General features: G+C 39.2%; 5 protein-coding genes across 8 annotated transcripts; 3 read left to right on the top strand and 2 right to left on the bottom strand.

Moving 5' to 3' along the window:
• Positions 1-1813: 1813 nt before the first annotated feature.
• On the bottom strand, positions 1814-28778 carry LOC308617837 (cell cycle control protein 50C-like; the record flags this gene model as incomplete). The annotated part of the gene is made up of 7 exons (XM_081235236.1): positions 1814-2242; positions 5228-5437; positions 11363-11503; positions 18301-18388; positions 19664-19765; positions 24780-24890; positions 28587-28778. 7 exons carry the CDS (start codon positions 28776-28778, stop codon positions 2052-2054), a joined length of 1035 nt encoding a protein of 344 aa, XP_081091362.1. The 3' UTR covers positions 1814-2051.
• Positions 28779-31420: 2642 nt separating this feature from the next.
• On the bottom strand, positions 31421-427936 carry CMSS1 (cms1 ribosomal small subunit homolog). Of its 3 annotated transcripts, XM_081235233.1 has the most exons (11): positions 427767-427936; positions 108363-108521; positions 73900-73988; positions 51849-51920; positions 49668-49797; positions 45780-45839; positions 44138-44240; positions 40578-40638; positions 40036-40123; positions 34333-34421; positions 31421-32025 (listed from the first exon to the last, which is right to left on the bottom strand). In XM_081235233.1, the coding sequence occupies exons 1-11, from the start codon at positions 427828-427830 to the stop codon at positions 31942-31944; spliced, it is 999 nt and encodes a 332-aa protein (XP_081091359.1). In that variant the 5' UTR covers positions 427831-427936; the 3' UTR covers positions 31421-31941. The 3 variants fall into 3 exon arrangements, with proteins under 3 accessions (XP_081091359.1, XP_081091360.1, XP_081091361.1); XM_081235234.1 differs by lacking the exon at positions 108363-108521; XM_081235235.1 differs by lacking the exons at positions 108363-108521; positions 427767-427936 and adding an exon at positions 302991-303052.
• Positions 71062-72014, top strand: LOC308617813 (lysine-rich coiled-coil protein 1-like). Its single transcript, XM_081235197.1, has one exon. It carries the CDS (start codon positions 71297-71299, stop codon positions 71951-71953), a length of 657 nt encoding a protein of 218 aa, XP_081091323.1. The 5' UTR covers positions 71062-71296; the 3' UTR covers positions 71954-72014.
• LOC308617838 (filamin A-interacting protein 1-like) lies at positions 277707-308235 on the top strand. 2 transcript variants are annotated; one of them, XM_081235237.1, is made up of 5 exons: positions 277707-277946; positions 298380-298623; positions 299365-299538; positions 306080-306258; positions 308032-308235. In XM_081235237.1, exons 2-5 carry the CDS (start codon positions 298381-298383, stop codon positions 308162-308164), a joined length of 729 nt encoding a protein of 242 aa, XP_081091363.1. In that variant the 5' UTR covers positions 277707-277946; position 298380; the 3' UTR covers positions 308165-308235. The 2 variants fall into 2 exon arrangements, with proteins under 2 accessions (XP_081091363.1, XP_081091364.1); XM_081235238.1 differs by lacking the exon at positions 277707-277946 and having other exon boundaries at positions 298009-298623.
• FILIP1L (filamin A interacting protein 1 like) lies at positions 371083-402299 on the top strand. The gene is made up of 2 exons (XM_081235231.1): positions 371083-371216; positions 399158-402299. Exon 2 carries the CDS (start codon positions 399273-399275, stop codon positions 401952-401954), a length of 2682 nt encoding a protein of 893 aa, XP_081091357.1. The 5' UTR covers positions 371083-371216; positions 399158-399272; the 3' UTR covers positions 401955-402299.
• Positions 427937-441278: the final 13342 nt, after the last annotated feature.

Here is a 441278-nt window from a genome sequence, read left to right as displayed (position 1 = left end):
AGTCCCTTTCTTTTTCTCTTCTTCTTCTGGAACCCCTATAATTCGAATGTTGGTGTGTTTAATGTTGTCCCAGAGGTCTCTGAGACTGTCCTCTGTTCTTTTCATTCTTTTTTCTTTATTTTGCTCTGCAGCAGTTATTCCACTATTTTATCTTCCACCTCACTTATCCATTCTTCTGCCTCAGTTATTCTGCTATTGATCCCATCTAGAGTATTTTTTATTTCATTTATTGTGTTTTTAATCGATGCTTGATTCATCTTTAGTTCTTCTAGGTCCTTGTTAACTGTTTCTTGCATTTCGTCTATTCTATTTCCAAGATTTTGGATCTTGGAAATAGAATCTTGGATCATCTTTACTATCATTATTCTGAATTCTTTTTCAGGTAGACTGCCTATTACCTCTTCATTTGTTAGGTCTGGTGGGTTTTTATCTTGCGCCTTCTCCTGCTGTGTGTTTTTCTGTCTTCTCATTTTGCTTATCTTACTGTGTTTGGGGTCTCCTTTTTGCAGGCTGCAGGTTCGTAGTTCCCGTTGTTTTTGGTGTCTGTCCCCAGTGGCTAAGATTGGTTTAGTGGGTTGTGTAGGCTTCCTGGTGGAGGGGACTAGTGCCTGTGTTCTGGTGGATGAGGCTGGATCTTGTCTTTCTGGTGGGCAGGTCCACGTCTGGTGGTGTGTTTTGGGGTGTCTGCGGACTTTTTATGATTTTAGGCAGCCTCTCTGCTAATGGGTGGCATTGTGTTCCTGTCTTGCTAGTTGTTTGGCATAGGGTGTCCAGCACTGTAGCTTGCTGGTCATTGAGTGAAGCTGGGTGCTGGTGTTGAGATGGAGATCTCTGGAAGATTTTCGCCGTTTGATATTACGTGGAGCTGGGAGGTCTCTTGTGGACCTGTGTCCTGAAGTTGGCTCTCCCACCTCAGAGGCACAGCACTGACTCCTGGCTCCTCAATTTGGGATGATTTGTTGTCTATTCATGTATTCCACAGATGCAGGGTACATCAAGTTGATTGTGGAGCTTTAATCCGCTGCTTCTGAGGCTGCTGGGAGAGATTTCCCTTTCTCTTCTTTGTTCCCACAGCTCCCGGGTCTCAGCTTTGGATTTGGCCCCGCCTCTGAGTGTAGGTCGCCGGAGGGCATCTGTTTTTCGCTCAGACAGGACAGGGTTAAAGGAGCAGCCGCTTTGGGGACTCTGGCTCACTCAGGCCGGGGGGGGGGGAGGGAGGGGCACGGAGTGCGGGGTGAGCCTGTAGCGGCAGTGGCCGGTGTGACGTTGCACCAGCCCGAGGCTCGCCGTGCGTTCTCCCAGGGAAGCTGTCCTGGATCCCAGGACCCCGGCAGTGATGGGCTGCACAAGCTCCCGGAAGGGCGGCGTGGACAGTGACCTGCGCTCGCACACAGGCCTCTTGCCGGCGGCAGCAGCAGCCCCAGCATCCCACGCCTGTCTCTGGGCTCCGCGCTTTCAGCCGCGGCTCGGGCCCGTCTGTGGGGCTCCTTTAAGCAGCACTCTTAATCCCCTCTCCTCGCGCACCAGGAAACCAAGAGGGAAGAAATAGTCTCTTGCCTCTTCGGCAGCTCCAGAGTTTTCCCGGACTCCCTCCCAGCTAGCTGTGGCGCATTAGCCCCCTTCAGGCTGAGTTCTCGCCGCCAGCCCCAGTCCTCTCCCTGCGCTCTGACTGAAGCCCGAGCCTCAGCTTCCAGCGCCGCCCGCCCCAGCGGGCGAGCAGACAAGCCTCTCGGGCTGGTGAGTGCCGGTCAGCACCGATCCTCTGTGCGGGAATCTCTCCGCTTTGCCCTTCCCAGGTACGTGGGGAGTTTCTTGCCTTTTGGGAGGTCTGAGGTCTTCTGCCAGCGTTCAGTAGGTGTTCTGTAGGAGTTGTTCCTTCTTCTTTTTCTTTTTCTTCACTCTGAAACTCTCATTATTTATCTATCTGGGATTGAACTTGGTCAGTCAATCCAGTTCCCCTTGATGAAATATCCCAGTCATTTTGAGATCTTTGGCTCCATTACTTCACCGTCCATTTCTGTGTTTTCTGCTCTTCTTTTTAACGTCTGACTTTACTGCTGGAGGAAGAGCATTTTCCTTTCTTTCAGCCTCAAGTGAACTGCCAACATGGAAAAGAAGGCTAACCAGGTCACAGCTCCTGTCACCATGTAGGCAAGACCTAAGAAAAGGCTACTGCCTCCACTCCATGTCAGGGTGGAAAGAACAACCGCTTTTTCTCCTTGGAACCTGTTTACAGGAAAGTCTAAGAAAAGAAAACCTGTTAAGGATCTGTCTCAGCACTTCTCAGCTCTACCACTACATATCCTAAATACATTAGGTTGAACTATACATATATATATATATATATATATATATATATATATATATACACACACACACACACACATATATATACACACACACATATATATACACACACACACACACACACATATATATTTTTTGGCTGTGCTTTTCATCACATGGGATCTTAGTTCCCTGACCAGGGATCGAACGTGCGATGAAAGCACAGAGGCCTAACCACTGGACTGCCAGGGAAGTCCTGAACCGTATAATACTGCTGGTTTTGTTGGTAAAAAATGGTTGACTATTCAATTTCATATAGTCTAATCCTTACCAAGCAGTATGTTGTATTTTGCTGGAATGAAATTAAGTAAAAACAAGTCTTCCCTCTAAATAGTTGTAATCTATGAAAGAAGTTCTGACACAGATAGATCTGAATGACTTATAGACAACTCACTAGTGAACAAATATAGTTAATTTCTAAACCCAAGGAAATGAAAAGACTACAGATAGGTTTTGCAGCAAACCTAAATTTGCGTTTAAGGATCAGAATACCCAGGGTAGGCTAAAGTCCTTCACAGGCTAAGGTATGAATTCCTACCTCTTGGAAAATTCTTCAAGAGGAGTGAAGAGCAAAAAAAGTAGTGAGATAGATGGCAAAACGTTTTTGGTGGGAAAACTAAAGGTGGTGCGTTCATTTGGGTTTTGAAAAGGTCAGCATCCCTCACTGCTGGGGAGAAAGTGTTTGAACTGGCTCTGCTATTGTTAGCATTTGAATGATGTCATTTTGATCATGCATGTGGCCTGAGGTTTTTAAACATCTGGTGCCTTTTGTAAACCAAACTAATAAACAAATAAAGGCTTCTCATAGCAACAGCATTTCCCAGCAAAGCTCTTAAAAGGCCTCAGATCACTTGGCAACATACTATTTAAAGGCACAAACTTGTTAGGAAAGCTAGTTCTCTTTCTTTTCCATCAAAATTCCTCACTGTCACCGGGTCCTTGGGTGCCATCTCAACTCGACTGACTGACTGTTCCATTAAGAGGGTCTTTTCCTCACACAGCAGGTCTTTTCTCCCTTAGAAGTGGTAGCATTTTCTGCAGCTCAGGCTTAGTTCTCCTTGCATACTAGCCAGGCAGTGAGGCTGGACAGATAATACTCACACTAGGGTTCAACACAGGTGGTACAAGCATAGGACTCAAGTTCTGGACTGAGGTTTTTTGCTAAAGATTTAGATTTGAGAGTTATCAGCATTAAAATACGACTGTGAACGAAGATGCCCAAGGAAGGCATGTTTCAAGCAGAGAGATAGTGTCTCCTTTGTTCGGAGCATGGACTCTGTCTTCTCCTCAACCCTAAACTCACTGAAATGCATTATGAGGGCAGCAGTACATGATGGGCTTTTTTCCTGTGTCTTGATTGCTACCATAACTGCCTTACTTGTAAGGGCAATCACAGGAAAAAGTTGATGGGAACAGAAGGTCCAACTTGACAGACTATTGCCAAGAAACTTTCAATCTCAAATTTTCTAGGAGGGAGAGAGAGGGGTTGCTGAAATCCTATTCAGAAGGTAATATTCTATGGCTTACTCTTTGATCTGTACATACAATGCTGTATAAGACAGAGCAATTTCTGGTTTTCCTTTTCATAGACTAGAATTAGGGACCATGCTAAAGGAATGTCTGAAGGCAAACCATACTCCTGGTCAGTAAACAAAAGGAGGCAATAAGTTGAGAGGTAGGGATGGTGTCACATCAGTGGGGGTATCTCTGCCCAAGGAATGTCCCCACTCCCCTGTCAGAGTGGAGACATTTGTGCTTTGCTCTAGAACAGAAAAGAAGAAAAGATGGAGCGTTGAACTGAAACACACCTTGTTATTCACTGACCCAAGAATCTCTCAGTCAAGCTCCTTGAGAGGTAAAGAAACAAATGAGGTAGACAGTTTGGTGTTCAGATCCTCTAGCCTGCTGGGGGGCCCCGTGAAAAGCTCCTAGCCGGTAGCCCTGAGATGCTACGGGGTTGCTGATGCCTAATCAGGCTGACGTCTCAAAGCTGTGTACAAGTCCTGGAAAGACCTGCCTCTGAGAGAATTCTGCCTCAGGGAGAATCAGAAAGAGACTTCAAAACTAAGTCTGAAGATCAGAGTTAGTAAAATTGTGTTTAAATATATAATTTTTAAAAGATAGTGTTTGGTGTCATTTTGAAGTTAAGTCCTTTTTGTTCTTAAGTCAAGAGTTACATTTGTATTTTTAAATTAAGTGAAAACATTTCAGAATCTCATATTAAAGTATGTCTCCTAATGTGGACCGTATGTCCATAACCAAAGCACTGGCTCCTGCTAGCTGGCTTCGTACCTAATAGAGGAAGAACACAGCATCCTCACTGCAGAGCTTGTAGCACGGCTCATGTGGGTTGGATGAACGGAACCTGCCCTTGAATCCAGGGCTCCCTTGGTCTATGCTACTTTTGCCTAAAATAAAAGGTTCTACAATCTCTCTCAGTTTTCATTGTTTTTAGTCCATATTCCAAATTTACTTCTTAGTAAACCTCTCTCTCTTTGTTTCCAGGGTCCTCCATGTCATCCCATCCTATACGGCAGGCTTCTCCTCATTGTTTTACATCTCTAGGCCCAGTGTTACTTAATCTTTCTTCAGGGACAGAAATAGCCCTTCCCTCCTTATCCATACCTACTTACCTGATACTGCTATTGACTGTTGTTCCTTTAAAAACAACAACACACATTTAGTTATATATAAAGTGGAGACAAACTATATGGTGATGGAGTGACAGTACTGCCTATAAGATAAATATATATTTCTTTTACATATATATAGATTCGATTGGTGAATAGAAAGGTATAGAATAAAATAGTTCAACAACTAGTATCCAGATGGACACTGATTTTCCTTCATCCCCAGAAAGAAAATTGGAATAAAAGGATACTGTAGGTTATGTTGAAACTATAACTACCAGCAGGCAAGCCTTCAGTAAAATGCTCTATTCGATGGAGCCGGCGGTACAGTTTTTTGAAAGTGGGAAATGCGGCTGTCCTCATCCACACAATGAAGTCGTCATTGATGAAGCCATTGTTTGCTGGATCCTCTTCATCTAGTTCATAGGCAGGCTTAGGCCAGTTCGGAGGCTTTGTGGTTCCTGTGGAAAGTTAACAATGGATGTGGTTGAGTAAAATCATCTACCACCTTTAGTTTTTCTTAAAATGTAGAGAATGAAACAACTTCCGTATTCTTGAGGAAAGAGGAATCAAAATTACAAAATTTTTTAAAAAAGTATGTGTGTGTAAGCTACCTGAGTATACAACCATTAAAAATAATGGTTATGGGCTACCCTGATGGCGCAGTGGTTAAGAATCCGCCTGCCAATGCAGGGAACACGGGTTCAAGCCCTGGTCCGGGAAGATCCCACATGCCACGGAGCAACTAAGCCTGTGTGCCACAACTACTGAGCCTGCGCTCTAGATCCGCGAGCCACAACTGCTGAGCCTGCGTGCCGCAACTACTGAAGCCCGCATGCCTAGAGCCCGTGCTCCACAAGAGAAGCCACCGCAACAAGAAGCCCGCACACCACAATGAAGAGTAGACCCTGCTCGCCACAGCTACAGAAAGCCCACGTGCAGCAATGAAGACCCAAACAGCCAAAAATAAATAATTAATTAAAAATAAATGGTTATAAGGACTCTAAGGAAATGTGGGGGGAAATGCTGATGATATTGTCATAGGGTTAAAAGAAGCAGAATATCATATGTATATTATGTATTCAAATATATAAAATGTATAATAAAGCATTGAAAAAATAGATACAGCAAAATTATAATAGTGGTGTTATTCAGTGATAGCATCATGGGGAATGTCTATTTTCTTTAACATCATTAGTAATGTAAAGAAAGCAAATTAAAACAAGATACCATTTCACCTAAAAATAGGTTTATGTTTAAAGAAAAAAAGAATGACAACCATTGATGAGGCAGTGGAAATGGGAACTCTTGTACAGAGCAGATAGATGTGTGGATTAACCACATTTTTGGCAATCTAGGAACATGCAGCAAAAGATTGAGGACTTCCCTGGTGGTCCAGTGGGTAAGACTCCATGCTGCCAATGCAGGGGGCCCGGGTTTGATCCCTGGTCAGGGAACTAGATCCCTCATGCACGTCACAACTAAGAGTTCACATGCCACAACTAAGGAGTCCGCATGCTGCAATGAAGAGCCCGCATGCCACAATGAAGATCCTGCGTGCCACAACTAAGATCCGGTGCAGCCAAAATAAATAAATAAATATTTAAAAAAAAGATTGAATATATTTTGCATCCATTTTGTCTCAGAAATTCTCCTCCTAGGACTACATTCTAAGGAAATGATTATGGAAGTGCATGAAGATCGTGTTGCATGGATACTCCCTGCAGACCTGTACCTAAGAGCTCGAAGTTGGAAGCAAGGAAGAACTTGTAGAAGGGAGAAGGTGGAGAACAGAGGTGTTGCAAACCTGTTCTAAAGCCAGGAAGCCTGGTAGGTCTGGGTGCTGTGCTGTAGGAATGCTGGGAGCACCAGGTGAAGTCTGTTGAGTTTACTCTCATCCTCATACTTCCCACTTTACCGCCCTGGGCATGGCTGTCTCTCCCACTCAGCAACAGACTCTTGAGTTCAGTGTCTTCCTCATCATTTTTTCACTGGCATTTAGTCTAGTGCCTGGCACATGGTAGGTGTTCAATCAATGCTTGATAAAGGGATGAGCGATTCCAATGAAAGCTGACAGAAGCTGATAATAAACAGCATTTTGAATTTTAAAATAATCAACAAGAGGAAGTTGTCCAGTGAACTTTTTACTTCCATAAAACTGGTTCTACTATCTGTACGAAACCATTCTTTCTCACCTCTGACCACTGACTATTTTCTCCTAAAAGAAACCCAGTCTTATTTTCTCAGCATGGGCTGTAGTGCTTATAAAAGCATGTGCTAAGTTTGGCTGGATTAATCTGAAATATGTTGGTATACTTATACTTCCTCTGGAAATAATCCTTTGCTGGAAAAACTTTCTCTCCAAAAACTGTGGCAATGTTGGCCCTTCCCAAGAATTCGATCGCTATTGCTAGAAGAATATTGATTGAAATCAAAATTGCCTTTGGTACCTGCATGTGAACCTCACCCTCTCTCTACTTCAGCCAGAGTGCATGCTCAAGTCAATGTGTCCTATAGGCCAGTGATATCCAAGTTACCCAGGGAGTGAAAAATGCAGGTTCAAGCATGCCTTTCCGTATCAACCCCTAATCCTACCCCATCCCATGTCTCCAGAGAGTATGAGAAGCATGGTGTAAGAAGCATCAACTTCTCTCACTTTCCAAGTTCAGCTGGGTCCTTGGTATTCATCCATTCACTCAACAATAAGTATTTGATTGCTCACTTATATCAAGCACCAGGGATATAGCACGAGATCTAATCCCTTTCCTCAAGGGGTTCACATACTAAAGTGGGGATGACAAGTATTCAAATAGATAATTATAATAAAACATGGTAACTCTTACAATAGAAGTAAGAAAGAGTAGGAGTAGGAGATAAGAGAAAGCCAAGGATGCTTTGTGTTATATGCTTGTGGTTATGGTAAGACAAAACAATAGCATATTGCCAAGTTCCTTTCAAAAACTGGGAATTTAATTACAGATACAGTGACCATACATGCCAGTTTGCCTGAGACAGTCCCAGGTTATGTCTGTTGTCCATTATCTCAACTGATTTAGCACTTATCCCAAGCAAATAATGTACATATAATTTCATCCTTTCAGCCATGGTCTTAGCTAGTAGTGAGAGATATCCATGTATAGTGAACAGAGTGCTTACTTTAATTAATGAAAGATAACCAGTGGCCCTTCATAGCAAAACATAACATATCCCTGTGACCCCTGCCACAGTTTGACAGTACAGCCCGTTAGGCCACAGCCTCTGTTTTGGCCTGTGAGACATGTGGAGCCGCCAGGCTGCAAGTCAGTGGGGTTGGTGGGAGATGTGGGATATTACAGATTATGTTATAGGCACAAGATGTAGTGTGAAAAATAGATGCTGAGCAGTCTTGCTGAGAGTAGTTTGAACTCTCTTGCAACAGTGTTATCTATTATATGGTGTAAAAATATAACTACCTTATTGTTTGGTATCAGTTTTTTATTTGCTAATAAATCCTTTTGGCTGTGAAGAGCTAAAACAAGGAACATACATGTTTAATGAAAAATTAAGCACAGTTTTTTTTAAGAAAGTTGATGAATGTGATACTTGCAATGTTGGTTGACATATACCCCCCACCATGGGAACCGTCATGACATCAATGACCATGGTAAAAATCAAAAGACATAAATTGCTGAAGAACATCAGAATCTACTTCAAAAGTTTGCACTTATTTCTAAAAGCAATTACACTCCAATAAAGATGTGGGAAAAAAAAGAGTGTATTCAAAGACAGAGCTTTACCTCAAGGAGCTACAGAAAGTCCACTTCTATACCATTATGTCAGCATGACTTTTCATTTAAATCAAATGAGTTTCCTTCTAGTTTCACTTTTTTACTATTTTTTTTATAATCAAAGGAAAACTTTAATGTTTTGGCTCTATGAGCACAAAAAGAACCTCGTAAACAGTTAAATGAAGCAGTTTTAAATCAATGTCTTCAGATGTATTCATCCATCTGAATACATTGGTTTGATTTTTTTTTATTTGATTCTTCATGGAATCGAGGCAAAGCTTTTCAATATTCAATAGTGGAAGATAAAACTGACATGATTATAAATATTACTATAAATTCAGTTAAAAAATTCAACAATCAAGTGTAAATATTTTGGGTTTTTTTTTCTTTTTTTTTTGCGGTACGCGGGCCACTGTTGCAGCCTCTCCCGCTGCGGAGCACAGGCTCAGCAGCCATGGCTCACGGGCCCAGCCACCCCGCGGCATGTGGGATCTTCCCAGACCAGGGCACGAACCCGTGTCCCCTGCATCGGCAGGCGGACTCTCAACCACTGCACCACTAGGGAAGCCCAATATTTTGGTTTTATAGTGATAACATAAATGCAAATTTGGTGGAGCACAACATCAGAGTAAAGATAATTTTCTTAGTAAATTGAGAAATTTATGGAGAAATGGGCTTAAAATTGGTTGTGTAACATATATAATTAACAACGGTATCCAAACAAGCTACAATATTTTGTTAATCAAAAAAAGAGCTGTAGTTGTGCAAATTTAAATATTTTCATACATTCACAGAGGAAATGAACTGCAAAATTTTTACAATGACAAACATGTTAAAGAAATGCTTCAGCATGAGAATACATGTGGTCTGTCTTTGCTACAAATCATCAACCAAAATTTTAGAAATGTTTGAGCCTTCAAAGAACTGTTTTCTATATCAAATTATATGTCCTACAATGATCCTGAACTTTTTCTTGGTAAATAAGCCCTCTAAGTTTTTGTGGAATTTTATTCAAAATAGTTGTAAAGTTTTAGACTATTCTACACATGGAATGCCACAAACCTTAGTTTTTGAGGATATAGTTAATTGTAATTATTGAAAATCAAGTTTGCAAACAAGAAAATATTGAAATTTACCCCTATAAAAGCAAGGGAACAATTGAACATATTATATAATGAGAGTTCAAAACGTGTACAAGATTTAATTTTTAAATTCTATAATTGTGCTTTGAAATATCTCAATTTATGTGAAAACTATTTTCATGGAGCTCCTATTTTAATTGGATAAAATTTTCTTCTCGATGAGAATTAAATGATATCCATGAAATCTAAGATTTCATAGCATCTAAATTTAGTAAAACATTCAAAAAAATCATAGAAAAATTGCGAAGTCAAAAAAGGACCTTGCCTGTAAATATATTTGGGCTCCAGGCATGTGGGCCTCAGCAGTTGCAATATACGGGCTCAGTAGTTGTGGCTTGCAGGCTCTAGATCTCAGGCTCAGTAGTTGTGGCACACGGACCTAGCTGCTCCACGGCACGTGGGATCCTCCTGGACCAGGGATAGAACCTGTGTCCCTTGCACTGGCAGGTGGATTCTTAACCACTGCACCACCAGGGAAGTCCTAGATATTTTCTCAGTTAAAAAAAAGTTACAGTCAAAAGAGAAGAATCAATTAAGGGTGCAACAATCTGAAACTGATTAACCACAAAATGCACTTCAAAAAAAGAGTGCAGGGCTTCCCTGGTGGCGCAGTGGTTGAGAGTCCGCCTGCATGATGCAGGGGACGCAGGTTCGTGCTCCGGTCCGGGAAGATCCCACATGCCATGGAGTGGCTGGGCCCGTGAGCCATGGCCACTGAGCCTGTGCTCCGCAACGGGAGAGGCCACAACAGTGAGAGGCCCACGTACCGCAAAAAAAAAAAAAAAAAAAAAAAAAGAGTGCAGACAATTTTGTGAAAAAATTAAAAATATTTTAACAAAATATTTTTAAAAATACAAAAACCCAAATTTTTCATTAGAAAAATACAGGTGCATGAAATAAAGACAGATATGGCCAAGAAACTGATTAAAGTGTGTGACTCTGTATCCAGAATAATTATTCTGTTTATGTTATCTTTTAGCATTTAGATAATATTTAAAGTATTTTTTTAAGTTGGTTTAATGTACAGATATATTATTTTAATTTTTGACATAATTTCATTTTTAAAACAGTTTGTAATAGAATTCTTTTATATGCCCATCAATGTGGTAATGTCAATTTACTGATCAATAAATAAAACTTTCGAATTAATATATAACTTTAGTTATTCTAGGGACCCCTTTCACTCTCAAAAGTGCACTAGTTTGAACAGTAAATTAATGATCACATAATTATAGATGAAGGAACAAGTTTCTTAGAACATTGCCTTTTCCTAATGGTAAACTGGAAGGAACTGGGGTACCAATCATTTCACGTTTCTGACAGGTATGTGATGGAGGTGCCCACAGGTAGGAAATATTATAACCAAAAGGTAGTCAGCAAAGAAGTAAACAAGGTGGAATCATAAACATGCCCCCACACATCAAAGCCAAAGTTTCTATAAAGAGAGGAGAATATTGAGCTAATGTATGGATCTTACCTGCAAATGCACTAGAAAGATTTTGGAAACTTGGATTCTGAAACTTGACATACTTGTCTGTCCACCATGTAATTCCACTCCTTATCATTGGTACTTTGATATGGATAGATGAATTAAGGTTGTAAGAAAGAATAATGGTGTCTGTAGGGAAATTAAAAACGGTGTTAGATTCAAGTAAGCATTTTTTGCCACACTTGGAAGTGCACAACCAGACACAGCTGAAAAAGCAGGGTTTGAGTAGACTCTCCACATGCCTACATGGCATAGATGCTGGAATCAGAAGACTATTCTTTCTCTTGCTAAGGTCCCAATTATTGAAAAATACTCTTAGACTCCATTTGACTCATGTTTCCTAACTACTTCAAATCTCTGGTAAGGGAGAACTTCTTTGCAAATGAAATATCATAAATCAGTGGATAATGTAGACAAACAGTATTTTAAAAACTGCCACTCATCCTACACCCAGTGGGACCCACCCACGATTAGGGGTCCAGCAGCAATGTGGGAGACCCTGGGGGAGATGGTGGGAGAGGAGCGTGAAGGAACGGAAGGGAATGCGGCCAGTGCTTTCCCTGTCCACTTAAGCACCTGGGAGCCTATTGGGCTCCTGGGCCTAATCCTCTGCCCTCGGAGCCTCCCTCCTGCAGCGCAGAGCCAAAGCCTTGCCTCCAAGGCCCCCACCCAGGGCTCTACCTCCAAACTCCTAACGCCACACTCCAGAGGCCCTCCTCTCCACGTGCTGCAGCTACCCTTTCCCGCAGGTCCTAAGCAGAGGCCCTGCCCCACGCTTGAACGTCACCCCCCTCCCGCCTAGGTTCCACCCCACCCTAAACTCCGCCCCTGCCTAAGTTCCAACCGCCTAAACTCTGACCCCGTAGCCAAGGCTTTTTTTTTTTTTTGCGGTACTCGGGCCTCTCACTGTTGTAGCCTCTCCCGTATCGGAGCACAGGCTCCCGACGTGCAGGCTCAGCAGCCATGGCTCACGGGCCCAGCCACTCCGCGGCATGTGGGATCCTCCTGGACCGGGGAACGAACCCGCGTCCCCTGCATTGGCAGGCGGACTCTCAACCACTGTGCCACCAGGGAAGCCCAAGGCTTTTTTTTTTTTCTTTTCTTTTCTTTTTTCCTCTTTCAGATTGGGGTGCTGTTTTACCTTGGTGATTCATTGTTGTTGACCCTTTTATATTTTTATTTTTCCTAATAAATCTTTTATTTTTCTAATTTTATTTTATTCTTTATACTTTGTTAGTGATCTCTCCTTTTGGCTTGTCGCCCCCCCCACCCCCACCTTTTTTTTTTTTCTTTTTTCTGGTGTACTTTTATTTTACCTTGTTGCAATTGTTTCAATTATAGTTTTATTTTTCCTAATATATTTTTCATCTTTCTAATTTTATTTTGTTTTCTATTCTTTGATATTGTACTGCTCCTTTTTTTTCTTTCTTTCTTCCTTTTTTTTTTTTTTACTGTGCCAAAAAGCTTGCGGGATCTTGGTTCCCAGGCCAGAGGTCAGACAACGAGCTCCTGTGGTGGGAGCTCCAAGTCCAAACCACTGGAATAACAGAGAACCTCAGACCCCAGGGAATATCAATCGGAGTGAGGCCTCCCAAAGGTCCTCATCTCAGCACCAAGACCCAGCTCTATCCAAATGCCTGCAGACTCCAGTGCTGGACGTCTCAGGCCAAACAACCAGTAAGACAGGAATACAGCACCACCCACCAAAAAGAAAAGACAAAAAAATACGTTACAGACACAGGAGCAAGGTAAAAACCTACAAGATCAAATAAATGAAGATGAAAGAGGCAACCTACCTGAAAAAGAATTCAGAGTAATGATAGTAGGATGATCCAAAATCTTGGAAACAGAATGGAGAAAAAACAACAAACATTTAACAAGGATCTAGAAGAACTAAAGAGCAAACAAACAGTGATGAACAACACAATTACTGAAATTAAAAATACTCTAGAAGGAATCAATAACAGAATATCTGAGGCAGAAGAACAGATAAGTGAGCTGGAAGATAAAATGGTGGAAAAGACTGCCAGGGAGCAGAATAAAGAAAAAAGAATGAAAAGAATTGAGGACAGTCTCAGAGACCTCTGAGACAACATTAAATGCACCAACATTCAAATTATAGGGGCCCCAGAAGAAGAGAAAAAGAAAGGGTCTGAGAAAATATTTGAAGAAATTATAGTCGAAAACTTCCCTAACATGGGAAGGAAAATAGTCAGTCAAGTCCAGGAAGCACAGAGAGTACCATAAAGGATAACCCCAAAGAGAAACACACTGAGACACATATTAATCAAAGTATCAAAAATTAAATGCAAAGAAAAAATATTAAAAGCAACAAGGGAAAACAACAGATAACATACAAGGGAATCCCCATAAGGTTAACAGCTGGTCTTTCAGCAGAAACTCTGCAAGCCAGAAGGGAGTGGCAGGACATATTTAAACTGATGAAAGGGAAAAACTTAAAACCAACATTATTCTACCCAGCAAGGATTTCATTCAGATTCGATGGAGAAATTAAAACCTTTACAGATAAGCAAAAGTTAAGAGAATTCAGCACCACTAAACCAGCTTTACAACAAATGCTAAAGGAACTTCTCTAGGCAGGAAGCACAAGAGAAGGAAAAGGCCTACAAATACAAACCCAAAACAATTAAGAAATGGTATCAGGAACATACATATTGATAATTACCTTCAGTGTAACTGGATTAAATGCCCCAGCCAAGAAGACATAGATTGGCTGAATCAATACAGAAACAAGACCCGTACATATGCTGTTGACAAGAGACCCACTTCAGACCTAGGGACACATACAGACTGAAAGTGAGGGGATGGAAAAAGATACTCCATGCAAATGGAAATCAAAAGAAAGCTGGAGTAGCAATTCTCATATCAGACAAAATAGACTTTAAAAAAAAGACTATTATAAGAGACAAAGAAGGACACTACATAATGATAAAGGGATCAATCCAAGAATATATAACAATTGTAAATATTTATGCACCCAACATAGGAACACCTCAATACATAAGGCAAATGCTAATAGCCATAAAGGGGAAATTGACAGTAACACAGTAAGTGTGGGGGACTTTAACACCCCACTGTCACCAATGGACAGATCATCCAAAATGAAAATACATAAGGAAACACAAGCTTTAAATGACACATTCAACAAGATGGATTTAATTGATATTTATAGGACATTCCATCCAAAAACAACAGAATACACTTTCTTCTCAAGTGCTCATGGAACATTCTCCAGGATAGACCATATCTTGGGTCACAAATCAAGCCTTGGTAAATTTAAGAAAACTGAAATCGTGTCAAGTATCTTTTCTGACCAAAATGTTATGAGACTAGGTATCAATTACAGGAAAAAAACTGTAAAAAATACAAACACATGGAGGCTAAACAATCTACTACTAAATAACCAAGAGATCATTGAAGAAATCAAAGAGGAAATCAAAAAATACCTAGAAACAAATGACAATGAAAACGCTACGACCCAAAACCTATGGGATGCAGCAAAATCAGTTCTAAGAGGGAAGTTTAGAGCAATACAAGCCTACCTCAAGAAACAAGAAACATCTCAAATAAACAACCTAACCTTACACCTAAAGCAATTAGAGAAAGAAGAAGAACAACAAAAAACCCCCAAAGTTAGCAGAAGGAAAGAAATCATAAAGATCAGATCAGAAATAAATGAAAAAGAAATGAAGGAAACAATAGTAAAGATCAATAAAACTAAAAGCTGGTTCTTTGAGAAAATAAACAAAATTGATAAACCATTAGCCAGACTCATCAAGCAAAAAAGGGAGAAGACTCACATGCACAGAATTAGAAATGAAAAAGGGGAAGTAACAAGTGACACTACAGAAATACAAAGGATCATGAGAGATTACTACAAGCAACTATATGCCAATTAAAATGGATAACCTGGAAGAAATGGACAAATTCTTTGAAAAGCACACCTTCTTAGATTGAGCCAGGAAGAAATAGAAAATATAAACAGACCAATCACAAGCACTGAAATTAAAACTGTGATAAAAAATCTTCCAACAAACAAAAGCCCAGGACCAGATGGCTTCACAGGCGAATTCTATCAAACATTTAGAGAAGAGCTAACACCTATCCTTCTCAAACTCTTCCAAAATATAGCAGAGGGAGGAACACACCTAAACTCATTCTACGTGGCCACCATCACCCTGATACCAAAACCAGACAAAGATGTCACAAAAAAAGAAAACTACAGGCCAATATCTCTGATGAACATAGATGCAAAAATCCTCAATAAAATACTAGCAAACAGAATCCAACAGCACATTAAAAGGATCATACACCATGATCAAGTGGAGTTTATCCCAGGAATGCAAGGATTCTTCAATAAATGCAAATCAATCAATGTGATACACCATATTAACAAATTGAAGAAGGAAAACCATATGATCAACTTAATAGATGCAGAAAAAGCTTTTGACAAAACTCAACACCGATTTATGATAAAAACTCTCCAGAAAGTGGGCATAGAGGAACCTATCTCAACATAATAAAGGCCATATATGACAAACCCACAGCCAGCATCATCCTCAATGGTGAAAAACTGAAACCATTTCCACTAAGATCAGGAACAAGACAAGGTTGCCCACTCTCACCACTATTATTCAACATAGTTTTGGAAGTTTTAGCCACAACAAGCAGAGAAGAAAAAGAAAGGGAATCCAAATCAGAAAAGAAGTAAAACTGTCACTGTTTGCAGGTGACATGATACTATACATAGAGAATCCTAAAGAAGCTACCAGAAAACTACTAGAGCTAATCAATGAATTTGGTAGAGTAGCAGGATACAAAATTAATGCACAGAAATCTCTTGCATTCCTATACACTAAGGATGAAAAATCTGTAAGGGAAATTAAGGAAACACTCCCATTTACCACTGCAAAAAAACGAATAAAACCTAGGAATAAACCTACCTAAGGAGACAAAAGACCTGTATGCAGAAAACTCTAAGACACTGATGAAAGAAATTAAAGATGACACAGACAGATGGAGAGATATACCATGTTCTTGGATTGGAAGAATCAACACTGTGAAAATGACTATACTACCCAAAGCAATCTACAGATTCAATTCAATCCCTATCAAACTACCAATGGCATTTTCCACAGAATTAGAACAAAAAATTTCAAAATTTGTATGGAAACATAAAGGACCCCAAATAGCCAAAGCAATCTTGAGAAAGAAAAATGGAGCTGGAGGAATCGGGCTCCCGGACTTCAGACTATACTACAAAGCTACAGTAATCAAGACAGTATGGTACTGGCACAAAAACAGAAATATAGATCAATGGAACAGGATAGAAAGCCCAGAGATAAACCTATGCACATAGGGTCACCTTATCTTTGATAAAGTAGGCAAGAATATACAATGGAGAAAAGACAGCCTCTTCAATAAGTAGTGTTGGGAAAACTGGACAGCTACATGTAAAAGAATGAAATTAGAACACTCCTTAACACCATACACAAAAATAAACTCAAAATGGATTAGAGACCTAAATGTAAGGACAGGCACTATAAAACTCTTAGAGGAAAATATAGGCAGAAGACTCTTTGACATAAATCACAGCAAGATCCTTTTTGCCCCACCTCCTAGAGAAATGGAAATAAAAACAAACAAATGCGACCTATGAAACTTAATAGCTTTTGAACAGCAACGGAAACCATAAATAAGATGAAAAGACAACCCTCAGAATGGGAGAAAGTATTTGCAAATGAAGCAACTGACAAAGGATTAATCTCCAAAATATACAAGCAGCTCATGTCGCTTAATATCAAAAAAACCAAACAACCCAATCCAAAAATGCGCAGAAGACCTAAATAGACATTTCTGCAAAGAAGATATACAGATTGCCAACAAACACATGAAAGGATGCTCAACATCACTAATTATTAGAGAAATGCAAATCAAAACTACAATGAGGTATCATCTCACACCAGTCAGAATGGCCATCATCAAAAAATCTACAAACAATAAATGCTGGAGAGGGTGTGGAGAAAAGGGAACCCTCTTGCACTGTTGGTGGGATTGTAAATCAGTACAGCCACTATGGAGAACAGTATGGAGGCTCCTTAAAAAACTAAATATAGAAGTATCATGTGACCCAGCAATCTCACTACTGGGCATATACACTGAGAAAACCATAATTCAAAAAGAGTCACGTACCACAATGTTCATTGCAGCACTATTTACAATAGCCAGGACATGGAAGCAACCTAAGTGTCCATCGACAGATGAATGGATAAAGAAGATGCGGCACATATATATACAATGGAATATTACTCAGCCATAAATAGAATGAAATTGAGTTATTTGTAGTGAGTTGGATGGACCTAGAGTCTGTCATACAGAGTGAAGTAAGTCAGAAAGAGAAAAACAAATACCGTATGCTAACACATATATATGGAATCTAAAAAAAAAAAAAAAAAGGTTCTGATGACCCTAGGGGCAGGACAGGAATAAAGACACAGACATAGATAATGGACTTCAGGATATGGCGAGGGGGAAGGGTAAGCTGGGATGAAGTGAGAGAGCGGCATGGACATATATACACTACCAAATGTAAAATAGATAGCTAGTGGGAAGCAGCTGCATGGCACAGGGTGTTCAGCTCAGTGCTTAACGACCACGTAGAGGGGTGGGATAAGGAGGGTGGGAAGGAGATGCAAGACAGAGGGGATATGGGGATATACGTATGCATATAGTTGATTCACTTTGTTTTACAGCAGAAACTAACACAACACTGTAAAGCAATTACACTCCAATAAAGATGTTAAAAAAAATAAACTGCCACTCAGCTGCAGGAGTAATCTTCTGGATATTTAGATTGTTACACACTCATGAAAGGGAAGATGATGGAGATAGGAAAAGACACCTACCATTGAACATGCTATTGGCAATAGCACCACAAGGAGCGATGGGGATCCCATTGTGGGAGGTTTTGAATGGAGCACAGTTTCTAACATCCTGGATGAGAAATGATACAGGAATAAGTGTTTTTGGTAAAATCTCTTAAAATGCTGGAAGTGAAAATACTGGCAAGTGTAAATCAACCCATGCTGATCCACTGGCACAGATCGAGATTATGGGCTGCTACCTGCTGTTCCCAGGCTGCTGGCTGAACTAGACTAGAAAATTTTTGTGTTTTGGAGGTATGTATGTATGTACGTGCACGTGTGTGTAGTTTCTTTCCTCATTAACAGTACATAGCATACCAAATATGTCTACAGGAAGAAATTTTACTTTGCTTGCTGTGCTAAATACCACACTAAGCCCACAATGGAATATTTTTTAAAAGGTTTTTCTTATTAGAGTGTAACTTATATTCTAAAAAGTACATAAATTGTGATTCTACAGTTGAATGACTTATCACAGGGAAATCCACCCACCTAAACTACAAGAATACATTTTAAAAAGAGTGGCTGCTAAAAACCATTTGGTTATCCCTTTTATATAATGCCTGTATAGAAAAGGTTTCCTTCTAGCTTTTCTTGCCAGCATGCTCAATATCATTTACCAAGAGTTAAATTTTGTAACCTTAGGTCTGAAAGAATATTCATTAAACCAAAGGCCTTTATTCAATCAAGTAGAGCCCAGTTTCCTTAAACTAGGTTGATTGAAGCCCCCAGTTATAAAAAGGACAATGGTGGATATAGAGTGAGCTAGGCTGAGACCAATCACTCAAGGTTACTATCAAAATGGTTGGTGCATCCATCAACTAAAATGGGCAACTTTAAAGATAACTACAGAAATTAAGTATGAGAAAATATTATTGAAATCTAATTGATGTGTCAGTCATTCAAAGAAGCAAAAAACTCTGTTTGAAGCAGCTCCAGTATGCCATCAACTTTATTAAGAGAAACATAAATCCTGAATTGTGGTTGACAGGTACTTGAAGATTTGCCCTTCTGACACATTCATTATTACCAAGACTTGGGCAGTCCAATATGTATCTGGTTTTAATAGAAAATGCTGTCAAATAAAAAAATGGTTGGTGCATGAAAGGATAAACATCTAATTGGACAAGATTCACATCCCTGCTCTGAAGAGGGAAAGTGCTCCTTCTCAATAGCAGTTATCCTGAATACTCAGCCCCTTCAGTTCATGCAAGAATGAAATGAGCATTTCTGTCTTGTAAAAACTTAGCTTTTGAGTTTATTTTCCATACTGTCTTTTAGACTGAAAGATCCATCTGGCTTAAAAAAAAAAAAGAGTATTATACCAAATTAAATAAAGCCTTACCTTTACATCTGTACCCACCAGTTGGCTATTACTTCTGGATAGAATATATCGATAGAGGTTCTGATAGAAGCCATACAATTTGTAGTACATATAAATATTACCCTGTAGAGTAGAACAGCAAGATGTAAGAAGAGAGAAAAATAAACTGAAATATTAATAAACACGGACAGGAGTTTTAAAATATAAGAAGTAGTACCAAAAAGTATTGATGTGAACTGAAAGCTTCTTTATATCAGATAGAAACCCAAGAAATTATTTTTAAAAATCAGTGTTGGAAAATCCTGGTGTACACAAAATTATTTAAATGACTACATAACTTATTTTTAATGTTTTTGTAAGGGCTACCACATTCCTGCCTTGAAAAAATTTTATAACTAGGCTTTGTATTCTCAATATATAAAATTTGATTTTACAAATATTTCCCAGCAATACTAGGAAAGATGCTTTGCCTAGGGGTTGTGATAAGCATCAAATTCACATGGTCTCAAAGCAAATCCATGAAACACAATTTAAAATTGGAGCCACTGAGCATGTTTAGGCGCATGTTCACAATTGCCCATGTGAAAGACATAAGCCCAGCTCCTTGGTGTCCAGCTCCAGTGTTGTCTTTTTATCACTAGGATCTAGCACAGTACTGTGGCATATTATACTTGGTTAAGAAATGGTGAACTATTTGTTATGGACAAAAAGATGGAATAGTTCACTGATCTAGAAGAAAGGTGGTTTTCACCTTAGCAGTAAGTAGCCTTGTGGCCATGAGAGATGGGCCTTTTCATGGATTTTGCTGAATGAGGCTGCCCAATCACAGGCTACCATTGTGCTTCTACATTCATGGTGAAATACCAAGGCCCTAAAACTTCTCCTTTTTTTTTTTGTTTAATTTGTATTTATTTATTTTTGGCTGCATTGGGTCTTCATTACTGTGTGAGGGCTTTTCTCTAGTTGCAGGGGCTACTCTTCGTTGTGGTGCGCAGCCTTCTCATTGCGGTGGCTTCTCTTGTTGCAGAGCACAGGCTCTAGAAGCGTGGGCTTCAGTAGTTGTGGCACGTGGGCTCAGTAGTTGTGGCTCACGGGCTCTAGAGCGCAGGCTCAGTAGTTGTGGCGCACGGGCTTAGTTGCTCCGCGGCTTGTGGGATCTTCCCAGACCATGGCTCAAACCCGTGTCCCCTGCATTGGCAGGCGGATTCTTAACCACTGCGCCACCAGGGAAGCCCCCTAGAACTTCTCCAAGTGGGCTTGATACAGATTTTACTAACAGCACATATGATGCAAATGTAAATGTCTAAGGTAGCTATTTATAATTAATATTCTACCTACCTCCAAAATAATGAAGGTATGCATCTAAAAATATGAAGGCCTAAATTTTATTAAGTGCCTCCCATATGTCAGGTGCTATGTTCAGTGCTAGAAATACAAAAGTATTACTTTACAGTTCCCTGAGTCAACTGATTCTTTTATGCTATGCAAATTTGGCCTCGCCCTAAGGACCTTTAAGAGGATGAGTATGGAAGACGGGAGCTGGTACTCAGGTTAGGCTGAAAATAAGGGTCATGGTAAGTGTGACCAGTAACAGAAAACAACAAAGGCTGAAGAGCTTAGTCCCTGGTAAGAGAAAAGCCTCTGGAACACTGAGAAAGGGAGATGCTGGGCCCTAAGAGGTGGGCTGGAACATCATAAACAGAGAGCATGGATGTGAAGGTGAACAAGCCAGGCATAGCAGGAATGACAGATTATATTTCCTCACCAAAGGAGGGAACCTCTACTGATGACCCATAACTACAGAAAATATGAAATCCATGGAATGGAACTTACCATACATTTTCTTGGAAGCTAAAAAGAGCATTCTACTTACCCAAAGTTATATACTCATATAAACATGACAAAATAAATAGAGAACACTCACATGCTGGGGACAGAAGTGTTTTAATAAACTTTTTTCAATAATTCTTTGTCCAAGATTTTACAAGTCCTCCAAGATCATCATCTTTTTGATTAGTCCTAGAGGCACAATGCACTTTATAGTGTTTCTTTTCTTCCATGGTACTTGGTGCATGATTCCTAGTTTAAGGCAGAGAGCCTTGCGTGGATGTGTCATCTAGCGTGTGTAATGTGTGTGAACTTGTGGGCAGAAGGCTCTGTGCTTGCCCTGAGTAGTTTGGTTAGATTTTTATGAGAAAGCCTTTGCCTCAAAGGAATGGTTAGCAGCTGGTAACACTTATTTGCCTTTAGGATTTCAAAGGATGCAGACAGATGGGAACTTGAAGCCCTTTAAGGTTTTATCTTTTGAATTTTTTTTCTTCAAAATTTTAAGCACCCTGTGTCCCCCAAGAAGTAACCAATCCTGCTGACACCTTGATTTCAGACTTCTGATTTCTAGAATTGTGAGAAAATAAATATCTAATGTTTAAAGAAAAAAAAAGCAACACTAACTTTTACTTTGGGGGGACAGCATGGTGAGTTGAAGAAGGCAAGAAAGTACACAATTGTAGAGAACTAGAATTTTGACCTTTAACAAAAGAGCACAGATATAAAACTTCCCTCACTGGACTTTATATAGATATCACTTACAACTCAAGTACAACTCAGTAATATTCTCATAATTTACATCAGACTTACTCACAAAAATGATTAGAGATACAGATGTATTCAGAATATGACCGATGCCAACATGCTTTCATCTGGGATCAAGGGGGAGATAGGAAAGGGACACATAAAACCAAAGCTTCCTAAAGCATAAAGCAATATAATTTATCACTTTATCTTTTTTTCCATTCATTTAAAATTTCAGCAAACATTTTCTAAGCATCTACCACGTAAAATATACTGTGCTATGCCCCTGTGAAGGAAGCAAAGATTCTTATGTTCATTCAATAAACATTAATTGGGCAACTACAGGGTGTCAGGCATAGTTATAGGTGCTTGGGATACAATAGTGAGAGACAGACAATAAACAATACATATAATAAACTGTTCATTTATATAGTAAGTTGGAAGGTGATAAGTACTATGGAAAAAATGGAAATTACAGTAAGGTAATAAGAATCAGGAGTGAGGTGTGAGGTGAGCAGACAGGATGAAGTATGAAATAGGATGGCTAGTGTAAGTCTGATTAGGTGATGGCTGAGCCAAACAGGACCTGAAGGCAGCAGGGGAGTTAGCCGAGTGGATGTTAGTTAGGTACAGAGAAGAAGAGAATGTCTGACTTGTTTGAGGAATGAGGAGGCCAGTGTGGTCAGAGAGGGGGTGGGGAAGAGAATGGAGAGAGGAAGTTAGGAGGAAGTAAGAAGCCAGATCACATAGGCCTTGTAAGGACTTAGGCTTTTTCACTGAGTAGAAAGAGAAGCCATTGCAGGCATTTTCTGAGCAAAGGAATAACACGATATGACTTATACTTTAAAACGCTCACTCTGGCTGCTCTATTGAGACATGGATACAACAGGGAGACCTGATAGGAGGCTACTATAGAAATCCAGGTGAGAGGTGAGGGTGGCATGGAGCTGGGTAGTAGCAGCAGAGGTGGGCAGAGGTGAGCAGACTCTGGATATATTTTGAATGTAGAACCAATAGGATGGATTGGATGCAAGGTGTGAAAGAACGAAAGGAGTCAAGAATGACCCCTGGGCTTTTAGCCTGAGCACCAGAAGGACAGAGTTCTTTTCAACTGAGATTGTCTGTGGGTGGAATAGGGTTTTTCTGGAGATGGGCGTAGAGTGAGTAAGGGGAAGAAGTGGATATTAGTTCAGTTTTAGAAACATTAAGCTGAGATAGAAAACAGAGCATTGGTAATCGATAGCATTTAAACCTATGAGGTAGATGATGTTTCCAAGGAGGTGAGTGCATACGGAGAGGAGATGAAGACTGAAGGCCATGACTAAAGCCCTGCAGATCTCCACATAAAGAGTTTGGAGAGGGCTTCCCTGGTGGCGCAGTGGTTGAGAGTCCACCTGCCGATGCAGGGGACACGGGTTCGTGCCCCGGTCCGGGAAGATCCCACATGCTGCGGAGCGGCTGGGCCCGTGAGCCATGGCCACTGAGCCTGCGCGTCCGGAGCCTGTGCTCCGCAACGGGAGAGGCCACAACAGTGAGAGGCCAGCGTACCGCCAAAAAAAAAAAAAAAAAAAAAGAGTTTGGAGAAAATAGGAGGAGCGTAATCGAGGGGTGGATGTGGCTGCTGTGCTCTGAGGTCATCCTATGTTTGCACCAAGGCCATGCTTCCCATTGCTGCTCCCAGACAACAGCTCAGCAACAGGGATACTGAGGCAAGGACTCTCTGTTGGGGTTGCTGAAACTTTCTTAAGAATACCCTGCAGTCTAAGACCTTTCTTCCCTCCTCCCCATCTCTCTACCCTTTTCTCCCTCTGTCCCTCCTTCCTTCCTACTCTGCTTCCCTCTCCTTCCCAGGGGTCAGAGCTGTGCTGTGGTCTGACAGCTCTCCCAGCCTCCTCCAGCTTCCTCCATATTTTCCCTCACAGGCAGTTCCCCCAGTAAATCTCTGGCATATCTAATCCTGTCTTGGCATCTGCTTCTCAGAGGACCTGGACTAACACGAGACTTTAATCAGCCCCAAAGCAGGGATGTCTCTTAATATTTCTTTGGCATTTCTCACAGTGCCTGACAGCCAGGCCAAGAGTCGCCTTACGGATTAGGCAACTGTATGTGTGGAATGACTAGGAGGGGAGGACGCAAGGAGAGTCCCAGGTGTGTGACCTTTGACACTAACTCACTGTGTGACCTTGGCCAAGTCACTTAACCTCTCAACCCATTAATCTTCTCACTGTAAAATGAGTGGTTCGATTCAGCGATTTCTATGGTCCCCTCCTGTGTTGACATTTGGCATAGAACCTGTTTGATTGATGTTAAGAATTGTTACAAAGCTGGGTGGGTAAAGAATCCGGAAATTTAGACACAAGGAGAAGAATGAAATTCCAAAGAAAGAAAACGGGGTGGGGGGGAGAGTCGAACATGAACCTCCATACTTTATAAGATCCCCGCCCTGCGCTACTTCTTGTATTTTCAGTGTTGGAAAGCATTTGGTGGAGCTCGTGAATTTACTGCCGCACGTTAAATAGGAGCAGAGCGGCGTCTAGCCAACTGAAGGCTCTTGACTCTCACTTACCTTCATTGTCTCTGGAAGGAAAAAGGCAATGGAGCAGTTGCATTCTTTGTCAAAATGAGCGGCATTTTCCCGCAGTTTTGCACAATTTGCACATTTTTCTGTGTAATTAATCTGTGTCAGGCAGGGAAAATAGTAATTATTAATTAAAAAGGGATGTGAGTACATATCTTAAAATTAAAGTCCTGAGTCCATCAAAGTCTCCAAGCTTTCTAGGTCAAGGGCGTGCTATCTGGGACATGAACCAAGGGCAGCTCTGCGGATGTGTGGGACAAGTGGGTCTCCTGACAGCCTTTCATTTTGGGACCCAGCTGCATTTTGCCACTTACCTGGAGTTCAGGGTTTCTACTACATATTTATGTAACCTGCTGTGATGAAGCCTTATACCTCCATCATAAAAAGTTACCATTAGGAAAATATTAGTCAGTGACTCATGAGAACTGGGCCTGCAGCCTGAGTCTAATCAGCGTTATGGGAAAGTCACTTCACTGTTTTTCCATTTTATTGTATGGAAAATATTTATACTAGTGAATTATTCTACATGGTATCTAGAGGAAGTTTTTAAAAATGACCAAACAGAAAAAAGAAGTGTTTCCAAAATGTAGTTATCGATGTATGTGAAGCAATTGTTTTTAATTGTTATATTGTTTTTAAAAGTTAAGTTCTGTGCAAAATGGTATAAGTGGACTCTTTAAAAAAGGATAGTGTGTCCCGAATGGGCAAATCCTGTGAGCTCTGGCTCAAGGACTCAGTTATGTGAAGACGGAGCTGGAAGGAGAGTGGGGAAGGGGGGCTCAGAGAGAGGCCACGAGGCTGTGCATTTCCCTTCCGCTCCAGGAAACACTCATCTCAGGCTCCCAGGGGTGGTTGTGAGGTCCTGCTGGTCGCTGCTGCTTTTTCCTCACTGTGTTGAGGAGTCATTAGAAAAGTCTGGGAATGGGAAAGGAACAGGGAAGCAAGGGACTGGCTTTCTCTTCAGTAAATTGCCAATGGGATTTTAGATTCTTTGGGAGAGAAGAGTAACAAGAAAGAAAGAAGGAATTTTCAATGCTTGCAAAGCCACTGGGTGTTTGGAAGTCAAAGAGGTAAAGTGTGGATACTAAATTAAAGATTAGCCAAAAGGTTACTTAATTGTACTTAGATGCTTATATTTACTTAAATCATTCTTTAAGTATGCAGCATGACTTGAACTATTATTTTTAAAAATACTGATGCCTTTTCTGTTAGTGACACTGCATTCTAATTTTTTAAAAGCATTAAAGAACAGGGCTGTACCTAATTGAGACCTATCAATAGCACACTGAACTGTGACTGAGGAAATGGGTGCTAGTTCAGCCAGTCTCTGATCCTGAGTTCCAGGGCCCACATTTTGTTCATCAGCATCATTTTGGCTAGCAATTAATTGATTTGTGAGGTCATTTTAGTAGTATACACACTACTCCATGGATTCTTGAGAGAGTTCTATCAATGCCGAATTAGAAAAAAATGTCTTTCATGATCAAGTAATTTTTGAGTAGATGATATCCAAGGTGTTTTCTAGCTCTAAACATTTTATGAGGGAAACATGTCTTTGATCTACTGTCTACTCTTGCTGCTCAAACCTATATCTCTAAAATGACAGCAAAGATCATAGTCTGGGCCTCATAGAATTTTGGAAAGGCAGGAATTATCATTCTTGCTTAAAGTAAACTGCAAAAAGGGCACTTTCTCGTTGTGCCCCAGGCCTAAGTGAGAAGAGGAAAGCCAGCTCCGAGCTCTTCTACTAGGGGTGTATTGACCACACTGGCCTGGGATACACCTTATACATCCTGATACAACCTGATACTCAGGATCAGAGACTGGCTGAACTAGCACCCGTTTCCTCGGTCACAGTTCAGTGTGCTATTGATAGGTCTCAATTAGCTACAGCCCTGTTCTTTAATGCTTTTAAAAAATTAGAAAGCAGTGTCACTAACAGAAAAGGCATCAGTATTTTTAAAAATAATAGTTCAAGTCTTGCTGCATACTTAAAGAATGATTTAAGTAAATATAAGCATCTAAGTACATTCATCTTACCACCCATTACAACAAAACACTTCCATGTGCAAAAGAGCATTGGCCTCTATGGGTGGTTTCTGATTTTCCTGTATAAAAGCAAAGTGTTAGAAACAGTCCTCTCTGAAGTGGCTTAAAAGAAAAGTCAATTGGAAAATCCCCTTAACATCAAGATAATATCATTCTGTTGAAAGTTGTTTGCAGAATGGCCTTAGCCAACCATGGAGTGAGGTTCTCCTCACATGGCTAAGGTGACATCATTCAGCAATTGCTATCTCTTAATGGAGGCTGCACTTCAAAGAGGGTGGGGATGGGTGCCCAGAAGGGAGGAAGCTGGAAGGACATGGGAAGGGGAGGGGAAGAACCAGAAAGAAAGGGGTTGGTGAAGGAGAAAATCGAACAGTAAACAGGAAGAACTTTATGGAAATGAATATCAACCTTGTAAGCCAATTACTTTGCTATCGCCTTCAACAAGGCAAGTTTACTTCCCTCCTGCCATTTTGCCTTTTTCACTTGGTGGGGCCTGGTGGTTTACATTACCACACTGGAGGACTCAAGAGGACTTAGGGGCACCTGCCAGGAGCTGGGGGGTGGGGCACAGAAAATTTCAGTGGAAAGCCAAGAGAGCAGTGTGTGTTGGTAGGAGGAGTGGGACCTGAAATGCAATTTTCTTCTTTGAAGTCCTCGCTATTTGCCGTAATCCGTTCTTTCAGTAAGTGTGTGCCTATTATGCACTGGCGACGTGCAAGGAAGGGGTTGTGGATATGGCAAACACGCCAGCCGTGGCTGAGCTCTCTGTTCTTAGCACACACTACCTTACTCACTCTATCGTTAGCTCATTGAGGATGGAGTTCAACTCTTACAAACCTTACTCATCTACACACCCAGAAGAACTCTGAGCACCTTCAGACACTCATGAACGTTAAATCAGGGTTGACAGACTTGGCCTTCATGGTAATTTTGCCACTAGCCTATGTGGGGAGAGGGAATGGGTGAGCTTTCCATGGCTGCCTTCAGAGTGGAGGTCATACAGTCTGGGATATCACATAACCTGCTCAGAGATTATTTGCATGAAACATGTACTTAATTTATTAGACCAAATACGGGCATGGCCTCAGACAAGATCTGAGCTCCCCCTCCCCAGACCAGCTACTGGGCTTCTCATCCTCCAACAGCTTGTTGTCAAATCGGCAAAAGGCTTGTAACTGAGGGGTTCACTGCTCAACTTGCACTTTTCTCACTCTGAGTAGAACTTGGTTTATTTTGCTAAGTATCCTTTAGAGGCCAGAAAGATTTGTGTTCTTGCCTTTCCTGGATTAAAGCGATGATCTCAGATGGAATTTATTTGCAAAGGGAAAGACACAATGCTTGAAAGTGGGGCAAAATTAAGACCTACATCTTTGGCTCTTCGCTCTTTTTTTCAATATGATTCACGGGTCCCTGGCAGTCATTTGGTCTTGCCTCTCCTCCCGCCTCTACCAGTCACTTGCTCGGTACTCTGCCAGCATAAAAAGCTCCTGACTTTGCCAGGCCCCTGTAAACAAATGCGGCTGAACTGACCAGTGTGAGAGTGATTGTCCTCAAGAGGGAGAAGGGATGAACAAAGCCACCACATAGAGGCTCTTTCACCATCTGCACCTGCCTGCTGAAAAAGGGATGCTCCAGTCTCATCTACTTCCCTGTTGCGGGGCTGGGTTCTCAAACTGACCACTCATTATAGTCCCAAAGCTGAAAATTCTTAGAAATTGCATCAAAAAAGTGAGATGGGACACACACCTCTACTTCCTTGATGGTCTTTGCAGACAACAGAAGGATGACGCCCACTCCAAGGCAGAACACGCCTGTGGCAAAAAAGCCGGAGAGGATTTTGTTGGCTGAGAGCTGTAGCCTGTAGGCGGGCAACTGCTGCTGCTTCACTGCACTGTTGTCTGGCAATCTGGACTGGCAGTCCTGGGATTTCCTCTTCATTGTGGTTCTGCGGGTGATCCAGATATACTTTTGAGGCATTTATAACATTACTGCTCAGAGTAATACCACATAATGGTAATATTGAGAATTACGTGCATCTTCCTTTGCACTCGCAAAGTCTTTCTGCTTCCTGGAATTATTTCTTAACCGGACCCGATATTATTTCTTAACCAGACCCGATTTCCACAGCTCCCTTCAATCAGCCATTGTTGGGTATGTTTTACGTAGGCTCAAAAAGCTTGTTGTGCTAACTACCATGCCTAGGAGGAACAGTCCCCAGCAGGCCTGTATAAACCAACATCTGGCAACATTAGAAAGCAGTTACAACGGGCTATTTCTGGGACGTGGTGGCTAATTCAAGGCAACCCTTCCTGAAAGGGGGAAAATGGATTTATCCTTAAGAACTTGCCCAAATCCTTCAAGATTAATACAGATAATAGAAGTGAGTGCTGTCAGCTTTTCCCAAATGTGGTTGTCCCTTAACACGAATATAAACTAAGTTGGGAAAATGCTCTCAGATTACAGCTAACTTTGCTCTTTGTGATAATGAGGAAGGGAGAAGCAAACAGGGATTGCAGAACACAGATGACTAATCTCAGTAGTTTCCAATTTTTTCATCCATAAGAAAGGCTCTGGCAGAAAGTGTAAATGAAAAACATCTCCTCCTAACCTTTCCTCAAGCACGCGCTTTGAAGTAGCCCAAATGATGCAAGAGAAAGGAAGAGCAAAATAGATAATCATTTAAATGTTCAATATTGCAATATGGTATTATTGGTTTTTTTTCACTTATTAGAAATCCACTAACATCATTTTCATTACGCTATTAATAATTACTTCCTCTTCAAGATGCATTTAAGATGTAGAATTAGGATTTTAAAAAAATTAGGTAGCATGTGAGTTTCTAATTTTCTTTTTTCTATTAACATTCGGCAGAGAAGCCATATGTTGGACTATTTTTGTATTAAAGAAGACAATGACTTTGGCAAATCTGCCTAGTTTAAAAGAATACAAAACAAATGCAATTACTTACAATGGGAGGTTTCCAATTCAGAGTCAAAGCTTTCCCTTGCAAAACTGGAAAAAAAGCAGAACACCAATGGGGACTTTTCAGCAAGTCATTTGAATCTGGCTTGGAGGTGGTGACGAGTATGGCTGTTGGTATCAGACAGATCTGTGTGAGAAGACGGCAGTGAACACTCCTAGTTCACATCTACTATTTGTTTTACTAAATAAGCATGGTCAAGAACTTGAGTTTAAAAGGCAGTAACAGCCTGTGAGATTAGCTTATGTGTGCAGAGTTGGCCTACAAAATATCAGGTATGTTTGCATTCTAGGTACTTGTTCCAACATTGGGTGTGATTATAGTACACATGTAACACCTATCAGAAGGGTCATTACAGTAACAAATCAAGAACAGTAATTCTTAGGCTTTTTAAAAACAACAAAACCAACCTAACCAAAATCCCAAACTAAAAGGTGCTTCACAGGAGTATATTAGGGTTTTCCGGAGAAACAGAACCAATAGATCTAAATGTATATATAGATCTATCATAAAGAATTGGCTCACGTGATTACGGAGGAGGCTGGCAAGTCCAAAATCTGCAGAGCTGATGTTCCTCCAGTTTGAGTTTGAAGGTCAAAAGCTGCCGAAGAACCAGGAAGAGCTGATGTCACAGTTTGAAGGTCATCAGGCAGGAAGAGCCGATATTTCAGTTGGAAGGCAGAATTCTCTCTTACTTGGGGGAGGGTCAGCCCCCAAAGGGCTAAGTTTAGCTATAGCTTGAATGACTTCTCATGCTGTGGTGGCTTTCTTTCTTTTTCCTTTAACTTGTTGAGCTTGAGCCAGAGTCCTGCAGGATGGAACGTGTTCCCCTATCCTTTGAATCCCCGTGTGTGGCTTCTAGCCACAGAGGTGCACAAATAGCAAGTCGCTGGTGTGTGGAAGCATATGATTTGCCGGAGTGTGATGTGCTACGCTGCTGGACTCCTTTAACATTTCACAATATTTGAATGTGGAACTTCATATACCAGTAGTGGCATCTGTTTGCTTTATTATCTCGTTTGTTATATAGGCCCGACTCCCCAAATAGATAACCATGGTGTCCTGAAGCGAATATAGGAGATCTGAGTTTGACTTCTGCTTCTGCTACTTAAAGTAGTGTGTGTCCTTTCTGAGATTCAGTTTAATCATCTATAAAATACAAAGATGTTTCCTCCAGAACTATTTTAATGATTAACTGTGACAGACTATATATATTCTTCTTAGGAACCTAAGGAGAATGACAACTATATGCAATGTGGGATCCTTCACTGGATCCTGGAATAGAAAAAGGACATCAGTGGAAAAACTGGTATAATCCAAATAAAGTCTATAGTTTAGTTAATTGTATTGTACCCATGTTGATTTCTCAGTTTTGGTAACTGTACCCATGTTGATTTCTTAGTTTTGATAACTGTACTGTACAATTTTGATAACTGTGTTAACAGTTTTGATAACTACTTAGTTTTGATAACTGTACTATACCTTAACATTGGGGGATGCTAGGGGAAGGGAATATGGAAATTCTTTATACTATTTTTGCAACTATTCTGTAAGTGTGAAATTATCTCAAAACAAAGAATTAAATAAATGAATAAGACAGTTGTAGTTATATTGTTGTCTTTTATTTGTTTACAAAGTGCCACATATCCTTGCAGCTCTTTCCACCAGTAGTACCACTGCCACCCTTCACACTGGGACTAGGCATCACAGTTTCAAATCTGTTCCACACATACCATCTCATGAAATCCTCAGCAATCCTGCAAGATAGTATTCCCATTTCACAGTTGATGAAACAGGCTCAGAGAGGGAAGGGGCTTGCCTGAGGCTGCCCAGATGCTCTTTCCCTCTCTTGTACAGTCACATCAGAAGCCAGTTGGTGAAAGAAAAACTCAGTCTGCTTAACAAAAATCACACACAAGCCAGTGATACTTTATTATACAAGGGAGTTGGCAAAGGACAGATTCAGTTTTGTAAAAGAATCCCCACCTAAGATTCCCAGTGATCCATCTGGTGATACAATCAACTTAATAAAACAATAGCTGATATTTACCAACTGCTTGCAATGGGCCAGAGCCATGCAAATCCCACCATGAAAACAGGAATTTTCATTAGGACCCAGACTTAGAAAAGGCCCAGCTTCAAAGATTCTGACTTGCATAGGCTGAGGACTCCCATTTCCAGAATTTCAAAAACCTCCTTTCTTATCTAAGTGAGAGAAAAGAAAAAAAAAGTTTAAGATCAAGAAAAGATGGTCTTGGTGAATAAATTCAACCATCTGGAGTCCCTGGTATTTATGCAGCTGTTATGGTCAGAATCAGGAAGAGCAAAACCTGCATTTTATTCAGAGTTGAAATATTTACGTAAGTAAAGGAAGTGGTACTATATAAGACATCAATTTCATTAAGATGTCCTTTTGTTTGTACAGCATTCAACATAAAATCACATAGAAAAATCTTTTTCAAGATATCCAAAGTGTGCCTATAGACTATACACAATATTTTAATGCAGGATAACTGTTAATAATGACATCATCACAATAAAAATAAGTATGGGTTAAAATGGGTTTTTTGAATACTATATCTCCCTCATTATTATAATTAGAAAACTAGTGATGGTTTACTCAGGTTTAACATTATAACTGAAATAATCAAATATGACCTCATGTCCCTGACATCAAGTTGGTTAAATTAGTTTTAAAAAACCAGTCAGGGGGGCTTCCCTGGTGGCGCAGTGGTTGAGAGTCCGCCTGCCGATGCAGGGGACACGGGTTTGTGCCCCGGTCTGGGAGGATCCCACATGCCACGGAGCGGCTGGGCCCGTGAGCCATGGCCGCTGAGCCTGCGCTCCGCAGCGGGAGAGGCCACAACAGTGAGAGGCCCGCGTACCGCAAAAAAAAAAAAACCAAAAAACAAAAAACCAGTCAGGGGACTTCCCTGGTGGTGCAGTGGTTAAGAATCCGCCTGCTAATCCAGGGACATGGGTTCGAGCCCTGGTCTGGGAAGATCCCACATGTCACGGATCAACTGGGCCCATGCGCCACAACTACTGAGCCTGCACTCTAGAGCCCGCAAGCCACAACTACTGAGCATTTGTGCCACAACTACTTTAGCCCGTGCACCTAGAGCCCGTGCTCCACAAGAGAAGCCACCGCAATGAGTAGCCCACACACCGCAACAAAGAGTAGCCCCCCGCTCGCCGCAACTAGAGAAAGCCTGCAGGCAGCAATGAAGACCCAACGCAGCCAAAAATAAATAAATTAAAAAAAAAAAAAACAGTTCAGGAGACTGTGTGTGTGTGTGTGTGTGTGTGTGTGTGTGTGTGTGTGTGTGTGTAGGGAAGTGAGAAAATGGTTTTTAGCTTAACTCGCCAGTCAATTATAATCAGGTTTGGTCATTCTGAGGATATAGTTTTATATAGTAAATTAATTCATTCAACATGTTTGGAGGAATGATTGCAAGCTTCTTTGATAGTTACTGCCGTGATTTATTTCTGGTTGGTGACTCTCAACCACTGCGCCACCAGGGAAGCCCTTTAATTATTTTTTAAAATCTATTTTTGGCTGCATTGGGTCTTTGTTGCTGCATGTGGGCTTTCTCCAGTTGCGGCCAGCGGGGGTACTCTTCGTTGTGGTGCACGGGCTTCTCATTGTGGTGGCTTCTCTTGTTGTGGAGAACGGGCTCTAGGAGCGCGGGCTTCCATAGTTGCAGCATGAGGGCTCAGTAGTTATAGCACGCGGGCCCTAGAGCGCGTGGGCTTCAGTAGTTGTGGTGCACGGGCTCGAGAGCGCAGGCTCAGTAGTTGTGGTGCACGGGCTTAGTTGCTCCGTGGCATGTGGGATCTTCCCAGACCAGGGCTTGAACCCGTGTCCCCTGCACTGGCAGGCAGATTCTCAACCACTGTGCCATCAGGGAAGTCCCTCAATTTTTCACATTATGATGATAATGGATTACTTTCATAAATATATAATGAGCTAATGCTGTTCCTATTCAGTATTCAATTGGTTTTAATCTATTGAGACATCAAAAAAATTTCCCCACTCCCCAAAACCAAAATAGCCCTCTAATTTAAGTAAGTGGGTTTTTGGGTACATGGAGATGCAGGCAATGAGGCAAGTTTGTGCTCCCCCACCTCCAAGTACATTTATAAGGATAAAAAGGCAAAGACGATTGTTGTCTCTAAAACAAGGCACAGGGAAATATGCCAAGTCCTCTAGATCTTCCTGTTTCTCAAAGATGCAGTATAGATGTGGTCCCCAGTGGGGCAGAGGACACTGGTCATTTAATGAAGAAAAGAAGCTGATTCCTATAAAACACATGGAAAGGATACAGTTATGTGTAAGGGGCGAGATGGCCTCTATAATTGTAGTTACTTCAGAGTTAAAAGAAATCATTTCAAAGGCCAGAATGTGCTGGTTCCCCATGTCAAAGACTTTACTGCTGTGTTTGAACTCAAGTTCAGATTGGAAAAAAAAAAAGATTAAAGGCAATTGCTGGATTGCTAGTTACATGGTACCTCGGGAATGTCCATCATCCTTCTCAACTTCTGATCTCTCCAATTCCAGTCAAAAACCAGAAACTTTAAGGGGTTCAAATTAAGGCCACCTGAAAGAGACAGGGAGAGAGTTGCTACATTAAAGAACTTATGACATAAGCTTATTAAAATGATTTTTTATTCCTCTGGTTGCTTTTTTGCCTCATTTGCTCTTCTCTCCTCCAGCAACTAATCTCTGCACGTTAAGTGCTGTCCCTGTCTGATGGAAAACAAATGCAGCACTCAGAGACTTACTCTCCTTACAGTCTTATCACTGATTCTCAGGGAAGCAGGGAAGCTGCTCTTGCTAAGCTCGTGAAATGCTCAAGTTCTGGCAAAGAATCAATCCCAAGCCTCCATTTCATGAAGCCCCAGAGGGTAAAGTGTCATTCCCGACAGGGATTTGATAAGACATATCCTGCAGTTTGGGATAGTGACCCTTCAGAGGAGTTGAGTCCAATAGAGTCTGCATGACTCTGAAGAGGTGAGTCGGCAGAAGGACAAGGACAGGGTTGGGAGGTTAACTTCAGGCAAAAAAGAAAGTTAAGATGAATGGGCTCTATTCAAAGCCCGCTATCCTTTGAGGAGACTGGTAAACCACTTAAGGACTCATTCCTGCTGTCTTCCTGTGTATCTAGAGACAATTATGGAGTGTGGGGCTGGAGGGGACCTCAGGGGTTGTCTGTTCCTCAGAGGTCTCAGAGTTGGGCAGTTGGTTTTTCCCACTCCACACGTTCTGCCCACTGCCCCAAGCTATCACACCTGGAAACATAATGAAGCCTTCCTTTAACCTGCAGCACTTCCCCTCAATATTGGTTATTTCAATAATTTCCCCTCTGCCCTAAAGACTTTTTCATGCTTCTTATAACTACGATGCCTCTTATTTAGAACTCTCTCTGTAATTAAAAATGATGGAAATTAAGAAAGACAATGGGTTGATAGTGTTCCCTTAAAAATAACTGACTGCTGGGCTTCCCTGGTGGCGCAGTGGTTGACAGTCCGCCTGCCAATGCAGGGGACACGGGTTCGTGCCCCGGTCCGGGAAGATCCCACATGCCACAGAGCGGCTGGGCCCGTGAGCCATGGCCGCTGAGCCTGCGCGTCCGGAGCCTGTGCTCCGCAACGGAAGAGACCACAACAGTGAGAGGCCCGCGTACTGCAAAAAATCCCAAAAAACCCAAAAAAACAAAACAAAAAAAATAATTGACTGCTGATGGGACAGCAAATAGGTACAGGCTCTCTGGAAGGCAACTGGACATTATATAATAGGAGCTTTAAAATGCTTACTGTTTGATAAAATAATTCTCCTTCTCTGACATATCCCAATAAAACACCAGAAACTTACGCATAGTTACTTATAAAGATGATCACTGTGTATTACTTATAATAGCAAAACAAATTAGAAACAACCCAAATATCCTACCATAATAGAATTGCTAAACACCAATATAACTTGGGGTCAATAACCAAAATATATAAAGAACTCGTACAACTCAAGGGCAAAAAAACAAATGACTTGATTTAAAAATGGGTGCAGGAACTGAATATACAGTTTTTCCAAAGGAGACATCCAAATGGCCAATAAGTACATGAAAAGGAGCTCAACATCACTAATCATCAGGGAAACACAAATCAAAACCACAATGAGCTATCGCCTCATGCCTGTTAGAATGACTGTTATCAAAAAGACAGGAGATAACAAGTACAGGCAAGGTTGTGGAGAAAAAGGAACTGTGTACTGCTGGTGGGATTGTAAATTTGTTCAGTCATTATGGAAAACAGTATAGAGGTTTCTCTAAAAATTAAAAATAGAACTACCCTATGACCCAGCAACTCCACTTCTGGGTATACATACAAAGGAAATGAAATCACTGTCTTGAAAAGGTATCTGTACCTCCCATGTTCACTGCTACATTAATTCCAAAAGCCAAGATTTGGAAACAACCTCAGTGTCCATTGACAAATGAATATATAAAGAATATGTCACACACACACACACACACACACAACAATATTATTCAGCCATAAAAAAGAAGAAAATCCTGCCACTTGTGACAACATGGAGGGACCTTGACAGCATTATACTAAGTGAAATAAGTCAGATAGAGAAAGACAAATACTGTATGATCTTACATATATGTGGAATCTAAAAAAAACCCCCAAAACAAAAATGAACTCATAGGGCTTCCCTGGTGGCGCAGTGGTTGAGAGTTCGCCTGCCGATGCAGAGGACGCGGGTTCGTGCCCCGGTCTGGGAGGATCCCACGTGCCACGGAGCAGCTGGGCCTGTGAGCCATGGATGCTGAGCCTGTGCATCCAGAGCCTGTGCTCCACAACGGGAGAGGCCACAACAGTGAGAGGCCTGCGTATCACAAAAAAAAAAAAAAAAAAAAAAAAAAATGAACTCATAGGTACAGAGAATAGATTGGTGCTGGGTGCCAGAGGTAAGAGGTGGGGGAAATAGATGAAGGTGGTCAAAAGGTAAAAACTTCCAGTTATAAGATAAATAAGTGCTGGGGATGTAAAGTACAGCATGGTGAGTATAGTTAACAATACTGAACTGCATATGTGAAAGTTGCTAAGAGAGTAGATCCTAAAAGTTCTCATGACAAGAAGAAAAATTGTAACGATATGAAGTGACTGATGTTAACTAAACGTACTGTAGTAATCACTTTACACATCACATATACCAAATCATGTTGTACACCTTGGCCAATACAATGTTATATGTCAATTATATCTCAACAAAACTGGAAAAAAACTCAATAGAATATTATGCAGCCGTTAAAAATGAAAAATTAAAACTATTTCATGACAAGCCAAGTTCTCATGAGATATATTAAGTAGAGAAGACAGGTTATAAAGTTATGATATGCTGTATGATCTCCATTTATAAAAAATATAGATAAATGCTTAGAAAAAAGACTGAAAGGAAATATATTTAATATTAAGTAACAAGACATTACCTCTAAAGTGACTTATTTTCTTTTCTGTACCTTTTTGCATTTTACAAAGGCTCTTATAATTAGAAAATCCCTTTCCTTATTAAATAAAACAATACAATTCTGTCTGTAAGTGTACTGATCCCAGTGTTATGGAATATCTTTTGATGTTTGGAAACTCTCCTTAATATATCATATATATAAACATGTTAAGTCATAAACAGCTACATAAAATGAGTTATGTGCCATTTGTCTTGCTTTGTTAGACTTTCAGTTTTTGGAGTGCTGGAATTGTTCTCTTTAAACACTTTGTATGTAGCCTAACATCTGTAGTCAATGAATATTAAACCATTCATCCAATCAGAATCAGAAGTTATTTTCATTAGTATTTTAAGTAAATCAATAGCTCCTTAAATGATTTTTCCACTCCTTAGATGAAATAAGCTTTCACAGTGAGTTTTCACAACTCTGTAGAAATATAATTTCAACAATCTGGACAACTTCGTTTTCTCTCTCTCTCTCTCTTTTAAATATTAAATATGGAGAAGAGTGGCCCTGTTGCCTGGGGGACCTGGCGACATATACAAAACATGTGGAATCCAGGAAGGGGAGAGGTGAGTCTTTGGCTAAGAGCCGTGGGAGAAGGTGGGCACATCCCTGGCCTCTCCAGCTGCCCAGCCAATCTCTCCCACCTCTGCGTCTCATAGATGGACTATGAGCACCTCTCATCTGCTCCTTCGCTTTCAACAACCTCCTAGGGCCACAGGACAAAAATCCAGCCAATCATTGTGCAAGGGCCTTCCTCCAAAATCTGACTGTCTTTCCAACTGAAGCACAGGCTACCACAGCCCACGAAGTCTCCAACCAAGAAAGGTGGTCTCTTTAATAAAAGTAATAACTGTATTTGTTGAGTTCTTAAGGTGTAACACTCACTGTGTTTAGCTTTTTATTGGCATAACAATCCTTTGAGGTAGGTGCTATTACTATCTCTGTCATTCAGATAAAGAAAGTTTTAGAAAGGTTAAGAAACTTGCCAAGTCACAGAGCTGGTAAGCTGCTGGACCTGGGATTTGCATCCATAGATTTGAGTCTGTAATAGGGGCTCTTAACCTCAACACGTATTGACTACTTATTGTCTCCTTTGGATATACCCCATGTATCTGCCTGCTTGCTTTTTTTTTTTTTTTTTGCTGTACGCGGGCCTCTCACTGTTGTGGCCTCTCCCGTTGCAGAGCACAGGCTCCAGACACGCAGGCTCAGCGGCCATGGCTCACGGGCCCAGCCGCTCCGTGGCATGTGGGACCTTCCCGGACCGGGGCACGAACCCGCATCCCCTGCATCAGCAGGCTGACTCTCAACTACTGCGCCACCAGGGAAGCCCTGCCTGCCTGCTTTTGATTCATCTGTTGTCCCATTCCTGAATGCTTTTCTCACATCTCCATACTTTGAAGATCCTATTTTAATCCTACCCATACTTCAAAGATCAGTTAAAGATCCTTTCCTCTGTAAAGCCTTCCCTGCAGATTCAGCCACCATAACAATCTCTCCCTCATTTCAACTCCTATAGGACTTAGAAGTGCTTGTTTGGACCTTGGCATTTACTGCCTCATGTCGTCAGTCTCATCCTATGCACATTTATCTCTTCAACTGGATCAGGAGCTCCTGGAGGGGGAAAGGCTCTGGAACCAGGAAGGCCTAGAATGAGAGATCTTGGGAGGGGCTACATGACCCTCCAAGATTCAGTTTTCTCTTGTAAGAAATACGAATGCTAGCCTGCAAGGATGCTATGAGTACTAAATGAGATATGTGAGGGTGTCTAGCACAGCACTGAGTACAAGTAGGAACTCAAAAAATATTTGTTTCCCTTCCTTGCCTGGGGCCACTAAGTTTGCTACTTCCTTGTAATTGCACAGACCTCTGCATATAGTGGGTTCACTTACCCAACGTTTTCACCTGGAAAGAAACACTAGTATTTTTAGCTCTTGTTTGCTTCCTTGCAAATGACCATCTCTATACTGAGATACTATATTGATGAATACATTACTTTTAGATACATAAAAATCCAGGAATAGCTCCAGGCAGTTATAAAATAAAGTTGTTAAACAAGTAATTTGGAAATGAGTATTTAAAAGAAATCTTTAATCTGTCTGGCAGGTAGAACATGTACTAAGATCATCAGCAGGTCAGCAGGTTTTTAGGCTACTGGCTTTGAGAAAGTCAACAAACTATAAAAACCCACCGGTGGATGCTGTCTGGAATACTTTCTGGGTAAAGCACTAAAAGAGAAACACATTTGTGGGAAGTGTTCTAGAATGCTTGTATTTCATCCATAGAAACTGCATTTTTGTTTCAACTTATCTTCTATACCAGCCCTCAATTGGAATGGGAGTCTTGGGGAGCCGAGACTCAATTAAGTGAGAGGGAAATATTCAGCACATTCAGCTATACAAATTCCAGAGGCTGCAAATCGGTGGAATAGATTGTGGACCCACTAAACTGCTTAAAGCAACCGGAATTTGAATGTATTTAGATGGGCATAGGTACCGCAGTTTGCCACAGTCCTTATCATTCCCTATTGTACTACACCTGCTGGCTGGCTTTAGAGACTAAAGGCTAAGTTTCCAACTCCTGAATTAACACAGAGGTCTGATTTCACTACATCACACATGTGGTTTCCCAAACTCACATGGGGGTTAGGCAAACACTCAGCTCTGAGTAGGAGTATCACTACCTCTTTTCATACCTTGTTTAATGAGTTCTTTAATCCTCCCTGGAGTTCCTACACCCAGGTGTACCACACGCTTCTCCAGCAATTTTACCTGCTCCTGGACCTATTCCAAAATGGAAGAGAACAAAGAAAAGAAGAGTCATTGGAAAGTTCAATCATAGTCCAATTTAGAGAATTTAATCTAAAAGCTAAGAAAGTAAAAAAGCAAATGGGGCTACTCTTGTTTAGGGTCAACTTCCAGGGCAAAGAAGGTTAACATCAAGACAGAAGAGCATCTCCCTGGAAAACTGGTTAAGTCTCCAAAGAGTCCAGGGCTCAAACCTCAGCTTCTGTACGGAAACCTCAGAGCACAGAGGAGTAGTGACTATTGTGGGAGCAGAGGCAGGGAACGCAAAGAAAATTGGAACGGTCGTTCAGTATGTTACAAAAGGAAGGCACCAAAGAACACGCTTCCTAAGGAGATACGGAAAAGAGGCTGAAGTGAAACAACTGAGGTCTGGAAGTGGCCCTTAAGGATCACTTCCACCCCCGACTAGGAACCACAGGACCTTGCTTACCTTTATATGTTTTGCGAATAATTTCATGACTTTGCTGTCTCCTCTGAATGCGGTCATTGACCTGATGAAAACCAATAGATTTACGCAGAAGAAAAATCACTCATTCAGGGCCATGTGGACCACTTATTACATCTTAAGTATTACACCATATTTTTTCAAAATAATATGCACATTTATGTGTGTCTATATGTACATATGTATGTGGATAGATATGCACACACAAAATTCTGATTTTCAGGTTAGTCCATCTCTGGAATGAAAGTGGGGTGGCCTTTAATCAGGCATGCATCTGGGTTGGCTTCTAAATCTCAGGCACACGGTTCACTTTACTTAGGTTTCCTTGATTATTGAAACATGTGGATTTGCCCTTCACTTGTGTTAAAATGAAAACCACAGTCCCAAAATGGTGTCACTCATGCTTAAAGCCCATGATACCGAAACCCAGATTTAATACTTCATCTAACTGCAGTTTCAACTTTTCTGAGAAACGTAATCTTAATCAACCAGTCTGGAATCTCTGGTCAAGCACCAGTAAGGTAATTAGTCCTGTGGGCCCTTTCCATACCAGAGAGGAACATAAAACCCTTGCCATTTCCTTCCCCCACAAAAGATGTCCTGGCCTAAAAAGTAGTCTTTCTTTTCTTTTGTTAATGGCTCCATTGCTCCACCCTTTTTCCTTTTTTTTCTGGCTGCACTGTGCAGCATGTGGGATCTTAGTTCCCAACCAGGGATTGAACCCGTGCCCCCTGCATTGGGAGCGCAGAGTCTTAACCACTGGACTGCCAGGGAAGTCCCTCCACCCTTTCTCCTATTAAAAACTTTCATTTTGCACAACCCCTCGGAGTGCCCTAGTTGCTGGCTGGGTGTTGCCTGATTCATGAATCGTTGAGTTAAGCCAATGTGATCTTCAAATTTACTTGGTTGAATTTTGTTTTTTAACATCTGTAATACAAAAGTTCTGTATTTTAGGTCCCTGGCAGAGAATTTATCTTCAAACTCTGCAGTATAGTTCTCATAAAAAATTTGTTTGTGAGAAGTATCTTAGCAGTGATGTCAGCCTGTGCTCTACAGAGCCCAAGGGCATGTACGAAGGTCTGTGTGTGGCTGCCCTGCGGGGACAGGGATAAGCTAGCAGGGAGAAGCAGGAGGGCTTATGTCCTGCATTCAGAGCAGCCCCCCTACTTTTATGGACTTTGCAGAGTGAGCTTATCTGTAAAATCTTATATGTGGAAATGCTTCGGGTATAAATGGGTATAAAAGAACAATCTTCTAGTTGATGTTTGGGAATAGAATATGGGAATACTGCTCGGAATATTACTTTCCTTTATATATCATTAATATACTTGAGAAATATTACCGACCAGTAGGAATAAATGAATTTACAAAATAGTGACTCGTGCTACACACGTTCTGTTGCACTTGAGTCTGTACTTACACATGAGCTTTCTCCATGGCGAGGTTAACTAAGAAGACAATTTAGGGGACATATTTAACATAACTCATGGTTCTCAAGAGAACAGATATTCTTACAAAAGTTAGAATTATTCAATATTAGCCTTTATGAATAGGGTTTGTTATGCCTGCTCAGAAATCACCTTCTGCAAATCACCTAACCTTGAAATGGATCATAATATTACTGAAGACATAAAGAAACACTGAGAATTGGCAAATGAAGTATGACAACATAGTCCTTCTTTGCCCATCAGAAAGGCATTTATGTTCAGTAAAAACTCAAATCAATGTGACAACTTGTTTTTAAGAGGCCACCTCCAGGCCACCTTCTTTGCCATTAGTGTTTGAATCTGAAATGAGTTCTGTGGGTAGTCTTTAAAACACTGACATGTCAATGTGAATTCTTATGATTTCAGAACCAGCAGTTCAGAACCAGTCTGCCCAGAAGCAGTTGGATTCTTGAAGATCAATTATGTTTGGAGCAGAAATAGTTAAAAGAAACACTTTCGTTTTACTGAAAGGGTGTGTGATACAATTTAACGTGTGTGCCTAGCAGAAAGGATCTGAAGGACGATTAACAGAGCTTAAAAAACGACTTTTCTAAATTCATGGTCAGATTAGCTCCTTTAGAAAAATAGATGCTAAATAACTACCGAGAGTCTACTTTGCACATTAATCTATTTGGTCAAGTTCCTTTTTCTTTAGGACTTGGATTATCTTGTTTGGTCTCTGGTCAAAGCCCGGTGCAGAGCCTGGCCCTGGGAGAGGGTGAGTCCCAGGAAATCCCATTTTACTCTGACAGCTCTTCTCTGAAAGCTGAACGCTACTACGGATCCAGTGGAAGCCTTTTTGTTTATTCTACAAAAGCTACAGTAAATGAAAAGGTATGTGAAGGCACTTAGTAAAGCACCGACAAATTGTCTTTAAAACATAATTTTTACATATAAATTTTTGGTCCACTTGGCATTTATCTCGGTATAAGGAGTGAGATACGGAACCCAGCTTACTTTTTTTAGATGGCTACCCAGTTGTTCCAATACCAATTATTAAATAATCCATCTTCCCCTACTGATTTTTCACTTTTGCCATATCCTGTACTTTCATATGCATATGGGTCTATTTCTGAACTTTCAGCTCTGTTCCACTGTTTTGATCTGTCTGTCACACGTGTGCCAGTTCCATACTCTTTTAATTATTGAGACTTTGTAATATGTTTTTTTTAAAAAAACAATCTGATAGATACTATAGGCATAGTATCCTCACTAGCATTCTTTTTTAGAATTTTGCCAGTTATTTTTTCTTCTGTATTTTCTCATATGAACACAGAACTAGTTTATCTAGTTTAAAAAACAATTCTATAGGAGTTTCATTGGGAATCTGTGAAATTTGTAGATTATTCTAGGTAAAACAGACATCTTTACATTGAATATTCCTATTCAACAATATGGTACTCCTTTCTGTTTAAGATCTGCTTCATCCCTTATGTAATATTTTCTTCATCTAAATTTTGGCTAGTTTTTTCCTTGGTGTTCTATTTTTTCTTGTTACCATTTTAAATTAGATCTTTTCTTTCATTTATTTCTCCAACTGGTTATTGCTTGTATGATCTCCCTGTTTTACCCTTGCGTGTTCTCCACACAGAAGCCAAAGTGATCCTTTAGAATGATTATTCAGATCATGTGACTTCTCTGCTCAAAATCCTCCAATGGCACCCCATGTCAGGGCCTTTTGTACCTACTGTCCCCTCTGCCTGAAACACTTTTCTTCCAGATATCTGCTTGGCATTCTCATTCACTTTGTTCAAGTCTCTGCTCATATGTCAATCTCCTAAGAGGCTTTCTGTGACTACCCTTTTAAAAGTAGCCCCCATCTTTTTCTATCCATTTGCCATGCTTTATTTTTTTCCTACATAACTTATCACTACTTGACATTATAATGCATATTTATTTGTTTATTGTCTGCCTCCCTTACTGGAAAGTAGGTTCCATGAGAGAGGGGACTCTGTATATTTTGTTCATTGCTGCTCTCCAGCATATGGAACTTGTCAGCTTGGCCCATATCAGTTACTCAGAAAACAGTTACGAAATGGAACAGGTGAAGCTTCCAACCTAATGAGCTCCAGGGCTCGGATAGCAGAGCCACAGATAATCAGCATCAGGACCGATTTCTTCTCACTGTGGTTTTTCCGAAGTTTCACCCACTTAGGGCAGACTGAAAAAAGACAATGAGAAAAATATTACCCTAAATATAGCAAAATAAGGCCTCCAAAGTTGAATATCCCCCAATTACTTCCTTGTTATTACTTAAGTAAAATAAAATATGAGCACTGTTTAGATTCTATTCTCTGGTTATTCTAGATATTAAACTAAAATGAAATATCATTAACTTACACCACAAAACATATAATATGCCAAGTAGCTAAATGTGACCAGTTTTAGGACTAAGTTTGTACAAAAAAAGAAAAGGAAAATTTAAAAAGTTTGTAATAATACATTTTCTATATTTTAATTTATGTTTGTTGCTTAAAGGCAGTGTTGACTAAATGGGAAAAGAACTGATTTAAAAGTGCTACATTTTAGGGACTTCCCTGGTGGTACAGTGGTTAAGAATCCGCCTGCCAATGCAGGGGACACAGGTTCGAGCCCCGGTCTGGGAAGATTCCACATGCCGCGGAGCAACTAAGCCCGTGCGCCACAACTACTGAGCCTGCTCTCTAGAGCCCGCGAGCCACAACTATTGAGCTCATGTGCCACAACTATGGAAGCCCAGGTGCCTAGAGTCCGTGCTCTGCAACAAAGAGAAGCCATCACAATGAGAAGCCCGCACACCACAACGAAGAGTAGCCCCCGCTCACGCAGCTAGAGAAAGCCTGAGCGCAGCAACAAAGACCCAACGCAGCCAAAAATAAATAAATAAATAGATAAATAAATAATGCTACATTTTAAAGGGACACTCAGCATAAGATATAAAATGGAAATGATATTAAAATAGCAAACATTTATTAAACACTGACACTGTGCTATGCACTTTACATAACTTTTTTAGTTCTCATAATCCATTGAGATTGATTCCATTATTACCTACATTTACATTTGCTGAATTTGAGGCTAAGAAAGGTTTATGAACTCAAGCTGAGTGTCATCAGAATTGGTTAGAATTTGAAAAAAGAATGTTAAATCACCATCTCTAAACTATTTCACTGTTGGTCACAATAAATGACTACTTAGCATGAATAATCTAGTTATTACTGCCTACATTCAATCGAAAAGATCAAATTAGATTGTCTGTGCAATAGCCATGGTCTGAATTCTGAACATGGGAACAGAATTTCAGAACCTCAGAGATGGGTTCAAGATCACACAGTCCAACTTCCTTGTCTTTCAGATAACAAAATAGAGTCCTGGAGGAGTCCTCAGTGACTTGTGCCAAGTCAAATAGCAAATTGATGGGGTACCTGCAAATAGAACACTGAGAATTCTCTGGATTCCAGGAGCAATACTTCTAATGTGTTATAAAACAAAAACAAGACCAAAACCCAAATCCCCAATACCAGAGAAAAACAAGAATAAATTCAAATAAATAAAAATTAATATCAAGATGGACCTAAAAAACCTTCATTTAAAATCCATTTAAGATGGAAACTTGATTTTAAATGATGTTTTAAGTTTTTATTTTAAAGAGGTAGGCCTAATGTTTTAATGGAAATAATAAAACTTGATGAATAATTTTTTAAAAAATGAGTTTACTCACTTTCTTTTAGATATGATGAAAGACTGTGAGTCAAATCATTGACCTTGAGGAAGCAGGAGTCTAGAAATATGAGAAACATGCTTTGTAGAAGATTTTGCAAACACACACATACTCAAAATAGATTACATGTGAAAGGTGTATTCTTAAATAGGTTGTACAACATTAATGAATTGGGGACTCATATTTTAAAGTTGTCTAGCATTTAAAACAACAGCAGCAGCAACAATAAGTAAACTTTAAACTGTCCATCATTTCTTAGAGTAGTGAAATAGAAGCTTGTATCATTCAACGACTAATGAAGCATCTTTATTTTCAAATCCATGGAATAGGCAATATACAAAGGCAAAGCTGAAACAGCTAACAAATCTATGTGGAGATGCTCAAACTCGTCATCATAGAAATGCAAATTAATACAAAATGAGATAACACTTTGCACACACTTTAGAATGGCAACTGTTAGAAAGATGTATATACCAAGTGTTGCTGAGAATGTAGGATGATGGAAACTCTTTGTGAACTGTAGGTGGAGGTGTAAAGTGGTATCGCTATCCTGGATGGTAGTAAAATTAAGGTGTTTATACCCTATGACCCCAGGATTACATTCCTGAGTAAATAATGGAAAGAAATTCTTGTGTAGTCTGTAAAGAGACATACTCAAGTATATTCATACTAGCATTATTTGTAATACTGGGGAACTAGAAGCAACCTAAAGGTCCATATAGGAGAAAATGGATGAGCAATATGTGGTCGATGAAATCATTGGAATACTGTGTAGCACTTTAGAAGCAATGAAGTAGATGTACTTAAAGCTATACAGGTATCTTGAAAAAGTGTTAAGTGAGGAAAGAAACAGAATGAGAGGTTCAGCACATCATTTAAATAAGTTGTAAAATGTATCCACACGCAACAATATGATATATTTTACAAGAACATATGCATATTTATAAAGGTATAGTAACACATTATGCCTATGGAGAAAGGAATTTGGAGTGTGGATGAGGAAAAGCGGGAAGAATGCATCAAAATACAACATTAACATAACACAGCACAACAACACAATGAAAGAATGGAACGGGCTACAATAAAACATAGGAGCCTTGCTCAACCAACAATGATCATGGTCTAGCAATTACGTAGTATTATTAACTCTGTACCTAAGATGTATAAAAAAGCAACATCATGTTTAATGATGTTAAATTCAGTATAATTCAGTATAATTCAGTATAGCAGAAAAAGTCTGTCTATAAACATAGCAGAGTGTTAGGGAGTAAACTATTACTAAATTAAATGAAACTTATGCTGTGCCCCAGCATATATAACTCACAATATGTGAGTAACCAACTTCAAAGATGTTTCCCCCATACTGTTGTTGAGCCTTTGATGGTCTTGAAAACTGTAACCTCCCAAGCCTGGATATGACCAGACTCACCTGGAGAACTTTACAAAAAATACAGATTCCTGGAATGGACTCCCCCCTTGCTCAATGAGTCAGAATTCCTTGGGGCTGGGCCTGGGAATTTGCTTTTTAAGTTCCTGGGTGATTCAGTTGCGGCTAGCTTACAGGCATTTAGCACTGATCTAAACCACACTGCAGCTCTCAGGAGGACAGCTGAGTTAGCTCTAAGTGATTCCTGCCTCAAAACTCTAATTAAGTTCCCATGTGTATGACATTAACAATGTACATGTACAGTATTAATTGAAAAGACATGTTGCTGCCCTACAGACACAAACAACTTCAAACCACAACCAAGTTAGACACTCAGCAAACTAAATAGGAACAATATTTTATTACTTATATCCATCTTGTATTTATGCCCCTTCCTGAGACTGTTCCAGATAGCCCATGGCGTGCCCCTCCTCTCAAATAACAGAGACCTCCTCTGTGTCCTTGGTCCTGACAGTGTAGTGATGGGCGTTTTCTCTAAAACCTTCCTATGATGGCTTTGTTCACTGTGGCTCAGAATGGCCTAATTTCTTAACTGAAAATGAAAACCTGTTCCTTTTGGCTATAGCAGTATTTTTAACATATTTTAAACATTTTCCCCTCAGCCAACCATGACCACACATTCTTGCCTAACTATATTACTGCACTCTAATGATGGTATAATATAATGTAAACTCACTATGGAACTCAAATGACTCCTTAAAGGCTTTTTCTTCTGACTTTTGACTCTCTACAATTCTAGCAAATTACAATGTTCCATGAGGTTACAGAGTAGCAGTGGTCCCATAATCTTACAAGTCCTTCTTGAGGTGAAGGTAAACTCTAACAAAGAACTAGAAGGGAAAATTGACCACTGAGTCAGAGTAAAATCAAACTTCAGTTAAATATTGAAGAGGCTTTGTTATAATACCTGGTTCCTGAGGATAGAAGAGCCAGGACCTAGCTCTCCTCCTGAGGAACTGCTGTGCTGAGGAGAGTGGTTTCTAACTGCTGTTGGGCTTTCTGATCTCAGCAAGTAGAAAACTCCAGAACTCGCTCATGTGGAAATGAGTTCCTTCAATTCCCTAAAGAGTATTCCTTTTGGAAAAGGAACAGACAGGGGTACTGATGTCTCCAACCCAACGTGCATTTAAAACACACACACACACACACACACACACACACACACACATATCAGTTTATAAAAGAATTATAACAATTCAGGGTATGGGATGTTTTTCAGCTTCTCAAGCCTCTAGAAAGCATAAAGTTGTAATGGAAAAAGGAAATCAAGCTACCCTTGACTTTTTCCAAAAGCAGTGTTAGATATCTCTAGTAGTCTATATATAGAGAGCTCATCTGAAGCAGTGGTGCCCAAACCCTCTGAGGTTTGATTTTACGACACCTTTTCTTCAATCTCTGTGCAAAAGAGTTACAAGTTATATCATTATTTTGAAATTAATTAAAATTGGTTTTTAAAATAATTTTCCAATATCTTTTAACTTAATTATAAATATCTAAGGCAGTAGATATCAAATGATAGTAGGCTTAAGAATCACACAGGGGGTTTCCCTGGTGGTGCAGTGGTTGAGAGTCCGCCTGCCAATGCAGGGGACATGGGTTCGTGCCCCGGTCCGGGAAGATCCCACATGCCGCGGAGCGGCTGGGCCCGTGAGCCATGGCCGCTGAGCCTGCGCGTCCGGAGCCTGTGCTCCACAACGGGAGAGGCCACAACAGTGAGAGGTCCGCATACCGCAAAAAAAAAGAATCACACAGGGCTTCCCTGGTGGTGCAGTGGTTGAGGGTCCGCCTGCCGATGCAGGGGACACGGGTTCATGCCCCGGTCCGGGAAGATCCCACATGCTGCAGAGCAGCTGGGCCCGTGAGCCATGGCCGCTGAGCCTGCACGTCCGGAGCCTGTGCTCCCCGGCGGGACAGGCCACAGCAGTGAGAGGCCCGCGTACAAAATAATAATAATAATAATAATCACACAGGGTGAGGTGTCAGCCTTGCTAAAAATGCAGAATTTTGTCCCTATCTTTAGATGGTTTACTTGAAAAAAGTCTTGACTGGGACCCAAAATACTACCCTAAAAGCAAAACCATGACTAGATATCCATGATAAGGGCAACAACAAAACTAAGATGCTATTAAAGCTAAAGTTCTTATCTATAAAGGATGAGTAAAATTAATTATCTATACTTTTGAATGTGTGCTTTATCTTTTTTTAATTTAACTTCTATCCTCATTAAAATTCTTATTTATTGAAGAATGTGTCCCAAAAAATGCACACCCAATACCTTTTGAATAAAAATTACACATCTTTCTTTTAGACTGAACGAATACCAGTTAGCATCTGAATGAAGAAATCATCCAACAGTTAAAGCTATTAGGTTGAGGAAAGGAGTACTAGCATGTGGAAATATATTAATTAGAAGGAATAACAACAAGGAAGCCTGGCTGTACCTGGTAGGGTTAGTTCTTCTAATTCAATCACTGAGCGGTTGCTGCTGTAATAGTCCTTCATCAGCTTCTGTAGGTCTTCAGGTGTCCCTGGTTTTGGCTCTGATTTTGCAAGAACATCAGTAATTTTCTTCTGATGAGAACGAAGTAAAAATGGGAAGACAGACTTTAGGATGGCATTTGGCTTAGGATGATTCCTCTGGCATTTAAACTAAGTAGATTCTGTGATAGCCAAGTGTGAATGGGAGTTCTAATAAACACACTCGAGAAAACTTAAAAGATACTTCTTGGACATAACTACTGCTTTGAAAAATGAATGGATGATCTAAAAGACTCCTTGTAACTCTTGGTCTCTGCTAGGAGAACTAAAAATTTTGCAGGAGTCTATAATAGGGTACTATTTTCTGTTAAAAGTCAATAAATCTTGTTGCTTGTGGAAACCTCCTTTTAAGCCTCAGAAAATGTGTATTCCTGGGAGAGGAGAATTTTGAGAATTTCCTGTGTAACCTGGTTCTTAAGGCACTGAGTTTCAGTTTGGATTTCTGGGATTAAAGTAAGAGTTGCAGGACTAATCTCAGCAAAGGAGGACACTAAATACGGGCACTTGAGACCCTCAATTCTCAAGTCTTGGGAGAGACATCTTGAATTGGCCCTATGGAAAGCAGAACAGGAAATACTTTACATCTATTTTGATTTGGCCTTATTTGTGTAGCATTTACTGAATGCCTGCAATGTACTAGGAATGCACAATTGTTCATTTAACTTTCATCATAAACTTCCCTTCTTATTTCTTCCTAGTATTTCACCAAAAATCCAGAAAGAGCCCTTCCTTGCCTCCTACCCCAGCTTTCCCCCCTCCTTCCATACTATCTTCCTTTTTATACCACTGCCAAGAAAGTTCTGTCAAATGAATTAACTTTAAAAGAACACGTCATCCGTGGGCACATTTTAGCATGACCTCAGCCAAGGCTAAACTAGCTAGCTGGAGTTCTGACCTTGAACCCCAAGAACTTAACACTCCTGAAGGCCATTAGTGTACAAACTATCAAAGAGAAGTTAAAGTCATTTCTTTAAGGACTTGCCAAAACTCAGCCAATTTGGCATTTCCCATCCTCCTATTTGGCCATGTGCAGGCAAGGAAAACATATGCACACACACTCTCAGTTTTCTAAAAGCTTGCTGTTAAGTAATTGGTTTGAGTCCATCTTCTTTCCTCTAATCCCAATCGCATTTCCTCTGCTGACTACAGCAGTAGACCCTTCTTGGCAGGGAGAGAATTACACTGCTGTTTTCACAACTGTGGTGGAAGGTCAAAGCTAACCACACTTTTGGGCTTCCCTGGTGGTGCAGTGGTTAAGAATCCACCTGCCAATGCAGGGGACACAGGTTCGAACCCTGGTCCACGAAGATCCCACATGCTGTGGAGCAACTAAGCCCGTGTGCCACAACTACTGAGCCTGCGCTCTAGAGCCCACGTGCCACAAATACTGAAGCCCGCGTGCCCAGAGCCCGTGCTCGAAAGCCCGCACACAGCAACGAACACCCAATGCAGCCAAAAATAAATAAATTAATTAATTAAAAAAAAAAAAGCTAACCACACTTTCTTCAAGGCTGAGCCATAAGAAAGTTTGTATAGGAGGAACAGAGTTTTCCATATGTTCACAGGCAAGTCTTAAAACGCAAGGGGAGCCTTTTGCTTTAAATTATGGTTCGAAATTAGAGTCAGAAATGCCTTATACTTACACTACTTTCATCTGCTTATTATTCTCTTTTTATTAATACTTTAAGACATAAGGTTTTTTAAAAATGAAATGGGTAAGAAAAGAAGGTTGGTAAATTTCTTTTCTTAGACAGAGCCAGAGGGACCAGAAGGCAGGAGAGCTCTGGGCCCCTTCTAGAATTAGAAACCCGTCTGACTTCTGACCACAGTGAAAACACAGGGTGGGTGACAAAGATGTCTGGTAATCCACAAGACTGAAATAGGAATTAGAAGAATTTATTTTTAGCTCCAACAGAAACACTTATTACTAGTGACCTTAGGAAAGTCACCAAACCTCAATGAATTTTACAATTTTTGCATATCTAAAGTGGGGATTACAATAATTGCCTCATCAAAGTACACTATATAACAATGTGACAGAAACCAAGTGGGTCCGTACCATTATAAAAAATCATTAATATTACCTTCTTCCTCTTCCTGGTCTTGGTGGCATCTTCATTTGTTTCCTTTGGTTGTATCAAGAAACATTCTTTAGGCTATAAAGAAATGTAAATGAGAAAACTTTCATCTTAGCATGATGAGGTGTCAACTAATGGTATGAATCCCAAAGTATCAATATCTACTGTCATGCATGTATTCTTCAGAGTATCTTGGTAATATGGACAAAGAAATGTTGGAAAATCCACTGAAGGCTATTATGCAGGGGCCGAGCTGAGAGAATTTGTAAAAGTGAGAAAGTGCAGATGACTCAAGACTGGAAAATCTTTGAACAAAGGTCAAAATGTGTGAGTAAGTGTATATATGTGTTTGAGGTGGTGGTACAGGGTATTAAAGATGGAAGACAGTGGCTAGGTTTGGAAAATACAGGCAGAAAGAGATGTGATTAAAATTAAGATGTAGTAAAGAAGTCTGACTAGAATGACTGGTGTTTCCAGGAACTAGCAATGTGTGAGTCTGTATTTCCAAGTCACTGACTTATCATTTTGTTATCCATTCCTTTCCTCTTCTCAAATAGGCACAGAAAATCTGAAGTAGGATATATTTACTTATATTTTTATAAAACCAGCTGCACCAAATGTCTTATCTATAGTGACTACAAAATGAATGTTTCTGCTTATGGTCTGACAAAAGCCTCAACACCATGGCATCCTGAGTAATTGATTTTGCCTGTTGCCTTGACCCCTGGAGTACCCTATATAGTTTAGTGCTATTTTTACCCTAAGGGTTTGTTTTTTGTTTTGTTTTAGTGTAGAAAAACAGGAAATTTGGACTAAGACCCTGATTTATAAAATAGAATGCTTCAGATTCCATATTTATTAATCATAGGCAGTTATATAAAATGTTTCCTGTATTAGATCTTTTATGCAACATTTTCAAACAAGTTGCCAAGTAAGACATAAAATATAAGTGAAAACTTATTCTGAGTTTTTTCTTGATTAAGTTTCCATTCCAACTAGAGAGTACTCAGTTTAAGCTGGTAAACTACTAACTAAAGCAATCTTGACTCTACTGGCTTTGTTTAAAATGATTACAGATGAAGCTTCCTATTAAAGTTTCCAGATAGCCTGCAGATTAAGAATGCCTATGGCCTGAATCCAGAGAGATATAATGCTATGTAATTTCTTCAAGATATGGGGCCAGGACCAGCAGTTTCTAGACTCTGTTTCAGTTATAGAGAAGTAGATTCAAAAGGCTCAGGATTAAAGTAATATGGGAATCTTGAAATTTCAGCTGCTTCTCAGTTAAAAGAAAAAACCTGCAAAGTACAATTGCATCATAGCTAAAGAAAACAGATATTAGGACCTCTCTTATTTAGAAAGTTAAGCTGTCTTGTGGATGCAGATACACGCTAATTTGATGCCAATTAGAAACTGGGCCAAGGCCACTAATATGTCACAGAAGCTGCCAGACAGTCATAAGAGTCCAATTACAGATCAAGCCAACATCAGCTCATGCTGCTATGGCAAAGGCCTGGATACAATTAGTATCTCCTTAGATTCCTCAAGGCATACTTCAGTATCTTGTCCCCATTATGAAGGTGTTGGGGGGAAGCAGATGTAGAACCTGTTTCATTTTCTTATTTAGCAAATGGGGGTGCTCTCTAAGAGTATGTTCAATGTGCGGGGTTTGTATTTATGCCAGGTTTACAAAGCCAATTAAACATGACACAAATTAAATGTGGAAATGAGCTCAGTTATAAGGATATGGACTCTCCAATTCTGGAAGAAAAAATAAAAACACAATTCTGAATCATGCAAAGGAATAAAGAAACATGCTTGACAACTGCTTTTGTCAAGATCCTGTAACAGGTTTACATGCTAGGTTCAAATTCTTACATCATCTTAAAGGAAATGCAGTATGATATTTGTTTTCTGGGAGCAGTCACTTTAGCTGGTTGCAGTAGGGTGCTAATGAAGAAGCAAGTTTATGGGGTCAATTTCCATATAAGTGAGACTACTTTATGAAGAAATACAAAGCCCATAGTGTTGAAAATTCCTAAACATTGCCAGCTGCCTTACAAATGCTGATGTTTACCCTCAGAGAGACTAGGTAAGATGAGGAAGACTCAGGGTAGGCCAACTAACCATTTCTAGAAACTGATTCCAACAGTATCTGACTTTGGCAGTTAATAAGTAATGTCATTTCTTTATGCAGTGATTTTTAAATATGTACCCTGAGTATGAAGTTAAAGATTTAGAAGAATCACACTTGCCCAAAAATATACCAAAAAAAACTTATTAAGCTTTCAGTGAAGCAATTAATTGGGGCATGTTTTCAATTCCTTAAAGTGTCAAAAATTATATCCTTTTAGAATGAGTCTTCTGGTTTTAACCATGGCAAATCATTTTCAAAACGCTACTAAAATGAAAATAAAGGAGGGACTTCCCTGGTGGCGCAGTGGTTAAGACTCCATGCTCCCAATGCAGGGGGCCCAGGTTCTATCCCTGGTTGGGGAACTAGATCTCACATGCATGCTGCAACTAACAGTTCACATGTCTCTACTAAGGAGCCCGTGAGCTGCAACTAAGGAGCCCATCTGCTGCAACTAAGACCCAGCACAACTAAATAAATATTAAAAAAAAAAATTGAAAATAAAGGAAACTGAAAAAGATATGTCTATAAGGACCAAGAAACCAGGAGAAAGGACAACAGTAGTGGGAGAGATTTCAACAACTTTTTGGAAAATGGAAAGGGTTGGAACTGGATGGAAGCTATTTAGCATAGGGAGAGAGACATCTAGCACCTGGGTTTCTAGAGAGGCGGATGCTAACGATAAGTGTGTCTGTTTCACCTGTTGGACTCTGAAAAGGTTCAGCAGTGGGTGGCACAAGGTACTACAGAGGGGAAAGGGTTTGAAAGAAAGGACTGGTTGAAACTTTACATTTAAAATGATTAGCCTCCCTCGTATCTTCTGCCCAGGTAGCCAAGCAACTATCCCATTACTGCTTCCTCTCATCTTGTTCTTCCTAACAGAAGACTGGAGATTTATGCTCTGGAGAGAATAAGAAGACCAAGAAGTCTAGCACAAGGGAGGCAGGGTAGAGGTTGAGGCTCATTTCCTTTTCCTGTCCCTGTTTCAGGATATTTCAAGAGAGGCTTATATAGTGTAGGCAGAACACTACTGAATTCTTCTCTGGAAAAATAAAATGGTCTAAGAGAAATGCCACAAGAGAGTGACATTTGGGGGTTCCATAGTAAATGTCCAGCTTTGTTATCATATCACCCTATCAAGAGGTCCACTAATTAACAAGCCCCACTTATGCACAAAAGTTTTCCATTAACTTTTTAGTGTGTCTCTCTTTAATATGAATAGACAGCTAAGGTTCATCAGACATTTAGGAAAGTCTCCAACGTCATAGCAAATAAACAAAAAAAAAAAAAAGAAAAAAGAACATGGAGGAAACAGAGACTGTACTTCAAAACAATTACAATTAATATTCTCAGAGAGATGAGGGAAGAATTTTCAGCCATGAAACAAGATGCTATAAAATGAGGATGCTATAAAAAAGGAAAAAAAATCAAAAAACATTTAAACCTGAAAACAAATAAGAAAGTTGGGGGACTTCCTTGGTGGCACAGTGGTTAAAGAATCTGCCTGCCAATGCAGAGGACATGGGTTTGATCTCTGGTTGGGAAGATCCCACATGCTGCGGAGCAACTAAGCCCATGAGCCACAACTACTGAGCCTGCACACTGCAACTACTGAAGCCAGCGCGCTCTAGGGCCCGCGTGCCGCAACTACTGAGCCCACGTGCTGCAACTACTGAAGCCTGCGCACCTAAAGCCTGTGCTCCACAACAAGAGAAGCCACTGCAATGAGAAGCCTGTGCACTGCAACAAAGAGTAGTCCCTACTTGCCACAACTAGAGAAAGCTCTTGCACACCAATGAAGACCCAATGCAGCAAAAAATTAAAATAATTAAAATAAAAATTAAAATAATTAAAATAAAAATTAAAGAAAGTTGCAATAAAAATGTAGGAGGAAGGCTTGAAGATAAAGTAGAAAAAATCTCCCAGAAAGATGAAAAAATGATAAGAAAAACATGGTAGGAAAATTAGAGAATCAGCCCAAGAGAATCAACATGCCAATAAAAGGTATTATAGAAAGTAAGAGTCATATAAAACAGCGGGAAAGAAGTGATAAAAAAATGTATGAAAAACTTCCAGAACTGAAGGAAATTTTCTAGAACATGAAACTCCAAATTGAAAGCCCATTAAATATACAGTACAATGGATAAGAAAAATAACCATGCTAAGGAAAATCACTGTGAAATTGCAGAACATCCTGGACAAACAAAAGATTGTAAAAACTTATGAAAAGAAAAACAGTAACATACAAAATACAAAAGGTCAAAGAAAAGAATGGTGGCAGAACGTGCAACAGCAGTAATGGATGCTTGAACTCAGTAGAACAAAGCCTTCAAAATTATGGGGAAAATTTATTTGCAAATTACATTTTTTTTCAAATTAGATTTTTATACCCAGCAAAATTATCAATCAAGTTAAGAGGAAATTTTTCAGATTTCAAACATTCTCAGATATTTAAGATCTCAAAAAATTTACTTCCTACCCACAGATACTCAAGGCTCTATTACAGCACAGTAAAGGACTAAATCAAGAAAAAGGATGACATAGGATTCAGTAAGTAGGGAGACCAATCCGGGAGACTACTGAAGGGGCAGTAAAGAGAAGTCTCAGTTGTTCAGCAGGCCTAGAGAATAACCAATTCAGAGTGGAATAAAAGTGTGGAGATCTGTAGGAAAGAACAATAACTGATCTATTTGAGCATATGGAAAATATTGTCCATGGGCATGTGGAAGAGATGTTGGAACATATGGGAGCAATTAACAGTAGGAACATAGCAAGCTAGGCAAGTGAAGAAATGAGGTAATTGTTCATACCATAAAAATAAAGAGTTGTATAAGAAAGGAGGGATGATTATAGCTTCTCTTTTTCTCAGCACTGAACAGTGTTTCCATGGTCATAATAATGAAAGAGTGACAACTGTTTTAACCAAAATATAATATTGTATCAGCAGAGGAAGTAGCAGTTGGAGAGGCAACAGGGCATAGGTGAGAGGACTATGTCCTCCTATGCTACCTTGGGAAGATAATGTCAGAGAGTGGTAAATCAAGAAACTGCAGTATAAAATATAAGGTAGCAAGTAAGAAAAACAGCTAAAGACTGATGGTGGTTGCCGCTGAGGAAAGACCTAGATGAGTAGGGAAGGGGACTGCTGCTTTTCCACTAAAAACTTTTAATAGTGTTTGATTATTACTTTGGTAAAAATAAAAAAATGTAAATTGTCATTTTATAACAAAAACAAGCATGTTCGTTGTAAAAATAAAAACAACTTAGAACTGCCTTTTGGGTTTGGCCAAAAGTTATTCAATACACACTCACCGAAATGTCTAAAATTAAAAGACAGATAACTCCAAAAGTTGACAAAAATATAAAGCAAGCAAAACTCTCATACACTGATAGTGGGAGTGGAAAAAAGGCATAATTATTTTTGAAAAAAGTCTAGCAGTTTTTATAAAACTAAACATGATTCAGCAATTCTATTCCTATGTGTTTACTCAAGAGAAATAAAAATATATGCTAAAAAAAAGGCTTGTATATGATTGTTGATTGTAGATTTATTCATAATAGACCCTAACAGGAAACAGCCACAGGTATCCATCAACAGAAGAATGGATAAATAAACTATGATATATTTATATGGTTGAATATTACTTAGTGTTATGGACTGAATTGTGTTCCCCATAATTCATATGCTAAAGCCCTAACCCCCCGTGTGACTATATTTGGAGATAGGGTCTTTGAAGAGGTAATTAAGGTTAAATGAGGTCATAAGGATGGAGTCCTGATCCAATAGGACTGGTGTCCTTATATGAGGAGGAAGAGACACTAGGAATGTGCATGCACAGAGAAAGACCATATGAGGACACAGTGAGAAGGCAACCATCTACAAACCAAGGGGAAAAGCATCAGGAGAAACTAAACCTGACAACACCCTGATTTTGGACTTCCAGCCTCCAGAACCGTGAGAAATAAATTGCTGATGTTTATACCACCCAGTCTGTGCTACTTTATTATGGCAGTCTTAGCAGACTAATATACTCAGCAAAACTAAACAAAAAACAAAAAACAAAAACAAACAAAAAGAACCACTGTCATCAACATGGATGAATCTAAATAATATTGTGCTGAATAAAAGAAGTCTTGAACAAAAGAGCATACCCTGTATGATTTCATTTACATGAAATCCTAGAAAAAGCAAAACAAATTTTGGGGGAAAAAACATCAGAACAGTGGTTGCCTCAGGGGCAAGGAGTTTGGAATGGTGATTAACAGGGAGGTGGCATGAAAGGATTCTGGGGTGATGGTAATGTTCTGTATCCTGTAGGGGTTTGTGTTACGGAGTTATATGAATTTGTCAAAACTCATTGAATGGTACATTTGACATTTGTGTATTTTATTGTATGTTAACTTTACCTTACAAGGAAAAAGAAAAGAACTTTAAAGTAAATATTGAGCTTTTAAAAATAATATGCAAAAAAAAAAAAAAAAAAAAAGAGTTAAAAATAATATGCAACGACTGAAAGCGCGGAGCCCAGTGACAGGCGTGGGACGCTGGGGCTGCTGCTGCCGCCGCCAAGAAGCCTGTGTGCGAGCGCAGGTCACTGTCCACACCGCCCTTCCGGGAGCCTGTGCAGCCCGCCACTGCTGGGGTCCCGGGATCCAGGGGCGGCTTCCCTGGGAGAACGCACGGCGCGCCTCAGGCTCGTGCAACGTCACGCCGACCTCTGCCGCTGCAGGCTCGCCCCGCACTCCGTGCCCCTCCCTCCTGCCCGGCCTAAGTAAACCAGAGTCCCCGAAGAGGCTGCTCCTTTAACCCTGTCCTGTCTGAGCGAAGAACAGATGCCCTCCGGCGACCTACACGCAGAGGCGGGGCCAAATCCAAAGCTGAGACCCAGGAGCTGTGAGAACAAAGAAGAGAAAGGGAAACCTCTCCCAGCAGCCTCAAGCAGCGGATTAAAGCTCCACAATCAACTTGATGTACCCTGCATCTGTGGAATACATGAATAGACAACAAATCATCCCAAATTGAGGAGCCAGGAGTCAGTGCTGTGCCTCTGAGGTGGGAGAGCCAACTTCAGGACACAGGTCCACAAGAGACCTCCCAGCTTCACATAATATCAAACGGCGAAAATCTTCCAGAGATCTCCATCTCAACACCACCACCCAGCTTCACTCAACGACCAGAAAGCTACAGTGCTGGACACCCTATGTCAAACAACTAGCAAGACAGGAACACAACGCCACCCATTAGCAGAGAGGTGGCCTAAAATCATAAAAAGTCCGCAGACACCCCAAAACACACCACCAGACGTGGACCTGCCCACCAGAAAGACAAGATCCAGCCTCATCCACCAGAACACAGGCACTAGTCCCCTCCACCAGGAAGCCTACACAACCCACTAAACCAACCTTAGCCACTGGGGACAGACACCAAAAACAACGGGAACTACGAACCTGCAGCCTGCAAAAAGGAGACCCCAAACACAGTAACATAAGCAAAATGAGAAGACAGAAAAACACACAGCAGGAGAAGGAGCAAGATAAAAACCCACCAGACCTAACAAATGAAGAGGTAATGGCAGTCTACCTGAAAAAGAATTCAGAATAATGATGGTAAAGATGATCCAAGATTCTATTTCCCAGATCCAAAATCTTGGAAATAGAATAGACGAAATGCAAGAAACAGTTAACAAGGACCTAGAAGAACTAAAGATGAATCAAGCATCGATTAAAAACACAATAAATGAAATAAAAAATACTCTAGGTGGGATCAATAGCAGAATAACTGAGGCAGAAGAACGGATAAGTGAGGTGGAAGATAAAATAGTGGAAATAACTGCTGCAGAGCAAAATAAAGAAAAAAAGAATGAAAAGAACAGAGGACAGTCTCAGAGACCTCTGGGGCAACATTAAATGCACCAACATTCGAATTATAGGGGTTCCAGAAGAAGAAGAGAAAAAGAAAGGGACTGAGAAAATATTTGAAGAGATTATAGTTGACAACTTCCCTAATATGGGAAAGGAAATAGTTAATCAAGTCCAGGAGGCACAGAGAGTCCCATACAGAATAAATCCAAGGAGAAATACGCCAAGACACATATTAATCAAACTGTCAAAAATTAAACACAAAGAAATCATATTAAAAGCAGCAAGGGAAAAACAACAAATAACACACAAGGGAATCCCCATCAGGATAACAGCTGATCTCTCAGCAGAAACTCTACAAGCCAGAAGGGAGTGGCAGGACATAATTAAAGTGATGAAGGAGAAAAACCTGCAACCAAGATTACTCTACCCAGCAAGGATCTCGTTCAGATTTGATGGAGAAATTAAAATGTTTACAGACAAGCAAAAGCTGCGAGAGTTCAGCACCACCAAACCAGCTTTACAACAAATGCTAAAGGAACTTCTCTAGGCGAGAAACACAACAGAAGGAAAAGACCTACAATAACGAACCCAAAACAATTAAGAAAATGGGAATAGGAACATACATATCAATAATTACCTTAAATGTAAATGGATTAAATGCTCCCACCGAAAGACACAGATTGGCTGAATGGATACAAAAACAAGACCCATATATATGCTGTCTACAAGAGACCCACTTCAGACCTAGAGACACATACAGACTGAAAGTAAGGGGATGGAAAAAGATATTCCATGCAAATGGAAACCAAAAGAAAGCTGGAGTAGCAATTCTCATATCAGACAAAATAGACTTTAAAATAAAGACTACTAGAAGAGACAAAGAAGGACACTACATAATGATCAAGGGATCGATCCAAGAAGAAGATATAACAATTGTAAATATTTATGCACCGAACATAGGAGCACCTCAATACATAAGGCAAATACTAACAGCCATAAAAGGGGAAATCGACAGTAACACAATCATAGTAGGGGACTTTAACACCTCACTTTCACCAATGGACAGATCATCCAAAATGAAAATAAATAAGGAAACACAAGCTTTAAATGATACATTAAACAAGATGGACTTAATTGATATTTATAGGACATTCCACCCAAAAACAACAGAATACACATTTTTCTCAAGTGCTCATGGAACATTCTCCAGGAGAGATCATATCTTGGGTCACAAATCAAGCCTTGGTAAATTTAAGAAAATTGAAATTGTATCAGGTATCTTTTCCGACCACAATGCTATGAGACTAGATATCAATTACAGGAAAAGAGCTGTAAAAAATACAAACACATGGAGGCTAAACAATACACTACTTAATAACAAAGTGATCACTGAAGAAATCAAAGGGGAAATTAAAAAATACCTAGAAACAAATGACAATGGAGACACGATGACCCAAAACCTATGGGATGCAGCAAAAGCAGTTCTAAGAGGGAAGTTTATAGCAATACAATCCCACCTTAAGAAACAGGAAACATCTCGAATAAACAACCTAACCTTGCACCTAAAGCAATTAGAGAAAGAAGAACAAAAACGTCCCAAAGTTAGCAGAAGGAAAGAAATCATAAAAATCAGATCAGAAATAAATGAAAAAGAAACGAAGGAAACGATAGCAAAGATCAATAAAACTAAGAGCTGGTTCTTTGAGAAGATAAACAAAATTGACAAACCATTAGCCAGCCTCATCAAGAAAAAAAGGGAGGAGACTCAAATCAATAGAATTAGAAATGAAAAAGGAGAAGTAACAACTGACACTGCAGAAATACAAAAGATCATGAGAGATTACTACAAGCAACTCTATGCCAATAAAATGGACAACCTGAAAGAAATGGACAAATTCTTAGAAATGCACAACCTGCCAAGATTGAATCAGGAAGAAATAGAAAATATGAACAGACCAATCACAAGCACTGAAATTGAAACTGTGATAAAAAATCTTCCAACAAACAAAAGCCCAGGACCAGATGGCTTCACAGGTGAATTCTATCAAGCATTTAGAGAAGAGCTAACACCCATCCTTCTCAAACTCTTTCAAAATATAGCAGAGGGAGGAACACTCCCAAACTCATTCTACAAGGCCACCATCACCTTGATACCAAAACCAAACAAGGATGTCACAAAGAAAGAAAACTACAGGCCAATATCACTGATGAACATAGATGCAAAAATCCTCAACAAAATACTAGCAAACAGAATCCAACAGCACATTAAAAGGATCATACACCATGATCAAGTGGGGTTTATTCCAGGAATGCAAGGATTCTTAAATATACGCAAATCAATCAACGTGATACACCACATTAACAAATTGAAGAAGAAAAACCATATGATCATCTCAATAGATGCAGAGAAAGTTTTCGACAAAATTCAACACTCATTTATGAGAAAAACCCTGCAGAAAGTAGGCATAGAGGGAACTTTCCTCAACATAATAAAGGCCATATATGACAAACCCACAGCCAGCATCGTCCTCAATGGTGAAAAACTGAAACCATTTCCACAAAGATCAGGAACGAGACAAGGTTGCCCACTCTCACCACTCTTATTCAACATAGTTTTGGAAGTTTTAGCCACAGCAATCAGAGAAGAAAAGGAAATAAAAGGAATCCAAATTGGAAAAAAAGAAGTAAAGCTGTCACTGTTTGCAGATGACATGATACTATACATAGAGAATCCTAAAGATGCTACCAGAAAACTAATAGAGCTAATCAATGAATTTGGTAAAGTTGCAGGATACAAATTTAATGCACAGAAATCTCTGGCATTCCTATATACTAATGATGAAAAATCTGAAAGTGAAATCAAGGAAACACTCCCATTTACCATTGCAACAAAAAGAATAAAATATCTAGGAATAAACCCACCTAAGGAGACAAAAGACCTGTATGCAGAAAATTGTAAGACACTGATGAAAGAAATTAAAGATGATACAAATAGATGGAGAGATGTACCATGTTCTTGGATTGGAATAATGAACATTGTGAAAATGACTCTACTACCCAAAGCAATCTACAGATTCAATGCAGTCCCTATCAAACTACCACTGGCATTTTTCACAGAACTAGAGCAAAAAATTTCACAATTTGTATGGAAACACAAAAGACCCCGAATAGGCAAAGCAATCTTGAGAACGAAAAATGGAGCTGGAGGAATCAGGCTCCCTGACTTCAGACTATACTACAAAGCTACAGTAATCAAGACAGTATGGTACTGGCACAAAAACAGAAAGATAGATCAATGGAACAGGATAGAAAGCCCAGAGATAAACCCACGCACATATGGTCACCTTATCTTTGATAAAGGAGGCAGGAATGTACAGTGGAGAAAGGACAGCCTCTTCAATAAGTGGTGCTGGGAAAACTGGATAGGGACATGTAAAAGTATGAGATTAGATCACTCCCTAACACCATACACAAAAATAAGCTCAAAATGGATTAAAGACCTAAATGTAAGGCCAGACACTATCAAACTCTTAGAGGAAAACATAGGCAGAACACTCTATGACATAAATCACAGCAAGATCCTTTTTGACCCACCTCCTAGAGAAATGGAAATAGAGACAAAAATAAACACATGGGACCTAATGAAACTTAAAAGCTTTTGCACAGCAAAGGAAACCATAAACAAGACCAAAAGACAACCCTCAGAATGGAAGAAAATATTTGTAAATGAAGCAACTGACAAAGGATTAATCTCCAAAATTTATAAGCAGCTCATGCAGCTCAATAACAAAAAAACAAACAACCCAATCCAAAAATGGGCAGAAGACCTAAATAGACATTTCTCAACAGAAGATATACAGACTGCCAACAAACACATGAAAGGATGCTCAACATCTTTGCTCATTAGAGAAATGCAAATCAAAACTACAATGAGATATCATCTCACACCAGTCAGAATGGCCATCATCAAAAAATCTAGAAACAATAAATGCTGGACAGGGTGTGGAAAAAAAGGAACACTCTTGCACTGCTGGTGGAAATGTGAATTGGTACAGCCACTATGGAGAACGGTATGGAGGTTCCTTAAAAAACTACAAATAGAGCTACCATATGACCCAGCAATCCCACTACTGGGCATATACCCTGAGAAAACCATAATTCAAAAAGAGACATGTACCAAAATGTTCATAGCAGCCCTATTTACAATAGCCCGGAGATGGAAACAACCTAAGTGTCCATCATCGGATGAATGGGTAAAGAAGATGTGGCACATATATACAATGGAATATTATTCAGCCATAAAAAGAAATGAAATTGAGCTATTTGTAATGAGGTGGATGGACCTAGAGTCTGTCATACAGAGTGAAGTAAGTCAGAAAGAGAAAGACAAATACTGTATGCTGACACATATATATGGAATTTAAGAAAAAAAATGTCATGAAGAACATAGAGGTAAGACAGGAATAAAGACACAGACCTACTAGAGAATGGACTTGAGGATATGGGGAGGGGGAAGGGTAAGCTGTGACAAAGTGAAAGAGCGGCATGGACATATATACACTACCAAACGTAAGGTAGATAGCTAGTGGGAAGCAGCCGCATGGCACAGGGAGATCAGCTCGGTGCTTTGTGACCACCTGGAGGGGTGGTATAGGGAGGGTGGGAGGGAGACGCAAAAGGGAGGGGATATGGGAACATATGTATATGTATAACTGATTAAATTTGTTATAAAGCGGAAAAAAAAGTTTCTTCAGATCTTTTATAAAAAGGGGCATAATGTACACACAGATAAAACAATAAAATGCTTATAAAAAAATAATATGCATGCTGAAGCATCAGAGGGGAGTGTACTGATTTTGCAAATTACTTTGAAATGTGTCAAAAATAAGGTGATTGCTAGATGGATAGTGCCTGAACACACTGTTCAAAAATTTTGGACACAGTCACAGTTACATAAGAAATCCTTAAAGGGAATTCCCTGGTGGTCCAGTGGTTAGGACTCCATGCTTTCACTGCTGAGGGTCCGGGTTTGATACCTGGTCAGGGAACTAGGATCCCGCAAGCCCCGCAGTGCAGCCAAATTAAAAAGAAAAAACAAAAGTCTTTAAGGAAATTAAAGGTGTGCCTCGCAGATTCTCTCAAACGTGAGTCTAGGAAGCTTAAGGGGTCTTATCTTGTAATTGTCTCAGCTGAAGCCCAAGGTACAGAAGGGTTTATCTGGAAAACATTGTGGGTGTGACTTCTGCCTAATAGAGTAAATCCCCAGATGAATCATAGGAGAGCCACATAATTCTTTTTTTTTAATTAATTAATTAATTTAATTAATTTATTATTTTTGGCTGCATTGGGTCTTCATGGCTGCATGCAGGCTTTCTCTAGTTGCAGTGAGCAGGGGCTACTCTTCGTTGCGGTGCGCAGGCTTCTCATTGCAGTGACTTCTCTTGTTGCAGAGCATGGGCTCTAGGCATGCAGGCTTCAGTAGCTGTGGCATGCATGCTCAGCAGTTGTGGCTTGTGGGCTCTAGAGTGCAGGCTCAGTAGTTGTGGCGCATAGGCTTAGCTGCTCTGCGGCATGTGGGATCATCATGGACCAGGGCTCGAACCCGTGTTCCCAGTATTGGCAGGCGAATTTTTAACCACTGCGTCACCAGGGAAGCCCCCACACAATTCTTAAAGGAGTTATATATTCAGAAGCTGAGAGGGTCAGAGAGGAACCCTCAGAATTCTATTGTCAAGAAGCAAGCTGAAAGAGCTGCTTAGTTGCAAACACATGTTACCTTTCATTTAAAAAAAAAAGGGAGGATGACTCAGAGGACAGAACAAGAACCCAAAGAGCAGTGCCAAGAACCATAAGACCCTGGGCCTTAAGACTTAATCAAGAAACTCCTAACACTTTCTGAATGTTGTGGACCAATGACTCTTTGTTACTCCTATTTGAATAGAAATGCCTATAGAGGTTACCCAATGCTTGCCTCACTGCTTGGTGTTGGGTACGTAGGGGTGAGATAACTTGTCTCTTTAGTTTCATAGGTTGAGAAGAAATACACTCAAAGAGTTATACTTAAAGGTCTAAACCCGAGGAACCTCAACTGCACCTGGACCTGATCTAGACAATGAAATTCTGGACACCAAGCTCATGCTGTAACGTCATAAGATTTTTGCAAACCTTGGGAGGGGCAAATATATCCTGCATATGGGAGGGATGTAAGTCACTGGGGGCCAGAGGGCAGACTGTGGTAGCCAGATTACAGGATAGAACCAGTGATCACTATCTCCTGGTATTCATCCCCTCCTCTTGAATGTGTACCAGATTTACTGATCTGCTTCTAAAAGAATATGGCAGAAGTGATGTGATGTCAGTTCTGAGATTAGGTTATAAAAAGACTGTCGTTTCTCTCTTAGAGGAAAACATAGGCAGAACACTCTTTGACATAAATCACAGCAAGATTCTTTTTGACCCACCTCCTAGAGAAATGGAAATAAAAACAAAAATAAACAAATGGGACCTAACGAAATGTAAAAGCTTTTGAACAGCAAAGGAAACCATAAACAAGATGAAAAGACAACCCTCAGAATGGGAGAAAATATTTGCAAACGAAGCAACTGACAAAGGATTAATCTCCAGAATATACAAACAGCTCATGCAGCTCAATACCAAAAAAGCAAACAACCCAATCCAAAAATGGGCAGAAGATCTAAATAGACACTTCTCCAAAGAAGATATACAGATTGTCAAAAACACATGAAAGGATGCTCAACACCACTAATCATTAGAGAAATGCAAATCAAAACTACAGTGAGGTATCACCTTGCACCAGTCAGAATGGCCATCATCAAAAAATCTACAAACAATAAATGCTGGAGAAAAGGAAACTCTCTTGCACTGTTGGTGGGAATGTAAATTGATACAGCCACTATGGAGAACAGTATGGAGGTTCCTTAAAAAACTAAAAACAGAATTACCATATGACCCAGCAATCCCACTACTGGCCATATACCCAGAGAAAACCATAATATAAAAAGACACATGCACCCTAATGTTCATTGAAGCACTATTTACAATAGCCAGGGCATGGAAGCAACCTACGTGTCCATCGACAGATGAATGGATAAAGAAGATGTGGCACATATATACAATGGAATATTACTCAGCCATAAAAAGAAACGAAATTGAGTTATTTGTAGCGTGGTGGATGGATCTAGAGACTGTCATACAGAGTGAAGGAAGTCAGAAAGAAAAACAAATACCATATGCTAACACATATATATGGAATCTAAAAAAAAAAAAGGGTTCTGAAGAACCTAGGGGCAGGACAGGAATAAAGACGTAGACGTAGAGAATGGACTTGAGGACACAGGGAGGGGGAAGGGTAAGCTGGGACGAAGTGAGAGAGTGGCATGGACATATATACACTACCAAATGTAAATAGATAGCTAGTGGGAAGCAGCCACATAGCAAGGGGAGATCAGCTCAGTGCTTTGTGAACACCTAGAGGGGTGGGATAGGGAAGGTGGGAAGGAGACGCACGAGGGAGGGGCTATGGGGATATATGTATACATATAGCTGATTTACTTTGTTATACATTAGAAACTAACACACCATTGTAAAGCAATTATACTCTAATAAAGATGTTAAAAAAAAAAAAAGACTGGTTTCGGTCTTGAGTGCTCATTAGTTCCCTCTTGGGTCACTCACATGGCCTGAAGGAAGCCATGGGCAATGTTGTGAGGCATCCCTGTGGAGAGGCTCACATGATGAGGGACTGAGGCCTGCCAACAGCCACCTGAATGAACTTCAAGAAGGGCTCCTCATGGTGGAACCCCTAACGTCCAGCTTACAACTTGACTGACAACTGACGAGAGATGTAGAGCCAGAGAGACTGAACTTAGCCATGCCTGTGAGGTAACAGAAACTGAGATAAGGAATCTTTTCTGTTTTAAGCTACTAACTTTGGGGGTAATTTGTTATACAATAATAGATTAATAGAAAGCGAAGCAGAATTGAGAAACCAGCATGGAAAGGAGGAAGGTAAATCAGGACACAGTTCTCTTTTCTCTTAATCAAGAATAATCTTGAAGAGTAGGAGAGATATGAAATGATCAATGTGAACATAAAGAATTAGTAAGAAAATACAGTAGTGAGAGAGGTAAGTAAGGAGGGAAAGGGATAAGTACTCTTGCTGAAGATTCTTTTATGATCCATGGAGATAAACAAAAGGCTAGCTTAAGAAGAAAAGAAGTCCAGTGTTGTCTCTGAGGGGGAGAGGATGGGTCATGGAACCATTAAAAGGCTACTGACATCATGGAGGCATCAATGAAAATTCACGAAATCCCTCATAAGGGATTATATTCTGGGAACCATAATTACAAAGTCACTAGGGCTGGCTCTGAAATGAGTGATGTTGAGGAGGGAAGAGAGTGATGCAATCTCTAGGAGTAGGGGAATTCATCATTTATTTTGGAAGCAGTATTTGGAAAAAAAAAAAAACTACTGGCAAATCTTTATACTCACATTATTAAGGAGGCCAAGGATGATTGTTTAGATGTGAAATGGTTGCTAGAGATGATGTAGTTGCAAGGGTAGAAAACTTGTATAAAGTTATAAACCTGCTGCTTGAAATACTGGACAGATGGGAGGTGTGGACTCCGTAATAAAAATGTGAGGCCCAGCTATGGCAAAGGAGGGAACACCATCTAATTGGACAGACACTCTCACCTGGTGATATGCATATTACAGCTAGCAGCATAATGCCAGGCAGTTCCTATGCAAGCATTAAAAAACAAAACAAACAAACAAACAAAAAAACCCTTCAAGAACAGCAAACTAAGCAAATTTGAAAAAAATTCAAAACTTAAATATAGTAAACAGTTATTTCTTTTCTTTTTCTTTTTTTTTGATCCAAGAAAAATATATGATTACTATTTTTTTTTTTTTCTGTGTTATGCGGGCCTCTCACTGCTGTGGCCTCTGCCCTTGCGGAGCACAGGCTCCAGACGCGCAGGCTCAGCGGCCATGCTCACGGGCCCAGCCGCTCCGCAGCATGTGGGATCCCCCTGGACCAGAGCACGAACCCATGTCCCCTGCATCGGCAGGCAGACTCTCAACCACTGCGCCACCAGGGAAGTCCTACGATTACTATTAAAAAACAAATACTTGGTCACATGTGCCAAATGAATCATGTGCCTGTGGCTGTGCTAGGTACCACAGTGAACACAAAAGAAACCCTGGCCCCTGAGGTGCTTATGGGCTAGTTGGAAATGCAACCTCTATGTGCATAAACAACTAGAGAAGGACTCAAGAAAGGACAGTCAGCCTGACAAAAAGGCCGTCCTTGGGGTGGTGAGATGAGTTCCAGAGGGAGAAGAGCAGCGGGAGACAGGATGAGGAGGCCACAGAGGAGCCCAAGGGACTGTGTGGTATTCAGGCTGGAGGAGAAGAGACTCCCAGGTCTAATGTCAAGGTGGGGGACCCTTCAAGGAGGGGCTGAAGGAGGGACAATGGTCACGGGGCTCCAAAAGGCATCTGCGGGCAGTAGTGTCAGGGAGCCAATGGCTCACAGCTGGGACACAAAGGGTTGAGATGGGAAGAGGGGTAAGAAAGCTGGGATACCAGTCTAGTCATCCATTATTCCTTTTCACAAATGAGTGCCAGTTCGGGGAAGGTTCTGTGCCAGATGCAGTGGAGATGCACAGATGTGTACAGCATGGTAGGGAGACCAGAGAGGTAGATGGATAACACTCAAATAAGGCAGAGGGGCACAAGGAGATTCTTGTGTGAATTCTCTGGCCAAGGCAATGAGGATAGGCTTGTAGAGAGTGATAAGGGCACTGTGTCTACCTAGGACTTTGATTTTTTTTAAAATTTATATTTATTTATTTATTGGCCACTTGGCATGCAGGATCTTAGTTCCCGGACCAGGGATTGAACCAGTGTCCCCTGCAGTGGAAGCGTGGAGCCCTAACCACTGGACTGCCAGGGAGTTCCCAGGACTTTGTTTCCTTACAGCAATTTGTTAGTGAAAGAAATTAGAGCAAGATGAAGGTGGTTAAAACGAGCAGTAAAATCTCTGGTGATTTTTTTTTTCCCTTGGCATAAAATAGCAATGGCATGCGACCAAGAAATTACTTGATGGCATGGTAAATCCAATTTTCCCAAGTTGAATGAGGAAGGACAGGTGGAAAGGGAAATGGAAGCAGTGTCATCCTCAGGGCGTGGCTTAAAGACAGTCAAGTGGGGCTTCCCTGGTGGCGCAGTGGTTGAGAGTCCGCCTTCTGATGCAGGGCACACGGGTTCATGCCCCGGTCCGGGAGGATCCCACATGCCGCGGAGTGGCTGGGCCTGTGAGCCATGGCCGCTGTGCCTGCGCGTCCGGAGACTGTGCTCTGCAATGGGAGAGGCCACAACAGTGAGAGGCCCGCGTATCGCAAAAAAAAAAAAAAAAAAAGACAGTCAAGTGGGTCATCACTCCTGGTACCCATCTCTCTGAGTTTCAGGTTCTTCGTAAAATGGGGTCCCCCCTACTTCGCAGGGCAGCTGTGACGATTGAGTCATGGTGCCTTACACAGTGCCTGTGGTGAGTGTTCAATAAATCGTCTTATTATTGTTGAAACCAGGGCTGCTGAAAGATAGGTGAATGCTCATGGAAATTAAGAATGTATTTAACTTTCTCTTCCTCAACCTTTCTCCTTTCTTCCTGTGGTTCCCTGCCATTTATCTAACTTGACGGTTGTGGGAAAAGAAGACTCAAGTTGGAAGGAGGTAAAAAACAGGTGGAAATTCAGCAAGGCGAACGCTCCGCCAATAAAAAGTCTAAAGGTGCAGGCTTGGGTGAGTTTATTAATGCAGATTTATTCTTTCACCAAAGAGTCCAGAAAAAGTGAGGAACAATCAAAAATAAAATCAAGGGAGAAAGTAATAAAAAAGAAAGCCAGTGGGCTACAAAGAATATTTGGAGCAAGCGCAGTAGTGCGCCTTATGGCGGCGGTGCCGTCCAGTCGGCCGCTGGTGATGGCGGCCACTTCCCCTCGGAAGTCCGGTCTCCGCCTCCTGCTCCCACCCTGCTTGCTCGGCGGAGGCAGCGGTGGTCCCTGCCTCTCCGCCTCCTCCACCTCGGCCTGTCCACTGGTGGGCGGCGTTGGCGCGGAGGGGGCCCCTGCCTCAGAGAAGGTACCACATTGAATGAGCAAAGACTGAACTTTTTACAGATACCTTTTGTAAAAGGAGTAGTGCCATAATTTGAAACACAATGGATTTCACATTATGAGGTGAATGGGAGCGGAGTATTGGACAAAAATAGATTTTTTAGTCTCGGCATCATGGTTTTTAGCTCCTCAGTTGTTGCACAGTCCCACTATTTGGGGAAAGTTCATGCTAAAAAACTGAAGCAATCAATGGGTGAATATGATCAAATTTCTCCACCAAGTTCTCAACCTGTTAAGGAGAACCCCTTGTCAACCTAATGAAGCATTCAAAGACATGTGACTCTTTTCAAGATGAACTTGAAGATTACATCAAAGTGCAGAAAGCCAGAGGCTTAGAGCCAAAGACTTGTTTCAGAAAGATGAGAGAGGATTATTTGGAAACCTGTGGGTGCAAAGAAGAGGTTGATTTTAGACCCAGGTGTAGAATGTTTGATCAAAGACTCCTTTGTGAAACCGTCCAGACCTACCCAAGACCACGCAGTATTTCGCAAACACTGGAAGAGCGGTTACCTCAGTGGCTAGCGGCGCATGACAGCAGGCTGAGACTGGACTCCCTGAGCTGCTGTCAATTCACCAGAGACTGTTTCTCAGGAAAACCAGTACCCCTGAGCTTCAGTCAGCAAGAGTATAACTGTAGCTCATACAGTGTAGAATCTGGAGGTATTTACAGGCACCTCTCCTCAGAAAACAGTACCAGTGCCCATCAAGCTAGTTATAAACAGATACATCAGAAGAGAAAAAGGCTCCCAGAGAAAGGCTGGGAAAAACAAGAGGAGGAGTGGCCCAAGCATAAGAGGAAGAAAGCTTGTGAAGAAATAGATTTAGACAAATACAAGAGCATCCAAAGAAACAAAACAGAGGTTGAAACAGTCAGTACAGAAAAGCTTAAGAACCGAAAGGAGAAAAAAAGCTGAGATGTAGCCTCTAAGAAAGAGGAACATAAGCGTAGTAAAGAGAAAAAGGAACAAGGCAAAGAAAGGAAGAAGAGGAGATGCTTTGGGACCAGTCCCTCCTTGGATTTTGAAGCTCTCGCATTGGTTCTCCTGATGTTAAACTGAAAAAAGAGTTGAGGAGCTTGGTTTTACGATGTTCCTATCGCTCTTTTCATGTGAGCAGGTACAAAGGCTAAGTGAACAGAAAACATTTAGTGTGCTTGCTCTCCAACATGGAAATTAATTTTCCTCTTTTCTAAAATCATTACTACATTTTTCTTATACATAATGTAATTTCCCTAAATGAGAGTGGCTCTGCTTTAATTCATCAAATTGCTATGATGGTGGAAGTATTTTTCCCTTGGGATGTCATTTATTTTAAATTGGAGGATTAATAGCCTTTACAGAATCTATTTCTTGATTGGGTTTTAGTTTGGGGTGGGTGTTTTTATATTCATTAGTTTTCTCTGTGAAGCAGTTTAGATTGATTGTTTTTCCTTTGTTAGATCTAACTTGCAGTATATTTTCCATATTGGAAAGTGGAAAATGACATACATTACAATAAGCTTAAGTTACATACAGTTTTAAGCGTTTCAAGGAGTCTTGATACAAAATCAGTTTATATTCTGGAAATGTTTATAATATAATAAAGTTCTAATTTCTACAAAAAAAAAAAGAATATCTGGAAACAAGTTCTGCAAGTAGGCACTGATTAGAGGCGGAGGTCAAAGAAGGCATGTCTATGGTATGGTCAGTGGAGTTAAGTGAGGTAAAATCAAACCCCATCTTGGTGAAATAAATTGAAAAGCTACAGATGTTAACCTGTAGGTCTTAGAAAGAATGGTTCAAACTAAAACTGATACAGGGCCTTGGAGTTAAATATTTAATGGCTAGAGAGAAAACCAAGACTAGATTATACATTAAATACGTATATCTTTCTGCATTCCCCACCTCACAAAGAAAAAATAATGAATAAAATAAAAGACTTGAAGTATATTTTACTATAAGAATTATCACTTCAGTGCTGACTCTTTGCCAACCACAGTTCAAAGAACTTAACAAGTGTTAATCATTTAATCCTCACCGTAACCCTGTGAAGAAAATACACATATTATCACCACTTTACCAATATGGAGACTGAGGCACAGAGAGTTTAACTTGCCCAAGGAGTCATAGCTTGTAGCTAACCAAATGCTAAACTGCTTCCCACAATTATCCTGAGCCTGGTCACAAACTTTGGGTCACAAAACTCTAGTGCAATGTGTTTAGGGCCACCTACAATAAGAATAAGGCCACATATTGTTACTATGAAGAAGATGGTAACTTTGGACTGACAGTTAGATAGTCCTTTAAAAAAATCACACATGGTTACCAATTAGGTCTCAGGAACAATAATGTAAGAAAGGTGCCAATGGATGTGAGTGGCCAGCAAGAAGATTAAAAAGGCAATAAAAGGGCCTAAGTCCAGGGAGCAAAGTTTATCAAATGGCCACTTGTGGTAATACGAAGGTAGCAAATCTTCAATAAGAATTCACACAACAGACATGATGCTAGATAGACATGAGGCCCTGGGAGCCTGCTCACAGCATGTCTTGGTACTGTAATAATGCATTGGTGTGGGGGCAATCTTGCATATCTATGCTATTTGTCTTCTCCTAGGAACTATACCCAAAAGAATAAAACTGGGTCTTTGGTAAAAATGTAATACAAGAATCTAAGATATCAGTATTGTAAAAAAAATATTAGGGGGAAAAATAGACCTTGCTGGTTTGTAATTAATGAGGCATGGCTCTTTCAAAGGCAGAGAAGGTAAAAGCTTCCCTCAAATCCCACCAATAACTGGTATTGGAGCACACAGAATGCTGTAGAGGGGTAGAAGAGGCTGATTTCAGAGCCAACAGCTGTGACTCTCCCACAGTGACTGTAACCTGTTGGGTTTTCTTTGACAGGGCAGGAACTGGAGCTCTCTCCTGCTGTGTCATTGCTGTGTCTCCTCCTCCTTCACCATCTGATGCTTCTAGAAAACATAAAGGTTAAAAATGAGAAAAGCACCTCTCTCTTTCTTTCTTCCATTGCTAGTGTAATCTTGGTACCATCTTTTTAGAAGGTTCTATCCCTTGACTCATTAATTTCACCTCTAAGAAGCTGAATTTAAGAAAATGATCCAAAATGAAGACAGAGATTTAAGAACCAAGGTGGCAGTGTGATTTATAAACTGCAAAAATGAAGATTATTCAGATGTCTAAATTTGAGAATGTTTAATTATGGAACACTCATGCTGATTTTACAGATATTAAACTCCCCATTTTCAGATAAGAAAGTTGCTGCTTAGAGGGATGAAGTAATTTGCCCCAGGTCACACACCTGGGAACCCTATTTGAGTCCAAAGTCTTCCCCACAAGTGATACTGCCTGCACTGAGAACCAGCCAGCTCTTGACGCCTGTGTGCTGGCTCCAGGGGTAATGTTAAGAGAGTGTGACAGAAGGACTATAGATCATGAGAAATTCTTATTTTGAATTTATAAAATCTTTCAACACTGGAATAAGTAAATTCTTACTCTAAGAACCAGGAAAAATAGAAGCTTTAATAATTTTTCTGTTAAAATGCTCTTCTAAAGAAACATGGCAACCATAAGTTTCTTACTTCCCATAATGCCATACTGTCTTCCAGATTTTAGTGGTTGTTTTCTTTGAACACATTTTTGAATCTTTGAAAGGCTTTACTCACTCCCTTTGAGTTTTTTGGTATATCTCAAAGCCCCAAATGTGAATTTGTGAGTAATATTGGTCAGAATTCATATTTAGGTACAAATTAACTAGTTTGGTAGTCCTGAGCTTTTAAATGTTTACATACTATGATGGTTAATTTTATGTGTCAACTTGATTGGGCCACAAGGTGCCCAGATATTTGGTCAAACATTATTCTGGATGTTTCTGTGTAGGTGTTTTTGGTTGAGATTAACATTTGAATGGGTAGACTGAATAAAGCAGATTTCCCTCCTTAATATGGGTGGCACTCATCCAATCAGATACGGCTGGAATAGAACTAAAAGCATGAAAGAAGAAGTAACAACTGACACTGCAGAAATACAGAGGATCATGAGAGATTACTACAAGCAGCTATATGTCAATAAAATGGACAACCTGAAAGAAATGGACAAATTCTTAGAAAAGCACAGCATTCCAAGACTGAACCAGGGAGAAACAGAAACATAAACAGACCAATCACAAGCACTGAAATTGAAACTGTGATTAAAAATCTTCCCACAAACAAAAGCCCAGGACCAGATGGCTTCACAGGCAAATTCGATCAAACATTTAGAGAAGAGCTAACACCTATCCTTCTCAAACTCTTCCAAAATATAGCAGAGAGAGGAATACTCCCAAACTCATTCTATGAGGCCACCATCACCCTGATACCAAAACCAGACAAAGATGTCACAAAAAAGAAAACTACAGGCCAATATCCCTAATGAACATAAACGCAAAAATCCTCAACAAAATACTAGCAATTCGAATCCAACAATACATTAAAAGGTTCATACACCATGATCAAGTGGGGTTTATCCCAGGAATGCAAGGATTTTTCAATATCCTCAAATCAATCAGTGTGATGCACCACATCAACAAACTGAAGGATAAAAACCACATGATCATCTCAATAGATGCGGAAAAGCTTCTGACAAAATTCAACACCGATTTATGATAGAAACTCTCCAGAAAGTGGGCATAGAGGGAAACTACCTCAACATAATAAAGGCCATATACGACAAACCCACAGCAAACATCATTCTCAATGGTGAAAAACTGAAAGCATTTCCTCTAAGATGAGGAATAAGACAAGGATGTCCACTCTCACCACTATTATTCAACATAGTTTTGGAAGTTTTAGCCACAACAAGCAGAGAAGAAAAAGAAATAAAAGGAATCCAAATCAGAAAAGAAGAAGTAAAACTGTCACTGTTTGCAGATGACAATGACAGTATACATAGAGAATCCTAAAGATTCTACCAGAAAACTACTAGAGCTAATCAATGAACTTGGTAAAGTAGCAGGATACAAAATTAATGCACAGAAATCCCTTGCATTCCTATACACTAACAATGAAAGATCAGAAAGAGAAATTAAGGAAACACTCCCATTTACTATTTCAACAAAAGGAATAAAATACCTAGGAATAAACCTACCTAAGGGGCAAAAAACCTGTATGCGGAAAACTATGACACTGATTAAAGAAATCAAAGACGATACAAACAGATGGAAAGATATACCATGTTCATGGATTGAAATAATCAACATCATGAAAATGACTATACTACCCAAAGCAATCTACAGAATCAATGCAATCCCTGTCAAATTACCAATGGCATTTTTCACAGAACTAGAACAAAAAATTTTACAATTTGTATGGAAACACAAAAGACCATGAATAGCCAAAGCTATCTTGAGAAAGGAAAATGGACCTGGAGGGATCAGGCTCCCAGACTTCAGACTATACTACAAAGCTACAGTAATCAAGACAGTGTGGTACTGGCACAAAAACAGAAATATAGATCAATGGAAGAGGATAGAAAGCCCGGAGATAAACCCACACACATATGGTCACCTTATCTTTGACAAAGGAGGCAAGAATATACAATGGAGAAAAGACAGTCTCTTCAATAAGTGGTGCTGGGAAAACTGGACAGCCACATGTAAAAGAATGAAATTAGAACACTCTCTAACATCATACACAAAAATAAACTCAAAATGGATTAAAGACCTAACTGTAAGGCCAGATACTATAAAACTCTTAGAGGAAAACAGAGGCAGAACACTCTATGACATAAATCACAGCAAGATCCTTTTTGACCCACCTTCTAGAGAAATGGAAATGAAATAAAAAATAAACAAATGGGACCTAATGAAACTTAAAAGCTTTTGAACAGCAATGGAAACCATAAATAAGATGAAAAGACAACCCTCAGAGTGGGAGAAAGTATTTGCAAACAAAGCAACTGACAAAGGATTAATCTCCAAAATATATAAGCAGCTCATGCAGCTTAATATCAAAAAACAAGCAACCCAATCCAAAAATGGGCAGAAGACCTAAATAGACATTTCTCCAAAGAAGATATACAGATTGCCAACAAACACATGAAAAGATGCTCAACATCACTAATCATTAGAGAAATGCAAATCAAAACTACAATGAGGTATCACCTCACACTAGTCAGAATGGCCATCATCAAACAATCTACAAACAATAAATGCTGGAGAGGGTGTGGACAAAAGGGAACCCTCCTGCACTGTTGGTGGGAATCTAAATTGATACAGCCACTATGGAGAACAGTATGGAGGTTCCTTAAAAAACTAAAAATAGAACTACCATATGACCCAGCAATCCCACTACTGGGCATATACCCTGAGAAAACCATAATTCAAAGAGTCATGTACCCCAATGTTCACTGCAGCACTATTTACAATAGCCAGGAGATGGAAGCAACCTAAATGTCCATTGACAGATGAATGGATAAAGAAGATGTGGCACGTATATACCATGGAATATTACTCATCCACAGAAAGGAACGAAATTGAGTTATTTCTAATGAGGTGGATGGACCTAGAGTCTGTCATACAGAGTGAAGTAAGTCAGAAAGAGAAAAACAAACACCGGATGCCAACACACATATATGGAGCCTAAAAAACGGTACTGATGAACCTAGTGGCAGGGCAGGAATAAAGACACAGACGTATAGAATGAACTTGAGGACACAGAGGGGGAATGGGAAGCTGGGATGAAGTGAGAGAGTGGCATGGCCATATATACACTACCAAATGTAAAACAGATAGCTAGTAGGAAGCAGCTGCATAGCACAGGGAGATCAGCTCCATACTTTGTGATGACCTAGAGGGCTGGGAAAGGGAGGGTGGGAGGGAGGCTCACGAGGGAGGGGATATGGGGATATATGTGTACATATAGGTGATTCACTTTGTTCTATAGCAGAAACTAACACAACATTGTAAAGCAATTATACTCCCATAAAGATATTAAAAAAAGAAAGAAGTAAAAGCATGACCTCCCCTGATTAAGATAATTTTTTCTGCCTTTGTGCTTTAACTGAAACATTGGCTCTTCCTGGATATGGAGCCTGCCAGCCTTCAAGCTGGAATTACACCACCAGCTCTCCTGGTTCTCAAGCCTTCTGACTAGGATTGGAACTAGACAATCGGCTCTCCTGGGTCTCCAGCTTGTCAGTCTATCCTGCAGATCTTTGGACTTGACAGTCTCCATAATTGCATGAGCCAATTCCTTTATATATACACACATAGATACACAGAGAGAGAGAGACAGAGAGAGAGAGCACGTGATAAATATAGATAGATATATAGATATCTATTCTGTTGCTTCTGTTTTTCTGGAGAACCCTGATTAATACCCCTACTTTTAACTGTGTAGCATGAAAAAAAAGGACTCTACCCAATGAAGTAGCAGGTAGAAGATTAACAGGGCTTTTTATTTATTTTTAAAATTTATTTATTTATTTATTTTTGGCTGCATTGGGTCTTCATTGCTGCACACAGGCTTTCTCCAGTTGTGGCGAGCAGGCAGTACTCCTCCTTGCAGTGCGCGGGCTTCTCGCTGCAGTTGCTTCTCTTGTTGCGGAGCACAGGCTCTAGGCACGCGGGCTTCAGTAGTTGTGGCTCACGGGCTCTAGAGCGTGGGCTCAGCAGTTGTGGTCCATGGGCTTAGTTGCTCCGCAGCATGTGGGATCTTCCCAGACCAGGGCTCAAACCCGTGTCCCCTGTATTGGCAGGCGGATTCTCAACCACTGCGCCACCAGCGAAGTCCCTAACAGGGATTTTTAAATGAAGGACTAAGTTGGCATTAAAAGTATTTATAGTGCTGCTTCTGGGAAGAGAGTAGTAGTAGTCATATTTTCCTTTATTCCTCCTGCGAAGCACAGCTAAAAGTCCTGACCATTATATATAAAACAAACATAGGAGATCTCTGAAAGGTGGAGAGAAGAAGTCAGACATACTAGGGACTTTGGGGCCCAAGGAACAACACAGCGGTGAGCTCCCTGGGTTTTCTTTTTGCTTTATTATCTCAGACTTGTAGCTAAAGAAGCTAGTAACTTGGAAATGCCAGTGAGAGCAGACAGAAAAGCCCCAACAAATGTCTGCTCTGTTTAACAAAATGACCAGGAAAACAAGAGCCTAGCAAGACTGAAAACCTTTAGATAATAACTACTTGACTTCAGCCAAACACAACAGAAAAACTGTTTTCTTTGCTGCCTACACCAGCAAAGGCTGAGTGGGGAACCTAGACTTCCACCTTTGTCAGGCTGTAATGAGGCACCCCAACTCCTCCTCCACCTTCCATCAGGGTGGTGTCAAGGTGATCAAGTAGGGACTGAACCCCTGAAGAGACTTTCATCCCTGAAGGGTGGTAACAGACCCCTGTTCTCTATCAACACCACCAGTGCAGTAGCAATGGAGAATACACTGTGAGCCTGGATGTCCACCTCCTCCTGGTAGTAATGAAGGGCACCTTTCCTTCCCCACTAGGGTCAGAGGAACCCTAGTAGAGAATCAGGACTTTACATACTGCCCAATGAGGCCAACACCCACACTAGTGCTTTAGCAAGCACTAAAGGAGCTATACAAAGAGATGTACTCAAAAATACTACAATAAATCAAAACAGAATTCTAAAAATGTTCAAGTAACCCACAGGAAGGCAGGAAAGATAAACAAGAAATAGCAAATAAACAGAAAAGACAAAATGGCATATTTGAATCCCAACATATCAACAATTACATTAATGTAAATTATCTAAACATACCAATTTAAAGACAGAGATTGGGACTTCCCTGGTGGCGCAGTGGTTAAGAATCTGCCTACCAATGCAGGGGACACGAGTTCGATCCCTGGTCTGGGAAGATCCTACATGCCGCGGAGCAACTAAGCCCGTGCGCCACAACTACTGAAACTGCACTCTAGAGTCCACGAGCCATAACTACTGAGCCCATGTGCCACAACTACTGAAGCCCGTGCACCTAAAGCCTGTGCTCCGCAACAAAAGAAGCCACCACAATGAGAAGCCAGCGCATTGCAATGAAGAGTGGTCCCTGCTCGCCGCATCTAGAAAAAGCCCGTATGCAGCAAAAAAGACCCGATGCAGCCAAACATAAATAAATAAAATAAATATATTTATATTAAAAAAAAGACAGAGATTGACAAAGTGGATTAAAAAAATGACCTAACTGTATGCTGTTTACAAGAAACTTACCTCAAATATGATAATATAGCTAAAAGCAAAATGATGGCTGAAATATAACATGTAAATATTGATAAAAAAGCAGGAGTTATATTAATATATTATACTCTATTAATTATATTATATGATTAATTATATTATAAATTATATTATATTATATTTGATATTAATATCAGATAAAGGATGAATTAGTTGTTTCTTTAGTCTGTGTGTGATGCTTTTTGGTTCCAAAAAAGAAAACTGCTTTTCTGAAGTAAGGATGCTAGTACTGTGATTTCCATTAAGAGAGTATTAAAAGAACAGTAATGGGGACCCAACCTAACCAGCCTGGCTCCAGCATCTAGATTTCTCTAGAACTGCTGGCATTTGAGGAAGTTAAGCTAGGCCTGTGCCACTCAGTCCCAGTGGCTGATTTTCAGCCCATGGAGTGGAGTCACCAAGACTGTGCCACCTTATTTTCAACTCCTTGAGGGTCTACTTTAAAAAAAAAAAAAAAAAAGGATACCACCAGATGGGATTGGTTGAATTCTTACAGGAGTGGAGTCAAGTACACTGTTCTTTTTCAACCCCAGGCAAAAAGAGCAAAAAGCTAAAATTAAAAGTTGCACGTATCTTTCTCTTTCCTTCAATCCCTGACTTCGTCCTCTTTATGAAAAGTATCAGAAATACAATTTCTCAGCAATTTCCTTAAGCTTCTAAGTATTTACTTGCATGAATTCCTTCTAGGCTCTAGGGAGAATACTGGCAATGGATCATACAGTTAATTTTTCTTAAAAAATCTGCAAAAGAAAGACATATGGTGATTAAAATAAATACAATAGACCACTGTCTATTTCTACTTAGAATTCACCTCTGTCCCTATCTCCTAGTGAGTAGTGTTGGAGCTGAAGTGAGCATTTTGGGGATCCAGTTAGAGGGAGCTGGTTGGACAGACATTGAGCTTGAGTTTAATGAGATATTATAAGGTTCATAATCATAAAGTCTATAGTTAAATTATTGCTAGCTCTCCTACTGTAGGAATACTTCCAGGAATATTCTTACCACCCCATGCCAACTCACCAGACATCTGACACAAAGTGTACAGGGCTAGAGGTTGTGGACTGTGACACAAACACACCTGTAGCTTCCTTCCTTAGAAATACGTGGGAAGTGGAGGAGAAAGCAGCTTTGGGATGAATGAAACCAGAAATTAGTCAGTGGGAAGTTCTTCCAATCATCAAAAATGTAAAACTGTAAGCAGAAAATTAGGTTCCCATTTTGTCTATTCAAAATGGCAAGTCTCTCCTATAGGAATACAGTAGATGCTGTATTTTACAGTTAAAAAAAAACTTTTTTTTCTTATCTGATAGGGATGAGTAAAATAAAACTTTTCAGAATTCCTGTGTTTATAACAGTACTGTTGTGATTTCTTATTTAAAATAATTTCTTTCATACCTAGTTTTGTATCAGTAATTTTGTATTCTTTTTCTAAGAGAGGGTCCCCCAAATTACATAAGATTTAGGCCTCACAAAAACCTAGATCTGCCCTGGCTATAGACCTGCTTAACTCTCCTATAGTTCTCACAGTTTCTCAACAGAATAAACTACTGAAACCCATAACCTGGTAAGTTTCAAAAGCACGATGCTAAGCAAAAGAAGCCAGAATCAAGAGGCTATATAATGTGTGATTCCACTTATTTAACACCCTGGAGAAGGCAAAACTATAGGGATAAAAAAACAGATCAGTAGTTACTGGGGACTGGAGATGGGAAACTTCTGGGGATTGTTGGCAATGTTCTATAACTTTATTGTGGTGGTGGTTACACAACTGTATGCTTTAGTAAAACTTCACAGAACCATACTCAAAAAGGGGTTAATTTTACTATGTAAGTTATTTACTATATAAACTATTCCTCAGTAAGCCTGACTTAAAAAAAAAAAGATAGAAGCTAACTTTCATCAAACAATTTGTTAACACTTGCCCAATGTCACACAACTAATAGGCAGAACTGGGATTTGAACCTCAAATATTCTAATGTTGGAGTCCACAATCTTAACCTCCACACTACCCTTGCATGAGAAGATGCTGCTTATAGCTAAATGATGTTTCCTTCTATTCTGTTTGCTAAGAGGTTTGTTTATTGTTTTATTTTAAAACCACTAATAGGTGTTAAATTTAATGCAATGCCTTTTGTTTTTGCATTTACTGAGATGATTATATGGGTTTCTCCTATAATCTGTTAATGCGGCCAACTGTGAAAATAGGTTGTCTAATGTTAAGCCATTCTTGCTATTCCCAGGATAAATCCCAATTGGTCATGACTTATTTCTTTTTTAATAATGTTGGTTTTTATTTTGGTTACCATTTTATTTAGATATTTATTTACATAATTTTCCTTTCTAGTATCGTCCTTGTCTGGTTTAGGTATTGAGGTTCTATTAGCTTCATAAAAGAGTTGGGAAATGTCTCCTCATTTTCTGTCCTCTGAAATAGTTGTATACGAATAGTTAAGATGATCTGTTTCTTGATATTTGGTAAAATCTGTTAGTAAAAGAAGCAGAGCATAGTATTCTTTTTGTGGGTATGTTTTAACAAATGCTTCAATTTCTAACAGTTATATGATTATTCGGGTTTTTCTATTTTTAACTCAATTTTGGTAAGTATTATTTTTCTAGGTAATTGGCTGTTTTATTTAAATTTCTCAAATTTATTGGAGAGGTGTGATCATTATATGTAGCTATGTCTTCTTTTTCTTTTCTCCCACTTTTTATTTGTACCTTTTTTTTCTTGTTCTGTCTTGGAGAGGCCTTTCCTTAAAACAACAACAACAACTAGGTTCTGTATTATAGATGCTTTCTATTGCTTCTTTGGTTTCTAGTACACTAATTAACATTCTTTACTTTCTTTAGGTATACTCTATTGAGTTCTTAATTTTTGTAGTTGGATATTTAGCCCATTAAGTTTTTCTCTTTCTGATGTAAGCATTAAGGATATATATTTTCTTAACACTTTATAACAACTGAATACCACACATTTTAATATTATAGCATTTTCATTATCATTTAATTCTAAATATTTTTAAAGACTCTATAATGACTTTTCTTTGACTGATGAGTTATTTAGAGGTGTACTGTTAAATTCTCAAACAGATTTTTTAAAGTTACCTTTTTTTATATTGTGGTTAGAAAAATGGGCTGCAAATCAATTGTTTGATATTTGTTAAGACTTGCTTTATTTTCTAGCACAGGGATCATCATACTTTTTAGGTTTTTAGGGCCACACGGTAAATAAGTGTAGGGTTTGCGGAGCAATAAGGTCTCTGTCAGTAATTACTGGATTCTACTGTTGTGCAAAAGCAACCTTAAGACAATATGTAAATGATTGGGTGTGGCTGCTTCCCATAAACTTTGTTTACAGAAACACATCCTGGCTGGATTTGGTCCATGGGTCATGGTTTGCCAGCTCCTGACCTAGTACATAACTATTTATTTACTGATTGATTTTTATAGAAAATAGTTGACATAGAATATCATGTTAGTTTCAGGTGTACTACCTAGTAATTTGACATTTGGATACATTACAAAATCATCACCACAGTTAGTCTAGTAACCATCTGTCCCCATACATAATCAATTAAAAAAAATTTTTTTTTTGGACTAGAATGTGCAGTATCTAATTGTTAGGTGCATAGTTCTACACATGATTACAGATAAACTTAATTATGTTTTTCAAATCTGCTATAGGTTTATGAATTTTTATGTTTTATCTATCAATAATTGACATATATATTAACATCTTCTACTCTTATTTTGAATTTCTCCATGTTTTCCAGTAATTCTGTCAGTTTTTGTTTACACATCTCATAGGTATGTTAGGTGCATGCAAGTTTGGAACTGTTACAACTTCCTATTGGTTGATTGTTCCTTTTATCATCATGTAGTGACACAGTTTCAAAAATCCATCTTGTTGTAGAGAACAAACGTATGGACACCAAGGTGGGGAAAGTGGTGGGGGGAGGGGTGGTGGGATGAATTGGGAGATTGGGATTGATATGTATACACTGATGCATATAAAATGGATGACTAATAAGAACCTGTTGTATAAAAAATAAATAAAATAAAATTAAAAAAAATTCATCTTGTTGGGACTTCCCTGGTGGCGCAGTGGTTGGGAATCCACCTGCCAATGCAGGCGACACGGGTTCAATCCCTGGTCCGAGAAGATCCCACGTGCCGTGGAGCAACTAAGCCCGTGCACCACAGCTACTGAGCCTGCCCTCTAGAGCCCGCAAGCCACAACTACTGAAGCCCGCAATCCACAACTACTGAAGCTTGTGCGCCTAGAGCCCGTGCTCCTCAACAAGAGAAGCCACCACAATGAGAAGCCTGCGCACCGCAACGAAGAGTAGCCCCTGCTGGCCGCAACTAGAAAAAGCCCGTGCGCAGCAACCAAGACCCAATGCAGCCAAAAATAAATAAATAAATAAATAAATAAAATCTATTTAAAAAATCCATCTTGTTTAATTTAGTTCAATTTCACTTATTTGGGGAGGGGTATTCTATATTTCTAGAGGCGGCCAGCTGTTCTCTGGGAAATCTAACTATACACACTGAAAACTAATGTTGGAGACACAGCTGTACTTCAACAGTCTAAAGTGTTTTGCTAAAATTACTCATCCGTAGAAACCAGAATGTTTTATTTGGCCAGGAGAAGCAGGGCTGGGAACTACTCTTCAAGAACCATGTTCCCAGCTCATTAAAGGACTCCTACCAGCATCACTGAGAAAGAACACAATTCCCACATCCATAGAGCAGGACCCTGTGAAAAGTGAACTCAGTGAAGGCCCTAAGGCCATGCCAGCAAAACAACACAGGGCAGGGGGAGGGGAGAGCAGAGGAAGGGAGAGGAGGGGAGAAACAGTGAGAAGTGTAGCCAGTGAAAGAAAAAGAAAGGCTCTCAATTCTGGCTCCACTTGTACTAACAGTGCGCATGCAGTGAAGGAAGCTCCATCCTTTACTGCTTCTGCACACTTTTCAAAATAATTACTACAGGTATGCCATGACCAAAAAATAAGGGCTTACAAACAATTAGACCATGCCAGAAAAGAATCATACATCTGTAAGTGTACCTCTCATTTATTCCTACTGTTCATAATGCCTGCTCTCCCTTTATCTTTGTCATCTCTCCTTTTCTATCAAAATCTTAGTCCCATCCTCCAAAATTCAGCACAAGTTTCCCCCTCTGTAAAGATCTCCCAAAGGTAGAGACAAGACTATCTTAGGACTATAATCTAGCAAATAGCTGCAACTTTCACTGAGAAAAGAAGATGCTGAGAAAAGGGGAACAGGATCTAGTGTACAAATGAAGAATTATGTGATCGGCAGCAGCAGGAACAGTAAACCCAAGGCCATGTCTATCGTGCCCAATCCAGTGCACCCGGTTGTATTGAGGGGGCTGCTCAGAGAAGCCTTGGCAGGCTCAACCTTTAGTCTCCTAGCCTTTTCTGGCCACACAGTCCCTGCTCTGGGTACAGGGACACTGGACCACTCAAAGTCTTCTGTAGCCTTGTGGTGGGTCATCAGGGTTTACATTAGCATGGCATATGCCTCTCTGATTTTGTTTCAGTTTTCTTAGGTACCATCTTTTCCTTTTTGCTTTTTCACTCTCATAGGCAGCAAGAAACTGGGCATGATCTACCTTTTCCATCTCTCAGGGTCCTTAACATGTCCTCTCCCTCTCTCTCCGAAAGATTTGACAAAACAAATGTTTCTGCATGTAAGTCCCCTGTGAGTTAGTTCTTGCCATCAGAAGTCTTCCTGTCATTCTGAACTGGAATGGAGAATGGGGATAGGGTGGGGGTGGGGGACCCTTTTCCCATTGAATTTTGCTGTTTTTAGTGGCAACTGCTACAGCCTGGTCTACATTCCAGTAATGCTCCTATTTTCATAGCTGAAGATGTCCCTAGCAACAGATCCAGACTTTGTTTATAAAATATGTTTCCAGTTCCCACAGGAAACTTTAAAGTTAGAAAATTTGGAATAAGATGGCACAACTCTGAACTGTTGTCACTTTATGGGTCCTAAAACTCTGAAAGAAAGTAAAGCACTACGGCCAATAACATTGTCTCAAAAATACATGACTAAAGAAAAATGTTTCACCTTCTATCTGTGGGGATCTTAAATGTACACAATTTGTTGCCAGTAACATGTCAGCAGTTGTAATGTATAGAAATATCTAATCACTATGTTGCATACCAGGACCTAACATAGTGTTGTAGGTTAATTATACTTCAAAAGCAAACAAACTCATAGAAAAAGAGATCAGATTTGTGGAGACCTGAAGCAGGGCGTGGGGGGAGAGAGAACTGGATGAAGGTCCTCAAAAGGTACGAACTTCCAGTTATAATAAGCAAGTATTAGGGATGCAATGCACAGCACTAGTAATATAATGAACACCACTGTATGTTATCTAGGAAAGTTGTTAAGAGAATAAATCCTAAGAGCTCTCATCACACGGAAAAAATATTGTCTCTCTTTTTCTTTTAGTTTATATCTATATGAGATAATGGATGCTCACTAAACTTAATTGTGTTAATCATTTCATGATGTATGTAAGTCAAATCAGTATGCTGTACACCTTAAACTTACACAGAGCTGTAATGGGGGTCCTCATCTCCTCCCCTCTGCCTGGAAGAGGTGTGGACGTGACCCATCTTTAGCCAAGAGGACCTGAGCTGTGTTCTGATAGCAGAAAACGTTTACTATCTTCATGAACACTGTTGGTCTCACGTGATACTTGTGACAGATTTTTCCAGTCTCCAAGTCACCACCCTGGATATAACTACTTGCCTCATGTTGCTCTGGTCTGCATGATAATAAAGACCTTATTATTTAAAAAAATTAGATCTCAATAAAACTGGAAGAAAGAAAAACACAAATAGAATAGCTAAATAGCAAAACAAACAAAAACATACATAGGACAGGCCCCTGAGGAACCACCCACATTGGGTTAAAGCACCCAAAGCCATAGGAGTCCGACCTCTCCTGTGAACGCTCACACTTAAGCCTGGCTGCGGTGACAGTTAAAAAAAAGGACTTTTAATGCTAAAACTGAGGGTGCCAGAGGACTTGTTCTATCTTTAAGGTACAAAAATGTAATGGAGATCATGCAAATATCAGAGGACAGCTTTGCAGGCAGAATAGTTGCCTGCTGGCTATCTGTCCAGAATAAGGCATTTTTTCCTTTTATCCTATTTTATTTTTAGCTTAAGGCAAAAAAAAAGGTAACTCAGCTTGGGCAACAGGACCTCAACTTTAGTCTTGAGAGTTAGAGCTTCACCCTTCTTCCTTTCTAGTTTATTTTAAATGTTGGAACATTTACATATTTCAGGGCAGTTTTCAAACTATGAGTAATTTCAATTTAACCTTTTCTGGTCAATCTTTGTAGTTGGAGTTAGGTGAATAGGGCCATGGATGCTGGCAGTGGCATTTTGGGTCTTATTAGAATTGTTATGTTTATTGGATGAGAGTACTTGTTACATTTGGAAGCACTGCTATATAAATTCTCCATTCCTGGAACAGAAACTAATAACAATGTTAATAACTTTTACATAGTCCTTATTTTGAGTAAGGCAGTGTTCTAAATGCTCTACACATAGTAACTCATTTAATTCGCATGTCAGTCTTACCAGATGGGTACTGTTACTATAAGCTCTGTTTTACAGAGGTGGACATGGAAGCACTTGCCCAAGGTTAACGAGAGAGTGCATCAGGATTTGGACCTAGGCAGTTTTGATTCAGTTTGCTCTTAACCATTATGCAATACTGCCCCTCTAACTTAGAAAACTAGGTGGCTCTCAGGTGGTACTAATCATTAAGCTAGGTACTGGAATCCACAGGGCTTGGTATGTAGAGCCCAGTTTAACAATAATGTATGTTCTTACATTTGAATAACACTCATCTAACTGGGGCAGAAGCTGTTGCATGTGGTGAATAGCTCCCCTCCTCCAAAACAGACAAACAAACAAACAAACATATCCAATTAGTCCAAATATCTCCCCCACCACCCCTGCCTCCATCTTATATTTTAGCTGGGGAGAAAATATATCCTGGTTTGGCTAGGCTAGTCCTGGTTTATGCTTGTCATTCCCACATCCCATCTGATTTAGTATCTGTCTTATTGCAGGGATCCTTTAATACGTTAATATGCATTACTACCGTCCAAGTGTGAGAATGGAAATGAGATCACCCTCAGGTTTATTTGACCCCTGAACTCTGCTCTTTGCAGCACAACTGTTAACAGCTCCCAGAACAGCACTCTGTGCACACCTTTTGGGAAGTGCCAGTATAGAGGAGCGACAAAGGAAGTCCTAGAAGTCTTAGATTCTAGTTCCAACTTTTGTGATCTTGGGCAGATCATTTACTTTATGCCACAGTCTTCCTATTTGTGGAATGATGAAGTCAGACTTCTATGATTTATGATTTTCTGGTTCAGGCCAATTTCTATTAAGAATGCAGTATACCCTGGACAAGTCAAAATTTCCAGAGTGACGTGAAATGTTGAAGTACAGAGGTATAGGGTAACATTAAAAAAAAATAGGTGAACATGGCCCGTTATATGAGTATGTGAGTTACGTCATGTCCCCTGAACAGAAATTTCATAAGGAAAAGGCCTATGAGGCTGCAGTTAGACCTGCTACCCACTCACTCTTGTTATAAAGTGTGAGCCCAAGGAAGAGAAATGTTACAATGGAAAAGCACACTGTTTCTGTTGTGACTGCCCTATAGTCTTCACAGAGACTTCAACTACCTATTACATTACTTAATGTATGCCTTTAATGTGCATCTTGTGAGTTGTTAAAGGTGGGTGTAATGTTCACATGCCCTGCTTCAGAATGCTTAACTTTCTTGCCAGGCTTGTCAGTGGAAAACCCAGATCTTAACTGCCTTTTTGTGTAGCTTAGGAAAAGGTACTTTATTGCTTTATCTTTAAAGTTTCCTGCTGTTAAACTAGGCTTAAGGATATTAACCAATCAACTAATTACCAGCTACATAGGAAATACACAGAGAGCGGTTTGTGTTTGGAATGATCTTCAAGAACTGTAACTCTGAGGTCTTACATGATAGAGTGGGATAAAGCTGAGATCTAACAGTCTAAAGGGGTAAATAACTAAGAGACTGAAACAAAAATTTGGCACTACCATAAAAAGATGGTCTCACTATAATAAGAGATATATTCTTAAAATTTTGATACAGTTACTTCTACCTTTTGTTCTCTCTCTGTGTATATGAGTATATGTATGTGTATATACGCATACATATCTGGAAGTACATGTCATATACAAATACTTCATCTTTTAATACCATATCATGAGTATTTTCCCATGTCAGTAGTCTTGAAAAACATTTTTAATGGCTATGTGACAAACTGGTGTTTGCCTACACTATATTTAATTTGTTCTTCTATCATTACTTAGATTACTTCTAAAAGTTGCCTTTGTAAATTTATTGTCATAGCTTTATAAATTTCATGCATTTCTGATTAGAACAGAATTCTAGAAGAGAAATTATACTGTAAGAAGGTATGTGTGTTTTTTAAGGGTTTTAACAACTTCTAAACTGTTTTTCAGATGGTTTGGGGTCAATTTTAAAATCATCAACATGTATAAAAACACCTGTTTCATCACACTACAGCAAATACTGAATTTTTAAACATTGCTAAGAGGCAAGAATGATACTGCATTTTAAGTTGCATTCATTTGATATGACCAAGAGTAAATATTTTGGTTTTTATTAGCTTGTGTATTTCTCATATGAATAGAATGTCTTAACCTTTGTTTATTTGTCAAGAAGGGTTTTAATGTTTTCTTACCAATTTGTATAAATCTTTTAATACTAAGCTTAATTTAAGAAGTTGTTTTATCTTTTAATTTTTAAAATTATATTTGGGGCTTCCCTGGTGGCGCGGTGGTTGAGAGTCCTCCTGCCGATGCAGGGGACACGGGTTCGTGTCCCGGTCCGGGAAGATCCCACATGCTGCAGAGCGGCTAGGCCCGTGAGCCATGGCCGCTGAGCCTTCGTGTCCGGAGCCTGTGCTCCGCAACGGGAGAGGCCACAACAGTGAGAGGCCCGCGTATCGCAAAAAAAAAAAAAAAAATTATATTTGACCTAGAGATGTTTTAAATTGTAATGAGATCGAATATATCACCTTTTCTCATTGCAGTTATGCTTTGCAAAGTTCACCCTACTCTTAAGTAGATACTTTTATCTAGTTTAAAAAATTGATCTTTCTTTTTTTAAAAGCATTTAACTTAAATCCTATAGAGTAGATTTTTTTGTATGGTATAAAGTAAAGCTCTAACTTTATTATCTTTTCAAATATTTAATCAGTTGTCCTAACATCTTGCTGAAGGATTCTTCTCTCCCACATTATCTTATTATAGCACTTTCATTTAATCAAAACACAAATCATACATATGCTCAGGTCTGGTTCCACTGATCTGCCTGTGAGTCTTCTACGGGTACCATACCATCATTTATTTTAAAAAACATACTGAACTTTCTTTTTTATTTTCTAAATGGCTATCACATTGGGGTGCAGGAAGTAACAAAAGAGGGAATGCCAGATTCAGGCCAACACCTTTGAGAGAGGTAGAAAGGGCCAGGGATGGATGGAGGTCAGTAAGGATGCTGGGACAGAAGTTAAGCTGTTTCTCTCCAGAATCTCACATCACACCTTTGTCATTCAATAGCTGTTTGGCTTTGGGTAAGTTAATTCACCTTTCTGTGCCATGATTTCCTTATATGTAAAATGAGGCTGTTAAGAGGTTAAGTGAGTTAGTGTGAAACTCTTAGAACAATGCACAGCTCATGGCAAACATTATTATCAGTTAGTTATTTGAAGTTATCTTCCACTTCCATCATGTCGCTGAAATTACTCTTCTAAGGACATCAATGATTCCTTAATTGTCAACTGGGACAGAGATTAAAATTACAGGCTCTCTAGAATCAGGCTGTCTGGATTAGAATAATACCTCTGCCATTTAATGCTGTGTGACCTTGGCAAAGTTACTTGGTCTTTCTGTGCCTTAATTTCTTCATCTATAAAATGGGAATATTAATAGTGCCAACCTTATAGGGTATTACATGGAGTCTTGACATAATAAATGTAAATTGCTTAGCACACTGTCTACCACATAAGTAAATTCTCAGGAAATGTTCCTTATAACCATCATCTTACCTGACTGCCTTGGGGCACTTGACACTGATGTTGACCCTCAACTTTTTGATACGCTCTCCTCCTTTGTGTTCTGGCTTACTATGGTTCTCAACCCATCACTTCATGCACTCTCTTCTTTTACCTAACCTGTAAAATGCTGGCATTCTCCGAGGTGTCCTCCACTTACCCTATTCTTTGGTGACCATACACTTTCCTGGTGTTCCTTCTTCTAAGCCAGGAGTTGGCAAAATTTTTATTAGAGGACCAGATAGATAATACTTTAGGCTTGTGGACCCTACAATCTCTGTCACAACTACACATTGAATCATGAAAGCATTCACTGAAAATATGTAAATGAGCAGGCATGGTTATGTTACAACAAAACGTTGTACACAAAAACAGCCAGTCAGAAAATGGGCCATAGTTTTCCAACTCTTCCTCTAGGTAGTTGTTACAGCTCAGGTATCCCTGGATTAGACTACTCATCACATTGTATCTGTCCTCCCTTCTGGACTGTGGGCTACCTGACAGCCTTGTGTCCTTCCATCCCTGCATGTTCTGCATGTAGCAGAAAATCTTGCAGATATATTAAATCAACATCTGCAGAAACACTGAATGAGTTGAGCATATAATATCAATCTTAACAGTTAAAAACTTTGTTGTGCTGTAAGGAAGAAGGCATTTCTTCCATATGACCCCTTCAGTAGCTCCCAAAACAAACTATAGAGAAGACCTCATGGCCTGTATAACACACTGAAATGCCTAGTATAATTAATCTTTCTTTCCCAAATGTGAAAAGGAAATTCAGGTCCAGGAAATTCACAATTTCAAGGACCAAGTAATATCGCAGGCATCAAAATAGAGCTGTCCAGCATGATCTATAAAACAGGACGCACTTTATAGGAATTGAGAAACAGGTGTTTCCCCATTTCTGTTTTAAAAAGGGGAATAGGCTACAGGGCTTAGAGGTATATGCTAAGCATATGGAAAAAATTTATTTGCTTAAAGAAATGTGACATGGAGCTGGCAAAGGGCTCAGTTTGTAAGAGATAATGTCCTGGTGGGTGAAATTAATAGGCTAAGAAGGATATATACAGAGTCATTTCAGCATTGTGATTAATGAAAAAGGAAACACCAATAAACACTGAAGGGAAAAAAAGAAAAGTAAAGTTGAAGCTGGCAAGAACTGAATATGCTCTAGGGAAGACACTAGCTTCAAGAACCAAATATCACTTGCAATAATAATGACTTAGTAAAATAAATTTAGATAAAGATGACACTAGTTTAGGGGAAAATATGGAAACCAAAACTTGAGTCACAAGTAACAGTGTGAATATTGAGTTTCTCTAAAAACAGCTAGAGAATACTTACAGACCTAAGAGTACCTGGAAAATATATTAAAGTCTCTAGGGAAGAATTTTAGACTTCTGGAATATCTTTAGAATAGGTAATAGACAAAGAAGCATGTTTTAACTTTTTCCTTTTAATTTCCATGTTTAAACTTAACCAGTAATAATATTTTTAGTATAATTAAACATTTGCTGAACTCCTTTTATGGGAGATTACTCATTTTGTGTGACTCAACATATTCTCTCAAGTGGCAATTACCAGGCAGCACTCTTTAGAATTTTGTAAAATTATAAGGTCATTATTGTTGTGAAAAAAGGACCTAAGATTTTCTTAAAAAGAAACTCAGTCAATGTTGATTTTCTTCAGTTTTCTACTTCCTCCTGCCTCTTAAGAATTATGGGAGGATTCATTATGTGGCTACATGGACATTAATTCATTCATCCTTCAAATATTTAATGAGCACCTACTATGTACCAGGTACTGTGGTAAGCACAGAGGAGGCAAGATGAATAATATACGATCCTTACTCTGAAAAGCTGACAATATAGTGAGAACAACAGACATGTGTATAAGCAATTAAAATGCAATGTGATGCTATAGTGATAGAGAACAGACACAAAGTGGTCAGGGACTTGGGGTGGGGGGAGGGTGGGACTATAAAGGGCACACTAGGGAATTTTCTAAGGTGACAGGACTGTTTGCATATTGATTGTGGTGGTGGTCATACACATCTGTAAGTGTGTTAAAATTCATAGACCTGCATGTCAAAAGAAAAAAAAGGATAATTTTACTGTACAACAATTTAAAAAATAAAATGAAAAACAATGTGATGATGCCCAACAACAGGAGAACAGATAAATAAACACTGGTATATTCATATGACGGAACACCACTGAGCAATAAAAGGAATGGACCACTGATAAATGCAACAATATGGATGAGTCTCAAAAACACGACAGAAAGCTGAGTGAAAGAAGCAGGATACAACAAAATACAGCCTGTATGATTCCATTTATATGAAATCTAGAGTAGGCAACATTAACATAGGACGACAGAAATCAGATCAGTGGTGGCTTCTGTATGGGAGGGTGAGGGTGGGGTAGGGAGTGACTGGGAAGGTAACTCAGGGAACTTTCAGGTGTGATTGAAATGCTCTAGGTCAAAACTGATCGAACTTAAGATTTGAGTACCTCAATATATGTAAATTATATACCTCAATAAATAATATGCATTTAAGCTATCTTGGCTTGTCTTTCACAACACAGAATTTCTAACTGTGTTTAAAGTTGTAAAAAAAAATATTAACCTCTCTACCACATGCTACCATTTTCTTTTTAAGTTAAATTAGAATTTCTTTTGTTTTCTTAATGAAATAAACATAATATCCAATAATAAATCTCATGACAAATATAATTAAAATGCAAGTGCAGAGTATGCAGCTGTCGGGGGACAAGGAGGCCAGAACTCTGCATTCTGTTGGGGTGAGGGTCTGTTACCAGGGAAGGCATTCAGAAAGAAGTGAATCTCATTGGGATGCTGAAGAAAGAGTAGGCGTTCAATGCAAAGACCAGGAAAGGAATGGCTTTCCAGAACAACATGTGCAAAGTCATGGATGCGAGAGGGCTGGGGCATGTCCTTCTGGGTGAGGTGCACACAGGGGAAATGAAGCTGTAAAGGAGGGCTGGGCCCAGACTGTAAAGATCACCCCTTTCCCTCCCCAACCCTCCAGTGCACCAGTGCTAAGGACTTTATGTGGACAGTTTAATTTAATCACAACCATCTCCATTTTTTCAGAGCTGGGGCTTGCAAGGTGCAGGGCCTCACCCAGGTCCCTTGCCCATTAAGCATTCCCACACAGACAGCTCAGGCTTTCACTCTCATCCTCAACGGTGTGCTGCCTCCTCTTTGCCATGCTGAGGAGTCTGGCCTTGATTATGATGCTGATGGGACCTAATGGAAGCTTTTGATTGTCCACAATCTGCTTTAAAGAGATAACTGGGCTCTGACAAGAATGGATCAGTTGAATTGTGGTTCTCAGTCCTTTCTTCCTGCCTCAATTCCCTTGAGAACTATTTTTAATATCATTAGTAATGATGGCTAAGCAGTGATCGTCAAAGGCTGTCTCCATGCCCACCCCATCCTCATTCTACAACTACTCCCCCTGCCAAGAGGTTCTAATTTTAGGATTGGGTCGGCAACTAGGTGATCGTTCTATAAGTCTCTAAGTGGGAGATGGTATACCCTTGGGATCCCCAAATCTAAATGTGAACATGTATGGAGTGGAGGGGCTGGTACTGGGGAATTTTGTACAGATGCCTGAGATCCTGAGGTAAGTGGATTTGCTGATCAGCTAGTTGCCAGGTCTTGGTGATGATCCAGATTTCCTGGCCCCTGGACCACCTGAGGTATGGAACTCTGTCAGGCCTGGACGTTTTACAGACATCCTCGAAAAGAGGACATTGCCTCTGTGGTGCTCTAAGGATTATGGTTCTCTGCTAGAGGGGACCACAAGAAGGCTCTCAGAAGAACCCAGGCCCTGATCTCAGGACAGACACTTCCTAGGAAGTTCCATCTACTGAACAGAGATTAAGATTGAGCAAAGGGCTTGGCATTGGCATTGGAGAGTTGCCTTAATTGATAATGGATTTAAAATAATCACAACAAAGCAGCGCAGAGCTCTGTAACCTATCGAGTATATTCACATTCATTATCTAAAAATGATTTTGAGTCCCCCTAAAATGCTGGAGGCCAGATGAGGAAACTGAGGCTTAGGAAGATTAAATTGTTGACACTTGCATAGTTCGCCCGCCTGCCTGTTTTTCCCCCCTTATTTCTCTCCCTCCCTTTCTGCCCAACTTCCTTCCTTCAGTTTTAAAAAATATCTAGCTATTAGAGTTAACTATGGGCCATCTTATTCTAGAAAGGATTTAAGGCAGCTTACAAGGTGACACACACACAAAAAAGATAGTATAAATTAAAAGTGGAGTGAATATGAAAGAAAAATAAGAATTAGAACTTAAATCAATCCAAGAGTTACACTAAAGATGTTATAATGACCTATATATTTGCTATTGATGGGGCAATTTTGCAAATTGGACTCTAAGTTTCTAGTTGCCAATGTGAAAAAAGGAAACCTTATCACTATTCAGAGTGGCCACTGGCTAAAAACAATAATAGCAACAAAAACAAAACAATCAATTCCTCAGGAGAAGTATGATTTTGGGTTCTTAATAATTACAACGCAAGTCAAAATGCACAGCAACTTCCTTTGATAACCTAACAGCTTTGAACTAGGCCTAAAAGGTAATTCTGGTTTTTACACAAGAGAAATTACCATGTCATGTTTTAAAGAACATGAAAAGTAGACTACCTCTCTGAACTCCTGCAGCAAATACCATTTACAGAAACCAAAGCGGATGAGACCCAGTGAACTCATTAGTTGTTGAAACAGTTTCAGGACCAAGGGAGACAGGCAGGGTGACTATTTCTGCATTTGCTACAGGGGAAGAAACAAAAACCCACCTACGATGCTACAGGAATAAATAGGTCTTCATGGAGATATTTCATCTTATTTTGTAAATTGTTTTAACTTCATGATTAGGACTTGGTGGCAAATATTACGCAATCTTTTTACATCTTATGTTTCTAATGATGACTATTCCGGAGTGCCACTTTCTATGTTGTACATCTTGCTGCCTTCAGGCCCCAGGGCCAGCATTTATTTATGTTGGCTATTGTATACTTTCTTCACTCAACCCTCCAGTTTCCCTTACTTTTATGCCAAGGAATGAGCACAGAGTTTTTCCTTTTTATAATTTATATATGCAGAAAATACATCCAAGTCAGGAATGCCCCTTTCATCCACAGGAAGAATCTGGGGCTACCTGACTCATCGACACAACAAGCCCAGAAACAGAAAAAGCAATCTGGCTGAAATGCAAAAATGAGTGGAAACTTTTAAGCCAGTATACAGCTAAGGTGCTACATCATATGAAATTAATTCTCTGAGGTCAACAATTAGAATCAGGTTACAGCCCATACATAATTCTGCCTGCTAATTACGTGACCCAATATTTGTTTCATTGAGCGAGATGCCCAGCCATGACTCCCAAGTGTGGGCTTGGGGGCAGAGGGAAGGGAGCAGCCAGCCAGAGAAATAGCCACCCCTTTCTTTTACAAACAGACATGTATCCCAGGTCCCCAACTGAGACAATTTTCCTACCTTTCTAAGTGAGAGGTCAGATGTGTCGTGCTCCTCCCTTTCCAGCAAAATGAGGCATTTGAGATCATGGAGCTCTTTAGTAAAGTGCATAAGATGCTTGAAGAAGCTGAGTGTGTTCTGTCATGAGAACCTGGAGGTGAGATGGTAACAAAACCACCTTTTGTATGGGAAAGAGGAGGAAGCCAGGCAGGAATAGAGTGGCTGGAATGGTGTAGGTATGCATCTTTGGACTTGTGAAGACGTATATCCCCCCAATAAAGACATTCAGAGTGGCAATAAGAAGGAATGCCACTTGCCATATGGAAATGTTGGATGAATGAGAGTACCATGAACAGGAATCACTAAAATACAGGGAATAAATGAGGACAACAGCCCTCACTTAAATGAGGTGTCAAGCAGTGCGCGAGGGGTTGGTGGGGCTGCAGAACAGCAGACACTGGATCTGTAAGCTGGGACCTCCCATGTGAGACTCACCAGTAATAGAAATAACCGCGTCAGCAGATGCTATCACCCTACGGTGAGTGACTGCTCTGTGCCAGGCACCGCACCAAGAGCTTTACGTCTATGACCTCGCTGAGGAGTGCTGCTCCCTCCCTTCCCACACAGCTCCCAGGTGGTCCTTTGCCATTTGAGGACATTTTTCCCCTTATGGGATGTCCTTGATGTCCAAACAAGTTAACGGCACCTGAATAACAAAGCTGGGTGCTGAGGATTGTGAGGATGGGGAGGCATCTACCCCATGACTGGTTTGCTGCTGGCCCTGAATCACGAGGCTGCTGAGAGGGTTAGGGTCACCAGCTGTGTGACCTGGGGGGCGATGGGAAGGTGTGACCTCCCCAACCTCTTGCTTTCTCCCATCGTTCTTATTTCTGCCCCAAAATCGACACATGGTGAAAGAAAAGAAGGGAAAGACTGATGCCTATAGCTGAAGTGTGCAGTTTAATGGCCAGAAACCAGACTTGTCTCATGTAATCAAATCATCATAGTGTTGGTGACAGAGTAAAGACAGTTGAAAAAACAGTTACTATTCCAACTCCCAATTTTCAAGTTATTGTTGGGGCTGAAATTTCTCTCACCTCAAGAGTTTTTATTCTGGAAATTATCCAAAGCACACTTTTGAGCCATATTCGGGTAACTGAAACATGAAAAAAATAGCCATGTTTCTCAGCCATATTAAACTCTAACCAGATGCTCTTAAAAAACTTTTTGCATGTATACAGCATCTTTTATTTTAGAGGAGAGTCATTTTACTTGCCCTGAATTATATCCACTGTAGACTGAAAATACTAACCTCTTTAAGAGCCACAGTAACCCACTGATGCATACAATCTCCAGAGAGGAAGCAAAGAGGACCCCATCGGCCTTTCTCATTCTCCCTCTCTACTCACACCGCTGATCTGATCCAAGTCAGATCAATTTAACAAACATTTACTGAATACTTTCTGCATACCAGGAACAAAGCTGAAGAACGTGGAAAGTTGGCATGAATTTAACCAACTCGCAAAGTGAAAATGACATGTAGGATTCCTGTAAGAAGTATTAGGGCCAGGACCCTACCTGAATAGCTCACCTGACTGTTTGGCTCACCTAAAAGACAGTGCTTCTGGCACCTTTTCTTCTATTAACCAGTAGGCAAAGAGAGAAACATCTTGGGAATTTGGAGGAAAAGCAGTGTGGAGAAAAGCTATGACAGACCGACCATGAATTCTCAGGTCACCACCCTGAGGAAAACCCCAGAGCATGACCCAGCAGTACCTGGCTTGGTCCCCCACTAACCACTTTGACTCCTTCCATTCTCTACGTGAATGCCAGAAAGACCTTTTAAACATGTAAATAAACTATATAAACTTCCAGGTTAAAACTCCATAGCAGTTTGCTTTTATACTTAGAATTACACCTGTACTCCCTACCACAAACCAAAGGCCCTGCCATGACTGGGCCTCCACTTACCCCTTCAGCCTCCCCTGTTCTCCTCCTTGGCCCACTATACCCCAGGCACACTGACCTCCTGCGGTTCCTAGAAGATGCCACCCCGCTTCTTGCCTCAGAGCATTTATGTTTATTGTTCTCACACCTGGACCGCTCTTCCTGGTCTAGCTCCTTCACAATACTCAGGTTCAGCTTAAATGTCACCTTTTCAGAGGTCTCCTCTGACATCCAAAGTGGGCCCTCCCCTCCCTCTCCATTCTCTGCCATGATTTTCTCTTACTTCCTACCATAGCTATATCACAAGTTATAATTAACTGATTTATTTGTTAACTTTTAATTTATTTGATCCCTCCCATAGATTTAAAATTCCAAGATGGCAGGAACCAACAGCATCTGTTTTTTTGTCATATCTTCAGTGTTCACGATAGTCTCTGGACACAGCAGAAAGGCAATAAATAATTGTTGGATGGATGAATAAAGTGAACATAATTGCAAATAGTAAATTAAAAAAAAACAGTAGAAGTGGGTCAGCTTTTTATTTTATGTTTTTGCTACCATAAATACTATTATACTACTGTAAATCTTGGATTTCTCTTTGAGGTTTTTCATGTATTCATTTTAACCAGGACCACCCTGACTGAACTTAAAAGGCTAAAAGAATGGAGACCTAACTTATGGCTACAATTAGAAAGTTTCAGAATGATTGCTTTATAACACCGGGTTTGGCATATAATACATTTTAAATAAGGGAGGATTAGTCCTTTCTTATTTAAAGATATTTGTGGTTGAAAGCAGAGCTGCTATTATGTATGTAGCACAGTGTTTCTCAAGAAAAATTACAAAAGAACCTTAAAGTCAAGCACCAGAACACTAAGAATGGAGATTATACGATGTATTCCTGGAAAGCTATTGTGAAGCTGGTCTGAGTGGAACATCCTTGTCACCCGGCCATTTGGCTCTGGCTTAGGATGCCAAACAATGGAGTTGCATGGAAACTCAGAAGTACCCTGGGTACGAGGCCTTGCTCCCCACCCCTGCCCAGGGGCTAAAAATTAAGATCTGGAGTCTTCAGACTGTGTTCTGTCTGGTTCTTTGGCCCGTAAGAACCATGACTGGTCTGACCACACCAGAAAGGGAGGCCTAGAGTCATCTTCCTGCCTAGGGATGCTTCTGGGGGGCCCGGAGTGAGCCCTGGCTACTGGTTTACTGGATGCAGAGGAGCCTTTCTCTGATCACGTCCTGACTTGCTCAGCCCTTAGGATCAATCGTTCTCCTTGGTTTCCTCAGTGTATTTACTTTTTCTGCTGGGACTACAGCTGCTCAGGACCCAGTTTATTTGGACGGGGTTCAGCTTCCTTGTATGATTCTTGTCTTTCCATGTCTCCTGCTCCACATTCCCTAACTGCTGCTTGGGTTCTGGCCCCAACTCAGGCAGCTCACTTGGAATCACACTGTAGCCCCCTACCCAGATTCTCCCTACAGGGCTGAAATACCCCCTTACATTTGTAAGGCTGTAATGTATGCTGCTGGTCCCCATGCTGGGGCAGACTCACCCATTCCTCATCCCCACCCCACAGAGGTCCTAGCATCCTTCATCAGTAAAGTGCATAGAGGTGACACTAGTAGCCCCCTCAGGTCACAGGGATAGCCTTGCTTAAACCCAGGGATGACTTTGGGGAATCTGGGATATAGTGGCTTCCTTAAGGCTTTATGTCAAGTAGAGGGCACCCAGTGGTGTGAAATTTAAACCTGAGTTACACAATTTTCATGAATAAAACATGAGGCTAAAGTTAGATGAGCACTGAGTTTCTTCTCAGGAGAAACATACCAGAGTCCCACAAAGAGGCTTTCTGGTTCCAAATCCTGAAGGTTTCCCACTATACCTCCCTGACTATAATTTTTCTGCTAAAATGCTTCTGGTGGCTCCCCACTGTCTATGGAATACAGTTATAACATCTGGCATCAAAGCATCAAGGCTCTTAACATCTTGGACCCAAATAAAAATTCCACTTTACCTAAGACAAAGCTGGACACCATACCCCTGTCCTTCGGGCATGGGAGCAGCTTGTCACTGCCGAGCCCATCATGTGCTCTCGTGCCAGCGTGCCTGTGCTCACATGGTGCCCTCTGCTGAGAATGCTCTCCTTTACCCTTCCCCTGGCAGAAACCTACTCCTCCTCCCCCAAGGCATCCAGTTCAAATATTTCCACATCTACCGCCACCCCATGCAACCTCTCTGCCCTGCAGTTCACTTAGACTCAGACAGCACTATGTTTAGCCCTGTGTTATAATGCATAGAGCATTACAATTAGAATTTTGACGTGTGCCTCTCCTACTAGATTCTGAGTTTTGCAATGGTACATTGTGGGCACTCAGTAAATATCTGTTGAAGTGAACTGAAAATTGTGTGCTTATACCTGTATACCTGTCCTTTAGGCTATTAAAGACAAAAGTTACTAAGGCAAGATTTGAGCTGAAAAATTAAACAAGCTTTCTGCTGATATAACATGTCTTTATAAGATGTGTCATTAGAAAGGAAAACAAGATTAGAATGAAACAACATTTTAAAGAGAAGAAGGGCTGATAGGGGAGAAATACTTCTAACTCATGTATTTTCCTGTTCATAAAGGAACTTTCTAGCCAAGAAGAAAACATTGGTCCAATTTGAGATGCTGCTGGAATTATTCCTTCTCTCCTTTTTTCTCTAGTTTTGGGAGAACTAGTACCCATTTGGAAAAGTAATAGAGATGCAAAAGTGAAGAGAGCTATGCAGTGATATATACCAACATGGCTACAGAGTGATGATATAGCTATGCTAAGAGAAAAGCATTACATAATGACATCAAAATAGGACACTTGAGGAATGTCTTAGAGCTAAAACAGCTGTCACCTGGTATTTTGGCATTCTTGAAGTATATGAAGAAATAGCTCCTGGAAACCGAAAAGTACAAATCATTTGTAACAACAAGATTCCGAAGTCAAAAATATGTTTTCCTCATCTTTTTAAAAAAGTTAACCTGGCGACTTCCCTGGTGGTCCAGTGGTAAAGAATCTGCCTTCCAATGCAGGGGACGTGGGTTCGATTCCTGCTCAGGGAACTAAGATCCCACATGCCACACGGCAGCTAAGCCTGTGCACCACAACTACTGAGCTTGCATACCTCAACTAGAGCCTGCGTGCCACAAACTACAGAGCCCACGCGTGCCACAACTACAGAGCCCATGTGCCCTAGAGCCTGCATGCCACAACTAGAGAAGAGAAAACCCGTATGCCACAACTAGAGAGAAGGCTGCGTGCTGCAACAAAGAGTACGTGCGCCACAACCAAAGATCCCGCATGCCTCAAAGAAGATCCCGCATGCTGCAACTAAGACCCGATGCAGCCAAAAATAAATAAATAAATAAAATCTTTAAAAATAAATAAATAAAAAGTTAACCTGTTAGCATCATTTTCACTTTAGAAAAATGTGAAACCCTAAAATATGTATAATTCCAAAACATTGCCCACAGGTTGGTTTCAAAAGAAGAGAGAGTCACCCCTCATTATACCAGGTTTTCCTAAACAGACCTGTTTTACTGGGAGATACTTTTCTATTTTGTGGCTTATCCACACTTCTTTTTAAAAAATTTTTTATCAGAGTATAGTGATTTACAATGTTGTGTTAGTTTCAGGTGCACAGCAAAGTGAATCAGTTATACGTATTATCCAGACTTCTTAATTTTATGTATAAGTCACTAATCCCACCCTTAGGGAAGATGAAGGAGAGGATAATATGTGAAGTTTAAATCTGTCAATTTTGCTGCTGGTAAATGTCTGTTAGGAAAAAGTTTAAAAGCCTGGAATTTAAAAGTGACTGATAGGTTTAATATGTGTGCTTTTTTCTTTCTTGACCTTCCGGCTCATTGAGATGCTGTTTTAAAGTTGCTTTACTCTAGGGTTGCTTCTTTCCTCTGTCCACTTGGTGAAAGTGGTTGGTGATGCTTCCTCCATACAATACATATTTATTGTGCTCTGACTGTGTGCTTAGGTCTGGGGCTACAGTGTTGGAAGGTGCACTCTGCTCTAGGAACTCCCAGTCTACTGGGGGAGAGACAAGTATGTTGGCAGTTGCTATTAAAGTGGGACTGAGGGTAAGGTGCAGTTAAGCTCTGGGTGCCTTGGGAGTACCAAGGAGGAACATAATCCACGTGGGGTGGGGAGAGGACAGTGGGAAGGATGGGTCTGGAATGTGAGTCAGGAAAAAGTGAGGCATGCCCAGGAACACTGTCTGTGATATCCTGTGAGCCAGCTCTGCTACTGAGACTCCTGTATTTCTTTTCACAATTCACAGAAATAAACAAACAAAAAATGACAGTTTTAAATGAGTTTCAACCTCACTATATTTTTAAGAACTGATACTGATACATCTCTCAACACCTTGCAGACATCTGCATGATAACTATTAGTAAGAGTTGAGCAAAAGGCTTAGAGTTAGGTTTTCCTGGATCATTTTCAAGTCATCAATTGACAGACTCACAGAATATTAGTGCTTAAATAGAACCAAGATATCTTTCAGTGCAAAACCTTCACAGAGGAGGAAATTAAAGCTCAGGGTCAGTGAAAAAATAACCACTAGAAGATTAGGAATATTTTTTCCCTGCTATTTGCCTTCTTCACTTGGTTGCTTGGTCACCTGTAAGTAGGTGGAAAATGACCCTTTAGAGAATCTGTTCTGCTTATGTACACGTACTCATAGTTCCATCAGCTGTCTGTTCTACTACAGAAATACAATTCAACCCAGCTTTCCTCTCTTTCCTCCCCTGAAGATATCCATTTGCAGTAGACACTGTGACAGGAAGGCTATAGGAAGGGGAGAGAATGCCTATCCTTGGGGCTCAGTTTTTGAAATTTATTTGACAGACTAATATTAATCCCATGGATCCAAAGAAATTTTAATCATGATGAAATTTATGATAATTATATTTTAGGATATACACAAGCAGAGACAGTTATGTTAGTTCTGGAAAAGAGGCCCAGTGGATACTGTGCAAATGGAAAATTAAGAATTATTAAAACAACAAATGGATATCATCTCATACAGTTGTTTATATTTCAAAAGTCTATATTATTAGTATAATTTTAAGCGAAAAGCTGTTCTTTAACCCTTTCAAAGCTGACTGAACAAAAAGTGAAAAGTCTGATTTAGGCCCATTGTGGTATGTCAGAATCTCTTCAATATGCCACGTGAAAAGGGGAAGTTTAATAAGAAATTTACTTCTCTGTATTCATAAATAAAATATTATAGCAATACTGTCTAACAGAGATATAATACAAGGCACCTATGTAATGTTACATTTTCTAGTAGTCTCATTAAAAAGTAAAAATAAATGGTAAAAATAACTTTTTAAAATTGTGGTAAAATATAAATAATATAAAACTTACCACCTTAGCCATTTTTGAGTGTATAATTCAGTAGAATTAAGTACATACATTCACACTATTGTGCAACCATCATCATTATCCATCTCCAGAATTTTTGTATCACCCCAAACATAAATTCTATACCCATGAAACAATAACTTCCTATTCTCCCTCCCCCCAGCCCTTGGTAACCTTATTCTACTTTCTGTCTCTATGAATCTCACTATTCTAGGTACCTTATACAAGTGGAATCAGACATTATTCATTCTTTTGTGACTGGCTTATTTCGCTTAGCATTTGTCTTCAAGGTTCATCCATGTTGCAGCATATATCAGATTTCCATTCCTTTTTAAAGGTTGAATAATGTTCCATTGTAGGTATATACTACATTTTGCTTATCTACTCATCTGTTGTTGGACATTTGAGTTGTTTCCACCTTTTGGCTACTGTGAAGGTTAAAAATAATTTTAATGTATTTTATTTAACTCAATATATCCAAAGTATGAATATTTCAATATGTAGTTAATATAAAAATAATTAATGAGATACCTTATTTTTTTTTGTAATAAGTCCCTGATATTCAATGTTTATTTCATAATTATAGCACATCTCAACTTGGATTAGCCAAATTTCTTGTACTAACTAGCCACATTTAGCTAGCAGTTAATACAGGAGAGTTTGCAGTCAAGATTCGGTAAATCATGACTCCTCCTGGAATATATCATAGTGGATAATTCTACTTTATTGGTTCTCATACAGCCCAAGTGTTTAGAACTGGGGCTCTGGAGTCAGACCAATCTAAATTCAAATTTCAGTTCTCTCACTAATTAGCTTAATGATAGAAAGGTTGCTTAGTATTTCCAAATGTCAGTTCCTTTATCTGTAAAGTGGAGAAAAAATACAATTTCTCCCATAGGGTTTTTGTGTGAATTAACATTAGGTAACATGCGGCTTCCCTGGTGGTCCAGTGGTTTAGAATCTGCCTTTCAATACAGGGGATGTGGGTTTGATCCCTGGTCAGGGACCTAAGATCCCACATCTGTTGCGGCAACTAAGCCCGTGAGCCACAACTACTGAGCCCGCATGCTCTGGAGCCCGCTTGCCACAACTAGAGAAGCCCACATGCCTGCAACTAGAGAAGCCCACGTGCCTGCAACTAGAGAAGCCCGCATGCTGCAGCAAAGAACACCCACACGCCACAACGAAGACCAAGCACAGCCAAAAAAAAGAGTAACACAAAGTGCTTAACATAGTGCTGCCACAAAGTGTTACTAATAAGTAGTAAGTTTAATAAAAATAATCCACTAGATAATATATTCACAAAGGCAAGTACCATGTCTGTCTTTTAATGTGCCTGACACATAGTGGGCACTCAATTAATTAAGTGAATAAATATATGAACTCTTCCTTCAGTCGTTATAAACTTTAACTGGTTTCCATGACATCTTTGCAGAAGTAGCATAATGATTTGCCATGAAGATACAGATGGCTTGAGGTACAGAAAGAGTATGAGATTCTTATCTTCTTCTTTTTACCTTCCTTTTCATGAAAAAAAAAACATTATTTCTTTTCCCTCTCCTTGAGGGAGTAGGGTTGATGAGGCTGAAAAGACTGTAAAGGTGGTGGAAGCAGCCGGCAAGGTGGGAAGACTGGTTACACACAGAGGCAATGAGCAAATTAGTAAATGCTTTGAGGATAACAGAAACCAAGTTATCCTCACTGTTGGGGGAGGGACTTACAAACATGGAAAGGGTAAAAGCTAGAATGCTCCATGGTGTTAGATCAGAACTGGAGCTATCAATTTGATCTCCCTGGTATTTGATAGAGATAGAGCAACAGATATGGCTGTGAGTGTGTGTCTATTTCCTAGCTCTTTTGGCTGAGAGGGCCTAGAGGCAATGAGCACACCCTTGTCCAGTGAGCACACCCAATGCCCAGATCTTGGTTTCCATATACTATTTTCCACAATGGACCCAGGTCACCTTGAAGATGTGGATAATTCCAGGGCTGGGTAGAGAAAGTACAAGATGTACATGGAACATTTTCTTGTGCCAGAAAGTAAGAAAGTACTCAGAAAATGATGAGGACCTGTCAAAAGGACACAAGAGCCAGCTGGAGGAACTTCCACTTGCCAAATCTGGGATCATCTGGGCATCAAAATAAATAATGATATTAATGGAGTATAAGCCTCTGAATAAAATAGGAATCCGTAACTGCATACTGATATAAATAAATACAAAAATAAATAGGGGAGAAGGGAAAGCTCTGCCCTACAGTAGAAAGTTTACTTAGGAACAATATATTTATTTACATAGTCTCAAATTACCTTCCCAGAAAAATATTTATTAATTGCAAAGGGAAAAACTATAACTTTACAGTGGAATTATCTGGCATATACCACCTTAACAAAGTGGGGCTGGTATGGACCAACTCCATTTATGTGTCTCCTCATATGATTAACTAAGAATAATACAACATTGCTTCTGTGATACTCCTGCCAAAAAATGCACAAACTCAGTTTCATAATAAGGAAACATCACACCAATCTAAGGTGAGGAACATTTTACAAAATGTACCCTTCAAAAATGTCAAGTCACAAAAGACAAGGAAAGACTGAAGAACTGTTCAAGATTAAAGGAGAGCCATGACAACTAAATGCTCTACATATAATCCTGGACCAAAAGAAAAAACAAATTTTCCCCCGACAAACGATATTATTGAGACATTTGGTGAAAAGTTGAATGGGAACTATGGATTAGAAAGTAATACTGTATCAGTATTAATTTACTGTATTTGATAGTAATACTATAGTTATGTAGAAAAGTGTACTTGCTTTTAGGATAATAACACTGAAGCATATAAGTCGATTCAGAAAAATATATACACACACCTATATAAACAAAAGGTGGTGGTTGGGAAGAGGGAGACTGGAGGAAAAAAGGTGGAGGGGAAAGGAAGGAGGGAGGGAGAAAGCAAATGTGGTAAAATGCTAAAAATTGGAGAACCTGGGTGAAGAGTATAAAGGAGTTCTTTATTATTCATGTATATTTTCTGTAAGTTTGAAATTATTTAATGATAATAGCTAAAAATAAAGAGGATAGGTTTCGGTGTGACCCAGATCCAAGTCTGAATTCCAAGTCTGATATTTATCATCCATGAGACTCTAGGGAAGTTATTTAATTATTCTGAGCTTTGGTTTTCTTATTTGATCACCAATACAGGACTAACTTAAAGGGATGCTGTGAGGATTAAATAAAATAATGCACAGATTGAGCACCTGGCTGGTGATGGGTCTGCCTGGTAGAGGACCTGATACCTAACTGGTGAGGCAGTACATAACTTGCTGAAGAAATGAACACGCTCCTTCCTCCTGCCCCTCCCCCTCTGATCAGAATAAGTGATACCACTTAGAGAAAATTAGATTCTTCAATTTTAGTAATGTAAAGTATAAGTTTTTCTTAACACCTGAATAATATAAAACAAAAGTGTTCAGTAATCATAATAAATACCATCATACATTTGAATGTTGCTCTGAAGTTTCCTCAGCACTTTGCACTCATGTCTCATGTGACACTGAATGGAACAGGCAGGCATTCAAGTTAAAGTTCAACACAGCGTTAATAATAGCGAATTTCTGCAGTGCCTTGGGTTATGACTGTCAAAGAAGAGGGCATGCTCTTGTTACCTAAACCTTGAAGGAAGCTTGCATCAGTTATTGGCTACAGGGTACAAAATGAGGTGCAGTCTAATGTCCACTGGGTCATCTGTTCTTAAGATGCTGGCACTGCTGTTTGTTTGTGGTTCACCGTGTATCTGGGGCAGTGACAAGGCAGAGAAGGGGACCCAGGTTGTGCCTGGGAGGTTTCTTCTCTCGGCCAAGATGTGCACATGAATTTGAAATTATCCAAGAGGGTAGTTTCAGAGTTGCCTGCCAAAGAGTGCTGTCTCCTAATCTGGAGAGCAGCTGCTGGGCACAGGCATGCCAACATACACACAAACACATACACACAGACACACTCGTGGAGCCTATACCTGCCTCTACTTGTCTGCTCTGGGCAGATGGCTCCTGGCTTTTGGGTCGCCTCATCCAGCAGCTCAGTATGGTTAGACCCTTTCTTCCGTGGAGACTGGCAAGCTGTGGGGTGAGGGATCCTGCAAGGTCGCCTGTCTTCAGAGTATGAAGGACACTGCCTGGAGAGGGAGGAGGGTTATATTTAGTGTTTGGGCCCAGTCAGTGTTGGGCTCCCCACTGCCTCTCCTCTGCGGAACTCTCAGTGGCCCCTGGTTGCAAGCTCTCCTTGGCTTTGAAGCCTGCAAAACAAAAACTGAGAGGGTGTCCAAAAAAAAAAAGAAGAAAACGTTGTTGGTCCCTGGATGCCACTATTGGATTTTGGTGGGGATGAGAAGAGAGGACCACTGGGTGTGATCAAGCAAAGGCACCTGCACGGTAAGGTAAGTGTCCCTATTGCTACTGAGAAGAGGCTTTGGGGATGTTTCTGTGTTATCCAACAACCAGGAACTGCCAACACTGCTCTCCAGGAGCAAGAGCTTCTGGGCATTATGCAGAGGAATAGAGTAAATCTCAGGTGTGATTAAGGGCTTATGAAGGATGATGACTTTTAGGCTAATATGAGTAACAGCTGCTTGCAAAATAGAGGAACTATCCTGACAGTAGGTATGTTTTGATAAACTGGTAGGTATGAAAGAAGACCAAAATAAAATCTGAAATTGTTATCCTCTTTAGAGTAAGACAACTGGTCAAAAATTTTTAAAAAATGGTTTGGGCATATGACTTTCCTTGTTAATAGCTTGATTTTGTAAACTGATGTAAATGATTAATACATAATTTCAAAATCATCAAAAATGTGATAACAATGGAGAAGTATACTGGATAGGCTAGACAGGAGAGGAGGAATTCTCTTTTCATGGAAAGACAGAAGAAACCAGCATCTTAAAATGGCAACTAGAAGTATTCTTTTTTCTTTACTTTTTGTTCATGTTTCTTTGATGCTAAGATTTGATGAATGAGGGCCAGAAAACAGAAGCACATTTTTGAGGTAGGGTTTTGGAAGGTCTTGGAAGACACCTATAACCCCAAAGAACATGATTGGATATCTATGGCACAACAAATCTCAGTGTCAATGGGAAATAATGCCAGATTGCTGCCAAATGATACCAGAGAAAGTTCTGCTTGCTGTACTTGCTCAGTGGGAGTATTAGTCAATGTTTAGGGTGAATGCATAGTTTTGAGTACAGATCCCCATTCAAGAGAGATACGTGTTCAGCTAAATTTCTTGTGACATATTCAATCACATATCAACTGATGATCACATATCTTCAATATCTATGCAAGTCTCAGGAAGAACTGCAAGAAAAGCAATACATATACTGCTTAGCTACATTCACCATGTTTCATGTGTGTATTAGGTTTGTAGTAAGGGAGAGCAGGGGGTAGCGTATTACTGGAGAGAGCTCTTCCAAACTATGACAATGTTCCTCTAGCTGCAGCTAAAAATGCTTTTCCTATGGTGACACATTCCAATATATCAATCTTCTATCCCTCAAAACCAAATATTCCAGGTAAATATATCTCTACAGTTATCAGTTGATGCTATTATGAAACTCACATTATACTTAATTAAAAATCAGCATAGGGCTTCCATGGTGGTGCAGTGGTTGAGAATCTGCCTGCCAATGCAGGGGACACGGGTTCAAGCCCTGGTCTGGGAAGATCCCACATGCCGCAGAGCAACTAACCCCGTGAGCCACAACTACTGAGCCTGCGCGTCTGGAGCCTGTGCTCCGCAAAAAGAGAGGCCGCGATAGTGAGAGGCCCGTGCACCGCGATGAAGAGTGGCCCCTGCTTGCTGCAACAAGAGAAAGCCCTCGCACAGAAACGAAGACCCAACACAGCCAAAAAAAAAATTCAGCATAAACACTTCAAGAACTCTTTGCTATTGAAAAATAGCAGCAATAATATTCATGGGCTATTTCTACTTCTTTAAGACAAATATGTAGGGCAATTAAGACAGGTCTACTCTTGGAAGAGTTTTTTCAGGTAATTTCCCAAAGCAATGTAGAGTTTGGGTTCTTATGATAACCAATGCAAAAATACTCTGTAAAAATTCTGCGATGAAGGAAAGTATTGATTATAAGCAAAGAAGTGCCAAAAAATTTTTAGCTTCTGTTAAAGTTCATATGTAGTTGTCTTTTTTGCTTAAACTTTTTTGTTATTGAAGTAAAAAATTTGTTAGCCAAGAATTGGTCTCAGGTAGTGGCACTGCCATTGGAGATGGAGATACTTTATTGTGGCTTCAAAATGACGATCCATTTGCCTATTGTATGAGACAGATGTTGCAATGTGCCAAGAGTTTGGCAGGTCCAGGAACAGGGAAAAACAAAAGTAAAGGGCCCTGTATTCTTCAGAATAGAGTCCATGTTATTCCTTGTCTTAACGTAAAGGAAAATTTTCATTACTACTGAAATACATGCCTCACCTCTTCAGTATGTTACATTAAAAAATATTTAAAGAAAAAAATGTTAGTTGCTTTTATTTGCCTTAGGACAGAACTAGTGGCCACCAGCATTTAATAGCCATTCATACTGAGCACAGAATAACTTTTTTTTGTTTCATTATAATTAGGTAGAACACTTCTATAGTAAAAGGGCTTAAATTAGTTTGCTCATTTATTCATTCATTCAACAAACGCTTAGAGTGCCTACTATGTGCTGGGTTACCGGGGATACAGCAGTGAGTGGGGCAAACGTGGTTTCTACATGCTCTGAGTGTAGAAATCTTCACGGAGGGGCTGATTATTAGTGATTTGAACCTTTATATTGTTCATGTTGTTTACCATGGTATTTTCAACTTTATTTCTAATTAAAAGATCAGAAAAAAATTTTTCCTACTTAAAATAGTTTATTTAGTGTCTGCAAGATAGGGGGACAATTCCAGGGACCAAATAATCAAATAATAGGATTGGAATATACATTTTAGTGCAAATACTTGAGTCTTCTTTAGGGGACGCTGACATTTCTGTTCTAAATACAGATGTCAAACAATAGGTTCACATACTGATAGTTTGCTTCTTCAGAATTGGGTCGGACAAGAAGTCCCTAAGGAGGACATTAGAGCAAAATTTGTATTATAGCCTCATAGCTATCTGGGTCTCAAATCTGACGAAAGTTCAAGATGTTTCTGTCTAATCTGTCTGACCGGAGGCTACAACTAAAAGAGCAGAATACCGTGTTTCTCATCTTGGTTGAGGAAACTTTGTACAATGGCACCAATCTTAACAACAGTGTCATTTTACACCTAGGAGGTGTCCTACATTGTTTACAGAATTCGAATATCCGTTACTCACTTGATCCTAAGGTGACCCGGCATGATAGGAAAGGCAGGTATTATTCCCTGTTCAGCAGATGGAAAAACTAAGTTTTAGACCTTTAAGGGACCAGCCCAGCTAATGTTCTCTCTAATGCACAGTCTCATTAAGTAATTTCTCAAATGAAGGACTAGAAAAATTCTGAGCTTTCAACATAAGTACTCACAGTTTGGACTACTGTTTGAAGGTGGGAGCAGCCAACTGGGAACTGACGATAGGAGAGTTTCAGGCCTCCCCACACCCTATCCTCTTCCTGCCTCCGTTCCCTTCTACATACACACCCTACAGGTCTTTCCTCGGGTCCTCAAAAATATCAGTTTAGTTTCTAAAAGAGATATAAGCTACTGCTTTTTTCTTCTTTTTAGGAAGGGAACGGGATAGTATAATAGTACACTCACCTACATGTGAATGCAAATGGAATTTTAAACTGCTGGTTAGTACCAAAAGCCTGGCAACATAAAAAGCTGTCAAATCAGATTAGACCAATTGTCCACCCAGCCCAGATCCTGCTGGGCTGGAAGCATAAGTGGGCCCTTGGGAGAAGCAATTTATCGTGGGTAAGAGAAAATATCACAGGAAAAAATTTTATATGGGGGAAAATGGTAACCTGAGAGCTATATCAACTGAGATATATCTGTTAACTGAGAGCTATATCAAGATAGGCAGAGCTGAACAGACCAGTCTTGAGTAAGTGAAGAAGGTCTTCCTGGTGGATTTTAAGAGTAAACTGATCTGCTGGCAACTGAGATACTGAAGGCAACAGTGTGTAGGGTACCACTCATAGCTAGTACTGTCTGTTACTACTAGCTATGATCAATCGAATGCACTTTATTTCTTCCTTACATTTTTTCCTGGAATTTGTTTTGTGCCTATTTAAGGTTTATGGTAATTGTTTGGAGGCTTTTAGCTACTTTTCTCTCAGGGCTTGGAAAGAATGTCTTAGATCTCCCTGACAGATCTAGGGCCGATCCTTTGACTAGGAAAGTAGAATTCAGGGGAGGATAGGAGTGTGGATAAAGCAGAGGCTGCTTCTGGGCTTCTTCTAGGAGCTGCTGCTCCAGGCCCTGAAACAGAAAGAGACAGAGGCAGCTGCCTCTGAGCCATGGTATTAAACTGCCAGGTTGTGTCTAGGGACACCAGCTCCTTAGTTTTCAGCTGCTCCAAACATCTTCACGCGTAGCTATTTTAAGAACCTTTGCATTTGATCAGGGAGCATGTGGGGTTAAGCCTTGTGTTTTCCATTTCAGTTTTAGATCCTAAGCAGATGCAGTTAGTAGTTCAGAATTTAAATTAGTGTATTTCCCCCCAACCAGTGCAAAAATAACTTCATACTGGGGAGAAAAATCATGGAATCGAGATGGAGATTTGTTTCTTAAATAAAATTAAAACAATTTAGAACTTGGATTTTTTTAAAAATCACTAATATTTCCCATCACAATTCTTATTTGGCAAATTTTGGCTAAAAGTATGAAAGAATAAATAAAATCATTTGGCTGGAGTCAGGATAATACATAACTATTTGTGCTAGTGCCCATTAATCTAACCCTATATTCTACTTATTATGCTTGGAATATTGCTGACAAGAACACCTTTGTATATTAGGGACATTTAGGATTGTCTGATGATAGCAAATGGTGATTTACCACTTGAACTTCGACAATCAGAGAAAGGTATCCTCTAAGATACCTCACCACCCTCCCTGAAGAGATAGAGTTGAAAAGAATGAAGGCAACATAAAACAAAAAATTCTTTCTTTTAAAAATCTTTTAAGCTAAGTATCTGTAAATTCCTCTAAAATTTATACAGGTCTTCCTTGGTCTGTTGAAATTCTGTATCTCTAATAGTCCACCACACATCTATGAATCTGAACCAGAGTTGCCCAATCTCTTAGTTTAAAAGATACATTTGTACTCTTCAGGAGATTCAACAAAGCAGAAGTGCTGGAATCTGCTGCTTGGATCCAGTTCTGGAAAAATAAAGGAGGTATGGTAACCAATTGTCCAGGTGCACCTGGGACTGAGGGATTTCCCAGGCTTCAGGACTTTCAGTGCTAAAATCAGGACTGTCCTGGGAAAACCAGGGTAGTGGGTCACCCTAAATGGAGAACACATACCTGAAATGATCAAATTATAGAGGCTTATTGCTGTAGAGGACTGGGGTATAGAAATCAAGTGCCCCAATTCTCAGTCTGGTGCGCTGTATACATGGCAGACTCCTTGTTTAGGGAGATGGGGGGAGAAGTTTGGTCACAAGATTCATCTGTTTATGGAGTTTCACCCTTCCTAACACAAGAGGAGACCTGAAGGCACAATAACAAAGTGTCATCTGGAAGCTTGGGAAGTTCAAGTTTCCCAATGAATTGGCCCAGCTTCCCAGGAAAACAACCAAAACCAAGACTCCAAGATTATTCAGGTATTCCATAGTTATATCTTTTGTTTAAGATTTTACAAGAGCAACATATATGTGCTCACACATATTCAAGGGGAAATAGTGCACAAAGCATACAAGTCCGCCGAACCACTAGAACAGAGTAAGAACAGAATAAGGGCTGTCTGAACTGAATACACCAATATCAGACAAAATCCCAGTTAGAACTAAACCACTAAATGGATGTATTCATTATCATAGATTTTCAGTGAAAAAAAAATAAAGAAATTTTAGGGTACTAAAATAAACAAAGGAAAAAGAATCCTTAGAAAATAACTGATATGGTCTGCTCCTCTCATTTCACAGATGAAGAATTGAAGCCTGAGGAAGTTTTCCCAAGGTCTTAGAACTAGTTAGTGGCAGAGAAATATGCCTATTTTTCTAAGATAGCTAAAAATGATCAACCTACAGAAATTCAACTCTCTACTCTTGTGTAACAATGCCTATCAAAATTGCACTAATGTAAAAAGCCACCAGGCAAAAAAAACACGCAGAAAACTTCAAGTAGCTGCCTCCAAATATACATAGTTGCTTGATAAATATACAATTACAAGGGAATATCAGCTGATTTTAGTAACAGAGACATTATTGCATGTTCAATATCTGTCAAAACCAACAGGCACCACTGCCGACCCACCACAGCCTATACTCAATATGGGAGGGTATCACAAAAGAAGATGACTCAGGCCATATTTGGAAGGAGCATATACTTGTCCATTTATTTACTTACTTTTGTAACAAGCAAATGCCAGGCAACCCAATTTTGATCTCAGAATTATATAGTAAAATCTAGATAAGGAGTCATGCCGAACCACTAGAACAGAGTGAGGGCTCTCTGAATATATCAATATCAAACAAAATCCCAGTTAGTACTAAACCAGTAAATGGATGTACTCATTATCATAATGCATAATGCTTAAGAGCATGCATTTTTCCAGATGGCATCATGGGTTTTAATTCTAATTCTGTGTGGTCTTCAAAAAGTTACTTAACCTCTCAAAGTTTAAGTTTCCTCAGTCATAAAATGGAGATAATAATTGTACTTGCGTTTTGGGGAACAACAAATGAGAAATATAAAGGGTTAAGTACAGTTAGTGGCAAATAATAAGTGCTCAGTAATCAGGAGATATTATTATCATTATTAATAATACAGAAAACTCCCACCATGGTGTTATAGATTGAGTCTAACAAAATTCAGTCTTGAAAGTGTGGTATGTCAGGTCTTTCTGAGAAGCTGATAAATGTTACAAGACCCAGGATACACACAGACACAAAATTTGGATCCCTTGGACTAAATTAAGAAGTCTTGGGCTAGAAATGTCACCTAGAAACCAAGGGAACTGGCATTTGAATGATGTGTTTTCTTTGGGACCCTAAGAACCACTGCTTTAGACACTATATGCCCCCAGACAGGTGTGAGTTTAAAATGCCAAATTTTGTGGTTTGGGCTTAAAAAAAATTCCAGAAAGTTGATTATTAAAGGTAAACCACAAATTTCTTTGACCTATGTTAAATTAAGTAGGAATATCCTTTTCCCTTCCTTGAGATTCTCTAGCCATAAGCAAGTCACTATTACTCTTTTTTTTTTGCAATTCTTTTGCTCTCTCCTCCCATAAAATTTAGATCGTGTAATGGAAGTTCCATCAAAATGTGATAATTTATGGGCCCACAGCCCAGAGGATTTTGAGGAGACAATGAAATTCCTAATGTGTGCAAATTATTCCAGAATGGGAAATGACTCTTCCTGTGTACCAGTAATTATTTATGTAACAGTACCTTGGGAGAATGTTAATGGTAGAGCATTAAATTACTCCTTTTAAAACAAGGCACTTCCACAGGGTTTTATATCTTCTTTCCTAATTTGGAAAGACAGCATTTGTACACACAAAATAGCAAGTTTTACTATTTTACTGTTAAGTGGTTAGGTCAGGTTTCAGACAGACTGTCCTGATGCATTAATACCTGCCAATTGTGTGGAAGGAAAGCTCCAGTTCAAACCATGACAGAGTTGTGGATCCATCACTATTAAAGTAAGCAAAGTAACCAGCAAATTCCAATAACAAAAAAGTGCCAAAAGAGGCCATAATGCCTACTGAAGGGAGAAAAACTTTAATTTACCTCAAATTCACATGCACTTAGTAATTTCCCCAGATGGCATCATAAAACTGCAATCATGACCAAAATAATCTAAGTTATTTCAGCACGTAATTCTATTATTATGTTCCCATCCACATCTGGATAGTTCATTTGTAAAAGGCAATTTCAGTTGAGAAAAGAACTCAAAAAGTTCAGCTAGGTCTAGTGGAACTAATCTGTATATAAACAAGGAATTTTTTTTAAGCAGTATGGAAGAAAATAAAGATTTTTCACCTGTACTTGCAGCACTAAAACAGTAGTTCAGTGTGAACTGGTAGCTACAAATTTACTTCTCTTGGCTCTGTCACAAAATCTATAAGAACTTAATGCTTTCAGGGTTAGATCAGATACACGTTAGTGGCAAAATGCCCATCACCATTTTAGTGGGGCTTTTGCATTTCAATCCATTGCCCTAGTGACCAGAAAACATTTTCCCTGGTGTTTCCTTTAGCATATTTCTGCTATCTTATTAATTTTCAGCAGTTTTTTTAAACAGCAAAATAACCTCTGGTATTTAAAAATTTCCAAAAATGGGAAAACATACTATAGGGATCAGAGTATCAGCCTGGGATTAGTGGAACAGCCAGTCAAACACAACTTGAGTGAATCAGACGGCATTTAACTCATCTAAAGGATTCCAAAGGGAGTTCGCATTCCCAGCAGGAAGGTGAGCAACATGCCCTAGCACAGGGTAGGGTACAACTTCTGAATCTAAAACTCTCACAAGGACACACAGTTACAGAAGATGATGCCCATGCATGAAGGCAGACCTTTTTTTTTTTTTTTTAACTAAGTGATCATTCTCTAGGTCTCAACTGTTCTTTGGGTAAAAAGCCAAAGTAGGGCTTCTTGGAACAATCCTCCACCAGTTAGCTCTAGATCCTCTGCCACTGTTTCTCACTATCTCCACCAGAGTCCTTGCCCCAGAGGTCCTACTGTACCATGCTTAATCCTGAGATTAATAAATCTGTCCAGATGGGAGGATTGTTGCAACAGATCCAGATTAGCAGATTTGCAGAATGGGTGCAGCCTAGACTGGCCTGGAGGAGGAATGAGATTCCACAAAGTCAGACATCATCAATAAGTGTACATCTCTGGTGATATTCTGCAGTCTGGAAGCATGCACTTCTGCTTGTAATGGTATCCTGACTGTCCCGACTTGTTTCTGTGTCCTTATGATGAATCAATCTCTTCTGATTTACTGAGGAGGTGTTTAGGTCTGATTGTTCCATTAACCCCAGCCTATCACTGACAGTAATTTCATATTTCCTGCATATCTTATGCCTAGCACACATAGATGGGTTATGGTTTTTTTTTTTTTTTTTTTTTTTCTGTATGCAGGCCTCTCACTGTTGTGGCCTCTCCCGTCGCGGAGCACAGGCTCCGGACACGCAGGCCCAGCGGCCATGGCTCAGCAGCCATGGCTCATGGGCCCAGCCGCTCTGCGGCATGTGGGATCTTCCCGGACCAGGGAACGAACCCGTGTCCCCTGCATCGGCAGGCGGACTCTCAACCACTATGCCACCAGGGAAGCCCTGGATGTGTTATTTAATTGAAACCATAGGAAGTATATTCTGACTGCCTGGGTTTCTAGACTCCCAAGCACAACTCTGTTCACACCAATAAATGAGTCTGATGGCGAGAAGCAACGTGAAAACAAATGACTTCCAAGATGAGTTTTATGTGAGAAAGAGCCAGAAGAGGAAGCTCACTGATTAAAAAGGGTTTTGTTTGTGGAGAAGTGGGTGGTGAGAACAATAGTTAAGTATGGGCTTCTGCAAAGGTAACTAATCTGAAACATCTCCTGGGATTGTACCATCTTGACCTAGCAGTTGTTTTTCTTTCCTACTTTCCAAACTACCTCTGTGTAAAGGATTAATGACCTTCCCCCAGCCCATTAACTCAGACCATCATTAATCTCCAGGAAATACCTTGTCAGTATTGCTTAAAGGATACATGAGAAATGCTTTGTTTTACATTAAAAATGGTTAATTGTACAGCTCTTTAACTACCCTTTTCAATGATTACTGAGTCTTCTTGGAATTCCCTTTGCCCCAGAATTTGTTAATATTTTACTCACAGTCTTACTTGTAAGCTGTGAAGTTAAATAGAAATTGCAATTGATCCAAAAGAAAGGCCTTCCTGGAGGGTAAACTGAGTTTTCAAAAACACATGTAGAAAAGGATGTTACTAAACTAAATTCCTGTAATTCATATGTGTTTTATGTACTTGGAAACTGAACGTTGCCAACCCCAAATCTACATTATTGGTCAGCTCCAATTATGCGCTATTTCAATTTTAATCTTTGGTTGGAGAATACATTATCTACTAAATCAGCTTTGTAAAAAGTCTAGGAAGATTGATATAGGCATAAATATTTGTGTACTTAGAGGAATGTTTATGAGACTTAAACAATACTTGTTAAATGTTCTTGTGGACATGCCAAGAAAAGGCTAAAAGAGTAATAGCTATAGCCAATTATAGCAGGAAAAAAACTCATACATGAGGTTTCCTATAAACATAAATTATCTCATGAGGAAAAAGTTAGGTAAAGGCAGATATTTTAATAGAAATATTAGAGTGAAAGCACAGGTGAGGTTTTGGCTGTGACAGAGAGAAGTGTTGACAGAAGCAGAGAACATGGAAGGGAAGAAACAAGGATGCCAGAGGCTGGGCAGTGAACTAGCTATGCTAAAAACGGTGGCTCAGTCTCTGAGGTAAGGGAAAAATAATAGAAGTGATTGTTTTCATCCTCAGTTTTCCTGAACTTCTCTTCCACTTGAGGAGAGTTAGCAAGCTGAGGGCATTGATGTAAATCACCAAAGCAACAGGGCCAAACTCACTGCCATTCCTGAAAAGTGGGAAGAGGCCCTCAACGCAGGCCTTGGTCAGCCAGCTCTGCACTAGATTCTTCTTTGCCTTGGTCACTGGCCTCTGGGTCTTGAGAAGACTGGCCTCTGCTCCAAGCCATTGTTCTTTAAACAAAGTTGTGAACCGCTAACAGTTTTGTTTAAAAGTGTATAAAATGGAAACTACATTGCTACATCTCTCTGGAATATCTCAAACAAAATGTGGATCAAATTTCTTGTTAAAAAAAGAAGTTCAGAGATCCTGAATAAACAAAGACAGCCAATGTAGTTAACGGGCTTTGTGTGACCGCAGCTATGTCATCTTGGTCTTCTGTCTCTTGCTTTGGGCAGAGGTCAGGGTGGGCCATTCAGCGAAGGGGCCTCCAACCAGTCCAGAAGGTCAGAAGCTGCCTGAGCCAGCTTCTATGCAGCGCCCCCCCTGAAACTTGGCAGGACTGGTGGTGGGATGGGCAGAGAGGCTACCTTCACTGGAGCCTGCCCTCTCCTACCCAGACACAAACAGACAGCAGTGATCTTCATGGCAGGGAAGTGAGAAGGCAGCTCTCTGCAGAGGATGACTGGGAGCCCCAATTTGGTGACTTGGCCTCTGGGCCTATAAGCAAATAAGGGGTACAAATGGACATTTCTACTAATTGAAAACCTCTGCGTTAATGCAGCTGATTAAACAAACTGTGGGAATCTTGGCAGGGTCCTGCTCATGGCTTTTATTAACAGGGGCTGATCTTTATGTAAAGATCATTGATAATGCCTTGAACACACAGGGTACAAAGATGCTTTTCTTTAGGGTAGACGAGACAGGTCCATTTTAGTGCAACAATTTGTTATCTGGACAAACATGCTTATTGCAAAGCCAGGCAGGGCAAACCCAAATGTTTTCCTGTTTAAATTTTCCAGGGGACATTTTGTAATAGCCACTGGAAGTGACCATTCTAGAACTCCTAAGAACAGTCCATGCCGGCAGCCAACATGCATCTCCCCATCCCAACTTTGGTCCTTCACTGCTTATGCCTCCTTTTTGCTCGACACTCAGAATGATTGCTGTTACCTGCCCGATCAGTACTTCCAACTTTCCAAGGAAGGTCAGATTCAAGATTTGAGGAAAAAAACCCTAAAGACTCTAGATCTTTAGTTACACAGAGGGACTCATGCTTAGAGTAGATTTTGCAAACATTAAAATGGCTATCCTGTCACTGATTTGGTTCCCTGTCAATACCTGCGTAGCATTTCCCAAAGGAGCAACAGCAGCCTTCAGAAAGGAGCTGCTCTGCTCAGGACTCAGGGTTCCACATGTGTCTTTCTGGCTGGCTCTCCCTGTTCCCTCTGCTCTTGCCGTTCTAAGCTTCTGCCATCTCCATGGTCTAAGTGGGCCCCTCTTAAAGGGCCACTTACTCTGCTTATACAGTGAGATTTCTAATCACCAGCTGCTTTTTGAAGACTCCTAGCCTAGGGTCACAGAGTGCACAGGAATATAGAAAGGAATCTACAAAGGTCGGGGAAGGTATTTCACAAAATATAGATCTATGCACCCTGGTCAGTTGGTTGGCTCCATTTTTATAGCACTTAGCATCCCGAACCTCAACCACACACATTTTCCTCCTCCACTGGCACCTGCACCACCATGAGCAGAAGGCATTACATCGCTTTTTCCTTTGAACTACCCTTGCCAATCAGCTCTGCCCTGACAGAGCTTGGACGTAGATGGAAAGGCTATTTTTGATGAGAGGGCTTAGCAACATTCCCTAAAGAGAAAATCTCTCTCCTACACACTCAAAGCATTATAGAACACTTCTTATATGATTTAGTCCCTGATCCCAGAAAAAGGAGAAAGCTGGCTTTGCGAAGTGTCATCTTTGGTGGCCAAGTAAAGAGCTAACAAATTCAGAGGAATCACTGTGTCCTGGGGTTCGTTCTTTCAGTCGAACACTGAGTAGCTACTGAATGCAAAGCACTGTGGGGGGTAGAATTACCAGTTTGGTAGAAGTAGAAAAAACCTAAAAACTATAAAACAGTGTAGAATATGAAAAATGTCACAACAGAGGTACAGATAAAGTGCTGGCATGATTCAAGGGAAAAAGAAAACCTTCCACCTGTGAAGAAGCAGAAAGATCCAATCTCTTCTGCAAGCATTCTATGCAAAGCGCAGGCTTTAAAGGCTACTTCCACTTCTCTTTCCTTATTATCCCCTTTCTGCGGGCATTTCTTTATTCTCTCACTGGCCCAACCCCTCCTGTGATGAACTGGATCAGACGGCACATGTGTTGCTTTGAAGGGCATATTTATTTTTACCGCAATCAAGAATTCCAGCAGAAGCACTTAACTGAAAGCAAGGTTGTGAGAGTCATAACTTTCCTTCAGTTACTTACTCATCCTCTGCCTTTTCTTTGCTTCTTCTAACCTGATCTCCCTCACCTGAGGCCACTCTTACCTGGCTGCAGAGCTGGACTGCTACTGCCCTCAAGTATCAAAGCTTGCTTCCAGAAAAGTCTCTGGTCCTGGCCTGTGCCCACAGTCAACGTACTACCTTTCTTCAAGGGGCATGGGGAATTGCAGTTTCAGATGTAGCATTCACTGTCCCCTAGTAAAGGAAAGTAGGACATTTAGCTGTGCCAGGATGGTGAGGAAGGAAAAAATATTTTCTTCCCCAGAATCTGTTAAAAAGCTGTCTTGGACAGTAACTGGTAACTGCCACCTGGGCGAGGCTGATACATGTGTTTGCTTTTCACCATAGTCTAATGAAAATTCCAGCTTGCACCACACAGCTCCAGAGGTCCCCAAGTACAAAGTGGCCAAGGCACCCCAAATCTGATTGGCTCCCACCCTTCATGCAAGTGAGAGGTCATCCCACAGTTTCTTCTCTGCTTTCCATTATCTGGGCTAAAAGACTGACCACTGACACTCAGGAAGCTAAGCCTCTTCAGACTACCCCACCAGGAGCAGAAGAGTCAGGAAAGGCTGACCCTCTTCGCTAATAGCCTGGGAGAATTCTCTTCAAAGACATCAGATCACCTTCACAACAGCGCTCCCCCGGGACCTGCAGCAAGGCAATCACTAACCTCACTAGGCCTCAACTCTGCCAGAGGTCTCAGTGACTGCAGTCCTCAGAGCCCTGGCATTTTCAGCCCCCAGCAAAAATGCAAGCATCTCCGGCCAATACTCCGCTCATCTGCTGTATTTTCATTCCCGTATGACTCTGATTCCTCCCTCGGATTCTTCCCTTCTCTGATTTCCCTCCAAATCCCTCCCATGGTGTTCTCTGAATCTTTCTGAAGACATGTGGAGTAGTACAAAAGCACAGCTTTGCAGTCAGGCAAATGTGGCTTCAGAGATTCTAATGTGGACTTGTTGTGTGACCCTAAATGATGCACGTGGGCTCTTTGTACCTTATGCCCTTACTTGTAAAATCCAGATGACAGTAATTAGTTTGTAGCATCCTATGAGGACTAAATGTATAAAACAACCAAGTACAGTACCTGGCACATCCTAGGTGCTCAATAAATGACAGCTATTGCTATTATTGGAAGCCCCACATGCTTACCCTTCTCACATACTCTTTTTTTTTTTTTTTTTTTTCCTTTCGGTCCGCGGGCCCTTCACCGTTGTGGCCTCTCCCGCCGCGGAGCACAGGCTCCGGACGCGCAGGCTCAGCGGCCATGGCTCACGGGCCCAGCCGCTCCGCGGCCTGTGGGATCTTCCCGGACCGGGGCACAAACCCGTGTCCCCTGCATCGGCAGGCGGACGCTCTACCACTGTGCCACCAGGGAAGCCCCACTCTCACTACTCTTCTTCCCTCCTCCTGTTCCACCTGTTGTCTAGCTCTTCCCCCAGGACTTATACCCTTTCAGCCCCTCAAGAGAAGTCTGTTCATACTCCCATAGCCCAAGCCCTAAGCCTGGCTCCACAGTGCTGCTTCCAGGCCATTCCTTGCCATTTTCATATCACCAGCTATCCCCCTCCCTGGAGGCTCATGTCATCTGCTCATGCCACACTTGTCCAATCCCCAGTTCTGCCACCTACTGACTTTTCGTCATCATTCCACCTATTTAATAAGGACTTTGGCAACTGGGTCAAACTTTTTTCCTCTTAATTCCCTCCCTATTGTGGGTAGCCTCAACTTGAACATAGATGATCTTTACAACCGTGTGTCTTCAGAGTTTCTCAACTCTAAAAGCAGTTTGCACATTCCATCTCAGCAATCCAGTTCCACAGCTATACCTGGAATGTTCTACCTCTGCACACCTATGATGCTTTACTGTACTTAAGTGGTTCCCAGGTCTGTCTCTCCTTGGTGAACTGTTAGTTCCTCACCAATAGAGATCACATCTTATTTGATTATTTTATCCTTATCCTTAGGACAGTGTCTGGTACACAGTAGGTATTTAATAAATATTTATGGAATGAATAACATGGTATATTTGTACAGTTTTTTAGAGCTTATGATATGCTTCTCTATCCAGTATCTTATTTGATTACAGCTTTAGGAAGGTAGAAACATTATACAATTCCCCTGTATAAATATGGAAATGAGGCTTAGAAGAACTAATGACTTTCTCAAGGTTACATGGTTAGACCACAACAAATACCTCTATATCACCTAGAGGCCAGCTGGGGCTTTTCCTACTATCTCAGCAATAAGAATAGCCCTGTTCTTCCTTGCTTTCCTTACCCTGTGTATTTGTTTCTTTTGAAAACTTCAGAGAAAATTTGGAAAGATGATAGCTTATTCATCTTGTTTACATATGAATAGTTCTGAGAGGAATGTGCATCTCTGTGCTCCCGACAGTCTCCTGCCTTCAAACTGTACATTAAACTCTCGGGATATTCTTAAAAGAATTATGTAATGTTATATTTCATTGCCCCAGTGTGAACACTAACATGATAAATGTTCAGTCTATTACCAACATTATGTAGATTTCAAAACTAGAAAATACAGAAACCCAAACTTGCATTCTCTGCTTAATTCAATGCTGGATTTAAGCTTCCTGATAAAGCCCACAAAATGACAACTCAAAACTCCTCTGGGTTACCAATGAAAAATGATCATTGGCAGAAATTTGAAAACTCTCTTTTAATATATAAAGATGAGCTCTGCAATTGGCAAAGTGAAAACGCTTCCTGAACCACTCTACGCCACATCCCATACACAGCTGAATCCAATAAGTTCTTAACTGAAATCTGATTTACAGTCCCAAACTGTGAAGTATCTGGTTTCAGGTAGTGAATGAAAAGTCTTACTTATCTGGGTCATTTGCTATCTTTAAAGTGTTTTCCTAGTTTAAGGAAGCCATTTTTTAAACAGGGATTATAGCTAACGGCTTCTTTTCACGGTAGGTTTCCACTCCTGTATATGGCAATGATTTTTATGAAATTCAGCCTTCCTTAGGAAGGTACTGCTGTGCCAGACACTGAGAGGGATACAAAATATGTACAGTACTTGCACACTGAAAACTACAAAATGCTGATTAAAGACATCAAAGATCTAAATAAATAGAGATACATACTGTGTTCACAGATTGGGATACTTAACAGAGCAAATATGTCAATTTGCCCCACTTGATACACAGGTTTAATGCAATTCCGACCAAAATTTCTGACTTTTTTTTTTGTAGATATAGACCAGATAATTCTAAAATTTACATGGGAAGGTAAAGAAAGTAGAAAGCTAAAACAATATTGAATGAGAAGAAAAAGGTGGGAGGTATCAGTGTACCTAATTTCAAGATTTATATAGCTACAGTAATCAAGACTGTGTGTATTGGTGGAGGGATAGACACATAGATCAATGGAACAGAACAGGGAATCCAGAAATAGACTCATGTAAATATGCCTTTTTTTTGCGGTACTCGGGCCTTTCACTGTTGTGGCCTCTCCCGCTGCGGAGCACAGCCTCCGGACGCACAGGCCCAGTGGGCATGGCTCACGGGCCCAGCCGCTCCATGGCGTGTGGGATCCTCCCGGACCGGGGCACGAACCCATGTCCCCTGTATCGGCAGGCGGACTCTCAACCACTGTGCCACCAGGGAAGCCCACCTGAGTGATTTTTGACAAAGGTGTAAAAGCAATTCAACAACAACAAGAAAAAAAAGATAAGCCTTTTCAACAAATGGTCTTGGAGCAATGGGACATCCAGAGGAAAAAAAATGAACCTCAACCTAAGTCTACCACCTTACACAAAAAATTAATCAAAATGGATCATGGACTTAAAACATACATCTGTAAAACTCTTAGGAAAAACAATAAGAGAAAATCTTTGGGATCTAGGACTAGGCAAAGAGTTCCTACCCTTGATACCAAAAGCACAGTCTATAAAAGCAAACATGGATACATCAGATTTAATCAAAATGAAAAACTTCTGCTCTGTGAAAAACCCCTTTTAGAGGATGAAAAGAATCTTGAGATTCAAAAAAAAAATTTGCAAACTTCACATATAACAAAGGACCACTGTCTAGAATATATAAAGAATCCTCATAATTTAACAGTAAAAAACCATACAATCCAATTAGAAAATGGGTAAAAGACATGAACAGACATTTCATCAAAGTGGATAGACAGATGGCAAATAGGCACATGAAAAGATATTCTACATCATTAACCTTTAGGGAAATGCAAATTAAAACCAGAATGAGGTATCACTACACATCAATCAGAATGGCTAAAATTAAAAAATAGTGACAACAACAAATGCTGGTGAGGAGTCAGAGAAACTAGATCACTCCCATTGCTGGTGTGAATGTAAATTGGTATAGCCACTCCAGAAAACAGTTTGGCAGTTTCTTAAAACTGAAATATGGCCCAGCAATTGTACTTCTGGGCATTTATCCCAGAGAAATGAAAACTTAGGTTCACACTACAAGTTATACACAAACGTTTATGGCAGCTTCATTTGCAACAGTCAAAAACTGGAAACAATGCAAATGTCCTTTAAAGGTGAGTAGTACGGTTATACCCGCGCCATAGAATATTACTTGGCAAATAAAAGGAACAAACTATCTAGACACACAACAACCTAGATAAATCTCCAGAAGATTATGCTGGGTGGAAAAGTCAATCTCAAAAGGTTATATACTGTATGATTCCATTTATATAACATTCTTGAAATAAAATTATAGAAATGGAGAAGAGAATACTGGTTGCTAGGATTTAAGGAGGTGGTGAAGGTGGGAGGGAAGTGGTTGTAGCTATAAAAGGTCATCATCCTTGTAGTGAAAGAAATGTTCCGTATGTTGATTGCATCAATGTTGACATCCTGGTTGTGATGCTGTACTACAGTTTTGCAAGATACTACCATTGAGGGAAACTGAGTAGAGGACACATGGGATTTCTCCATATCACTCTTATAATTGCATGTGAATCTACAATTATCTCAGAGTCAGGAATTTAACTAAAAAAATCAAAAGTATATATTTTGTTTTTTACATAAAAAAATGAGAAGATATGTATCAGAATCTTTACCCGTAGCTAGTAGTGAATCAGTGACTTTTATTTTCTTCTCTTGGATTATCTGACTTCTTCTACAATAAACATTCATTGTTTTGATAATTAAAAAATTAAGGAAGACATTGGCTATAAGCACAGAACTCAACTTTAATAACCTAAGCTGTCAAACTCGGAATACCTGGTAATATGTTAGGCCAGGGGTCCCTGTCTTGATTTTGAGATTTTAAAGGGTCTAGTTTAAAATGAGCTATCTTTTCTTTTTAAATTTCACATTTCAATTTTTTCAATTCAGCATTCTATTTCTTCAGTTATCCAGTCTAATCTATTAAGGTACTTATGAAATTGCACAGATTCCCAATTTATGGTATCTTTAGCATTAGGCTGTATCCATACATAGAGAAAATTATGTGTATCTAGGAGAATAAAACATTTATGGGTAGCCAAACTAAATGGAATTTGACCAGAAAGTTCCAGTAGTTATACTTGGAGTGAGTCTGTCTCAGGAGAAGAGTGACACTGTGATTCTAATACTGAGGTAACATTTTTCTAATACTTAGTGGATTAATTCTAAAAGGTGCTGAAATGCAGGCAGATAAGTCCTGAGGAGAAGATAGGAACTCAAAGTAAGTAGGCATAATTCTTTCTGAAGGAGGAGCCTAAGAATAATAATAATAGTTATAATAACTTACTTTTGCTCAGGGCTTATTAGATACCAGGAAATGTTCTAAGAGATTAACATTTAGGGACTCATTTAATCAACTAGTCGTCTTCATACTGAGGTACTCGGCAAGCAAATATTTTACAAGATGTGCACATACAAGGGCATTTTAAGGAAATTAGTCTCCAGATCTTAACTTTCATTTGTACTTTACTTTTTAACTGCTTGAGAATCCACCTTGCATTCATATCAGTCCTTTCTCTTTACTAAAAGGCAAACTCCTCATCTAAGACAAATATTATCGTTCATTGCCTTGGACCCCACTGTCTTTGGAGTACACAAACTTCCTGGAATCTAAAACATGTTGTGATTAGCAAGAGTCCTGTCTTGCTCACATTCATTTTTATTAAGTGTAAAGCTTAGTCAATATTGAGATGTTCTGAATTCTTAACAACAACCAGAGTAGAATAGGTGAAGGATGTGGATTCTTTCACGTTATGTGTATGTTTTCTGAGAATGATAAATTACTCAAATACAGATCTAAAAACATATGAATACCTTTTTTCATTTCTTTCCTTTTTTTTTTTAGTTACTTGGCAAGGTAGGTCAAACTTAATTTTTCACATCGTGCTAACTATTTCAGCCACACCAATTCTCATCTTATTTCATGTTATACTCCTTTCTACGTCTTACCAAAAATATGCTTTGAAACCTATGATGAAAAGTTTTAGATTTCAACTTGAAAATGTGTGGGGATGTATACAGTTTTTCTTAATTATTTTGGAAGTACATTTTTCAAAACCTCTATTCATAACAACCTTATGAGGTACATATTAATATCTTCATCCTCATTTTACAGATGTGGCCCAAATGAAGCCCAGAGAGGTTGAGCAACTTGCCCTAGAATACACAGTTATTAAAGAGTTAAGATTCTAACTGGAGGAATCTGGCCCCAGAATCTGAGCTCTTAACCACCACACATACTATCTTCAGAGTTTCAATTAATATTTACTCAGGACTGACATGGAATCAGAACTATGTACCTCTGATTTATGACAGGAGATACCGAAAAAAGACTCTGTCTTAAGGAAATGTTGGAAAATGTCCACAAGGAGAAGTTTAGTTTGTACCTAATGATACTGGTAGAATATTGTTAGTTTTCCAATATTACTTTTATTCTCTTCCAGAGACAGTAGAAACAGGAATTTGGGATACTCAAGTGAGTTCAAATACAAGGATTATCTGGAAAATTGAGCAGCCAGTATGTTTTTCAAACATGTCAGGCTCTTAAATCAGAACATGTTTATACTTCTAGTGACAGAATAACTTATGATGTTTACTACTTGGGAATATGGAAGAGGTTATACACTGCTAAGTATCTTTAAAACTGGATGCTCTTTCCTTGTTTCGTAATTTCCCACACTGTGTTTCTTCCCTTACAAAACATGAGATCTTTCCAATCAAATTCCACAGAGTTCATTTATTAAAGCATTTTGTTTTAAGGGAAGCGGACACACATGGACGGACACACACACACACACACCCCTTTTAAAGACAGGATTCTGAGAATGGCATTTTCTAAATGACCATGGGTTAAAATTACTTGTAAGCCCAAGTTGCTTTGCAAATGTTTAACCTCTACACTAAGTTCAAGTTTTCTTAAAATATACTTTAGACTACATGGGATGGAATGAAGCAGGCCAGTCTGGGGAGGGTTGGAGACACCACATTCCCAGGGTAAGGGTGACCTATCACACTGGCACACCCGCAAAGAGCCTCTCAGGGAGTGGCGGTGAGACAACTTGTGCGGTTCCTTTAGAGAAGTTTTCCTCAGCATTCAGGTGGGCTAATGATGTAGATCTCATTCTCTGCTTTCACAAAACTCATGCTCCTGTTTATATTAGCCAGGACCTGGAAGCAACCTAAGTGTCCATTGACAGAGGAATGGTTAAAGATGTGGCACATATATACAATGGAATATTACTCAGCCATAAAAAGAAATGAAATTGAGTTATTTGTAGTGAGGTGGATGGACCCAGAGTCTGTCATACAGAATGAAGTAACTCAGAAAGAGAAAAACAAATACCATATGCTAACACATATGTACGGAACCTAAAAAAAAAAATGGTTCTGATGAACCTAGGGGCAGGACAGGAATAAAGACACAGACATAGAGAATGGACTTGAGGACACGGGGAGGGGGAAGGGTAAGCTGGGACGAAGTGAGAGAGTAGCAGTGACATATACACACTACCAAATGTAAAATCGATAGCTAGTGGGAAGCAGCCGCATAGCACAGGGAGATCAGCCTGGTGCTTTGTGACCACCTAGAGGGGTGGGATAGGGAGGGTGGGAGGGAGACACAAGAGGGAGGGGATATGGGGATATATGTATACGTACAGCTGACTCACTTTGTTATACAGCGAAACTAACACAACATTGTAAAGAAATTATATTCCAGTAAAGATATTAAAAAAAAAAAAGAATAGAAAAAGACCCCAAAAACCCCAGGCTCAGGGTGAGGCAGGGAAGGAAATGGGAAATGCTAGAGAGAATATGAGTGCAACTCCCAAATGGTCTGCTGTGGCTTTGAAAAGGCTGAGATTGGTAACACAGGGAAATGGGATCCTGGAACAGCTTTACAACCAACGGTCCAGAGGCCCTGGGCAAGTCACCTATCTGTAGGGCCTGTCTTGCTCTCAAAGTCTATGACTCAGAAAATCTGAGGTGGAACTCTTTCCTCTAAATTTATTAGAAAACGTTACAAGGTAGAGAAATAATCTCTTCCCTCAAAAACCACTATCAGCATGACAGAATCTCATGCTTGCATTCTCAGCAGCACTTTTCCAAAAGGTGTTTTCAATTATTTTCAGTGAGCTAATGTTCCCCTGACTATCTTAAAGTCTTAGAAGAGCAGGACAATTATATTTGAATCTTGAAGAAAATGAGCAAACAGCTGTACAGTGGACCTAGGCGGACATAGACACCTGGGGCTGGACTGGAAGTGGTCCTCACAGACTGCTTCCCAGTCTTGGGAGCCACCACTCTGGAGCAAGCCCTCCATGAAAGGAGCTCAAATGGGGCAACCACAATGACAAACCAGAGCAGAAAGAGCTTTGAGAAAATGTGAGGGTCTTCTGTGGCCACATGCACCTGTAGTTCTATCACGAGAAACACTGGCTGGCTTTGGGGTGGGTGTCGGGTAGGGAAGACGGTGCGCGACTTCCAAACTCCTTGAACTTTGTTAGAACCAGGAGACCTTAGAGATCATTGATTCTAATTCCTACTTTTCACAGTCGAGGAAATATACAATTAAGGACTAGCTGACTTGCTCTAGGTCAGCTAACCAGTTAGTTTGTAGGTGGCAAAATGGAGACTAGAATCCAGCTGTTTCTACTGCACATGCCACTTAAAAAGCCTGTCCAATTCTTCCTGTTATGCACTGAGCATCTTCTCCAGATTACTAAGGAACAACGAAATCTTACTTTATACAAATGAAACTGATATTTATACTCTACATATTACTTCCATAGGGAGGTATTTTTCCCATAAAAGGTAAGATATCAAGAATATGATTCAGTCATAGAAGACCATCTAAAGAATCATAATGAAGAATGCTTAATTCCACTCTGTTAAACTAAAGCATAATTATTTTAGAAATGTTTCCTGCTTCATATGCTTTTTGGTTGACATAATGCTTTGACCTACAGGTGAATGCGGAAAAATCTTTATATCTCCATCTCCTCTTTAAGGCTTTTAATTAGGTTATTTCATTTTTGTATAAAGTTAGTATACTAAAAAGACTTAATTTTTGAGAAATTAGCCATTATTAAGTAGGAAAGAATTGGAAAGTCATGTAAATTTCTTGGATGGTTTCGCTTGTGGACATGCATGCAGTAGTATGAGGAAAATGCAACTGAAGCCCAGTAAGTAAAATAATTCCTGTAGGGCAAGTGTCGTCAGAATATTGGAAAGCAAATCAATAAAATGACTAAGTTTCTTCAAGCCATTGTAAACAACGGCTAGATATTGGAATGTATTAACAAAGTAACTATGTCTAGAGACTGTTTTTTTAAAAAAAAAGGAACAAAGAGTGTCCCTCATCATCCAGATATTCAAAGGGTTAAATCACAACCCACTGCAGTTGCCCACCAACAGGGTAGTGCACCCCAGAAGGGAATTTAGGATGGAAAAAACAGGATAAGGCATTCAGTGCTTTGAATAAATGGGCCCACAGATAGTTGAGATGCATACCTCAGGAAGAACTTCAATGACCCCAGATTTTTGCATCTTCCCATACAAAGAAAAGCACTAAAATCATCAACCTGAGATATCTGTTCTTTGTGAACAGCAGTAATCTTTTACCAAGATACATGCTCGACTACATGTTTTTCCTAGCCAGAAAAATTCATATACATACTGCGGCTCCTCCCCTACTTCTTTGGAACAGTTTACTCTGAGCTACTGAGTGGCTACCTCCCAGGCTACAGTCCTCAGTAAGACCCTGAATAAAACTTAAACTCACAACTATCATGCTGTGTGTTTTTCTTTAAGTTGACAAAACATAATATTAATTATGTCAGACAAATTTTTAATCTGGGATGCTTTACTGGCAGAAAATGGATAAAATGGTTCTTGCTGTGCTTTCTAATACTGATGCTTTGCAGAGCAGAATGGCTACAAAACAAAAACAAAACCCAACCAACTAATCAAGCAAAATAAAGCCCCCCAAAACACTGACAATACCAAGTGCTGGTGAGGATGTGAAGCAATTGGAATTCTCATACACTGTGGGAATACAAAATAGTACAGTCCCTTTGGAAAACACTAGGAAGTTCCTTATAAAATGTTAAACGTACACTTACAATAAAATACAGTAATCTTACTCCTAGAGAAACATCCCAGAGAAATAAAAGTTACGTTTACTTAAAAACCTGTTCATGGACACTTACAGTGAGTTTGTTCATAATTACTCCAAACAGGAAGCAACCCAAATGTTCTTCAGCTGGTAAGTGGATAAGAAAACTGTGGTATGTCTATATAATGGAATATTACACAGTGGCAAAATGGAACAAACCACTGGTATACACAACAACCTGGGTGAATCTCAAGTACGTTACGCTAAGTGAAAGAAATCAGATGAAAAATGTTATTATTCTATTCACATGACATCCAGGAAAAGGTGAAATTAGAGGAAAAAACAAACTGGTTGCCAAGGGTTGAGAGTAGGGGTAAGGGTTGATTTAAAAAGCCAGCAAGAGGGAATTTCTTGGGGTGATGAAAGTGTTCTGTAGTTTGATTGTGGCGGTGGTTACATCACTGTATGCATTCGTCTGTATCACAGAACTATACACAAGAATGTGAAAAAATGGGTTACCCATTGCTGTCAACTCTCCGGTGATTTTTATTAAATATTTTAAGAGGTTCTACACTAAATGGTTGTAATGACCCATAGGAATAGACATCATATTTTAGACTGTAGCCTGCTGGGTAACACATCAAAATTTTTTTCAAAAATTTTTTAAATTGAAAAAAAAGTACTTAGTGTGTCAACTAGGGGTCAGGTACTGTTATTAAGTGGTAAAAATACAGACATGAATAGGATTTGTTTTGGGCCTTGTACAGTGTACAAATGGGCAAGCTGAGTCAATCGTATTTCTCTGTAGCAGCACTTGCAATGAGACAATCAATGTTGTTGGTATCCAAACAAGCAGAGGCAACTTTGTGGCTTTTCCGTTCCTTTCATCTGTGGTGCCAACGATGACTCTGAACTGTTCTGCTAATCAGCACAACAGGTTAACTATGTGAGACTGAATAAAACATAGCAGCCTGGGGCAGGTTAAAGATTTCCTATTACTGCCAGTAAAGAAATGCAACTATGCTATGTGCTTTATGCAATGCAGGTTTGCTGCAGAAAGGTATACATGTTTATTTCATTAAGTTATTTTATTACCTGGGGGAACCAAATGTCAAGTTTAGCTCTCTAACACGAATCATATTTTATCCAAATGCAGATGTACTTTTGAACTATGGCAGCCATTTAATTAACTCGTCTAATGACTAAACTCATGACCTTCTATATTAAATGTAGTGATCTTTATGCCAAAGAATCTAACCTGGAGCTAAGTTATCCATTAAAATTCAACTTGGTAGTATGTTACCCTTCACGAAAAAGTAACCTCCTCTGTTCCTGCTAGTGGAGGTCTCCAGAGAAACACGGAATGAATAAAAGACATATGTAATTTCTTTTATTTGGCCGCTTAGGAAGGGCGTCATCAACACATACAGCTCTGATTCTCAGGTGACAGACAAAAATGACAGAACACTGAGGTGGCTGAAGAATACTTCAGAAACATTTCAATTGGAGGAAAGGTACTTAATTTCCTCATGAGAGCTGGAAAGCCTATGTATGAGGATGTTATTTGCTTGCATCTTAGGGCTGTGCTGACACGCAGGATGGAAGAGGACCATAGAGGGGCCTTGGTGGTAAGAGAGGAAGGAATAGGAACATTTTTGCTTCTGAGACAAAAGGGGAAAGAAACTTTGGATTGACATACAGTTTTGAGAAATTATAAATGCCTAGAAAAAGCATAGCCCCTAATGGGCAACATATATATAAAAAAGACTGCAAAAATGACTGAGTAAAACTCAGTCATTTTTCCCTAAGTGAGGAAATGTAGTAAGAAATGAATTCTTAAAGAGAACTCATGACATCATCCATCTTGGTGTGAAATACTTTCATTAATTTATAGTCACATCAAGTACTACAATAAGCTGTCCCCAAATATCAATGTTCTCTTCAGGCACACAGTTATCAACTCTGCCTGCACAGTAGAATCACCTTAAACACTTAAAAAAATTCTGTGATTCTAATTCCATTGATCACGGTTGTGTCCAAGCACCAACAGTTTTAAAAGTTCCTCTTGTGATTCAATTGAGTAGTCAGGGCTATGAACTGCTTTAGGGGATATGACTTGGTTATTAGGAGGATCAGCTGAGACTTTCAACCATACATACATATTTAAAAGGGTGCCATAATTCAACAAACTTGACAGAAAAATCTGAAGCTAAAGAAATGGGCAGGGAATAAACTTCTACATTATGAAATAATTCCTGGATTCATTCTTTAAAAGTGGTCCTTCATACAGTGGCTATTTTATAATTCACTAACTTGACGCTAAGCTGGGGTTAATTGATGGGGATAGGTGTTTTAGCAGCCATATTCCAGCTAGGCTAGCAAAAGAGAAGATATAGCACCTATGAAATGATAATATCAGCCAACTGAAAACTATGATTTGATTTATAAATATTCTGTTTTCATCTGACTTTTTAGGAATACAGCTAAGTGGAAAAAGTGAGGTCTACCTGTATATCCATATGCTTGTGCTTATATATGTGATGATTTCTCTAACTTATGATTTTTATAATCAAATCCCTTGCAAATATAGAGTAAAACCACAGAAGTTCTTGTTTATAAAGCTTCCCTGAATAGACACAGCCGCCATAAGGTTTTTATTTCCCATAATATCATATTGTCTTCCAGTTTTTAGTGGATGCCCCCTTTAAACAAACCTTTGAATCTTTGAAAAACCTTTACTAATTCTCTGAGTTTTCTCAGAGAATCCTATGTATACATCTCAAAGTGAACGCAAAATGTGAATCTGCAAGCAACCTTGATAAGAATTCATATTTAGGACCAAATTAACCAGGTAGGTTGACCTGAGCTTATCAATGACAGCATACTTTAAAGAGTGTAGCATGAAAAACAAATCTCTACCCAATGGGATGGTGAGAAATAGTGGGTGGGAAAGTAACAGGGCCTTTTAAAAACGAGCCATTCAAAAGGTTGGCATTAAAAATATTTATGCAAGTGCCTGAGATAAAAATAGGAGTTTTGGGTACACATGCAGAATCTGGAAGCCCAGACACAAAGTGAATGAGGTGGGTCTCACGTTCCAAAGTTTTCCTTTAAACCTGAGCACCTTTCTGTTGGCATGAGGTAACTAGAATCTTCATGCAAGCATTATTATTATTACTTTATGAGAGGAAGGAGTAACACAAATTACCTATGACAGTGAAATGAACCTTGTAAACCAGCTGTCAACTTCACAATACATAATTTTTATAATTATGCTCATAACCTTAATACTTTTGTTCAAAAAGCTACTGTAGATCATCTATGGCAAGAATCAAAGAAATGGTGATTAAAACTTTTTTTGTAAAGTTGAAAACAGAACTTAGTTAAGGCCGATTATTCTAGTATCTTTTTAAAATGTGACAGTAAATGAAGACCTCATATTACAAAGGAGATAAAGAAGCATGTTTCTAAGCAAATAATATTTTCTTCTTGGTAAAAATCATTTCCTTTTTATGGCATCAGAGACAACAACCATCAAAGCAGGCAGGAAAAAAAATGTCTCAATGATTACGACAGTCTAAAACAATGGTTAGCAAATTTTGGTGTGCACCAGAATCACCCAGAGCGCTTGCTAAAATACAGATTTCTGGGTCTCACCCCGAGTTTCTGGGGTTGGGCCAGAAATGTCCATTTCTAACAAGCTCCCAGGTGATGCTAATGCTGCTGCTGCAGGCAGCATACTTTGATCACTGCTCATCTACAATAATCCTTGTGCAATTAACTAGTTGGTAAAGATTAAAAAAAAAAAAAAGTAGCTACAGGTTCAAGAACTCCTGAGATTCAGTAAAAATCCTTTCCTCGGAAAATTTTCTAGACAACTTTGACCGTGGGCACTGACTGCCAGCATGTCTGACCCTGAACAATAAAACCCACACATAATTTTATTTAGAGATTTAAACTGCTGCTAAAGAATTGTGATTTCATAAATGTAGCCAGTCAAATGTATACATTCTAAATTACTAGATTAAACTTGAACTTTTCTAAACATTAAATAAAACCACAGGGCAAGAGTTCTCCATTTCTTCTTCTTTCAAAACCACAGGCAAGCCAATTCTATAGACTGTGGAATGTACGATAGGTCATTCTCACAAAATAAACCCCAAGGGGTGAATTATCTCTTCAAACTAGGTGGTGTCTTAAGTCAACAAGGGTTAAGTCTTTGAATATCATGCTGACAAGCAGATTTTGTGACATTTATGGACCTCACAGAAATAGAAACATGTAACAATAAATTTAAGCAAGGGTATAAAAAAATGGGTGTGTTTGTGTGGTGTCTATAAAGAAAATTTGCTGGAGTTTGACTATAACTGAAAAGTGGCTACCCTGAGGGACTCTGTTTCCCAGAGCTGCATTCTTCTGACCAGAAACATGGATGCCATGTTGCTGTTAAGTGCTCTCATAGCTGGCTCATGTTTCACCCAGATTTTACAGGCCATCTTCTCCAAGACGTTTCTGGAAATGAATAATGTTTTACTGACAGAAGAGAATAAAAACCATTAACTAATTACCAGCCTTAAGCGGTATTAATGAATGAGTTTTCTCATCTATAATGATATAATTTTTTTCCCCTCCCTAACAGTACGGCAGAGTTCCTTTAAGTGTCTGCTTTACTGTATTTGTAAATTCTTGCCCATGAGTTATATAAGTACTAGGTAGTAGTAACTTTTTTACATGTGCAGTTTTGGTAGGTTAAACAGAATAAATACTAGTTTATGAACTTTATGTGGCATACTTTATTCCATGATATAGGGCTCCATAGTTTAACAATAATGTTCTTGGCTTGTTACAAACAACATAATGAAGAATCAAGAGGTCTTGTATTTTGTAACCCCATTCTAAAGATTCAGTAGAACCAAAAAAGTCTAGAACATGCCATCTTTAGGTAATTATAATTTCAGAACATTATGTAGTACTTTTTTGAAGAAAGAGAGGGAATATCTTAAGTTCTTTCTCAGATAGCCTTAGGTCTAAATATGCCATGCCTCATACTCTAAAAATAGTGTTTCTCAATTGGAGGTGATTTTGCCCCTGGCAGACATTTGGCAATATCTGGAGACATTTTTAATTGTCACAATGGGAGGGTACTACTTGCTTCTGGTGGGTAGAGGCCAGGGATGCAGCTAAACACCCTACAATGCACAGGACAGCCTCCCACAACTTAGATATATCCAGCACAAAATGTCAATAGCGCTGCTGCTGAGAAACCCTGCTCTAAAACAACTAAGAGAAGATATTAATAATAAAAATACATGATGTAATATAGTATCAGAACCAGCTTGACCATCCTGCTAAACATTCTATTATTTTCTTGCATTAATGTATATAAAAAGTTCACTTCCTAGAGAACTTTTGGTGACAGTCACACTAATAAAATCAAACTACACTGGCATGTAGGCTTTAAAGATGCAACAGTTAGGGTGCAGAGGCCAAGCTACAAGAGGATCTCAGTCCCGAACCAAGGAATCTTCATGAGCTGTTACTCCCTAAGTTTAACCATAGAGAGATCTCGCTACACAAATATATATGGAAGATAAGGGGTGCCAAGTACTCTTTCAAGTGGTTGACATTGAGAGATAAGATTAGTCTGAGCAAGAGTATGACATTGGGCTTTCAAAGAATACTGTTAGGTTTACAAGGACATAAATTAACTATCAGCATATCTGCTGGATGATAATAACTGGATGATCTGCTGGTGGTATATAACTTGCTTTATATGAAAGGTGATCCACTGTTCTCCATTGTTATTGCTGAGAAAAAAAGAGAAAGTCTTCTTTAATTGAGCCAATGTGGATTAAGATTGGTAGAAGACAGGCAGATTGTGAAAAATGTTAGACCGTAAATTATTCTAAAGAACCTTCATGTCTTGAAAATGTTAAGAGCAGCAGGACTCTTGGGTGGTTTAGGTAAGATTCATCTTAAGAGCAGATTATGGACCATGGAAGTGGTTTGAAGTACTGCAACTTTTTTCTAAAATTAAGGAGCATTGGGGCTTCCCTGGTGGCGCAATGGTTGAGAGTCCGCGTGCCGATGCAGGGGACACCGGTTCGTGCCCTGGTCTGGGAAGATCCCACATGCCGTGGAGCGGCTGGGCCCGTGAGCCATGGCCGCTGAGCCTGCACATCCGGAGCCTGTGCTCTGCAACGGGAGAGGCCACAACAGTGATAGGCCCATGTACAGCAAAAAAAATAATAATAATAAAATAAAATAAAATTAAGGAGCATCAAATGAGGGGCTAGAGTATCAGCATGATTAATGAATAAAACACTGGCTGTTGACAGTGCCTAAACAATGCCTTCCACATGTAAGATGCTCAACAGACATTTCTTGAATAAATAAGTGAAGAATGACAGAAATATGTGAATCTGTATTCTAAACTCATATTTTAAGATAGCAATATGAGCCAGTTTCAAGCGGACTGGTTTGGTAACCATGGTAGGAATGCATACATATGTATCCCAAAATAGGACCAAGCAAGAAAATTCAGTCCATGCCTTGTTCAGGTAATAAATAGTGAAAAATGATAGTGTTCCTCATCTATTCTCACAAGTCTTCCAGCTCCAGTGCAAATAAATAATTAGCTGATTTTGTCTAAGAAATGACATAAATTCTAATTATTCATAAACCCATATACTGTCTTCCTGCCACCTTACCTGCTTCTTGCCAGTGGGGGAATGGCACAAGGCATCTACCTTTCAAACCTCACCAGTTTCAGCCTTTCTAGTATTGGTAAGAGGAAATTTAAGAGGGATTTCTCAAAATGTGGCCCAGATTACCCCAATCTGCATTACCCTCAGTACTAAATTCATATTTCTGGGCTCCACTTCTCACTATAGAATTGGAATTGTCCAGCGGGTCCTTCCAGGAATTTGAATTTTAAGTGCCCCCTGGTGATTTTGATGAAACCTCCTGTAAAAAGAGAGTCTGCTCAGGGAGAGTTAGAACCCTAGAATTATAAAAATATTTTTTCCCTCTAAGCTAGCTTATGAGAGCTTTAAGAATAGTGGCTAACTTATTTCAGCAGAAGGATGCAGTAAAGGTTAAAAGACTGTGGAAGACCCAAAGCTGAGACTATCAATTTTTTAATGCATTTAATTTCTCACATGGTTGTTTGATCCATCTGCTCCAAACTTCTACTCTGTTTCTCAACATACCATGGGAATCTTTGATGGAGATTACATTACACCATATGGGAGTTTATTATACTTTAATAAAAGGAAAAAAAAAGAAAAAGAAAACCACATCCATGTCCATTTTATTCTGTGTAAGTTCTTTTTAAATATCGAACCTTGATTTTTTTTTAAGGTTAACATAAGAGTAATGAGCCATAGAAGTTGTAAAATGGCAGTAACCACCCCAATCAAGGCTTCATCAGGGAATTAATTTTTGTTCTGAAATGTGAATATAGATATCTAATATTTTGGGAATTCATATAAACTCATTTAAAGCAATAGAACCCCCAAATGAAGAGAAAATCAGAAAAATTTGGAAGACTGTTCTCATTCCACACCCTTATAAAGAGTTTTAATAACTCAGAAGTGACATTGGCTGTAAGTATCCAAAAATTTTTAAAATCTACTTTCTTGTTTATATGATAAAATATTTCTTCTGATTTTTCATGAACTACAAAATAAATGTTTCTACAAAGTGACAACATAAACATCACCTCCAATGCAACCAAGGACATAAAGAACTTCAAACACTATTATCATACAGTCAGTCAACAAATATTTACTAAGCAATCATATGGTAAATTAAAGATGGCCACAAATTCTTTGCCATTCATCCTGTCAAGAAGTGTTGGCTATTTCCTTTCCCCTTGGATCTAGGCTGGCCTTGTAACTGCTTTGACCAACTGAAAGCATCAAAAATGACCCTCAGCCATTTCTGGCTGTAAGTTAGCCTTAAAATGGCTTGGTGCTTTCACTCTTGCACTCTTGGAGGCCAGTCACCACACTGAAGAAGTCTGCTCCAGATTGCTGCATGCTGAGAAGACCAAGAAGAGAGACCTTGGAGGATGAGGGGCTATTTTGTGTGCTTTCAGCCTCAGCTAAATTCTCAGCTGAATACTGCTTCAAGAGACCATGGCCACACCATGTGGAGAAGAGCCATTTAGCGAAGCCCAGTCAATAAATAAACTGTTGTTCTATATCACTTGGAGTGGTTTGCTATGCAGCAATAGAGAACTAGAATAACCACTATGTACTATATTAGCTGCTCTAAGTCTTAGAACTAAAACAGAGAAAAAGGTAGACAAAGTTTCCTTAGTTGCTCTGGATTAATCAACTGTTAGCTAAAATAAAAATACGTTAATACGAAAGGCTGTATTTCTGGTGAGCATTTAATTTCAATAAGAACTGTTATTTTCTCTCCGGTATACTGAGACTTTGAAAAGTTCATTTACTTTGTTTCTTAGTTGTTCCAACTGAGAAGTGGGACTAAATATATTAACACCAATATAATGTTTATATCCTAAAATGCTGAGATGAAATTGTTATCAAACCGTATTTATTATTATCTTTAAAAAAAGCCCAATTCTAAGTTACAAGTAAAATAATACTGCTAGTATAATTAATAATCTTTTAGCTGGCCATTATACTATTGACATTCTCTTTTAGAGTCTGAATAAATGAAACCAGGTTTCCCCAATCTCTACTTTAATAATTCCTTATTATTAAAAAAATCCATATTCTTCTTAATAAACTTATTTCATTCTGTGTTATTTACGTATCAAGTTAACTCTTGGGGATAAAGGTTATCTTGTAATTCCTCTACCTGGAATGTTATTCTCCCCTCTTCATTTGCCTAAATCCTCCTTATCTTAAATACACACTGCCTTGCATTAACTTTTTATACAATAAATACCTTGAAGACAGAATCCAGCCATGGTCAAGGAGCTAAACACCTACACGTTTAACCACTTTCATTTTTTGAGTTTGGTTGCTGCCCTGAAACACTCCAGTGATGTGCAAACATTTCTGCTTCTCAGATTGTAACAGAGAGACAATTTTGGTACATTCCTAGGGGTCTGCTTCTTAAAAATACCATGCATCACCGTGTGGAAGCTCACAGGATAATGGCAGTCTCTGCATGATGGTGTGTTGTCATTTGCTCCCATGAACCTATGAACAATGTGTGAATGTCTAGTTTTCCCAAGGTCTTTGCATGTCAAATAAGAGCTATTCCAGTATCCACTCTTCTTTCAAAGGGCCCAAATTTCAAAACACAGCTGTCTGTGATGTTGGGAGACCTAACCGGAATTTGCAGACAAGCTTATGTAAGCATACCCTGGCCAGCCTTGCACTGAAAGGCCTATGTGAATGAGAGTTTTGATTTCTCATGTGGACAGCTAAGGGTCTTCTGGGAAGAGGCATCTCCTGTCTGAACTGTAATCTGAAGAGTACCCTCTGTATTTTATCCTTAACTGTACAGAACATAGTGCTGGGCAAGAAACAATAGCAGACTTGTAAAACACTAAGTCTGCTTAATGCCCAGGCTGCATAATGGTCTCATTAACAACGTTATTAATGACCTGGAAGCTTGAGTGGACATTACATTAATAAGTTCCTCAGATGGCACTAAATGTGGAGATGGTAGGGGAGACAGAGGTGAGGCCAAATAATATTAATGGACCTGTGGAGATTATGGACAGTAAAGTACACCATGAGTTCAGTCTGGCAAAATACAACGAAGTATGAGCATCCAGGAAAAAAATAACACAGAAGATTGACATTCATTGGGTAGCTGGAACCTCAGACACATGTCAAAAACAACTAGATAGATATTATTACCCAAAGAATAGATAGGATTTTGCTGTGTAACAGAAATAGCAAAGTATAAAGTTTATAACAAGCTGACCATCAGAGGGCTTCAGCAAATGCTGATGGTGGTAAAAAAAAAAAAAAAAAAAAGTCAGTGAAGAAACTGTTCTTGACTATAAGAGTGTGAGCACCTGGACTTCTGCTTTGGATTTAAATGGTCTTTCAGGAAGATGAAAAGCACCTGAGAGATTTGAGGGAATTTTTTTTTTTTTTTTACAGAAATAAGCTTATGATGAGAGATTAAAGAAATCAAACAGACAAAACTCTGCTAAGCAATGACAAAAAGAGGTATTTAACTCTGATCAAAATTAGTTTATATTTTAAGGGTTTTTCAGATAAGATAATTAACAAATATATTGTTTAGTTATACACATGGCAGATGAAAAAGTGAATTTACAGGAAGCATCAGCCCTGCACTAAGCCATGTAATTGAAAGAAGACCCAGGATCACAGAATTTTAGAGAAAAAGGAATGTAAGAGATAATCTAGTTTGGTGTCTTCAAAGTGTGGTCTGAAGGCTCCCTAACTCAGAACTGCCTGGAGAACTTGTTAAAAATGATTTCTCAGCTCCTACTCAGCCCTCCTGGATCCTAATACTGAAGGGGGATTGGCTTGAGAAGCTTGAAGAGTTTAAGGTCCTCTTCCTATAAATAAGGAAACTGAGGCCCAGAGAGGTAAGCTGCCCAAGGTCAGGCACCAGTTAATCCTGGTTCCTGGTCCAAGGTTGTTACCACCACTCTGGGATGAAACTTTCCCGAATCTATAAATTGCCTTTATTATCGTATTATGTAATTTTCTGAGAATATAATTTGTAATTCACATTCTAGATGTTCCTTCAAATGATAAGGGAAGGGAGATGAGAGAAAATAGAGAACAAAGATTGGGGTAGGAGGTAGAAAGGAAAAACTCAGCCAGCCAGGAGCGGGAGTCACAAATAACTAACTAGTCTCTGATTAAGACGGCATAATGTCTACATGGGTGAAGTTAAATCATAGTCTGAATAGAAAGGCCTTCCATCCACTCCATAGCTAACTCCCTCCCCCTGCTCCTCCCACCAAAATATACACTTAGGAGAAAAAAATCTGAGAGAAACTGGCCCTAAAAGGAACCTGAGGTTAATAAGTGGGTTTGGCTTAATGCCCTGGGCCTTGTCCAAGTTCATCTTGAAAGAGATGGACATGAGAAGGGTAAATGGAAATGTTCCCTCTGGGCCACCACACAGGGATGGCACTGTGACGACCTACTCTCCAAATCCTAAATTATTTCTAGATACAGAGTGCCATGTGAAACACACAAAGACAGAACCATATGGTGTGCTGTATTCAAAGGTTTTTCTTATAGTTTCTCAACTCTCACAGACTTATTGTTTCCACAACTAAAGAACTACTGGCCAAAGTTTTAATGAAATTAAACCAAACCTCTCATCCTCTTATTCCCATCATCACATGACAGTTTTAGAATTCCACCACCTTTTAGATTCCCTGATTTATACTGGCTTTTAACTTCTGTCTTCTTTTACTTTGACTAACAAGAAACAAAAATTATGTTAAAAAGTATAATAAAGCTTCCATGGAAAGAGAACTTAGGGAAGAAAACCTAAACAAAAGTGAAATCTCTGCCTCATTATCATAAACCTTTTGCTCTTATGGAGTGAAGGTCATAGGGGTAAGAAGCAGGTTGTGGCTTGTCCTTGTAACTATTTCTGTGGCAGCGACTGGCATATTCTGGATAGTTCTCCGATCTCATTAGGAGCCTGTTATTTGAAAAGTGATCATGTTGCATTGATATGGCGTCTTTAAGCAAAAGTTGGCCAGGGAGTGTTTCCAGGCTGGCCATTTCCTGTTTGACAGTTTCTAATCCTATAAAGGTAACCTGGGTCTTCCCCCAAGGCAAATCAAAACAAAAGAGAACTAACACTGATCAATAAAATAAATCATGAAAAATATAATAGGTTAAAATGGCTTTTGGTAAATATAGCTTTATAAAAAAAAATTATGAAAGAGAACCTATGTTTGACATGCATAGAAAATGAGATGATTTTTTAAAAAAAGAAATTGGAAACTGAACTTAAAAAGAAAGATGTATTACCAAAGCACAGTTTTTATTAGTTTTCAGAAAAAAGAAAGCTCATTTTATTACAATTTGCCAAACTTACTGGCTATAAAATGGACTTGCGAAAAGATTTCTGGAACGTGATAAAAAGATCTATAGAGAAAATAGTGGAAGGAAGATTATGCATTCAAGTTATATTTTAGAGCGCAAAAGGCCTCTGAAAAACAAATTTCAAAGAACATATTCATACAAAGGAAGAAGGCTCTTTGATTTCTCATAAAGGCACAACTCTGATATCTTGTCTGTTCCCGGAGTGCAGGGAGCAGATTCAGTAGCAGAAATCTTTGCCTTACATTTTGGAGCAGCCTTGGGAGAGCAGCAGAGAGCTCTCACAGTCTGCCTGGAGGGCCCAGGGGGGCTTTCCAATTTAGAGCTCTGGTGCTCTTCTGCAGGATAAACAGCTCCGGATTCTTCTTTAATGACAACAGCATATCAGCTCCTTTTGAGGTTACAACATACATAAACAGGATCTGCCTCATATTTTCCAGTTGTGGAGGAGGGAAGGCAAAAAAAAAAAAAAAGGACCCCACAAACCTTTTCCTGCAGTTAACTGTGGAAGATGACTTGCTTTGACCCATATGCAAGACTGAAAAAAGGAAAGAAAGAACCACAGAATGGAAAATGTTCCCAGAAAGGAAACAGGAAAAGCATTACTTCTTCTGTGTGTGAGAACATCAGTGGACAATCAGAGGGGAGAAAGGTAATGCTGAACTCTAGGGTTTTACAAGAAAAGGGACGCAAGCTTAAGAAGAATGAGTAGAAAGGGTTCTTTTTTTTTTTTTTTTTTTTTGCGGTACGCGGGCCTCTCACTGTTGTGGCCTCTCCCGTTGCAGAGCACAGGCTCCGGATGTGCAGGCTCAGCGGCCATGGCTCACGGGCCCATCTGCTCCGTGGCATGTGGGATCCTCCCGGACCGGGGCACGAACCCGTGTCCCCTGCATCGGCAGGCGGACCCTCAACCACTGCGCCACCAGGGAAGCCCAGAAAGGGTTCTTAATAAAGCCTTCTTGGTGCCAAAACCCAGAGACATCAATTGAGAGGTCTTGCCGGGCACACACCCTGCTCTTCACTTTGGATGCTAAAGTTAACACTGGCTGTCAGGTTAGGTAGACAAGCAGGCTATTTCCCAGGATCCCCTGAGGGATCGGCTTGGCACTGAAAACTTCCTGCCTTTCAGGAAGCCCTAACAAAATGCGCCAAAAGAAGATATTTGCTCACAGAACTCACTTTCTTGCACCCTGAGCCCAAATTCCTTACTTGGTTTTGGACTGAAGGTCTAAAGGAAAAACCTCAAGATTTCTGTTTTATTGACCTAGGCCTACCAGTCTCCCCCCTCACCTCCCCTACCCCAATATTTTCCAGAAAGCTGCAGAGAAAACTACTTCATCTGTATTTAAATGTGTATATTAGTGGTGGGTCAACAAACTTTTCTGCATCATTCAAAACACTGAGCTGACAAAATCAGAGCCACAGAAGAAAATGAGAAACCAGTTAGTTTGGTTCAGAGGTAGAGGAGAAGCCAGCCAGAGACAACTCTGTTATCAGAAACCCAAGCTTGAGTCAAGGGGAGCTCTCAGAGCCATGGTCAGGTTTGAATCTGGATTTGGAAAGGCAGGGAATCATCTAGGACAGGTGGCCACTGAGAAAACCGTCTCCCATGTCTAGGCATGTTCCATTCCCAGCTAAATAATCCATGGGCTTGGGGAAATAACAGTTGAAGAAACTTGGCACATGAGATTTGAAGTAGCTAAGATCAGTGGACCTTTAATTCACAGCTTACTGCCTAGTGCTTTTGTCCTAAAACATGGTTCATGCAACACTCAAGAGAGTGGTAAGTCCAACTTGCTCATCTAAAAGAATGGCAGTCCTAAGACCATCAGGGATGACAGTTTTATCCCGACACGTGCTATTAGCTCGCCACAGGACAGACTAGTCCTATGAATCTCTGTAGGTAAGAGTCCTCTGTATTTCAGTTTCAGTCTATGGATCAAGATATCAAATAATAAAAATGCAATTAATTAGCTGATATGGCAAACCTCTCCTGAAGGCACCTGATAGATCATTGGTTCACACCTGGAAAGTTATGCAGTTGGGTGCCCAATGAGTATGAATCTTGAGAACCTTAATCACCTCTCCAGAGCAAAAGTTGTAACAGAGACTCTCTTGTGGAGGAAACCAACAGACAATGGCAGCTAAGAGAAAAAGAGACCAGGGCAGGAAGAAGAGGACAAGAGTTGAAATCAGGAGGGAAAGCTAGACATGGATCATCTGGGGAGGAACAATCTTGACCAGGATAGGTGAAGCAGAGTGACAGAAAGGTCTGAGCATGGACCAAGAAAGATATGTTCAGGGTCAGCCTCCAGGGCCACCAGCCCCAGCACATCAAAGATGTGCTTGGCTCTGGCTGGAATCAGGAGTACGAAGACTCACACCCTTGGGCTTTTCTAAACTTCCTCTATCCCTTCTTCCAGGTAAGTTTTAGTGAATGCTTTGAAACTGGGGAAGGTTTAGGAAGAGGCTGAAACAATATCCACTCTGACTGCTTTGCTCAGGTGGGGGCCCCGGCTACAGCAAGATGGGAGAGGTTGATAGTCTTAGCAGGGACTGAACATCTACTGAGGCAGTTCTCCCCCAGAGAACAGGAGGTCATGATCCCTATTTCTGACTTTCTTCTGGGTCTATAAGTTTCTCCATTATATCCAGCTATTTGTGTAGGAAGTGCAGGCTTTTTAGCAAGTGCATCTTTAATTAAAAGATGGAGTGGGTGAGAGAAAATCAGGATAAAATCTATTTTTCCTCTACTTCCCCAACATAAATTGATAGTGATATGTCTGAAATAGGGGCAATTATAAGGACTTGACATAAAAAGGAAGTTTAGAAATGTTAGCCCAACTAGACAAACCAATAAAACGAGTAGTTTCTCTTTAAAAACAAAAGTTTCTTAAGTCTAAAAAAGGGGCATTAGGGACTTCCCTGGTGGTCCAGTGGCTAAGACTCCGCACTCCCAATGCAGGAGCTGGGGTTTGATCCCTGGTCAGGGAACTGGATCCCACATGCCGCAACTAAGAGTTCTCATGCCGCAACTAAAAAAAGATCCCGCGTGCCCCAATTAAGACCCGGCACAGCCAAATCAATAATAAAGATAAATAAATAAATAAATAAATAAATAAGTGGGCATTACATAGGAGAGAGTTAAATAAGCAAAATCACACAGAGAGAAAACCACAATATTACTGGTATAAAATCCTTTTTCATAGGCAACTTTTGATGGGTTTGGAGCATCATCTTATTACAGCCCATATATTCTCTTAAATCGGCACAGTCTATTTTTAGGTTATATACCTTGCAATGTAGTTAGGTTAAGCTTAAACAGATTAGGAGAGTAAAGCAACATTATGTAAAACTCTAGTCCTAAGAAAAAGCAGAGTATTCAAAATCAGTACTAGTGTTAGAAGAGAGCAGGCAATTTTTTCTGATGACTCTTATCGGTTTTACTCTTATCACATTCTTTTAGTATTATGGTGATCAACTTCCCTCAAAAACCTACGAGGGAAAAGCAGTGATGCCCCCCCCCGTCCCTACCCCAGCCAAAAACTAATTTCAATCAATGTCCTAGAGCAACGTTCAACATTTCTTACATTAATGAGATTCAGATCTGTGCTCTGGCCATAACAGGGGTGAGCAAAGAGCATGTAGAGTTAGCCATTTGGTAATAATTACCCAAAGCTATGGCCTCTTTTATGCATACCTTATGGCAATGCCACGTGTGCATCCATAATCAAATGCTCTTAATTTTTAATGCGTGAGTTTTCCTTTTGAGGATCAAAAGGGTTCAGAATTGCGTTTGAAATGAGAAGGAAAAGAACGAGAAAAAAATCTCCCAATGTACCACAGACCTGAATTGCCATCTCAAATCAGATTTTTTTTTTTTAAGTTTGCCAAAATGAGCTGGAATTTCTTTATAGCTTTAGAGCCCTCTACAGCTCACGTCCAGGGCAGACATCAACTCTCAGTCTTCCAGCAATGCACGATTTCTCTGTGCGCACCCACAAGTAGACTGGTTTGCCACTCTCCCACCCCCCTCACTAACTCTGAAATTTCTAGCAAAAGAGAGATCTGTCAAAACAGGTTACTTGTACTTTTATTGGTTCCTCCAGACCATGACGACATTTCCTGAAAGGCAGTGCCAGGAAACTTATTAATGTCTGTGAAGAAGTGAAAGTTCTTATGAGCATAAACTGTCTGGTGCCCCAGGAGACTGCAGCCTGAAGGAACCCCTGGTCTTAGACTGCGACACTGACTCAATTGGCTGATACATTGGAACTCCAAATAGCACCATCAGAGGAGAGGAGGAAAGTGTCTTTCCAAAAAGAGGGGTCTGGGAGACACAACAGCCTATTTCCTCCCTTTCTCTTTTTTTTTTTTTTTTTGTAGTACACAGGCCTCTCACTGTTGTGGAGCACAGGCTCCAGCTGCACAGGCTCAGCGGCCATGGCTCACAGGCCCAGCCGCTCCGCGGCATGTGGGATCATCCTGGACCGGGGCACGAACCCGTGTCCCCGGTATCGGCAGACAGACTCTCAACCACTGCGCCACCAGGGAAGCCCACCTCCCTTTCTCTTAACGGCTTGCTTACCTAGAGTAGAGCATCTGACCAGGCATCTAATGACTGGCTCAGTCAAGCCTGTAACACCAATTAGTTAATCCATTCAAGTAGTTAATGGATCCTTCCCCAAGCAGGAGGGATAATAAGGCCTATACCTGGAAGAGGAGCGTGTGGCCTTCTCCACAAACGGGAAGAAAGAATCTATTCTAACATCCAGGTGCAGAAACAGAATTGCACCTTTTTACAGGACCTCAGCAATTTTGCTAAGGCTAGAGTCACATTGTGTGAGCACTTCACATGGCTGATCTTAAAAGAAGCAGGAGCTTTACAGAAGACTGGAAACTAAATTAAAAAAAAAAAACTTGTTTGAAGCACCGGACCTTTAGGAGACTTCCTAAAGTATTTCAACTGATATATTATTAAGTGCCAAAATCATGTGGGTACTTGCTAAGGTTATAACTGGGTATGTGGAGCAGAAAGGCAGCTCACTGCACTGCCATATCCCTCTATTTCACAGCGCCACCTGCTGGGTGAGGGTAGAAAGAGCTGAACTTTGTTTCTTGGACTGATAGCCTATGAATTCAAAAAAAGAAGAAAAGTCCCCAAACACTGAGAAACAGTGCTCTTTATGCTGGCACGTTCATAAAGAAGGGGACAGCTCTGCTCATTTTTGCTGCTGTCCTAGCCACCCACAGTCCAGTGATGAGTGTTTCCTTTGAAATGTCCCAACAGGAAATAGGAGCATTAAAACCAAGAACATAAAATATGGGCCTTGCATGTTGACTAGCTACATTCCCGCCTTAATAGGCAGGTCATTTGAATCATGACCTTTAAAAGCTGGAGGGTTTTCTCATTATCTTTAATAGAGCATTGTAAGTGTCCTTTACAGATGAAGTTAATTCTATTCTCATAATTAACCCTCTTCAGGAGAACATTTAATATCCGGCCTCAACGTAGTAAACACCTAAACTCAGCGCAGCTAAGAAAAAACTGTAGAGAAACATTCACTGTCACATAAAGCACTAGGTTCCATACCTGGAATGTTAAAAAGAAATTAATCCATATCTTAAGCACTGTTCATTCAACCTTGAACAGATACGTCAATTTCTCCTTGCTGAGGAAGAAGCTATAGGCCCAAACTGCCTCATCAGAAACTTCCAGGCCAAAAGTATTTCAGAATTTTTCAGATTTTATAAAGGTAAAATGGTACATTATGTATTATATAACACTTCCAGTGGGTTCTTGGGCTGGATCCACTAATCAAACAATATTCCTGCAGTAAGATATATGAATATTCACAGCCAATGATTAAAGACTCTAAATAGACTTGTGACAGTTCAGATCAGTTTTCTTTTCAAATGAGTTTGTATAAAACTTAACAAGTTGCACTTTGGGGGGCTTTTTGAATTTCAGAATTGAGGATAAAGGATTATGGACCTGCACAAGTCAGTCTTGATTTTAATGAAAAAGAGGCAAAGCAGTGGAAAAGGATTCTTTAGAAGGCTGAAACCCAGGTGTTCATCTTGGTTATTTGACTTTGTGGACATTACTTATTATTTTTAGCCTTGGTTTTCTTATTGATTGCATTGTGGTGGGGATGGTGGTGGGAGTGGCAGTGGATGGGTATTCCAAGATAGGCAGGAGGGAATCAGTATTCATCCAATGCCTACAGAGTTCCAGTCCTATGCTAACTGCTTCTAGTTCCTCAATATTATAAACAATAGTGTGATAAACAGTAGCTAAATCTTTATACATGTCCCTTATGATTTCTTTGGGATAAATACCTTAAAATGTACTTACTGGATCAAAAGACAATCTATAACTGTCTGACTGTCATCTGTTCGTCCGTCCATCCATCCATCCATCCATCCGGGTTTATGTCAACATTGCAAAATTGACTTAAAGGTAATTTACACTCCCAACAGCAGTGTGCAAGAGCACCTATTTCCTGTACCCTTGTCAATGCCAAGTGTGACCATTAACAAAATTCTGCCAATTTGAAATGTGAAAAATGGTATTTCTTCGATAAAACATGCATTTCTCTGATTGCCTTGCATTTTTACATAGGCTCCAGGTAATCTTCCACAATTTTATGAAGCAGTTATTCCTAAGTTTCTATTGTTAGTGGTAGATCCAGGTCTGTTTGACTTCAGAGCTTATCCTCCTCCCAGGAGCCCCTGTGAGCTCTGAATTGCATTGTGGAGGGGCTTGAAAGGGACCTTGGAGGTGGACTGGGTCTTTGGAACACAAGGGCACAAATGAGTTGTGGTGGCAGCTTTGATTGTATCTGTTGACTATGTTGTGCTTCTACACAGCGCTTCTCTACTGTACTAAGCCTAGAGGCTTCCTAGGTGGCCAAGAAAACCTCTTTGAAATAGCAGCCCTCATGGCTTAAGGCTTGGGGAGAGAACACAGGGAATGTATTTTAAATTATTATTCATCACTACTCAGAGCACGGTACAGTTTTTAGACTAGCTAATCATCAATCGATTTATTAACCAAAACCAGTATACTATTGACTTGGATAGCCTAGATATTGTGTTAATTCTAGCTGTTCCTCCCTCCCCATATGGGCTTACATTGGTATTAAAATTTAAATAACACATCAGCAAAACTCAGATAATACGACAGCATTTTAGATAAAGTGACTTTAGGTCAGACTCTATCTGCCAATCACACACTGTTCTCAGTCATTTATACCCATGGAGGAATGGGATGAACCAGACCCAGGGATTCAACAGGCATTCTAAAAGCCGTCATCTTTCTTACATATAAAACCCTCACCACGGTCTTAGCTACCAGCTTTCCAAGGTATGAGTGTCACATTCTTCCTATACTCTTACCTGCCCCACAGGAGAGGCACAAATAGCTTGTGAAAATGCTGAGAAAGAGCAACAAGGTAAAGGGTCAGTATAAATCAGTGTGAATAGAAATCCCCCACTTTAGGTCAACTGCCAGCACTGGAAATTTCTCTATTTCACAAATGCAGGCAGGGCTACCAAGGTGCAAAGCTCCTATATTTTATGGGACTGGGAATGTGTCTCTTGGTGACCCTGTGATGGATAATCCGATCACAGTCCAGGCTTGCTCTTCTGTATACAAAGCACACTTGAGCAGCAAATCTGTGTGACATACACATTTTCAGGTGTCTCTCTGAAGGAGACGAACAGATTTCTCTTGAAACAGAATATCCTGAGAGAAAACAAAAAACGACTGGCTGTAAATATGTCAAACAAAAATCTTTAACTGTGACTCAGGATTTCAGGAGTTGGTCTGGTCTCAGGTTGTTTAAGGAGCACAGTCTTCTGTATTATCCTTGCTTTAATACCCACTGTCCATGACATCACCATCCAAACCATTTATTTAGTCTGTTTTCAAGCTCACCACATGGCAAATGACTGCCTGCATGAACAAAACAATTCAGTTCTACAAGAATTCTTTGCAATTGAGACCCCTGGAGAGAAAAAAAAAAAGTGTAATTGCCATCTAAAAACATACTGAAATTTCTGTAAGTGGTTTTATAAATAAGTGACTGACTGTCATTAAAAGAGGAAGAAAAAACCCACAAAGAGCTGCAGAAGGCATTTCTGAATCTTGCAGACATAGTAAAGCAAAATCATAATGCTCTCATGAGCTCTTAGTTATCAGAAATCCTAGTTCGAATTTAGCCATTGACAGGTGGGCAAGGTAAGACAGATGATAATATCTTTCTGAGTAAAGACTAAGTTCTAACATCTCATAGCCCTTACAGTAGTGGTTTCCAAACTTTAGTATGCATCAGAATCATCTGGAAGAATTTAAAAAACAGGCTACTGGGCCCTACCCCCAAGAGTTGCTGACTTAGAAGGCCCAGGTAGGGCCCAATAAATTTGCGTATGTAACAAGTTCCCAGGTGATCCTGCTGGTCCAGGGACTACATTTTGAGCACCACTGCTGTATAGCGCAGAGCCCACCATTAGGCAAATGGTAGCTGGAAAATAAATGTATATTGATTAAATCGAATTCATCTTCAAAAATAATGTTTTCTTCCCCGCCCCAAATCTAATATGCTGGTGGACTGCTTTTTACAGGGCATAATAATTACCTGGAGAGTCTTGTTAAAACATAAAAGCTTCTTAAAACACAGATTACAGGGCCAAACCCCCACCCCCCAGATTCAGAATCAGCAGATCTGGAGTCGGTCTGAGAACCTGCATTTCTGATGCTGATGCAGCCAGTTCCCAGATGACACTTTGAGTAGCACTGGGGCAGCAATCCCCTTCCAGCTGCCACTAAACATCACACCAAGCAGATTTCTCAACGTATATCTCAATTACATAACTTTCCATATTCTATTTTATCATTTGGGCTCATGGTTTTCAATCCTATCAGACTTACCCTAAAGCAAGAGCTGTGTCTTATTTCTCCTTATATCGAACACGATGCCTATCACAGTGTTTTGTTATGAACACACAGGTGTGTGTCTGTGTGACATATGTTGGCAGATTGATATATACTGCATACATGGGTAGCAACAGGAGTACATATTTGTTTGTTTACTTAGGTTTCTTCTTGCTCAAATCTTCCCCCTACCAATCTATTTACTGCATGTAAATCTAATAAACGCTGAATTTCTTTAAAAATTAGTTGTTTGTTATAAAGCAGAAACTAACACACCATTGTAAAGCAATTATACTCCAATAAAAACGTTTAAAAAAACCCCTAAATTTTCATGAAGTATTTTATTGATATGCTAACTTCCATTTATCATCATTGTGGAATCAATGAGAAATTATGTGCAACTGAAAAGAGAAAAAAAATTAGTTGTTTGGCAAAATCAGTCTTATGTGGTAGATGGCAACACAGAACTTATTAAAAGCATTCTTATGTATGAGTATCATTCGCCAACATGCCCTCAATGAATCTGAGGCTAAAGAAAACCAGCAAGTGGAAATCACAAGTTCCATTAGGACTGTAAGCATTTTCCAAGCCCTCTGCCAGAGTCTCCCTTCCTCCACTCCAGGGCCTTCTATCCCCGAGAGAGCCAAGGGGTCCTTAAGTTCTCTGCATTTAATATTGGGCTGTATGTCAAAACATAAAGAATGAAAACTGGTTTATGCCATAAATTAAGCCAATAACTTACAGCACTCTTAATCCAGCATGGTGCTGGCAAACACATACATCAGTCCCACATTTGATGAGTGTCTTTAATGTTAAAAAGAAAAAAGTGTGTGTGTGTGTGTGTGTGAGTGTGGGTGGGTAGTTGAAAAGAGGCAGTGGGCCTGGGGAGCAGGTGACAGACTTGGCCCTTAGATATACAGGAGATAGTCTGAGGTTTTATCTACTTAGTAAGGTAAATTGCAAAGCAGAAGCTCATATAATGTTTACTTTGGTATGTCCTTCATCTTCCCCGTCTGCTACATCCCATACATTCTCAGAAGAAAATCCTGTACCTCTAGAAGAAAGGAGAGCCCTGGAAGGTTTAAAGCAGACTAAAACTCACTTTCAAAATCTCCATTCCAAAAAAAAAAATTCTACTTTTCTGGGATCTCTGAAATCAGAATAAAACAAAACCCAAACGAACAAACAAAAAACAAGGGCTCTACCACCTGCTTCTAGAAGGTCCAAAAAGTTAAGGTATGAGAAGAGGACTAGAAGCAACTTTTCCAGCCTTTGGTGGGAGCAGTCAGTACTGGCAATGGTTATGTTCGACAGTATTGATTTGTGATTTGTGTCTTGGGGGAAACATGTGGGGAGATTTTAACATTTCATTAGGTTTCATCTCCATACTTCAAATAACGGGACAAATCAGTTTATCTCTTCAACTGGAACCCTCTTTACAGATAGAAGAAATGAGATGCTTTCAAAAATTAATTTTCCCACTCTTCCCTGAAGTCCAGAGTTTTGATGAGGTTTTATGCAGGTTTTGACTTCTTTTCTTATGACCTTGTAAACTAGAAAACAAAAAAACTAGCTAATTAAGTTTTTTAAAATGAAAAGCCAAGCCCCCAAATTAAAACGATCCTTAAAATAACTTCTAAAAGACTGTCAAACTCTGGACAAGAAAGTATTCATCTCTGCACATTAGTTGCTAGTTGTTCAGGGTAGAGTAGAAGTTCAAGAGTCTTTAAAGTTGGTTTAGAAAGTTCCTTAAAAAAAAAACAACTATATATATATGTCTGTACATATATATATATATAAATTCACCTGGAGAAAACTAAAGCCATCATTCTTTGAACTACAGTAGTAAGCTATTTGGATAATATAATAATAATAATACTGTAATAATAATTATACTCATAGTAATAATACAACTATTTGGATATACAGCAATAAGCCATTCAGATCCTTACTGGTTGACTGAAATCATTATTAAGGATGAAGCCAATTTTAAAATTTTCTGTTAAAAATTTTTTTTTTAAACTGGGAAGACAGGGAAAAAGGAGATGAAATACCAGGGGTTATTTGAGAATAACCAGAACAGAAGTGCAATCTTGGGGTAAAAAGGTTTTAGATGACCAACAAGCAGCAGGTGAGGGTGCTGGTATTTTGGCAGTAAAGAAAACACAGTACTAAGTGGTAAAATAATGACAAAGAAACATTTAATATAGCTTGAAGTTCTTTTTGACTTTGGCAACAATGCCCTCCAAATTCTGTCTTGAAGATGGCTGAGAACTCCTAGAACCTTAGTCTCATGACTCAAAAGGAAACATCTATTTCTATGTTTCTCTCCTGTTGAACAAACTGCCTACTGGCTCAGAGAGATTAAATGAGGTGCTCAAGGTTACAGGACTAGAACCAGGTTTCATGATGTCCAGTCTGTTCAAGCAACTGAGAATGGGGAGGCCAGTTATGACAGTAATCTAGGCTGGAGGGGATGAGGCTTGGATCAGAGTAGTGGTAGGGGGAATGCTTGAGGAACCAGGACAAACCTACTTCAAGTGACATCTCAGCCTGGAAAAAGACTGGATTTCCTCAAGCCTAAGATACATGGCTTTTTTTTTTTTTTTTGCGGTACGCGGGCCTCTCACTGTTGTGGCCTCTCCCGTTGCGGAGCACAGGCTCCGGACGCGCAGGCTCAGCGGCCATGGCTCACGGGCCCAGCCGCTCCGCGGCATGTGGGATCTTCCCAGACCGGGGCACGAACCCGTATCCCCTGCATCGGCAGGCGGACCCTCAACCACTGCACCACCAGGGAAGCCCAGATACATGGCTTTTAAACTTCTTTCATAGTTTAAGAATTTTTGAGGTCAAGATGCAGCTTACAGTCAATGTTAAAAGAGAGGTAGAAGAGGTGATGTAGCTGTCAATGCTTGTGCAGGTGCCAACAACACAAATGTCTAGGAAGAGATAGTAGCATTTTGAAGCTTGGAGAGGCTGGGTGACTGTGTGAGGGGCTGACTGCAACATATGCAGTGGCAGAGAGGACAAGTGGGGAGTAATGGATGCTAAGACTGGAAAGGTATTAAATCTGTGTTAAAAGAAGAAAGAATTACCACAGATAGTGGACAGTTCCAGATCTCTAAGTACTATTAGGGAGGCAACATAGATGGCTAAAGGGAAGTAAAGTAGAAAGAGTAAGAACAAGTAAAATAAGGGCCTCAGAAAATTAACACCATGCGTGATCAGGTCTGGAATAACCAAGAACTGCCTACATCAACCAAACATTTAGATTCTAATCTCTAAGCAAAATGGTGTAGGGTCCTGAACCAGCTAAGAAGATGTTCAAAAGTCCACAAGCTTGGTCCCACCTGAGACTAACCAACTCCGAGTGTCTGAGGTGAGGCCCGGGGAACTGTTCAATGATGTACAGGGAGAGCCCGTTATCTCACAAACACACTGTGTACTTAGGGACAACTAATTTTTGGTACTTTAGGTTTACCTGCAAGGCTGCTATATATTTTAATATCTAAAAATGTGTGCCCCCCCTTTTATAACCGCACCTTTCTGCTTTCTATGTGCACATCTATTAGTCACTCAAGTAAGAAAATTTTGCTAGTAGACGTTACGGCAAAGAGTGTAGTTTCCGACTGTGGCTATTGCTGAGCTATTCCTGATCAACTCATGACTTCATGAGAATGTAGTTCTGCACCCTCCCATACCCATTTTAGAGCCACTTAGGCCTTGCTTATTTACACAGATCTGTATGGCTCAAAGAGATGTCCTATTTCTTTTTTAAACGTTGTTTTTTTTTTTTTTCCCTCAGCGAGAGGTGGTGGCTAGAGGTATTTTTTTCTCTTTTTTTCCTTGGTGGAGGTGCCATTCTAATTTGGTCTGATTTCATTTTCCTGTTCTGGTTTAGGGCATTAGCACAGTTTAAAGCTACCTTGCTAGAGGGAGACTTCTTCTCTTAGAAGTGCATTAGGTGGAAGGTCTGGGGATGTGTTGCAGAGAGGTGGAAGGGGAAGTGGAGTGGAAGATGGAAAAGCACTACAGCAGGAGTCTGCTGATCGTTTCTTCTTGCATGCTACTTTATCCCTTTACTCACCAACATCTTTCATTTTCTAAAACAGCAGATCAACAAATCCTCAGTGGCTCCCTATGACATAGAAAGTAAAGTCCAATCTCTTCAGCCTGACGTTGGAGGCCTTTCACCACACGGCCTCAAATTCCTCACACACCTCCTCCAGTTACCTCACATCCCCTCACATGCCTGGCACAGCTGAGGACGCAGCACTTGGAGCCCATCTTCCTCCCATCTCCTCAGTCCTCTCCTTTCTCTGAACTCCTCTAGCAGGAACTGTCTGTGTCACTCATTAGGGCTCTTAGTCATACTGGCCACATTTTAAATTAATGATTTCATACATGTATGATTTACCTCACTAACCAGACCAGAACTCCCCAAATTGGAGCCCCATGGGTTGAATTCAGCCCACATACATGTTTTGCTTGGCACCCACAATGTTTTTAAAGAACCTGAATTAGTTGCCAGAATTTTTAAAAAATCAGGAGATGGCACATAAGAAAAATCTGGATTTCTGACTTCTCCTGACAAGCTGGAAGCTCTGACAGTTCTGGGCCAGCATTCCAGGATGGTTCCAATCAGCTGGAGCTCTGTAATGATGATCCCTTCAGAGTGATGTATCCTTTCCACTTCGGCAGAGCCCCGGTCAGCCCTCTGTCCTGCGCCTGGCCCCTTCCTGCTCTCACAGACCTTCCTGTCTCCTGCAGTCGTTTAAACTTGCAACCTCTGAACTTCACCCTGTGTCCTTGGAGGGTATGGTCTTTGTCTTCATCTCCTCACCTCCTCAGTGCTTAGCACACTGCTATTTACATAACAGGTGCTGAAAAAATACTTCCTGAATGGAAGCAAGAAAGGCCAGAATCGAAGAAGCAGATGAAAGTGATGGATCAGGGAGATGAGGATTAAAGGAGGCCAAGGGTAAGGACAAATGATGAAGTGTTTTCCAGTGCCTCAAAAAGGATGTGAAATGGAAGACCTTGTTCCTTTACGGCTTCAAATGGCAGTGATTTATAAAGCTCTTTTAGAAAATTAAAAGAGGTATTTCACTTTCAAAATGATAATTTCCCAGAAGCGGGACAAGAGAAACGACGTAGGTTATCTAATGACGCTCTTCAACTCTGAGTATACTTACTGTTTTCAATAGTGAAGTGAGTCAGTCTGTCCTTTTTTAAAGAAAAACCACAAAACTTTAAGGCTTACTTTGTACTGCTGACTAGGTAAAAGAGAAGTTACCCTAAAGGCTGCCTTCATTTCACGTCTATTTACAAAATCTCAAAAGAAATACACTGTAAGAGATGCATGTTTCCAAGGATGTTTTCCTGAACTTGGACCAAATCCCTTCTGGGTGTCATCTAAGCTGCCCCTTTCCACTCAAATAAGAGTGAAGTTCAAAAGGTTAGGAAGAGCAGGGTTCCAGAATATTAAACACATGATTCAATGACTGAACTTTAAGTTAAACTTCACAGATGGAACTGTGGTTCCAGAGAAGTCAGGCCTTAATTCACAGTTCTAACACTGGAGGTTTTACAGAACCTCCCCCTTCTACCAAAAAGCCTCTGAATTTTATTGCTGAGGGAAAGGAGGGAAAAACTGGTCTTACTGATCTGTTGATACCTCTGGGTTTGAGGGTATGAAGTGAATTGAGTTGGTGCTAAGGTGCTGGGGAATTCAGAGAAGAGGTGGAGAGACTTCAACTTGTCCACTGTGAAAGTTTGTGTTTGAACTAGAAGTTTGAGGAACTAAAGCTGAGCAAAGCTTTAGATTTGGGATGTGAGTATCTCAAGCTGCTGGGACAGAGAGGAGGTCACTAATGGGAAATTTGTAGAGGCATCCAAGAACAGACATCTGCCTCACTTAACTATTTGTCAAGTTGTTTCTGTCTGCCTGCAGAGTTGACCTCATTTTTCATTTCAAGAAATTATGACTTAAAATCCATACCCACTTATAAGCACCAAATTATGGAATGTTTCATTCTGTAGGTAGTGGCTTATCACAGTTTCTAAAATCCCGAACTGCTCGGTGTCCTGTGCAGTATCTGAGAGACAGTAGCATGTGGTAGGTAATAGCATGGGTTCTGGGGGCAGACAAGACTTAGGCTGGAGTCCTAACTCTGCTAGTCAGTGGATCTGGAGCCCTAGGAAAGTCAGATAACTTTTTCCAGCCACAGTTTTCTCACCCTAGAAAGGAGAATAAAAATGGTACAATTGCATGGGATGATTTTGAGGTGTGAGTGAAAGAGTGCATTCAGACTACTTAGCACAGCACCCTGCAGGGAGTCAGCCCCCAATAACAAGTTATTTTCATCAGGGTCTCTCACAATGTAGGAAAATTTAGATGGTCAGTTGGGTGATAGGTCATCAGGATCTTCGAGGAGTACATAAATTGGCTTGGCATTGTGCTCACAGTTCGTAATTCTAAACAAGGTTGAGGTCAGTAACTCCTGTCAGAAGAACTTGGGCTCTGAATGATTTTTCCAGCAGGAGGGATATTATGCTGAGCCAGCCCTGCTCACGCCTCTGCCTTCTGTGATTAAATAAATGCATTTCTGAACCAGCCGGGCAAGCGAAGGCTACTCTGCATGAAGCCTACTGTCCCATATGGGGCCTGCTCCCATAGCCTTGAATTTTAACGAATTGAGCTAACTGGTAACAGTTAACCAGAGACATGCTCCCTACTTGCAGGAGGCCAGCAGACTTTTACGGGGACACATCACGAAAACTTTAATAAGATGCAGAACACAAAATGCATTTCAGTAATACACAAGAACATGTAATGTTTCAGAGTTTGGAAAAACCACAGCCACTCTGTCCATTCCAATTTATAAGCAGACTCTATAGCCTGAGAGGTCTGGGCTTTTATTGGCCTTTTTCCCTGATGATGTAATGGGTATCTGAAACTGACAAACCTAAAGCTGGACGAGAAGCTCAGAACTAGAGATCACGTCATCTTTCCTTAAAGTAACATCTAACTTCCTGCTTGCTTTCCTGTAGAAAGACTGGATACTTGAGGAACATAGAATCACAGAATATTAGAACTAGAAGAGTCTTCAGTGCTTATCTAGTCCACTGGAGGAGCAAGGAAACCATGTGATACACAAAGATTATACAGCTAAATGTTGGCTCTGCCAGTACCAAAGTTTCCCTGACTCAAGGTCCAGAACTTTCCATTAAAGTTGCCATCCTGAGCCATCCAACCATCAGTTCCTCTCACAAAGTTATCCTGAAATTGGGGGACAAACCACTTGTTTATTTTTTTAATGGCCTAGTTGTATGGATGTCCAAAGCAAGGAGACAAAACAAATAGCTATAAGCAAAGCTTAGCTATAGCTTATAGCTGCCTATAAACTCAACATTAGCTGTGTTAATTATATTATGACACACTTGTTAATCTCTAGCATATAAACCAGCAAGTGCTAGAAGCACTTCTCACCTAGATGCTAAAATGTTATCTCTATTTAGCTCAAATAGAATATACTATGAACTTGCCTTATCTTTGTATCACCAGCTAGTAAGCATTCAGTAACTGCCATTTATTGATTTTAATATTGAGTTACTTTTGTTTAAAAGGGACATTTCTAGGTTATTAAACAAAAGTTCCTAAAAAGCCTTTCATAAAAATTTAAAGAGTAGATGTGAGGTCTAGAAAATTTAATAATATTTATGGAATATCAGTCGGTGGTTCATCAGTTCATCAGCTAGAAATGTTGTGAGGAAATCCCAGAACTTAGATTCACTACAGTAACCAGAGTCTTGTCACACTCTCAGCCAGTAATAATTCTTGGTACCCTAATATTTTTCTATTTAAAATGCACCTAAATAGATTTCCTCTCTATTCCCTGCCTTTTTCTCTTTAAGCCCCAGCTTAAGATCTTGGTCCACCATAGTTGACATCCATGGCCTACCATTCACCTGGTACCTACATACTACCTTGGGCAAGTATGAATCTTCTTATATTTGTGCCTTATATCCACAACCAGATCAATCAGGATCTCCTTCCTTGAATACTGCCTTAGTTCAGGCTGCTGTGACAGAATACCATAGACTGAGTGGCTTATAAACAACAGAAATTTATTTCTCACAGTTCTGAAGGCTGGAAGTCCAAGATCAGGGTGTCAGCATGGTCAAATCCTGGTGAGGGTTCTCATCTGGATTGTAGATTGCCGACTTCGTATCCTCCCACAGTGAAGAGCAGAGAGAGGAAGCAATCTCTCTCATGATTCTTATAAGGGCACTAATTTCATTCATGAGGATGCTGCCCTCATAACCTCATCCAATCCTAATTACCTCCCAAGGGTCCTACCTCCTAATACCATCACATTGCAGGGAGAGAGTAGGGGTTCAACATACCAATTTGGGGTGGGGGAGCACACAATTCAGTCTATAACAAAGGTCTAAGACCAAGCTAGGGCTCTGCACACATGGGTTGTCCATGATACAATCTATCCTATCAGAAAAATGAGGGCACTGTACAGATAGTCTTTAGACTCCTTAGGGGTAGTCATGAAAAACCTAATATAATGTTGCAGAAGGGTAAAATAATTTAACATAAACAAGTGAGAATGTATACAATATTGAGAACATTCTGAAATGTTAAGGTTAGAATTTTCTTGAGTTACATAATTCTTTTTTCTAAATTTTTGGGATAATCACAAAAATTATCCTCCTCTCAAGAGTGAGGACTAAAGCAGCAAGGAAGCAGCAAGGATGAGTAAGAAGGGCCAAAAGAGGCTCCACAGGATAGGAAAGGGCATTCAGAAGTTTCTAGAAGGGCCTGGGCTGTGATTAATGAAGTCCAAGCTTAAGAGAGAAATATGAGGCTGAATTTGAAATTAACTCCCACTCGTGAAAATTTCAGCTCTTGCATATGAATTCAACTGTAACACCAGAGATGGTGAGAAAAAATGGGTGGGAAGGCTATGGAGTCCAGAGGCACTGTGATTAAAGGTGTACATCTCACCCCCGAGCTTGAAGGATATTGGTGGAAATCTGCCAAAAGACAGTGCAAAACAGAGGGAAAGGAAACCAATGATCTGCCCTCCTTTGCTCCAGTGTGTTCAATGTAGTTTCTTTGAACCACATTAGGTAAAAAATTAAGGTTGAATTCCTAAGGCTTGAGCCAGGGCTGACAGCTCAAATGCCAACATGGGCCAGACAGGTAACATAAACAAATGAAGTGGTCCAGTCCAGAGAGGTACACAGTGTAGGCAGGAGCCCGTCATGCTCTGTCTGAAGGGACAGCTGCAGAAATGTGGGCCTAGGGTTGCCAAATCTGCCGAGTTTTTAAGAAAAGCCAGATATCTGGATTTCTCTCTGAAATCTGCTATTGTTAGTAATTAATTAAATTTATTTAAAAAACCATTAAGTAGATCAAAGAAAACATATATGGGGAGGAATGTGGTGCCTGGGCTAGTTTGTGATCTTTTCTCTGGACCGCTTCTTCAGTCCAATTGCAACTTCAGTTAAGGAATGGATTTAAACATGACATGCTATCTTGAAGGCATGCAAATATCTGATCTTTGGCCAGTCCTGAGAATACTAGGGACACTCGAGAGGCAAAAGAAATGTGTATAATGGAACTCTTCACAGCTAATACCTTGGGGAGAATATTACACAAGTTTAAGTAAGCCTAATGTCCAGATGTACAAAGAACAACATATAGAATTTAGGAAGAAGAGAAGTGTGGGCCAGAGTCAATGCCTGAAAACACTTGTATGCAATTTACTTTGATTCTAGTAGGAAGCTGCATTTGAATACTGCAGAATAAAACCTGGTCCTGAGGGGCAATTTTATAAAATGATACAGACTCAGCATGAGCTACAGCAGTGACCAGAGAATTGATTAGTTAGGGTTTCTGTGACTCTGGATACATTTCCAGGTAAGAGAGATATTATAGTGAAAACAAATATCCACGTCCCAAGTGGATGGAAATCTCAAGATTGCTTTGTTTCAGATTAGAAAAATAAAAGTGCTTAAGTGTAGACCCCTAAATGCTCAGGGGAGTGAGAGACTTTAACAGGATTCTTACTATCTGTACCAGGTTGATTAGTGTGTCTCCCCTTCTCCCTCCATTCATGTTCACTGAGAACCTGTGAATATGGCTTTATTTGGAAATACGGTTTTTGCAGATGTAAACAAGATGAGGTCATACTGGATGAGGGTGGGCCCTAATCCAATGATTGGTGTCCTTATAAGAAGAGGGAATTTGGACACAGACACACATTGAGGGAAGACCACCATGTGAAGACAGAAGCAGATTTTGGAGTTACCACTACCACCACCCAAAGAATGCTGAGGACTACTGGCATCCATCAGATGCTACAAGAGTCAAGGAAGGATTCTTCCCTAGAGCCTTTGGAGGAAGAGGCAAGGCCCTGCTGGCACCATGATTTCAGCCTTCTAGCCTCCAGAACTGTGATAGAATAAATTTCTGTTGTTATAAACCACCCAGTTTGTGATAATTTGTTACCACAGACCTAGAAAACTGTTTTTTTTTCAAGCCACTTCTGGAATGGAAGGCTTGCTGTGGTGAATTATACAATGACTTACAATTATGCCCCAAATTGGAGCAATATGTAGGGTATAAGAGATAAAGGCACAGGAAGCATTCTGTCAACAGAGCATGAAAACCCTCGTTTTTGGAGAGAATGGAAATAAAAAATAATGACCACTAACCAAATGGAGAGCAAGAGAACTTACAATTCCAGTGGTGTTATACATAGCATTTATCCCAGAGTTGAACTAAATTTAATTTCATTTAGGGGAAATTACACATTACAGATTTTAAAAATTCCTGTCATCTTTTCCTTGCCCAACTTAGTTTCCTTTCTGTGAAATAAAACCAAGCCCTAGAAAATAACTACAAGACACTTTAGTTTCTTCATATATCTAAAGAACAAGATTAAAAATTAAGTTATTTATAACTTTGTCCCACTCCATATGTAGAAAGTTTTCCTAATATACACTTACATGATTGTTGGGGGGTGGTGCCTTTCATTTTTGCCTTTGTAAAAATTTAAAATATAGTTATTTTAAAATCTGGTTATAGAAATAAACATAGCATTGATTTATCCACAGGTTCTCAGTGTCAATACTTTTTCTTTGGTTTTATATCTTCATGTCTTAGACCTCTTTTCTCATACCAGCCTGTAATTGCTAGTCTAAGCCTAGAGAAAGGAAGGAGAGGCTTCATCTGTCTCACTTAGAGGTTCAATTAATAAAGCCACAATAACACAAACGATGCCTCAAGGCCTATTGCCCAGCTGGATGCACTCAGTTTTAGATGGATACATACATACATTCACATATCACCACCAACTATCATTACCACCACCATCCAGACCTTGGACCAAAAGCCTCCCCTACAATTTTGGTACATATAAATGAATTTCTTTTAAAAGTGCTGTTCATTAGGAAAGGTACTGCTCTATATCATTTTTGGATGATTTCTAGACTACAGATGTCTGCTCATGCAAAACTCCAATGGAGTACATTACTACAGCACATGTGTGCCATACTCAGTTACATACCAAGAAAGTTTAAACACATCTGCTCAATACAAGTGTATATCATATGGTCCTGGTCAGCTCTGTGGGAGCTGAACTCTCAGACCACAAGTTATGCCCATTGGTAGCCTAAATAACATGACAGATAACACATATATCATGATAGCATTATAGATCATTTAAGGGTGTACACGTAAACTGCGTGTGCTTCCTGTGTGATATATTTTGTATTTATTATATATTTATAATATATATTCATGTATAAATACATAAAATATTTTGTATTTCACATTATGAAAATGTCATTAAACAAAATTTATATTTATAAATACATGATATATAAAATGTTAAATTATACATTTTTAATATAGAAAATGTATAATAAAAGTATTTTTATTAGTCAATTTTGAAATAAAATTATTTACTACTCTTGTTTTAAAAGATTCTGGATTAGTCTAATTGCATAGCATACACTGAGGTATAAAAATGAGCTTAAAATATTTTTTAATTCATTATCTTTTTTCTAAATTAATTTTTATAGGAGTATAGTTGCTTTATAATGTTGCCTTAGTTTCTGCTATACAGCAAAATGAATCAGCTATACATATACATATATCCCCTCCCTTTTGGACCTCCTTCCCATTCAGGTTACTGCAGTGCATTAAGTAGAGTTCCCTGTACTATACAGTATGTTCTCATTAGTTATCTATTTTATACATAGTATCAATAGTGTATATATGTCAATTCCAATCTCCCAATTCCTCCCACCCCACCTCTTCCCCCTTGGTATCCATATATTTGTTCTCTATGTCTGTGTCTCTATTTCTGCTTTGCAAATAGGATCATGTATACCAAAAACAAGCTTTTAAAAAAGATTCTGGATTATTCTAATTGCATAGCATATACTGAGGTATAAAAATGAGCTTTAAAAAACTGCAACAAAACAGAAGGTGGGAAAAAAAATACTGGGGCTGACAGAGAACGATTATCCATTCAAATTTCTGATTTGTGGAAAGGGTTTCATTGTCTCAACAACTATTTTGATAACATGTAGATACGTGACAATTTAAAATTTAATTTACACTAATAAAATATCACTTATGTGTGTTCTCTATATTGAGGGTAGGCATAAGATTGTTTTCAAGAAAGGATCTTGCTGCCTAAAACATTTGAAAACAGCGAGTTTTGTGGCGGGCATTCCAGAGCTGACTTTGGACCAAATTCTGACTTCTGAACACTTTCATCCACAAGGAACCACCTCTATGCTCCAAGAAACGAGTCTCACAGAGGCATCTTCCTGGGTCACAGGTGATAATTTAACAAGACCTGGGTGGGGATAGGTTTACAGAGACTTCCCCCCAAAAAAAAGAAAATCATGAAAACGTGCCTGATCTAATTTAGATTTATCCATAAACAAATAAACATTCCACTTTAGCATTAAAACATGGTTAAAATCAGTTTTAAGAGATTTTACATTTTCATACAGAGCATTTCACACAAATCTAATAAAGATATGACTTTCTCTGAAATTGCCCAAGCTCTCTGTCACTATAAGCTCTTAGTACAATAGAAGGTGCTCAAGAAATGTTGGTAAATGAGTGAACAATTAAAAACCATTTGCTCCTGAACACTGCCCTATGATGCCCTTAATACATTTATTCTGCAGGATGAGTCTGGGTGATTAAAATAGCATGCCCTTTTTCACTTAGGCCAATAGGAAGCTTAGACCTAAATTTGTGATTTACTTCTAACAACCATAAAGGACCCGAAACTATATACTACGGTTTCCCACTCTTATCTCTGGCTTTATAGTCCAATTATTCCAATTCCCTCAACTAATTATTTTATTCTTCTGTATCTCATGTGCTTTGGAAGTGAGGTAAAAATAGACTACTAAATAAAAAGAAGAATCTTTCTTAAAACCGTAACACCTTACTAACCTCTCCTATAACACTGGGTGATTTTTTAAAAAGCTCTCCCCAAATTAACCCTTCTATCTTTGGTAAATTCTGGAAAACCCTAGGGTTTCATGGGAAAGTTAGAAAAGCAATGGCTTAACCTCTGATCTTTGTTGGGTCTGCTTGTCCCTCAAAAGGGGGGCTATTCCTCTGAGGCAGTACTAAATGAAACAACAGATTGGTCTGTTTGCTACTGTGGCTTATACTTGCCACTTTTCTATAGTGCAGAGAAGCTACATGTTACCAAAGGCTTAACTTTAAATACTAGGGTGAGAAGGTAAAAGAAACAAAAGAGGAAAGAGAACTGTCTGTGGCAGAGGTAAATTTCAATTTTTCAGAGGCAAGGTTCTTTCTCACTGGATTTAGACATTAACTTTATTTTGGCCTAATGAATTTATGCTTAATTTATTTTTTCCTATGCTCTTTTATTCTCTTCAAGACATAATCCATTAAGGTTTGAAAATAGTCTATTGTGTGTGTGGTAACTTTCATACCAAGACACAAACAAAAGTGCTTTTCAACAACTGTCCATGTCTATATTTAAGCAATTAGTTTAGACCATCATGTCAAGCCTTATACAATTCCGCACAACAGATCTTCTTTAAAGAGCAAAATACAATTTAAGAACCTGAAAGTAAGTTTAACTTTTTAGGAGAAAAACCTGGGGCTAGACAGGAAAATCTGGAATCCCAGTCTTTGTCCAGGTACAGGAGTTAAGAAACATAAAACCCACCTGGACTTGAAGGCTTCCTTCAGCTGAGGTGTCAACAGAGTGAAATGGATTCCTGACTTGGGTTTTGTTTTCTCTCTCTAAATGGCAGTCCAAAAAAACAGTGTAAGAATCACCTGGCACCTCTTTTGCCATATGTAGTTTCTCTCCTCACACTCCATGCTGGGATGTGTCACCATAACTTTGCACCCACAGTTATGGCTTCAGGTTGGCCCCTGAAATGGAGTGAGCTAGCTGTGCTGGCAGCTTGCTCTGGTTAGCTGCGGCTGCCGGGAAGAGTCGCTCCACTCTCCCTTCCTCCTCTTCTCCCCCGCCTCCCCTCCTCCCAAACAAATGCGTCACCTGGCTGCCACACTGGAGTGGTGGCAACGCCAAGGCTCTGAGGGTGAGGGAAGGGGAGAAATCACAGGGGCCATGTGACTAAAGCATAGCCAAACAGGGATGAATAAGTGAGCTGACTTTAACTCTGCTGCTAGTTTTCCTGGTAAAATCGAGACCATGGAAGAAGGTATGTGGTCCAGACTTGTCTGTCCCCTTCCGTGAGGGCTGTTTAGCAGAGCTTGGGATCCTGTCGTTTGAAAGGAGGACAGGACAAGAATGGAGGAAGACAATGCAAACAAAAGTGGACTTGGACTGTGGCTAGGTAATCCATACATCCCAGTTTGCCTGAGATAGTTCTGTATTATTGTGTCCCCTTTTACTCTCAAAGCTCTGACACAGTGTCTCTTAAGAGGGCATACTTATGCTGTAGGGGGACAATTCTTCCTTTCAGGAGACTGCTTTGCTCACTGTAGACAACTTAGCAGACCTACCTCTGTCCCCTAAATGGCAGCAGCATACCTCCTTCCCCCCTATCATTTTTTGCCCACCCTGTCATTCTGACAAGCATAAACGTCCTCCCTCTTTTCAAGGGGCTTCTGGGGACAGTAGTAAAGCCCTGACGCACAGCCACTGAATGTTCTCTCAGTGAAGAAACGAGTAAGGTGAGGCTAAGAGAAGTGAAATGATTTGATTAAGGCCATTGCTAGAAAATGGCCCAGGAATGAATTGTTTCTTGGTTTTATATACTGTGCTCTTTTCAGGACAAAACTCTATTGTCCCATGACACACCTATAGTTGAATCACTGTCTGCAGAGGCCCAAACTGCAGGGAAAGAATATACACGTGGTAATACCAGTGTTTTATTTGTGACCACTTACTCATATGTAGTCAGTAGCTTCATAACCCTTGCTAGTTACAGAGGTGATCAATAATAATGGCATTTTTCAAGGAGGACTTGATACTTTAGATTTTTAAACATATAATATTTGGAGCTAAGTCATAAAAGCTTTCCAGAAAAGGAGAGTAGGGTTGTCATTATTTTTTAAATAAAGGAAGCTTAAAGAGGGATTAACAGCTAACAACAGTGGCACCAATAAATATGCTTTTGAATTCAAGGAATTAAAAATCTTTTTTTTTCTTCTAAAAATGTTTAGGATATGGTATTCTCAAACGAAGCCAATAACAACACCTTGCCTCCTATAGTTCTTATTAGTTTCACTTCCTTAATAAGATTTAATCCTGAAAATAACCCTAGGAGGCAGGCAGAGAAAGTATTATTCCCATTCTGACTGAGAAATTTTAGTGGCTTGCTAGAGGGTTGGACCTCCAGTCCAGTATTCTTATGTTATGTCTTGGAAACTCAAGTCAGGAGCACTGTTGAGAGTGAACTATTACACTTACTTAAATAATTCTGCCTCTTTCTCCAGCATTTAGGAGAAAAATATTATTTTTTCCTCCACATAATTACTCATGGTCATTTGTAGTTGCTAACAGCAGGACTCCTGAACCATGGGGAACGGGCACACTGAGTCACTTGCACACTCACCACTCACTGAGCACTTACTTTGTGTCAGGCCCTGGCTGAGGCACTGAGGCTTCAAAGGCTCATCAGACCCAGCCTTGCCTTTGATGGGTTCAAAAATATCTTGAGAGCACCTTTAGTAATTTTGATCAGAGCTGACTCACTTCTATTACCTTGAGCAGATATGGCCAAACGGTTCACTGTGATTGACTGGCTGTGCCCAGGCCAGGATCCTTCCCTGGGATGCCAAAGTGACCCCTCTTTCACTAAGCCCTCCCCCCTCAAAAAAACCCTCAACAACAACCAACTGTAACAGCAACCCCAAACCCTGGGGACACAGCCTTTGCGTAGACAAGTTCTAGAAATAAACCGATGGTGCACCAGTTGGACCAATACTGCTACACTAAAAAAAAAAGGCTGTTTACTTTGGTTTTGGTGATGACATTGAGAAGTACAATCTGACACTTTTATCTACGCTGCCAAAGAACAATAGTTTTCAATTTCTCTTTTTTAGACACATTTGTGGCAGGAGGAGGAGTGGAGTGCCTAGAACTAGGCTTCTATACAACTCTAAAGTAGCTACTGGGATCTAAATTGCTGTAATATTCTCTTCGAGCAGTTTCAAATATTCTAGAGATTAGATTCATAGGCTTATCAGTACCCTGGAGATTTGATTAGCTTGTTACTAATCAAAGCACTAATCAAAGTACTAAGATAACTGTGAAGCTTTGGGGGGAAGCCCCCACGTCATAGCACCTCACCACCCCCTAGCCTCTCCCTTCCCTCTTCTTAATAAAGAAATAAATAAATAAAGCAAGCATGTGGCAAATATGTTTCTATTTTTCCACCAAGAACACAGATGTGACAGCTTCTTCCCCTTCTCTTCTCTCATCCTCCCCAGCTCCGTCTTCCCCCCTCCCTACCAAATGACCTCATCCCTGCGCAGAAAGGACACCAGCTACAGGGAGGGTCTGCTCCACCAAGCGGGATCATTATCACCATTAGTATTGCCAAGAAGCCCAGACGGCCCTGTCCACATGTGCAGTGTGTTATAGCTCTGCAGTCTCTCCACATCCACAACCAGGCTGCTGTCTGGAAATGGAAAGGCTTTGCCTTCCTGAAAATAATGTTATCAAAAGACTGTTTAGATATTTCTTAACAAATCCATCAGTGACTGTAGCAACAATGAGAAGAACCTGCCAAGATGATGAACCTGGTGGCAGCCTCAAAAGTCACTTGAGTACAAAACTCCCATTTAAGAAAAATGAAGACACGTGATTTTTCAGGGTGAGAATTTTAAGAGCTAGTTTGCAAGAGGAGGGCTGCCTAGAAAATAAAAATTAGAAAAAAAAATTCTAACATACTGGCAAAGTAAAAGCTAATGTTATGATCTCTATTTTTACAGGCGTATCCCTATAGATTCATGTTCATTTCTTCATGCACTCATTCACTCTTCTCCACTCTCCTGTCTGCCAGTTAGTGCCAACTCATTCCGGAGAACGAGGCTGTGAGGTTTTATCAGACATAGTAATAATAGCAATTCCCATATACAGAGTGCCTACTATGAGCTGGACACAGGGCTATGTGCTAAATGCATGCCTCTCAACCACTTTGCACAGACAGATCATTACTTCCATGTTACTTACAGATGAGACAACTAAGGCTCAGTCAGAGAGGCTTCCCGGGCCCTCTTCTAGAAGCATGCACTCTTCTTAGGTGGTCTCGTCCATACTAATAGCTTTAAATATCATCTATAAGCTGTTATCCAATTTATATCTCCAGCCTAGACATCTCTTCTGAGCTCTAAATGTAGTCTTATAATTACCTGCATGACATCTTCATTTGGATGAATCACAAGCATCTTAGATCAAAAAAGTCCAAAACTGGGCCTCCCTGGTGGCGCAGTGGTTGAGAGTCCGCCTGCCGATGCAGGGGATACGGGTTCGTGCCCCGGTCTGGGAGGATCCCATATGCCGCGGAGCGGCTGGGCCCGTGAGCCATGGCCGCTGAGCCTGCGCATCCGGAGCCTGTGCTCCGCAACGGGAGAGGCCACAACAGTGAGAGGCCCGCGTACCACAAAAAAAAAAAAAAAAAAAAAAAAAAAAAAAAAGTCCAAAACTGAACATGGGATCTACTCCTGCCCCCTATCCCCATCCCACCTCACCCTCAGGCTAGGCTCTTCTTCAAAAGTTTTCACGTCAGGAAGTAGCACCTCATGTCAGAAACTGGAAGTCATCAGTGACACCCTCTTCTTATGCAACGCCACCTATCCAGGGAGCCACCGAGTCTGGTAAACTCTACCTCCTAAATCTGTCTTGAATCCATCTATTTCTCCATTGACTGCTACCATCATCTCTCACCTGGAAAATGTCATTAGCCTCACTGGTTTCCTTCTTGCACTCCTCTAATCCACTGTGTGATGAGATAAAAAAAATTAAAGTCAAACCTGAATATAATCATGTTTATACCCCACCGCCCCACCCCTGCAAAAAACCTTTCAATGGTTACTCATTGCTATTAGAAAAGACCAAAACTTTTGTCAGTGCCTACAAGGCCCTGCTTAATCTTGCCGCCTGCCGCCCCCGCCTACTTCTGTAATTTTCACTTTCCTCTCATTCACTGGGCTCTAGTTTAGCTTGCCTTCTCTCATTCCTCTTTTGCACCAAGTTCCTTCTTGACTCTGGTCTTGGAGGCCTGGCCTTCAGCCTGTGATGCTCTTACACTTCTTCATCTGGCTAACTCCTACCTATTCTTTGAGCCTCAGGTTAAACATTATTTAACAAAATAGTCTTCCCTGCTCCTTTGATTCAATTAAATTCCACATGTGTTTCTTCTTCTTTATATTTACTATGGTTGAAATATTTATTTGAATGCTTATTTTTCTTTGGCTTCCTCAAGTGGAGTATAAACTCGATGAGGTAAAGAAAGGCCATGTCTGTCTTGTAAACAACTGTATTCATCATGCCTAGCATAATGCCTGGAACATAGAAGATGCTCAATCAATACCTGTTAAATGAATAAATGAGGCAAGTAACCTGCTCAAGGTCACAGGATCTGAACTCAAATCTGTCTGTCCTAAAGCACATTCTCTTTTAAAATCTTGCAAAGCAGAAAAGAGTACTTTATAAATTCAACATATCATAATCAGTTTTAGGGATGTAAATTTCCCAAGTCTCAAAGTTCTGATTGACTGAAATGGATGGATGGATGGATGGATGGTTAGATGGTTGAAAGGAATGGGGTCTGAGAGTATGGTGGGATGGGGAGGAACCTATCTCCCATAGTACATGTGACATAAAAACATCTACTGCCCTGCATGAGTAGTCATAATAGAGAAATGAGAGTATGGATGAGAGAAAGTAGATATTAGAGATTGCTGAGCTGCTACAAGCCTGAACAAAATAAGATTTAAAAACCAAGGAAACATTGGCTTCCCTGGTGGCGCAGTGGTTGAGAGTCCGCCTGCCGATGCAGGGGACACGGGTTCGTGCCCTGGTCCGGGAAGATCCCACATGCCATGGAGCGGCTAGGCCATGAGCCATGGCCGCTGCCTGCGTGTCCGGAGCCTGTGCTCCACAACGGGAGAGGCCACAACAGTGAGAGGCCCACGTACCGCAAAAACAACAACAAAAATCCCCCAAGGAAACAAATCTTTAATATGGCTGAAAAGAGTAAAGGCAAAGAGATTTTGAAAAGCCAAGATATCATCTTTTATGGGGGAAGAAAAATTACTGAAGGTGGTTTTTGCATATATCTTCTCTCCTTCCTCGTGTGTGTGTGTGTAGGGTGTGGTACAGATAGTGAAGGATGGGGTGAAGGATGGACTACTGGGAATACCTGAAAAAAGCTTCTTTGAGCTTTGAGGACTGGGGAGTAATTTTTTTCCATCTGAGACCTAGGATATTTGCCTCCATCAGTACTGTTCTAAAAACACTCTCTGCTGGGTAGTCTGTCATTGACCCTCAGATGGAGTGAGGAGAGATAAGTACAGAAGAGTGATCAGCACAGGCTAAGTTAGGCCCTTATTCCTTGATTCTGTTCATGCCGTCCAGTTTTCTTCTAAAAAAGTGCAGGACTTCACATTTTCCGATAATGAATGTGGACTTGTTACATTTGCCCTAGTTGTCAAGGTCTGGGAACTTTGGCTTTGTTCCTCTCCTTCAATCCATTTATTTTCTTGAACTGTCCTAGCTTCTCACAAGTTCTCAATTATTAGGGACTTTAAAAAGTTTATTTCTCATGTTTGTGTGGATGAAATGGTGATAACAATTAGGTGATCAGCTTTTCGGCAAAAGAAAAAAAAAACAAAAAAACAAAAGCCACTTCTCCACTTCCCTCTCATGTTCTCCATAAAAGGCAACAAAACTCTTCAGTAAATTCAGTATCATGCAACATGGTTGGAATTGTTCTGATTAATTACATAATCTGGTTACTAGTGTCTGAACCACACAGAGTACCAATTTTCAAAGAATTGAAATAAAATACACTTAGTAGTAAAATGATACAGGACTCTAACATCTTTCTTTGATGAATCAGAAGGTGCACAAGGATCTTGTAGTTTTGAACATTTTGATCATTTGATTGCATGATGGTGCTTAGGGGCTGGCTAATGAAACATTAGATAACAGAGTTCACAGTATCTATTATTGGTGGGTCACAGAGCCAACTGTATTTTTTTACTAGCTGGTTTTCTATTAGAATACAAAAAAATGAAGTTTCACATTGAGTTTGACATTTATGGTGCTAAGTTCTGCGATCAGATCATTCTGTTTCTTTCAAAGCTTTGGGGGTGTTTTCGGATTTCAGTTACTAATTTTTTTCCTCCAGTGTCATAAGTTTTGCCCTTTTCAGCTCCTTTAATATTTAATAGTAACTTTAAAGACAAAGGTCTAGCATTTCTATTGATTTCACAACATTATAGGAAAGGATCAAGATCCTGAACTTATGGCAAAAGAAAAAGGGATGCAGAAGAGACCTATGTTAGAGGAAGAGGAGTGACAAAGACAACGTAACAGAGAACAGAGGAAGGAATGGCTCAGGCCCTCACAGTTCATGAGCAGCAGGCTGTGCCTTTCTATTCAATCTTTCCACGGCCATTATTTTAAACATCAAATTGCAGTGGGGCCAGCATATGAGCGACTATCATTTTGAAAGAAGAAAAAGCTGAGAGAAACCAAGGCACAAAGTGAATTATTCTTTGCCTGAATTTTACAGTTTTAAAAGATCCCCCGTAGACCTAAAGCCATGTCATGTAGCCATAAAATACTCCATTTCACCCCATAGCTGGGCTGTCTGCACTCATTCCCCACTCCCCAAAACGAATGCATACAACAAATTCTATTTTTTTTTGTAGGGCAATTGTTGATTAATGAATCATCTTTCCTGTAATTTTTATTTTTTGTAGACTTAGTTTGGCTAGGTTCCCTGGCATTCCTGTTGAGGTACGTAATGGAAAATTTGACCTCACACTCTTTGCTTTTTTGTAACATCACAAAACACTGATATAAGAGGGTTACAAAAAAGTAGCTTGGAAATGAAGGGATGCACAGAAAAAAAAAAAGTTCAGTGTGGAAAGGAACAAAGATACATTAAATCATCTGGAAAGTAAATATTTAGCTTCATAGACATGAAGTTACATTTATCTTCAAGAACAGCTCATTTGTTACAGCTTAGGATGTCACAGTGTTTCCATCATAATTCTGCTTTTCTAAAGAGATTATAAACCAGACATTAAAAAGCCATTCTCAAAATTAATTTGGAACACAGGCAGACCATTTTGTAGATCCTATAACTTTTTCCCAAAATGGTGATTTAGAGAGAGGCGGACAGAATAAAGGTGTCAGTAAGTGATTTCTTGCATTTACTCATATCTGAGTTGAAATAAAAGCTTGGCAATCACCCTTCGGTGATCACATCCAAGAGTCTATGGAAAATGTAACAGGTCATACAGAGTCAACTTTAGTACTGTGAAACTTGGGGTTTGGCAGTAGAGACATGTTTTAGGACAGGTCTGTCGGCAGAATTCATAGTGGAATGAACAAAATGGCTGTTAAAACTGTCTTTTTACATTTTAAAATAATGAGACTATATTTTCTAAGATGAAACAATACTCTCTTCCCGAAGGCAAAAGAATCATTTCTTTAAATGCATAATCCAGACTCAAGAGGACACTGACCCAGCCACTGACTATGACCTGATACATTTATCAACTCAACCACAATGGGAAAAGGGTCCCATATAGTTCCAGCACCAACCTCTCAAAATGCCACAGTGCCCTGGTATAGGGTATCCAATGAGGTGTTTAATGACAACAACATAGGGTGGTGTGTATATTGTCAACCCTCACAGTCCCATGGTTGTCAGAATGCATATACAGAGTGTTCAGCTTATTAATCATCTAGATGTGCTGAAAAAGGAAGACGGGAAAGAGCAGATGCAGGGAAGCCTGTACAAATCACTACTTCATTACTCAGGCTGCTGGAAAATGTGCAGATGTTTCTTGATGTTACCTAAGTTGTTTCCTACTTCTCACTGACTTTGGCAGATACAGGAAAAAAAAAAAGAAGTATTCAGACAGCTTGGAGTAATTCTATTTATCCACTTATAAAATGCAGGTGGACTGATAAAGAAAGCTTTTAACTACAAAGAGAACCATTAGGGAAAAAACTATTAGGTGCCACTTAATATCCTGTTCAAGGGAAGCATGAAATCTTGGTCAAAAAAAATCGGTGATATATAAAAATATCAACTCCAGGGAGTATGTTCTTCTAGATTCTTTTGGAGTCCTAAAAATTTTCTAGGCCTTATTTGGTTTCTGGCTTCCCTGATTTACCTACACTAATCTTAAATTAATTTGAAATAAATTTTACCCTTCTACTTCCCATAGGGTATTAAACCATACTGGTATTTTGGTAGAACTCCACTTAAATCAGCTTTATACTTTTCAGCTCTTTCTCCTTAGGCAAAAAATCTTGTGTGCATGTGTACCTTTTCAGAGACATTTCATTCATATGCAGGCAAAAACATATACTGTATACATATATTCTTTCCTCCTTTTATTACATGTGAATGGTAGCATTCAATATACACTGTTCTGTACTGTGCTTTTTGGACTTAACAGTATACCTTGCAGATCTTTCCATATCAATACATAGACTTTTCCAGTCTTTGTTTATGGAACCATTGTATTCCACCAGTATTAAATGTCCTTACGGAAGTACATTTAGGTTATTTCTGATCTTTTGCTGTTACAATGTCTGTTAGTTTTTATTTTTTTGTTTTTTGAATTCTATTTTATTTTTTTATACAGCAGGTTATTAGTTATCTATTTTGTACATATTAGTGTATATATATCAATCCCAATCTCCCAATTCATCCCCCCACCACCCCTCCCCCCACCACTTTCCCCACTTGGTGTCCATACGTTTGTTCTCTACATCTGTGTCTCTATTTCTGCCCTGCAAACCGGTTCATCTGTACCATTTTTCTAGGTTCCACACATATGCGTTAATATTCGCTATTTGTTTTCTGACTTACTTCACTCTCTATGACAGTCTCTAGATCCATCCACATCTCTACAAATGACCCAATTTTGTTCCTTGTTATGGCTGAGTAATATTCCACCATATATATGTACCACATCTTCTTTATCCATTCATCTGTTGATGGGCATTTAGGTTGCTTCCATGACTTGGCTATTGTAAATAGTGGTGCAATGAACACTGGGGTGCATGTGTCTTTTAGAATTATGGTTTTCTCTGGGTATATGCCTAGTAGTGGAATTGCTGGGTCATATGGTAGTTCTATTTTTAGTTTTTTAAGGAACCTCCATACTGTTCTCCATAGTGGCTGTATCAATTTACATTCCCACCAATAGTGCAAGAGGGTTCCCTTTTCTCCACACCCTCTCCAGAATTTGTTGTTTGTAGACTTTCTGATGATGCCCATTCTAACTGGTGTTAGATGATATTGCATTGTAGTTTTGATTTGCATTTCTCTAATAATTAGTGATGTTGAGCAGCTTTTCATGTGCTTCTTGGCTATCTGTATGTCTTCTTTGGAGAAACGTCTATTTAGGTCTTCTGCCCATTTTTGGATTGGGTTGTTTGTCTGTTAGTTTTTAAATTAAACCAAACCACTTATAAGAAAATACATCTGACTGACTAGTTTTGCTTGTTTCTACTTCCTACCCCCATTCCCTATAAAATGGTAAAAAAAAAAAAAAAAGAAAAGAAAAGAAAAAAAGAAGAATTAGAAGAGGCAAGATGGGGTCTTGGCTAATCAACTTTTGGATAATTGAAAATCTTACTCTTTTTAAAATTTTATTTATTTTGGCTGTGCTGTGTCTTAGTTGCAGCACACAGGATCTTCATTGCAGCATGCGGGATCTTTCAATTGCAGCATGCGGACTTTTTGGTTGCGGCATGCATGCAGGATCTAGTTCCCCGACTAGGGATCAAACCTGGGCCCCCTGCATTGGGAGTGTGGAGTCTTAACCTACTGGACCACCAGGGAAGTCCCCTTACTCTTTTTTTTGTGTGTGTGATTAGTAGAGCAGTATTTTTAGGATAGGCTCAAAATAATAGACTCATTATCTCATTACTATTCTTATTATTCCTGTAAAAGTTATATTTTAATGAGAGGAAGATAGAAAAAAGGAAAACTCAAGAAGTTCAGAGCCAGTTAGTGGAAAGAGCAGCTCTCCTAAAGCCTGGCTTCACATGGCCTGAAAAGCTACTCAGGTAATTGGAAGAGAGAAATCTGAAGAAGAGCCTCAGTTCTGCAAAGGCTTGAATCTGTATTATGGAGCAAGTTATCATCACCCTCATTTTCTTCAAAAACATTTAAGCACATACTCATAAACAGCTCTATGTGAGGAGTTTTGCAAAGCAAGCCAGCCAGGTACAGCAACTCTTAGCGGGACAGATAAAACAAATGCAGGTATGCCTCTCTTTACAGATTGGGGTTTGGAAAACTATTTTTATAAATTTTATAATTTTAACAGAAAAATTGTTACTTAAGGGATTTCTGTAGCAAATTTGTTGGGAGAAAAGTTTTTATATTTCTCAGTTCATCTTTGGGTATGACTTTCAGATTTCCATATTTTGAGTTGGCTTTATTTAAAGTGAAGACAACTAACTCTATCTGTTTGTGTCTGTGTGTATGTGTATGCATATATGTGTAGTTGCTTTGTTCTAGCACTTAAAATTTTTAAATTTTGAAATAGCTGTAAACTTAAGAGAAAAGTTGTAAAAATAACATAAAAAACTCTTCCATGTTCCACCCAGATTCACCAAGTGGTAAAAATATGCTACTTTTGTAATTTATTCTCTCATATATACGTTATTTGTTTTTCTAAGCCATCTGAGTTGCAGACATCATGTCCTTTTGCCCCTAAATATTTCAATGTATATATTCAATGTATATTTTAAGAACAAAGGTAATCTCTGAGTTTACGACAGTACAATAAAAATTAGGAGACTTATATAGTCACATTATTATTATTTACTCCACAGACCTTATTTGAATTTTACCAACTGTCCCAATAATGTTCTTTCTGCAACTTTTTTCCTAGTCCAGAATCCAAACTGGGATCACACATACACATAAATTTTCATATCTCTTTGGTTTTCTTTAATCTGAAATAGCTCCTCAGCTTTTCTTTGTGTTTCAGGGCATTGACATTTTTGAAGAGTATCTTTTAGTTTGGGTTTGTCTGATATTTCCTTAACGTTAATTCTGCATTTCGGGGGGCAAGAGTATCACGGATGTCCTTCTCAACGCATAACATCAAGAGGCACATGATGTGGGACTTTCCTGGTGGTCCAGTGGGTGAGACTCCATGCTCCCAATGCAGGGGGTCTGGGCTTGATCCCTGGTTGGGGAACTAGATTCTGCATGCATGCCGCAAATAGGAGTTTGCATGCTATAACTAAGACCTGGTGCAACCAAAAAAAAAAAAAAAAAAAGAGGCACATGATGTCAGTCTATTATTGGTGATTGTAATTTTGATCACTTGGTTAAGGTGTGACTACCAAGCCTCTCCACTCTAAAGCTGATATTCCCCTTGGCTATTAGTAAGCAATTTGTGGAGAGATTCTTTGAGATATGTAAGTATCCTGTTCCTCACTACCTTTTACTTTCTAGTTTTAGGATCCATTGACACTTCTTCTTCTTGCCTGAATCAGTGTAACTATTGCTTGCAAAATGGTAATTTTCTAATCTACCATTCATTCCACATTTATTAATTGGCATTCTACTGTAAAAAAAAAGCTTTTCCTCCTTATGCATGTAGTATCTTTTAAATTTATTGTTGCTATGGACTCACTCATAGATTCTTTTTTTTAAAAGTGAAGTATAGTTGATTTACAAGAGTGTGTTAGTTTCAGGTATACAGCAAAGTGATTCATGCACACACACGCACACACGTATATATAATATATACATATATCACATTATTTTCCATTATAGGTTATTACAAGGTATTGAATATAGTTCCCTGTGCTATGCAGTAGGTCCTTGTTGGTTATCTATTTTATATATAGTAGTTTGTATCTGTTAATCCCAAATTCCCAATTTATCCCCCCCCACCGTTTCCCCTTTGGTAACCATAAGTTTTCTATGTCTGCGACTCTATTTCTGTTTTGTAATTAAGTTCATTAGTATCATTTTTTTAGATGCCACATGTAAGTGATATCATATGATATTAGTCTTTGTCTGTCTGCCTTACTTCACTTAGCACGATAATCTCTAGGTCCTTCCATGTTGCTGCGAATGGCATTATTTCATTTTTTATGGCTGAGTTATATTCCTGTGTGTGTGTGTGTGTGTGTGTGTGTGTGTGTATACTACATCTTCTTTATCCATTCATCTGTTGATGGACACTTAGGCTGCTTCCACGTCTTGGCTATTGTAAATAGTGCTGCTATGAACACTGGAGTGCATATATCCTTTTGAATTAGTTTTTTTTTTTTTTTTTTTTTTTTTTTGCGGTAGGCGGGCCTCTCACTGTTGTGGCCTCTCCCCCTGCAGAGCACAGGCTCCGGACGCGCAGGCTCAGCAGCCATGGCTCACGGGCCCAGCCGCTCTGCGGCATGTGGGATCTTCCCAGACCGGGGCACGAACCCGCGTCCCCTGCATTGGCAGGCGGACTCTCAACCACTGCGCCACCAGGGAAGCCCCTTGAATTAGTTTTTATCTTTTCTAGATATGTGCCCAGGAGTGGGATTGCTGCATCATATGGTAGCTCCATTTTTAGTTTTTTTAAGGAACCTCCATATTGATTTCCATAGTGGCTGCACCAATTTACATTCCACCAACAGTGTAGGAGGGTTCCCGTCTCTCCACACCTTCTCCCCCACTTATTATTTGTAGATTTTTTGATGATAGCCATTCTGACTGGTGTGAGGTGATACCTCATCATGGTTTTAATGTGCATTTCTCTAATAATTTGAGCTGTTGAGCATCTTTTCATGTGCCTGTTGGCCATCTGTATGTTTTCTTCGGAGAAATATCTTTTTAGGTCTTCTGCCCATTTTTTTTTATTGGGTTGTTTGTTTTGATATTGAATTGTATGAGCTGTTCACTCATGGATTCTTATTTTATTCAATGGGTTGTATTCCACTATTAGTACTAATTTTGTTGCTGTAGTTTTTCCAGATTTGGCTAGTAGGAGTCCTTTCAAGGGGTTCTTGTGTCCTTTTGACATGTCCCCATCATTTTTTGAGTACTCCCAAACTTCCTGGCATGAGAAGATGTTCCAAGGCTCATCTTGTTTTATCTCCATCAACCATGCAGTCAGCCATTTATCCAAGGAGCACTGGTTCCTTTTAGTGGGAAAGGAGACTTAGAAGCCAAAAATCTAGGTTCTATGTATGCTCTTTGCTACTGGATTTCATTGCTTCAAGGCCCTTGTAGTGTGAATGGAACTAAGAAAATTTTCATGCTTTAAAAAGGTCTTCATAAAATTAGTCCTAGGGGCTCATATTATAAATGCCCCTTTTATATTAGGTTTTTGCTATGTTGAAAGCTGGTTCAGGAGTTTTATTTATGTTTGGGTCTATGTTACAATGGACATACATTATAATTACAATACATTGACTACTAAACATTATTATCCCAGATGGATTTGATGAGCTCTCTGAGACAAGGACATGTCTCGCTCATTTTTCAAATCTCAAAGCCCAACAAAGTTCCAACCACATAACAGATAATCGATAGAAATTATATGATGTCTGGGATTTGCTTCCTAAGAATCCAGTGTGGAGGAAAAAGTATAGATATAGCAAAGGTGACCATAAGTTGATGACTGCTGCAGCTGTCCTGGGGGTTCTTTTTTTCCCACTTTTCTCTATATTTAAAATTTTGCATAATAATGAAACAATTTAAATGGCCATTTGTGACGATGTGGATGGACCTCGAGGGCATTATGCTAAGTGAAATAAGTCAGACAGAAAAAGACAAATACCATATGATCTCTCTTATATGTGAAATCTAAAAACAAAAAAGCCCCAAACCCCAAGCTCTTATATACAAAGAACAGATTGGTGGTTGCCAGAGCTGGGGAGAGGGGAGTGGAAGAACTGGGTGAAGGGGGCCAGTAGGTAATAAATGAATGAATGAATGAATGAAGTTCAAATCTGTAACTTAAAGATAATAAGCACATAGAAATTTTAGCTGATGTTTATATTTTAAAATTATTCCCACATACATGGCTTGAGAGCACTGCCCTAGTTCTAGGTAGGGTTTTCAGAGATACCCTTGGCCTCGGGAAGAAAGGAGAACTAAAGAACATAATGTCGTGCTCTTCTAAAATCTCTGCTCATAGAAATTCCAGAATCATCCAGGCATTTTTTTTGGAATCCCAACAGAGTGACCCCATATATATGCTGGAATTCAAATTCCTGAAATTCTAAGTACATATGACAGGAATGGGGCAGGTTGTCATTCCAATGTCATTCCCAGAAATACATACCATAATTCCTTTCCATCTTGTATTAGCTAATGGAGCGGGTAAGATGTGTAACCAATTCACATATATTCAGCATGGTCTTTTAATTAAAAGGTTAACAGATTTTTAGCTTTCGAGTAAAAGGGAGCCGTGCTTTTTGCAGGAAAGTTGTAATGTTTCCCTAAAATTTGGGGGCAAGCACTAAAAATTATTTTGAAGAATATGGCCATGATCTTCCCTTGGCATTTTATTTATCTGTTTTTGGTTACACAAAACTCAAGAAGTTCACTTTAATCCCATGAATATAATTGAGGCTTTACAAATGTTGATCACATCATAATACTGTAAGATTTATCCTCGATTTTATGGGTGTTAGAACAAATACTTTTCCAGTTTACTTAGATCTCTCTAAATTTATAAACATGTTTTACTGAGAAAAGCTAGTAGCATTGAAGGTCCATTATCCTGCCACACAGCTCCGAATATCACGGTCTAGAGCTGCATCATCCATTAGAGTAGCCATTGGTCACATGTGGTACCAAGTACCGGAAATGTTGCTGGCTCACATTAAGATATTCTCTAGGTATAAAACACATAGCAGATTTCAAAGAATTAATAGAAAAAGATTATGTAAATACATCATTAATAGTTGTTTTGAACTGACTACATGTTGAAATATTTTGATATAACAGATTAAATAAATATAATATTAAAATGAAAAAAAGGGATGATAAAAAAGTTTTCTCCAAAAGCATTACATGAGAGTGATAGGAAAAAAAATTAATGAAACAATTGAAATGCAATCAATAATACTCCCTTCTCTGAATGAAAAAAGTTTCTGCCTCTTCTACGGCTCAATTTCTTTATCACTTTGGTGTGGTTAAAAAAAAGTCAAGGCATTTGGATTACCAGGCACCAGAAGCAGTATAAGGTTCATGTGAATGCCTCTTCATTTAAAATTTAAGGAAAAAAAGGCTTATGGAATGCTCATTCATTAAAGAATTTAATTTTTTCATTATATTTGGTCTAAAGGACTTGAAAATGCCCATGGTTTTTACTGTCAAATCACTAGTCTAATCATCTTGGAAAGCACTAACTTGAAACATAAATAATTTGGATAGTCATTCTGAATATGCATTTATGATATCAGACCAACCTCTAAAAAAATAAAATAAAATAAATAGGTCTTAGAACTTTCTGGTGAAAGACAAACCTAAGTATTTTGCTGAAGAAATATATGAAGATGGCTTTTTCTTGACATCCCAAGTTGTTTTCTGATCCTTAAATAACTGATAGTCAATACATTAAAACGGGAAAGTAGAAAACTGCAATCATTGAGATATCCTACTCTAGGGGGAAAAAAAATAAAATGTGTTTATACGTTTATACATATATACTGCTCACTGATGAGAAGGCTGCTTATTTAACAGAAAGCCTTGGCTTGTAAAGCATTCTGCTTCTTCCCATTAGGAAAACTGACACTGATATTCTTTATCAACATTACTTCAAGAAAGTCTCTTTTGAATTATGAGGGTTTCCCCACCATAAATCTGAACTCACTGATTTATAGTCAATATTTTCTGTCAAATTAAAAAAAAATGTGTGTCTGCTTAGTTTTACTGACAAGGAAATATACTAAAGTGACCAAGAATAGTCAATTCAGATGGGATTTGAGGCCCCAAATAATTTTCTCCATTATTCAAGCAACAGAAAGAACCTTTTAGGGTTATTAAAACTAAATGACAACCTTTTAACCAATGGTGATTTAAAAGGTGCATTCCTTACAAAAGCTAGTGTGAAAATGCTAGTGAACTCTTTCCATTATGTCTGGGTACAATCAGAATGCTCACATTCTGTAGCCTGCACATTGCAAATGAATACAGACCAAATAACTTCGTATTGCTGCCATGAGCATAGATTTTCTCCAGACAGTTAAGTGGTACATTAGCACATATTTGTCTCCTGGCTGCAGCTTTTTTTCTCCCTGATTTCCTGGACATACTTGTGGGACAGTCTAGAAAAATCAATGTTGTGATACATACAGATCAGGAAATTATCTCTTGATGGAGTCTTGTGTCTGTAATCATCAGCATCCAGTCTTGCCAATGTCAGTGGATGATGATACAAAATTACTTTTTTTCTTAAGTGTATTAATGGGTTATTAATGTAAGCAAAATAAAGCATGGCAGGGTGAATAATAGCAACCATATTTCTTAAATAAAATATCCATACTGTATGTCTGGTTGTGGTTTCAAAGAAATCTGGATTAAATAACATGATTCACATATGAAAAGGCTGCTAAAAACTGGATTTTGGTATCATTCAGTCATACATAAAACAGCCACTTTTGCACTATATCTCCACATTTAGGAAAAATGAAGTTGTTTCCTCTGAGACAGGTATACTGGATACTTGAATCACGAACACAATTCATGGAAAGAATAAAATTTAGAGGGACAAGAACAGGGCTAAGTCACCTCATATTCTCAATATACCAGGGGTTTTTATTTAATTCTGATCCATCAAAGAGGCACTATCCGAAATTTATTAAACTTTCCAGTTTTCCTACTGAATATCTGAAACACTCTCATCATAATATGTGCTTTCCAAGTTACTGGGTAAGAATTCCGGGTACTGCAGTTGAGGGGCAGTAAATGTCTTGGTGTAGATAAGTTAACATAGAGCTCAAGTTAAGGAATCCAGGTCTTGCAGACAGTGTTTGCAGTGGAAGTTTTACAATGTTACAAGCCTTAGTCATGACCTTCAAGAAGATAACAGCAAGCTCTAGGAACTGTGATTTTCAAAGGGGATGTGGGAATGAGGGTTTTGATGGAAGCTTTCCAGAGCTGCAGCTGCTGAGCTTGTGGGTTTTTCATTGGTTGCCACTTGACAGAGGTAGGGTGGGAGAATAATTCTTTGAGGGCAAGTTCAGACAGTGAATAGTTCAAGGCTGCAGCCTGCCTAGGAACTGTGAGCAATGAATGGACACAAACCACAAATGTTAAAAGACACAATGGGTTTGATTTTTCAAGGTTTTAAGGGGCTGAAATCATCCTATTACTGTATAATAGCCATGCAGAGAAAAATTAACATGAAGTAATTAATAACAGTCAGCAACAGAGTTGAGGATGGTTTTTCCAAATTCTGTTCTTTTTTGCCACCATTTCTCATCATGGTAATAGTATAGTGGAAACAGCATGAACTTTTGTGTCAGGGAGACATAGATTTGGCCCTGCTCCTTTGTGTGTGTGGGGCTGGGCCTCAATTTCATCTTCAACAGGAGACTAATACCCACCTTTAAGGGTTGTGTTTTTTGTTCTTCAGGAATCTTTTTTTTTAAATTAATTTTTATTAGAGTATGGTTGCTTTACAATGTTGTGTTAGTCTCCACTGCACAACAAAATGTACAGATATCCCCTCCCTTTTGGACTTCCCTCCCATTTAGGTTACCACAGTGCATTTGGTAGAGTTCCCTGTGCTATACAGTATGTTCCCATCAGTTGTCTATTTTATAGATAGTATCAATAATGTATATGTGTCAATCCAGTCTCCCAATTCCTCCCACCCCACCCCTTTCCCCCTTGGTATCCATACATTTGTTCTCTATGTCTGTGTCTCTATTTCTGCTTTGCAGATAAGATCATTTATGCCATTTTTCTAGATTCCACATGTATGTGTTATTATACGATATTTGTTTTTCTCTTTCTGACTTACTTCACTCTGTATGACACTCTCTAGGTCCATCCATGTTTCTACAAATGACCCAGTTTCATTCCTTTTTATGGCTGAGTAATATTCCATTGTATATATGTACCACATCTTCTTTATCCATTCCTCTGTCGATGGACATTTACGTTGCTTTCACGTCCTGGCTATTGTAAATACTGCTGCTATGAACATTGGGGTGCATGTGGTTTTTTTTTTTTTTTTTGCAGTACGTGGGCCTCTCACTGTTGTGGCCTTTCCCATCGCGGAGCACAGGCTCCCGACGCGCAGGCTCAGCGGCCATGGCTCACAGGCCCAGACGCTCTGGGGCATGTGGGATCTTCCTGGACCGGGGCACGAACCCACATCCCCTGCATCGGCAGGCGGACTCTCAACCACTGCGCCACCAGGGAAGCCCCGCATGTGTTTTTTTGAATTATGGTTTTCTCTGTGTATATGCCCAGTAGTGGGATTGCTGGGTCATATGGTAATTCTATTTTTAGTTTTTTAAGGAACCTCCATACTGTTTTCCATAGTGGCTGTATCAATTTACATTCCCACCAGTGTATGAGGGTTCCCTTTTCTCCACACCCTCTCCAGAATTTATTGTTTGTAGATTTTTTGATGATGGCCATTCTGACTGGTGTGAGGTGATACCTCATTGTAGTTTGATTTGCATTTCTCTAATAATTAGTGATGTTGAACATCTTTTCATGTGTTTGTTGGTCACCTGTATGTCTTCTTTGGAGAAATGTCTATTCAGGTCTTCTGCCCATTTTTTGATTGGGTGGGTTGTTTGATATTGAGCTGTTTGCAGGGTTGTTGTGGGAATAAATGAGATAATGTATGTAAGGTGGCAGTAGATACAGCAGCAGCTCAAAAAATGGTAATTGCATTACCATTGATGCATTACCATCATAAAAATTGATGCTCCTTTGTTATAAATAACTACACTACCATCTATGCAACTGTTATAGGTGAGTTGACCTACAGAGCAAGAAAAGCTATATTCAACTGCACATAAATCATTCACACTATTTAAAAAAAAAGGTCCTTTATGGTTTGAGTTTATAGGATTTTTCAATTTAAATTTTATCAGTATAGCTTTTATGTCATTAAAATCGAGACTTTTATGGGTTCTTTCAGCATAGTAGAAAACATACTCTATGAGAGCTTTACAATGTCATGAACTCGTTTTTGCTAAAGAGGAATACAGTTAGCTGTTTCCTCCCTGCCTCAGACCGATTCACAATGATTCACCAATAATGAAAACCACCAGCTGCCAGTCCTAATAAAACAGTCTACTGGAACTGCATACCTTATGGCAAACTCTAAGTCACATGCCCTCTTCGTATTTCTGCCTTTCTTCTCTAAGGCCAGTTAAAACCTGCCTTTCATAAATCTTAAGAAAGTAAATCAAAATAACCAATCCTGGAATCTGACCAAATACCAACCAAGATTACCTAAAATAGAATCAAGCAAGGGTCAGGGCATACGTATACCCATCAGTCATTTCCCCTTCAACATTTAAATCATCTGTCCTCCAAGTATCATATTTTGTCTCTTCATGTTTTAACACCCATGATCTTCCTTGTATTTCATATATTCCCCTAGGGCAGGGGTTAGCAAACTGCGGCCAGTGGTTCAAAATCTGGTTCACTATCTGTTTTTGTACAGCCCACAAGAATGATTTTACATTTTTAAATAGTGGGGGGAAAAATCAAAATTAGAATAATTTTTCATGACATGTGAGAAATATATAAAACTGAAATTTCAGTGCCCATAAATAAAGTTTTATTGGAACACATCCCTGCTCATTTGTTCACATTATTATCTGTGGCCACTTCTGTGTTATAATTATAGGGTTGAGTAGTTGCTACAGAGATCATCTGTCTGGCAAAGCCTAAAATATTTACTATCTGACCTTCTACAGCAGAAGTTTGTTGACACTGCCATAGGGGGTCTTTCTCTTGGGAGGAAGTGAGGCAAATATACTTAAGCTTGACCTTCCTGTCCAGTCAGCCTTGTCTGACTTTTCAGTAAGGGTGGAAGAGAATAGTAAAAAAAAAGAATTGGCATAGGAGACAGGAGACATGGGTCTCAGATTTTGTTTTTATGGTGGTGCTAAACAATTATGTACTCAACTTCCCTAGTCCTATAAAATGGCTACATCCTGGTTGTGTTCAGTTTCTTTCTTCTTTCTTCTTTTTTTTAAAAGAAGTTCTCTTTTCAAACAGGCTTTTATTTATTTTAATTAATTAATTAATTTTTTGGCTGCGTTGGGTCTTCCTTGCTGCACGTGGGCTTTCTCTAGTTGCTGCAAGCGGGGGCTACTCTTCATTGCGGTGCGTGGGCTTCTCATTGCGGTGGCTTCTCTTGTTGCAGAGCACAGGCTCTAGGTGCACGGGCTTCAGTAGTTGTGGCTTACAGGCTCTAGAGCACACAGGCTCAGTAGTTGTGGCACACCGGCTTAGTTGCTCCGTGGCATGCAGGACCTTCCTGGACCAGTGCTCAAACCCATGTCCCCTGCACTGGCAGGCGGATTCTTAACCACTGTGCCACCAGGGAAGCCCTCTTTCTTCTTCTTCTTCTTCTTTTTTTTTTTTTTATACAGCAGGTCAGTTTCTTTTGTTTGGAAAAAAAAAGTCAGTCCTTCACTGCCTTATTGGATTACCACGTTAATATGTGAAATACTACCCGCATCTCCTCCTTATTCCATTTCCCAAGTCAATCCAGGGTCAGTGGAAGCAAAGGGAATAAGGTATTCCCAGAGGACTACAGGATGGAAGTTTAAAACCCAGTTTTAAACATATGGAGATGAGCCCCCAATGTGACCACATATCTACAACAATGAATAATTCACCCTGGTCTCTATAATGGCAGTACTTAGGGCATATGAAACTGAATCACTTGTTTTCTGGAAATTCCCTATTATAAATATGACTGTTAACTACATAGTTTGAGAATGTCGATATTTGGGGAAATACCTTCTAAATTATAGCAGAAAAAAGTAAGATCTAAAGCTGGACAAAGAGATGGTGATGGGGATGGACAGAGACACTTTTATATTCAGAATAGAGCAGGATGCAGAAATCTGTATATTCACACAGATATTATCAGATGGCAAATACATTTCTAATCAGAGTTCCTATCTCATGCATTTTCTACTGCAAAGGGAAAATCTATACATTCTCATTCCTAAGCCAAGACTAGGCTATATAGTTGCACAGTAAATCATTTTATCATAATCTATTTTAAAAATAATTTTTACCTTATTGGATTATGAAATAACTAAAACTTTTTACCATTCCAAGTCCTTGCTGTAGGGTAGGAAAGGTGATTGATTTCATTGCCATAGATCTCCATTTTGCTAACTATACAGCTGATTTATATTTGTGTGGTAGAAGAAAATTAGCAGTTATTGGATACTGGTCTACTGTAGAAGGTTAAATTAGTTATGGGTACAATGATTAGTCATCATTAAAAGTGGTGAACAGAGCTTGGAGTCTTGGCTAGCTTTTTGGTCACACTGCATTACTTAAGCACTTTGGAACAGGTGCTCTTAAAGGGAAAGCAGGTTCTAAGAAAAGGCTAGAGTGAACCAGACATGCATGAATGAGAATGAACAATGATTTTTGTAAGTTGGGAGGACAAATCATTACTACAAATATGATTAAAATCACCTAAACTCATTAAAATTAGAGTTGGAAAAGCTCTTAGAGGACTTTGAGCCCAAGTTTCCTTCCTGGAAAGTCAACATACATGTCAGGTAGCCATTGTCCAGGTTCTGCCTCATCATTCATTTCTGGTGGCAGTCAACTTCCCTTCCTCATCCGTACCAACTCACTCCATTTTGGTACAACTCCAATGATTACACAGTCAAATATGCACAAGAAAGTAGATAAAAGAATACTGAGATAGAAAACAGGAGTTCCAAATTCCAACTTCAGCCTACATTGATTCTAGTTGTGTAACACTGAGAAAGTTTTTGGTGCTCTCAGGGCCTCAGTTTCCTAACTGTAAAATAGGGTCTTTTCCAGTTATGAATTTCTCTGTATCTATAATGTCCATCTCATGCTATGGAAATGAAAATCAGTTGTGAGAAAGCTACAAAGATCTGTAGATTTTCTTCTTACATTTCTTATTTATGTCACACCTGGGCTGCCTCTGTATATTCCAACACTTTCTAAACTTCATCCTAACACTTGATCTTTACCTCAGCTTTCCAGATTACATAGCTTGACTTTGCTTTGACTGTTGATATCTCAACGTGACCATGACTCAGAATTTGCCCTTTTATAGTCACTCAATAACAAAGACTGAGCTACAAAACCCACCCTTGTGGCTCAGTTTGGCTTGCAGAATTCTGAAAAATAAAACAAAACCCAAAACAAACAAACAAAGAAAAAAACCCTGAGAAATATTTTACTGTTCTTACACATAACTAAAAAAATTCTTCAATCTTCAATAGAATGTTAGGAAGCTGCTCAATATTTGATTTGACTCTTTTTTATGATGAGAGCTATAGGCTGGAATAAACTTTGAGCTCAAGGAAATGCTATGCCTTTTATAAAAATGACAATGTACATTTGGTACAGTCTAAGTATATATAGAATTTTTTAGAAGCAAAAATGCTATATATTTTAATGTGATGGTAACTTGGTAAAGGTTGCAAATGCAACAGAAAAATGAATGACTATTTAGCATTTTATTTATGTAACTAAAGTGGATACCGTTAAGAAGACTGAATGTGCCTGGGGAACCTTCCTTTACTAAGCAATCATTATAACCTAAATCTACAGTGTTACATAACTAAAACAAAGTTTATTTTTTGTACAAATAAATACATTTAGTTATTTAAGTAAGATATTTAAAAATTAACTTTAATATTTTAGTTATAAATGTGAAAATAAACAATTTTTTTAAGTTAATTAAGTCCAAAACCAAAAAAAAATTTTTTTTTAATGAAAGGAATGGAGTCTAGGTGATAAAATGACTGCTAACAATTGACTGACTTGTTTGAAAAACATCATCAGGATATAAATATGTCACACTTCAGTAAAAAGTTGCATTAAAGAAATTACCCTTATGAATAGTTCACAATAATGTAATGAGTTCTGAGTCGTCCCACTGGGCCGAACAATAACGTTGAAACTCCTTACCATGGCCTGGAAGATGTGGTCTTGCCCGCCTCTCCAACATCTTTTCCTATCACTTTTCTCCTTCACTTCATACTCTAGTTTCACTTGATCTCTTCCAAAGCATCAAACTTTTTTCTGCCTAAGTGTCTTTATATATGATTTTCCCTCTGTTCATAGTGCTCTTCCTCTTAATCATTGCTTGTTGAACTCTAAACTCTGTGTTGTGAAAAAGCAAGTAAAATTGTTCAAATGCTTCCTGCCTTCAGAGGTTTGGAAGCTCACACAGGAAGCTGAACTAATTCATTTAACATTCTCTAGATTCTAAACAGCAGTGGATCAGGAAAGACAGTGTTGAGGCATGAAATATAAACATGCATTTATTGAGTATCTACTATGTGTGAGGCACATTTCTTAAATGCTAAGTATATAGCAGGGAATGAACACACAAAAACATACAAAGTCCCTACCCTTTTGGAACCTATATTCTAATGTGGAAGACAGGTAATAAACAAGAAAAAAATGTAGTATATTAGATCATGATATGTGTTAAAAAACAAAGCCAAGAGGGAAGTGGAAGGGTGTGTGTATGTGTGTATGTGGCTACAAGTTTAGATAGTGTGGCCAAGGAAGGCCTCATGGAGAAGGTGACATTTGAGAAAAGGGTTAGAAGGGATGAATGGGTCATGGAAATACCCAGGAAAGAGCATTCCAGGCAAGGGAACAGCAAGGGTGAAGGTCATGACAAGGTAATGAGCTGGTGTATTTGAGGAACAGGAGGCCACTGTGGCTGCACAGATGCGGTCAGAGAGCCTCATGGGGGCACTGGGAGGCTTCTGGCTTTCACTCTGAGTGAGATGGCAAGCTGGAGGGTTGTGAGCAGAGGAGCAACATGATCTGACCTGTGTTTCAATAAAAAGATCCCTCCAGCTGTAAGAGAGAAAGCATGGAGGGAAAACCAGTTGGGAGGCGGCTGCAGTAATCCTGGAGAAAGATGATGGTGGTTTGGGCTACAGTAGTGCAACAGGAAATCACTAACAAGTGATCAGATTCTGAATATATTTTGAGGGTAGAGCCAACAGGATTTCCAGATGGATTAGATGTGGGGTTTGAAAGGAAGAGAGGAGTCAAGGACAACTCCAAAATTTCTGGCTTGAGCAAGTGGAAGAAAGGAGTTGCCAACATTTAAAATCAGAAGATTTAATAATCCACACTTCCATCTTCTCTCAAAACACTAGAAGATGTGGTCAATTATATATCTGCATTTTTCACAAGACAAAAATCAGCTGGAGCTGGGAAGCAGCTGTCCCCTGGAGAGAGGACACTGGCCCTCTGGTGCACTATAGGTCTCACTCCCTGTTGTCTTAAACCTGGCCTTTTGTATAAACAGCTGTTTGGACCTGCCTGACTGCTGCAAGCAGCTTGGGTTTGGGACCCCTGCCCAAAGTTCTCTCATAACTCCACTGTCATAAAAACACAATATAAACTTGCCCGTAATTTTGACTGAAGAAAGTGAAGTTTTGACAAAGTATTTATTTAAAAACAGGGTATAAACAGGACATCTCTTATTCTAGTTTCCCCCTCCATAGTAATTTGACAGCAAGCTGGGACAGAGGTCTACCTTCTGTCACTCTTCTCAGTGAAAAGAGAAGCTCCGTGAAGAAAACCCTCTTCCGCATATTCCAACTTCAAGTCTAAATCCCACTCACTTGACAGTCTATGTCCCCAGTGCCCAGTAGTGAGGTATAGTTCTGAACCATACCGGGTCGAGTACCACATCTCACTATACCTGTGATTTCTAAATAAGGGTGCTCTGAGGCCTAGGTTGGGTCAGAGGGGTACTGGCTCCAGGCTGGTGCTATCACCAACAAGCCTAGCGACCGGCAAATTACTTATCTTCTCTGAGCTTCTTTTGCTCATCAACAAAGAACAGAGATGGACCACAGTAGGGCTTCTCCAACTCTAACATACATATGAATCCCCTGCTGTAGATGGTTATTCAGCTTCACTTACATGAGGGTCACTGGCTTAGAATAAAGTGCCTGGTAACAAAGTCTCTGTGGAAGACCTGATATGTTTCCCTTTAGCAAATAAAAATAATGTGAACCCAAATGTCTTGTTTTGCTTTGTTTATCAGGAAGCTCAGAGCTAAATGCAATGTTCAATAATAACAAAAACAATAAACCTAACTCAGGGATTTGAGTACAACATTTTCCCCCTTCCTTCATATTCATCCTAATGGTTTTGATTTTATTTTTATCTGCTCCGTTTTAAATACATTTTCACTCTAGGCAACATCAAATCTTTCCCGATAGGGAGTGGGGCAGGAGGGAAGCACTGGAAGGAAGGGGCGGGGAAAAGGAAAGTGATTAAAAAAAACCTTTCCTACTTGATATTAGAAAAGTCAGCATTTAGGGTTTGTGAAAGAGATCAAATAATATAAACCTTATTGTCCTGCCTCAACTCCAAAGCAGTTTTGTCTCACAAAAGCAGCCGTGAACAGTACAGGGCTGTAGACTGGTGAGGAGGATAAGTCCTACCAGGAAAATTCTTCAATGCAGCCTCTCTCTCTCTTACCTAATTATGGTCATTTAGACATACAAATAATAAATCTCATGACCTGGATTAACTCCCTATAATAAAGAAGGATCATTTTTGATATCAAGGAGCATTAAAAGAAAAACAAGTGCTAATCAATAACCCAAAAAACATGGGTAAAATAAGCATCAAGACAGATACTTTGTGGTAATAAATCAAAGCCCACTTTATAAACTTGCATTCAGCCAGCAGCCAGATAAGTACAATGAAGGGCTAGGATATCAGTCCTCCTCTGGTGTCACAGGAAAACCCTGGCTTGGGAGTTAGGACACCCAGCTTGGCTTCCACCTAGTTTCATGACCTTGGGTAAGTCCTGTAACCAGCCCAGGTCTCATCTGTAAAATGAAGAGAATGTGGAGAGTACAGATTCAGAAGTTCTCACACCTTAGAGCTCCACTTACCCAATTTTGTCCCTTTGTTTAACTCAGGAGCAAGCCCACACATACTGAATGCTGGAGGCTAGAAGGCTATTCTCCAGTGAGCACCCTGCAACTTCTTCCAACTGTTTAAGAGTTGTGTTTGCTCCCAAACCTGTTAATATCTTTTGGACTTGAAATTATAGTTACATAAACTTAATCAAATATTATGTAAGGCAATGAAATATCACAGTGACAGGCAGGAATTGTTTTCTACACAAAGTGTACTGAATAGTTAGAGAAGACCTGATAAAGGCAAATCACTTAAAATGGCTATCGTGGCAGGTATAGGTCAGACAATTCTAAAAGAATGGACAACAAATTGTAAAAATCTAGGATTCCTTCCAAAGTCTTTTTCTACTTTAACAAAATTGAAATAGGGAACCATAGAAAATGCAATCATTAAGGTATAATTAATGCAAGAAAAATGTTAGGAAATTATAATCAGCAGATCTATTGATGTAATCAAAGAAAAGGCCTTGGCCCTACATCAAGGTTTCTATTACAATGGGAAAAGGAATAAGAACCACAGTGAAATGTTACAGAGGCCCCTTGCTCTTATTTAAAACCAGATGCGGTAGGCAACAATGACACTGAAACAGCTTTCCAGGAAGTGGCTAGGGAGGGAGAGAGAAAGTGGAGGATGGGGTTAGGGTTGTGGGAGGGAGGGGCAGACAGACACACAGACACTACTTTTGACAGTCTGGCATGTCCTTGAATCCACTTCTGCAGAGAGTCATAGGTTCATGTCGACTAAGTTCCCAAGTAAGGATTTTTTTTACTAGAGTTAGTAGCTAAACTCTGCCCCTGCCTTCTCAGTTTTTAAAAAATATATATATTTGATAAATTAATGAGTAATAATGTTTGTTGAATTTACCTGGGCAATGGGCATTGAGAACAAGAACCCAGGATGTTTTGGTTTTATAAGAGTAAGGCATGCAGAGTGTGAGTAGTCCTAGGTAGAGATAATAGTATTCAAAAGCAAGACCAGCCTATAATTTTCTGCAGCACACCATGACATCATGGTTTATATGAGGCCAACTCCATAAATCAAGCTTTACCTAATTAGAGAGTCTTCTGCAGATCTACATTATTAGAGCAAATAATTAAAACTGCCTAGGCAATAATACAAGCCAGATCTGTTTACAAAAATGTTCTTTTCCCCAAAAAAACTTAGTCTCACTACCACTTACAGATCTTTCACATTTAGTAAATTATAGACTTAGAGCATTTCTTTTAGTCTGACTTCACTTTCAAGGAATTCTTCAATTAACTTTACGTTGCTTTAAGCTGTTCATCCAACGAGAAAACAATCTGTGGTTTCTGACTCCTTTGCATGCCAATGGCTGCCATCCATGTTTGACTTTCAGACACACTGTCTCTTGAGAACCAGGCTCTGTTTACATAAAACCAGCCAGTTGTCATAGCATTTTGACAAGCACTATAGAAAAACAAGGAACAGTACTCCATAGTGGCTAAACTGGGAGAATTACCACTGCAATGGTGACTGCACTGTGGGCACACATGATATCCACACCCAACCACCTGGCCTGAGCCAGAAGGTAACACATACTCCACTTTCAACTGTGAACTTTCCATTTTCAGGCTCCGTCTCTTTACCATCAATTCCTTCTTGTCCATTCCCCTCTTCTTCCAAAATGGCTAAAACACCAGCCACACCATGGAAAGGTGTGGCTTTTCTAACAACAGACAAAAATGCCAGTGGAAATCTAGGAAGCAAGAGATTGCACTGCCATTCCAATGGTTACAATGCATCTAGTGTCAGATCTTTAGCCAAATACAGTGTAATTAAAAAAACATGAGCTCAGAGGTGGGACCTTAGTCTCAAACTTTGCACTTTCTCAGACTCTGGTATAGCATCTCAATTTTCTTTGCTTCTTAAGGCTCACTCACGGATGTTTTTAAAGAAGTACAGATAATAATTGGGCAGTGGAAAATAACCATGGGGACAAATGATGAAAACAAATGATTATCACTGAAGAAAAATGATCCTTTGGTTTTCTACCTGTTAGAGTTGAGTCAGGCAGAATGGAATCTCTCTCACTTTCCTTTCCCCTGGGTTTGGCCAGTTTCTAGGTGTCCCTCACCTATGTCTGTCCTATGGAAACACCTGTGAAGCCAACAGAATAATAAACTGAGAGTGATGTTTTGAAGGACCCTTAAATATTCAGGCTCAATACAAGATGTACATGAGATTTTTTTCCTCAAAAATCATGCTCAATGATGTTCCTGTAACAGGATGTGCAATTGTTGAAACTGCAGGCCTTTCCAGAGCAATAGAATGAACATTCTGGCAAAGCCAGGCCATAACAAGCATGCAGGCAGAAGTGGAGGAACAAGAATGAATGCACAGGCCAGGTGAAGGCCAAGGGCTGATAGTGGACTTGGCACTAGTTCAACATGGGCTGGCAACGGATGGGAGGACCTATGGAAGGTCTACTCTTTTCTTCAGAATAGAACAGTACCTTGACCCCCTCTTAATGTTACTGCTTCTACACCCGAATCAAAAGACCTGTAGGATTTCTGAGATACCCAAAGTTATTCTAATACCATTCTTTCCCCCTGGTTTTCCCTCGCTATTTTTATTTAAAATTCCCATGTGAATTTTTAAGTGTTTTTTAAAATTAATTTCTATTGGAGTACAGTTGCTTTACAATGCTGTGTTAGTTCTTGCTGCATAGCAAAGTGAATCAGTCATACGTATACATATATCCTCTCTTTTTTGGATTTCTTTCCCATTTAGGGCACCACGGAGCACTGAGTAGAGTTCCCTGTGCTATACAGTAGGCTCTTGTTAGTTATCTATTTTATACATAGCAGTGTATATATATCAGTCTCAATCTCCCAATTCATCTCACCCTCCCCTTCCCCCCCTTGGTAACCATAAGTTTGTTCTCTACATCTGTGTCTCTGTTTCTGCTTCACAAATAAGTTAATCTCTACCATTTTTCTAGATCTGACATATAAGCAATATTATACAATATTGTTTTTCTCTTTCTGACTTACTCCACTCTGTATGACAATCTCTAGGTCCACCCATGTCTCTGCAAATGGCACTATTTCGTTCCTTTTAATGGCTGAGTAATATTCCATTGTATATATGTACCACATAATCTTTATCCATTCCTCTGTCGATGGACGTTTAGGTAAAAATCCCCATGTGAATTTTATTACGTTTTGTTTCCAAGCTATTACAGCTTCTTTATAGAAAAAGAGGATGGGTATACCTATGTCTGTCTCATGTCTGCTCTCTTTCTCTCTCTCTCCCTCAGAAAAACAGACAAACACAGACACACACACACACACACACACACTAGCATCCAAGCTATTCTTCCTTCTCCATTGAAAAGATAAGTGTTTTCTGGACAGCTATGTGTAAAAGAATGAAATTAGAACATTCCCTAACACCATACACAAAAATAAACACAAAATGGATTAAAGACCTAAATGTAAGGCCAGACACTATCAAACTCTTAGAGGAAAACATAGGCAGAACACTCTATGACATAAATCATATGACAGCAAGATCCTTTTTGACCCACCTCCTAGAGAAATGGAAATAAAAACAAAAATAAACAAATGGGACCTAATGAAACTTAAAAGCATTTGCACAGCAAAGGAAACCATAAACAAGACGAAAAGACAACCCTCAGAATGGGAGAAAATATTTGCAAATGAAGCAACTGACAAAGGATTAATCTCCAAAATTTACAAGCAGCTCATGCAGCTCCATATCAAAAAAACAAACAACCCAATCCAAAAATAGGCAGAAGACCTAAATAGACATTTCTCCAAAGAAGATATACAGACTGCCAACACACACATGAAAGAATGCTCAACATCATTAATCATTAGAGAAATGCAAATCAAAACTACAATGAGATATCATCTCACACTGGTCAGAATGGCCATCATCAAAAAATCTACAAACAATAAATTCTGGAGAGGGTGTGGAGAAAAGGGAACCCTCATACACTGTTGGTGGGAACGTAAACTGATACAGCCACTATGGAGAACAGTATGGAGGTTCCTTAAAAAGCTAAAAATAGAACTACCATATGACCCAGCAATCCCACTACTGGGCATACACCCTGAGAAAACCATAATTTAAAACGAGTCATGTACCACAATGTTCTTTCCAGAACTATTTACAATAGCTAGGACTTGGAAGCAACCTAAATGTCCATCGACAGATGAATGGATAAAGAAGATGTGGCACATATATACAATGGAATATTACTCAGCCATAAAAAGAAACGAAATTGAGTTATTTGTAGTGAGGTGGATGGACCTAGAGTCCGTCATACAGAGTGAAGTAAGTCACAAAGAGAAAAACAAATACCATACGCTAACACATCTAAAAAAAAAAAAAAAAAAAAGGTCACGAAGAACCTAGGGGCAGGATGGAAATAAAGACGCAGACCTACTAGAGAATGGACTTGAGGACATGGGGAGGGGGAAGGGTAAGCTGGGACAAAGTGAGAGAGTGGTAGTGTATATATGGACATATATACACTACCAAATATATATATATATATGTAAACTGATTCACTTTGTTATAAAGCAGAAACTAACACACCATTGTAAAGCAATTATACTCCAAAAAAATGTAAAAAAAAACCCCAACCCCCCCCAAGAAAAACCCCAATGCAGCCAAAATAAATAAATAAATTTATTTTAAAAAATGATAAGAGTTTTGGGCACTTCCTGGCGGTCCAGTGGTTAAGATTCCACGCTCCCAATGCAGAGGGCATGGGTTTGATCCCTGTTCAGGGAACTAAGATCCCACATGCTACATGAAAAGATAAGAGTTTTAAAAAATATCAGAAATTTTTTCTTTAACTTGCAAATCATTGTTTCTATAGAATTATGTTTATGTCTGTTCTGAGATTTTAAAAACACAAACCAAAGATACCTGTTACAAAATATACTAATTTGTTCAAAGCATTGCTTTATGGACTGCCAGCCCTTTTCTAAAATGGGGTCATAATGCAGATCTTCCTTCAAAGAGCTCAAGATAACTCCTCTCCTGCCTCTTTGTTTTCTCTGATACTTAGATTCTCCAAATAAAACAAAATGTTATAGGAATTTTCTCTGCAGTGAGGCAGTCCTGAAATTTGGAAAAGGGTTCCTTTTCTCTTGAAGTTTCTTGTCTAATCCTGTGCTCCATTAGCTTACTTCTTTTTTTTTTTTTTTTTTTTTTTTTTTTGCGGTACGCGGGCCCCCCACCGTTGCGGCCTCTCCCGTTGCAGAGCACAGGCTCCGGACGCGCAGGCTCAGCGGCCATGGGTCACAGGCCTATCCACTCCGCGGCATGTGGGATCTTCCCGGACCGGGGCACGAACCCGTGTCCCCTGCATCGGCAGGCGGACTCACAACCACTGCGCCACCAGGGAAGCCCTAGCTTACTTCTTGAAGTAAAGGTGGTAAAGATGCCTAACTTGGAAGGAAAAAATGAACCAAGAGGGATACAGTTGAGGGTATAAAAACATTAAGTCTTACTTTTTAGAAACTCCAAAGAAGAATGAACTTACTATGTATAAGGATAACTCCAGGGTGTCACCAGAAACTCAAGTACTTTTAACAGTTTTGTTCGATTCCTAGAAAAGCCGTGGCAAAGGGATGACTGTGTTCTCAAGCTCTAGGTGAGAGAAGCCAGCTGGGGAGTTCTGCATTGGGATCTGAGGTCTAGGTAATCAACAGGCCTTGAAAAGTAGAGCCTATTGACACAAATAAAACCCTAAATTATTCATTATCTTCTAATAAAATATCTCTTAGTAAGTAAATAGCAACATGTTTAGTGGCTTGGTAAGTTTTACATTAAATCATTAAAAGTAAACATGCTTAAAACACTTTAAAACTATGTGAAAAAAAATGTTATCAGTTACTATTCATTTTCAACCTGATGTTCCTTTTGGTGGGAGTCAGGTGAGAGGTTCCTTCCTTCTAATTATATCTTTATGTGTTTTAGGCTTTGGCAAAAGATACCACCCCATCTGCAGCTCTCAAAAAAAGAATGGCCAAAACAGTGTTGGGCCTCACGTACTCTATCTCAGGCCTTCAAAATACCCAGAGCTTAATAAATCAACTCCGTTTCTCTGCTGATGGCATCTAACTTCCTTTGGAAATTCAGGGACTAAGGAGAAAATATTCTGGCTTTCTAGCGTAAACTTGTACAGATTTTGAACTTACAGCTTCTGGCTATAAACTTGTCTTCTACCAAGAAGCCACAGTACTGGACTGTAAGTGAGATAATACCAGCTTTTAGAAGATCTGCAAATGATTTACTTGAAGAATAGCAAAGTGAATTGCAAAGAATTATCTGAAATAGAAAAGAAGGTCTAAGAGCAAATAAAATAAATGAAGATACACGGTTTTTAAAAGGTTGCATGGGGAAATGAAGACATCAAAGCCACATAATTTTAGAAAATAAAATTACAAGGTACATGATATGCTAGCAAAGTTCTCGATTATAGTAAGGCTTTCCAGGAAATAAGAAAACTTGTATGGCTATTACCCAGGGTGATTACTGAATCAAAGATATCACTCAGAAAGTAAAATTGCACATAATACATAGACATTTCAAGCCAGTTTCCTTGTGCCACATCCCCCCCTGCCCTTAATCTCATACTAGCCACTTCCTCTAACTGAAAAAAAAGCCACTGTAGCTTTCTGGAATTCACCCATAAATTCCAAGTGAATAATAATAAAAAAAAAAGAAAATAAACCATAAAGTCAGATGACAATATGATGAAAATTCTCTTACTCTTTAATGTTGTGATAACAGCTTGAAAGAAAGATTATACTCCTACAGAATGTAAATGACACTCTTACACAAACACTCATCAGCTTACCTTTATATCATTTAAAAAGAGAAGACTTTTAAATAAAAAGGGGATGGAAAGATAGTCAAACGTTCCACTTAAATCTAGAAATAATTTTAGAGAAAAAACTTTTCATCTTTAAGTAGACCAAAATACCACAAATTAACTTTAAATGGCAGATAATCCAATGTTTCTCAGGTTTCTTTATTAACTAACTCTTCAGAAAAGATCTTAGTGTACATGTTGCTGGTAACACAAAGTACATAGGGAGGAATTTCATTCTTTGGTTACTACAGTGCTTCTTGCTCTCATATGGTAAGGTGGGTGCCAGGTAGATCTGAGCATATAAAGAGGACAGAGGGTTAAAGAGGATAAAAAGGTGCTGAAGGGATGCGATGAGCTAACAGTTACTAATAACGGGAGCGATAGCTGCAGTACAGGTATGATTAACATATGTTAAAACCTCATCTAGCTTTACTGCTCCTATCTACATCAGAGCCTCAGAAACCTTTTGCTGATCTAACACGTTAGTTGTTTCAGCTGTGTATAATGTACAGACTTAGTTGTTCTTCTCTTCTTCTCTTAGTTGCACTTGCTTCATTTTCAGCTTAACTGGTAATCAGAGCCTTAAAATTTTTTAAATATTTTGTAAATACTGCTTTTTAATGATAGATATTTTCAGGACACATCATTCTGACAAAGGAGAATATCAAAATGAACTTGCTATAGAAGCCTATTTTAAAAATTAAAGTATATTTGATTTATAATATTATGTTCATTTCAGGTGTACGGCATAGTAATTCAGTATTTTTGTATATTATACTCCATTATAAGTTATTATAAGATAATAGTTATAATTCCTTGTGCTATAAAGTATATCCTTGTTGCTTATCTATTTTATATACAGTAGTCTGTATCTGTTAATCCCCTGCCTCTAATTTGTCTCTCCTCCTATAAGTCTTTAAGAATACACACACACACACATACACACTCACAAACTGTGAATCTGAAAAATGAATACAAATTCATTTAAAGGTCTCCACTGTAGCTTAAAATTAAACCAAATCTCAGGTAAATATGAAATGGTTCATAAGGAAGCTGTGGACTATAATTAGATGAGGACACTCAGATTAATGTTTTAGACACAACTAATTCTCACTTGGTCATTGGATAACAAAGGTCGAGGTGCTGTAAAACCTGAATCTGTTCCTAGAAGCACTGTTAACAAAGGGAATAAAGGAAATGTGTGCTTCATAAATTTAGAGCAACATTTCACGTAGAACAACTCAAGAGATTCAAGAAATAAGTAAAAGGATAAAATGGAGCCTTGGACAGCCACAGTCTACAAATTTCATGGACTTTACATATTAAAGAGCCTCTTAGTGTGCTCTTAATTTACATGCATATGTGCATGATGGTTATTTTAGCTTCACACTCACAGAAGATTAGAAGTATCACATTAGGGAAGAAGGTTCAGAGAGGTACCCTCCCAGGAGTCTGCCAGTCTTCACGGCCAGGTAATCAGAGAGCTATAAAAAGCTGGTCCAGTAGCCCCAAAACACAGCAATCAGAAGCTGTATAGTACAGTGGTAAAAAGACCTATGTATCCAAAAGAGCCTGAGAGGACCATCACACATAGGAGGTGCTAAATAAACACATGCTGAAAAGAAGTAACCTGAATGATGACCTTGAGTCATCAAAAAGTTTAAATATGGTTAGCATATGTTCTTTTAAGGCAAATAAATGGAAATATTTTAGAAAAAATTTTCATCTAAACCAGTTGAAATAATATATATATATATATATATATATATTTAAAGGTCTCTCAATGTGGTTGAGATTATTTTACATTTATGGTACCTCCCCTCATTTATCAGATACTTCGTGAGTGACTACTGTGTACCTGGCAGTATGACAATGGTCATAGGTACAAAATGAGCAAAAGCAGACAGTCCCTAAATTCATGGGGCTTCAGCCCAGTCAAGGCAAATAGATGGGAACACTGAGGCACAGGACATTTAAGAGCCAATTTCTCTTCTGTAATGTCAGTCATAGCTGTAGCAATTTTTACTTCAATAACCTCAGCATTCAGTTTCAAGGACCATGAGATTTCTAGAAGCAATGAACTTGAGATTGAGAATATTTAAAAAATATTTTTTCAACTGTTTAGAAAGAACTAATTTTAGAAAAGAAACAAAAAGAATATGGTCATTCCATTTTCTATTAAATTTAATTTTAAATATTTTCTATACTTTATCTAATAAAATTTATTGACCTTAAAATAGGACTGCTGTCAGAATATGCTTAGTGAATACAGAAATCAATTTACCACTGGTGTCTTAGTCTTGATAGCAACTCATTTTGTAAATATCAGCCACATGTGTCTGCCTTTTGTGATGGCAGTTTAGCTGAGCTGAAACTGAAATGAGTGTATGAGATTTGGCATTGGGTGGGGAATCTGAATTATTCCTTAAGCATCAGAACTTCTCCCAGTCTTCACAGTATTAGGAAGGATTCTTAGCTCCAGATGCTCCTACCCATTACTGAGTGACATATTCCTTCAAAGCCTTCTGATTTTCTCTAAAGTTACAAGATACTACACTAGAATGCTGGAATTTTCTCTAGATGACCAGTTTCTTTGGAGGTACAAAGAATATTTTGTTTAGTTTTGGGCTTTTGATGTCATTAATGAGAAACTAGAGATTCTCAGGAAAGGGAAAACAGCATTGAAATTAATTTATTTTTATAAAAATCATATCTAGCAGACCTTATGTATGGTTGACAAGAGAGTAATTCTACGAATCTCCTTTCTGATAAAAGGACCAGAAAGAACTTTTGGATATTTTATCCTTTTGGAATATGGAAGACAGATGAAGGTGTTAAAAATCCAACTCAGTATAGAATCAACCAATATTTTGGTTTTTTTAAATTGTTTTTTGAATACTTTGAGTTCCTGTTCATTCCTGCTCCCCATCTACCATTCCGCTCACAAAGGTTTTCAAAAGAAATCTAGTTTAGGTGAATGATTATTGGTATGGGAATAATCAGAATCTCTGTATGAGAAAGCATCTACACAATATCATATGTTACCACACATAAGGTAGCTGTGACTAAAATGGGAAGTTCTCTTCATTAAAAAAAAAAACCTCCAATATTAAAATATTCAAACTTGCATTTAAAAGTCTAATGTAAATATATACGTATCCATCCATTCATTCAACCAAAACATGGTGCTTTGCAGAGCATAAATGGTCATCACCCTATGTGTTCTGGGATCTGTGGGGTGAGACCTATCCTGGGTAGAGATGGGGTAGCCTTCTGATCTAGAAGGAACTTTGCTTTGACCACTAAACTTTTAAAATAGAATGTCAATGTCATCCTTATATGCCAATGTTCCATGGTCTCAAAAGGATTTATAACTACTAATCACCAGTTATTAAGGTTAAAAAATTAAAACTGAGGAGAGGGAAGAAATAATAGACCAGTAGAGTGAAAGGAATATGGCACCCAACTGGTTCTCCGGGTATTTAAAGTTCTATCTTTTTATCAAGTTAATCTTTAGAAGAAAACACATAAAAAATTCACAGTCGAGAAGCACTGGGAAAGTCATAATGCTGGGAATGGGGTTTTTAGGCTTTCGTTGTTTGTTATTCAATAGATCAACATGTACCTAGCTCTACAGAAAGAAAAACCTTCCCCCAAGGGAAAAAGAACTGCTAGGATTCATGACCCACCTACCTTTGCAGAAGGTGTACCAAATACAGACATCCATCTTATGAGTGAAAAGATCCAGAACATCAAGGAGAAGTCATTTGATATTATGACGTGCCCCTTTGTCCTTATCATTATGCTCACTTTTGGAGGCTTCAATCTTCTATTATTATGGACTATAAGCTCTGGTACCATATCTGTGCCACAGACTCCTGGTTTTATACTTCTAAATTTATATATTTTGTTTCTTCTACTTAAAAACTATCTTTTAAAATGAACAAATTCTGAAGACTTAAAACACTGATCCAAAAGAAAAGCTCTCTGATGATACAGAACTCTTTTCTCAAGATGTATTGTTGATCAACATTTTGAAGAATGTCAGATTTTCACCAAATACATCAGGAAGCCACTGCTCTAAACTCGGTTGGAGTTTTTGAAGTAAGCCCAATCCTTTCTAAATACAACTAAGTATAATAACTCTTCCCTACCAGAGGGCAGACAGAAGAAGCAAGAAGAACTACAATTCTGCAGCCTGTGGAAGGAAAACCACGTTCACAGAAACACAGACAAAATGAAAAGGCAGAGGACTACGTACCAGATGAAGGAACAAGATAAAACCTCAGAAAAACAACTAAATGAAGTGGAGATAGGCAACCTTCCAGAAAAAGAATTCAGAATAATAGTGAAGATGATCTAGGACCTTGGAAAAAGAATGGAGGCAAAGATTGAGAAGATGCAAGAAATGTTTAACAAAGACCTAGAAGAATTAAAGAACAAACACCTAGAAGAACTAAAGAAAAAACAAACAGAGATGAACAATACAATAACTGAAATGAAAAATACACTAGAAGGAATCAATAGCAGAATAACTGAGGCAGAAGAACGGATAAGTGACCTGGAAGACAGAATGGTGGAACTCACTGCCCTGGAACGGAAAAAAGAATGAAAAGAAATGAAGACAGCCTAAGAGACCTCTGGGACAACATTAAATGCAACAACATTTGCATTATAGGGGTCCCTGAAGGAGAAGAGAGAGAGAGAAAGGACCCGAGAAAATATTTGAAGAGAGTATAGTCGAAAACTTCTTAACATGGGAAAGGAAATAGCCACCCAAGTCCAGAAAGTGCAGAGAGTCCCAGGCAGGATAAACCCAAGGTGAAACATGCCGAGACACATAGTAATCAAATTGACAAAAATTAAAGACAAAGAAAAATTATTGAAAGCAACAAGGGGAAAATAACAAATAACATACAAGGGAACTCCCATAAGGTTAACAGCTAACTTCTCAACAGAAACTCTACAAGCCAGAAGGGAGTGGCACGATTTATTTAAAATGATGAAAGGGAAGAACCTACAACCAAGATTACTCTACCCAGCAAGGATCTCATTCAGATTCGATGGAGAAATCAAAAGCTTTACAGACAAGCAAAAGCTGAGAGAATTCAGCACCATCAAACCAGCTCTACAACAAATGCTAAAGGAACTTCTCTAAGACAGAAACACAAGAGAAGAAAAGGACCTACAAAAACAAACCCATCCAAATTAAGAAAATAGTAATAGGAACATATATACCGATAATTACCATAAACGTGAATGGACTAAATGCTCCAACCAAAAGACACAGGCTTGCTGAATGGATGGAAAAACAAGACCCATATATATGCTGTCTAGAAGAGATGCACTTCAGACCTAAGGACACATACAGACTGAAAGTGAGGGGATGGAAAAAGATACTCCACGCAAATGGAAAACGAAAGAAAGCTGGAGTAGAGATACTCATATCAGATAAAATAGACTTTAAAATAAAGAATGTTACAAGAGACAAGGAAGGACACTATGTAATGATCAAGGGATCAATCCAAGAAGAAGATATAACAATTATAAATATATATGAACCCAACATAGGAGCACCTTAATACATAAGGCAACTGCTAACAGCTATAAAAGAGGAAATCGACAGTAACACAATAATAGTGGGGGACTTTAACACTTCACTTAACACCAATGGACAGATCATCCAGACAGAAAATTAATAAGGAAACACAAGCTTTAAATGACACAATAGATCAGATAGATTTAATTGATATTTATAGGACATTCCATCCAAAAACAGCAGATTACACTTTCTTCTCAAGTGCTCACAGAACATTCTCCAGGACAGATCACATCTTGGGTCACAGATCAAGCCTCAGTAAATTTAAGAAAATTGAAATCATATCAAGCATCTTTTCTGACCACAACACTATGATATTAGAAATCAATTACAGGGAAAAAAACGTATAAAAATACAAACACATGGAGGCTAAACAATACGTTACTAAATAACCAAGAGATCACTGAAGAAACCAAAGAGGAAATAAAAAAATACCTAGAGACAAATGACAATGAAAACACGATGATCCAAAACCTATGGGATGCAGCAAAAGCAGTTCTAAGAGGGAAGTTTATAGCAATACAAGCCTACCTCAAGAAACAAGAAAAATCTCAAATAAACAATCTAACCTTAAACCTAAAGGCACTAGAGAAAGAAGAAAAACAAAACCCAAAGTTAGTAGAAGGAAAGAAATAATAAAGATCAGAGCAGAAATAAATGAAATAGAAACAAAGAAAACAATAGCAAAGGTCAATAAAGCTAAAAGCTGGTTCTTTGAGATGATAAACAAGATTGATAAACCTTTAGCCAGACTCATCAAGAAAAAGAGGGAGAGGACTCAAATTAATAAAATTAGAAATGAAAAAGGAGAAGGTGCAACGGACACCGCAGAAATACAGAGCATCCTAGGAGACTACTACAAGCAACTCTATGCCAATAAAATGGACAACCTGGAAGAAACAGACAAATTCTTCGAAAGGTATAACCTTCCAAGACTAAACCAGGCAGAAAGAGAAAATATGAACAGACCAATCACAAGTAATGAAATTGAAACTGGGATTAAAAGTCTTCCAACAAACAAAAGTCCAGGACCAGATGGCTTCACAGGTTAATTCTATCAAACATTTAGAGAAGAGCTAACACCCACCTTCTCAAACTCTTCCAAAAAATTGCAAAGGAAGGAACACTCGAAAACTCATTCTATGAGGCCACTATCACCCTGATACCAAAACAAGACAGAGATACTACAAAAAACAAAAATTACCGACCAATATCAATGATGAATATGGATGCAAAAATCCTCAACAAAATACTAGCAAACAGAATCCAATAACACATTAAAAGGATCTTATACCATGATCAGTGGGATTTATCCCAGGGATGCAAGGATTCTTCAATATATGCAAATCAATCAATGTGATACACCATATTAACAAATTGAAGAATAAAAACCATATGATCATCTCAATAGATGCAGAAAAAGCTTTCCACAAAATTCAACACCCATTTATGATAAAAACTCTCCAGAAAGTGGTCATAGAGGGAACCTAACCTACCTCAACATAATAAAGGCCATATATGACAAACCCACAGCAAACATCATTCTCAATGGTGAAAAACTGAAAGCATTTCCTCTAAGATCAGGAGCAAGGCAAGGATGTCCACTCTCACCACTATTACTTAACATAGTTTTGGAAGTCCTAGCCACGGCAGTCAGAGAAGAAAAAGAAATAAAAGGAATACAAATTGGAAAAGAAGAAGTAAAACTATTACTGTTTGCAGATGACATGATACTATACATAGAGAATCCTAAAGATGCCACCAGAAAACTACTAGAGCTAATCAATGAATTTGGTAAAGTTGCGGGATACAAAATTAATGCACAGAAATCTCCTGCATTCCTATACACTAATGATGAAAAATCTGAGAGAGAAATGAAGGAAACACTCCCATTTATACCACTGCAACAAAAAGAATAAAATACCTAGAAATAAACCTACCTAGGGAGACAAAAGACCTGTATGCAGAAAAGTATAAGACACTGATGAAAGAAATCAAAGATGACACAAACAGATGGAGAGATATACCATGTTCTTGGATTGGAAGAATCAATATTGTGAAAATGACTATACGACCCAAAGCAATCTACAGATTCAATGCAATCCCTATGAAATTACCAGTGGCATTTTTTTACAGAACTAGAACAAAATATCTTAAAATTTGTATGGAGACACAGAAGACCCCGAATAGCCAAAGTGGTCTTGAGGGTAAAAAACGGAGATAGAGGAATCAGAGTCTCTGACTTCAGACTATACTATAAAGCTACAGTAATCAAGACAATAAGGTACTGGCACAAAAACAGAAATATAGATCAGTGGAACACTACAGAAAGCCCAGAGATAAACCCACGCACCTATGGTCAACTAATCTATGAAAAAGGAGGTAAGGATATACAATGGAGAAAAGACAGTCTCTTCAATAAGTGGTGCTGGGAAAACTGGACAGCTACATATAAAAGAATGAAATTAGAATACTCCCTAACACCATACACAAAAATAAACTCAAAATGGATTACAGACCTAAATGTAAGGCCAGATACTATAAAACTCTTAGAGGAAAACATAGGCAGAATGCTCTGTGACATAAACCACAGCAAGATCCTTTTTGACCCACCTCCTATAGAAATGGAAATAAAAACATAAATAAACAAATGGAACCTAATGAAACGTAAAACCTTTTGCAAAGCAAAGGAAACTACAAACAAGATGAAAAGACAACACTCAGAATGGGAGAAAATATTTGCAAACGAATTAACGGACAAAGGATTAATCTCCAAAATATATAAACAGCTCATGCAGCTCAATATTAAAAAACAAACAACCCAATCAAAAAATAGGCAGAAGACCTAAATAGACATTTCTCCAAAGAAGACATACAGATGGCCAAGAAGCACATGAGAAGCTGCTCAACATCACTAATTATTAGAGAAATGCAAATCAAAACTACAATGCAATATCATCTAACACCAGTTAGAATGGGCATCATCAGAAAGTCTACAAACAATAAATGCTGGAGAGGGTGTGGGGAAAGGGAACCCTCTTGCACTATTGGTGGGAATGTAAATTGATACAACCACTATGGAGAACAGTATGAGGTTCCTTAAAAAACTAAAAATAGAATTACCATATGACCCAGCAATCCCACTACTGGCCATATACCCAGAGAAAACCATAATATAAAAAGACACATGCACTCTAATGTTCACTGCAGCACTATTTACAATAGCCAGGGCATGGAAGCAACCTAAATGCCCACTGACAGATGAATGGATAAAGAAGATGTGGTACATATATGGAATGGCATATTACTCAGACATAAAAAGGAATGAAATTGGGTCATTTGTAGAGATGTGGATGGATCTAGAGACTGTCATATAGAGTGAAGTACGTCAGAAAGAGAAAAACAAATATCGTATATTAACGCATATATGTGGAACCTAGAAAAATGGTACAGATGAACCGGTTTGCAGGGCAGAAATAGAGACACAGATGCAGAGAACAAACGTATGGACACCAAGCGGAGGAAGTGGTGGGGTGGGTGGTGGTGGGATGAATTGGGAGTTTGGGATTGACATATACACACTAATATGTATGAAACAGATAACTAATAAGAACCTGTTGTATAGAAAATAATAAAATAAAATTCATAAATTGAAAACAAAACAAAAGAAAAACCAAAAAAAACTCTTCCACCTCCTGAAGTTCTAATAAGCAAAATTGATGGAAATAGCTATAAAGAGGTAGGTTTCTTTCAATAGTTTTTCCTTTTTTTTTTTTTGTACAGAGAAATATATTTATTTATATGCTGTTTCCCTTGTTTCCTAGACCTTCTCTCTCTCTCCCTCTCTCTCTCTCTGTCTCTCTTTGGCTCTGGCTCTCTCTCTCTCTCATATTTTTTGTCTTCAAGACAGAGCATACTCTGGAGGTCAGTGTTGCGGGAAAATACACACTGAGAAATCACAAAAACCAAAGTTTATATCATTTGATAAAAACAGTAGTAATACTTTACCAAATGGAAAACTCCATCAAATGAAATGTCACTCCAATCAGATGACTTACCTAAAAACAAGAGTGTTAGAAGAAAGTGAGAACTTAGTATTAATATTCAACCCTCAATAGACTAGATTTCAAAAGACATGGCAGGTATCTTAAACTGATGGACTATCCAAAACAAACAAACTATACCAGGTCAGGAAACACCAATTTCTTCAGAAATGGTAATTAATGTTAGAAAGGAAATGGCAAACAGGGAGCAAAAGCAATGAAGAACGGAAGTGGTATCTACTTTCAAATCACTTGACTCTCATATATATTTTAAGAGGCCAGTTTTGAAAATGTGGACACATATGCCTATAAAGGCCATGGCTAAACTGTGGCCATATATGCATGCTACTTTCTCTCCCAAGACCTCTGGTTACTGTCTTAAAGAGAGACTGCCAAAGCTGCAAACTTTCAAACAATTTCACCTCATATGACTCAAGAAAAAGGTGCCACTGTATCAAGTGCTACTGTAATTTCCTCTGTTGATTTTCCTTCCCCCTTAACACTTAGATGTTTTGGCTGTTTGCTTTTTTTTTTCCCAAAGTGAACACTGATGTTCATGAAAGGTGCCAGATTAACAACCAGGGGAAATTAAGAGCTTGCTCTATCAAGAGAAAAGCCTCAGTATAGTGGAGGTGATGAAAGTTTCCCCTATACTGTGCTTGCCTATGTATGTTAGCTCTGACCCATGGTCATCCCAGCTCTCCAGTTTTCACGGTCCATTAATGCCTTTGATTACTCACACTGCTAACAGGGGGAGGCAATCTTGTTCCTGCTTTTAATGCTATCATTATTATTACCACTACTGTGATCTCAAACTTCCTCAGAGAAATTATGTCGGAATTTATATTAGCCATTATTTTGTTTCAGGACAACAGGAAAATAAAATGAAGATAAATCTTATATTTTTAAGTAATATTGCAGGTTTGGTTCAAATCCATTAATTTCTTCAAACAGGAGGCAAAATCTTGAGGGGTCAAATTGAAACAGGCCTTGCTACATTCAGTCACCTGCACTCAATATGAATTCCCATTCAGGCACATTCTAATATTTAACGGCCACACATCTTTTATTTTTCTTTTGAGTCTACCATAAACCAGTCAACTTTATTATTCATTAGCAACTATGGTAAAGGTTTGGTGGATGTTGAGGCTAAAACTATTATCTATGAGATCTGGAAATCACTGTCAGTCAAACAAAGAAAAAGATCTCTTTCTTGTATTTATAGGTAGGTGTTCCAGGTTTCTGAATTGTCTGAGTATTTTGTAAGTACTGATCATTAATTAATCTCTCCTATATCCAGGGATCTATGAAATCATTTTGCTTCATCTAGTCAGTTATCCAACAACTATTTCGTGTTGGCACTTTCTGTGCTATGCCGGTTCTTCATGCAAAATATAAGGGCCAGAGCAAGACAATAATGCTTTTCCTATCTAGAGTTTCAACAATAAGGGAAACAAAGCCAACAAACACATGCAAAATATTAACGTAACAATGAAGTAATACACTGAATGCTGCTGACTAATAGACCAATAATTACTTGGTAATTATTTGAAATGATCACAGTATTAATCCCACAGTTTTCCCCTGTCTTTGCCTTTTTGTTAAAGACCAAATTCTCTGTAGCTAGAGTATCCATTTTGACATGGCTAGCACTTCCTATAATTTATAATCTCTAGAAGAGCTGGAGAATGAGAATTGCAGGGTACCAATGACTACAGCAAACACACAGTAACAATTAGATGAAGGGTGCCCTAACTGCATCTCATATGGAAGTCTTGGAAAATTTTTAGTTTGGGAACTTTGACTGTTTTTTCCTTTGCCATGCACAGACTTTATCAAGTGAGTCCTTACGGTATTAAAACATTTGGCACTAGCTCAAGTCTATGCTATTGCTGGCAAGGGATCTAACTGGGAAAGAGGGGTGGAGTAGTTACCTTTATCAGGAAAGACCTTAACTTTATGGAAAAGCTCTTTCCTCCCCACTGCTTAAGTAGCTTTACTGAAAGACTTAAACCCAGATGTGAGAAGAGAGATTATCTCCAAGAGCAGCAGCAATTTATTGTAATTATGTTAGTACAAAGATTAGGAAGGTGGAAAATATTATGCTAACTTAGCAGATGAGAAGGGCAATGCCCTGTATATAGGTCCCATGGCAAGGCTGTGCTAGGAAAATCAACTCTAACAGTTAAGTCCCAAGGAGGCCTCAGTTTTCCAAATTGCAAGAAAATCAGAACCTAAGTACTTATAAAACCAATAAACCCATGGTATGTAATAACCAGTAGGTGGGAGGCCATGAGAATCTGCTCACCAACAGATATCAACATATATCTGCCACTATTCCCCCAGTGGCCACCTCTTGCCAACTTCCTGTTGCCACCAGACGACTAATACATCTATCCCAATGATTCCTGTCAGCCCTATATTACAAGTCATAACAGTGGCAGTCAAAGCAACAAGGTCCGTTATGCCTGTACAACACTCTAGCTTCCCTCAGTGAAGCACTTGTCTGATTTAAAGCACTTTGGAGGTTGGCCTTGTAACTAGAGCAAAATCTGTATACATTCTGGGCCAATTCTAGGCCTCACTGTGCCTCAGCCACCCAAATGAGAATATATTTTGTCCCTAACTCCTTTCCGCATTGTATAGTGGATCTCTTATCAGTTTCTCCTGACCGGACTTTTGCATCCTTCATAATTTGGTTTGTCTCATTGCACCATCTTTTTATGGTGGGAGATATATAAGCATGAATTTTCAGAATTTGATATTTCATACAAAATGGATCAGTGAACACAGCAAAAACTTTTTTGTGGACACGGCACTCTGCTCTACATGGTCTTCTAGTCAAACGAAAATTTCAGGCAATAAGACATTTTGATCTCTGTAAGCAAAAGATAAAAAGGCTAAATCTGAGAGACTCAACTTATTGACACTCATGGTCATGAAGAGAAAAATAGGAAAAGTAATAAAGCCTTTAGAGCAGAAAACAATAGGTGATTTCTTCTTTTCTTTCCATTACAGAGAGCTGACAGTAGCCTAATGAATGTCAAGGACATAAGAAACATAGCGAGTCAGGGAAAATTATAGGTCATAGATGGTAAAAACCGCATATGAAAAATACTAGCTAAGGCGCTAAGAAAGCCAGTAAATACTGAAAAAGTTATGAAGATGAATATACTCAGGTTCTGGACAAAGGGTACATAAAACAACAGCAGACAAAAATACTTTAAAAGCAAATTTGTTTTTTGGTTTGTTTCTCGCAATGCACATTAGACATAGCTCAATTTTGGGACTTCCCTGGTGGTCCAGTGGTTAAGAATCCGTCTTGCAATGCAGGGGATGTTGGTTCGATCCCTGGTCAGGAAACTAAGATCCCACATGTCACGGGGCAACTAAGCTTACGCACCACAACTAATGAGCCTGTGTACCACAACTAGAGAGAAGCCCACTCACTGCAACGAAGAGCCCATGCACCGCAACAAAAGATCCCATGTGCCACAACTAAGAACCGATGCAGCTAAAATAATAATAATAATAAAAAAAGATAGCTCAATTTCAAGAGCTTGCAGTGGTTTAGTAATCGAACAGCTCAAGACGATGCATCATGGTTCTACCTATCAAGAATGCTTGCTTACTTTGGCTGACATGCTGCAATTATTAATTTGGTTATCTGATTCAAAACAGAGTCAGGAACATTTGCTCTTAGCTTTGATTTCTTCACTTAAGGAGCAAATTCTACGAGTTACTATGCTAAGGGCTGAGTGAATCTCAAGTTAGAATTTTCTTATGGGAAGAGAAGTTATAAGATAAACAAGCTGAATTCTCATCGTTCCAAAGCTAAGTTTTAATAATATAAAATTAAAAGGGTAAAACTAAAATGTCTGGAATTTGAATGATGGATTCCATGACTATGTAGAAGAAATATTTTTTTAAAGGAGGCTTTAGAGCAGAAAATTACAGATGATCACCTCCTGAAAAGGGGTGAAAGGAGGGACTCAAATTGATCAATCTGTGGGCAGTAGTGTTGATTATGGGGAAGGAGGAAAGAAGTATGCAAATGAATGTTCTCAATGGAAGTACATAACTTAAAGAAATTTACAGATTATTTAGGGAAATGAGTATACAAAGGTAACAATCAAAGACAACAAAAACAAAATTTAAATAAGAGTCAAAGAACAGATGAGGGCTGAGGAAGAGATTAGTTCGGGTTAGTTCCTAAGGTTATCTCAATAGGGGCAGTGGAATTGGAGGCAGCCTCTCTTACTGCCCCTACCCCTAGCACTTCCTCAATACGCCTACATCCCACACAGTTTATAACCACACCAAATGGTTTTACCAAAAGAGCTATGGCTAAGGGCTTTCTGGTTTAAGATTTTAGGTCTTTTTAGAAACTAGGAAACTTGCTTCCCTCTTTTCTATACACTTCAATTCTATTTCCTATCAAACTGCTTTTTTCAAAAAAAGTAAAATTGCTTTTTTCTTTTCTACTATTCTCCATTCTAGTTCTGGTGTGTCAGGGTTGAAAAAGCAGTAGTGAAGGTGGGAATGAATGGAACACAGCTGGCCTGTGGAAAAAGGACTGTGAGTAGGAAGCAGCTGCATTTTGGAGGCAAGAAGAACAAAGAATTAGGATCTTCAAAGCTAAGGAAAGCTTCTCCCTGTGTTCCTCCCTCCTTTCACCTCTTCCCCTTCCTGGGAAATGATAGAAATTTCACAAAACATACAGCCTTTCTGAATTCATAACAATCTCCTTTTCCTCATACCCAAGTGTGTTTAACTTATTACTACTGCTAACATTTTGCATGTACTTTGTATTAGAATTTTTCTCCTAGGAGTTTCAAAGAGGTTTATAAATTTTCATTAAAACAATATGCCTGGGCATATTTTTATATTAATAAAATTTAACTTTAGAATAATGAGAATTCTGTTTGTTAAAATGTTACTTTTCTAGAATTTGGTTTATTATACCACACATACATTTCCTAGACCAGTGGTTCTTAAATTTTAGGCTTCATAAGAATCCTCAGGGGCACTTATTAATATGCATATTCTTGCACCACATCTGATCATGGATTTATATTTGGTTGGTCCAGAGTGAGGCCCTGGAATCTACATTTTTAATAAGCACCCAAGGGGATTCTTATACACATACAGTGGGGGTAAAGGGGCCCCACTGAGACCCTGTCCTAATTGGGGCATCCCAGCCTCCCAGCTTCAACTTTCCCAAGGGAGCCTATTTCTTAGGGGCAGTAGTCAAGCATTCTCCTGTAGTCCACACTGAATAGTGAGTCAAAAATACAAAGTGAGCAATCTGAGAGAAAGAAAATGATCAACAACAAGATTTCACTTTTAACAATGCAAGGTGCTATTAGCTACACAAACACAGGAAAGAAAGGGAGGTGCCCTGGTTTTAACTTCACTTCCTTGAATATGATGAGGTTTGGTATTATGAATGAGTTGGTTTTCTGTTCATGAGAGTTTAACCTTTACTGGCTCTCCAGTTATGTATGCTGCATTCTGGCACCCTTTTCCCTAACTCAATGAGAGCCTTGCAGAGCCAGCTTTGATTTCCCAAACTGCAAGCAAATTGGAACCTAACTATTTAGAAAAGCAATTGTGTGAAATCTATGTGCAATGGGTACGAGGCTATGAGAACCTGTTTGTCAACAGACACCAATGACTTCCTGCCTCTACTCCCTCAGATGCTGTCTCTTGCCCACCAGCACCACAGGGGGACTCTCAGATAAGCTCAGAAGCCAGAATTCTTCTTGGGGACACTATGTACTTCTGCTTTTAACCTCCAAATCCTACCTTTTAGGTACTACTGTCACCCAGACCTGGTCCTCAGACCTCAATTCTGTGACCCCATGCCCTGTCTTCCTGTTGAGCCATTCTTGGAATCGTGATATCCTGCTGGCTACTCTGACCTAATATTAGGTGATGTTTAACTCCTTGTATCTTGCTTCTCACCTTATGGTTTTGATCACAACAATTCTCTCAAAGGTCACCAGTGGCTAAATTCAGTAGTGTTTTCTTAGTCCTCTCTCTCTCTCTCCACCACTCTGTTGAGTGACCCCATCACACTTTCCCTTCCATTGATTCTCCTCCCTTGGTATCAGCGACAACACAATTCTCTTGACAACACAATTCTCTTATGGACATAGTGAGCATCTGATCTGCTTGGTATTAATACTCCCAACCTAGCACAACACACAGAAAATGAAAGATATGCTTAGCCACCAATATGTACAATGTTATTGAGCCCAAGACAGTTTCAGTTCAACCTAAACAAAAATTCCCTGCCTAATTATACACAAGCCAATGTCAACCTAGAGGAGTTGCATTTTACTTGGGATTTAGGTTTTTTAAAGAATATGTAAGAAAAAAAAAAAAGTTGTGTCAAAATTACCTTGAAAATCCCCTAGGAAGGCCCCATGCTGGAAGCCAACATACTGTCTTTCAGTAGGCCCAACCCAGGCAGGTTTTTCTTCCTGCATTGGTATACATGACTATGTCTTTGGAATAGTTGGCTTGCATTTGAGGTGCAGGTAATACAAAACAGTACACTGAGCATGGCAAGATACTCACCCTGAGAGACAACATGGGAACAGACGTGGACTGAGAAAAAACAATATACATTTCAGGTTCACTCCTGCACATAGACTCATTGACTGTAACTTATAACCTGAGTAGACTTGTCTGCACAATGTAAATTATTATTTCTCCTCTTTTTATGTTCATTTGCTGAGCAAGTGTAGTTGAATTCATGCAAATTTAGTGTTTGTATGATACAACTCCACCAAAGAATTTGAGTGGTTGTTTCAATAAATATACATAGGTCTATTCTCTTGACTTATAGTATCCCAAGGATAAAGAACAGAGGCAGATACTAAATCAAGTATGAATATCAACTAGAGAGAACTGGACTGTTTTCTCGCAAAAAACTTTTTGACTACATAAATCAAAGACATCTGTGATGTAGTGGAAAATGTACTGTACTTGGTGCCACGAGACCAGGATTCCAATCCTAATTCCGCCACATATTAGTTAGGTGAACTGGGCCAGTGTCCTCACCTCTAAAATGGGTACAAGTAGTAACTACTTTGAGGTCTACAAGAAAAAGTGTAAAGTATGCATGTGTCACTAACACAGGTAGGCACTTGCTATAGGTTTGTTTGCTGTGAATTTGTTGAACTGAAGCTGAGAGACAAAATAACCATGTTAGGAAGAAAACTATCAGAATCAACATTATGGCGCACATAGTAAGTACTATGTCAGTATTTAATGAACCAAGTTGAGAGAGATATCAAGCTGATTTGACCAAGTCAATATATAATTTTCCTGTTCTAAGATTCTTTTATTTTCTCCACATGGTCATCGGTACAAAGTCCACTTATGGCTTCACAAACATGGGCTCAAAACAAAAGTGCTTCTAATCAGATTCGGCAAGAAAAGGAGAGAAATATAGGGTGAGATAAGTGTGAGGCTACAGTGCTGAGTAACAAGGATGGCGGTGCCTCAGTACGAGTCACACAGACACGGAGCAGTACACAGCTAGAGATAATTCACAGGTAAATGCTGCATGAACCATTACGTCATCCCTCCTTTGCCCTTTCTTCATCAATCATGCCGCCTGGACTCTGATGCAACCTAGCAAGAATGTCTGATTTGCAGACAGCAGACAGAGCCTTAGAACACACACATACTCATCACAGAGAGCAATATGAATCCAAACTAAAGCTTCTGGCGTTTCCTTTTGTTTAAATCATGCTTTAAAGGGGAAGTCTTTTTTTTTTAATATTTATTTTTTGGCTGTGCTGGGTCTTAGCTGCGGCACACGGGATCTTTGTTGCCTCGTTCGACATCTTCCTCACAGCATGTGGGAACTTTTTTTTTAGTTGTGGCATGTGAACTCTTAGTTGTGGCATGTGGGCTCTTACATGCGGCACGTGGGATCTAGTTCCCTGACCAGGGATCGAACCCGGGCCCCCTGCATTGGGAGCATGGAGCCTTAGCCACTGGACCACCAGGGAAGTCCCCGAGGGGAAATGTTATGGGGGGGATGTATAACTATAGGTTAAGCCATCTGGTCTGAGGCCTCAAGGACTAGGCTTCATCATTTTGGACAAGTCACTCCAGGTCTATAGGCCCTTTCCACATCTGTACAAGTAGATGATCATCAAGGTCCCTTCCAGTTCTGTAATTTCATCATTAAAAATTCAGGCCAATCAAACCCATACAATGGGCAGAAAAACATTTAGTTACATAAGTCAGCTTTATTTATTCTCAGCTATACAGGTCATTCAAATATTTGGCTACGTCCATCCCCACACTGCATTACTGAAAGAGTGTGTAGCTATGTATAAATCTTGTTAAAGCAGAAAAAAGTGGCAGGTAGGAACTGGTGGTTCTAGAAAACGTGAATGTTCATAACTGAGGTTATAGGGGCACTCTAGTCTAAATCACAGAAGTGTAAAAGCAAATGCTCATTAGGGGATATAATGCATTAACACCTATTTTTCTGTAGAGGCAATGATTTGAACAATAAAGAAGAGTCACAAGGGATGCAAACAAGAAAAATGGGTACAAAAAGGGTACTCTAGCCTCCAAATAATTCAAATTTAAGATGGATGTTGTAACCCTAACTTGAAACCAAATGCAGGGCCAGTATGTACATGATTTAGTCAAGAGCTATCAGTTTGTGAGTTCACATACCACCAGTCCAAAGAGACCAATTAGAGACTCATTAGAAACCAATCCAAGGCAAAGAGGAGGTGGCTGGCTCCTGGTAAGCCTGTCCTGCCATAATGCTTTCCACCTGTCATGGCACCATTTCCAAGCTGGCCAATGCAAATATTTAAAGACTTATCGCTGCAAGATTTTTGATGGAATCTCCAAAGAGGGGCATTTCCAACAAAACTTGGGATTGGGGAAAATAGACAAGTCCAGCGGAGATGAAAACCAAAGACCCTGTAGGGCTCCCCTCACAGCCGACACCGTGCGGGGTCCCTTACCTTGCATGCTGAGTGGCTGGGGCAGGGGGTCACCCCACTGGACCTGGAGCAGCATTCAACAAAGTGCCCAGCCCTTTAATTGTTCAGCCAAATGATTTATGAAGCTTGGCTGCAAAGACAGGGCAGACTGGTTTAAATTCAAAGGATCCATCCTACAGGTATTCTGAAAACCCTGGCCACCTCCATAACAAGTACTGTTCCCCTTGGTAAGGGAGAGAATAGAAAGGGAGAATATGTGACCTGCCTGACAGGAAGACGGGACCCAGCTAGATGGAACATGCCTCTCCACTCCTTTCCTATCCTATCGCTCACGAATGCTCTGGCAGATTTCCTTGCTAAAAAAGCAAACAGACATAACAGTCCACTCTTTATTTAGCTAGAAATGTAAAACTCCAGAACAATCAACACATTTTTTAAAAAGATTTTATGTGGACCATTTTAAAAGTCTTTATTGAATTTGTCACAACATTGCCTCCGTCCTATGTCTTTGTCCTCTGGCCCCAAGGTATGTGGCATCCCAGCTCCCCAACCAGGGATCGAATCTGCACCCCCTGCATTGGAAGGCGAAGTCTCAACCACTGGATGGCCAGGGAACTCCCATCATCAACACATTTTTATACACTGGGCTCATGTGGTTTATTCTGATTGCTTACTGATTGTATAATCTTTTTGAGCAACTAGGGCAGAAGTCAGCAAACTTTTCCCCCCAAGAACCAGATAGTAAATATTTTAGATTTTGTGGGCTATATGTTTTCTGTCGCAACTGCTCACCTCTACCATTACAGCACAGAAGCAGCTATAGACAATAGGTGAATGAGCATAGCTTGTTATTTATAAACACAGGTGAATGGTTAGCTTTGGCCTGCATGGTTCACTGATCCCTGAACTAGTATGTTTCCAAAGAGCTCAACTGTGATAAAGTGAGAAGGTACTACCGAACGTATCATCCCTTAAAACAATTTAATCTACGCCTCAATTTTGGGAGAACTAACTTGTAAAATAATCTTCATTAATAGTAGGTACAACAAGAACCCATTTTCAGGAAGTGTGTGTGTGTATGTGTGCGTGTGTGTAAAATACAGGGTGATTCAAAAGCAACTGAACACTTTCAGAAATTTATCACTCAGTAACTAGGTTTTTTTACGAAAATGTAGTTTGCACTAAATCGTCAAGTTACCCTTACAGGTGTCTTGCCAAAGGGCAACTCCAAGCTTTAACTGCAAGTTTATATACATCATAGTTACTGAGTAATACGTTTTTGAAAGTGTTCAATTCTGTTTTATTCAGCCTGTATATTATCTGTGTACATACTGTAAAATACTTTAAATGATAAACAATAAACAACAGTTACTCCTGGAGAATGGGGGTTAAAAGTTTCACTTTTAGCAGTGTTGCTTGATTTTTTTTGTGTGTGTGCGGTATGCGACCTCTCACTGTTGTGGCCTCTCCCGTTGCGGAGCACAGGCTCCGGACGCACAGGCTCAGCAGCCATGGCTCACGGGCCCAGCCGCTCCGTGGCATGTGGTATCCTCCCGGACCGGGGCACGAACCCGTGTCCCCTGCATCGGCAGGCGGACTCTCAACCACTGCGCCACCAGGGAAGCCCTTGCTTGAATTTTTAACAAGGATACAGTAAGTCCCCTACATAAGAACAAGTTCCATTCCAAGAAGCGTTCATAAGTCCTATTTGTTCATAAGTCCAACAAAGTTAGCCTAGGTACCCAACTAACACAGTCGGCTATAAAGTACTGCACTGTAATAGGTTTATAATACTTTTCACACAAATAATACATTAAAAACAGACAAACACAAAAAATAAAGAAAACATTTTAAATCTTATAGTACAGTAGTACAGTACAACAGCTGGCATACAGGGGCTGGCATCAAGTGAACAGGCAAGAAGAGTTACTGACTGGAGGAGGGAGAGGAGGTGGGAGATAGTAGAGCTGAAGGATGGTCAGCAATAGGAGACCGAGGGCAAGATGCAATTTCACTCACGTCTGATAGTGATGGCACACGTTCTGGTTCCTTGCTGGAACCAGATGCACGTTCACAACTTTGAAAGTTTGCAACTTGAAGGTTCGTATATAGGGGACTTACTGTATATTACTTAGTGAATAAAAAGGTGTTTCGTTTTTCTCTTGTAAAGAAGTGGTAAGGGTAGGCAATCTTTGGCACTGCAACTTAAAATATCTACTGAAGGCCAGCTGTGACTCTCTTCTAATAGTAGATGTCAATAAATATCTCATGAAGTTCCTAACCTAGTAAGAAGACAGATAATAAACAAGAAAATCCATAAATACAGAAGTTATTTTCAGATTATGGTGTAAGTGCTCTGAGCCACAGGATGATGGGGAAGGCCCACTGAAAAGCTGACACTTAGGTAGAGACCTGAAGGATAAGAAGGAGGCAGTCACGTGAAGTAAATTCTAGGCTAAGTGTAAGGTTTTCTGGCCTGAACTGTAGGTCAAATCCTGGTTAAACATTAAAATCAACTTGGGCACTTTCAAAAAATACTGATGACTGGGCCCTGCTGCAGGTCAGTAATTGTCTGGAGGTGGAGCTGGGTGTTGCCCTCCCTTTTTTTAAAGCCAGGACTGAGAACCACTGTTAGAGAGTCTAGACACTTTTATATTAGTATGAACAGAGGCCTTCAGAGATTAGAGGGAATAAGACTATGGGTGAAACTGAACTATTAACTTTTAGAATGGTGACTTTTTTTTGTTTTAATCTATTAAGATTAACTGGATGTATTGTTTAGTGATGGGATGAAGGCCTGGGGATTCTCCCCTCACCGTTGAACAAGAGACCACAGAAACACACAGATCTTTTCATTGGGACCTTTTGCCTGAGCTTCTGGCAAACTGTAAAGCAAATGAACCATCAAGTGACAGACTTCTTGGATGTATTTAGCAAAGGGCTGACTGAAACGGCTAGACCCTGAGCTCCTCCCTGAAGGCTAAGAGATTCAAAACTGGCTGAAGCACAAAAAGAAGTTCCCATGGCAAGGATTTATCCTATACAGTGTAAGGATATACACATTTTCATATTCATACACCCCCATTCACCCAACTCTAAATAAAGTTGGTAATAGATGACAAAAGAGAGTAAGGATCACTGGAATTTGTTGATCATCTTCTAAATAATTTTAGGAAGTTGTTGCAATTTTCTTTCATTCACCTATCCATCCATCCATCCATCCAACATACACCTACCACTGCACACCTACTCTGTACTTCCCACTGTGGTGCATGGGATATACATGTCTCCCATTCCAGTGGGAAACATAAGTAATTATCACAAAAGATCATAATATGTGCTATGAGACAGTGCTCCTGTTCTTTCTCCCTGTTACTTCTGTACCTTGCTTCTCTCTACCGTGCAGAACTTACCACACTTTCTATAATTTGCTTAAATATGTTTTTTCAACTAGAGGTCTTTAAAAAACAAGGGCTGTCTTACTCTGTATTCTCAATACTAAATATAATTCATGGCATAAAGTGGCATTCAACAACTGTAAGTTGAATCAAATGTATATATATTTGATCAAGTCATATTATTACATAATATAGATATACATTATACGTGGAAGAAGGGCTTATGGGAGCCAAGGAAGGCTTCACAGAGGAGTGATATCTGAGAAAAACCTTAAAGGATGAACCAAAAATCTTCTGGTGGAGGTTTCCTCTGGGTGTGTGTTTGGACTTTGTTCCAAAGGCAGTGGAGAACTACTGAAAGTTTCTAAGCTGACGGGAAAGGTTTTGTGATAGAATCAGATTTGATTTTAAGAATCATTTCTCTGAAAGCATTGTGGGAAGTGAATGGGAGGCTGGGAAAGCAGTAAGTCCGGGGGCAGGGAGGGTGAATAGGGAGGCTGTGATATTGCCTTGCTGGCAAAGAAGAATCCAGAGCAATTCAGGATGTTGAACTAACTGGCAGGATGTAGCTGGCTGGACTCCATGGCATGTGTTTTGTGTACCTATCTCACTTCTCAGTTCATCTATTTTTCTTGTGCTTATTTCTCTTTTGCCCAGATCCCCTCCTTTACTAACACTGTAGGAGAAATTATTCTGTCCTGCCCTACTATATATATTATTGAGCTAACTTAAATCTTTTGTGAAATATGGTGGAGACATACACATACCAATCAATTACATGCGGTGGTTTAGGGAGAGAGAAGTTTTGGCTTTCTGTAAGGATGATAGGAGAATGGTGGGGCTGTTAGCCAAAGCATGGACTAGTGCAGGAGAGTGCTGGTTTGGGAGATAATGAGTTCCATTTGGGCATTCAAGAGAGCTGGCCAGAAATCAGCTGGAAATAATGGCTAGAGCTCAGAAAGTGTGAGGCACAGGTTTGGAAATTGGCAGCATATACGTCATTGCTGAAGCCAGTGGTGTGCTATTAAACTAGCTCTCAGAAAATAAAACAAAAATCCCCCCTCCCCCATTTGTAGCATTTGCCTACTTCTGTGGCATACATACTCCCACCTTGGCCAATTTCAAGCTACCAAGATGATGGTCACTGAACAAAAAGTTGAGAAGAGATGTGCACAACTGGTTCTTAGGAACTGGCTCTAACGTACCACTGGCTGAAGCCAAAGATGAGCAAAATTATCCAGGGACAAAATGAAGAGTAAGAGAGCTGGGAATAAAACCCTGGGAAGTATGGACATTTATGAGATGGACAGAAGATGAGCCATCAAAGGGGCTTGAGAAAAAGCAGACATAGGAGTAGGGAGAAAACAGGAGCAAAAGAAATCATGGAAGGCAAGGGAAGAATTACTTCAAGATGGATAGAGTGGTCTATAGTGTTAAATGTTCTTAAAAGGTGAAGTAAGATAAACAAGGGTAGAAAGTATCCACTGGGTTTGCCTACAAGGATATTGGAGGTGACCTGTGTGGTGAGAGCCCAAGCGTTAAGATGAAAAAGTCTTAGCAATGTTTTTAGGTTGAGTGGATGTTGGAGAGAAAAGGGGAGGCTGAAGATACATAGGTGAGAAGGCGAACTTGAAGCTGTCTGTTCTAGAGTAAATCAGCTGTTATGGAATTGAGAATACAGATTACAGACGAAATGAACTCACCTTCGGTAGGAGAAAGAACGCTTCTTTTTCTGGAAATGCGATACCAAGTGATTATTAGGAAGATTAACAACATTGAGTTTCATCTCTCTTTAATTAGCCCAAAGAGATCTCAATAAGTTATATGATCAAAAGGCATCATGGGGCTTCCCTGGTGGCGCAGTGGTTAAGAATCCGCCTGTTAATGCAGGGGACACGGGTTTGAGCCCTGGTCCAGGAAGATTCCATGTGCCGTGGAGCAACTAAGCCTGTGCGCCATAACTACTGAGCCTGTGCTCTAGAGCCGTGAGCCACAACTGCTGAGCCCGCATGCCACAACTACTGAAGCCCGCATGCCTAGAGCCCATGCTCTGCAACAAGAGAAGCCACCACAATGAGAAGCCCGTGCACCACAAGGAAGAGTAGCCCCCGCTCGCCACAACTAGAGAAAGACTGTGCACAGCAACGAAGACCCAACACAGCCCAAAATAAATAAATAAATTTATTTTAAAAAAATAAAAGAAAAAATTAAATATTAAAAAAAAGGCATCATGAAAGGAATAAGAGGATAACAAAAGGTCTATACAAGCTACAAGAGAATTAAGCTCTACAAAACTGTAAACAGGCTGCACTTTTCCCCTAGAAAAGTAGTACCACCCACAAATCCTACTTCCCTTGGAAACTGTGGCTGGTAAATGCCTAATTAAGAGAAGAACATTCTTTGGATATGTATATAAGTATAGCTCCTCTCCTCCATTCTGAGAATATATTTAAAGACTGTGTTGGTACACATACATTTAAACACTTGCAAAATGGATTAAAAGCCATCTGATTTAAAGATGTTTTCAATGGGCTACCATGATAGAAAACATTATTAAAAAAACCCTTTCAGATCTAAAATAGGACTATCTAGGATAGATTTAAACTTTACAAATAGTATTATTTTATGGAATTAAGTAATTTTTCAGACAGAAACAGATCTTGCTTAAATACCCTCACTCTTTTTTTGGATTAAACACTCTTTCGGTAATGTAGTATGACTCTGAATTTCCATACAAGACTAACTGGTTTCAACTCTATGGTCTAGCAAGAGCCTGGAGTGACTGGTCTGAAAAGTTTTATTCAATTTGATCTTGACTCATGATGTGGAAAGCCTGAGCCTACATTTTCAAAGCAATTTTCTTCAGGATACATTACATTTAATTTACATTTTAACAAGGTTTGTGTAATAAGAGAGTGATTTATGAGTTAGGTTACCAGATATTTGGTATTTATGAGATATCAAAACTCTGTTACCTCCATGCTATTCTTTTTCTTTAAAATTTATTTATTTATTTATTTACTTTGGCTGCGTTGGGTCTTCGTTGCTGCTCACGGGCTTTCTCTAGTTGCAGTGAGCGGGGGCTACTCTTCATTGAGCTGTGCAGGCTTCTCATTGTGGTGGCTTCTCTTGTGACAGGCGGGCTCTAGAGCACAGGCTCAGTAGCTGTAGCACATGGGCTTAGTTGCTCTGTGGCATGTGGGATCTTCCCGGCCCAGGGCTCGAACCCGTGTCCCCTGCATTGGCAGGCGGATTCTTAACCACTGCGCCACCAGGGAAGCCCCCCTCATACTATTCTTATTTTATCTTTTCATAAAAATTCTCTAGTGTCATAGCTATGAACCAAGTTTTTAACTATTGACAAATCTATTTTAATATTCACTGCAGAGGAGGTAACCATAAGGATCACTGAAATGATGTGTATTTTTGAAGCACCTATGGTATTTCCCTGTCACCCTCCCCATCTTCATCTCCCACTGCTCTCTCCACCTACTGTAAGAACTACTGGTGAGCTGGTCCCTGGCAATTTTGAAAAAGTTCCCTGAATATTCTGATGTGCAACTAAGACTGAGAACCACTGGGTATTTGAAAGAACAATGGACTTGGAAGACTTAAGCTCAAAACCTAAATTTGTTACTTTAGTGACATGTGATTCATTTTCTCAATAATGTATATTTGTTGAGGATTAAATAAGATAATATGTGAAATCACTTCATATATCTTCAACAATGGGAATATTTCTTGAAAGAATTATTATTATATTCCTAAATGTATTCCTATTTATTATTATTATTATATTCTTCAATAAATTCCTATTTATTCCTAAAAACTTCACTTGGGACATTCATTGACTGTTCTCAGCCTTTGGAGAGGCACGTGTCCCTGAAAGTTGATATCACAATTCACAAATTGATGGATCAGCCATTTGAAATGGTTACATTTATTTCTAATGAGAACATCCTCTCTTTAAATAAGACATGGGCTACTTATTTGTAAATGGGAGGAGTTTTCTGCTGCAAAACTAATGTTTTATTGAGCATTAATGTAGGGGTGAATGATTTTCTTGGTTTTGCCTCAGAAAAGCTCTGAACTCTGGAGTGTCCTTTGTCCTTATGGGAACTCACAGACCAGATTATGTGTGCCTTTTGCCATTTGGAGATATTTCTTGAACATTTTCAATTCTCTAGACTCTCTGCCTTTTATTTCTAATAATAATTTAAGCTCCTTGAGGGAAAGGGCATGCTTTATACTTTTTCCAACTCCCCTCCACTCATAGAAGGAGTCAAATATTTATTTATTGGATAAAAATATGCAGGAAAAATAAGTGTTTGCTTCCCCCACCTTTATTATGGGATTCCAGAAAGGTACTATCTTTTACAAACATGGGTGGATTTTTCTTATTTTTTTCTTTTATTCTCCCTTTGGGCACCTGATGGGAAATGGGTTCTCAACTCTGGCTGTATAACAGAATCACACCAGGAAGCTTTGGAGAAATAATGTTGCCAGGATATCATCCCCAAGATTCTGATTTAATTGGTTTTATGTGGAGTATAAGCATTGTTATTTTTTAAAGGTTCTGCTGTAATTTTAATTGTAGCTAGGAGTGAAAACCTACGGGAGCACATAATAGGTGTTCACTAAATATTTGTTGATTTCATTTGAAGTTGAGAGGTGTGGTCGGCATTAGGTGGGTAGAATACTCAGTTTTCACCTTGTTATCTCCCCAGCCCTGATGGTAACAGCTCTCAGTGTAATTCTGGTGGGACAGTGAGCAGGTAGGTCAATGGATCAATGTTAAGTTCTCTGACATGCTATGGTTCAGCTGCGGTTGCAGTTTCAAGTCCTGATATGAAAACCCAGTGTCTATTTCTGTCTTTGCCTTTCTCTCTTCTTTGACCTCCTTCTCCCACCTCCCAGTGGAAATGTCATTAGGGTTGGAACTTTCTGTTTTGTTCATCACTGTATTTCTAGGGCTTAAAACAGTATCTGGCATATAACAGCTACTCAGAAAATATGAGTTCAATATATTTCTCTTTCTCACACATAAACATACAAATGCAAATAAAGAATTGCAAAAATAATCATTTTATGAGATTTTAAGACCCAGCCTTCTTAATATTACATTCAGAGACAAAACACTGGCATTACTGCTCTTGTTCGGTATAATTCATTCTTCTACTAGCAAGAAGGTACCAGATGCTTTAGAACTAAGGGAAGAACTACTCCAGTTTATCTACCTGAAATCTTAACATTGATTATGAATAATGTGAGTTTTGCTAAAACCAATTTGAATAAGTAAAAGTTTATTTCCACTTTCCTTTCTATCACTTTAATGCCTAACTTTTAATATTAACATATCAATAACATATTGGTATATTAAAACATGATTACATTACTCTTTGCACCTTAGATGTTTTTCTGCAGGAAAAGTATTAAGGAGAATAAACTGATGAATATTTTTAAAAAACTTTGAATGTAACAATTCCACAATTTAAAAAGTGTTTCATTATAAAGGCAGAGTGCCTTGCAGGAACAGGGGGACTAAGAGAACAGGGTCACAGCTTGGACCAAGGAATAGAGGTGAAAGCTGGAGTCAACTGGAGAAACTGGCCAAAACAGAAGTGCTGCAGTACTGGGGCTCCAGAAGAAATAGGTTATTAGATAGGAAGAGATGCTCTTCTTGTCTAGGGAATTTCCCCCTTTCTCCCCTCTGGCCCCTCTCCTACCCCAGTTAATTGCCTACAGCCCTAGATACATGGCCAGGAGTCCCTGAGAAAGCAGAGCAGAACTCAGGACTGGAACCCATAAGGCAGGAAACAGAACACCTGGCTGTTAATTTCCAGAGGATCACTTTGGACTTTTTGAGTGTCCGAGCCATAAGCCTCACTTAAATTGACAGTTCATTTATCTCCAAGAGTATAAATAATAATACTCACATCATATAATTGTTGCAAAATCCGAACAAGATAATGTATATGAAAATGTTCTGTAAACTGTGAATCATTAGGTAAATGTTATTCTCACTGTTAGACTGAAGAATTTGTTGAGAAAAAAAATCACTGCTAATTTTTCCTTCATAGTCCATGAGAAAATGTACCTGTGCTAAAGGTATAATCACAGTTACACCACATTTCTAACAATCCATACAAAAATTTGGAAACACAGAAAGTTCCCAATTACTTGGTACTATGAGACAAGTTTTAATAGAAACAAAGATAGAAGCTTTTAGCCAGGAAAATGAAGGCACCTGTCAGATTTAGGACTAAGGCACAAATTATTGAGTGGAAGAACTGGTCCCAAGAATGAACAACTGGCCATTAGCGGGAGTTAAAGTGTATATGTAACAGGTGTTTCTGTAAAAAGTACAGAGCTAATCCAGACAATTCCACTTTTCCATGTTTCAAGGAAGCAAACAGAAAGGATTATTCTGTTTGTTTGTACCATCTAGCTACCAGGCAGAATTGAACTAAAAAATAGGAATGGCTTTTAAAACAGTTTTTCTTACAAGAGAAACTTGGAAGATTGAAATTTCAGACTTTCTAAAAAGAAAAAAAATTATGGTTTGGATTAAAATCAAAGACCTCATAACAATGCTTTTAGTTTTTATTCATTTATTATAGTTGTTGAAATAGAACAATAGTAAAAACAAGCTTATTATGAACATGTATTGACAAACAATGAAATTACCACTCATCTTTGCATTCTGGTGTACCAGCTCTTTTTTTTTTTTTTTTTTTTTTTTTTTTCTTTTTGCGGTATGCGGGCCTCCCACTGTTGTGGCCTCTCCCGTTGCGGAGCACAGGCTCCGGATGCGCAGGCCCAGCGGCCATGGCTCACGGGCCCAGCCGCTCCGCGGCATATGGGATCCTCCCAGACCGGGGCACGAACCCGTATCCCCTGCATCGGCAGGCGGACTCTCAACCACTGCGCCACCAGGGAGGCCCACCAGCTCTTTTTTACTTTAATTTGATTAGCAAAATATAGATATTCCTCAGAAACAGAATAATGACCTGGAAGAATACGACCCTTGAAATCTTTTAAGAATCCAACAGGATGAGAGATTGGTGGCTATATTTTAAAACTATGTGCATTATTGTTTGCCAAATCAAGTTAATGAAATGTTTACTGCTAGAGTGTTATTTTTAAGTTGACAAAAGCATTTTTGCTGACTTGCTCATTGGTCATACGCATGCAATTTAAAATGGAATTTCAAAATACTTTTATTACCTGTACCCATGAAGAGACTAACCGGGGTCTCAAGACTGTTAAACGATTTCTGACTTTCGGTTCACGTTAGTAACAGAATTGTTAGTCTTGTCAAACATGTGGCTTTCTGTTTTAATAAGATTAAGGCCATAGGGTTCAAGCTTCTTTAGTTTAAATCTCTTGCACCTAACATTTCTTTGCTCTCCCAGCCAGATCAGGGTTTCTCAACCTTGGCACTACAGACATCCTGGGCTGGATGACTCTTTGGTGTAGGGCCTGCCCTGTGCATTGTAGGATGTTTAGCAGCACCCCTGGCCTCTACCCACTGCGTGCCACAGCACCACCCAATCCCAGCTGTGACTTGTCAGACACTGCCAAATGTCCTGTGTAGGGCACAAGCGTCCCCTACTGAGAACCAGTGAAGTAGAGGAAGAACCATTCTCCTTCCTCTACTTGAGTTCTCGGGTCCATACCCACCACCACTTCATTTTACTTTAGTCAGTCTCTCTCTCTCTGGGTCTCTCTCCCCATCTGCAATCTGTGATTTCTCTCTTTGACAAACTAACATCTCAATTCTCCCCATTAAAAAAGGGTAAACATACAAATCAGCCAACCTCAAGTAAATTCTACAGCTCATGTAGTTACCGTCCTCTTGTTTTCTTTCACTAGGAATTTTTAGGAAGACTAACTTTCATTAGCACTTAAACTGAGTTGTTAAAAATAATCTATGCCAGTGATATACTTTTCCTTTATTTTTTTTAAAGCTACAAACCCCACCAAGCACACATATATCTTTATTCTCTTTATTTTAAAATGGTATATGTTTATGACCATGAAATGGAGGGCCATATATTTAGTGTACCAAGCTTCATAAAAGACCACCTGATCCCAAGATATTTCACAATCAGTTTACATACTGATGCATGGGCACCATCCATCAAGCATCCTGTTGATGTAAGCTAGATCTTTATGTCTTACAATTTCAATGTAAGCTAGATCTTTATATCTTACAATTTCAATATATTTGGTTCTTATTAAAATAAAAATGATTAGCATTTTCTACCTTGTATCCTCTTATAAGACTAAAAACAGGTATAAAAGAAAATTTAATACCTTATAGCAATTAATTCTTCTGTGACTTTTATTGCTGTTGACTTTGGTCCACGTGCAGATTGTATCTCATGAATGAGGTCCTATCAGAATCAAAGCATTGTGATAGAGTGTGTTCTGGGGTCACAATGGCCTTAGCCTTCAATGTGCTTCATGGATATATGCAACAGGACTTGAGAAATGGCCTTTGAAACAAGCTTTTCTTATGATTATAAGAGACGCTAGAAGGCTGAAAGGAAATTTCAGACTTATTTTTAAAAGTACGGTATGGCTAGCTTACTTTCCTGGGACTTACTATCTTACTGGACAACAAATTCCATTTTGGGAGCTCTTTGAATGTTCTGAAACAGTGTTCCTCAACCTTTTTTAAAAATAAACTATGGCCTCTAGTAGGATTTTTCACTCAATTCGCTCAGTACTCCAATTAACCCAAGTCTTGCTGAGCTTTAATTCTGGTAGTCTATGTCTTATAAAGAAAAAGACAATGTATTCATATGCTATTTCTAACTACCTATCCTATACTCCCACCCCCTATACCTTCCTTGTGGGAAACCCTTTAAATATTTATATTTAACAAGATTTATCTTGTTCCCACTAAATTTTTTCTTCCAAGATCAAACTCCTCAGTTTATTTAGCTCTGGAATCCCTGTTGCACAAATTCCTTACCATTGTGGTCATTTGTTTGTTAATATACCTTTTAAAATATGGCACCCAGATCTAAATGCATTATTTCATATGCACATTGAATTAAGGGACTATTTCAGTTTTTATTCTGTACGCTGGGCCTTGGTGTTTGGCAACAGAGAATGTCCTCAATAAGTAGCTGTATATATGATTTTAACTTAGCTTCTCAATCAGGCAGGATTCTGAGTAAAAAAAAAAAAAAAGGTTTTTCTGTTACTACTACAGGAGTCTTTCCTTTCTACACACTGAGATCCCTCCTCCATAGTGGTTAAAGTGGTTGGCCAGAGAGGAGGCTCATTCTTTCTAAAAGACACTCAAAGGGGGAAATTCTTGGCAAAGATCCTGAGAGTAGAAGCCCCTTGCAGTGACCAGGGATAGAGGACAACTGACCACATCAGAAATTTATAAGAAAGTTAATGCAAGTGATAGAATTCCACAAACCTTTAGAGTTCACAAAAAAGTTATCCAGGGCTTATGAGCTAATGCAGACTAACTGGTGCCTTCTGTTTCTGCTCTGCCATTATCTATCAGTAATAAATGGTTTAATCCTAAAAATATATTATGTGGTTTTCATTCTTGGCTCTAGATTACTCATGGAGAAGACAAAATATAACCTTTAATTTGGTTTGACAAGACATCCTACATAATAAATAAATAAATTGCTACTAGTAAAATTGCACTCAAAGAATGCGTTTTTGGCTCCCAATCACATTCCAATTTCACTAAAAAAAAAAAAATCTGCTTAAGCCAATATATGATGTACTTCCAGAAATATGGATCAATCATACCATACCTGAACATTTGGTAGCACTCAGTTTTATGTTACCCTGTGCTTTATACCTGAACACACACACACACACACACACACACACACATCCCTTTTTCATTCTGATTAACATATCACAGAAAACAAAACAATAAAAGAAAATCTACTAGGTAACTGATGTATATCATGTAGTATAGGATTTTTCTCCTCTTGGCCTTCCTTCAGCCTCTTCAGACAAAATCCATGTTCTTACTTCTTTTGGCAAGTTGTTCTACGTTCTGAAATTATTCCATCAGATGGCCTATTCTCCTTTACTTTTATCCTCTGATTTTACCTTTCTCAGTAACTACTGTAGAGTCATATAGCATACTGGTTTGAACAGTTGGGAATGGAGATTCTAGGTGAACAATGGGATGCTTCAATTTCTCTACATCAATACTTAGAGAAATCTTTCTTGGCTACTTCAATAATTCAGAGAAGTTAGAGAAAAATGTCCTTGAGAAATTATTTTCAAAAGGCTCTAAAGGCAAGTGAGATAATTGCTGTAAAAAGGTTCTGAACCATCTGAAAGGCATTTTTGATAAGTTCATTATTGTGTTTATCATTCCTCATGGACATAGAACAATGAATTCCCTCATATTTGTAGAGTGGGTACAAAAGCTCAGCTAATATGGGGGTACTTCAAAGACGTCTGCCCTACACATTCTCATACAGCACTGCATGTATTACTTTGATGTAAGAGACTAAAAAACATGCTTAACACAGCTGCCTTCAGCTGCAAGCCAACATTACATGGATTTATTTATTTTTTATTGCTGCATAAATTACCATTTCATAGGGTTGGGCTGTTCAATTGTCATCACAAATTTTATAAGCACATTTTTGAAAAACGAGGAAGGAACTTTCTCTGAAATACTACATAAGGCATTAACAGAGTCATACAAATGAATGGTAGTCTGGATAGTTCCATGGTTAAACAATTTAATGGTTCAAAAATAGTTTTAAAAATCACCTGAACAAAAATGTTCACTCACTCATAAACACAAGGCTTCAGATTAAATTGGTGGATGCAAAATGTATAATAAGCATGGCTGGCATAAGAAAAAAGATGGTACAACAAAGAAAAGGTAGTATTTGTACTTACATATAATATTAAGAACATATACTAGGGACTTCCCTGGTGGCGCAGTGGTTAAGAATCTGCCTGCTAGTGCAGGGGACATGGGTTCAATCCCTCGTCCGGGAGGATCCCACATGCCACGGAGTAACTAAGCCCGTGATCCACAACTACTGAAGCCCGCATGCCTAGAGCCTGTGCTCCGCAACAAAGAGTAGCCCCCACTCACCGCAACTAGAGAAAGCCACGCGCAGCAACGAAGACCCAATGCAGTCAATAAATAAATTTAAAAAAAAAGAAAAAAAGAACAAAGAACATATACTAAAGTACATATATCAAAATACTTCTATGGGGTACTACCCCAAATTTCTACATGTTTTCATAGGAATAGAAACTTTCCAACTTTCCAATTGACAATTATTATCAATTAGTACTAGAATAAAACATGGAGAATGAATTGCTCTTAAACACCACTGGCCTGAGCACTCATCTCTGAATTCTGATAAAGTGTTCTGGATTCTAGAAAGGATGAAATGTCCACAGAACAAAAGCCTCGATTATCTATGAGGCATTTTAGTGCAGGATATGTTCAGATATGAAATATATTTCATATATTCTCAGTCAAACTCTTTAGTTTCTATGTAGCAATCTCCTAATAGTAGCAGATTCAGAAACATACAGGAATAGCCGGGGCTATTCAGTTGTCTTTTCAGTAAAAATTGAAGATATTTGCAGCTCTACTTACTGAGCTCTCTAAAGAATTTATTAGCTCACATAAATTTACTAAACAAGGAGATGAGGGAGCCTTGATGAACCAACTACAAAGCTGTATTCAGAACTCTTCGTTCTTGTAACATTTTCATTCTTTCAACAAGGATCTATTTGAATGCCTATGTATTGGGCACTACTCTAGGTGTTTCATGTACATCTTTGTACATCATGAACAACATGTACAAGAGACATAAGGGATAGGTCACTGAACAAAAGAGATAAAACCTCCACCTCTATGGAGGTGATATTCTAGTGGGAGAAACAGACAATAATATAATAAGCAAGCAAATAATACTGTATGTAAGAAGGTAGTAAGTGTTGTGGAAAAAAAAGGAAGAGAAGAGCAGTCTAAGAAAGGACTGAAAGTGTACGGGTGGATTGATCAGGTAGACCTCACCAAAAAGCCCAGCTCTGAGCAAAGCTGGAAGGAGTCTAGGACATTAGCTGAGTGGTTCTGGGGGACAGCATTCTACAGAGTGGGGAGCAATTGGTCCCGGGGTGGGAACATACATGGCATGTCTGAGGTTTGTTAAGAGAACAGGATTCCAATAAAAATGTATTGAAGGTAAAAATCTTCCTATTTTATTTCTAGAAATAGCATAATATCCAACTTCTGTAAATTATGAACATAGGTCTTTATGCATGGAGAACCATCTAGAATGAAGCTCATTAACATCTTATAGGAGGTTATTTCTGGGTAGTGGATCTTGGGTGTTTTTTACCAACTTCTTTCCATTTCTTTATATTGTTTTAAACTAATGATCATATTAGATTTACAGAAACAGGATTATTTAACAACTAATGCAGGGACTTCCCTGGAGGTCCAGTGGTTAAGACTCCGGCTTCCACTGCAGGGGGCACGGGTTCAATCCCTGGTCAGGGAACTAAGATCCTGCAAGCCATGTGGAGAGGCCAAAAAAAAAAAAAAAAAAAAGAAAGAAAGAAAAAACAACTATTGCAAAGCATAAACTTCTATTTATGTATATTTACAAATGACTAAAAGGGTGTATTTGTCCAGAAAGTACAATGCAAAAAACATTATACTTGGCTTTGTAATATCCTCTCATGTACCTTCACTAGTATTCACACCTGTACATGCATAAATAAACATCTGTACACATTTTTTCCTCCTTTAGGTGAAGATGAGAAAATAACATGGACTTTAGAATCAGGCATACCTGGTTTAAACCCCAATTCCAACCAAACTGCACCATCTTGGACAAGTTATTGAAATATTCTGACTTTTCCACTTGGAAAGTAGGGATTCAAACATTCATTAAATCTGTTTTAAATGACAGTTACGTACTATTGAGGGTGCTGGGATTACTACTGGGAATGACTGGGGAGACAGAACACACAGACGAGGAGCTAAGGCAACGTGCCAAATGCTGTGACAGGTAAGGGTGCCACAAAAGTCTGGATGGAGGAAGGAGGGTTTGACTCTTCCTAAATCATTTAAGGAAGGCTTCACTGAAGAGGTAACATTCAAGCTTAGTCCTAAGGATTAAGTAGGAGTAGGCCAGGAGGGTAGGGGGAGAGTTAGTGTTGGGGCAGCAGAGGCAGCATGGTTAAATGTAAGGAGGTGTGAAAGGCCTAGGGTCAGGTGTCAAAAAACTACAAGCACCACACATCAGCACAGGGTGCTTGTGAGGCTCACCAAAGCAATGCACGGGACAGCGCTCCGACATGGTGCCCATGCAAACACGAGAGGTCAATTGTTTCCCAAACCTGGGGGTCCCTTTTGCCTCCTCCCTTACCCTTATATACCTCCTTAGCAAGCCCACTATCTTTTTGGTCTCACTATTCTCCAAAGTTCATGCCTTCATTATGCTTCATTTGGCTGAAAGGGTTGCAACTGTCCAGCAAACATAGTATATACTTCACCAGTGTCAAATGCTTTCAGCTGCCTGACTCTAGCCTAGCTAGAGACCTTGGAAATGTCACTTACTCTCCCATGTCACTTGTAACTAGTAATGCAGAAAGACTAACAATGATCACTTACCAAGTACCAGGTAGGGTGTCAAGCCCTACAAATACATCGTCTTATTTGAGTCTTACAACAATCTTAAGAGAATGGTACTGCTACAGGCCCCCAACCCCTTATCCATAATTTTGAGATCTAAAAAGCACTGAAAGCCAGTAGTTTTTCCTTAGTTTGTAACAAATTCATTTGCATAAAACCTGAATTGAATGCATATAAGGCTATGTATCATTTTTATTCCACTTATAAATTCCCATATTGCCTGCTGTGAAAACACAAATGTGTTGGTTATGAGGCACTGCCTGAGACCTTGTTGGGGAAGTTATCTAACACATCTAATTACTATACAATATAATCTTTCTGAAAAATTCAGAATTTCAAAATATCTGATGTAAGAATTTCATCTCTTATCATGGATGAGCAAGCTGAGACACAGAGAGGTTAAGTAACTTGTCCGCAGCTAATATTTAGTAGACCCAGGTCTCAAACTCAGGCAATTTGTCTCTAGCTCCTAGACTCTTAACCGTTTAGTTAAACTTGCTCTGAGTGTCCAATAAATTCCAAAGGCTTCCAAAGACAGCTATGAGGTACTGTAAGTCTCACTTTATTATCCTTACTGCTTTATCTGAAGTAGGCTTCTCATCATTTCCAAGACATATTCTCTGCTTTCCAATTTCTAAGTAATCTTTGCTCAGAATTCCCTTTCCTCCAATGCTGCTTTAATACTTCCTTCCCATCCCTCCATCCCTTCAGGTTCAACTTCAATGCCAAGTTCTTCAAGATAACGTTCTGGTTTCCCTCAACCACAAATGAGTTTACTATTTCACCGTTTATAGTACTCTGTATTTCTTTTTTTTCAGCCTCTAGACAAATTTAACCTTATATAATAGCTATCTGTGAGCCTGTCTCCCAACTAAATTGTGCCCTCTTTCAGGGCTGGCAGGAACCATGTCCCATTCACCTTTATGTTCCCATAGCACTAGACCAGTGCTATGGATATCATCATTATTCCATAAATGTTGGCTGCAAGAATAAAAAGGTAACAATATTTTAATTAATGAGTTTTGTATTGACGTATATAGGTGATGTTTTAATACACACGATGACAGACTTAATCTTTCCCTTTTTAAAACATTATCATCTTCAAGTGGAATTTTCTGAAGAATTTTCTCTTGCTTTTCATGAGACTGAACTAACAAACAAAACAAAACAAAACAAAAAACAGGGAGAGAAAAATAAACCATTTCTACTTATGAACATCTAGACTCTAATGCTGGCTCATCACCTTGAACTTTAGTTCCCACAAAGAAATTATCCTATTAGAAAAGTGAACATGATATAACATCTTTAGAGTCTTTCCATTCTGATGAATTTGGTTGGTAGAGGGAATTACTGAAGAGAGCATTTCATATTTAGATTCTATCCTGAGTATGCAAATTCTAAATGCTTTACTATTAAGAATTTATTTCTAATATTTTCCAGAGGTAGGGCCTAAAAAAGTGTTTTCTTTTAAAATGTCTATTTCTTATTTCATGTAAAGGATGGCTGCAGGTGGAATTATGAGCGGCTTCAAAACGGAATATTAATTTTAAAGAGGACCAGCTGACATAATTTGCACATGGAAAATTTGGCCTATTTCCATTTTTCTTGCAGTTTTTTCTTTTAGGTTAATAATGTATATATGCATTTTATGTGCTTTGAACTGGCTTTCTAGCAATGGTAATGGATTCCTCTTATTCCATCCACATTTGTAAATGACTGGCTAGGATTAGGCCATCAAACAAAGTAAGTTAACTGTTCCATAAAGAAACCCACCCAACAGTTCTGATCTCAGCAGTCTCATGCTCCATTCAAAAGATTTCATTCTATTATTTTTCTGATAAAATTTGGAAGTTAAATGAGCTTAGTTAAACTATACCATTTGTGACATACATTTTAGGGCCTCTATGCTAAAATCAACTATTTTTTGTTGTTGTTGAAATGTATTTCATGGAAACACCAAAAAAGAATTTTATTCCTTTTAAAGGCAAAATCCCATGAAAACAAATTATTTAGGTATATTTACTATCTTACTTAGCATCTCTCATATTTGATCCATCTACGTCCTCTCTGACTCCACTTCTATTGCCTATAGGCTCTCATCATATCATGCTGAACCACTGGAATATACCTTTAATTTGCTTCCCCTGCCTTGGCTCTCTCTACCCTCTAAGTTGTCCTCCACTTAGATGCTAGAATGACTTTTCTAAAATGTGAAGCCATTAATGTTATTTTCTGGTTTAAATCTCTTCCCTGGCTTCCCATTGTCTCTGGAATGGTCAGCTGCATTGTGTGACATACCTTCTTTGCATGCTATGCTGCCTACTGCTCATCTAGCCCTATGCTCCTTATAATGAAACCGTGTACAGTTCATGCCAGGTTGCTTCATCCCTCCATGCCAGTGCCCATGCTGTTCTCTCTATCCAGAAAACAAGAAACAGCAGCAAATCTCAACATTTAACTAGCTCTCTTGACATTTGTTGACTGGGGTTGGTTGGTGTGGAGCTTCTGGTAAACATTTAATCTCAACTCAAGAGGTCCAATCTCTGGCTTCCCTGGATTCAGGTCGTCATCATCATGGCAACGTCTGTTGGTCCCTACCTCATATGAAACCTCATCAGAATAACTTTCATTAGTGCTCGTAAGCCAGACATTTAATTAGAAATGACTTTCAGGAGAAGCCCACTAGAAGTAACAGATGCTATATACACTGCTCTTATCTAAAACTAACTGAGGTTTTAGTATTTAGCACAAGTAATTCTGAACTGCTCTACAGTAACAAATCACACTATCATAAAAATACTCAATTTTTTCATTCATTTAACAAGGTTTCACAATGTAGCTAGGTTTCTTTATCATCATTTGGGAAAAAATTTCAGCAAAATTTTCCTATGGAAAATGTGAGCCAACAAAGAGGAATGTTTTACAGCAGAAAGAAATTGTCAAATTATGAATGAAGTTTCTCAAAAATGTGTAGAGTATCTTTAATTTATGCTGTATATACCAAATAATAAGGGCCAATCTTTTGAAAGAAATGATTTTTCTAAGTATATATTTATTTTTATTATTACCATCTAAACCTTATGAACTTCAAGCTTACAAGTCCAGTCTCCTAAAATGGGAAGATTTCAAATGTGCTTTATGCAAAATATAGCTTTCTACGAAAGTGTCCATTTTTGACTACTTTGTGATGTTTTATATCAAGGATAAACCACCAGCTAACATTCAGAATGAAGATGTCTAGAGCTACAAAGGAATACCTGACATTATGAGATGCAATGTGGCTTCCTCTCCTTTCCATTCTACCATGTTTAGCAAAAATAAAACCGATAGGCATATTTCAAAAGAGAATAATTTTAAAGTCCTTTCAAGTCCCAGTCATCCACAGTTTAATTTAATATGATTCTCAATGACTTGGCTTTACTGAAATGCTAATTTACTTTAAAAAAAAGCACTTTCCTTAATTTCTTCATCCTGGAAATATTATTTTTCCATTTAAAAAAGCCCAACCCCAAAACTATAACCCTTCAAATTAAATACTATTCCTTAGGGACTTTTCTTCTACAGCAAAGATTTTGACTATCACTTAATAAGCACACCCAATGCCTCAACCGTGAGCACCAAGACCTGTGACCTGGGCAGGGAATGCCTATAACTAGTAAGGGAACATGTCTTAAGCTACTTAATTTTCCAGGCCTTGCTGCTCAGTGCCTCTGGCAACTAGTGAGTGTTCAGTGAGAATATGTTCAATGAAGAATGAATGGAAATGTCCACAGTAGCAAGTGGAAGTAGTGAAATGAATCAGACTGTTGATACATACAATACCTTAAACTTACTCAGAAAAAAAAATAGGAACAGACCAAAACAACCCTGCTTCCAAAAATTATGTTACAGTCATTTGGCCTTTACTTTCCAACCCCTAAAGCACTTTTTAAAATATTTAATGTATTAAGTCTCATTGCATCCTAAAAGGTAATAAACACAATTATCACTTCATTTACAAGTGGAAAAATGGAAGCATAGCTAGAAAAAAAGAGAGAGATCGAGAGACACACACAGAGAGACATACATCCTATAGGAAAAGAAATAAAATTTCACAATGAATTCAGACTTTCACTCTAACATTCTAACTACCAGTGCAGTTCATGGTTCAAGGTTTGAATCCCACACTGGAACGCTGAAACTAGTCTGCCTAGGTTTGAATCCTGGGTTTGCTTTTATTAACTGTGTTATCTCACATATACCATGTGTCTGTTTCCCTCATCTGATTAATAGGGGTGATAACAGTACTTACTCCATAGGATTAATATAAGGATTAAATTAAATAATATATATGTACAATGCTTAGAAAAGTATGTGACTCATTATAAGTTCTATTTAAGGGTTTGCTAATAAATATTATTATTCTTTCCATTAAATCAGTGAAAATTAAATTTACTTTTGGGGGCAGGCATATTTTGGCAGTGGAATTATTTCTTGAAAACCAAATATTATGCAGAACTCCAATAAATAAACAGACAAAAGCAGTTCTGACTTAAAAAATTATCTCATACATTTAAATGTATGATGTAGTTTTAAGTTAATTGTGTTCATAATGAGGCTGTTTTGGTATAAAAATTTATAATTTGTAAGATGATAGTTACATACTTCAATTATCCTAAACCTCCATCTTACTTATTTCTGTATTTCATTTTTGTTGCACAGTGTCAAGAAAAGTTTGATTTAAGTAGTTTCAAAGGTTTTGTTTTTTTTTTAAGCCTTCAATGAAATTGATCCAAGGGCTTGAAACAGGAATAGCAACAATTTTTTTCCAAGTAGAATTATTAGAAATATTTAAAAACTGCTTACACTCCTTATAATAAATCAAGAAAAGAACAATATGGGCTAATAACATAAAGTCATGCCGCATCATGCTAGCCATTCACTTGTTCCTGCATTACTAAGTGGTGTACAGTGAAGACAGGTGTCATTGACACTGCCTGGCATTTAACTGACTACTGTGTATATGTGCCTGCAATAGTTAGCCCTGCTTTTGCAATTTTACATGTGTAGACAGGAACAGGGCTGAATTTGGATATGCAAAGCCACACCCTCCCTAATCAATGCCATGGGTACCAGACGTTCAAAGATAGTGTGAAGTGGTGGCAGAAGATTTCATGAGGTCTGAAAAAAAAAAAAGTTAACAGAGCAACATAGTTATTTAAGTTGATAGTTCTCCAATGTGACTTTGGTATATAAGACATTTTAGTGTAATTTATTTTATTACAATTTTTAGACAGTTAAAATATTTATAAAATAAAATTTGAATCACATGTTTGTGGAACTCCGGAAGCATATCTGTAGAATAATTTAAAAACCACTGGACTAGGATTCTAATTCCACCTAGCATACAGACAGCTGAAAAGTATGTCACACTCACCCTAAAAAGAAGAAAAAGTAGAATAAAACATAAAAACATAACTTTACTTGAGTCCAGAGAGCTCAGGTAACAGGGTAAACAGTCAGCCTGAAATCCAAGAAGGGGCAGGTTCCTCCAAGGCAATTTGGAACCTGTAGACTGGCTCACTTGTGGCAGAACACAGAGCAAGAGACACCCACCAGGCACTATAAGCAGTTAAGAAGTCAGCTAAATATTTAAGAAATTGCTAAAGGACAAGTATAGGCTAGAGTGAGAGTACAGGACTCTTGGGAGCTGCAATCACAAGGGCGTTCAAACCCACTCTCCACCAGGTGCTCATGAGAAAGATGGGGGAAGGGTGGGAAACCAGAGAAAATTTCTGAACAGGAGAGAACAAGACAGAAGAAAATGGTCAGATTTTTCCTCCAAATAATTAAAGACATAAAACAACAGGTCCAAGAAACCCAGAGAACCCTGAGTAGGATAAACAAGAACAATTACAAAATCATATATTCAAACTACTGAAAATTAAAAATAAAGAAGAGATCTTGAAGGAAGCCAGAAAAAGAAAAGACTATATATGGAGAGGAACAAACATAAGGATTGTACCAAACTTCTTGCCACAAACTATGCAAGCCAGAAGACAATCAAGTGACATCTTTAAAGTGCTGAAAGAAAATCACTAGGCTAAGACTGTTCTCGGAGGCAAGCTTAGGTTCACCAAGGGTCCTACTAGTAATCTGGCTGCAGTTCCCTTGAGGAGTTACTTTTCCCAAGTTCATGGTGTCTGTATATTTGTCTTGGACATGGCTTAATAATTTACCTAAAACATTCAATAAACAGACAACACCACATTACCATCCAATTCTATTCTATATGTATGATTTCTGTATGATTGTTGTTTAGTTATAAGCAGAAATGAGTAGTGTATGTAGGTCACAGTATCTTTTTACTCTCCTCAAATAGACTAACAACAGCACAAACTTATATAGCCTCACTATGTTCTACTTTCTAAGTGCTTTATACTTATTAAAAGAGACACTGTATTACTTTTTGCATACTAGCCCAAAGAAAATATGCGTTAATGTATGCTGTTGATTTTTCTAACCTTTCTTTCTACAACTCACTGCATATTTGACTTCCACATCTGGGCAAGAATGTTACTTTTGGAATGACTCTGATACTCAAGATTGCTGAAATGTCTCTTTCCCTAGATTATACTATTCAAAATAGAACTTTCTTCCTCCTCCATGCCTCCTGGTATTGCAATCACTTTCTAATCTGCTTACTCTATTTTTTTTTCATAGCGCTTATTACTACATGACATATAACATTTTAAATATATTTGCCTGTTCATTGTCAGTCTCCTGTGCTAGAATGTTCAACAGTAGGGACTTTGTTTCTCTTGGTCACTCATTGCTGTATCTCCAGCACTTAGAATAGTTCCTGGAACTAGATGGAATTCATTATGTATTTGTTGAATAGATGCGCAAATGAAGGGAGAATACATGAACAAATAAACAAAGTCCCTTTTGCCTAGGGAATCTGGTAAACTTGGGGTGGGGAAGAGCAGAAGTAGAAGAGAAGTTGAGTAGTGGTTGAGTAGAGCAGAAGTTGAGTCCCTGCTATGTGAAAGGGGCTTCACTGGCTTCATCTTAAATGTCCAGCACAGTCCTTGGAGTATTAGCAGACACTCAATAATATTAATTGTAATTAATGATTATTGTTCTTATCTCATGAACTCATCTTAACAAAGCTGTGAGTGTGCTACCATTTTCTGGTTTTGCAAATTCAAAAAAGCCCAACAACACGCCCATGTTACAGAGTTAGGAAGTGGCAGTGCTAAATCCACCCAGGTGTGGCAGGCACCAGAGCCCCATACCCAGAGGTGGGAAAGAGAACCCTGAAATGTTCATTGTCCATTTCCTTGAAGCTCACTTCATGCGCTCATTACTTCGTCTTGCTTCCTGAGGGGCTAAATTGTGATCTTTTGTTGAATAAAATTGAATGAATTTTTATTATATGTCATAAAATAATAGGCTCTTTCCTCCAAATTTGGGGTTTTAGTCTTGTTTCTAACTTGTTTGACTTGACAGTGATAACTTTAAAGTCAACAAGGTAAAAAAATGGACTTTACTAAAGTTACCAAAAAAATTCAGTTTAATAAAGCCCTCTAAAAACTGCAGGTCCACACCATAATAAATCAACCTGAGCTTGAAAGTGCAAACTGTATATACTGGCACCTGATTCAGCTAAGATAAAAACGACAAGTCCTTCAGTGATAAATTGTCCTCTCCATATTATCCAATGGAAATATTCATATTGTCCAATACCTACAAGCAATTAGAAGGACTGAGTTTAACTTTCAAATTAAAAGGCCATTAAGATGGAGCACAGTTCCCCAATCTGTCTCTGAAAAATATTCACAGAACCTTCTTGGTCTTAAAGCTTGGGAGGAATATAGTACGTTTTCAGATTCCTTTTGTCACAGAGCAATTCAGCCAGCTAACATCATCAGTCAAGGAGAGCTAAATTTTGAGCTAATCTGCTCCCTACCTCCACCCCAGGCCTAGGAAAAGAGGTATTGAACGTCGGACAGGATACCTGCATCCCAAATCTCTGTCTCCCTCACTGCTACCAAAACTGGGAAAGATGTGTATTTAGAAAGAGGTTTAAGTATAAGTTCATTCATCTCTCATCAAGTGTGTAGTGTGTTCATTATCTCCCTTACCATGGTGAGGTTTTGCTTTTCAGTCTATTAGTTACCTACAGGATGCGAGTATGAATTCTATAAGGCCTGAGAGGAGATTCTGATAAGTCCCATATAATAAAGCAGATATTAGATGTCTACCAAGACCTGGCAATACAGTTTAAAATGTCAAAATAAGCAAGACAAAAAAGAAGAATTTACATATGTATTTGCACTTATATATTTTAGATTTGTTTTTATGAATATATTATGGTTTAATATTTAGAAGGAGACTGAATTAGTAAGCATATTGAAATGGGATTTGCAGAATTAAGGCATTAAAGCAGACCAGTTTTTGAAATGTATAACTTTGCACACACATAAAAATGAGTGTCTACCCACTGACCTCTTATTAAAAAGGAATTCTCAAACGAGTATTTAAAATTTATTAACACACCCACTAATTCCTATAGAGACCACAGGAAGAGAGAGATAGAACATTTTTATTTCTTTCCTTTATGCTGTGTCTACATAATGCTCCTAAATTCTCATGAAATTCATTGAGTTCTAACACAGATCTCAAAATCCAAACTTCAGCTTTATCTTTCGGGTGGCCTCATTTTGCCCTTCAACTTTCTTAATAATTGTCATTCCATCCACTACTCCTTTAGTTCTGCACCTAATTTTGTGAATAGATAAAAGGGAAGCGTTTAGTGGTCTCTGCCCCAAATTCTTTGGTCTGTTTCTGGCTCTCAGCTTTTATTGCCAAAGGCATGAAGATCAAAAGATGCTCTTTGCTGAAGTGTTTACTGCCTTGTAACATACCCTCTCACTACAAAGGAGTTCTTTATTTACATCTAACATGAAATAGTAAGTTCCAAAGTAAAAGGCCTGCATCAGACAGATGCAAACGATAGAATTTTCTTGCCCCACACTCAAGAAAATTCACATAATTAACATTAATATCTAAATGTCCTCCAGAGCAAAAAATGCCTCTTGGGGGGGGGGTGCAGCTCTGGCTTTCTTATGGATTTCCTTGGCTTCACCCATACCTTCAATCTTCCCCAACAGGGTGGTGACATGGGCTCATTTCACTAGCGCAGAAACGACTCGCAACTGCCCTGGAAACCTGAACCATTATTTACACTGGAAAGAATGACTGGGAGCCGCTGTGCCCAGCAGCAGACAGCACTAGAGGCAGAAAATGGGGTTGTGTCTCCAATCTGTTATTACTGTCATAAGTAATGGAGAGGAATAAAATGGATTACCAGTGCTAAATCAAACTGGGAGGTTTCTGATGCTGCTGCAGGACATTGGCTTCTCACAGTTTATGATATCATCAGGCTTCCTGATGAATTTACAGTCTGGTAATCCTGCCTTGGCATTAGTTTTCCACATGCAAATCTCTGGAATATAAGTCAACTCAGCAAATGAACAGGACTAGGGAACTCCATTGGGTCAAGTTTATTTCAACCTCAGGGAAAGCTAAGACTGGTTGTCTTCTTATTCCTTACCACATTTTTTAAGGTAATTAAAAGACTTGTCTGAATGACATCTTTTCCCATGCTTTGCATATTCATCGATACTTATTATGTCTGTGCAACATTATCCTGTTCCTGTCAGAACCAGGTCCCTTCTCATTAATAACATTTGCACTGATTCACTTACTGCTTAGCTGGACTGTATTATCTATATTTTACCATTTTACCCATTTGTCCACTATACTCCTTGTTGGTGTGCTAGTTATATGCCTAATTCACAGTTTCCATCTAGTCGACATACACCTAGGCTAGGAACTAGGTCTACATAATTAAACTTGTACAAGACCTACCAAAAGAGTATACAGGTGGCTTTTTAGGATGACCAAAATTCAGTGACCCCAATGTGATTATTCATTCATTCATTCATGCTAGTGTAAAAAAGGGAACAGTGTTGCTCGTCATCCAGATATATGAAGGGTTGAATCTCAACCACTGCGCCCTGAGGGAAATTCAGGTTGGAAAAAAACAGATTGAGGCATTCTGTGCTATGGTAAAAGGCCCTTAGATAGTTAAGATGCATATCTCAAGAGGAATTTCAATGACCCAAGATTCTTGCATCTTCCCATAGAAAAGTACACAGAAAAGTACTAAAATCATTAACTTCAGATATCTGTTCTTCATGATTAGCAGTAATCTGTCTCCTCCCCTACTTTTTGGGAGGAGTTCCTTAGAGCTATCTGAGAGGCTGTTTCCCAGGCTACAGTCCTCAGGAAGAACCTGAATAAAACTTAAACTCACAACTTTCATGTTGTATGTTTTTCTTTCAGTGGACACTAGGAAGCTACTCTACCCTCTCTTATGGGGAGGATGCTGCAGGGAGAGGGCTGCTCTCAGCAGTTGGAGAGTTACTGGGTGCCCTAGACCCTACCCCAGACCTTTCAATGATTCCACAGGTAAGGCCCTGGTGAAGGCACCTAGCCCAAAGCTACAGCCTACTCAGGTTCCTGTCCCCACACGCTGGTACTGACTTAGATCAAGAAGTGGCCACAGGATAGATACTGAGGGGGGAAGTGGCAATTTTGGAAGTGAGTCTCAGAGAGATCAGGGGATGATAACATATTTTCATCTGCATCTTCTGTGAGACCTGGTTCCTGACTCCCAGACCTGTATTTCTACCTGGATTCTAGAGACATCTCGTACTCAACATACAGAAAAAGAGGATTCCTTATAAAGCGACTTCTTTTCTTGCATGGTGATCTTAGTTGCTGATTTCAGCAACTCTTACTCTCTTAGACACCAAAATCTGCCAATTCTTGCCATTAAATATCTTGTGAATACACCCTTCCTCTTCAGTCACATAGCTAGGACCATTGCCAAGCCCTATTCCTTCACATGGATAATTGTAGCAGCTTCCTAACTCATCTTCCTGCCTCTAGCCTCTGCCCCCCCTTTAATTGCATCCTTACATTTATCTACAGTTGACCCTTGAACAACATGGGGGTTAGGGGAACTGACCCTCCCCATAGTTGAAAATTTGCATTTAACTGATAGTCAGCCCTTCATATTTGCATTTCTTCCATGTCCACATTTCTACGACTGTGGATTCAACCAACTGCAGATCATGTAGTACTGTAGCATTTACTACTAGAAAAAAAAAATCCATGAATAAGTGGACTGGTGCAGTTCAAACCATGTTGTTCAAGGGTCACCTGTATAACTTGTTCATGGCATTTTGCTGCTTAAAATCTTTCCAATGGTTGGCTACAACATGGAGGATAATGTTTAAGTTCTTCAAAATGGTAAAAAGTCCTTCAAGACCCACCCCAGCTTCTGGCTTAACCTCTATCAGTCTCTCTTACAAAGTCTACCTCTCCCACTATCCTGACTGATGTCCCATATACAGAATGTCTTGTCATTTCCTGAATGAACTGTGTTCACTGTTCTTTCTCAAACTCTAGTGACCCTATACATAAAATGTCTAGAATTCCCTTCCTCGCTTGTCTACTAGTAAACTCCTACAAGGAAACCATTAGGTTTCAGTTAGGCAAGGAGATAGAGAAAGTATTCTGCCATTAAGAAGCCTGAGAGTGAAGGAGAACACAATAGAAAGGGTGGGAAAGCACAGAGCATGCTGGTACGAGACTTTGTGAATGACCAGAAAACCATGTTTGTTTCCTTTATGGCATTTATCTCAGTTTATTATACACCTGAGAGGACTTCAGTCTCATACATCTCACACACTGTTAAGGCTTAAAGGGCAGTGGGGGAACAGTGGGCATTCCCTACTCAGAGATAGACTGCAAGCTCTGGGGCTAGACTGCCAAGGTCCGAAACTAGACTCTACTACTTATTAGATGACCTTGGGCAAGTTACTTATTATTCCTGTGGTTCTGCTAAATGTGTTTAGCTGCTAAATGGTAATCTACTTCAGAAGGTGGCTGTGAGAATGAATGAATTAATACATATACAGTATGAGGTTGAACAGTATAAAATTACCATTTTTATAGGTCAAAATGCTCAAATATCAGCAAGTGCATATGGTTCAACCAAACATTTAAAACAATGCCTAATGAATAGCACATACCCAAAAAGTGTTATTGTTTCTTCTCATAGATATTTCTAAACCATTCGTTGAGGTTTATATCACCCAACGGTCTTTTCTCACTGATGTCTTCTTACTAATCTCCAGGTTCCTTTAAAACAAGACTAGGCCACTTGGGTACAAGTTTTAACACAACCCTTGTCCTATCACCATCCTGGATGATTTCAGTATCCATCTTGTCAACCTATCCAACTCTTCACCTTCTTCACCTCCAGGGTCACCCACATCAAGGTCATACCCTGGAATAAATCATCAAGTGGTGCTGCTTCCCATCCCATATCCAAAAATGATGACAATCTCCGATATTTCCAGTCCTCTCCTGCCTGTGCTTTAACTATCTCTCTTCTTTAGTCCCAAGAGAACCATAGTTTCTTGACCCCTCTCCTGGTCTCACTGCTTTACCCAGCTGGTATACCATGATTCATATCACCCTAACACTCTCTCACCAATAGCTTCAACTACATTGGACCTCTGTCCTTTTGCTTCACTTGTTTAACAAAACCTCAATACAGGATCAACTCAAAAATATACTTTCTATATTTCATGACCCAGCTGTTTAAACACAGTTGGAGAAAATCAGCTTTCAGGCTGATGCCACTATAAATCTGCAGCCCTCAATCTCTGCACAATCTCTCACTCATCCTTGCTTAGCTTGCCTTTATTTTACTCAGCAACATTTCAAAACTGTCATTATGCTCAAGACTCCAACCAAAGCCACATCTCTCTCAGCAGATGACCTCATCTTCTACTTCAATGAGACAATTGCACCTACATTATCTCAGCGTCCTCCCCTTCCTAGCTATCTCTGGACAAATTCTTACACTCTTTCTTCCTGTTCAGAAGATGATGCATCCCTACTCTGGTTCAAGGCTCTGCTCTCCACATATGGCCCCAATCTTCTTTCATCTCTCTGAGGATCTTGTTCTATCAATTATCCCCCCTCTTCCCTAAATATTCAACCTCTCACTGCCTATTTGCTTTTTCCCCTAAGCCCAGAAGCCAACTTAACTTTGGGCTTAATATGTTAATATTTTCCTCTTCTTGAACCTGGGTTGTCCTCTAGGAACTGTCCCCTTCCTTCTCTTCTAATCCAAGGGATTTGAAAGAGAGGTCTGTGCTCAGTATCTCAACTTTCTGACCCTTCCCATTTACCTTACAGCAAACCACAATCTGACTTCTGCCCTGGCCATTGCACTGAAAACTTCTTTCATGAGCCCACCAACGAACTCCATAATGCCATCCCAATGGACAAGGATCAAATCTCTGTTTTCTCTGCTTTTTCTTTCCAGTCTCCCTCATGGGTTCCTCTTCTTTTGTTTGCCCTTGAATGTTTGTATTCTTCAAGGCTTCTCCAGTGGTACTCTGCTCATTCTACGTACTCTACTTGTACAATTTCATTAGCTCTTGATTTTAAATATCATTGATAAGGGGTGACTTCAAATATGTATTTCTAGTCCAGATTCTCTTCCAATGCCTGCCACATTTATTTACTTGGATAGCCCACAGGGACTTAAACCTAACGTATCATTCATTCAGTTTTTTAAAAAATATTTATTGATGACCCACACTTCATACTAGTATTCAGTAGTAAATAAGACAGCAAGGTAGGCCCTTTATCTTTAGCCTTGTTTCTCATTACCACCTCCAATTAACCTTTAGACCATAATAATACCAAATTTTCTGGCAGCAGTCTGCCATTGTCTACTGAAAGAAGACTAAATACTGGGGGCCTTTGGACATGCCTATCTTCCAGCCTAGAATTCCCTTTCCCTGTTCTTTTCAATTTTAAGACTTTAAGAGAAGTCTTGCCCTCCAGGGAGCCTTCTCTGAATTCCCAAACTGGGCTAAGTGCCTTTGATCACTGCATTGGCTACGATGTGCTAAAACTATGTATTTGCACGTCTTCCCCACTGGATCTCCAGGGCAGGAATTATGTCTCTCCAATGAACATGACTGGCACATAGGTGATAAATGTTTGGTATTACTCAGCTAAATGCAATCTTTCCCCTATTCAAACACCTGAAATACTGTGATGCTTTTCTAACTCTCCCCAGTATGGCTGCATATATCCACTTGTAAATCTCATTCCCCTCTCCTTGTTAATGCCCATTTAACTTTCTCGAGCATGCTGTGCCTCTTTCATTCTCTATACTTCTCAAAATCATGAAATGGGCACTCAAGAAACAATGGTTGGGACTTCCGGGGAAGATGGCGGAAGAGTAAGACGTGGAGATCACCTTCCTCCCCACAGATACACCAGAAATACAGCTACACGTGGAACAACTCCTACAGAACACCTACTGAACGCTGGCAGAAGACCTCAGACCTCCCAAAAGGCAAGAAACTCCCCACGTACCTGGGTGGGGCAAAGCGGAGAGATTCCCGCACAGAGGATCGGTGCCGACCGGCACTCACCAGCCCGAGAGGCTTGTCTGCTCGCCCGCCAGGGCGGGCGGCGCTGGAAGCTGAGGCTCGGGCTTTGGTCAGATCGCAGGGAGAGGACTGGGGCTGGCGGCGAGAAGTCAGCCTGAAGGGGGCTAAAGTGCCACAGCTAGCCAGGAGGGAGTCCGGGAAAACTCTGGAGCTGCCGAAGAGGCAAGAGGCTTTTTATTCCCTCTTGGTTTCCTGGTGCGCGAGGAGAGGGGATTAAGAGCGCTGCTTAAAGGAGCTCCACAGATGGGCGCGAGACACGGCTGAAAGCGCGGAGCCCAGTGACAGGTGTGGGACGCTGGGGCTGCTGCTGCCGCCACCAAGAGGCCTGTGTGCGAACGCAGGTCACTGTCCACGCTGCCCTTCTGGGAGCCTGTGCAGCCCGTCACTGCCGGGGTCCCGGGATCCAGGGACGGGTTCCCTGGGAGAACCAACGGCGCGCCTCGGGCTGGTGCAACGTCACGCCGGCCACTGCCGCTGCAGGCTCGCCCCGCACTCCGTGCCCCTCCCTCCCCCCGGCCTAAGTGAGCCAGAGTCCCCGAAGCGGCTGCTCCTTTAACCCTGTCCTGTCTGAGCGAAGAACAGACACCCTCCGGCGACCTACACATAGAGGCGGGGCCAAGTCCAAAACTGAGACCCGGGAGCTGTGAGAACAAAGGAGAGAAAGGGAAATCTCTCCCAGCAGCCTCAGAAGCAGCGGATTAAAGCTCCACAATCAACTTGATGTACCCTGCATCTGTGGAATACATGAATAGACAACAAATCATCCCAAATTGAGGAGCCAGGAGTCAGTGCTGTACCTCTGAGGTGGGAGAGCCAACTTCAGGACACTGGTCCACAAGAGACCTCCCAGCTCCACATAATATCAAACAGCGAAAATCTTCCAGAGATCTCCATCTCAACACCAACACCCAGCTTCACTCAACGACCAGCAAGCTACAGTGCTGGACACCCTATGCCAAACAACTAGTAAGACAGGAACACAACGCCACCCATTAGCAGAGAGGCTGCCTAAAATCATAAAAAGTCCACAGACACCCCAAAACACACCACCAGACGTGGACCTGCCCACCAGAAAGACAAGATCCAGCCTCATCCACCAGAACACAGGCACTAGTCCCCTCCACCAGGAAGCCTACACAACACACTAAACCAACCTTAGCCACTGGGGACAGACACCAAAAACAACGGGAACTACGAACCTGCAGCCTGCAAAAAGGAGACCCCAAACACAGTAACATAAGCAAAATGAGAAGACAGAAAAACACACAGCAGGAGAAGGAGAAAGATAAAAACCCACCAGACCTAACAAATGAAGAGGAAATAGGCAGTCTACCTGAAAAAGAATTCAGAATAATGATAGTAAAGATGATCCAAGATTCTATTTCCAAGATCCAAAATGTTGGAAATAGAATAGACAAAATGCAAGAAACAGTTAACAAGGACCTAGAAGAACTAAAGATGAATCAAGCATCGATTAAAAACACAACAAATGAAATGAAAAATACTTTAGATGGGATCAATAGCAGAATAACTGAGACAGAAGAACGGATAAGTGAGGTGGAAGATAAAATAGTGGAAATAACTGATGCAGAGCAAAATAAAGAAAAAAGAATGAAATGAACAGAGGACAGTCTCAGAGACCTCTGGGACAACATTAAATGCACCAACATTTGAATTATAGGGGTTCCAGAAGAAGAAGAGAAAAAGAAAGGGACTGAGAAAATATTTGAAGAGATTATAGTTGAAAACTTCCCTAATATGGGAAAGGAAATAGTTAATCAAATCCAGGAGGCACAGAGAGTCCCATACAGAATAAATCCAAGGAGAAATACACCAAGAAACATATTAATCAAACTGTCAAAAATTAAACACAAAGAAATCATATTAAAAGCAGCAAGGCAAAAACAACAAATAACACACAAGGGAATCCCCATCAGGATAACAGCTGATCTCTCAGAAGAAACTCTACAAGCCAGAAGGGAGTGGCAGGACATAATTAAAGTGATGAAGGAGAAAAACCTGCAACCAAGATTACTCTACCCAGCAAGGATCTCATTCAGATTTGATGGAGAAATTAAAACGTTTACAGACAAGCAAAAGCTGAGAGAGTTCAGCACCACCAAACCAGCTTTACAACAAATGCTAAAGGAACTTCTCTAGGCAAGAAACACAACAGAAGGAAAAGACCTACAATAACAAACCCAATACAATTAAGAAAATGGGAATAGGAACATACATATCGATAATTACCTTAAATGTAAATGGATTAAATGCTCCCACCAAAAGACACAGATTGGCTGAATGGATACAAAAACAAGACCCATATATATGCTGTCTACAAGAGACCCACTTCAGACCTAGAGACACATACAGACTGAAAGTAAGGGGATGGAGAAAGATATTCCATGCAAATGGAAACCAAAAGAAAGCTGGAGTAGCAATTCTCATATCAGACAAAATAGACTTTAAAATAAAGACTACTAGAAGAGACAAAGAAGGACACTACATAATGATCAAGGGATCGATCCAAGAAGAAGATATAACAACTGTAAATATTTATGCACCGAACATAGGAGCACCTCAATACATAAGGCAAATACTAACAGCCATAAAAGGAGAAATTGACAGTAACACAATCATATTAGGGAACTTTAACACCCCACTTTCACCAATGGACAGATCATCCAAAATGAAAATAAATAAGGAAACACAAGCTTTAAATGATACATTAAACAAGATGGACTTAATTGATATTTATAGGACATTCCATCCAAAAACAACAGAATACACATTTTTCTCAAGTGCTCATGGAACATTCTCCAGGATAGATCATACCTTGGGTCACAAATCAAGCCTTGGCAAATTTAAGAAAATTGAAATTGTATCAAGTATCTTTTCCGACCATAGTGCTATGAGACTAGATATCAATTACAGGAAAAGAGCTGTAAAAAATACAAACACATGGAGGCTAAACAATACACTACTTAATAATGAAGTGATCACTGAAGAAATCAAAAAGGAAATTAAAAAATACCTAGAAACAAATGACAATGGAGACACGACAACCCAAAACCTATGGGATGCAGCAAAAGCAGTTCTAAGAGGGAAGTTTATAGCAATACAATCCTACCTTAAGAAACAGGAAACATTTCGAATAAACAACCTGACCCTGCACCTAAAGCAATTACAGAAAGAAGAACAAAAAAACCCCAAAGTTAGCAGAAGGAAAGAAATCATAATGATCAGATCAGAAATAAATGAAAAAGAAATGAAAGAAATGATAGCAAAGATCAATAAAACTAAAAGCTGGTTCTTTGAGAAGATAAACAAAATTGATAAACCATTAGCCAGACTCATCAAGAAAAAAAGGGAGAAGACCCAAATCAATAGAATTAGAAATGAAAAAGGAGAAGTAACAACTGACACTGCAGAAATACAAAAGATCATGAGAGATTACTACAAGCAACTCTATGCCAATAAAATGGACAACCTGGAAGAAATGGACAAATTCTTAGAAATGCACAACCTGCCAAGACTGAATCAGGAAGAAATAGAAAATATGAATAGACCAATCACAAGCACTGAAATTGAAACTGTGATAAAAAATCTTCCAACAAACAAAAGCCCAGGACCAGATGGCTTCACAGGCGAATTCTATCAAGCATTTAGAGAAGAGTTAACACCTATCCTTCTCAAACTCTTCCAAAATATAGCAGAGGGAGGAACACTCCCAAACTCATTCTACGAGGCCACCATCACCTTGATACCAAAACCAGACAGGGATGTCACAAAGAAAGAAAACTACAGGCCAATATCACTGATGAACATAGATGCAAAAATCCTCAACAAAATACTAGCAAACAGAATCCAACAGCACATTAAAAGGATCATACACCATGATCAAGTGGGGTTTATCCCAGGAATGCAAGGATTCTTCAATATACGCAAATCGATCAATGTGATACACCATATTAACAAATTGAAGGAGAAAAACCATATGATCATCTCAATAGATGCAGAGAAAGCTTTCGACAAAATTCAACACCCATTTATGATAAAAACCCTGCAGAAAGTAGGCATAGAGGGAACTTTCCTCAACATAATAAAGGCCACATATGACAAACCCACAGCCAGCATCGCCCTCAATGGTGAAAAACTGAAACCATTTCCACTAAGATCAGGAACAAGACAAGGTTGCCCACTCTCACCACTCTTATTCAACATAGTTTTGGAAGTTTTAGCCACAGCAATCAGAGAAGAAAAGGAAATAAAAGGAATCCAAATCAGAAAAGAAGAAGTAAAGCTGTCACTGTTTGCAGATGACATGATACTATACATAGAGAATCCTAAAGAAGCTACCAGAAAACTACTAGAGCTAATCAATGAATTTGGTAAAGTAGCAGGATACAAAATTAATGCACAGAAATCTCTGGCATTCCTATATACTAATGATGAAAAATCTGAAAGTGAAATCAAGGAAACACTCTCATTTACCATTGCAGCAAAAAGAATAAAATATCTAGGAATAAACCTACCTAAGGAGACAAAAGACCTGTATGCAGAAAACTATAAGACACTGATGAAAGAATTTAAAGATGATACAAATAGATGGAGAGATGTACCATGTTCTTGGATTGGAAGAATCAACTTTGTGAAAATGACTCTACTACCCAAAGCAATCTACAGATTCAATGCAATCCCTATCAAACTACCACTGGCATTTTTCACAGAACTAGAACAAAAAATTTCACAATTTGTATGGAAACACAAAAGACCCCGAATAGCTAAAGCAATCTTGAGAACGAAAAACGGAGCTGGAGGAATCAGGCTCCCTGACTTCAGACTATACTACAAAGCTACAGTAATCAAGACAGTGTGGTACTGGCACAAAAACAGAAAGATAGATCAATGGAACAGGACAGAAAGCCCAGAGATAAACCCACGCACATATGGTCACCTTATCTTTGATAAAGGAGGCAGGAATGTACAGTGGAGAAAGGACAGTCTCTTCAATAAGTGGTGCTGGGAAAACTGGACAGGGACATGTACAAGTATGAAATTAGATCACTCCCTAACACCATACACAAAAATAAGCTCAAAATGGATTAAAGACCTAAATATAAGGCCAGACACTATCAAACTCTTAGAGGAAAACATAGGCAGAACACTCTATGACATAAATCACAGCAAGATCCTTTTTGACCCACCTCCTAGAGAAATGGAAATAAAAACAAAAATAAACACATGGGACCTAATGAAATTTACAAGCTTTTGCACAGCCAAGGAAATCATAAACAAGACCAAAAGACAACCCTCAGAATGGGAGAAAATATTTGCAAATGTAGCAACTGACAAAGGATTAATCTCCAAAATTTATAAGCAGCTCATGCAGCTCAATGACAAAAAAACAAACAACCCAATCCAAAAATGAGCAGAAGACCTAAATAGACATTTCTCCACAGAAGATATACAGACTGCCAACAAACACCTGAAAGGATGCTCAACATCTTTACTCATTAGAGAAATGCAAGTCAAAACTACAATGAGGGTTTCCCTGGTGGCGCAGCGGTTGAGAGTCCGCCTGCCGATGCAGGGGACACGGGTTCGTGCCCCGGTCCGGGAAGATCCCACATGCCGCGGAGCGGCTGGGCCCGTGAGCCATGGCCACTGAGCCTGCGCGTCCGGAGCCTGTGCTCCGCAACAGGAGAAGCCACAACAGTGAGAGGCCCGCGTACCGGAAAAAAAAAAAAACAACAAACTACAATGAGATATCATCTCACACCAGTCAGAATGGCCATCATCAAAAAAATCTAGAAACAATAAATGCTGGAGAGGGTGTGGAAAAAAGGGAACACTCTTGCACTGCTGGTGGGAATGTGAATTGGTACAGCCACTATGGAGAACGGTATGGAGGTTCCTTAAAAAACTACAAATAGAACTACCATATGACCCAGCAATCCCACTACTGGGCATATACCCTGAGAAAAGCATAATTCAAAAAGAGACATGTACCAAAATGTTCATAGCAGCCCTATTTACAATAGCCCGGAGATGGAAACAACCTAAGTGTCCATCATCGGATGAATGGATAAAGAAGATGTGGCACATATATACAATGGAATATTACTCAGCAATAAAAAGAAACGAAATTGAGCTATTTGTAATGAGGTGGATGGACCTAGAGTCTGTCATACAGTGAAGTAAGTCAGAAAGAGAAAGACAAATACTGTATGCTGACACATATATATGGAATTTAAGAAAAAAAAATGTCATGAAGAACATAGGGGTAAGACAGGAATAAAGACACAGACCTACTAGAGAATGGACTTGAGGATATGGGGAGGGGGAAGGGTAAGCTGTGACAAAGTGACAGAGCGGTATGGACATATATACACTACCAAACATAAGGTAGATAGCTAGTGGGAAGCAGCTGCATAGCACAGGGAGATCAGCTCGGTGCTCTATGACCGCCTGTAGGGGTGGGATAGGGAGGGTGGGAGGGAGACGCAAAAGGGAGGGGATATGGGAACATATGTATATGTATAACTGATTAAATTTGTTATAAAAAAAAATAGAAACAATGGTTGAATTGAGCTGAAATGAACAGAGAAAATACTCCCATATTATTATCTTCTATCTCTGGAACACTTTAGTGGCATTGTGTAGTCCAGGGCTAAGATTTCCCAGGTGTCTTTCTGCCACAACCAAGGTCCAAGAGTGTTATCAAACATGTTTTGACTGCTCTTCAAGCTCTGGGTAAGTCCCAAGAGACCACTCTGATCACATATATGGAATCTCCCAGCCATGTAAATGGACTCACTGTATTTTCTCAATTCACAAAAGAAGGAGGAAAGACGGAACTTTTAGTGGAATAGAAATTCATTTGACCACTGGATCACTATGTACCGTACGTCATCCTGCAATGCATTAAATTCAGACTCTTATGACTTAAGTTCATTTCTAAAAAATTAATACTTACATTTATTTCTCACAAGAAGCTTCATTCTCAATATATAAAAAATGATTTGAGCTCTTTGTGAAAGGAATGATGTAAACACAAGATATTATTACCAACATTCTCCTTTAGATAACCTCATGAGGTAATATTAATGTCAGAGGGAATATTATTTTACAGGTGGATAAGTCAGCTGACTTGCTCAGAGTCAAAGGTAGTGGTAACAGCCAAGAACATACTCCAAGAGTCCTGTGCTTATTTTCATTGCCAGACCTAATCCAAGCTTTTCAGTAAGTGTTTCTTATGGTGTGAAGACAGTCTAAGAACTTTATCCTTTCTTTTTTGGACTGTTTTTGCCCCATCCCTCTTTCTGTCTTATCAATTTTTCCTTCTCAGAAGGGAACCAAAAGAGAATGCAATGGTCACCTAGCAGCCATCCAAACCCCCACCTATGCAGTATTTGGTGTAGTACAGAGTGTCTGTCAGGCATACTCCACTTAACTTCTTATCCAGGGCTCCCAATCAAGGCAGCCCTCAGAGCTCTGCCAGCTTCAGTTAGCTCAGTTCTAGTAAGTCGTTTTGTTGTCCAAGTACGGCATGCTCCACTGAATTCATTCTTCAGTTACCTCTCATACAGGTGGCCTGTATAACTTAATAGAGATCCCACTCTCCAAATAGTTTTTCGAATCTGACACACTACATTTATTACGACAATTCTGACTAAGTCTCCAAACTATTTTGATGGGCCCTGCAAAAGAGCAATCATTTATGGAGTAGAAATCTGCTAGACTGAATTATATTTAGTTCCATGCTCTAAAACTTTACATAGTCAAAAAAGTCACTGTTATCTGGAAGGATGCAGGCCTTAGGTTGAGAAGGAGAAAGAATAAGTGAAAAAAATAAAGAAGATGACGGGAACAAGACTTTTCTCGGTAATAAACAGCAACAAAAACAACAAAAACTGATAACTTGTTTCCAATATTTAAGGAGAGGGGCAGAAATTTGTTAAAGTGCTATAGCTGATCAATGATATGTTTAGATTCTGGGAGAAGGGCATATACATCATTTATTTATGAATTATTAAGGACTGATTATATACTATGCACTGGGTATACACAGGTAAATAGAAATGTAAACTATCACAATTCACTGAGATAATAGCTTTAATTGCCATCAGGCACATGTGTACGCAATGGAAACGGAGAGGAAGGAACTTGAAATGTCATTATGCCTTCGTTTTGTTTTTTTTAACCTCAGTCCAGGTAGGCAGCACAGTCTAAGATGAAGATATGTAACCTAGAGATGACAGACTTGATTTCACTTGGATAAATACCAACCACATCCCTCCTTCCCACTGGTTGGCACATAAATCATAACATCCACTGATGTGCTGGTAAATGGTTAACAACTGGCTCTCTGGGGAGAAAAGGTCCTGATCTGTTGCATTTGTTGATTTCCATGGTGCAAATATTCCCATGATGGCTGACTTCAAGCTGCCAACATGATATCACTGAATACGGAGCTGGGAAGACAACAGGCATAAATAACCTCGAAAGCACAATGTAGTAAAATTATTAGGAAATGATGAGTTTTGAGCATTTGTTATCCCTCTTTTCAAGAACTTGTCTATTTACTTGCAATTAAAATAATTTAATTTTTAATAATGGCCGCATTTAACAAACAGCTCATGTAGTTCTTAAAAATTTAATAGTCATGAGCCAGTAAGGACCAGCTGCAACATACCACTGGACTCACACCCTTGGCATGGCAGGGGGCAGGGGTAATGATCCAGATCCATGTTTATTAAAAAGCTGTGCCTTGCTTCATTCCCTGCTGTCCTCTCCCTGTCCTACCCCCAGACGAAGATAAGAAACCACTATTCCAGGTTCACTGTGCCCCCTCTTTGCCCTCTTCTCTGCCTCCAATGACCTTCAATAATTTACACCACTCTCCACCAGGAGGAAAGACCTTGCATCCCAGTGCTGAAGTCTAACAGACTGGGTTTGCTGATCTCTATTAACTTTATAAACATTCGGCAAACGGGGCTGTTATTATTACTGCTATTCAATGCCCTTCCTTCTATATTTACAGTTTGATTCAAGATGCTACCATATTTAAGTGGCATTTTCAAGCTTAAAAGTATTCTTAGTATCAGCAGATTTTCAGTCAAGGTGGGATGGGAGGTGAAGAAAGGAAGGGCCACTGGTGGGGGAGCCTACTTCACTCCAAGAGATCTGCCCAGAGTTGACCACTTCAACTCCCAGCCCCTTTCAAGCTCCTAAGCCCAGCCTCTGCAGCCTGCTTACGTGCCCTCTCAGTCTACTTCTGAGCTAAGCAATAATTTCTTTAAGGACATATTTACCCATAAATTGTGAAAATTTTATTCAGTTGTTTTAAGAGATATTGTGATGAGGTTAACTCTATAACTAGCCCATTTCTCTGTTAAAATATAAAGGTATCCAGAAAATACCTGAGAGAAATTCAGAGCTACAAATTTATTACTTATCTCAATTCTAAAGGTCTGGAAAATCAGTCATGACCTTCAAAGAACATGGTGTTACATCCACAGAACACACACGATGCTGGAAGGAACATGTGCCACGCACCTGCCTGAGTAATACAGATAAATGCAACAGCCTGCACTGATAAAAATGTATTCCAACCTTGATAAAAAAAATTATAAAGTGCCCTCATATTTGAAGAACACAAGAAAGAAGGTCATGAACTACTTAGCCTCGAAAGAAAAATAACTGACTAATCCATTTGTTGTTTCACAACTTCAGCTTATATCCTGTATCTCACGGTGGGGACTAAGCAATGTATTTGGCTAGTAGGATTTAAATTTCTTCAGAAAACATATTCTCTGGGGCCAATGTAACCTTCTGAGGTATTTACCAGAAAAGCTGGGCCCAAGTGATCTAATGTTAACTTAGGGAAGTGGTTTCCAACTGTTGCTAGAAACTCAGTGGATGAGAAGTGTATGATCCCCTGGGCAGCCTGGCAGTGCGGGGGCCAAGGGAGACTCCTCAGGGACTCCTCGCTTCAGTTGCCCTCCAAAAGCCTCTGTTGTTTACCCTAATGTCCTAAATGAACATCACCATTTTCTCTGTGAACCATATTGGGAAATACAGGCTGGGAAGCACTAGCTTAGGGAACATCAACTTCCTATGGCTGCCTGACACAAACAAAGGTCACTGCAAGAACTTGACTCATTGAGCTGCGTCAGCCTCATAGGGTGCAAAGAGCAGAGGTGGGAATAAATTTGGGTTGTGGTTCAGGCTTCCTCACTACCTGGCCCTGAACCCTCAGCAGATCACTTTACCTGTCAGGATCTTGACTGCTTCAGCTGTAACATAAGCTGCTTGGCCTAGATCCCTATATGAGCACCATAAGCCTCATACTGGGGTAGGTGCTGTACACTGGCCCTAATCTCAAGGAAACTGTAATCCAGCTAGAGATAAGATCACTAATAAAGAGAAAGAGTAACGAGTAAATACAAAATCTAACTGAATTGTAATGAGTTTGGAGGCCTAAGAATTATCATTGCGTATAATACCTCAATGGCACTTCCTACTGGGCATATAAATCTATAGAGTAAATTTGCATCACAGACTAGTCTATGACCTCTGATTTTATTTAGTCATGCAACAGTCATGTTCAAATATTCAAACATGTGCTCCAAGATTATAAAGTCATGTGAACTTAAAAGTTCAGCTTCACCTTGGCTGTACCTAGGAGCTCTGGCCTGGTATATTTAACATTTTCATTAGGACACACTTTAAGTTATTAACAAACTGATACACGTTCAGATAAAATTGACCAAGGCAAGGATGAGTGCTAAGAGTTCTCTTCTGAAACAAAGTTGAAACATCCTGCTCATTCATCATTCTTTACTATTTTTCCAGTCCTTTAATGCAGTCGCTCCCGCCTCACTTTTTCTTGGACCCCCAGAGACCCTAATCCCTTTACTCCTCCACTAGATCCTTATGCATCAGCCCACTTCTACTTTCACTTCTTTTCCTATCCAACATAGGCTCAGTGGATCATCACTTCAACCTCTCTCTTATCTTCATCCCTCCTGTCCCCAGGAAGCACTTGTCTGCACACAGTCAACACTAGATCAATCAATTTAACAAAAAATCACACGTATGAAAACTGGGGCAACTGTACATTTATGGTTACCAGCGCTGCCTGGTCTGGCAGTTCTGTTTCCTTAGAAGTAAGGGTGTTTCAAACCTTCTCTGGTTTACTATTACCCTAATTATCCTACCCTTCCTAGGCAGGCTAAACCCTCTTTGAAAGTGACAGGAGGCAGGAAGATCAATTGAGGTTGCAGGCAGCAGTGACTGCTAGTAAAATGCAGGCCAACCCCTGAGAGCCATCAGGAAAGTGGTCTCCTCCATATAATAATGCCTGTGGGTAAGGTATGAAATGTGCAGTTATGAATACTTGCTTTATTTATTCTGGTCATGATCTCACCAGTGAGTGTGTGGCTGTGACTGTCAACAGCGGGCAGGAGTCATTTCTAAAGGTGTTTTTAATTTTGCAGGCTCAGTGCACTTCCTGTATCTAGAACTTAAATCTTTCCCCAGATGTTCTTAGGGCCTGGGATCAAATCCTAGCTCTGCCACTTAGCTTTCTAACCTCTGGTTAAGTTACTTAAACTCTCTGTATCTAGGGATAATACCTACCTCAGAGAGTTAATGTGGGCATTAAATCTGTTAGTATTAACAAGGCCAAGCCCATAGTGCTATAGAAGTGTTTGCTATTGTTGTTGTCCTATGTATAAAAGTCACCCAAATATCCTCACAGTCATAAGAATGTTAAAACTGTATTATCAGACTTCTGTGGTGGCACAGGGGTTAAGAATCTGCCTGCCAATGCAGCAGACATGGGTTCGATCCCTGGTCTGGGAAGATCCCACATGCCGTGGAGCAACTAAGCCCGTGCACCACAACTACCGAGCCTGAGCTCTAGAGCCCGTGAACCACAACTACTGAACCCGCGTGCCACAACTACTGAAGCCTGAGCACTCTAGGGCCCGCATGCCACAACTACTGAGCCCGCGTGCTGCAACTAATGAAGCCCACGTGCCTAGAGCTTGTGTTCCGCAACAGAGAAGACACGGCAATGAGAAGCCTACGCACCACAACGAAGAGTAGCCCCCGCTCGCGGCAACTAGAGAAAGCCCGCACAGCAAAGAAGACCCAACGCAGCCAAAAAAAACCCCTGAAAAAACCACAAAACTGTTATTATCTCATTCTTCTTCTTTTTTCTCCAAATATACTGTTGATAGAGAAATGGTCTTGCTACTGAAAGAGCCATATCTAATCCTAATGACTGACTACATTCTTTCTCTAACAACAAAACATAACATGCGAAATATTTCCAAACCCATATGACCTCATACAGAACCTGTTGTTTCCCATAGTTATTGTGTAACCAAGAGAACAATAAATATTCTTCCTAATCAGGACTATCCATCATTCCCTTCTCTCCTATACTGTCTGACTCAACCCCCCACCCTACCAGCGGTCAGCCCTGCTTTCTGCTCCAGCACTTCTGCATCTTTATCCCTACTCACCACCTCCCCATGTAATGCCTTACCTGGATGGAACCACCTTCACTGCCCTGAACTCCCCATGCACTCTCTCACCTTCAGCCATTCCAACAAGCTGGTCCTTCTACCTGGAACACCCTCTTCACAGCGTTCGTCCTGCTCCCTTGAGTAACTCATAGTACTCTTCTGGACTTTAATTACATGGTGCTTCTCCAGAAAACTTTCCTTGACAACCTCAATATCCAATCACCAAGGCTGGATTTGGTGTCCCTCCTATAGCCCTATCACTTTATTATAAATTAGATCAGAAGTTCCCTAAGGGCAGGGATCACAGCCTACTTTTTCCCCACTGCTTCCCTAGTTTCTAACCGTGTCTAACATATACATAGTTTGTACTCTACAAATGGACAAATGAACCATAACGTAATAGTTTCACAGACCTAGGGATGCCTAAAAAGGGGATAGGGCAATATCACTGTCATTGTCTTCAAACATCTACAAATATCATGGAAGGAGAAGAACGTTTCTTTTATGTAGCTTCAGAAACAGATATCCAGGGACTTCCTTGGTGATCCAGTGGTTAAGAATCTGCCTTCCAATGCAGGGGACTCGGGTTTGATTCCTGGTCGGGAAACTAAGACCCCACATGCCATGGGGCAACTAAGCCTGCGCGCCACAGCTACTGAGCCCGCGTGCTCTGGAGGCTGCGTGCCACAACTAGAGAGAAGCCCACGCACTGCAACGAAGAGTCCACGTGTCGCAGCTAAGACCCGACACAGCCAAAAATAATATAAATAAATAAATATTTTTTTTTTAAAAAAAAGAAGAAGGGCTTCCCTGGTGGCGCAGTGGTTGAGAGTCTGCCTGCTGATGCAGGGGACACAGGTTCATAACCCAGTCCAGGAAGATCCCACACGCCGCGGAGCAGCTAGGCCCGTGAGCCATGGCCGCTGAGCCTGCGCGTCCGGAGCCTGTGCTCTGCAACAGGAGAGGCCACAACAGTGAGAGGCCCGTGTACCGCAAAAAAAAAAAAAAAAAAAAGAAGAAGAAGAAGAACTTGACATCCATACAACAAAGAACTTTCTAAAATGTAGAGCATGAGATACTTTGGTCAGTATTCAGTTGCATATAGCTGGACAGGTTTATACAGGAGCTGGCAAAATGAACTGGGTGATGCCTAGTCTCCTTGCAAAGTTGAGAATCTGACTCATAAAATTCTACTTTGGGCACCTGGGCGTGCATGTGTAGGATAAGAGTCATCCTGAATACATACAAGAGAAGATCAAAGATTATATATTAATGTCACCATTAGGCCTGCCACACTATGCAGTACTGGGCAAAGGAATAGCCAGAGAAGTTTAAATAAAACAAACAAAGTAATCCAACCCAAACCCAGCATTCCAACACAGGGGACAAGACTGGCAAGGGGCAAAGCCAGGTCCCCTGGGGCATTCTCCACACTACCTCCGTCATCTTGGAGGAGTAACTTAATTTTACAACTTTCAAGAAACTTCCCATTAGAAGTGGTTTCAACATTAGATTTATTGCATTTTCCAAGGTTACATCATTTGGGCTGTGCATAATCCAGAGGGACTCAAGGGGCTACACTGTAAACTGTTACAATAGATATTAACGAATATTGTGCCTGACAAAACCTGCAGTCTGCATGCATGCACAAATGCACCCACACAAAAAGGGACTTTTCACCTTATATGGTTACTTCAAAAAATCGACTCCTTTTACATTCCACTTTGTTGGTTGGCCAAACACGCAGAGTACATCTACTTTAAAAACACCAATTAAAAATATTAACACCACAAAAAAAATATAAACGGTGGTTCAGAGCCAAGGGCACATAAATTGACATGGATTCAGACAGTAAGTAAATATAAAATGTGTAACAGAAACTACTACATCATCCAAAAGGAAGCAGGAACAATAGCTCTTAAATGCAGAAGTGATCCTCCCCACCCCCCAACTCTCCCACTCCAGAGGGCAAGGTAATGATTAGGAGGCAGGCAAAATGATTGAAAGAGGAAGGGATAGAGGGAGGGGCCCACGAATGATTTGGGCAAGACCTGCAGGAGATGGGGAGAAAAGGGGAGGCAATCTCATTTCACACTGTAACCTCGGACAGCCCCACGGGCTTTTTTATTCCTTACCAGAAACGCTGCATCCCAAGTGCTCAAAACCTCAAACCAGGGTGGCATAATTGAGAAGCAGGTGTGGAAAGAGGGTGGGCTGGGAGTTACAGTCTTTGGATTGACATTACTATTATTATTATCATCTAGTTCCTGTAATCACTTAACTTTCCTAAACCTTAGTTTCCTCATCTTTAAAATGGGGATCCTAAAACCTACCTCAATACATTCTTGATAGGAGTAACTAAAACCAGGTATGCAAAAGTGACGAATCTAGCTAGAAAAACACAGAATCCCTCAATGATTCTCTTTGTTCAAAGAGAAAAGAACTACTTTCCTCTCTGGTACCTGGCAGGTTGAGCTAGCACTAGTTTTCCAAAAATGAACTCAGCCCAGGTCACGGTGAAGCTCATCAGTATAATACTGAGAGGCATGATGCTATACACACTGCAGACAATTAATGTATGAAGGAAGGAGGGAGCCAGGAAAAGATGAAAGGTGAAAGAAAGAACTAGGCATAATCCCAACATTTCTTTCTGCAAAAGGAATAGACATGCACCCTTAAGGCCATTCCCCTGTACTTCCTGGGGGTGGTCTGAGTCTTATTCCTATCACAATGAATGAGGTTGAGGTCTCAGCCAGAGAACCGTGCTCATAATCCTACTGTTGGGTAATTCTAAAAGAAATTATATTAATACAATTCTTTCCTTTAATTGTTCTCTACACAATTATCCCATGCCCTCTGGGAGCTAATTTGATAGCTCACTGGAGACTCACTATTACTCTATCTTTGGAGTCTGTTAGAAATAAAGTGTCTTTATTAAATCTAATTTTGTTTCTTCCATCTCTAAAGCCTCTTTATGGGCTGTAGCATTTTGATCTACGGATTACTAAATTCAATTTATCAGTCTGGAAAAGAAATTTTACATGTGGAAAACCAAGGCCCAGGAAAGTGCAGAGAATTGATACAACCCCTATAATGAATAGAACTGCCTGAATATTTATACAATATATTTTTTTAAAATTATGATCATATCCTAATATGCTTTCTAATTCTAAAAGATTTATAATATATTATTTTTTATTATTTTTTATTTTTTTTTTTTTTGCTGTACGCGGGCCTCTCACTGCTGTGGCCTCTCCCGTTGCGGAGCACAGGCTCCGGACACACAGGCTCCGCGGCCATGGCTCGCGGGCCCAGCCGCTTCGCGGCATGTGGGATCTTCCGGGATCGGGGCGCGAACCCGTGTCCCCTGCATCGGCAGGCGGACTCTCAACCACTGCGCCACCAGGGAAGCCCAATATATTATTTTTTAAAAGCACTATTTCTCTATTTTTATTGAAGTATAGCTGATTTACAATGTTGTGTTAGTTTCAGGTGTACAGCAGTGGTATACACACATACATACATATCTATATATATCTATATTCTTTTTCAGAATCTTTTCCATTGTAGGTTTTTACGAGATATTGAATAACATATTTCAGTTATCCCTGTGAATAACATATTTCAGTAATTTATCTGATGGAAAAAAATGAAGGCTCAAATGTTTATTAAGGCATGACAATTTGCTATACTATTACTCATAAGATCTCAGAAATGCAGACTTCATTATCCCCATCTTACAGATAAAAAAAGACTTGCTTGGGTACATCTCATGACTTCGTGCTGCCTAAGCATAAACTAACAACTCCTTAAGATGCTAGGTGAGTCCCACCTAGTATGGCTCTCTCTCCAGTTCATTCTGACATCTTCCCCCGTCCCTCCTCAGCCTCTTCTGCTTCCCTCCTCTGTATCACAAGCCTCTCCATAACCTCTGGCCCCTGATCTGCTCCTCATTTCCCTGAACAAGCTCTGCTGGTTCCTGCCTCTATGCCTCACTCTGCCCCCAGCCAGCTATCTTCTTCCACTGTATAGACACTGAGATTCAAATGAAGCTTCACTTCAAGTATTTTCTGAAACGCTATCTCAGTCTACTAATTGTAGATGCCCCATGACAACTTCCCTTAGGGACCCCTCCTACCCTTCTGTGGCACATACAGCGTGGCACAGTTCTTACTGGAAAACGTCTCCATTCTCTGTTAACTTCTATGAAAGGTAGGATGGAGTCCTTCGGAGGCACTCTTCTGCTGGGTCTCAGTAACACATGCTTCTTTATGTTCAGTGTGACAAGCCCTAATTCTATATATTCATGACTGCCCAAGTGGGGGCAGTGAAATCACACTCAAGATAGTGATTATTTTCCCCTTTTGTTATTATTCCCAAATTCAAATTAAACCTTCTTCATTCTACTTCAAAAAAACAAACAAACAAACAAACAAATGCCAAACTCATAGAGTATAGAGGCAGATGAGATCAAAGGGGCAGATAACTCAGTTTTGTAAAAGGAAGAGGGAGAGTGACAGGCAGGCTGATTACTGTAGCTTCACCTTCAGGCCAAGGACTGAATAGGTTTGCAAGAGGTTCCTGGATGGCCCCAAAGGTGGGGTGTGTGTGTGTGTGTGTGTGTGTGTGTGTCAGTGTAATTCCGACTATATGGTATGAAAAAGTGATTAAAAGCACTGCTTTGTTCCTTAAAAGACTTCTGATGATACTACAGCACAGAAACATAATGAGGATTTTGTATACATATGTAACTACATAAATTTTGTGTTGGTATTTCAAAAATATGTCGTAACTATTTGTGAAAAACCAGTACATTCTGGCTCCAAGTCTTGGTTGGGTTGGCCTTTCTTCAACTAGATTCTTTTAGTCAGTGCTTACAATGTGTGGAAATCGGAACTTTTAAGAATAGACTACCATGCATACAATGCATGTGGTTCATTCACTACTTTTACTACTTTCCATACTTTCTCACTGGCTTGGACTTTTCCTTGTATCAACATTTTACTGCCAAATGAGAATACCCTGATGAATATTTTCAAGTCACTCCTCTGCTTTATACATCTTTTATTGTATATCACCTAAAAAACAAACTTACAAATATAAACACAAGTATTTTTATTCTTATAGAGGGGAGTATGTCAAGGGGAGAGGGGTGAGTGGAAAATGACACCAAGATTTCTAGCCTGGAAAGCTGGGAAAAAGGTAGCATAATTAAATCCAGCTAGAAGCTTGGGCTGGAACATGAAGACTAAGAGGAGGTTCCTGGATCTGGAAATTAGGAAGCCACTGGTGAGGACAGAAGCTGCATGACAAGTAGGGGGATGGGAAGTTAAGAGACTAACAGAATGAGGTCACACAAGGTGAAGACAGGAGATAAACTGGCAGTTAGCTGTGGGAGCAGTGAAAGCAAAGATATTAGAAAAAAGGACAATTGGACATGTTATGAAGTTATAGAAAGATTATCAGCAGTGAGAAAAAATAATAGGTACACAAGGGAAAGGAGGTACCTGAGGGGGCAGGATTCCAGAGGCGATGCCTGTGATTCAAAGCTCAGATGAGGGAAAAGACTTGGAAACTAAGAGGCATATTCTTTTAAGACAGGGAGAGAAGAAAATGTGTAAAGAAGGGGAGAGGCTTTGGGAGCAGAGGAACAGGGCAAGAGCGGTGCGGGAATCAGCAGAAGGGAGCCAGTGAGAAGAGTGGAAAAGATGTGGATACATGGTTTAGGAATGAGACAGATTCTAGCAACAAGGAACGAATGAGCCTATTATTGATAGTAAGGGCCTATTGAAGCTGGAAGCTTAAAAACATGTTCTTTAAATCAGTCAGTCAGTCAGTCAGTCAATGAACATTTACTGAGCAACTCTGAAGGTCCAGGAACCGTGCAGCCCTAACCAAGAAGAACTCCAGGGTCCAGTCAGGAAGTCAGGCAAGTAAACAAACCATAACACAATGTAGCAAGTTTTATGTGAGAGGTCTAGGTAGGATACATGGGAGAAGGGAGAAGATGCATTTAATCCAGGGGTGTAGTTTCCTGGAGGGGGAGTTGAAAATTATTAAAATAGTCCTCTCTGTAAACTGTGAGAATGAAGAATGGACCATTGGGAACTCCATCTCATTACCCTCCTGGATACACTAATGAGGAAGGTATATAACCACACCCCATGTGAAATCAAGTAATTCCACACATCAGCACTGAGGGATCTTGAACATCTATGCCTGAGGATGTAATTTTCATGATCACCAATAAGTTAGACAGGCAAGACTGACAGAGTTCCTCAGGATTATAATCAAAACAAAAACTTTCACAGACCTTCCCAAGCAACAGAGTGTCTGGCTATGGCTGAAAATCTTGTTAGAGTTCTCAAGCTTTGCTGGGAACTATTCTAGGGAACTGGCTTCCTGATTCAACTCGGGCTACTAAATTCCAGTTTAATAATTACTCGTATTCTATTGTCCCCTGGAGCCAAGCACAAAACAAATATTTTCTTAAATGCCTTTGCTAAAAAAAATCAATTATCTGGGTTTTGTTTCCATCTTAAAATGCTGTAGGTCTTATCTTTCCATGAGAAACAAATACTCCAAAGTCCTCACTGTTTATACTCCTTGTCATTTACAACTCTGGAAATCAGTCTTGCACTCAGCTTTGCTAATGGGCTCTGTTCCATCTTCTGTGGGAGCATACCACATCTTTACTGTGGAGAGGACTTGAGGTCTGACTTAAGATTTCTTAATAGAAAAAACAGCCCTCCATTGCTAGAATGGTACAGTTACAGAATTGGAAGCCACCTCAAAGCCACTTGTGTAATTGCTTAGGTGATGAAGGACAAATTACCCAGTGCTTGATCTAACGTTTTGTTTTAAATGAGAGAAGACACCCTTTCATTTATCATTAATATAATACAATCTTTGTAATAGTGAAATAGATAGTGGAATCGCAGGCTTTTTCTACTCAAAGTGATTCTGCCTTTGCTGTGCTAAACTAATTATAGTTAACATTCATTGAGGGCTTATTATGTGCTAGGCACTATGCTAAGCACTTTACAAGAATTATCTCATTTTGTCCTTACAATAATCCTAAGAGATTGGTGCCATTATTTTTCTTATTTTACAATGAGGAAATTAAGGCTTAGAGAAGCTGAGAGTTAGAGTTCCTGTTCTGATTTTGCCCTTTACTGATGTGTGACCATCATTAGGTCACCTAACCTCACGTCTGTGAGTAAACTGGGAATAATTACGATATTTACCTCATAGGGTAGATGGGAGGATTACGTGAGATACTGGCCCAAAGCACATCTGCCATGAATCCATTTTTCCTTCTTGGAGGTACTGTGTGGGTACTAGAAAGAACCTGGGCTGTGGAATCAGAAGATCTGGGCTCAAAGCCCAGTTCTGCTTCTTGTTAAGTTATGTGATATTGGGCATGCACTTCACTCCTCTGAGCCTCAGTTTCCTCACTTATGAAATATGAAGACCAATACCTCATGAAGTTACTGAAGGATTAAGTGAGATGGTCTCAAATAAAGAGTTTACTTAGCCTAAGGCTGCTACAAACTGAGATACCATCTCCTTTTCCTCTTTGAGGGTCACATAGTAACTCTATTAAGAGTATAACAAAACTAAGGAATGTGACTTCTAAGAAGACGGCAGGGGGCTTCCCTGGTGGCGCAGTGGTTGAGAATCTGCCTGCTAATGCAGGACACACGGGTTCGAGCCCTGGTCTGAGAAGATCCCACATGCCAGGGAGCAGCTGGCCCCGTGAGCCACAATTACTGAGCCTGTGCGTCTGGAGCCTGTGCTCCGCAACAAGGGAGGCCGCGATAGTGAGAGGCCCGCGCACCGCGATGAGGAGTGGCCCCCACTTGCCACAACTGGAGAAAGCCCTCGCACAGAAACGAAGACCCAACACAGCCATAAATAAATAAATAAATAAATAAATAAATAAATAAATAAATAAATAAATAAATAAATAAATAAATAAATAAATAAAAAAGAAGACGGCAGGGGAGGTTTAAGAGACCTACTATGTGGGAAAGGATACACTGGTCAACCAAAGAGCAGGTCATGGAAGGTGTGCCTTGTTGCCCTCTTATTCCAGCATGAGCAGATTATTTGGGCATCAAGGAGGAGACAGGAGTCTCCATAAAAGGGTATAACTGAACAAGCTGGCTAATTGCTTACGTGGACTGCTTGAGGCAGTTCTCTATCAACATCAGTGGAATTCCTAGGAAGGCTGTCACTGTGATTTCACATCTACGAAAAACACATTCCAGTAGAAATGATGAGTAAGAAGTGTTTCAAAGATATTTATAGCATCTTCCAATGAGCAGGACAATTGGGACAGTCCTTATAAAGACATGAATAAAGTCACCTTAGAAAAGAGTGGTTGGATTTGGTTTATTATTTTGAAATGTAGCAATTTTGGACCCTACTCAAAGGTAACATGGTTCACTGTGCCATGAAATAGACACAGATCAACTGCAACTTTTCTGGGACACAATTTTCTTTTTTTAAAAAAAAATTTAATTTAATTTTTTATACAGCAGGTTCTTATTAGTTTTCCATTTTATACATATTAGTGTATATATGTCAAGCCCAATCTCCCAATTCATCCAACCACCACCCATCCCCCTGCCACTTTCCCGCCTTGGTGTCCATACGTTTGTTCTCTACATCTGTGTCTCTTTTTCTGCCCTGCAAACTGATTCATCTGTACCATTTTTAAGGTTCCACATATATGCATTAATATACGATATCTGTTTTTCTCTTTCTGACTTACTTCACTCTGTATGACAGTCTCTAGATCCATCCACGTATCTACAAATGACCTAATTTCGTTCCTTTATATGATTGAGTAATATTCCATTGTATATATGTACCACATCTTTATCCATTCGTCTGTCGATGGGCATTTAGGGTGCTTCCATGCCCTGGCTATTGTAAACAGTGCTGCAATGAACACTGGGGTGCATGTGTCTTTTAGAATTATGGTTTTCTCTTGGTATATGCCCAGTAGTGGGATTGCTGGGTCATATGGTAGTTCAATTTTTAGTTTTTTAAGGAACCTCCATACTGTTCTCCATAGTGGTTGTATCAATTTACATTCCCACCAACAGTGCAAGAGGGTTCCCTTTTCTCCACACCCTCTCCAGCATTTGTTGTTTGTAGATTTTCTGATGATGCACAACCTAACTGGGGTGAGGTGATATCTTATTGTAGTTTTGATTTGCATTTCTCTAATAATTAGTGATGTTGAGCAGCTTTTCATGTGCTTCTTGGCCATCTGTATGTCTTCTTTGGAGAAATGTCTACTTAGGTCTTCTGCCCATTTTTGGATTGGGTTTTTTTTTTTTAAACTGAGCTGCATGAGCTGTTTATATATTTTGGAGATTAATCCTTTGTCTGTTGATTCGTTTGCAAATATTTTCTCCCATTCTGAGGGCGGTCTTTTCGTCTTGTTTGTAGTTCCCTTTGCTGTGCAAAAGCTTTTAAGTTTTATTAGGTCCCATTTGTTTTTGTTTTTATTTCCATTACTCTAGGAGGTGGATCAAAAAAGACCTTGCTGTGATTTATGTCAAAAGTGTTCTTCCTATGTTTTCCTATAAGAGTTTTATAGTGTCTGGTCTTACATTTAGGTCTCTAATCCATTTTGAGTTTATTTTTGTGTATGGTGTTAGGGAGTGCCCTAATTTCATTCTTTTACATGTAGCTGTCCAGTTTTCCCAGCATCACTTATTGAAGAGACTGTCTCTTCTCCATTGTATATCCTTGCCTCCTTTGTCATAGATTAGTTGACCATAGGTGAATGGGTTTATCTCTGGGCTTTCTATCCTGTTCCATTGATCTATATTTCTGTTTTTGTGCCAGTACCATACTGTCTTGATTACTGGAGCTTTGTAGTATAGTCTGAAGTCAGGGAGTCTGATTCCTTCAGCTCCATTTTTTTTCCCTCAAGACCACTTCGGCTATTCAGGGTCTTCTGTGTCTCCATACAAATTTTAACATTTTTTGTTCCAGTTCTGTAAAAAATGCCACTGGTAATTTGATAGGGATTGCACTGAATGTGTAGATTGCTTTGGGTCGTATAGTCATTTTCACAATATTGATTCTTCCAATCCAAGAACATGGTATATATTTCCATCTGTTTATATCATCTTTGACTGCTTTCATCAGTGTCTTATACTTTTCTGCATGCAGGTCTTTTTACCTCCTTAGGTAGGTTTATTCCTAGGTATTTTGTTCCTTTTGTTGCAGTGGTAAATGGGAGGGTTTCCATAATTTCTCTTTCAAATTTTTCATCATTAGTGTATAGGAATGCAAGAGATTTCTGTGCATTAATTTTGTATCCTGCAACTTTACCAAAATCATTGATTAGCTCTAGTAGTTTTCTGGTGGCATATTTAGGATTCTCTATGTATAGTATCATGTCACCTGCCAACAGTGACAGTTTTACTTCTTTTCCAATTTGGATTCCTTTTATTTCTTTTTCTTCTCTGACTGCCGTGGCTACGACTTCCAAAACTATGTTGAATAATAGTGGTGAGAGTGGACAGCCTTGTCTTGTTCCTGGAAATGCTTTCAGTTTTTCACCATTGAGAATGATGTTTGCTGTGGGTTTGTCATATATGGCTTTTATTATTTTGAGGCAGGTTCACTCTATGACCACTTTCTGGAGAGTTTTTATCATAAATGGGTGTTGAATTTTGTCGAAAGCTTTCTCTGCATCTATTGAGATGATCATATGGTTTTTATTACTCAATTTATTAATATGGTGTATCAGATTGATTGATTTGCGTATATTGAAGAATCCTTGCATCCCTGGCATAAATCTCACTTGATCATGGTGTATGATTCTTTTAATGTGTTGTTGGATTCTGTTTGCTAGTATTCTGTTGAGGATTTTTGCATTTATATTCATGAGTGATATTGGTTTGTAGTTTTCTTTTTTTGTAGTATCTTTGTCTGGTTTTGGTATCAAGGTGATCGTGGCCTCACAGAATGAGTTTGGGAGTGTTCCTTCCTCTGCAATTTTTTGGAAGAGTTTGAGAAGGATGGGTGTTAGCTCTTCTCTAAATGTTTGATAGAATTCACCTGTGAAGCCATCTGGTCCTGGACTTTTGTTTGTTGGAAGATTTTTAATCCCAGTTTCAATTTAATTACTTGTGATTGGTCTGTTCATATTTTCTATTTTTTCCTGGTTCAGTCTTGGAAAATTATACCTCTCTAAGAATTTGTCCATTTCTTCCAGGTTGTCCATTTTATTGGCATAGAGTTGCCTGTAGTAGTCTCTTAGGATGCTTTGTATTTCTGCGGTGTCTGTTGTAACTTCTTTTTTTTTTCTGCAGTACGCGGTCCTCTCACTGTTGTGGCCTCTCCCGTTGCAGAGCACAGGCTCCGGACGCACAGGGTCAGTGGCCATGGCTCACGAGCCTAGCCGCTCTGTGGCCTGTGGGATCTTCCCGGACCGGGGCACGAGCCCGTGTCCCCTGCATCGGCAGGTGGACTCTCAACCACTGTGCCACCAGGGAAGCCCTGTTGTAACTTCTTTTTCATTTCTAATTTTATTGATTTGAGTCCTCTCCCTCTTCTTCTTGATGAGTGTGGCTAATGGTTTATCAATTTTGGTTATCTTCTCAAAGAACCAGCTTTTAGTTTTATTGATCTTTGCTACTGTTTTCTTTGTTTCTATTTCATTTATTTCTGCTCTGATCTTTATGATTTCTTTCCTTCTACTAACTTCGGGTTTGTTTGTTCTTCTTTTTCTAGTTCCTTTAGGTGTAAGGTTAGATTTTTTTATTTGAGATGTTTGTTGTTTCTTGAAGTAGGCTTGTATTGCTATAAACTTCCCTCTTAGAACTGCTTTTGCTGCATCCCATAGGTTTTGGATCATCGTGTTTTCATTGTCATTTGTCTCTAGGTATTTTTTTATTTCCTCTTTGGTTTCTTCAGTGATCTCTTGGTTATTTAGTAATGTATTGTTTAGCCTCCATGTGTTTGTGTTTTTATACATTTTTTTCCCTGTAATTGATTTCTAATATCATAGTGTTGTGGTCAGAAAAGATGCTTGATATGATTTCAATTTTCTTAAATTTACTGAGGCTTGATCTGTGACCCAAGATGTGATCTATCCTGGAGAATGTTCTGTGAGCACTTGAGAAGAAAGTGTAATCTGCTGTTTTTGGATGGAATGTCCTATAAATATCAATTAAATCTATCTGATCTATTGTGTCATTTAAAGCTTGTGTTTCCTTATTAATTTTCTGTCTGGATGATCTGTCCATTGGTGTTAAGTGAAGTGTTAAAGTCCCCCACTATTATTGTGTTACTGTCGATTTCCTCTTTTATAGCTGTTAGCAATTGCCTTATGTATTGAGGTGCTCCTATGTTGGGTTCATATATATTTATAATTGTTATATCTTCTTGGATTGATCCCTTGATCATTATGTAGTGTCCTTCCTTGCCTCTTGTAACATTCTTTATTTTTTTAAATTTATTTTTTATTTTTTGCCGTATGTGGGCCTCTCACTGTTGTGGCCTCTCCCGTTGTGGAGCACAGGCTCCGGACGCGCAGGCTTAGTGGCCATGGCTCACGGGCCCAGCCGCTCCGCAGCATGTGGGATCCTCCCAGACCGGGGCACGAACCCGTGTCCCCTGTATCAGCAGGCGGACTCTCAACCACTGCGCCACTAGGGAAGCCCACATTCTTTATTTTAAAGTCTATTTTATCTGATATGAGTATTCCTACTCCAGCTTTCTTTTGATTTCCATTTGCATGGAATATCTCTTTCCACTCCCTCACTTTCAGTCTGTATGTGGGCCACAATTTTCATACAACTCCAACCTAGACAAATGGATGTAAAGACATCTGTACCTCAAATGACTCTCAAAACCTCTACACCAAAAACACTACTTCACACCTTAGAACCTTGCCGGTTACCTGATTTCTCAGTCCATGACAGATCTAAAAGCAAAACCCAGATATAGGGTGCAAGGCAGAAGCAGGTGAGAGGAGCAAATAAATGACTAGTTATAATATGATACAGAGGAGGCAGAAAACAAAATTAAAGAAATATTATTTAATACTTCAAAGCTGTTCATATAACTAACATTGAACTTCAAGTGCTTTTTTTTGCAATGAAAAAAAATCACATCTACAGGAGACCATGGTCTATGTGACATCATGGCTCTCACAGCCTGTGGTGGTGGTGTCTGTGCCACATCTGTGTCTTCTTTTAACAGCTTCAAAGTCGACCCTAGTCTTATGCACAGTCACACATATCTCACAGGAATAAATAATGACTTTGTGAATAAATTTCATCTCAGGGGGTGGAGAATCATTCTTTTAGATTGACTTATTCAGAGGTTCCCTCATGATTGCTTCAAAATATCATCTAAGGCAAGGGGCAGCAAAATATGGCTGTTTTGGTAAATAAAGTTTTATTGAAACACAGCCATGGCCACTCATTTGTACATTGTTCTATGGTTGTTTTCTGGCAAGACAGAACTGAGTAGTTGTGGCAGTAACTGTATGGTCTGTAAAGCCTAAAATATTTACTACTTGGTACTTTACAGAAAAAGTTTGCTCACCGCTGGTCTAAGGGCACCTGTTGGACCAATTAGTGACTGAAAGTCGTTAGGAAAGAGATGTCATGCAGCCAAGCTCAACATGGTGGGGTGTGTCTGTGGTGGGGGAAGTGGTCAGGAGGAAACAGTGCCATATAGTACTGGCTTCACTGCTCTTTCCCATCTTTCTCCATTTTATATCCAATAGCTTTGTAAACACATGAACTCTGCTAGGTTAAGTCTATGTGAATTTTGCCAGAGGGACTCGCTCAAAATCTGGTCATTTGATGATGAAACAAACTCATTCATTCATTCATTCATTCAATAGACTGAGTACATACTATGTGCAAAGTACCAGGGACATAATGGTGAGTAAACAGACTATGTCTGTACTCATGGAACTCACAGTCCAGCGGGGGAGGCTGAAATTCTCTAGAGAATATAAATGTATATAAAATTGCTACTGTAATTGGTGTAAGAAAGAGGTCATGGTGACAAAAGTGTCTAACAGGGTCATGACCTAGTCAAAAAGGCCAGGGAGGGTTTCCTCAGGAAGCGTCACTACAGCTGACATTTGAGGGCTGAGTGGGAGGAGTTAACTGGGGGAAGAACAGAGGGAAGGTGGCCAAGCAGAGCACAATGCAGGCCTGGAGGTGGGAGAGAGAATGGTGAGCGTGAACTACTAAGAGGAGGCCAGCATATTCTATTCAGAGCAGAAAAAGTGAAGAAGGGAGGAGTATAAGGTGAAACTGTGGGCCAGATCAAGCTGGGCCTTAGAAATCCTATTAACAAGTTTTGAGTTATTCCAAGGGCAGAGTTAAACCTAGCAATTCCTGGGTGACAGTCTTTCTCCCTTGGGCCACTACTCTCTTCCTGACCAGTTAGTGTTTTTCTCCTTTCCTGTCCCCTCTCCTTCTCTCACCTTTCTCCTTTCCTTTCCTTCTTTTTAAAATCCTGAGCCAAAACATGCTCTATTTTGAATATTCACTTAAGTCTTTATCATATTCAATGAGAAAAAGAAAAGGAGGGGGAGGAACAAGATAATAAAGAATTTACTTGTACATCTTAAACTAATACAATACTATATATCAACTATACCTCAAAAAAACTGGGAAAAAAATAAGTTGAAAAGCAAAAACAAAAACAAGAATTTACTAAGCAGCTTTTTGTGAATATATTAAACATGTATAAGGGGAATTATGTGGGCTGACTCCATCCCTCTTTCTGTCTGGCGAGTGAGTGGGTATTCACCCAGCCATGGGCTGCTTCCTGCTGGGAACAGCAAAATTTTTAACTTCAATTATACTATCTGATGAATAGTACTTTGTAGCTGAAAGGCAAGGAAAGGCGCCAGGGGAGACTCCTGAAAATAGGAGGTAATACAGAGAAGTAAAAATAATCCCAGAAACAAGACATGTGAACCATGGCTCAGCCACTTAATAATAACTGTGTGATCCTGGTCAAGTTACTTAACTTTTCTGACTTCTGGATTCCCCATTTGTAAAAATGAGACTAATCAGGTGTCCATCACAGAGTTGTTACAAGGATTAAATAAGATAATGTAAAGGTATCTAACACCTAGCAGGAGATCAGATATCATTTTCTTCCTTTCCTAATAGTAAAATCTATTTCTATTTCTGATATATATTATGGGAGAGAGAAAACAGGGTAAGTGGTAATAGAAGATATAAATAAGGAAGGAAAGGTGGAAAAAGTCTTATCTGTAGTTATAGTATGTGGCTTCCTTGTTGGTTTACAGTGCTTTGTAAACTTAACCGACTTTTGTTCTTTAACGTAGTAACTCAAAATGACCAATACCTTAAAATGACCTTATCCCCAATCCTCCTAAGCAGGTAAAAAAAAAAAAAAAAACCCAGAAAAAATACATGAAGTCAAAGGTAGAGAAGTACCTTTGACTATGGAATTAAAAGTTATTATGGATAATATATAATGACATATTTGAGAATATTTATAAATTAAAAAACAGCAACAACAAAACTCAGTCTGACACCTCCTGCTCTTCTCAACATGTGCCCATATGCTGCACACCCGGCTGCTAAGAACGTCATTGGTAATCACTGTGACTGGATTTAAGGTAGAGATTAGCAGTATCAAAGGAAATAATTATTTCTACATATGAAATCAGTCTTACTCTGATTCTCAGAACTCAGAAGAACTAAAAAGCAAAAATTATGCTTTAGACATAGAATGGCTTAAAGAACCACTATCAATGTCTTATTGTGCAACTCTAACCACCTTTTAAGTGTTACACTTTTTGATTAGGAAATGTTAACGTAAGCACCATGCAGTTCTTTGTACCTTTTAGGGAAACATTAAGCACTTTGAAATGTAGCCAAGTTAGTGCTCTGAGAAGGAGCCCAATTGCTACTGGATTGTTTGTTTTTCATTCTTCCAACTAATTAAGGGCACAGAGAGTGAAGTGGCCTATTAAAGGTGGTATTATAGGTGGAAGCATGGACAGTCATGGATTTCTGGCTTCCCCAAATGAAGACTTGAACCGTGCTGTATAGCTGAGCATTTAGATAAAGCTGAAGGGCAAAAATCTAAAGCATATTTAAATATTTAAGCAAGAAGCTAGTTGTCAATTATGGAAGGTTTTATTTAAAGTTATCTCATTAAAAACAAATGAACTGAATAGTACTTATATGTCAAAATAGAATTTGGGGAAACAGCCTAAGGTTTCTTTGTAGGCCTAGCCTCAGCATTTTTAGAACCAGAAGTTTACAAAGGCAAAATTTTCTTTAATTATACCCTTAATGATAAATCACTCTGGCCACTTGCTCAGTGCTGGAGAGACTTTTCCTTGCTTTCACGTTTAGGAAATCTTCCTTCCAACTCCTTGAAATTTACTCATCATAATTTATATTATCAGGTGGCGTTCAGCTAATAGCAGTGTCATGGGAAATAAAATGGCACAAGAATTCTGGACACATCTTGAAAGAATTGGCTACATTTTTTAAGACCACAGAGTTACGAAAGATGAACGCTCATAGAGTGGATGAGTGCTTGTTGGAGAGGCTGTACAGCTAGGGTGCCCTCTCCCCAGTGCCTGTTGGGGAAGAGCTGGGCAAACCCATCTCCAAGCTCTTCCCACTCTAATGATGTTTTGTGATTCTGAGACTCTTTTCTAGACCAATCTGGTCCTTCTCTGCATGTCCTAAGTCATGTAACAATTTAATTTTTGGTGCATTGCTTGGTAACCATGTTTTATGTAAAAAGTATTGTCTTTTGGTAACAAAGGAGTATTAAAATGAGGACACACTCACTCCAAAAATCAGAAAAAGAATGTTGCTGTTTTAAAAGGAAAAACTATTTCTTATCTTACTACCACCAGTGTCTAATTAGCTTTGCTTCTACTTTTGTTTGAAATATACTCCCCAAGTCTGATTCTCATCCTTTGAATTCAAGTCTACATAATGAAGTAAACTGTAAATAAAACAGCAGCCTTTTCCATGAAGAGAAAACATTTGCGAAAGTAAACATCCTTCCACTGTTAAAGATGAATTACTTGGATACATATTCCAATTCTTATTTCATTTCCAAACTCTCAACTTTCAGGGTCTGAAAAGGTGGTACAGTGGTCTACTCTAACAGTATCTAATGACTTCTATATATTTTTTTACCTTCTTAAAAATATTCAAACATTTTTCATATTTTTAATTTGGTAAAGGGGAAAGAATTTAGAAGGGAGATAGAATAACAGTTATGAGTTGTGATTAAATCCCACAGAGGCCAAAATCATGACTTTAAAACACAAACAGATATTTTTCTGAGCCAAAGACAGTTCTCATGGATTCCAGCCAGTTTCAAAAAGTCCAGACAGTGGTCAAGGATTCTTGTTAGCTCTGGATCCCTTCTGGATCCACAGGGTACATGCCTCTAAAGTGTAAGTTGGGGAGGAGGAAAGGAAGGACTCAAATGAGGATGGTAAACTAAATATCCAGGAATAGGAGAATGGTTATTAATAATGGCGCCTTCATATAATGAAATTCTATGCAACCATTAATAACTGTGGTATAGAAAAATGACAACAAATAATATTCCCCAAACAACATGCACATTATAATAGATATAGAAGACAAGAAAGTGTGGAAGACACTACAGAAAAAGATGAAGAGCATGGTTGGATTAAGGATGAATTTTTTTATTCTTTATGATTGTTCCCCATTTTCAGTGCTTAACATATGCTGCTTTTTAATTAGGACTCTTTTTTCTTATTAAAAAAAGGGAGGGTTTCCCTGGTGGCAGAGTGGTTGAGAGTCCACCTGCCGATGCGGGGGACACGGGGTCGTGCGGGGGACACGGGGTCGTGCCCGGGTCCGGGAAGATCCCACATGCCGCGGGGCGGCTGGGCCTGTGAGCCATGGCCGCTGAGCCTGCGCGTCCGGAGCCTGTGCTCCGCAACGGGAGAGGCCACAACAGTGAGAGGCCCGCGTACCGCAAAAAAAAAAAAAGAAAAAAAAAAAAAGGGAAATGTTGACAGAAAAGGAGGAAGGAAGAAAAACAACACAACACTCACAGCAGAATGCAGGCATTTGTTAGCGCCTGTGCAATGAACGTGCTACACCCCTCTGATGGAGAAAAGAGTCTATGCTTGGCAATTTGGTGTTTTATATTATACAGCCAGCAAACTTCTATTTTAAAAACTACAGCCAACATGCTGGAAGAGCAGTCTCTACTAAAGGCAAAAATAAGAGTACTCTGGATCCAGCCTTCAGCATGTAGCCACCACCAAGTTAAACTGCAATAATTTCTCACCTGAAAGTAATTACAGCATATGGTAACTTGTACTGAAGAGAGTAGGGTGGATGCACGGAGTCTCTTATGACACTACTAACAACAACACCACTAAAAAGCATCCTTTATAGTTTTTAAGATCAACAGTTTGAAAGACCAAATGTCTTCAGCCCACTCCTCAGCTGCAAACGCAAACAGGGAGTTCTGATCCAGACATGAAACCATGTAGATCAGGAAATAGCACTAAAAGGTTCCAATACCAAGAAAACAGGAGCCTCTTGTTTAGCTGTTACAAAAAAGAAGTGCAGACACTTTTTACTCATCCTTTCCAGGATAACTCTTCTTCCATAACAAAAAAGCTTCTTAATTTCTCACTGATAGTAGTTGTAGCTTTTTCTATCCATGGACTGAACAAAGACATAGCTACAAAAGCCTACAACAAATTCAGAAAACATTTAAATGGCTTGCATGCTACCAATCACAACAGTCTCCATTATGGAGACACATCACACTCAGTTTCTCACAATGCTTTTGGAAGGTGACTGGGAGGCCCCTAGGACAACTATGAAAGTTCCTAGGGGTTCCAGGTTCACAGGTTGAGAACCACTACTACAAAGTATATATTACATAAGGGACCAACGCCATAATCTCAAGAACTTTATCTTTCCGATGGTTATCACTAGAAATACAGCTATTAACCATCTTCATGCACACATTCACAAAAGAAATACAGAATTTCACAGTGAGGTGCTAAGTACAGGAAATGAAAACAGCCAAGAATGAGTCACTCACTGTGGGTTCCCAAGTGTGTATGGCACTTCTGAGCCCAAGGGGTTCTTCTGTTGGCTCTGTGACAGAGGTTTAGCAAAGGAGGTAGGGACTGAGAACCCTGACAGGGGGTTTCTTTTCTAAAAAGTAGAGGGTAAAGTTGCCTTCTTTTTCCTTATAAAGCCTTCCTGTGTCAACAGGCTACCCGCCTCCAACCCCCCAGCAAAAACAGGGGCAGCCCCTAAATGCCAAAAGAATAATTGTCTGGGCTTTGCATGCTGAAACTGACTTGGCAAGCTTTCCATCTTGCAAAGAACACAAAGAGCTTAGTTTAGTCTGTGTGTAAATGCTTTACAATCATTACCAAAATATCCAAAGCAACATGCTCAAGGGGGTATAATGATTCTTTGTCTCTCCCCCAACCCCCCTTAATTGTAAGCTCTGACATCCATTTATTTACTTATAGTTCCTAGCAGAAGCCACCTTCCTTGGTCAACACGTACTCTTGGCTGCCATAGGTGCTTTCGAACAAATGGTATATATGGAACCACACATAGTGGGTAGAACCCCCAAGCTCAATCTATCCCAGTCCCGTGTACTCTGGAGTGTCCAGATCTATTCAATAGGACTGGGAAGGGGTCTGCCCTAATTAAAGAGCACTGGAAATGCACACCTTCGTAAAGATTAATGGGGCTAGGGGCTTGGGAAAGGGCTTGGTGGACCCTTCTTAGAGGACACAAGGAGAGCCCTGATACCAGTTAGAAGAACCCTGATAATTGGTTTGACCCAAACTCATAGGATCTAGCCCGGGCCACACTATCTAGGCCAAGTGTTCACCCTGCTGCATGTGGTTTTCTAGATGCTTTTGGATGCTCCTTGATGCTTTCTGACTTAAGCAGACCTCCTGCTGTATAACTCCCTTGCTACCACCCAGAATGAACTGAATAATGGAGAACAGTGAAGGAGCATGAACTTGATTCACACTGTGCCCTTCGTCCTCTAGTTCAGAACAGTTATGGCCCGTTTGGACTGAGAAGCCAGTCACTTCATGTTAAGTCCCTCCAAATTGGCAGGATCATAGTTCCCTATCACCTCTCTGCTAAATAACAGGCACCGGTTCCTGGTCAAATTCCAATTTCTTCAGCTTGCCAATCTCCATCTTGGCAAGGAACAAAATAACACACACTCTGAAAATACAAGTTTAGCACTGACTAAAAGAACTCCCCTTGCCTTCAGTGATGTAAGGCTGAGTAATATATTTCTCCTCATGATGCTAATAGACAAAAATCCATTATTTATTTTCCTATCTCACTTGATGTCCCAAGAGGGAAGGTATGTTTGATGAACGAAGAGATAAAATTGTATCATTATGTCTCCACCAAGATAAGTTACGTGTTCCTGTCATATGTCAGGCACTGGGCATGGCATTTTATACATATGATCTCAAATCCTCCCAACAACCCTGCAAAGACACTGCAGGGTTGCAAAGACACTGAGTCCCGAAGAAGTGAAGTAACTTGCCCCAAATTGGACAGTGTGTAAGGATGGAGATAGGACTGTAACTTGGCTGGCCAGCTCCAGAGCCTGCACTCTTTCCCCTGCCATATACCATGCTGTCTCCTACTTTTTTGCTTACATTGGGATTCTAGAAAACAACCAGAAACTTCAGGACACCAAAGATTTGACATATAACTAAAGTAGATGGAACATTAAAAACAAAACAAAAGCTCTAAGTTAGAAATCCATTTGTGTCATTTTGTCAAAAGTTTTCCCTGACACATTTTGGAAATGTCTTCAAAATCCACGCAAAGTTCACACACAAAAACCAATCTCATTATTTTAAGGTCACAATTAGTTCTTTGACCAAAAACAGTATTAGCTGACCCAAATCCTGACTTGATTCACTACCTTTAGTTCCAAGGAACTTTTCCCTGTTGTCAGAAGTCAAATTCACCTTCAATGAACCACATTTTGCCATGGCTGAGGGATATTCCAAAAAAAGAAAATTCCAAAAGTAGAGTGCCAAAACTGTTCTGAGCAGTGGCAATGTTGTTAAAATGAAGTTACAGCAGCTCTCTGCCCCTTGAAATCATTTTCTCTCTTGGCTCTTTTTTAATAAATTTATTTATTTAATGTATTTATTTTTGGCTGCGTTGGGTCTTCGTCGCTGCACGCGGGCTTTCTCTAGTTGTGGAGAGCAGGGGCTACTCTTCGTTGTGGTGCACGGGCTTCTCATTGTGGTGGCTTCTCTTGTTGCCGCGGAGCAACTAGGCCCGTGAGCCACAATTACTGAGCCTGCGCATTTGGAGCCTGTGCACCGCAACAAGAGAGGCTGCGATAGTGAGAGGCCCGCGCACCGCGATGAAGAGTGGCCCCCGCTTGCCACAACTAGAGAAAGCCCTTGCACAGAAACGAAGACCCAACACAGCCATAAATAAATAAAAATAAAAAAAGAGTTCCAATTTCAACGGTCAGATACTCTTAAAAAACAAACAAACAAAAAAAACAACCCTTAATAATTTGCCATACTTATTTCTCCTCTACCCTCTGCCTTCATTTTTTCTGAAATATTTAAAAGTAAAGCCCAGGACATCATGTCATTTCACACTAAGATACTTCATTGTGTATCTAGAAAAATAAAAAGGAAAGGACATTCTCTCACGTAAATACAATGTCATTGACACATTAACAAAATTAACAATAACTTTTTATTATCGTCTAATACATAGCATACACGTTCAAATTTCGCTGGTGGTCTTCTCCTTTACTTCAGCTATAAGGAATAACTCGACATTTGCCACATGCTGTTTTTCATCCACCTTCAACCTGTACATATGAGCCAGATACTCTTATCCTCCATGGCCCAACTTACCTCTGAGGTGCTTTCACTAAGTCCCTTTGGCACAGTTAGACATTTCCTCTCAAATGCTCCCCAAACACTTTGTACATTGGACATTATTTATAGTATTTATTGGTATTTTGTATTTAGTCTTGAACCTATATTTCTACCACACTAAACTGTGAATTCCTCAATGTCTCAGTTTTATTCATCTGTAAAATAAGGAGAATAATACCAACTCTATGTGTCCGAACTTTTAAAAAAAAGATATAAAGAAAGAATAGAAAGCATAAATCATATTATCAGGCAGATAATTGGAGCTTTACAAAAGCTAGTTTCCTTCTTTTCCCCTAGTAAGTGTAAATGTATCAGACTAGACTCAAATACCTGGGAGGCCGAGAGGGAATTGTTCCCCAGTACAGGAAGATAGATTGAATAAGGGAAGATGTGGGAAAGGAGAAGTAAAATGGCTGCAAGGTCAAGTACTGCCCTGGGACTTTATCAGTTGCAACATTTTTTCTGTAACACACAATCTCTCTATTCCAGGCACAGGTCCTTAGATAAAAGAAGAGAAAGGAAAGCTGTCATTTGGAATTTAGAGATGGTAACTCTTGATCTCTGAATCTCCTGTTCACCTCTGAGCTCTTTATTATGCTAGGTTGGTCTAGCCAAGAGGAGGCCTGAAGGCACTCAGGGTGACGACTTAGTCAATTAATGGGTGAAGAAGAGGTTGAGAAAGCCAACAAAAATTTGTGGGAGACTTCAGGTTCTCTAAAGATGCATTTTTCAAAAAATTAATTAATTAATTAGTTTATTTTTGGCTGTGTTGGGTCTTCGCTGCTGTGTGCAGGCTTTCTCTAGTTGCAGCAAGCAGGGGCTACTCTTCATTGTGGTGCGTGGGCTTCTCATTGCGGTGGCTTCTCTTGTTGTGGAGCACAGGTTTAGTTGCTCCGTGGCATGTGGGATCTTCCCGGACCAGGGCTCGAGCCCGTGTCCCCTGCCTTGGCAGGCGGATTCTTAACCACTCTAAAGATACATCTTTATCTTTTAAGATTCACATCTTTCTAGGGCTGGAAGAAGCAGGGGTTGGCCCAGGAACATGTAGTGTTGCTATGGAAACAGCAACAGAGCTGTAGGCAAGAGATGTGGGTTCTGGTGTTGGCTCTGGGCATGACCACGGGCACGTCAGTTAACTTCAACAGGCCTCAGTGGCAGAATAAGCGGATTGGACGAAACTGGTTCCAAGAGCCAAAGAGACAAAAATTCAAAGAGAATAGAAAGGTTAAGTTGACTGGCTCAATATCACCGTGCTTGTAAGAAAAAACAGAGAGCAGAGTTGGAAGAAATATGAAAAGTGATGTAGTTTGAAAACTGTTAAAAGAATCATATGATTTTCAAGAGCTCTGTTCTAGTGCTGGGACTGTGGCATTTTAAAATGCATTTAAAGCTAACTTGGACTATATGAAAATAATTTTCTTCTTTGGTTTTATTCCACAAAGATCTGGAAAACATTCCCAGCCCTGTGTCAACCTTAAATGAGAAAAGAATCTTTAAAGAGCCACTGATTTGTAATGGAAAACTCAGATAAATCAACTATTTATACTCTGAGATTTTTATATTTCTTTTTGTCCTTTCTTCAGAACACACAGCTAAGAAAATCCATGATGTAAGTCTGTACTATTAGACCCCATTGGCAGGCTGTTTATTCTGTATCTACAGCCTAGCAGCTTCTCTGACTACAGCACTTCATGGACAAACAACCAAAGAACACATTCAAGCTTAAAAAAAGTGCAAGTGTTGATTAATCTAGCATGAGCCTGGAGAGAAAGGGGTGTCAGAACGCGTAAGTTTTCATTTCTGGTCCAAGGTTTATTAGTCAAAGTTATTTAAGCTTTCTGAAGCTCGAATTCCTCCTCTTGAAAAACAGGGCGAATAATTACCTATTTACTGATATAACAATCAATGTACACATGAAAGGTATTACAAGCACTTACCTGGTAAGCGAAACTGGAAATAAGTCTTCATTAAATGCCTACTATCAAATGTCTTGATCTATACTTAACATTCCAACTGAGATCCAATATCAGAAGACTTACTGAGCTCTTCCTTAAGTATATACTCTTACCATTTCACTGCTTTAGTTGTGTGTTTTTTTTTTTTTTTTCCCCCCGCAGTACACGAGCCTCTCACTGTTGTGGCCTCTCCCGCTGTGGAGCACAGGCTCCGGACACGCAGGCTCAGCGGCCATGGCTCACGGGCCTAGCCGCTGCGCGGCATGTGGGATCTTCCCGGACCGAGGCACGAACCTGTGTCCCCTGCATCGGCAGGCGGACTCCCAACCACTGCGCCACCAGGGAAGCCCTTTAGTTGTGTTTAATATCTGGGAAATCGCCCAACTCCATGCATTTCTTTAAGGAACACCCAGCCTAATGAAGAGTAGGTCTAAAGGGGTATAATCAAAATGTGTGCATGAGATGGTGTGTTGGGTGAGGGAGACTAGACCACATAGTATGAAGAGTGGTGGTTAAAGAAACTGAGTATTACATCTGGAAAAAAGAATAGAGCCCTTCCCACTGAAGGACCACTGTGTGACAAGAGAAGTAGTCTTGCTTGACTTAGCTCTGGAGGCAGAGGAAGGATAAATAAATAAAGATCCTGGGAGCTGGATTTCAGCTCATAAGGAAGCACTTTCAGACACTGAGAGCTGTATAACAATGGAGTAGATGGGCATAGAAAATACTTAGTGCCCGGTACTGCGGGGGATACATGAGATGACTACACTGCCTTCTGAACCTCATACTTGATTTGAAAGAAACCTTGACTTTCTATTAGGACTCAGAATTCTTAAGAATATGGGCCTGAATCACAGATCCCCAAGTTCTGTTCCCCTCTCTGAAGCCCTATCCATGCCCTCCCTACAAGTAAAAACACCAGTAAGGGTATGTTTCAATGATTTTTACTGAAAATGGAAGAAAAAGATAAAGGGTGCCATTGCTAAATTAGGTTATCTGGTTTTTAATGTGTCTTTTTTTAGCCATCAGATAGCTTTACTGCAGCTGGCTGAATTTAGTGTCTTCAAATGTGGGTGACTAGGGCAATAAAAGGAAATGAACTTTTTATTTTTTCATTTTAAGAGAAACCAAATAAAATACTCAACAGGATTTTTTTCCCTAATGTGGCCATACAAGCACAACATGGCTGATTTGCAACTGAGCACTATTAACATCTATTTATAGCCGGTATTTTCATAGACGAATCACATTTACCATGAGACAGTTAATATTAAGGGCTCAACCAGCTCTGCTGAGCACCCATATAACCTTACTACATCTCTTTCCATTCCCCTTCCAGGGAACTAAGTTATAGCTTTATGGTTCCATGCAGAGAGAGGGGGAAATCCAAGTGGAAATGTAAAGCTAGCCGGCAGCCTGCTCTCTAAATTCAGCAAGTGTGGGATGTTAAGCACGTTCAGACTTATGGCACTGAATCACTTGCAAGTTTGTCCCTTGGTGAAGAGCATCCTACAGTGAGCACAGACTCACTCTGCATTATGCAGCCATCTTGCCATCAAAACAATTCATCCCTCAAACTTCCTACCAAATAAGTTTAAATGAGACCACTTTATAAAATGTCACATACATAAAAACAGAACTAATGACTGTTCAAGGTGCTGTCAAATAAAAAGGAGGAGTGCAGTGGATGTTCACCTCATTTTATGCATGTGAGAGTGTACCTGGGGAGGTGGAGGTGAGAGAGAGCAAAAAGTCAGGATATATATGATAAAAGTTTTCAAAATTCAGTGACATTAACAAGAATTTTCTAGTTAGTCTTGGGGATCCAGTGTCCCTTCTCCATGCACGTGTGTGCACGCACGTGTGCATGCGTGTGCGCACGTGCACACACACACACACACACACACTGAACTTTGTGTAGGTACCAGCACTGCCCTGATTTTGATATTAATTTCCCTGTCTTTGATGTCTCCTACGAGAGTCTCCACACTTAACTTACCTTTACCAAGCCCTTTCCTACCATCTTTACTACAGGCTAAAAGTCTTTAAGATTAAATAATATACACAAAGCACTTAAAACAGTGCCGGGCATGTAGTAAGAGGTCCATACACATTAGCTACTTCTGTACACTCCAGCTACTTCTATGAGATTCTCAGTACCATTTTTCTGAATTTCTAGCCAGTGGTTCACAGATGAATCATTTTTACCATGAGGCAGTTCCTACTTACAGCCAGTCAGCTCTTTTGAGGACTGCATGATTCAGTCTTTCAAATGAATCCCTGATGAGGTACAACTCTGTTGAACACTGAGGAGACAGACATGAACAACAGGGGCCCTAAGCTCACAGAGCATGAACAATAAACCCATTACCAGGTACCATTATCTCCATTTTACATTTGAAGGCTCACAGAGGTAGAGTAGGTTGTCCAAGACCACAGAGCTAACATATTGGAGCAGCAATTAAAGTCCAGATCCATCTGATCCCACAATCTCATAGTCTTTCTGTTATGCTATACCTCCTGCCTACCCCCAAGATGCCAGCAAAGTGGCTGAGAAAAGCCACTTTGTGGCTTTTAAAGTTTAAGAATAACAATGCATTCAGTTAAGTTTCTGCACATAGATAATGCATGAAAACAAAACATCTTCACTGAATGGACCAATTGCTGAAAGGGCCAGGGAGTTGTGACTTCATATTATTCAGATTTTTGTGTAATTCTGGGTAGCCAGAATTAACTGTACCCATATCAACAAAAGGGACATTAGTCCAGATACAAAAATAATCTTGCACATATTGGCTAATATGATAACTGACATAGTAGGTACTTCATAAATGTTTGTTGAATAACTTAATGTTGAACCAGGATTTTTTCCTTTACTATGTATGCCTTCTTATAAAACCCTAGGTAGATACAGCATAGTGATTTGCTGGACTCTGGAACCAGACTGTCCAAGTTAGGACCTGGCTCTGCCACTTTCTAGCAGTACAACCTTTGGCAAGTTACTTAACAGCTACAAGCCTCAGTTTCCTCTTTTGCAAAATGGAGATAAACAACAGTTTTTAAGAAGACTAAATGAGCTAATCAAAAGAAAGCATTTAGAACAGACTTGTATTTGGTAAGTACTGAATTTAATGTAAGCTACCATTATTATTACTTTCTTCTTTAAATTGGAGTAGTTTTGATTGGTTACCTCAACATCATAGTAAATGATCAAGACCAAAACCAATTTCTTTCACTGAACCTTTTTGAAGTTCTTTTATACAAGCAAAATATCCTCTTTCCGCCATTCAAACATGAAAATAAACAGGTACACAGAGACTAAATTATGTTTAGCACTCAATTATATAGAATAAACAGTTTTTGTTATCTAAAGATTAATAAAGAATGATTAAGAAAATTCAATTTTTATAGTAAAGAGTTGGCTAGGGGCATGTATATTGGGGGGAGGTGGTAGATAGAATAGGCCTCAATTGACATTTGGTCATTTTCTGTAACTAAATTAAGTAAATAATTGTAAATTCTCTACTAGTCCTTCTTCTTCATGAACATATCCTTACCAAGATACACCATGATTTTAACCAGCTTAAGCCAAAGAAAAACTGACCGAGGTCACCACATAGGAAAATAAAGTAGAATCCGCTTCGCAGGGCCAACTACACTGTATTTGTATCCATAGATACAAGACAACAGACAAGCAGAGAATTCTAAAGCGGGAAGTCCCAGGACCTCAGAGATAATCTAGTCTCAGGCGTAAATCCTGCAGTCAGGGGGACCCACTGGGGAGTAAGGAACAAGGTAGAGGTCAAGGCAAAGAACCCCCGGTCCTTGTTTCATCCTGAATGACCTCATGGGGCCAACCTAGACTAATATCCTCATTTTACAAGTGATAACCAGAGCTTTGCTAATTAAAAGCAGAGTTGAGATCAGAAGCCATGTTTCCTGATTCCCAGTCTATCACTCTCTTACAGTCCTCAAGGCTGCCATTCTATGGCTCTGAGAGTCACAGATAATCAATGCATTAGGCTGTGTTAAAATTGACAACTAAGCAGGTTTTCTCCTTGCAAAACCATCAGGCATTATGTCACTACCGACACTTTATGAAAAGAGTAAGGCATCATTATCTGGTATAAGCAAAAGCGACTTTCTATTCTGTTTCTTTTTTTTCTTTGTAACCTGAAAATCCCAAACCACTGTTGCCATTACAAAATTTTTCTTTTCCTCAGTATGCAAGGCCAAGCACAGATGCATTAAAAATTTGCCAAGAGAAACAATGAAGTCACTGATAATACAAAGCATGAAAGTATCATGAAATTCATGTCTGTGTTTTCTTCCACTCGATACTTAATTACTTCTCATTACTGATCATTTTGTGGTTGTTGGCAGAAGGGCAAGGAAACTCCACCATTGTAAACATGACGAGACACACACTCCTCAGTAGACCAGAAGTCTGCACACGATGGGTCTGTTCACAAACCCAGTGTGAGAGCCAGCAAGAATGTTGATGCTATTTTCCCTAGCCCTCAAAGAACACTGGTGGTTTCAGAAAAACTCTAATCAATTTAAAAAGAATAAACATGGTATAAAAATGTTTCAGGTCATTCCTTTTTTATCGCTTATAAATATCATCATTGGCAAATGATCTGTGCTCTCCTGGCAGATTTCACTCAACTCACTTTAAGAATGAGGTGAGAGGGAATATAGCGAATATTTTATAATAACTATAAACGGACTCTAACCTTTAAAAATTATGAATCACTATATTGTACACCTGTAACATATAATATTGTACATCAACTTTAACTCAATTAAAAAAAAAAAGAATGAGGTGAGGGAAGATAGAACATATACAGAGAACCATTCAGTTTTCTGTAGCAGTTCAGGGTTGCCTTAAACTCAAAGAGCACTACTTATGAGCAATGCTTAGCAAGCTACCCTGCTAAATAGAAACTTACATTATCTTGGAATTCTGGAAGGCACACCTTGGATAAGATTAGCGGTGGTAGAGGAATCTTTATTGATTAGTAGCAGAATACAAGTTGATTCTTAGCAGTAGGCTATTGTTCCACATATGAATATGTGGGTAAGAGGAAAGCACAGGAATGCATCACAGAAATCATAAAAATAACCTTACGCTTCCAGGAAACTAAAAGAAGTAAAGAACCAAATATATTTCACCCCTCTTTTAAACTAGATTTTTATTTGATTTTCACGGAAGTCTGAATCTGTGTGACAGACCTAGAGTTTTTCAAAGATGGCTGCAGTTAACTAACTCTTCCCCATCCTCTGCAATGTGACTCTGCAGCTCCTTCCATTAAGAAGCAAATCTATTTCCCCACTTCCTGAATTTGGGCTAGCCTTGTGCCGTTCTTTCACCAATAAAAATAAGGGCTTGGAGTCTCACACTCTTGAGATGCTGACCTGAGACCGCCATAAGGGGAAGCCTGGTCTAGCCTACCAGAGGTTGAAAGCCCATGCGGAGCAGAGATGAGATGATCCAGCTGAGATCTAGCCCAACAAGCTGACAGTCAGATATGGGAGTGAGCCCATCTTAGACCATTCACACCCAGCTGAGCTGCAAGATGACTGAAAATGCAGAGTGGCCCATACAATTTTGAGCCACTGTTATTTAGCAATGTTATCTAGGTTGTGGGATAGGCCACAAAATAGAAAGAGCAAACCATTCACTCTGTTGAACAGCCATTAGGTATGAAGCATCAGGTCAGAAACCCCATGAGACATATGAATGGAGACTATTAATATTTGGTGGAAGACATGGATGGCCCTGCCCTTCATGTGAGAACATATCTGTAAATAAAGTGGTATGTAATATTTATTTGTTTTAAACATATCTGGTCTACGTTAACAACCTTCCATTATGCCTATAGGCCAGAGCAATGATCTTTCTGAGGTGTTTAAGACAATCCAATGGGGTGGGAGAAAAATAATTAGATATCTTATTTTTTAATTAATATTTTCCTTTTTTCATATGTTTTCATAAGGTATATAGCATATATTAATATGCTAGTATTGGAATATTATTTATAAACACATAAATACACACATAAATACACACATAATGGGTTTTCCACAGTCATAAATCTTATATATCCTCAACCTTCTATCCCTACATAAAAATGTACTCCTTCTATGTCTTTGCTTTTCTCAAATAAATAAATCCTTCCTTGGCTACGTAGGGGATAGTCAGTGACAACTACTGCCACAGACTACTGTTCATCTGTACTGTAATTATTGATAAGTAATCTCTTCAGCAAGGCTATAAGCATTTTTCACACATGGTGTCTGTATCCATTTCAGACAGGGTGTCTACAGCCATCTGTCTTTGGCAGTACAGTATAATAGCATGACACATGATTTTTAAGAGCACAGGTTCTGGAGCCAGGTTGCCTGGATTCACATCCCAGGTCTGCCTATTATTAGCTGTGTAACCTTCATCTGTGCTTCCATTCCTTTGCTGTAGATGGAGATAATAATATTCCCTACCTCATAGGGTTGTTATAAGAATTGAATGAGTTAATAAATGTAAAATGCTTACAGGAATGCCTGGCATGTAGTAACTGCTCAGCAAGTATTAGCTGTCATCATCATTACCACCACCATCACCACCATCACTGTCTATCTCCAGCGTCTAATAGAGTAAATAAATGTGTGATGGAGGGAAGTAAGAAAGAACATGAGTTGTAGAGAAAACACATTATGTGGCTTGTTAAAAGTTTGAAAGTGAATGTTTTATTTCTCCAGATGGACACTGTAACTTCAAGGCAGGGTGTCCCACTAGTATCACTTGATAGTTAGTTTGTTACTGACGAATAAAATATGTAAATAATAAACACATAAGGCAATAAACACCTTCAAGTTCTGCTTTTACATCCTGATTGTTATGATGAGGCTATTGAAAATTCTCAGTTGAAAATTATTGCTGGGATTATTTCCTTAAGCACTGTCTTTTAACTGTGATCTCTCCTCTGGTGAAAATCAAAAGTCACAGGTCCATATGTAGTCCATATGTAGCATTAGGTTTCTATGGATTTCCTATAAGATGCGGACCCACAAACCCATGTCTTTTAAATATACTATTGATAATCTATGCTAAAAGAAAGGCAGAGTGGCAAGAATCATTATACATCCTAGGAGAAAGGGGGCCACAGAGATCACCTCCTCACCCCCCCTCACTTCACAATTCAGGGCACTGCCCTCAGAGAGCGTCAGTGTCTTAACTAATCCCACAGCTGATTTGTGACAGAATTCTTTTTACATGACTTCTGTCTAGTTCAGTGCACTCTTCATGATCCCAGATTTACGAACTATTTCCATAAACCTTACATTTGAAAATGTATCACTTGGGCTTCCCTGGTGGCGCAGTGGTTGAAAGTCCGCCTGCCGATGCAGGGGACACGGGTTTGTGCCCCGGTCCGGGAAGATCCCACATGCCGCGGAGCGGCTGGGCCCGTGAGCCATGGCCGCTGAGCCTGCGCATCCGGAGCCTGTGCTCCACAACGGGAGAGGCCACAATGGTGAGAGGCCCGCGTACCGCAAAAAAAAAAAAAAGAAAATGTATCACTTGTATTAGGGAAGTAAGGAAGCCACACCATAAATAACCAATTTAGTGCATGACACACAGTGGGCCTTCAATAAATGCTTGTTGAAGGATGGGTGGAGAGATGAATGGAGGCTTAGCTGGTTGGCTGTGAAGTCCTCAAGGTTCCTAAACCGTTCTACACTCAGGTTTCTCAAGTGGTGCCAGCAAGCTGGGAGTGATAAGAGTCACTTCTTAAACAGAGTACCCAAGAAAGACACAAAGCCATTCTTTCAATCTTCTTTTCTTTCTCCCTTTATTCACGGCTCACAACTCATTAGATGAAAGAGGTAATCAAATAAACTTGCTTCAATTCTTGAAATTTTTTTCTAACTATAAAGGTAATAGAGAAACACCATAAAATTGGGGGAATAAAAATAAAGTTAATAATAAAAGCTAATGTTTATTGAGTGACAATTTTGTATGAGGTATGTTGCAAACATTTGACATGTGTTGACTCAGTTAATCCTCACACCAACTTTAAGTTATAAATATACTACTACTATCATCCTCATTTTACAGATGAGAAAGGCACAGAGGTATTAAGTAACTTGTCCAGAGTTTTATAGCCAATAAGTAATGGAGTAGAGATTTGAACTCAGGCAGAGTGGTTCCAGAGTCCATGGTCTTAGCCATTCTTTTATACTGCCACTGTTCAAATTCTGCTTTCCAATGCAAATTATAAAGAAAAGAACTGATTTAAAAATTGATAAACTTGACTAAATTAAAATGTAAAACTTCTATACCACAAAAGACATAAAGTGAAAATGTAAGCTACAGACCAGAAAAGATAACATCAAAACATATAATCAACAAAACAGTAATTTATAGAGTATGTAATGAATTCCTACAAATTCATAAGAAAAAGACAAATAATACAAAAGAAAAATGGGCAAAGACTATGAACAAGCAATTTATGAAGAAATTCAAAGGGGCTCTAAACACATAAAAGGATGCCTGCTCTCATTAGTTATAGAATGCAAATTAAAAAGTCAGATACCATTTCACTTACCATATTGGTAAAAATTATAAATTCCCTAATAGCAAGCATTGATGAAGATACAGAGCAATGAGAACTCTTACACTCTGCTATAAATTGGTACTCCATTTAGGAGAGCCAAAATCCCATTCCTATACTGTAAAGAATACTACCTGAATAAATGGATGTTCACAGGAAAAAAAAAATGCACAAGAATGTTCACAGCTGCATTTTTTCTAATACTAAAAAAAGTAAACTATTTAAACATCCATCAACAGTAAAATGGATAAGTAAATGGTGGCCTATTCATATAATGCAATACTATATAGCAGTTAAATATGTAAAATAAGTAAAATGGAGCAAGAAAGAATCTCCAAAATATAGGATGAAAAAACATTTTCAGAATGATACATTCAATATGCTGTATTTACATTAGGTTTGAAAATCTGCAAAGCAATACTATATATTGCTCAGCAATATATATACATGCATTAAAAGTATAAAGTAAAGTATAAAACATGCGTGGGAATAATAAACACCAAATTCAAGATGGTTACTTCTGGGGAAGGGCGGGTATAGAGTGGGTTAAGGAAGAGGTACATAGGGGCTTCTACAATATCTATAATATCAATATTTTACTTAAAAAACTGTTTTCTAATGTATATAGTACATTAGGATTTTACAAATCTGTGTGCTAGCATGTAGTGATTCATTATATTTCCATATTTTTCTGTATGATTGACCTTTCCAGATTTTTTTTTTTTGGCCACGCTGTGTGCGGCATGTGGGATCCTAGTTCCCAGACCAGGGATTGAATGCGTGCCCCCTGCAGTAGAAGCGCAGAGTCCCAAGCGCTGGACCGTCAGGGAATTCCCTCCAGAATTTTAAAGAAATATTATTACAAATGAAAAGCAAGGTACCAATAATGATGAAAGGGACTTCCCTGGTGGTCCAGTGGTAAAGAATCCACCTTCCAATTCAGGGGACACGGGTTCCAACCCTGGTCGGGGAACTAAGATCCAACATACCACGGGGCAACTAAGCCCGAGTGCTGCCACTACAGAGCCCACGTGCCTTGGAGCCTGGGGGCCACAACTAGAGAGAAGCCCATACCACAACGAAGAGTCCACACCACAACCAAGAGCCTGTGCCGCAATGAAAGATCCCCACATGCCACAACTAAGACCTGACGCAGCCAAAAAAATATAAAAAATAAATAAATAAAATAAATAAATATAAAAAAAATAATGATGAAAGTTTCATGATTTGTAGGAATGAGTATAATTAACAATCTGCTTGAACATCACTGAAGCAGACTATAAGTTCACTTGATGTTTTCTCTTTCCATTACAAACCTCAAAGGTGGAAAAAATTATCTTGCTATTGTAAATTAATTTGGATAATTATATAATCAGATGTGGAACTAATATGTCCCTCAAATATTAATTTATTTTATATTGTTTTCATAATGGTTCAATACTATAGGCACTAGTGTTCTTATTTTGTAGATAAGGGTCCTAAATATAAATCCTTGACTTATCTGAGGTCAGGTCTGGAATTTTAGCAGAATGTCAAGGATACAGCCAGGGACCAAGCCTTCATTCCTTTAATATTAGAATTTACTGTCATAACAAAATAACCCAAAGTATTTTGTAATTCTGATGCCTCTCTCTTAAAGCACCAAAGGCTAAGAAATTTAAAAACTCTTTTTAAACTTCCACAAGGAAACACTATAATGTGAATCTGAAGAAAGTTAGAACAATTAGCAAATTTACCATTTTACAATTACGTTAAGTACGTCTTATGTAAGCACTTAGGCTTAGGTTGGAGGTATGACCCAGGTCCCTGAGGTGGAATGTTTGGCGGATGAAGTTCAAATACACAGTCTGTTTACCCATGGACATAAGTGGCCTTAATCAAAGCAGAACACATTTTTTAAAATGTTGATTTTAAAAACAGAAGTGTAAATAAGACTGTGATTTATGAATCTGCTAATGCCCTTCTCTGCTGTAGACTTCAGAAAGATCGAGTCTTTGGCTGTGGTAAATATAACGAGAGTGCAGACTTGTCAAAGCAGTAATAGGAGCTCTTATTAAAACTCTACTTCCACTAAGAGTTACAAATTGTCTTCCTTCTTTCCAGCCCTTAAAGAATGCGTTCCAGAAGCAGTGACACGGAGGCCTCAGCCCAAAAGCAATTTCCAAGACATAGTGAAGACTACAGTTTCCAAGGTCCTGAGGACATGAAGCAGAGACAGCAAGACAAAGACTCCACCAGTGAGTCGGATGCAATCCTTCCATATCCTAAGTCACAGAGTGGTAATGGCCACCAAGGAGAAGACCTCTCAAGAGACGACTTATTATTTCTTCTCAGCATTCTGGAGGGAGAACTGCAGGTCAGCTGGGTTAGAATTATCCCCCTCATGCTTCAAGGGGAAGGCTGCTTATGAATTTTGTGTGGTGGCTGCCACAGAAATAGATATTTGTGCTTCATACTTGTATATACATGAAAGCAAAGTACACATTCACAGAATTCTCTTCTGGCAGCATGAAGAGCAATTAATCACATCTAAAAGGGCTGTTGTTATGACATGCGATTGGCATGCACATTGTGAAAGGTCACATCCTCTGCCCATGCTGCTCACAAGCTTCAGTGCACAGGCACGTATGGGTAACAATAATAGCAGATGACTTCTGGACTGGTTTAAATAACAATAGGTGCTTTTGTACCTCACATAAACTGGCTCCTAGACTTGCCCTGGCATTACTAACCTATACAAAAAACTAAAACAGCTGCTACACATATAGGAGAATCTTATTTCCTATCCCTGAAAATGAAAATGCCAGTCCATTGAGGCATATCATGTTATCTGCTTGTCAAACACAATAAAAAATGTAGAGTCTCCCCATGTTGTATAGTGATCACTTTTAAAAACATTATTAATGTGTAACTAGACTGGAAGAAGGATGAAGTAAAGGGACATAGTTTTGCTACCTTTTCTAAAAGGTGCTATAACCAAATATGATTTGTTTATATTTGAAGGAGAAGAGAAAAAATACTCAACTACACAAGAAATCACTTGCAGAGACTGCTGGTAGATAAAGTGGGCTTTCTGAAATGCTTTTTGTTCCTGCAGGCTCGAGATGAAGTCATAGGCATTTTAAAGGCTGATAAAATGGACTTGGCTTTGCTGGAAGCTCAGTATGGGTTTGTCACTCCAAAAAAGGTGCTAGAAGCTCTCCAGCGAGATGCTTTTCAAGCAAAATCTGCCCCTTGGCAGGAGGACATCTATGAGAAACCAATGAATGAGGTATGTATCACATCAGGGGTGTGCACCGAGTAAGCTCACCAGCCAGTAAAGCACTAGGCCTGGCAGGTGAGCAGGACATGTAACTCCTTTTTCGATTATTTATAGTTGTATGTTTAAAATCTACCCCAGGTAGATAAATACTACATGTTCAACAGGAAAGAAAAGGAGAATAAATCATGTATGGGATGTTCCCACTGGGTTTGTTTCTTGACATCAGACTAAAACCTAACAAATGCAAGAGAATTCCTCTCTTTTTCTCTCTCCCCCTCTTCCTCTCTTGTATAAACACATAGACACACAGACACACACAGATACACACAGAGAGACACACACACTCAGACCCAGACACACACACACACACACACACACAGAGGAATCTGCACTTCTTTTGGAGATCTGAAGGCAATAATAAAAAACAGATAAAGTTTAACCATAGAAGTTAATTTCTTTGAAAACACTGAAGTATTATGTCATAGAAATTCTGAGCATGAATGGAAATGATCTGAAGAATTATCCAGGAAACAGAGTTTTAGAAAGCATACATTTTAGATGAACACATATCCTCTTTTTCCTTCAAAAGTTTAATGACAGTAAAGACTTTTCTCCCACCAAGTATGCCCAACAATGACAATAGCAAAGATGAACAGTCTCAACACGGCCACCACTGCACAAAGATACTGCACTGCTTGCTCTTTTACTTGCTGACATTTCTGAAACTCCTTGGCATCCTTATTTTGTTCTTCTATTTTCTTCTGAGACCTCAATGGAAAATTTCATAACTTTTCATTTTTATAAAAAGTAAACAACTAGGAGCATAAGTTAAGGCTAGAGAGAGTGAAAGCAAATTTTGGGCAAATTTCCCCTACATACGCTCTGGCAACCTACCTCAGGACTGACCTCTAATGTCCTTGCTATTCTTGTCTTGGGTGTCTCATGACAGAAGCCTACCATCTTGCCAAATTGTGAAGGAGTTTGGTCATATGGATCTGCTTCTCTGAGGGGTGAGGGTGAGGATGAGACCACCCAAAGTCTGTTGATTGCACTTTAATCCAAATTTTAAACAAGAGGAGCCGAAGCCTCATTCAAGTCAATAGTGTTAAAACTGTATTCTGGCTCCCAACACAGTGACTGTGAAACAGCATTAAGCACAAATTCCCCAATCAGTATAAGTGCAAATGCAAGTTAATTATCACTGAACATATACTCACAAAACTCCACAAATGGCACAACCCCTCAACACTTCAGAGTAAAATGAAACAGAATAATTCCAAACTTATCCTGAAATCAGTAGGAAAAGTTTTAGTTACTTTTGTAAGTAAATAATTCTATTGTACACAGGCAAAACTGGAAACACCCTCTCTGCAAATGCTTGCAATCCTAACTCTGCAAAGTGTCCCTAAAAGTTATCCATAATTCGGCCCTGCTTTATAAATCCAACCTTCCTTGATTACTCAACTAACAGATACCCCTACACACACACACACACACACACACTTCTTACATTCCCATCTCCATGATTTGTCCGTTTTCTTCTCTTGCCTACTTCCCCCTGATAGACTTCTCTCCTCAGCTACCAGTCTCTCCCAGTCCCTTGAAGCCCCTATAATTCTATCTACCCAACAACCCAGTTGCCTACCCTTTTCCTCTATCTAGGAAGTAATGGGTGAGGGGGGATATCCAGAAAATAAACAATAAAGGGAAATTCTGACTAGGAGTCCCTAGATAGGGCTGAAGAAAAGAAAGAAAGTGGGGTGTTATCACTAAGACCATACCGGGGGGCACCCTAATTACATCAGGGTAAGGATGTGCATGCTAAAAATTTATTATTTTGTTTTCCTCCATCTTCCTCCTTTTATTTTCCTCATAATGTTCTTTTTAAAAAATGTGAAAAATCTCAACCATGTCTAGGGTAAACTAAAGGGGATTTATTTATTCATAAGGCAAAATACCTCAGAAAAACAAACTGTTCTCAGCTATGTCATATGTTAGGAACACTGACTTAAGGTGGAGGCCTGCAAGCTAGAAAAAAGGATGTGGATGGGGAGAGAGGGAGGGAAAAACTCAGAGTCTAGAACAGTTTTAACCTCCTATTCCTTTCCAACCTAGGCTTCTATACTAAAAGTTACCTTAAAAAAGATACTTGAGTTAATGGCCTAACATATTCTTAGTTCTTCCAAAAAAGATATCAAGAAAAATATAACAACAGTTTGGATTTATCAAGGTACTATAATAAAAGAATCTGCATACCTTATTAGCATTACCTTAGGGCAATTCTTAAAGTATTGATACTTATTTTAAGCAACTATATAGTTCAGCTTTTAAATTTCATTTCATAATTTTCATTGTATAAAAATAGTTGTGCTTCCTGTCTTCAGGGTGCTTAATGTCTCTTTTAAGAGTGACAGACAACAAGTGATCACACAATAAGTATATAATACACACTATGTTAATTTTTGTGGTGAAAACCACAAAGCACTATGAGGGAGTATAATGGGGGATCGAATTGAGATAGAAGAATCAGGAAAGCCAAGTTCCAGAGAATGAGTAGGGGTTCCTCAAGTAGAACATAAAGAAATTCCATTTCCAGAAACATTGTGGATGACATATCATGAAATCATATCACTAAAAAATACATAAAAACATTAGATAAAATATCTAGCATACTCTTAAGTACATGGATGAGCTTTACATGGAGCTAGAGAAATCCTGAAGCCAAGAACTAGAAAGGGCAATTTCCTCAGACTAGCTTCTGGCTCCACATATTTTCAATCTTTCTCTTCTATAATCCACAAACTTCCAGTGCTAGGAACCAAAAGACATATTCATTTTGCAGTATAGCCTCTAGCTTTTCACTTCTGACCATGGCTGGGTGAGCTGGCACACCCAGAATGCTACCAAGATGGACAGTAGACAGGTAGATTGTGAGAGTGACCTGAAGCTCAGTAGATGACCAAATAAGAATGACACAGGACTATCACCATTCAGGATGACAGTAAAACAAGGAAGGGCTTTCAGAAGAGTCCGGTAGGGGTCACACAGAGACAAGAATCACGCCCCCATTTCCAGTATCTGAGATACTGAGGCAGTGTGAGAATGAGCAGTCTCTATTTTAGGATTCTAGCATTATCCAGGAAAACCAGGTTTCAGTAAAGACAGGGAAGAAGATGGGACATTTTATGAATAGCATATTTGGTTACCTTTGATCTACTAAAACAGCCAAATAATTTCTCTACTGTCTGAACTAGCTTTATCTCTACTAGTATATTCAGGGTAATCAAAGAAAAAGACAATCTTCAAAGAGCCAACGAAAAAGAACAAAGAGAACCAAAGCCATAACTCACAAAGACGATAAAGCCCTAAATTAGGGTGGTTTGTGACTCAGGAGCTATTAAAACAAAGGTCATTATTCTTTCCTAAACATATATTAAGCAACCAAAAGCAAAAAGACTGACCATCTCTCTGTCCTTCATTCTCTTTGACCACGGGAGAATCCAACCTATTGGAACACATTGGACTTCCATCATCCTAGGCAAGGAGTTGGATTGTATCAGTGGTTGTGGGCAGGATATGACATCAGGGAGGCTAAAATGATAAGCTTGTCATTGCACAGTAAACATTAATGAGTTATCTTTTTAACCTTTCTTCCACTGACACTCCCTAAAGTGACTGAGTCTTCCTGTTTTCTTCCCCAGGCTTCATTCAATCCACAAGTGGGGCTAGATCAAAAAGGGGCAGTGGTTCTTTGATAGTCCCTTAGTGCTTAATGATACACCACCTTATACTGCTCCTAGTTGTTTAGTGTGTATATCTTATCTGCCTAGTAAGAGTATAAGCATTGAGACTTTAAAATTCTCCCATGGCAACTATCATAGTACTAAATACATATAGCATAATAGACGCTTAATAAATAGTTGTTGCCTTGAGAAAACTGTGGCAATACAATTGATCTTAGAAATCAAGCCCAACCACTATATTTATAATAGAAAAACCTTAAGTACACAACGGTTAAGTGGCTTGGCCAAGCACACACACACAATTGGTGGAAAATGAAATGAGTACAGACAAGCTCAGGTCCATCATTTGATCTGTAGGAATGAAGAAGAGACTGAATTGAGAACTGGCATATTTTCTAAGAGGCATTTTGGGTATGGAGAAACAAAGGCACAGAAAAGAACTTCAAGAATAAGCTAAAACATATCTAGAATCACTTACACTTTCTTTGGGAACCTTCCCTCTGCAAGGTCCCTACTTGACACCATTCCAATTTCTGCTGTTGACAAACATGAGGTCCTTAGCACCAAACAGCATGCAATAAATATAGGCCATTCTTCAAGAGTCATGGAAGGTGAGAGAAGGAAAACCCAGAGAATTAGACATTTCACTGATATGAAGGAACAAATAATTCTACCCAGGCTTGACCAGAGAAAGCCATAAGGGAAGAACAGGAAAAGTTTTGGATGGAAGGGGAAAAAGGTTTCTATGTCCCGGCACTGAAAAAAGCAGTCTTGAAGCACCACGGTGTGTTCTAAGAACTACCTGAAGTCTGGCGTGGCTAAAGGCTGGGTGAGAAAGACGGGAAGGTATGGAATGAGAATGGGGTGGAAGTGTCAGGAGGCCAGATGGTGAGAAACCTTTCAGCTCTGAATAGGAGAGTGGAGTAATCCCACTGTGTAAGACTGTGCTGTCACTGATGAGGACAGGCTGGATGGGGGTGAGGCTGAAGGAAGGGAGAGCCCTTAGGAGATTATGTAACAACGGGCAATGATTCTTTCCAACCTTCCTTCCTTGTACCTACAAACAAACAAACAAGCAAACAAACAAAATAAGGAGGAAAAACACAATGGAAAGCAATAGTAGATTAACTAAACCTCCTCTTTCCTCTTTTTGGGCTGAACTAAGTTTAATATTCATGTCCATACAACTACAAGAAGCTATCTGAGGAAGTTTCCTTTATGAAGCCTCCCTTAGTCATTCATTTATGCTTTACTAAATACCTATTATAATTATTCTAGGGCCGATCTTGTGATAAATTGAATGTTCCTCTAAGTCAAATGTCAAGCTCCCTAAATTAAGGCTGATTCTATTACTATTTCACTCTCAAATTCTAAAAGCAGTTGATTTGAATTTCCCTTATAATGCAGTCTAATGTTTGGGCAACTGGAAGGAGTTTTCAGAGAACTGTTGTTGCTTGAGACCCAGGACAATTAACGCTACAACCTCCCTCTCAGAGGATGGTCATTAGTTAAAAGTGACTCTGCCAGCAAGCAATACAACTTAGCAATTTCAGCTTCCACAAAAGGCTTGGTCACATTAATTAAAAATCATCACCTATAAGACATAATGAAGTATTTTGTGTGTGTTAAGGCACCATTATAAACCCATATTAGAAAACTAGACAACCAGCCTAAGCGTTTAGAGGTCAGTTGGGTTCTGTATGCTGGGACACCTTTATTCCCTTCTTTTTCTGAAATCATTTGGCCATTTTTGTGCTTTGGATTCCTAGTTAAGTATGTGCTTTTTAAGGATGTACGATTTAAACTGGCTTCAAATTCAGAGTCATAGATTTTCAGTCTTTTACAATAAAGGCAAAGGGCAAAATCAACCAATATTATCAGTTATAGTTTAGTATTTAATCTAGACAGTCACATGCTTTCAAAACCATGTTCTTAAATGGATTTTAATTTATCACTGGTCAAAGATCCTGAAGCACTTTTGTTTTAATCAGTCTACCTCCCTCTTTTCTTTCTTGATTCCTTGCTTGCTTATTTTGTTTTCAATCTGTAAGCATATACTGGGCACCTACTATAAGCAAAGCACTCTATTAGATGTTAAGAATTTAAGAAAAATAGAATGTAGGCCCTGCTTTCAGGGAGTTCACAGTCTAGTAGAGGAGACAAAAGTAAATAAGACACAGGGTAATTGTTTTATAATAGAGATATAAGTAGGCCACGGAAACCAGAAAGCACTTGGTGTTTACACCAGGTCTATACCAACACAGAATTGATTAACAAGAATTTGAAAAAAATACACAAACACCTTTATGAATAATGCACTGAAAAACAGACCATGGATCCAAGAGATGTACGTGGGCAGAGTACTTTAGGGAGGGCTGGGCAGCTAGGGAAGTGGCAGAATCAAACATTGTACAAGGATTCCTTTACTTTCCATCATTCCTCTGATATGGTTTCCCTGGAGAGAAAAGGAAGTGGCAGAAAGGGGATATGGAGAAATTGGTCAGATATTTACAGAGGAGCCAATGTTTCTTTCTGGTTAAAAAAAAAAAATGATGACATGGGAACTACGATCCCACAAGCCACGTGGTGTGGCCAAAAAAAAAAAAAAGATGACAGTAAGAAAGTTACATTTGTGTTGAAACATCAAAAAGTATCAATTAACAAGAGTAATGATAAAAAACTAAACAAGGAAATCATAAACCCACTGTTGAATTAATTTGTTAAAACTTGGATATTTCTAAAAGAGGGAGAGATGGCAGTATTATGAATGATTTGTACTTAGACTATTAATGCATTTTCTTTTGTAGTTGGACAAAGTTGTGGAAAAACATAAGGATTCTCACAGACGAATCCTGGAACAGCTTTTAACGGTAGAAAAATCTCACAGGCAAACCATATTAGAGTTGGAGGAAGAAAAGAGAAAACATAAAGAATACGTGGAGAAGAGTGATGAATTCATAAGCTTGCTAGAACAGGAACGTGAAAGGTAAGGCTACTTTGGACAAGACAGTGACCTATTCTGCAAATTCTTACTAACCTCTCACTATGCGCTGGGCATTATACCAAAGGATACAGGGATACAAGGTAAATATGACAACCTCTGGTCTCAAAAATCTCATGGTCCAGAGTGAGGAAAAGGATATGTTTAAAAATAATATCAATACAATGCAAGAATAACCAGGTGTGATAGGACTGTGGAAACATAAATGCTGGGCACCTGATTCTACAAGGGAGTGCCCTGTGAAAGCTGCAGAGAGGAGGTAACGGGTCTAGTCCCTGTGCCAACAAGAATGGAGACCACGTACAAGGCAGGGGCAGGAGTAAGTGCCACAGCATAGAGGTAAGACAAGAGTATGGGTACTGAGGGAACTCAAGCTTTCTACATGGCTACAGCACAGGGTGTGAGAAAAGGAAAGGCTAGACACGAGCAGCTGGATTTTATACTGTTGGCAAGAAGGAGCAAATGACAAATTATGAGAAGGAGAATGAGTTATCAGGGATGCTTTCTTAAGGAACCATTAAGGAAAGACGGGAAGAAAGACAGGGGCAGGTATGTGTTCCAACGGCTATAGGGTTAGGGAGGATGGGGCATAACAAGAATTACTTACGACGCATAGTCAATATGAATCAGTGACTAATGTGACTAGAGAGCAGAGCAAGGAAAACAGGAAGTTATACTCCTCGTTCTTCACCAAGGTACAGAAAGCAGGAATGGGGCACAGCTTTTTGTTGCTGCAGGATTTCTGGTTGGGGAGATAGTTCAAAAGATGGAAGGGGTCCTGTTTTAGACAAGTTGAGCATGAGGTACCTGGTGTATTCCAATGTTCAGTGGGGAGAAGGATGTGTCTAAACAGACAACCCACTGTTGGAAATATAGGTCTGGAAAAGGTTGGGCTGATGATGTGTATTTGCAGCCAGTGATAGCTGAAGCTATGGGTGTTGGTGTGGTGAGGAGAGAGAATTTTGAGATGGGAACTCTAGAAAACAGCACAACAACCCATCAAGTTAGGGTTTTCCTCCAGAAAAATGGGTCAAGAAAGGAAGCTGAGAAGGAATGAAGAATGGTGGAGGATTAGACGAACTAGAAGAGAAAGCAAGGAACCAAGCAAGGGAAGACTTTCAAGAAAGAGTGAGCAAACAGCACCAGATAATACAGAAAAGGATGACCACATATCCCAAGATGGCAACAAGGAAGACACTGAAGAACTTAATGAGCCCTTTCAATAAAACAGTGAAGGCAGAAGCCAAATCGCAATACTTTGAAGAATAAATAAGAAATGAGAACATAGAAGCTTAAAATGTGAACTAGTATTTAGAGAAGCTTGGCTACAAAAAGGGAGAAAATGGTTGGTAAACATTTTATAACCATATGGAAAGCAGGTTATTTTGCTCCACTTTGACCCTCTGTTCTGAATTACCATAGAAAGTATGAACATCCATATTAAATTGAAAGAACAATGACTCCTCTCTATTAATACTGCAAAGATAGAAAATAACCAATCTTAGTAATGTCAAATTTTTACTGGACCTTCATGTCACTTTTGTTATTCCATGTATACTTCTCTTATGAGTTACAGAGCTAATGATGCTAGATTCTAACAATCACAGAAAAATACAGAAAAAAAAATACTGTGAGTTCCCTTTTCTAAAATACTAGTAGTCTCAACTGTTTTATTTGATTACTTACAATTCATATTTTGACTAGGTAATCAAAGTTACATAATAGCTACACTAATGACAAACTTTCATTTCTTTTCAGTGCACTTCATGGTAGTCGTCAGAACACTAGAGATTCAATGGCCCTCACATCCAGTTTCTTTTTCTACATTCATCAGGGGTTTGTTTTCTACTCACTACATAGAGAGGGGGTCTTGTTACCTTGCCTCTCATGAACCTGAAATATCTTCAGGGGCAGATTAAAGGAGCAAAATAAGTCTGGCATCAAGGGAAGATTTGGCTCAGACCTTACAGTATAAGATTTGTTATTCAATGAGACAATGTCATATTAAATATTATTTCGAACCCTTGTGATTTGGCACCTGTGGCCTCATTTGGCCTCCAAAACTTATTTGGCACTAACTTGTTGAACACAGACACTTCCTTTCATCTCTCATTATTATGACCATTTATTGACCATGGTCAGAGTGCTGCCTGCCATAGAACAAAGAGGTACTGGAGGTCCCTGCCCCGGGGGCTTAACCACGTTAATGGAGAAGGCAAGAGGATACAGATTTAGGGTGGAAATGTGAAAGGCTGTTGGTGGTATAGTTCTAATATTCACCATTGTCTCTCTGCTATCTTCTGGAGGAAGGCTGAGGAGCGCTACCCAGAAGTAACACTGTAAAGCTGGTAGGCAGATGGTGAAGATTATTTAAATCAAGAGAGCAAAGAGGAACAACACTGAGATATGAGAACAAAAGAGCACTAGGAATACAGGCCACGGGCTAGAGGAAAAGGAAAATAGTGGGATGAATGTAAATTGTACACCAAGGAATCAGTATATTAAGAACGGTATTTCTACATGTATCAAAGTAGTTTAAGAGGGAGAATTTAAAAGATCACATTTTTTAGCCATATAGGACGCAAAGGTATTTTGTCTTGAAGAATAATGAAAGTAAACAAACCATTACCAAAAAATAGGAAAAAATGACTGGAGTGATTCTCATTCCCTGTTTAGCCACTCCAGAAGATATGGGAATATTCAGCTATTTCTGTTTGCCCAGGAACAGCTTCCAGATGGAACTCTTCGGGTGTGAGAATGCTAAGGCTCTTCTTGACTCACATGATACACAGACAATTCTCCGGCTCCATCTGTACATCACAATTCCCATATCTTGGCACTGCTGGTGCACTGGCCCTTCCTGGCCCCCCTGCTTGTAGCAGGGAGACTGTGGGCCTCATGAGGCATAACTGACTTCCACTTGCTTTAAGGCCGTGTGCATAAAAATACTAAATGAACACCATCTAACAAAGAGGTGGGGGAAACTAATAATTTCAGGTAAATATATACAGAGGAGGTGCTTACACAAGAGGTAAAATACCATTCATGTGTCTCATTCTCTGACAACAAATGACAGAACACAAACCTAACTTTAGTGAGAGTACTTCCTCTCCAACATGCAGCCACCCTTCACAAAAGCAAGACTAATTTATTCTAAGGAGTCAAAGAATAATGTTTACTTCCTTCCTCAAACAAAGTGATGTAAGCCACTCCCGAATCAGTGACCCTCAGTACAAAGAAAGAAAGAAAGAATATCATAACCCCCATAAACGTGGTTTGAGTGAATATAACTATAAAGGACTATCTGATTGAAACTCTGAAAAATACTGTGAAAGTTTAGTGATCGTATTTTTAGTGTTAGATAATATCTACTTGGAAAGAAAATAAAAATTAAGAAATACACGATTGAGATAGTTAATGAGACCTTAGAGGGTGTAATAATGGATTTCAAATTAAGGCTCAATTTCTGTGTTTTCTTCGGAGAATTCATTTTATGTGGAAAACCCTAAAGGAGACTGATGTCACACATTGAGTTTAGGCCAAAATGTTTGCCAAGTGATGTCGCTGTCATAATCAGTAAACAGTTGGCTTTCCCACTGCAGGAGGGTGGGGGCAGGGAACAGCTCAGGAAACCCTGTTCCCAAGCGCGTTAATGCAAAGTTTCCTTCGCTGTAATCTGTGCAGTTTGGTCTGTCCATAAAATAATTATAGCGACATTTCATGACAACCTTCTGTTCACTGACCAGCTCCAATGTGTGGATGTGTGTGTCACTGATGACCTGAATTATGTACTTGGCTGAATTACAAGTGGCGTCTATGTGAAAGGTTTTATACAAAAGCAATGCCAGTAATTTTTGGCCTTTCTGGATGGCTTCACAGGAAAGCCAAAACAAAAATCACTTTTAGTCAGTGCAATTTTGCAAAATTTTCCCATAAGTGAAATGCCAATTTTGTCTGTACTTTCAAAAAAGCTTGCATAATTTTTTTCCTTTTTCAGTTTCAATGGGGGAAAAGGCTGTGAAGGAAAAAAAAAAAAGAGTTTCCTTTTTTTGAAACCATGCTTTCTTTTTTAGAACACTGAAACGAACCATGTATACGAACCATATATATTACTGCATTTCTGGCCTTGAAACCACTGAAGTGGGAAACAAATATTGGTATGGCAACTCTGTCTAAAAATGTGACTTCAACTATGGATTTTTTTAAAGCTTTAAATTACTTTTCATAATATCTTGGCCAAGTAGATTAGCACTGTTAATTCTGGTTTCATAAAGCAGGACTTCAAATGGTAGCTTCTCAAGAGCGACATAGGAAGGAAGGAGTCACAGGCAGAATTAATTTCTTGCTCCTGTCCTAAGCAGATGTGACTAGATAGAATAGTGGCTCAAGGGGCAGAAGGGCCTTTGCAGGAAAGTCAGCAGGGACCCAGCTTCAAGGTTGTTGCCTTGACCATACCTTAGACTAAGACCTTAGTAAAGAACAAAGTGTTTCCCCCGTCCCTTTGGCTGAAGCAACTTTATAACGAAAGATTTCCATCATCAACTCTTTTCTACTATGACAGGCCTGTTTTCTAGATGGGCACCAGGAAAGGTGAGTGAAACACTGAGCTATATTTGACCCTCCTGTTAACTGAGTATATTGGATTACTTTCAAAGGCTTCTCTCAAAAAACATCAAATCTTCTTTCTAGAGGCTTTGGATACTCCCCTGAAATATAAATATATAAATTTAAATATATAAATGAATAAGTGTATTAATCTATCTAATTTTTTAGGTAGTTTAACTAACTAGTTAGCTATTTAGTGCTGCTTGCCATTCATTCATTCACTAAAACAAAACCCAAAAAACCCCCAAACTAAATACAAACAAAAAACGCCCCAATTAATTAAATGCCTGCTACATGCCAGGTCCTGTGCTAGATCCTAGGTGAAGTAGGTAGATGTGTTCATCACTGACATAAAACCCCAACTCATTTGTGCATGTGTAAAACAGAGACACCACTGTAGACTTTCATGATTTGATACTAATGCTTCCAGGGCACTATGAGATCATGATAGATAGGAAAAAAAGGCACCAATATGGTACAAAAACTTAATACATGAAATACTTATGAAAATAAAACATTCAGGAGAACTCAATAAACACATTAAACTAGAGTACTTTACTAGAGAATTCAATATCTTGCAACTATTGCCATTAGGCTTTTCAATTTCTTTGGTCTTAAACCTCAGCTTTTAAGAATATCCCATGAAGCATAACACAGTGGGCATAAGGTTTTTTAAAAATAAATAAACTAAGTCTACTTTTTAAAAATCATATTTGGAAAGCCAGCAGTTTTAAATTTCATGCACACTAAACTATTGTTGTAGAATGCATTGTACTCAAATGCAATCATTTCCTTTCAGTTTTCTGGCAAGGAGTTATATGTATTACATACTCTCAAGGCTATGTCTTGCAAGTTGTGAAATGGATGCCAGATCTCCATTTGACCTTTGTCATCGGTATCCAGTTCTTTGTTAGAACAAAATGGAGACCACCACAAACACATATTTGATATTATAATTCTACAGAAAATCACAATGTGATCAGCCTAGTGTTCATATACCTCAGACCTAATAGGGTCTGGGTGGGGATGCAGAGCGATTACCTCACAAGGATACCAAAAAACCCATTTAGGACTGTACATCATAACTTAACTTTCAACAGATGTCACAAAACCATACCCTTGTAACTGCACAATTCAGTGGTTTCTATACAAAACCATTTAATTATAGAGGTTAAAATTTGGATAGAGTGATGATGCTATTTTATTGCTGTTCCTTCCCAGAAAGCTGAACTAAACTTTACAAATAATATTGGGTGTGTATGTGTATATACAATGATTAGTGAATTTACTGCTCACAAAAGAATACTACAAATGTTAAAAAGCAGTCTAAAAGGAAACAGAACGAGCACAGTGAAGAATGAACTGGGAACTTGGAGATCGGGGACTCTGGTCTGCAGACTGGATCTGCAGCTCGTGTGTTAGTAACCCTGGGCAAATTCCATTTCTCCAATCTTGTATGTAAAAAAAAAAATAGGACAGGCTTACATCATTTGTGTGTCTCAGATCTAAAAATCTGTGATTATGTGATTGTTACGAATAAGCAACTTTTACTTCAAGCCTATGATTCTAACCCACACTATCAAAAGAGGTCAGTGAGAATGACAGCACCTCAACCACCAACTTCAAATCCAAGTCTGCAGTATTTCCATTCTTAAAGTATATCTAGATTTAGGTACATCCTATTGCTTCTTCAATGTCACATATTCAAACCTGAACTTATCATCTTTGTAAATCCAGGTCAATTTACAACTTTTCTATTCTTGTTTATTCCATCACAGTGAATCAATCTATCAGATAATCATAAAGAATTATGGAGATCTCTGAATCCTAAATTTAAATCAGAAAAGACGTAGCAATCTAGACCAACCCTCTAATTTTTGAATAGTGAAAAGTGAGGCCTATCAAGACTCAGCTAGAAACCTCCAAATCTTGCTGCTAAACAGCAGCAGAGCCAGACCAGAAGCTAGCTCTCCTGATAACATATTCGGCACTGTTCTCCCCAGAATCATTACTAGGTGCTCAAGCCTTGTGCTTGGTATTGTGGGAAATCTAAAGAAATTTAAGACATAATTACAATACAATTGAAAAGATAAGACCCTCATAAAGTAATCTATAGATGATTCAGGTGTTCATTCTGTGGTACTGACACTGCCGTTGCAACATTATAAAAGGTCAGTCAAAAGGATATTAAGGACTGTAATTATCCAACAGCCCGCATTGCCCTAGGAGAATGCAGGACATACAGTAAGCCCTGGATAAATATATCTAACTGGCTCATAGTTACTAGCTTAACAGCCCTATAAAACAGGAAGCCAAAGACTGAATGTGGAAAGGCAACCTCAAACTTCTGTTCCATCTGACTATAAAATGTAAAGAGGAAGAAGAGTCATTAAACCATATCAAAATAGAAAATTTTGCCTCATAAATGGAAATCAAGGTGGAACATTAGAATTAAGCTGTATCCTGAATTTGTGACTTGTACGTAAACTTTCCTGGCAAACGTATATTATTCCTCATGAGAAGATGAAGCCAAACGGCTTTGGCCAGCCATGACAATGGGAGATGTCTGGCACAAATGATGAGTAAATATCACTGCACAGAAAGGCCTTTCCTTGGAAGGGTGTAGGGTATTGGAGTTAAAAGCATAGACCCTGGAGTCAGAACCAACAAGAGTTTGAAGCATGGTCCCATCCTCTCATCTGGTCCTACTAGCTATTTGACCTTGAACGAAGTACTTAGTTTCTGTAATTCTCAGTTTCACTATCTGTTAAAAAAAATGATATGGATCTCACAAGTTCTTACAATTACTAAATTATATAATGCGTAAAAAAGTGCTAAGTTGGGCTTCCCTGGTGGCGCAGTGGTTGAGAGTCCACCTGCCGATGCAGGGGACACGGGTTCGTGCCCCGGTCTGGGAAGATTCCACATGCCGCGGAGCGGCTGGGCCCGTGAGCCATGGCCGCTGAGCCTGCACGTCCGGAGCCTGTGCTCCGCAACAGGAGAGGCCACAGCAGTGAGAGGCCCGCGTACCACAAAAAAAAAAAAAAAAAAAGTGCTAAGTATCGTGTCTGACACTCAGTAAGCATTAGCATCTTTCTTCAAATTTGCCTTTCTTCAAATTAGTTCATTTGTATACTCTGTGCCACACCACTGGGCATTTTATGGATTGCCAGGAAGGTACCTAACTGGACCCTATGCTGGGTGCTAAGGATGTGATGATGAATAAAAACTTTCAAGGGACATACCCTTCAGTATGGGGAACAAAGACACAAAAACAAGTGCAATGTTGTGTTACAGATGCAATGACAACTGAGAATACAGAGCAGGCACAAGTGAAGGATCATTATCTAGGCCTGGTTGTATCTTATTTGCTTCAGAGTAGGGGTATTGGCTGAATGTCGTAATGATCTAACACTGTAACACCGAGCTGGACACTATAGTACTCAAAAACTTTTTTTCCCCCCCAAACCATGGAGACCTATTTCCCCCTTTTGGGAATCATAAACAGAAAGGTTAATGCAATGATATTATGAAAAGCACAGCCTACCACATACTCAAAGTTAAGACTCACGCAAAATGATGGTTTTTAAGTGCACCAAAAGACTCCACTGTTCCTTGGGCCTGCCAGTGTCACAAGATCCCCACACTAATCACATCTTCTTGCCTAAAGGGATTCAGTGGACTTTTGATTTGTTTTGTTCACAGTTCCTTCTGTAGGGCCAAGAGCATGGAAAAGTATAATAAATATTTGTTGAATAAGTGACTAAAATGTAGAAAAAGTTGTTACATTTTAATTTATTATTTTCCATTAATATCTTCTCATAAATTAGCTTCTGGATTAGTTCTTTTCACTTAGCCCAGCTTTGGAGAATAGTATATAAAAGAAGTCAATTTTGATAGGGGAAGCAAAAATAAGCTTGAGAGCTTTCGGATTATCCTAGAGAGAGTAGATATAAAACAGGATGGGTCAAGGCACTGGAGGAGAGAATGATCCAAAAATGGGATTTTAAAGTTAAAAAACATAAGAAACATTAACTATTTAAAAAGCTAAAAATAACTCTCTCAATTCATACTTTGCATAGTTTTTGTACCCTACATTTTCACTAATAAAAACATCATGAACATTTTCCTAAATCACCAACTACTCCTCAACACCGTAATTTTTAAGTACATGAATGTTACTGTGTCATATAGACGTAATTTATTTAACAAGCTCACTATTGTGGGCATTTAGGTTCCTTCTACTTTTTCACTCTTACAAAGTACACTATGATGAATAGCCTCATACTCCAGTTAATTTTTACACCCTCCTGATTGTTGCCTTAGAATAAATTTTTAGGTGTGGAATTGCTGGGTCAAAAGTTACAAAACTTTTAAGGATTTTGAAAACTGTAGCTAAATTGCATTCTACAAATAGACTATTTATACTATCATGAGCAATGAAGGAGAGTACCCATTTCTTACTTCATAACTTTGCCTGGGACTAATCTTGAATCTGACCTCATTTAAAACATGATGTTAAAAAGTATGTAAAGTTCATAACATGAATCAGACTTTCCCACTGACTTAGGCTTTAGTTTTAGAGATGTGTTACTTCTGACAAAAAAAATTCTAACATATCACCAAAAACATACTCAAACATAACATTTTCTTGAAAGAATATTTTGCCATTGTCAATATAATTTCAGTATATTTCCTTTTCCCCAACAAATTCAGATTTTGATGGCCTATCATCACTGATGTTCCAAAACACTGCTTCTGTTGCTCTTTCTCTGAAAGGTCTGAAACCTCCTCTCTCTGTATAATCTCACACAAGACTTAGAGTCCAAATTCAGAATCCTGGCTCACCTTTCCCACCACATGACGAATTTGGCAATAGTTCATAATGCTTATAGTACTGGCCTTACGTAGACAAGTTTGACTTGTTTAACACTGTGGAATCCAAAGTTCACTTTGTCAAATTCCCCTTTAATAATTTGGTTGGTTAGGAGTACGTGAGAATTCCATAACAATTTCTCCTATTCAACTCAATTTCTACTCGCCAATTCTCACTTCCTCATGTATCCTCCCTATTTATCATGCATAATACATTATGCCCATAGTATTTTCCCATTTATTTCCATGACTTTCCTGATGACAGCGTGAAATATTTGAGATGCCTGGTGAACAGGTAATTTATATCTTCAGAAGATGTTTCAGAAGAAACATATTTGCAGGATTTATGAGGCTGAGTACGTGTTTTCTTCAAAATAATTAATTTCTACCTCACAGTTTGTCACTTTATATTATGCTTTTTTTTTTGTTCTCAGTACATATGACATTCAAGGCATTTCATGCCATAACAAACACTGGAACATATATATATATACACATATATATATAAATATATATATGTATATATGTATATGTATATGTATATATATATGTAAAGAAAAAAGTTAGGAAAAAAGAGAATCATGTGTGGCTGTCACAACACTGTTTAGTAAACATTTCCTTCAAAGATATCAGAGAGATCTCAAAATGCAATATTCATCAGTAATGCCGTTAGTGAGGACCAAATATAAGTGGCAATTAAAAAGACCATTTCCCTGTGGGGCACATCTGTCATTTGCTTTATGTCAAATTACTTCTTACTCTAAACAGATTTGTCGATTAATCAAATTCCAGCTAATAATCTACTCAAGAACACTCCAGCTGTTTTATACACATACTTCCAAACATGATAGCATTAAGCCATTAGGACAGCACTTAGATTAAATGAATGGTCTTTTTATGTGTTTATTTACAGAGACAAAGATGGAGAACCCCCCTGTGGCTTCTTCATGTAGAAGAATTCAGTGGCTTACTCTCAACATTCCTTTGAAAGATAAGATTTTTATCAATAAACAAAGAGGCACAAAATAACAAAAATGTTGGAAGGGGGAAAAAATCACTCCTTAATTTTCACCTGTGTTGAAATCTAAGTGAGGCATGCCTCAATAACAAAGCAGAGCAAATCAGATAAAACTTCATCCTGAAAAAAACCTCTGGATGGCAAGAAATAAATTCTCTTCTAGACTAGAAGGGTTTAATCTTAAAACATACCTCTTTGTCTCCTGTGAATAAGCCTGTATTTTTCAAATTGATTTTATTTTGTTTGTTAGGGAACATGTGGGGCAGTCACTCAGTTTCCACTTCCAGTTCCAGAAAGAAGCCTCAGGAATCCAAAGAGGTTTGTAGCTTCAGAATGAACTTTTCTTGTACCATGACTGAACGCTCAGAACTCACCAAAGCATGCAAAGAACCCAAAGAGAGCTGGTTAGCTTCTTTGGACTTCAGATATACCATACAAGGGTGAGAGAGGGAAAAAAGGACAAACATACAATCATAGGCAATTCAGATGAACCCAAATTCCAAAATGTTTCAGAAACAATGTTCAAATTCTGCTTTTATTAAATGATGATAGCTAATTCATACTTTCTTGTAGATGGTGTATTTATAAACAATTATTTTCATTTAAAATATATCCAAAACATAAAAGGGCATGTGGCAGGGAGGGTGTTGCAGCCTTAAATGCCTTCAGGGGCCAGCAGGGTAAGGTAAATGACAGGAGCAGGCTGGGTGTATACAATAGGGAACAGTGAAGACCTCGAAAACCTGCAAAGCTCAAGCCCATCTGGTTAGCTATCTAAATAATTACTTCAGTATTATCAATAAATAAGAAATAGGCCCTATGACACAGTTGATCCAGAAATGAAGAAGCAAGACTTCAGGAGTCCAGCTCTGAGAACAGGATATGTATGGTGAGGAAAGAGAACCAATGTTCTCTGGAACCTTATAAGAGAAGATGTGTACTGAATCAGGAGGATAAGCAGTGGGCACCCACACTAGGAAGTACAGGTGAGGTGGACAAGCCTGTTTATCATGGCTTCTTTTCTGCCTTCTCTTTCCCACTCATGTATAAGCTCCTCAAGAGCTGAGACATGTTGTTTTGTTTATCTCTGTATCCCCAGCCCCTTGAAGAGAGTGCCCAATGGGTATTTATAGAATAAACAAATGTACTACTCTCTCCAAACATAGTCACTAACATGAGCACTATAACTGGTAGCAGCAGCTATGGGGACTTCAAAGGAGCTGTTGTTTTTAGTGGAGACGGTTGCCCAAAGGTCCCCTGCTTTTTTTTTTTTTTAACTTAAGTATAGTTGATTTATAATATTGTGTTAGTTTCTGGTATACAACAAAGTGATTCAGATTTTATATATGTGTGTGTGTGTGTGTGTGTGTGTGTATATATATAAAAACATGTATGTATTCTTTTTCAGATTCTTTTCCATTGTAGTTTATTATAACACACTGAAGACAGTTCCCTGTGTTGTTTATCTACTTTATATATAGTAATATGTATCTGCTAATCCCAAACTCCTAATTTATCCTTCTCCCCCTTCCCCTTTGGTAACTATAAGTTTGTTCTCTGTCTGTTAGTTTGTTTGTTTTGTAAATAAGGTCCCCTGCTTTTTGATGGCAAGAATAAAAATGTGTTATTCTGTTTCTGCTTCTAAATGTTTTTATACTGACATATATGTCACACTACTGAATTAATATAAAAACATTAAATTTCTTCAAGTTCTGTATATATATATATATATATATATATATATATATATATATATATATATCTCACACATTTGAAAACAAAACAAAATAATAAAGTGACAACAAATGTGCAACCAGCAAAATCAATATTGTGAGGATTCTGTATAACAAACAACTTGCTTTCATTAACGAACAACGTACAGGGGAAATATAGAGGGGAAATTTTAAGTTAAAGAAATTTAAACATTTCCATAGAGTGCAAAGCATTATCTTATTTGAATCCTGATTTGAAGACACTGTAAGAGAGATAGACAGAAAATATGAAAATCAGGGAAATTTGAACACTGTGATATTTCACAATATGAAAGAATTATTCCTCTTGTTTGGGTATGTTAATGGTATTGTGATGTATATTTACAAACAAAACCTTATCTTTTAGAGATATATTCTGAAAATATTAAAAAATGAAATAATTAGATGTTTGGGATTTGTTTCAAAATAATCCAGAGTGGGGAGCATAGTATAGGGAAGGAAAAATAATTCCCCCTCTACCCTTTTGAGTTCTTCACTAAGACCCACTGAAGTAAAAGACAGGTTAGAGGTGCCTTCAAGATGGCGGAGGAGTAAGATGTGGAGATCACCTTTCTCCCCACAAATACATCAAAATTACATTTACACGTGGAACAACTCCAACAGAACACCTGCTGAACGCTGGCAGAAGACCTCAGACTTTGGAAGGAGTTTCTTCCCAAGGCAAGAAACTCCCCGCATACCTGGCCGTGTGGCTGACAGGGTCTTGGTGCTCTGGCCGGGTGTCAGGCCTGAGCCTCTGAGGTGGGAGGGCCAAGTTCAGGACATTGTTCCACCAGAGACCTCCCGGCCCCACATAATATCAAACGGTGAAAGCTCTCCCAGAGATCTCCATCTTAATGCTACGACCCAGCTCCACTCAACAACCAGCAAGGTACAGTGCTGGACACCCTATGCCAAAAAGCTAGCAAGAAAGGAACACAACCCCACCCATTAGCAGAGAGGCTGCCTAAATTCATAATAAGGTCACAGACACCCCAAAACACAGCACCGGATGCACTGCTGCCCACCAGAAAGACAAGATCCAGCCTCATCCACCAAAACACAGCACCAGTACCCTCCACCAGGAGGCCTATACAACTCACTGAACCAATCTTACCCACTGGGAGCAGACACCAAAAACAATGGGAACTACGAACCTGCAGCCTGAGAAAAGGAGATCCCAAACACAGTAAGTTAAGCAAAATGAGAAGACAGAGAAACACACAGCAGATGAAGGAGCAAGGTAAAAACCCACCAGACCAAACAAATGAAGAGGGAATAGGAAGACTACCTGAAAAAGAATTCAGAGTAATGATAGTAAAAATGATCCAAAATCTTGGAATGAGAATGGAGAAAATACAAGAAACGTTTAACAAGGACCTAGAAGAACTAAAGAGCAAACAAACAATGATGAACAACACAATAAATGAAATTAAAAATTCTTTAGAAGGAATCAATAGCAGAATAACTGAGGAAGAAGAACGGATAAGTGACCAGGAAGATAAAATAGTGGAAATAACTACCACAGAGCAGGATAAAGAAAAAGAATGAAAAGACTTGAGGACACTCTCAGAGACCTCTGGGACAACATTAAATACACCAACACTGGAGTTATAGGGGTCCCAGAAGAAGAAGAGAAAAAGAAGGGACTAAGAAAATATTTGAAGAGATTATAGTTGAAAAATTCCCTAATATGGGTAAAGAAATAGTCAATCAAGTCCAGGAAGCCCAGAGAGTACCATACAGGATAAATCCAAGGAGAAACATGCCAAGACACATATTAATCAAACTATCAAAAATTAAATACAAAGAAAAAATTTTAAAGCAGCAAGGGAAAAGCAACAAATAACATACAAGGAAATCCCCATAAGGTTAACAGCTGATCTTTCAGCAGAAACTCTGCAAGCCAGAAGGGAGTGGCAGGGAGTGGAAGGGAATGACATATTTAAAGTGATGAAAGGGAAAAACCTACAACCAAGATTACTCTACCCAGCAAGTATCTCATTCAGATTTGACAGAGAAATTAAAACCTTTACAGACAAGCAAAAGCTAAGAGAATTCAGCACCACCAAACCAGCTTTACAACAAATGCTAAAGGAACTTCTCTAAGCAAGAAACACAAGAGAAGGAAAAGACTTACAATAACAAACCGAAAACAATTAAGAAAATGGTAATAAGAACATACATATCGATAACTACCTTAAATGTAAATGGATTAAATGGTCCAACCAAAAGACATAGACTGGCTGAATGGATACAAAAACAAGACATGTATATATGCTGTCTACAAGAGACCCACTTCAGACCTAGGGACACATACAGACTGAAAGTGAGGGGATGGAAAAAAGATATTCGAGGCAAATGGAAATCAAAAGAAAGCTGGAGTAGCAATTCTCATATCAGGCAAAATAGACTTTAAAATAAAAACTATTACAAGAGACAAAGAAGGACACTACATAATGATCAAGGGATTAATCCAGGAAGATATAACAATTGTAAGTATTTATGCACCCAACATAGGAGCACCTCAATACATAAGGCAAATACTAACAGCCATAAAAGGGGAAATCGACAGTAACACAATCATAGTAGGGGACGTTAACACCCCACTTTCACCAATGGACAGATCATCCAAAATGAAAATAAATAAGGAAACACAAGCTTTAAATGATACATTAAACAAGATGGACTTAATTGATATTTATAGGACATTCCATCCAAAAACAACAGAATACGCTTTCTTCTCAAGTGCTCATGGAACATTCTTCAGGATAGATCATACCTTGAGTCACAAATCAAGTCTTGGTAAATTTAAGAAAATTGAAATCGTAACAAGTATCTTTTCTGACCACAATGCTATGAGACTAGATATCAATTACAGGAAAAATCTGTAAAAAATACAAACACATGGAGGCTAAAAATACACTACTAAATAACCAAGAGAACACTGAAGAAATCAAAAAATATCTACAAACAAATGACAATGAAAACACGATGATCCAAAGCCTATGGGATGCAGCAAAAGCAGTTCTAAGAGGGAAGTTTATAGCAATACCAACCTACCTCATAAAACAACAAACATCTCAAATAAACAACCTAACCTTACACCTAAAGCAATTAGAGAAAGAAGAACAAAAAACCCCCAAAGTTAGCAGAAGGAAAGAAATCATAAAGATCAGATCAGAAATAAAAGAAAAAGAAATGAAAGAAACGATAGCAATGATTAATAAAACTAAAAGCTCGTTCTTTGAGAAGATAAACAAAATTGATAAACCATTAGCCAGATTCATCAAGAAAAAAAGGGAGAAGACTCAAATCAATAGAATTAGAAATGAAAAAGGAGAAGTAACAACTGACACTGCAGAATTACAAAGGATCATGAGAGATTACTACAAGCAACTCTATGCCAATAAAATGGACAACCTGGAAGAAATGGACAAATTCTTAGAAAAGCACAACCCTCCTAGACTGAACCAGGAAGAAACAGAAAATATAAGCAGACCAATCACAAGCACTGAAATTGAAACTGTGATTATATACCTTCCAAAAAACAAAAGCCCAGGACCATATGGCTTCACAGAAAAATTCTATCAAACATTAAGAGAAGAGCTAACACTTATCATTCTGAAACTCTTCCAAAATTTAGCAGAGGGAGGAATACTCCCAAACTCATTCTATAAGGCCACCATCACCCTGATACCAAAACCAGACAAAGATATCACAAAGAAAGAATACTACAGGCCGATATCACTGATGAACATGGATGCAAAAATCCTTAACAAAATACAAGCAAACAGAATCCAACAGCACATTAAAAGGATCAGACACTGTGATCAAGTGGGGTTTATCCCTGGAACATAAGGATTCTTCAATATACACAAATCAATCAATGTGATATATAATATTAACAAACTGAAGGAGAAAAACCATATGATCATCTCAATAGATGCACAAAAAGCTTTCAACAAAATTCAACACTGACTTATGATAAAAACCCCTCCAGAAAGTAGTAATAGAGGGAACTTACCTCCACATAATAAAGGCCATATATGACAACCCCACAGCCAACATCATTCTCAATGGTGAAAAACTGAAACCATTTCCACTAAGATCAGGAATGAGAGAGACAAGGCTGTCAACTCTCACCACTATTATTCAACATAGTTTTGGAAGTTTTAGCCACAGCAATCAGAGAAGGAAAAGAAATAAATGGAATCCAAATTGGAAAAGAAGAAGTAAAGCTGTCACTGTTTGCAGATGATATGACACTATACATAGAGAATCCTAAAGATGCTACCAGAAACTACTATAGCTAATCAATGAATTTGGTAAAGTAGATGGGTACAAAATTAATGCACAGAAATCTCTTGCATTCTTATACACTAAGGATGAAAAATTTGAAAGAGAAATTAAGGAAACACTCCCATTTACCATTGCAGCAAAAAGAATAAAATACCTAGGAATAAACCTTCCTAAGGAGGCAAAAGACCTGTATGCAAAAAACTGTAAGACACTGATGAAAGAAATTAAAGATGACACAAACAGATGGAGAGATATACCATGTTCTTGGATTGGAAGAATCAATTGTGAAAATGACTATAAAACCCAAAGCAATCTACAGATTCAATGCAATCCCTATCAAACTACCAATGGCATTTTTCACAGAACTAGAACAAAAAATTTCACAATTTGTGTGGAAACACAAAATACCCCAAATAACCAAAGCAATGTTGAGAAAGAAAAATGGAGCTGGAGGAATCGGGCTCCTGGACTTCAGACTATACTACAAAGCTACAGTAATCAAGACAGTATGGTACTGGCACAAAAACAGAAATATAGATCAATGGAACAGGATAGAAAGCCCAGAGATAAACCTACACACATATGGTCACCTTATTTTTGATAAAGAAGGCAAGATATATATAATGGAGAAAAGATAGCCTCTTCAATAAGTGGTGCTGGGAAAACTGGACAGCTACAGGTAAAAAAATGAAATTAGAACACTCCCTATCACCATACACAAAAATAAACTCGAAACGGATTAAAGACCTAAATGTAAGGCCTGATACTATAAAACTCTGAGAGGAAAACATAGGCAGGACACTCTATGGCATAAAGCACAGAAAGATCCTTTTTGCCCCACCTCCTAGAGAAATGGAAATAAAAACAAAAATAAACAAATGGGACCTATGAAACTTAAAAGCGTCTGCACAGTAAAGGAAACCATAAACAAGATGAAAAGACAACCCTCAGAATGGGAGAAAGTGTTTGCTAACGAAGCAACTGACAAAGGATTGATCTCCAAAATATACAAGCAGCTCATGCAGCTCAATATCAAAAAAACAAACAACCCAATCCAAAAATGGGCAGAAGACCTACATAGACATTTCTCCAAAGAAGATATACAGATTGCCAACAAACACATGAAAGGATGCTCAACATCACGAATCATCAGAGAAATGCAAATCAAAACTACAATGAGGTATCACCTCACACCAGTCGGAATGGCCATCATCAAAAAATCTACGAACAATAAATGCTGGAGAGGGTGTGGAGAAAAGGGAACCCTCTTGCACTGTTGGTGGGAATGGAAATTGATACAGTCACTATGGAGAACAGTATGGAGGCTCCTTAAGGAACTAAAAATAGAACTACCATATGACCCAGTAATCCCACTACTGGGCATACACCCTGAGAAAACCATAATTCAAAGAGTCATGTAGCACAGTGTTCATTCCAGCTCTATTTACAATAGCCAGGACATGGAAGCAACCTAAGTGTCCATCGACAGATGAACGGATAAAGAAGATGTGGCACGTATATACAATGGCATATTACTCAGCCATAAAATGAAATGAAATTGAGTTATTTGTAGTGAGGTGGATGGAACTAGAGACTGTCATACAGAGTGAAGTAAGTCAGAAAGAGAAAAACAAATACCGTATGCTCACACATATATATGGAATCTAAAAAAAAAAAAATGTTCTGAAGACCCTAGGGGCAGGACAGGAATAAAGAAGCAGACATAGAGAATGGACCTGAGGACACGGGGCGGGGGAAGGGTAAGCTGGGATGAAGTGAGAGAGTGGCATGGACATATGTACACTACCAAATGTAAAACCGATAACTAGTGGAAAGTAGCCACATAGCACAGGGAGATTAGCTCAGTGCTCTGTGTCCACCTAGAGAGGTGGGATAGGGAGGGTGGGAGGGAGACGGAAGTGGGAGGAGATATAGGGATATATGTATATGTATAGCTGATTCACTTTGTTATACAGCAGAAACTAACACACCATTGTAAAGCAATTATACTCCAATAAAGATGTTAAAAAACAACAAAAAAGACAGGTTAATAAGAGAAAACCAAACAGAAGTTTACTAACATGTATAACTCATGTATATATGGGAGATACTTGGAGAAAACGATTAACTCTATGAGATGACTTACACCACAACCTTAAATACTGATACCATTTTCAACTAAAGACAAAAGAATTAAGAGGGGTGGGGAGTGGGGAAGGGGGTAGCCAGTTATGGGAAGTTACCAGGAAAAGCAAGGGTAAGATTGGTAGGCAGATTTAAGTTGGTGCCTTCTCTGCTGATAAGATTCTCTTGTGATTTAGTCATCCTTCTCTTTCTGGTACTGAGAGGGAGACACCCTTACAAATAGAGATTTCCTTCATAAAAGTAAATTTCCCTTACAAAAGAGTAACTCTACTCTTGTTTTCAGAACTTCTCCTGTATGTGCTGTTTATCAAAGTAATCAGCTCAAAATAATTCTTATGCTAAAGAGACATTTTGGGGTGGCATAGTCTGCTACTCTTCAGTAGGGTGGTACAGAAGAAACAAGACTGGCCAAGAGTTGATAATTATTGAAGCTGTAAGAGGGACCCATAGGGGTTCATTATACTATCATCTCTACTATTATATGTGTTTGAAATAACTAAAAAACAAGTGAACAAATAATAACACAAGAAAATAGTTAGAAAATTTAAATGAACAGAAAAGTATAAAATGAAAATTAACACCTTCCTTTGACTTTACCTCACTTCCCACTCCCCAAAAGTAAACTGTAGTTAATAGTTTTCTGTGTATATTTCTAAAAATTTACTGTAAGCATATACCAGCAATCTGTAAAGGAGAACTTCCTACCTTATAAAAAAAAAAGTGGCTGCATATTATTTCATTTTAGAGATGCAATTCATTTGGCCATGCTCCATGTATGGGTTTCAGATTATATTCTTTTTTTGTTGTATTTGCTACTAAACACTGTCCAGTGAATTGACTCTCAGTAACTTCAGATGCATGTTAATTCCAAATTTCTTTCAGAAACAAGTTACTCATTGGTAACTTTGTGTTTTTTGCATAATGAAGAACTAAAACCCACAAGAAAAGAAGTCTTTGTGTAGGACCCTAAAGACAACACAGAGACTGTAGTGGGGATGGAGGCAGGGGACAGCACTGAGATAACACTTCCAGAGTGAGGTCCACAGACCCCACTCATGTACTTGTTAGCATCTTCCCTGAGAGGCCTTCAGATCTCCTAGCAGGACAGAGCTGTAAAAGCTACAGAAGCAGGGATTTGATGCAATAGCAGCAGCTCTGGCAGTTCAAACGAAATTTGTACTTATCTGCAGTAGTCACCTGATGAAGTGAACAAAGTGACCACAGAAGAATCAAAGGTAACAGAATTCTAAAAGCAAAGCCCGCATATACTTTCTTTATGCTGCCCCCAATACGAGGGATGCTACTTATCTGGATAGTGTACTGCCATTGAGGGGAATAGGACATGATTCATGAACTCCAAATTGTCCCTAGAAATTTTCTGGGGAATCAGAAATAAAGCAAAATAAGAGATAAAACTATTATGAACCTGTGACCCACTGCCATCTATGGCCACTTTTTTCTTTCAGAGAAAATGATACAGATAATTTTTTTCTTTTCTAAACTACTCTAAATTTTACAGTAAGACTATAAATCTCATTTCTTTGTGATTTTAATTCACGTATCCTGGATGACAAAATATTGAGCACTTTCTTTGATGAGATTAATGGTGTTTATAGATCATCCTTTGTGAAATGTGAAGTCTTTAACACTTTTTTTTTTAATAATTAGGTTGATTGTGTTTTTGGTATTGCATCATAGGAGTTATGTTTTCTTCTGGAACTTTTATAGTTTTAACTTTTATGTTTTGGTCTCAAATAAATTTTTATTTCATGTGAGATAGGGTTTGAGGTTCACATCCTTTTCCTTATGGCCATCTAGTTGTTACTGCAACATTTGTTGATATTTTCCCCATTGAATTGCTTTTAACTCTCCATTTAAAATCAATTAATCATATAAATGTTCATCTATTACTTTCCATTAAATGGATTTTAAAAAAAGAGTATAAATCTCAACAGATAATAGTTTTAATATATGCTAATACAGCTTATAGGTAGAATAAAGTTTCTCTTCAAAATATAAAACTATGATAGATGATATATACATATAAAGTGGCACACAAGGTCATCATAAAAACTTAGATCTAGGCACAGATCAAATAAAATCAATGTTTTGCCTTTTAGGAAACATGAACAATCTCAGAACATTTTTACTTTGTAAGTTAATCTAATACAATGATAATAATAGCAGTAACAAATCCTAAGAAATCCAGTGAGAAAACTACTAGAACTAATAAGCTCAGCAAGGTTGCAGGATACAAGATAGATCAATATACAAAAATCAATTGTATTTCTACACAGTAGCAGTGAGCAAACCAAAAATGAAATTAAGAAAACAATTCAATTTATGATAGCATCAAAAAGAAATAATATATTTGGGAATAAGTTAAACAAAAGAAGTATAAGATATACTCTGAAAACTACAAAACAATGTTGACAGAAGTTAAAGAAAACCTAAATAAATGGCAAGACATCCCATGTTCATGGATCAAAAGACTTAATATTGTTAAGCTGGTAATACTCCCCAAATTGATCTAGAGATTCAACACAATCCTTATTAAAATCCTAGATGACTTCTTTGCAGAAATTGATATGCTGATCCTAATTCACATGGAAATTCACAGTGCCCAGAATAACCAAAACAGTCTTGAAAAAGTAGAACAAAGTTGAATGTTTGATACTTCCCAGTTTCAAAACTTGCTACAAAGCTACATTAACCAAGACAGTATGGTACTGGCAAAAGGATGTGGAAATAGATAAATGGGATAGAATTAAGAGTACAGAAATAAATTGTCATGTTGCTGGTCAACTGATTTTCACCAAATGTGCCAAGACAATTCAATGGGGGAAAGAACAGTCTTTTTCAAAAAGTAGTGCTAGGACAATGGAATATTCACAAGCAAAAAGAATAAAGTTGGATACTATACCTTACACTACATGCAGAATTTAACTCAAAATGGATCAAAGACCTAACTAAATATAAGGCCTAAAATGATAAACCTGTTAGAAGAAAACAAAGGCATAAGTCTTCATGACATTGATTAGGCAATGGTCTCTTAGATATGACACCAAAAGCACAAGCAACAAAAAGAAATGAACTTGACAAACATCATCAAAATTAAAAATGTTTCATCGTCAAAGGACACCATCAAGAAAGTGAAAAGTCAGCCCACAGAATGATTGAAAATATCTACAAATCCTACATCTGATAAAGGGTTTGTATCCAGAATACATAAAAGTCACTTAAAAATCAACAATAAAAGATAAAAAATCCAATTCAAAATTGGCAAAGGATCTAAAATGACAGTTCTCCAAAGAACATATACAAATGGGTGATAAGCACAGGAAAAGGTGCTCAGTATCATTAGTCATCAGGGAAGTGGAAATCAAAACTATGAGATATTACTTTACACCCACTAGAATGACTATAATAAAAAAGACAGATCATAACAAGTGTTAGTGAGGATGTAGGGAAATTGGAACTCTCACACACTGCTGAGTAGGAATGTAAAATGGTGAAGTTGCTCTGGAAGACAGTCTGTCAGTTCCTCAAACAGTCAAATATAACATTAGCATAAGACCAGCAATTCCACTCCTAGGTATATATCCAAGAGAAAGGAAAACATATGTCCACACAATAACTTATACATGAATGTTCATAGCAGCATTATTCAAAATAGCCAAAACAGAAACAACTCAAATGTCCATCAACTGATGAATGATCAACAAAACTGTGGTATATCCATGCAATGGACTACTATTTGGCAATAAAAAGAAACCCTTGTTCATTAGTGGTCATTCTCCATTTCCCCTCCCTGCCCCCTGGAAGCCATTAATCTGCTTTCTGTCTCTATGGATTGCCTATTCTGGACATTTCATAAAAATGGAATCACAATATGTAGCCTTTTGTATCTGACTTCTTTCACTTAGCATAATGTTTTCAAGGTTCACCCATGTTGTAACACCTATCAGCACTTCATTCTTTTTTATGGCTCAACAAAACTGAAAGGGTCCATATGGATAAAACTTGACTGATCTAAGTGATCAATATGATAGTTACAAAACTATTAATGATAATGGATATTTCTCATGAGATATAGGTTAGCTATTTTCTTAAAATTTTACAAGGAAGACCTTTTAATGCCAGATCACACTCCTGAACCAAAGGGCAAAGACTTGAAAATAAGCTAACAGGGATATCCCAAAGAGAAGTGACCAATGGCAAATGATTATTTGCTGGGGGGAAAAAAAAGGAGAAAGCATTTTTGTTTAATATGGAAGAAAAATAAAAGGGGGACAATGAGGATATTTATCATCCATCCATTCATTCATTTGACATTCATTTAACCTAAGCATGGAACTAGGAACTAGGGAAAAAATAAAGAATAAGATATGGATGCTGTCTTTGAGGCCCCAGTAGAAAACATAAGTAGGATGAGGTAATTAATTGTGGGCTGCAATGAAAACATGCATAGAGTGCTCAGGGATCCCATCTGAGGGATGGATTACTTAGTTCTGCATGGAGGGAATGGGAAAGCATACCAGCAGGGAGCAATTAGCTTAAAGGCTATGTGGACTCTTATCAGGCAGAGAAGAGGAGAAATGGTATTCCAAGCAGAAAACCACACCCACAGGTACAAAGGACTGAAGAAGAGGAGTTTGTGGAATTAAGTCTGTTGAAGATGAGTAGCTTAGGGCCAGGGTATACAGACCCTATGTGCCATTACCCTAGGATTCCCCTTTATCCTGAGCCCAAGAGAAATTAGTCATGCAGAAAAATCTCAACTTGCCATGGGTGATTCGTCAGAGAAGCTATGACATACACAAAGCATTGTGTTAGGTGTGTTCAGAGTGAAATTTGCAAAGAACATATGTAGTAACAATATTAACAACAACACCCAGAAAATTACTATAAACAAAACACCAAAGAGCAAAAGGCTCTTCAGAAATGGATTCCATGTTACCCACTGCTGTACAACTTCCTGATAAAGACTTACAGCAAAATGGATTTGGAGAAGTACATGCTCATTTGGCTACATTAAATGGAAAAATAAATCTCATTCCCACCTAAATCCCAGAAAAGAGATGTGGGTGTGTAATATGCTACCTAATCCCTTTTGCCTGGCCTAAAATTGGCTAATTACAGCAACATGTGAATAAATGGCACAAAGATATAACTAATTGGAACAGAGAAAGGAACAAGGGTGTCTATTTATTTTGACTGTACCCTGAGCTCTGCTAAGAAGACATTCCAATCTCCATCTCTTCATCCTTGAAAAGAGCTACTTAGCTAACCTTACTTAGAGAATATCACTGTCTTTGGCCATCTTTTGAGTTTGGTCCCAATTTTCTTGAGCAAATTTGATAAAAAAAAATTAATTTGAGTTCTGGGCTGATGTTTCCATCTGCAAAATGGGCAGAAATAGTCTTCCTACCTACTACTTTCCTTGCACAAGGGCTAATGAAGAAAAATATGGGCAACTATTTGGGCAAAGAATTTGAGATCTATGGATCAAAAGTGAAATATAAACCAAGTGAAGTATTTATTTACATATGGGGATATTTTGAATCACAGAGCATTACTCTTTATCAATCCAAGGGCTAACTACTACTATTTCTCCCAGATAACCTTTAAAAATTACTTCCTTTAGAAACCATAACCAAAATGAAAAGACAACCCACAGCATGGGAGAAAGTATTTGCAAATGAAGCAACTGACAAGGGATTAATTCCCAAAATATACAAATAGCTCATGCAGCCCAATATCAAAAAAACAAATAACCCAATCAAAAAAATGGGTGGAAGATCTAAATAGACATTTCTCCAAAGAAGACATACAGATGGCCAAAAAGCACATGAAAAGATGCTCAACATTGCTAGTTATTAGAGAAATGCAAATCAAAACTACAATGAAGTATTACCTCACACTGGTCAGAATGGTCATCATCAAAAACTCTACAAACAATAAATGCTGGCGAGGGTGTGGAGAAAAGGGAACCTTCCTACACTGCTGGTGGAAATGTAAATTGGTATAGCCACTATGGAGAACAGTATGGAGGTTCCTTAAAAAACTAAAAATAGAATTACCATATGAATATGGGGATATATGTATACATATAACTGATTCACTTTATTGTACAGCAGAAGGTAACACAACATTGTAAAGCAGTTATATTCCAATAAAGACATAAAAAAATAAAAGAACTTTTTTAAAATGAAAAAAAAAAAGAATTACCATATGACCCAGCAATCCCACTACTGGGCATATACCCAGAGAAAACCATAATTTGAAAAGATACATACACCCCAATGTTCATCACAGCACTATTTACAATAGCCAAGACATGGAAGCAACCTAAACGTCCATCAACAGAGGAATGCATAAATATGTGGTACATATATACAATGGAATATTACTCAGCCATAAAAGAGAATGAAATAATGCCATTTGCAGCAACGTGGATGGACCTACAGATTATCATACTAAGTAAGTCTGACAGAGAAAGACAAGTATCATATGATACCACTTACATGTGGAATCTAAAAAGATGATACAAATGAACTTATTTACAAACAGACTCACAGACTTCAAAAACAAACTTATGGTTACCAAAGAGGAAAGGTGGGAGAGAGGGATAAATTAGGAGGTTGGGATTAATGTATATACACTACTATATATAAAATGTATAATCAACAGGGACCTATTATATAGCACAGGGAACTCTACTCAGTATTCTGTAATAACCTATATGGGAAAGGAATCTGAAAAAGAATGGATGTTTGTATATGTATAGCTGAACCACTTTGCTGTATACCTGAAACTAACACACTGTAAATAAACTATACCCCAATATAAAATAGAAATTAAATTTAAAGAATTACTTCCTTTAAGAGTGGCAAAGAGGTACTGGATAGGGTAGTATGCCTATGCCACCTCACCCAGCACCTAACAACTGTAAAGACATGTATTTGTTTATTTTGAAAGCTCTTAGTGATAGGAAGATTTATTAGAGAAATGAAACACTTGACCTCTAAAAGCTCAAAGAACTCTGTTTTTGTTGCATTAGTTTCGCCCAGAGAATTCTGAATGTGTTTGCATTCTATCAGTTGACAGTGTGAGTCAGCCTGTCCCAAACCGGTTTTCTAACCAGAAAACTGAGAAGTTTGATGACACATTTAGGTAAACATGCTCACTGGATGAAGTTATTTAAAATATTATGGCCTTTTAAATCCTCTCTAAGCCTCTGAAATCCATATAGGTTTTTAGACAAGATTTAAGTTCATATAAGTCAAAGAGTAGAAATTACATATAAACCAACTCTATTAAGAATTCCATGGATTCTGGATAACTAAGAATGTCTAATGCTTGAAAGAGCAATGAGGATAATCTGACCCTAAAATGAAGCCTTTAACTGTTAACTAATCAACCTTATTTCTAATTAAAATTTCAGCTCTAAATACAGGTTTTACCCCAAGAACTGAAATTTCTCATCTGTTCTGGTAAGATGACGACAGCTCTTTGTTGACAGTGATAAATGAACTCTGACTGTGAAAGGTTTACTAAAGTGAGAGTTGTAGACCATGACTCTCATCACCTACTCTCCACGCAATCTGAGGATTCAATAGGCAGTTGAATGCAAATGGAACCAAAATGTGGCAAAATATAAGTCAAAGTTATCTAAATTAACTAGAACTGATAGCAACAGTGTTGTTATAAGAGTTAACTAAAATCTTCAGTGTGGACTTTTTAATCCACAGAGATCAAAGGCATATAACACACGAGCCACGTGTAGAAAGCGCAGACCATAAACCTATACAGGGATTTTTTTTTTTTACTGTGTGGAGGGTTGGTGCCCCTAATGCTGTATTATTCAAGGGTCAACAGTATATTCCTCTTTTGACATCCTATTTTTAGCCATAATATTACTTCTTCATGCAAAGAAGACCCTTCAGGTGAATCCACCCATTCTCTTGTTCTGGAGAGTTTGTGCTTTACCTAAAAAGAAATCTTGCTCCTGCCATGAAAGAGTGTTTCTGCTCCAACATTTTTTTTTTTTTTTTTTTGCGGCATGCGGGCTTCCCACTGCTGTGGCCTCTCCCGTTGCGGAGCACAGGCTCTGGACGCACAGGCTCAGCGGCCATAGCTCATGGGCCTAGCCGCTCCGCGGCATGTGGGATCCTCCCAGAGCGGGGCACAAACCCGTGTCCCCTGCATCGGCAGGCGGACTCTCAACCACTGCGCCACCAGGGAAGCCCTCTGCTCCAACATTTAACTTCTCATTATTCACTGTTACCCTAGGGAGTAAATTCATAACAAATAACTAAGGTACAAGGGACTGGCTCTACAACCTTTTGATGCTGTGACTCTCACTACTCCTAGTCCCTCCCTCCTGCTCCAAGGGTTCCACAACACTCCTCTATTGATATACGAAACACAAACACACATACCCCAGAACTCACTTTATCTTGAAGGCAGCACCACCAAACCCTAGGTCAGATTACCTCTGCTCCATTCTCTGCTGTTGGACCAGAAGGAGAATTTTATAAACAGAGATGAGAATTTGAAACAGGTGTCTCTCTGCATTTCTTTTACTGACAGCATCAAATTTAAGCTCCTAAATTTTGACACAGTAACTATCTACTTGTGTAAGAAATGCTTCAACACAACATTCAGTTCTTAAACATTCCAGGAAATCATTTCTTTGTAATACTCCCTCACACACACACACACACACACACACACACACACACACACACACACACAGTAATAGTCCTTTAATAATTAAGAAAAAAAGCACAGAATAGATAATTGGTAAATTATTCATGAAGAGGAAGTGGGGTCGGAGTGATCCACATAGACCTTTAATTAAATGCCTGAAACTAAGAACTCCATTAAGAGAAAGACCACACACATCCACATACAACATGAATCCTTTTTTTGTAGAGACAGTAGATTCTACTTTGTACATTCTATACAAAAACAATACAAAGAAAAATTCTTTATAAAGAACTTGATAATTAGTGATAATATTAATAGTAACAATTGTTATATTTTACTGAATGTTTACCATCACTGTGCCAAGCATATGAGATGAATTATCTCATATAATCCTCATAACAATCTTTTAAAGTAGATACTGCTATTGTCCACATAATATTCAGATAATCAAACTGAAGCTTAAGGACATTACATAACTTTCCAAAAGTTACAATTGCAAGTAACTGTAGAGAAGAATTAGAACTCAGGTCTCACTGACTCCTGAATCTGAGCTCTTAACCTTTCTCTGTCAGTGGCTCCCAAAGTTAAGTAAGTGATCATCAGAGTTGATAGGGGAACTATTTAAAAATACAGATTTCTGAGCCCAAACCCAAATATCCTGAATCAGAATCTCCAATTGGGGCATTTGGAAATAGGAATACAAGGACATCTCAAACATGGTTTAAACGTTCTTTTAATATGTCAAGAAATCCCGACTGAAGCCAGTTGTCACATAGTTGTCTATGTCAATTCATCGGCTTTTAAAAGAAAATACCATCTCTTTTACCATGTGAACCTCTTCTTACTATATACAAGTCAGAAAGGTCTTGTTTGCTGAAAGGTCAAATGAGGTCAAGGTCACACTATGTCAGCAATTAGTATCAGATAGCCAGCTGCACAGGATGTGCTATGGAAGGTGAAAGTGATACAGCACAACAAATCTGCTGATTCAGAACTGCTGAGTCAGGTGATGAAAGGAAAAAACCTACAACCAAGATTACTCTACCCAGCAAGGATCTCATTCAGATTCAACAGAGATATTAAAATCTTTACAGACGAGCAAAAGCTAAGAGAATTCAGCACCACCAAACCAGCTTTACAACAAATGCTAAAGGAACTTCTCTAAGCAAGAAACACAAGAGAAGGAAAAGACTTACAATAACAAACCCAAAACGAATAAGAAAATGTTAATAACAACATACATATCGATAACTACGCTAAATGTAAATGGATTAAATGGTCCAACCAAAAGACACAGACTGGTTGAATGGATACAAAAACAAAACACATATATATGCTGTCTACAAGAGATGCACTTCAGGGCTTCCCTGGTGATGCAGTGGTTGAGAGTCCGCCTGCTGATGTAGGGGACACGGGTTCATGCCCCAGTCCGGGAGGATCCCACATGCCGCAGAGCGCCTGGGCCAGTGAGCCATGGCCGCTGAGCCTGCACATCTGGAGCCTGTGCTCCGCAGCAGGAGAGGCCACAACAGTGAGAGGCCCGCATACACCCCCAAAAAAAATTGAAAAAAGAGACCCACTTCAGACCTAGGGACACATACAGACTGAAAGTGAGGGGATGGAAAAAGATATTCCATGCAAATGGAAATCAAAAGAAAGCTGGAATAGCAATTCTCAAATCAGACTTAATAGACTTTAAAATAAAGACCATTACAAGAGACAAAGAAGGACACTACATAATGATCAAGGGATCAATCCAAGAAGATATAACAATTGTAAATATTTATGCACCCAACATAGGAGCACCTCAATACATAAGGCAAATGCTAACAGCCATAAAATGGGAAATCGACAGTAATACAATCATAGTAGGGGATGTTAACACCCCACTTTCACCAATGAACAGATCATCCAAAATGAAAATAAATAAGGAAACACAAGCTTTAAATGATACATTAAACAAGATGGACTTAATTGATATTTATAGGACATTCCATCCAAAAACAACAGAATACACTTTCTTCTCAAGTGCTCATGGAACATTCTTCAGGATAGATCATATCTTGGGTCACAAATCAAGCCTTGGTAAAGTTAAGAAAATTGAAATCGTATCAAGTATCTTTTCAGACCACAACGCTATGAGACTAGATATCAATTACAGGAAAAAATCTGTAAAAAATATAAACACATGGAGGCTAAACAATACACTACTAAATAACCAAGAGAACACTGAAGAAATCAAAAAATATCTACAAACAAATGACAATGAAAACACGATGATCCAAAGCCTATGGGATGCAGCAAAAGCAGTTCTAAGAGGGAAGTTTATAACTATACAAGCCTACCTCATAAAACAACAAACATCTCAAATAAACAACCTAACCTCACACCTAAAGCAATTAGAGAAAGAAGAACTAAAATCCCCCAAAGTTAGCAGAAGGAAAGATATCATAAAGATCAGATCAGAAATAAATGAAAAAGAAATGAAGAAAATGATACCAAAGATCAATAAAACTAAAAGCTGGTTCTTTGAGAAGATAAACAAAATTGATAAACCATTAGCCAGACTCATCAAGAAAAACAGGGAGAAGACTCAAGTCAATAGAATTAGAAATGAAAAAGGAGAAGTAACAACTGACACTGCAGAAATACAATGGATCATGAGAGATTACTACAAGCAACTATATGCCAATAAAATGGACAACCTGGAAGAAATGGACAAATTCTTAGAAAAGCACAACCTTCTGAGACTGAAACAGGAAGAAATAGAAAATATAAACAGACCCATCACAAGCATTGAAATTGAGACTGTGATTAAAAATCTTCCAACAAACAAAAGCCTAGGACTAGATGGCTTCACAGGTGAATTCTATCAAACATTTAGAGAAGAGATAACACCTATCCTTCTCAAAATCTTCCAAAATATAGCAGAGGAAGGAACACTCCCAAATCCATTCTATGAGGCTACCATCACCCTGATACCAAAACCAGACAAAGATGTCACAAAGAAAGAAAACTACAGGCCAATATCACTGATGAACAGGGATGCAAAAATCCTCAACAAAATAGTAGCAAACAGAATCCAACAGCACATTAAAAGTATCATACACTATGATCAAGTGGGCTTTATCCCAGGAATGCAAGGATTCTTCAATATATGCAAATCAATCAATGTGATACACCATATTAGCAAATTGAAGGCTAAAACCCATATGATCATCTCAATAGATGCAGAAAAAGCTTTTGACAAAATTCAGCACCCATTTATGATAAAAACCCTCCAGGAAAGTAGGTATAGAGAGAACTTACCTCAACATAATAAAGGCCATATATGACAAACCCACAGCCAACATTCATTCTCAATGGTGAAAAACTGAAACCATTTGCTCTCAGAACAGGAACAAGACAAGGCTGTCCACTCTCACCACTATTATTCAACACAGTTTTGGAAGTTTTAGCCACAGCAATCAGAGAAGAAAAAGAAATAAAATGCAAATTGGAAAAGAAGAAGTAAAGCTGTCACTGTTTGCAGATGACATGATACTATACATAGAGAATCCTAAAGATGCTACCAGAAAACTACTAGAGCTAATCAATGAATTTGGTAAAGTAGCAGGATACAAAATTAATGCACAGAAATCTCTTGCATTCCTATACACTAAGGATGAAAAATCTGAAAGACAAATTAAGGAAACACTCCCATTTACCACTGCAACAAAAAGAATAAAATACCTTGGAATAAACCTACCTAAGGAGACAAAAGACCTGTATGCAGAAAACTCTAAGACACTGATGAAAGAAATTAAAGATGACACAAACAGATGGAGAGATATACCATGTTCTTGGATTGGAAGAATCAACATCGTGAAAATGACTATACTACCCAAAGCAATCTACAGATTCAATGCAATCCCTATCAAACTACCAATGGCATTTTCTACAGAACTAGAACAAAAAATTTCAAAATTTGTATGGAGACATAAAGGACCCCAAATAGCCAAAGCAATCTTGAGAAAGAAGAATGGAGCTGGAGGAATTGGGCTCCCGGACTTCAGACTATACTACAAAGCTACAGTAATCAAGACAGTATGGTACTGGCACAAAAACAGAAATATAGATCAATGGAACAGGATAGAAAGCCCAGAGATAAACCTACACACATATGGTCACCTTATTTTTGATAAAGAAGGCAAGATATATATAATGGAGAAAAGATAGCCTCTTCAACAAGTGGTGCTGGGAAAACTGGACAGCTACATGTAAAAGAATGAAATTAGAACACTCCCTAACACCATACACAAAAATAAACTCAAAATGGATTGAATACCTAAGTGTAAGGCCTGATACTACAAAACTCTGAGAGGAAAACATAGGCAGGACACTATGGCATAAAGCATAGCAAGATCCTTTTTGACCCACCTCCTAGAGAAATGGAAATAAAAACAAAATAAACAAATGGGACCTATGAAACTTAAAAGCTTTTGCACAGCAAAGGAAACCATAAACAAGACGAAAGGACAACCCTCAGAATGGGAGAAAGTATTTGCTAACGAAGCAACTGACAAAGGATTAATCTCCAAAATATACAAGCAGCTCATGCAGCTCAACATGAAAAAAATAGACAACCCAATCCAAAAATGGGCAGAAGACCTACATAGACATTTCTCCAAAGAAGATATACAGATTGCCAACAAACACATGAAAGGATGCTCAACATCACGAATCATCAGAGAAATGCAAATCAAAACTACAATGAGGTATCACCTCACACCAGTCGGAATGGCCATCATCAAAAAATCTACGAACAATAAATGCTGGAGAGGGTGTGGAGAAAAGGGAACCCTCTTGCACTGTTGGTGGGAATGGAAATTGATACAGCCACTATGGAGAACAGTATGGAGGCTCCTTAAGGAACTAAAAATAGAACTACCATATGACCTGGCAATCCCACTACTGGGCATACACCCTGAGAAAACCATAATTCAAAAAGAGTCATGTACCACAATGTTCATTCCAGCTCTATTTACAATAGCCAGGACATGGAAGCAACCTAAGTGTCCATCGACAAATGAATGGATAAAGAAGACGTGGCACATATATACAATGGCATATTACTCGGCCATAAAAAGAAACAAAACTGAGTTATTTGTAGCAAGGTGGATGGACCTAGAGACTGTCATACAGATTGAAGTAAGTCAGAAAGAGAAAAACAAATACCGTATGCTCACACATACATATGAAATCTAAAAAAAAAAAAAAAAAAAATGTTCTGAAGACCCTAGGGGCAGGACAGGAATAAAGACACAGACATAGAGAATGGACTTGAGGACACGGGGAGGGGGAAGGGTAAGCTGGGATGAAGTGAGAGAGTGGCATGGACATATGTACACTACCAAATATAAAATAGCTAGCTAGTGGGAAGCAGCCACATAGCACAGGGAGATCAGCTCGGTGCTCTGTTTCCACCTAGAGAGGTGGGAGAGGGAGGGTGGGAGGGAGACGCAAGAGGGAAGAGATATGGGGATATATGTATATGTATGGCTGATTCACTTTGTTATAAAGTAGAAACGAACACACCATTGTAGAGCAATTATACTCCAATAAAGATGTTAAAAAACAAAAAAGAACTGCTGATTCAGAATCTCACCAAAGAAAAGGCACAGAACCAATGTGGAGAGAGAGCTTAAATTTCCAGCAAGACTACACTCATTACATGACCAGATCAACATTTCTTTTTTTTTTTTTTGCAGTATGCGGGCCTCTCACTGTTGTGGCCTCTCCTGTTGCGGAGCACAGGCTCCGGACGCGCAGGTTCAGCAGCCAAGGCTCACGGGCCCAGCCGCTCCGCGGCATCTGGGATCTTCCTGGACTGGGGCACGAACCCGTGTCCCCTGCATCGGCAGGCGGACTCTCAACCACTGCGCCACCAGGAAAGCCCCAGATCAACATTTCTTAATATTAAATATACAGTTTTAGCTCCTGAAAAATTCACTTATTGTCTAGTTTATTTATTCATTTATTTTAAAATACTTACTGAGTGCCTACTATGTGCAAGGCACCAGATCAAAAAATGACCTTGCCCTCAGGAGCAGAAAAGCATTCAGGTGGTAGACAAAGAGGTGAGCACTAATTAGGGGATAGAATTAGGCTTCATGGAAAAACTAACATTTGAGCTGCCTTTATTATTTAAATAATTTAAAAAATTATTTAAATAAACTTAAATGAGCTCTACTCCATGAGATCATTCAGAGTGTTGTGCATGATAAAAGCTATAACCCTACTATGTCTCTCTTAGAGATGACCATCTCTTCTATTCACATTCCATCAATCCAACCCAAACTCACAGAGCCTCTTCTCAATACAGGGAAAGCTAGAAAAACCTGGCTGGGCAGCCATATATGCCCAGGAGGAAAAAAAACCAATTGATGTTTTAAAGATAACTAACAAGTCTGCCACAACCTTAGCACAAACCACTTAACCTCTCTGTGCCTCAGTTTATCTTTATGTTCTTGGAGAGGGTAACAATTTCTTGAAAAGGACACAAGAGCACCAATCATAAAGGATTAATAATTAGACATTATTAAAATGAATAACTTCTGTTAATCAAAATATAACAATAATCAGATGAAAAGGCAAGCCAGATTGGGAGAAGATACTTGTATATGTATAACCAACAAAAGACTAACATCCAGAATATATAAAGAACTCCTAAAAATCAATTAAAAAGAAAAAACTGGCAAACCAATAAGAAAAAGGAAAAGACTTAAGGACACTTACTTGGAAATCCAAATAAGCATGTGAAAAGGGAGTTCAACATTATTAATCATCAGGGAAATGCAAATTAAAACTATAATGATACCACTGCAGCCCTACCAGAGGCTAAAATTAAAAGGACAACATGAAGTACTGATGAAGAACTGAAGCAACTACAACTTGTATATATTTCTGGTGGCAATATAAATTCCATTTATATGAAGCTGAATTTCCATTAATATGAGTGTTCACTTGCATGAAGATCAAAATAGCAAACTAAACTATGGTAATAGAGGTCAAAATGGTGGTTAGTTCCTGGGAGGAAAGTGGATATCAACTGGAAGGTGGTACAAAGGAGGCCTGCTGCAGACTTGGACATATTCTACATTTTGATCTGGATAGTGTTTAAACAGGTATATACATATGTAAAAATTCATCAATCTGCACATTTAATATTTGTGCACATTAATAAACATAAATTATACCTCAATAAAAGAGAAAATGGAAAAACAGTGTTTATAAGTTGTGAAATGAGGTATGCTACACATTCTGAAGATGCAAGAGGTAGAAATGACTAGACTCTACAACTCTTATCAGCCTTGGTGACAAGAAGAATGGTTCTAATAACAATTGGTTCTAATAACAGCAACAGGAGAAAGATTGGGAGAGGCAGATGAGGTTGGTTTTGTAATGATGTGCTTGAGAAACTGAGGAGACATCTAGGAGTAACTGCACACATGAGACCAGATAGAACTCAGGAAAGCAGTGGCTAAAGATAGAGATTTGGGAGTTCTGGCCCAGAGAGGTAAGTTGAAACAGCAGGCATAGATTAGAATACCTAGGGGGAAGTAGTATAGAAACCAAAGGGCTAAACTGTCCTAGCAAATGCCTACATCCAGAGGAAAAGAAAAGGTGAATAAGCTATCAAGGAAGGTAGAAAAGAAGCAGTCTATGATATAGAAAGAGAATTTAAAGAGCCCAGTGTCTTAGAAGCCAAAGGGAGAATTTCAAGGAGTGGGTAGGTGGCTAACTGTATTAACTGGCCTAGAGAAGTAGCAGAGGATGAAGCTTGTTGGACCTGATGATGAAATCTCCAATGACCTCTGAGAATAATTTCATCAGAATAGCAGGTGCTGAAACCAGATCTGAAGGAGGCAAGGAGTGTGGTGAGGATGTAGACACATTGAGTGTAGTGATATGCTTTCAAGAAGTTCATCAGGGATGGGAAGGGAAAAGAGAAACTGTTCACTTGTAGAAATAGTAAAATTGAAGGAAAAGGGCCAATTGAGACTGAAAGATGATGGAGCCAGAGAGGACGAATAGAGAGCCAAGTCCCAAAGAAGACAAGTGAGCATGGGAGGCAAGGAAGAGACAGTCACTACAGACACTGATGGGGAGTTAAAATAAGCATGAATCTTGGGTTGACTGAGAAGCCAGGAGCAGTCAGAGAAGAATAGGAAAACAACTGCAAAAGAAAAGTATGTAAACCTCTAAGCTTCCTAGGTTTGGAATAGGAAGATGTCAAACTAACAAAAATTAATGTTTGGAAGGTTCTTTGATCTCATTTTAATGGAACAGCCTATATTAAAAGAGCATGCTAGGGCTTCCCTGGTGGCGCAGTGGTTGAGAGTCCGCCTGCTGATGCAGGGGACACGGGTTCATGCCCCGGTCCGGGAAGATCCCACATGCCGCGGAGCGGCTGGGCCCGTGAGCCATGGCCGCTGAGCCTGCGCTCCGCAATGGGAGGGGCCACAACAGTGAGACACCCGTGTACCAAAAAAAAAAAAAAGAGCATGTTAAAGATATTTTTAAAAGGTCCTATTTTAATTTGGTCATTGAAAAATACCAGTGCCAAAAAAACTGCCTTGACAGAAATGAAATAAATTTTTACCAGGCAGATTCTACTATATACTTAAAGTGGTTATAAATACTTGATTGGAAAGCAATGTTTTTCTCTTCCTCCTGAAAGATCTATTCCAAGATTAGGAACAAAAATACCAGCAAATGATGGAAATAACAAAATAAGCATATTCTAATGGTTAAACAATCTGGTCTATGGTCCTTACAGACCTTTCTTTATAGTGAGAATAAAAACCACACACTTATCATGAAGAGCAACAATAATAAAAACTTTCATCACACTTACTGCTGCCAGAAATGCAAAGTGCTTCTCTGAAAACTGGGCAACTCAAGCCAGGTAAACAGATTAAAGCCCACTCAGACTCTGAAGTAGGAGCATTTGCTTGGAAAAACAAGATGCATATCTCAATAGTTACTTTTTCTGGCCAAAGATCTTGCTTAACTCAACTAGCTTGGGCTTGTTTCCATTACTTGAAGCCACACTTTTTAAATAACAAATTAAGAGTTTTTCATTTAGGACAAATTAGTACAAGCAAATGAAGCAGCAGGAACAAGAGCTTTATTTCATTATTTCAGCCTGGGAAATAGCTGTGTAGTTCTCTGTGTGAAGTACCTTAGTAAGAACAGAAGCAAATACTTTTTTTGGTCAGGTCACTGATCCAACCCGCCCAGGATCCCTGTCTCTTATGGTAGCTGTCAAGGAAGCCTTGTAGGGGCCTGTGAAGATGCAACCTTAAATGATGAATTACCCTTAATAGCTAATTTGCCAATTTTGGATTTTATCTGTAAGTAACTCTTCTAAACCTACTTCTTTTTTAACCCACCCAACCAATATGGCAAGTGCTTTAAAACAAGCACAGGTACACACACACACAGTGCTTACTATATGCCAGCTATTGTTTTAAGTGCTTTTCATTTAATCCTTAATCCTCATAACAGCTGTACAAGATAGGTATTATTATTAGCAGCATTTATAGATGAAGAAACTGAAGACTGGGAAGATAAGGTTCCTAAGGATACAGAGTTAGAAATGGGCAGAGAGCTGAACTGAACCCAGCAGTTTGATCATTTGTCTATATTCTTAACCATGAGGCCATATCGCCTCTAGTGCACTGCTCTTTGAGTAAACCCATTTCCTTCAAGACTCCAATTCTAACAATTCTAGGTATGGGTAAACAAGTGTGTTTGCCCTGCCACACTGCTTATGATTTTATATATTTTATACCCTTTTTTCTTCCAGTGTTATTGAGATATAATTGATATACAGCACTGTGTAAATTTAAGGTGTACAGCATAATGATTTAACTTACATACATTATGAAATGATTATCACAGTAACTTTAGTGAACATCCATCATCTCATACAAATATGACATTACATAAATAAAAAAGGTTTTTCCTTGTAATGAGAACTCAGGATTTACTCTCAACAACTTTCATATATAACATACAGCAGTGTTAATTATATTTACAATGTTGTACATTACATCCTTAGTACTTATTTATCTTATAACTGAAAGTTTGTACCTTTTGACTACCTTCATCCAATTCCCCCTCCTCCTACCCCCAACCTCTGGTAACCACAAATCTGGTCTCTTTTTCTATAAGTGTGTTTGTTTGTTTTTGAAGTATGACTGACCTACAACTCTATGTTAGTTCCTGGTGCACAACATAGATCTGACATTTCTATATATTTTTAAATGATCACCATGATAAGTCTAGTTGTCATCTGTCACCTTACATAGATATTATGTAATTACTGACTATATTCCCACACCGTACATTTTATACCTGTGACTTTTATTTTGTAACTGAAAGTTTGTATCTCTTAATCTCCCTCACTTATCTCACCTATTTCTCTCCTCCCCCCACTCCCGTTTGTTCTCTGTATCTGTAACTCTGTTTGTTTAGTTGTACTTGTTCATTTGTTTGGTTTTTTTTAGATTCCTCATATAAGTGAAATCATACAGTATTTATCTTCCTCTGTTTGACTTATTTTACTTAGCATAATGCCCTCTAGGTCCCTCCACGTTGTCCCAAATAGGAAGACTTCATTCTTTATTATGGCTTAGAAATATTCCATTATGTATATATACCATATCTTCTTTATCCATTCATCTATTGATGGGCACTTAGGTTGCTTCCATATCTTGGCTATTGTAAATAATGCTGCAATGAACATATGTAAGTGCATATATCTTCTTGATTTAGTGCTTTCTTTTCCTTTGGATAAATAACCAGGAGTGGAATTGCTAGATCGAATGGTAGCTTACCACTCTGTTTGCACTTATGTGAAACCTCCAACAATGGTTAAACCTTTTTTCAGGACAGGTAACTAGTATGGCAGAAAACATAACATTTGGATATGCTACATTTTAAATAAAAAATAAGATCATGCTATTAATTTAGTGTGAATCCCTTCCCATTCTGTTGACTTGTTAGCCCTTTCTGGCTGTCCAGTTTCTTCCCCGGGTCAAAACTATAGTTTTCAGATATAGCTTGAATTAACACTCTTCACATCATTTTCCATCTTAGAATGGGCTAATAGCTAGATACCGTTATGCATCAGGATAATTTCCTTAGGAATGATAGTCTATCACCCTGTTATGGAATCACTCTGAAGGTACTTAATTTTCACTACCTTTTCCATGTCCTCTCATGGAACTGCACCTGAAAAATTGGCTCTTATCACATAAGAGATGAGTTCAACAAATACCTATTGAACACCCACACTTTCCTAGGTGCTGGGTGTGCCACAAACTATCATGAGTAACCCCATACTTTTGGTTGTCAGGAGAGCATGCCTCCAAACTCCTACTCAAAAAATGCCACACACAGTATATGTGCATGCCACATACAGTATATATTTCATCAGTGAATTATACTGATGAAAGTGTTTCCTAAAAATGTCTAATCTAACATTGTAAATATCCTCATTACTTAGGAGGTCGGTGAAAGCAAGCCAATCATTTAAATATTTTGCTCCTAAAAAATAAAATGTAGTTAGCTTAACACTGATTCTTAAAAGACCTCATATAGTATTGAGAGACAGACCACAGGAAATTAATGAAAATGTTTTGTTTTGTTTATTGGTAACATACATTATCAGCAATACATGTATATATACTACATGCAAAACACTACGCTGAGCTCTACTGGGGACAAGATATTTGGGATTACTTACACAGAAACAAATACATAAATCTGTAAAAAAGTATATATATGTATATATGTATACACACACACACATAAAACTATTCTTAAGCTTGTTGGAATCTGTGCTACTTACCAACAAGATAATGTACAGAAAAACACCTTATCCATTAGGTATATCCTGTCCAGAGTTTAACAAAGGAAAAAAAATCACTTGGCTGAAAGCGGAGTTACACAAATTGTTTAAGCAAAAAGACTGAGCTTTGCTTGACTGTTTAGCTTTAGAATACACACCGCTGATATTTAAGCAGCGTAAACTGTGTAGTATCATTGTCAGCGCAAATCATAGGTCTTTATGTGCAATAAGCTTTCCCAAAGAACATCTGGCTAATAGCCAAGCAAAAGTACATAATTTAAAACACTCAATCAGTTTCTTCTGGGGCATTTTTGTTTAGTGTTTAATAGCTTCTCCAGGGACAGGAAAATTACAAAAGTGAATTGTTTTGACATGAGCTAAAATGAGTCACCGCTCGTCACTACATTTTTGAGGATTTGGCATTAATCTTCTGAGACAATAAACCATAAACATTTGAAATAAATATCAATTTTCCTAAACAGTTTAGTAAAGTCAGTCTACTCTTCACATTGGAGCAATAAACTGGTAACCCTAAAGGAAGGCACAATCCTTTTCCCACTTGTAGCCATTTTGTTTTTTCCAAATGCTTCCTGAACATTTCAATGGCCATGTAAAGGCCCTGTGACTAAAGCAATGGTAAAGCTTAGTTCATTTTTTTTTTTAATAGCAAGTTAAAAGAATAGTATATACAATGTAATCCCTGGGTAACTTCCTAATTCATTGTTACCTACTATTTCCATGCAGTATCCCTTGCATGCAAAAGGAAGGAATTCTTAACAAGAAGCCACCCAAACTGGCTTGAGTTTAGACTTCTGGATGCTCCAAGGTCCAGATCCTACCTGCCCTGCCCCCTCAGACATGCTCTTGGGCCTAGACAAATTTCATTTTCCGTTAGATCAATGAACCTAAAATTTTCCTAGATATTAGAATCACCAAAGGAGCTTTAAAAAATCCCAATGCCCAGGGCGCACCAATTAAGTTAGAATCTCTAAGACATAAGCATCTATAATGCTGAAAGCTCTCCAGGTAATTCCAATGTGCAGCCCAGTTTGAGTATTAGTGCTTTTAGACTTGTGTGGGAGAGCAGAAAGAGGCAGGGTTAGGCAATGATCAACACCTTTGGTACTTAATGTTTGTTTTGATGAACATTAAATATGGAAAAAAAGGTTGGACTAAATAACTGTTATGAAATTATAGCTTATTAACAACAGAGTTAAGAGCACAAATTCTGGAGCCAAACTTCCTGGGTTGAATCCTGGTTATTTGTAACCTCTCAGACACAGTTTCTTCAACTATTCAATGGGAATAATAGTAGTACCCACCTTATAGGTTGCTATAAAAATTAAATGAGTTAACCTATGTAAATGTAAAGTCTTTAGAACAGTATTTTACACAGAGTAAGCACAAGGTATGTATCATTTGTTATTAATATTCTCATTATCACTATCTTTGTTATCCACCTCGTTAACATAGATGAGAGATGACTGATATCTACTAAATCTAAAAGAGATGAATGGCCTTGATTTCCAGAATTTAATCATTATGAATTTCAAGAATGACATCACCCTATGGAAAACAGTATGGAGGTTCCTTAAAAAACTAAAAATAGAACTACCATATGACCCAACAATCCCATTACTGGGCATATACCCAGAGAAAACCATAATTCAAAAAAACACATGCACCCCAACGTTCATAGCAGCACTATTTACAATAGCCAGCACATGGAAGCAACCTAAATGTCCATCAACAGAGGAATGGATAAAGAAGGTGTGGTACATATATACAATGGAATATTACTCACCATAAAAAGGAATGAAATCGGGTCATTTGTAGAGACGTGGATAGACCTAAAGAGTGTCATACAGAGTGAAGTAAGTAAGAAAGAGAAAAGCAAATGTCGTATAATAACGCATATATGTGGAATCTAGAAAAATGGTATAGATGATCTTATTTGCAACGCAGAAATAGAGACACAGACATAGAGAACAAATGTATGGATACCAAGGGGGAAAGGGGTGGGGTGGGAGGAATTGGGAGACTGGGATTGATACATATACATTATTAATACTATGTATAAAATAGACAACTGATGGGAACATACTATAGCACAGGGAACTCTACCTAATGCACTGTGGTAACCTAAATGGGAGGGAATATCTGTATGTGTATGGCCGATTCATTTTGTTGTGCAGTGGAGGCTACACAACATTGTAAAGCAACCATACTCCAACAAAAATTAGTAAAAAAAAAAAAAAAGAGTGACATCACCATTATATGTGTATAATATTTTCAATTTTAATTAATTCTTTAATTTTAATAAATATTTACTGAGCATCTACTATGTGCCAAACACTGTTCTGGATGTCTGTTACTTTATAACTTTTCAAAAAGCTTTCATGCGTATTTATATTCATTTCATCCTAAAATATTGTCAAGTTGATTCTGACCTTAGAATTTAATAGGATTTCAAAGATACAAAACAACCAGAACACCACAGATGGCATCTTACGAATGTATAGTAAGAGCTAACTAGTTGAATACTTATTATGTATATGTGCTACTCTAAGCACTCATAGGCTTTAACTCATTTAATACTCATAACAACCCTATAAGGAAGGTACTCTCACTATCCCTCATTTTATAGAAGAGGAAACAGAGACACAGAGAGGTTACAAAACCAATAAATGAAGAACTTAAGAACTTAATGCAGCGAGTCTGGCTCCAGACTCTTGCTCATCATCCTTGGGATGTTAATGTACGTTGAGGAAAAATGCCCTGAAGGTGAACCATGGTGGTGTCACAGTCAAGATGGAAGTGGGAGTCCAAAATGTCCATCATAATAATCTTAGGAACAGTGCACCTTGTATGTTATTCTTCACACTTTATCTTGGAAATATTTTGTTGAAGAATGCAATAGGGGCTTAGAAAACGGCTAGAAAAAAGGCAACAAGAGTAATCACAACAGCTACCACACAGATTTCACAAAAACCTAAAATCTTCATATACAATAACTTTTAATTATTTTAATTATATAGTCAATATAATTTACAAAGAACTTCTTTGTAGAAAGAATTACTTGGAATATTTCCTATATGACCTTAAAACATGTGATTTCCATTTTTAACTCTAGTGTGTTTGTAATGCTCATTAAGACTAAAAGGATATAGCACAGTAAGAAATCACCAAAACACCTGCAAAGTGTACTAACTTGGTATTGGAAACCAGTGATCTGCTTTTGAAAGCTATAACCAAATGTTCTGTTCAAAATAAAACTGAACAGACTTTTTATATGATACAAAATAAACATAAACATAAACATCAATGAACACCAGAAATTACTTCCTCTAAAAACGATATTTTTAGATGAGAAGAAATGAGTTCCTAGTTTAGGCCTTTAAATAAATGCACACATAACATCTCCATTTAATATAAACAAAGCACATCTATTGCAGCTGCCTCTAAGGCCTTAAATAAAAAGGAGTGTTTACATTTTTTCTTTACATGTATTCAGCCTTTCTCAGGTGATTTGAAATACCAAGAAAAATCTGATTTGTATTAATAATGATCATCTAATAACAGAATTGCTTGAAATGTACCTAAATTTCTATGAAAGCTTCAGACTCAGTGTTCATGGAATATACCTCATTTAATTGTACCTTATTCTGACATTCTTGTGTAATAGTCCAAGTCATATTAAAACAAAACAAAACTACTAGGATGATGTGAAAAATGCATACGTGTTTATGTGTGAGCGTATGTATGCATGTCAAAAGTCGACCTGTGAGAAATCTGTCACTACAGAAGAAAAATTTTGTTTAGCTGATCTTCCTAGGTTTCTATTTTTAAAGGAAGAAATTTTGAAAAGGATGAGATTGGATGTAAAGAATCAGACAAACATGGCCCCTGGGCATTGTGTAATTCCATATAAAACAATTTATTTGAAATATCTTTCATTCCATATACCCACGACATACCTCTAAAAATAAGGCAATCTACAATATAGAAATGCAGTTTCTTTCTCTAATAACCTTTTTAAAATGTCAAAATATGCAACAAAAATAATGTATCACATCTAAACTCTCAAATAAGCAACCAAGAGTTCTTTTGAATGTTTCCTTCTTTTTTGAGAGTCTGATAAGTTAGATTAAGTCTATTTAGAAATACATTTTGATGGCTATTTCAAGGAATAAAAATCCCAGTGTTAGAATAATAAATATAACATTAATATGAGGAATCCAAACTGGAATTAGGATATCTTTTATTAATACCATCAGTCCTCAATTATTCATGGTGATTAGACAACAAGGAAAACTTCATTTAGTCATGAGCACTTGATACTTCCATGGTGGTTTGTTTTGCCACGTACACTTAAGCAGAAAGGTTTGACACACAATAGGGGTGTCTCTTATAGAATTCCCCTATAATCTCCATCTCTCATTCTAGACATCCCCTTTCTGGAAAAGGTAAAATAAGAGAAAGTGATATGACCAGAAAATAGGAAACTAAATATAACCAGTTCAGAACCTCACTGCTTTCCATTAGTCTCAGAAACAAAACTTTGGTTTTCTACTTTCACTGTCCTAGATTTCTACTCAAATACACATCACCGCAGTACTCCACCAAAAGGCATCCATTATCTTGGCAATAATGGATTAATGAATCTTCAGTGAATATGAACTATCCAAGGTCTAAAAAAGTACTAGTACAGAAAATTCAAAATTTGGTGTCAGGCAAATGAACACAAATTAGTTGAGATATAGAGAGCAAAACTTTCAGTTGCCCCCCACCCCTTTTTAAATTTTGTTTCGAACTGTATTTATTGCCAAAGCTATAGAACGGTGGTCAGCAAACTTTTTTTTGTAAAGGACCAGGTAGTAAATATTTTAAGCTTTGTAGGCCACAGTCTTGTTGCCACTATTCAATTCTGCTGTTATAGCAGGAAAGCAGCCAATAATATGTAAACAAATGGATATGGCTGTGTTCCAATCAAACTTTATGGACATTAAAATTTGAATTTCATGTAATGTTCCCATATCATGGAATATTATTCTTATTTTGGAATGTTATTCTTATTTTCCAATTATTTAAAAATACAAAAAACATTCTTAACTTGTAGACAGTACAAAAATTGATGGTGGGCAGGCTATAAAACTTAGTCATGTCTTCTCTCTGTCATGTCCTGCTTTATTATACATGTAAATGTATATAGAAATTTCTGACTACAAACAAAACACTTTGTTTACATTACCTTCTTAGGTATCTATTTTTAAAGCAAGAGATCAGACAAAAAAAAAAAAAGTGTACCACTGATGCCAATCATAATAAAGCAGGATACTGGGAGAGAAGGTACAGAATAATTGAGTTCTATACCACTGACACATGTTTAAATCATATCTACAGATATATACATATTAGTAAGTTCTTTGTTCATGCTAATACTATTCATTGTCGAGGCCCAAATCAATAATAACATCAATGGATTTTTTCCCCCACAACCTGAACGACTAAAATTAAGTCTTATTAAGAAGTTAATTAAACTTAGACACAGAAAGGCTGGTAATATCCTTTGCCATAATCATTTCTGAGCAAACAAAGCGAAAAAAAAAATTGTTCTGAGAAGCAAATTATGTTTCTCCCTAGTACTTTTCTCTAATATAACAATGGACCATAATTAAATTTTAGAGACTTAAAACACAGTTCTTGTTTATTAGCCATGTACGATACATAATTGGAAACGGGCTTCAGTGCACTTCGTATATACTGATTTCTTTTTTGATTTAAGAAAATTATTTTTTCAAAGTAAATCATTGTGCTTTCAGTTTGTTAGAAGGTAAATATTGATTAATACATAGTTTGTGAAACCAAAACAACAAACACTTGCCCTTTAAGGTAATTTGTGAAATCTCAAACTACTGAGCAAAGGTTTAGTTGCTATGGCAACAAATACATCCTAAACATTGTCATTGCAGAATTATTTAAAAGAAGAGCATGCCTGAAGACAGTAATTTGGGTCCCATTCTTCTAGTCTCAGGCCTTCAAAGTGACTGTTTCTAAGTGCTTCCCTTTAATAAAAGGTCCTATTTCCTGACTAAATCCTGTCTTTCCCCTTTGGAAACCTTTGTCTCAAGACCTCTGTATGGAGTGAGAACAGCTTAAGGTGACTGCCATTCATGAAAAAGCAAAACAAAAACAAAAACAAAACCCCTAGAAAACATAAACATTCCACACACAGAAATGCTGTACTAATGGGCCATGCAGACTTTTTAAAGTAAAACAGCCCTCTATGGAAGAGCACACCAATTTTGCAGCTAACATTAGTGCAACAAATTTTCCCTTGCCTTCCTATTGCCATATGCCTGCCATTTTCTCCCTATAGTTTCCATTCACTGTTTCAAACATATGTTGCCACTTATTTGCCAGGAAAGGAATCTCTGAACTAACCCCTTTATGCATGATGAAATGGCAGACAGAACGGAGCCAGAGACAGCACCATTAGTAGTTATTCACACTTCTGTTTTCTCTTAACTTCCTTTTCTCTAAAGTTTATTCCTCATGTTAGGAGGGATGTGTAATCATAAAGATATCCTTGACTCATACTTTAGAATATGGAAGCACAGAAATTCCCTGTAGCAGAAAATGGTTCTCTCTTCCAACGAGCTGCATACCTCCGCTACAAAAAGCCTATCTTTACAGCCTAGAGCCTGACAAACACAGGTAAGAGGCTCCTTTGTCAAACCCTCACCAACTATCAACATTCTTTTCTAGTAATCACTGCTAGAGTTTAACCAACATTTAACCACAGTCATTTAATAAGGCACCTGTTCCATGGGTTCAGGTTGCTAGGTGATTAATTGCCCTGAGTCAAGAGGAGAAAACACCATGGAGATTAGTTAAAAGGAAGGGGTTTTCCACTAAAGATGAAGGGAATTTATGGAGATAAAGTGGGGAAGTCTGGTGTTATAAGTACAGTAACAAGAAATGAATGCTATTTCAGTCTGTATTGATTATCCTCTTTTGGCTTACTGAAACCAGTCTATAGGCCAAGAAACATCGCCATGGATTAATAGTTATGTTACGGTTGAACTAAGTTCCTTAAACTGTATCTGGCAAACACTACCAGGAACTTGGCCTCTTCTGGAAAAGGAGGCAAAAAATAAGCTCTTGTCCATAGCAGAAAGGAAATACAGTACCGTGAAGAACCCACAAATACTACCATTCATGTGTTATGGGATATGGTAAAAAATAAAAAACAGTCCTGCTGAGCGATAGCCCACTAAATCTATGAAGCCAACTGCAAAGCTGGATGAAGTATGATTCATTCTTTAAAGGGGGATGTTTTCAGCTTTTCCAGTCATGAACATGGGTGACTGCAAGTTGCTTAAAAGAACATGCTGTCATGCTTAAACCTGGGAGAGCTAAGAATAAAATATATTAAGCTTAACCCTCCGGGCCACATAAAATACATACAAGCATTCTCTGGGTTATGAACACCTGACTCGTGAACGTTCCCTCTATATAAAAAGCCTATCTACATTCTGCTCAAAAGGATGACACCTGGAGGGCAAGAGTATTTCCAGAGCTACTTAATTTTCCTCAGGCTAGCTAGCCAGGGGCTGCCATGGATACGATAGGGAGGTATTCACCTGGAATCCAAAGTGGGAACCTGGAACACATTTACTAATAAATATCATGTGTTATGTAAAACATAGGCTCCCAGCTAGTCCACAAAAAGCTAACTGACCTAAAATATAGTTTAAATTCTATACATTTGCAAGAATATCGTTCTCCACTACAGGCTGTAATAATCACATTATGTATAAATCTTGTGAGCTATGATATGATTGTGCTACAATATCACCATACTATCACAATTACCTAAATACAGGCTTTCAGCATTATTATGGGTTTAGTAAGTCTCCTTGTGCTAATCTGGGAACCAACTCTCTACTTAATAACTTAATAACATTGTTTCTATTGGGAAATATCTTACAAATGAACCTTTCAAATAATCTTTTTGTGAGATGGGGAAATTCCTACATTTTGAAGATTAAAGTATTCACTTTCCTTCTTGCTGTAAGAATCCAAATTGCCCTAAAATCTATATATATTCAGCATTATCCCGTGTTTCTTCTATGAGCAAGAGAAACCATAAACAACACAGACTTTAAAAGCATAAAAAAACAAAAAAACAAGAAATGGTTATTCATGGAAAGAAGAGACCAGCACACGAGCACACAAGAGTAACGTGTATAGTAAATCTGGCACCAGACCAGCTCCTCCTTAGTGACTGTACATTTTATGTTGCCCACAACAGAGGAGCAAATTGGGTGGAACTTTATTTTACCTGAACTCCTAAGTGCCACCTTGTCTCACACCTTTCTAGATGCATAACTTCCTCCTCTGCATGGAGAGGGCACTTCATTTATGCACGTTGTGTAATTCACTTAGTGTTTAACCAGTATATCTTTTTCTCCATGTTTTTTAAACTAAATGTATTTATTTTATTTATTTTTTACTTTTGGCTGCGTTGGGTCTTTGTTGCTGCGCACGGGCTTTCTCTAGTTGTGGCGAGCGGGGGCTACTCTGTTGCGGTGCGTGTGCTTCTCATTGCGGTGGCTTCTCTTGTTGAGGAACATGGGCTCTAGGCACGCGGGCTTCAGTAGCTGTGGTGAGCAGGCTTTAGAGTGCAGGCTCAGCAGTTGTGGCGCACGGGCTTAGTTGCTCCGCGGCATGTGGGATCTTCCCAGACCAGGGCTCGAACCCGTGTCCCTGCATTGGCAGGCAGATTCTTAACCACTGCGCCACCAGGGAAGCCCTTTTCTTCCATATTAATACCTCCCTAACCAACTCTTAGCTGTAAATTCCCTGAAGCAAGGAATTATTTTCTGTCTTATTTTTCTGTCTTATTTTTCACCATATAGCACTAAACTTACATAATAGCACAGAGGAAAGGAACTAAGTTTACTGGAGCCTAATATATGCTGGTACTATGTTAAATGGCTTTCTTCCCCTCAGATTTGTCTCCCTTAACACAGTAGGTATTTAATAAATGAATGCTGAATGTTTAGTCACCCAGCTTCAATAAAAAGAAAACTGTAAAGAAATTGATAGAAACGTTTGTGGATTCAGTAAAGAGGGAATAAGATTTTTTACCTTCAAAATGCCTTTGGGGTTGGTGGTAAAATCTAACTAAAATATCTATGTATTCTATGAGGGGTGTTGGTAAACAAAAACTGTTCTCAATTAGCATGGAACTCTATTTTACAGAGATAAGTATAAATCAATTATCTATAGAGCATAAAGACTTGTGGAGAGTCTACAAAATGGACAACAATATTTTGGGGCTTACCATCCAAAAATACCTAGATTCTAAAAATATTGTTACTGGAGATGGAGACACAAAGGCAGAAGGATGTGTCTTGAGAGTCCCCAGATTTCCTCATAGGAACACCTTGAGAGGACAGACACAGAGCATGCTGCATTCATCTAAACAAGGCATTGCCATTCCTAGTCACCACTGCACACCCCACCCACTTGGTCTTCTTTGGGAACGGCCCATAGGCTTTGTTGTATGAAGGCTGACCAAGGCCACGAAACATGAAGACCTGACTTGGGATGAGGGCTGAAAACCTATTCACCCAACTTTTATGGACTTTGAGTTGTTCCCTTCTGAAAATCATCTTCAGAATCTCATTCCCCCACTTCTTAGCTGAGTATAAAGCAAATGCAATATAGTGATAAGGAAAACACAGCACAGACACAAACAGCTACTGAAACAAACACTTGCACACACATGCATGCACTCACATCTATCTAACTAATGATATGCAAACAGAAATAATGGTTTCTATGATATTTAAAACAAATTTAGCCACTAAATATATCAAAAAAAGCAAGGATCTGGCAATAAAATATGGTAACATTCCAACAAATAGCCTTAGGCAGGTGACTTGTTTCTCCCAACTAGAAAGTTTAGGCTTTATCAAAATCAGAAACCACTGTCAGCAGAACCCTCAATAACATTTCTATCCATTGAACCTCTTCAATTTTGTTACTACTTTGTTTCTATTCCAAAACTAGTTTCCATTTTTAAGGGTAAAAGAATGATAGTGAATTAAGAGCAAGGGGAGATAAAGTAAGCTTCTTATATGAACTTTTTCTAAATTAGAAGTATAGTATAGTACAGTATAGTATAGAAGGTACACAAAGAATCCAAGCCGGCTTTTGCGTTGAGAGCATTTTTTGAATGCTGTGAACTTAATTTTAATTTTTATGGCACCATAGGGCACAGAGGACAAAGCCCAGGGTCCTCCTTGCCCCACATAAAGTTAGGATTACAAACAGCTAAACCATCAGTGTAAAGGTGACTAAGAAACAAAACCAACCTCCAGGAACGATAAGGAAAACCACTTTCCTTGAACTATGGCATTGGGAGAAAGGAAAGAAATAAACTTCACTGAGAATTTATAATAACAAGCTACCCAACATGAGAATTTGCAGCCCAAATTCACACTACCTAGGTGGTCCAAAAACAAAAAATAAAAAGCCTAGAGATTCTGGGCTGACAATACTCCCTGGCACCTGGCAAAAACAAATGTAAATCCTCTCTAGAGGAAGTCACCTCCAACCCAGGGTTCAAAGAATTCCCACATATAAAGTCTAAGATGTATGAGTTCATATTAAAAAAAATCCAAAAACAAACTAGAAAATAATGCATAATGACTGAAAGCCGGAGAAATCAGAATCAGAACTGTTGATAAAGACCTCAGATATTTAAATTATCAGACAGCGTGTAAAACGTATTTAATATATTAAAGATAAAAAAGGGGATTGAAATTTCTAGTTAAAAGAGTAACAGACTATAAAAGGCCAAACAAATAGGAAAAAAAAATTGGAAATGAAAAACTATAACTGTAGATCAGCAATGAGAATTAGTGAACTGGAAGAAAAATCTGAAGAAATAATAAAATGCAGCCTGAAGAGCTAGAGACGGAACAAGCTAAAGAACAGTTAAAGGATATGAAGAACAGAGTAACAAGGTCTAACATGTGTCTAAGTTTTAAAAGGTAAGGAGACAAAAAATTATTCAGAAGCCATATTTGAGGAGTTAACATTGAGAATTTTCTAGAAGTGAGGAAAGAAACCGATTCACACATACAGGAATCTTAATGAAGCCCAGAAAATATAAAATAAAGAACTCTATACTTAAGAATATCATAATGAAATGGCAGAATATCAGAAGACAAAGGAAAAATCACAAAAGCAGCCAGAGAGAAAAGGAATGACAATTAGACTGATGATTGACTTTTCAACACTAACATGGGAAGCCAAAAATCAGTGGAATATTACTCTCAATGTCCTGACAGAAATGGTGTCAACCTAGAAGTCTATACACTGTAAAAATCTTCCTAAGAACAAGGGTAAAATATAGACATGTTCAAATAAATAAAAAGAGAGAGTGTGCAAAAAACACACTTCCACTAAAGGAACTTAAAAAGTATGTACTTAGATTGAAGGAAAGTGATCCCAGATGGAAGTATGGAATAAAAGAAGGAATGATGAGCAAAGAAAGTGGTAAATATGTTGGTACATCTAAACCAACATTGACTAAAAGAACAATAATAGATAATGATAATGTCTTGTGGAATTTAAAAAAAGAACTAAAGTATATTTCAACAGTAATATAAAAATGGGGAGGGTATGCTTAAAGTGTTCTGAAGTCCTTAAAGTTTTTGGAGGATTAAAATTGTGATTAGTTTTAGACCTTGAGAATTTAACTTGTAAGGTAGAATGTATAGGCTAATTAATTCCTAATAGAATAGAAATAGTATATAACTTCCAAAGTAGAGAGGGTGAAAATGAATAAAAATAAAATCCAAAAGAAGCCAAGAAATGAGATAAAACAACAGCAAAAAAGGTGGTAAAAAACAGAACCATCAAATAAGATGACAAAAGTAAAACCAAATACATCAATAATCGCTGTAACATAGACTAAATACTCACATTAAAAGACAAAGGTTGTCAGACTGGATTAAAACAGTTCTAACAATAATAATAATTCCCAACTGTATGCTGTTCATAAGTGACTCAAACATAAGAATATAGCAAAACTGAAAGTAAAAGTTTGGAAAAGAGACATCATCAAGCAACCACTAACCAAAAGAAAGGTTATACAGCTATGTTAATATGAGACAAAAGGGACCTTAAGGCGGAAAGCGTCTATAAAGAGTCACTATATAATGTGAAGAGATTCCATTTTCTAGGAATACTTTGAACTTACATGCACATAAAAATATGGTCTCTAATAACTATATCAAGAATTGACAGATGGGCTTCCCTGGTGGCGCAGTGGTTGAGAGTCCGCCTGCCGATGCAGGGGACACGGGTTCGTGCCCCGGTCTGGGAAGATCCCACATGCCACGGAGCGGCTGGGCCCGTGAGCCATGGCCGCTGAGCCTGCGCGTCTGGAGCCTGTGCTCCACAACGGGAGAGGCCACAACAGTGAGAGGCCCGCGTACCGCAAAAAAAAAAAAAAAAAATTAAGAAGCACAACTTTAAATAACTCCCGAGCCAAAGAGAGGGATCAAAGCCCAATAAAATCACGGGGAAAAAAGAAACAAACTAAAGTTCGTAGCAAAGCTATTTTTTGTATGGAAATTTATGAAATCTCAGAACTGACCCAATGAAGACAATCACAGAATTTCTTTTCCCTGGAAGATGAAAAGTGAAGGTAAAAGTGTCTGTCTCAACAAAAAGCATTCTGAGAAGATTCTCTTCTCAACTTTACCTTCCACAATCAGTAAATAAAATTGCCGATAGCTAAGTAGTTAAGAAGGTGAACCTAAAACATAAAGAACCTCCTTCCAGTGTCAGTAATGGATCAAACAGGTACCTCTGCAAAGGATATCATCAAAACGAACAAACAAGCAAACAAACCAATTCATTCATTCATTCGGCAAGTCATTCATTCATATTCAGAGTTTGTGTGTATGATATAAGCAGCCTTGGGAGATCTTTACCCAGCTACCAACTTTTTCTCTGGGGAGAAGCTTTGATAAATCTTAATTACTTATCAAGTAAATGGCTCAAGAGAGCCATTCTTTGAGCATTCTTTTAATAAAACTAAAAGAAATTCTCCTGCTTAAGTAAAACGTTATACATCTATTTTATTTTGATTCTCAGAAAAGACCTTTAAAACTTTTCACTAGAGGCTACTCCACACCCTCACTTGTCCAAGGATTATACCTAAAAGAAGCATTAACATACGAATGTTTAACAAGGCTGGAGTATTCCTAATTCTACCTTATGGATATTGCAGCTCAACATGCAATTGAAAAGAAACTTTCCAACAAAGCCACTTAAAACTGCTTTCAGTATGTTACTCAACTGCTCAAAAGCTGCCAATGGCATCCTACTGTCTACATTAAGTTAAAACCCAAACCCCACTGCTTGAATTTTAAGACCCATTTATAGTCGGGCCCCACCCTTTGCGACCACTCTCTCCTCCAGGGCTGCAATGTATACCACTTGTACAACTGTCTGCAGGGGCCCCATACTGCTCAACAAGAGCCAGTCAGTGACTACAGTCAATCCAGGGTCCCTTTGCTCTGCCATTCTCCTTCCTTGAATTACATACTCACCCTTCAAGGTCCAGATGAACCTTATCTTCTGTTATGAAGACCGCCCAGGTATTTCTAAGTCTAACTGATACTTTTGTAAAAATTCTTACTTCACCAAACTCAGCATTCCAATTTAATATTAATTAGTTTTTGGCTTTTGTTTATTTGTTTCTTCTATCTACCCATCAAAATCTAGGCAGGGTCATGCTTTATACTCTCTACCCCCGTCACCATGAACTCAGCACAGTGACAAATACTCACAGAAGGTGCTCAACAAATATATGTTGAGTGCTTCTTAAAAGAACACGACCGATGCAGACTAGGCCTAACTTCTGTATGCCTGTAAGTCATCACAAGAGCCCCACCCCCAACAGTATTCCCTTTGATATCCCACCTCTTTCAATTTAGAAGGGAAAATGTAATATCTTTTTCATTTACTCAATTCCATTCCAGTGAGCAAGTATCATGAACAAAGGTTAATTTTTTTCAAGATTTTTCATCATATTTTCTCATTGGCATTACCTAATTGGAGAACACAGGCCCTTTCATCCCATCAGGAGCATAAAAATTCTTCAACGTTGTACATGCAAAAGCCATGCATCAGCTGCCAATCCCCCTCCCATCCATCTTGCTACTAACATATTGGCATAAATGACTGATGATAATCCTCATTCACAAAAAGTGCTATTAGTTGTTGAAGGTCACAATGACTGGACAAAAAGATAACACATATAGCCTTTGGGAAGTAGATTTCCATTCCTGATCTAAAAATTTGAATTTTATTATTCTTCATTTCCCCTTGTAGTTGTGAGCATACATAAAAGCCTGAATGTGTACTTGTGTAGCATGTAGTGTGTGTGTGGTTATGAGCAAAGAGGAGGGAAGAAAGAGGAAGAGAATTAGACATATGTTCCACAAGGTTTCAGCAAACAACAGCCATAGTTAGAGGACGGATGGATGGATGGAAAGAATCTGATTTTAACCAAAAGTCAGTCAGCACCTATCAGAGGTGAGGCAACACCTCAGCCATTTTCATATTTTGAGTCTACTGATATACTAAAAAGAGGAAATGAAATGCCAATGTAAGTTTATGAACTCATGCTAATTTTATTTTATTTATTTATTTTAAAAATCATTTATTTATTTATTTTATCTTTGCATTGGGTTTTTGTTGCTGCACGTGGGCTTTCTCTAGTTGCGGTAAGCAGGGGCTACTCTTCGTTGCGGTGTGCGGGCTTCTCATTGCGGTGGCTTCTTTTGTTGCGGAGCATGGGCTCTAGGTGTGCGGGCTTTAGTAGTTGTGGTGCACAGACTCAGTAGTTGTGGCTCGCAGGCTCTAGAGCACAGGCTCAGTAGTTGTGGCACACGGGCTTAGTTGCTCCGTGGCATGTGGGATCTTCCTGGACCAGGGATCGAACCTGTGTCCCCTGCATTGGCAGGCGGATTCTTAACCACTGCACCACCAGGAAAGTCCCGTGCTAATTTTAAATACTTGCATTTAGCAAAGAACTTTGAATTTTTGTATTGAAAGGTAAGGTAATGAAATATAATTGAGCCATTCATAGGTTTTGAAAATTAATTTATAGCATACTCTAAGTGGCATAGACTAGTAATGAGACAAATAAGCAATCTTATTATAAACTTATCATTTCTGTCAATCTTATCAGAGTATATCCGCACTTGGAGATAAATCTCAGAGTCCAAATTTGAGGTCACTCAGAGTCGACACCAGTGAGTCTCCAGATTCCCAGTGTGAATAAGTGAGCTGGAACATGGACATTCTGGCATCAATAGGGCAGGAGCCATTCATGGTAACTGAAAATTGATTCTATGTGTTTCAAAACTAAACTGGATCCGTCTTCATTAGAACTGATTATATTTAAAAAGAAACCAGCTCTATTTTAAGTTATGTTTTGCCAAGAGGCAAGTGTTAGGAAGAAACTCTGCCCCTGCAGTTTTTACTCCTCAAGTCCTCAGGCTGTCAGAGCATCATCATGACAGACTTTTCCCTACTTGCATGATTAAATACACCCCCATGGGGAAATTTCCCTAGCAAATAATATTTGTAATCAAGGAAATTAAAGAAACTTGATTAAATGGAAGAAAGACTAGTTTCCACATCAATACTTAATCAGTATCATGTTGGTTTAAAAGTACAAAGCCAGGGCCTCCCTGGTGGCGCAGTGGTTGAGAGTCCGCCTGCCGATGCAGGGGATACGGGTTCGTGCCCCGGTCTGGGAGGATCCCATATGCCGCGGAGCGGCTGGGCCCGTGAGCCATGGCCGCTGGGCCTGCGCATCCGGAGCCTGTGCTCCGCAACGGGAGAGGCCACAACAGTGAGAGGCCCGCATACCGCAAAAAGAAAAAAAAAAAAAAAAAAAAAAAAAAAAAAGTACAAAGCCAAAATCTATCACTGCAAATATGATCCCACAGTATCCTGCACACACACTTGCCTCCATGGATATGAAATAAATGGCACAAAAAATGGACCAAAAGCTAATAGTCAGTGAGTGGGAGTAGTATGTACATGATCATCATCTCTTTTTCTTGCTGGATCCAAAGCACTTCTTTGCAGTCATTTCCTCATTCAGCAGGTTTGTGGAATGCCCACTATGTGCAGGGCATTGTGCTTGTCCTCATATAGAATCTCATAGAGAGGGAAGGAGGTTTGAAAGATCAAGGTAGAGGGCTGGGCAGAATAATCATCACATATTAGGCTCTCAATAAATGACAGCAATTCTTTTCCCTTCCCTTCCCACTCCTTAAATCTTCTTTGAACCATGAAACTTAAGTCAGAGGGATTTTAAGAATATATTTGATAGGATTCTTAAATCTATGTCATAATCTGAAAAGATAAAGAACATACAGATTCAGAAGTTGGCAATAAATGAAAACAGTTTAAAACACAGTATGGTAGGATTTTTAAGTGATCCTTTCAATGTGATTTCTATTACTGTTACTGTTGTTTTGATGCTTATAGTGCTGTAAATAATTAGAGAGGGAGAGAAGAAGACGAGAAGGAGGAAAGAGAAGAGGGAGGGGAGGGAGGAGAAGAGAAAAGAGAGAGGAGAAACTGTACAAAGCAGAAACACTTCAGAGTTCTGCAGCAGAAAAGGCACCACACACTGGCCTGAGCTCTGCCCCATCTGAGTGTCCCTGAACAGGTTACTGCACAGCTTGAGTTTCAGTTTCAGTTATTCAGTTATAAGATGAGGGAAGCTGACCAGGTGATCTCCAAGATCCATTCTCACTCTACTATCCCATGGTGCAAGCATAATGAAGTAAGTGGCAGATAGGAGAGATACAAAGTTCTATGACTCCAGGCTTAGTACTGTTTACCCCCAAGACCAAATTTTACTACAAGACATTGAGTGTGATTTCTACCAGAAGTTGCTGAAGTCAGTCTGCAATTCAAACCCTGGTGCCACTCTTCACTTCCTCTGTGATCTTGCACAGGTTACTTCACCTCTCTGTTCCTCAGTTATCTATCCCACAGGGTCATTATGTGGATCAAAGTTGATATTATATGTAAAGCATACAGTTCATGGCATCCATTAAACAATAAATGTGTTATATATTATTGTTGTTATTATAGCAAAGATATAATATAAACAAAACCAACATAGGATAGAAGTGATTAACCCAGATTATCATGGGAGCAGTGCATGATGAAAATATTTAGGTGTGTGGTTCTTCATTAGGAGGCTGGTGATCAGTAAGCTCAATGACACAGTAGTTTGATGTGGTTGCCTAAAATGCTAAGAAAATTTAGGTTTACACACACACGCACACACACACATACAGAGAGAGTCTATATATAAAGGGGAAGTAACTATACTCGGAAGTAACTTGTTCATTCTGAGCACCAAACCATTAGACACGGTGTGAAAGGACTCAAATTATATCAAATAGGAACAGCTGACGATTGAGGACAAACTGTCTTCAAATATTTAAAAAACTGTCATGTCAAAGCAATGTATTTGTTCAATATGGCTCCACAGAAAGATAAGGAAGGTCAGTGGAAGCCAGAGGAAGCCAATTTTTAGTTCAGAATGGAATGGACTTGTTGAGGAAGTAACAAATCGCTGGAGCTCTTCAGCTCTGACTAATGACAACTTGACTGTGTATGCACCAACTCCCAGAAGAAGGGTGAAATTCTCACTTGAGAGAGATTTCTATTTAAGGGTGAACACAAGACTTTTGACCTCCCTCCCGAACCTGTATTTTATGATGTAAATTGGATGCCTAGTGGCATAAATTATAAAAGGATTTCTCATATACAGAATAACCAACTGGCAAGCATGCAAGACAATGTTGTTAAATAACAGAATTAATATTAAAAGCTCAGATCTCTCCATTAAATTTTTGACCAGAGTTGTCAACCCATTACCAACCTTGGTGGCTTGAGTTGATTACCGCAATATACAGATCTTTAATTTAAAAGAAATGCAACAGGGCTTCCCTGGTGTTGCAGTGGTTAAGAATCCGCCTGCCAACGCAGGGGACATGGGTTTGAGCCCTGGTCTGGGAAGATCCCACATGCCGCGGAGCAACTAAGCCTGTGCGCCACAACTACTGAGCCTGCGCTCTAAAGCCCACGTGCCACAACTACTGAGCCCCTGTGCCACAACTACTGAAGCCCGCACACCTAGAGCCCATATTCCGCAACAAGAAAAGCCACCTTAACGAGAGGCCTGTGCACCGCAACGAAGGGTAGCCCCAGCTCGCTGCAACTAAAATGAAAGCCCGCACATAGCAACTAAGACCCAATGCAGCCAAAAATAAATAAATAAATTAATTAATTAAAAAAAGAAATAAAAGAAATGCAACAAAAATATTGCATTTTTAATCCATAAAGTGGATAACTTGCTCATTAATGTTCCAGATTAGTCCTGTAGTTAGTATAAACCTAGGTACATTACACTAATATTAATTAGGATTTCAGACACATTCTTTTTGACAGTTCTAATCACGTTGTTTAATTAGCCATTTTTGATTTTTCATGTTTCCCAGAAGAGACATGCAGACTCATAAGGCATAGTGGCTGGATCAGCAATTTACTGTTTGACCTTGGGGCAAGTCCTTTTAACCTCTCCGAGATCCAATTATCTCATCTACTTAAAAAGGGAGAACAAAGAGTGGTAATAAGCAGCGTAGATGTTTTTTAAGGTCTTTTACACTATAAAATGTGATTTTATGAAATGATTATCCTTCACAATAAAACTCAAGGGCACATTTCTTATTTCTTAATTTGTTCGTCATTTTTCCCAGTGGAGACATCTTTAGCCATAATGTAGGGAAGTGAAGCATTTAGTCTATAACACCATCACTGACTGCTCTGTGAGATAGTTTTATTCTGTCCTTCTGGGGTTTGGAAGAAGTTGCCTGACTGAGGGAAAGGATTTTACAACTAGAAGCCACCTTCACATCAAGTAATAATCAACTATAAATAATGGACAAAGCAGAATCAGGGACAGGTGGGAAGAGCATAAAATGTCTCTTTCATAAAAATAACCTTAGAATGAACCATTTACTCTCACTTTTTTTTTTACTTCCTAAATGCTTTATTTCCTTAGGCCTTCTAGATCCATTTCAATGAGTTTATATGATTAAAAGTTTATCCTCGGGCTTCCCTGGTGGCACAGTGGTTGAGAGTCCGCCTGCTGATGCAGGGGACACGGGTTCGTGCCCTGGTCTGGGAGGATCCCACATGCCACGGAGCAGCTAGGCCCGTGAGCCATGGCCGCTGAGCCTGCGCATCTGGAGCCTGTGCTCCGCAACGGGAGAGGCCACAACAGTGAGAGGCCCGCGTACCACAAAAAAAAAAAAAAAAAAAAAAAAGTTTATCCTCATGCATTGTTATATTTGAGTTTCCAATGATAAAAGAAAACATAAATTCAACTCACCCATTTGTTTCACCCTTAGTTGGCCAACTATTCCAATAACATCCTAAACTGTTCCAATGACTTCCAACTAAAAAACCTGTTCAATTGTACTTTATTTACTTATTTATTTTATTTTTGGCTGCATTGGGTCTTTGTCGCTGCGCATGGGCTTTCTCTAGTGGCAGCGAGCGGGGGCTACTCTTCGTTGTGGTGCGCGGGCTTCTCATTGCTGTGGCTTCTCTTGTTGCAGAGCACGGGCTCTAGGCACGCGGGCTTCAGCAGTTGTGGCTCGCGGGCTCTAGAGCGCAGGCTCAGTAGTTGTGGCACATGGGCTTAGTTGCTCCGCAGCTTGTGGGATCTTCTTGGACCAGGGATCGAACCCGCGTCGACTGCACTGGCAGGTGGATTCTTAACCACTGCGCCACCAGGGAAGTCTCCATGTGTACTTTGAACCCATAGGTCTTCCTCCAAAAATATTTAGCCTGAAATCAAGCTCCACAACTATACAGAAAAAGCTGTCAGAGTAGTTTCTTTTAAAACGCATTACTTAAAAAAGACATGGAGTACCAACTAGTTTACAAGGTCCCTTTAAAAAAATGGATTGAACAAAGTATTAAGAACAATCTGTACTGGCAAGGGACAAAGAAGATGACCTAATAGGTCTTTTCCATCTAATTTCTGTGATTCGAGGATTTTTTTTTTACTCTTGCAGCAATACTTGTGAGTTCAACAATTTCACAAAACTATTATTAGTTACCAAGGAAACACAAAATGTTTGCAGGAATAAATAAGCAAATGGGCTGGACCTAAATAGCAGACTTTTCCTGCTTCCCATTTAATAATCTTATGGTGGTGTCATATTATCAATCCTTCATTCTCCCCAAGTCATTCTGCTCACCTACTGGCATGCTCACTAGAGTCCCATAGTCAACTCATAGCATCCCACGTAAACCAAGAATAGGAGGTCTCTGATCAACAGAAGAGTCTCCATTAAATATGGACCTCCTTGTTTCACTTGTTGAAGAAAAACCATGGTGATGTCAGTGGTTGGCTTTATGACCATCATTTCTAGGGAAAATATGCAAATATATGCTTTTAAATGACCCAATGTCTATAGAAAAGCCAGGAGCATGAATATAAAAAGGTAAAAAGAAACAATACACAATTATGGCCCAAAGTATGAAAACAATTATGTTTTACAAATGCTTAGAAAAAGACCAAAAGGAAACACAGTACATGGAATTGTTAATAGTTGGCAGTATTCATGTGGTAGAACTAGTTGTAAAATGTCTTTTTGACTTTTCTGCATTTTCCAAATTATGACATGGGCACTGAACTATTTTTAAGTTAATTTTTAAAGCCACAAAATAGCATTCATTTTAATGTTAATAAAGGGCTTCCCATTCCCTAACATTACCACTGACACTGTTGCTATCAGCCCAAGTTAACTCTCAAGGGGATTGGTACCTTTATAAAATCAAAGTCAGCTAAAGTAAGAATAGGAATAGTTGAGGAGCCTCTGGAAACGTCAAGGACTATGGAGGCCTGGGACAGGAGATCTGGGCTGCAGGTAAGAGTGAGACAGTCTGTATGTAAATTCAAATTCACTGCAGCCCATTAACTGCTGGTTAAGCTCTCGGTGCACGGTGTAAGTGCTGTGCTGCCTGGGGATGTGGTATATTTCATGCAGGCATTTACGTGTACAGAGCAAGGCACATATCACCTGGGGAACAGAAAGAAGAGTGAAAGGAAGAGGTAGGTTAGAAAACTGATTGTCCCTGGCATGGAGAGAAGCTGCTTTCACCCTCAGACTTTCCTTTTGGTTCTGTGTTCCACAGTTGCCCACCTGTGGTGCTCAGTCTCTTTAGCCTTCCTCTAAAATTGTGTAGAAGCAGAGAAGCGATCAGTTCCACATCTACGGCAGGCTTGCCCAATGCTCAGAGGCAAAGCTGTTTTTCAAGAAGTCTGTGCGGGGCTTCCCTGGTGGCGCAGTGGTTGAGAGTCTGCCTGCCAATGCAGGGGACATGGGCTCGTGCCCCGGTATGGGAAGATCCCACATGCTGCGGAGCAGCTGGGCCCGTCAGCCATGGCCGCTGAGCCTGCGCGTCCGGAGCCTGTGCTCCGCAACGGGGAGAGGCCACAACAGTGAGAGGCCCGCGTACCGCAAAAAAAAAAAAAAAAAAAAAAAAGAAGTCTGTGCGTGAGATGTTAGACTGTTCTGTCAGGAGGAATATCTTAGCACCAAAGGCTCACACTCTGGCCAATCCAACTGCAGGCTGATGCAATGCAGGACCACAGCATTCTGCCTCTCCCCATGCCATCCTGGATCTATATCCCCACTCTGTTCAGCTTCTCATAACAGCACCACACCCATAATACGAATTGCTGTTTTTCTTTGCATGTTATAGTGTTTCCACATATACTCTTTTAGAGGCAAAGGAGCAAACAAGTCACATGCAAAGTGAGTGTTACCATCCCAAAACTTGCAGCAGAGCTTCCAGAGAGCAGTGCACATTGCCACTTACCTGATGAAAGAACCAACAGCGAAAATTGTGGGCGGCTCTAGAAAAGGTTCAGCTAATTATGAATACTGCTTCTCTGGCACTTATTCAGATGACCAAAAGACTTTACCAGTCACAAGAAGAAACAAAGGCAGGGAGACAGGACAAGAAAGAAAATAAGAGCAGTCACTTCACAAAGAGAAACTGACTCTGACATGCTTAGTAACACATTAATGTTATTTTAAAGCAGTTAAATAATTGTGGACACTACTACTAACACTGGTTGCTGTGGTCATTGTAATAACCTCCTGGCAATAGCTTAAACCATGGGAAACTGCTGATATTCAACTGTTTTTGGCTATCTAACAAAAGAGACCTCATACCATTCAATCAAATGGATACATCCTAGTTTCCAGCCTTGTCACCTACAAACCCTTCTTCTGCATTAGAAAGCAATTAGCTTGGTAGAAAAATTCCTTTGTGCCATTTCCAAATGATAACTTAAAGCTATTGCTGATTTAGATCATAAATTCAGCTTACTAATTATAGAAAGGACTTTTATTTGCAGGTATACTTGTTTGTAGGAAATTCCTGATTATAAAATGAGAAGAGTCATATAGCAACTGGATAGTAAAATTTTCAGTAAAAAGGGAAGTAAAACTTTTTCAGCCAAGACTGAGGCACAATGGTCTTAACTCTATTCTTTTCATAATAAATATATGTCAGAAACTAAGAGAACAAAAATTGCATTGCAAAGAGAATGTTGATAGGAAAAGGAAAGGAGATAAAAATCTACTCATGTGGCCAGTGCAGCACAATGCCAATGGCTGGCTGGAGTGTGCAATACAAAACCCAGGGTGCCCTTGTGTGAGTTAGATAAAGATTCCGCTTCTTCAAGACCTTTGACTTTCATCTGTTGGAAAATTTTTATAATATTCTAACTTTATTAGAACATGTTGCCAACATCCTCAAGAAAACTATCTTAGTAAATATACAAATCCACAATGTCTCCAATGTAAACAACACTCCCTAGGGTTACTCAGCACACAGTCAGGGTGGCTCTGGTGTGTGGCCTATGAAGAGTGTGAGTTTTAGTTTTCTTAGTTCAACATCAGTCTGGAAAATAAAGACACAAACTTCTCAGTTAAATCAGAATATTTCTTTACTAGCAACACCTCTGAGAGGTTCTGAGCAAATCCTTAAGAGAAGACAAGACTAAGGCTGTATACATAATAACACTGGTTCAACTTTTTGCTTTCATTACTTTACCAGCAGTGTGACCTTGGTCAAGCAATTTTACCCTTCCAAATGTGTTTCATCATCTGAAAAGTATAGATAAAACCACCTCAAAATGTGTTATGCAGATTAAACGATGGAGTGCATGTAGAGCATTAAGCACAGCAACTGGTATGAACTAAAAGCTCAACAAATGAGAGTTATTATTGATTCCTGAAGAGAGTGGCCACATACCATGACCTCAGCTGGAACGCTGAGTCATAGCTGTTTCAGAGGCCAGTGCTTCAGCGAGTAACAGCAGAGGCAAGGAACTCGGAAGTAGGAGTACTAATCTTCTTTTCTCTTGCTTCAAGAACCCTAGACAAGTCTTGTAGCCATTTAACTTCTCTAGTCTTCAGTTACTTCAGCTAAAGAAAAGGGGGAAATAATACTGACATATTTTACAGGGAAACTGGGAAGTCAAAAGCATGAACATAAATGCAAAGCATGAGTACAAAAGTATAAGAAAGAAATAAATGGTAGTGTCAAATGTTAGGAAGCCTCTGTATCCATCAGAGGGGAAAGAAGGCAGAACAAGTTACAAAAATGCTAGCTTTGGGTAGAGGTACTTTATGTTACCAGTTTGGAGCTGAGATTCAGGTGTTTATGCTTCATGCAACTTTCATAACAGTCATTTTATCTCACTTGTAATAAATCAAAGCTAGTATAAAAATCTCAAAGGATATTTAATCAGTACAAGGCAAGCATAGGAGACTAAAAATATTTAAATACACTTCATAAGTGTATTTAACAAACCAACATCTAAAATGTTAATACAAAACTGCAAATCAAATATTAAAACTTAAGTTCAGCTGAAGAGTATAATCATTCACTTCTCTTAAAACAGTATATACAAAAAGCAGGGGTTAGTTTAATACACATCTCAGTAGACAGGTAGAGTGATCTAGAAGAACTGTTAAAGTGAGCCCACAGTTTATTAAAGATGATACATGTTTATTTTTGTGCCCTGCATCTTTTCTCCATGCCATTTTTGCTAACTATAAATTCTCTGCAACCAGTCTTTCTCTACTCCACACTAAAGAAAAGAAACAGGCAGACTATTTTCATTATTTGTTTGACAAAACATATGGAAACAATAATTCTACAGACATGTACATTATAATAGGAAGCAATCCTATTTTAATGTAATTTTAAAAATTAAATAGACTCAAGTTATTTAAACTACTCAGTTTATTTGAAACTCACAAATGAGGCAGCCACGTCTCTAATTTACTTAGCAGATTCATATAGTTGGCTAGGACTTTAGAGATTACTTCTCTTATTGCTGTGCAAAGCAATTAGGAGGCTAATTCTCATTTACAAGAAAAAGTATTTATACAAGTAAATCTGCCCCCTAGTAAAGGGTAACAGGCTTAATTCAGTCATATTTTGTCAGTTTCTTTTTTCTTCTCAGGTCTTTTTTGTTTTATTTTGTGTGCTGGTAGAAAAGAACAGATGAATTAAAACTGGTTCTAAAGTTCTATTTTTATACTTTGTCTTCAAAGTACTGCACAAAACATTACATTTCTTTAATAAACATTTTCCCTGCCATATAAACTGATTAGTTTTAACTACTTTCGTTAAAACACAGGCATGCAGAAATGAGGAACAAGGAGGTTCTCTCAGGAAAAACACTGAAAAAAATAAGATTTCATCTGGCCTTCCCATCACCACTTGAAGAATTGTTTGGTAGTTACATCATCAGGAAATAAAATACTATCCTCTGAGGACCCCTACTCTTTACAAAGAGGAAAGAGAAGGTCTGAAGTCTAAATCACTCCCGGAGATGTCTCCAAAAAAAAAAGAGAGACTGAGACTTCTGGCTTCCCTCTGCCGCCTTCTTCCCCAGCAACCAAGAAACAAATGTAACAAAAACGTATTTACTAAAGTATAAATAAGAATAACGTGATGTGTATTTAAGAATCCCAAGCAATAACAGAAGCTTTAGAGCCCCAGAGGGAGAAAAGTTACAAGCGGATCAACCCTGACCCCCAATGACTCGATTAGCCCGGCAGGAGGGCGCCAGCGTCCCCGGCCCGCCGCCCATTCCCCTCCGCGGGGAGCCGGGACCGACGGTGCGTTCACACGGTCCGAGCGTCGGCGGAGCCGGGGGGCGATGCAGCGCCGCCGCCGCGGATCTGGCTGTCACCGGCGCCCCCGCCGCCCGCGCCGCACACGCGGAGCGCCTTATAAGGCAGCGCAGTGACGTAACGCCCATAGGCCGGGCGCGCTCGGCGCCCCGCTCGCATTGTTCGGGCGACTCCCGGAGCGCGCACAGCCCGCTCGCAGCGCCGCGCGACTGCGGCCCCCGCCCGGCCCCCGCCCAGCCCCAGCGCAGGCGACTCAGGTAAGCCCGGGAGAGCCGCTCAGCTCCAGCAAGGGGATTGCTGTCTGAGAGCTAGGCAGTCTGTAGGTGGCTTTTAAAGTTATCAGCATCACGAACTGGACAGGTTTCGAAAAGCGCGTCCAATGAACTCTAGGTTCAAAACCTTTCCCAACTCACACAAAACTTGAAAAGTTTTCTCCGATAGAGAAAACAGATTTGGGATTTAATTTTAAATGTAGAGAGGTGAGGGATGACTATATATTACAGACGCCTTCCAAGTAAGCTATACATGGTATCCTGCCTGTATTGAGAAATCTTTGGGGAAAGGGTGGGGAGAGTATATTGTACCACAACAACTCTATCTCCTGATCTTACCTCTCCTAGGACTCAAACTCCTTTAAGTCTTACAAGAGCACAGTGCGAAACACTACCACAAGGTAGTGGATTTGTTCTCCCCCCAATGCCCTCCCTCTTTTGTAAATCTTCATATAAAAGACTAGAAAACCCCTGTTAAGAATACATCTTGTAATTAGGATGAATCTAACTTAAAAAGTAAAGCACTTTTTAAGCTTCAAAAAATCCTACAAACGCTATTCTGTCTTAAAAGCAAATGTTAATTAGCACAAGAAAGTAACTCACAGTTTTGAGTTCTAACTTTTTAATTCAACTCTAGTCAGTGGGTAAATGACAAACTGCAATGCAAATTAAAGATAAAGCTAGTTCCTCTACAGTAACATGATGGACAATAGTTTATTATGTAGAAATACTAATTTAAAAGATATAGCTTACTTATAGAAGAATTTTGTTAATCAGTGGCGTTTTGAACCATAATTCGTTACATCTAAACCCTGAATAGACTATTGCTAAAAACGAACCCTTATAGTATGATAATTGAACCGCTGGCAGATGCCGAAAATCTACATATTTTACTTTACTTTTCAGAATAAAAATCAGCAGAGGAATTAAAAACAAAATATGCTATGTCAAATTTAAAACACTGGAATAGGAGATGAAAAAATGATTTATCACTCAAACTTTATTTGGTCCGAACATATGTTGTAAAACAAACTTAAGGAAAAAAATGTGTGAAAGAATTATTTCCCTTTTAAAATAGTCTCTATGTTTTACTTATCATTTGAAACATAGTTTTTTACCTGCTCAAAATTTGGGATATATCTGTATTCCTAGTAATTCCTGTGGTTGAGTTTTTTTAAAGTATATGACATTAGTGCCTGCCATTTTTGCTTCACAGGAGTTTTATTTGCTAATTTTGTTTGAAGCAATGCAAGGCTTTGGTTTTAGTATTCTAAAAGAAAAATTATATGTTACTTGGCCTGAAGATGGTCTTTATAAACTGCAGGTTAGTACTGAGAAGTAGCATTTCCTCAAAACTATTATTTCAAATATAGGGAAGCCTACCATAATAAGAAGAGGGGGCAACACCCAGGTTGCTCTGGAGAAGTACAGAATATGCAACAGAAAAGTTGTTTATTTGACATAGGCTGTAATTGGAAACTGAAAAAATTCCTATCTTGGGAAAAAGGTATTCCAGTCTTTTGAATCTAATAGAGGAGGAGGGAAACAGAAACCATCAATTATTGTTTCAGCTATACCCAAAGTACCATCTGTACCATAAACTATAGCTCAACTGTTGAAAATCATAACCTCTATCAAACCCTAACAGCTGTTTCCCAGAGTCTGCATTTTATTTTTGTAAAACAGGCAAGCATCAATTTTAAAACAAAATTTTAAGTGACACACTTCAACAGTCCACACTTTTTTCCATTTATTAACTTTAAAGCATAGTTCAAAGAACAATCACCCATTAAAACCCCTTTGAAAATTGAAAGTTAAAAAAGATTTATCGTGGATACATTATCTCACAGTGGGCTCTCTTAGTGAGCATTTCTTAGTCCTTGGGATAACTTACATGATGAAAAAAATGTTTTGGATTGAATGAATGTGAATGTTTACATCTCCAGATAAAGCACATATTAGTTTTATAATTAATAAATTCATTTACCTTTCTATGGTGATTAACCTTACCCGTTAAGCCCTGGTATTTTTGTGATATTTTCCTAATGTTGTGATGGAGTCTATAGTAATAGTCAATATGAAAATACAAATAAGCTTAGAGCTTCTCAATTTTCAAGTCCACTTGCAATTCCCATTAATCTGCCTTCTTAAAACGCTGTGAACTTTGCTTTAGGGTTCTCTGCTATCTCTTCCCCTCCAAAAAAGTGCCTTTGGTAATAAATGGATTTTGAGGTAAAAAAAAGTGAAAATGGGGGAGAAGAACAAAATTCCATTAATTGTTCTTATGTCATGTTCTGTGTATATCTAGTGCTTCAGGGCAAAGTGAATGCTTTTACAAGGTGAATAGAGAAAAAAAATACAGCCTCCTATTAAAGGGAAAAAGGAAGCGGGGCAGGAAGAGAACTGTTTATAAAAGACTGGATATTGTAAAGTAATAATCAAAGGATGTAAAGCAATATTGGTCTCAACCTGCTTCAAGAACTGAGATCTGTTACCCACACAGCCAGTCATTATCTTTGAAAAATCTAACACACCTTATCCTCTTGGGCATATCATTAATTTTAAATGATTTTTAGAGTTTAGTTAATTTGCATTTGACTGTGAATTTAGCTTCAATATAAACTGATTTAGTTTCTGTAAATTATGTTTAAATAAGGATTTAAAGATGAAGAGACTCTGCATATTCAGCAAGCATCACAAACTTTCAAAGAAATATTTCTATGGCTGCCTTTGCCATCACTAGGGCCACCAACTCAATCACTTATGTTTAATGTATGCTGCAAAGACTTTTAAAAATTCCTCTGGCCAGTCAGTTTCTACTTCGAGTGTGAGGTACACTAATTCCTAGCAGATCATCACCAACACTGTTCTAAGCCCTCCTACATTCCTCTTCTTAAAAACAGAGTTGAGATTCTCTCTCTCTCTGGCCTTCTTCTGCACTAACATTACCTCCGACTGGGAAAGCTGGGCAAATAAAAGTGGGAAGGCTCTCCAAGCAAAGTTGCTTGATTCTTTTTCAGATATGGGAGAAGGACTCCCTTTTCATGCTTGTTCCATGAGATTCTAATTTAGCAGATTAGATAGGACAGCAGCAGTTTTCATTCTGAGCCCAAGAACAGAGGATAAAACATTAGCAGCATTTTTTCTCCAGTCTGACCATCCTCACATTCCTATGCCCTACTGGTTCCAAAATAAGATTAACTCTTAAAGATACAATTATAATTTTTTAATGAGTAGCTTAGGAAATGATACATTTGTGTGTGGGGGGATGGGTGAGGAGGTATGTGCAGGAGTAAGTAGGTACGTGTAGCTATCATTGGGACAGGTAGAAGTGCAAACACCTTGTTTCTGTTTATGGTAACTACTGATTCTAGCCTAGAGCACAGTCACTATCAGTAAAAGAGTGTATATTTTGTCAGAATAGTAAACACTCAGTCCCACAGATGTGAGTTTGAGAAGTGCCTTGGTAAGTTCTTTATGGACAGTGGGATGCCCCAGGCCCCAAAGAGTGTACACACACACGGACACAGACCTGACAGGGAATGTCCACAGAACTTTATAGCTGGAAGAGGCCTTGGAGGCCATCTGATCCAAATGCCTCACCTTGCAGAAGAAACTGATGTCTACAGTGTGACTTACCTCAGAGACACAGAGCTACTCAGAGGCAGAGCCAGGGCCCCCTGCATTCTTGGGCTATAATAGCCTTTGGTTTCTCCTTAAATTAATGCTAGAAAGAGATGAGAACAAAGCCCCAGAAGAAGCCTTGGTACTGTAGGTGTTAATTTGGATATAAAACCCATTTAAAAAAAAGAAAGTAGAAAAGTTCAAAGTTCTTGTTAATAAGTACAAGCAGTAAGAAGACAAAGGGGAAGGAGGGAGGTGAAAATCAATACAGTTCAACCAGGCTACAATGGAAGGGAGGTGATAAAGGGAGGACAAAGAAAACAAATAATAAATGTACTTAAAGGTCCTCTGGGCGGCAAGGCTCACTCTCTGCCTAAAAGCTGAGAGGTGCCCTGCAAAGAGTGTATGCTCTACAGTTACAGTTAAAGCCATTTACGTCTGATCCACTAACTTGACAAGTGACCTCTTCGCAGCGTCTTCCAACTACAAGCATTCTGCATTCCCTAGACCTCCCCAGCTGGTAGGTTCCCTTTCAAAACTGAGTGAATCAGTGCCTTTAAAACAACCCTCACAAAAACTTTAGAGGAAGTCACTGTGGGCTATAAGCTCCTGGAGATACTTACCTGCTTTACTTTCCTTCATACCATGCATTGCTACATGACATTAAATTATACATTAACTGCTTGTTTATCGCCTGTCTCTGGGACTGTAAACTCCTTGAGGGTCAGTTTTGCTACCAACTTTATCCCTAGCACCTGGAAAAAGACCTAGCTATAGTTAGTAAGTATGTCACCAGGCCAAGAAGGGTACTGGATAAATATGTGAACAAATTATACCCTGGAAGCTTCTTATTTGGTAAGAAAAGAGTATTTCTGGAAACAGTGGGTTAGGAAGGGCCCCTTCTTCTAGATTTTGTTCAGGAGCTTAAAGCAAGTCTCTGCCACTATTTGAAGTAACCACATAGAACTGACATATAAAACACAAAAACCAGAAAACGAATTAGGCTCAGGGGGAGTTGAGGCAGTGAAATCTGCTTTTACTATAAAGTATGTGTTGTGTAGGCAGACTTTGAGTCAGATGCTTCTCTGTCTACCCACCTCCATCTACCTCACTTTAATGTCCTCCCAAAATAATGAGAATAAAGATGGTGAAAGAGTACCAGGTGAATTGCCCCGGGGCAAGGAATGGACGGGAAGCAAAATATGAAAGAGCAGAGTGCAGTGTTTTTGTCCTTAATGAAGGGTATTCCTCTGTTTTTCCCCAATTTCTGTGCCTCAGCTGAACGCCTGGGAATTGCACTCATGGGGTCCAAACAGTTTGTCCTTGCAGTAACTAGAAATTAGCAGATTGCCCTTTCCCAAGTATATACTTTGATTCCAAAGTTTCTGTGGGTAGTCAATTCATCTGCCAGGTTTTACAGAAAAGGAATAATTTTTCTATAGTTTCAAAGTTAGGTAACGCCAGTGTCAACCTGTGAAACCAGCCTAGGGCTTCTAAGTCCTCATCAGCACCAAACATTTACTGAGTGTCTACCAGACACTGTGCTATAAGTACAAGGCAGGACAACAAGCCCAGCAACTAAGTTCTCCACACACCACGCCATGTCACTAACACAGCTACACCTACTGTGTTGATGACAAGGGCTAAGATCATCAGCAGCTCTTGCACAGTGGTTTCAATCATTGATCACTGTCCTGTTCGGGCTCTTTTTTAATGAACTGATAAAGCAATATAGATAATACAGGTCAGCTGTACATAAAAATAAAGATAAACCATGTGGGGCTGTTTTTTTAAAAAAAATACAACACAAATGTAGTCAGTCTCCAAGCTTGTTTACTAGTGACACCAAATTGATATGGACAAATAGTGTTACCTCAATGCTAAGACTAAAGAGTAGGAATAATGGTTCGTAAATCAAGTTCTACTCTTCTTGGCTCTGCCATCCATTCTCTGCATAAGCCTCCTATAGCCCTGGCTTCCATTAACCTAAAAAATGGGAACAATGTCATCCACTGTAAGTGTCTCTCAATACTGGATAAGGATAGAATAGTGCACAATAACCCCTGAGGGAACTCTGATCACGTAGAGTCAAAGACTCTATAAAAATATAAGCTACTGATCCTATCATTAGAGAGACAAGTCAGCTAAAGAAAATGGGAAGAATGTGAGGAAAAAGTCCACTCTTAACGCCAGAGGCAAAATTCACATAACTATAGCCCTTGAGCCTGTGAGAGCTCCAAATCATCCTACCAAGAACAGCCGCAAAGATGAGCTCAGGGAAAAAAAAAAAAAAAAAAAAAAAGATGAGCTCAGACCTTCAAGATGGGCGACTCTGACAGGAGTAAATCTGCCAGATTTATCATATCTCATGGCCCACCAGTCTTGGAACAAAAGTTTAAAGGTGAACTAAATTTTCTCTCTCTTTTTAAAATTCTCTTTTAAGTGAATCAAAACAAAAACAAATCTCTGAGCAGAAGTTATAAGAAGAATGTAAAATATTCATCACATTTGGTCTGACAAGATTTAAGTGCCTGCTGCTGTTACATTTGAAGAAAAGGATGGAGCTGTTTAGCCTAAGAGCTTGGGGAGAGCATGAGAAAGTTCCTTCTTGCTGAAGACAAATGGTCTGCAGTGAGATGCTGTGCAAGTCCCTTAGCCTTGGCCTGTCAGTCAGTTGATTGGGAATGGCAGAGGGGGTGAATCACTCTGTGGAGCTCTGTATAAAGTAATGCTTCGCTGCAAATGAGAAGATTATCTATTCTTTAAAAATAATATCAATTCATTTATTATTAAGAGAGTTAAGCACTCTTTTTATTAAAAGAAACACATGATGTTTGAGGTTCAGTATTATCCTTCAGGCTTTCATACAACTGCCTATATGGGGCAGACTGAGGTCTTTTAGATAAAGATGAGAACAACTTTGTTAAATGGGGTTCTACTCATCTCCCCTAAAATTATGCCTCACAAGAGTCTTCTTACAGTCTCATAAAATTCACTGGGCTGAGCAAAGATGCAAAGAATCACAGGCAAAGTTAAGATTCTCTGGCTAGTTTACCCCCATCTGGACTTATTTAAATTTGTCTCCAAGTGAATTCACTTCACTGAATGGTTCTCCCTCCTCAAAAGTGACAAGAACAGGAGGAACAAAACTCTACTTCTCCTTCTTCAGCTCTCATAATAATTAGAGTAAATTCTGAAAACTATAGGCATCATTCAGACTAAGAGGGAGTTATGTTCCCCTAAGAAATGGGTCTTCTCACCTCTCAAATCATTTGGTCATCAAGTATGTACCAATTTCAGACCCATGTGCAGGATACAGAGGTATCAGATTCTTTAAGGAGCTTATAGTTAGTTCAAGAGCAAAAGTAATATAACAAATTAGAAAGTGGTATAAAACAATACAGAGTATTTGTGTCACAAAACTGTAAGGGCTGTGGGAACTCAGAAAGGGGAACCAGCCAGGGTTAGACAAGTTAGGGAACATTCATGGAAAAGATGGAAAGTGAAATGTAAATGTAGCATTCCAAAAAATGATGGCAGATTTATCCCTTGGAAGTCTACTGTGAAAAGGGAATATGAGGTAAAAAGAGAAAGATGGCTTGATCCAGCATCAGAACACCCAAAGTCTGATTTTAAATTCCATTATTTGGCCTTTAGAACAACCTGGAATTCCATAGTTATTTCAATCCTTAAAGTGAAGATTAAAAGTGATGATAAAGCAGTTGGCACAATGCCAGACCCACAGCAGACACTCAGTAAATGGCATCTATTGCTCTTCTAGATATTAAGCCAGTTTGCCCATAAGAATGATGCTCCATCATCATCTGATGCTATTTGGTTCCTCCAGGCTGAGGCACAAGGGGCTGTCGCAGGGCCAAAGAGGAGGTGCTTTGTAGGATGCAGTCCCAAAGAACTCATGTTTAAGCTTATTGGAGAGTTAAGAACTCAGGATTAAGATTATTGGAGAAAATCCATGTCTCTAGTACTTAACTTCAGCCACTCTGAAAAGTGAGGTTATCCTTTATCCTGATTTCCCTGCTTGAAAGGAATCCCTCCTATGAGAAACCCACATGAGCTTTCCTAAAGAAGTCTTAGTCACCTGAAATAAAAAACAAGTTACTGAGTAAAGGACCAAGGAGAGCAAAAGGCTTAAAAGCTGGCCTGGAATCTCCCTGTTTTACCTGGAAAGTCCTACCATGCTGGAGAGGCACACATATAAAACAAATAGGTGAGACAAATCTTACAACATGGGCTAAATAGCTTATATTAGATCCTACCCACAGACAATGAAGATTTCCTTTCAGAAACTACTAGTCAAATACTTCTTCCTAGGTGTTCATTTTTCAGTTTAATTATACTTTCAATTTAGCATAACATTTTAAGTGTCAGACACTAAAAAGATTTACTTCTGTACTTTTACAGCACACTTACAATCTTGAACTACAACAAATGCTTGGCATATAAAGAACCAAAAATAAATCTGAATCCCATGAAATTCCAATTAAGGTTCCTGTATAGTTATGAACCACTGAGACTTGACGAGTCATAAAATCTCTTCTGATAGAATGGAATATACATTTTTGACACGTGAATTTGTATATAGTGCTATATAGGAAAGAAGGGAGGGAAAGGACTTTAAAGGTTGGTAGTGGTTTTTATCCTCTGGAACTGAGATTTGAGGATCATTAAAGGCTTTGTAAACCCTAGAGACAAAATTGTATTGCTTTCCCCATGTTGCAGCTGAGGTAACAGGTAGATGTTAAGTAAAGTCATAGAGTTAAGTCAGTGGCAGATTTTGGTCCAACATTCCCTGTCCATTGAATACATGGCTCTTCTGAAAGTGGCTTTTCTGTTGCTTGAGAATTGGGGTTTTGCTTTTTTTCTTTGTTTTTAGCTGTGAATGAGTAAACTGTAAAAGTGAGGGATACTGAAGTCAGTGCTTTTCTCAACAACGCTTTTTTCAACTACTGCAAACATGAAATAGTTTGCCCTCTCTCAAAATTCAAATCTTAAAATTAATTAAAATTCAAAAGTAAGATATGGTCAGGGCAAAAATGGATGGGTATTCATATAGCACATACACAAGGTATACTATATAGCCTTTTCATCAATTTTTTTCCAAACAGAATTTCTCATACTGATAAACATAACTAAATGGGTAAAACTTTTGCGCAGGGACAAAACCAGCTGCAGACAGGCCCAGGGCCAAGGGAAGTAAAGTATTAAGTCACTGCTCTCACCACTAGCAGGCCTGTTGCAAACCACTATAACATCTTAAGATGGAATTGCCCCTAACTACACAAGCTAAATATTCTCTAGAACACATTCATCTTAGAAGAACCCAAGTTAGAGAGAGAAAATAGGATCAAACTCTGTGTTCATGCTTTCTATCTTCTCAATGCTCAGAAGTGGCAGAAAAGGAAAATGTAACCCAAATGATCTGAACTGCTCGTTAGGGAAAATTAAACAAGGTTAGATGACCAAAATAATTTTAATTTTTGAAATGTATGCAAGAGGACATGCAAAGACCACAAGAAAAATGGTCAGTTACATTCCAACAGATTTTAGAATAAAACTTTCCCACCTATCTGTAATTAAGTTTTACATATGGCCCAAACTCTAGTTCTCCAAAACATCATTTGGGACACAGAAACCAGTCACCCTCAGGAACTAGGAAAAGTGAGTAAGGGTAGACGGAGGATGTTCACTGTGGTTCAGGATCTCACTGTTTGCTCAGCAGGCAGTCAGGCCAAACATCAACCTTCATCTTCCAACTGCCTTGACCTCCAAATACTGTTTAATGGTATTAAATGTTCTACTTCCTTTGCCCTCCTTATTTACTGATTTACTATAGCTAAAATGGAAGGGGAAAAAGAAGGAAGTTCTCTAGGGATCAAAATGTTTCACATTTTATGCTCTTTGGACTCCTATCTAGCCTGTTTCTCATGGCAAATTGTGTGACTTCAGTAGTCACAATAAAACATAAGCCTCTGTTGTTGTGGTTTCTAAGTTTCTGAAGTCTAAATTTCCCACTAACAAGTTAGGAAACGTTTGGTTTCCCAAGCATACCACGTTAGCCGCTGCCTCTGTGCAGGCAGCCAGACTACAGGGAGGTGAAAACCAGTGAACTCATCTACTCTGGCACATGACTGCTCCCTGCTTTGGCCTTTTATGTTAAATCTACAAACTGAACACCAGTGAATTAAAGTATGAAAGCCAAATAAAAGAGTTAAGCCTTTTTTAAAAAAAGCCTTACAGGAACTAGGGGCTTAAAAAAATTTTCTTTCCTTTTGGCTCAGAGTAAGACTTGGAAAAGGATATATTCTTTCTAACTTTTTAAAAAAGAGAGAATAAAAGAAAGAAAAACAACCTACCAAAGAATACATGTTAAGAGAAAGGAATTATACTAATCCTCCAAAATATCTATTTGCAATATCTCAATGAAAACAACCTGTGATTTGGGAAGAGAAAAAAAAAGGATGAAAGGAGATTAAAAACAAAATTGTGTAGCTACATCAGAATGCTTTTCTAAAGAATCTATTTCTGTTTTCCTCAATCCACTAAGATACAAAAGGAACATCTAAATATAAATGGATTTTGCAATAAGAGAAATACATACAAATATTCTTAATAAGATAAAACACATACAACACACACTTTTAAGGGTATACAGCATTATGCCCTTGAAGTCTGTCTGAGAAAAGGCTGCCTGCTAAAAATACTTTCCGAGAACTTTAAGTTCCCTGAAATGTTCTATGGAAATGGTATTTATGACAAACCCACCTCCTCTAGGGAACATGAGATGTTATTACTGGCAAAGTCACAATTTTCTAAACCATCCAAAAATAATCATGAATTTATGCCAAATGACTAAACTTGTTTTATTATTACAATGATTAAGAGAATATTTGCTAATATCTCATGATCAAGCTCAAAGTAGCCATGAACCTACAGAAAATACAGTGTCAAAACAGCGGATTGCAAGTGGTAGTGCTTTTCTGTGCCTTTCACAGGCAGAATATTACAACACACAAATTCACTGGAGAGGATGGTATATGAGATATATGAGATAGGAGGTGTGGATGTATGTCACGGTGGTGAGAAACTGCTTTTCTGTAAAATGAGAAGAATAATACAGTTAAGTCCCCTACATATGAACGAGTTGTTTTCCGAGAGCTTGTTCATAAATCCAGCTGGTTCGTAAGTCCAACAGTTAGCCTAGGTAGCCAACTAACACAATTGGCTATATAGTACTATATAGTACTGTATAGTACTATATAGTACTGTACTGTAATAGACTGTAATACTTTTCACACAGATAATATGTACATAAAAAACACAAAAAATAAAGAAAACATTTTTAATCTTACACTACAGTACCTTGAAAAGTACAGTAGTACAGCACAACAGCTGGCATATAGGGGCTGGCATCGAGTGAACAGGCAAGAAGAGTTACTGACTGGAGGAGGGAGAGGAGGTGGGAGGTGGTAGAGCTGAAGGATGGTCAGCAATAGGAGACCGAGGGCAAGCTGCAATTTCACTCACGCCTGACACTGATGGAATGCACATTCATGTCTTTGAAAGTTTGCAACTTGAAGGTTCGTATGTCGGAGACTTGCTGTACTTGCTTCTCATGACTGTTTCCGGGACTAGCATGGTACATGGCATATAATATTTCCTCAATAAATGATAACTGTTATTCAATGACTATAGAGGAAAGGAACTATTGAATACTTACAGTCATCCTTCAGTATCCGAGGGGGATTGGTTCCAGGACTCCCACAGATACCAAAATCCACAGATGCTCAAGTCTCTCATATAAAATGATATAGTACAGTCAGCCCTCCCTATCTATGGGTTCTGCATCTGAAGATACAGAGGGTGACTGTACTATGTGTCTTTTGCTTACAGTCACACACTTATACCCTAACATGGTACCTAGTTCAAAAGTAGAATAGGTATTTGTTCAAATATTTAACAAATACTTATCGACTACCATGGGCACTGTTCTTGAGCTATAAATCTAGCACTGAATAAAACAGACCACTGCTTGACCCGTCACTGAATAAAACACACACACACACACACACACACACACACAACACACCCACCCCTACCTCCCTACTCACATGAAGTTTAAATTCTAGTAGGAGAGACAGCCAATGATCAAGTAAGTAAAATATAGTATGCCAGGTGTTACTACATGAACTAGGGGAGAGAGTCCAGTGGCTCCCTGGGAAGGCAGCCAGTACAAAAGCCACAGGCCCTGCTGTGCTCAAGGAGCAACAGGGAAACTGGTATGACTGGAGCAGACTGAGCAAAGGTAGGGGGGGTCAGGGAGTCAATGGGATAAGGACCTGGAGCGCAAGAATGAATGAACAAATTAACACTAAAAGCATGAGATGGGAGAAAGAGGAAACTCTTCTGAGGTCAGTACTCTGTCTGGGCTTTCTAGCATGTAGACTGGTTAAGCTAAAAGAACACATGCTTTGTAGGCAGTGAATTTTTATTCTGGTTTGGTTATTTGTGCTATTTGGTAGTTATTTAACCTCTCTAAATTTTAGTTTTTTGGTCCTTACCCCCATCTGTAAAATAGGAATAATACTTACCTCATAAGGTTGTTTTAAGGATTAAGTAAGATCAAGTGGCACAGAGTAGACCCTCAGTATGCTTGTTTCTTGTTCACTATAAACTAAATCCCATACTGATAGCAACTGGGAATTGCAGTCTGTGTTCTGGTACCAGGGCTACCATAACAATGGTATTATTTAGTCTTCCTGGGCTTCAGTTTCTTAACTAAGAAAATGCACATGCTACACACAGACATTATAAAAACAGATATACATCAGTTAAGGTGTTGTTATAAAATTATAATCAAATAACATTACTATTACAATTTATCTTAATATTAAAAATTCAAAACAGCAAAAGTGTGACTACTGTTTCTCTATGTTACTTCATCTCAAAAATCCTGTAAATTTTAATTTTTTAAGCATGAAGTTGTAAAGATTTATTTAGCAGCCATGTTGACTTTTATTCCCTTTTTCTGTCCCTGCTTAAGAACACTGATCTAATAGAAAGATCTCTGGGACTTCCTTGGCAGTCCAGCGGTTAAGACTTCGCCCTCCAATGCAGGGGGTGTGGGTTCGATTCCTGGTCGGGGAGCTAAGATCCCACATGCCTTGGGGCCAAAAAACCAGAAAACATAAAACAGAACCAATATTGTAACAATTCAATAAAGACTTCAAAAATGGTCCACATCAAAAAAATCTTAAAAAAAAAATCTCAAAGAAAATATTTAACTGCAAAAACCAAGGTGAAGGATAAAGAGAGTTTATAGTAAGCTATTTTTTGTATAAAAAAGGCAGAGACTAAGAATCTTTATTTGTATTTGCTTATTTACTCATAAAGGCACTACAGAAGTACATGTAAGAAACTAATATCAGTGGTTGTAAGTTGGGGAAGAGGAACTGGCAGATGAAGGATGAGGTAGGACCCTATACCTTTTAATATACATATTTGGAGACGTATATATTCAGGAATGCTAATCTGAAATCCAAGACTGAAATTCAGACTTTCTTGAAGAGTTAAAACTGAGCAAAGTAAACTTTGTATAATTAAAAAGTTAAGTATACAACAGTATGATAACCTCAAATAACTTCTTTCTCAGATAATCTGAGTATCCCTCAACCTGTTATTTGTATTTTTTTCTGAAATGTTCAAAAAACATTATAAAATATCCTCAATAGTCCTCTCCACATTTTCCACTATGGAAACTAAGCCCAGCAGTAGCACATACAGAAAGAGACTGCATCCGTCAGCCCACCCCACCTCCGAGTCCCCAGGCAGACAAGTCTAGGAGCATATTATCTCAGCAGAGAACGTCACTGCACGTTTACACGCAAGGAACGAAGAACAGGAGAAAGAGGAGCAGAAATCAAAGAGGCTTTGGGAGAATCAGCTATTAGTATCTGTTGTGATATGCTGGCATTTCACTGGATAATACACATTCAAAGCACGTTCTCTTCCAGGAAGGGAGAAGAGCTGTGGTATAGATCTGTGAACAAAAGAGAAATGGGGAATACTGATCCCAAATATATTTGAGCAGCAAACAGTGAAGAAGAGTTATGAATGTCAGAGACAACTAACACAAAGAGATCTAACAGAAGTTTTCCAAAAAATCAACTATGCCCTAAAATGGTGGTTACAGCCAGAGGTGACATTTCCCCCCGACCCCCGAGGTATTCTGCAATGTTGGGAGACGTTGTTTGATTGTCACAACAGAGCTGGGGGTGCTGAGTTACTTCTGGCATCTAGTCGGTAGAGGCCAGGGGTGCTGCTAAACACCCTGCAATGCACAGGCAGTCCCCACACCAAAGAGTCATCCAGCCCAAGATGTCAGTACTGCCAAAGCCGAGAAACCCCAGCCCACCAATGATAATCAGTATAGCAAACCATGTGCATGGCTGAAAAGATCCATAAATGGCCTGAAGATAGATCCCAGTAAATAGATTATGGAGTCATATCTTTCATTCTAGTGTCAATTCGGGCTCTGTCTCTCCCAGGTGACCGTTACATGAGGCAGCCCATTGTGGCTGAGATGTTCTTCTATACTGTCATCATCAGTACAGTTTCCTACTTCTAGTGGTAACTGATATGTATTGTGCCAGGCAGTATGCTAGGAGCTTTTGTATAGATTGTTTTACTTGATCCTTGGAACAGCACTATTATGAGGGAGGTTCCAGTATTATCCCCATTCTACAGATGAAGAAAATGAGATTTGTAGAGGTTAAATTGCTTGCTCAGTCACACTAGGTAGAGTGGGGAAGCCAAGACTCAGGTCTGAAAGTTGAACTCCAAAATCTGAATTTCTCCCCCAGCACTACCCTGCCCCCCACAGTATTCTATTGCCTCTTTCCCATTTGCGCCTTGGTGCTGGTGAGCGTACTTGCTCCCTGTCAGTCATCTTGCCTGGCCCTTGTCACCCAGTCACCTGCACTGTTTACTGCCATCTACTGCTGGAGCAGTAGGGAATAGGCAGTAGACAGGACATCATTCCTATCCTAAAGAAGGCTACCATGGTGGAGCAAACAAATATGATCCAGAAGAACACAGATCACAAAGAGTACCAAATCAACCACAGAGAGCGGGAGGGAGGAATGGAAAGAATGATAAACAGTCAAAATGTTAGGAACCTGGGAACAAGCCCAATATCATCATTACCATCAACTTAAACTTAAAGGTGGCTCTGCATGCCATATACAAGGCAAGGTGCTCTCAGGAATATAGGAGCACACTCAAGTCTGTGACAGTCCAAGGCACCACATGCTGGGTGGCTTTTTGAATACTTCTCCCACGCAGCCGGGGAAGGCACCGTGGCTGTGGGAGGCCTAGGTAGGCCTTGACGGACCAGGGAGATGAAACTTCCAGTCTGCTGAGGACCTGAAGTCTCAATCTGTTGAAAGACAGGCTAGTTTTTTTCCCTTTGTTTGTTTTTTTGGTGTAGTAGCAATCAAAATGGAAAGTCTGGAAAAAAAAATGTTAAAACACTGATCTGAGGGATCTTTTTCAAACCTCATTCAGAGTGGGGAGGCGGGGAGAAGAACATGAAAAGAAAAGTGAGTAGGCTCTTTAGTGTAGTAGTATACTCACAGTAATTTTTTTTTAAGTTTCTTCGTGATAGCTATAATATATTCAAAGCAAAGAAAAGAATCTATTTCAGTAAATGGCAAAAAGACAAATCCATCTGAGTAGATACTTTTTAATACAGAAAATTAAAATGGGGGATGAGGAAGCATAAGCTTAGTGGTATTCAATGAACATCCATCATCCGATAGTTCTTTCTAGAAAGTTCCTTAACTGACAATACAGCACTGAAGAAGTAACAACATATAATTCAGGCTCTAAGTAATTATCGTGGTACAAATTTACACATGCTGTCCTTATTGTCACTCCCTTGTTAGTTCTGATTTCCTCTCCTGGGCCTAGACTGAGCACCTTTTTAAGTCTCCACCTGGCCCTTTGATTGGAGTGTGCAGAGTCTCCTGGGCCAGATTCCATGGTCTCAAAATGAAAATATTCTCCTTGTAGCCTTACTCCCCAAGCTCTGTGCCTGTGAGCTCTTAGACTGACCTTTTTCTAGTTCTGAAACCTTGCCTTTCAGCAGTTTTTCTTTCTAGGAGACCCTTTGTCTCAGTTTCTTTGCTCTTTTTCCTTCTTTTTTAAAAAAGATTTGTACCAATCCTGGTCCCTCTGCTCAATCTGAGGATTTCATAAGCTCCTCTTAGGATCCGGTTTCTCTGCTAAAAGCTCCCTCCTTATAATTAGTAGGTCATTGATGATCTGCATCTTTTTTTTTTTTTTTTTTTTTTTTTTGCGGTACGCGGGCCTCTCACTGCTGTGGCCTTTCCCGCTGTGGAGCACAGGCTCCGGTCACGCAGGCCCAGCGGCCATGGCTCACGGGCCCAGCTGCTCCGCGGCATGTGGGATCTTCCTGGACCGGGGCACGAACCCGTGTCCCCTGCATCGGCAGGCGGACTCTCAACCACTGCACCACCAGGGAAGCCCCGATGATCTGCATCTTATTAATTCACTTCCTCTGACCCCTGGGGAGCCAAACAAGATTGTTCAGATGTTGAAGAGTTCTGACTCACCCCCATTTTTACTGTATATTCCTCTGACACCAGCTAAAGCCTTCTCCATCACTTCATACCCTAATTCTTGCTTCAAACAGTGAAGGAAAACAGCAACCCAGTTTTCTGGATCTGGACCCATTTATGGTGTCTCTAAATGATCTCAATGATGATGACAGTATCTTCAGTATCAAGGACATAAAGCAGACACAGATTTATACTCATATTTGGCTAGCAGATGCCAAAAAAAGTGTTACTGTTCTTCTAGATCTTGCTGACCAAGTCAAATGAATCAAGCATTACATTATGACTATGGTATGCTGTAGCTGTAATTTTTTTTAAAAACCTTTAACTTGTGAGAGAAATAAAAGGAAGCAGCATACATAGAATAAAAAAGACTAGTCATAGCTATTTTTATGAGTGCTCCTAAAAATTAGACTAAACAGTGAAAAGTCCCATTGAAAAAGCAGAATAGAGCAAGGAAACATAAATTACAGGCCTGATTACCGAGAACCTATCTCAACCTAAGGAAGCTTTCTAACAAATTCCATGTAATCACTCTGCAAACTGCTTAGAATTCTGTGGTTATTTAACCATAAACATGGCTGCTATCAATGCAATGCAACAATTAAAACTACATATTAGATAAAAATTGCTTAAAGATACAGTGGGACATCATTATAATCAGACTATCAAAGTCTAGCCATGAGAGCAGATATAAAAATGAATAAAGCATTATATGTAGTTTTCTGCTTATTAATGAACATGTTAAATCAAGAAGAAAAAGTAATGTATTAAACTAGTGCTGGAAGAATGAAAGCAAATATAGGAATTGAGGCCCATCGAGGTGAAGTTACACAGTTAGGACTAGAATGAGAGATACACTATTTCATATGTCTTAAGAAAAGACCAAACAGGACTTGGTATCATCACATTGTTTGGTTGTTGATGGGAAACTATTATAAGTTATGACCAGAGTAAGGTCTGCAAGTATACAGGCAGGTTTTAACAGAAAAAGGTAAACTGAAAAATAACAGGCACAGTACTTTGCACATAGTAGGTGCTCACTGTAATTGCCTCATAAAAGTCTGAAATAAATTAGATGTCTGCCGACCTGCACAGCACTGTGAATGAACCCATTTAAGAACCAGGTCACTCAGTGGTTTCCATGCCCTTATTTCAAATTGTGGTTTCAAACAAAACACAATGTCTTATGGAGGCAGTTTTGTCACGTAGGATTTTTCTAAAAACTAGGAAAGAGGTATTTGAAGGCAGGGAATCTTCCATCTATCTATGATGGGGAGCAACTAGTTTTATTAACAACGTAAACACTAAAGCAGTGAGTAGGCCAGTGAATCTGGGGACTTCATCAGTATGAAGCGAAGGGCTCACTCAGTAACAGCCTGAAGAAGGTGACAGCCTAAACCAGAGACTTTTCCAGAGAAAGACATATTTGCCATTTATGCTTCAGCTATCTATTCTCGAGATGAACAGTGATTCTCAAACTATGGCCCCTTTCAAGAGGTCTATGAGGTCAAAGCTATTTTCATAATAACGCTATCTTTTTCATTCATTCCCTCACAAGCATAAAAGGAGTTCTCCAAAGGCTACGTGACATGTGGTGACGTCATTGCTCTTACAGCTGATGGAATGTGTGAAACAGATTTGAGAATCCAGCTGCCTTCAATTAAGCCAGGCATTAGAGTTTGCAAAAATATAAAACAACCCTTCCCACTAAGTGTTTGGGTTAGAAAAAGTTATTTTTCATAAAAACATCTTATTTATGTTAACATATAGTGGGTTTATTATTTTTAATGAATAAATATATAAATACTTTAAAATATCTTGGTCTGAATTTCTAATACTATAAATATTGACAGACATAACCCACATAATCAAAAGCTCTTTAGAGTCCTCAATGATTTTTTTAAGAGCATAAAGGAATCATGAGACCAAAAAGTTTGAGAACCACTACTCTGGAGGCTTTACTGAGTTGCACTGAAATTATATGCTCATTCTTTCCCTAAAGCCTACAAACTCTGGAGGACAGGAACCCTCCCTGTTCATCTCAGTATAGTCCCAGTATTATATACTTTGTTGTTTGCAAATTAAATGAACAAAAGTGTTGCCATATTCATAACATCAGAAACTGTAAATTCAAGTCCATATAGTAAATACAGTGGGTATTTGTCCTCTAAAAGATGACAGGTGAGAAACTAAGCTGACTCTGAAGTTGTTCACTACTTATAGGTTGATTTCTATAGCTACCAGAAACAACACAATGCCATTAATGGCTTGTGGTTTTATAGCTTGATAATCACGCTAAGCTTATTTATATGGGCCGGTTGTATGAAAAACTGGGAAAGGATCTGGAAAAGTAGAAACATAATTGATGTGTTAGGGTAGTCAGACCATAGGTGAATATTTCCTTTTCAGTTTCATTGTTGTTGATGTAATGTTGCTTGTGTAATAAACAAACATATTTGTTCAGTAGAGCTCTGGCTCTGAGGAAAAAATAAAAAGGACCACTCCTTTGTTTGCAGAGATGAAATAACCAAAGGAGAGTGGGGGGCTAGGATGTGGACATTTACCACCCATCTCCCTTCTCCTCAAACAAGCAAGCACATACAGTTCTAATGAAGGGATCCGAAGAATGAAGAACAGTCTCAGTTCTTTCCAGAGGCCAGTGTACTTGGAGAACACCAACGGGAAAACCATTTACAGCTAATTTTCTTAAATACCTAAAACCAGGCACATGGTAAACACCAGAGCACCTTCTTTTAAAAATGAGTAAAATTAGTTAGGACAACACTACAGTATTTCTCACAGGAAAATGTTTATTCATTCATTCAAAAAGCCATTCATTTGGTACCTTCTGTATGTAAGGGCTTTGTAGTAGACAATATAGAAGACACAAATGAATCAGACATGTGTCCTGTTCTTAAGAAGCTTATATTTTAGTAGTGTTGATTGTAATGTACATAAATAAAACACAAATCAAAAGTAATGAGAATTACATATAAGTTATTATGGGTATGACTGGCATTATAGCATTTAGACACACCATCTGTTTCATTATGTGTGTTATATGATGCATATTACTAACAGTGTCTTACTTAGAGGAGATAAAATACATTCACACATGTGTGCTGACATGTGTGTAAATAAAAACTGAAAAGATGCTCTGAATGTATACTTTGTAATAAGGAACCAGAATTATGATTAGTACCAAAGAATGCTCAAGATTACACACGTGATTCATTTTGAAAAACACAAGGAGCTGGCATTGCACAGAATAATAGTGATAAACTACAGTAAGTTATGACAGTTCCGAGCCATAATAGAAACTTTAAAGAAGAGCTGTTATAAGCCACTGCTGTAAGCCAGTTTGGATTTAACTACCTCACATTTGTGTACATAAAACCAGCTTCTACAACCTGTTTTTACTGGACAGGATTCAATGAATGTTCCTATAATCCGCTCATGTCAGTACTTGAACATGAATATGAGTACTCCAAGACAGTATTCTTCAAACTGGAGTACACATACTCTTGTGGGTACACAAAGAATTTCCAGAGATATAAGCATGGAGAGCTTTAAGGGAATCAATGTCTACATCTGCAATTCACACACATGCTTTCTGCCAGAAGAAAAGTGCTCGTGCTCTACAAGTTTCCTTTTCTAACAACCCTTTCAAAAGAGTCTTCTTCTTACTTAACAAAATCTTACCAAATTAATGTAAGATCTTCTTACATTGTATATTCCTGGGTTGGAAACCTCTCTGGGGCACAAAGGGACAACTCTAGAAATACTCCTGATAGAGTCCTATGAGAGCAGAGCAGCAGCAGCTTCAGAACCAACCACTGGATGGATATAGGCAAATAACAGTGCCTGTTATTCCATCTGGGGACAACTCAGGGTAATAAGCTCTTGTTCCTCATCTCTTCTAGAAGTGAAATGGTTGCCAGAAGGATGTGTATTTACACTTTTACTTAAGTTGAAAAATGAAGCCAGACTTTTCCTGAATGTCTGATTTGGTTGACTGGTTTGCCAGTGATGACTTTTAGATTATATGGCAGACGTTAATATATATCTTTTGCAATTATTTAAACCTTGAATAAAAAATTCTAGATGCCAGCTTTAAAATGTGTGAAGGCGTACTTAGTTAAAAAAAATTCTTTTAGAACAAATTACCGAAAGAGAATTAAGAAAACAATTCCATTTACAATAGTATCAAAATGAATAAAATACTTAGGAATAAATTTAACCAAGGAAGTAAAAGATCTGTATAGTAAAACTATAAGACATTGATGAAATAAAATAAAGAAGACACAGATAAATGGACTGATGTTCCATGTTCATGGATTGGAAGAATTAATATTGTTAAAATGTCCATACTATCCAAATGATCTACAGATTCAATGTAATTCCTATCAAAATTCCAATGTAATTTTTCACAGAAATAGAAAAAATCCTAAAATGTACATGGAACCACAAAAGACCCTGAATAGCCAAAGCAATCTTGATAAAGAACAAAGCTGGAGGCATCACATGTCCTGATTTCAAACTATACTAGAAGCCTATAATAATCAAAACAGTTGGTATTGGCATAAAAAAAGACACAGAGACCAGTGAAACACAAAAGAGATCCCAGACATAAACCCATCCATATACAGTCAATTAATTTTCAAAAAAGGAGCCAAGAATATACAAAGGGGAAAGGATAGTCTCTTCAAAAACTGCTGCTGGAAAAACAGGATATTCACATGCAAAAGAATGAAACTGGACTCCTGTCCTACTTTATACACAAAAATCAACTCAGAATGGATTAAGGATTTGAACCTAAGACCTGAAACTAGAAGTCCTAGAAAAAAAATATAGGGGGAAGCTCCCTGACACTGGTCTTGGCAATGATGTTTTGAATCTGACACCAAAAGCAAAGGTAACAGAAGTAAAAATAAGCAGATAGGACTACATCAAACTAAAAAGAGCTTCTGTACAGCAGAGGAAACCATGAACAAAATGAAAAGGTATCCTATGGAATGGGAGAAAATATTTGCAAACCATATATAACTGATAAGGGGTTATTATCCAAAATATACAAAGAACTCATACAACTCAAAGCAGAAAATTCAAATAATCCAATTAAAAAATGGGCAAAGGACCTGAACAGACATTTTTCCAAAGAAGACATACAAATGGCCAACAGGTATATGAAAAGGCACTCCACATCACTAATCATCAGGGAAATGCAGATCAAAATCACAATGAGATATCATCTCACGTCTGTGAGGATGTCTATTATCAAAAAGATGAGATAACAAATGCTAGGGAGGATGTGGAGAAAAGGGAACTGCTGCACACTGCAGATGGGAATGTAAACTGGTACAGCCACTATAGAAAAAAGTGTAGAGGTTTCTCAAGAAATTAAAAATAGAACTACCATGTGATCCTTTGGTATATATCCCAAGGAAATGAAATCACTATCTTGAAGAAATATCTGTACTCCCATGTTCACTGCACCATTATTCACAATAGCCAAGGTATGGAAACAGTCTGAGTGTCTGACAACAGATGAATGGGTAAAGAAAATGTGGTGTTTATGGGTGCATATATACAAATGTATTTTACATATATAAATATGTTACATATGTAAATGCATATATGTAAATATATGTAAAGTATATTTTATACAATGTATGTAAAAGTGTATAATATATATAATGTATACATATGTATTAATATATAATACATTATATATCTACAGTACATATATACATTCACATGCGTGTACACACACATATATGTGTGGGAATATACACACACGTGTATATATATGGTAGAATATTATTCAGTCTTTAAAAAGAAGGAAATCCTGGGCCTCCCTGGTGGCGCAGTGGTTGAGAGTCCGCCTGCCGATGCAGGGGATACGGGTTTGTGCCCCGGTCTGGGAGGATCCCACATGCCGCAGAGCTGCTGGGCCCGTGAGCCATGGCCGCTGGGCCTGCGCGTCCGGAGCCTGTGCTCTGCAGCGGGGGAGGCCACAGCAGTGAGAGGCCCGCGTACCGCAAAAAAAAAAAAAAAAAAGAAGGAAATCCTGCCATTTGCAATAACATGGATGAACCTAGAGGGCATTATGCAAAGTGAAGTAAGCTAGGCAGAGACAGACAAACAGTGCATGGTATTACTTAAATGTGGAATCTAAAAAAATAGTTGAACTCAGAAAGAGAGTAGAATGGTGGTTGCCGGGGACTGGGGGAATGGGGGAAATAGGGAGGGGCTGGTAAAACTATAGTTATAAGATGAATACTGTCTGAGGTTATCATGTATAACATGGCGATTACAGTTGATAATACTGTATTTTATAATTGAAATTTGCTGAAAGAATAGAACCTAAGTGTTCTTACACACACAAAAAAGGTGAACATGTGAGGTAATGGAACTATTAACTTGGCGGGAATCCTTTCATAATTCATATATATGTATATCAAATCATCACATTGCATACTTTAAATATCTTATAATTTTATTTTTCAATTATACCTCAATAAGTAAAAAAGACAGCATTTGCTAAAAGAAAGTGCTATAATTACTCTTTACACAGGAACAAATTAATTGTACATAATAGAAAATTATTTTAGGAGTTATGAGCAAACATCTGAAAACCACTGCTCTGTGAGATATGAACTAAAAAGAATGCAAGCACAATGATAAGTGAGAATTTTTCTTTAGGCTGATAAGTTTCTCTAACACACAGAGTGTTCCTGGAGAAAGACACTTCAGATGTGGACCAGGTCCATGAACTAGTTTGTGTTCTTTGTTGGAGAGGCAATGTAGTATGGGGAAAGAGAACAGGCTGTGTCTGCCCCTTCCTGATCTTTCTGACCCTCAATTTTCATGGCTGTAAAATAGAGAATAATCTCAAACCCTATAGGCTCACCTGAGAATTAGAAGCAATAGCTGTACTACTGACTTAGCTCAGTGCTTGGCAGCACATCACTGGCACTAAAAGAATGGTAGCATTCTTTTACCAGAATTCTTTTACTACGGTATATAGTTTCAAATAATTTTAGTCTTTGGGCTAGAACTAAAGTTATTTACTGCCTTTTTTAAGGTGAAAATTTAGCTACTAATCGAACACCTATGGTATGCATTTTAAGTCATTTTTTCCAGTAATGATGACAGATTTTAGATTAGTCATTAGTCCTACCTGATGTTCTGTGTGAGAAAAATGGATGGCCCTGTAGGTCAGGAATATATGCTATGCCGACAGTTTGGGGTATTATCAATGATGAACAATTGGCTGAGTTAATATTGAGCCAGAATACCATTTCCAGAAAACATCTGACACATACATAGTAAAGCCTTAGTCAGTCCTGGCATCACATGGGAGCATGCTGTAATGCAAATTTTGAGGCCCATCCCCTTCGTACAAAATTGGAATCTGCCATTTAACAAGATTCCCAGGTGATTCAAATGAACCTTAAACTGTGAGAAGCACTGGTAAGGAACAGGCTCTGAGCAGAGAAGATACAATCACCAGGTGTATATGTAACTCAGGCGGGAAAGATGAGTCAGGCAGGACCATAAAGAGTCTAACTTCTAATGACAGACTGGCATATACACGTGTATAAACACACACACAACACGAACACAGGCTTAGATCAGTGGTTCTCAACTGGGAGTGATGCTGCACCCCCAGAAGATACTGGCCAATGTCTGGAGATATTTTTGGTTGTTACAACTGGGGAGATGTTACGAGCATCTACTGAGACCAAAGATGCTGCTAAACATCTTACAGGGCCCTCCACCATAAAGAATCAGTTGGCCCAAAACATCAATAGTGCTGACGGTGAAGAAACCCTAGCATAGATTATACAAACATATTAATTGGAAAAGGCACAAAGGCATATTAATTGGAACTATTCATGGGAAAAGGAGCAATAATTTGACCTCACAGTTCTGAGGGGAAGAATTTCATATCTGGACATCCCAAGGTCTATGCTGCTTTCAAGATTGTGAGTACCCTGGTTAAAAGCTCTCAAAATCACTAATTTGCTGTTACTAGCAAAACCAGAGTCAATGATAATCTGTATTAGCATATAAAGTCAGTCAGCATCAATGCCTAGAGCCTGTTAATATGCAAAGAAAAATAATGGAGACAGAAAATTGTTACTGTTTGGTTTAAAACCCAATCCTACTGAAGAAAGAAGCTGCCATAGGACCCTCAAACTCCACACCCTTCTTACCAAAAAGATACCAAGTCTATACCCTCATTGTACACGTCCACAATCCCTTGTCTGCAATTTCAAAGATCTAAAAACTACATAAAGTTTTTGCTAAATTGTGGCAGCAAAACTTCTTATCTGAACTCATTTGGCAGCAAAACCTGAATGGATGTGAGGTTATTTATTATCTTAATTATCCCACTTAATGTAACTATTCACATGGTTCACTGTAAAAGTATTCAGAGGTTTGCTTAGGAGGTGGTGCCAGAGGCCTTACTGAAGCTGTTATGTAATATATGGTGGATGCTCCTTACTGCTCCTTACTGCCCCTCTAAAATTTGAAAACTCTAGAATTTTGGAAACATTTGGCTTTGGAAATTCTAGATAAGTGATTGTGGACCTCAAATAACTAAAATGCAGTCAACTCTCAGCAAATATTTGCTGAAAGCATTCAAATATATATTTGAAAGAAAAAAAATAACCTAGTCAACTATATGTGTGTATATACACATAAACACACACACTTGTATTATACACTCACATAAATATATATATATCCCTGCATTAGTAGTTACCATTGTGGCAATTAGCTTCCTTGTTTAGGGCACTGTGCACAACAGGCCAGGCTTGCAGCTTCAAATCTTGTAAGACCAGCTAACTTTACAAAGAAACACCTTTCTTCAAGACTATAAATTAACCTCAAACTTTATCCTTCAAAATGCTTCTGGATATAAGGCAAGAAATAGTGAATGATTTAGGATCAACCCATTCACCATACCAGAAGTGCTGATTCCAATTCAGTAGCATAACCAGTGTCTCTGTCTCTCTCTTTTTTTCTCTCTCTCTCTCATACTTACATCACAACCCTGCAATGTGTAATAGCATTACAAGCACCCAACTGGCTCTGGAAAGGTTCCATCAGGGCCTCCCTCCTATCCTGGATTCACATTGGTTGATGGTTGGGGGTATAACTCTTTCTGCATATAAATTCCTATTTTCCTCCCTGAAAGGCTTTACCTGACTAGCCTGTTGACAGTCCTAAGGTGTGCTCATGGGACTGGTCCAGGGGAATAGCAGGCTGTTAGGAAACAAGTAGTAAGGAAATGCTGAGAGCAAATGTATTCGAATTGTCAGTTTCATGTGTCTAACTGTGTAAGATGGGGCTTGGAAACAGATGGGGATACCAGCCGGTTTTCAGAAACCATGAAAAAGATAAATGAACTTGCACCATGATGAAAAAGATGCATCATGCTTGCTGCTGAAAACACTGAACACAATGGAAACTGAAGCATCTTCAAAATCTTTTTTGCCAGTTATGGCAATGCTAAGATTCACTGATGACCATTCAATTTTAATGTTCTTTTCATTATACTTCAAACAGTCTTCCCTCCTTCGTATCCTAAGAAAACATACCTTCTTCTCATGAAAATGAAATAGCACATGGTATTATTTAATAAGTTGAAAAATCCTGAAAAGTTTTTGTGAAACTTTTCTCTAATAAAATTCTAAGAATTGTGATGTAGAGAGGGGAAAATATTTCGCTGCAGTACTGTTAAATACCATTCTAATGCTAAGGTGGGAGGAAGAAGCACTTTGCCAAAGTTTCTGTAACCACTTCACCACCAAAGCAGTTTCCCATGGACTCTGCCACTGGGTTGTGAAGTCCCACTACCTTTCAGGAGGGAGCTGCCGTGTTTCTCTTCTCAGGTTCCCATGTGTCCCAAATAGGGAGTGGGACAGAGCCAGAAGCCATGGGCAAGCCTCTTGCCAAGACTGTGGATGAGATCATCAACCACCCCACCCCGGCATCCAGACCAGCTTCTTCAGAATTTCACAGCCCACAGCCCTTGGGCCAGCCTGTCAGGTTCTCAAAACAGGAAAAACTAAAAGTGGATCCTCCCCATAAAAAAGTTTGAAAGTTCTTTCATTATACAATTATTTTAAACACGTTTCTCTTGTGTAGTGTAATTACAGAAAAGTGGGTTAGAATCTCAAAAAGACTCTATTTCCAAGAAGAATACCCCAAGTTAACTTCCTTGTAAAATGTCCTCTCAAATCCTAAACAACTTTAAAAAGAAAGTTCTGTGGCAAGGATTAAAGACATGCATTGGATAGTTAACTCATTCCTAGTAGAAAAGATATATTAAAATATTATGAATTCTCTATGCTTGATCAGAGAACAAATATTTATAACTTCTCATTCATGACAAGTCCTTTAGTTCAATTTTTCAGGGATTCCATCCTATTTTAGCTTCTGTTTAACAATACTGCAAAGCTGTAATTACATCCTCTATAATCAGCCCATTACCAGTGTAATTAAGGAGTGCCACAAATTTAAAACTATGACCTCAATACTGAGGGAAAAAATGTGTGGAAGAGAGTTTATATTGCAGGTAAATGGTCCTCCTGTTTTGTTGACAAACTTAAGACGTAAAGAAAAAAAATAACATGTTATCATAGAATCATCATTCAAGAGGGACTCATTATGTTCCTGATAAGAGTTTTTCCTCCATCATTTCTAACATGTCACTTATCAAGCTCTTTTGTATCAAATCCCATGCTCTTCCCAAGTGTTATGAAAACTCTAAACCCCTTTAGGTGCCTGTCAATTACTCTCATTCAACTAACATCCACTGTGGGGATAGAGATATATGTGAATTGATTCCTGACACAATGTCAGGCTAGTGTAAACCAAATTTAAACTGGCAAATGGGTCCATCAGTAAAGTGCCTAACTTCTAAGCAATGTGAATAAATTTCATCTTAACTAAGAATCAGGAAGCTGATCACCAAACATTAATGTATCACATAATGGTTCAAGCCAACCATCTGATAAATATAATAATAACCACATTAATAAAATGGATCAACAGCAACAGCACTTATCAAATGCTTATTATGTGCCAGCACGGTGAGAATCATAGACAAATTATCTCATTTAATTTTCACAGATGGACCCTGAGATAATACAATTTTTGCCTCCATTTTTCATAGAGGAAACTGAAGCCCTGGGGATGTTAAATAACTGCCCAGGTTAATTAGTTGGTAAGAGTAGGGCCAGTCTGGAAGCTTCCTCCAACTGAATCTCAAGCTTGTGTCTGTTTTTACAGCCTTCAGGCTATAATGTCTACTGATTATATGTTACACAAGCAATTTAAACCAAATATTCTTGCCCTCCTGGTGAACTGCAACTGTTACCAATCAATGAGGGGTGGCTAGTGTAAACCAAATTTTTTTTTACTACCTACCAAAGCAGGTAGTGAAAACAAAAAAAGCAAGACATCTGTTTAATCAAGATTCTCCTCCCCCATCAAATTCAGGAACTCCTTTCCATATACTGTATGAGTCGATACTGTCTTTCTAAATTACATAAATGTCTACTCACAGCTGACAAGTTACTAAAGCACCAGTTACAAAATAGAATGCGCTCTTGTATTTTTCAGATTAAAAAGGTTAATTGACCAAGAAACAGAGTCCCAGAAGAAGAAGGAGCAAGAAAAAGAGAAGAGGGTCACTGCCCTGAAAGAGGAGCTGACCAAACTGAAGTCTTTTGCTTTGATGGTGGTGGACGAACAACAAAGGCTGACGGCACAGCTTGCCCTTCAAAGACAGAAAATCCAAGAGCTAACCACGAGTGCAAAGGAAACACATGCTAAACTAGCCCTTGCTGAAGCCAGAGTTCAGGAAGAAGAGCAGAAGGCAACCAGACTAGAGAACGATCTGCAAACGCAGACCACAAAGTTTCACCAGAACCAAGAAACAATTATGGCGAAGCTCACCAATGAGGACAGCCAAAATCGCCAGCTTCGACAAAAGCTGGCAGCACTCAGCCGGCAAATAGATGAGTTAGAAGAGACAAACAGATCTTTACAAAAAGCAGAAGAGGAGCTGCAAGATATAAAAGAAAAAATTAACAAGGGAGAATATGGAAACTCCAGTATCATGGCTGAGGTGGAGGAGCTCAGGAAACGTGTGCTAGAAATGGAAGGGAAGGATGAAGAGCTCATAAAAATGGAGGAGCAGTGCAGAGATCTCAATAAGAGGCTGGAAAAGGAAACATCACAGAGTAAAGACTTTAAACTCGAGGTTGAAAAACTCAGTAAAAGAATTATGGCTCTGGAAAAATTAGAAGATGCTTTCAACAAAAGCAAACAAGAATGTTACTCTCTGAAATGTAATTTAGAAAAAGAAAGGATGACCACAAAGCAGTTATCTCAGGAACTGGAGAGTTTAAAGATAAGGATCAAAGAGCTAGAAGCCATTGAAAGTCGGTTGGAGAAGACAGAATTCACCCTAAAAGAGGATTTAACTAAACTGAAAACATTAACGGTGATGCTGGTAGATGAACGGAAAACAATGAGTGAAAAATTAAAGCAAACTGAAGATAAGTTACAAGCTGCTTCTTCTCAGCTTCAAGTGGAGCAAAATAAAGTGACAACGGTTACTGAGAAGTTAATTGAAGAAACTAAAAGGGCACTGAAGTCCAAAACTGATGTGGAAGAAAAAATGTACAGTGTAACGAAAGAGAGAGATGATCTAAAAAACAAACTGAAAGCGGAAGAAGAGAAAGGAAATGATCTCCTGTCCAAAGTTAACATGTTGAAAAACAGGCTTCAATCATTGGAAGCAATTGAGAAAGATTTCCTAAAAAACAAATTAAATCAAGATTCTGGTAAATCCACAATAGCGTTACACCAAGAGAACAATAAGATTAAAGAGCTCTCTCAAGAAGTGGAAAGACTGAAACTGAAGTTAAAGGATATGAAATCCATTGAGGATGACCTCATGAAAACTGAAGATGAGTATGAGACTCTAGAACGAAGGTATGCTAATGAACGAGACAAAGCTCAATTTTTATCTGAAGAGCTGGAACATGTTAAAATGGAACTTGCCAAATACAAGTTAGCAGAAAAGACAGAGTCCAGTCATGAACAATGGCTTTTCAAAAGGCTTCAGGAAGAAGAAGCTAAATCAGGTCACCTCTCAAGAGAAGTGGATGCACTGAAAGAGAAAATTCATGAATACATGGCAACTGAGGACCTGATATGTCTCCTCCAGGGAGATCATTCAGTTCTGCAAAAGAAACTCAGTCAACAAGAAAACAGGAACAGAGATTTAGGAAGAGAGATTGAAAACCTCACTAAAGAGTTAGAGCGGTACCGTCATTTCAGTAAGAGCCTCCGGCCCAGTCTCAATGGAAGAAGAATCTCTGACCCTCAAGTATTTTCTAAAGAAGTTCAAACAGAAGCAGTGGACAATGAGCCACCTGATTACAAGAGTCTCATTCCTCTGGAACGAGCAGTCATCAACGGTCAGTTATATGAGGAGAGTGAGGACCAGAATGAGGACCCTAATGATGAGGAGTCTGCGCTGTCCTTCAAATGCAACTCATCTACCCCCTGTCCTGTTAACAGGAAGCTATGGATTCCTTGGATGAAGTCCAAGGAGGGCCATCCTCAGAATGGAAAAATACAAACTAAACCCAATGGCAACTTCGTGCAACCTGGAGATCTAGTCCTAAGCCACACACCTGGGCAGCCACTGCATATAAAGGTTACTCCAGACCATGTCCAAAACACAGCCACTCTTGAAATCACAAGTCCGACCACAGAGAGTCCTCACTCTTACACAAGCACTGCAGTGATACCAAACTGTGGCACCCCAAAGCAAAGGATAACCATTCTCCAAAATGCCTCCATAACTCCAGTGAAATCAAAAACCTCTGCTGAAGGCCTTATGAATTTAGAGCAAGGCATGTCCCCAATTACCATGGCAACCTTTGCCAGGGCACAGACCCCAGAGTCTTGTGGTTCCATAACTCCAGAAAGGACAATGTCACCTATTCAGGTTTTGTCTATTTCTGGTGCAGCTAGCTCCCCTGAGCAGGGACGCTCTCCAGAGCCGATAGAAATCAGTGCCAAGCACGCGATTTTCAGAGTCTCCCCTGATCGGCAGTCATCATGGCAGTTTCAGCGTTCAAACAGTAACAGTTCAAGTGTGATAACTACTGAGGATAATAAAATCCACATTCACTTAGGAAGTCCTTACATGCAAGCCGTAGCTAGCTCCGTGAGACCTGCCAGCCCTTCAGCATCACTGCAGGATAACCGAACTCAAAACTTAACTAATGGGGCACTAAACAAAACAACCAATAAAGTCACCAGCAGTATTACTATCACACCAACAGCCACACCTCTTCCTCGACAATCACAAATTACAGTAAGTAATATATATAACTGACTACCCTCCCTTATTTGGTTTATACCGATATTATTGCAAGGAACTCAGTCCTTTTTAATTATCCCTCCACATCCCTCAAAAGACTGACTGAACTTGTACTTTGGGAAGGTTTATGCATGAACTGTCCAAGAGTATCTGAAACTAACTGTTGCCTGCATAGTCATATCAAGCGTGCACTTACTGTATATTTTTTCATTTACATACCTGTATGGAAAATATTTAGTCTGCACTTGTATAAATACATCTCTATGTATTTCATTTTCCATAACTCACATTAATTTGACTGCAACTTGTCTTGGTGAAATACTTTAACATTATAAAGCAGTAAATAATTTGTTATTTTTACCATTGCTTGCTGAGTTTTCTTTTGGTCATTTTGTGTTCTTTTTTTTGCATGTATAATAGAATTTTATTTCCTGTTCATAATGTCTATTAATTCTTCCTTAAAAACAAACAGGACCTACTTCCCATATACAGTCAACTTCTGATCACATATTAGAGGAGGAGGAGGAAGTAGTTGAAATAAATGAAATTTTATGGCTCTTTGATTTCAAAGTGAACTATAAAATCTCTCAGGAGCAAACTTCATGCTTGAGATGTATCTCAATATCCCAGGTGCCCAGCACAGTGCTTAGCACATGTTAGGAATTTAGTTACTTAATAAATGTTTACTGATAATCACTGAATAAAATAATATTAAATAATTTGCTTTTGTGAGCACATATGAGCTGACGGTGAAAGTAAAAAGCTTTGAAATGTGATAGTAAGCCAGAAAAAGCACATTTGGAAATACAAGTTACCTTCACAATCAAGAGTTGACTGTATTTCTACCATAGATGAAAATCCCCTTAAAACATTTATGTCTACATCCAAACCTGGAATCAGTCACTAAGACATAGGCTCTTGAACACTGCTTCAAAGCAAAAATGTCTATCTTGTTACTTTTTCCTATTAGGTTCCCAAAATAGTTTGAATTACTTAAGGTAGGTGCTTCCTACCTTGCTTGTTTGTTAGTGGGCTGCATTCAGAAGCTTAAACTTAACTGTGTGTGTGTGTGTGTGTGTGTGTGTGTTTTAACCTCCCAACAAGCAAATAAAAACCAAAGATAATTACAATGTAAGTTATAGAAAAGGCATATTTAAAAAATACAGTACGTTAGTTGAGGGAAGTTTCTCCTGTGATTATTGTTATGCCATTTTCAAGATAGGTGAGAAAAACTCAGTAATCATTAAAAAAAAAAAAAAAAAGCATCCTAGGAATTCTGATACTCTGCTAATGGGACTCAGCATAATCTGTACTTCTGTAGCAGAGAACAGCTTTCAGAGGAACATTTTAAATTATAAATCTGGTCCCCAAGCCACACTCAAAAAAGGTGATTTCAGACAAAGCAGCGCATTGCCATTTTCCCCTTTCCAACCTCATAACTGTTAATTTAGTGTGGTCAATTTTATTGCCAGTTATTGATTTTAAACACAATTCATTTAGACACCCAGGCAAACTGTGAAGATCTTTAGAAGTAAAAGGAATCTTTCACAATTATCCGCCTTTCCCTGCAAAATCAATTTCATGATAGCAAAGCAAGGATTTGTTGACAGAAACACTTCCATGGTGATGAACTGCAACACCAACGCTGTGGGCTTGCATCATCATTAAATAAATTTGGATGAAAGCTGAGGCTAGTGATGAATGAGAAAGCTTCTGTTTAAACACATTTATCTTGGGAATTGGCAGTGACCCAACTGTATTACAAAATACATGATGGTCTAAATGTTTTCCAAAATTGTTTTTATTTTTAAGTCACCTTGGGTTAGAACTTTAGAAGAAACTACATACATCATTTTACATCTTTCAAAGTAGACATTGATAACATTGCTGCATGAGATGTCTTTCTAGATAATAAGAGAGTACATATAATGTTTTGGTGGGTAGCGATCAACTAATCATGAAATAATAAACAGAAACCAGAAAGAATTAAAGGACGAAGTCTTCCCAGCACTTCCCAACTTTTGTCACATAATGACACAAACAGAAAACACACTGGATACAATGGATAAAGAGGCAGAGATGATCAGGGACTCCTGTCATCCCCAGGTTGCTCCTGGCTGCCCCAAGTACTGAGGGAAAGATCCATTTTTGGCACACCTGTAACTAATAGAGTTTGAGAGGCTCTGGGCTATTCATAGTCGAACTGTTTTGTAAGGATTCAATTTCTTATCTTTTGTGAGCCAGAGCAATTTTATACAATAAAGTTAATACCACAAGTCCTGTGCTCCATGATTATGATGCACAAATTCTCATTTCATCATCTGCTCCAGATATTAACTATAAATAGGCTTCCCAAGTAATTAACATTATTGGAAATTTACTGGACTTTCAAGGAACTGAACCTCTTTTAGAGGTTCCTCTACTATGACTACTTCAGTGTAATGACTCATATCCACATCAAAATTTAGGAACACTGTCATATTAATAACATATATAGATTACTAAAAGTGCTACTAATTAAAGTTTATGGTAAAGAGAGCATCATCTGTGAAAAAAAGTACCTTCCCTTTTCCATAAAATCACACAAAGAATGACAGATCCTAGATTTTTGGCCTTTAATTTCAAAAATAATTTTTTATAACTCTACGTGTGTGCGTGCACGTGTGCGTGTGTGTTTGGGAGGTTACAGAATTTTCTTTTTCATTCACATAAAATCACAGAAGAACCTTGAAAACTAGGAAGGAGAGAGGAAGTGACACTGGAAAATCTTCATATGAGATATGTGAAAGTGGAGGGGTTGTATTCTTGAAGAAAAGAAGGCCTTTGAGAGGCTCACAGAAGACAAGGCTGTTTCTATAAACAACTGAAAAAAATACCTTCCTTTCATTTCATCTGAAGTCCCAGCTTCAGAACCAAGATTAATTTTACTCAGTCCCCCATCCCTTTAACTTTTTGAGCTGCAGCATTCTATCACAGATTTGAATGATTTTACCACATTCTTCTTCCCTTTTAAGAGCATTTGCAAAGCTTTCCCAAGGATACCACTGCTCTCTGGGTCACCCCTTCCAGAAGGACAATGTGCATTACTATAGTTGGATCTTTACACACAAAGGAAAGTCTCTATAAGATGATGACAGGATTATATAAACTCTACCTAGAAGGTTTCTACAACTACATTTCACAATGCCAAGACATTAGGCATAGGGTCTTCATGACACCCAAAGTATAAATTAAGTTGCACTGTGAGATGGCCATAAAAGGGGTATTTAATTTAAAATTCTTAGACTTGTATCCTAAGCATTCTGTGATCTTTATTGACTAAAATATAACTCCACACAGAAACATATTTTTAATAACTTTTTAAATTCCAATTCTTTACAAAGTGAGTCTCCTTTGAAACTTGTTAGACAAAGGCAGGAAAAGAGCTTTAATAACACTACAGTTTCCCTACATTTTGGTTTCTGTAATTGTTTCCTCCTCCAAAATAATCATTTTACTTTGCAATCCTAAGAGAAAAGATAATCAGGCAATAATGCATGCCCGAACCGTTAGGATCAATGTTTCTCAAAGTAAAATCCAAAACACATGTATGAGAATCCCCTGATGCCCCACCCAGAGCTAACAAAAGTCACAATCTCTGAGGGTAGGGCTCCGGAAGCCGCATTTTTTAACAAGTTCCTCTGCTGATTAGTACGTAGGTACGTAAAGAAGGAATTCCATTGTTTTAGAAATTTCTATACTGATAAACACTAGCAAATATGTTCTGACTCTAGTCTTGCTCTATCAGAATGAATTACACCTGTCTCAGGAAGTGTGACTATTCCACCCTCTAGTGGCTAGCATGACAAACAGAAGGCTTAGTCTCCAGGGTTTTTTTTTTATTCAAGAGAAAAGCTCAATAAAAACTACTATTTTATAGGTGGGAAGCTTCCCACTTTTATAACTGTAGCAAAGCACAGATGCCTGAATCATTAACTGAGCAGTAGCAGGCTGTCTGACACCTACAAGCTCTGTTTCTTCCTCAGATCCCAGGCCCTCAACATAACCCTACAGCATTTCTTGGGAATGGTCCAGAACACACATTAAAGAGAGCAGTTTGGATGAGCCAAAACAAAGGACTCCATTCACCTTGGGCCACAGTGAAGCAAATGCAAGAACAAGGAAGACAAGCGGTTCAATAAAATCCCCAAACCTTAAACCCCCTTAAAATTCATTTTCATTTAGATTAAACTCCTTTCCTTTCCAACAGATGGATTCTTCCACTGTGCAGTCAAATATGTCAGAGCAGGCAGCCCCCAAAGGCAATGCTGTAGGGTAAGGAATCCTTAGGGAGTCCAGCAAGTTAACTGGCCAACACACTCCTAAGTACTTTATAATTTGATAATGAATTAACACTGTTCATATGGCAACACATACAAATCTGTCAATATTCTATCAGGACACCAGGTTTTACAACACTCAGAATGGTGCCATAAAAATGTAATCTGGGCTAACCTTTAGCACTGCAGTCAGCAATCCTAGAGATAATCCTCTTGTGGCCTCATTTTAAAATTTCACTTATTTTTTCACAAAAGTATTGGTCAAGAGAAATAAGTTATCTAATTATTTGAGATAATTTTTTGAAAGCCTGAAATTAGTTTTCTTATTTTAGTGAGTTCCTTTTTCCTGCATAGCCAAATGGTTCTGTATGATATTTTTGTAAGGTTACCTGAAAGAGACCTTTTTTTTTTTTTTTCTGCCTATTAGTTTAGTTTTGCTTTTTTAAAGGTTAGTCATCTTTGGATAACCAACAATAAGCCCTACAGACCTACAAAGGCTGTCTCACTCTCTGCCGTTCTTTAGGTCCCTGGAAGGGTGGAGTGGGTTTATTAACTGACATAGCACTCCTGTCTCCGTGACATGCACAGTGTCTCAGCATGCAGTGTCTTCTCTTCAAAGCACATGGACACAACTGATCAATCCACTGATCATGACAAACTGAATTGGGCGGCTATTAAGGAGACAAAAGATTCACTGTCCTTCAAGAGCTTCTGTCTGGTATGTAGAGATGTGAATCTTGAATCTGACTAAATATAAGCCTCAAAACAAATTAAAAAACCTGCACTGAAGAGCTTCATTGCATAAGGCTTGTTTCCACTAACTTGACAGATCGGCCCAGAGCATGTGCATATTTGAATATTTATATTTGTATTAATAGCTTGTACCTTTGTCTCTTTCAAAGATACCATACTATAAACCAGTATTTTCAGATGAGCTTTCCATTTCTCACATGCCTTTGGGAGAAATAAAGAGAGATCTAGACAACCAACCAACTTTGTCTTAATGGGGAAAAAATGGGTTTCACCAGGATTCCCAAGAACTTAAGAAATAACCCTTTACTGTTTAGACCTTTCAAAGAGTCCTCTCTGAGGAGTTTCAATTCCATTTGTATTAGCTTATAGCCACCACAGGCACAAATGTCTTCTATTAGGATACAAGCTCTATTCATTCCTCGACAAATCACCTACAAGAATGAACCTACAAATATTTATGAAGCACCTAATATTACTCATTGTTGTGCAGGGCAGCTATGCAGGTGTTAAGATTTAGAATCTAGGGCGGGAGTTGAGGACTACCTTCAAAGGTAATTAAGAGAACAGCACAGAAAAGGAATTCTATAGATAGCAAAGCACTTACAGGAGTTTGGAGGTGGAGCAGATTACTCTGGGCAGGGTTCAGGGGTTAGGTTTCAGAAACAGATAAGATTTGACTGGAGGAGGGGTGGTGGGCTGGGAGAGGAGGAAAACTTGGGATAGAGAGAAGACAAAAGGCTTTCCAGGAGGTGCTCAGCGCAGAGGCATGGAGGCAGGCAGGAGAGCAGAAAACCAGCATTCAAGGAACAGTGAGCAATGCAGTGTGGCTGATGTTGAGATGGCTGGGGCAGGGGTAAGGTGCAAAGGGCACGTATTGTCAGACCACGAAGGGCCTTTAATACCGTGCTAGGGAGCACTCTATCCTCAAAGGTGTCTGGGCAGTGAGGTAAGAGAAAACTAATCCTTTATACACTGTTATTTTCTTTCATAATAACCCTATAAAGTGGGTATCATCAGAATTTTAAAGATTAAAAAAATTTAAATTCTGAGAGGTAAAGAAAATTGTTCCAGGTGGCTCTGTTTGTATGACAAAAAAGAGACATGAACATAGGTCTAATTCCATTGTCCCATGGCAACATACTGAGAAGGTACCTCGGTGCAAGGGGGGGAGCAAAATAAATCGCACCTAATGCTCTCCACTGCCCAGGGACACAGACAGGGTGCCTAACATTACCTGCCTGCGCTCTGCCTCAGAAGCCTGCCGCTTTGGCCAGAACACTCGGAACGCCCCTACGTATGCCTCCTCCCCACTGCTCTACCTGGACAGAGTTCTCTTCTCTCATCAAGTGATCTACACTGAAAGGTCTGGATCAAGCCTTACTTCTTCCGAAGCCTACCATGATCACCACAGACGAGAGTGGCAATCTGCCTCCCCTTTCAACTCCTCCCGTCTCCAGGCCACTGTTAGGTTAACAGGAGATAATGAACATGAAAGGCCAAGCCCCACACAAATGAGCAGGCATGGGGAAGATTCACCTGGGGATGGTGCAGTGGATAAGAGACGGGAGAAAGCAAGACCAAGGAGAGGTACAAGTCCTCATTGTCAGGGAGCACTAAAGCTGCAGTCCAAGTCCACTCTATCGTAAAGCAGGAGTCTATAAGCAAAGGCACAAATTCTAGGCATGAAGAATGAGTTTGGACAGGCTATCAACATGTGAAGAACAGAGGTACCTGATCGGCCTCAGAGATGGCTGGAGTGAAAAGCATCAGAAGTAAGTGAAAATGATCCACAGAAACAGCATCACAAGCATGCACATCAAAGCTTATAAGTAGGTGGCCACCTTGACAGTCCTGACAGTGATCAAAAACCTCCAGAAAAGGCAATTTAGGGATCAAGGTCTAGCCATCAAAAAGACAAGCACCACCAGCTTAGCCCAGAGGTGGTGGAACTTCTCTGCCTTTGCAGAACCCTTGAAAATCTTCCTGGGATGGTATACCCTAATTCAGGGTTTCCATTTCTCAAGCAACATCATGACTTATAAGGAAAGACTTATGGTACCAAAATCACTAAAAAAAAAAAAAAAAAAAAAAAAAAAAAAAAAGCATTGTGTATTTTTTAAGCTCAGAGGGAGAACTGTTAGGGTTCATCCTTGTCAGTCTCTAAATTCTGCTTCCAATTCAGGATTAAATGACTGTAAACCAAGGGAGCATCACAAATAAAATTGCCATTTTAGAGGAAAATCTTCAAATTGGTCTCCAATTATCTCTCATAACAATTAAGTGCGTATAAAAACCGGCTTCGGGCTTCCCTTGTGGCGCAGTGGTGGAGAGTCCGCCTGCCGATGCAGGGGACACGAGTTCGTGCCCCCGTCTGGGAAGATCCCACATGACGCGGAGCGGCTGGGCCCGTGAGCCATGGCCGCTGAGCCTGCGCGTCTGGAGCCTGTGCTCCGCAACGGGAGAGGCCACAACAGTGAGAGGCCCGCGTACCGCAAAACAAAAAACCGGCTTCAATGCGGCCACTCAAAGCAATTCCTCAAGAACAAATTACTATCCTTTACCATTAGAGAGTTGGCTGTTTTTTTCCCTTCTCTTTAAAAAAAAAAGAGCTATTCCTTTTCTGTTCTTTGCCTTTTAATTGTGTTCTTGCCTGAATTCACTGATACCAGTCAGTTTTGAGGCCTCAGAAGAGTATCATTTTATAGAAAGAGGAGTTAACTAAAAACTGCAATAGATCCCCAAAGAGTCCATAACATAAGAAACATTTAAACACCTGACAGTCCCTTCAGGGCAGCAGGGATTACTCTGAGAAGGATAATATCTCTCATAGTGACAGATATAAGCAGCACAATTTTTTATATAACACTTTTTATTCTGATTATAACAATAGTACATATTTATTACAAAAATTTTGGAAAATATAAATGCTGCCAGAGCCTCTGACTTTAGCTTCTAAGAAGGGTAATAAGAGGATTAGGGAGAACAATGGACAACTACTACTATTTTTTTTAGGTCATCCTATCAACTATGGCCCTATTCCAGGCATTCTCAGACTACCAGTGAGGAAGGAAATGTGCTATACGGGAACCAACCTGTAATTACTGATCGCCCCTGTGCTAAGGAGTGGCAGATCCCCGCCCCCAGAGTGTGAGTTTATGTAATCTGTCTGTTCAGCCCAGACACAATGGCCCAGGGGACAGCCTGGTCACTGCAGGAGAGAGGCAGGATTTCTCTCCCCCCAGCTAGCCAATCAGTGCCTGGAAAATGGTTCAATCACTGTGCATTGTTCAAGTACTGGAAAGAAATGCCTCCTCAGAGGGCTGCTCTCAGAACTAGTTACACTCTTATCAGTTATTAAGATAGGCAGCCTTGTAGAGAGAATGTGGGCACAGGATAGGGCCCAACAAAACTCACCTCTCAGGCTCTGGGAAAAGGATATAGAAGTACCCATGGTGGGAGAAGAAAAAAGGGGCAGATGAGGAGGAATTACATTTTCTCCCTGGGCTGTCTCAGCTACTTGAATGGTATCAACAATTTTTCTATGATGATTCTCAAAGCAACAACTCCAAGTTTTCAGTGCCTACCAAACAGTTGCACGTGGAAGGTCCAACTACACTTCATACTTGGCATGTGCCCCCACCCCAGTGCACTGTCACTCTTGGATTGCTCTTTGGATTGCTTTGTCTCACTTCTGGTGATGGTCCAGCACCTTCTCTGTCACCCAGGGTCAAAATCTGGGTCCCATTCTCCACCTCTCTTCTCATCCCCCAGATCCAGTCAGCCACTCTGCCCTGGTATTTTTCTTCCTCTGCCCTCCCCCCTTTTATTTGTGCTAGTACTCCCCAAATCCACACCTCAGTACAGATGCTACTGTAAAATAGTAGCATCTCTAATCCCTCACCTCTAATCCAACCTTCACTTGTATTGCTGGTGATCCTTCTACAACACTGTCCTGATCATGGCAATTCTTCAGTCCCTCCCCTAAAAGCAGCAGTTACTTAGCACTTACATTACGGAGTGCCCCAAATCCAAACCTTTTATCAGACCTCCACCTCCCACCTCATCTCCTTTTGAAACTCTGGACATAATCTGCACCCTCACCAGGACACAGTACTGACCATCCTCTCACACACTAGGAGGGCTTCTAACCCTATACCTTTACTCATGCTGTTCCTAGGGCAGTAATGCTCTTCTCTCTTTGTCCCTTGTATTGAAATCTTACTCCTACCTCAAGTGCCAATTCCTCTAGAAAAGCCTTTATTTTTCTCAATCTTCCTCTGAGTTTCCAAAACACTTCTGTTTGTACTTTTATTATAGCACTTCATTTTGCCTCGTTATAATCGTTTGTTACCCCTCCTATACTATAATCTCTTGAGAGCAAGAATCAGCTGTCATTTAGTTTTGAAACTCTTATATCAATGTTTCTCAAAATGCAGTCACTGATCACATTTATCAGAATTACCAAGGACTCCACAGATTTCTACATACCCACACCTATGAAATCCAGTTCAGGGAATCTGCATCTTAACAAGCTGCCTGGGTCATTCTTGGGCTTATAAAGTTTAAGAACCACTGTCCTACCTTATCCAGGACTTAAATACTGCTGGTAATAGGTGCTCAACAAAGGTGCGCAGGTCTAACAACATACCTGGTGGCCACAGTTGGCTCGCATTTGTTCTTTTCATAGAATCACTGAATGTCAAGGTCAAAGGGCTTTATAGTTGGTATAACTGCATCATTTTTTTGAATAATTAAAAGATAGAAAAAGACAGGAAAGACTAGAAAAAAATATGTTTTCAAGTGAACTCTAGAAAAGAAAGACAATGAATAGACTAAGTAGGATAAGGAGGGAAAAGGATGTGAAGGTTCTTTTCCGGCCCAGAGGTGGTTAGAAACACAGCCCAGTAATTGACACTGCTTGGTCAGCTGCCGCAACTGCTATGCTTAGCAACATGTCTCCAATAATTAATTGGAGAGATGGGAGAACAAGGGATAAAGCAGAAAAATGAGAAAGGTAAAATAAACAAGAAGATAAGTTATGATTATGATCAAGAAATAAGCACCTTAAGAACAGATATAAGGAAAAAGACAAAGATAATAATGTTGACATTAGTAACAACTAACACAGACCTGACACTTCAGATGTGCCAGGGACTTTCCTACACAATATCTCTACCAACTAAGGAACTTACAAGTAGGCAGTCTAATCCCCAAATAAGGGTTACAGATGAGGAAACTAAGGTCTGGACAGGCTAACTGGCTTGCTCAAGGACACACAGCTAGGTGGTGCCAGAACCAGAACGGGGACCCACCCAGGTCTATCTGGCTCCATAGCCAGTGCTCTAGCCACTAACCCAAAGCTGTTGTAAAATATAAGCTGGCGAATGATTTTTAAAAATTACATGGGTGCAAATGAGGGAATGAGAAAGAGGGGAGTGGGTACCAAAACAGAAGAAGAAAAAAAGCTGAGGTGAAAAACCTGACAGATGAATAAAAAGAAAGGGAATAAACAAAACCGTTCAAGGTTAATATATTTTAACATTCTATTTCTATATGTGATGCTATGTGTCTGGGCACAAAATGGAAGCAACTAGGTTAGGAAGGATTTTTGAAAACTGTATTTCAATGCTTATTCTTGGATTGCCCTCACTGCCCATGGTGTAATTACTACAGAGAGATTGGGAGGTGACTAGATACAACTACAAACCATGTTACATTATAAAATACAGGCATCAATTTCCTCTAGCCTTCACCTCAGAAACTGGACAACTCTTAAATACAAATCATAGCACTGTAGCTCTATTTAAAACCAAATGTTCTCTCACAAGAGGTTAGTGAGAATGAGCTAATGAAACTACAGAGTTTCCTTTTGAAGGACCCCCTGCCATATAAAACTGTAAAATCTTTAGTGATAAAGTTTTATTGTATAATGAGGAAGTTCTGAGAAGATCAAGAGAAAAAAGCCAAAGCAGTATATGAAACTCTAGGCTATCTGCCAGATTCATTACCTGTTGCTCCCTTTAAAAAAATAAATAAATTAGCAGTGATTTACCAAACAATACAAAAGACAAAAGAGGACAATAATATTTCAAAGATTTTTTTTCTCAATTTAGCATTTCCTCCTTTTCATCACCATATCCATCATCATTACTAATGTACTTTCCCATTAAACAGAGAAAAACAAAAATACAAAGCACTGCTATTCTGATAACACACGGCCTTGACCAAGCATTCCACAGCTGGGTCCCTAAGGGAGTCAGGCAGCCCTGAATCCGCCCCCTCCCTGAACCACCCCAATGACCACAAATAAAAATGACCCACCGTCTTTGGGAGCCTTGAGCCTTTTGACCCCTAGAGCTAAAGGTGTAATGAGAGGCCCTGCAGTCCCTGGAGTCAGGAACATTCCTGAGGGAACACAGCTTTCTTACACAATATGCTGCCAATACATCTCCAAAAAGTTCAAAGCACTTACAAAATTAATTTCATTTAGAGAAAAGGAAACATCCTGACTCTAACTGTATAACTAGGATCTGGCAGCTTGCTCATAAATGCTGATACTGTTCTGATGTTTGCTGCCTCCAAGATAATGTGAAGGAGCACAAGGATCAAGTAGAAACTGGGTTACAGAATTAAGATTTTGAATAAAACATTGTCGCCTCTCTATAATTCTTTTGGTCACTAAGGCTCACTGACATCTAATGACTTGCTACACAGAGTCTCATAGATAGCTCCGCTTCTTTTAAGAACCTATAGACCAAACAAGCCAACATTTAAAGAATTTAATGAATACTCCTTTTCTCTCTATTGTTCCCTGAATAAAAGCAAGGCCTTTGCCTCAATAAACTCAGCATCTTTCAGACCTGTATTCCATTCCAAGTCCCAATCTCCATGTTGAACTGAGTTAAACATTAAAAAAAATACCAAAAAAAAAAAAAAACCCAAAAAAACTTTTCTTCTATGAATGAGCTTTCCAACACGCTTAATCTCCTCCAAGACATCTGCTTTCTGATGAAACCCAGGAGCCTCCAACTCTTGAGTAGAACATTCACTGTGTGGTCTTAACAGAGGCATATGCATAGATTCCTCTTGCAATATGCACTCCAAATTTGGATAAAACTTTCTTGGAGCTATCTGACATAATGTTCTAAAAAATGATCCAAGAGATGACACATTTTAAAGCGCTATACCTCATTTACTGAAACATGTCCAAGTATAGAATTCATAGAAGAAAAAAAAATAGCATCATTTTTTTCCAAAGATTTGAGAATGACATTTAGAGTTGTCCTACTAATATAACTAGCCTTTGCTGCCACCTAGAGGTAAAAACTATGTAGTGACATCAAGAGTTAATCAAGAAAACCAAAATTAACTTGCAGCCATCAGTGGTGTAGAAACAATGAGAGCCCAATAACTTTCAGGCAGCTGACCCTACCAATGACCACCATTCCAAGCCATATTGTCTTCACCAACACATATCAGTATAGCTTATAAGAAACAAGCCCCATCAATATTGTGTTCCATATCAATTAGTTTACTGGACAGATTTCAGTTCTGAATAACCTGTGGTGCTCATACCACATTCCCAGACAATCCGAGTCAGTAGATTCTGAGATGGGACCTGGGCATCGCAGTGTTTTAAAAGCCCCACAGGTGGTTCTGATGAGCATCTAGGACCACTGGGCCATGAAACCCTGGCCTTCCACAGTGTTGAACCTCCCACACCCAGGCAGGTCAGAGTTCCAGGTTAGAAAAGACCTTAAAGCTTACATCTAAATGAGCTTCAACTATGGCAGTGTTTATCAAAGTATGTCAGGCTGACCACCTGCATCAGATAAACTACCCTGAGAGTTTATTAAAAATGTGGATTCCTGGGTGCATTCATAGACAAATGAATTACAGTTTCTAGAGGTAAGGCCCAGGAATCTACAATTTAAGTAGGATCCCATCATAGGTTTTTGTACACTAAATAGGACAACTAATCTAAATCCTGACAAAGTTAAAGGACATCACTGAAACCTATCTTGTAAAGGCTATTATTAATGCTGTGGTTACAAGATCAGCTGACTTGAATTATGATTTCAAGTGCAGCTGCTACTTATTCATGGTTTGCACAATACGCAGATGTTCATAGAAATGTCCTGATCTGTGAAGTATTTCCTTCCTTTTTTATGCCTTAATATAACTTAGTGTTCTTTTTTTAATTGTATACTTATTTTAGAAAATGTGGAGAACATAGAAAATATAAGAAAAATAAAAAGCACTATTACTCCATTATCCAGAGTTAATCACTGATAGCACTGGTATATTTTCTCCTAGTATTTTCTCTTCAAATATACATAGTTAAAGTATGTATATAGTTTTAAATCCTGCTTTTAACATTTCTGAATAAATATTTTCCTATATCTTGAAAAGCATAATTGTTTAAAGACAGCATGATATTTTCATGTGATTATAGTGTAATTCATTTACTCTATCCTGACTGTTAGAGCCTTAAACTGTGTCCATTTTTCATTGTTATAAATAATGCTAAAACAAAGAGCCTTGCCTACATCTCTGATTATTTCCTGGCAGGAGAATAATATCAGAGTATCAGTATCTCATTTGCTATGTTTAGGATTAAGTATAAAAAAAAAAAATGTCAGGGCTTCCCTGGTGGCACAGTGGTTGAGAGTCCGCCTGCCGATGCAGGGGACGCGGGTTTGTGCCCCGGTCCGGGAAGATCCCACGTGCCGCAGAGCGGCTAGGCCCGTTAGCCATGGCCGCTGAGCCTGCGCGTCCGGAGCCTGTGCTCCGCAACGGAAGAGGCCACAACAGTGAGAGGTCCGCGTAGCGCAAAAAAAAAAAAAAAAAAAGTCAGTAAGAACACTAAAGCCTAGAACGCTCCTAGTGCCTAGGCATAGAGAAGACTGTACCAAAAGAAACCATATTCCCCATATAGTTTATCCTTTATTGAAGGACTCATATTTTTTAGCCAATTCTGTGTAGTGTTTATTTGAAAATCTAAATATGATTGCTATAATAGTTAGGGGGGCATTTAAAATAAGTGAATGTTTACATAGAGACCAAGGGGCTTTACTGTACTTTATCAGTACAATAAAAATGTGGAAACAAATTTCTATAGAATGAAAAACAATATAAGAAGGGTTTCCACAAGAACAGTATTAGAATCTATGATGAAAACTATAATGCATTTTTAAAAGATTTCTATGTTTGAGCTCACAGCAAGGAAAGGATGATCCAGCAAAAGAAGGGGAAATCATCATCATCATCATTGTGGATTATAATGGGAGAACTACCGTTAGCTGAGACCTTTTCCCATCTGTTTACCAACAAGTATTCTTATCCAAGAATATTTTTCCTAAATAAATGAAAATAAGAGTATATTTCTAAGCAAATATGAACTAAATCAAGTCTTTACTCTTTCACACTCTACAACCCACTTTCCCAGTCCAGATCACTCAACCTATCTGTGATTCCTCTCTCAACCCTCATAGGCTAACTGTGGACAAATATTAATACAATTCTACCTCCATAATGTGCCTCCCCCCAACCTAAGTCCTTACGATCCCCCTACTACACGCACACTGTCTATAGAATCAGGTACAATTTTCCCTATCTAGCCCCAGTCTACATTCCCATTCTGCTTCTCAAATACAACCTAATTTAAAGTCATTCCATTTCTCAACTGTATCCAACTTCCTACCCCAGGGACATTGCCCAAAGTATTCCTTTACTCTGGAATGCTCTCCCATTCCTGCTGTTAAAAATCCTAATAGTCTTTGGAGGCCCAAGACAAATGTTACTTTCTCAGCGAAGCTCTCTTAGATCCCTCAGTTGAAATTAACCTTTTTCTGGCAATCTCATTACCCTTTGAGATGAATTTGGGACACTTTTCTTGTTTATCTCCCGCTACGCTATGATTGCCAAAAAGCAAGAAACATAACCTATTTATCTTTGTATCTAACATTATCTACACTTGAGGGCCTTGCACACAGCACACACTTAACTCATGTTGGCAGAATTGTTTAACTGAATTTTCTTTCTTCAACCTGACGGTCTGATGTGTCCCTAGAACCTAGCGTTTTCAAAGAAGCCAAAATCTCCAAGCTGACTCTATGTCCTGAACATGTCTGTTTCTCCACCAACTGTACCATTAACCACCTTCTTTTTCTGTTTAATTCAAGATCAAGGAGGTATGCAAGCAGAGAATCCCAACACGGATCCCGAAACCAAAATCTACAGGCATTGCTAAGCTTTCCCCTAAAGCTCTCCCAGGGTCTATGGATAAGACTGGCTGTGGGAAGCTACACATCATAAGGACTGTCACCTCTAATACTTTCCTCCACATGGGAGGGAAAAGGTAAGTCATGCAAATGTACTGCCTGGATACATTCACCTACAGAAATATCTGGAAAGCTGATGTTACTAGTATGGAAGGACAAAGATGAAGGGCCGTCTCTCCAGGAAATGGTGAAACAGCAAACAGACAGATGGTTCATTCACAGGTTGCTGGACCTGGTGAATATCATCCTGAAAGAGCAGGACATCTGCAATTACTTTAACTATATATGTATATGCATATACACACAATCACAGGCCCAGACACACACCCCCAATCCTCCCAACTCCTCATCCTACTTGTAATCCAACCCAAAATTGGACTATCATTAGCCTGGAATAGGACTGAATTCATTAGAACAGTTCGAAAGTCTTCTGGTGAACCCAGAAGTAATTCATTCCACAGAACTTTGCCAAGAAGATGTGGTATCAAGGATTCCTAATCGGCTTCAAGAAAGTCAGATTATTTCCATCAAAATGGCAGGACAATTAAAATCATACTTTAAGTTCTAAAAATATGATTTCTCTATGGCCAGGAGGAAAAAAACAAGTGGTACTTCTTGGTTACAAGGAAGAAAGGAACAACAAAAATGAGTAACAGCTGAACACGTCCTTTGTGTGGCCTGTCTGATAAATGCTGGTGTAGTGTGCACACTTGGCTGCTGGCACTTAGTCTTCCATCCCACTTTCCCTAGTAAGTTGCCCCTCCTGTATATACAGGCCATGGAATCTCATGGCTAGGCTTGTAAAGCAAACCATTTTAGATTGGTATCATTGCTTTCTATAGTTATCAGGACACCTGAGAGTCAAAGATCACTAAGACTAAGATCTTTTAGGGAGATATGAATCACTGTCTTGGATGTTTAAAAAAAAAGACAATTTATCATCTAAAAGGACATTCTTTAGTCACATCTGAATCAACACTATTGAAAACTCAGTTGGTTCAAAAAAAAAGCTTGGGATCAGGAGACTCAAATTCCAATTCCACTTTTTCACTCATTTGACACTGAGCTTGGCGTTCATTGGTCTAAGCCTTGAGTTTCTAGTATGTAAAACAGAAAAGCTGAATAATTCTTCAGGTCCCTCCCAGTCCTCATCATCCATGAGTACGTCAATTAGGAAAACTGAATTCAACCAGTCATCTACAAGGCAGGGCTCAGTTCCCTGGCAGTAAACTAAAGTAGTTCTTTTCTTCACACTAAAAACTCACTGAATCAAGGGAAACGTGTCTGTAATTTAGTGTGGATAGAGTAACACAATGATATTTTAAGACAAATAAGGCATTTCTGACATAGGAGACAGTTATATCTCACAAAGCTTCAGTCAGAAAAAATAAATACATTCTATGAAGAGCACGACCCAAGGTTTTCTGTGATTCAGCACTAAGAACTGGATGCATGATCCTGGAAGAAATCCTGCTGGTTAAGGACAGTGCTTTAGCTGGCTGTCCTGGGATGGAGTCAGCAGAGCAGGAGCAAAGGAACTGCCATCTTCACATTCATCCAGCCAAGCCCAATTCAATGCATTGATGTCACTATACAAATGTCCTTGGGACCCACTTCAATTTCAAGGAGGAGGAGAAGGAGCTGGAAGCCTGGGTAGCATTGAGCTATACAAGCCAAAGAGAGGGATGATGTGCAGTAGTCAGCAGGCAATAGCATAGGGAGAAGGTGAGGAGGTTGGGTGAATTAAAAACCTGAAGTGGAAAAGTCTAAGTTAAATGAAAGCAGTAAGAGAATGGAAGGAGTGGACTACAAAAAAAGATGATGACCCTTTGACATGAAAAAAATACAAGAGAGACAGTTCAGAAGGAAGTGCAGGGCAGTAACGGGTGGATGGTGCAGTGGGAAAACGTGTAGGGGGCTTAGGGCTATGCCTGACATTAGTAGGTAATATTCAGTGAACAGAGAATGAGTGAATGAGGGAGAGAAGGGCCATTCAGTCAAGACATAAGTGAGAAAAGGTGCTAAGAGATCACAATGGTATATGATAGGGTCAGGAAAAGCAGATATGCTGGGTAACATTCAACACTGATAATTATGCTAATGCAAATAAAAAACACTGACCCTCCTAGGGTGGAACCCAAATAGACTGAAGAAAACCATGAAACAAAACAGGAAAAACAAGCACCAACAGTACTCCTAGAAAGACTCAATACCCTGGGAATGTTTTACCTTGAAGATGAACACAAAATATATTTTACGTTAGAGATTTCAGAATTGTTTTCTGCTATGTTAAGAGACTCCCTAAAGTACATTTTCATGCCAAGCTGGCATAAGTTCAAGAGCAAGCAAGATAAGAAAGACAAGATATTGTACAAATAACTAAAAAAAGGATAGGAAAATAGCTACACTTCTATGGCAAGCAGCAGAAACCTATCTTTAAATGGTAACACAGTTCTAATCCCATTGAGACAAAAGTCTTTAAAATAACACAATCTATCCTAACAAAAACTATGCTTATTTTAAAGCAATATGTAGTGCAATAAAAATGCATAAACAACTTAGACCTGGGATAAGTTCAACAAAATGGTGTTTGACCTATAAAACAACCAAAATATAAAGAATTCTGCCTCCTGAGCATAATCCTGTTTCTGCAGAAATGTGATTCCTCCAAAGATAAAAATAAAAGAAGCTATCCTAATAATTCTATAGTGATTTTATTAAGTTAAATTTTTAAAAGGAAGCAGATAAAAATCCAAGTGAACAAAAACACATTCAAATTGTAACAAGAATTTTAATTTTTGTATGATTTCGTATGCTGGAATCTTTCCTCAGCTGTTCATCTTTTTAGCTTCAATGATTTCTGAACTAATCTCCTTGCAACATTTTAGAATAAAGTATCTGATTGTAACAGGAGAGTGACTGATCTCACACATAACTGATAATTCTGGACTGAGTAATGGAGTAACTGATGTAATGGAGTAATTCTCTCCGGGACGCGTTTCAAATTCCTGCTTTTGAGGACATGTGACATAACTCTTGGGGTCTGACACTGAGTCTGGGGCAGGGATTTATAAATGTAAAGACCCCACAGGCCAAATTCAGCCCACTGTCTTTTTGTATGTCCTGCAAGTTAAGAATAGTTTTTACATCTTTAAATAGAAAAAAAAATCAAAAGATGAATATTTTGTGAGATGTGAAAATTACATGAAATTCAAACTCCATTGTCTATAGATAAAGTTCTATTGGAACACAGCCACATTCATTTGTTTACATATTTATTATCTCATCATTTCTTATGCTACAATAGCAGAGTTGAGTAGCTGTGACACTGGCCAACAAAGCCTAAAATATTTACTACCTGGCCTTTTACAAAAAAAGTTTCCTGACCTCTGGTCTAGCGTGAACTAGACTAACAAGGAGCTCAAGAGCTTAAGAAGAGCTTAATCAACTAATTTTTAAAAGCAATGCTAGCAATTTAAGAATGCAATTAAGAATTCTATGAAAGCTGATGAAAATGGGGAAACTATATTTCAAGCTGTTTGTGAGATATTTAGTAAAATGTATACTTCTATGAAAGCCCTAAAGTGTTCAACTAAAGAACATCAGATGAGAAAGGATTTGTGCCACAAAATAATGTAATGTGTTAATGTTGAATCTAAGGGGGAAATGGAACTATTTCTAGGCCTTCCAAATTCCTGGTATTTTCTAAGACAGCAGAGCTACTGTACATGCTATTTAGAGAAAGATGTATAAACTTGTACCTTTAAACGTTCATAATTGTTGTCAAGAACCACTTGGTTAATCATTTGCAAGAATTATAGAAATTGTATACAGTAAAGTAAAACTTGGTCTTTGTTACACAGTCTTCAAGTACAGAACAAAAATGTTGCACCTATCCCTCTCCTCTTTCCTTCCTCTCACCTTTTAAAATTTATCCTACCTGTTTTTTGCCCTTAAGCATCTGTGTTAAAAGAACATCATTTGCATTTTGATTAAACCACATCAATGTATAAATCCCATAGACAGATTATGTTTTTCCCTCTAACTCCATTACAGTGTCTAAAAGAGAGCCAAGCATGAGAGTTCAATAAATGATTTTGAAAACAACATGCTCTGAAGTTGATCCTCTGTTGTATGTTATTAACATCTACTGTAAATATTCCAAGTCTGAATTTTATATGTAGAGGCAATGCTTTACAACATCTACTATTCATGGCTGCCTATAGATGTGAGAAAAGGAAACTCTGGTGTGAAAAAAGGAAAAAAAAACCCACACTTAAGTTATTCAGGTTTAAAAAATCCAAGGTGTTCCCCAACTTCACCGTTTCCAGAAGGAATTCAGCATAGATAAAGCAATGTGATTTTTAAGGATAAAATATTACAACAAAAATATTTACAATGCTTACATCAGCAATCTCAAACAAAATTAACAATCACACTGATTCTAGGTGACAAAAGCTGTTACCAGTAGGAATTGTCAGCTCATTTACAAAGCAAAAGTCTGCTGTCCTTTCAAATATATAATTTCAAAATATAATTTCAAAACTAAACCCAAATATGGTTAGAATAAAATGATAGTAGACACAGTTATAAAACACAGACTTCTAATGTATTTTTAGAAAGAGAAAAGCAACATCTGCCAAGTCCGTCAAAAGCCTAAGCAGGATTTTGACAACTCTTCCAGTGGACCAAGTTTCTTTAGACGCAGAAGTCCTATGTTAAAGTTTCCAAGATGTGGCTGTGAAATATTAACAATTAATTACTTAATGAACAAATCCTTAATGAGTGCCTTCTAAATACCCAGATACTACTATAGGCCCTAAGGATACAGCAAAGAACAAGATAAACAAATCTCTGCTCACATGGTGCTTACATACTAGTGTGGGGAGATTGTAATAATTTAATAAGGAAAATAATAGTTGGTGATAAGTGCTCTGATGAGAATTACTGCAACATGATAATGTAAGTAGATAGCTACTCTACACTTGCTGAACAGGAACTGAGGTGTGTTTGAACTTAGGTCTTAATGTCAAGAAAAGGCCAACCATTCAAAATTCAGAAGGACAGCCCAAAAAGGAAAAGGAACAGCTATTGCAAAGGGCTAAGACAGAATGAGCTTGGCCTGTTGAGGCACCCAATGAAGGCTGGTGTGGCTGGTACAGCATAAACTAGAGGGGAGTCAGTAAGTTCCAGCAGATACCAGCCATGGTAAGCAATCTAGGTTTTATTCTGTGTGTTGGAGGGAAGCCAGTGACAGGTTTAAGCAGGAATGTGATCTGATCAATCAATTTGTCTGCTGACTGAAGCACAGAGGGACAAGATGGAAATTGGGAGCCCTGTTAGAAGTTTACCACAGAGGTTTAGCCAAGTGAGGATGGCAGCATGTACTCTGATGGCATAAACAAAAAAACAAACAAGCAAAAAAAAAAAAAAGGAAAAAAGATTCAGGATATGTTTTGGAGGCAGAGACAAGACTTGATAGATCAGATGTAAAGGATGAAGGAAGTAAATAAATGAATAAATCAGAACATGCTTAGGCCTTTGTGAAATTGGGCAGTTGGTGATTTAATTTACTGAGATAGGGAAGTCTGGAGAAAAAGCAGATTTGGCGAAAAATTCAGGAGTTGGGCTTCATTTACGTTTGACATTCTCATCAAATAAGTATAGACATCAAGAAGACAGCCAGGTATGTGAGCCTTGAGCTCTAGGACCAAGTATGAGTTCCTGGGAAGAGATTGTTCTCAAAGTCCAATGGTACAACCTGCTTATTTGTATCTCAGAGTAATCAGCATTCTTTAGAAGAGTACACTTTGGGAGTCTAAGAGTTAATAGACAATTTGATAACAATGATGTATCTAAACAAAAGGTTTACAAACTATGGGCCTCTTTAAACTGATAAAGGATTATTATTTTAGAGATGAGATTCTTATCATTGATAATTAGAATAATTAACTTTGAGAAATTTAAGTACACAGACCCGTTTCTGACTGCCTGTCTATGAATCTCAGCCTCTCTACTTACCATCTGAATAACGCTGGGCAAATCACTAAACTACCTGGTGCCTCAATTTCCTCATCTAAAAAATGGAGATACCGGTACCTACATCATGGTATACTTATAAAGATTAAATGAACCAGTACATGTAAAGCAATCAAAAAAGTATCTGGCACAGAGTGACCACTTAACAAATGCAAATTAGTATTGTTACCTGCAATTTCCGGGCACTGCACACAGAAGTGTCTTCACACTTCAGTTTTCTAGTTAGATGCTTGGTAAGAGATGGCATCAAAGATTCAGAATAAGCTAGGGGAGCATATGAAAAACCCTCCTCAAAAGAAGTGGAGGCAAAGAGTTTTGCAGATTGCTAAAAACATCCTCTTTAAAAGTAAGCTATAGGGACTTCCCTGGTGGCGCAGTGTTTAAGAATCCGCCTGACAATGCAGGGGACACGGGAAGATCCCACATGCCGTGGAGCAACTAAGCCCGTGTGCCGCAACTACTGAGCCTGTGTTCTAGAGCCTGTGCTCTAGAGCTCACGCTCTAAAGCCCGCAAGCCACAACTACTGAAGCCCGTGTGCCTGGAGCCCGTGCTCCGCAGCAGGAGAAGCCACCATAATGAGAAGCCTGCGCACAGCAATGAAGAGTAGCCCCTACTCACTGCAACTAGAGAAAGCCCATGTGCAGCAACGAAGACCCAACGCAGCCAAAAATAAATAAATTTATATATAAAAAAAGTAAGCTATATATGTGCCGGTAATTCCTAAATTCGTTATCTCCAGCTCCAAGCCTGGAGCTCCAGACTCATATACCCAGCTGCCTACTGGACACTGGACTTGGTAATTTAATAGGCATATTATTGGAATAAAAAGGGAAAACAATGGGTGTTCTCTTTAGTAAGTGAATGACCAACTGACCACTTCCAACAGCAGAAGCTCTCGGCTCTGCTCCGTAAGTCACGAAAACCATGACGTGAATAAACATTCTGCTTCACACTGAGAAAGTGCCCAGTTTGGTCAATACATGAAATCTCAGGCATTGCACCTGGTGCATTAGCACTAATGTTTTGCAGTTATGATTCCACTGCATGTATTGTTTACTACCATACATGCCGTATTATATATTATTATCACATAATTTCTTAAGGTAGGCAGGGGATAAGGAAATAAGTGAAATGAAGTGAAACGAAATATTAGATATCATTAGTTGATTCCTAGGCTCTGTTGCTGAGGCGTACTGTGCTGTACACACCTCAGCAGAGGCAATTCTCAGTTGTCTTACCCTGGGCCATGACTCCAATCACCACCAATGATGACACCAACAGGGTGACCAGACATCTCAAGTGGACTGCCCCAGCAAAATTCTAAGAGCATGGCCTTCCGCTCTCAAAAGTGTCTAGACTGGATGAGAAATTATATATCTACCTGTGTATACTATCACCAAAAGTCCTGTAAAATGCATTCACTCATTCAGTTAATATCTACCAAACACCAACTAAGTGCCAGGTACCATGTTGGGCTCCAGTACAATGCAGGATTCTAATACAGGTATACCTCGGAGATACTTAGGTTCGGTTCCAGACACAATAAAGTGAGTATCACAATAAAGCAAGTCATGAATTTTTTGGTTTACCAGTGCATATAAAAGTTATGTTTCACTATACTGTATTAATTGTGCAATAGCATTACATATAAAAGGAGTACATACCTTACTTAAAAAATAATTTATTGCTAAAAAATGCTAACCAATGCAGAGTCACGACAAACCTTCAATTGTTTAAAAAAATGTAGTATCTGCGAAGCACAATAAAGTGAAGTGCAATAAAATAAGGAATGCCTGTAGAAAAATGACAGATTTTGAAAAGCCATAAGATGTATGCAAAAAGGGTCATACGTAGATCGAGAGCTTTAGTAAGGGTATCTAAGTTACATACCTCATCTAAGAAGTCATGAAAACCGCAAAAACATAGTTCAGTTCCTTGATAATAGATAGACAGCTGGATAAATATCATACACAGTGTGTGTCGGTGTTTGGGCATCCGTGTGTTTGTACAGTTTGCTCTTAGAAAACGTGCACAAGAATTCATAACCACAGATGTTAAGCCTTTGTTGTAGATAGATGTAGACTGTTGAATAAATGACTAAATGCTCCATCACCTCGCCACCATAAGCACGAACTGGAAACAGGTGATAAGGAAAGATGTTTACTTTTACAGGCAAGTAGTGTAACACACGACAGGAGTAAAGGCATTACTACAACTATCTTTCCTTTCTCTGAGTTAAGGCACTATTTCTCCTCTGACTTTCAAAACAATATATAATTCACATATTTTAGGCTGATCTTTCTCTATTAACATAGGTAGGATCAGAAAACCTGAATTGGTGCAGCTGTGATTTCTTCTGAATTAGAAACATTATTAAGATTATTTAAACAAATCACTGGTAAATAATCAATCAAGCAGATCTCAAGGAAGCTTATACACTCACCTATCTTCAAAGCAGTTAACAAAGCAAAAGCCCTTGATAAATTTAATGTTAGCAATTTTCAAAGCTCAATCTTACAGCTAGAAGGAACCTAAGAAGTGGGGTGATCCTAGGGACTCCAACATATCTTGATGGGAATCCTGGCAATTTAGATGAAAGAGGCTGTAGCACTTTACAGTTCTAACTAGATTCAACGTTTAAAACTCTTGGTTGGTAAAACCCTTAAAAAGATGATCTCTAAGGATCCCTCACTTCACAGACTATGACACTGAGGACCAGAGAAGCCACACAGTAATAGTGGGAAAAGTGTGACTTTGAAAGTCAGGTGCTCGACTAACCTCTTCCCTTGCTGTGTGTTCCTAAGAACAATTAACTTTTCTGCTTCTCATTTAAACATGAAGGTAATACTTACTTTTTAGGCATGTTATGAAGATTAAATTAAAACGCTTACCCTTTAAGAATGTTATGAAGATTAAAGGAATTCGTATTTATGAAAACATCTGGCACATAGTAGATATTCAATACATGTTAATTTCTTTGTTTTCAAAGGGTGACTAACTTGAGAGACACATAGCTGGTGAGGGCAAGAAACAGGACTAGAACCAAGAATTAAGATCCCCTTCACCACTCCAAAAAATTTTGACTGTTTCTTAATTGGCATTTATCCTTGAATCATACCATAAAATATAGTTTTTAACATCTCAGTTATGGGGGGGCAGGAGCTATTAAAGGAAACGTGAAATACCACAGCCTGCAAAAAAAGGTATTTGTGCCTTCAAGCACAAGCATACATTTGCTAAAAACAAAGCCTCAAAAGAGTCGGGAAGTTTAATCAATGAAATATTATACTGGCAACCTTTTGAAAAATGCCATCTGCTCTGTTTGTATCTGAAGCCTGCCCTTCTGGAAACAATGTTGTAGTACAGCATTGAAACATTGTTCGTTGTTTTCATATGGCTATTTCTCAACTCACACTTCAATATTAATGATTGCAGCAAATATGTATCAACTGTCAATCATGTGCAGGGTCCTGTGGACTCTACAGACATGAATCAGGCTTTGGTTTTACCATAAAAAAATGTTAGAATCTAGTAAAGAAGAGAGGCAGACTCTGAAGCATGATTTTAAAAAAACAATTGTATATTAAGCCATGAGACTTGAAAAGTTCAATGCCAGCCTGTGGTGAGGAGTTATTTAACACTATCTACTCAAGGATAAAATATTCACTGCATTGGCAGTAGGTACACGTAGCATAATAAACATTGTCTGAACTGTGTTAACTGAATTCTACTCTCGTTTCTGACACCAACTAGCTATGTGAACTTGTCATGTTATTTGATATCTTTAGGTTTCATGTTCCCATCTGTCAAATGGGTGAGTCCAAGCGGATCTCCAAGTCTCCTTCAGGCTCTAAAAGTCCAAACGATATGATGATGATATGATGCTGCTGCTGCTAACGATAGCAAGAAAAACTAAAGCTTTTATTTACTGCTCACATATTATGTACCAAGCACTGTGCTAAAGTGCATCATCTGTATTATCTTCATGACAATCTTATGAAATTGGCATTATTACGCTTATTTTACAGATGAGGAAAAGGAGGCTAAACAGTCTTAAAAGGCTGGAGTCGCGATTTGAACAGAAGCAGTCTGAACCTAACCCAGGAGTTAACCCTTAACCGCTAAGCCCAAACTCTCTGTCTCCGCGAAAACTGTCTTATCTGTTAAGAAATAAGGACAAACAAAAAACAGCTTGGAAAAGGGTCCTTCCTGACTAGAGGGCAAGTATGAATTACTGTCACACTTGTCTGTTTCACGTGTTAGTATATCTCTTGCTTCACTTGCTCCGCGACGCTCGCGTGCACCCCACGGCGGTGTGCACCACCGCGGGGCAGAGCGCGGCGACCGCCAGAGGCAGCGCCGGCCCGGGCTGAGGCGCACGGAAGGCTGTGGGGTGGGGGAGGTCCCGCAGGAGCGCGGGCAGAGTGGGTACCTGGGCTGCTGGCTGCTCCTGACGGCTGGTTCTTCCACCACTCGTCTCCAAGATCGTCTGCCATCTTCACGCGGGACTCGACGTGGCCCGACCACCAGTGAGGAGCGGGCGCTGGCCGAGACTCGCGCTACTTCAGAGCCGGGCTGCCGGCGTTGCAGCACGCTCAGCCTCTCCTCAGACACTGTCGCCTCCGCCCCGCGGCGATGACGTCACAACCTCCGCCTCGCCACCCCGGCAGCTGCGTCTAACTGTTCGCAGTTTCTACACCAGTGAGGACGGGCAGGATCAGTCTGGAGACTTAAAGTAAACCCCCACAAAAGCCGAAAGAAAGGAAGACACGTAAGCAGAAAAAGTGTATCATTTTTTAAGTACTGCCTTTAAAACTTTTTGTTTAGGTTTTATTTTTGCCGAATAGATATTGTCGAAAGTGGGAGACGGAATGCTAAGACAGTTTTCCTCTGTTCAAAGGCCTTGAGTCGCGGGAGAAGACCATAGCACGTGGGTGTGTTTTCGTCTGTGTGTTAGTGTTTGGGCGTCGGTGTGTTTTTACAGTTTGCTCTTTAAAAAAACGTACACAAGCCATGACCATGAATTTTGTACCTTTCTTGTAGATGAGGGTACTGCTCTTTTTATACGATATGAGGAAAGCAAATGTTGACTGGTCCAGAAGTGCTTGCCAACGGACAGACCCGAGAAGTACGAAGAGTTTATAGTCGACTTCCCCGCACTCTCTTCGACTGCGCCCCCCACCCCACCCGGTTTTGTGAAACAAGGGAAGAAGAAGGGAGCCCGTTGCTGCCCAAGTATAGGTAAGAGACCTACGGTGCTTGTCTCACTCCCTCAAGTGGCAGAGATGGGCAGGGAAAACCCGCTGGGCGCCGAGGGCTGGGGCCAGCTGTAAACTAAGTGTGGATGATACTTTTCAGGAGAGTCATGAGGTGAAAATCATACGAAAATGCATTAAATACACGTGATGTGCCTGTCACTGTAATTGGAATACTGGTTTAAAGATCAGTAGGATACGATCCCGCCTTCCAGATTTCACCAACTCAAGTAGAGGAGCTACAACTTGTAAGGATGAAGGTCTAAACTAATGATGAGGATACATTCTCAGAAACAACCGGGACTCTTAATCTGATGAGGATAGGATTAGCCAAATGTGAAAATTATCCAAAACCCACCCAACTAATAGGTGGCTTATAAATGCATTACTGATTAGACTTTATCAGTATGTCCTAAACGCCCTAAAAGGGAAGATATTAGCTATATAAATATGCCAAATGTAAAATAATCTGTAATCATCGAAAGTAATGTGTCTTTCATGAAAATGTAGATGGCAGAAATTATGGTGGTTGACTGAAAAGTTAGATAAGAAATACCAATGAGGAGGAGGAAGTGCCGTGACCAATAAGCATATGAAAAGCTGTTCTGTCTCATTATTAATCTGAGAAATACAAAAAAAGACTACAATGAGATACTGTTTTTCATTCAGTAAATTGACAAAATTAAGAAGTCTGGCAGTACCAAATTCTGGAGAATATGTGTGTCAGTGGGAACTCTTAAACATTATTGCTGTAAGTGTAAATTGGTATAACCACTTAGAAAAGCAATATGGCAAAATCTTGTAAAGGTCAACATACACACCTTATGATCCAGCAATTTCCACTCCTAACTATATACATTTGGGAAACTCTTGCATATGTGTACCAGGAAATTATAAAAGAATATTCACAGCAGCACTGTTAATAATAGCAAAAATGTGGAAACAACCCAAATGTTTTATATAGGAAAATGGATAACTAAATTACAATATAACCACACAATGAAGCAGAGTAAATGAATGAACATACATAATAACATGGATATACTTTGGAAATATAATGGTTAATTTAAAAAAGCCAAGTCTCAGATACCATTTTGTAAAGTTCAGATACAAAGAAAACTAAAAAAATTTCAGGCAAAAAAATTCATTTTTTTTTTTTTTTTAAGGTAAGAGACTGGTAAGCACGAAATTCAGGATGCGGGAATTCCCTGGTGGTCCAGTGATTAGGTCTCCATGCTCTCACTGCGGAGGGCCCAGGTTCAACCCTGGTTGGGGAGCTAGAGTCTCACAAGCCTCACAGTGTGGTGAGGCAAAAAAAAAAAAAAAAAAGGATATGGATTGGTGGGGGAGGGGAGTGGTCAGGGAGATGGGCTTAGGAAGAACAAAGGTAAATGCAAATTATTGGCAAAGTTCTAATTCAGGTAGAGTGGATGTGCATTTAAGTATTATGCTTTATAACTTATAGGTATGTTACGTATATTTTTGTGGTACAAATAACACGTTATTTGTATAATTTAAAATATAAGAGAAAATATCCACTTACACAAAAGAGAAATTTTCATTAAAGTTAAGTGCTATTCATTAAGAACTCATTAAGAACTCCAAATAATGACCCTTTATCTCAAATGACATTCAAAGCTGCCAGACAGTCTTACTACTTTCCCATGTGAGTTCACTTTCCCACTGTCCTGATCTTATCCCAGGATCAGTCTTCCTATTGGCCCTGAATTCCAACCACCTCAGATGCCAGTCACAAGTCCCCAGTTGTCACCTATGCTTCTGACCTACCAGCTATAAATCAGAGATTCTCATGGACTCCCTCCTTGGGTTCAGTCGTTTACTAGAATAGTTTATAGAACTCAGAGAAATACTTATATTTACCAGTTTATTATATAAAGGATACAGATGAACAGCAAGATGAAGAGATGCATAGAGTAAGGTGCAGAAGGGTCCCAATCACAGGAACTTCTGTTTCCGTGGAGTTGGAGTGTGGCATTCCTGGCATATGGATCTGTTCACCAACCTGGAAGCTCTCTGAACCCTATACTTCTGGAATTTTTGGCTTCATTATATAGGCATGATTCATCATTATCTGTCTCCAGCCCCTCTGCCCTTCTTGGAGGATGGGGAGTGGGCTGAAAGTTCCAAGCTTTTAATCATGGATTGGTGTTTCTGGTGATCAGCCCCTGCCCAGGAGCCCACCAAGTGACACCTTATTAGAAAAAAAGACTCCTACCACTCAGGAAATTCCAAGGAATTTAGGAGTTCTGTGTCAGGAGCCAGGGGGCAGAGACAATGCCTTTTAATCATATTGTCTTCTTCCATTATGACTTTGAAGCAATACTATTGATGCCCTGCTCCATTTTCCCTTGGCCCATATCTGAGCTTCTTTGTAGCTGTGGTAGACTATTTCCATCACGTTGACAACTTCCCTCCCTGAGCATCCCTACCATCTGCTTCTCTGGCACCATGGCAGCTTGCTCAGCCCAAGAATCAATGCAGTTAATGCTCCCAAGGGCAACCCTCAACCAAAAGGGAACAGGTGTTAGTAGATAATGCTCCAGATTCTCTGTCCTTTGGTGGCACAATTCTGAAATATGTTTCGCACAGTTTTTCTGAAGGGTCCCCAGATGGACACTTTATTGCCTTTTCTGTTTTTCATGTCTCCTTTCCCCAGTCTCTCACTTGTGCTTCCTGAGATCACCTCCCAAATAATATACCTGCACCCAAGTCCTAGTCTCAAGGTCTGCTTTAGAAGCAATCTAAATTAAGACAGTTGGTACTGGAAATACCCTAGAAAGCAGACCCTCAAGACAAAACTTGGGAATCCATTTACTCACTGATCCGATGGTAACAAGGACATAATTGGCAGTGGTAAGAAGAATGGTAAAAACTGCTGGTGTACTGTAGCATCACAATAACTAAACCACAGTCACTCACCTGTGGTAGATTAGAATGACGTACAGGTGGAAGGGGAAATGCTGGCTTGTGCAATAGCTTTAACTTGAAACATATGGGGCAATTGTAATTTTAAAGATTGTGGAGTTGGCTGGTTATTATCAATTCCAAATATGCTGAGAAAACTAGAAGTCCTTCCTAGCAGTGCTTAAAAGAGGCCCTTCTGCAACCAGAGACCATACTGTGCTATAAATTCAGGTCAGATTTGATCAGAAGGGTAGCAGAGCTACAAAGAGATTGACTGCACAGACCGATATGTTACCTATGGTCAAGTCAAGTCCTCAAATGGAAGGAGAGGGACTCTGAGACTGAGATGGAAACATTTGGGTAGATGTCCTTGCGGTTCCTGAACTTCCAGATTCTTGAGCCTTCTGGGCTGACAGAACTGGCCCTTTCTCCCTTGCTGGAGGAAAATAGCCTCTTATTACCTGGAGACCATTCAAGGCCTCACTGTAGTCAGTTGCCTCACAAGATGATGTTGAGCCCTCACCTTCTCTCATTGCTTCTTCACCAATAACTAGAGTGAGTTCTCAGCATAGACAGAGTGGAAAGTATAGCCCCTATTATAGGAGAAAATTATTTATTTACAAGAAAGACTACAGGTATATATATACATATATATATATATGTATGTATGTATATATACACATATATGTATGTGTGTGTATGTGTGTGTATATATATATATGAGATATATATATATATATATATATATATATATATATATCATATCAACAGGAACCACAAATTTCTTAAGGTAATGGATCTTGAGAGTATTGGACCAGCAGTGTGTGAAGCTGGGTAGGAGAGAGGTTATTGATATGGAGACACTCCCCAGTGGCCAATGATTTAATGTCCTGTGAAGTCCTAACATCCTGTGGGGATGGCATCTTAAAGCTTAGACACAATGGTAACCTATAGTAAATGAGATGGAGACATCGGGACTGCCTTGGCAGATTATTAAGGAAAGGGTCAGGAGACTCAGTGGTGGACTTTAGAATGGATTTATTATGTGAGACCAGAGAACCTACCAGCTGACTCTCTTCCCTGGGAGGGCCCAGAGGACAATTCTTTCACCATAAGATTGCAGTAGTGTGTGGGCACGGACTTAGCTGAGAGACTCAATGGTGACTGTCCTGTGTAGGCCAGAGGTGACAGTAGGAGATGCCCCAGTGTCCGTGAGTGTGATCGAATGCCAGACTAGTGAAAGCAGTTGGCAGCACTGAACCATCAGAAGCAAAGTGAATTTAATCAGTGGTCAGGGATCCTTGAAATGTAGGAGATCTGTGGTGTTCCACAGACCATGAGTTCCTAGGGGCAAGATAGAAAGCCAATGAGGGTATTGATTGACTTACATAGCAACAACAACAAAATCAAGAGCTGGTAAGCAGAACGCAGATTTTTAACTGCCAAAATGGAAAAGCATGATCTTTGGACAAGTTTCCAGATATGAGCCAATTCTCAAACTCAAGAATCCATTGATTAAAGGGAATCTGGCTACCCCTGAGGAAGTTCTCTGCAACACAACCAGTATATACAATTTGTACTCATACCTTTCCCAAAGGAAACTATGGCCATTTTTCAGAGTAACTGTCCACTGGAGAAATGGGAAATACCCAGCTCTTTCAAGGGCTGTTGGATACAGGGTAACTACATTGACACAGGGAATCCAAACTGCCACCATAACCCCCGTTAGAGTGGGGCATACAGGGGCCAGGTGACAGAGTCCTGGCCTAAATCTGTTTCATGGTGGCTTCAATGGGTTCATCAACTTATGGTCATATCTCCAGTTGCTGAGTGCATAATTGAGATGGATGTACTTAGCAGCTGGTAGGACCATCACATTGATCCTCTGACCAATAAAGTAAGAACCGTTAGGGTAGGAAGGGTCATGTGGAAGCCCCTGAAAGTGCCTTCCCTTTCCCCAGTCCTTTCAAAGATAGTAAATTAGAAGCACTATCTCATTCTAGTGAAGTTGCAGAGATTAACGCCAACCTAAAAGACTTAAAGGCTGCAGGGGGTTTGGTTTACTAGTATGGTCCTCCAAAGCCAGATGGACCGTGGCAAATGATGGTGGACTGCTGTAAATTTAATCACATGGTATCTTCAAGCATAGAGGATGTACCAGGTGTTATATCTTTGATTGAACCAATCAACACAGCCTCTAGCACTTGCTTTGGCAAATGTGTTGTATTTGATTCCTATCAGGAAAAAGTATCAAAAGCAGTTTGCATTCACTTGGGAAAAATTGAGTTCATATTCACTCAAGGTTGTGAATATTTTCCTATGAACACTCTCAAGGCTGGTTAACTCTCCTGATCTTTGTCATAGTATAGTTCATAAGGACTATGGTTATTTGAACTCTTCCTCAAAACATCACTTTAATCCATTTTATTGGTGATATAGTATTAATTGGATCTGGGGAGCAGGAAATGGCCAGTACTGTGGTTGCCCTGGGAAAATACATACATGCCAAAGTGTGAGAGATAAATCATAAATATTCAGGGCCCTGCAACATTGATCATGTTTTTAGAAGTCTGGATATATGAGGCACGCCTGGTATCCCCTTCACGGGAAAGGAAAAGTTATTGCATCTTTCATCTCCTACCACCTACTACCTATGCAAGAAATAGAGAACAGTATTTGGTGCACCTGTTTAGATTTTACAGCTAGCCTATGCCACACTTAGAAATAGTGCTCTAGGGCTTCCCTGGTGGCGCAGTGGTTGAGAGTCTGCCTGCTAATGCAGGGGACACGGGTTCGAGCCCTGGTCTGGGAGGATCCCACATGCCACGGAGCAACTAGGCCCGTGAGCCACAGCTACTGAGCCTGCGCGTCTGGAGCCTGTGCTCCGCAACAAGAGAGGCCGCGATAGTGAAAGGCCCGCGCACCGCGATGAAGAGTGGCCCCTGCTTGCCACAACTAGAGAAAGCCCTCGCACAGAAACGAAGACCCAACACAGCAAAAATAAATAAATAAATTACTAAAAAAATAAAAATAAAAAAAAAATAAAGAGCCCTTTTCCAGCACGTTTCTAATGCCTAGTCATTAAAGGGATGAATGAAGGTAGAGAAAAAGAAGATGCAATGTAGTTTTTAAAAAAAAAAAAAAAAAAAAGAAAGAAATAGTGCTCTAACCCACTTATCAGTTGAGTCAAAAGGCTGCCAGTTTTGAGTAGGATCAAAAGAAGAGAAGCCTTGGCAGTGGGTCCAGGCTGTGACACAAGCTGCCCTTCCCCTTAGTTCATAATGACGTGGCAGATTCCAAGGTGCTAGGTGAGAGTTGATGATGCTGTGTGGAGTCTGGCAGGACCTGAAAGGAGAATCACAGCACAAACTCATAGGGATTTATTTATGTATGTATGTATGTATGTATGTATTTGTATTTATTTATTTTGCTTTTTGAAATAGCTCTTTAATAAACCCAGGGCAAAGGGTGTGGTGACGAGATTGCTTCTTGAAAAGTGTCAGGCCAGAAATTGTACTTTGAGAATATTTCACAAATTTCCTTTGACCCAAGTCTTTTTGTTGCTTATTATTGTTCACCATGACCTTCAGAAATTCCTAGGGTTTTAGAATAAGGCCATACCTTCAGTAGCCGAACCATTCAAAAAGCAGCTACTGGCATGATACTAAGTTCTAGCAGAAACTGAGCATTTGACGATGGAGCATCAAATGATTATATTATCAGAGCTGCCCTTTTAGACCTGGGTTTTGTAAGGTTGGGTGCCCACAGCAGCAACCCGCTGAAAAATAGAAATGATATATATGGGATCACATCTAAGCAGGTCCAGAAGTCATAAGTAATTTACATGAACAGGTGGTAAAGATCTCTGTGTCTTGTATTCCTCACTCACACCTATGGCTTCATGAGGTGTTTCCTGTGACCAGCTGATGATGTTAGAGGAAATATTCATGAGTGGTTCAGGCTTGATATGTTAGTAGAGCTGAAAATGGACTGCTACTGCACTACAGTCCCACTCAGGGAGGGGCCCTAGAGGACAGTGTGAGGAGAATCCTTCTAGTGGGCAGAGCTTCAAGATGTACATTTAATTATCTCCCTCGAATGGAGAGAGAAATAGTCTGAGCTAAGGATAAATACAGAGTCTTGAGCAGTAGTGAATTGTGTGGTTGAGTGGGTCAAGGGCCTGGAAGATATACTATTTCGAGTTCAATAGCAAAGAGATCTGGGAAGAAGCATTTGCAGGGAACTAGGGAGTGAGCAGAAGTGTGTGGATCTTCATGTCCCATGTCCAGGTCCGCTAGTGAGTATGCACTATGGATGAGACCCTGAATATCCAGGTAGACATATCACAGGTTGTGTTTTTCAGAGATGGCCACAAATGTCTCCCATCCCACATACTCTTCTTACAATGTGACCTTGACACTCCTTCTGTTGTGTGGTGGGGTCTGCTTCCCTCTCTGTGAATCTGGGCCAGCATTTGTCACCTCCGCTGATAGAATATGGTAGGAAGGATATTCTGTGACCTCTGAGGCGCAATCTTAATAATTCTGTGCATTTCCACCTTGCTCCCTTGGGATGCTCACTTGGAATCCAGGTGTGATACAGTGAGAAAGCCCAAGGTAGGCCGCACAGAGGAACCACGTGAAAAGAACATGTAGGTATACTGGCCCACAGCTCAGCTAAGGTCCCCGCTGACAGCCAGCATCAACAGGCAGACCCGTAAATGAAGATGCTTTCAGATGATTACAGGACCCAGGTGTTGATTCCCCTGCAGTTGTAGCCCTAGACGTCGTGGAGCAGAGACAAACCATCCACGCTCTATCAGGATAGAGTGAATTCCTGACCCACTTTTCTCATGTAAGAAAAAAACCCTGCTTGTGAAGCTGTTGTTTCTCCTCTGGCCACAAGAGGGCGAACTTGTTCTTTGGGAACCTGCAAGTCTTAGAAGCTATGCCTACTTCCTGTCTCTTACGGGCCGCGGGATACCCTGCCTAGAGTTGCAGTGAATTTTCCATCTTTCTCCCCACAGGGCCTGGTGCGGTCAGGTGGCTAAAGTAAAACTTACTTTTAAAAAAAGTTCAAATCTTGAATACGTATGAGCTCTAAAGATCATTTAGAAGAAGAAACACCTGATCTTTAACTTCACCTTTGGAACGAGAAAATTGATACGGTGATTGCATGTTTAGCCTTGACGAAGAAAGGAAACTCATTCTAGTTTGTCCTTTGGAGTCACTGGGTGAAGGTGGACTGTCTGCCTCAAGCAGCTGGGTCTTAAGCTCCCTAGACGGTCATATCCACTGAAGTAGAGGAGGTGCAGTAGGTGGCAGCCCCGCAGTGGTCTGCAGAACTTCCCTGGGAGAGGCTGGGACTTGCAGTTGCTGGACCACCACTGTGGTACTGCTTAGACTCCTCACCCATTTGGTGAACACTGGTGAACGTGGAGGTAAGGGCGGCTGCCGGAGGTCATTTTCAGTTAACTCCTACATCACGGGTTGGTCCTGTTAACAGATGTTTTCCCTCTAGTTTTTTTATTTTTTAGATTATTTTTATAAATTACAATAAAATGCACATAACATAAAGTTTACCATCTTAACCATTTTTAAGTGTACAGTTCGGTGGCATTAAGTACATTTGCATTGCTTTGCAACCATCACCACCATCCATGTCCAGAACTCTTTTCATCTTGCAAATCAAACCCTATACCCATTGAGCAATAATTCCTCATCCCTTCCTCCCCCCGCGCCCAGCACCTGGAAATCACCCTTCTGCTTTCTGTCTCTGTGAATTTGACTTCTCTAGGTGTCTCATATAAGTGGGATCATACAATATTTGTCCTTTTGTTATTGGCTTATTTCTCTTAGCATAATGCCCTCCAGGATCATCCATGTTGTAGCATGTAGCAGAATTTCCTTCTTTTTTGAAGGAATAATATTCCATTGTATGTATATACCACATTTTGTTTATCCATTCATCCATTAAAGGACATTTGGCTTGCTTCCACCTTTTAAATATTGTGAATAATGTTGCTATGAACAGGAATGTACAAATAACTGTTTGCATCCCTGCTTTCAGTTCTTTTGGGTATATACTCGGAACTGGAAATGTTGGGTCACACAGTAATTTTATTTTTCATTTTTCGAGGAACCTCCATACTGTTTTCCATAGCTGCTGCCCAATTTTACTTTCCCACCAGCAGTGCACAAGGGTTCCAATTTCTCCATATCCTCACCAACACTTGTTATGTTTTGTATTGTACTGTTCTGTGTTGTTTCATAGTAGCCATCCTAATAGGTGTGAGGTGGTCCCTTCACTTTTTTTTTTTTTTTTGTGGTACGAGGGCCTCTCACTGTTGTGGCCTCTCCCACCGCGGAGCACAGGCTCCGGACGCGCAGGCCCAGCGACCGTGGCTCACGGGCCCAGCCACTCCGCGGCACATGGGATCGTCCTGGACCGGGGCACGAACCCGTGTCCCCTGAATCGGCAGGCGGACTCTCAACCACTGCACCACCAGGGAAGCCCCTTCCCTTCAGTTTTTAAAGCCAACTGCCTTCACATCTCCTAAGGGGTAAGGATGTCACCATGACATCTGTCAGTATATAGTCTTTTGATAGCTGGCTGTTTCCTTGTCTCTGGTAAGGACAGTAACTAAGAAATAACTGAGGTCAGCTCTCTCTCTTTTGAGGCAAGCTAATATTCTAAACCTTCACTGGCAGTTGTTTGCTCCTCAGGCAGCCGAGAACTTTTATCTCCTGCCTTTAGGCAGTATGGTGTAATAGCTCAGAGCATGGACTATGGAGCCAGATGTGTGGGTTAAAATCTTGGCATTGTCATTATTAGATCTTGGACAAGTTACTTTGCCTCAGCTGTAATATGGAGCTAATAATAAGAGTCATTATAAGGAGTAACTAAGTTAATACCTAAAAACAGTTAAAGCATTTTGGTACATGGTTGTCACTCAGTAAATAGTAGCAGTTGTTGCCCCTCCATAACACACTCTACAACTTCACCCACCCTCCCAAATGTAGAAGATAGTTACTATTATCACCTACTGTTTCACAGGTGCAAAAGCTGAAGTTTAGAGACGTTAAATAATTGATTCAAGATATCACAGCTGTTAAATAGAGGAGCTGAGATTGGTTCTCTGAGCCTGGCCTCAGAGCCCTCTCCTAACATGTTCTATATTGGTGACTCTGGTTTGGCAGAACAAATGACAAGGACAGCATTGGCCTTGGTGAGGAAAGGCAGCTCTTACTAGTAGGCAGTTGGAACCTGGGAAGCATTCCATCAGCTTTCCCCATTGTGTCTGTCACCCACAAATGAAGAGCAGATGTGAATGTTGCTGCCAGCTACTCACTTGTTAGATGAGAACTGACTTGGCCATGCTCATTATAAAATTAATTTTTAGGTCTTGGTGGTTTTAACAAAGCATGCGAATTGTAGGTCTCCACAGGAATCATAAACTTTAATTTAGAATGCTTTTGAATCTAATAAAAATCTATTTTTACTTGCATTAAGATAGCAAAGGAAAAAACCTCTGGAAAGGTTCTGGATGCCTCAAAGGAAAATTCAGTTAGATGGTTCTGTGTTTCAGTAACACACATGAGAAACTTCTGAATAATTTGTTAAAATGGGATGATGTGCCCCACTTTTTAAATTGAAATTCCAATGCACTTATCTCCAGGAATTAGCAAAAAATACTTTTCTAATAATAAAAATCATTAACAGCTATTTGACATCATAAAGAATAACTTATTTGAGCATAAAGTTGATCCTGATACAAATATTCGTTTTGAAAATGAAAGCATCAGAAATTCTGTGTAACTCTTTGCTAGAAGAAAGATAACCCTAAGGCTACTCCATAGATATTTTTCTTTTTCATGATATGGAATGAGCATGATATTTTCATTTTAGAGTCACAAGGACCGTTAAGGAGAAAAACTTTTTTGAAATATAGGAAAACATGATTGATTTACACTTTTTATTGGCTCTGCGTATTTGGAGTTCATTGTAATTCCATGTGGATTGGGATGCCATTTCCCTTTGCTATATCTGTGATGAAAGGATCTGTTAAATAAATTCCTGCAGCAAGTAAGGGAGGAGATTTTAAAGCAGTCTAATCATTTTTGTCTGCAAATGGTGCCACTGATTTTGAGTGTCTTTTCTTTCCTTCTTATTACAATAGGCCACCAGGTCTCTCTCCAGGCTCATGGCTTTACCCTCATCTGCCTCGCAAATGCGCGTCTGGCGCACAGGCAGATCCCACAAGTCTATGTATAAACCAAGCGTCTCTTCTTTGCCTGCCTGGAGCAGGCTCCACTGGAGGACTGCCTATTTCTATCAGTGGCACCGTCCCTGTTTTCCAAGCGTATCAGTGAGGAAACCACCTTCGAGTCAAGATTCCTTCTCCCTCATAAGGCCATCCTGGGATTGTCTCCAGGGTCAGCTCTGTCTTTCAACTGTCTCTTCAGTTTTCAGTTCTTCTTCATTCCGTTTCCTAGCCCTTGAGATAGCTCCATTGTTATGCAGTCTTTAAACCCTAACACCTGACCTGACATGTGACTCTCACTCTTTAGACTTGGTTAGGCTCCCTGAACCATCAACCCATCACCCCATTCCTGGATTAAAGCTGTTCTGATCTCATTGGTTTTGCTACTTGTATCATACATTCTCCACAGAATCATCAAAGTAACTTTTCTAAAATACTTATGTTCATACCATTTTCCTGCTTAAGGACCTACAATGTCTTCTTATTGCATATTAGATAAAATATAAATGTATCTTCCCTACATGTAAAGCCCTACATCACTTGATCCTTCTTTGGTTATTAAATGTTTCCTTTACTAGTTTTTGAGTAGTTCTGAACCAGTCAGGTCATTTCCCTTATCTCTGCCCGCCCCACTCCACCCCCGCCACCCCTTCTGACTCTCTCTCTCTCTCTCTCTCATACACACACACACACATGCACACACACACGCGCACACACACACACACACACACACTGCCCTATGCTCCATTCATCCAAATTCTGTCAAATTAAAGATGATTTCTTTAAAAGTCGTCTTCTCCAAAAAACTACCTGAGATTAGCTTTTATCCCACAGTAGACTTCTAAATAATCTTGGGACATATAATCTTCCGTATAATCTTGGAATCCCAGAGCTGGATGCAGTCACACCTCCCATCGAGTTTAGCACTAGCTCCCACAGCAACCCTCCAACCCTCATTCTTCCCTCCACCCTGGAGCTGGACCAGCGCTCTGTGATGAGCTGTGGATGCAAAGATGAAACAGGTGCCTGCTCTCAAGAGGCTTACACTCTATCAATAGGAGAGACAGGGGCTTCCCTGGTGGCGCAGTGGTTGAGAGCCCACCTGCCGATGCAGGGGACGCGGGTTCGTGCCCCGGTCCGGGAAGATCCCACATGCCGCAGAACAGCTGGGCCCGTGAGCCATGGCCGCTGAGCTTGCGCGTCCGGAGCCTGCGCTCCGCAGCGAGAGAGGCCACAACAGTGAAAGGCCCGCAAAAAAAAAAAAAAAAAAAAATAGGGGAGACAGACAAACAGTTCAGTTATAAAGCAGGAGAAGTAAAGGGACAGAAGATTGTACAAGGCAGGGTAGTGACTACATCTGGGCAGTAGGGAAGGAGAGGTGATGCTTGTGCTGTGTCCTGAGGGGTGAGGAGGGATTATCGAGCAGACAGGTCAGAGAAGGCATTCCCAGGAAGGGAGCAGCATGGAATGACCTTTCTCTTTCTGAACTTTGCTAGCACAT

The sequence above is a fragment of the Mesoplodon bidens genome, assembly GCF_964165515.1.
Source record: "Mesoplodon bidens genome assembly, chromosome: 5".
NCBI lineage: Eukaryota > Metazoa > Chordata > Mammalia > Artiodactyla > Ziphiidae > Mesoplodon > Mesoplodon bidens.
Note: the sequence above shows the minus strand (reverse complement) of the source record. Positions and strands in the feature narration are given on the sequence as shown.

Bases quoted from the DNA above. Each gene is read 5' to 3' on its own strand.
- LOC308617813 (XM_081235197.1), top strand. From the start codon at position 71,297: ATGAAGCATTCAAAGACATGTGACTCTTTTCAAGATGAACTTGAAGAT.
- LOC308617838 (XM_081235237.1), top strand. From the start codon at position 298,381: ATGCGTTCCAGAAGCAGTGACACGGAGGCCTCAGCCCAAAAGCAATTT. The intron at 298,624-299,364 runs GTCAGCTGGGTT...TTGTTCCTGCAG, and splicing joins TTCTGGAGGGAGAACTGCAG to GCTCGAGATGAAGTCATAGG. The intron at 306,259-308,031 runs GTAAGGCTACTT...ATTTCTTTTCAG, and splicing joins CTAGAACAGGAACGTGAAAG to TGCACTTCATGGTAGTCGTC.
- FILIP1L (XM_081235231.1), top strand. From the start codon at position 399,273: ATGGTGGTGGACGAACAACAAAGGCTGACGGCACAGCTTGCCCTTCAA.
- CMSS1 (XM_081235233.1), bottom strand. From the start codon at position 427,830: ATGGCAGACGATCTTGGAGACGAGTGGTGGAAGAACCAGCCGTCAGGA. The intron at 40,124-40,577 runs GTAAGCAAGGTC...ATTTTGGAATAG, and splicing joins TATTCGCAAAACATATAAAG to GTCCAGGAGCAGGTAAAATT. The intron at 34,422-40,035 runs GTATGAAAAGAG...TGTCTCTTTCAG, and splicing joins TAAAGAACTCATTAAACAAG to GTGGCCTTAATTTGAACCCC.